Source organism: Elgaria multicarinata, chromosome 1 (genome assembly GCF_023053635.1).
Source record: "Elgaria multicarinata webbii isolate HBS135686 ecotype San Diego chromosome 1, rElgMul1.1.pri, whole genome shotgun sequence".
Classification (NCBI taxonomy): domain Eukaryota; kingdom Metazoa; phylum Chordata; class Lepidosauria; order Squamata; family Anguidae; genus Elgaria; species Elgaria multicarinata.
Window position 1 is genome coordinate 38,085,289 of NC_086171.1, and position 576,716 is coordinate 38,662,004.

Here is a 576,716-nt window from a genome sequence, read left to right on the forward strand (position 1 = left end):
TCGTGTCATGCAAACTTAGGTGACAAGGAGTGTTAGAGTGTTAGACAACCCTCAAATAACCCTAAAACAAACCATGGTCTTTTGCCTCTCCTCCACCAATTATTCACAGTATGGACTGTATAAAATCCATCCTGTCTGTGTCTCGCGGATTTGCAGTGTTGTTCATTCCAACGTCCCTTCACAACCAAATTTAAATCTTTTCCTGTTATGCTGGAAAATATGCAAATAATTCAGTAAAAAAGTTTGCAACAGTTTACATAATTTATGGTAGTACAAAACATTAAGCATATTGTCCCCCATTCCATTCCATTCCATTCCACTTTCCCCCGATTATATTTTCCAGCATGGTGTATTTCTCAGCAGAAACTTGCATATTTTCCTGAGAATTAATTTGCATAAATTTTGGGAAAGTAGATGATGATGATGATGATGATGATGATGATGATGATAATAATAATAATAATAATAATAATAATAATAATAATAATAATAATAATAATGGGACTCCATGTGACCTGGGGAGGCTGGTCCGTAGCTGATTCTGCTAGTCGGATTCTTAGAAATGTGAACTCATTTTAGTCTGTCTCCTATTTCTCCAGCACCCCTACTCACGAGAAAGAACATAAGACAACAAACCCTGCTGGATCAGACCAAAGTGCCATCTAGTGTAGCATCTTGTTTCTATAGTAGCCATCTAGATGCCTCTGAGAAACCCACAAGCAGGACATGAATGCAACAGCACCCTCCCGTCCATGTCCCAAGCAACTGTTGTACATAGGCATACTGCCTGTGATACTGGAGGTAGGTACCATAGAGGATCAGGAATAGGAAGGCCATTGATAGCCTTCTCCTCCATGAATTTGTGTAAACCCCATTAAAGCCATTCAAATTGGCGTCCACGACTATCACTTGTGGTAGCAAATTCCATAGTTTTATCTATGTGATGTGTACAGATGTCCTTCCTTTTACCTTTTCTGGAATCTCCCATCAATCAGTTTCATGGGATGAACCTAAGACTGGAGTCGAAAGTTCAGCTTCTGTGTATATGATGTGGCTTTAGAGCCATAGGCCTCTCTCTGAAGTCCAACAAATTTTGACCAACACTATGGAAATCTTTAGAAATGGACACCAGTGCAGCGCAAGAAGCTGCAGTTAGGAAACAAAACCCTGGCTGATGCACCAAAACACACTTATCCCCAAGCATCTTTGGACGAGGTCCCAGAGCACTAATCAAATCTGCCACTATGGAAAATAACTTTCTTCTATCAGTGTTCCCAGATTTTTCCACTGTTTTTCTACAACTAAACATACTTTTCTTACTGCACCTTCCAAGTGTATTTCCCAGTCAACAATGTACATGCAACCAGCTTTTCCCAGTTCCCCATTTTTAGGCTACCCAAATCTCATTATGTGATAGCTATACCTTGAAGGCAGAGATGCTGTCAATGAGGAGTAAACTAGACACTGCATTATGTATGTAGCGTGCAGCTGATCCTCATCATTTTTTACCTTGAAGTAAGCATGTGGCATCCCAATCCATACTGGGACTACCATGCCCAGTAGGGAAGATTCAGGGCTTTTCTACACAAGGCATTTATCATACACTCCTCATTGCCTACTGACGGTTGTTTATGGGTCCTTTAGACAATGTTGTGATCCTGCAGTTTCGCTTCTGTGTCTAAGCAGCACTTTTGGTGAGTTGTTTTATAGCAGGGAAAATGCGATATTAAATTGTGAAAGCAAAAGGAAGCATGACTTCCTCTTGTTTATTTGCACTATTCTGCTATACCGCATTGCCACCTAGAGGTTATGTAGTGGAAAAGCAGGAAATGAAATGTTATTCATCTAGTGCTCAGATCTCAATTTTGTAACGAAGTCGGAAGCTGATACAGGGGAAACTCCATTGGAAATTTAAATCATAGAATAGTAGACTTGGAATCATAGAATCGTAGAGCTGGAAGGGGCCTATAAGGCCATTGAGTCCAACCCCCTGCTCAATGCAAGAATCCACCCTAAAGCATACCTGACAGATGGTTGTCCAGCTGCCTCTTGAATGCTTCTAGTGTGGGAGAGACCACAATCTCCCTAGGTAACTGGTTCCATTGTTGTACTGCTCTAACAGTCAGGAAGTTTTTTCTGATGTCCAGCCAGAATCTGACTTCCTGTAACTTCAGCCCGTTATTCCATGTCCTGCACTCTTGGATGATTAAGAAGAAATCCTGGCCCTCCTCTGTGTGACAACCTTTTAAGTATTTGAAGAGTGGTATTATGTCTCCCCTCAACCTTCTCTTCTCCAGGCTAAACATGCCCAGTTCTTTCAGTCTCTCTTCATAGGGCTTTGTTTCCAGTCCAACCCCCTGCTCAATGCGGGAATCCACCTTAAAGCATCCCTGACAGATGGCTGTCCAGATGTATCCTGAACGCCTCTAGTGTGGCCAAGCCCATGACCTCCCTAGGGAGGTCATACTGCTCTAACAGCCAGGAAGTTTTTCCTGATGTTCAGCCGAAATCTGGCTTCCTGTAATTTGAGCCCATCATTCCGTGACCTGCATTTCTTTCCTTTTTTAGCCCCTGCAGGGGAAGAGATGAATTTAGGCTGGATTTAGGTTTAAACTACATCTACCTCTGCATGGTGGCCCCAATCCAGATCAAGTGCCAGTGTGTTTACTTAAAAGTAAAATCAGCTGCACATTATTTAACATTGCACCTCATTTAGCTGTGAGATGGAAATCTCTACAGTCTGGAGTCAATAATTACCACAACAGTAATTTCTCTGTACTATTCTTTTCCCAGGCATCTGGAGGCTCAAACTGGAAGCCCTGAGGATCAACACTGCTTCCCTCATACTGCACTTCCAGAGCTGCCAGCCACAGAAAGAACTGTAGACAAGCTGAGACATTATATTTGGAGTCCAGATGCCTCTGATCCTTGGAATCAGATGCTATAAATCTCTGGGTTTTGCTGTTCTCCCATACTATGGACAAGTTGTGGGTAAAGGAGACCACCACACATTAGTTCTGCCAAGTCTGTCTGTCTTGGCAGAATTACTTGCCAGTCTTAGGCCTGGGTACCTGGCATCTTTCTTTCTTTTTAAACAAACTCTCTTTAGGGTGAGTTGTATTTACTAGAACTTTAAAAACACACAACAGCAAGCAGTATCTACACCCCCACTGAAGTTCAGCATTAATGCAATGAGTAGAAGCCAAAAGTAGTTTTAAGGATGTTTCAGAAATAAACGTACCAGGTTGGATGCAGAATTAGTCATACTTTACAGGCAGTCTCCAGGGCCATCTCACAATGCCTCACTTTAAGGAAGGCCCCCTCACTGCAGGGCACTGGAGCCTGGTTGGTTCTTCCGAGAGGTTGCCAGCCTGATCTCTCATTCTGGGGACTCTTCCAGAGCGAGAGAGTGAGAGGGTGGACTCTCTGGAGTGACTGCCTGCTCTCCTGACCTCTCACTTTGGGGGAGTCCTCAAAGCCCTCTCCCAAAGTGAGAAATCAGGTGAGTAGCCTCTCCAGAGAACCTGCCCAGCTGCTGCCAGTCAGTGTTGTCAATTCTGGGCTGGATGGACCAATCATGACTTGGTAGAAAGCAGCTTCCTATCTTCCAATGATCTCTCACTTTGGGAGAGGGAGAGATGGGGTGGTTCCTCCCCAAAGGAGCCCTGCTTGCCACTCCCCCATGGTGGCATTTGCCACAGTGGCCAAGATGGGCTGGTGCAGTGGTGGCAGTGCTCACAGGAACCCTCCTAGTGGGCCAGGGAGTGATCTGCTGTCCCTCCTGATTGTCCACCTGAGCAGGGATTCATGCTGCCTCATGGAAGAGCTGGGCCTGGAATTTTTCCTATGGCTTACGGAAGTGGTGAAAGGTTTTTGGTGAGAACATGAATTTAATTTTTTTTTTTAAAAAAAAATGCTGTCTGATCTTGTTTTAATTACAGTTTTGCAACTGAGTTAAATGAAGCAGAACCAACCGCAGGAATATGAACATGTTTTGGGGGGGGAAAGCTGATATATGCTGACTGAATTTCAAGTAGAAATAAAACAAATTATGCAAAATATATTTTGCCCAACAATGAGTTTATAGTAGCATAAGAATCTTCATGCATGGGCAAAGTTGGGGTGCATAGAGATGCAACCGTCAGTAAGGAGGTACATTCCCCCCCCCCCGGCTACTCAGGGATTTTGTACCTTTGTTCTATCGTCTTTGTTCCACAAGAGACACACATATTTGTACCTGAATCCATTGTTGGTTCCCTCTTCAGGGCTGCCTCCTCATCTGCCCATCTTTTCCCCCCTCAAGCACCCTGCAAGCTAGCTAACTGCATGTTCACTCCGCTTCTTACATATTTATTCATTACAAAATCCAATCCGTGTTTTAAAACTTGAAAGACTGCTCCGAGGAGTGTGGGGCTTGGTGTGAACATCTGCCCGTCACTCAGGGCTGCAAGTGCCTTCTTCTTCATGACTGCCAATTAATCCATCTCTGTGGGCCGGTTCTCACATAACAGCAGCAAATCGTGGGTTCATTAAATTATGGGATTTGCTGGGATGCATGAGCCACTTCCATTTTCTATAAACAACTCTCTATCAGCCCTGTCGCAGAGTGTGAGCTATACAACCCAGCAGTTAACCCAACAACAAACCATGGGTTAACCATGGGGTTGTTTAGACCCTAAACAGCCCAGCGATCCAAGTTCGTGTGTCACACTCAAACTTCACAATCAAGCCAATCAGAGGTTGTTTACAGAAAACAGAAGGATCACGCAGGTGCCACGTGTCCCTGCAAACTGTGGGTTAAATAATTGTGGCTCTGTATCTCCTTCACCAGGGGGCCTTCTCCTGTCTTGCCTCTTTCGCATGGCCAGCTTTCCAATTCTCTCCACTAATTGGCTCGGGTTCAAACTGGGCTGCCCTGGCTTCCACATCCCTCAAAACCAAGGCCACTCTTTGGCTTGTGAGCCCCACCATTGCAGGGACCATGCCAATTCCTGCTGCTCTCGTTTGTTCCCTCCCCTTCACCTCTGTCTCCAGGCCCTCTTGCTTAGTTACTCGTCCTGTGGCCCACGCAGAGGCCTCGGTTCTTAAGCCTTAAAGTCCTCAACTCTGCCTTCGGCTCCACCTGTGTCTGGTGCTCATTTCTTCCCTCCTTGAACCATCTTCGGAGCTCAGGGCTGTTCAGGAACCCATTTCCTTCTGTGAAGCCTCCTCAGTACTAGGACACCTTCCGCTGATCACCCACATTACACAACAAACCTAAATCGGTTTTATACCACTTAAGAGTCATGGCAGCCCGCAAAGTATCTTGGGAACTGTTTGATGAGAGGGTTGAAAATTCTGTTAGACTCCCCTGGGAAGAGTATAAACTGCACTCCTGTATCCTGGTTGTATTGTGGGGTGGGGTGGGGTGGGGTGGGGTGGGGTGGGGGGTCTGTTGCAGGGTTGGTGGCAAAGGTAGGCATGGTTGGGTGCCTGCAAAGGGTCCAGACTGCAAGAGGCCCACTGCAAGAACCCCTGGAATTGCTCCTTTTCAACATTGCAATCTGTTTGTTCACCTGTCTCTTGCTCTGGCCCAGAGAAGAGTGATGATGAGAAGGATGTGCTGTAGATGCCATGGCCTACTTGCTCCCTGGCTCGCTGCCTGTCAAACAAGCAAGTGGCAGAAATGATGAGAAAAAAGGATGAGGAGCAATAGCAGCTGGTGAAAATGGTGAGCAGAAGATGGGGTGGCATTGAGTTGTCTTGCCAAGGCCCTCAAAAACTTGGAGCTGGTAATGGTTTCTTGCACACATCTTGGGAAAGAAAAGAAACAAAAGAAAGTAAAGTATAGTTTATTGATGCTTATTTATCATCTATATATCAGTTCATTGGCAAATGGCAGAATAAATCCAAGGCAGTGAGGAAAAAGAAGATATTCTTCATGATCAAATGTAATTATTGACATTTTTTCCTTTTCCAGTTGAGATCATTCGGCTCCTTTTATCAGCACCACCGTGTGACTCAAAGCAGTATCATCCTATCTGGCTTAAAGCCAGAGACATTTCAACTATCAGGAAACACAGAAGTGGGAAAAATGTAAGTCTCAGCAGAGGGCAGGTATATAACTGAATAAAAGCTCAGACTTTGATCCTTTAGTAGCACTGAAGGCTTTTCATGGTGGGCATCCATCATGCAAAAGAACGTGGCTTGCCATTTGAATAGCAACCTACTGAGTCAACATTGTATTGTGTATAATTGTGAAAAAGAGTGGCCCTTGCATTCTAATATGTTGCCTAACTGGACGCCCACAGTTAAAAAAAAGCATTGCCATATTTTCATGCATTATGAAATTAGCTCAGTACAGTTTCTACAGGAGCTAATTCTCTGCATTGGTTGCCTGTCTGCAAAATGGAAAATATGTTGGCAGATATCAGAAGTTTGCTTGGTGATGCAAACTGGACTGCTGGACAATTTGTATACTAAATATATATATCTTCGTAGCCAGGTGTTTTTATGCATTTCCAATTTAGTGTTTCTATCTTAAACAGAAAGCTCAGTTAAGGAGTCAGGTGTTATTTCTTGCTCCCCCTTTTCCAACTGATGAAACATTCCAGGCAAACTTTACAAGGTACATACTCTATTTATTTACAAATGTGTAATGGATGTTACACAAATGTGTTCAATAGATGTTATGGGTACAGAATCAAGCACACAGGTGGGTAGTGTCAAAACAACTTCAGTCCAGGCATCCAGAATCTAAATGTTCAAACTGCTACAGTTAAAATCTTTTTGCATGTATTTGTTTGAGCCTCTTTACCCTGACTTCTTTACCCTTAGAACCTTTCTACATTTTATTGTGCGCTCATGCTTGCTCACTCACAACATTTTCCAGGGCCTTTACATGATGGCTTCCTCCTCCATGCTTTGCAACCATTATCACAGGGTATTTTTTTCCTAATGAGGAAAAGCTGGTATTATTTAGAAATGGTGGAATGAGATTCTCAAGTAATTGAGCAATTCTGCTATACCAGGGCACCATCTAGTGGTTCTACAATGAAACATGTAGAAAGGCAGAGAAAGAAAACTCCCCGGGGGGGGGGGGGGGAGCACATGTAAAGGAGCTGGTCTTAATCCCGCAAAGAATCTGGAAGCAGAAGCTTTGGTAATGGTGCAGGATAAAAGGTTGATTTGGAAATACCCTAAATTACAATCCAGCCAACTGCCCGTTAGCACAGCCTTACCCAGTAGAGCAGCCTTTCTCAACCTGGGGCACTCCAGATGTGTTGGACTGCATCTCCCAGAATGCCCCAGCCAGCTGGCTGGGGCATTCTGGGAGTTGTAGTCCAACACATCTGAAGCGCCCCAGGTTGAGAAAGGCTGCAGTAGAGGGAAGAGAGTTATATCTCCAATTTGCTTAAGACAGCAACGTAACTCATCATATAGTGATGTGGTGTGGGATTTTCCACATGACATTGTTCCTTTCCTTGTGCAGACTGTGTCAACTGAGAACAAGCCAGGTACTTCAGCTAGGCAAGGGGAACATAAGAAGAGGGGCTCTTTGTCCAGCTAACACGGTGCTGTCTAATCTGGCTGGCAGCTGACTTCCAGAATCTCAGGCAGAGGACTTTCCCATGACCTATTTCCAATTCCTTTTTACTGGAGTTTCTGGGGACCGAACCTTGGACCTTTTGCATGCAAAGCGTGTTGCCCTACCACTGACCTATGATCTCTCTTGAGATGCCGGTGTCACCAGAAAGGAGGGTTCTTTTTGGCTACGCATGGCTGTTGGATGACTTGTACAATTTACAGGTTGTCACTATGAGCAATGGGGTGGCCATTTATGCAGTGCCAAAAAAGAAGAAATGCATCACCAAGAAACAGGACAAAAGAGGACACCAATTTGTGTAACATCTGCAACTGCCCTTCAAACTGTCCAGTTCAAATAGAGGACACCTTCAAACAGAGGACTGTTCTCTGCAAAATAGGCCACCTGGCCAACCAAATGAAAAACATCTGCTTCAATGGGTTTATTCAGTGCAAAGGGTCCTATAGATTAATGAGAAGGTCAGAAAAACAAGAGAATTAAAGAGGTGAATTTAGCGCAGAGGCTGAAATGCCACAGCGGTAGCATGTACTTTAGTAGAGAAAGACCACTACAACTCGAGGCAGGGATATTAAATATGGAACTGGAACTGCTCCCCTGAACACTTCAATCTTGCTGAGCTTCCGGATTGCCTATCAATGTTTGCTGTGGTTGGTGAACAGGAGATCGCTCATTACCTCTGCCTCTCCTTGGAACGCCTGGTTACTAACTAGACCCCATTAGATGGTTGCTGGCATCTGCAGTTGATGGTTATTGTGCATCTATGCAATAGCCGCAATCAGCCTAATTGAAACTGTAATTGACAAAAACAGTGGAACCAACCAGCTTGTTCTGCAACTCATGCCTTCCATTATTCAGTATTTGCAATGGCCCCGTACCAACGTTTGGGAGAGCAGTTCGGGAGAACAAATTCATACCAGACCACAACTCTTGTTCCTGAACAGGAAAAAACACAGCTTAGCTTATGAGAAAGTCCCAAGTGGATGTTGCCCAAATGTTCTATAAGATTTGAAAAGGATGCAACAGATGTTGACCCAGTGAAACAAGGGTGGGTAACCTCAGGCCCACGGGCCAAATCTAACTCTCCTGGAGTTCCGAGCTAGGCCTCTAGGGTTCCCTGGATGGCCACGCCCCTTTCCCCGCAACCACTGATAGGTAGTTTTCTGACTATTGAACAAGTTTTCCTCAATTCTAAAAGGTTGAAATGCCTCTCCCAAGGCAGTAAGAGCTTTAAGCTAAAATAGTCTGTATTTCTGGTATTTTGGGCAATGCCCTTTTGCCTTCTGCTGCACCCACTACTGGAATGTGGGTGCCTTTGCTCTTTTACTAGAATGCATTGAAAAGCAACATTAAGCAGTGGTGGCTGGTGAGTCCAATGTCAGTGGGCGGTGAGCAGGTTCCAGTCAAAACTGCTTCTGCACCTTGGGTAGCTTCTTTAGAGTTCCAACTGAAACCCGGAGCGGATTTACAGCCCCACTGACATTGGAGCCACCAGCCTCCACTGACCTATCCCATGCTCATTGGCCTGAACACTGGAAGGCCGGAAAAGATTTGCTTTTGAGCAATGTTACCTGCAACAAAATGTTGCAGTATGGTGTTGCTTCCCCTCCCAGACTGTTTTCTGCTCCCACCAATGGTCAGAAAATTGGGCAGCATTCCATGACCACATTCAGCCCTCATTAGGTTGTTCTGGGTCCACCCCAACCTCTTTCAGGGATTTCTCCCCACAAATATTTGTTGTGCTTCTGCAGACTTTGAGGTTCCCCCAAGCCTGCTGATACTTCCTTCTTGTGCATGAGTGCTGCCATTTTGGATACATAAGCATCGACTGTACAAGGTTCTCACTGATTCTGTCTGAAGCCTGGAGCAGTTTCACCACCCCACTGACGTCAGAGCTACCAGCTTCCACTGACATTAAGAGATAATTTTCTTAGGACTACCTAGAAGATCACAAAGGAATGAGCCAGCTTTTGAGTTTACAAGAACTCTTCTTCAGGCAGGATGTTAAGCACACACACAAAAAGTGGTCTTGGGGGAAAGAATGCCTGGTGGGCATGATAGAAAAGCCTCATTCTGTAGATTGTAACAGTCATGATGGAAGAACCCAAGGCGTCATCCCATGACACTGAATGGTGGGAAATTCATGACAGTCAAAAGAACCTTTCTTCATACAGTGTGTGGTTAAACTATGGAATTTGCTACCACAAGTTGAAGTGATGGTCACCAACCTGGAGCAGACAAACTCATGGAGGGTATCAATGGTGACATGGCTACTACTCATGGTGATGAGTATATATTACCTCCAGTAAATGAACCAGGATGCCTCTGAGTACCAATTGCCAAGGAGCATGCGCAGAAGGGTACTATTTCATGTATATCCTGCTCGTGGGCTTCCCGTAGGCATCTGGCTGGCCATTGAGGGACCAGAATGCTGGACTAGAAAGGCCTTTGGTCAAGTTGCAGCTAGTGCAAAATGCAGCAGCTAGACTGCTGAATGGAGGCCTTGCTAGACCTACCTTAAAATCCAGTGGTGAGGAGAGGCCAGGCCACGCTAGAAGTAGCACGGGCTGTCGCTCCTATCCACACGTCAGACGCGACGGGGTAAAGGAAAGCCCCGTCGCGTCCTCCATTTTGTTTCACTCTTAAAGGGCCAGGTGCACAGGAACGCACCAGTGGCAAAGGTAGGCGTTTTTGGTTTTAAAAACAGAGTTCCCCACTCCCCCCTGCCCCCAATTCCCCCCCACCGCAATTTCCCCCCCTGCGATCTCTGATTCCCCCCACCCTGCCCCAATCTCACCCCCCAGCTCCGAGCTTCCCCCTGCCCCTGCCCAATCTTCCTACCCCTGCCCCCCATCCCCCCTGGCTCTGTTTCCCCCCGATCTCCCCCCCCCCGCCCTGATGGCCGCAGCGCTCCTGTGGAGCGCTGCGCCCCGCCCTCCACTTTTCCCGGCTACTTGCAAGTAAATGTGGTAGCTGCAAAAAGTTACCGAGACCCAAGACCGCGGGAAATACCGGGCCAAAAGCAGTGCCGGTTATCCTGGGCCAAGGGAGGGTTACCCCTGCCTGAGCCCGAGATCCCCTGTGCATCATCTGGACGCACAGGGGCGAGCACCAGGCTAACCCATCATCTAGCAACGGCTTCGGACATCTCACAGAGACCATATAACACCGGTGTTAAAGGAATTGCACTGCCTGCCAATATGTTTCTGGTCGGAATTCAAGGTGTTGGTAATGATGTTTAAAGCCCTAAATGGTTTAGGACCTCGATACTTGAGGGAGGGCCTCTTCCTATATCTGCCTACCCGAGACCGTCTCTGTGCCCCACCAACGCGAGATATAAGCTATGGTGGGACATGGGGGAGGGCTTTCTCTGTTGTGGCACCCCAGCTGTGGAATGCCCTCCCCCTGGAGGCCCGACTGGCACTGGCTTCATTTCAGCGCCATGTTAAGACATGGCTTTTTAACAAAGCCTTTGAAGGCTAAATCCAGCAGCCTGTACACTGCCTTGTTTTAATTAGATTTTACTGTTTTAAAATTTCATATTGGTTTGACTATATTAATGGTTTAATTTGTTTTAGAATTGTATATTTATTGTTCTATTTTATATGTATGATTTCATCTGTACGCTGCCCTGAGATCCTTGTGATATAGGGTGGGATATAAATGTTTTAATAAATAAATCCGACATGGCTTTTCTTACATTCTTAATAGTGGAATTGGTTTACTGACATAGGCTGCACTCATAAACATATTTATGAATTGTGTTTAGCCACAACACCAGTGGACTGGGAGTCAGGAGATCTGGATCCTATTCCCCACTCAGTCATGGAAACCCAATGGGTGGCTTTGGCCAGTCTCAGACTCTCAGCCCAGCCTACCTCACAGGGTTGTTGTTGTGAGGATAAAATGGAGAGGAGGAAGATTATGTTTGGCGCTTTGGGTTCCTTGGAGGAAAAAAAGCAGGATATAAATGCAATAAATAAATAGGGAGCAAGCACCACTGACCCCAGTGGGGCATACTTCTGAAGAAACATGTGTAGGATTGCTCTGAGTTAATTATGTTAGACTATGTCTGACGCTACAAATAAATAAATATTAAAAATCAGGGTACAGTAATCCATGCTGGGATGAAGGAGAACCAGATGCTCTCTTATTTGAAAACATAAAATCCATCCGTCATTTGGATCTAGATATTTTCAGGTGGAGATCTTCCATTGCTCCTTCAGCCCAACACACCGGATGCCATAACTGAGACCTTTTTGCACCAGGCACTGTCTAACCTGTCTACATTCCAACATAACTATTTGAATCTGCAGGCTGGGGCTTTCCCATCAGGCCTAGCGCTATCTGAGATTATGCTGGTATTGACAAGGGAGAGAGCTTTTTTGCTTGTGCTGTCCCTTATTTGAAATGCCGTCCCTAGAGAAGCTTGCCTAGAGCCAATTTTGATGTCTTCTTTTCTCAGGCATTCCAGCATCTCGTATAACTGGTTTGAATTGCTGTTTTATGGTTCGGCTGGTTTTTATTGAGGGATGCTTCTGTTTCGCTGTGCTGTGATCACTAGTTTTATTGTTATTGTTTTGTTATTTTAACTAGGCGCCACCCAGGAACTTAGGCTGAAGCGCAGCTAACACATTTGCTAGACAAGCCAACAGATGCACCTTTGGTTGGTTGTTTTGCTTGACATGGAGAATAAAATGACTATGGAGGGTCCAGTGGAGGCTGGTGGTTCTAATTTCGGTGGGGCTGTGAATCCATTCTGGGTTTCAGCCAGAACTCTAAAGGACCTGTCCATGGTGCTGAACCTATAGGGCTTTTCTGAGGCTTTAACTCAGCGGTTCTCAACCTGTGGGTCGGGACCCCTTTGGGGGTCGAACGACTCTTTCACAGGGGTCGCCTAAGACCATCGGAAAACACATATTTCCGATGGTCTTAGGAAATTGTATTCATTGAACTATGTCATGTATCATCTTTTGTATTATTAAAGCTATTGTTATGTATTATTTTCATTAGCAAACCATCCCATGACAATGGATCGTGTAGAGAAGAACGAAAATAATTTTATGGTTGGGGGTCACCACAATATGAGGAACTGTATTAAAGGGTCGCGGCATTAGGAAGGTTGAGAACCACTGCTAACTCATATCCTGATCTCTCTGATCTCCTCTCCCCCCTCCCACGGGAGGGTTCATTCTATGCCGGTTGCGAAGGGCGGGGGCAGGGATCAGATCTCTGGCTCCTCCGTCTAAGGTCAGAGCACTGTCTCAAACCTCAGAAGGATTTTACAAGCAATCCTATGCTGCCTGGGACGTTCTCCCAGGCACCATAGAATTGCTCCTTCCGGCTGCAAACCTACATTCATTATACATTTGATTGATTGATTGACAATATTTATGTACCACTCCCTCTCCGAAGTTTTCAGAACAGGGAACAAATAGGATAAAAGAATAAAAACAGCATTAAAATTTACATTTTAAAAAGCAACATTCAGATAAAACCACAGTCAGTCATTAGGGGAAAGCTTCCTGGAACAGTAATGTTTTCAGGAGGCACTGAAAACAACACAATGTTTGCGCATGCCTGACCTCCAAAGGCAGGGGATTCTATAGGACGGGGGCCACCACAGTGAAGGCTCTTCTGCTGGTGGACTCCAATCAGACCATAGGTCCATGTGGAACCACCAGGAACATACCCATCAAACTCTTCTAAGTAGACATGCATAGGGTCTGAAATCTCTATGAAAACCCCTCCGAATGGCACATCTTTTTATATATACAGTTTAAAACATGATTGCCAAGCAAGCCATACATTTATCAGGATCCTTTATGTAAGCAGTTCTCAGAATTAAATCTGAAGGCTGAAAGTAAAGCAATTATGGAGTATCTTGTTCACGCAGCTTCCAGAAATGTTGGCAAGAAAAAACGACATTCAAATGTTTATCATGAGCCAAATGTGCGGAGGTGTTTTCAAGAGTGCTGCACTTCTTGCCAAAAAAAAAAAAAAATGACAGACAGTGATTGGTTGCAAATTATGCTTGTTATCTGGAAAAAAAGAAATTAGAGGATTTTGCTCTGCAGGGAAAGTGTTTCTCCAGAATACCATCCCGCTATGCGCTACACATCAGCACTTAAATGTAGAACTAGTTGGTTGGTATTATTTTTGCTTATGTCACAGAGAGTGTTAAACAGTCAATCTCCTCAAGCTTTCCCATTGGTCTTGCTGGCTCGGATTATGTAGTCCAAGATATCTGGAGGGTACCAGGTTGGAGAAGGCTATAAAACCATCAGTGTGACCAAAACTCAGAACAAACAATTTATGGCAATTCTAAGAAGCCTGGGAATGTTCTCTAGGTCTTTATGAGGGAACATTTGATTTACGCAACCCAAATTTAAAGGATAGCTAGGGGCAAATTATGAGATGGAATGTAAACACAAAACAGTCATGTGCCAAATTATCCTTGCTTTCCTTTCCTTTTTCTTTTGACAAATTCAGACATAATTTCTACATCTTAAAAGAGCCAGAAATTGCAAACGGCTTTCCAAATGACGTTGTACTTTTTATCTATGCTAGTGCTGAAAAGTTATATTATCTCCATAGTCAAAATTGGCCCTCTGGCATGGCCGAACATGAAATGATCCCCAAATTAAAATTGCACTGTCTATCTTCATAAACATGTGCAGTGCTAACAAACAAACAAATAAATAAAAAAATAAATAACTGCATTGCTAATTGCTGATACTTAAAATGGAAGGGATTAGGCAATCACCGTGTAATTTATTTTAAAATGGTACTTAATTTATACCCTTTGTATTTTCATGTTCGCTGTTTTGCTTTAAATTGTTCAGTGCTATTGGTGCAGAGCATTTGTTTACACAATACTAAGTGATTGGAGATGTTGTTTTGTTTTCACTCGGCTAATCAGTGAGGCTGGTGGCTCTGATTTCGACGGGGCTGTGAATCCATTCAGCTGTGACTGTGAGCGGCTTTGGGTTCCCTGCAAGAGGAAAAAAGGCAGGATATAAATGTAATAATAAAATAAAATATATATTTCTGTATTTATAAATTAGCACATGTAAATTTCATGCAAATATATGTCTTGCATTGTACTTTTGCGGGGGTGATTTCTTCTTTTTTGATGATTCGTAAATTACCAACCTTGACATAATTTACAAATACACAGGCTGAGCATAGTTAGAGGTATAGCTTAAACACTCCAATAGATAAGGAAACTCCATCGTGCTCCCATCAGGGCTCTAGGAGACAGATGCAACCCAAAAATGCTGTTAGCTCCTAGACCCCCTGTAGAATTCTGTGAATGAGGCAGGGCCATGGCTCATTAAAGCATTGTCTGGAAGCGCCCTATTTTATTTTATTTTAGTTGAAACCCTAGCAGAAATTGAAGTCCGGTCTTCCCTGTTTTGCTAGAAGCCTGTTTGATGAGTCAGGCACACTTGTGGACACCTTTCTCAGCTGACTGGTTCTATAAGCAAACATGCTGAATGCCGAAACAGTCAACTCAATAAAACTCAGTTGGCAAGACAAGCGTAGAAAATGCTGCCACACTGCACCAGCTATAGAACCTCAGTAGCCTCACAAAAGGCAAACGTCCTTGGCCAAGGTCCAGTCTCCACAGCTTGGACGGGTGGTGGTGGCGCTTGTTTGCCATCCTAAGTGGCACCCTGTCCGTTTCCCCACCCTTATTGAAATGGATTTGCTTTGCTAGTGTGTTCTGGCATACAGAGGCCTGGGTTTTGAGCTGGGAAGGCAGGCTTCAGAATTAAATCCATCCTCAGCCATGGATCCCTGAGGGTTAAAGTGGACATGTTGCCAACTTCTCAGCCATGGTTTACATTTTATGCAAAAAATAACAATCACCTACCTTACAGTGATGCTGGGAAATCGTAAATGAGGCATGGAACGTAAAGAACGCAGAACATGCACACCAAAGGCCTGCAATGTCATCTGCAATGCAAGCAGCCCAAGAGAGTTTGCTGCTTGAAGTGGAGCTCAAATGGCAACCCGCTACCCCACCCTCTCCTTCCCCTGGGCCCTGCTAGGACCGGTTCCTGCCTTCATCTAGGCTTCATCAGGGTGCTGCCTGAAGCAGGTTGCTTCACCCTGCTGCATAGCCCTGGGCTGGCTCAAGAGATGGAAATGTTAGTATTTATGATCCTGCATTGGGACAATGGTCAGGGTTCCATCTCTAGTGACTCCTTGTTGGTACGCTAAATCTTGGGACCAAAAACTGTAACTTTACAGTTATGTACATATAATCCCCATTGGTTTCCAAGAGACTTTCATGATGGAATAGCAGAGCCAACATGCCACTTTTTAAAATATATATAGTGCATATAAAACTATAATCAGATCTTTTGCTAAATGGCACGTTGTTAGCAGGCAATGTCCCAATCTAGTGACGTTTAGAAACATTGTTCAAAAGAGAATGCATACTGATGTGTATCCAATGGAGCAAATTTTGTACTTTTAGATTTGGCAGTGGGGGAGGGATCGTACCGAATGCTCTGCAACTGGGGTTACAATGGTCATGCTGGCTGAGGAATTGTGTAAACAGAGCACTGATCCAGTGGGCCAATTTAATACAAAGATCTACAGTGTAGTCCAGGTGGAGGAGGTGGCTGGAACCAGTTACCTGCCCTGCTTGAACAGGCATGGCGAACCTTCAGCCTGCAGGGGTCCTCACCTGGCCCGGTAGTGTCTCCCCCAACTCTTGCCCCTCTTCTGGCAGGGAAAAGCTCTTATCTCCGACCAGCAGCTGATTGATGAGCTTTTCCCTGCTGAGCACTGAAAAAGGCTTGCTTTCTCAGCACTCAGCAGGGGAAAGCTCTTATCTCCATCACCCTATGGAGGAAACTGCTGAAAGATTCAGTCCTGTCTACTTCTATGTCCTGCAGAAGCTTGCCTGGTTTAGGGTAGACATGCAGGGACATGTCCTGCTTACTTCTGTGGAGGCTTAACATAGGTAAGAATTATAGTGCCTTTTGGCCTCACCAACTCTGCCTTTGGCCTCATTCACAGATAGAATTCAGATCCAGGGACCTTTTCCAGATTGGAATTCAGCCTTTGGAATAAAATTCGGACCTCTGCTTTAGGAACACAGGGATTACGGCCATATTTGGCACATCAGCTTGGGTGCCAGGTGAGCTGAACTGAAGTTGTGATGCGTTCATTGTGATAGCAGTGTTTCTAGCAGCATTTCCCATACTTATGATTAGCTGTGGCACCCTTGGCTGCATTGAAGATTGGCCAAAACAAACACCCAGTACTATCAACAAGAAGAAAGCAAACAGATTTTGACAGCTTCAAATCCTAGAATTTGCGCCCCACCCTTCCAAAATAGTTTCCCACCCCAGGTAAAAACTTGCATAGCTCCAGAGAGAGACTTCATTTCTTTTCGACTTCTAAAAGCTTGCTGAAATGGTGGTCTCTCCTTCCCTTAGCGGCCACCAGAAGGGTGTTTTGAGGAAACAGCTTATCCTTAGGGCAGGCTTCCCCAACCTGGCGCCCTCTGAATATGTTGGGATACAACTCTTAGCCAGCCATGGGGGTTCTAGTCCAACACATCCAGTGGGCGCTAGGCCGGGGAAGTCTGCATTAGGGGGATGGGAGAAGAAACAGAACTCAAAAGAAGAGAAATTGCAGAAGAGAAGCAAGAAGAGGAACAGCCCAGCCCAGAAGGACGATACAGTGCAAACCTGAGGTGAACAGATGTATTCCCATCTGACCGGGCAACTGAATCAAGCATCACCATCATGCTTCCTCCCCCCTCCCACTTCTCAATCCCTTTCCTCGTGTCTCCTTAGACTAGCCTTCCTCAACCTGGGGTGCTCCAGATGTGTTGGACTGCATCTCCCAGAATGCCCCAGCCAGCTGGGGAATTCTGGGAGTTGTAGTCCAACACATCTGGAGCACCCCAGGTTGAGGAAGGCTGCCTTAGATTGTGAGTATGAGGACAGAGAGTTTTAAGCTGTTCTGGCAGTCTTCTGACTGGCCGTGAAACTCACCAAGTAACTCTGGGCCAGTCACTGACTCTCAGCCTGAGTTCAGACAATCAGTGAGGGAAACAACGGACACTGCGTTGTTTCCCCCTCTGGCCATTTGAACGCCCCCTCAGCTTAGCCTACCTTAAAGGGGTGTTGTGAGGGTAAAATGGAGAGGAGGACCACGAAAACTGCCTTGGGTTCTTTGCAAGAGGAAAAAAATGGGGGGTATAAATGTAATAATATATTTTTTTAAAAAAATGCAGACGTCATGGGAACAATATCTGGTCTAATTTTGGTACTTTTTTGTCCCCACCTCACCCCATCCCATTTTTGTGCCATCTATGCCTAATCCACACCAAGCAGGATATAGCACTATGAAAGCGGTATATAAAAGGCAGGAGCCACACTACTGCTTTATAGCGGTATTGAAGTGCACTGACAACTGTTGGGGCCCATTGACACATACCATATAGTGCTATACCCTGCTTAGTGTGGCTCCTGCCTTTTACAGTATATACCGCTTTCATAGTGCAATATCCTGCTTGGTGTAGATTACGGCCTAGTCTGATGAAAAATTCTGAGACGTAAGGTCATGTTTAGAACTCTGATGCAAGGTTGTCTGTGTCTCTGAGTTTCTTCTTTGTGCTTTTTCAGAGAGGTAATCTTTTCCAGCAAAAACAACAGAGTCTTATGGCACCTTATAGGCTAACAAGTTTATGATGGTATCCAAGTTCATAGACTGTAGTCCACTTCAACAGATGTACTGAGTGTTATGCTGAGTTACGAGAATTTGTACACATGAATGCTGGTGTGGTAGCCATTGTAAACAGTGAAGTCAGAGGGAAATGAAATGAAGAAAGTACATCCAGGGCCAATTACCTTATTAACAGTGGCCGTTCACAAAACAGTCATTGGATAATAACACAGACATCCCTGCATTAGTGAGCTAATTAGCACATGTAGTGTGATAAAAACAGCACACCTTTGTCCCTGTTGGAGCTGCAGGAGACAGATGAACGTTAATTAACCTATTTTGCATTGAAATCTGCCTTTGAAGTTCCTCTTTTCAGAAACAGCCAACTTAAGGCCAGTGACAGAACGTGTGAGAAGTTAAAATCCCCAATTTTAACTTTTTTGCCAGTTAAGATGTCAGATTTGTGCATAGACTAATATGTTTGTGCTAGGTAGTATGTGGTAATTGCTGGCAAATAATGTCATATATCACACTGGAAGGTGAGGAGGTATATAAAGCCCTGATGTTGTGCCTGACGTTATAAAATCCTGTAATAGTGTTGCTAGAGCAGACATGGAGACTAAGGCCTTAGCAAGATGGGTTTTTATCCCGGGGCGAACCCTGGGATCATCCCTGTGCGTCTACATGACGCACAGGGGATCCCAGGATCAGGGAGGGATCATCCTTCCCTTGCACCGGGATAGTGCCCTACACTTTGGGCCCAGTTTTTCCACAGATGCGGAACGTGTGGCCCGTTGCCACAGCTTGCCCCGGCTCTGCACAATTCCTCATGCAGAGCTGGGAGCTGCGCACGGGGCACAGCGCTCCTCAGGAGCACAGTGCCCGTTGGGGGTGGGGGCGGAAGCGGGGAATTTTTTTTAAAAAAAACGTACCTTACGGCGCTCAAGCGCTCCTGTTGCTTTAAAAAAAAAATTTAAATGGCGGGCACGACACCTCTCCTCCTGAAGTTGTCGGGCCTCACGTGTAAACAAAGCAGGGATCTTGCGATAATCACAACGCAGGATCTTCCCTTCTCCGTCGTGGAATAAAAGGTAGTTCTAGCTAAGGCCAGAGTTGGTATCTGGATCTGCCACAGACTCTGTTCCCTGTGTCTGTATCTCCATTACATGGTTTGTTGTTGTTGCTGAGTAGCTGTTTTGGAGTGTATAATCAAGTACAGGCCTAGGATCCCAGGCCTGTGAGAAGGAGGTATCATTGTCTAGGATAGACTGTAAATCACTGATGATGCCTATGACTGATTTTAGCTGTGAACTGTCCTGTAATAGATTATTGCTGGGTACCAGTCTGTCTGTGTTGATCTGTTTTCTTATTGTTGGGTGTGCAAGGTAGTCTGAGAAATGCCTGATTTTAATCCTTAAATTGTGAGTCTCTTGGTGCTTCTGGAAAAGGCTTTTATCACCCTGCCTCGTTCATAGTCTTCCTCTTGCAAACCTCCTGCGTTTTCCCATCATTTCTTCTCTTTTTTCTTACCATGGAAAATCTGTGAAGGAAGAAAAGACAGAATAGTTACATAACGTCTTTGGGTAATAGGCTCTAAGACCCCTCCTTCTGCAAGCACCCTGTCTTAAGAGTTTGCTTTTTTTCCCTGCATTGATAGGTAACAAGCTAGAAAGTATATTCAATTTAGTGAACAGTGTCCACAAAAGCTAATGCCTTAAGATCCCTTGGTCAATTGTAATGGCTTGCTTTTGCTTTATTTTTTATTTATTACATTTATATCCCCCTTTTTTCCTTTCCATTTTATCCTCACAACAACAACCCTGTGAGGTAGGTTGAGCTGAGAGTTTGTGATTGGCCCAAAGTCACCCAGTGAGCTTCCATTGCTGAGTGGAGACTAGAACCCGAATCTCCCGACTCCCAGTCCAACATTCTAGCCACTACACCACACTGGGGCTAGATCTACACTACTGAAGTGCACTGATAACTGTTGGAGCCCAATGCACATTCCATATACCATTTTCAAACTGCTTTCATAGTGTTATAACCTGCTTTTTATTCACATTCATAATGATTTGACCCAAGCTGTAGGAGCGTCATCAGATGAGTGTTTTATTGCACGCTCATTACTGGACACTTACAGTTTTTCACAGGTCCTTTTGATGATGCTGTCCGTCTCCCACTCCTTCTGGTCTTTCATCCGCAACAAAAAAAGAGCAGGTAAATCCAGTCTTTAATTTTGTAACGAAACTTGTGCAGGAAAAGCAGTGCGATAAAAAACGCCCACTGAATGGGCAATGTGGTCATTGTTGCTTCCTCTTTCTTCCCCCTGTGAAGAAAGAGGAAGCTACTAGTCCCTATTGTGGAAGGGCAGCAGGAGGCCAAAGTGATGGTAGGGAAACACAATTCTATGTCTGATGACGCTCTAGATCTGGCCGGACTCTTCAACCAATTAAAACCCACATGTACACAGAGTACAACAGAGGCCCACAAAGCAAGGCACCACTTGTGTTATGATCTGTGCAACAGCACCCATAAACGAGCATACGGTATGTTTTGTGGGTCACTTTCTCAGTACGTTTGAAAATGGCCAATAAGAAAAAGGGCCTTCTTTTTAAGTTGGGGGTGGGGATATGGAGTTTTATGGCATTTTTATAACTGCACAATCATATGCCTGTCTACTCAGTGTTAAGTCCCGTTGTCTTCAGTGGTGCTTACTCCTAGGTAATTGGATACAGGACTGCAGCCTAAATATTTGAGTTTTATGGTTTGCAAAACTAGCGGCCGGCCAGGAGCTTGTAGCAAAGCGCGATTCTTCCGTTTTCATTGCAGCGGCAGCGTCTGGCACTTTTGGCCCTCGTCAGCAGCCGTCAGCACCACCCGCCGACCTTCTGCATCGCTTGTAGCGCACATTTCGCAACTGTCTGCTCACTCGGGGACCGGTGGATGAGTAAGGGGCGGGATCCTCCCACCCCCGAATCCATCCACGCTTGGGGAAAGCGCGGGTTTACGCGTACGCATGACGCCCCCCCCCCACCGGTGAGATCAGTGACAGACCAACGAGTACAGAGGAGAACACGCACACCCCTTGAAATTGTCAACATCAAGCCTGGAGAGGAAACCCCCCCCCCCGCCCCAAACCCGGGTTCTTTTAATTCGGCTGGGGAAGGGCTGCTCTTGGGTCGCAGAACGAGTCCGGAAGATCCTTTCCAAATGCGGGCCCCCACCTTCGTGCCCTGGGGATGACTAAGGGAGGAGGTAGCGGCGGCGGCCTGGGGGATGCCCTTGAAGGGGCTTCTTCGAGCGACCTTGGCTTCTTTGGAGACGCGGGGAGGCACCCAGGGCCGTGTGTGCCGCCGCCACCGCGACGCTTCGCGTTAGCAGAGCGAGAAAGTTGTCTTTCGTGATTTTGCACTTCCTGTTCAGCCGCCGCCGCCTCGATTACGAGGAATAAATATACACATTACGCGTTGCGCCTCCTCCTCCTCCTCCTCCCTCCCTGCCTGGGCTGGGTGTTCTTCCTCGCTCGCTCCGCTTCCCTTCCCCTGTTTTTGTATATATCAGCTGCTGTCTTTGCAAAGCCCGAAAGTGCTGGGTGATCTCCCTTCTCTCTCTCTCTCTCTCTCTCTCTCTCTCCACTCTCGTTTTCCCCAGCTTGCAAACTGCAGCCGCCTGCTTGGCCGACTGTTTTGCAGCAAGAGAGGAAACCAGCCTTGGGGGGTTTTTCTCAAGAAGACTCGCATCTCTTTTTCTTTTCCTGCCCCTGCCCGGGGAGAGGAGCAGCGTAGCAGTGCAGAGACGGACTTCGGCACAGCATCCAGAGACTGGTACTGCGTGGGGGATTGCATTTATTTTGCAAAGCGTCATTGCCCTTTTAATTGTCTTCCTTGGTCTTCGGTGCACCGTCTTGCTTTGCCCCTTGAGGACATGCCCACGTGGAAACTTTTGCAGCCACCGACCACCTCTGGCTATTTCTGACTTTGCAAAAGAGTCCCTGCAAACCTGAGCTACCCACCCAGGTCTCTCCTGCACGCCGTCCGACGATGGTACTTCTAGATGATAACCGGAGGCTGCGTCTGGCTCTTTCCTGACCCATCCCCTCGTCCTTGGGAATCTCGAGTTGGGCTCATAAAACTTCCACCTTCTCTTGACATCCTTCTGCCGCCGCCGCCGCCGCCCCCTCGCTGTTGCCAAAAAGCCAGGAGCTCCAAGGATCGTCCCTTCGGGGTTGGGAAGAATTGGCAGAGAGAGCCCCGATTTTAGAGGCCTTTGCTGGACAGGTTCCTGTGGGCCTCGCCTCGGTCGTCGAAGTCGGGGGCTTGGGAGGGGGGGGGGATCAAAGAGATGGGCAGCACCGCCATGGACACCAAGAAGAAAGATGCATCTTCCAGCAGCAAGAAAAGTTCCAGCCAGAAGAAGCGTGTGTTGCGAGTTCACATCCCAGTAAGTGCGCCTGCCTCTCTCTTCCCTCATTCCCAGCTTGGTAAACCTTCAAAGAGATCTTTTACCCTTCTGCACGTGGCCAGATAACAGGCAGAGAAAGATTTCTTTTTTCCTTCTCTATCCCCTTTGCAGTTTGCTTTCTTTCTTTCTTTCTTTCTTCTTTCTAGCAGCACATTGGGGGTGGGGGGTGGGTCAGGAAAGGAATGTGCCCACACCTGTCCCTTAGCAGCCACAATTTGGCAAGGGTTTATATATTATTATTATTATTTGGGGGCTGGGTGGGAAGCACATGAGAGCAAAAGGAGCAACAGTGGCTGACATTTTGGAGGGGGCATCTTCTTGCGAGAGGGGCAATATGTAGCATGGTTCTGAAGTTGCGGTGCATTTACTCAGATGTAAGCCCCACTGAGTTCAATGGGACTCCTTCCCAAGTCAGTGCATGCAGGATTGCAGCCCTGCTCTGGTTCCTCAGCTGGCTGGAAAATGCATTGCCTAGCAATGTCTCCATGCTAGGAGAAGCGAGCCCAATTTGTAAATTGGGTTCTTTAACACATGTGTGATGCGTAAGGAAAACAACACACACTTAAACCAGTTTCTAATCTGAATGTAAGGCTCACATTGCTGAAATCATACAGTTGAATTAAAAATTAAATCATCTCTTTCTTTGTACTTCTATTCATCATTAAGAATGGTCTCATGTTCATATAAACCAGCATTCCTTTACCTAGCGTCCTCCAGATGTGTTGGACTACAACCCCCATCATCCCCAGCTAACTCCCCCCAACCTGGCATCCTCCAGATTTTTTGTAGTCCCAACATATATGGAGGCTGCCATGTTGGGATAGGCTGATATATAAACAGTACCACAGTCACTCAAAGGTGATTTAAAGCAGGGATTTCCAAATGTCTTAGACTTCAACTAATCATTGGCCATGGTAGCAGAGACCTCTGGGAGTTGAAGTCCAAAACATCTGGAACTCTACTTTCTTCCCACCCTTGATGTAATGTCTCTTGGTCCCATGCCGGATGAAGTAAAATCTTCAAAGCAGCTCTTTGGTTTTGGGTTTGAAGTCATGCAGGGATCCAGCAGCTTTTCACTTTGAACGGTGAGCTGTGAGAAAGTGTAAGATGGAAAATATTGAAGGGCTCTTAAAAGGCTTGAGGAGGTGATGTCCTCTTGATGAATAGGTGTGAGGATGGCTGCTTCTCCCATCTCAAACAAGGACTGGTCCTCCAGCAACTACTGGCTAAGCCATACAAGAAAGCAAAATGTTTCTTTGTGTGTTGTGAACCAGGACACAGCATCCTGTAGTTCAGAGTTTCTTCTACAGCGCATACATAGGATCACGCCCACATTAACTCTTGGTGCCCTGTTCTCAATAAGCTAATATGGATTAGGGTCCATGCAATATCCAGGAGAAGGCACTGAAAGCTTAGTGGGGCGGAACCCTTTATTGTGAGCTAATCAGGGCAATTAAAGGGCAGCTGAACAGTGCTAAGTCAGAGGTGGGCAAATTTTACATCTCCAGATGTTTTGGATTTTAACTCCCAGCAGGCCTGGCCATTGGCCATGCTGGCAGGGACTTCTAGGGATTCAAGTACAAAACATCTAGAGATTTGCTTTTTGCTTACCCCTGTGCTAAGTGGTCTTTAGAGTATGTGACCCATATGGGAATCCTGGTAGACGGCGGAGATGATCCGGCCAACACTTGTCTTTCTTGCAATCTCTGGTGCCTAGTTGAAAGTACATGGCAATTGAATTGCCAAGAGGTGGCAGTTGAATTGGGCCTGGTTTGTACATGCAACAGAATGAGGTGGTAGCATCCTGAGGTGGTTGAGAGATGCCCTTCATTGCTTTGTATGAAAGTAGTGGAGTCTCATTTTTCAGTGCTCCACTGTGCAACCCCCCCCCCCCAAAAAAAAAACTTGCTGCAGGTAGGAATGAACACAAGCAGGGAGACAGGGGCTTCTCTCTAAGACCTTCCTCCCTTGCAGACATTGCAGTCTGAAATGGCACTTCCTACTCTGTGATGATATCACTTCCTTCTGCTATCGGTGTAGTTCAGAGCTGGGAAAGTAGGAATTTTAAGGTGTGAAGGAGGCATTGCAGGGTGTAACCATTTCCACTTCCTGCATAGAAGAGGGGACATAGAACCATAGAGTTGGAAGCACTAAAGGCTGGTGGCTCCAATGTCAGTGGGGCAATGAATGCTTTCCAGGTTTCAGTCAAAACCAGTCAGCTCCATCACACCAGCAGTTTCACACACTCTTGCCATGTCTGGTATCTGGCATAGTGGCGCAGGACTCACGTGACGTCATCCCTGTCTTGGACCCATCTCACCTCTTTTCCTCCATTTTGCGTATTATTTTGGTGCAGGGAAAGTCCGGATTATTTTCCCCAAGTGGATTTAATGCGACCTTAAGCTTCCGGGTATTGCTGTCCTCTTGTTTTTTCCTTTGTTGGGGGCGTGTGCTCTGAATGGAGTCTTGCTGACAAAAGGTGGAGGGCGGGGCTGTTCTCCAGCATGCTGTGTCAAACAAATGGACTTGTTAAAAGGGGGACTTATGAAGATCTCCTGCTGCATCTTCACATGCTTGCCTCCCATGTCCTGGCTCCCTTTTTTTCTCTGACCCACCTAGTATATGATTGTTTCCCCCCAACTTGGGGTAAGTGTTTCTGGCTCAGCCCCCTGCGGGTGCATGGACACTCTGGGGCAGCCTTCCCCAAACTGGTGCTTTGCAGATGTGTTGGACTACAACAACCATCATCCTTACTCCATAGCCACTGACCATGCCTATCTATCTATCTTTCTATCTATTACAGATATAGGTACAGATATAGATATATTATGGAGCTTGCTCTATTTTTGTGCAATAAGACAATGGTTGGAAACACCCTAAAAGTTCCAACTTTTATCTCAGTCTGGTGGTTTGTTTCTGGGAATCTCTTTCTCAAGGAAAGCTTTCTGTCTTTAAACCAAGACACTTCTAGGTATAAAAGGAAGTTTGCTTTCTGTCCGTCTGTCTCTTTCGAGATCCCAAGAAATGCATAAATCAATTGAGATAAGGAGCTGAAGCCAAATTGCAGTTTTGTGTGTATTCTCCCTTACTGGTATCCAAACACTGCATCTCTAAGTGGTGAGAAGAGTATTGCCGGGCTATACACAATGTGATAGCGAGGATCAAGTTAGTTTGTAATAATGCTCTTCTTGCCTGTTACCATGTGAACACTGGGAAGAGAAACAGTTCCATATACAGAAGTGAGTGGTTACAAGTCATGTAGCTTAACCTGTCATCGCATAAACAAGCCCACAGCCTGTTTCTGTATCAGTTAATTAATTGCTATGGCCCTGTGAATTTATATGCTGTCACCAACACAGATTAGAATCCCAGCTCCACAGAAATATGTGTTCACAGGAGAGGGGTGGAAAGATTATACTTCCTTAGCTGTCCTTGACTTGCGCTGATTGTGAGCTGATCTTTAGAGAAGTTGTAAGGAACACCGGAAGGTGTCTTTATTTATTTATTTATTTAATTATTACATTTTTATACTGCTCAATAGACAAAGCTCTCACAACAATTAAAACCATAAAATATAAGACAATAATATAAGGAGGATAAAATGCAGTATAAAAGTTTAAAACTGCAATGTAAAAGCAAAAATAATAACCAAACAGACACTAGCAGCAGTGAAAATATTTATTTAAAATACAATACCACATATAAAAAAAATTAAAAAACTGAAATGTGTGGGTGAATCAAAAAGTCTTCACCTGGAGTTGAAAAGACCACAATGTAAGGCGCCAGGCAGGTCTCTTTGGGAAGCCATTCCATAGCTGGGGTGCTACAGTAGAAAAGGCCCTCTTCTTATTAGCCACCCATCTCACTTCTTTTGGCAGGGGCTCCCTCAAACTGAGCTGTAACACTGATCTATCTAGCCTTCTCCAACATGGTGCTCTCCAGATGTGGTGAGCTACAACTCTGGAGGGCACTAGGTTGGGGGAAGACTGATCTAACTCATTGAGAGGCAGTGCTTCAGACGTCTCCCAGTGCTACCTGGAGATGGCAGGGATTGAACCTGGGGCGTTCTGACAGATCTACTATGGTCCTGGTGAAATCCCCTCTTCATCCCAACAGTTAAAGCAGCAGGAGCCCTGCCCTCTTTTGTATCTTGTCATGCTAGGCAGCGCTCCTGCAGCTTTAACTGTTGGGATGAAGAGGGACTTTCACCAGGTGCTGCCTGCATACAAAAGACACCTGCTGAAATTCCCTTTTCTATAAAACTGTTAAAGATACAGGAGCCCAGTCCTCCTTTCCATAGAGTCACTCCAAGCACTTGCCTTTTCAGTAAGCATGCATAGGATTGCACTGTGACTCTTGTTAAGCTCACCAGCCATTGTTTCTAAGTTAAGCATGCTTAGGGTTGGCTGTCATGATTCTGAGGAAAGTACCTTCCATTTTGTGGCATGTAGCCAGATGTGCTTACAAATGGGTATGGATGCTACTATGTGTGTCGAGTGCAGCCTCCCCCAACCTGGTGCCCTCCAGATGTTTTATACTTCAATTCTCATCAGTCCCAGCCTGCATGGCCAATGGTCTAGGGCAGTGGTTCCCAAAGTGGGCGGTACTGCCCCCTTGGGGGCAGTGGGATTGCATAGGGGGGCGTTAAGAGGCAAAGGGACGGCAGGGAGCGCTAACAGGCAAAGGGGCGGCAGGGGGGCGCTCAAGGTGGTCTCTCCAGAAGGTCCTAAAACCCAGGGACCGAGCAGGAAAGAGCGGCAAATTCAGCTGCTCTCCCCACACTGCTCCTGCTCAGGAAGGACTTTCTCACTCACGCAGCCGCTCTCTCCTCCTATCTCAAGCCCACAGCGGCCCCAGCAGAAGTAGGGGGTGGGGGAAGCACCCACAGGAGGCAGCAGAGCAGGAAACAGCGGTGAATTCAGCTGCCCACTCTTCTCCTGCCTAGGAGGGCCCAGGGCTTCTTTCCTGCTGGAGCCACCGCCGCCTGCTCGCTCGCTCACTCCCTCGGCCAGAGCTGCTCCCTCTTACAAGCTGCCCCGGCAGACCTCTCGCGATAGTTGCTGCACAAGGCGGGAACAGCAGCCATGTGGTGGAGAGGAAGGAGCATGTGGAGGACGGCGGGCGGCAGAGCAGCTGCCAAGAACAGTGGCTGGCCGGCTGGGTGGGGAGCAGGACTGCTTGTGCTGCTGCAAGGTATCATCAGGCTCCCTTCCCCTGTCAGGAGTTGCAGATTGGAGCCATCTCCCCTCTGAGCTGCTGCCCTCCTGTCCTAATCAGCCCGGCAGCTATTGTGAGGCTTGTGGGGATGGGGGGTTGGAGAGAGAGAGAGATGCTGTGTGTCTGTGTGTGTGCTCCCACCCCCCAACAAATCTGGACTACAACAGGATTGGGAGAGAAAATAAAAGGGGGAGGGAGAGAGAATTGCAGTTCCCCAGGTCTTTCCTGGCTAAAGAAGATTCAGCAGCACCTTTTTCCAGAATGCTTGCTGAAACCATTCCTATCTGCCCTTGCTTATTTCAGGGTGTCCAACCCCCTTTTTTCAAAAGTTCTTTTGGTAAACATGGTATGTGTGTATCTTGTGTCACCATAAAAACAGAGCTGCAACACAATCCTAAGTATGTCTACTCAGAAGTAAGCCCCACTGAGATCAATAGAACTTACTCTGAGGTAAATGTGCATAGGATTCAGCCTGAAAACGAAGAGAGGGTGAAGAAAAGACAGGAGAAAATGAATTGTAGAAATAGAATAGCAAAGTAACTGGGATATTTAACCATATTTAAAGACAATAAGTACAGTAAAATTAGTGCCCCTCTACTTCAGTCCCAGCCAGGTTTTCCATAGGAAAACTCTGTACCAGGTGGCAGATAATTATTTTAAATTTTTAATTAAAATACGTTATCCTTTTCTATAACAAAATGGTGCTTACTCCTAAGTAAGTGTGTTCCACTGAAGAAAGAAATCCTATTTGATTCCTGTATTCATGCTAATGTGACATGATAAGTTAAAGGCACAATTTTATGCATGTTTAGACAGAAAATAGTCCTTCAACTCCTAGAATCCCCTCTACATGGGAAGCACCACCCCAGGCTTGCCGAGGGAGGGAGGGAAAAGGGAAAAGGGAGCGAATGCCTCTGTTTGCAGCCAGCGTGGCAGGGCACACCAATTGGATTTTGAATAAAGTATTTAATTAATTGTTACTGTTTTGAATTTTATTGTTATTATCTTCCTTAGTGGGTTGTTGAAAACTGCTATTCTGAATAATGATTTTTATAGTGTACAGTAGGGGGGCGCTGGGCATGAGTTTGTGGAACCAAGGGGGCGGTTACCTGAAAAAGTTTGGGAACCACTGGTCTAGGGTGACCATATGAAAAGGAGGACAGGTCTCCTGTATCTTTAACAGTTGTACAGAAAAGGGAATTTCAGCAGGTGTCCTTTGTACGCATGGCAGTGCTTTTCTCAGTGCTCAAAGGACTTAAGGGCACAATCCTATGCGTGTTTAGACACACAAAAAAGTCCTACAACTCCCAGGGAATTGTAGGGAATTTCACCAGGTGCTGCATGCTTACAAATGACACCTGCTGAAATTCCCTTTTCTATAAAACTGTTAAAGATACAGGAGCCCTGTCCTCTTTTTCATATGGTCACCCTACAATAGACAGGAATCTGGGAGTTGAAGTCCAAAACATCTGGAGGCTTCCAGGTTGAGGAAAGATGTTTTTAGAGTGTCTTTCTTGCAAGTCAGGCTGCTGGCAGTATTTGTGGTGGAGTTAGAGTGATGAGTAACCATTGGACCGTCCACGTGCTTCCTGTCATTTAAGAACAACAAAAAAGATTTCATGGAAGAGGGGAAGTTCCTTCTGTGCTTTGCATGCTGCTTCTGTGTCGGTATATCAACTTGTGTGCGGGGACAGACCACAAAAGCCGATATTATTAATTTACTTTAGCCCCTCTATTAGGAATCCAGTGACATGTGCAGAAAGAAGAAATGGGGTTATCCTCTGTGCACAGTTAGGAAGTTGAAGATGGGACAACATTAGGGTTCTCATACATTTCTATATATTTTTATTGGCTCTGCTTTTATGCCCTTAACGACACCCTTGCTGTTGTTCCTCTTCCTCTTTCGCTCCCTTCGTGCTCGGAAAAGCCTCGCCTGATTGGTTTCCCTGTGTCAGGCTGCTTTTCGAAATCCAGGGACAGCAGCAATAAAAATAATAAAATGCTGCGCGGAGGTCGTTTGCCCAGCGGAGAGCTCTCCTCGGCGGCGGCGGCGGCGGCGGCATGGACAGCTCTTCCTCGTTTCTTTTACAGGGGAGTCAGACTATCGTTTTCGGGGTGCACTGGGATCGCATAGAAGCGCCCTGGGAGCGACGTGCGGATCCCCCCCCAAGTCACTCAAAGCACTGGGCCTGAGCAAAAGTCTTAAGAGCTGCACATGGAAGATAACAGGTCCACGTTTAACTGCCTGGGGTGCTATGGAGGCAGTGAAGATAGTGCCTGTGATACAGCCTTGTTCCCCAGCTTGCTTATTCTGCTTTGCCAGGTGTACCCAGCAGTTGAGTTTTGCAGTTTGTTTATTCATTTATTGCAGGGGTGCAGAACCTGAGGCCTGGGAATTGGATCTGACCCTCTGGGTATCCCAGTCGAGTCCTCTGGAGTTCCCTAGGAGGCATGCCATGGGCAAAATGCACCTGTTTGCTTTTCATTTTTCAGTGCAAGATAATAATTTAACACTGTTCTCCGCTCCAGTCCTTACAACGATCTCTTGACTGTATAATAGCTGAGATCCTGTAACAAGAAGTGTCTTGTATGTGTGTTGGACACATGCACACCCACACACGTGCACAAAGAAGTGTTCTAGGTGGCTGCCCTACAGTGTTAGGAATTATTTTCCCATGGAAACTTGGCAACATAGACTACCCATTTACCACAGTGGTTGTAAGAGCTTTGTGTTCTAGGGTGGGTTTTTTTTTTTTTAGTATCCAGGATTAAGCTTGTACTATAAGGGTTTAACTGGGATTTTAATTTCGTCAGTATTAGGGTGTGTGTGGCGTTTTGTTTGTTTGTTTTTGTTTTTGCCTCTTTTGGATGGGATTAGCAAAATGCCCAGCAAACCTGACTGGTGGAGAAGAGGGTGGAGGGCTTAGATCTCCTGCTGCTGCTTCCCATGCCTGGCTCCCTTTTTTCTCTGGCCCACCTAGTGCATGATTGTTTCCCCCCCAACTTGGGGTAAGTGTTTCAGGCTCAGTCCCCTGTGGGTGCATGGACACTCTGGGACAGCCTTCCCCAAAATGGTGCCCTACAGATGTGTTGGACTACAACAACCATCCTTCTCCTTACCCCATATAACCACTGGCCCTGCCTGCCTGCCTGCCTGCCTGCCTGCCTGTCTGCCTATCTATCTATCTATCTATCTATCTATCTATCTATCTATCTATCTATCTGCTATAAAATATAATTATGGAGCCTGCTTTATTTTTGTGCAATAAGACAATGGTTGGAAACAACCTAAAAGTTCCAACATTTCTCTCAGTCTAGTGGTTTATTTCTGGGAATCTCTTTCTCAAGAAAAGCTTTCCATCTTTAAACCAAGACACTTCTAGGTATAAAAAGGAAGCTGTCTGTCTGTCTGTCTCTTTCTTTCTTTCGAGATCCCAAGAAATGCATAAATAAATTGAGATAAGGAGCTGAAACCGAACTGCAGGTTCTTACCAGACCCTGTCTTATTGCACAATAAATACAGTCCAAACTCATTTCTTGCAGTAGTTTCCAACGTCTTTTCTCCCAGTTAGCATTGCTAGTGGGGGCTAGGATAAAATTGCAACATCCTGGCGTGCAGACTTGCTATTTTGTCACTGGTCAAATTCTTTCCCTCCTGCTTAGCAGGAGTGTGTGTTGTGATAGTGAGGGGAGGTTGCAGAACATGGTTGAGCAAGGTTTAGGAATAACCAATTTTCAAGAACACTTTTTACTGAGGTGACTTTTGCTGTTTCCTTTTTTTTTTTTTATGGGGTGAGCCGTTCTTGTGACACCTTTTCCTCCTTGCGATAAAATGGCAAGTTTCCACATCCTAATGAAAAATATCAGACTTTATGGCTAAATTGGCTGCAGGGTAGGACCTCTCTTTCTGATTGTAACTGTTATTTGGCTGTGCATGAGAACAGAAGCAACAAGGTAAATGAAGCAGCATACTGGCAACTCTTTTGTACGTCACACTTTTGAAGACCTTAAAAAACCAATAGCACTTCCCTGCCACCTCCATGTTTTGCTTTGCTCCACCGTCATTCCTTCTGTTTCCAGCGGGACAATTTCAGATGTTGACATTGGACTCTGCTAGGTGATTTGACGATACTGCAGTGGTAGGTGGGGTTGAAGGCAAAGGGGGTGGAACCCAAATGTACAACAAATACCTTCCATATTGTAGCTTAAAGCTCTTATTGTCAGAAACTGAGCTTTAGGAGAGGCAGTTCAACCTTTTAGAATGGAGAGAAAACTGCATAAAAGGCAGGAAAGCCCCAAATGATCAGTGGCTGGGGGCGAGAAGGAGGCATGCCAGTCTGGGGGACCCCGGAGGGGCAGTTTGGGACCCTAGGAGTGCCATATTTCCCCCTGGGCCTCAGGTTCCCCCCCCCCCGGTGTCATTAGGGCACTGAAACCTTCACATCACATGGTATTTCAATGTCTCTAAACCCTCCTCTTCCAGATCATGTTAAGATTCTGCCTATGCAGATGATGATGATGATGATTTATTGCATTTGTATACCGCCCCATAACTGAAGCTCTCTGGGTGGTTCACATAAGATAAAAACACTTTAAAACAATATACAAAGATTAAAAACAAGCAAAATACACTTACATTTAAAACCACTAAAACAATGAGCCAAAAAAAACCCCAGACCCAGGGTCATTACATATTGCTAAATGCATGAGAGAAAAGAAAAGTCTTGACCTGGCGCTGAAAAAATGACAATGTCAGTGCCAGGCGGGCCTCGTCAGGGAGATTGTTCCACAATTGGGGGGGGGGCACCAAAGAGAAGGCCTCCTGACTATAACACCCAGTGTGTTTCACCTCTCACCTCCGTCCCCACCAAATTGCATTTTCTAATAGTTTGTCTGATGAAGAGATCTGGCAAACTCAAAAGCTAGCACATTTTGGGGGCGTGATCTTTGAGTTGGTCTTATAAAGGTGTTATACTACGACCCTGTTCAGATGACAGCCAAGCCATGGTGGTTAAACATTTTGAGCTAAACATTATGGCTTAGCATGTCATGTGAACCATGAATTAGTGAATTGTGCGAAACATTCCTAACCATGATGGCTACAGAACCACATTTAAACACGCTCACTAACTATTTGCTGCAAAAGGGTTAGCGGCCCAACCATGGCTTACTGTGTCATCTGAACAGGCCCAATATGGCATTCATGCCTATAAAAGGAAACCCTTTTCTCTCTCTCTCTCTCTCTCTCACACACACACACGCACACACACAAACTTTGTTTGATATCAGATCCTCATGAAATACAAACTTTATTTCCCCTCTCTCTGCCCTGTTGCTCCTCCTCCTTTTTGGCTCTTTTAAAATATTGTTTCTATTATTTCAGTAGTTCCTGTAATTGCTGAAGTAGTGGTCAATAAAACTTTTCACCCATCACTATCTTTTTCCCTTCCTACCTTTTTACCATGAGATCATAGCTTTTATTCAGATGTGGAATAGTTATTCACAGGTTTCTTAAAAGGAGGGGTAAATAGAGGACCGAGATGCATGTAGAGGGTACATCCTCTGTTCTGTTGCTGTAATCCCACATTTTCGGAAGTTAGAGATGCAGGTTGCGCATCAGAACACAGGAAGCTGCCTTACACTAGGTCAGACTGTTTGTCTAGCCCAGTATTACCTACTCCGAATGGGGGCAGCTCTCCGTGGACTGAACCTGGGATGTTCTCCATACAAAGTAGATGCTGTGCCATTGAGTAGATGCTCTCCCATCCCCACTGGTCTGGTTTGGGTGGTTCTGACCTGTGTGAACATCCCATGGTCATCCTTGCCCTACAGATGCAGACAGCAGAGACTGATAAGGGCAAGATAGGCGTCTTGCAAAACCTCTCTCTGCAGAACATTGCTTTAGGGGGAAGACACTTATTGTGTCTTGCCTTAACAGAGCTGCTATGGGATTAAACATTTGAAGCAGCACATGGGCATTTGGAATTTGCTTCTGTGAACTCAAACACCGCTTAATAAAGTGGAGCACAGCATAACAACCGGTTGTGTTGTGCCAGAGTTGCAGGCAATGGCTTGTAGCATTGGCTGACCTCACCATATATTCAGCCAATCCTATGCCCTCCAGTTGTAACGGACTGCAACTCCCATATATTCCAGCCATTGGCCATGCTGACTGGGGGTGGTGGGCATTGCAGTTCAACACATCTGACAGGCCTCAGGTTGGGGAATTTTTAAAACAATCGGGATGATCAAAACTTAAACGTTTTATGACAATTCTAAAAAGCCAGGGAATGTTCTCTACGGAACATTTAATTTGCAGAACCGAAATGTTAAAGGATAGCTGGGGGGGGGGGGGGAAATTATGTGATGGAGTTGCAGTCCAGCACATCTGGAGGGCACCAAACTGGGGGAAGCTGATATGCAGCATTGCAGCATTGTGTGAGGATGCGGCATGGCACAGAAGTGGACTGAGAGAGGATGACTAACCTGCGCAGGGATGACTCACATACATTAAAGCATTCTTGTCACCACAGAGGCAACTTTGTAATTGGTGCAAATTTCATTCACTGGATAGAAAGCACTAATAGTCTAATCCTACATATTTATTCAGTACCATTGATGTGCAAGGGTGACAGATTTAGGACAATTCTATCATTCACCCTCACTATAAGATGGATAGGTTGGTCATCAACATGATCTTTAACATTAGAATCCCTCTTTTATAGATGGGGAATTGAGGCTGGTTGAGTGGTACCAGCACACTTAGGGCTGGACTGGTTTTTGAAGCCAGGTCTTCCAAGTCCAAAGTTCCGTCCTTTGGATCATGCTTGGCTCGAACTAACACTGCTGCTACAAATTAGCATTTAAAGTTCCTTTAGGCCCCAATCCTATGCATGTTTAGACAGAAAAAAGACCTACAACTTTCAGCTTCCCCCAGCCAACCATGCTGGCTGAGGAATGCTGGGAGCTGTAGGACTTTCCCCCCCATCTAAACATGCATAGGATTGTGCCTTTAGAGCGTCCTTAGTACTTTAGATATATCACCGAAGTAATCCTTACTGTAAGATAGGTCACGATTGTCGCAGACCTTAAATAGCTCCTTTAGAGTTCTGACTGAAACCCAAAACCAATTCACCGCCCCAGCTTTCATTGCCCTCTGCCACTTAAGTCCTAAAGCTCGCTATAGGGCTGAATTAATCTAATTGCTGTGTAGGTGCATGTGGTGTGTGTGTGTGTGTGTGTGTGTGTGTGTGTGTGTGTGTGTGTGTGTGTGTGTGTGAGAGAGAGAGAGAGAGAGAGAGAGAGAGAGAGAGAGAGAGAGAGAGAGAGAGAGACCTGTCAGAGCCCAAGGCAAGCCTGAGGCTTCTAGATTATCTCTCATGCCGGTGCCCCCAGTCAATTGCTTAATAGTCCTACTACTTCTGTGAAGTACTCTTGGAAGAATTAATATTAAGGTTTGTAATGATGGATCAGCTGCCTTCAGAATGGTATGTGCTAGAATTGTTTTTTGCACTGGCATTTGGCACAAGTCTATAAAAACAACAACACCGTTCTAAACATAGTATGTAAGGGCTTGTCCAGACATCTACTTCCTGCATTTTTGGTTTTGGCCTTGTATCAAAAAACCCTAGGAGTGTTAAGCTGCCTTATACTGAGACAAGCCATTGGTTTGTTTAGCTGTCACTACTGTCTGTTCTTGACTGGTGGGGTGCGGTCTCCAAAGCCTCAGACAGAGAGGTCATGCCCCTGCTGCTTGAGATTCTTTTAATTGAGGATGTCAGGAATTGAACATGGGACCGTCTTCAAACAAAGCAAGTGCTCTACCCACTGAGCTACATACCCTTCCTTGTATAACTGAGTGCAGTGGCTGCTGTATTAAAAAAGACTGTGTATCAGCCTTTCCCAACCTGGTGTTCTCCAGATTTTTTTGACTACAATTCCCACCTTGATCATTGGCTGTGCTAGCAAGGGCTGATAACACACCCCAATGTAATATATTCAGGAGTTATTCTTTAAGGTTATTTATTATTTGTGGTATTTATATACAGCTAAATATATTAAAATCTCTCAGCAGTTCACAATAGTAAAATGCATTTTACTATTAAAAATATTAATATTTTAGTATTAATATTAAAAAATATTAAAAACAGCATTAAAAGCATGACTTTAATGATAAATTTAATTATTTTTTTTATTTATTTATTTAATTAATTAAATATAAGCTAGGAATGATCAATAAATGCTGCTGTGCATGGGACATGAGCTGCAAATGTTAGTCATGACTAAGGCTGCATCCGTCTATTATTATTATTATTATTATTATTTTGTATCCTGCCTTCTGAGTAGAGATATAAAGAATTGCAACGTAAGGCTGAAATCCTATATACACTTACTCTCACATTAGGACTTCCTTCACATAGGATTGACCTGGACATTTAATTAGAATCAACGGGACACAGTCAAAATAAAGTCCCAATCAATAATGGGAGCACACCTCGATTAAACGCTTCTTAATAATTAGAAAGAAATACTTAAAATAGAGTGCAAACAAGGTTTTGCCTGAATTCTGTAACTTTATATATGAATAAGTGTTAAAATAAAATATAGACACACGTAATGTGCCTTTAAGTGACTAAATCTATTCTCTCCCTCTCTCTCTCGCTGGCACAAAACAAATAACATTGTTATATCCTAGTAGAAAAACAGTGAAATGCATTTGAATGGAAAAACTGCTTGTTATTTGAAATAAAATGTGGGCGGGCGGAGGGAAGGTAATCCCTTGAGCCAAGTTGTTGGAAGAAAGTTTGTTCCACCTTGGTTCAGCCTAACAGGATGGGGAAAAAATAGTTTATAATAATTTTATGACTCAGGCACACAGTAAGAGAAATATCTTGGCTTACTCCTGCATGAGTCTTTCTGCATGGCCAAAGAAGTCTTTAGGCTTATGCTTTTGGATCAGCAATTCCATAGGAAATTTACATTTGACAAAAGCAGTTTGTGAAATGGCAAAGGGGTTTGCTGTTCTGTGGGGAAACGTCAGAAGTCTTACCATCATCAACAATTAGATTACTGCAATGCACTCTACGTGGGGCTGCCTTTGAAGACGGTTCGGAAGCTGCAGCTTGTGCAGAATGCAGCGGCCAGATTGATAACCGGGACCAGAAGGTTCAAGCATATAAGACCCACTTGGGCCTGCTTGCATTGGCTGCCTGTATGTTTCCGAGCCCGATTCAAGGTGCTGGTTTTAACCTATAGAGCCTTATATGGCTTGGGACCACAATACCTGATGGAACGCCTTTCCCGACATGAACCTACCCGAACACTACGTTCAACATCTAAGGTCCTCCTCTGGGTGCCTACTCTGAGGGAAGCTTGGAGGGTGGCAACAAGAAAGAGGGCCTTCTCTGTGGTGGCCCCCCAACTGTGGAACAATCTCCCTGATGAGGCCCGCCTGGTACCGACATTGTCATCTTTTCGGTGCCAGGTCAAGACTTTTTTCTTCTCCCAGGCATTTAGCGATATGTAATGAGCCTGGGTCTGTTTTTTGGCTCATTGTTTGTAAAGTTGTTATAGTGGTTTTAAGTGTATGTGCATTTTGCATGTTTTTGTGGTTTTTAATTTTTGTATATTGTTCTTAACTGTTTTTATCTTATGTGAACTGCCCAGAGAGTTTCGGCTATAGGGCGGTATACAAATGCAATAAATAAATCAAAGTTGGGGTGGAGTGGAGAAGGAGTTAGATAGCTCTGAAAATGAAATGGACACCAGAGGCACAAATGCAAAACTGTGGACTTTACTACCAAAGTGACTGCCCCCAACTTGGACGACTTTAAAGGGGGATTAGACATATTCATGGAGGATAAAGGCTGGAGGATAAATGACTACTAGTCATGATGGTTATGTGCTAGCTCTCCAGTATTATAGTCAGTGTTTGAGGCAGAGCAATTGCAGAATAAAAGCATTATCTTGCAACACCCAGAATGTATATCTGTTTTGGGCCTAACTCTTCTTTGGTGCTTCTTCCCTTAATTAAATTGTTCATGCAGTCATCTGTAGCAAGCCAAGCAAAGTGTCTTTTCAAAGAGTTTGGGGATAAAGGCTTTATTAATATACATGGCTCATAGTCTGATCTTAACTAGGGGAGATTATTTAATAAGCAGGATTTCCAGAAGAAAGAAAAGTTACGAAACAAACATGTTGTGTGGAAACATGTTTTGGCTTTGTAGAATCTTGGGGAGTTAATTTACACACTCAGCTCAGGCATGATTTATGTCATAAATAATTCTTTTGAAAACTATTAACTTTTTTGAGCCCTGCGGGAAAAGTGTTTTTGGTCTGGTCAGCCATTCCTTTTCTTTGAGCTATCTGATATTAGGGTTTTCAATCCCCTGCCCCCATGAGTATTTAAAAACAACAACACACCTGGCCTAAGCAAGGTGATTCAACAAGGGTATTGGCAACCTATGGTGTAGTGTAGTGGTCTGAGTGTTGGACTGGGAATTGGGAGACCCGGGGTCTAGTCCCTACTCGGCCATGAAAGCTCACTCGGTGACTTTGGGCCAGTCACAGACTCTCAGCCCAACCTACCTCACAGGGTTGTTGTTGTGAGAATAACATGGAGAGGTGGAAGATTATGTATGCCAAAAAAGGCAGGATATAAATGCAATAAAAATAAATAAAATCAAAAAGGGAAGCAACTTCAGTGTTGTAGCATGTGAAAATTGAAAGTGGTAATGGAAGCTTTTCTACTGATACAGTGTATGTGTGTCCCCTGCACTGTGGATTGGGACCTCAGTGGGGTGGGTTATAGCCTGCCTCCCCTGCATCCAGACTTTCCCCACACCTAGTATTTACTTTTTAAAAGCCATCAATGCAATTGTGAATTGCTCTGCATTGCGTCTCGTCTAATTTGGCCCTTTGTTTGAGGTTTTACTTGAGGCTTATTGTTTTGTTTTTCTTGTGAAATCATTTCTCACAGGGAGAAAATAAATGAGATAGTTCTAGGATTAAGAAAAATAAAACAAAACGAAGAGGGGGAAAGATGCCTGGATTTTAATCCAGCATGGACAAAGGAATGTAGCTTAGAAGCTATTTCTCTGGAGTGACAGGAGTCTGTGGAGCTATGGCAGCAGGCAATTGTACCTGTACTTGCCCCTCAGCCTATTATCAGCGTCTCCCTCTCTGGACTTGGTGAATTGGGTCTTATTGTACTGCTTAATTGTTCTCTAAGGAGTTATTTTGGCTTGGTTCTGCTGGGTTGGGCCTGTCTGGTACTCCTTAGGGCCTGCTCAACTCCCTGGGGTTGCTAAGCAACAGGTTCTGAAGAAGATGGCCTAGGCTAGTTTGTAAGCAAGGCTGGTTCCAGCGTGAGTCCAGTGTGGCAAACGCATGGCAAACCGATCGAGTGAGTTTCCTATGTTGCACTGTGAGAAGCGTGGTAAGGACTCTGCTTTTGCTGCACCTTTCACATTTGTAAAAATTTTGTTCGAAGCACCACCGTTAAGAGACCTAGTACAAAGCTGGACCAGTCGTTGGCCTGACTACATAAACATGTTCAAATATAAATGAACAATGCACTTACATGATCTGCTGGAATGGGAAGAATGCCTGTGGGGTTTCTCACCACGGAAGGGGGATATTGGTGTTCTAGCTTGTGTTACTCTAGTATAGCAAAGAGCCTCACTGGATCAAATTGCATCTCAGCCATGGATTCACTGGAAGCGTTCGGATGACACTTTAGTCCACGGAGTGGGAGTAGTCCACGGATGGCTATTTGCAGGGCACCCTTGGGCAACACGGAAGTGCTGCTCCGTGGAGTGGACTATTCCCACTCTGTTGAGTTGTCGTCTCTCCCCACACTCTCTCAGCCCTCCCCACTGAATGGCGGCGCTGGTTACTGCTTCCCTTACCGGGGTGCCGCCATTTCGTGGGGAAGAACAGAGGGGGAAGGAGAGACACATGGTGTGGAGACGTGGCATGTCCGCTCCCGGAGCAATGGCTGCGGATGAATCTCAGCTCCTGTCAAGAAGAGAGATGGCTCCATCGCCGTTTCTTTCTCCGGTGACGACCACTGCAAAAGACATGCCGTGGCCCTCACCAGAGAAAGAAGCGCCAAAGGAGCCATCTCTCCTCTTGACAGGAGTTGGGATTCATCCGCTGCTGTGGCCATTGCTCGAGCAATGGCTGCACCACCTCCTCTGTCGTTGAAGGCAATGCACCCTCCAGATCTCACTGTGCCTGGTTCGAAGGGACTGGCGATGGGCATCGCAAATGCTGATGTGTCTTTCGCTGGTGGAAGCCTCTCATCATGTAACACAGCGGTTCTCAACCTGTGGGTCGGGACCCCTTTGAGGGTCGAACGACCCTTTCACAGGGCTCGCCTAAGACCATTGGAAAACACATATTTCCGATGGTCTTAGGAAACTGTATTATTATTATTTATTTATTTATTTATTTATATAGCACCATCAATGTACATGGTGCTGTACAGAGTAAAACAGTAAATAGCAAGACCCTGCCGCATAGGCTTACAATCTAATAAAATCATAGTAGAACAATAAGGAGGGGAAGAGAATGCAAACAGGCACAGGGTAGGGTAAACAGGCACTGGGTAGGGTAAAACTAACAGTATAAAGTCCGAACAACATCAAGTTTTAAAAGCTTTAGGAAAAAGAAAAGTTTTTAGCTGAGCTTTAAAAGCTGCGATTGAACTTGTAGTTCTCAAATGTTCTAGAAGAGTGTTCCAGGTGTAAGGGGCAGCCGAAGAAAATGGACGAAGCCGAGCAAGGGAAGTAGAGACCCTTGGGCAGGCGAGAAACATGGCATTAGAGGAGCGAAGATCACGAGTGGGGCAATAGTGTGAGATGAGAGAGGAGAGATAGGAAGGAGCTAGACCGTGAAAAGCTTTGAAGGTCAACATGAGAAGTTTATATTGGATTCTGAAGTGAATTGGAAGCCAATGAAGAGATTTCAGAAGTGGAGTAACATGGTCAGAGCGGCGAGCCAAGAAGATGATCTTCGCGGCAGAGTGGTGAACAGAAACCAATGGACTGATGTGAGAAGAAGGAAGGCCAGAGAGAAGAAGGTTGCAGTAGTCCAACCGAGAAATAACCAGTGCATGAACAAGCGTCTTGGCAGAAGAGACAGACAAAAATGATCGAATCCTGGCAATATTATACAGGAAAAAACGACAGGATTTAGCTACTGCCTCAATATGAGGAATAAAGGAGAGCGAGGAATCAAATATAAAGCCAAGACTACGAGCTTCCTTGACTGGAGTAAGCGTGACATCATTGACAGTAAGAGAGAATGAGAGATGAGGAGAAGGTTTAGGAGGAAAAACAAGCAATTCAGTCTTTGCCATATTAAGTTTCAAACGACGATGAAGCAGCCAAGCTGAGATATTTGAAAGATATCTGAAAGTATTGACTGAACTATGTCATGTATCATCTTTTGTATTATTAAAGCTATTGTTATGTATTATTTTCATTAACAAACCATCCCATGACAATGGATCGTGTAGAGAAGAACGAAAATAATTTTATGGTTGGGGGTCACCACAACATGAGGAACTGTATTAAAGGGTCACGGCATTAGGAAGGTTGAGAACCACTGATGTAACACATGAGGAGACCGCTCTGGAGCTTCCTCCTTCTGCGACGGGTGTGTGGAGTCTTTGGAGTCCGACAGTATTTCATAAGTCAACGGAAGCTGGTATGATGGTGCTGCTATTTCCCAAGGTGGACACATCCACACATTTAATTTCTTTTTGTCTCAGTGTTGTCTCCGGACCAAACAGGTTCTGCAGGCTTTGAAGCCCGGCGAGTAAACTGTAAAACAGAGGTCACATCAATGCTACAACTCTTTAAAAGGTCATCACCTGTTTCCATTCTAAGGAGATGTTCATGTTTTCATCCTTGCCTCCTTGGGCTCCTCTCGTTGTCTGGGACCCGTACCTGAACTTTGGTTTCCTCTTTTTTCCCACATGAAGCAGTTGCTGCTGCTGTAGAAAAACTTGTCAAGTCCAGTATTGCATGGTCTTCAGAGCTCACTGGGGGGAGAGAGAAGTCTGGGAACAATGCAAACAGGCACAGCCAGTCATTTCCACTAATTGTTGATGTGGGCGGCAGAACGCATAAAGCGTGAGAGAAGTGGAGGGAGTGTGAATGTGTCTGGTTTGGAAGCAGGTTACATTAAAAAAGAAAGATGATGCACATGATGTCTCATGCGCTTCATGTATCTGATCTGACTGTGGTTCAGGGAGGGAACATTTAAGCATGGTACGAGTACGATGAGCCTGTCTCCGGCCTATAAGAAGAGTGAGAAGAAGCAGAGGTTACATCATCTCCTCCCTGGAGCTACAAGTCCCAGTTTGCATTGCTGTGGGGTTGGAGCGTCCTTGGACAGCTCTGCAAGCAGCTTTTATCTGACCATAGCACTGCCTACAAGTGTTCTGGGCATGGTGTTGTCTCCTGGGCCATTTCTTCCCACTTCTCTTCTCACCACTAGCTCTAGTGAGGCTGAGGCTGGATCCCTGCTGAACAGCCAGTTGCTGGCTACTGTAAACGTAATGAGTGAGAGACACGGGCATAAGAGCATAAGAAGAATCCAGCATTCTCTTCCTGCAGATACCTACACATCCACACCCTCACCTGGTGAGGATGAAAAGGTGAAGAGCTGTGTGTCATCAGCATGCTGATGGCAACCCACTCCAAAGCTCTGGATAATCCCACTCAACAGTTTCATGTATATGTTAAATAACATGGGGGACAAAAATGCTCTGCAGAACCTATGTCAGAGAGCCCATGGGGCTGAGCAATGTCCCCCAAATGCCACCTTCTGGAGCCAGACATCCAAGTAGGAGCAGAACCACTGCAAGGCAGTTCCTCCCACTCCCAACCCAGACAGTCGCCTCAGAAGGATACCATGGATGATATTGAAAAGCCACTGAGAGATCAAGGAGAATTGACAGGGTTACACTCTCTCGCCTGACATGGGTCATCATACAGGATGACCAAGGCTGTTTCTGGCCCAAAACCCAGCTTGAACCCCGACTGAAATGGATCCAGATAATTGGGCTCAAACAAGAGTATCTGGAGTTGATTGGCAACCATGCACTCAAGGAATTAAACGCAAGCAAGTGGGTGGGCTGCGGAAGGAGAGTCAAAATGAAACCAGCAACTGGTTTTGAGGGGCAAACTGCCTCTGATACTGGTGGTAGTAGTCGCTGAGAGAGCCAGGGGCTACATCTGTCAATTTCCTGTGTGAATGTGAAAAGGCTCCCTGAGTGAAATAGCTATTACTGCTACTAGATTATTCTCTCCTGATTTGTGAATGCTATAATGGACAGCTTTGTTGGTAACTTGATTATGGCAGCATCATTTTCTTTCCCATTTGAAGAGCAACTTGCATTTTAATCTAGCTAATTGAACGTTAGGAACAGCTTTTGCGATGGCAGAGGACTGTAAATGGAGACTGATGGAGCTGAGAAATCCAGAGAAGTCCATGCATGCTGATAAGAAAGGATTCCAGGAACAGAGGGGATAGCCAGGCTGAAAATAGGAAAAAGGGGTGGGTGGGAATAAATTGTCTGAGGGCCCTTCCAGGCATTGCACAATGGCAAATCTGGGTTCCCCAGTGAACGTGTGCTAAATAGGGAGCTACGTCCTGTTTCCCTGACAGCTATATGTGTGTGATACATGCATTCACAAATACAAGTTTCTTCCCCAAAATGGAAAATGGCCTCGAGGAGCTTGATTCTGTAGCCACGGGTAGGCAAAGAAAAATTCTTTTTGAAATGGCCATGAAAATTGAGCGATCAGCAGAGACAGGAAAGGCAAGGGAAATTTGTTTGCAAGTACATCATGGGCATTTCTATAAAATTTAGAATGATATGATACAATCATTTATCATGTGAAGAAGAAGAAATGAGCGAGATGCACTGGTGGGCTTCCCACAGGCAGCTGGTTGTCCACTGGGTGAACTGGACTAGATGTGCCTTCGGTCTGATTCAGCGTGGCTCTTATGTTCTTATGAATTGCCATTACTTCCATCCCCACTTTCCTTTTTTTTATTGTGAATATTAACAAAAGAACAACAAAAAAAATCATGAAAAAGAAAAACCAAGAAACATTACATATATAGGAATATCATCATTTTTTCCATCAGATATACTGTTCTTTTTTTTAAAAAAAAAAAAAAGGGGGAGAGTTATGCAGAGGTTTCAAGAAAAGCAGGCCATATATCCATGTATTATCCAGCCACAAGTCACGCCTATATAACACCCATTCAAATGTTGATAGCGTTGTTAAGTCCTCAATCCATTGCATTATGGGAGGTGAGCATTCGTCCTTCCAATGTGACAGTATAAATCTTTTGGCTGTCATAAGGGCTCTGAAAATCCATTTGCTCTGACCATGTGTTAAGAAGCCACTAGGTAATTTAGCAGGAGATGCACATCATTCCATATTAAAGATTGTTTCAGTGCAAAGTTTATCCTTATTATGACCTCCTCCCCAAAGAGGGCAACTACTGGGCATTGCCAAAACATATGAATTAAAGAAGCATTAGGTACATTAAATCTCCCACAGTTATGCAAGTTAGACAGACCCTTATTGAAAAGGTGTTGTGGAATCCAATAAACCCGAAAGAGGATTTTCTGCAGAATAAGACGTAGCCGAAGATCCATAGAAGCTTCAGATACAGAGGCTAGGGCAACAATCTATTGATTAGGCCCTTGGTGCTGCTTCTCCAAGATCTGACTGGGCTGCTCCTCCACTCAAAGAGGCCATTAGGACCAACTGTGCAGTTGGGCAGAAGAAAAAAAAAGAGAGAGCGAATGGTCATCATTGCCGCCTCTTTAAACTAGGGATGGATGAGCAATCAACGTTTGAGATTTCTGGGATTCTCCAAACCTGTGACTCAGCTTGTGCCTGATTCCTGTTTGCATTTGCAATCGCTGCTCGCTTTGGGTGAACGGGAAACTTGTGCAAATCTAGCAGTGATTGAGCATGAAATTGTGCAAATTTGTGCAGTTTCCCTCCACAGACTAAAGTGGGGCTGATTCAGTCTATGGGGGAAATTTGCACAAATTAGGAAAATTGCACAAAATTGAACTGGGAGAGTTATACAAATCAAACATGAGCACATGTCTGGCAATGTGTGACTGTATTTGGCAGACTCGTGCTTGCGCTTACGGTCACGATCAGGGGCTTTGAACACAGCATGCTTGCATGTTTTGTGGGCAAAAAAGAAATTCCTATATCATAGAATCATAGAATAGCAGAGTTGGAAGGGGTCTACAAGGCCATCGAGTCCAACCCCCTGCTCAATGCAGGAATCCACCCTAAAGCATCCCCGACAGATGATTGTCCAGCTGCCTTTTGAAGGCCTCTAGTGTGGGAGAGCCCACAACCTCCCTAGGTAATTGATTCCATTGTCACACTGCTCTAACAGTCAGGAAGTTTTTTCCTGATGTCCAGCTGGAATCTGGGTTCCTTTAACTTGAGTCCATTATTCCGTGTCCTGCACTCTGGGAGGATCGAGAAGAGATCCTGGCCCTCCTCTGTGTGACAACCTTTTAAGTCTTTGAAGAGTGCTATCATGTCTCCCCTCAATCTTCTCTTCTCCAGGCTAAACATGCCCAGTTCTTTCAGTCTCTCTTCCTAGGGCTTTGTTTCCAGACCCCTGATCATCCTGGTTGCCCTCCTCTGAACACGCTCCAGCTTGTCTGCGTCCTTCTTGAATTGTGGAGCCCAGAACTGGACGCAATACTCTAGATGAGGCCTAACCAGGGCCGAATAGAGAGGAACCAGTACCTCACGTGATTTGGAAGCTATACTTCTATTAATGCAGCCCAAAATAGCATTTGCCTTTCTTGCAGCCATATCGCACTTTTGGCTCATATTCAGCTTGCGATCTACAACAATTCCAAGATCCTTCTCGTTTGTAGTATTGCTGAGCCAAGTATCCCCCATCTTGTAACTGTGCCTTTGGTTTCTATTTCCTAAATGTAGAACTTGGCATTTATCCCTATTAAATTTCATCCTGTTGTTTTTAGCCCAGCACTCCAGCCTATCAAGACCACTTTGAAGTTTGTTTCTGTCTTCCAGGGTATTAGCTATCCCACCCAATTTGGTGTCATTTGCAAATTTGATCAGCGTTCCCTGCACCTCCTCGTCCAAATCATTAATAAAAATGTTGAAGAGCACTGGGCCCAGGACTGAGCCCTGCAGTACCTCACTCGTTGCCTCTCCCCAGTTTGAGAAGGTTCCATTGATAAGTACTCTTTGAGTCCGATTCTGTAGCCAACTGTATCCCTACCTTAACTGTCTACTGTTACGTATTATTATTCTTAGTGACCTTACATCATTTGCTCAGCTGGAAAGGCTTCAGCCTGCAGCGGGGTGGGTGACTGCATGTGAATGTTGTCTGTTATGGATTATTCCCATCAAAGTGGGATAAAAATGCTTAAAGTAAAACACAGCTAAAGCAAACTGGAGAGATAGGCAGAGGTATTGTTGGGTGCCAACCTGATGTTTTGTACTGAAAAATGAGTCTGAAGACGCCACGGGGGAATTCTGACTCATTTTGATTCCTGAATGGATGGGTTTGACATAGCTCTAAATTTATTCAATGTGTTGATGTCAGGATATTGTGCGAAAGGTATAACTGGCTGCCATTCTGAGAAACCAGCTGACTATGTAGCCGAGCTAGAAAAATCTCTTGAAGAAGCCGAGATATGAATGAGACAGAGCACCTTTGTTCTTCCTTTTGCAGTGTGCCTCAGTGCAGGGCAAAAGTCTCTAATGAACTGTAGTTTTCCATTCAGACCAAACTGGGAATCTATTATCATTAACTTGAGAACAAGCCAGGATCCTAAACCATGGTTTGAAGTCAGTTTGGGATTCTAGCTTGTTTTGAAGCTGGTAATGGTATTTTCCTAGATAGTACATAATGGAAAACTGTGGTTAATTAGAGACTTCCTGTGGTTAATTAGAGTAGTCACAGTTGACACAAAGGGAGTGTTGCAAGGGCAAAAGGTTTGATTGTATCTCTGCTTGTTAAGCCGAGATATGATCATCCGTTATCTTTAGCTTCCCATAAAGCAGGGCTGGGCAGCTTGTGGCCCTCCAGATGTTTTGGCCTACAACTCCCATGATCCCTCACCACTGGCTATCTTGGCTAGTGCTGGTGAATGTTGTAGGCCAAAACATTTGGAGGTTCCCCACTCCTGCAGTAAAGGGTAAGCAATAGTAGCCAGACTACAGGGTTGTTGTATGAATTAATGCAGTGGTATTTCCTGAGGTCTTTGAGCTCTACGGAAAAGCACCATTTAAACACATTTTCTTATTACATGCAAACAATGCATTGATTGTTACCGAAACTGCTTTAGGGCTGAAAAATGTTGAGCAACTCTCAACACTGAAACGTAGCTGCTTCTGATATGTCGTTTATATCCAAAACTTCTGTCTTTAATTTAGCAGAAGAACATCTGTCTCCCAAGAAGTACTAAAACTGTAGTTATTTTTGGAGCAGCTGGACCTAAGCCAGACTTCCAGGAGGAGCACAAGCGTGTAATGACAAATGTTCTTTATCTTGGATCCTGCTGCCTTGCTCTTTTTCATAAAACAGGTTGCATAGCCGGGAGAGAGAAAAGGATTTCCTCATATTGTGAAACACAACAGTCTTTTAAAAACCCCGGTGACCCTGGAAGGTTCTTTTCCTTTATGAGCTTTCAAAAAAGGCGTTTGAGCCCAGATGATTAAACTCACTCTGGCTGTGATCTGTTTCGGTGTGTGTGTGTTTGTGTGTATCTGACCATCGGAGTGTGCTTACAGGCATCTGTGCGATATGAAAGGGGCAAGTTGCTTCCACTCTCCCAGACAAGATGGAAAACAGAGCACTGATTCCTACTCTTCATTATAATCTGGAGGGAACTACAGAAGTATTCATCTGCAATAAAATACCCTAACATAAGCCTCTGGGAACACTTCCATAAACACCCACTAAATAAGTGCAAAGTTACGACCATCTAGGCAGCTTTAGGCTCCTGTATTTAAAAGACTTCCAGTGCACAAAACTTCTTCTACTTGAATGCTCTGGTACATGGCCAAAGTACTTGAATCTTCCTGTTGTCTTATTTGGTGCACGGGTTTCTTCCATGCAACATCAGCAGATGAGTTAGGTTTGCCAGAACCCGCCCTTGAAAGGGCTCGCATCTTTCCAAATGCAGGCTTGTCTCATTTCTACATTATGTTTTCAAGTGTTTAAAAGGAATCTTAGGTGTAAATGTAATGTGTGAAGTGAAATATAATGTAACCACTGGGATCTGCAAGAAAATGTTGTAGTGTGGCATGTTCCTCTTCAGGGCACCAGAAAGCCTGCTAGGCCCTTTTCCAGGATGCTGTGTTCCATTCCTCATTCTCTCCTGGTTTTCTGTCCACCCCTACCCCCCAAAAGTCAGCATTCTGTGGCTCCTGAGCATGCTCAGTCCTCATAGGGCTGCATTAATTAATTAATTAATTGAAGCATTTTTTCCTCAGCTCCTTCAAGTGAAAAGATGCCCAGAGTGGCTTACAAACATCAGGCATAAAACAATTCCAGCCCGGAGGCTTATAGTCGAAAAGATATGACATAAAAGGAAAAGGGATGGAGAGGGAGGAGGAAAAAAAGAAGAAGCTGGCTGGGGCATGCTGGGAGTTGTAGGACTTTTTTCTGTCTAAATATGCAAAAGATTGTGCCCTTAAGTTCTTTGAGCACTGAGAAAAGCACCGTCAAAAAAAAACAAAAAAACCACCTACGTGTTTTCCCTGTTATGTACAAACAAACCCTTGGTTCTTACAGGCACAGCTATAGGGCTGAAAACATTGTGCCCCAAAGGGTGACAGCCTTCAAGAAGAAGATACACAGTACCATCGTCTTTGCACATGCATCTGTCTGCTGGCAGCTCTCTCTTCCTTCTTCTCATGGCCGTGGCTGGATTGTGGCGAGAAAAATGAGACGGGGTGGGGTGACTGGAGATGGCTGGCTCCCCACCCATACCATGCATGTTTACTCGAACTCTTATAGAGCTCAATAGGAATTACTTGTGAGTAAATATGCATTGGGTTGCAGACAAGCAGCCCATATTTAGGCATAATTGTGCATATGTCCCACTGAGTTCAGTTGGGTGTACACCCTTGCAACTGTGCATAGGACTGGAACCATAGTTTGACTATAAATTGTATATAAATTGTACATAGACTTCAACTCCCATCAGCCCCAGCTATGGGAGTTGAAGTCTAGTTGAAGTCTAAAACATCTGGAGGGCACAAGGTTGGGTAAGGCTGATGGATAGAAACATAGGAAGCTGTGTTATACCATCAAGTCCAGTATTGTGCATCAGGTCCAGTATTGTCTACTCAACAGGTGGGCAATCCGGTGTCCTCCAGATATTTTGAACTACAATACCCATAAAAGGTTCTCACACAGAGGAGGGCCAGGCTCTCTTCTCGATCCTCCCAGAGTGCAGGACACAGAATAATGGGCTCAAGTTACAGGAAGCCAGATTCCGTCTGGACATCAGGAAAAACTTCCTGACTGTTAGAGCTGTATGACAATGGAACCCATGACCTAGGGAGGTTGTGGGCTCTCCCACACTGGAGGCATTCAAGAGGCAGCTGGACAACCATCTGTCAGGTAGCATTTAAGGTGGATTCCTGCATTGAGCAGGGGATTGAACTCGATGGCCTTATAGGCCCCTTCCAACTCTACTATTTTATGATTCTATGATAATCCCTGACCATTGGCCATGCTGGCTGTGGATGATAGGCGTTGTAGTCCACTACATTTGGAGGGCACCAAGTTGCTTCCAACTCATGTTTTCTGACTGGTAATGACTCTCTGTGGTTGCAGGCAGATTTTTTTTTGCCTTCTACTTGAGCCTTTTAACTGGATTCACCAGGGATTGAGAGCTCTTCTTCATGAGGCCTTTATAGTCCACTCATTATTCCCTAATCATGGTTGTTTACAGGTTCTATAGATGACATAGAACCTGTAAACCTGGATTCATTCATTACCCTCTGATTTCGCTTCTGTTTTTAAATAGCACTACTGGTGAGGATTTTTTAGAGTGGGGGAATGTGGTATTATTTAAAATAAGTGAAAGAAAATGCTTTTTCCACTTGTGTATTTGTTCTATATCACAGTGTCACCTAGAGGTTATGTAGCAGAAAAGCAGGAAAGGAAATGCTCCTTCAATTTGCGATGAAACCAATTAACAGCCTTGTATAGAAGAGCTCTGAACCTGCATCTTCTACATGGCCTTTGAAGAACACTGAGCTATGGCATCTTCCTAAATATATAATTTAGGCTGCAATTTATACCCACTTACCTGCTTGAAATAAGGGCATTTAACTCAATGGGACTTACTTCTGAGTAGATATGCAACGTATTGCCATGTTAACCTATCCTAAGTCCTGGCTGGTTTTAAGTGCACCAACTCACAAGCTGGGGTCGTCTTGCAAATGCCACAGGACAGATACTAAATGTTAACGCATGATGGATGTATATTAAAGTACTGGTACATCATCTACACAATCATGATGGTTCTGGAGCTACTGATTATATTAGCTGATTGCATTTGCTGGCATTAGTCTGTCTGCAATAGCTGTTAATAATGTTCTTTGCCTGGGAGAGACCTGGTTTATATGAATCTGGGGCTAGAATGGACTTTTGGAGAGCATCCAGATTCAAATTGATGAGCTATTTCATCTGTTTTATCCCCTCCAGAGCTCCCATAGCATCCTCATCCTCCCTGAGAGAGGGAGACGACACCCTAGCAATAATACTTGCTATCTTCAGATATGCCTGAGAAAGATTCATGCAACCTACCTGACATACAGAGCTATAGTGTTCATTTTAAAGATGTGGGAAATGGGCATACAAAGAGATGTGCCAATTTACCTGAAAGATGGTAACAGAACTAAGTTGATTGAACAACAACAACAGTTATACCCAAAGCCAGGAATACATAAATCCAGGTAGTTAAAAATTGGTCCTGTAACTGGAACCTCCTTTTCTGAAGAATGTTTGCTGTTCTGAGAGGAAGAACCCTTCTAGATTACAGCAAATATCCATCTAGTCCTGCTTCCCACTGTGGCCAAGCTGATGCCCGTAGGAAGCATGAAGGCAATTGCTTCCCCCCCTCCCCCCCCGTTTGCTCCCCAGGATCTGGTATTCAGCACCAGTCTTGTATTTATCTACTTGCCTGATCTCCATTGGCGACCAGGAATTCTACACAGGCGAATGCCTAGAATCCCCTCCAGGTGAGTGATCAGGTTGGTGAAGCCTCATTTGCTAGCTCACTTGGCTTGGATGCTGGCTGGTAACAAAGTGAAACTCCTTCATCTGTAGCCAACATGGAAACTCAGTGGACTGGCAAAGGAGAACCAGAACTCTTTCCCTCCTTCACGAGTGCACTGTGTTTATAGTAGATGATTCATTTATTTTTTACTAGTTTTATTTATTTTTTACTCTTAAGAGCAGCTCAGAATTCTCTCTCTTTGTGCAGCAGAGAATATTGTCAGCTCTATCTGTAGGCCTGCTGGGGCAGGGACCTTCTCTCCCCCCCCCTTCATATTTGTAATGCGCCTAGTATTGTAGGGCTAACACTTTAGGCATGCCTGGAGTAACAATACATAGCCTTTTTCCAATTAAAGCTTAAAACAGTTTTTGGCGGTTGAAACTATGTGACTAAGAATTCTGTTGCATTTATGATCAGCCCTGGTTGTTGTTTTTGCTGTGTTTGGCTGGCCCTTTTAAGCCTGTGATGACTTAGCCTCTCTACCAAATCTTGTGCTTAAAAACAGAAGGGAGGGAAAAAAACCTCACTAAGTTGCTTGTTTGCCCTTCAGCCTATTTATAAGCACAGCACCAGGCCAGGGAATTCTGCCAGCAGAATTGCCAGCAAACAATTAATGTAAAGAGAGTTTCTTTGCAAATCTGTGTGTTCCTGCCTCTGATGATTCAAGCAGCCTCTCCAGCCACTCACCCGCACAAAGGGCACCATTTTCACAGTGCAATATTGCTCCACACTTATTTATATAGAGACTACCCATTTCAGAGATAAACAGAAACCAGCGCCCAGAGCAAAACTGGCATGCATAAAGACGATGAGCAATACAATGAGAAGACTCAGAGATTATGTCCTAGTGACAGCAAAACTCTATTACGAAGCGATCTTGTCAGAAGATGACCTGTCCTGCTGCCATTTGGAATAACAACTTTTAGCTCCAAGAATTTTTTTCTTTTAAATGTCTATAAACTCCTTTTGTAATGCGCAATAAGGTAAAAAGCACAATACAAGGCCTAGCCTCAGGACAGTGATCCAGATGCTTGCCAAAAAAGACATGTTTTGTTTTCTCGAAACCCATTAGAGATGAGGATTTTCCTGCCTTCTCAGACAGAAGATTCCAGGACTTGGGAGTCACTGGCATGAAGGTTCCGCTTCTAAACTAGCCGCTACAGCAAATGTAGGAACACCATCTTGAGTGTTGACGTGTAATGCAGCAGAGAAAGGAGGCAGGGAAGTCCACTTCCACCAGCTGAGTTGCAGGCACTCGAACCTGGAACCAGCTCCTAACCCTTTTTTAAAAGCCCTATAAACAGGTGGCTCTTTTCGCTATTTGTGGCAATGGTCACATAAGAAAATATTCTATATGCCATATTCTTGTTCCCAAGCTTACTTCTAGTTTTTATAAATTAGCTTTTCTTATCCTAGGGTCTCCAAATATAACCCCCATCATCCCTAGCCCTGCTGGCTGGGGATGATGGGAATTGCAGGCCAACATCATGTATCGATGCTGCATTGGGAAAAGCTGCTTTTGGTCAATGACTGTTTCTAAACGAGAATTTCTTTCTGCGTGCTCAGAACTGTGGTTGTTTGAGGAAGGGCTGTAAGAGCTTCTCTACACAGGAAAAAATCCCACAGCCTTACTGGGGCTTTTGTTCTCTGCAGTCTTTCCACTATGACGGCACACTCCTTTACACGCGACCATGTGATTTTGAATTGAAAACTTCCCCTCTCGGAAAGCCTCCATTGAGTTTAATGAGACAGCACCATCTAGTGGCGGAATTATAATGCAGTTGTTGAGTTTACACACTGGGAGATCCTGCAATTTCCCAAATAATAACACGTTTCTTTAAAAAGTGAGATTTCCAGGGTTTGGCACAGGAGATGTCCTTGAAGTTGAGCATGTTGTTTAATGGGCTCACAAACTTCTGTGAGTGGCCAATCATGAGTTTGCAATAAATCACTCATTTAGAGAAGCTTTCAGTCTTAGAACACCTGCTTTGCTTGAAGAAGGTCCCAGGTTCAATTCCCAGCATCTCCAGGTAAGGCTGGGAAAGAATCCTGCCTGAAACCCTGGAGAGAGTCGCTCCCAGTCTGTGTCAACAATACTGGGCTAGATGGACTAATGGCCTGACTCTGTATAAAGCAACTTCTGATGTTCCTCTGGTCAGATTATCCTGTCTACCCAGCTGTTATGCTTTAGAAATGGTTAAGTTTTGATAAGTGATGAAAATATCCTCTTGTTTTCCATCACTGCAGTACTGTCCCATGGAAAATTCCATAAGTAGTAGGATTTTAAAAGAAAACAACAACAATAATAATAATCCTTGCTGCTTTGGAGCACATTTAATTCCAAATACAAAACAGTGGCCAGAGTGAGCACATTAGTTTAGATTAGTCCATAACGCAGCCTAGAGCCAAAGTTCACAGTTCTCTGCTATTCTCCCAGCATTTTTTTTTAAGCTGCTAGCTAAGCTGCTGCTATTGGCAAATGTTTCGCAGGCTCAAGAGTTACAATTTCACATGCTGGGGAAAGCTAAAGAAACTACCAGATTCTGCGTAATCTCTGGAATAAGGTATTGTAGTGTGATGATGATATTGATGATAATGATGATGATGAAGATGAAGCCCTGATTAAGGCTGTTCTCTCTAGTGGACATACAGCCATTCTCATGCACTACAGAAATAAAGCCCGGGGTGCCAATCATATGCGCATCTGTTAACACCCCAGCAAGCTCAGCAGGAATTACTTCTGAGTAAGCATGCAAAGGCTTGTGCTGAAAGTACAAGTAACTGCATTTGTTTGCATCCAACCCCATGTTCCCCTTGCCACTCCCATTCCTCCCCTGTTTGGTCGCCATCTTTGTATCATTCTTCTCACGTTGGTTGCCTGCCTTCCACACTGTTGAAATGTAGCTATGAATCAGGAAGTCCCTGCTTAGCCTCTTATCTCTACCGTGGAATCATAGTGGTGGAAGGGGTCTTGGAGGTCATCTATTCCAACCCCCTGATCGATTCAGGCTCTGAAGTGCGAGATGCAGCTAGAGCATCCCTGACAGGTGGCCATCCAGACTCTGCTTAAACACCTCCAGCGAAGGAGAGCCTACTGCCTACCAAGACAGTCTGTACCACTGTCGACCAGCTCTTACCATTTGGATGTTTTTCCTAATGTTTAGCCAGAATCTGCTCCTCTGCAGTTTTTACCCACTACTTCTTCACTTTCTTTCCAGCAGAGCTACTAGCCTGCACTTGCTACAGGTTTAGTTCATATGCCTCCAGGCAGGAAGACAAACACAGCACAGCCTGGACAGACATACCTGGGAATAAATCCCATAGTACTCAATGAGACTTACTTCTGAGTAGGCATGTATAGGATTACACTGTAACAGTGCACTTTATATATTCTACTCAGAAGTAAGCCCCACTGAGTACTATGTGACTTATGGCCAGGTATGTATGTATAGAATTACAGCCTAAAAGTCTTTAAGGAAAGCTAACAGCTAAATCCTCTTCATGTTTATTCAGAAGCAGGTCTCACTGCTTTCAATGACGCTTGCTCCCAAGTAAGTCTGTCTAGGATTGTAATTTAAGTTCATAAGATTTTAACCTCCTCAAGATAGCATCTCCTCTTCTTTGGTGTATTAAGATCATAAGAAGAAGAGCCCTGCTGGATCAGATCAAGAGTCCATCTAGTCCAGCACTCTGTTCACACAGTGGCCAACCAGCTGTCGACCAGGGACCCATAAGTAGGACATGGGTGCAACAGCACCCACTTGTCCATGTTCCCCAGCAGCTGGTATATATAGGCTTGCTTCCTCGGATACTGGAGGTAGCCCATAACCATCAGGACTAGTAACTATTGATAACCTCCTCTCCAGGGATTTATCCAACACATTTAAAGCCATCCAAATTGGTGGCCATCACTACATCTTGTGGTAGCAAATTCCATAATTTAACTATGCGCTGTGTGAAGAAGTAACTTCCTTTGATCGCTCATGAAGCTCCCACCAATCAGCTTCATGGGATGACCCTGGGTTCTAGTATTATGAGAGAGGGAGAAAAACATACACCTCTGTCATGTCTCCCCTTAGCCTCCTTTTTTACCAACCTAAACAATCCCAGCTGTTGTAAGCTTCCCTCATAGGGGAGATGCTGCAGTCCCTTGATACTTCTAGTTGCCTTTTCCTACACTTTACCCATCTCTATTCTGTAATGTGCCATGAGCACTGACACTGTTGAATTATGAGGATGGTGATGTTTTTGTTATGCAAGTTCAATTTAACCAGTGGGAATTATTTCCAAGTACTATGGTTAGGACTGGGCTACCTGGTTGTGTTTGAACATAACTTTTTAAACTTACCACTCCCATTCCCCTGTCTCCAATTATACTCTCACGTTAATTTTAGTGTTAACTTTTTCACTTCCATACCCTTACCTTTTCATGGTGACATAACATCTGCTTTTAGTTCCATGTGGCCTTTATGATGCTTTCCAATGTGCGTCTGTTCTGCTATATTTATGACTTAGGATGGGTTCACATGCTGCTTAGAAGTAAAGTGCTAAGATTCATTTATTTATTATTTATATTTATTTATTTATTGCACTTATATACCGTTCCCATAGCCAGGGCTCTCTGCGTGGTTTACAGAAAAACGCGCTAAGATTCATATGAAGGATGTCTTCCTTTGAGATCTTCGTCCAAGTATTTCTTTATATACTGCATAGTTCTTTTTATTACATTTCTATACTGCTCAATAGCCCACGCTCTCTGGGCAGTTTACAAAGATTAAAAACTATCAAAAATGCATTATATCAAGTGTAAAACCATTTACAGACAAATATATTATAAACAGAGAGCACACACACAGTGACAACATATATCTGAAACAATTTCAAACAATCGACAGTACGACCAATTCAGGACCTGATTAACTCATAATATGCTGCCAAAAGCCTGAGAGAAGAGAAAGTTCTTAACCTGACAGCAAAAAGATAACTGTTGGCGCCAGGCAGGCCTCGTCGGGAAGTCCATTACATAATTGAGTGGGGGCACCACCAAGAAGGCCCTCTCTCTTGTTGCCAGTCTCTGAGCTTCCGTCGGAGGAGGTGCTTGGAGGAGAGCCTTAGTCCATTTCTACACCAGCCCCAAAATGCGGGCTGGTCATGGCCGAGTCCCTGTGCCCACTGTTTGGGACTCCCAGGAGAAAGGAGGGATGAGAACGGGTTTTCCCGGAGATATGTACTCCCTGGGAAAATCTGATCATCCCGAGACCGCGGGAGGTGTAGCCGTCCGTCCCAGCTTCCTCCCTTTTCACAGCAAGTAGCGAGGAGCAGTAGAGGGAAGGAACTGGGCCGGGGCTTTTAAAAAACAACAACCACACTCAAGTTTCGTTGGAACGCATGTGTGCTCAGATCCTTTTTTTAAAAAAAAGGCAGGCGCAACACCCTCCTTCTTCCCAAGATGTCGCACCCGGATGTGGACTAAGGGGAGGATCTCAGGATCAGGATATCAGGAGAACCTCTCCCCTCCCTCCCTCCCTTTACACCAGGCTGGTGTAGAAATGACCTTAGATGCTGAGCATAGTATATGGGTAGGTTTCATGTTGGGAGATGTGCTTCGTCAGCCATTGCAGTCCTGAGCTGCGTAAGGCTTTATAGGTTAAAACCAGCAACTTATATCATGCTCTTAAATTTTATTATGTAATTTTCTGGCCCTGCATTCCTTGATTTTATGTGAAGTTTTAATGTTCTTCCTGTTCATCGTTCATCCGTTCCTGCACCTGGCAGGCAGAGGGTGTGATTGATAAATTCAGCACATAAATAAATAACCATCCTCTCTTGACCCATTTAGGCATACTTCTGGGAAACTGCGCTTTCTGGGTATTCCCCTTCTAAGGGCTGTGTTATAGCTGGGGAGAGCCTGTGTGGATCTAGTTATTACATTTCTGTACCAACCAATCGCTGAAACTCTCTGTGAGCACACGAGAAGCTCACGGAGAGAATTGTCTAAGCCTAGCTATATAACATTTGCAAGCATTGGCGGGTAGGGATCATTGCTTGTCCATTAAAGCTTATTAATGTTCCTCTTCTGGTAGTCAATATCCAGCGCTTTACTGGAAGAAACTTCTCTTCCTCCCAGGGGCCTTGAAGAGCTGCACTTTAGACGGGCGTGAGAGATAAGCTGCCGGTGCCCTCGTCCACGTGGCTTCATTAGCCCTGCTAGCTTTTGTGCATATTTCAATTTGCCATTGGATGTCTTGAGTCTGTAAGGCTTTGGCAAAGGAGATCTGGGAAAACCGACATCTGCTTAGCAAGGTCTGAGCTCCCTCTGCTGCCCTGGGCTGCATAAGCCATTGCTGCTACTACAGCTCTTGTCTTCATCTTGGCTGTTTCTTAGCCTTCTAGAGCCACTTAGGGTTACCCAAAGGAAGGAATACAATCCAGCATTGATGACTTTTTTTGTTTTGTTTGGATACAGCCTGGATTTTTACAATACACAGCTCTGTCCTTCATTTAGGGCTGAATATCACTGCTGCTATTATCATTTTTTGGGAGGCACCGTACAGATTTATTTTGTGCTATGCATTTGAAGCAGAAATTGAGTGCTGGCAAATTAGTCAACAGCCTGCATTTGGAGATCCCTACCTGCGCCTTTGCCCCTTAGAAGTGTGTCTTTCCCTGTTGTACCTGGAGAAGGGATGGACACGTCTGTTTTGCTTGCTTCTTCATTTGAATTTTTTAAAATCTCAAGTTTTTTTGTATTGCGAAAAGGAAGGAATTTGCAAATTTGGGTAAATTGTTATGAAAAACAAATCGAAAAGAAATTCTCAACCCTCTGCACCAGCCAAATTCAATAGGCAATGCCCAGCGTGGAGAGGCCATGTTGTGCCTGCCTGCCATGTTAAAGATGAGGAGCATGTCAGGGGGAAAAAGAGGAGGCCACCCTAAGTCAGCACTAACGTGGTTGAATGCATGGGTATTCAAATCTAAACTTTTAAGAGGTAAGTACTCCAAGCTCTAGACCTGGGTTAGATCTCATTCCATGGCATTACCATGATGGGATCCTGATGATTTGACATTATGGCCACAGCTAGACCTAAAGTTTATCCTGGGATCATCCAGGGTTCGCCCCTGCCTGAGCACTGGATCCCCTGTGTGTCACCTAGATGAACAGGTTTGACCCCTGGACGATCCAGGGATAAACCTTAGGTCTAGCTATGGCCAAAATGTAGATCTGGCCCTGGATGGACAAATCGACAAATCTCTCACATTTTGCTTTTTAAAATTTCAAGTCCTTTCTGTTTCGGAATATGAAGACCTTTGTGAATTTCGGTAAATTCATATCAAAACCAAACTGAACACACAATTCTCCCCATCCATAAACTAGAGATGGGGCTGATTGAAACTGGGACCTTTTGCATGGAAAGCATGTGCAATGTCACTGAGCTACAGTCTTCCTTGATTCTTTTGCTGTTCTTTTGGTTTTCCCTCTCTCTGGTTAGCCCTCTTTTCTGAACCTGCCAACCTCTCTCTCTCTCTCCTGGCTTGCTTCTGATCCTGCCCAGATTTACCATCCGGTCCCCTGACCCATGCCCCTTACATCCCAAGCAAACCTCCAAGAATAATTAGGATGCCGTCCAGTTGTCCTAGCATGGGTAAGTTCCTTAGCAAAATGAAGGTTGCAACTGTCAATGTTATGCCATTTCTTGTTCTCATAGTTAATGGATTTCTTTCAGTGTGAGGTTCTCTTCTAAAGTCTTGAAGTGCATTTTGTTGGAGCTATTCAACGAAGAGGAAAACGGGGCATTTTTAGTAATATGACTCTGAGTCATCATATCTAGCTAGAACCCCACTTAACCTTCAGCCATGCTAACACATTTTCGGCTGTATGAACATTAATGACTTCTTGGGCTGCAAACTGGAATGTCGTTCCGATGCAGATTTTGCATTTCATATTATTGTATGTTTAGGCTGCAATCCAATATACGCACTGTCTGGTAGTAAATCCCATTGAACTCAAAGGGACTTCTGAGTAGATATTTATAGGACTGGGCTGTTAGTCAACAAAACACTACAATAGGAGTAGATGAGTCTGGGCTTAGAGTAACTTGGTGATACCTTGTGACTGTAGAGTGAATGAGGAATAAAGAGATAATGAAATCGTCTGAAGTAGGAAAGCAAGAATTAGTGAATCGTTGCAGTTCCCAGAGTTCCACCTGAAAGCTTGTTCTGCCTCGTTCCCATTCCTGAATACAAACTTTTATTGTTGTTGTTCAAACAGGAAAATTGCACACCCAAATGTGTACTTTCTCCCCAGTGATTAAAGTGTAAAAATGCATAGCTTTTTTAAATGCAAATTTTAAAATTGCTCATTTTGCTAACAAACCCATTTTGCAAACATGACTTCAAGCTGAGAGCCGGTGTGGTGTAGTGGTTAGAGTATCGGACAGGAACTCAGGAGAGCTGGATTCAAATCCCCACTTGGCCATAGAACTCATTGGGTGACTGTGGGCCAGTCACTGATAGTAACTACTGCTGGGAGGCGCCAGGTTGGGGAAGCCGGTGTACAGCTATGAATGGGGGATCATGTCTCTTCCTTTATTCTAAAATGCAGCTAAGCTGCTACTGAGATCATGGCCCTACTCCCATTCACACACTCACTGTTGCTTAAATGCCTTTCCATAAAACAAAAAAAGGCAAAAAAAAAACCACCCTAGCGCAAGCCAGATAAAGATAATTCTTTGGATGACAGAGTCTGTGTAGGCAGTGAAGAAATTCCTGAAGTGTAACAGTGGTAGCAATAAAGGTGAGACAGAGTTGGATTTAAGACCCTCATCATCTCCCTCTGCGCAGAGGACCAATATCTCTTAACTTTAACTGGATTTGCATGCCAAAATTGCAAAGAAAACAGGCCTCCAAATCCATCACGCTGCCTCACCTTTTTATTAGGAAACGCTCCCTCATCGCCTCTTAGAACAGAGGCTGACATTCATCTCTAAGGGAGGAGGAGCCCAGCAGATACAGGGCTTCGTATTTTAAAAAACCTGGTTGCTGGTGTAGGGAATGTTGCCAAGAGAGACAGAAGCTGTCTATAGCTGATCATTGGAAATCAGACAGATGCCTCATCTTCCAGCCCTGTGGCAAATAAATTTCGTGGGGAAAATTGGCCATGTAAAACCTGCAGCCCAGTCCTCCTGTCGGGTTTTCTGATCCCTCAGGCAAGCACACATTCTTGCAAACTGACACGGGACACCCAAATCAGCGAGACTTCTTTATTGCAGGAAATCTCACGGCAACAGCATAATGGTTACACGCTTTAGAAAACATAGGGCTGATGAACTCCACACAGAATATCCATGCCGTGCAGAGGAGAGTTCCTGCACAACAGTTGTGTGGCGTGTTGTGTAGAGGGCTCTGTGGAGTTTTCTGGTGAGTTGAGTTGACTTTTCCCACTGGCTACAGAGTTCTCTGGCAGGAGCAGCAAAAGGAGGGAGTGTCGCTCTAGGAGAGCTGCCGGGATTGCTTTTTCTCAGCAATGGCTGGTGGGATACCATCAGGAGGACTGGGGGAGGAGAGAGGGTGGAGGAACTGTCAATAAAACATTGTGTTGGCTTTTACTCAACTTCTCAGGAGCCCACAGTCATACAATGGTGCAGTTAGAATAAGTTATGTGGGGAGCACCTCCTAAAAACTCAACCGTTGAATGGAGTTTTCACACTGTGTTGACTAACGTGTTGTCTGTACTGATCCTCTCTTCCTTATGAAAATTCCAAGATCAAAATGGCAAACCAAACCATGCTGTATCTTTCAAATGCTGCCTCATCAGCACACCAATGGAGTGTATATTCTTCAACCTACTTTCCAGGGTTCAGTAAGGTGACGGTAATGGTGATTGAGGGTCCAGAACCTAATTGAGGCATCCTGGGATTTTGGGAGCTAAAGCAATGTATACTCTGGTGAGGCACAAGCATGTTACTCAGGCTTGTGTGGAACAAAAACACGCTTGCATATTTTGTAAAGACACCCCCCCCCATCCCTAACTCATGCTGCAGTGCACATTCCCTTCATTTGGTGAGCATCCTGATGGTCTTCCATAACGCCTTATAACAGCCTTTCTCAACCTGGGGCGCTCCAGATGTGTTGGACTACAACTCCCAGACTGCCCCAGCCAGCTCTTCTGGAGATGCAGTCCAACACATCTGGAGCGCCCCAGGTTGAGGAAGGCTGCCTTATAGTAATGTCTGTCTGACCACCTTCTCCTCTGGAATTGCTGAACCATAATGGGGAGGTAAGAGATCGTTAGAAAGCTGAGAAGGAAAGCAGTAGACAGTTTGGAGAATCAGCAGACTTTAATTCAGTAGAGAGTTGTCCCAATGTCCCATACCCTGGCCCTCTGGGGAATAGCACCGCTTTCCTTTGCTTTACGGAGCTATCAGCCTTTGTGACATCATACCAATCATCAACCTAATCTCAGATCTATTTGCATTCCAGTAGACCTCACATGGAGGAATGGGGCAAAACCTGCCATGCTTAACAGACCTGAAAGGAAAAGTATTTTGCTAGCATAATTTAGTCTCTTAGGTCATTGCGGTTATTGGGTACTTGACATATAACCTGTGATCCAAAGAAACAAAGGTTACTTTGGAAAATACTTTTTTTCTCTCTATCTCAACTCATGATCATTAAAATGAAAGTAGCAGAACACTCGCTACTGGGGTGTATTACAAAGATTGTAACAGGAGTTATATCAGTCTTAGCTGGATAACAGGACTGGGAAAACTTTCATGACCTTGATCTCAAGCCTTGCCCTTAAAAAAAAAAACAGAGTAAGATCCATTCTCCTCCCCTCTTATTTTTGCAGCTCAAAGTATACTTGAGCTGCCCACATATTTTTATTTTTCAAGATCACTCATGCGATGTGGATGAAGACTGCTACAATGAAAGGATGCCTCAGATAAATGAAATGCTATTATTGGTGATAGTACGGTACCTGTCCACCCACACTTTGCTTACCGTTTTTGCTGTTCTATCAATCACAGATGTTGAATCTCTGCATGGCATTTCATGCTGATGAGTAATCGTTCGTTACTATACAATAGAGATTCATTCCTATCCTCATGTCCACATAAATTCACCTGGTGTATGAAATTACTATAGTACAGGGCCTGAGGACCTTTGTCTTAGGCCACAGCTAGACCTAAGGTTTATCCTGGGATCATCCAGGGTTCGCCCCTGCCTGAGCACTAGATCCCCTGTGTGTCACCTAGATGAACAGGTTTGACCCCTGGACGATCCAGGGATAAACCTTAGGTCTAGCTATGGCCTTAGTCTTGTTTAGATTTCAGATCCATCAGGTTTTCTTCATCCAGTCCCTAATGACTAGATAAGAACTGAGCCTACAAAGCTGGTGATAGACGAGAAGTGGTATGGATGAAGTTGAACAAGAGAGAGGAAAAAAAAGATCCAAAAGAGAACACTATGTGTATGACCAGGGATGAACATGGGGTACAGGAACACACAAATAAATCCATTTCAGAAAATGTTGCCACTCAGCTCCAAAGAGACAAGCTAAATCAATATTTTAGTCACTTCTAGAGCTTCATCTCAGGCCTTAGCTAGACCAGGCGAAATCCTGGGGCGAACCCTGGGATCGTCCCTGTGCGTCCACATGACACACAGGGGATCCCGGGATCAGGGAGGGATGATCCCCCTTTTGCCCTGGGATTTCGCCCTCCGCTTTGGGCCCGCTTTTTCCGCGGTCCCGGGCTGAGCTCGAGACTATGGAACGTGTGTCCCGTTGCTGCGGCTTGACCTAGCTCCACGCGATTACTCATGCGGAGCTGGGAGTGCTGCGCCCGTCGGGGGTAGGGTGGGGGGAGTGGGGAAATTAAGTTACAATTAAAAAAAACCCTCACCTTTGCGCACGACCGTTCGTGCGCTCCGTCTTCTTTAAAAAATTAAAAAATGGTGGGCGCGACACCTCTCCTCCTGAGGTTGTCGCGCCTTATGTGTAAATGGAGGAGGGATCTCGCATTAATCACAACGCGAGATCTTCCCTCCTCCGTCGTGGAATAGTAGGTAGGTCTAACTAAGGCCTCAGACTGGGTATCAGTTAAAAATGCTTCTGTGTTTGTATATCAAATCTGCCATAAAGAACCTATATTTTTCCTGGTCACAAATAGTACACTTGTTTGACCAAAAAGCACCTTTGTAATTATGGTGCGTAACCCAAAGGTTGCAATGTTCATGACTTATATCCCTAAATCTCTACAGTCAGCTCTAAGAGACACAGTTGCTTCTCCGTAAAAGAGTCTACAAAATGCTGGATTGTTTTGTTCTGAATTCACCAGTTAATCACCCACTGCTTTTTATTTCAGCAAGAGTGATAAATGTCGCTTTCCTAGCTTCTGCCGACACAAGCTGGGACTCTATTAGCTTGTTTTGAGACCCATTCCAAAAATGGTTCCCCATAATCAAGGTGGAACTGCTCAATGGAGCATGGAGGTAAATTAAATGGCACTCTGTGGACCGCTCTCTCATATATATACTGATGCCACAGTATCGCTTGTTGTTTTAAATGGGAACAGCAAATGGTTTAGTTCAGAGTTTAGCCTCTTCGGGATTTCTTCACGTTTCCATGGTTCAGGTGTGTTCAAAAACCTGGAACATTCTTTTCATTCTGGATGTTTCTGTGAGTTGCAGTGACAGCGGCCTGATAAGAGGGGGGCACACGAGGGTGTGATGGTTGTGGCACTTCAAAGTCCTGTCTGACTCATTTTCTTTGAAGTCTTGCCTTAGGTGTCCTGGTCAGCATCTGACTCAAGCCGATAATCAAAAAGGCTGAACGCCTCAGACATAATGGATGGCGGGGTTGTGTTGCAGGAGAAGGATACCTTGCTGTGGAAAGAGGATAATGCCATTGTACTGTTTGCAGCATTTTATAAATGGGACTGGTGCGGGGGAGTGTGTAACTAGTGAAGGTTTTTTTAAAAAAATGTCAGTAAAGGTTTCTGAAATGCTGGGTACCTCTGGAGGGAGATAGTAGCTTTGCTGCTGTCAGAGTTTTGAGGGAGGGTTGTTGCTGTTGTTTTAAACCCAACCAATGAACCAGTGTTAGAAGATCTTTCCTGTACTGTTTTTTTTTTAATTCAAAAAATTAAAGTGCACAGGCTTTGTAGTGGCAGAATGGAGCCACCCATAACCAGTTATGTTTCAGCTCCCACCCAGTAGGAGACCCATGCCACGTGTGTACCCCCACTCCAGGGCTGGTGGTTTGGAGGCATGCAGTAATTTGGGCAGCCTCAGGGCCAAGCTAGACGTGAAGGTAAATGCATCTTTGCATTTAATGTGCATGGTTGTTGTTTTTTAAATGCCAATAGAAGATGCTGGGTAGGTGCATGATCATTATCAGGATCACAGCAGTGTGGGGGGAGGGCTTTAGCCCTTTTCTCCCCTGCTGCAGTCCTATTGAAACCTGGCCTTCCATAGTTGCTATTTTCACTAGGAGGAAGGCTCGCATTGGCAACAATGAGGGATTTCTTTTCAGTGCAAACAGCAGCTTCAAAGGAACACTTTTCGTTGGTATCACAGCAAGGAAGGGAGAGGGCTAAATGCCTGTTCTGATCCTGATAACGTTCCAGTATTCACATTTTTAAAAACTGGGCTCATTAAATACAAATTGCATCTAGTTTGGTTTCAGGGAGCAGCTCAAACTTGCGCTGGGGAAGCAAATCACTAAGATCCAAGCCACCAGCTAGGCGGAAGCTTATTGGCCTCCTGTATCACCTGACCTCCAGCCATAATATGTCATCTGGCCATCACAAGATGGCACTGAAGTGCAGTACAGCACAAGCCAGCCTAGTAAAATGCCTGGGTTCTGTTGCCGGAGTATGTGGGACACTTTAGCCACAATAGTAAGTTGGTGTAGTGTCTGGGGTGGTTTTCTCACCAATAGAATTTTCTCACCAATAGAATATTGCCGTTTGAATGGTGAGAAAATGTAAATCCCCTGCAACAGATGTTCCGTCTCCAAAAAGAATAGCTTGAGCTACAGATGAACAAATAGCTATGCAGTTATTCTGCTATAAAACAGCCAATTTGAAAGTCCCAGAATCTGAATTCGTTCCCCAATCCACATGGCCAAAATAGTCTATTGTATTGTCTAGAAGATAAAGTCTGAGAACAGATTGTCCAATGCTTTATATGAAACCCCCCTATGACCTCAATGATTTTACGGGAGATCTGTGAAAATTGATGAGCAGCTATGATTGTGCTGGTGGTGCTCAGGGAATGGAAAATCTTTCCTCAACAGTAGTGATTTTATATGTAACGGATAGCATGGTTTTATTTGTTCTGTCAGCACAATAAAAAAAAATCAGATGTCATTTTTTTAATGCATAAAGTTGATAAGCTTCAGTAAAAAACACATTTTCAATGGGATTCAGTAGGGCTGTTAACCAGTCTTAACAATAATAGTCAGGCACAATGCTGAATCAAGGTAATGGAAGAATGGAGGGAAAGGCAGAGAGGAAAGTCAGGGTGGAATTGAAAAGAGCCCATGATCCCACCGGCTGCTCCCAATCCTAAACTATAGGTAGCATTTTACATGCATACAAACCCCATGTGAACATTATGTGAGAATCTATGAACATTAGGTCAAGTGGGATAAAAGTTATAATAAATATAAAAATTATAAATAAATAAAAGTTATATTAAATAAAAGTTATAATAAATAAATAAATTGATAGATAAAATAAGGCATAGCCTCCTGAATAATCCTTACAGCACTACCTGATACTACTTCCATAGTTTACGTGTAGAACCTCAGGCCAAATATGCCCTGCCTTTGGTCCCAATCCAGCCTCATGGGGTTCCGCAGATGGCCATGCTCCCTTTCCCCATCAATCATTTGGTAGTTTCCTGGCTTTTGTGCAGTTCTCAATCATTCTTAAAGGTTGAAATGCCCCTATTAAGGCTTAGTTACTGGCTGTAAGAACTTTAAGCTAAATAAAATGTGTTGGTACTTTTGATGCCGCCCCGCCCACCACTGGCATATGGCCCCTGAGTAGGGTGACCATATGAAAAGGAGGACTGCGCTCCTGTATCTTTAACAGTTGTATTGAAAAGGAAATTTCAGCAGGTGTCATTTGTATGCATGTAGCACCTGGTGAAATTCCCTCTTCATCACAACAGTTAAAACTGCAGGTGCCCTGCCCTCTTTTAAATCTGGTCACTCTAGTATAGCTCCTGCACCTTTAACTGTTGTGATGAAGAGGACATTTCACCAAGTCCTCTATATATACAAATGACACCTGCTGAAATTCCCTTTTCAATGCAACTGTTAAAGATACAGGAGCCCTGTCTTCCTTTTCATAGGGTCACCCTACCCCTGAGAGAGTCTTTGAAATGGAATTTGGCCCTCAACATGAAAGAATTTCAATACCCCTGGTCTATGAAAACACAACAAGTCAGCTGTGGACAGCTTGTTTTGTCTATTTAGTTAATTTAATAAGTTAATGTAATAAGTTAGAAGTGGCCTCCCTGCCCTCCCTGTGGGCTTTCCTGAAACATCTGGCTAGCCACTGTTGACAAGATATTGGAGTAGTGGAACCCTTGGTCTGATCCAGCAGGGCTCTTTTTATGACCTTAAATGGTTAGAGGTAATCAATTGGAACAACGAACGGGAAGACTGTAATTTAGGCCGTCATCCCATTTCAATTTCATATTGACTTTGTCCAAATTATGCCAAATTTAACTTAATTAAGTAATAAAGAAATCTGATGGTGTTTGGTGCAGCTGGGAACAAATTACTAACTGCTAGTTTATGAAACCGACCAAAAGATTTGTGCTGGGATTTCAGGAGCTTGCGTTGTCTGCCAAAATCATCCTAAACTGGTGGGCGGGGTGGGGGCAGTGGAGACATGGAATACATGCCTGGAACTGAACTCGATAAGGATAGGTTGAAGTAGCTTCCCAGCTATTGCTTCATACATTGTTATCTAAGTTGTTGGCTATAGCAGACATTCCTGCAAACACTGTCGTAGATTAAAGGTCGCTGATGTGCATAGTCACCATTGGAAACATTTGGAAATCCTAGCCACTCAGCAGCTTGCTTGAAAACGGTGAATTTGAACAAAAGGCAGTTAAACAGATCTAAGGACTCATTAACTCATGAGAGGGTTCCTACGTGTTGTATGAGTTTGTTCCTTATTCATGGTATTTCTCTCCAAGTCCTTTTTTTAAAAACTATAGTACAAAGAAGCAAGTGAATTTGTGTTGGGTGTATTTCCAAGTGAAAAAAAGGAGAAGCAAATTTTGTAGATGCTGAACTTTGTAGTTGTAGGTTGAATTGCCTGTCGTGTTTCGGCCTGTATCTTTTCAAGGCCTTCTTCAGGCTGTTGTAGGAAGATGTCTGCAAAAATCTTCTTATCAACAGAATGTCTTTCTCAGATTGTTAATAGCAATGGGCTCTTCAACCTACAAATAAAAAGTCCAGCATCTTGAGAATTTGATTCTCCTTTTTTTCACCTGACTTGGGTGCTTTTCTCCCCCTGTTTTTGATTCGGGCATATTTCCAAGCATTTACAGTAGAGATGGAACAGGACAAGTAGGTGTTATATGCAGGGTGTATTAACTCGCATTGAGAACCTCATGCTGATTACGGTCTGTGGTTGCAAAATAAGTGAAGTAAAAGTGAAGTAAACCTGATGCAGATTTTCATAATTTGACTAGATTTTCATAATTTGACTAGATAATTTGACAGAGAGCTTTGGCTATTGGGCGGTATAGAAATGTAATAAATAAATAAATAAATAAATAAATAAATAAATAAATAAATAAATAAATAAAAATAGATATTGTTGGAACATCTTACCCTTGGAAAAATATCCAGTCTTTAAAGGAGTTTAACATGTCTGCTCAGTTGTGTTACAGGCTAAGACATCTCAGTCTTTTGGAAAAAGACAGCAGATAAAGGTCTGAGGTGTTCTTCTCTTCCACAATAGCTCTTGGAGTGTCATCAGACGGGTGGATTTTAATGCTTGCCTACCGTTGGGAAACACACGACAGTCATTTCCCTCAAAATGGATTACCAGGGCCAACAAAAATGTGTCAGGTTTCTTTATATATGGAATGTGGATCTGTCTTTTTTTTGGCAAGCTTCTGTATTAAAGCTACTGTCTCGCCTTATTGGGAGACAATAAAGAGGTCACCCAGTGGGCTTCCATGGCCAAGTGGGGACTAGAACCCAGACCTCCTGACTCCCAATCCAACACTTTAGCCACTACACCACACTGGCTCTCAACTTGTTGGTAAAGAGCGACTCTGGGTGTCCTCTCCATCTGTTTTGCCCTTGGAACGGGCACGGTATAGGTAATGGGGGTTCTTTGTTCCAACCTGAGGCCATGTCCTTTGATGACATCCCTAATGTTCCCTTATTTGTCTTAGTCCTAATTTTTCGAATTGATATCATATCATTTCCCCCCTGTTGCTAAGTCTGGGGCAGGGAGAACTGCATGCTTGAGGAAGTACATCATTAGACTAATGGCTGCTGCCGAGGAAATTAAAGCACTAATGTGCTACTTATTAAAATCGTGGAAGTTGCCAGGTTATTTTTTCCGTCTCCCACATACATACCGAATCCATGAACAAAAGGTAACCAAAGTTCCAAGAAACATTTTAAAATGTGTGAAAACCTACAGATGGAGAAGTGTGATTGAGAAGGAAGGAATATCACGTAGGAAAAGTCGATTAAGACTTTTCTACCAGAATGGGAATGCAATACGTTTCTTAGGACCAGCCAAAGAGCATACTAATATGCAGGCTTTTGAGTTCTACAGAGGTCTTTTTCAGGATGGATGTTCACCCCACCCCCAAAACCTCACCTTAGGGAAGGGGAAGGAGAAACATTCACAGTTTATATCATGCTAAAGTTGCATCAGAGAAAGTATTTTGCAGATTGTAGTGCAATCCTAAATGTGTTTACTCTGAGATCCAGTGGGCCTCATGGGGCTTATTCCCTAGTAAGTATGTTTAGGATTGCAGTGCTTACTTGGTGAGATTGTGGTAGTTACAGAAAGTTCTCAGGAGGCAAGAAGGTGTGCTGGATTAGAGAAGCAATGGACACTCTGCCTTTCCAAATAAATGAGCAAGTTGTTACTTGAATCTGTCTCTAACACTAGTCAGAACTCAGACAGGTTCCTTCTAAGGAAGGCAGAGAGAAGAAATATGGTAGGTTAATTTTCAGTGATGCACTAATGATTGAATCAATAGAACACCACTACCCATTTGTCTTTAGTGGTTGGAGAGAAGGGTATGTTTTCCCACCATAGACAAAGTCTTGTAATGATAGCTGCTGGAAGATCTGATGGGCAGATGCTTGAATGCGTTCTTCCTTCAGTACTTGGGTTCTCCTCTTGGAAGGTTAAATAAACAAGGGATTACTCTAAAACAGGCAAAAAGCATAGGTAGCCATATTGTTCCAAGACTGTGGGCCTTGCTAGACCTACCGGGTGTTCCGTGCTTGAGGAGGGGTGAAACTGGATTTTCCTGTTTAGGTGTGATGCCTCACAGTCCACACGTTGTGTGGATTATCCTGGTGCTGGAGTGGGGTGGTTGCGTGAGTTTGCTCCGGTTGTGGTGCGGTTGGGTCAAGCACGGGTCGCGCAGCCACACCGGCCTGATTTTCGGGTTGTTGTTTTTCGCCCGCGGCACGATTTGCGCAAGTGCAAAAGAGCGCAATCCGCGTAGATCGTGGCCGTGGCTGAAGTGGTGCTGCTGCTTTTGTTCCTTGCCCCCCCTCAGGCTGGGCACAGGGGTGCCAGTTGGGATTGGGGGATAACCCACAGGGGGCGTGGCCAGCGGTGGCAGGAGGATGGGAACAAGTGGCATTGTTGAGTGGCAACACTGACAAGGCAGGGATGCTGTCATTTGCTTTCGGGGGTGATGACAGGCGTACTGTGATCCGAGGGCAGTCGTCTGCATGGGCACTCTGCGCCTACATATCCCATCACGCCTCTGAGTTTTGCCGGCAATGACCGGCCCTGTGCCCTTCCCCCGCCCCCATCCCAATGTCCTTCGCACCACATGTATTCAATAAAATGCATTCAAACTGCACGACGTCTAGTCTTCCAGAGTCTACCCCGAAGGGCAAACCCTGCTCATTGGCATCGTTAGCAGAAAGAAAGGGAGGGGCTCATCAGTTTCCGCACCAGTGGAGGTGCGAAACCGGCGTCAGCAGCCTGGCGCCGTCACTCCCGCCCCCCAGCAAATGCAGTCGGAAGGATAGGGGAGTGTATTGACACAGTGCAAAGGGGCCCCAGGGCAGGGGCCCACCCCTGGGCTGATGCCTGCCGCCGCGTGGGCGCTGGAAAATGGCCGCCCACCCTCGCTTGTTGCCCCCTTACAGCCAGCTGCCACGTACCCACACCAATAGGCACACAGCCCTGCGTGCCTCTACCGTGCCCGTCCTTCCCCGCTCGCCTTTACATCATCCGCACAGCCTAAACCACCGGCTTTAGGATGGTACCTGTGGCTGCCCACTGCGCCAGGTCACCAACTCCCATTACAGTTGGATGCCCGCCTTCCCAAAAAGTGACCCACACAGAGGTACCGAGCTGCACATATCCCACACATCCACCACACCCCCCCCAACAGCTCGCCACACAGTTTTCCGGTCCTCCGTTCGTGCGCAAAGCGGACCTGTTTGGTAAAAATAAAAAACTGCAGCCGCTGCCACAGCTGCAGACGGGGCACAAATTGAGGAGGAGGTTTGGCCGAAACCACTGGCCACTCCCCTTAGCACGCCTTTTCCTGACCAGTGCTGACCTCGCCGGAAACTGCGCTGACCTCATTTCGTCCCACACCTTCGCCTCCCGTATCCAAATTAGCACGCGCCGATAGAAAAAGCCGGGCTTAAAGCCGTTTCATAAAACACGCCACAACAGAGGTTTCACCACAGGATGAACACGGATCCCGGCGAACGTCATGTGGATCTGTAAAGACGCCGGCGGTATGTAACGCGCGCTACAACCCTGTCTAGCAACGGCCTGTGACTCTCAGCTCACATACCTGGTAACATGTTCAGTTGAAGTCAGTGGTATTTACTTCAACGTAAATTGTTATATGTGAGGATATTGGGAACTCTAGGTCATTGGATGATGAGAAAGAGGTACCAGTACTTTACTTCGCTGCCACCGTAGCAGATATTTCTGTCCAGCCAGAAGCTGTATCTACAGAGCTGAAAGATAGATTTGTTGAGCTATAACGTCAGGTGATCCATAACTCTTCTTCAGTCTGGAAACCATGACTTGCAACCCTACCATTAATTTCAAGAACTTCCCTGTATCTCAAATATCTGCTCTGCCTTTCTACCCTTCAATAGAGCATAGCCTTTCACCCCATGCCTTTCCTGACATGGACTTGTTTATCCAGCTCTTGGTTCGTCTTTTAGCCTACCCATCCCATGTCCATTTTGATCCGATCAGGTTACCCTTGATTTGGCTTCCAGATTGCTCTAAAAAGACACATTGCTTGACTTCAGGTTCCAATCCCCTTAGCAACAGGAGGGTCTTACAGGGGACTATTCTGAGAAGTTAATGGCACCTGCAAACACTTTGGACTACCAGTCTCTCCATTCAGCTTTATGCCTCAATGATCAGTCTTCACAGGAATGTTCTGGTTGGTCCCAATCACAAAATCTTGCATTCGCCTCTTGTGTATTGACGATAGTGTGATAATCCAGATTAAAAAAAAACCTCCAAGAATGTGTGGTGTAATCAAAAGTGTGTGCAATCAAAAGAAGCTACAAACAGAATAGGGAGAGCAATTAAAATTCTATTTGTTGAATTGAGTATGAAGCAGTGCTTAGATTGACAGCAAGCATTTGCTAAGTTCCTTCTACTTTAGGCCTAATATGATTCTGAGTTGAATTGAAATGCAAAAGTAGGCTGTATCCTTATCTTCCCATCCGGAAAGCTTGTTTCTCCTTACTTGAAAATGTTCCTAGAATGGTCCTTTGCCTTCTAAGCTACTACTAATATTTTTGTTCTAGAAAATGAATAAATGAAAGAAAAAGAAATGGATAGCTAGATGGATAAATCTTGCATCACTTGTGTTATGTCAGTTGTGGGGGGAAGGCTGGGCATTTAACTAAATCATCCAGATGGGACGAAGTTGAAAAAAGAATAGAGGAACTGCTGATGTGTGACCAGAACTGGCAAATGTCATTGCTTCTTTGAGAAGAACCTGGGAATTGTAGATGCTGCTAGGCTTGTTCTCAAATGTAGTTCAAAACAGGGGCAATATTCTTCCATGAGACCTTCATGATTTAAGAGCATACCAGCCAATATGTTGTGATTGCCATGGAATCTTAGTGAGGTGTCTCTAATTTATTTATTTGCTTTTCTATATCGCCTTTCCGGAATCAACCTAAGGTGAATTGCTCTTACTGCGTGGAGTGTTTCCATGCCACCGCTAAGAATCTGGCAATAGCAGTGAGACTTTCCAAGCTGTACCTCTAACTCCCCCCAATTTTACCCAAATTTTTATTTATTTATTTATTTATTTATTACATTTATATACCGCCCCATAGCCGAAGCTCTCTGGGCGGTTTACAAAAGTTAAAAACAGTAAACATTAAAAATATACAAAATTTAAAACCATCAAAAACAACAGTATAAAAACAACAGTATCCATTTAAACAACATAGGGGTTGTTTAAATGGGGTCCGTTAAAAAACAAACTTAGCGTTGTTAAATGCTATTAAATGCCTGGGAGAAGAGAAAAGTCTTGACTTGGTGCCTGAAAGATAACAGTGTTGGTGCCAGGCGAGCCTCATTGGGGAGATCATTCCACAGTCAGGGGGCCACCACCAAAAAGGCCCTCTCTCTTTTTGCCATCCTCCGAGCATCCCTTGGAGTAGTCTCTTCCCCATCTCTGTAGAATCTTCAAACCAGGAGCTAAGGAAGGTGGGTGCAAAAGGTAAGGCGTCTGGACTACTTCTGACTCTCCCATAACTTGAGCACTGAGATAAGCCCTGGCTAGGAAACACAGATCACGATTAAGACTTGCGGCTACATTACTCTGCCTGTCCCCCATATCTGCAGAACCATGAGTGTGCTCCAATGGATTGGCTAAAATGAGAGCCATCCTAAGGCATGAATGTGTTAGACAGTTACCAGGTTCACGTTATGGTCACCCTGATTGGTTATCAGTGCTTTGTTTCAGGACTTGAGTGTACCTTTCCCCAGTCTGTTCTCTTAGCAGCTAAGGATCCAACTCAAACGTATACTGATCCTATGCGTTCCTACCATGCTATGGCTCCACATAGGGTCACTTCAGTCCTGGACTAAATGGCTGGGAGCCCTGGGATGTGACCTGTGGGACTGGAGGACAGGAAGCGTTGGTGTATCATGAGCTAGGCTCCTGGAGGACTACAAAGACCCCACAAAGGATCTCTTTTCAGTCTGCTTTTGAGGCTGTGGAGAAAGGATGTTGCTCCATGCAGGCTGCTATTCATTGTGTTCTAGAGGGTGCTGTGTTGGGGTAGACCGTCCTAAGCAGCTTTGATGAGAAAGGCACTGAGAGTTCTTCCTTGAGTCTGCTTGTGATGGGATGAGTTCAGTGACATCACCACGATGTCACTGCAGTTGCCATCCATTGATTGGTGCCTTTCCCCCATGGATACTCTGGAGATGTCACCAGGGCACAAGATGATAATGGGGGGCGGGGCGTTATGCCAGGGATGTTGTGGGAGTGGCTGTCCGTGTTGCCGTATTATCTCCTCTTTCTACTAGTATTGTTTTACCTCTTGCTTTGCAAGAGGTAAACATGGGCGTAATGCCGGCATTGACAGACAGTGGCTGGGGCTATTGGATTGTCCTGTAAGAATAGCAGCAGTTAATTTAACAGAAGGCCAATTGATGATCAGCGCTTTATCATCGGCGTTTTGGTCTTGCTTTGATCTCATCACTCAAAACTTGATGCTCGCTCAGAACTTGATGCCACAGTTATCGCAGAGCCTGGGGAGGTGTACAGTGCCCCGTCTGGTCATGTTTCTTGGGATCAGTTCCAGTTGTTGCAGCCTGATGATGTGGACAAGATGCTTGAATCAGTCCGTCCCACCACATGCAAGCTTGACCCTTGCCCATCCTAGCTAATTCGATCTAGCAGAGGTGGATTGGTTGGGTGGGTCCAGGGCGTGGTAAATGCCTCCCTCTGTCAGGGAGTGGTGCCTGCTGCCTTGAAAGAGGCTGTGGTGCGCCCTCTCCTGAAGAGGACCTCCCTGGACCCAAAGGTATGTGAGAACTACCACCCCATCGCTAATATCCTCTTTTTGGGCAAGGTGCTTGAGTGGGTGGTGGCCTGGCAACTTCAGACGTTCTTGGAAGAAACGGATTATCTGGACCCATTTCAGTCTGGTTTCAGGCCAGGGCACAGCACTGAAACAGCCTTGGTGGCTCTGGCTGGCGACCTACTCTGGGTGAAAGACAGGGGGAGGGCTACCCTGTTAATCTTCCTGGATCTCTCGGTGGCTTTTGATACCATTGATCATGGTATCTTACTGGACTGGCTCTGTGAGAAGGGAGTAGGAGGCACTGTGTTACAGTGGTTCCGCTCCTACTTGCAGGACTAACTCCAGAGAGTGGTATTGGGGGATTCCTGTTCCACCCCATGGCAATTAAGCTGTGGGGTGCCACAGGGCTCTATTCTATCCCCCACGCTGTTCAACATCTATATGAAGCCGTTGGGTGAGGTCATTAGGGGTTTTGGGGTTGGGTGCCATCAGTATGCTGATTTTATTTATTTATTTATTTCACTTATATACCGCTCCCATAGCCAGGGCTCTCTGGGCGGTTTACGGTTGATACTCAACTCTACTTCTCCTTGTCATCAGAGTCAGCTGGGGCTGTGAAGGTGCTGGACCAGTGCCTGGAGGCTGTAATGGGCTGGATGAGGGCCAATAAACTGAAGCTGAATCCTGATAAGATGGAAGCTCTGTGGATTGGTGGTTCCCGAGTCTGGGAATTGGGTAAGCGATCTGTTCTGGATGAGGTGGCGCTTCCTCTGAAGGAGCAGGTGCGTAGCTTGGGAGTACTCCTAGATCCATTGTTTTCACTGGAGGCCCAGGTGGACTCCGTGGCACGGAGTACTTGGGGTCAGCTTCGGCTGATCCGCCAGCTACGCCCTTTCCTGGACAGGGACAACCTAGCCACAGTAGTGCATACACTGGTAACTTCCCGATTAGACTACTGCAATGCACTCTATGTGGGGCTGCCCTTGAAGACGGCTCGGAAGTTGCAGCTAGGGCAAAATGCAGCAGCTAGACTGCTGGCGGTTACATCTTACAGAGACCACATAACACCGATCTTAAAGGAATTGCACTGGCTACCTATACGCTTCCGGTCGGAATTCAAGGTGTTGGTAATGACGTTTAAAGCCCTAAACGGCTTGGGACCTCGATACTTGAGGGAGTGCCTCTCCTTATATATGCCTGCCCAAGACTTGAGATCTGTTGGAGGAGCCCTTCTCCGCATCCCACCAGCACAACACATTCATTATGTTTGGACAAGGGAGAGGGCTTTCTCTGTTGTGGCACCCCGACTGTGGAATGCCCTCCCCATGGAGGCCCGACTGGCGCCAATGCTCATTTTATTCTGGCGCCAAAGCTTTTAATGGTTGAATTCACTAGGCACATTGATTTAACTGTTTTAATAGTTTTACTGCTTTTAAATTATATATCGTTTTGACTTGGTTTATGGTTTAATTTGTTTTTAGCTGTGTATATTTACTATTTTTATACTGTATGCTTTTATCTGTACGCCGCCCTGAGATCTTATTGATATAGGGCGGGATATAAACGTTTTAAATAAATAATAAATAAATCACGGAATAAAGTATGCTTTAAAAGTGTGCTTCAAACTGATAGTGGCCTTAACACGGTACCTATATCTCGGAAGCAAAGTGCAGGTCTCTTCCCAGATTACCCCTACCCTTGACCTCGCTGTCCTCGCTGCACTGATGTCTTTGGTCCCAACACAATAACATAGATATATTTTTCTAACTCTCTCACTTACCGTATATACCATCTACTTCTCACATCTGCACAGTTTTGTGCTTCCTCTCAATACAATTCCCATTAACCTCTCTTCCTAAACCTAATAGAGTAGGCTAGAGGATTCTTGTAATCAAATCTAAATTGTCTGAAGCGTGCTTGGCATGGAGCCCTTGAGCATCAGATGAAACTGTTGTCTGTGTTCTCCTGGGTTACCTTGTGTTCCCTGCCATCTCTCTTGTTGCGTTGTTCTGGGAATTGAAAACACACCCAGACACCGGTCCCCATCTGTTGTGGTAGCAGCAGAAGCACTTGCTGGCTCAGAAATGTTTTAATTTTGCTTGCTTTTTTTCCCTGGGAATATATACATACATATATTTCCCCCACCCCCTGCTTAAGTGCACTTCTATGGATATTTCAACCCAAGGTGCAGGATTTTTCAGAGCTGTAAGTAATGGATTTGTATGAGTCATCTTGTGTTTTTTTCCTAAGGCTGTAGGAAAAGCAGATAAATTGTGCCCATTAAAAGAGAACTATGTATGTTTAGTGTGAGACCAAGGCTGAAGGAAAGAGACATTTATTAGAATATAAGGGAAAGGCTTAATCCTTGTATATTTTACTGAGTGGGTGTTTTAGACAATGTTTTGTCTGTTCCGCATGCATAACGGACACAGAGACGTTTTTTCTTGATTCCAACAAATTGAAAAGCTGTACATCATGTTCTTTTCCTAGTTGTTTTCCATCCATAACTTTTCCCCTTCACAATCCGAAGAGAGAGATTAGATATTTGAGGAGGGGGGGGGGGATAGAGTACAAGAGGTGTGGGTGAGAATAGGCTGAATGTTTGTTTAACCATCTGTTCTCTGTACCCTGCAATGTCTGTCTCCTCATTCTGCTTGTTTGGTAGAAGCAATCTCAGCTTCCAAGCACTTGCTGTTGCCAGTTTTTTTTTGGCTCAGTGGGAAGTGCATTGATTGCAAATGTTGTTGTTGTTATTGTTGTTGTTGTTTTAAAAAAACTTCCAGTTTGAGATTTAACAAAAACATTGGCTTTATAGAAAGACTTGCAGATCAGGAAACTTTGGGTATCTCTCAGATATGCTGCTGCTACTGCTGTTGTTCTAAATCTCAGACACGCAAACCCGGTAAATGGAGGCTTGCGTCCTAACAGCATAACCAGTCTCGTGTCCCTGGCTTTGAAGGAAACAACGGCTTGTATGAAGACGGGTTCCTTTGAGCTGCCTTGTACCTATTCCTAATCGGAAGGTATTGGATGAAAGCAGAGGTAGAACTTCCACCTGCATAATCAGCTTGCAAAACTGATTGCTAGAAGTAATATATTTCTTTGCTGAAAACACGTTAACCCTATGTTCCTCACAGGGGCTGCTGTTGATCGCCATATACTTCTTCATACGTAATATAGTTTTGCAGCCACCATCGTTGGATGCTGTTTGAATCCTTTCAGAAAGGCACCTGTAGGCAGTTATTCTATGACTCTTGGCAGTTAAGATGAGAGTTCAACCCTTGCTGGAAAAGGAAAGGGTGCAGAGTCATGGCAATGGCTAAAGTCTTGACAGGTGGGTATGGTGACCGTATGAAAAGGAGGACAGGGCTCCTGTATCTTTAACAGTTGCATAGAAAAGGGAATTTCAGCAGGTGTCATTTGTATATATGGAGAACCTGGTGAAATTTCCTCTTCATCACAACAGTTAAAGCTGCAGGAGCTATACTGCAGCTATACTGTGACCAGATTTAAAAGAGGGCAGGGCACGTGCAGCTTTAACTGTTGTGATGAAGAGGAAATTTCACCAGGTTCTCCATATATACAAATGACACGTGCTGAAATTCCCTTTTCTCAACAACTGTTAAAGATACAGGAGCCCCGTCCTCCTTTTCATAAGTTGGGCAATGCCAGGTTGACCCTCCTTCCTTCTGCCCCTGGGCCGTGGCACTTGATGGAAGCTTGCTGCTTGTGATGGTGGGCAGAATCAGGGCAGCTGCTGAAGGTGAGGCAGGTGAACAGAGCCAGGTTAGTCTCCCTGCCTCCAGCCAGTGGACCCTGGCAAGTTAGACAGAAGTTCAGCTGAACTGGAAAAGCTGGTTGGCAGAACCAAAGCAACTGCTGTCGCTCTGAGAAACTGAGCAAAGCCAGCTCCAGCTCCTCCTCGTCTCCAGACACTAGGGTTGGTTCCACACCAGGGACCTTTAGTGCAGCTGACACATTGTTTTTCTTTAGTTAGCAGAAAGTGAAATTAAAATGCAGGTTCCACACAACCCTTTAATAAACCACTTATACTGTCCATCAGTGCCTTTTCTCATGACCAAAAGCCTTCTATAATTTCCACTCACAAGTAAAGTTCCATTCAGTAGAGGTCTTTTCTTTCATGCTACTTGAAAGCCTGCTATTTTCAAGTTTAGCCCATGTTTATTTACTTCCTTTTGATCCAGGCTTAGGGATTAGTGATGAATAGCCCCTCTAAATTGGCCAAATGTTGGTTTCTCTTCCCACCAGGGCGGGGGGGGGGGGGAGGTTTTAATTCTTCCCTCGCAGTATTTTTTCCCTTTTATTTTTTAAATGGTCACATAGAGCGGGGGTGGGAGGAGAAATGAGAGGAACTCAGTAATTGAAGCCTCCCCCTGTGTGGGAAGAGGAAATGACACTGGGACAGTTCGGAGAGGCTGTTTATCACGAATTCCTCAGGCTGGATCAATGGGACAGGCAGAACTTGCAAAGAGGAAGTCTTCAATTTAAAGGCCCAGGAACCCTCAAAACCCTTAATAGTGATGTAGCAGTTATGTTTTATCACCAAAAATATTCACCAAAAATCAGGTCTGAAAAAAAGACATGGGAGGATTGATGTAACAAGATAGCAACAACAACATGTGAACAAAGATGGTAATTCAAAAAAATAAAGGATGCAGCCTTAGTGGAAGTGTGAAGACTACTAACATGAATGTGTTTTTTTAAAAAATAAGGAAGGTAAGCGGAACTGTGGCTATTAACTATAGCAACTAGGGTTGTCGTGCCAACAACTGTTTTTGAAGGACATATCTGGGGGGAAAACTGCTAATTATTGTTCCACATGAAGGAAGCTTCCAGATGCAAGAATTCTAGCACTAACAATCACAAGGTATTGGGTAGCTATTCTGTCTTTTTCTCTTAATAGATTTTCTGCAGTGAGAAAAAAGACAGAAAAAGTGGTGGGAAAACACGAGAGTAGGGAGGGGTCAAAAATCCTCTGGGGCCTGAGAACTTGCCAGACACCCTGTGCCCGACTGCCTCAAGTCCCAGTAAATGCATGGGGCAGATTTTTGCCAAATGGTTCTTTTAAGGACAGTGGGGGCACTGGTTTTGTCGGGCTGGGGGGGAAATGCACAATTTCCCCAGCCTTGGGTGCGGAGTGAGCGGTGCAGGAAAGCACACTTTCTGGGCCTCCGGAAAGTGCGCAGATTCCCCCGGCCACGCCATTACTTTCCGGAGGCCTGGAAAGTGTGCTTTCCCATGCCTCTCCCCACTCCATTGCCCATTGGGGCAAGCGTAAAGAGGCCCTTTCATTCCCAGATGAACTGAAGGGAGGGAAAGCGCACTTCTGAGGCCTATGGAAAGTGCGCAGTTCCCATGGCACACTAATGCTGTGCCATGAGAATTATGCACTTTCTGGTGGTCTCGGACATGCACAACACTGGGCTATCGCCAGGCTGGCTCGGGCAGAAAAGGGCTGGCTGGGCAGTTCTTGGGGAGCGTGCAAGGTGAGCTTCCAGGGAGCTCGCTGTTCACTACACAAGAGTGTTACAAATGGATGATGACATACAACAATCAGGGCTGGTAGCCATTGATAGCCTTCGCCTCCAGAAATTTATCCAACCCCCTTTTAAAGCCATCCAAATTGGTGGCCATCACTACATCCTGTGATAGTGAGTTCCATAATTTAACTATGCGCTTTGTGAAGAAATCCTTCCTTTTATTTGTCCTGGATCTCCCACCAATCAGCTTCATGGGATGACCCCTCTGGGTTCTAGTATTTTGAGAGAGGGAGAAAAATGTCTCCCTACCCACATTCTCCATACCATGCATCGTTTTATTTATTTATTTATTTGTTTATTTATTATTGCATTTATACCCCACCTTTTTTCCTCCAAGGAACCCAAGGCGGCGTACATAATCCTCCTCCTCTCCATTTTATCCTCACAACAACAACCCTGTGAGGTAGGTTGAGCTGAGAGTCTGTGACTGGCCCAAAGTCACCCAGTGGGGTTCCATGGCCGAGTGGGGACTAGAACCCAGATCTCCCGACTCCCAGTCCAATACTTTAGCCACTACACCACACTGGTTCTCTCATTTTGTACACCTCTATCATGTCTCCCCTTAGCCTCCTTTTTCCAAGCTAAACAATCCCAGTTGATGTAACCTTCCCTCATAGGGGAGATGCTCCAGCCCCTTAATCAATTTAGTTGCCCTTTTCTGTACTTTTTCCAGTACTGTAATATCCTTTTTTAGGTGTGATGACCAGAACTATATACACACTATTCTAAGTGTGGTCACACCATAGGTTTGTATAAGGGCAGTATGATACTGGCCATTTTATTCTCAATTCCTTTTCTTATAATGCCTAACACGGAGTTTGCCTTCTTTACAGTGGCTGCATACTGGGTGGACATTTTCATCGAGCTGTCCACCACAACCCCGAGATCTCTCTCTTGTTTGGTCACCGCTAGCTCAGATCCCATTAGGTTATACTTGAAGTTGGGTTTTTTGACCCAACATGCATCACCTTACACTTGCTTACATTGAACCGCATCTGCCATTTGGACGCTCACTCTCCCAGCTTGGAGAGATTTGGAGCTCTTCACAATCCCTTTGTGTTTTAACAACCTTATTTCGTGTCGTTGGCAAACTTGGCTACTTCACTGCTCACTCCTAATTCCAGATCATTTATAAACAAGTTGAAAAGAATTGGTCTCAATACCGATCCCTGTGGGACCCCACTATTTACTTCCCTCCATCGGGAGAATTGACCATTTATTCCTACTCTCTGTTTTCCGTTCTCTAACCAGTTACAGATCCATAAGAGGACCTTTCCTCTTCTTCTTGATAAAATTACTGGAAGGTTCATTGTACACAGGTTAAATTAGATTTGGAAATATAACCCACCACCCCACCCACAGACGCCAGAAGCAGGCAACAGAGATGGGTTTCTCTCTATTTTGTTCTGCTCACGAGTTTCCTAGAAGCATCTGGTTGCAGACATCCTTCTAGCACTAAGGGAACTGTAAGTCTGTTCCAGTACAGACAGTTCTTCTAAAAGGATGTTAATTATGAGGAGAAAGGGCAGTGAAGGCCTTATACTTTCCAGATAAGAACAGTTTCAGTGTGTGAGGCAAGAGCATTGGCAGTCTCTGTGGGTTTTGTTTGTAGTTTATAGCAGAGGTCCGCTTTTGGCCTGGGTTTGTGCTCAGATATGTAGGCCAGTCGGTCATGATGGAAAACAACCTTTGGCCCTCGGAGTCACTTTTACATGTAGATGCCTGTTTTGCCAAGTGGGCAAGGAGCTAAACAAACATTAAAAGAACAACAATCAAGAATGAATTTAAAAGCAGAGACTGGGCAGTCTGTGGAGCTCCCTGAGGAGAAAATAAGAAGTCTGTATGTCAGAGAACTGGGTCCATGTGGCAGCTAGGGATGAAGAACTGGCTGGGATGACAGAAGGAAGGTCTTATAGGTACCAAGAGAAGCAGTTAAAGCAGGGGTGGGCAACTTGCAGCCCTCTAAATGAGTTGGATTACAACTCCCATTATCCCTCTCTATTGGCTATGTGAGCTAGAGCTGATGCACTCTGTAGCCCAAAACATCTGGAAGGCCACAAACTGCCCACACAACTGAGTTAAAAGTCTTGTGGGACCTTCAAACAGCCTTGTATTTAATAGCTTGCCTGGTATTTAACAGCTGTCCATTCTTAAAAATGATTCTGGCATTTTCCCAGTGTTTCTGTAGGACACTAGTTGGAAGGAACATCCTCATCACTCATTCTCTAATTTAACTTGTTTTTCTCTCTGTCATGTTGGGACTGATAAGATGAATTGATAGGTGGATTTCCAGTCTGATGACTGATATCTCCCACTCCCAGGAAGACTGATGAATAAGCAGATGTAGTTATCTGCCTCCATTCGCCTGAACATTCTTGTAGCTATATAAATTCCTTCCTAGTGGGTGAATCTTTACTTTTAGCCATGGTCAGGATCATGGCTAAAACAATATGTTTTAAAAAGTGTTCGGAGAAGGGAACAGAACAAATGAACTTCTGTTGGAGTTTCACATTAAATAAATAGCGTAGAGGCTTGCTAGGGCAGTATTGCTCGATTTCCCACACCAAACCAATACATCCATGTCTCCTATTGATTTCTACGGATAGGTCATCTTTCTAATGAATCAAAACCGTCATCTCCAATATGCTGCCACAGCCTTCTTCCTTGATGTCATCTGTAGCATACATAAGTTCTGTGCTCTGTAATTTGAATCATATTTGCTGATCTGGGAGCTGGGACCACAGCCCTGTGATCAAGCACATCCTCTACATACAGGAGGTCCCCGGTACAAGCCCTGGTATCCCCAGTTAAAAGAATAAGGCAATGGAAAAGACCTCTGCCAGAGACTTGAGACTCACTTCTAGTTAAGAGACAACACTGGACAGGAAGACAGACAAATAGTCTGACCTGTTGCAGCATAAGAATATAAGAACTGCCTTTCCTGGACCAAGTTGATCCAGGAAAGCATCCTGATTCCAGAAGCAACCCCACAAGTTAGACCCGATAGAGGTTCTATTTAGCTGTCATTAAAAAAAAAAGTTTCTGTTTATTTATTTGTCTTTGTTGCAGCTGTAATTGCTTATCAGTTGCTTATTTTTATTGTGGGTTTAATGCCTTGACAGGTTAACCACTTAGAGATTTTGTTATATCAAGTATTATTAATATTTGAAAATAACGATGTCCAATATATAGTGGCTAATAAACTCAATGTCTCTGAGTTTGTCCAATCCTTTTTTAAAAGTTATCTAACCCAGTAGCTGTCACCCCATCATACGGGATAGACCATTCTACATGTTAATTAGGCCTGAGTGAAGAAGTGCTCCCTTTGATCTCTTCTGAAGCTTCTGCCAATCACCTTAATTGAATGACCTCGGCTCCTAGTATTATGAGAAGAAGTTTCTGTGACCTTTTAATCACTGCCATGACATTACACCTCATCCAGAGTGTAACCTTTTTCTCTCTCTAACTCTTAGATGCCAGAAGGATCTATGTGTGCGTACTGTTTCAGGTTGTGGTTTCTGATAATGTTCTGTGATGTAGTTTGGGTTGCAGGGTTCTGCTATGGATCGGCTCTTGAACATAGGTCAGGTTTCACAAGAAGGAAGATGGAAAGAGTTCAACACCACAGAAAACTCTGAGTGGTGCTGGAGCTGCAAGCTAGGCAGGGTTGTTGTTGCTCCAACAAGGATCAGAGCAAGACTGATGTTTAAATAGAAGTGTTTCTGGATTTAGGCTGACTTAGGCTTTGTCTCTTAAAGGGGCCTGGCTTGCTTTAGCAATCTCAGCTGTTCTGTCAACTGAGTAGCTGTGACATGCTAGTTTCCTCATGGACTAAGTCCTTAGACTCTGAGGGATGGTTCTCCAGAAGGGTTCTCCAGAAAGGTCAGGGTAACTGGGTCCTGGGGAGGTGGAAGCCTCATGATTCCTTTTCATAATTGAGTCTTCTCCCTGACCCATTAACTCTGGGACCTCTTTTTCTTAGGACAAGGGATTGGAATCCTTTGAGGATGATGGTTCAAGGTTAGGACGTTGAGAGCATGCATCACATGAGAGTGTTGCATCACAAGTTTTAAGTCCCATATTTCTGTGTTGTTATTGTTTTAATATATATCCGTCTTTAGATAGTAAAGATGCATGGTCACCACCTTGGTGAATTATCTACACCAGGAATGGACACATTCCTGCCAGCTTCTCCTGGCAGCTGTCGATACCATTGACCATGGTATTGTTCTGGGTTGTCTGTCTTGGGTGGACTTGGAGGCATTGTTCTACGGTAGATCTGGTTCTTCCTGAAGGAGCAGTCTCAGATGGTGATGCTCCTGAATGCCTCCTTTAAGTTCCAACTGCAGTTGTAGGAAAGTGGGGACTCTCATCTAGCCTACTAAAGGCAGAAACTGAAGAAGCCTTAACTTATTTGTAAATTCCTATGTTCCTTTAAAAGGTGATGGGAGCTGTAGTCCAACACATCTGGAGGGTGCTGGATTGAAGAAGGCTTCTCTAAAGACTGGCATATGCTGGTAATGTTTGCCTCAGTACTGTTGTTTTGTGCATCACTATCATTTCTGTACTTACCTGTAAGTAAACTTACAGCAGAAGACTGACTCTGCCCAGGACAGGTAGTGGGATCTATCACCTACATTGGTGAGACCCCATGAATTTGCATCCTACACAGCAAATCAAAGAACGATAGATTAGTAGAGTTGGAAGGGGCCTACAAGGCCATCGAATCCAACCCCCTGCTCATTGCAAGAATCTACCTTAAAGCATCCCTGACAGATGGTTGTCCAGCTGCCTCTTGAAGGCCTCTAGTGTGGGAGAGGCCACAACCTCACCAGGCAACTGATTCCATTGTCATACTGCTCTAACAGTCAGGAAGTTTTCCCTAATGTCCAGCTGGAATCTGGCTTTCTTTAACTTGAGCCCGTTATTCCGTGTCCTGCACTCTGGGAGGATCGAGAAGAGATCCTGGCCCTCCTCTGTGTGACAACCTTTTAAGTATTTGAAGAGTGCTATCATGTCTCCCCTCAACCTTCTCTTCTCCAGGTTAAACATGCCCAGTTCTTTCAGGCTCTCCTTTGTTTCCAGACCCCTGATCATCCTGGTTGCCCTCCTCTGAACATGCTCCAGCTTGTCCGTGTCCTTCTTGAAGTGTGGAGCCCAGAACTGGACGCAGGGCTACTTGCTTGTGTTCTACCTCTTTGTGGGATGGATGGGTTCTTGGCCCAGAACTTGTGACACACACAATTCCCAACAATTTAACAATGGTTTGTGCAGGTGAAACATGTGGTCATTTACCTTTGTTGGAAGTTTTAGTCTGAAGTATCTTAGGGTATGTCCATATTGCAATAAAGGTCATCTTCACTGTTGGAGGAGGAAAGAGAGAATTCCTGCTGATCTTTTGCACAACACAGAGTGTGACAAGCCACATGCAGCCTGCTATGCTCCAATGACTTCCTCCTGACTCATATTTGATTTCTAAAAAATAATACATGAAACAGGCTGCTAAATTTATTGCATTCAACTCCTGAACATCTCATTTAAGCTGCATAATGCAAAAGATATTTTGATAAGAACAGGTTGCATAACCAGAATGCTTTAACAGAAGAAATGAAATTCATAATCTTCTCTTTTAAAATTAAATTCCAGCTGCATCCATCTTAATGCAGCTTGACACAAATCATGAACAGACTCTAGAAAAGAAGCAATGTGGCATTTCGATTTTTTAACATGAAAACATTAAATATATGAAGCTGTAGCTGTTCAAATAAATGCTTACAGCATGCAGTCCAAGCAGTCACTCATGGAAGTATTAATGTATTGTAAAATTAATATTTGTTAGTTAATCAGAACTTCTTATCAGATGTATCAGAAAATAGATTTCCACCTAATGCCTAAAACAACTGATTTGAGATGTTTTGATTTACTTTCGGTTACAAAGGTCCTAAACGATGCATGGTACATTGCACAACGATCTGTAAGTTATGTATTGCATCACTGACCGTTGTGATCTTTGGCAGTTTCCTGAATCTGACACAATTACCAGTTGAACGTTTTTAATGTTCCCATGGAAGAAAAGAGTCTGTTAACATGATTCTCACCCAGTTTAGATACAAAAGGGGGCAGGGCTCCTGCAGCTTTAACTATTGTGATGAAAAGGGGATTTCGCCAGGTGCTGCATGCATACAAATGACAGCTGCTAAAATCCCCTTTTCTATGCAACTGTTAAAGCTACAAGAGCCCTGTCCTCCTTTCCATATGGTCAGCCTACCTAAAGTGGGTTACAACAGCAGCACTCAAATAAGAAGTGGAAAAATTAAGAATTAGTCCCCAAATGCATATTTACGCTGAAGGCGAGTCCTGATTCTGAAAAGGTTGAAGATTACTGGTTTAGGAAATTGGGAGTGAGATATCGTGAGCTCTCCCTCCCCGCTCCTCCTTCTTTGTGCATGAGAGGAAAACAAGGAAAGTTTTCACTTTCATTTAAGTCCAAATGACAGTTTGGTGTTGTGCAAAATCTTGTGAAATTGTGGTTTGTTTTAACTAAAGTTTGTTCACCCACTGGGATCTGTAACCTTTGTATGTTTTAATTATGTTTGGTTACAATAAACTATGGTTCCCTGGGTTCAGAAGTATTGCGGAACCTGTTCGAACTCAGGACCCACCTTTTGGCCAAACGTAGATTAGGTGAACTGGACCTCTGTGTTCCAGACACATTTCTTTTTCATAAGAACGGTTCTTGCCTATGCCTCACTTCTAGGGAATAGAAACCAAATGCACAGTTACAAGATGGGGGGTACTTGGCTCAGCAATACTACAAACGAGAAAGATCTTGGAATTGTTGTAGATCGCAAGCTGAATATGAGCCAACAGTGCAATATGGCTGCAAGAAAGGCAAATGCTATTTTGGGCTGCATTAATAGAAGTATAGCTTTCAAATCACGTAAGGTACTGGCTCCTCTCTATTCAGCCCTGGTTAGGCCTCATCTAGAGTATTGCGTCCAGTTCTAGGCTCCACAATTCAAGAAGGACGCAGACAAGCTGGAGCGTGTGCAGAGGAGGGCAACCAGGATGATCAGAGGTCTAGAAACGAAGCCCTATGAAGAGAGACTGAAAGAACTGGGCATGTTTAGCCTGGAGAAGAGAAGATTGAGGGGAGACATGATAGCATTCTTCAAAGACTTGAAATGTTCTCACACAGAGGAGGGCCAGGATCTCTTCTCGATCCTCCCAGAGTGCAGGACACGGAATAACGGGCTCAAGTTAAAGGAAGCCAGATTCCGGCTGGACATCAGGAAAAACTTCCTGACTGTTAGAGCAGTGCGACGGTGGAATCAGTTACCTAGGGAGGCTGTGGGCTCTCCCACACTAGAGGCCTTCAAGAGGCAGCTGGACAAGCATCTGTCAGGGATGCTTTAGGGTGGATTCCTGCATTGAGCAGGGGGTTGGACTCGATGGCCTTGTAGGCCCCTTCCAACTCTGCTACTCTATGCTTCTATGATTCTATATTCTTTAATCTGAAATACTGTGCGTAGGGTCCAACAGTGACCTGCTGCTGGTGGCCAGCACTGCTGGTTCCCACTGCATGCATAGCCAGTAGCAGCTTCCAGGGACAAGCCCCAAACAACCAGAAATGCAAGTTTCTGGAAGGCACAAGCTCGTATTTTCAGTCATTTGGGTACTTGCCCCCTTAAGCGATTCATTAAGGCTGGTGGCAGTAGGGCCCATACGCACGCTGCTGGCAGAGTTGGCCATGCGCGCACCGGGAAATGGCAGGGCTGGCCGCCAGCGGTAGATCACTGTTGGATCCTACCTTGTGCTTCCCCACTTCCCCCTTTGATTTTTCTAAAAGAACTTGTTGGAGACTCCCAGGTTTGAACTGGGAAGAAGCGATCTGGCCTAGTGAGTTTTGGGACTGTGTGTGTTCAGCTCTCACAGAACTCCCTTCGGGCACAGAAGGGTAACATTGGCTTCTGTTATTGGTAGGCAGTGGGAAGCCTGTGGATTGGCTAAGCGTGGTGAAGGCATGACCCGTCTGGATGGTTGATGGAGTGGCCCCTTCTCTCTTACTACACTCCAAGTCACCAGCTCAGTCTTTTAGCACCAGTAGCTGATCCCAGGCCCTATCAGGTGGAGAACACACCCTCCACATTTTAAGATATGGTTACAGCTGCCCCACTGCCAAAGTGGTGACATTTCCGGAAGAGAAAAGCAATTAATAATTTAGCAGTTCATTAGTTAGTGCAGGGGTGTTGAATCTCAGGTCCGTGGGCCAAATGTGGCCCTCAGAGACTTCCCCAGATGGCCACGCCCCTTTCCCCTGGCACCACCCCCTTCCCTCAATTGCCAACCATTTGGTGGTTTCCAGGCTTTTGCATGTTTTTCACCCATTCTAAAGGGTTGAAATGCCTCTCCTAAAGCTTATTTATCGGCAGGAAAAGATTTAAGTCAAAATATGCTAGGTTTTGTTTGTGTTTGTATTTTTGCACTACCCCTTTCTGCCTTTGGCTCTGCTTACCGCCCAGATGCTTCTCCAGAACTGAATTCATCCCTCAGGCTGAGTTATTATGATCATGGTTGGAATTCACTACTGCGGCTGAACGTCTCTTGTGCTTCCTTTGTTTTTCTCAGCCACCCACTTCTCAATTCTTCTCCCATTTACCAAAACTTGGGTAGTAAAGTCTTTGGAGTCATTCATTCTCTCTTGTGTTCTATAAAGTCCTATGAACATTGACGGTTCTGAATGTGTGATAAATTATTCTACCAAATAACCTCCTGCAAATTTCCCTGCCTCAGTTGCCCATCTGTAAAAATGACAGTGGCTTCTCCATGCAGAGTCGGTGTGAATATAAAAAACAAACTCAAAAGATTTGAAAAGCTGTTTGTGGATTGAATGTGATGTATAAACGATTAATAATAATAACCGTCAAGCTTTAATATCTTTGCACGCCGGCTGATCTCTTTGCGCCTGAGAATTATTCATAGCTATTAACCAAAAAGAATGCATAAAGCAAGCAGCGAGAGCAGCTGTTTTCTTAACCACTAGACGAGCAGCTGCACTTCTATTTGCCTTTTGGAGATTTTGTATGTTTCCACCTTCTTGACTCTTTGTGTGTGCTTTCATACCTACATGCAATCCTTCTTGCAGACATGTAGTAAAATGCTCCACCCCTTACAGTTGACCATCTTTGCCATGATCAAAATATTCAAGGAACACAGCAAAGATCTTACACAAGCAGCGGTTGCCTCATTCGCTGGGGACTACTCTGTGTGCGCATGTAAAGCTGTCCCCACATTGTAGTGAATGCAAACCTCCATCTGTGTTGGTGTGCATGTGCGATTAGGGTAGCCACTTATACGCAGTCAAAAAGGAAGAAATAAGAACATAAGAAGAGCCATACTGGATCAGACCGAGGGTCCATCTAGTCCAGCACTCTGTTCACACAGTGGCCAACCAGCTGTCGGCCAGGGACCGACAAAGCAGGACATGGTGCAACAGCACCCGCCCACCCATGCTGCACCAAAAGCCACCACCACCAATTTGAATAACATTTGAATATGCTAACGATAATGTATAGGTGCCAATTAAGAAATAATAACTATAATTTAATAGAAATAGAATACATCTCACCATAGTGAGGCAGACCAGGAAAGCTGTGTGCCTACATGGCTTGATGTCTAGGTGCTGTTGATGGGGAACTTTCAAGTCCCTTCGTCTTCCTCCTTAATGGTTCTTGATCTTTAAACTAGACATGGACTGGACAGCCCTTCAAACAGAGGACACTGCAGAGTAGAGGGCTGTTTTCCGTAAACACGATCAAAGCCATTTACCATAAGAATAGGACAATGCTATAAAAGAAAAAAAACAAGAAAACAATGCTAACAATCAAATGGCAGCAATTAGGCTATTAATAAGCGATGCAGAATTTAAAAAGTCAGCAGATAGCAGCAGGCCATACATTTTAAAAGCTAACTGGAATAAAGCACCTTTATTAACCATCTAAAGACTGACAAAGGCAGAGCTCACTGAATCTCCCCTGGGAGGCAATTCCACGGTCTTGGTGCAACCACTGAGAAGGCCCTATTTTACAAGTGGATAGGACCAAGAACAGGACCTCTGAAGATGATGTAGAGGCTGGGCAAGATTAAGAAAACTTGTGGGGTTAAGGCAGTATTTAGTTACACAATTTGAACGATGGGGGGGAAAAGAAAATCAAAGTGCAGAATTGATCATGAGTATGATGCCATCATATATGCATAGCTTTCTGTTAGGGCCTCTTGTGACCTGGAGCATGCAATGAGAAGCTCTGTGCGACATGACTTGCTTGCTAGAGTTAAACCTTACAGTGTACTTTCCCTGAGAGGCGGCAGGGGGTTAAGTCAAATTGTTCTCAGGGCGCTCGGATGCAAATGCAGACTCTGCCTGCTTTTGTAATGGGGAATTCATATGACTGATTTAATGTGCACAGGGATTTTTAAACAATAATGATGTAATGTTGACATAGATAGCATGGTGTGAAGGCACAGGATGCAGCCATTTTGCAGAAGCTACACTGGTATGGGTCTGATCAGTGGCTGGATGAGTGACCTCTATGTTCCCAGCCTTAAATTCTATGAGAGTAAGGTGAGATTAGATGAATTGTAGCATTACACTGATTTTTTACTTTTAGCTCATATTCAATGGTTTCTCATCAGATCTGCACCTACTTTGCTTCAGAACTCTTACAGCTCCCAGACCATTCATTGGTCTGAATGCAGGAACGTGCAGTGCAATATTAGCAGGTCTCCTTGGATGTAAGTCCCATTGCATTACTGCCAGATAAGTGTGCATAAGATTCCAACAGTGGGGCTTACTTCTGAGTAGACGTGCTTAGGATTGTCCTTTTGAGCAGGAACTATGTACTGTAGGTATGTGAATCTCAGACGGTGCGGTCGGAGCAAAACAAAGTCTTTGTCACACTTGCTCTCATTCAACAGTATTGCAAAAACAATTATGTTTGTCCTGTCGCCGTCCCTCTGCCACTGTGACAAATGCCCCAACAGTAACAGGACTTCACAATTTGAGTGTGAAAGAATGAATAAACAGGCAGTTGTATGCCTGGGGCTATTTCTTTACTCAAGTTCCATCAGTCACAAATGAAATTGCATTATACAGCATAAATGTTTAGAAGTATGGAGGCGTTAAGAATCCCTTTAATGCTTGCCCTGTGGCCATTTTCTTTCCAGAACTGAAAGTAAATGGCCTAAATAAAAGGTAAACAGTATTTGAAATCCGTGGAACTTTGCTTACAACCTCCTTCCAGAAGCAATAAATATTTCCACAGGCCTAGCACAACTGATCCTTGGCTTTCTTCTGCTTGGCTTGATTTGGTGGTAGCTCTTCCTTTGTTTGCTTTCTGATTGATTAGAGCTTGACTAAAATGTACTTTAGGGGTTCTCAAACTGTGTTCTGAGGCCCATTGCTGGTCTGCAGGTTCAACTCAGGCAGTCCATGGAAAAGTTACAGAACAGTTAAGAATATTTGTGCTTGGCCCTGCATTTCATTCCCCCTACCCCGAGACAATGGAGATTGAGTCCATTTTGACCATGGCCAGATTATCAAGCATGCTAACAACACCCTAGCCTAGGGCCTGTGATCCTCATAAGGTGCTGGTAGACTCTACTTATTTTTCCTAAAACTGTATGAATTAAAGATTAGACTACACTTATGAAAATATATGAGTTTGTAGAACAAACAAACAAATGTTTATTAAGTGGTCTATTGGGACCCCCCAGGAATGTTCAAACAGTGGTCTACTGCCCCCCCCCCCCCAAATAATTGGAAACTGCCACCTTAATCCATATTTGTATCTGGCCAGTGCTCCAAAGTTGTGCAAGAACATAAGGAGCCCTGCTGGATCAGACCAAGGGTCCATCCAGTCCAGCTCTCTGTTCACACAGTGGCCAACCAGCTGTCGACCAGGGACCCACAAGTAGGACACAGTGCAACAGCATCCTCCCAACTATGTTCCCCAGCAACCAGTGAATATAGGCTTAGTGCCTCCGATACTGGAGATAGCACAAGAGTGATTTACAAATAGAATCATTTGTGCTTTCCTCACTGAAGAACAGTTCAGCTTTGGTGGGAAGGAGTTTCTGTCTTCTCAAAGTCAAAACAGCGCATGTAAGAGCAGCCCTAATAGATCAGACCAATGGTTCATCCACCACAATGGCCAGCCAGATTCTATTTATTTATAACATTTATATCCCACTTCTTTTTTCTCTTGCAAGGAATCCAAGGCAGTTTACATGGTCCTCCTCATCTCAATTTTACCCTTGCAACAACCCTGTGAGGTAGGTTAGGCTGAGAGCGAGTGACTGGCCCAAAGTCACCCAGTGAGCTTCATGGCCAAGTGGGGACTAGAACCCGGATCTTCTGAGTTGCAGTCCAACACCCTAATGACTACACCATACTGGCAGGGCATGAAGGCAGTTGAGGTAATTATCAACTGCATTATATACTAGGAACCATTCAGCCACTAACTGCTTGTGGTTTTCAGTTGCTGAACTGGAACCAAATTTTAACAGACTTGGGCCCACTTCACCCATTAAATTTATAGCCATCCAGTTGTTTTGGCCTACAAATTCCATCAGCCCTCACCATTGGCTATATTGGCTAGCATTGACGGGGGTTGGAGGACAAAACGAATGTTTTCCCACCCTTGTTTTAAATTATCTCTGCTGGTCCAAATGGACTATCAAGGTCAGACCTGGGGATACAATCAAGTGAGTACATTTCAACTGTTGTGGACTACAATTTCCATCATACCCTGCTGGCTGGGAATGATAGATGTGATAGTCAAACCTACCTGTGCTGTATTGTCGACTGTTTTTAGGTAATTCCTCATCCCACCCCCTGATCTTGCAGTATAATGCAGAACCACCTGTGGGGAAAAGCTGTCATCTGGAAAAGGCTCTAGTGATGGAACTTTCTGGCTTTCATTTTGACCCCCTTGAACAGCCCAAGTTTTCGTTTACTGCTGCTTTCCTTCAACGAAAACTAACAGAAGTGTGAAAATGACATTTTAAATAAGCAAGTAAAACTGGGCTTCTGTGAATGCAGTGATCTGCATCTGTTGCCACCACCCACTCCCTAGGAGTCATGTTGAAAGTTAGTCACCCCAATCCTGGCATCTGACATGTTGTCACTCTTGCAACACACACACGCACGCACACACACACACACACATATACACACACACACACACACACACACACACACACACTATTTGTAACATCCATTAGAACATGAAAGCAAAGGGAATAAAGGAATGGTCTAAGCCTTGAAGCAAATCTTTGGTATAAATCAGAAGAGCCAAATGTGTCTCACGAACCCTAGTTTTGCTGATTTTAAGATCAGGGTGTAAGGATTTCCATTCTGCATGATGGATCACTTTTTGTTGCCTGCACTGCATTATTCATAACTCTTGGCCCAAGCCGATGCCATCACCTTGTGTTATAGAAAGTGGGTAGAGAGTTTTAGCAGAAAAAAATGGATGAGCTTAGAGTAATGAACAAGCCAACAACCTATAATCCTTTTCCATCATCACAGAATAGTCCTTGATTATGTTTTGCTGGATTGGTGCAGAGAATGAACCACATTTTTAGCTTGGGAGCGAGAGCAGAGCTATGGAACAGCAGAAAAGCAACGACGTGAAATGTGTTAGCCACTCTGAGAACCTTATTAAAGGGTGAGATATATATACTTGAAATAAATAAAAAGAAAAGAAAATGTGGATCACCAGCAGACAGCAATCAAATGACAGGATGAATTTATTTATTTATTTATTTTTATTTATTTATTTATTTATTAAATTTTTATACCGTCCAATAGCCGAAGCTCTTTGGGTGGTTCACAAAAATTAAAACCATTAAGAATGTAATAAAACATCCAATAATCTAAAAACCCAAATACAAAATACAATATAAAAAGCACAACCAGGATAAAACCACACAGCAGAAATTGATATAGGATTAAAATACAGAATTAAAACAGCAAAGTTTAAATTTAGGTGTTAAAATACTGAGAAAATAAAAAGTTCTTCAGCTGGTGACAAAAAGAATACAGTGTAGGCGCCAGGCGGACCTCTCTGGGGAGCTCGTTCCACAGCCGGGGTGCCACAGCGGAGAAAGCTCTCCTCCTAGTAGCCACCTGCCTCACTTCCTTTGGCAGGGGCTCACAGAGAACGGCCCCTGTGGATGATCTTAAGGTCCAGGCAGGCACATATGGGAGGAGGCGTTCCTTCAAATTACCTGACCCCAAGCCATTTAGGGCTTTGTATGTTATTACCAGCACTTTGAATCGGGCCCGGACCTGGACTGGCAGCCAATGAAATTGTGAAAGGACTGGCGTGATGTGATCTCGCCGGCCAGTCCCTGTTAGTAACCGGGCTGCCCTGTTTTGTACCAGTTGAAGTTTCCGGACCGTTTTCAAAGGCAGCCCCACGTATAACGCATTGCAGTAATCCAAACGAGAGGTTATCAGAGCATAGATAACTGTAGCTAGGCTATCTCTGTCCAGATAAGGGCACAGTTATAACAGCCTAAGCTGATAAAAGGTGCTCTTTGCCAGGGAGAAGAAACATATGGAATGGGGTGCTGAGTCCTTTCCTTACCCACTTTAATCCTTCCCCCTGCTGCTCATCTCTCCTGGGTTCTGAGAGCAGAAATGAGACAAAAAGGGCTAAAATAGCATGGGGTGCAAACAAATTGAACCGTAATCCAGACAGCACAGAGATGCTCTTGGTCAGTTGGAAGGCAGATCATGGGATATGAATTCAACCTCTGTTGGATGGGGTTACACTCTCATTGAAGACTCATGTTTGCAGCCTAGCTTTATTCAGCGGTGAATCTGGATCCCCAAGTGTGGGTGATGGACAGGAGTGCACTTGCACATTTAGGAGACACCTGTCTTAGTTACATCCTGTCTTCACTACTGCGATGCATTCTATGTGGGGTTGCCTTTGAAAAGTGTTCAGAAACTTCAGCTGGTCCAAAATGCTGCAACAAGGCTATTGCTATAGCAAGCATGTGACTCCCTTTGTTACTACACTTTCACTGCTTACCGATCTGTTTCTGGGCACAATTCAAAATGCTTAGAAACTGGATATTTGAAAGACCTCATTCTTCCATAAGAGCAGGCCTGGGTTTTAAGTTCCTCGACAGAGGCCCTTCTCTTTGTCAGAGGCACAGTTAGCCGGTACACAAGAGAGGGCCTTCTCAGTGACTGCTCCCAGGCTCTGGAACTTTCTGCTAACAGATGTTAAGCTAGCTCTGTTGTCCTTCCACCAGCAGACAAAGACATCTTTATTCAGACAGACTATTGGCATCTAAGCTGATTTGTTGCTTAAACAAATTTGTTGCTGATTTGTTGTTGATTAAAGTAGGCTTTAATCTGGTGGGTGCTGTTATTTATTGCATATTGATGTTTTTATTGGATTTCCAACTTCTCTGTGGGAAATTGGACCATTCTAGTATAGCTTGGTGGTTCAGAAACATGGGTCATCCATTGTAGCTCCACCTTCGGTGAGGGCAGCTTAAATTTTCCCAGTCTCCTGAGCCACCTTCCCTCATACTGGTGATCTGACCAAGATTTGTCTGTCCAAGACAAGGAGCTGTTACCCATACTGAACTTTGAGGGTTGTTCATAGTTTGGTTTTCATCCCCACCACCCACTTTTTAGTATTTATAAGATGTATACAAGGGAGCATATTCCCCAATGGTTTTCATAGGGCAATTGTGGATAGAATTATTACTCTCCTTTTTTGGTGGAAAAGTTGTAAAAGATGCTCTTTTCTGGGTATGTCAGATGCATTTTGGTCTTTGGGCTTGAGAATGCAAAAGGCCATCAATCAGGTCACCTAATTTAGGTTTATCTGAGATGCCAAGAAGTCAAGATTTGTCATCATAGATTTATTCCCAAAACCCAACTGGATTCACATCCTTAATCAACATTAATTGCTTTAAAAAAACCTGACCTGAATCCATAAAGCCATCAACTGCCTGAACCACAAAGTGGGAAGCCTAGACACACATATGTACACTCATAATTGCAATCTGTGTCTCATGTTGCTCCAACACTTTCCCATCGGTGACAGTGATTTGCCCTGAATTTATGTAACATTTGGCAAGCCTTCCTAGGAAGGAGCCATAGGTGAGTGGCAGAGCACATGTTCTGTATGCAGAAATTCCCAGGGGCAGTCCCTGGCATCTCCTGCTGTAGACCCACTGCCAGTCGTAGTAGATAATAGCAAGTTAAATGGAGAACTCAGGCCCCATCCGATGAGCGTTTTATTGCACCCTCGTTACTGGGCACTCACAGATTTTTCGCAGGTCCCTCACATGACGTCTGCCTCCTGCTCCCCTTCCACCCCTTCTGGCCTTCCTTGCGCCACAAGAAAAAACACAGAAAGTCCGAAATATTTTTTAAAACCAGAAGTTGCTGCTCTCTTCTGCTGTGTGCAGGAGAAGCAGCGTGATTAGAACGCTCAACTGAATGGGCCTCATGCTTGTTGTTTACTTCCTGTTTTGAAACAGGAAGTAACTGAGCAACAAAACCAGGAATGGAGATGTGATGGTAGGGAGCGTGTTTTCCCATGTGTGATGGAGCCCCTAGTCTGACCTAAATAAGGCTGGTTCCAATGTTCCCTTTGGAATCCAGCCTGGCTAATCCCACCTCTTTTCAGCAAATATCTTAGTCCAGCTTCTCCCTACTACTGACTGCTCTTGTGCAAAGTTAGGGATAGGTTTCCTTCTCCCAGTGTATACTGACACACCAACTTCACTACACTTTTACAGACAAGCACTGTCCCTGTCTTCCCAATTACTGCTCCAGTGTTGTTCATGCTTTTGTTCGGCTAGGAATAAACTGAAAGTGGGACAGCGGGGTTTAGTTGATAGATTATTGGATTAGGAAGACCTAGGTTCATATTTTTGCTCAACCAGAAAGCTCAGCGGGCGCCCCATGGTGGCACTTCATACCCTTCCTTGTGAGGCAGGAATGGGATATGTGTGCTACCTCATGTTCTTATGAGGAAAAGCAGGATACAAATAGAGAGAGGGAGAGAGAGATAAAGGCCTAATCTACACCAAGTAGGATATTGCACTATGAAAGCGGTATATAAAAGGCAGGAGCCACATTACTGCTTTATAGCGGTATTGAAGTGCACTGACAACTGTTTGGGCCCATTGACACATACCATGTACCGCTTTCATAGTGCTATATCCTGCTTGGTGTGGCTCCTGCCTTTTATATACTGCTTTCATACCACTTTCTTTGCAAAATCATGGAAGACGGGTGAGGTGCTGGACGACTGGAGGAGGGCTAACGTTGTCCCTATCTTCAAAAAGGGCAAAAAGGAGGAACCTGGGAACTACAGACCAGTCAGTCTGACATCCATCCCTGGGAAAATTCTGGAGCAGATTATAAAGAAGTCAATCTGTAAACACCTTGAAATCAATGCGGTGATTACTAGAAGCCAACATGGATTTGTCAAGAACAAGTCCTGTCAGACAAATTTGATCTCATTTTTTTATAAGGTAACCTCCCTTGTGGACCGTGGGAACGCTGTGGACGTCATATATCTTGACTTCAGCAAAGCTTTTGACAAAGTACCACATGACATTCTGATTAACAAACTAGCTAAAAGTGGGCTAGATGGAACAATTATTAGATGGATTCACAGTTGGCTACAGAATCGGACTCAAAGAGTACTTATCAATGGAACCTTCTCAAACTGGGGAGAGGCAACAAGTGGGGTACCGCAGGGCTCAGTCCTGGGCCCAGTGCTCTTCAACATTTTTATTAATGATTTGGACGAGGAGATGCAGGGAACGCTGATCAAATTTGCAGATGACACCAAATTGGGTGGGATAGCTAATACCCTGGAAGACAGAAACAAACTTCAAAGTGATCTTGATAGGCTGGAGTGCTGGGCTGAAAACAACAGGATGAAATTTAATAGGGATAAATGCCAAGTTCTACATTTAGGGAATAGAAACCAAAGTCACAGTTACAAGATGGGGGACACTTGGCTCACCAATACTACAAACAAGAAGGATCTTGGAATTGTTGTAGATCGCAAGCTGAATATGAGCCAACAGTGCGATATGGCTGCAAGAAAGGCAAATGCTATTTTGGGCTGCATTAATAGAAGTATAGCTTCCAAATCACGGGAGGTACTGGTTCTTCTCTATTCGGCCCTGGTTAGGCCTCATCTAGAATATTGCGTCCAGTTCTAGGCTCCACAATTCAAGAAGGACGCAGACAAGCTGGAGCGTGTTCAGAGGAGGGCAACCAGGATGATCAGGGGTCTGGAAACAAAGCCCTATGAAGAGAGACTGAAAGAACTGGGCATGTTTAGCCTGAAGAAGAGAAGATTGAGGGGAAACATGATAGCACTCTTCAAATACTTAAAAGGTTGTCACACAGAGGAGGGCCAGGATCTCTTCTCGATCCTCCCAGAGTGCAGGACACGGAATAACAGGCTCAAGTTAAAGGAAGCCAGATCCCAGCTGGACATCAGGAAAAACTTCCTGACTGTTAGAGCAGTACTGCAATGGAATCAGTTACCTAGGGAGGTTGTGGGCTCTCCCACACTAGAGGCATTCAAGAGGCAGCTGGACAATCATCTGTCAGGGATGCTTTAGGGTGGATTCCTGCATTCAGCAGGGGGTTGGACTCGATGGCCTTGTAGGCCCCTTCCAACTCTGCTATTCTATGATTCTATGATTCTTGTGCAATATCCTGCTTGGTGTAGACATGCCCAAAGTCTACAACTATAAAAGGTGGGATGGGTGCAAAGAATAACTAGGGTCAAAGATCAGCACATGAGGGAATAAAGTTAATGAAAGTGTCATTAATCTGTTTCATATTTGGAGTACAATGTTCAAGATAGCTGAGGATCCTTTTAGGAGTAGTTAAAGGTTCATCCAGTGTGAATGGGGAAGGATGGAGAGTCAGCTGCTTCTGTTCTTTTACTTCTCCACTCATTACCCTGCTATCCACCGTTGAGGTCTGTGCCATGAACATAGGCATTCATATGATCCACTGCCAGGCCTGAGGCCTAGGTTTGTGACCAGCTACAGCTGGTATCTGTTTCTGGCAAAGGCCTTAGCTAGACCTAAGGTTTATCCTGGGATTGTCCTGGGGTCATCCCTGTTCATCTAAATGACACCCTGGGACGATCCCGGGATAAACCTTAGGTCTAGCTAAGGCCAAAGAGTGCCAGTCACATGGGCCAGCAGCAGAAGAGGTGGTCACAGACATGTTGAAGGTCAGGTACAAAAGTGCATCAGTGTATGTGGAATGAGGTAGAAGAGTTGGGGTAGCAGACAGGAAGAATAACTCAGTAACATAGAGGAAAGACTTGAGGGAAGAGCTCAGCATAACAGTACAGGGCAGGAAGGACAAAGAGAACGAGAAGTTAGAAGCATGCTTGGGTAAATAAGGAGCTTTATTTTCCATAATTTCTTCTTGATTTTTAAGCGGTTGCAAACACCACTTGAAGCACCAAGGGCCAGAGGCAGAGACAATAGCTCATTGAGAAGACACCTTAAACCACGGCTTTAACCACGGTGAATAAGGCAAAAAGCCTTATTCACCGTGGTTTCAGGTGTCTTCTGAACGGGGCCATAGTCAAAAGAGAGGCTGATGTTTGGGTACGAGCACAGATGAGAACCAAAAGGTCACACGCAGGAACAGTCAAAGAGCAGTTGCCAAGAAATACAGTTTAGAACTAATCAGTCCCTTATTGGTTTCTCAAGTCATGCAGTTTTGGCAGGATTGAATAGCTGCATTTCTAGTTTTGGACACCATAAGTATGGTACTGCAACATAGCAGAGATACGGTAAGTGTCTTATTGTGAGACGTTTCCCAGTAGCTCAGGGAATAAGGCCCCTGGGCTCTGATGCTGAATCACTGATCTGAATTCCCCATGTCTCACAGCCACTGTCAGAAGGCTATTTTTCCAGCTTGCATTGCTTCTATAGTGTCCCCCCCCCACCGGTCTCAGAAATCCAATATTTATAATCCCCATTTCATTTATTAGATACATAACTCAAAGGTTTTCCAAACGCTCTTTATGGTTTTGACTTGGGTTATTTGTTATGTCTTTCTCTCCTTAGAAATATGTTTTTGGAGCTTGAAATGTCTGTAGAACCTGATTAGATTAGCTGTATAGGCCTTCTGTCTTCTGTAGATTGGTGTACTGGGGACCTTCAGTGCACAAAACATTTTATGCGTGCAAAGTTTTTTTTTACAGCTTCTTCCTGTTCTTATGCTATACCCCCTTACCTGCAAGCAGGCTTCATTGAACTCAGTGGGACCAGTGGAGGCGGTGGCTCTGATTTCAGTGGGGCTGTGAATCAATTCTGGGTTTCAGAAATAGGTTAAGCACTTTGGACAGCTCCTTTAGAGTTCTGTCTGGTTCCGACTGAAACCCAAAATGGCTTCATAGCCTCACCGAAATCAGAGCCACCAGCCTCCACTGTACTGTACGTTAGTGACAAAGCTTTCATTGGCTTAAGTAGTAAAGGATACATTCTGTATTTGACAATAGGTGTCCTATTTGATCCTCCAAGTACCCAGTAGTGGCTGGTCAAAATTTTGTAAGTAGGAACTGCTAAGTGCTGCTGCTGTGGGCTGACCAAAAACTGAGGGGAGTTCCTGTTGTTACTGGTAACCATCAGGAGGTGGCAGGGGAGGCATAAGGGCTGCCTCAATCAGCACCATGCATACATGTGGTTGCTGACTGGCTAGCTGCTCTCACTGCACAAGGGAAAGTTAGTCAGCAACCACACAATTGCATGGTGCTAACTGAGGTGTTTCCTTGACTCTTGATGATTACCAGAAGAGCAAGAATTCTGCTCTTTGGAAAAGGCGGGTGGTTCCTACTAGTATATAATCTCATGAGACCCCAGACAATAAGTAATCTTTGTGTAGGGAACAGCAAGTGGCGGGCTGGCAGCACTTCAACTTCTATCCCTAAACTATGCCAGCAAGTTCCTGGATTCAGCCCTCAACCGGTATGCCCAGGTTTTGGTGGTGGCCCGGAGTGCGTTTGCACAACTGAGGCTAATGTGCCAACTGTCCCTAGAGATGTTTGATCTGCCCATGGGCACATATGCCTTAGTTTCGTCCCATTTGGACTGTATCCCATTTGTAACATGATCTACGTGGGGCTGCCTTTGAAAAGTGTATGCGAAAGTTCAGCTGGTCCAGAATGCTGCAGCCAGACTGTTGACCAGGGCCAGTTACACAACGCACATTATTCCTTTACAAGAACTTCACTGGCTGTTTCCGGTCACTATTCTGACACTGCTAATTATGTCCTTTAAGAGCTGTGGGTAGAGACCCACAGGAAACCCCCACAGACTTACTGGGGCTTTCGTCGTCCGCAAGCTTTCCACCATCACAACATGCTCCTTTACATGTGACTACCTTATGTTGAATTGAAAACCTCCCTTCTCTGAAAGGCTCCATTGTGTTTAATGAGACAGCACCATCTAGTGGCAGAATTGTAATGCAACACTGACTTTACATGCTGGGAGATCTCAGATAATCCCAGGATATCCCAGATAATACTACATTTTCTCCGTGTGTTTTTTTAAAGTGAGATTCCCAGTGAATAGCATGGGAGACATCCTGGACATTGACGATCCCAAGCCCCACAAACTTCCATGAGTCATGAGCATGCAATAAATCACTTGTTTAGAGAAGCTCTAAAGTCCTATACAACTTGGGACCAGACCTTCTGGAAAAACCACCTTCTCCCATATGAACCTGCCCAGGTTTTAAGATCTTCTAGGGAGGCTCTCCTTGGTCCCATTGCTATCTGAGGCACCTTTAGTGGGGATGCAAGAGAGGGCCTTAGTCACTGTTCTCAGGGTTTGGAAATGTCTGCCAAAATAGTTCTATTGATGTCCTTCTACCAGAAGGCCAAAATGTTTTTATTCAGCTAGTTTGTTGCATTCTATTATTGTCAGCCACCTTGAGAGGAAAGGCAAGTTATGAATGAAATAAATTGATACTTTGGTTGTTGCAGATGCCCTTTGTTTTTTTATTCCTAAATTGGCAGCTGGAGGGGCAGTTAGCATCCTTTAGGGGGCTAGTTTTGGTCCAGGGGCTTAAAGTTGCTGAACCCTATCATCAGTTTGGTTGGGAAGGTGGCCTAATATGGAATAGAGGAGAGAATATTGGAATTACACTGCGTCCAAATTTCCCTCCTAGGCCTGGGAGGGGATTTGAACCCAGTGTGAATCCAACACTTTGGCCTTTACCCATACTGGCTCTCATCAGGTGCTTACTAAATAGGGACATAATACGAAGCAATGCATTGTTCATTAAAAATAAATTCCATTAGACAACAAGCAAGCAGCAGGTGCAGGAATGTAATTACAGTTTATTATCCTTAATTAAGGATGACTTGGGCATATTTGTCTCATAAGTGAAATTTTCCTTGCATCACTCAAAGCTGGCTGATTGTCACTGTAAATACCTCCCCTCCCCTCTGGCTTTTTGTTAATTATTGTTAATTAATTTAACAAAAACATGGTTCCTCCTAATGGAAATATATTGAACTGTGGCACAGAAGTATCTCTTTTGAATTTAATTTGAAACATTGCACTAATGGCAATCTTCTGCTGTGTTTTATGTCTCCTGCTAGGTATGAAGATTGCTATTAGTGATACGATACATAATAAATCCTTGAGCAACGCTGCACTTGTGCAGCTTAAGAATAGACAATATGTAGATAAGTAGATAAGGGGTATGTAGATAAGGCCGCTAGAAAAACCAGAATGGTGTCCTCATCATGCATCTGAGAGCATTCCAGTCTAGAACTTTCTAGAAAGAGAATGCGCTGTAGCGAACAGCTGCTTCTAACTGACTACAAAGACAGTCAGGAACACAGAGAATACCCAGGTATCACATATGAGGGAGCAGGAATAGATTTAGATCAGTTGTTTTTCCTATTCTGGGAAGGAGATCACTGCAGAGTGGGGTGGTCCATAGAGACCTGTTTTGGTCTGTCTGACCGGCTGAGAGGAACCAGAGTTCAATTGTGAGGAACTCTGGAAAGATTCAGTATCACAACCATGAAGAAATAAGTCAGCCCAGAACTGTCAGTATCCATTAAAACACTTTTGCCTAAGTGTGGGCTCATCTTCTCCTTCATGAAATAATGCTTCAATGCCTCTACAGATGAGAAGTGTTGGAGCTACTGGAAGATTCATCAGGATAGTCAAATGTTACTGGTTGCTGTTGTTTTTATAACATTACCAAGCATTTTCTGAAGATTGCCTATTTTCACAACTATTGGTTTGCAAAGGACTATCCTCCCTCCACCCCTGCCATCCAATTAGTTCTTTTAAATCGGTAATCTCATTAGGGCCAATTCACACATGACGTAGGACAAGGGTGTTGAACCTAAGGCCTGCGGGCCAAACCCCTCCTCCTAGTCTTACCTCTTTTCTCTTGACTGTTAATTGTTGGATGGTTTCCCAGGTTTTGCATGTTTTTCCCCCCATTCTAAAAAGTTGAAACACCTCTCCGAAAGCATAGTTAATGGTATTAAGAATTTCAAGTTAAAATATGCTAGTATACAGGAGTTGCTTTGTATTTTGGTGTTCAGTCTCCTCTTCTGCCTTAAATTCAGGATCTTGGTCAAGCTACTTGCTTTTAGCCTCATCAGTTTCCTTGCTGTGAAATGGGTTTCTGTTGGATAGAAGAGTATGGCTTGCAAGGAGTAGTTTTCTGTTTTGAAGCTCAGACCCCATCTAATTAAAAGGCTGTTTTGATTTTGTTAGCTGCCTTGTGTATTTTATATGGAAAAACTAGATAAAAAAATCTATATGAGAATATGTTAGTGTACCACTTATTACTGGAAATCTACTAAACCGACTTTTCTCAGTGTCAGTTTTCTGCATCAGACCAATTAAGTTCATTTTTGTTTTGTTTTCCAGCCCCGTGGTGACATGGGGTTACTTTACACTACTACTTTAGAACAGACAAATAGGTGAACAAATAACACGGTACACACAATCACATGTAAGGAAACACCAACATCCATTTCAAAAAGAAAAGTACTAAACACTATGGTGCAGCTGTGAACGTTGGAGAAGAAAAAGGGGTCTGTTAACACATAGAATCATAGAATAGCAGAGTTGGAAGGGGATTCTAAGGCCATCAAGTCCAACCCCCTGCTTAAGGCAGGAATCCACCTTAATGCATCCCTGACAGATGGCTGTCCAGCTGCCTCTTGAAGGCCTCTAGTGTGGGAGAGCCCACAACCTCCCTAGGTCATGGGTTCCATTGTTGTACTGCTCTAACAGTCAGGAAGTTTTTCCTGATGTCCAGCTGGAATCTGGACATTAGTCCGTGTCCTGCACTCTGGGATGATGGAGAAGAGATCCTGGCCCTCCTCTGTGTGACAACCTTTCAAGTACTTGAAGAGTGCTATCATGTCTCCCCTCAATCTTCTCTTCTCCAGGCTAAACATGCCCAGTTCTTTCAGTCTCTCCTCATAGGGCTTTGTTTCCAGTCCCCTGATCATCCTCTTCAGCCAACGTGCTGCTAAAAATTGACCACTGTCTGCTTCTCTTTCCCCTTCGTTTCCAAATGCATATTTTGGAAAGCAAATATTCTCTGCAACCCCATGGTAGTAGGGGGAGCTGCTAGTGGGTGGGTGATTTTGAGTGAGAAAACAGCGGACGTTAAGCACCCACTATGACTGCCATGTCACTCTAGGTAGCCTTATGCTGAAGCTACTTTTCTTTTTAAATGGCCTTTGAGACTTCCTAATTCACATTGGTGTAAAACAAGTAGTATGCGCCTTGAAAGGCTTTAACGAAAGGCTTCAGTTTTCCTTCTCTTGTCTCTCCCAGGATCTCAGCTCATTTGCTATGCCATTCCTGGATGGAGACGTGGACAATACAGAGAAACATGCTTCGCGAAAGGTAGGCTTCTCAAGGCTTCTCTGTGTTTGTTTTATCTCTCTGCTACTGAAAACTGCTTGTGCATCTCCTTGGCATTCAGAGACATTATTTGTTCTACTGCCCTATCTATTCTCAAATTCATTCTAAATATTTAGGTTGGGTGTTTTTTAGAATAAATCCAGCTGGTCCAATTCAGAAATAATATAGTTTTTGCTTACACGCAATAACAAGACTGACCTATTAGCATTGGCCGTCTTCGCTCTTACGGCCCAAATGTATAGAGCAAAATTTCTGAACTTGCAGAATGTATGATTTTACTATGCTTGTTGTAACCATTGGTTAAAACAATAAAGCTTTACTACTACTACTACTTAGGGTGACCATATGAAAAGGAGGACAGGGCTCCTGTATCTTTAACAGTTGTATTGAAAAGGAAATTTCAGCAGGTGTCATTTGTATATATGGGGAACCTGGTGAAATTTTCTCTTCATCACAACAGTTAAAGTTGCAGGTGCCCTGCCCTCTTTTAAATCTGGTCACTCTAGTATAGCTCCTGCAGCTTTAACTACTGTGATGAAGAGGGAATTTCACCAGGTTCTCCATATATACAAATGACACCTGCTGAAATTCCCTTTTCTGTGCAACTTTTAAAGATACAGGAGCCCTGTCCTCCTTGTCATATGGTCACCCTGCTACTACTACTACTACTGAGACATGTTTCACTAGGTTCTGATAGGCCATACTTTCATCCAGTTATGGCTGATTCGCCAGCATATTTTAAAGGCGAAGTCACTTTAAAAGCTCACTTGTCCCCCTCAGTGCTGATGATATGATTAAGTGGTCTGGTGAATAGACCCCTCCAGGTCTTGGGCGAGACTCCCTCAATGAGGCCCCCTCTCTAAGTAAGTCTACTTTCTCACCACCATTGTCATTAGCTGCTATTGCTCCTCAACCTCTTTTCTCATCATTGTGTCCTCCTACTTTGTTGACGCGCAGAGAGCCAGAGAGCAACTAGGCATCTACTGACCCTCCTTCTTACCACCATTGTTACCTGGTACAGTGTGAGAGGCAGGTGAACAAGCTATGGTGAAAAAGAGGAGCAACTCCAAGAGCTCTTGTCACTGGGCCATTGGCAGCTGCCCTACCCTTGACGCTGGCCCTGACCACACTTTCACTTGTGGACCATCCTCCATGGAGACACTTCCATAGAGACATTTACTATACAAAAGGCAAACTTGACCTTCTTGTGATGTTTCACTTTAATATCTGAATTGACCCTTTAGCAAGCTAAAACCCGTCCTAAACCATGTATGGCCCCCTAATGTATAGGTTAGCAATTGATGGATATTATCAAAACAAATGGACAGGAAGCCCAAAGTTCTGCATGAAAGCACCCCCCCTTATTCTTGTGAACTTTACACAGATGAGGGAAGTTTGCATGGATTCACTTAACTTGCAGTATTCTGTCTGAAAATAAATATTGGGATTTTTGTCAGAATGGGACATTTAGGCAAAGGTTTAGGTGGTGGGGGGAGGGAAAGAGAGGAGATTCATTGAGCATTGATCCATAGTAAAGAACACAAGGGGTGCCAGAGATCCTGTCCACTGAACATCCCACCTAGAATCACTCAGGCTTCTGCCACTTTCATATCTTTAAGCAGCTGGTGAAACCAGTTCTCTTCAGAAGAGCTTTTGTTTATTGCTTGGGGGCTTATTGATGTGTTGGTATTATCACATTTTTTTTGGCTTTTATCTGTCTGTAACAGCTTCCTGTTTAGCATTTAGTTTATTTTGCTTTAAGATGTACTCCCACTTTTCCCTGAACCTCAGCGGTTTTATCCTCTTGCCTTGGGAATAGAGCTAATGGCTCATGACTCACTCTGGCCAGGGAAAGAATTTATACCTCTTGAAAAAGAAAATAAGATGAAAAGTATTTATGACTGTTTGGTAGAATGGTAACCTTAGGCCATGGCTAGACCTGCCGATATCCCGGGGATCATCCCTGTGCGTTCACATGACCCACAGGGGATCTCGGGAGCAGGGAGGGATGATCCCTCCCTTTCCCAGGGATATCGGCAAAGCCTTTTAGCCTGCTTTTTCTGCAATCTCAGGATGATCCTGAGTCTGCGGAATGTGTGGGCAGGCGTTGCGGGTTGTCCCAGCTCCTCATGAGTAACCGCAGGAGCTCAGGAGCTCTCTGCCCATCGGGGTGGGTGGGGGGAGTGGGGAATTTTATTTTATTTTTAAAATACAGTTTGCAATCGAGCTGTCCTGCGCTCCTTCTCCTTTAAGAAAAAACCCAAAATGGTGGGCGCGACGTCTTCTTCCTCCTAGGATGTCGCACGCTGCGTGTAGACAGAGGGGGAGATCTCATGATAACCATATTGCGAGATCCTCCCTCCCTCTAGACCCGTAGGTGACCATATGAAAAAGAGGAGAGTGCTTTTGTATCTTTAACAGTTGGAGAGGAAAGGGAATTTCGGCAGGTGTCATTTGTATGCATGCAGCACCTGGTGAAACTCCCCCTTCATCCCAACAGTTAAAACGTCTTATTAAGTATCACTGGAAAGGCAGAAAACAAGCAAAGGCTTTTAGTGCATCCTAATTGCATTTATCCTTCTCACTAAGGTGAGGTGGAGAACATGTCTCCTCTGTTAACCTTCTATTTACTATATGAACATGGGACATCTATCTAGCCTGGTATTGCCTACTCTGACTGGAGATGCTTCCAGTCGGGGACTCCTAGCGCTACCAATCAAAAGGCCTTTTGCAGCTATTCCAGCTTTTCCTCCTTAATGGATCTTTAGTGGGAGGGAAAATGATGGAAGAGGCAGTGGGAAAGCACGGGTGTGTGTGTTACAAGATGAAGATGACAACACCTGCACTAGGGATCGGCAGATCCGTTAATCTCACTTGGATTGTCAGTTTTTAGGTCAAGCTCCTTCCATCTGGGTGTTCTCCTGCTAGAACAGACTCGTGTCTATAGCTGTGGCCAGGTCAAGGACTTTGCATATTGCATACTGTTTTGTCCTTTGTATGTGAAACCAGGGAGGAAATTGCTCTCATATATCATTACCTGGTACCTTAGCACTGTCCCAGGATATTATAGGGGAACTTCTATGTGACCATCAACCCTTTGTCAGTTATAGAACAGCCCTGTTTGCTGTGGCTGCAAGGAAATTATGCAGCTCTTCTGTGAAGAATAAGTGTTTTGCTTAACCTGTTTCCCTTATTTTATTCCCCACTTTTATTGTGATTTTGTTGTGATTGCCTACGGCTAAATACAAATAAACCGCTAGGCTATGGATTGTGCAATGAAAGTCTCATTTGGAAATACTCTGGGTCCTAAGCAAAGGTCTTTCCAGCACTTATCTCCCATATTGTTAAAGAGGGACCTTCTGTGTGCAAAGCATGTGTTCTACTTAGCTACCACCGTTCCCTTAGTAAATAAGCACGATTAAGGGCTGATGATATTACAGGGATGTCCCCTAAGAACACCAAGTGCTACGAATGGGAACATAGGAAAATCAACCAGTGTGGTCTGTCTATATATAGGCTGTGTTCACACGTCTCTTTAACCCATGGTGGGTGGCTAGTGTTGTACCTGAGCTTCTGAGACCTAGGTTCAAATCCCCACAGCCATGAACTTCACCAAGATGCCTTGGGCATCTGTCTCAGTGAGCCTACATCATTGATGGTTGTAATGAAAAAATAATTGATACCCCCCACCCCCATGCCACACAGAGTTTCTAAGAGGAATGGTAGGATACAGATGTGATCAATAATAACATAGTATTGGGGAGATCATGGGGTTTAGTTGACTGTGAGTGGATTCAGGTGTAATGCCGAACCATAGTTTAGGGTTAAATGTGCATGAGCAGCCAAAGGACTTGGGCTTCTTTTTTTAATCATGTAATTTTATTTTATTTTAAGAACATAAAAAAAGCAATGCTGAATCAGACCAAGGGCCCATCTAGTCCAGCACTCTGTTCACACAGTGGCCAACCAGCTGTCGACCAGGAACCTACAAGCAGGACACAGGTGCAACAACACTCTGCTGCCCATGTTCCCCAGCAACTGGTGTATATAGGCTTATTGGAGGTAGCACATAACTCTCAGGACTAGTAGCCAATGATAGCATTATCCTCCAGGCTTTTGAAATAACCATTTTGAAATAAGGTTAACAGAATTCTGGCAACAAAAAGAAGAACATATGTACATAATAATAAATCAAAACCACTAAAGAAACAAAGGAATTATTAATTATAAATCTTAGTCTATAACTGTTATACTTTTAGAACAGCCACAATAAGATGGCCTAAATAGGAGCTCAGTGTCTAACGAAAGTAAAATACAAGTTCTACAACATATAAAAATGTCTGTCATTTTGTGGGTTTGTGCACATTTTTCAGAAATAATGTAGGCAACTGTACTTTGTTGGAACTTTATCAAAAGTTTGAAGTGCCTCAACATAGGAATGGAGACCATGGTGCCATAATATCATTCTTCAAGCTATTAGGCAGAATAGAAATGCAATAAATAAATATGGGACAGACTTCTTGTGCACTCCTTCCTCCTCTGCAGACCAGGATCACAGACCAAGATCAGATTGGAAGTGGGAATTTCTACTCTTTTTGCCTTATATATAAAGAACAGGGAAAGATGTTGTTACATCTGAACCAGGCCTGCGTTTTCAGATTTGGTTGCTCTGCTAGTCTTCTAAATCTTTCACCCCTTGGGACAGCATCAAGGAAATGTGAGGAACATGTCTTTATAGCTTTAATGTTTTTTTTTTTAAAAAAAAATCCTTTGATTTAGTAAGTAGAGATCATTTTAAATTCTGCCAAGCTGACTCACACCTTTCACAGTGCAAGCACGATACACTTTAAGATTTTAGAATCTGATTATCTGAGAGGAATTTTTTTTAAAAAATGGTTATTAAGCACAACATTCAGCACTTCAAATGGTTTGAATATTTCCTTCCTCTTGGTAAGATTAGATTCTGCTGTCTCATTTACAGATGCAAATATCATTATCCGTACAAGATTGGAGAGCAAATGATTTAATCTTGTTTTATCAAATTCTATGAGGAAAATTAAGTGCCGCCTGATAAGAGAATTGCTGTATGCAGATGAAATGGTGCTTGTACCACCTAGGGCTAGTCTACATGAGCATTTTATCCTTGTACTCTTAACATCTAGCTCACACACAGCACATATTCCACACACCTTATTGTGTTGTGTTTCTCCCTCCATATCCTGTTGATTCCAAAACCACTTTTATGATGTTTTTTCTGGTGCTTGTGGTTTCCATGTGCTACAAAGACATGTGTGTTCCAACCTAGCGGTATTATAACTGTTACTAGTAGGAGTAGCTTTATAGCTTTCCCCCACCTTCTCCTCCAGCCCTATGTATTTCTCTTTCTCCTCCTTTTATCTTCTGCTCTTTCCTTGCACTTTATGGGATTTGCGGGGCAGAGGAAACAAAGAAATCCAGTTGCCTCTCTGAAGCCGCTTTGGATCAGCAATAATCCACAGCGCTCCAGATCAGAGCAGTCCTCAACATCTGCTCCTATGGCAGTGAATTGAGGAGCCCTCGGAGATGGGAGAACCCTCAGGAAAGAGCAGGCTAAGGGGCCAGTTTTGCTGGATGGCACCACGTGAGGGTGAGTGGGAAAGGAAGATGGCATTGGGGGTGGGCAGGGAATTCCTCGCCAGATGGCACACCAAGGGGATGAGCAGAAGAGGAGGAGAGTGAGTAAATTGAAGACAGTCCAAGAGAAGAGGTGGAAGACAGCGAAGGAGTGGGATTCGTCCACCCTGCCATTGTCAAGGAAGGCTCCCAACTGATTCCTGATGTCCAGCCCCATGCGCCCTGCCTCCTCTGGGAGCTGGCATAGAGGGCTTCACCTCATGGCTCCAAGTGGGAGGCAGGAGCCCCTGAGGGTCTGAAGGGGCAGCAAAAATGCCATCTCTAACCCATACAATGACATAAGAAAACAAGTGCCATGCTGGATCAGACCAAGGGTCCATCTAGTCCAGCACTCTGTGTTCACACTGGGGACAACCAGCTGTCGACCAGGGACCAGCAAAGCAGGACATGGTGCAACAGCACCCTCCCACCCATGTTCCCCAGCAACTGGTGCACGTAGGCTTACTGCCTCAAATACTGGAGATAGCATACAACCATCAGGGCTAGTAGCCATTGACAGCCTTCTCCTCCAGGAATTTATCCAACCCCCTTTTAAAGCCATCCAAATTGGTGGCCATCACTACATCTTGTGGTAGTGAATTCCATGACTTAACTATGCGCTGTGTGAAGAAGTATTTCCTTTTATTTGTCCTGAATCTCCCACCAATCAGCTTCATGGGATGACCCCAGGTTCTAATATTTTGAGAGAGGGAGGGAGAGAGAGAAAATGTCTCCTATCTACATTCTCCACACCATGCATCATTTTGTACACTTCTATCATGTCTCCCCTTAGCCCCCTTTTTTCCAAGCTAAACAATCCCAGTTGTTGTAACCTTCCCTCATAGGGGAGATGCTCCAGCCCCTTGATCATTTTAGTTGCCCTGTACGCCCTTCCTCTGTTTCCCTTTTGGTGACACATTCACTCTACTTGTGCTCTAGCCAGAACCAGAATATACAATAACAGCCCATTTAATCTTACAGCCATCTCACATTGTGTCCTATATCATAGAATATTACCTGGAGAGACAATAATTTCATTTGTGCTGCTATATACTGTAGGTAGAACACTCACCCCAGGTGGCAGTAATCTAACTGCACTTTGACATGAAGATTGATAGTATACCATTTCAGTAAGCTGGTAATGCAGTTGTGGTTCCTGTTGCTCGTAGAAATTATTAATCCCTCCCTCCCTTCCTCGGCCCCATCCTGCTAAACCTTTTGCCTCAAATGATACCTTGGGAAAGAAATTCTGTCTTGTCCTGTTCTGCCTTTTGGCCTCTTGATGCAATCACATACACATCTTGCTGCTATTATTCTGCACTCATGTGGAACCATTGTTTTAAAAGCTGCCCTGATATAGGAAGAGGCAGGAATGGACGGATACAGATCAGTGGCAAAACATTCTGAAATCTAGGGGAGACATTTATCCTACGCTCATCGCTGAGCTTGTAGCAGAGAAAGATCTTCAGCACTATCACAGCATATCTTTCTTTGGGGGAATATCTACTCTTCAGGCTTCAGCATTAACATTCATCCCCTCTTCCCTAGGAACTGTGATTCTGTAGCGGAATCTAGTAAATATTCCCCAAACCTCATCAAATGAAAGTTCCCTGAATTATTGGCAGGGATAGGGGGAGGTAGAGGAACCCCAACAGTTTTATAGAGCAAATATAATTTGTAGTGTACATATCCAAATGGCATCTCCAAACAGCTCTCATTTTGGGGATTGGTTTTGGTCTCTGATTGAACTTAGGCCTTAGCTAGACCAGGGCCGGATCTACACTATCGCTTTAAAGCACTTTATAACAGTTTTGACAATTGTATCTGGAGTGTGTCCTGGGCCCCAACAGTTGTCAAAACTGTTATAAAGCACTTTAAAGCAGTAGTGTAGATCCTGCCCTGGCTATATCCCGGGGCGAACCCCGTGATCATCCCTGTGTGTCCACATGATGCACAGGGGATCCCGGGATCAGGGAGGGATCATCCCTCCCTTGCCCCGGGATACAGCCCTACACTTTGGGCCTGCTTTTTCAGTGGTCTCGGGCTGAGCCAAGACTGCGGAGCGTGTGGCCCGTTTCCACGGGTTTACCCAGCTCCGCGTGATTACTTGCGTGGAGCCAGGAGCGCTGCGCCCATTGGGGTTAGGGTGGAGGGAGCGGGGAAATGAAATGAAATGTAAAAAAACCACTTACCTTTGCACATGACCATTTGTGCGCTCCTCTCCCTTTAAGAAAATTAAAAATGGCAGGTGCGACACCTCTCTTCCTGAGGTGTCACGCCTTACATGTAAACGGGGGCGAGATCTTGCGTTAATCGCAACACGAGGTCTCCCCTCCTCTCCCCCGGACTTTCGAGTAGGTCTAACTAAGGCCTTAGAGGCAAAACAACTTTGGGTTGGAATAAAAATGAGGTTATAGAGCAATGCTGTGCATGTTTATTTAGGAGTTAGAGCCACTGTATATTATTTATTATTATTATTATTATTATTATTATTATTATTATTATTATTATTATTATTTATTTATTTATTTATATAGCACCATCGATGTACATGGTGCTGTACAGATTACACAGTAAATAGCAAGACCCTGCCGCATAGGCTTACAATCTAATAAAGTTGTAGTAAACAATAAGGAGGGAAAGAGAATGCAAACAGGCACAGGGAAGTGTAAACAGGCACTGGGTAGGGTGAAGCTAAACAGTATAGAGTCAGAACAAACTCAATATTTAAAAGCTATAGGGAACAGAAAAGTTTTTAGCTGAGTTTTAAAAGCTGTGATTGAGTTTGTAGTTCTCAAGTGTTCTGGAAGAGCGTTCCAGGCGTAAGGGGCAGCAGAAGAAAAAGGACAAAGCCGAGTAAGGGAAGTAGAGGTCCTTGGGCGGGCAAGAAGCATGGCATCAGAGGAGCGGAGAGCACGAGCGGGGCAATAATGTGAGATGAGAGAGGAGAGATAGGCAGGAGCTAGGCCGTGAAAAGCTTTGAAGGTCAACCGGAGAAGTTTGTATTGGATTCTGGAGTGAATTGGAAGCCAATGAAGAGATTTCAAAAGTGGAGTGACATGGTCAGAGTGGCGGGCCAAGAAGATTATCTTAGCGGCAGAGTGGTGGACAGAGACCAGCGGACTGATGTGAGACGAAGGAAGGCCAGAGAGAAGAAGGTTGCAGTAGTCCAACCGAGAGATAACCAGTGCGTGAACGAGAGTCTTGGCAGAAGAGACAGACAAAAATGGTCGAATCCTGGCAATATTATACAGGAAGAAACGACAGGATTTAGCTACTGCCTCGATATGAGGAATAAAGGAGAGCGAGGAATCAAATATAAAGCCAAGACTACGAGCTTCCTTGACCGGAGTAAGCGTGACATCGTTGACAGTAAGAGAGAATGAGAGGAGAGGGGAAGGTTTAGGAGGAAAAACAAGCAGTTCGGTTTTTGCCATATTAAGTTTCAAACGACGATGAAGCAGCCAGGCTGAGATATCTGAAAGGCATGCCGAGATACGATCGTGAACATCAGGAGAAAGTTCCGGAGATGAGAGATATAATTGTGTATCATCGGCATGCAGGTGATATTGGAGGCCATGAGATTGAATAAGCTTACCCAAGGGCAGCATGTATAAAGAAAACAGCAACGGGCCAAGCACCGAGCCTTGCGGAACCCCTACTGAGAGGGGAAAAGAGGAGGACGAGGTGCCGTTAGCCGACACGCTGAAAGAGCGACCCTCTAGATAGGAGGCGAACCAGTTATAGACAGAGCCACAGAGTCCAAGGTCATGGAGGGAATCTAAGAGAAGATCGTGATCAACCGTGTCAAAGGCTGCAGTTAGATCAAGGAGAATAAGAACGGAATAATGGCCTTTAGACTTGGCAGTAAGAAGATCATTGATGATCTTGGTAAGGGCTGTTTCAGTGGAATGCACAGGACGGAATCCAGATTGAAAGGGATCCAGAGCAGAGTTACTAGAGAGAAAGTCAAGACAACGAGAGTAGACCACACGTTCCAGGACCTTTGAGACAAGAGGCAACAGAGAGACAGGTCGGTAGTTAGACAGAGATAGTCGATCAAGAGTGGGTTTTTTGAGAATGGGAGAGACTGTAGCATGTTTAAAAGCAGAAGGAAATGAACCAGAGGACAGAGAAGAATTAATGATGTGGAGCAAGGATGGGAGGATAGCGGGGATAAGATTAATAAAGACGCGAGAGGGAATCGGATCACGGGAACAAGTGGAAGGCTTCGACGAGCGCAGTATTTTAGACAGTTCATCAGCTGAGACCGAAGGGAACGCCGAGAGAGTTGCAGGAAGAACTGACAGGTGAGGAACAGGAGCTGGAAGCGGAGCAAAGCTGGCCAGATCGGAGCGAATAGTTTGGATTTTAGCATTGAAGAAAGAGGCAAAGTCATTGGCAGACAGAGAGGCGGGGAGAGATGGTGGATTAGGCTTCAGAAGAGAATTGAAGGACGCGAAGAGCCGCTGAGGGTGCCTAGCATTTGACTGGATCAACGTTGAGTAGTGCTGCTGTTTGGCCAGTGAAATGGCAGAAGAGAAAGAGGAGAGAACAAATTTGTAATGGACAAAGTCCGCCCAGTCCCTGGTCTTACGCCACAGGCGTTCGGCTGCCCGGGAACAAGAGCGAAGGTAGCGGAGGAAAGAGGTGAGCCACGGTTGGGGTTGAGAGGGGTGAACTATCCGAGTTGTAGATGGAGCAAGATTATCAAGAGTTGAAGATAAGGAGGAGTTAAAGGAGGAGACGGCTGAGTCCAAGGAGACGGCTGTGAAGATAGAAGGAAGAGAGGAGGCTAGAGACTGAGAAAAAGCCTCATAGTTGATAGAATGCAGGTCACGACAAGGGCGTGAAGCGGGACGTGAAGGAGGGGGATTGTGAGTAATATTGAAAGAGACTAGGGGCGTTACTAGACGAGGCTCTAGCGCGCGTTACCTTCCGCAGTCACGTCGAGGCTTCCAGATGACGTTCACGAGGATCCGCCGTTATCCTGCGGCGAAGCCTCTTTCTCCCGACTTTAAAAAAGTGAGTTCTAGTGCGCCTTTTCCTGCCGTCCCGCGGTAATTTGGAGTACGTGTGGGAGGATGTGAGGTCACTGCGGTCCGCACTGGGCAGGAAAAGGCGTGCTAAGGGAGAGTGGTCAGCGGCTTCGGTCAAGCCGCCTCCGCCATTTGCGCGCAGTCTGCCAGCTGGGGCAGCGCGGCGGAGCGGCTTTTTTTTTTTACTCACCCACTGATAGTTTGCGCAGGAACGGAGGAACGGAAAAGTGGCTAGTGTGCTGCTGGGGTGTGTGGGGGATGGGTGGGGGATGTGCGCCTGTTCTAGTGTTTTTTTTTTATTTCCCCAGTGACAGTTTGCGCAGGACCGGAGGACCGGAAAAGTGGCTGGTGACTCCTTGCGGTGGGCAGCTACCGTGGCCGCATAATGGCGGTGCTGTACGCTGCCTGTTAGTGTGGGTACCAGGCTGGCAGAGGGCAGAGCTGTTTGTGGGCTGCTGCCATGGCTACGGCCAGATGTGGGTTGGCTCCTTGGGATGGGGCACAGGGCACAGAGGCGGTCATCGCCGCCGACACCTCAGAGGCATGATGGGAGATGTAGGCACAGAGTGCCCATGCAGACGATTGACCTCGGGTCATATTACACCCGCCACGACCCCCATCAGGAAGTGAGCGCATCAATGTTGACCCTCAACAGCACCAGCAGCACTTCAGCTGGCACTGGCACTGCCGCCGCCGCCGCCGCTGCCGCCGGGGCCGGCGGCGGCATCGCTGACGGCTGCGCAAGTTTGCGGTCTTTCGGACGTGCGCAAACCGTGCAGCGAGCGAAAAAAAAGCCGCGGCAATCAGGCCGGTGTGGCTGCGCAACCGTGCTCGCGGCGGCAGCAGCACAACCGGCGCAAACTTCCGCCACAAATCGAAGGCAGGTGTGGAGCATGAGGCGTCACGGCTGAACGGGAAAAGCCGCTTTCACCGCTCCTCAACGACGGAACACCCGGTAGGTCTAGCAACGCCCCAGATGATGATCTGACAGAGGAAAGTCAGCAATAGAAAAGTCCAGGACAGAGCAGTTCCGAGTGAGGACAAGATCCAGACAGTGTCCAAGGGAATGTGTGGGTGCTTCAGACCAGAGCTTAAGATCGTAAGAGGAAGCTAAGGAGCGAAATCGTAGAGCTGCAGCATCGTGAGGGTCATCCACGTGGATATTGAAGTCACCCAAGATCAGAGTAGGAGAGTTGTCAGAGAGGAGAAAGGACAGCCACGAGTCGAGATCAGAGAGAAATTTAGAGGATGAGCCAGGGGGGCGGTACAGAACTGCAACCCACAGTCGCAGCGGAGCAAAGAGTCTCACCACATGTGCCTCAAAGGAGGAGAATCAGTGTGAAGGTGGAATGGAAAGAGGCTGGAACTGGCACAAACTCGATAATAAAAGACCCACACCACCACCTCGACCCTCTGGGCGACTCGAGTGAGAGAAAGAGAGTCCTCCAAGAGAGAGGGCAGCCGAGATGGCGGTATCATGGGCAGGAAGCCAGGTTTCAGTAAGAGCAAGGAGGTGAAGAGATCTAGAGAAAAACAAGTCCTGGATGACAGGGGCCTTGGAAGCAATAGAGCGACAGTTCCATAAGGAACACGAGAAAGGCAGCTGGGAAGGGGGGAGACACCGAATAGGAACTAAGTTGGGAGAGATGAAGTTGGAGCGAGCCATAGGGAACAGATATGGGGAGAAAGGAATTAAGAGAAGAAATGATGAGAGAGATAGCAAGTAGGCAGGGAAGTAAAACAGGCGCGGGACGGGATTAATCAGAACTAGCCTGGCCAAGACCAGTAGCAGAAAGCAAGAAGGTAGGCACAGAGAAGTGCAGACAGATAGGGTATGTTAAGGCAGTTGCATTGCCAAAATAATAACCCGACAGTGCAGGAGATCATGTTCTGAAGGAGAGGTAGTGAAGACCGGTCCGGGGCAGGGGTTCATCCTCCAAGGTAGTCTTGGCACGCTTTAATCGTGGCTAACTTAAGCGCCATCCCTTTCAGTTGAATTAAAGCATGATTCTGGATTCAACCCCTTGGGGGTAAATGCTGATTTGAATAAGCTGTACCCGACTGAATCTCTGTGCACTTGAAACTGAACAGTTCTTCAAATTAAATTAGTAATTAAGCCATGCAGATGGGGACTATAGTTTTAATTTAGCTCATGTAGGAGCTAGTGTCCTGAAACTTCATTTAATCCAAGATAGTAGTTCCTGCAAGAATAATAAACTAAAATAAACTGTTGCTTTTTAATTTCTTAACTGTACATTTCCTAGGAAGAATGCTTCAGTTTGAAACATGGAAGATTTGACTTGGTACTGCTAATTGCAATAAGCTCATGCCTCTTTTTTCCTTTTTTTTTTTTTTTAAAAGCATGAATATTAGACAGGTTATCTTTTTTCAAAAATAAAAGATTTATGGCTAAGAAGAAAATGTACAGTTAAAAACAGAAAATTCAAAAACAAAAATAATGATTGCATAATAAGCAAAAGTATTTTTTTGCATGCAAATGTTACCATAGAATCATAGAACAGTAGACTTGGAAGGGGTTAAATCTGCAGGTTGAGAAATAAGGAAAATAGACTGATGGCAATATTTAGATTGTAAGCTCCTTGGGGCAGGGACCTGCCCCTTACATTACTCTATAAATCACACTGATGGTGCTGCAGAAATGACAAAATCAGTTTCTCATTCCAGACAGCAACAGCCTGGAACTGAGCCAGAGGTCCCAGACTCAGATGTCCATCCGTATGCATCTCTTGCGTGGAAAAGCTCGTAGTGGGAGGTTGATTTTTCGGCCGCTTTGCAGACTAATGTGGGCGGGTAGAGATGACTCTCTCTCTCTCTCCAGGCTTATTGCTAGAATTTCATTGATCAGCTTGTGCTTTTGCATGTCCTCTTTTCGCCCTCTGGTGCTCAACTTGCTGAACAGCGCAGAATGCAAGAGGCTATGATGACTGACCACACGGCCGCGGTTTCTGTACTGCATTTGAGAACACTTTGCTTTCCTGGCTGACTGATTTCTAATCAGGATGTGCTAAGAACAATGAACCGAGACAGCCTTTGAATTCTGCACCTGCTGGACAGGGCCTGCCTGTCTTAAAGCCGTGGGCTCTTGGCGTGTTTTTCTTATGGCTTATTTCTGATAAGCACAGGGAAGGGGAAATTGATTAAATGAAATCCAAACGGGTAGCAAATACGCTATCTTCTTGCTTGCTTTAACATTTCCTTCACTCCTTGTCATTAAGGTAAATAATTAATCAAATTACCTAGTTTGAGGTGCTCCGACTAGAATAATCACTGCAGCATCAGTGCTGGAAATGGACCAAATTCAACCCTCTGCCCTCTGCTTAATAGCTTTAGCCATAAAGCAATTGAGATAGCTGTGTGCAGTAGTAACTCATAGCTGAGATAGTTGTGTACATATCATCCTGTTCGCCCCTCTCCCCACTCCCCGCCACTCCCCAGGATATATTAGGGTTGTGATCAAAACCCATCAGCACGTTTCAATGCAATCAATGGCGATAGTGTTATATTTCAGTTAAAATTAGCTTGAGGTTTGCCATTTTAAAATGGCTGCTACATATTATTGCTGTTATTGTTATTGCTGCTACTCCTGCTGGTTTTATTGTCGGTTTTATTGTTTTAATTGCTGTTTTATTGTGATCATGGTTTTATTGCTTTTAATATTTTTAATTTATGTATTTTATTTTTGTAAGCTGCCTTGTGAGGGCCTCTGCCCTGAAAGGTGGCCAGGATATGTTTTAAATAAATAATAAATAAATTTTAAATAAATGTTATTATCATATTATTAGTAGTGTGCCATTACCACCTCTCAGTATGGTATGCATGAGTTAGAATAGTGCAATGACCTTCTTCAGAAGAAGAAACCAGCATCACTGTATTAATATCCATCTTTCATGTATATTAGGGCCCTTTATTTGGCTGAAATTGAGGCCTGTACTGAGGCCTGAGGCCTGTACTCTGAGCCAATTATGTGTGGTTTAAAAGTAATAACCAAGGTCAAGTTAGCAATTGAATGGTGGGCATTTTGGGCCAACTTTCCTTATTTCAGAGTTGAGCCAGTTAGGGACTGCCTTTTTACACGAGGAGGTTTGCACAGGACACTTGCCACACTCTTCCCGTTTTCGGCTTCAACACTCAGAACACGTGGGGTGCCACGATTGGCAGCACCCCACCCAGGGATGGCATGTGCCTGTCCCAGGAAGCACGTGGGACACTGCGGATCCCCAAGCACTTCCAAGACGGGATTATTTCCCCTGCCCAGTGGGCAAGAGTGGCAGAGGTTTCTGCCACTCTTGCCTCAAGACTCTGTAGGCAGGGAAAATAATCCATGAAGCCCGTGTAGATAATGCAGATAATCAACTCTGCACAGCGTTGGTTATTAGAGTCGGTTATTTCTAGAAAATAACCAACCATGGGGTGGTTTTTGCCCCACAGATGACACAATAGTCAACTGTGGACTATTTAGTCTACCATGGACTATTGTGTCGTCTGAACCCAGTCTCTATGTTTGAGAACCTCTCAAACATTGGTGGGGGAACTCCTGGCCCATGGGCTGCTTTTTCATGTGGCGCCCACTATCAGCTCAGTTTGCAGCTCTGCTTTTTCAATTTGCCAGCATGTTTTTGTTTTAAAGCCTGTTTCTGAGATTCCGAAAGGGAGTCACAGAGGGGAGCAGGGCCCATGGAGGGAGCAGGTTATCCCGCCAGCATCATGTATGCTAGAGGTGGGGACTGAAAAGGCCTGTGGAGCAGGGAGTCTGGAGGCCAGCTAGGTGGCCAGCAAGAATAATTTGAATATGAGTGGGGAACGAAAAGCCCCATGGAGTTGGTTTGCTCGTGGGAGCGCCTGGAGATGGCAGAGATCGAGAGAGAAAGTAAGGGGTGGCAGAGGGAGAGAGAGATATTTTTGGATTTGGTTCTGGCCTCTTTTGGCTCTGGGCCCTGACTGATTTTTCCCTCCATGAGCCAATGGCTTTTATAGCAAAAAAGGCTCCTCAGCCCTGATCTGAGATATCCAAATCTGATTTATCTTATTGATCCCAGTGTCTGTGTAAGCTCTGTTGCCTGAGCATGCATCATGGGGAGCCCTGGGCCCTCATAAGCTTCCAGGATATGCCCATTCTTGCATTGTTCACAGAATGCAGCAGTTGGGACTGGGCCATATCTCATGTTTTGCATGCAGAAGGTCACACGTTCCAAAAGGATCAGATAGCCAGGGATGGCGAAGCCCCTGCCATGCCCATGTCCCCAAAGAATCACTGCCAGTGAAGAGCAGACAATACTAGGTTAGATGGACAAATTAGTTTAGCTTGGTATAAGGTAGTTTCCTATATTCTTATGATGATGGAGAATCCAGCCTGCCCTGCAGGGACTTTGCATTGGAGCAAGTGGGATTTGACTTTCATTCTTTTAATTCTGTTTTCTAGTCACCTACAGTCTTGACTAGTCAATATTTCAGCACGACACATTCGCTGCAGGCGGATGCTTGTTAGATGAATTGCTTTACAGAGCTATCCTTTGAGTGAAAAGGGGATCAACTTCATTGCTCCTCTCTCCTTTCTTTGCAGGCAGAAGAAAGCTACTGCACGGGCAGCCCTTCCAAAGGACTTTTCTCAAAGGGGCTCCAGAACCGGCCTTCCAGCCCGGCCTCCGCCCCCGTCAAATCAAAACACAGTCCGGGCTCACCCAAAACAGTGTTCCCTTTCCCATATCAGGAGTCGCCACCTCGCTCCCCTCGCCGTATGAGCTTCAGTGGAATCTTCCGGTCCTCCTCCAAAGACTCTTCCTCCTCTGGCTCTAACCCATCTACCTCGCCCGGGGGGATCAAGTTCTTCTCGAGATCGAGAAAAAGTAAGGAAATGATCATGTTGATTTTAGAAAGATACCCTGGGCTTGACCCCATTTCCTTTACCCGCAGTAGGAAAGTAAGTCAGCTAGAGGAGGGAAAGAGGGTATGCTGATGACTTGTGATTTGAGTTTTGATTTATAATTCACTGTTTCTCAATCTAGCTCAACTGGTGGAAATGTGACTGGTCTGTCTATGTTCTCAAATGGTGGGGCAGGACCAGCATGAAGGATGGGGAGGGACAGAGCACATGTTTTCTATGCAAAAGGATAAAGCCTATCAATGGCTACTTGCCATGATGGCTAGATGCACTACTTTCGTCATCTTCCAGGTGCCTCCATCGAGGGAGGCTTAGAAGGCAGCAAGAAGGGAGAGGGTTTTCTCAGTGGTGGCCCCCCAATCTTCCTGATGAGGCCCACCTGGCGCCAACGTTCTTACCTATTGAGCGCCAGGTTAAGACCTTCCCCTTCTCTCAGGAATTTGACAACATACAATGAAGTTTTAATCAGGTCCTGGATTTATTTTATTGATTGTTGAAAACTTGTTTAGATATATGTGTGTGTGTGTGTTGTCTGTTCATATGTTTGTATATAAATGGGTAATTTTTAATAATGTATTATTAATGGCTTCATCTATTGGGGGTCCAGGATCAGAGCCAGCATGAGTATCAGTTTCTAGGGAGCAACCGCAAGAGAAGGTTATTGGTCTTGTGTCCTGCTTATGGGCTTCCTGTAAGTATCTGGTTGGCCACTTGCAGGGAAACAGGATGCTGGACTAGGCAGGCCTTTGATCTGAGAAGGTCTCAGGCTCAATGTTTGGTGTCTTCAGGTTAAAAGATTAGGCAACAAGAAAAGACCTATCTCTGCCTGAGACGCTGGAGAGTATCATCAGTCAAAATAAAGCAGCTTTTCTCATCCCAGTACCCTCCAGATATGATGGACTTGAATTCTCAACACCCCTAGACAGCAGAGGAAAGATGGAGTAGTCAATGCTAGGTGGTCTAGATGAACCATGCACCTGACTCAATGATGAGGCAACTTAGGCCCTTTCTACACCTAAGGGTGTAGAGAGACGCAGGGCAGACAATCCCGGACTTACCTGCTTCCTGGATCGTCGCCCTGCATCCAAACGGCCATGCGACGTCCTGGCCGGCTCCTTTCTTCAACTGACCCCTGCTACTCAAGGGGAGGAGAGGAGAAGCCGAGATAGGCTCCCACACCTCCCACGGTCTTGGGACAATCCCTGGGAAAACCTGTGCCCATCCCCCCCCTGCCTCCAGGAGTCAGACGCACAGGGACTCAGCCGTGACCAGTACGAAGTATTGGGCTGGTGTAGACACGGCCTTAGTGTGTTCAGCTGTCAAGATTCCAAACCCTCCTACCGAAATGTGAGACAACAGACAGTCGCTGTGCAATCCACAAAGTCTTTATTCAATATAAAACACCTCTTCACACCTATAGCATCTGTGAAGGCTAGGAGCTATCCTCTAAGCCTAATTAGCCAAACAAAGCAAGGCAGTTTTCCTATCAATTAAATGGGTGATTTCCCACCATGCCCGACAAGCTTTTACTGGAATCCTGCTTCAGGGAGAGTCCTCTTGACCCAACTTCTCATGTGCAGCCAATCTGGCAGATCGCCCTCCCACCTCCTCCTAAATCCTCCTGCTCGACCCTGCAACGGACTCTGAGATCTGTCAGTTTCTGTGTTCCCTATCCCTCCGACAAAGACTGAGTTCCGGGGGGTGGGAGTGGAGTGAGTACACTATCTCTGATCCTGGGCGTCCTATTCGATAACCTCCTGGGAAGACTCCACCTTGACTCCTGGAGTGCCTTGGGGAATTTATTCCCCTGTTCCCTGACTTGGCTGGACTTCTTCTAATTCTTCCTCCAAGTCTGACTCGGCATCTCAAACCAAACCAGGGATCCCAGGCCCTGTCTTGACACCAGATAAATTTGGAGAGTGAATGTGAAGTACCAAAAAGTGAGAGTATTTTGAGGTAGGCAAAGCCACCCTTCTCCCCCCACTACCAATGAAAACGGATGGCTTGGATTTCTTCTTGTAGATCATTCCCATTGATGAACCTTTATGTATCATATATTTATAGAGCTGGTTATTAGTCATTATGGCCACAGCTAGACCTAAGGTTTATCCTGGGATCATCCAGGGTTTGCCTGAGCACTGGATCCCCTGTGTGTCACCTAGATGAACAGGTTTGACCCCTGGATGATCCAGGGATAAACCTTAGGTCTAGCTGTGGCCTAGGTCAATCGAGATGCAATCAGGAAGACAAGACATAAAAGCTGGGATAAAGCAGAGTAAAATCTGCAGTAAAAACCCATTTGGATTTTAATTTGTTTTGGGATTGACTGTTGATTTTGTGGGACTGATTGTGGCCCTGTTGTTTCGATATATCCCTCAGGTCTGGAAAGAGCCTCCTCCCGCCCACTACCCACCCCCATTGATGCTTTTATAGCCTCTTCTTTTGGAAGTGAGCTGTGTTAATGTGATTGATAATAAATGGGATAATTATGAATGGAGGGACCTTTGGTCATTAAAGATTTCTATGTACTCTATTTCTGCTGTAATTCAAAGAAAGTCAACATGGTAGGGGGTGGGGGTGTCGCTCATAGCACTGGTAGAGCACATGCTTTACATGCAGAAGGTCATCCCATGAAGCTGATTGGTGGGAGATCCAGGACAAATAAAAGGAAGCACTTCTTCACACAGCGCAGAGTTAAATTATGGAACTCACTACCACAAGATGTAGTGATGGCCACCAATTTGGATGGCTTTAAAAGGGGGTTGGATAAATTCCTGGAGGCAAAGGCTATCAATGGCTATTAGTCCTGATGGTTGTGTGCTATCTCCAGTATTTGAGGCAGTAAGCCTGTGTGCACCAGTTGCTGGGGAACATGGGTGGGAGGGTGCTGTTGCACCATGCTGGCTGATGCCTGGTTGGCTACTGTGTGAACAGAGTGCTGGACTAGATGGACCCTTGGTCTGATCCAGCATGGGACTTCTTATGTTCTTATGTTCTTATGTCCAGGTAAGGCTTGGAAATATCTGAAATATCTGAGTTGTTGCCAATCAGTGTTGATAATACTGGTCTAGATGGACCAAGAGTTTAATTCAGTTTCCTTTATTCCTTCTTAACAACAGACAGTCCTCTGGATGGAAAGAAGGACTTTTAATACCGTTTTATGCCTTAAGGTGGTGCTATTAGTTCTGAGTGTTTCCCGTTGAAAAGGTTTCAGGATTTTAAATCGCTGTGTTTGTGGCTGTGCTCTAGAAGAGGCCCATAACTAAACCGCCGTCTCCTTGGCATTTGATAGAACAGTCAAGTTAATTCTCCAGAGTATACTTGATAATAAAAGCTTCTTAATGGTTTATTTTTTACAAGCCCTAATGTTTTACCCACATTCCACTAAGCTGGTTTAGTATCCATAATTGAGGAGATGATTGATTATTTGTTCATCTGTTTATACAAGACGATCCAGAGTCTCATCAGCAAATAAGATAGAAACTTGGCATCCAAAGCACTAACAATCTAAATTTGAAAACAGGGAAAACAAAAGGGCTTTCACAGTTACAGAAGAGTTCAAAATACTTAAAATGCTTTCAAAAATGGGTTTTGCCAATTTAAAACTTTTTTTTCTTTTATCGATACTGTCATGAATAGGGAAGGCTTTAGAGAACTTTGTGTGTGAATATTTACAAAGGTGAAAGGACTGCAAAATTCTGCAGATATTAAAAGCAAAAAGTCCCTGGGTTTGATCCAACAAAATCCTGTTCTCTCCTGTATAATGAAATTAATTCTTTCCACCCTATTTGGCTAAGATAAAATGACATAGTAGCTTTTCCCCCCAGGGACAGAGAACAAAAAATACTGTTTTAAATTTGTTTAGATTGATTTTAGAGTCTTCTAAGCCAGCTCAGACATTTCCTATAACAACACTTGACTGTAGAATGTTAAAGGTCCTGCTATTGAAAAAGCTAAATACCAGCAGGGAAAAAGACCTGAGCCTGTTCTTGCTGACGTTTGCAGGCAAAACTCAGTGGCAGAATACATAATTTGCATCCAAAAAATTCACTTCCATGGCCTGGGCTATCTAGGCCTCTGACTCAATACATAGTTGTTTGTGGACTATTTTTTAAGGAGAGGGTTTGTAGCTCAATGACAGAATACATGTTTTTGCATTCAGAAGGTCCTATGTTAAACCCCAAGTATAAGGGGTCTCATGGCCATTGGCCATGCTGGCTTGGAAGTCTGAGAGTCGTCGTCCAGCACAGAGAGGACGCCAGGTTGGGCAGTTTGCTCTCAAGAATAGAATGGCCCATGAGATTACCGGTAAAACCAAGCCGAATTGTCCCCTCTTTGGAGGGACCATTATTTCTCTTGCAAAGATGGTGGTGCAAATATCAGCGACTTTCAGAGGTGGGCGGGCATATGACTAACAATGATATGGCCAAGAGTTTCTCCTTTCTTCCGCCATCTTTAACAGGTGGGGGAAAGTGTTGCCACTGTTCAACAACAATGAGACTGCCCTCAGCAGCTTAGTAAGATATCCTTCTAATTTGGGACAGAATGGCCCATGGGAACAAAGCGAGATCATGACATAGCATTGTTCCCACGGGAATTCTGCGGCAAAAAAAGATGGCTTCCCCCATTGGCTGCGGAATTGAATTTTGACTCCCAGGTTGCCTGATTGCCCCCTTTCTTACTTTCCGAAAGCAGAATTAATTGGTAACTAGGATAGCTGCCCTTCTGACATCTCCTGCAGTTGAGGGCTTATGGTAATCTTTTGCACAAATGTCAGAGATTAGCTTGAGCTGGTTTGTATAGCTGCCTGAATTTCCGAGGATCAGAAGTCCACATACTACAAAAAAATACTTAAGTTCTTAGCAAATCCTTAGATGGCAGGGTAAAAGAAAAGGATGAGAAGAAATAGCTCACTCTAACCATCCAGCCTCACAAATAACTCTGTAATTAATCAAAGCCAGGTAACACGGCATCAGACACTGGTTTTCTTCATTAATCATGGCAAGGAAACATTCTATCTTGGGTTTCCCAGGGTATTTATTTGGTCCCCCTCCAACTGAGTTATGGTTGTCACCTCCAGTTTACAGACTAGGTCAAGACTTCAGAATTTGAAAATAGTTAAGTGTGCAAATGGCATGTACAGCTTCATTCATGAAGATTTCCTGATGCATAACAGCAAATTGAGCATGTGTGCGACATGAAGGTTATGCTTTTTGTATGCCTGTTTGTATATATTAGTTTAAATAATAATAATAATAATAATAATAATAATAATAAGAAGAAGAAGAAGAAGAAGAAGAAGAAGAAGAAGAAGAAGAAGAAGAAGAAGAAGAAGAAGAAGAAGATCATGCTGTTCTAGAGGTAAACTAGAGGTGTCAACCCCAAGTAGATTAGAGGGCCAAGCTACTGGCCCAAGAGATGTCCAGGGGCTATACCCATAATTTTGCTCCCAGAACCATTTTCCCCTCTTGGAGGGTTTGGCTCTAGGACCTGGGACTAGCTTCTGAATGTAGCTTCATCATTCAAACTTAGTGTACCAACCTACCTTGTCATTGGCTGCAAGTGCTGGCAAACTGCAAATTCTGCATCCTGAATAGAACGTAGAAGAGGCTGATGTAATAGCAATAGCAGCCGTTGATTGGTCAGACTCTTTGCCCTACTCATTTTCTAGCTCCAGATATGGTTCTGTAAAGTGTGTAGGGTGACCATATGAAAAGGAGGACAGGGCTCCTGTATCTTTAACAGTTGCATAGAAAAGGGAATTTCAGCAAATGTCATTTGTATGCATGTCGCACCTGGTGAAATTTGCTCTTTTTCACAACAGTTAAAGCTGCAGGAGCTATACTGTGACCAGATTTAAAAGAGGGCAGGGCACGTGCAGCTTTAACTGTTGTGATGAAGAGGAAATTTCACCAGGTGCTGCATGCATACAAATGACACCTGCTGAAATCCCCTTTTCAATACAACTGTTAAAGATACAGGAGCCCTGTCCTCCTTTTCATATGGTCACCCTAAATGTGTGTGTTTGGATGATTTCGTAGGCCCCATTGGGCACCCCAAAGGAAATGATAAACTCCTCAGCTGTCTTCACTGGCTCTCAACCAGTGAGAGGCATGTAGAATGTCAATGAAACTACAATAAAGGAGGACTATACTAACTCAGCCCAGTGTAAAAACTCAAATTATCCAAGCTACTGGAGCAAAAGCTTGGCTGTGTACATATGTTTCAAAAGCAAGTCAAGGGAGCAAATGAATGTCATAGGCAAGATGTTCCATAGAACAGGTGCCACCACTGCAAGGCTGTAGCCACCAGAGGCATGTACAGGCCTGTTGTTTTTGTTGTTTATTCGTTCAGTCGTTTCCGACTCTTCGTGACTTCATGGACCAGCCCACGCCAGAGCTTTCTGTCGGCCGTTGCCACCCCCAGCTCCCCCAAGGTCAAGTCTGTCACCTCCAGAATATCATCCATCCATCTTGCCCTTGGTCGGCCCCTCTTCCTTTTGCCTGTCACTTTCCCTAGCATCAGCCTCTTCTCCAGGGTATCCTGTCTTCTCATTATGTGGCCAAAGTACTTCCGTTTTGCCTTTAATACCATTCCCTCAAGTGAGCAGTCTGTCTTTATTTCCTGGAGTATGGACTGGTTTGATCTTCTTGCAGTCCATGGCACTCTCAGAATTTTCCTCCAACACCACAGTTCAAAAGCATCTATCTTCCTTCGCTCAGCCTTCCTTATGGTCCAGCTCTCGCAGCCATAGGTTACTACGGGGAATACCATTGCTTTAACTATGCGGACCTTTGTTGTCAGTGTGGTGTCTCTGCTCTTAACTATTTTATCAAGATTTGTCATTGCTCTCCTCCCAAGAAGTAAACGTCTTCTGATTTCCTGTCTGCAGTCAGCGTCTGCAGTAATCTTTGCGCCCAGAAATACAAAGTCTGTCACTGCCTCCACGTTTTCTCCCTCTATTTGCCAGTTATCAATCAAGCTGGTTGCCATAATCTTGGTTTTTTTGAGGTTTAACTGCAACCCGGCTTTTGCACTTTCTTCTTTCACCTTTGTCATAAGGCTCCTCAGCTCCTCCTCGCTTTCAGCCATCAAAGTGGTGTCATCTGCATATCTGAGGTTGTTAATGTTTCTTCCTGCAATTTTAACTCCAGCCTTGGATTCGTCAAGCCCAGCACGTCGCATGATGTGTTCTGCATACAAGTTGAATAGGTAAGGTGAGAGTATACAACCCTGCCGTACTCCTTTCCCAATCTTAAACCAGTCCGTTGTTCCGTGGTCTGTTCTTACCGTTGCTACTTGTTCGTTATACAGATTCTTCAGGAGGCAGACAAGATGACTTGGTATCCCCATACCACCAAGAACTTGCCACAGCTTGTTATGATCCACACAGTCAAAGGCTTTAGAATAGTCAATAAAACAGAAATAGATGTTTTTCTGGAACTCCCTGGCTTTCTCCATTATCCAGCGGATATTGGCAATTTAGTCTCTAGTTCCTCTGCCTTTTCTAAACCCAGCTTGTACATCTGGCAATTCTCACTTCATGAATTGCTGGAGTCTACCTTACAGGATCTTGAGCATTACCTTGCTGGCATGTGAAATAAGTGCCACTGTCCGATAGTTTGAACATTCTTTAGTGTTTCCCTTTTTTGGTATAGGGATATAAATTGATTTTTTCCAGTCTGATGGCCATTCTTGTGTTTCCCAAATTTGCTGGCATATGGCATGCCTTGAGAGCATCATCTTGCAATATTTTAAACAGTTTAGCTGGGATACCGTCGTCTCCTGCTGCCTTGTTATTAGCAATGCTTCTTAAGGCCCATTCAACCTCACTCTTCAGGATGTCTGGCTCTAACTCACTGATATTATTATCCTTCCTATGCAGATCTTCTGTATATTCTTGCCACCTTTTCTTGATCTCTTCTGTTTCTGTTAGGTCCTTGTCATCTTTGTTTTTGATCATACCCATTTTTGCCTGGAATTTACCTCCGATGTTTCTAATTTTCTGGAAGAGGTCTCTTGTCCTTCCTATTCTATTGTCTTCTTCCACTTCCGCACATTGCTTGTTTAAAAATAATTTCTTATCTCTTCTGGCTAACCTCTGGAATTTTGCATTTAGTTGGGCATATCTCCCCCTATCACTGTTGCCTTTTGCTTTCCTTCTTTCTTGGGCTACTTCCAGTGTCTCAGCAGACAGCCATCTTGCCTTCTTGGTTTTCTTTTTCTTTGGGACGCTTTTTGTTGCCACCTCTTGGACAATGTTGCGAACTTCTGTCCATAGTTCTTCCGGGACCCTATCTACTAGATCTAGTCCCTTAAATCTATTCTTCACTTCCACTGCATATTCATTAGGAATATTAGTGAGCTCATATCTAACTGATCTGTGGGTCTTCCCTATTCTCTTTAGTTTGATTCTAAATTGTGCAATAAGAAGTTCGTGATCTGAACTACAGTCAGCTCCAGGTCTTGTTTTTACTGTCTGTATAGATGTCCGCCACCTTTGGCTGCAAAGGATGTAGTCAATCTGATTTCGGTGTCGGCCATCTGGTGAAGTCCATGTATACCTTCTGAGATATTCTAGGTTCTTCCCCATACTTTTAACTTTCATGAAAAAGAAAGCTAAAACTCTAGGTGTTTTACTTGTGGAGATATAAGGAGAAATGTGCAAGCAGCATTTTGTCTTAATTACTCACAAAGTAAACCTGCTCCCGTCTTCCAGTATTCTGACTAATGAGTAGAAAGGCGCTTGGAAAACTGACAATCATAAATTGATATTATTTGTTTGTAATACTTGTATACCACTTAATATAATAAAATCTCTATAAACAGTTTACATACGACCCAAGTTGATGATGCCATTTATGCACAGTATATGATCCTTCCCCCACCTTGTGCCATCCAGATATGTTGGGGATGATGGGAATTGTAGTTCAACATGTGTAGAAAGGCACCAGGGAAGGGAAGGATGATATACATAGTGCCTTATGAAGAAAGTAAAATATTAAATTTTGTTCAATGTAAACATTTTTAATGAAATCAAATAACTTCAAGAATATTAGATTACCTGTATCTGTATTTAGGTCCTGGCAATTCTGCATTGATTCTACACACAGCCATATAAGGCCTCCTCAATACGGAAGGTCTGGCTTTGGTCTGACCTTACTGCTGCCCCATGGAAGAATTATCCATGTAGGAATATTCTCCTGTTGGAAGTAGAACTTAGTGGGATAAACCTTCAGTAATGAACCAAAAGTCTAAAGAAGTTTGGAGAATGGTCGCATGTCAAAATCTGCCTCCCCCTAAAAGACCCCAAGCTGGAGGGAAGAATCAACAAACTGGGCACTCAGAATAATAACCTAAGAATTTAAAAACCAGGGAGTTGGCCTGTGAAATGCAAATGCCAGTAATGAATAGCATTTGCTCTTTTGGCAAAGCCTCTAGGGTTTTCCGTTAAACTATCCTTAATGCTGCTGACAGCTTTTGTAATGCTTCTTACAGAGGAGGCAGAAGAAATTGCCTTGTATCATTGATATCCTGAGAAAGGAATTAATCCCTCTTCACACAAGAGGCAGAAATTGGCCATAAACAGTCCTAGTTAATCTGCCCATTTCCCCCATCTTTATATTTGCATAGGTCCTCCCTTAGATACCCACATGTTCCTTCCTGCCTTCGTATTGGGTGGTATATTTTAGTCTTTACTGTAAAATTCATGTGTATGCCCTAAGACAGTGGTCTTCAACCAGTGCTTCGCGACCCAAAAGTGGGCTGCAAGGTCAGCCCAGACGGGTTTTGGCAAAGCTATTGCCACCATGTTGGACAATTGTGAAAATGAGTCCCATGTTTCAGGTTGGGGGTTTGAGGTAGGCCTCTAGTCTGGACCAGTTGAAGTCCACTGCCCTAAGACACATTTTTCCAGGTAAGACTTTAAAACATGGATTTTCAAAGCAAGGCACAAGTGATTTTAAAACAGAGGTGGGAAACTTGTGGACTGCAACTCTCATCATCCCATACCATTTGTTTTTGCTGGCTGGGCCTGATGGGAGTTGTAGTCCAACAACATTTGAAGTGCAATAGCTTGCCCACTCCTGTTTTAAAATATGCAAGGACATTTTAGGCTCCATCCCGTTTTCCTCCCTTAAATGTGGCCTAAAAATAGTTTTCAGTACAAATAAATTCTCATTAGTTTCGTTTGCTGTTAGACATAGGATAACATTGTGGCTTGTGAGTCAAGTACGGCAATGGAACCCATGACCTAGAGAGGTTGTGGGCTCTCCCACCCTAGAGGCCTTCAAAACGCAGCTGGACAGCCATCTGTCAGGTATGCTTTAAGGTGGATTCCTGCATTGAGCAGGGCGTTGGACTCAATGGCCCTATAGGCCCCTTCCAACTCTACTGTTCTATGATTCTAAGTCATTTGACTGAATTATAATTGTCAAAGTGTAACATCTTTAAAAACAAATAAACTCAGGGAGACATTAGCCCTAATCATACATATGTAAAACTGTCGTGGACACACATGTAGTAGGGGACTAGGATCCATATGGCCTATGACCCATACATATGATCTGTATGAGCTTTAACCAGTGAGTCAGTGTGGTGTAGTGGCTAAAGTGTTGGACTGGGAGTTTGGAGATCCAGGTTCTAGTCCCCACTCTGGCATGGAAGCCCACTGGGTGACTTCAGGCCAGTCACAGACTCTCAGCCCAACCTACTTCACAGGGTTGTTGTTATGAGGATAAAATGGAGAGGAGGAGGATTATGTTCGCCACCTTGAGTTGCTTGGAGGAAAAAAGGCAGGATATAAATGTAATAAATAAATAAATATAACCCCTGATTTTGCAGAACAAGGATTGCATGCAGCCATTCTGTTTCATTTCCTCATCCCCCACTATTCTTTCAATTCTTTGGCCACTGAGCACGTAGTCTTCACTAGCCTCTTACTAGGGTTCCCTCCTTTTAGGGTTGCTTTTTAAAGATTCTTTTCTACTTCTTCAAACTTTGCGTCTCTCCTAAACCTGCTGGCACCTCCCTCTTGTGCGCGTGCAGTGCTGTTTTGGCTACATAAACAACTACACTCACAGCCTGAATATTAGAAAGAAAGGGAATGTTGATTCATATGTTATATCCAATGTCATGAGCCTAGAAGTTTCATCTCTGTGTGGCTGGAGCATTGCTATGGTAGTATTTGGGGACCCCTGTTTTAAAGACCTCATGAATAATGGTTTGACTTGGCATAAGATTGCTTCGTATGTTCAGTGGGAGAGTTAAGCATGCACCTTTCGGTTTGGAGGGTTGCGGGAAATTGCTTTGCATCAACCAATCCGCTACTCTCAAAACGTCTGCCATAATGCACCAAATCAAAATCGAAAGCAAGGTTTCTGCCTTCTGGCTTTTGAACGCACTTGCTGTGCATGTGTGTCCAAAATAAAATTAAAAATGGGGTGTATTCACGGTGCTACAGGGTGTATTCATGGTGCTGCTTTGCCGCTCTTTCCTTGTAAAACCCCTAAGTATCGCGGCTGTGGGGTAGAGGCAGGAAATCCCCATGACAGTTAAGGAGGGGGCTTTCCGGCAGCCATTTGGCTCATTGGCCCACCCCCTGATCAGGGCTGGCGCCAGACTATATTGCCCCCTAGGCAGGCGCATTCTGAAGCCTCCACCCCGCCCGCCCACTCGCCGCCCCCGCCCGCTCGCCGCTCCGGCACCCCCCTCGCTCACATGCTCCGGCACCCCCCATCGCTCACCCACCGGCCCCACCCGCTCGCTCACTCACCGCTGCAGCTCCCCCCTTGCTTGCCCACTCACCACCCGCTCCCTCCCGCTCCCGGCTTTGAAGCCAGGATGCTGGGGTTGGGGGGCGGGGCAGAGGCTTTGCAGCGGCGCGCCCGGAAGTGGCTTCCTGGGGCGCCGTACTGAAGCCTGCGCCTCCAACCACAGCATACTGGCTTCGAAGGAGCCAGGACGCTGGGGTTGGGCGGAGGCTGGGGCTGCGGCTTTGGAACAGCACACCCGGAAGCCGCTCTAGGAGAGCAGCTTCCAGGTACGCTGTTCGGCGCCCTCGTTTGCTTGGCGCTCTAGGCGGCCGCCTGAGTTGCCTCTATGGCAGCACCAGGCCTGCCCCTGACTTCTGCCTAGCCCTCCCGCTCTTCTGGCGACCTATTAGTGGTCGTCATCTGCCCTGGAACGTCCCCAGCTCGATGCCAAAGTGAGGTCACATGGTGGAAGGACCATGGTGACCTTGCTTTAGAGCAAAAAGTCAGGGTGAGTCCCTGACATTTTAAATCCAAATCTTCGGGGAAAAGCCCCACCGTGGCTGTGAGTTGGTGGTTGCGTCATATAACCGAGGCAGTGCCACCATGCAGCCACCGTGGGGCAAATAAGGCATATAGACAGGGTCCTACATAATATTCCCCTAAGATTCTGATCCCAACACAGAGGGATGCTGCGGGCAGAGTTGGAAAAAGATCTCTAATATTCTTAGGGTCATCCCTATTGCCATGCGATTCCTGGGGCCATCACTGGAGCTAAAGTGAAAATAATCACGAAAACCCCAGATGTGAGTTTAATCACATCTTCCCCCCTTGTGTACTTGGTTGTAGTTTACTAAATAGTAAACATTTTTGTAGGGAGGAGAGGATTGATACTGTGGCGTGGGGAGGGCTGGGATTAACCCTTTGCCTTGCTATAGTCCTAATCCAGGTCAGATTTCCCCTCCACCCCCAACCTTGGCTGCTATTTGCATCAGCAGAAAAGCTTCCACTGGTGCTAAAATGCATTACTTCCCCCAGTTACATTAAAAGCCTCCAGGTTCAGGACTTGCTAATGGCGCAGCACAATAAAAGTCTGCAAAACTTCTGGCGAAACGCTGGGAAATCTGTCACCGCTAGTTAAGTAGCTGCTTATCAGTGCCAGGCCTCATTAGGGAAAGTGCAGATCAAGCAATTAAGCTGTAGTGTGAATTTCTCCTTCCTCCCACCCACAAGGCAAGTATTTGTGTATAACAGGCGTCATGTAGGAGGGTTGCTGGTTCTCTAGAACTTCCAGAAGGGTTTAAATCAATTCTGGGAAGATGCAGCATGGTTATGTTAAATTAGCCATTCAGTTGAATGTGTGCACTAGAGTGACCCTATGGAAAGGAGGACAGGGCTCCTGTCTCTTTAACAGTTGTATAGAAAAGGGGATTTCAGCAGGTGTTATTTGCATGCATGCAGCACCTGGTGAAATTCCCTCTTCATCGCAACAGTTAAAGCTGCAGGAGCCCTGCCCTCTTGGTTAGATAAAAATATGGCCAATGGCCATGCTGGCTGGGGCTGATGGGAAATGCAGTCCAACACAGCTGCAGGGTGCCAGGTTGGGGCAAGCCACTTTATTCATCAACCTTATAGCGAAGGCCACTCGTATTTCCTAACCTTGGGGAAGGGGTTGGGTTGAGGCTGAGAAAATGGCTCGCCTGAGGACAACCATTGGAAGGATGTCGAATCTGAGACATGATTTAAAATCCACAGGTCGTGCTCTTTGCTACTTGCTGCCTTTTGCAGTAAGTTGGAGCTCAGCAAAACTGACTGAACACAAGGTCTTACGTCCTTCATTTTTTGAGTCTCAGTTTCTCTTCAGCTATCCATGAATAGCAGATTTTATTTATTTATTATTGCATTTATATCCTGCCTTTTTTCCTCCAAGGAACCCAAGGCGGCATACATAATCCTCCTCCTCTCCATTTTATCCTCACAACAACAACCCTGTGAGGTAGGTTGGGGTGAGAGTCTGTGACTGGCCCAAAGTCACACAGTGGGCTTCCATGGCTGAGTGGGGACTAGAACCCGGATCTCCCGACTCCCAGTCCAACGCTTTAGCCAGTACACCACACTGGCTCTCACTGTCCCGACTATCTTCTTTTGCCATGGCAGCAGCTAATGTCTTCCTGCTCCCCGTTAACTTGACTTTGTCTAGACTTCAGGAAGAATGTTTAAGCGTCATTAGCAATAGATGCAAACATGGTCATTCTTCAGCTCTCTGTCCTGTCCACTGCTTACTGGCAGCGAGGGTTGGATGCTACCTCATTTTACTCTTGTGCCTTTGCAGGTCAACTCGCACACAGAAACACACAAGGCCAGAACTGTAACCCCGACATTGTGACAACAGCTGCCAATCCAGAAAGCAAATGTTGCAGAATGCGTTTGCGTAAACGATCAGCAGACAGACAAGAGCCTTCTCAGCATTAGTGGAGGAGAGCAGGGGCACAGACTGTGATCCATAGTGTAAAAGAACAGGGTTCTTACATCAACACAAGTCTTTGTCCCTATTTTCATCCAGGAGATTTCGGCCTTAGCTAGACCTACCTTTTGTTCCGGGGCAGAGGAGGGGAGACCTCGCGTTGCGATTAACGGGAGATCTCGCCCTTGTTTACACATAAGGTGCGACAACTACAGACAGAGAGGCATCACGTCCGCCATTTAAATTCTTTTTTAAGAGGGGGACAGAGCGCGTGAACGCTCATGCGCAAAGGTAAGGTGTTTTTTTTTAAAAAAATACCTACTTTCCCTGCTCCCCCCACCCTAGCCCTGATGCGCAGCTCCTGGCTCCGTGCGAGTAATCGCGCGGAGCCAGCTCGAGCCGTGGCAATGGGCCACACCTTCCACAGTCCCAGGCTCAGCCCAGGACCGCGGAAAAAGTGGGCCCAAAGTGTAGGGCTGTATGCCGGGGTCAAGGAGGGATGATCCCTCGCTGATCACGGGACCCCCTGTGCGTCATCTGGACACACAGGGACGATCCTGGGGTTCGCCCCGGGATAAAGCCTGGTCTAGCTAAGGCCTTCATCTCAGGTTGTTAAGCAAGTGAGCAGAAGGGACAGTGCCTTCTTGGTGGTAGAGCCCCATAGGGATTTTTGAGGGATTGTGGTGGTGGTCTGCACTCCAGAGCAAACTCGCATTAGGATTTAGACTGTGTCAACTGTGGTGGTGGAAGTGGATTTCCCACGGCAGCTTCTCTAGCCCTTTGAAAATGCTACACAATGGCCCTGTTCAGAAGACACCTTAAACCACGGTGGTTAAGCCAGAAAGCCGGGCTGTGTTCAGAAGAGACCTTAAACCATGGCTTTAAAGCTGTGGTTTAAGGTTGTCTTCTGAACAGGGCCAAAGAGTCAGAAGGCCCTGCTGAATGGGGTGAGCTGTGTTGTGCGGTATCATCCCCAAAACTGGGTGGAGGGACGTTAACATCAGCAGAGGCTCCCTTCCCGGTGGGTGGTGAAACATCCTGACTGCTGTGACCCAAAATAAAGCCAAGTGGGATGTTTCTTATCTGTACTGCATTCCCTGCCGTTGCAGTGGCTCTTGTTACATCTGTGCATACATGGAAAGGGAAAGAAAAACACCCTCAAAAATGTTTGGTACAGAGGCACAGTAGGTGGCTAAGAGCGCCTGTCCCTTGCAAACTGCAGCCCTAGCTGGATCTCTTCTCTTTGGTTGGCAGTGCTGTGCGATAGCCATTATTTTGGCAGCAATCGCTTCCGCACAGTATAAGGTTTGACGAAAATAAAATACAGCCTTCCAATACTTTTTACCCTTGTGCCTCCTCGGCAGAAAGGAAGATAATGGGTGTTGACGCAGGAAGGCCATAAAAGGATGGAAATCCTCCACATGACCTCTGAAGAGAAAGGTGTAGCTATCTTCTTCTCTTTAGATCCTAAATTTCTCTTCCTGACTAATACAAAGGATCAAGAAAAAAATAATGGAATAGGATTTGAACAGTGGCGGCTGATGGTTTCGATATCAGTGGGATGGTGAATCCGCTCTGAGTTTCAGTCAGAACTCTAAAGGAGCTATAATGGTGCCTCTATTTATTTATTACATTTATATCCCGCCTTTTTTCCTCCAAGGAACCCAAGGCGGCGAACATAATCCTCCTCCTCTCCATGTTATCCTCACAACAACAACCCTGTGAGGTAGGTTGGGCTGAGAGTATGAGACTAGCCCAAAGTCACTCAGTGGGTTTCCATAGCCGAGTGGGGACTAGAACCCAGATCGCCCGACTCCCAGTCCAACACTCTAACCACTACACCACACTGGCTCTCTAGAATATTAGATTGCAGGATTTGGTGTCGATGATTTGGTGCCGAAGTCTAGATTTGTCCGTGACGGTAGGATGTCGATGAAAATGATTGTGGCAAATTTTTACTGTGAGAAACCTTGTAATCAGTGATATAGCAGTCAAGGCTTCCCTGAGTGACCCTTGGGAACTGTAATTTGCTGAGAATGCCATGGATTTTCCATTAGAGATATTTCCTTCCCCACTACCTTTACTGAACAGTTTCCTGGGGAGATGGAATTACTACTAAACCATTTTCTGGGTGCTTCCAGACATGGTTTTTGTAGCAACATCTCTCTGCCTCATTCATGGAATTTTATGGGGACTCCTGATGTCATCATCTACTTCTGACTCTCCTGTATTTTCTTACTATTTCTTCCTTCTTTTTCCTCAACACAGACATTCCATTAAATAGAAAAAGACGGAACAGCTCCCCAATGCCTTCGGTTTGCTAGTGCTGGGAAACCCTACCTCTGTAGTATAGATATGGCCTATTGCTTTTGAAAGAGTTTAGGTAACTTTTCCATGAATATATTTGACAACTAATAGTGGTAAAGAAAATGGAATGCCTCTTCATTCTTTAGTTCTATAATATTATATAAACCACCCTTCCCCAATCTGGTGCACTCCAGATGTGTTGGATTTCAACTCCCATGATTCCCAGCCAACACATTCATTGGGGTGGGTTGATGGGAATTGTAGTCCAACACATCTGGAGGACACCGGTTTGGGAAGGCTGTGAAGGCTGTTATAATTTATTTATTTATTAATTATATTTATATACCGCCCCATAGCCGAAGCTCTCTGGGCGATGCACAAAAATTAAAACCAGTGAACATTAAAAACAAATATACAAAAATTTAAAACCATCAAAAATATAAAAACAACAATATCCATTTAAAATAATATCCATTTATAAACCAATGCTGCCTCTTCCCACCTCACTCTGTTAAATGTAGAAACAACCATGATGAATCGAAGAATGTGGCTTGGAGCAATAGCTCCTGTTTATGTTTTTTAAGATGCAGGTTTTAATATTTATGGGCCAGTCACATGCTTGTGATAAATCTGACTGCCTTCACTGCTGGCTGCCAAGGTGATGACATTGGGCTCCCCCCCCCCCGGTGCAAAAGCGTATTGCTCTAGTATAAAAGCGTAGAACATTTTCCGTTCCCCAAACAGCTGAAGACTTGACAACTTACCCAATAAATCCCTGCCTATAAATCTCCTTTGCTCATATCACAGCATTCATTTGCAACCATCACGGACAGTTTTTCAGCTGAGGACAGTGATGCATTTAATTCCATTTTTCAAAGTAGGTAATCCCCAGTTCATAACCAGTTGAAGAGCCAAAGAGAAAATAAGATGTTTTGCCCGAATGAGAGCTGGACATGGTGTACTGTGACCTAATCTACACCCACAGCCCTTTCGCAAGGGGGGAGGGGTGGTTGTGAGTTTTCCCGCTTCCAGGATTAGCACTCACGGGGCACACGTGAGCAAAGCTTTCTGCATTTTCAGGAGTGCCATTGTGGGAGGCCGTGTGCCCCGTGATGGCGCTTCTGCATGTGAATTGGGAGAAGTGGGTGGGAATAGGCAGATGATATGGCTACGGGGGTCCTTTTTTATGACTTGTCAGAGATGTGCATGAACGACACAGCTACACATGGGGCGGACAGGGAGTCCATCAGTTGTGTGATGCTACACAGATACATGTTTGCATTTAACAACAACAACAACAACAATTTTATTGCAGTCAGTAGACCATTCCAGCAAAAGTCACATACAAAAGATTGTAAGCCTATGCGGCAGGGTCTTGCTATTTACTGTGTATAATCTGTACAGCACCATGTACATTGATGGTGCTATATAAATAAATAATAATAATAACAAAAGGACTGAGCGTACATTTGGCTATTAAAAAGACAAGTGATCATAGGGGATCTAATAGAAATGGCCAGGTTCAAAAACTTGGCCACTTGCTTGGTGATGGACTTGTCTGAGTACTTTAGTAATAGGGACATTAGGAATTCAGTTGGATGACCAGGAAAATACTGTAAAATGGGGTTCAGAAGATAATTCCTAGCCCCTTGATAAAATCTACAGAACAGTAACACATGTGAAATGGTTTCCACCTCAGTATTTTTACAAGGACAGCATCTGTTGAGCAGTGGAATTTTATTGTATCTGCCATCTAAAAGTTTAGAGGGATGGACATTAAGTCTGGCTAGTGAGAATGCTCTCTTGTATTTGGGAATTGTTAACCAGCGCAGGTAGGGCATCCCGTCTTTGTGTTTTAAAAAACAACAACGATACTTGGTGATGAAACACGCCAATAGAATCATAGAACCATAGAATACCATATTTCTTCGATTGTAAGACACCATCGATTGTAAGACGCACACTAATTTCAGTACCACCAACAGAAAAAAAAACCCTAAGACACAGCCGCGATTCTAAGATGCACCCCATTTTTAGAGATGTTTATATGGGAAAAAAGTGCGTCTTAGAATCGAAGAAATAGGGTAGTAGACTTGTAAGGGGCCTAAAAGGCCATCGAGTCCAACCCCCTGCTCAATGCAGGAATCCACTCTACAGCATACTTGACAGATGGTTGTCCAGCTGCCTCTTGAATGCTTCTAGTGTGGGAGAGCCCACAACCTCCCTAGGTAACTGGTTCCATTGTCGTACTACTCTAACAGTCAGGAAGTTTTTCCTGATGTCCAGCCGGAATCTGGCTTCCTGTCACTTGAGCCCATTATTCCTTGTCCTGGACTCTGAGATGATCAAGAAGAGATCCTGGCCCTCCTCTGTGTGACAACCTTTTAAGTATTTGAAGAGTGCTATCATGTCTCCCCTCAGTCTTCTCTTCTCCAGGCTAAACATGCCCAGTTCTTTCAGTCTCTCTTCACAGGGCTTTGTTTCTAGACCCCTGATCATCCTGGTTGCCCTCCTCTGAACATGCTCTAGCTTGTCTGCATCCTTCTTGAATTGTGGAGCCCAGAACTGGACACAATACTCTAGATGAGGCCTAACCAGGGCCGAAAAGAGAGGAACCAGTAACTCATGTGATTTGGAAGCTATACTTCTGTTAATGCAGCCCAAAAAAGCATTTGCTTTTCTTGCAGCCATATTGCACTTTTGGCTCATATTCAGCTTGTGATCTACAACAATACCCATGCACATCCCCCTCACAGGTCACTGGCTGTTCGTTGATCCCAGAACTCATGGCGAACAGCAACGATCTTGCAAAGGGGGGCTCACCAGCTGTGGACTTCAGGATTGTAGCAAAAGAAGGGGGGAACGTAACAAAACCAGTCAGCAAAATCCCAGAATAACTGAGTGGTGGACCTGAGATCACAACAGGATCGGCTGTGTGCATCATGTCGCCCGGTAGGGACTACTTCGATATTATTCTGTAATAAACGGCTGGTGTAGACACGGCCTAAGTGAGCTGGAAGAGAGGCTTAGCAATAATGATGGCTTCTGACTATCCTGCTAGCCTTGGAATGTATACATTTTAATGGAACTGGGCAGCTGATGTAGAACTCCTGTCCTTACAGGATATCAAGATCAGATGGAAGAGTCATTTCTCCCGTCCCTGAAACTATTTCCCATCCATGTTTTATCTCCAAATTTTGATGCCAACATGATTGATTTTCAGGCCTGTCTGGTTCTGTTATTCCGTGGTTCAGTTTCTAAATCCTCTCTCTGAGGGGAACCACCCATCCGCATCAGGCCGAAGATGGTTATTGTCATCTCTGCTATTGTTGACTTTGCGATTTAGGGAGTGGAAACTAAAGTATGCAAAAAGCTCCAGCTGACTCTGTTTCTCTTAGAATACTGGTGTTATTTGAACTGTTAGAATAACTTACGCAGTCATGGAAGCCAATTGCCTGGTTTATTGTGATAGTAACCCTTCTTCTTTCCTCTCCCTTTTCTGCTTCCCCCTGTCTCTTGCCATCGTGTTTTGTGTTGAGAATTTTGGACTGGAAGACTTCACGGAGGGACATTGTTTCAGCTATAAAGTCACACATACAGAGAGAGAGAGAGAGAGAGAGAATCTCCTGGCAAGGTTGACATAATCTCTTGTGCAAAGTGGCTACTTCATCAGTTTATGTATGTGGCATAGGTTATTTATTTATAATTACATTCATATCCCACGTTTTCTCCTAAGAGCTCAAGTTGGTGTACATTGGTTTCTCCCCCACCCGCCTCTGTCACCCATTTTATCCTTAAAACGATCTTGTAAGGAAAATTATAGAGCCCATGTAGAGCTCTATGGGTCAGAACCAGGACTTGGAATTGAGTCCGGAAATGGACCAGAAGCCGATTCCAGTCAAAACTCTTGTTGCCATATTTTGTACTAACAGAAAATTATACTGGCTGTGTTCAGAAGACACCTTAAGGCCTTCTCTGCTGTGGCACCCCGGCTGTAGAATGAGCTCCCTAAGGAGGTTCGCTTGGCACCTACATTATATGCTTTTAGACGCCATTTAAAGACCTTTTTATTCTCCCAGCATTTTAACAGTCTATAAATAAATTTTGACTTGGTGTTTTAAATTTGTAATTTTGCATTGCTGCTGTTTTTACCTGGTTGAGCTTTTATATTGTATTTTACTGTTTTATACTTTGAATGTTTTTAATTTTTGTGAACTGCCCAGAGAGCTCCGGCTATTGAGTGGTATAGAAATGTAATTTATAAATAATAAATAAATAATAAATAATAAACCGTGGCTTTAACCATGATGAATATGGCTTTTTGCTTTATTCACTATTGTTAAAGCCATGGTTTAAGGTGTCTTCTGAACACAGCCACTGAGAAATGGTGACTGGCCCAAGGTCAACCTGTGAATTTCACAACTGAGTAGACATTTGAGTAGACATAGTCCACAACTCTAAGCACTACACCACATGGTCTGTCTCAGACTGTTCACTGTGGACAAAACTATACTTTTTGGTATTTATGCCAAGCCTTTCCTGTGCTCAGTTTTGAAAGTTGGCAAGACCTCTATTTGGATGTTTCCTAGTATCCTGGTAAAGTTAGGAGTATGGCAGACAAAGCTCGGGTAACCTTAACAGTGCGGAAGATGGAATTTCAACCAGCTTCCTCCAGCTCCCCCAATATGAAGCTTCCTCTGTTGAAATTCCCTCTTCTATACAACTGCTGAAGGAACAAGGATCGCCCTTCATCTCTGGCCAAGTTTTGGTATGTAAAAATCCCCCAAGCTTAGTTATCAATTTGGTTCTCTCTACATGCTACAGCCTCTGCAGGTTACACTTCAAGGGGGGAACCTGCTACCACCACAACAGATGCAAACAAAGGGGAGCAGATTTCAGCAGGAGCACTTGTGGTGGGAAGGAGAGGTGGACCGTCCACTCTGTACGGAAACTGCATTGGACATGGACAATTGCAGGTGGTAGATCCCAGGCCTGGTTGGGCTATGGTCAACTAAATATATACTATACTACTGGACGAGTAATCCCTCTGACAGTGATATTTATGGGATTACTCATTTGCGTCATATTATGATTAAATAATTTGGCAGTCTCAAAATCAGGTTCACCTGTCAAAATGAAAGCTGTAGCTCTATGAGAACAGAAGCCTCAATTCCACCTCCAGGGGCTTTGAGACGATCAACTCTTTAGGGAACGCGAGGTTGGATGTTTCTGGACTTTAGCACTTCAGACTCAGGTGGCTGTGTGGACTGTATTTGGAAAGTCATCATAAAAACACACAAATGCACACACAGAGAGGCATTTTTTTAAGCTACAGAGAATGGTGCCAGTCTAGTCCTGGCATGTTTATTCCGAAGTAAGTGTTATTGAATTCAGTAGGACTTAAAGGCTGCAATCCGGTGGGCACTTTCCTTGGAGTAGGCCTCATTCAACACAATGGAATTTGCTTATGAATCAATGTGCATAGGATTGCGTTGTTGTCATTTTTGCATGCAGAAAAGAGCGATCATAATGACCAAGCAGTTGGGGTATCTTCTGTGAAGAGATGTTAATGTGTTTTAGGCTATTTGGCTTCAGCCTTGTTGGGGTTTGGATTGCATGAGTGCTTCCTTCTAGTCATCACAGTTCTGTGATCCCTCTGTTTTTAGATCAGCTCCCGAAAAAGAAAGAAAAAATGCTCCAAAGGGCTGAGATTATTTCCCCCCAGATTCTACACCGTAAGCCATAATATGGAAACGTCTTATTAAGTTACTCTCCTGGGAGGCCCTGATCTTTTTCTTCTCTCTTGCTAAAACCTGTTCAGGGTTGTTTGGGCCTTCACTGCCCTTGCAAACTAGATTGAGAGAAAGTGTACAACTTTCCGGCTGCCAGAGTATTTTCTGCACATCTTGCCAAAACTGCTCAGAATGACCCCTGTGCAACCTTCCCCAGAACTGTGAACTGTAGTGACAGTGGAGTGGAAAATCGGGAGTGACCCGGCATCATTTTGAGCACCTCTAGAATCCTGTTAGAAAAAAAAAAAATCATCACCCCCCCTCTTTTGCTGATCCTTTCCCCCACGGTCCTAGAAGTATGATTGTTCCTACCCTTTTGACCACTTTGCGTTATTAAGCACACAGCATTATTTCTTTAGCTTCCTCTGTTCCTGAGCCCAGGCTGCCCTGTGCTTCCCTTTAATTATCTGCTCTTGGGGACATGGGAGCTAAAACACAATACTGCTAGGCCTTTACACCTCCCATGGTGTTAGGAATGTATTGACCTTGATCCAAACCCAATAAAGATTTCCTGGGAAATAAGCCCTCATGACTGCCTGCTGCTAGTAAGGGTACTTAACATGGAGGTGTACATCATATTCTGGCCTGGAGGGGTCATTGCTGGCATCAGCTGAATATCCCAGGTTTTTATCCCAGAAGTAAGGAAGGGCTCATATGACATTCATGTCAACATTTGCAATGGCCATTTGGCATACTGGGGCAGCGTCAGCTGTTCCCTGGAAAACAACTACTGAGTATATTATGTTTTGGTGCTCTTAGCATTAGTTGCTGTCTTTTTCATTTGAATATTACTTTACTTCTATAGCCAAATATTAGAGTTCTATGTATACAAATGTTTGATTAACAGAAAAATGTCATCCTATAGATTTCTTTCAAAAATATAAAATATCAACTGCCATGTTCTTCTAAGACTAGGTATTCCAAAAAGTAAGGAATAAATTGCAAGTTAACACAGAATGCCTTAATCAGCCTTTTTGTGAATTCTCTAAAATGGACGAAGGTTGCAATCCTATACACACTTACCCGGGAGTATACCCTATTGAACTCAATTAGACTTACTTCGGAGTAGACCTGAGTAAGAATGTGCTGTAAATGAATTAGTTTCACCATATATAACAAATTCTGAACTCTGTTCAGCCAACGGTTCACGTCACTTTTTCTGTTTAGTAGTCACTTCTATTCTTGCTGCTATAATCAAATCCACTATTTCCGGTTTATTGTTTGACGCTGTATATATCGAGAAGTAAGCTGACTGCTTTCTCAATATTAATGTTTCTGCCTGTAATTGAGTGCAGCCCTCTCCTGTTCAGATAGGTACGCTTCAGTGATGCTTCTTCATTCAGGTTTTACTGCGAGAACTTCCTTGCTTTTACCTGTGTGAGCAGACCTGCCTTAAAAAGCTTTATTCTTCAGCTGCTTTATTCTTGCCTTCCTCCAAATGAAATGGAGGGTTGAGAATTGAAGTTCTATTTAAGAGGACTAAGAGTTGAGATCTTGAGAATAGCAGTTGCGTTGAGTCAGCTACGCCCAGGAATGACGGCAGGCTTTTTCCTTTGCTCTCCCTCATCTTTTTACTTCCTTGCTTGCAACTCTGTGCAAATAATACCCCCTCTTCCTATCTTTTAGCAATGCTGGAGATTAGAGTCTTCCACACACAAATAGCTGCTAAAGTTTATAATGCATGAACGTGCAAGATAAAAGCGATAACAAATAGATAGTTTCACACATTATTTTCTTTAGTTTTTGTGTCCTTGGAAACATACAGGCTTATCTAGTTGCTTTTAAGGTGCTAGTCCCAAGTTACATCAGCATTCTAAAACAAACTGATTTTATAACTGCTTAGATTGCCATTTTTGGTAAAAAAGTGGGGTATAAGTCAAATAACCGAATAAAATAAATATCCAAATGCAACAAGTATCTAATGCTTTCCATCTAGATTCTAGTGCCTATATTTTGCTGACACCTAACTTTGTAAAATAAATAAATGACATACCAGTTAACATTTCCCCAAAAGTAGTAAATGAAAATAACCCCACTATGTGCTTATGAGTGGCTGGATATGACCAGTTAATCAATTTTCAACCATAATAAATCAGGTCCTTTTCCACACTCATTCTTTCAGGTGTCCTTTAAAATATGTAACACAGGTCAGTATATCTCTGCCTCTTCCAAATTTTCTTTTCTTTAGACCACTCATAATCAGTTAATGCTACTTGTCCTCATTAGGTTTGCTTTCTGTATGCTTAATGGTACATTTATTAAGGACCACTTTAGCTCTGGTCAACAAGCAGAATGAATCTAGAAGAAAATGTGGCCATCTTCAACCCTAGGAACACAAAGGCACATACGAATGCAAGAATGGTAGCAGCAGAACATAATCCATAACAAAGGATCAGCTACTTAAAGGGTTGTTTTGTCTTCATGCTGCCCTTCTTCCAATATTCCTAGTACATTATTTTCCATGCAAGGCTTAAAGGACACACCACTCTGGAAACTAGGCAAGAGACTTGTCTTCCTCCAGCTAAAATACAATACCATCAGGAAACAACTGACTCAACCCTGATACAACTAAGTGTAGTGCCACCTAGTGACTAAAATATATAATAACAGGATGGGCAAATCTGCTAAACTCAATTTCACTCGGGTTCTCATTTTTCCCACGGTTAAGTTTGTTGTATCTCAATTGCTCATTGGATTGCAATTTTTTTAGTGTGCATAAAAATGTGTACACATTTTGGGTATATTTTAAAAAATTCATATTTTGTACACTTTCCCCTGAAATGTGTATAGTTTTTGCACACACATTTAAAATTGTGTGCGTTTCCCTGCATCGAATTAAGCTGTTTTGTGTGCATTTTAAAAATATACACATTTTTTGTGTATTTTTAGAAATGTGTGTTTCTTTTGTTTCACCTTGCTTTTGTGAACTTTATCGCACATTTCAAAATGATTTTGACAACAAACTGCATTCTGGTTTTTCTTTAGGTTTGGAAGTGCAAATTTGGTGCATTCACATTGAAATGTGAACTAAAAGAATTTCTCTCCCATCCCTAATAATTGATTCTATCCACCAGACTTCCCAACCTGATGCCCTCTACGATTCCCATCCTCCCCAAGCAGCAAAGACACACTCTGTGCTGGCTGAGGGTGATGGACATTGTAGTACAACATGTCTGGAGGACACCTGGTTGGGGAAGGCTATTATTTGGCCGGCTGATTCCTTTGCCTGTTACGCTGTATAGATTACCAACACTTTTAATAAGAAAGCAAACCCTGTATTTAAATGTCTGAAGACAGGTGCCCTCAGTCTGCGCTCTCTCTCTCTCTCTCTCTCTCTCTCTCAAATACCACATATGTTTTGGCCAGGTAAGCATTTTAAAGTCCCATTAATTTCAGTGGGAGATACTGAAATTACATGTTACAGCAGTCACTGCACAACTGCCACTGAACCACTCCACAACGTTTAGTAAAGCAAAATACAGGATGTGAGGTCATAACGTTGCAAGTAGCCAGCAATGAAGTATAACATGGGGGAAGAAACTTTGCACTGCTACAGTGTCCATGATGTGTGGGTTTATCCTTAAATTCACATGTTAAGGGTCTTATGTATGCAGACCAGACCCAGGATAGGCAAGCAGGCAGTCAGGTTCCCAGAGGGCCAGGCGTGGAAGCCTACTGCACCTTTTTCATCTGGCCTGTGTGTTCTCCAGATCACTTGGTCTGCCTGCTCAGATGAGTTGCAGTACCCCTTATGGCCATTACCCTTGGTGGCATTGCAGAGCAACAAGAATCAAGCCAAGACTCAGAGCAACAAGAATTAGGTGCCGGGATCCTGGTACCAGATTCCCTAGTAAGAACCCTCAGGGGTGCCTTAGAGGGGGGTCCTTAATCCTTAACTGAAGATAAAACTCCCTAATTTGCTTTTTCTGTTGTGCGGTTGCAAATGCTTATTTACTCTTAGGGGTCCTTACTTTTAACATTACTAAAATTTGCTAGACACCTGCTTCTTCTGCATTCACTCTCGCTTGAGCGTCTTTTTGTGCTTTAAAATGGCTTGTGGGCTAACATGTCATGTACTTAACGTGCAACATGTATGTTTCAGCCTTAGGTAAGCCTCTGTCTCTCCATCTTAGCCCCATTCTCCCCAGTTTTGTAGTGTGAGGACAGTGATATCAGCCTGCCTGACCAGAGTAGTTGAAAGGATTTCTGTGACACACTTTGCACAAAACTGTGCATGTGAGTGCGTTGTTCTTACGAATAATAGAAGCTTGTATAGCAATGCATTTGGGGGTGACTGTGTAAATGACACAGCTCCTTAAAGAGCTAATGCCAGTTCAGCCCATGTACCGTATTAGTTTTGATATTTTTAATTGCAGCCCCTGAAAGCTCGCTTAATCTAGAATATATGTATCTGGTCTCTGCATTTCAAGTTTACTTTTTAAAACTTGAACACTGGGAATTATTGCATCATACTGTAGGAATATAGATATTCAAGCCATTTTCCCCTAAACCTCCATTTGGAAATATCCAGCTGTGCACTATGCAATCTATCAGATGTGGTTTTGGATACACGGATAGAGGGAAAGTAAAAATCTAGGGTGTCTGTCTCCCCTCACCAGGTTTCCAAGATCTGATGTACCTGCCTGTCAGGGTGGATAAAAATCAATGATTTTTTTAAAAATAATAATAATAATGGATTTTTTTATTTAAATCGGATTTTTAAAATTTGAATCGGATCTTTTTTAATAAATTGCATCTATCTAAAGATAGTTTTCTATTTAAGATATATTATTGACCAAAGGTTATTCATCATGAAATAAGGATGAGTTTTTAATTATGTAGCATGAGGCTGTATATTCATGCAATGTTTAAATTTTTTGGTAAATGAATTCCATTAATCCATTCACAATGTTGTGCTCTTCCAGAGGTTTCTGTAAGATTATTGGGCAATTTTTCTATCTAGAAGATATTATCACAGTATGTGATAATATTATGCTTGGTTTCACAGTTCTCAGAACTGTGAATTTGTGTCTGCAGAGATCACAGTCCCATTGTTCCTTTGCAAATCTATGTACACAGAATCAACCCCTTAAGTGCTAAGTTTCAAAAAATTCAATGAATAGAGCACACTTTTTTTGGGGGGGGGGAAGTCACATGATTAAATCGAGTCTTTCTGAGTAGTGATTTAAATCAAATCCACCCTGCTGCCTGTCATGATACGATCGGCCCCTCATTCCCCATTAACTGTCTTGTTGCTTAGTCCTAGAGGGGCTTGGCAGGTTATCAGCAAAACAGTCCTACCAAAGACCTAGGAGACATGAATCAAAATAGTTGTGTGATGTCATAATAAGAATGTGCTCCGGCCAATTGGTGCCAGGAATTGTCTGCGCTGGGGTGGTTTCCTTTTACAGACTTTTTTTTTAAAGAGACGTCACGCTGAACTGCACATGGCAATTACTTTCAAGGGATCTCGTGCCCACTTGGCTTATCCAGTGTTTTATTTAAAAAGAGGCAAACGGCTTATCATCCAGCCACAACCCTCTTCTGTCGAAGCTGATCTGCTGGGTGAAATTCTACTTTAGCCTCTGAAGTTGCTGCTGCTTTTTGGGGGTGGCTGCTTTTTACTCCTTAAAGCTACATGCGTTACTGTCGCGAGTTGGACAGGAGCGTTCAGCTGCTTCTGATATCAACAGATGTTGGCAAAGTAACGTGTTGCTGTGCATTAGGAATGTATAACTCTCAAGCTGCTGTCACTACCACGTTCCGTTTTTAAGGCGCAGACATCTACGGACTCAAAACGCCTTGAACTGGAGGTTTAACTTTGTTAGTAGCGCACCTGCCAGCTCTCTTACTTTTCCTTTCCTTTCGGATTTCTTTATTTTTGTTCCTTGGACTCCCTGGCCCCCCTGTGTTGACAACTGCAGTTGGCGTGTGTGCCCCTGCCCTCTAGTACACCTGTGGAACGCATTTGCTCCCGGACACAGGGGCATGATTGACGGCTGCTGGTGCTTGCGCCTGCTGTTAGCCCATGAAGCGATTTGGCAGTCTGAGAGGCAGCAAGAAGCGAAAGGATCAAGGCAGGAGCTCCGAGAGGCGCAAATCTGAACCCCATGGCCTTTTAGGTAGGCAAATTCAGCCTTGCACCTTAAAATCTGGGATTGGTGGCACATTTTGGTGGTGGATGGGTTGTACGGAGCGTCTTGATTTACTGTGGATTCAGCTGTTGAAGTGCTGTGGGCGCCTGTTAAATGTTGATGCTTAGGCAATATTTTTTGCTTGGCAAAAGGAGATTTAACTTTAGGGTGACCACATGGAAAGGAGGACAGGGCTCCTGTATCTTTAACAGTTGTATAGAACAGGGAATTTCAGAAGGTATCATTTGTATGCATGCAGCACCTGGTGAAATTCCCTTTTCATCACAACAGGAGCCCTGCCTTCTTTTGTATCTGGTCACTCGGGTAGGGTTCCTGCAGCTTTCGCTGTTGTGATGAAGAGGGAATTCTACCAGGTGCTGCATGCATTCAAATGGCATTTGCTGAAAATCCCTTTTCTATGCAACTGTTAAAGATACAGGAGCCCTGCCCTCCTTTTCATATGGCCACCCCATTTAAGCTGCTTTCTACATTGCTTTAAAGTGAGTAAGAACAACCCCCCAATACACACATACACCCGCCAAAAGCATAAACTCTTAGATAAGCATGTTCAATAATGTTCTCCCAGCCTGTTGATTATCAGTTTCAGTTTAGAATTAAGATGTATGGGCAGGCAAAAGACCAGGACATTTCACAAGTGCCTTTTTAAAAAATTCTTGGAAAGCCATGGGCATGTTATGGAGCCGTCATCCTTCTCCTTAAACCAGGGCTCCTGAAGAAGTTCAAGAGCTCTTTGATGACTTGGACATTCGATGTTGACTGATCCCTTCAAAAGACTTCTCCCACTTTGCAACAATGGGGTTCCTATTTTATAAGATGGTTTCATTGCCAGTACCGAGATCATGCACAGCTACCACAGGGAACACATCAACATGCAGAAACATAGCTGCAGTGGTAAGATAGGTTTCTACTTCTGTGCTTGCTGTCATTCTCATTGTCTGCCACAATCCTGTTGAAATGCCCCAGGATGATAATGATGTTATAAAATGCCTAACATTTTCTAACTGTGGTACAGTGATTAAAAGATAAGAGAGTCCCTGTCCGCAGGTTCACACTCTTAACAGACACAACACAAAAGGAAAAAGGAATGGGGAGGGAAGAGGAAAGCTAGCAAAGGAGCAGCTGCACCTTCACTGCCCAGCTTGGTCTCTTCTTATTATTTTATTTATTTATTTATTTATTTATTTATTTATTTATTTATTTATTTATTTATTTATTTATATAGCACCATCAGTGTACATGGTGCTTACTTGCCATGATGTTCTTCCTGGGAGGCATGAGGTACAGCCCCATGATCTCCTGGGCTGATAGCAGAAGCAAGAGTGTGTGCCCACCCTGCAGCTCTTACTCCCAGGGTAACTAGCAGTTATCACGCATGTAAGGCGGGCACATTTTTGGCCACCTCTATCATTGCCAAAATATCTCAAGCATGCTTTCTAACTGTGTGACACACCTTCTCCATCCATTTCTGTGTTGTTCAAGAGCTTTGCACAAATGCGCTAAGCCATACTCGCTGATGACTATCGCTGATTTAGCAGTGCTGCTTCTTGCCACTGTGTCTGTGAAAAGTCCTGGGCTCCACAGAAGGTGATCTTCTAGTTGTGGCCTGCTCCTGAACCCGAATCTTTAGGTGCCATCACAGCAACTTAAAACAATTCGGTTATAAATTAGTACCATTCTCCAAGGATTTTTAGACTATTGTTTTGTTAATCGCTTGATCAATTGATTAGCGTTTCAGTGTCTTAACACAATTGACATGGTGGGGATAGTTAATGAAGAGAGACGGTGAATACTTTCTAAAAAGAGATGTTTGTCTAGAAACAACGTAATCCAACCCAAGGAATCTCCTAGCTAGCCCAGATATGGGAAGACAATACTTGTGGTTATGCAGAGGTGAGGAGATGGCACTCTACACATGCTCAGGGGCAATTTGCTTTGTACATTCTGTATCCGGGCCTGTTAGCGCTTAAAACAAGTTAAAGGATTATATGGTGGCTAAAATGTACCCTGAAGATAGCTTTTCCCCCTATACTAAATAAGACCCACTAAAAGAATTGCTTATTTTCACAGAAGACCTTCTTAAGCATAATACCTGAATTTAAGCAGTGTACGTTGATGATTTAATGACACCATCAGGGCTGAACACCCTTTCCAGGGAATGACTCCTACTCAAAGTCAAAGACGTGGGACTTTTTTTTTTGGCAATGCAACTGTGTGTGTGTGGTGTGGTTGGGTGCTGATCTGGATTGGGATGGCAGTAGGAGCCAAAGGGTTGAACCCCTCCTACCTTCCACACTTGGGACCCAATCTGGAGGGAGAGGGGTTATCTGTGCTGACAATTTGTGATGGGTAAAGGGCACAACTAGTTTAGTCCTAAAACCTCACATCGAAAGACTCTAAAGTGAGCAATTTGATAGTTGAATCACCTTGATTAACTGCTTAATGCCTCCAAGCCCTTCCTTGTTTGAAATAAGTGATCAAGAGTTTTCAGTACCATTCTTTGCCTTTCTCAACTCCCTTTCCCATATTCTTGATCATTCTGGGGTTGTATATATACAGCTTTGGTTAAACAACCAGTTTTGCTTTGTGTGACATTTGTTGCTAGGCTAACGCGTTGAATCAAGGAACGCAGTTTACCTGTGAAACGTGTGCATTTTCACTGTTGCACTTGGGAGCAAATTTTGCATAAAGATGCTCAGTGTCCTAGAAGCATATCCTGACCTGGGAAAAGCATTCAGTGTATCCTCTGGGCATGACAGAATGGTGTCTCATAATTTCCACCTGACGGGCAGCCTAATTCTGCGTGGAGTGGGTGGGTGGGGGGGAATCCTGCCAGGGAATTTTCTGGCCATGCATTTGTGCTGCTTCTGTAGCGCAATGTTCTTATCAGAGAGATGCTGATTAGTGTATTTCCAATTTTCTAGCTTCATATTCATTCATATTCATATTCAGTGTGGCGTAGTGGCTAAAGTGTTGGACTAGGAGTCGGGAGATCGGGGTTCTAGTCCCCACTCGGCCATGGAAAGCCACTGGGTGACTGGGCCAGTCACAGACTCTCAGCCCAACCCACCTCACAGGGTTGTTGTTGTGAGGAGAAAATGGAGAGGAGGAGGATTATGTATGCCGCCTTGGGTTCCTTAAAAGGAAAAAGGGCAGGAAATAAAAATAAATAAATAAATAAATAAATAAAAAATATCTGCTATTATGTCTTTGTGCCTTGCAGAGGATACTAGGACATACGCTCAGTTCCAATAATGTGCAAGCCAGTCATGTTGGGCTTTACCATCAGCCCATACGGCTAAGAATACTTCCAGATGGTGAGGTCCTAGCGCTAGCAGTCAGAAGGCATTGTGCAGGTATTCCCTACTTAATAGAGTTCCCCTATTAAGAAGGAAGATGGGAAGAAGCAGTGGGAAAACATGGGAGGGCTTTGAGTGGAAGACATCATCATCGGTCATCTGGACCCCCTTTAAAATTCTATAAATGGGGCAGGGTGCTGGCATGATAAAAGCCTTGTCTGCAAGCACCTTAAGACTGCACACACCCAACACTCCTCTGTATTCCTGAAACAACATTTGAAAACCAGTGCTCTGTGCCTTAGCAGAGTGAAGTGTTGCAAATCAGGAGGACGGTAAGGTAGGATATGCAATATGCATGTGGGATCTGTGGCAATCCTGTGAGTTGCTAAAAACCTATGGGCGTGATCGTCACATATGGCAGCCTGCAAAGGAACTGCACTTCATTTCATTGGCAAAAGTGCTTTCCATGTACAAAATAACTTCAGGTACAATCCTATGCCTGTTTAGACAGGAAAAAAGTCCCACAATTCCCAGCTTTTTCTATCTAAACATTCTGTCCTACAACTCCCAGCCCAGAACGTACCAAATGGCCCCTGCCGTTTGAAACCTCCTCCCACCTTGCCTTGACTTTGTAGAGCAAATTCTAAAGCAATCCGTGCAACATTGTTAGCTCACAAGAATCTTTCTGCTTCCATTATTCTTGCTGCGTAGCATATCTCGGTGGCATCCATTAGCAGCAGAATTAGCAACACATTTACTACAGAGAAATTCCATTAGCGCTCTCTCTCTCTCTCTCTCTCTCTCTCACACACACACACACACACACACACACCAATCATCACAGAACATAGACCGCTGTCTTAACTGAGGTCTATGTAGTCCCCATCATCCATCCTCTCTCTCTCTCTCTCTCTCTCTCTCTCGTGTGTGTGTGTGTGTTCCAAATCTCCTTTCTGTGTCACACCGGCCTCCTAAATGAAGGGGTGCAGGTGCCTTTCCGAATCAGCCTCTGCTCCAGATCACAGGGTTAGAAAATTATTATTTTTATAATCAGTCATGTATATTTAGCCTCTTCCTAGAAAGTAGCTTCTAAGCAGCCAAAAGTATCCCGATTCATATATATATATATATATATATATATATATACATACATACACATACACACACACACACACACACACACACACACACACCCCAAGGTTAAATTTAGTGTATATCTCTACAGCCATCTATCTGTCTGTATTTATCATCTCCATATGAGTTGTGAGTGTAAAGATTTCACAGGACTCAGCAGTCAGATGGGCTGGAGCAGTCAGCAGAGAGTGTCATCAGAGGAGTGTTTCATCGCACGCTCACAACTGGCCACTCACGGTTCTTTGCGGAACATTTTGATGACGCAGCGATCTTGCCGTGCGCCTCCCACTCCGCTTGCCAGATTTCCCGTTTTAAAATAAGCCTCAGAAAACCCAACTTTAAAAAAAGTCGGGATTTGTCAGGGTTCCCTGCCATGTGCATGAAAGTTACCCTATAAAGGGCGCTGTTCCCATTGTCCTATTGGGGCCACGTGGTCTCTGCACACTTCCCCATGTAATTTGAGCTCGTCCCCAATGCGGAAGTGAAGCGGGGAGCAGAGCAACGGTACGTGATGGTAGGGGGAACATGGTTTCCCCCATCTGAAGGAGCTCAGGGATGGAATTTGTTTTAATTTTTAGACTTTTGATTTCTTTTTATTATGATGTTGTGTGATTGCATTGCATTATATTGTGGCGTGTGTGTGTGTGTTTATGCCTCTTGTATACCTTCCTGATATCCCAGGATGAAGGGCTTAAAAATATTTTTAATGAATAAATAAATTAAATAATAAATACATAGTTTTTATCAAAGAAAACAACAACAATGTAACCTTGTCTGAAAATCGTACCATTGAACCTAGAACCTAGGAAGCTGCTTTATATACTAGTTCAGATCATTTGTCTATCCAGAGTATTTTTGTGTGCTCTGGCTGATATTGGCTTTCCAGGGAGAGCTCTTTCCATTCACCTGTTACCTGATCCTTTTCAGTGGAGACCCCAAGGATTGAATCTAGGACCGTCTGTGTGCAAAGCTCATGCTTCACAACTGAGCTACGGTCTCTCCCTGAAGTCCTTCCTGCTCATCACAGCAGGGAGGTGGACTTAGGTTGGTTATGATTACTCAGAGGCGAGTAAAGGAGACTTTGCATATGATCAGAGGCAGCACTTTATGTGCTCCAGAGTGGCGCCTTGGTCATTCAGAACAGACCCAGACTCCATTGACCCTTTACCCTTTGACTCTTTAGAAAGGGAGGAGCCACAAAACTTGCCTACGGATTGAATATAGGGAGCAGAAGAGAGAGAAAAGTCAAAGGTTGAAGTACTCTAGCTGAGAGAGAGAACCACTTTTTCTTCCTGTCTCATAGCACTAGAACCCATCCAACGTTGCTGAATGGTGGGATCTTCAAACATCTTGTACAGTTTGATCTTCAGGGCATGCCCTAGCATGCTCCCAGTGGTTAATAGCACTCCCAGACTGCAAGGGAAGATCGGTATTAATGGGCATGTTCAGAGGAGTGGGTTTGCCATTACTGATGTTCTCGTTGAAAAATATCTGATGAGCTTCCAAAGAACCTGAGGGTTCCCCCAGGAAAGCCCAGTTAGAAAAACCACTGAACAGTCTGCTAGTTGCCCTTTTAAGAAAAGTGTGTGGGCCCCTTTGAGTCTTGCTATGGCCGGTTGTTTTTGAAAGCAGGTCGGCTCCCAGTTGCTTTCCCCAAGGGGGCATTATTGGTTGGTTTGTTTGTTTTTTATTGTTCCAAGCAAGATGAGAGTAATATCTCTGCCCTTTAAAGGGCACCATCTGTTCAGGGATAGGTTGAATGACACTTGGGTGAAAGGCGCTCTCCTCTGATGAACTCATCATGGGGTGGGTGGGTGATAGTCTCTTCCCAGAATGCTGCAGCTGTGAAAACATCTGGGGGACATCCAGTTCAGCATAACATCGAGTGTAAAAAGACACACCTGTTTATGCTGACACCCAGCTGCTGACACCGGCGGTGATCCAGGGATTCAAACACACCACCTTTGGCGCCTGTGACAGTGGCCCATAAGATAAGGCAGAGTTGTGCTTACTGGGTATGTGCCAAGCTGAGGCCAGATTGGCTCATTGCACCCAGCTGTAGCTGCCATGCGCTTGAAAGGTCATGTGCCTAAGTCTTACAGTCCATGCATCGATGATAGCAGCAACATGCACTGGAAGGATGTGATATTTAGCCAATTCCTAGCTTTTATTCCTGCAGAGATAATCTTCAAAGCATGCCTGGTGAAATCTCAGAAGCCAGTTGGGGGCGGGATGAGCTAGACTTCCAGCAGTGGGAAGTAGAGCTTTGATGCTCCGCACAGCTAGTTTCCCCTCCCCATGGATTAGCAGGACCGAACGAAACTGCACAATAAACAAAGATATGGTGTCGTTCAGGTTGCAAGCGTCTGACGTTCTTTGGTATAGCATTTAGATGTGGTTTTGCACAGGGTATATACGCTGCGCCTTTACTTTATCTTCAGAGTTAGTAAAGCTGCAGATTCTGATATTGGGCGCAGAATTCAGCATTCTGTGCTTTCATTTTGTGAGGGGAAGGGGCACGTTTTTAGTTCATTTGGCTGCAAAGTTAGTAGTGTGGTGCTTAGAGTGCCAGACTAGAGAGACCTAGGTCCAAATCACCACTCAACCATGAAGCTTCCTGGGTGACCTTAGACCAATTGCTTTCTAAGCCTAACCTACTTCACAGGGTTGTTGTGAGGATTAAATAGGTAGAATGAGAACCATGTAGATGGCCTGGAGTTCTATGGAGAAAGGGCTGGATAATAATGTAACAATAACAATGAAGTTTGCAGCCAATGTCTAGAGAAAGCTAGTGAATAATGAGTGTGTCTTCTGTACTTTTCGTAGCTCATTGTCACTTGAATTAGAACTTGATGATTGAATTAGGGAAACATTTGCTTCATTTATACGGCTTGCAGAAGACAGCTTTTCTCAGCATAGATTTTGATTTACATTGGTTATTTGCACATAATCTGCTGCATTCTGTTTTTCCAGTCTTTGTGCTTCTTCTCTCAAAAGTTTGGCCTGGTTCACATATAATGCTAAGCCATGGTGTGGTTTGTTGAAATCTGGCTTGTTGTTGTGCCTGAACCCATCCACACAAACAAACCATGGTTTGTTAACCACCTACAAACCACAATAGAAGCCATAGTTTGTTGCTGGCTTACAAAGCCCCTATTTAGATGACACGCTAAGCCACGGTGGTTAAGTATTTTGAGCTAAACATTATGGCTTAGCATGTCGTGTGAACCATTCCTAACCATGCATAATTATGGTTTAAACATGCTCACTAACCATTTGCTACAAAACAGTAAGTGGCCTAACCGTGGCTTAGTGTGTCGTCTGAACAGGCCCAGCGTCCAGCTTGTTTAAACTGTGGCTTGTTGTGATGTCTGAATCCAGAACCATGGCTTATCCCTGTCTTGTTTGCACTGCTGTCTGCTTTGAAGCAGAGGCTGCTATCAAGAGCAGCCTGAAACAGAAAGTTGGTAAAATGGACGTGAGAGACAAATAAAAAATAGGGACAACAAGCTGTAGTTTGTTGGCTTATCTGCAAGATAAAGCAATAAAACATGATTAGCATAAATCATGGCTTAGCATTATATACGAATGCAGCCTTTGTATGTGTGTTTTTGGGACATTCACAGCCAAAACTCCCTTTTGTAGAAAAAAACAAGTATCTCTAGAGATGGGGATGTGTCCAAGGAGCCTGCTTCTCCATCAGTACCCAGCACTGTGGGGTGAACCGTGCAGCTGACATACACCTGTGCTTGCATTTGAAAATGTTTTGTCAATGGAAGAGGGGCTCAGTAATGCAGTTTGCAGCATCAGTGCCTGCTAGCTCTTTTGTTCATTAGCCACCCGCCTGCTGAGTTGACAGCAATTTCAGAAAATGTGCACCAGTGGCTGGTCAATGCCAATTAATCTTGCCTCTCAGACAACTCTGGGCCTGGGAAGAGGCTGGGGGGCTTTAGAGCAGCTGGTTGCAGTTTTAAAAGGAAAAGGTGTGATGGATTGCAGGGCTGTGTATGAAACCTCCTTTTCCCTAGGATGTGCTTCCAGAGACCCCAGATTTCCCTCTTCCCTGCTATTAGTCTGAAGTTCAATGGGTGCTTTTACTTTTCTTCTCTCAAAGTGCTTTGAATGTCATGAATATTTCGAGAACAGCAAAATATTTGCCTAACCTTTAGTCCCTGAATTAGGGCTTTATCACTGAGCAATGGGCATAAACTTGAATCTCCACTTAAATTGCGTGCAAAGGGCAAGCTTGGAGGGTGGGCACTTTGCTGGACCACCTCCATTTTTTAAATGGATATTGTTGTTTTTATGTTTCTGATGGTTTTTAAATTTTGTATACTTTTTAATGTTTACTGTTCTAACTTTTGTGAACCTCCCAGAGAGCTTCGGCTGTGGGGCGGTATATAAATGTCATAAATAAATAAACAAATAAATATAAATATAAATAAATAAACTGCACCCACAAACCTGCACGTACATTCTCTGACAACCTATTGCTAAAATGGCAAGCAATTGACATTCAGCTCTGCCGAGCTTGGAGCAGCTTCAGATGACCTGGTCATGGAAGTACCCTGTCTAACAGGACATAGCCCAGGGCGGCCAGAATTACTGTTAAAGGGCCACCAAGTTTTCAAGGAGCATAAGACTGCAGCGCCTGCTTTTTAAAGTCATCCAGACCAGATGCAAAGATGCTTCTGTGCTTTGCGTGGAAGAGGGTATTTCAGCAGAGGCAGCTTGACAAAGTGGCCAAATTCCAGCTGCTGTGCAACTATTAAAGATAGGGGAGCCCTGTCTTCTTTTGCAGTTGGCTGTTCTATGAGCGTCATCATGTGGGGGGAAATCGCATTTCCTTACTGTCGCTTCTACGCCCCCGCTTCTGTCCCTTAATAGTTCCTCATTCTTTTCGGCCGGGAAAGAGGAAGTAAACAAAGACCATGTAGACCATTCAGGGGCTGTTTTTATCATGCTACTTTAATGCACACAGCAGGAGATTGTGGCACGTTCCGGTTTTTTTTTAAAAAAAACTTGGATTTTAGGGGGGTAATTTTGCCACGGAAAAATGAGCAGGAGGCGCACGGGAAGCGGGTGTCATCTAAAGGACGTGCACACTTGCAGTAGCGAGTGTGTGATAAAATGCTCATCTGACGATGCTCGAAGTGTTCTCTACATTTAAAAAACCCAAAATCAACATTGCACATCAAAGTAACTCATGTGTTGTACCAACTTGTACCACTCTGGACGTTTATCTAGTGGAAAGGCAGGCCATCGATCTTTTAAATAAAGAAACGGAAAGCGCTGAGATCTGTGACCTGAATAACTTATTAACTAATTAACTGAATTAACTGAATAACTAATTCAACAAGTTTGCATATATTTTGCATCACTTTTCAACTTCTGTTTGGCTTGGAAAGGGCAAAGAGCTTGTTCAGACTTGAGAAAAAGGTCATGGGCTCGTGAGCATAATGATTCCTAGGCAGGTTCTTGGACACTTTATCCTCTCACGGAGTTGCTCTGGATCATGGGAGGTCTGAGGTCCGCATATAGCCCCGAGACAGAAGATCTCACTCCCTGGCCTATTTGGGTTTTTTGGCGGTTTCAAATTCAACACTATCAAAGGTCAAAGGTTTTTTTTTACTTTGCTTTCAAAGTATAGTACATTAGCAGTATATTTAAATGATGCCTAGTACATTGCGTATGAATCCACGTATATTTTGTATTATTGTGTTGTATTTGCCCTAAGCACCATAGCTCAGTGGTCGAACATACTGAAGGTCTAATGCTCGATCCCGGACATCTTCTGATAGGAAAAGGGTTCTCTGATAGGAGGTGATATGGAAGACTCTCTAGCGGAGACGTTGCCAGTCAAAGTAGACAACATTGGTCTAGATGGAGCAATAGTCTGGCTTTCTTTGGAAGTATTGGGGTGGTTGGAAGTATTGGGATGGTTACTGATTACATTTCTATCCTGCCTTACTTCCACAGCAGTTCAGGTGGCATATGTGGGGTTGTCTGCCAGTATCCAATCTATTATTATTATTATTATTATTTATATAGCACCATCAATGTACATGGTGCTGTACAGAGTAAAACAGTAAAACAGTAAATAGCAAGACCCTGCCGCTTAGGCTTACATTCTAATTAAATCATGGTAAAACAATAAGGAGGGGAAGCAAATGCAAACAGGCACAGGGTAGGGTAAAACTAACAGTATAACAGACCATGCCCTTCTATCTGGGATGGTGGTGGGAAAAGTTGCATTCTGGAACTTGTAAAATGTATAATCTCCATTTCTGGCCTGTTTGTGTCTGTGTAATGCTCATTGGATGTGGCCTAGTCAACACTTTTGTATGGAGGATCATATCTATATATATAAAACGCTTAGGTATGTTTCCGTACAGGCTTCAGCTGATACAGATTGCTAAGCAACAGTAACAACGTGTAACATCAGCTGATACAGGTTGCTAAGCCCCTCGCCCGACTCCTCCAGGCTTTTCAAGGTAATCCTACCCCCTTTCTGCCTCTTTGCTCCCCCCCCCCACGAAGGGGGCAGCGCCACGGTCCGGAGCATGAGCGAGGCACGGCCGGGGCCCTTGGTGGCCGGATGGGAGGCCACTCGCCTGCTGCAAGCCGAGGCCCCGGCCTAATCTCATGCGAGAGGGGTGGGCAGCCAAAGGCTGACAGGAACCCCAGGGAGAGGGTCCAGATCATGAGCGAGGCACTGCCAGGGCCCTTGGTGGCCGGATGGGAGGCCGCTCGCCTGCTGCGAGCCCAGACCCTGGCCTAATCTCATGCGAGCTGGGCGGGCGGCCCAAGGCTGTCACCTGCTCCCCCTCCCCCGACCTCCCTGCCCCCCAGGTCTGCCAGACGGCGCTGTATCGGCGGTCTTCAAGCAGCCCGCGCCACTGCGATGATATTTAATTAATAAACTTTAAGATATGCTACAACGGCGTATGTTACACCGGGTACAGCTAGTATACAGAAAATGCCCTGCACATAGAAAACTAGCATGTCAGGGGGAGGACTATAGGCTAGTTCAGTGGTTGACCACATGGGGCAGCCATACACAGCTCCAGTTGCTCCTGGCACAAGGGGAAGGGTATAGCCCGGGGTGGGTAGCCTGATTTGGAGTAGAACTTCCATGAGTATAACTCCGGTACGGCCAATGATCAAGCATTATGGGGGCTATAGTCCAAAATGTCTGGAGGGTACTGAGTTGCCTACTCTGTCTAGACCCTTCTCTGTGTGCCAGTAGCTGCATGTGGCTGCTTCATGTGATGAACCACAGAACTGTGGGTTGCAGCTTTTCAGTGAAGAGCCTTCAGGCCCTGGGCTGGCTCCCCGCTCACTTCAGCTGGTCGTTGGATCGTCCTGGGCAGGAAGCCATACAGAGGGGCTGACCTGTTTCAGCTGCATCTTCCTTGAGCAGTAAAGTCTTCCTGCATTGTGGTGTGTTCCTATATCTGCTTGTTGTTCTTTGGCCTTGAGTTATGGCTTGCTCTTGATTTGGCCTTTGGCCCCCAGTTGCTCGTTGGTCCCGACCTCTTACTCATCCCATGATTTTTGGTTCCTGGTGCCCAGCTCACCTCGGACATCTGCCCATGGCCCATCCTTAACACCCTGACACTTCGTTTACAACGTGCAGGGAATTTCATTTATTTTGGCATGAAGGAGCACCTGGTCACGTGAGGGCCCTCCCCGCCTGTAGCTTGAAAAAGTATAGCCCAGGCACAAGTACACCTCCTGATCCATGAGAACTAGCCCTGCTAGTTCCCCACTAGCCTCTGCGCCTTGGCAGAGTCTACATCCGACTTCCTACTGAGCAAAACCTGGATGTCCTCGAATCCCTTTCTTCCTTTGACTCCCCCCCCCCGCAACGGGCTTGGATTAATTTGCTAGATCGAGGAATTGCAGTGGGGCCTGGGTTTTGTGTCTGCTAGCTGTCACTATAGCAACGCTTCTCTCGCCCAAGTCTCACTGCTAAAAATAGATCACCTTGAACTCAGGGAAAGAAATCAAGGGAAATCAAAGGGGCCAATGGTACGTGAAAGGTGGCAGAGGCAAGGGATTCACTTCACAGTGGCGCTACAGAGTCGCTCAGCCTTTGAAATCGAACAAGTGAAGCATCCCGGAAAAAAGAGTAAGAGAGGGGAGCCTTTTAAAGTAAGGAATGAAACATTTTCATTGTGCTTTAAGTTCTGGCCAACAGCATAAATGACAGGCAATAGCTTCTTCTTCTTCTTCTTCTTCTTCTTCTTATTATTATTATTATTATTTACATTTATATACCGCCCCAAAGCCGAAGTTCTCTGGGCGGTTTACAAAAGTTAAAAACAGTGAACATTAAAAGAAATAATAATAATAATAATAAATTTCTTACCCGCCTCTCTCTCTGGATCGAGGCAGGGAACAACATTGAATACAAAAATATAAAATACATAAAACTGATTAAAAATGTAAAACCAATCAGGCCCAGTGCTGCCATAGAGGCAACTCAGGCGGCCGCCTAGAGCGCCAAGCAAACGAGGGCACCGAACAGCATACCCGGAAGCTGCTCTCCTAGAGCGGCTTCCGGGTGTGCTGTTCCAAAGCCGCCGCCCCAGCCTGGGCGTTGGAGGCGGGGTTGGAGGCGGAGGTTGGGGTTGGAGGCTGGGGTTGGAGGCGGAGGCTTCAGTATGGCGCCCCAGGAAGCCACTTCCAGGTGCGCCGCTTCAAACCCTCTGCCCCGCCCCCCAACCCCAGCGTCCTGGCTTCAAAGCCGGGAGCGGGAGGGAGCGGGAGGGAGCGGGCGAGCAAGGGGGGAGCCATAGCGGTGAGCGAGCGAGTGGGGGCAGCGGGCGTGCGATGGGGGGAGCCGGAGCGTGTGAGCGAGGGGGGAGCCGGAGCGGCGGGCGGGGGGCGGCGGGTGGGCGGGTGAGCGGGCGGGGGGAGCAGTGAGTGAGCAAGCGAGCGGGTGGACAGGTGAGTGAGGGGGCGGTGAGTGAGCGAGTGGGGGGCAGCGGCTTCAGAACGTGCCTGCCTAGGGCACAATATAGTCTGGCGCCGGCCCTGAAACCAATACATTATTAAAAACATAAAACCTTTTAAGACATTTTAAAATTCAACTGGGTAGGCCTGCTGGAAGAGATCCGTTTTTATAGCTTTTTTTAAATTCAGAAAGACTATTAAGGGGAGCAATTCATTAAGTTTTGATTTTGACGCGAAGTTGCCAAATTTGCACTACGAACCGGGACGCAGTTACATGTCGATATTCGCACTTCCCGAAAGAATGTGATCAGGGTTCACACATCCCCCCTCCCCCCAACAACATTAAAGAATGCATATAGTACAGAAAAGTGAACACACAAATGCATATATTATAGAACAGTGTGCATAAGAATGCTTTATCATGGGGGAAATCGCCTGCAAAAAATGGGTATAATTTGAAAAATGTGTACAAAATGTGTACAATTTGAGAAATGCACATTAAAATACATACACATTTTCAGGCAGACTTTAATAAACAAATTTGCAAACTGATGTAGAAACAAAACAGAATGAACCACATAGGAAAAATGAGGAATTAAGCAGAATGAAACGTGACAGATGTGCCTGTCCTTACTTATAGGTTGGGGTTGTGCTGCTATTCCTGGCTGTGCTGCTAAGTGTCACCGGGAAAGAGACAGATCCACTGACTGCTACTGTCAAGAAGCAAGGAAGATTGGGGGTGGGGGCAGGTTCAGTCTGCATGGCAGTTGCACCATTTTGCACATGTGCAGAGGACACTCTGCTGGAATGATCTGGCATCAGTGATTTGAAGCCTGCTTGCAGCCCTGTAATAGCTCTGACATTGCTTTCCTTTGTTTCCTTTGTTAAGACATGTATTTATTTATTTATTTATTTATTTATTTCATTTAATACATTTCTTGGCCACCTTTCAAGGCAGAAGCCCTCCCAAAGTGTAAAATACATAAAAACAGTTTAAAACATTAAAAATAATAAAAACATACACAGCAAAAGAGCAGTTAAAACAATAAAAGCTAACAATAAAATCATCAAGAGCAACAAGGCCAGTAGCAGCAAAACAGTACTCATTATGAGAATCATAGAATAGTAGAGTCCAACCCCCTGCACAACGCAGGAATCCACCTTAAAGCATGCCTGATAGAGGGTTGTCCAGCTGCCTCCTGAAGGCCTCTCGTGTGGGAGAGCCCATCACCTCATGGGTTCCATTGCCGTACTGCTCTAACAGCCAGGGAGTTTTTCCTGATGTCCAGTCGGAATCTGGCTTCCTGTCACTTGAGCCCATTATTCCTTGTCCTGGACTCTGAGATGATCAAGAAGAGATCCTGGCCCTCCTCTGTGTGACAAGGCCATGGTAAAATAAAATTTTTTAAGGCCTTCTTAAAAGTCTGCAAGGATGGTGCATGGTGGACCTCTGATGGGAGTTTGTTCAGGTGTGGGGCCACAGCTGAGAAGGCCCTCTCCTGTGTGGACACTCACCTAATTTCTCACACTGGTGGGCATGTGAGAAGGGCCTCTCCTTTGGATCTTAAAGCGTGGGCAGGCTGATATGGGTGAAGACTGTCCTTCAAGTAACTTGGTCCCAAACCATTTAGGGCTTTAAAGGTCAAAATCAGCACTTTGAATTGGGCTCGGAAACATACAGATAATCAGTGCAGCTAGCACATTATAGTATGCAGAGAGAAATGGTGAAAGAGTGGCTGAAGAGAATGATATTTGCAGTGCTGGAGTACAGAATTAGGGATGTATGGATTCTGTTAAATCCATTCCATCTGTGCTTTCCGGGTTGTTGGGCATCTTTTGTTCCATTGTCCACTCATTGACAGAATTGGATTATTTTAGGAATGTACAAGAACTTGGTACCCCCTTTATGCAACTACACATTAGCATCAGTTCGCAATACCGCAACTCCCCACCCACCCAAAAGTAAAAAAAAATTAAAATAAATGTGCAAGTCCATGTGACTAGGAAAAAGTTGGTCCGTAGTGGAATCTAAAAAATGGATACATAGAAATCTGGACTCTTTTAAATCTGTTGCGGATCTCTTCAACATCCTTACACAGAATGTTGCATGCATTCGTCCAGTCCACACAATCTCCCTTCTCCCCGCCCCCCCCCAAAAAGGAGAGAAAGTGGGAGAGAAGAAAGATTCTAAGATTTGGGCATACAAGGATAGGGATATACATGCATATTGTCCTGTGTGACAATATACATGGTGGACACATGAATGGTTGCTGCTCCACTACTGGGAAAAGATCACCTCTTGGTGAGTGTATGGGTCAGACTTAAGACAAGATGACCCGTGCCTTGGCTGTTAGAAAGTCACCTTATCATTTTCCCTGGGCAAACAGATAATGGAGGGATATGGACCTGTTGCATCCTCTGAATTTGAGGTGCTTTCACCTAGGTAACAAACTGGTGGCATCTAGTAGACTTTATTTGAATGACTGCCCATTTTTACCTGGCTTTGAAAATCAAGGATGCAGGAAGGAGACAAAGAGAAGGATTGTCAGAAGGGAGAGCAAAGCCCAGTGGAGGCAGAAACCTGGTGGAGCAGAGGTGAAAGCTGCAAAGGCATGTGTTTGTGGTGTGTGTGTGTGTGTGTGTGTGTGTCTGTCTTTAGTGAAGACTTCTTTAGGACTCTGCCCAGCTATCTAATCAGTTTCTGTACATGTCGGCAGCACATCCAGAATAAGAAACAGCTGTGTGGCAGTGTGTGAACTGGAATTAGAAGATGAGATAATCGTGCTGAACTGTTGGAGATAATGTAAAGGCTGCATGGCATTGCCTCACATTCCTTCCAGCAAGAAGAGGCCGTATATGTGCACTGGCAGAATTAATTTCGGCCCGGAACGGCCCTATCACGACTTCATTACCATTCTTGAGTATGATTCCATAGGCGCCTGATAGCCAGCTCTTTGTAAGAGCGAATCAATGGCGGTTACCAAGATTTGAGCATGGTACCTCCTTGAATCACATCTGCAGAATATGTGGATGAAACATGGAGATGTGAACCTAAGGCAGAATTCCTGATTGCAACGTCTTAATGCGATCCTGGTCCATGTCTTCAGTGACTAGGCTGCCCTGATGGAGTATTCCTCTATTTACATTCAGATGCAGCGTGGGCATAAATTGTAGCTTCCTGTTAGACAGTTCTGATCTAAAGTGAAATTGGGTTTTGCAATCTAGAACGAAGTTCCATTGATTTATTGCCCAAGGATACATTAACAAGTATAATGAGCCCATTGTCTTGAAGACCTTTGGATAGTAATCCAAAAGAAAAAATTATGAAGAGTGCTAATTAATGTAATAGTCTGCTTTTCATAGTCTAGTCTGTGTTTTTCACTACACAAAGAACTGTTTTAAATGCAGCCAAAATGGCTTTGCCTTGGATAAGCAGGAGTATTTATTTATACAATTATACCTTGCCTCATGCTATGTTTGAGGTGGCTTTAAAAAACAAACATATTACACAATGCAAATGCCTGAGACCATAAGGAGCCCCTATCAGTCAGAAAGTCTGATCAGTACTTTGCTACATGTTGGAACCAAATCAGACATAACTGTGTGTAGGAGCTATATTTTCCCCAATTTTGCTCTAGAGTAGGTCCAGGGCTACAGTTTAGATTGGGACCCTTGTGTGGAGATAGGGGGGCTTTTAAGATCTGGATCATGTCCACTGTGCCTACTCTACAGTAAAAATGGTGGGGGGAGGGAATTGCTAGACGCACATTTAAAGTAATGCCTGTTTGTCTGAACGAAGGTATTGTCCTACTGTGGGTTTTAATTTTTTTTGTGCTAATGAACCATGACAGCTGCCTATGTATTTTGTGTATGTCTCAGAGAATTCTGAATTGAGCTGTCCAGAAGTGTGTATATACAATGCCATGTTGGAAGGCGATTTGCTCAAAACCCTGCAGCAAGGTAAAAACGAAACAGCTAGGCGGCAGGAAGGAGTGTGGGCTATTTGGGTAGGAAAAACCTCAGAACCGCCATTCTCTTGTCAAACCCGCCCCCCTGCCCTGCATTCCCTCTCTCACCCAGAGCTACGGCCACTTGTGGATAACCCAAATTGAAGCTGGAAAATAACGTGGTGAACTTGGGGCAAATCAAAAAGTCGCAGTAAATCAAGACTTTGAAAACACACAGTTTCGGGGCGGGGAAGCCTGATGTGGCTGAGAGTTGGCAGCTGTGTCTTATAAGCAATGCAGCGCCACCGTGCAGCTACTATGGGGTTAATAAAGCATATTGATATCTCCCAGGAAAGGGATCCTGAAAATGGAGGAAGGTTGTATTTTTTCCAGATTAGGTCTTAAGATGGAACCAAATAACTACTAGATTTTATATTCTAAAAAATGGGGGAATGTGGTGGCTGGGGGTGATAGAGGTTGTAGTCCAACATATGTAGACGTTGGGGAAGGGTGATCAAGTTTAAAGCTGTGTTTCATAGCACAGATGGCTTAGAAGCCTAGAAGCAGGGCATAAATACAGTCAAACAGTCCTGATAAGATTAAGACAGTTTTAAATTAGGACCTTAAAACAGCAAGTAAGCTAAAGCTTAGTAAATTTATAATGGGCCTATTGCCACCCTCAAGAGTTAATCAGAGAAGATATAACAATCGGATAAAATATACCCATGGGTGGTATAATACTAGCAATATCTGGTTGTGCATTTGGCATTATTTTCTTAACCATCAGTGGTATAACACTCCCTTTCATTACTGTTAACTACTTCTGATAACTGCTGTCATGTTTGATCATGAATGTACTCTTGCAAATCATATCACCAACGTTATAATTATGGTCAGAAACGGGCGTCGCTAGGCGTGGGACAGCCCTGAATCAGCTTCCCAGGGCTCTAAATCTATTCCAGAAAGCTCTGTCCTTTATTGCCCAAGAAAGTTTGCCACAAAGGGGGACATTTTCAAGGGGAACGAAATGCGGGAAGGAAGGGTTATCTCTCCCCTTTCCACATGCGTCCACCCCTCATCTTCCCCTGCATGGCAATTCAGCTTAGAAAAGGCTTGGGATGATCTGGGTCAAGGTGCAAATTAATTGTATAATTTATTTTAATCCCATTATTTTAGCCTGGGCCCTAAAACTTTTAAGAGCCTAGCAACAATTCTGGTCAGAAAATGGTTGGATAAAAGTCCACTTAGTAGTAAAATATTACCACCACTGGGTATGTTGATGGGGTAATCTGAGTGAATCCTTGAATTTGTGTAGCAACAACAGTGGTTTGGTTGTGAATATGAGACTGTTTCCTTCCCACTAGCGAGTGGTTGAGCAGGCATTGTTGTAGTTACAGTACCTGCTGAAAGGTGTTGACAGAGTTGGTTTCAGAGTCTTAAGGTGCAATCCTGTGCATGTTTAGACAGAAAAAAGTCCTACAACTCCCAGCATTCCCCAGCCAGCATCTCATTTCCTGCTTAACATGAGAGCTTCTATGATTGGCTTCACCCTCTATCCATCAAGCTCCATTCCAGAGCCACCAATTACAGCCAGGCTCTGTCCCCTGACCTGCCAGGTGATGCACTCTCCTATTTTCAGGCGTTGCTAGGCTCCACCCTACTCTACCTGGCTCCACCCCTTTCTCCCAGGCTCTTAGTCTTAGCAGACATGGCAGCCCTAGCTGCTAAGAAGTATCATGGTGTACAGCAGCCTTTTCCAACTTGGTGCTCTCCAGATGTTTTAGACTTCAAGGCCCTTCAGCTCCAGTCGGCATAGCTAATGGTCAGGAATTTTGGGAGTTCAAAACATCTGGAGGTCACCAGCTTGGGGAAGGCTGGTGTATAGACTCCTGTAAGAATATACATGCTTTCCCCACCCCACCCATAAGTAAATAGCTTTGAGAACAAGAGTCAACTCAGATAGGGTACAAGGGGTAGGTGTTATCCTCTTACTGCATCTGTTCACACTTGACACCGAGGTTTGTTTTGTTTTTACACAAAATGCTTGTGTGAATGCCCAGGGGTGTTTCAAGACACTTTGCTGTCTAAGATGAAAGACAAGATTTCCCCCTTCCTCCCACATTCCACCTATTGAAGCCCACCAGACGGACCGTCAAATTTCATTTCCAACTGATTGATGGGGCAGTATCCTCCACCTCACCTGAGGGCAGCAGGTGAGGTGGGCGCAGGGCATGCTGCTACCTTGGGGAATAGTCAAGGGGCTGCCACCAGTGCCCGTTCCATACCACCTGAGGCAACTGATGGCTAAGGCAGTGTGGTGTAGTGGCTAGAGTGTCAGACTGGGAGTTGGGAGATCCAGGTTCTAGTCTCCACTCGGCCATGGAAACCCACTGGGTGACTTTGGGCCAGTCACAGACTCTCAGCCCAACCCACCTCACAGGGTTGTTGTTGTGAGGATAAAGTGGAGAAGAGGAGGATTATGTACGCCGCCTTGGGTTCCTTGCAGGAAAAAAGGCAGGATATAAATGCAATAATAAAATAAAAATAAATAAAAAATAAGGCAACTGACTCACTTTGTGTAATGTTGGGGCCGGCTCTATGAACTCCTCAGTGGGAGAAGTGTCTTAATTGAAATAGAACAGGTTGGGTCAACATGGTGCTGCTTGAACTCAGGTTTAAAAAGCAGTGTGATTCCTTGGTGTCAGTGCTGGGAGTGGAAAGCATTTGCCCTTGTTCCCTCTCTGTGAGTTGGTTGCAGACTCTTGTTCTCAAAGCTTCTTGCTTACTGGGGTTTGGGTTGAGGGCGGGGGTAGTAAATACAGCTGGCCAAATGAAACGCATGTGCTAAAGCAGCCTTTCTCAACCTGGGGTGCTCCAGATGTGTTGGACTGCATCTCCCAGAATGCCCCAGCTGGCTGGGGCATTCTGGGAGTTGTAGTCCAACACATCTGGAGCGCCTCAGGTTGAGAAAGGCTGTGCTAAAGAGAAGTGCTGCTAAGAGGGCTGAGAAAGACCCCTCCCTGCTCGGGTCTCTGGGGAACGGCTGCCAGTCAGAGCGGTCATTACTAAGCTAGATGGGCTCATGATCTGACTCAGTTTCATATGTTATTTCTTATCCCAGTTTAAGCTGAGACAGAGGACCAAACAGAGCTGACACAGGCGTTCGGTGAAAACCGTGCGTGTGCACATTAGCAAAATCTGGCTCGGTCTTATCTATCCTGTTGCCCGCAAGGAGAATGAATCTCTCCCGTCTCATTCTGCGGAGTCCTTTCAGGCATGAAGGGAGGGCAAATGAGCCATATGATATGAGCACACACAACACAAGGCGAAGCTGGAGAAGCGTGGCTTTGGGCGACAGCGTGAGCATCGGCAGAGCGGAGCTGCCTGACCCGAACAGCTCAGCCACCCTGGGACATAAATGGAATCTGAAAGGGCGAGCGTTTTACACCAGCAAAGGGGATTCAAAACACATTGCAAGCGTCACAGGCACGGTGCAAGAGATAATACTATTTGGCATCGCAGCACCTGAGGCGATATATTAAAACAGCATCTTCCTTGCTGCCCTGGTTGGTGCTCTTAGGTGGCTGCTTTGGCTGTCTCTTGATTCTGGTGCACAGAATGAATTGCTGCCTGATATATCACAGGTGCAGGACTCCATGCAGGCTTCGGGCTGGATCGCAATGCCCCAGAGCAATATGTGTTGGCTAGGAATGGCTCTCCTATGTCCCTGCTATCCTCCTGACTGAGGCTTCTGCCAGTGGATTATTTGAGTCTGGGGTCTGGCCCGAGCTTCCAGGAAGGGTGTCATGAAGGCAGACCTGGCATTGAAAAGATAAAGAAAACTGAGATTGTGTTACGAAGAAGGGATATAACTCACTGCGTGTGCAAGACAAATTGCTGGGCATATCAGGGTTTTGGATGTCAAAGCATTCCCAATACCCCGCAGCCAGACTCAAGTTGCATTTCATGGGGTTGTTTGCCGTGAAAGAAACCTTTAGCGGCTTGTCTGGTCCAACTCCTTGTGTTGCACAACAGGGTTGGGTTCATTTTTTCTTTCAGCCATCCTTGGAAGAGGGGTGTTGAGGCTGCCTTAGAAATAGCCGGTTTAACTTTGAGACCTTCGTTTGATCAGGAGGATGACAAGTCAGGATGTTATCCCAGTACTAAATAGAATAATAATAATAATAATAATAATAATAATAATAATAATAATAATAATAAATTTATTTCTTACCCGCCTCTCCCTCTGGATCGAGGCGGGGAACAACATCAAATACAAAAATACTATAAAATACATAAAACTGATTAAAAACATATAAAACGAAAACATTATTAAAATAACAGCCAGGCATCCTAAAATTTGGCTGGGTAGGCCTGCCGGAAGAGATCGGTCTTTATAGCTTTTTTTAAATTCAGAAAGACTGTTAAGTTGGCAAATCTTTCCCAGCAGGCCGTTCCAGTCTGGAGCGGCAGAAGAGAAGGTCCTCTGGGTAATGATTGTCAGCCTAGATTAATTGTTGTGGCACATGGCTATAGTGAGAAAAGTATGGCAGTGTTCTTTTTCACTGTAATCAGCATTCGGAAAGCATGAGTTGCATTGTGGAATTTGTCTTCCTTTTGGATTGTTCTGGGTTCAAAGTTTTATACCAAACTTCGCTCGCTAACAAATAGTATTTAGAATGTGCTACTGTCTTCTCTTGTTATTTGAAAAACTCATAGAACTGAGAGGGCAAATAGATTGACGCTGTAGGGTATTGGTTAGGGTGACAATATGAAAAGGAGGACAGGGCTCTTGTATCTTTAACAGTTGAACAGAAAAGGGAATTTCAGCATGTGCCATTTGTATGCATACAGCACCTGGTGAAATACCCTCTTCATCACAACAGTTCAAGCTGCAGGAGCCCTGCCATCTTTTGTATCTGGTCACTCTAGCTATACTCGTATACACACTAGTGTCGGTTTAAGATAAAATACTGTTAATATGACCAGGGGCTGTAGTAATGGTTCCCATTGAATCCAGTGGGACTTATTTCTGAGTAGACCTGCATAGGACTGCACTGTAAAGGCGCTTTCTGGATTGTGCCAGTTTGGCAGTTCATTTATTATTATTGATTTAAAGTATTTTTGCCCTATTCTTCAGCTAAAAAGGCTTACAGATCAATAAGAAACAGAACAGTCTCTGCATGTGGGCTTACTATCAAATAGTAGGGTGGCTACTTACGAATTGCCAGAAAAAGAGGAATTGCATCATGAAAAATGAGGATGGAAGAGGACAACAATTTGCATAAGGCCAGAGGCTGGGAGGGAGGGAGAGATGGAAAGAGTTGCTTCCTGGCTCACCTAGTCTTCTTCCATCCTCGCAGACCTTTCCTGTTGCGCTCTCTCTCTCTCTCTCTCTCTCTCTCTGATCGTGAGATCCTCCCCTTAGTCCACATGTGGGCGTGACATCCCAGGAGGAAGGAGGGTGTTGTGCCCGCCTTTTTTTTTTTAAAGGAGCTGCATGCACGTGCGCTCCAACTCAAACGTAAGTTAAAAAAAAAAGGGCCGACCCCACTCCCCCCCACCCCCAATTCCTCCCAGCCTGGTTCCTTCCCTCTATTGCTCACCACTACTTGTGGGGAGGAGGGAAGAAGCCAGGATGGGTGGCCACACTTCCCGCGGTCTCAGGACCATCCCAAGGCCGCGGGAAGAATTGGGTTTTCCCAGGAAGTACTTATCCGTGGGAAAACCCATTCTCGTCCCTCTTTCCTCCTGGGAGTCCCTGTGCATCATTTGGATGCATAGGGACTCGGCTGTGACCAGACTGCATTTTCGGGCTGATGTAGAAATGGCCTTTTTGTCAGGGGCAGTGCTTGAACATTGGACCCCAAAGGCCTGATCTCAGATTTCTGCTCAGCCATTACTAGGTGTCTTTGGGGAAGACAGCACGCGCTCTCAGCCTGATGTACTACATGGCTTTTGTAAAGATAAAAATGGGGCAACCCTATTGTTGGAACAGCTTCGTGTGTGTGTGTGTGTGTGTATGTGTATGTGTGTGAGAGAGAGAGACAGAGAGAGAGAGAGAGAGAGAGACAGAGAGAGAGAGAGACAGAGAGACAGGGTGGGGGACAGGATAACCTCGGGGTACACTGATTTCCCTACTGCAGGGCTGAACAGACATTAGCTGCTCGGCCACTATGTGAACAGAATCCTGGACCAGATAGATCCTTGGTCTGATCCAGCATGGCTCTTATGACAAATCTATTTGGTTTTCCCCCTCCAAGAACTCCAAAGTCCATCAACCAGATCCATACGACAGACATCTACTTAGAATTAAGGAACAGGCTGCCTCACAGCACACGAGCAGCCCAGCGGCTCACAGCGCTTCTACACAAAAATCCACTCCTGGTTACCCGCCCCCCTTCAAGCTTTCTTCCTTTCTGCAGCCTACTTTTTTTTAGGAGGCAAGAAGAGATGGAAGCTTTTTCCCATTGTTGCTCTTGTTAAATGATTGGGAGTCAGACATGCATGCTGATCTACTGCAAACCATCCAGTTTGCAAACCATCTACTAACAAACCATTTACAGCGTTGTTAAATGCTATTAAATGCTTGGGAGAAGAGAAAAGTCTTAACCTGGCGCCGAAAAGATAACAATGTTGGTGCCAGGCGAGCCTCATCGGGGAGATCATTCCACAGTCGGGGGGCCACCACCGAAAAGGCCCTCTCCCTTGTTGCCATTCTCTGAGCTTCCCTCGGAGTAGGCACTCGGAGGAGGACCTTAGATGTTGAGCTCAGTGTACGGGTAGGTTCATGTCGGGAGAGGCGTTCCATCAGGTATTGCGGTCCCAAGCACTTACTGCCAGTAACTAATTCGCAGGAGAGGCATTTCAACCATTTTGAAGCGGGGTGGGTGGGATAAACCTGGAAAATAAACGGATCAGTAGTCAGGAGATACAGGGTGGAGGGTGTGTGGCTGTCTGGGGAACTCGAGAGGGCCGTATTTGCCCCCGAGCATGAGATTCTGCACCCTTGGCCTCTTACATAGTTGGTCTCTTCCACACTCTCAGAACCTCCTAGGTCTGTTTTGCAGAATAGAAGGGGATTGTTGACCCTTGGAGGTGTGCTAGTCTTCGCTTTCTGCATCGTAGCGCAAGACAGAACCTTTGCGAACCAAAGCTTCAGGGGCTTTGATGCAGGTTTGGTCTGAATCCAGGCCTCTTCTTGCTGTACAGTGGCATAATATTTATTCAAGCCCAGCGTGCCAAGTCACATGGTTTGGCAGCCTGCAATGCACTCGGGGCCCATTGACGTGGGTGCACGGACACACCTCCCAGTCATGCTGCCGTGCTCTGATGACATCCAGATAAAGCCACGCTGTTAGAAGCAACAGACTCACACTGCCTAGTTCTCTGCGGAGGACCAGAAAAATTCAGATCAGATGACGCCAAGCCAGATATTGGTTGGCGGGGAGGTGGGCGGAAGGAATCCCATAAGGATTTTAAGAAAGTCGATCCCTCCAGAATGGAGACACTATTAGTATATACATTGTTGTGTACCTTTAAAAAAAAAAAGCTCTGTTGTGTAGCATCTGAAGCTAAGGAGCAACACAAGGACATTAAATGCTGGGAGTTGTAGGACTTCTTTCTTTCTAAACATGCATAGGATTGCACCCTTAATGTGGGAATGAAAGGGAAGTTAAAGTGTGTTAAGTGGCATCTAACAACATTCCTAAATGGATTTTAAAAAATAAAAGTGCCTCTTGCCAATTTTTTTGTCTAACCTGATCCTTATTTGTAAGCAGTAGGCAATTAAATCTGCACACCATTGGAGCTAATTAACACATGTAAATGAAATATGGCTGCATTCTTATGGGAGCAGTGGCAACCCATCTGTCTTAGAGAAGCTTGTAAATCAAAGGCTCCAAACTCTGCCTTACTTCAAGCCCACACTCCCCCCCCCCAGTTTAGCGGTTAGATAAATGGTTTCTTTTAATAGTAATCTAATCAAATAAGCTTTGAGCTTGGAAGTGCAAATCGGAAAACTCTGTAGCAGGAATCCCAAAGGACCGGAGTATTGATGACAATAGATTTTCCTTGGTTGGTCACTGTTGTCAAGCACATGGCTCCAGATCACATGGTCGGCGGACATGTGTCCGTCTTCCACTCCCTAGCCTTGCGCTGATGACATCCGCATGTCAGTCACACTCAAATACTGATACTGGATCCTCAGCAACTGTTGCTCCATCCAGCCGTGATTCTATAGTTACCGTTACTATGTGTGGAGTGTGTGTGTGTGTGTGTGTCAAAAATAAAACCGCAACAAAAGTGTCATGAGAAATCTTTAACACATCAGGGGTGTGTGTGTGTGAGAGAGAGAGAGAGAGAGAGAGAGAGAGAGAGAGAGAGGGGAGGAGAGTTAAATCCTGCTTGAATACATTTTTTCCTTTTCTTTTGCGAGCATATGTGCATATGAATTATAATGCTGCTGTCTGCCGGGCTTCCTGCGATTTAAAGCACAGCGTGGAATGTGACTTTGAATTTGCATTTGTACTTGCAGCCTGAAACCTCCTGCAATAAATGCATCTAAGTTTCAATCACTGCCCCTTCCTTCCTTCCTTCCTTCCTTCCTTCCTTCCTTCCTAAGTAGCCATGCTCTTGTGACTCTAACAACAGACAGACAGACAGACAGACAGAAAGCTTGTGCAGCTGGCATGGAGATAAAAGTGGTGGGGAAGGTTTCACTTTCTCCATTTGGGTGGGCTGGGTGCCAACATGAGCATCAAGTAACATGAGGTGCATATGTGAGCTGACAGTGCAACCTATGCGTGATTACTCACGTGTTCCCTGGGACTTACTCCCTAGTAAATGTGTTTAGGATTGCAGGTGAGGGCTAAATGACATGGTACCTTAAATATGTCGCGTGTATCTCACCCTCTCTGTGTTTTTTACTTACATGTAAGTGTGCAGGACTGCGGTCTGGATTGAGACCACCAAACATGGATACGATAAATGTAAACCTCCCTCTCCAAGCCATTCATTTTCCTAACACCCACCCACACACACACACACACCCCACACACACCACAGGGGCTTAAAAAAAAGGAGGAGGAAAGAATCTTCCATTGTCACCATTTTAACATTCTGCAGGGAAATGATGACAGGCGACGGGCTCTGGAGAATCAGCAGTGAAAGAGTTACACAGAGTTGCACTGTTGGGGCTTCCTTTCTTCTGTCTCTCCAAGGGGGGCTCATTCCTGCGTATGCCTTGTTTCACTTGGCTGTTTTTAATAAATAACCCTGCTCTGTCCTCTTTCCTTTTCGCTCCCCTACCTCTCGCCTCCTCCTGCGACCAGCTGCCACCCTTCTCTCCTCTCTTCCTCCTCTCACTGTTTTCATACACATTCGCAGGTTTTCATTACCAGTCGGGACCTTTTCTGCTCAGCTGTTGGTTTTATGCTGGCAAAAACAAAAAGGGGCGAATTCAGAGCCTACGGGGCAAATAAACCAAATAATAATAGTCCTTGGGAAACAAACCCCCATGCTGTTTTGATCTCTCAGCCTTCTGTAATGTAAGCAGCCACTCTGGCCGTTCAGAAGACGGCCCCTGTTGGTGGTGGAACGAAAGATGATGATGATGATGATGATGATGATGATGATGATGGTATACTTATTTATTACCTAACTCTCCCTCTGGACCAAGGCAGGGAACAACACTAAATAAAATATAATACATAAATTGAGTTAAAAGAGCATATAAAACCAATACAATATTAAAATAACAATCATAGCATCTTAAAATTCTTAGGTTTAAAAATGCATAAAATTCCTTTGGGAATTCCTTAACTATGAAGTCTGCATGTTACAGGCAAATTAATCTCTCGCAGGGTGACTGCACAGTCGATGCAGAAAACACGATTGTTGCACGTACAGCCACATGTTACAAAACATGGATGTTTCCTGCAACCAATGTGTGGGCAGCAGATCACTGGTCCACCTAGGTTAGCGTAGCTTACACGGACTGACAGCGGCTGTCCAGGGTTTCAGATAGGTGGTGGGGGGGTCTTTTCCAGCCCTGCCTGGAGGTGTGTTGGGATTGAACCAAGGACCTTTTGCAAAGCATGTACTCTTCCAGCCTTTGGGAACCCTAGCCCCATCAGGCTTCCCAGAACTGTGAAGCCAAATGTTTGAAAATGCAAGTAACATCGTCTACATGTTTATGTTTGCCACGGAAGACGATGGTGCACCAGTCGTATACACCCAGTAGTTGTGCATGATGACCCATGCATGGAGCTTCTCTTTGCTTGGGTATACCTTAAGATGATTCCTTACCATGAAACAAAAATCATTTAAAAACTCATTAGTTGCCAGTGGCCTCAATGACACTTTCCATGAACCATCATTTATTTATGTCATTTTTATCCCTCTCTCAAGGAACTCAAGGCAATGTGCACGACTGCCCCCCTGTTATCCTCACAACAACCCTGTGAGGTAGGTTAGACTGAAAGAGAGTGACTGATCCTGTGGTCTCCAGGATAATGCCTAGGGACACCAATGTTCCCAGAGACACCTTTCTTCAAAGGAATGGTTTTGTGTTTTGGAGCTTAGACCCCCATCTCTGCCGTCTACATAGGTTCTTGGGCAAGTTACTTTTCTTTTCATCTTACCAGTTTGCTTTCTGGGAAATGCATGTTTTGTGACTGGCTATGCCCACCATGGCAGCCATTTTGTGAGAGCACCCATGAGACTGCTGAGAATTCCAAGTGTGCCCACTGCCCCCAAAAAGGTTAACCACTAAGTTTTTGCGGCTGAGTAGGGACTTGGATCCAGGAGCTTCTTCTAAAGAGTGATTTATAGCACGCTCATGACTGGCCACTCATGGATGTTCGTGGGTCATTTTGATGACGCAGTGATCCTCCTGCACATCTCCTGCTCCTTCTGTTCTTTTTTTCTGTCCACAAATAAGACCACGAAAACCTGACTTTTCTGAGCTATAGCGATATTTGTCACTATTTCCTGCTGTGTGCAGGAGAACTTGCACTATAAAACACCTACTAGAGGGTGCTGTCCCACTAAACTGAATGGGACACGTGGTCACTGCTTTCTTCCCCATGTGATTCTGCTTGTCCCTATTACGGAAGAGAACCAGGAAGCGGAGCAACGGTAAGGAAATACGATTTCCTGCCCGTCTGAAAATCCTCCAGGTCTCTCTGATCCTATTCTGACAAGTTCACCACTGCACCACGCCATGCCGGCTCTCTTCCCTTTTCCATTTGGTGATCTGATTTTACTTTCCACCAGCATTTCTTTCCGTTTGTACTCCATCACTGGGACTGCCTTTCCCAGTTCTCCTTGAATCGTTTTAAGAGCAGGAGTTTACTTCTTACATCTGTTTAGCATCTTTAACATACTGCAGTGTCTGCTGCAGAACAAATGCAGTGCAGTGGAAATACCCACTGCAGTCAAGAGAGTTTAGCAACTTCTTCTTCTGTTATCCAATCAGCTTAGCTCGATGCACTAATATTATGCTCATAACCAGTGTGTTACCCTATTTCTTCGATTCTAAGACACACTTTTTTCCCCATATAAACATCTCTAAAAATGGGGTGCGTCTTAGAATCACGGGTGTGTCTTAGGGTTTTTTTTTCTGTTGGTGGTACTGAAAATAGGGTGCGTCTTACAATCGATGGTGTCTTACAATCGAAGAAATACGGTATTATCTTAATAGTGTTACGATGACCTCCTTCCAGCCCTGGATTAACCTTTAAGCAATATAAACACGTGCTTAGGGCACCAAGGGAATGGGGGGCACCACAGCATACCAGTCCATAGCCATCTAATTTTAAGGAATTCCAGATTCATAGAAAGGGCCTAGCAGCATATTCTAAGAGCGGTAATTTTTTATTATTTGTGCATTATTTTATTACACCCAATCAACCAGCTTTAGGCTCTATGTGTCCCACAATGTCATCTGACATCTGAAATAACTTTCTGACGACCTTTGTCTCAACAGATGCTTGCTGCTATTTAGTGTTCAATAAATACCAAAAAAAACCCCAACAAAAAACAGTTTATATTTAATGTAGTTGCGTGTTCTGGCATGGGGGAGGGGTGGCCTTGAAGAAAACTGATTTTTAATGTCTTATTTCACCTTCAGCACTTATTGAGTCTTACTGTCTTGCCGGCTAAGCAATGGAAGGGTCAAGGGTCCACCGGTGGAAGGGTCCACCATTATTGGACTGTGCTTAGAGCATCACCTGGTCTTAATCTGGCCCTGCCTCCTTCTATCCCAGTCTTGAACACATTGTAGGTTTTCTGGTTCTTTTTCTTTCTTTCTTTTTTCTTTTTTGTAACAGCTTCTCCAAAAGCTACCATTTGTACCATAATTAATGTGCCTTCAGCTGCCATCTTCTCCCCTCCTGTTATTAATTGCGCTTTCTCTATAGTCATTCAGTCCCCTGTAATAGGCCGTTCCACGGGAGGTGAGCAGGAATCATCCATTATTTTCAAATACTTAAAAGGTTGTCACACAGAGGAGGGCCAGGATCTCTTCTCGATCCTCCCAGAGTGCAGGACACGGAATAACGGGCTCAAGTTAAAGGAAGCCAGATTCCGGCTGGACATCAGGAAAAACTTCCTGACTGTTAGAGCAGTGCGACGGTGGAATCAGTTACCTAGGGAGGTTGTGGGCTCTCCCACACTAGAGGCATTCAAGAGGCAGCTGGACAACCCTCTGTCAGGGATGCTTTAGGGTGGATTCCTGCATTGAGCCGGGGGTTGGACTAGATGGCCTTGTAGGCCCCTTCCAACTCTGCTATTCTATGATTCTATGGTTAAGGGGAGGGAGGAATGAATCTGGGAGGGAGCATCTCTTGGGAAATAAAATTGTAAATGTTAAAAAAATGCCGAAGGTTTCTTGCGTTGGCAATGCAGGAAGTTGCTTGAGCCGCCTGGGGGTTTATTTCCTTTGTGGTTCTGGGCTGCTGGAAAAGGTGCTTCCCATTACTCCTTCAACAGCTGCACCAGCAGTATGGGAGGAAAAGCAGAAAGTGTGAGAGCCCTAGAAGAAGGACTTTCAGCTGAGGTGGTAAACCTCTGTTTGGGTGGTACCATTTAAAACTTCAGGTGCAGCCTTCCACAATGGAATACTCCTCCATGGGGCGGGTGGTGGTTGGGAAGATTCCTACAGGTAGAAATCTAGCACTTTAGGGAAATGGCTAGGTTGGAAGCCTTCACCCTTACATCTAGTTTTCTATGTACAGGGGATTTTTGTGGGTGGAGGAGCTTTCATTCACAATTCCCACCTGTTGTCTAAACGCTACTGCTCAGACACAAGTACACTGTCTTTGCGAGAACTAGGCCTTCAGAATTAGTTGCAGTCAGGAGAGAGGGTAGCTCAGTGGTAAAACACATGCTTTGTGTGCCAAAGATCCCAGGTTCAGTCCCTGGAATATCCAGGTAAGGATGGAAAATGTTCTCATTTGAAGCCCTGGAAAGTCCCTGCCAGCCAGTTTAGACCAGTGATAGGCACCCTAGTGCCCCCCTCCCAATCTTTTGGACTACAACTCCCATAATTCCTGACTATTGGCCATGCTCGCGGGGGCTGATAAGATGTGTGATCGAAAAAACATCTGAAGGACACTAGAGTGCCTACCTCTTGTGTAGAAAGTGCTAACCTAAGTTGGCAAGACCAAATCCAGGGGTGGGTAGGTCTAAATCCAAAATTAGGTGGATCTCGCTCTTCCACCCACCCAGCACTCTCACATTTTGTATATATGTGCTGTAAGTGAGCAAGATTTTCAGCCCCAAGAGCCTACTGGGTTCCTTTGGGTTGAAGTTTCAACATTGCTGCAGAAACTAAATTAGAGCTGTGTATATTCTGCACAGCTTGGTATTTGCTACAGAAATGTAGACTCAACAGAATGGTGTGGAACCTGATATCTAAATCATCGAAGATTTCCTTGCCTTTGCTTTTCCTTAAAAAACTTCCAGGTCTCAGTTCCCTTACAAAATCTTGCATGCTCTTTTGCTTCAGCATTCGCTGGTCAGGGGCAGGTTCTTCCTCACCCCTGCCCCCCAAATGATAAACCTGATGTCCAATAGCAGAATAAATTATGGAAATCTAAATAATTATGTATAATTTATTAAAACATTTGTATCCCGCCCTATATCACAAGGATCTCAAGGCAGCGTACAGATAAAATCATGCAAACAATACAAAACAACAAATATACACAGCTAAAAACAAATTAAACCATTAATAAGCTAAATTGATGGAATTTAAAGACAGTAAGACCAATTAAAACTATGTACGGGCTTGGTGAATTTAGCCATCAAAGGCTTTGTTAAAAAGCCATGTCATAACTTGGCACCGAAATGAAGCCAGTGCCGGTGCCAGTCTGGCCTCCAAGGGCAGGGCATTCCACAGCCAGAGAAAGCCCTCTCTCATGTGAGATGCAGAGGAGGGCTCCTCCAATAGATCTCAAGTCTCAGGCAGGCATATATAGGGAGAGGCGCTCCCTCAAGTATGACAGTGGAACCAATTGCCTAGGGAGGTTGTGGCCTCTCCCACACTAGAGGCCTTCAAGAGGCAGCTGGATAGCCATCTGTCAGGTATGCTTTTAAGGTGGATTCCTGCATTGAGCAGGGGGTTGGACTCGATGACTTATAGGGCCCTTCCAACTCTACTATTCTATGATTCTGTGAAGTATTGAGATCCCAAGTCGTTTAGGGCTTTAAACATCATTACCAACACCTTGAGTTCCAACTGGAAGTATATAACTGTGCTTAATTTGCCTAGTTTGTTCCAATGGATTTCCCGGGCAGAGAAATGCACAGTCTTGCCCTATATTTTCACTCTAGCACTGTTCCACCTTTGAGTCTAGTAGCTTGTGGCTGTACTATAGTAGGCCTTTTAAAGACACAGGCTGATGTTTCTAAGGGTGCCCTCCATATCCACTTGAAGCTGGTGCCAAGAAACCTACGGATTGTAGTAGCTATGGATTGCAGTTGCACCCAGATGCCCAAAGGGCGAGTAATGGGCCTTAAGGGACAGGACAGACACCTTAGCACAGGCCTCATGGGACAATGCATTCATTCAGTCTCTCAGCCAAAGAGATTCAGACTTCGAGGAACTATTTGTGCCACTGCTCAAGCCTTGTGCTACCATCAATACGTGACCCAAGCTTTCTAGGTGGCAACTGCTTCTTAAATCAACCTTTCAAGCTGCTGCTCAGAGATGAAATTAAAATGCATATGCGTCTGCCACACACGTACATCCACATATATAGACACACACTACAGCTGGGAGCGGAGGGACAGGCTGACTCCAGGGTAATGAGATATGGAGATTTGCACCTCCAGCTCAAATGCATCCCAGGTCAGCAGTGGTGACCACACAGTGCTGTCTTTGAACAACTCTGCGGTGCCAGTTTTTCTTACGAGTGGGAAGCTGGGAGGTGAACCTCTTTAAGGAAGCCTTGTAAATAAGGCCCCACAAGTTACTAGTCTGCCATTTTTATGGGTCTTCTTTTGTTACTAGCCTGCGTTTCTATGCTTACCATGGAGAATGGGAAGCCCCCTCCCTGCAAGCCAACATGGAAACATAGGATATGAGCTCTTAGCAAGCTAGTTTTAAAAAGTTGCCTTCTACCAACTGGGTTAGAGGGACAGAGCTGATGGATGTATTTCCCTTCCTCCCATGGCCAGCATGGAGATTAAGTTAGTTAGTGGAGGAGGGACAATCCCTCCTTCACCAGGGGCTCCCTCATCTGCCTGGATTTCTTTGCCACCTCTGGGTAACAGGCGACTTGTGACTACTCACTTAGATAAAATTGGAGAAATCTGTGAAACAAAGGTCTATCAGTGGCTATTAGTCAAGATAGCTAAGCAGAACCTTCACGTTCAGAGGCAATATATCACTAAATACCGGTTGCTTGGGAGGAACAATGGGAGAAGGCTATTGCCATCATGCCCTGCTTGTGGACTTCCCAGAAGCCTTTGGTTGACTACTCTTATGTCCTGTCCTGGTGAAGTGGAGGCCATGGGTGAGTCAGTGGGGTGTGAATTTGGCAATCAATCTGGGGCAGAAGGAGAGGGCAGTCAGGGTTCAGACAAGGAAGGTGAGTGTTAAAGTCCTGGCGGTTTTCAGGACTCTGGACAGAGGCTGGGGCAGGCTACTCTTGTTCCAGTGAGAGCTCTGTCTCTCAGCTGGGCACTTTTATGACTATAGGCTCCAACCCTTTGGAGTCAAGTGCAGAGCTGTAAAGGAGCAGCCATCTAGCTAACTTGGAGCCCATCAACTCAGTGAAGCATGAGGCCCTTGGAGATGAGTCTGCTGGCCCCTTGGTGGCTGCAGTCTCTGGAGGAGGTCTCCAGGCTCAGGGGCTTCTTCTCGACCTTAGTGTCTGTAATCCAGATACTGATGGACCTTCAGCATTGCATCTTTTCAGATTGCAGGTCCTGTTGATGTGCTGTTATGCCTTTGCCATGGTGAGGGATTAGTATAATTAAAGCCTGGGTTGCAGGGTTCCACTAAGAGTTGGGTTTTGGGCATGTTTCCCAAGGAGGCAGGAATAGGAATAGTACAGCACCACAGAGAGCTCCAAGTGGTGCTAGGGACAAGCTTGTTTGTATGTTACTCCCAACAGTTGGCAGGCTCAGACTGAACCTTAAATAGGACTTGGGCTTCCTAGAGGCGGATAGCTCCTCCCACACCCTGCATGAGGCCTTCTCCCTTAAAGGGGCCATGCTTGCATTTGAAGCCTTTGGCTGCAATAGCATGGTGGCAACTTAGATGTCATTTTGGCTTCAGAACTGGAATCCATGGAATCTGAGGATGGCAATATGACCAACTCCAGAACCGGGGCCACGACTGAGGGCCCTGAAGTGAGAGGAGTGTTGATGATTGCTTCCATATCCTCTGAGAGGTCTGCATCGGAGGCTTCTTCTGCTGACGGCTGTTTTTATGTTAGCCACAAAAAGAGAGTGCTTCTGGGCAGTGAGGCAAAGGAAGGATTTGCAGGGAGGAAGGCTGAGGACGCAAATACCTGAATTGGGAAAGGAAGAGTCTCCCGGAGCAGACAGCGGCTTCATCAAGTCTCTGGGAAATGTAGGCATACTTGAATTAAATGCCGCTGACAGGCAGCTCCGCTTTGTCTCCGGCCAGCCACTTCCAGCCGTGCACAGCAGAGTGCTGAGAGGAGTCAACAGCTGAGGACCGTCCCAGAGCCAGGCTCTGAAAGCCCTCTTGTGGCGATTTTTGTCCAGGTGTGCTCTACTTCAAGGCCAAACCTGTATGTCGGCAAGGGAGCTCGAAGCAGAGGCTGTCACCTCTTTGGCCTCCTCAGAAGTTGCCAATCAAGGAGAAGTAGTAGGGTTTACTTTTACTTTTTATAAAAAAAGTAAAGAAAAGAAGATTCCTGTGAGGAAGTAGCCTGGTTTCAGCCAGAAGGGCTCAGTAGATATGTTCACGTTATCCACTGCAAAGAAGTCCCAAGAGAAATAAACACAAGTTTGGATTTGTTCTGTAGCTAGCTGAGAGATCATAGAATCATAGAATAGCTGAGTTGGAAGGGGCCTACAAGGCCATCGAGTCCAACCCCCTGCTCAATGCAGAAATCCACCTTAAAGCATCCCTGACAGATGCTTGTCCAGCTGCCTCTTGAAGGCCTCTAGTGTGGGAGAGCCCACAACTTCCCTAGGTAACTGATTCCATTGTCGCACTGCTCTAACAGTCAGAAAGTTTTTCCTGATGTCCAGCTGGAATCTGGCTTCCTTTAACTTGAGCCCGTTATTCCGTATCCTGCACTCTGGGAGTGACAACCTTTTAAGTCTTTGAAGAGTGCTATCATGTGCCTCAATCTTCTCTTCTCCAGGCTAAACATGCCCAGTTCTTTCAGTCTCTCTTCATAGGGCTTTGTTTCCAGACCCCTGATCATCCTGGTTGTCCTCCTCTGAACACGCTCCACCCTTCTTGAATTGTGGAGCCCAGAACTGGACACAATACTCTAGATGAGGCCTAACCAGGGCCGAATAGAGAAGAACCAGTACCTCACGTGATTTGGAAGCTATACTTCTATTAATGCAGCCCAAAATAGCATTTGCCTTTCTTGCAGCCATATCGCACTGTTGGCTCATATTCAGCTTGCGATCTACAACAATTCCAAGATCCTTCTCGTTTGTAGTATTGCTGAGCCAAGTATCCCCCATCTTGTAACTGTGCCTTTGGTTTCTATTTCCTAAATGTAGAACTTGGCATTTATCCCTATCAAATTTCATCCTGTTGTTTTCAGCCCAGCACTCCAGCCTATCAAGATCACTTTGAAGTTTGCTTCTGTCTTCCAGGGTATTAGCTATCCCACCCAATTTGGTGTCATCTGCAAATTTGATAAGCGTTCCCTGCACCTCCTCGTCCAAATCATTAATAAAAATGTTGAAGAGCACTGGGCCCAGGACTGAGCCCTGAGGTACCCCACTCGTTGCCTCTCCCCAGTTTGAGAAGGTTCCATTGATAAGTACTCTTTGAGTCCGATTCTGTAGCCAACTGTGAATCCTCCTAATAGTGGAGTCTAGGGGTGTCCCCAAAAAGACGAAGGCAAAGAAATATGAACGGCAGAGAATCCAAAATCCATACAAAACATTTATTTCACGCCTAGCAATATGCCCTTCATTATGATGGGAGAGGGTGTGCATGGGGAGAATACCAAGGGAGGGTAGGAAGCCCTGTAGGCAGAGAGGGCATCCATATATATATGGGAAATATGTAAGCAGTGCCTCTCGGAGACAACAGTGAGGTAGGGCAAAAGTTCTGAGAACAGCCTCCCCCCCACAAACAGGTGTATTGGACTACAATGCTTATCATCCCCAGCCAGTGCAACACATCTGGAGGGCACAAGGTTGGGTAAGGCGGATCTAAAACATACAGCTGTATATGTGACCCATCATTCCAACTGTTACAAATTTTGATCACCAGGTACAGCAGGGATCAGGAAAGGCCCACAAGCAGTTTATTTTCTGTCAAACAGGAACCCACGCAGTCATCTGTCATCCCTTCAGGAGGGCTTTGGCGGGAGTCCAAGGAACCACACCGTCATATATTCATTAAGAGATTAATCTCCCACATTAGCACGATAAAAGTGATGTGGAGCAGAACTGAAAGTCTGAATCAGCCAAAGTTTTCCTCTCCCTCTGCCCGTTATCTCCCCATGGGCTGAGGCGGCACAGAGGCCTTTCGAATTTTAAAATGTAGGCAGTGCTCACTTATGGGAGCATCTTAATTGTAGCACCTCTATAATGAAAAATCCAACGTCACAAGGGAGAGAAAATGGCTAGCTAAGATTTTATTTTCATTCACTGCTTCCCTCCCCTAAGAGGCTTTAACATTTCTGTATTCAACTCTTGCCTTGCAACCTCAAAAATAAAAGGAAGCTGTATGGTGAGGTTGGGAGTTGAGAAGCTAGACATACCGCATTCCCTTGACAAGAGCTCGTGCATAATCCTGCTAAAGAAAAACACCTTTAGCAGCCCTTAGTAAGCCCTGCTGAGTTAAACAGGGATCACTCCCAAGCACAAAACGAATCCATTGTTTATTTTGTATATTTAGGGCACAGACCTATCAGGCCCGGCCCAAGGCAGGTCACCGCCTGAAGCAGGGATCTGCTGCTGCTACTGACTCCTCCTCTCCCCCATCTGTGCACTTGCCTGTTGCCAGGTAGTTTACTTTTCCTGGTGTGAATATGCACACCTGCATCACCAGTGTGCTGCCTTTAAGGTCTTTCTGCTTTAGAGGAGCCACGCAGAGCCTGTATGTCCGGCAAAATATCGCAACAGATCCCAGAACATTCAAGACTTCTCACGATTGCCTGACCTTGCCCAGGTGTGCCGAGCAGCACCTGAAGGCAGAAAAACCTTACAGTCAGCACGCTGGCAATACAGGTGTGCATGTCCACGCCAGGAAAAGTAAGCCAGCTGGCTGGCAGGGTGGGAGGCGATGCGAGGCAGGAGGAGCACAGGCAAGTGAATGGTTGCTTCTTGGTCCTGCTGGCTGCCTGCATGGCCAGCCGTGCAAGTGACTAGCAGGACCCAAAAGTGGCTGACCCTTTGGAGGGGGAGAGTGCCGCTCTTCCCATAATCCGCCGCCTGCTGCGCCGGCTTCCTCCCGCTTCATGGCAGGGCTGGAGCTGAATCTTATGTATGTTTAGATAGAAAAAAGTCTTACAACTTCCACCATTGAGCGCTGGGAGTTGCAGGACTTCTTTCTGTCTATACTTCCATAGGGTTGCACTCTTACTTATTTAAAGATTTATAGTCCACACTCCTAGCAGAACTTATCAGGGTGGCTTACACAATTCGGTTAAAGTAGCACCATTGGATACAAAAGCAATAGTAAAAAATAGTAAAAACAGTAGACAATGCAGCTTAAATCCAGCTCTGGTTCCAAAACAAAACTGTCTTTGTTCTTAAAAGGCCTGGAATTAGAGAGAGAAAAAGTATGTGCCCAAAAGCCTTCCTGGGGATAAGGGTGCTGCTATTGAGAAGGCTGTTTTCCTGGTTGTCACCTCCCGCAGGGGCATTATTAGATGGTACAGAACAGACAGTACCCTTTCAGAGCGTCTCTTATTTATGGAAGCTCAATCTGGCAAGCCAATACGGAAACTATAAATTGGCTTTGTTTTATTGCTGCAGGGGGATCCCATGATGACCAAAGGTTGAGCAATCAAGTCCAAGAAATATCCAGCAATATCTATCTATGTATCAATGTCGCACTCTTGCGTGACCAAGAAGCAAAACCCAAGATGGGGCTACTGGATGTACACAGGAAACTGCTTTATATGGATTCAGACCAATGGGCCACTTAGTCCAGTAATATCTACACCAGAAGTGGGCAGAAAGTAGCTCTCCAGAAGTTTTGGACTTCAACTCGCAGCATTGATCATGCTGGCAGGGGCTCATGGGAGTTGGTCCCAAACATCTGGAGATCTATCTTCTGCCCATCACTGGTCTGCTCTCCGTGGTTTCAGGCAGAGGTTCTTCCCAGTCCTACCTGGGGCTTTTGTCATGCAAGGCATGTGCCCTAACATGAGTTGTGGCCTTTCAATAGGGGCAGGGCTATTTAGATAGGAGTGGGCTTGATTCCCTGGGATCAATAAGAACAGGATGATTAGCCCCAATCCAGTAGAGTCCTGAAGTGCACACCTTCTCTTGGACAAATGAATGGCTGCTTTGTCATTCACTAATATAAAGGAAAGTAAGAGGCTGAATTTGGGGACACTGTTTGGGGCAAAATCTTCATTCCCTTCTTGGTTGTAGGTCACCCAGCCTTCCCTGGTAAGAATCCCTTAGAGAGTTCCAATGTGTGTCTGTGTTCTCTCTGAGTAGAGTCCACAGAGATGCATCACAACACCCGGAGATCCTTACAATATAGAAGTTCTCTCCTTTCTCTTGCTCCTCACACAAACACATCATCCACCATCATGATGGGCTTTTGGAAAGTATATTTATAAAAAGCAAGTTGGAGACAAGCGGTTGGATCCAGGGTCTGCCTTCCGTGCAAGGCAGGACCATAGTTCAGTGCACAGAGCACATGCTTTGCATGCAGAAGGTTCCAGGTTTGATCCTCGGCATCCCCAGATATGGCTGGAAAAATTCCTGCCTGAAACCCTGGAGAGCTGCTGCCAGTCAGTGTCAACAATACTGGGCTAGATGGACCAAGTGTCTGACTCAGTATAAGGCAGCTTCCTGTATTCCTGAGAGGAAGGGCTCCGCTTCCAGAACCTCCCTCTACTTGATTTTTGGGGATCACCCCTCACTCCCCCCCGCCCACAGCTCACCCTCATTCGCTATACAACGCAGCAGCCACCTCGCAGCCACCATAGGGCTTTCCTGGGAACCTGTGCACCAGAAAACTTGGGGACTTAGCCCAACTTTTCTTGCCGAAGCGAGGTCACTATGGCTCTTCTGCCATCTGAACTTGCTCCAGCATCATGCTGGGCATTCCTGGGTGGAAGGCAACCTTCCATTAGTCACTGGAAGTTAAGTGAGGGGCAGGGGGCAGGCAGCTGGCCCAGCGAGCCGAGTGGCCTCCGGAAAGCCCGCACAGCCTACTCCATTAGGATTACTCGCCGCCACCCCACAGCAGCGATACTGCGGAGTTTGGCGGCAGAGCAGTGCCAATGCAGTGCCGTGAAGGTAGGGTCTCTGTGTAGCATTTTCAGGGGGCTGGAGGGGTGGGATGGTCCACTTCCACCAGCGCAGTTGTTCCAGCTTGAATCTGGATCCAACCTGAAATTAAAGGACTTGTGTGTTTTGACTTCATCCAGGTAGCAGATTTGAATCTTGGTTCCTGGCCTGTTCTTGCCCATTCACACAGTCCAGGTTGCATCAAACGTGGGTCCAGCCAGTGCCAGGCAATCTGCATGTCAGCAGTTGTGTTATAATAGCACAAAATGGGGTCCCTGTGCTCATTTCTTTGAGTTAAAGACAGTATATGCAGGTCAGGACGCACCCTTACCTGGTCCTTTAAACGATCACTCAATCTGTCCACTTAATGCTGTGTGTTTTGTTGTTTATATCTGATGTCTTATTACTGTGCTTTCATTTTATATTGTTTTACTTTCTAAGCCATTTTGGACTTCTTGGGTTGAAAAACAGCCTAGAAATGGACATGCATACATACATAATTGCTCTGAAGTTGTCCCACTGTGCACATAGACTAAGAAATACCCTTGTTCAGCTGTCAGCATTGGCCAGTTTTCCACCTTTAGAAATATCCAGCATGCATGCCAAGCAGATAGCATAATGGTTTTACATGCATTAACATTCCACGTTCTGAATGGCATGCATAATATGCAGGCCATTTTGTAAAGCCTCAATGATTTCAGAGGGGTTTAGTGTGCCAAGAACAGGGCCAGATCTACGCCAAGCAGGATATAGCACTATGAAAGTGGTATATGGTCTGTGTCAATGGGCCCCAACAGTTGTCAGTGCACTTCAATACCGTTATAAAGCAATAGTGTGGCTCCTGCCTCTTATATACCACTTTATAGTGCTATATCCTGCTTAGATATAGCACTATAAAGTTCTATGAAAAGCCCCCAATAATTAGGGGGATAATTAGGGGAGTACTTTCCTCTGCTGTCTTGTTACTTTAGAGTAACCAGAGCTGTGTATATACTGTGATATATAGAATATACTGTGATTCTATAGAAGCTTGGAAAACAAGAACAAGGCTACTTGAGAATCAAAGCTTTAATTTAAAATAACACAACATTTCTAGCCCTGATAGATGGAAAGATATGCTTGAAAGTCTGTGAACAACATCTGGCAAAACCTGAGAGGCCAGAAGGGGTGCTGTGTAAAATTACTGGTGGTTGGGATGGAGCCTCCTTGCTCTTCTCCATAAGTCGTGGAAATGGAGTAAGAATATATATTTTCTTTGAGTCTTGGATAGCTCCTTTAAAGTTCTGCTGGAAACCTGGAGCAAATTCACCACTTCACTAACCTTGGAGCCACCAGCCTCCACTTCTCTCATTGAGAATTCCCCCTCTTTCTCACCCGCAAGCAAGAACCACATTCTCTCCCACACACTGGGTTTTGCTGCCACCAGGACCTTGAAAGCTCAGGCCCAATCCTTTACTCAGTCTTCTATCTGCAGGGACACACAGACTTTACTTTATAACATTGTACGTTTCTGGGCGCAAAGATTACTGCAGACGCTGACTGCAGCCAGGAAATCAGAAGACATTTACTTCTTGGGAGGAAACCAATGACAAATCTTGATAAAATAGTTAAGAGCAGAGACAGCACAGTGACAACAAAGGTCCACATAGTTAAAGCAATGGTATTCCCCGTAGTAACCTATAGCTGCGAGAGCTGGACCATAAGGAAAGCTGAGCGAAGGAAGAGAGATGCTTTTGAACTGTGGTGTTGGAGGAAAATTCTGAGAGTGCCGTGGACTGCAAGAAGATCAAACCAGTCCATACTCCAGGAAATAAAGCCAGACTGCTCACTTGAGGGAATGGTATTAAAGGCAAAACTGAAGTACTTTGGCCACATAATGAGAAGACAGGATACCCTGGAGAAGAGGCTGATGCTAGGGAAAGTGGAAGGCAAAAGGAAGAGGGGCCGACCAAGGGCAAGATGGATGGATGACATTCTGGAGGTGACAAACTTGACCTTGGGGAAGCTGGGGGTGGCAACAGCTGACAGAAAGCTCTGGCGTGGGCTGGTCCATGAAGTCACGAAGAGTCGGAAGCGACTGAACGAATAAACAACAAAACTGTTTCCTTTAGGACCTTCCTCTTACATAGCCAAGAGCAGAAGGCATAGGATTTTATAAACAAAGAAAGCTTTATTAATTACAATAAGCTGTTGAGTAATAAACAAGTAATTCTTAAATGGCTCAATCAATATAGGTTTTCTTGTACATAATACTCCAAAATCACCCTTTCAAACAATCTTTGCACAATCACCAGAGATCTCTCTCTCTCTCTCTCTCTCTCTCCCCTAAAATCCTATCTCTGATCTAATCCATCTGTCATCTTCCCTCTGTCTTTATCTCTGTTCTAAACCATCTCACATCATGTCCCTGTCTGCCTCACACAGGCCCAGCACTTTTTACATAGCACACACACTTCACCCCTCCTCCCAGCCAATCAGCTCCCAAATGCAAATTGACCATTCTCACCCTAGAGATACTTATGAAACCACAGATCTATAACAAGAATACACAAATATAAACATAAGCCCAATCCTATTTCCAACATCATCCAGTCAGAAGGTAGTTCCTCCTCCCCTGTTGATTGTTTCCAGCATCTCATGTTCAGATGCTGGAATGGGCTGAAGTTACAGGAAGCCAGATTCCGGCTGGACATCAGGAAAAACTTCCTGACTGTTAGAGCAGTACGACAATGGAACCAGTTACCTAGGGAGGTTGTGGGCTCTCCCACACCAGAGGCCTTCAAGAGGCAGCTGGACAATCATCTGTCAGGGATGCTTTAGGGTGGATTCCTGCATTGAGCAGGGGGTTAGACTCGATGGCCTTGTAGGCCCCTTCCAACTCTACTATTCTATGATTCTATGAATCTACTTCTGAACATTATAGTTCCTATAGTTATCATGACAAATAATAGATTTGTCTTCCATGAATTTGTCTAACTCCACCCTCACCCCATTAAAGCCATTTAATCTGGTGGCATCACACATCTTGTGGCACCAAATCCTACAAGTTAATTATGCATTCCTTAAAGAATTGCTTTCTTTTGACTATAAATTATACGACTTTTTTTAAAAAAAAAAAAAAGCAGCAAAATAAATTATGCAGTACAGATGAAAAATCCAGCAGCTTTCCTTAATTTGCATGGTATATGAGAATCTAGCTTTCCCTGTCGCAGAACTTGGGTTGCCCACATTGTGCAAAGCATGCATGGCATTGAGTGTGACAAATGCTGCTGGTAGCAATGACAGCACTAGCATGCCTACCGGCTGGGCTCAGCTAGAGCATAATGAACCTTGTTCCTTTAAGCCCTCACCATTGAAGAATGTGAAGAATTCTGTACTAAAAAACCAGGTGATGTGCTAAATAAATAAAGCCCGGGGTCTCTAGGCATTGTTTCCTACAATGTAACCGTCACCCAGCGCAAGCAGGGCAAGTGGCACCACGTTAGAAAGCGACAGGCTCGTGCGTAAGGGACAGGTTTGGAGGTCAGCGTGTCAGGGTTGTGTTGTCTCAGCCGTTGTCATGACGTTAACAGAGGCCAAGGATGTGTTAGCTCAAGGGCTACTTGCACGTGTTCGCTGATGTTCATCGGCTAATAATAAGACAAAGAAGAATGGCCTTTCCGATGCGCCGGTAAATACCCTGTGCAGGACTAGAAGAGTTGTAAACATTTCTAGTACTACAGCCTGAAACATCTGTTGAATGCAAAGATTCGTTGAATGCAGTTTTAGTCACAACAGTACCAATCCTTGGCATTTATACTTAGCCCTTCAGAGCATTCAAGGCCTTCGTATTCATTATCTCAATATTTCTTACGACAGTCTTCTAAGATTAGTCAATCATATTATCCCATGATCACCATCATCATCCCCACGCTACACATACACAAAGGACGGCCTGCCCCCACAATACCCCCTTTTCAGGGGAGGCCCTGCTGTGTCTCTCCCCCCCCCCCCCCGGTGTGAAGTGCAAATGGTGGGAAATGCGCTCGTGTCCAACGTGTGGGCTTCTTACACTATGTGAACAGAATGCTGGACTAGACAGGCCTTTGGTCTGATCCAGCGTAGTTCTTCTTATGTAATACAGAGCAGGGCCTTCTGGGTTGTAGCATCCAAACTTTAGAAGTCCCTGCCCTGGAGAGACTCTTCTGGTCTTTTCCTTATGGGACTTCAGACCCATAGTAAGAATTGTCTTACCCCAACGGGCCTTCATTACTGCTTAAGTTGTCATAGAATCGTAGAATAGCAGAGTTGGAAGGGACCTACAAGGCCATCGAGTCCAACCCCCTGCTCAATGCAGGAATCCACCCTAAAGCATCCCTGACAGATGGTTGTCCAGCTGCCTCTTGAAGGCCTCTAGTGTGGGAGAGCCCACAACCTCCCTAGGTAACTGATTCCATTGTCGTACCGCTCTAACAGCCAGGAAGTTTTTCCTGATGTCCAGCTGGAATCTGGCTTCCTTTAACTTGAGCCCGTTATTCCGGGTCCTGCACTCTGGGAGGATCGAGAAGAGATCCTGGCCCTCCTCTGTGTGACAACCTTTTAAGTCTTTGAAGAGTGCTATCATGTCTCCCCTCCATCTTCTCTTCTCCAGGCTAAACATGCCCAGTTCTTTCAGTCTCTCTTCATAGGGCTTTGTTTCCAGACCCCTGATCATCCTGGTTGCCCTCTTCTGAACACGCTCCAGCTTGTCTGCGTCCTTCTTGAATTGTGGAGCCCAGAACTGGACACAATACTCTAGATGAGGCCTAACCAGGGCCGAATAGAGAGGAACCAGTACTCACGTGATTTGTCCTCCTTGATTAAAGGGTTTATTGAGGCTGCTGGCAATGCTCTCACTTTTGCTGCTTGGATCGTTATGGGTATTGTTTAACATTTGTTCATTACAGTCCAACAGCACTGGGAAAACCACATGTTCCCTGCCCCTCATAGGGCCAAGCTAGATGTGGTATAAGGTCAGCAGGGATCTTGCATCTCTCCCATATATCTTGGGAAGCAGTAGAGGAAAGTGGACAAGGGAACCCATGGTAGAAGCAGCTGCAGTTCCATCCTTTGCTGCCTTGTAACTTTTAAAGGGAAAAAGCTTGCAGTCTGGCCACACTGTAGGAATTGTGTTTTCTTGCTTCGATATGTGGTTTCCTCTGCCCAGACTCCTTTCGATACAAATCCTCGACATACTTTTCACCTGCTGCTTTTGTATGTGCCCTAGAAGCCATTAAGCAACGGCAGTCAGCTGTTACAGCATGAAATTTGCAGTCATTGGCTTAAACGTCTGGCATTCTTTGCAGTGAATCAGCCTAATGAAGAAATAGCAGGCCCGGCTCAGCTTCACTACAAGCGACTGGCTCTACTTAACATTCACCAGCCATTGCCTCCCTACTCCTCTGTTTTCACCGCTAGCAGAAGAATGCAAACCGGGGAGTGTTGTCCCAATTTATATAAGGATTCCAAGGAAAGGGAATACTTCACACTGTGCCCTTACATTGCCAAATGGAATATCTGTTTATTTGAAACATTGGCACAAAAATTGTAAGCAAACACTTAAAAGGTACGGAAACTATTTAGACCCGGGAGCAACAGCCTTGTATACTCAGATCCTGAGCAGAGCCAGGAAAGAAGAGACTAAACTGTTGCAAAAGATGGGAACCGCACGACTGATTAACTGCAGATATAACCTTAATGTCAACATGTCTTCACAAATCCGAAGCAAGGAAAGAAGCTGAATTCTAAGCCTTTTCAGGTATATTCTTTTCTCTTCAAGGGCCCATCAGGGTGTGTGCAAAGTTGGACAGAATTGGTGCCATCAAGAATCACCCATTTGAGTACCAACACAGTTCTGTGATGGAGTTTGGGTATGGGTGGATGGGAGGTGGGGAGTTACTAACTCTTACCCTCCATGCTTCAATCCCAATCCAAGTTGGGAGATGTCCATCTTCACCCTTTGTATATCCTCAAATTGCCCTATCTATCCTATTTCGGCAGTGACAACAGGAGCAGAAGAAAAAACTAGATTATGCACAACCTTCAAATGTTCCAAAAGAGTCTGCACCTGATGGCTGCCTCCAGAAGAGGCTTTCATGGAGCATCATCAGACGGAGGGGAAATCACATTTCCATACCATTGCTTCTCCACCCCTGTTCCACCATACTTCCTCTTTCTACCCAGAAAAACCACATGGCCCATTCAGGGGCTGTTTTTATTGCGCCGCTTTTCCTGCACACAGCAGGAAATAGCGGCACATTCCGTTTTTAAAAATTGGATTAAAAGGGGTTTACTTTGTGACGGAAAAAAGGCAAGAAGGAGCGGGAGGCACGCAGGAGGCGGACGTCGTCTAAAGGATGTGCGAACATCCGTAAGTGGCCAGTAGCAAGCGTGTGATAAAACGCTCGTCCGATGATGCCCATGGTGTCATTGACCTGCCTCATTCACAGAATTTTAGGGTGGGAGATCCAGACACTGTTGTCTTCCACTTGTAACCCTGCTGTGTTTTCTCACTACTTCTTCCATCTTTTTTCATACTGCAGAAAATCTCTTAAGGAAAAAAAAGATGGAATTACTGCATAATGCCTTCCGATAGGTAGCACTAGGAGACCTATGTCTGGAAGCACCTAATAACCATTTAATGTATCTGTCTTCCTTATTTACTGGTGTGCTGATTACATTGCTAGCTGTATGGTTCAACTCCCGTGTGTCTGGTTATTTCCATTTTGGCACAGGTTGTTCCTATCAGAAATCTATGCCCTGTGTCTGGTTATTTCCATTTTGGCACAGGCTGTTCCTATCAGAAGTCCATTCAGTTAACTTGTTAGTCCATTAGCTCCTGTTATAAACACATTGCAGCAGCTACCACTATCAGATCTAATGCAGTGGTTTCTCTCTCCGTTTGACGGTTTGTCATTTTCTTCATTTGCAGCTTCTGCCAAAACTTCAAGCACTTTGAACACTTACATGCCCATAACAACTTTATAGATAAAAAGATGTTCTAGAAAGGAATGTAATACATTTAAGCCTGCTGAGAATCAAACACTGGGGGGGGGGGGGGGGGGAATGAAGCTGCAATCCTGTACAGATTTCCCAAGGAGTAAGCTTCACAGGATACAATGGGGCTTACTTCTGAGTAAACATTTGCTACAGCGGAGAGCAACACGTATCCCATGGGTTGCTTGTCCCCACCCCACCCCCGGCCAAATTTGCTTCTGCAGCAAAACATTTGATGGTATGCTGCCAGGTTTGGGTAACAAACCACAATGGTGGCCTAAAAAAGCCAACTTTATTTTTAAAACAAGGTGTGCTTGTTTTGAAGCTAAATTTGGCCTTTTTAGGGCACTGTTGCTGTTTGCTGCTGAAACTCGTCAGCCAACCCCTGATGATTTTGCTGCTGCTGCCGCCACTGAATTTCAACAGTACATGGCAGCAGTACAGACCCTGGAGGGCTGATGGGGGTTGAAATTGGCCCCCGGAGTCCCTAAAGTTGCCCAGCCCAATTTATAGGATTGTGTTGTGAGCTAGAAGATTTGGCTCCTATATACTCAGTAGAAGTCGATAGGAGTTAGTGACATTTAGAACCTCAAGTAACCTCAGTTTGTGTCCTGTTGAACTGATTTCTAGCCAACTACAACATCTGCTTTAAGACATAGGGGTATTGGTGTCTGATATCTTGGCAAGAAGATGGAGGCCATGCCTTTTCAAAAATATAGAAAAGGGTATTCCTGTATGGAGCAGGGGGTTGGACTAAACTGCCAGTATCATACTGCCTTTATACAAATCTATGATGCGACCACACTTAGAATATGGTGTACAGTTCTGGTCACCACACCTAAAAAAAGGATATTATAGAGCTGGGAAAAGTGCAGAAAAGGGAAACTAAAATGATTAAGGGGCTGGAGCTTCTCCCCTATGATGGAAGGTTTCATCAACTGGGATTGTTTAGCTTGGAAAAAAGGAGGCTAAGAGGAGACATGATAGAGGTGTACAAAATTATGCATGGTATGGAGAATGTGGATAGGGAGACATTTTTCTCCCTCTCTCAAAATACTAGAACCCGGGGTCATCCAGGACAAATAAAAGGAAGTACTTCTTTGCACAGCGCATAGTTAAATTATGCGCTGTGCATAATTTATACCTACCACAGGATGTAGTGATGGCCACCAATTTGGATGGCTTTAAAGGGGGGTTGGATAAATTCCTAGAGGCGAAGTCTATCAATGGCTACTAGCCATGATGGTTGTGTGCTATCTCCAGTATGTGAGGCAGTAAGCCTGTGTGCACCAGTTGCTGGGGAACATGGGCGGGAGGGTGCTGTTGCCCTGTGTCCTGCTTTGTTGGTTCCTGGCCGATGGCTGGTTGGAGACTGTGTGAACAGAGTGCTGGACTAGATGGACCCTTGGTCTGATCCAGCATGGCACTTCTGATGTTCTTAGATTCCTTCCAGCTCTAAAATCCTTTGATTCTTTGATTTATTATTGCCACTAGCTAAAACACACAGCTTCTTTCTATAGGAGTGCATTGCAAAAAGATGTGTTAAACCGAACTAAACTCCTAAAGGCCTAAATAATATCGGACATAGAGAAAACTACACAAAGGAAGGTTAAGGAGCTGCAGTTTAATCACGTAGGTGTAGCTGAGCTTGAAATATTTCTTTACTCCAGTGTAACTGTGCACCATCCAAATCCAGACAGAGACCAACATGCTGAAGGAGGGAAGAATTAACACTCCCCCACACTGCACCTGTTTTCCTCTCGAAATTCAAACACACACACACCCCATTCCTGCAGGGGGTTAAAAAAAATCCTCTTAATTGGAGTTGGAGACTCCCTCCCCCTTTTAATCCCCCTGTGGGGGTGGGGGGTAGCATTTCTGGAAAACACAGGGGGAGGGGAGATTTCATCCTTCCCTCCCCAAGTGTGCTGGTCCTGATCTGTTTTGGGACTGCATGCAGTCACATCAGGGAGAAGAAAAATATCCGGCTCAGCTACACCTACCAGATCGTGTAGTTTGGCTCTCTGCTTCCCAACTCAGTAGCTCATCTTGCTTCCTGCTCTGGATGAGTGACAACCCCACCAGAGGGACTGATCGCTTCTTACACACTGGTTTTAATCTAGAGTGACCCTATGGAAAGGAGGACAGGGCTCCTGTATCTTTAACAGTTGCATAGAAAAGGGAATTTCAGCAGGTGAAATTTCATAATTATTATTATGATGCTATTAGAATGTAAGCCTACGTGGCAGGGTTTTGCTATTTTATTGTTTTACTCTGTACAGCACCATGTACACTGATGGTGCTAAATAAATAAATAAATAAAAGGTGTCATTTATATATATGGAGAACCTGGTGAAATTACCTCTTCATCACAACAGTTAAAGCTGCAGGAGCCCTGCCCTCTTTTGTATCTGGTCACTCTAGTATAGCTCCTGCAGTTTTAACTGCTGTGATGAAGAGAGAATTTCACCAGGTTCTCTCTATATATACAAATGACACCTGCTGTAATCTCCTTTTCAATACAACTGTTAAAGATACAGGAGCTCTGTCCTCCTTTTCATAAGGTCACCCTATTTAATCTGAGGCAGTGCCGATGAGGTGATTGAAATGTGTCTTAAGATTTTTTGAACTATATAATATTTATAATACTTCCTTACAGTTTAAAGAACAAAGTGGCTAGTAAGCAATACATTAAAAAGTGCATTAGAAAGTGACTCTATCTGTGTCTACAGTCTATTTTAGCACATCAGTCGGGTGCATGTGTTCACCAGGCCTTTGACCTGCACCCTCATTTCTGAAACGTGGTTTTTTTTAACCTTTTTTACAATGCTGTTGTTAGGGAACAAGAGATGAGGATAGTACAGCACTTCCCCAACTTGGTGCCCTCCACATGTGTTGGATTGCAACTCCCATGATTCCCAGCCACCCTCAACCAGCTACAAAGGAGGGCAGGGCTCCTGCAGCTTTAACTGTTGTGATGAAAAGGGAATTCCACCAGGTGCTGCATGTATACAAATGACACCTGCTGAAATTCCCTGTTCTATGCAACTGTTAAAGATGCAGGAGCCCTGTCCTCCTTTCCATAGGGTCACCCTACCAGCCACATGGTCCATGAGCATGCTGCCTAGGATTGATGGGAATTGCAGTGCAACACATCCAGAAGGCAGCAGGTTGTGGAAGGCTGCTAAAAATTGTAGCCAGGTGATAGAATTAAGTGGAGGAAGCCGTAGCAGGCTTTGCATAGAAGGCATCATGTCCTGAACATCTGCAGTTAGAGGAGTTCAGGGTGCCCATTGGAGGAGGCCGTAATGGCTTAGATGGACCAATGGTATGACTCAATATCATTGTATAGATTAAAATGGCTGCTGTTTAAAAGTATTGTATACCAGCAGGGGGTGAAAGACCCACATTTCATAGGGTAAAATATAGGATATTTGATTGCATGTTTGGAGAGCAAAAGGTTCAGCAACTTTGTACAGATGAAGCCATTACCCAGAATCCTACATGTGGACACCAAAGTTTAGTAATTTTGTGGGTATTTTTCTTTATAGCCTCTGGTCTCTCCTCTTCTCCGTCGACCCCAACACAAGTGACCAAGCAGCCAACATTTCCAATTGAATCCTACAAACATGAACCCGAGAGGCTAGAGACGCGGATCCACACATCCTCTTCCCCCCTGGATACAGGACAGAGATTCAGCCTGCCACCAGGACAAAGCCTGGCTAAGCCCCCCACTCCAGCACACAGCCCGTCTGCTACCGCAAAAGCAGTAAGTATAGACAATTTCTTTTCTCTGTAAGAAGACCAAAAGGCTTGTATCTTAGTACTGAAATAGTTCTTTTGAGTGTTTAACATGCATTATCCTCTTGTAATCCTTACAAGAACCCTGCAAGGTAGGTAAGTATTATTATCATCTCTTTTCTCACTTGTGGTGGCTTTTCTAGATGACATGAGGCTTTGCCAGGTCATGCTGTCTTTTACTACTTCAGGAATTTCCTGACAATTGAGCATGTTTTAAGTATGACTGCTTTCTGGATGCTGGTGTGGATGTAGTTTGGTAGGCCCAGTTTCTGAAGGTTTTCTGCGTAGTTTTTTTATGTGATGCCAGTGACTGACGTGACTAACAGAATAATTTTGATCTTTTCCTGTTGCCATAGTTATTTAACTTCCATGGCAGTGGTGTATATTGTTCTCTCTTCTCTTCCTTTTCTGAAACATTTTTGCTATTAGGTATTGCTATGTCAATGAGGCATGTGTGATTTTCTTTTTTTGGCTATAACTCTTACGTCTTTTCAGTTGCAAGTTATTGTCTGTATGAATTGTTCTGTCCCAATTATTCTTCATCATCATCATCATCATCATCATCATCATAAGTTTATTGTGCTAGCCGAAGGCCATGACAAATACAATTATTATTCCTATATTGCAGAAAGGGGGAGACTGAAGTTGAGAATGAGTGTTTTGCCTAAGGTCTCCTACAGAAGCCATAATAGAAGTGAGATATGAACCACAGACTTCTCACGTCCCAGCTCACACTCTTTAGGCTGGAATCTATGCATATTTATTATATTTATATCCTACCTTTTTTCCTCTAAGGAACCAAAGCTAGCTTGCGTGGTTTTCCCCCTCTTCATTTTATCCTCGCAACAACAACCCTGTGAGGTAGGTTAGTCACAGAGACTGTGACTGACCCAAAGTCACCCAGGGAGCTTCATGGGCGAATGGGGACTATAACCCAGATCTCCCGAGTCTCAGTCCAACTCTATAGCTACTGCAACACACTGGCTCTTGGCAGTAAATTGTATTAAACTGAAGATGTAAACTTCCATAGGGTTACACTTTCAGGCACAGCTTTATGCTTCCAGAAGGTGTGTTCATTTTTATCTTGCACGCTGAGTAGTCCAGCCACCTGTCCCAACTGTTATTGTCATTAATGACTAGGACCTCTGTCATCAGTAGGATACAATGTTTAATTTGTTAGGACACAATGTTCATTATAAAGTGGTGGGTAAAGCTCTTCTGGAGACTTGGGTTCCTTCCTCAGACCAACCTGTTCTGCTTAATCCTGTGTAGAAACCTGGCTATGAAGTTCATCATCTGGCTTGTTTACAGCATCAATAATATCCCTAAGTGGTTCCAAAAATAAATTTCCTTCCTCAAAGATATGGAATACACTGTATTTCCCCTTCAACATTCTTAGTTTGAATAGAAACCCTCACCAGTAGCCTCATCATATATTTTTGCTGAACCTTAGATGTTTAAAAAGAGCCTCGTGTGGTGCAGAGCAGTAAAGCAGCAGTTTCTGCAGCTGAAACTCTCCCCATGGCCTGAGTTCGATCCCAGCAGAAGCTGGTTTCAGGCAGCCGGCTTGGGTCAACTCAGCCTTCCATCCTCCCAAGGTCGGTAAAATGAGTACCCAGCTAGCTGGGGAGAAGGTAATAACAGCCGGGGAAGGCAACGGCAAACCACCCCGCTATAAGGCCTGCCAAGAAAACTTCAGCAAAAGCTGGCGTCCCTCCAAGAGTCAGTAATGACTCAGTGCTTGCACGAGAGGTTCCTTTCCCTTCCCTAGATGTTTAAAAGGTTGCCTTTTGAGATCACATCTGATCAGATCAAATCCTCCAGTCCATTTCATTAAAATATAGCAAAGATGTCTTTTGGACACGTCAGCCCCCTTGTTCATCTAAAGTTTTGTAAAGAACACGAGAGCCATGCTGTATCAGAGTAGAGGCCTATCTAGTCTAGCATTCTGTTTCCAAAGTGGCCCACGAGAAGCTCACAAAGCGAAGCAAGCAGGAATCCTTTGCCTTCAACATCATCTGGCACAATCAGGATTATTACTTCCCCCCACCCCCTTGGCATATACTGTCTAACTTCTCAGTTTGTACACATCACTTGTTAATAGATTTCTTTTGAATATTTATTTGTGTCCATTTTTAGCTCACTTGATCCCAAGAGCTTCAGGCAGGCAACAATACATTTAGGGCACGATCCTATGCATGTTTAGACGGGGGAAAAACCTCCTTCAACTCTCAGCATTTCCATTCAACAACGCTGGTTGGGAGATGCTGGGTTGTAGGACTTTTTTCTGTCTAAACATGCATACGATTGTCCCTTTAATGGATGAAACTATAGCCATTACAAATAGAAGTATTTCTGGATTGTACCATTTCAAACAGCTGGTAAGGGGTTACATTTCTGGGATGGTCTGCCACATTAAAAAACAACGCCTCCCTATATAAATTCCCTGCATGTAGAAAAGCAGCACATCAATGAGAAAAAGTTCCAACCTACCACTAATATGGTAGTTTTTGTTGGACAGTGATTTTCCCCCCGTTGGAGAGCATTCAAAAATGTGATCCCCTTTATTTGGACTTTGGCCAGGCTAGACATAGCGCCAAAGTTGAGGTCCAATGTAGATCTGTCCATTGTCGGATGGAAACAGAAGATATGGGACCTCGCTCTAAGTGGTAAAGCAGCATCAGAAAGTTTTTATGAGACTTTTTTTCAGCAGATATGAATACAGCTTCTCTACGCCCGCCAGCTTCACATGGTCCACTTTGGAGGGACCTTTTAGGCTGAAATACCTTGAAATGCTTTACACAACATGAACTGGACAACGTGTCCCCTCCCCCAGTTGGATCATCCAATATAGGACCAATAATCAAATGAAATATGTTAAAATTATTAGTGTCTAATGTATTTACCTGTGTGTGTGTGTGTGTGTGTGTGTGTGTGTGTGTGTGTGTGTTTTTTTAAAAAAGTGATCCCTGGTCATGCAGTGTGAAGCAGTAACAATGTAAGAAGGACTCTAGCATATGGTTTTACTAAATATAAGAACATAAATATTTGTGATCAGCCCTAAGACATACATTCAGCAGCCAAATGCAAGTAATACAATAGTCAAGCATAAAAAATATTAACCCATACCATCAAAAGCCAGCTCAAACACAAAGATCTCGCAACACTTTCAGTCCTGGGCATTCACTTTGACAGGGGAATTCCTCTGTTGTGGTACATCCACTGAGAATTGCTCTGGAAAATTATGATCCCAACGTGAGGAGTTAAAAGTGTGCTCGCACATGATCTGAGAAATTACAGTGAGTCACAAAGAAGGAAGTAGCTTCTTAGATATGTTGTCTTAACCATTATAAGGGCCGTTGTAGGCCACAAGTGTGCATAGAATCTGGTAGGGTCCCAGTGCATGTGGTGGAACACTCTCCTTCCAGAATCTCATTGCTGTCAACAGTCTGTGCTAGCTAGAGAATCTAGAGACCTATATTAAAAAGCAGTTGTGGAAATCAGTAAATTTAGAGTTAAACTTCTTCAGACTGGGAGGTGAGGGAGGCCTCAATAGATCAGAATTGACAGTAACATGCAAGGCAAGGAGAAATTTACCGTTACAGCTGGGAGGTAGTCAGCCAAAGGAGTTAATCAAAGACTGGGCTGCAGTATATGCTAGGACATCAGAAACGGAGTGAAAGTGATATGCCAAACGGAGCAATTGCCCACGCTGTCTGAGATCAGATAGGAAGGTCAAGGCTAGTAGATTTGTGTGTGGGATGACAGTCAGGGAAAGAAAGGGCAAAGGCAGGGCTAAGTGCATTTGATCTTACTGTAGAAGCACAGATGTTGGTACTGGATACAGAATTCTGCATCCTGCAACTCTTGGCTTTCATTTATTTCATCCTTCCATGTAGCTTGGCTACCTTATGAGGTTATTTCTTTGTGTAAGTGGATGGCTACCTTTTTATTGCCCTTGTGTCTTTAACTGAAGCAGCTGAAGCTTTGACCAGTGTGAGTTAAGTGGTTGAGAAACATTTCAGTCGCTAAGACAACAATCCTATGGTCCCTGGGAGAGTGTCCCAGGGACCAAAGGATTGCTTGTAGAATCCTTCTAAGGTCAGACACAATGTTCCAACCTCAGAAGAGGAAATTGGAGATCCAACCTCCTCCGTTAGCAGCCAGCATGGAGAGAACTGCTCCAGCTTCCTCTCCGAGGTTTGAAACTCGACCTCGGAGAGGGGGAAAAGGTGGGCAAGAAGGGGAGGAGGCCAGGATGCAAGTTATCCTGAGCCTCTTTTAGCCTCCTTCCCTCCCCCTTCCAAACACCCTTGCTAGATGGGCTAAAAAGTCCATCTAACAAAATCTGCAGGACAGAGGACAGGAAGGTGAAGATTGCCTCTACCATTCCTTCTGCCCTGCACTGAATGATTGGATACCTCTGTGTTTGGGAGCTTCTGATCACCGAGTGTACAATCAATAGAATTGGGCCCTAAACAGTAGGGTCAGTAAAAAGCTGAATTCCACAGTTGTGTAATACTTTCTATTAGAACCAACCAAAATTCTACAAAACTGCCCTTGCTTTTGAGTTCTCCAGAACTCTTCATCAGGCTAAATGGAACTCAAAGGACAAGCAAGCACATGTGGAGAAAGGTGTTCTGTCCAGTTGCTCCAGCCATGCTGGATCAGACCAAGGGTCCATCTAGTCCAGCATTCTGTTCACACAGTTGTCGACCAGGAACCCACAAGCAGGACTAGAGTGCAAAAGCATCCTCCCCCCATGTTCCCCAGCAACTGGTGTATGTAGGCATACTGCCTCTGACACTGTAGGTTGCACATAGCCATCAGGACTTGTAGCCATTGATACCTTTCCCCTCCAGGGGTTTATCTAACCCCCTTGTAGTAGCGAATTCCATAGTTTGACTAGGCACTGTGTGAAGCAGTCATAGGAACGTGGGAAGCTGCCTCAAACCATTGGTCCATCTATCACAGTAGTGTCAACACTGTCTGGTTGCAGCTCTGCAGGGTTTCAGGCAGGAGTTTTTCCAGCCCTACCTGGAGATACCGGGGATTGAACCTGAGACCTTCAGGATGCAAAGCAGATGCTCTACTAATGAACCACAGCCCTTCCTTCCTTTTATCTGTCCTGAATCTCTCACCAGTCAGCTTCATGGGATGAGCCCAGGTTCCAGTATTATGAAAGGCGGAGAAAAACTTCTCCCTATCTACATTCTACAAACTGCACATATACCATATTTCCTGGGCCAGAGGAAAAGGGGCTGCTGTACCTCCCACTTCATAGGGGAATTTAATGGGATAGTATCGATCTCCTAGGTTGACACCTGGAAACCATATTGTGAACCGCCCAGAGAGCTCTGGCTATTGGGCGGTATAGAAATGTAATAAATAAATAAATAAATAAATAAATATTAAACATCAGCTGGTGCTGCACAGCTACCACCGTGTGATTGAGTTGCTGTAAAAAGATGACTAAGGGGAACTAGAGCAAAGGTAGTTTATGTCTGTGAGCCGTACAGTTAGATATGGCTGGCAAGAAGCCACTGATGACTAAACTTATACTTTGACCTCAGCTAATTTAGTATATCCACCACATCAGGTCACTGTATACTTTGCTTAGATGCCAATATGAAATACTGGTTGGCTTTGATAGGGACAGCCTCCTGAATGCAGCTCTTACATAGGAAGATGAAACAACTGCTCTTATTGGAGATTGGATATATGCAAATAGAGCCTAGTAACTTGGTTGATTGATTTTGGCACCTGCCCTTCTGGGTCAGAGTGAGTTCTTCAAACCAAGCACTTCTAGTATGGGTTGCCACCCTAAGTACAGTCAATGAAATGAACTTGACCAGCAATATGGCCATCGAGCTTGGAGGATTTATTGTACACCATAACCACATGATCAGACTTGCCTTGGATCAGTAAAGCAACACAATAGGAATACTTGGAGATCTCCTTTCAGTATTGTTCCTGCCTTAAGAGATGATGATGATGATGATTACTACTACTACTACATTTATATCCTGCCTTTTTTCCTCAAAGGAACCCAAGGCAGCGTACATAATTCTCCTCTCCATTTTGCCCTCACAACAACCCTGTGAGGTAGGTTGGGCTGAGAGCCTGTGACTAGCCCAAAGTCACCCAGTGGGTTTCCATAGCCGAGTGGGGACTAGAACCCGTAACTCCCAACTCCCAGTCCAACACTTCAGCCACTACACCACACTGGCTCTCTTACCTGATGCATCAGCATTTGTCTAAGGATGTGCCAACAGGGCATAACACAAAAGATAACGCCTTAAGCGCTGATACAATTCTATGTATGTCTACTCAGAAATAAATCCTATTGTGTTCAGTAGGGCTTACTCCCTAATAAGTGTGTTTAGAAATTCATGTTTAGTGAGACAGAGATATAAAATGGATAGGTGGGAAGGTGTATGCAAATGTAGCCTGGTAATGCTCTATCAAGGTGTGTTAAACGTACAAACATGTAGTTAAGACATAAGTAATCTGTGTTAAGTGATCCCGAGGACGCACTCTTGCTTAAGAATGTAAAAAGTACCTTGGGGCCATAGGAAGCTGACTTATACTGAGTCAGATCATTGGTCCATCAAGCCCAGTATTGTCTACACTGACTGGCACCGGCTCCCCAGGGTTTCATGCAGGAGTTTTTCCAGCCCTACCTGGAGATGCCGGGGATCAAACCTCAGATTAAGTTCCACCTAATTCAACATTATTTGCAAGAAAACTGAGTAATCAGCAAGCATTAAGTAGCCCAGCAGGAACTAGACAATTGTGGACCATGGACCATTTCTTGCCGTTCCCTGATCTAGGGCAGCTTGGTGCTCCCCACAGCAAGCTTTCCCAATTACCATTCTTAACATGTCTCTCTTCAGCCCAGAATATTCAACCTTACCCCTTCCCTATCTCTGGGGTCAGCTAGTATATGCAGCACAAAGACACATACTTTCCCATCACCTCTGCCTTTGTATCTCATAATATTTCCAGACCTTTCTCCCTCCCATGTAAATTCCTACTTTGCAATCCTGTTCTAACCTCACTTACTCTGTTTATTCCTCACCTCAATCCATAATGGTTGTTTTCCACTTCAATTTTGCAGACTGCGTCTGCTCACCCTTCTGTTCATGGCGTCTCCTGTGAATCCCGCTTTTCTAAAAGTGCCTTTAGCAGGGCATTCTTCAAACCTGACAGATGCAACGAAGCCAATATTGACACATTTGCTAATCCCTATATTTTGTGCAAGGGACCCTGCAGATTGAAACAGTGTGACCTCTTACCTCTAGGATTGCCACTTTTTTCCTTCTTTATTAGCCCTGCTTCTGTGCCTTTGACAGCAGCCTAATACAGAGAAATGAAGTAGATAAAGCTTTTCCCATCAAGGAGAATAAACAGTGGGGGAAAGTTTTCACCTATTCAATTTCTCTGCATCTGAATGTTGTTAAAAGTACTGGTGCAGGGCCAGTGTAAAAAAGAAGAAGAGGAAGCTGGCAACCTTAAGTATAAATGTTCCTGTGAACAATGTTCTTTTTAACCCCCAAACCTGCTGTTAAGAAAGATTGCGGGAAGCTTGTGTTGTGATGTGGGAACAGGATCCTTCATTGTGCTTGTTCATCTAACAGCCATCTTTACATCTGAGATGGTCCATCAGAAGAAAACAAAGTCTTTAAAAGGTGGTTTCACCACAGGAAACTCAACGCTGAGTGTGAAAAGGACAGCCTACTCCTGTCTGTATCCTGTACTTATTACTTCTTTCATTGGCTCAATAACTCTACCTGTTTTCTGGAGCGTGGCTGCATATGCTTGCTGGCAAGCCTGACAGTGGTGGAAAAACCGGGATTCATAGGCCTTGCATGTGCTTTACAGCATGTATCTTAACACTTTAGCTCCCCTGAATAACACACTTTTGCTTTCAGCCTAATCTGGTTGCCACCTGGATTTTGCTCTTTATCTTTAAATCCGCTAATGAAGCAGGAGGCGCAACAGCTGTACTTTGCGTGGCTCGCCTGGATCCTCTTAATTATAGTCCTGGGTGTAGAGAGACTGAGAGTGTCAGAAATGGGGGGAATATTGGCAGGAAAAGCCATGGCTGCTGCAGCTCCTGCTTTAGCAGTAGCTATCAAGGTAAAAAGTGAATAATTGATCTATACATTTGTATGAGCAAAGTTAATTGTTGGAGCCCAAGCCTTCTCGCTCTACCTTGAGCACTCTTTACCGGATGGCTGCCTTTTGTGAACTCTGATTTTCACACTCCCGTTCCCATAGCAGTCCACTGAAGGTGCAGTCCTAAATATGTTTGCAATTTGTAGCAACCTTCTAGTCCCTCTTTAGGGATTTCCAGGGCAGGGACATAACCTGTCAGTACAGCCTATCCTTCCCCAAAGCTCTAAGAGTCCACCTATGTGTCCTTGTCATTTCTACATGGGTTTTTGGGGGGCATCTGTGGATCTCATGTAAGTAGGCAATTCAAGTGAGTGCAGAAAGAGGACAAAAAATTGTCTGAACCGGTCATTGCAGGTATGGAAACCAGTAAAGGATTGCAGTGTTAATGGGGACCAAATGCAATTTGTAAAGTGAATGATCATAACAAAACATAGTTTTACTGCTATGTATGGAGTAGGAGTTTGTCATCAACCTGTACTAGATTTTCCTTAGGATATATGTGCTGAATGATTAATCTGTCTGCATTAAGTAAAGAGTGGGCTTCTGATTGTGAAGTCTTGGTTCAGATGTAGTGGGAAAACATGGTTTCTGGTCATGAGAACGAGCTGCAGTGAGTGAGCCTCAGGCTTGTGCACTCATGTCTTCCCCTTTGTGACTGTGAGAAGGAACTGGTTTTGATTTTATCCTAACCCCAATTCTCTGTGACATCCAAACTTAGTGAACTGTGGTTTGTTTAAACTATGGATATTGAGAACAAATTTGGATCTGATAACAGTTTTCTTTTCCACTGGCTATAATCAACAGAACCCAGTTCCCCGACTTTGGATGTCACTGAAAACGAGATTGAAAGATTCTACTTTATGTGTGCAAGAGAGGATGGAGAGTGTGCAAGTTCAAAGCTTGCTGTTATATCCCTGTAGCAGGAAATGATTGTTTCCCAGTATGTTGAACCAAGCCAAGTGTATCAACTTCTTGTTTTATGTAAGGCTGCTTTCTGGAAGGATTCTTTTTATCCTTAACACTTGCATGACAGACAGAAATACAAATATTTGGAGCTACAAAGGGGAATGTTAAAAGTACTTCCTGTTCTGAAGTTATTAAAGGTACAGGGTTCCTGCTATAAGAAGGGGGCAAATGTCATACAGATACAGTCAATTAGGAGAGCAATGTGTAAGAGAGAATAGTTGCTCTTTTAATTTTGAGCCTCGAAGAGTTGAAACAGAGAGGAAAACAGTAATTGTCAAAATACGTTTTCAGGCAGCCAGTTCTGTTACCAGCCTAAACAATTACCTCTTTATTGACTGAATGCACTGGTCAGTTAATTCATGGCCCCTATTAATTCTAGAGTTCAGTAGGTATGGCTTGTAGGGTTGCCAGCATCTTAAATGGCCCTGCTCCTGTGCTTTCAACAGCAGCCTGGCATGCAGATTGGAAGCAGGTGGCGCTTATGGAAGCTGAGTGCTGGGAACACCTTTACCGTCTGTATTTCTGGGTGTCAGGAACACAGCCGATTAAAAACCACCTGCAAAACAAAATTGTTAAATTTAAGATGTCCATGCAATTTTGGTCAGGGTTGCCAGTTTGCAAACTGGAGATCCATATCTCTTAAAACAACCTATTAAGAGGCAGACACATTCCTTCCTCAACCCCTCTCCCTTTCCTCATCTGCTGCATGGCACAACTAGAGTGCTGCTCGCTGTAGCAGGTGACGCTTGGACAGAAAGACATGGGAAGAAACTGGTGAGAGAAACTAGGATTGATCAGTAATTTTAATGTGGCATAGCAAATCTCTGGATTGCAAAGCAGCAACTTTTTAATTTCATTGAAATGGGCACAGTTAATCTTCCTGCCTACAGTAGGTGGAGTTTCTCAGATAAACATGTGAAGCTTACATGAACTCCTTCAACAAAAAGGTTAGCCAACTGTATTCATATTAATGGGGGCACTTACAATTTGATTCCCCCCCCCACCCAGCCATACACGCACATCTGTCCACGAGACACCAGTTTGTACTTTGACTTCTTGTTATTCGAACTGCCTGACCTTCACACGGTAGCTGGAGGATGGTAACTTGTCTTTAGTGTCACATTACCAACTGCGAGTGGAATGCAGAGAGGTTGTAAATTTAATGGTGGACACGGTTTCCCTTGCTTCCGCTTTGCCTGTGTGTGTGATACAGTTGTACTGGTCTCTTTATCTCTTTCTCTGTGGCTTTATGGACTGGATGGTGCGTAGCCAGCTGAGTTTCGGGTATTTGCACAGATCTGAATTTCTAAAGAGGACAACCAGTTTCAGGAGCTTCTCTTGTCCTTCATAAATGAAAAACACACACGAATATACAGGAGGAACATCCTTATTTTCTACTTGGTATCAGGAGTTCTGATCCCTTAAGGCCAGAGTGGGGAACTGTTCCAACCCCGAGGGCCAGCTTTGGTTTCTGGTCACCCCCTGTCTGCCTTTCTCTAGTGTGGAGTTGTGAAACTTCGCTCTCCTCTTCCATCAGGAGGATGTTCCAAAGCTGTAGTACCACCACCAAAAAGCACCTATCCCTGGTAATAACCTGTCTTGTTTACATTTGTGATGGGATGGAGAGCTGGACCTTCAAAGCCCTGACTTGCAAGTATGTCCCACTGAGTTCACTGGGGCTTACTTCCAAATAAGTGTGTCATGATTTCAGCCTTACAGTTAGAAAGCAGAGGTATGAGATGACCTTGTATTCCCCCCTCCTCGTTAACCAATCTAACAAAGGCCACTGTGCATGTATCGGAAATCAAAGTCTTCATTCTGCAGATCTCTACGCTTGGAATTTGATGGGGCTCTAGATTGGGTTTTTAATATTGAGGGTGGTGACAGTTTTTTCCATGACTTTTCTGTACCTTCAGACACAATTCCTTTTCCCTGTCCTTGTCTGCATCTGCCTCCTTCCTTTCCCCAACCTACCCTTGCCTTTATTCCCTGACTGGCAACTGCCCATTCCTTTTCTCTCATAACAATTTAGCGTTTGACGTACAATGTCCTTCAAGACTGGTGCCTTGAGGGAATGGGAAATAAATGCTGTCATTGTATTAAGGATCCAGAATTCCAGTGGCCAAACATAATTTTGTGAGATGGGCCAAGATGTCTCTGTTATTTGGGCCATGATAGGTTTATGTCTTGGTAAACACATCACAAAACGGGATTTACTAGCAACTGCAGCCTCTTCACCTTGGTCAGTGGCCAGTGTCTGTGTTGCCATTGATCCCTTAAAAATAGAATTTTGTCCAGTCTTGTTTTAAATGCCTCTAGTCATCCACTGCTTCCCTCTGGGAGATTACGCCACAATCTAATGGATCTTGGTGGACCACAGCCAGCAATACATCCTTAAATAGAGCTTTCTGTTGACATTATATAAGCTGGTATGAAAGCTACTGCAGTTAGTTAAGGACTGGCTGCTCAGTATATCTGTCTGAAAACATCTATGGCTTCATAAATTTTTCACCAAGCATAATAACTAAAGCAGTTTTTTTTCCTTTTTTAAAGAAAAATGTAAATAGGTGTTAATTACCTATTAGACCTTGAGCAAGAGGGACATAGTGGCAAGTATGTGCTGTAAACACGGAGTGGTACACTTCTTCTTTGGTACATGGCAATAACACTTTAGAACATTTTTTCAGGTTCCTTTACAACAACCCCATGAGGTAGGTCAGTATCAACTCCAATTATGGGCCTAGGCTGAGAGTGACTGGCTTGCCGAAGGCCCATATGATACATGGCATGAAGGATCTGTGATCAGATCTCGCAATACCTTTTTCTTTGGTTAAAAACAGCTGGAAGGCAACATCGGAACTTCACATTGTTAAACTGTGGAATTCACTTCCACATGATGTAGTGATGGCCATTAATATGGATGGCTTTAAATGGATATTGGACAATTTCCTGGAGAAGGGCATCAATAGCTACTAGTCATGATGGCTATATGCTACCTCCAGTATTAGAGGCAATATGTCTATGTACACCAGAACATGGTGGGAGGATGCTGTTGTACTCATGTCCTACTTGTGGGTTTATCACAGGCAGCTGGTTGGCTACTGTGTGAACAGAATGCTGGACTAGATGGACCCTCTGTCTGATTCAGCATGGCTCTTATGAGGGCTGCAGTGCTGAGAAGGGGTATTCAACCCTCCTTGTGGTGACATTTTCTTGATTTAAAGTCCCACCCCCAAAATTGGCATGTTCCACCAGGGTATGGGGTGGAAGGCAAGTACAATATGAGCTAGGCCACCCTAGTGAATTTGTGGTAGAGATGAGATTTTTGAGTCAAGGGCTTGCTGGTTTGAAGCTAGATGCTCTGGCTGCAAGGAAGACAATGGTGCATGACTGCTTGTGAGGTGCACCATGTCATTGGTGCTGCTAATCCATGTGTGTGTGCGTCAGCAAGCCGGGGGTGTGCAGCTTGTAGCCCTCCAGATGTTTTGGCCTACAACTTCCATCAGCATAGCTAATAATCACTAGAAAAATGCAGCATGAATATCCTTCACGGGAGAAATGCAGTACAGTGGAGGCTAGTGCCTGCAATGTCAGTGGGATGGTGAATCCACTCCAGGTTTCAATCCAAACCAGACAAAACTCTAAAGGAGTTTTTCAAGATGTTTCTGCACCTTGGATATCTCCTTTAGTTCTCTGACTGGTTCTCAATGAAACCTGGAGCAGATTTCCCGCCCCACTGACTCTGGAGCCACCAGCCTCCACTGATGCAGCATGAATGTCTGTTTTGCCCCAAAGACACAAGTCAGGAAGAAGTGTGTGTGTGTGTGTGTGTATCTATCTATCTATCTAGATAGATAGGTAGGTAGGTAGATAGATATGTATGTATGTATGTATGTATGTATGTATGTATGTATGTGTGTGTGTGTGTATGTGTATGCATGCATTGACTCCTTATTGGAGTATTCCCATAACTCAGCAATAGAGTACATGCTGTGTAGGTAAGAAGATACAAGGCTCAGTCCTTGGCATCTCAAGTTAGAGGTTCTCTGGGCCGGAGAAGACCTTTTGCCTTGGTAGACAATATTGAGCCAGATAGCCCTAATTGTCAAATTCTGGATTGGGCATGTTCATAAATATCCATGTCACATGTAGATGCGTAGAATGTGTGGGGTTTTCCCTCTACGTTACTCCATTCTATGTGTGATTGTGGACTGTATTACCAATGGGTGGTTTGCTGAAGCTTTCCAGTGAGTTTACTGAGCTGAGATTTGGACCGGGGATTGCCCCGTGGGAGTCATGCCTGTAACCACTATGCCCACACCACCTAAGACCCTTGGCATGGCAAACAGGAAGAGAGGTAGAGCCATAAAGTTGTTTTTAAGAACAGAACTTGCATTTCTTTAAAAGAGAGACTGAAACAAGCCAAGTTGGCAACTGGAAAATCAGCTGCTTTGCAGGGGCTGACTAATAAGAAGGCTGGGGAGTGTGTCAGCAGTGGGTTGGAAAATGTTTCCTCTCTTTTGATGACTGATGTGAACTCAAAATAGTTATTACTTCAGATTCATCACTGTCATGTTTTCTATTGGAACTGAGGGTGAGGATATAAGCAGTTTGATGATGGCATTGATTGTTTTGCACCAGACATGTGGCCTTGGTCCTGCAGTCCTTACAGCAGACTGGTTGGGCGGTGGGGTGGGGAGTGTTCTTCCATCATGCAGTGACTCTGCGGCTGCTTGAAGCTCATTTGGCTGATGGTGACCTTAAATGGGTTAAATACCTAGTCTGTGCTCACAGAACCAGGTTCTCCAGACTGAAAAGAAAATGACTGTAGCATAGTTAACGCCCTGACACAACATTCCTGTCTGACTCAGCATTGATTTGCTAGTAACGAGAGACACGTGCTTCCATACAAACTTGCTCATCTGTTGAGATCATCTAGATCAGCCTTCCCCAAACTGATGTTCCCTGGATGGGGTGGAATGCAATTCCCATCATCCTCAGCCAGCATGGCCATTGGCTACTTTTTAAAAATATATTAAATAATGAATATCACTTAAATGAAAGTGCTGTAGCATTACATCCCCTGTAATGCTTTAGATATATACACAGTTACACACACAAACAAATAAATGATATATATGAATGAAATGATGTGGGTGAATCTCCTGTCACTCAGACATCATTATTTTAGCAAGGTGGTTAATGGCAGTGACCGAAAAGATTAATGGTCACTAACACTTTCATTTAAGTGGGATTAAACTATTTTATTGTATTTTTATTTATATAACCAGAAAAGTGTTTTAGCACTAATTAAAGGCCAGATTTTCAATCTAACAGGGTGATAAAATGGCACCCACTGCTAAGATTATAGTAAATGTGTACTGAGCTGTGTGATAGATCATTTGCCTTCCTACATCAAATCCCCACTCTTTTTAAAAGGCAGAAGGACAGTGCAACTTCCAGTGGTCCGCAATAATGGAAGAACCACAGAGCAAATGCAGGGTGACAATCATGCCTGCTAAATAGGGAGCAAATGAAGAATGCAGTTTCACTATAAGCACCATAATAAAGTGTGCCCCAACTGTGGCAGTCAAGTTCCGCAGTCAGACATCCTTGCCTTTGGGCGGGTTCTTAAGCCCTTTACAATGAGGCCAAGAGGAGATCAAACTTTATAACAAGTGTTAGGTTGCGGGCGATTTCTCCGTCAACCTCAGCCTGGTCTCGACCATAGTTAAAAACAAGAGCCAAGCAAGCAGCCCTCTTCATCTGTTCCAGAACCAAAACTATCCCATCCTTTGTCTCAGTCTACCTTTGTTAAAACCATTGTGTGCACAGAGACATTCTACATACATTAAAAAAAAAAATACCTTTGGCTGTTGCATTCATAATCATGTACACTCTTAGCTCATTTTTCCCCAAACCCAGAATTGCACAGGCATTTTATTGGTCATAGGAGAGAGTTCCTAATAAGTGACATTTATGCTTGATACAAAATAAACTAAAGGAGGGGAAATCTGTTCAGGGATCCCTTTAGAACAAGTACTCCCCCGTTGTCCTGCAGTACATCTGCTGAATAACTAACCAGATGGCCTTCCACTTTCCTCCACCCGCCCAAGTTAAGAGTGAAGGGGAAAGCTTTGTACCAGCCCCCTATGCTGGATTGCACCAATTAATTGTAATTTATAGCGCTTGAGTCAGTTATAGTTCTACATGGTCTGTCTACAGTTAACTTGTTTGTGGGGGGCGGGACAGAGCTCAATTCTCTTCCTCGTTAGCTCCAGTGCTTTGTGCTACTAAGGGCGTTGCTAGACGTACCGGGTGTTCCGTCGTTGAGGAGCGGTGAAAGCGGCTTTTCCCGTTCAGCCGTGACGCCTCATGATCCACACCTGCCTTCGATTTATGGCGGAAGTTTGCGCCGGTTGTGCTGCTGCCGCCGCGAGAACGGTTGCGCAGCCACACCGGCCTGATTGCCGCGGTTTTTTTTTTTCGCTCGCTGCACGGTTTGCGCACGTCCGAAAGACCGCAAACTTGCGCAGCCGTCAGCGATGCCGCCGCCGGCCCTGGCGGCGGCAGCGGCGGCAGTGCCAGTGCCAGCTGAAGTGCTGCTGGTGCTGTTGAGGGTCAACATTGATGCGCTCACTTCCTGATGGGGGTCGTGGCGGGTGTCATATGACCCGAGGTCAATCGTCTGCATGGCCACTGTGCCTACATCTCCCATCATGCCTCTGAGGTGTCGGCGGCGATGACCGCCTCTGTGCCCTGTGCCCCATCCCAAGGAGCCAACCCACATCTGGCCGTAGCCATGGCAGCAGCCCACAAACAGCTCTGCCCTCTGCCAGCCTGGTACCCACACTAACAGGCAGCGTACAGCACCGCCATTATGCGGCCACGGTAGCTGCCCACCGCAAGGAGTCACCAGCCACTTTTCCGGTCCTCCGTTCCTGCGCAAACTGTCACTGGGGAAATAAAAAAAAAAAGCCGCTCCGCCGCGCTGCCCCAGCTGCCGGACTGCGCGCAAATGGCGGAGGCGGCTTGACCGAAGCCGCTGACCACTCCCCCTTAGCACGCCTTTTCCTGACCAGTGCCGACCGCAGTGACCTCACATCCTCCCACACGTACTCCAAATTACCGCGGGACAGCAGGAAAAGGCGCACTACAACTCACTTTTTTAAAGTCGGGAGAAAGAGGCTTCACCGCAGGATAACGGCGGATCCTCGTGAACGTCATCTGGAAGCCTCGACGTGGCTGCGGAAGGTAACGCGCGCTAGAGCCTCGTCTAGTAACGCCCTAAGAAGCCATTAACATCAGCTCTGCCTGTTTCACTGCTTTGGAAGACTTGCAATTAACTTGCTTCTGGCTGGAGCCTGCAGGGTTGCCTTGGGCTGGTCATTGGTCCAGCCAGCTGATTCATTTCTCCTGGGGAAATGCAACATCAGTGCTGATGATGAACTGAGTTATGCTGCTGCTTCTTTTTGCTGGCCCATAGTAAGTCAAGAGGTAAAAAGGAGATCTTAAAGGCATGTGTGCTTAATTCTTGTGCTTTGACTTGCTCAGTTGGGGCAAAACCACCTCAACTTCAAGTATAACCTAATGGGATCTTTGCTGACGGTGACCAAACAAGAAAGAGATCTTGGGGTTGTGGTGGACAGCTCGATGAAAATGTCAACCCAGTGTGTGGCCACGGTAAAGAAGCCAAACTCCATGTTACGCATAATTAGAAATGGAATTGAGAATAAAACTGTATGATCACACTTGGAAGACTGTGTACAGCATTCTTAAAAAATAAGATATCGTAGAGCTGGAAAAGGTGCAGAAAAGGGCAACTAAAATGATCCAGGGGCTGGAGCATGTCCTCTATGAGGGAATGTTACAACAGCTGGATCTGTTTAGCTTGGGGAAAAGGGAGCTAAGTGGAGACCTGATATTGGTGTACAAAATTATGCATAGTGTGGAGAATGTGGATCGGGAGACATTTTTCTCCCTCTCTTGAAATACTAGAACCCATTGGGTTCATCCCACGAAGCTGATTGGTGGGAGATTCAGGACAAATCAAAAGAAGTAATTCACACAGCACATAGTCAAACTATGGAATTCGCTACCACAAGATGTAATGATGGCCACCAATTTGGATGGCTTTAAAAGAAATTAGAAAAATTCCTGGAGGAAAAAAACTATCAATGGCTACTAGTCTTAATGGCTATGTGCTACCTCTAGTACCAGAAGTGGTAAGCTTATGTATACTAGTTGCTGGGGAACATGGGTGGGAGGGTGCTATTGCACTCTTGTCCTGCTTGTGGATTCCTGGTCAACAGTAGTTGGCCATTGTGTGAACAGAATGCTGGACTAGATGGACCCTTGGTCTGATCCAGCATGGTTTTTCTTATAGTAACATACCCAACAGCATAGCAATGGCTAAGCAATTAGGAAGAGCTGCGATTGTGTGCACCCTCATCTTCCAAACCGGACTGAACGTGAATCTCTCCCCTCCCCACCCCAAAAGTGAGTTTTACTGCTACTAGCATTTAATTCTGAAGCAGTTTTAACCAGGAGGCTGCCTTTAACCCAAGAGCTCAAACCAACCTTAAACTGTGACTTTAATTAAGTGGGAACCTTCATTAACACTAACTGTAGTATATATTGCTGAAGATCTAACTGTTAATTACTGTTAGCTCAAGGGAGAGGGGGTGAAACTTGCACTCTGTGAAGCGAGTCGGGGTGGTGGTGGAGGGGACATAGGATCCTGCATTCCACTCCTGACTGCTAGAGAGTTACATCTGCTCCAGCATGAAGACAGTTTCAATATTTAAAGACCGAGGTCCTGTGCAAAAATATAAATACAAGGCTTGTGGTTTGCCAGCCTCACAGGGTTGGGAAGTGGATAAGAATGTATGAAGTGTCATGCTGAATCAGACCAAAGGCCTACTTAGCCCGGCATTTTGTTCACCCAGTGGCCAACCAGCTCACGATGGGAAGCTCAGAAGTAGAACTTGAGTCCAATTATGTTCCCAGCAATTAGTATATAAAGGCATATGGGAGGTAGTACATAGCCAACATGACTAGTAGCCATTGATAGCCTTATCCTCCATGACTTGTCTAATCCTCCCTTTGGTGGCATCCTGTAGCAGTGAATTCCACAGTTTAAGTATGTGCTTTGTGAAGAAGTACTTCCTTCTGTCCATCCTGAAACTCCCACCATTTTGTTTCATGGGAAGATCTTGGGTTCTAGCATTACATGAGAGGGAGGGAAACATTTCTCTACACCATACATAATTTTATACACCTCTATCATGACTTTTCATGCTTGTCAGCTTGGATCCAATCAGCATATTCGTGAAGTTGGGAATCCCCCCCCCCCAAACATCCATCACTTCACACTTGCTTACATTGAACTGCATTTACCATTTTGATGCCCATTCTCCCAGTTTGGAGTTATTCTTTTGGAGCTCTCCGTAATCCTGTTTGCTTCAGGGTACAATCCTATGGAGATAGTCGGCAGTCTCCAAAGTCAGGGGCTGCCGAGTATTGAATGCCGGGCATCTGGAGCATGGAGGCAATCTCCTCTCTGTGCTCCAGTCATCCTGCATTTTCCCTAGATGGGCAATTTTGCCCATCTAGCTGCAACACTTCTGAGCAGGAGGGAAGGAGGCTGGGATGAGCGTAGGAAGCGGCATGACACAGCTTCCCCAATCCCCTCTGCTGCCTGCCCCTGGGACTGCCACCTTTTTCTCATCTCTGTGCTCCATTTCCGAGCACAGGAACATAGCTAGAACCACGCTGGCCACATGAGGGAGGAGGCAGGGATTGGGATCATGGTTTCTGACCTCAGATCCCAGAAACCGAACAATCCTATGTCACTCTAGACACTGTCTTGGGGGCATAGGATTGCTGTCTTAACCCTAAATAATTTGGTGTTAACTTCTAACTTCTACTAACTTCTAATTCTAAATAATTTATGAATAAGCTCAAAAGTATCAGTCCCAATACAGGTCCTTCTGGGACCCCACTCATTACATCCCTCCTCTGAAAGAATTGACCATTTATTCCTTCTCTCTGCTTTCTGTTCTTCAACCAGCTACTTTTCAATAAGAGGACCTCTCTTCTTCCATGATTGCTAACGTTTGCTCAGGAGTCCTTGGTGAGGGACTTTATCAAAAGTGTTTTGAAAGCCCAAATATTGTCTACTGGAGCATCCCTGCCTACATGTTTATTGACACTTTTAAAGAACTGTAAAAGTGAGTGAGACAAGATGTACCTTTTGTGGAACCAATGCTGATTCTTCTCCAACAGGATTCATCCTTCTATACGCTTGATAATTTTATCTTTAATAATTCTTTACACCAATTTACTAGGAACAAATTGTTACACTAACTAGCCTGTTACTTCCTTGATCCCCCCTCGATCCTCTTTTAAAAGCTGGTGTTACATTGGCCACTCTCCAATCCTCTGGGATAGAATAAGTTTGTGGTGTCTGGTGCCACTGAAGAGCAGGGACAGAAGAGGACCTGAAAAACTGGACGTTAGGTAGGAAATGAGTGCAAAGACACCTTCATCCATCCCAGCTCATACTGTGAGCTTAATGAATATGAGCTTTCTTTATTATTCAAGCAGAAGGGCTACTACCAATGGCTACTAGTCATCCTGGCTATACATTATGTCCAATATCAGAGGCAGTGTGCCTTTGTATAATAATTGCTGAGGGAGGACCATGAGTGGGAGGGTGCTATTGCAGTCATCCTCTACTTCTGATCTGTTTGGACACTGTGTGAACAAAATGCTGGACTCTTGGCTATCCAGCCATCTCTTCTTATGTTTTTGTGACCATCCTTGATTTGTCTTTGTTGACATTACTGGAGCAACGCTAATAATACAAAAAAATATCCAAGAGCAACTGAAATTCTCAATTTAAGTTGAAATGAGCAAATCGTTACACAATGGAAAGATTTGAAGCTTGTAAACTGCTTGAGTTGGAAATGCCATGACTTGACATGACTGTTTTGGAGAGAAGAGCTACAAACTACTTCAGCTGTGCAAAACTGTAATTGTGGCATGTTACATGGTGGGAAAAGTACTATTTGTAACTATTTCTGCATTCAAGATTGGTGTACCTTGATTTGCATTTAGATGGGAATTCCTTCTCATGAGTCTTTAGTCTGTTAAGCTTTACCAAAAAAAGGGGTGGGAAGGTATTTTTACTTCTTCCAAAGAACTTGGAAGGAAAATAAATATTAGTGTGACAACTGTTCGTTGCACAGACATATTCTGAGCATAATGTTGACACCAATAGCTTATTGCTTTCTCTGCTTTTGATGGAGACAGGAAAAATACTTTTTTAAGTGTTTTGTGTGTCAAGGAAGGTCAACAATTAATAAAGGGCAGCCATGGCTCTTCTTGAAGTGCTTGAGTAACTCTCTGTCATGCAGGCTTTGGCTTTAAAACATGTTTCTTGAGTCTCTACCCAGCCATAGCAGATTAATATGTAACCACTGGAATTACTCAAAACACCATTTGCTTGGGTGCATTCAGGTCTCTATTTGTTACGTGCGGAATTTAAATTAAAAGTGTTTGTCTATTGGGACACTGGCTTTTCTAATACTTGAAGAGCAAGAATATTAAATGAAATGCAGCTGATATCAATATTTGGAACCCATTATTTTGTTTCTTGCTACAGTGCCTTTTTGGCTTGCTTTCGTTAATGAAGGGAACAGCTGATGGATGCATCCCCTGGCTTGAGATGCGTACATTTTAGGTAGACTTATCATTGTTTGAAACCTGCCAGATTGGAAATGCAAATACTAAATGTAGGCAATATTGTTCACATAATACATGTATCGGTGGGCTTACTGATCAGTGTACAAATATGCAACCAGGTGGGCAACTTGTGGCCCTCCAGATGTTTTGGTCATCTGCCCTAGCTAAGATAGCCAGTGGTGAAGGATCATGGGATTGTAGGCCAAAACATCTGGAGGGCCACAAATTGTCCAGCCATGTGGTACATGATGCAGAAGCTTACATCATCGGAATAGTTTATGGTCCTTCATAATTGAGGAGAAGAGCTGGGAAATATGGGGGCAGCATCTGTTGACGGCTCAGATTAGAACAAGGTCCAGGTAATCTGCAGTTCTGACTTTTCTGCCAAGCACAGCTCGTTTTTCTCTCATAGTCATGCTGTGCCCCTGCTGGCTGTCAAATCCTAATTCTAAATAGATAGATATGATAGGTGATTATGAATTAGAGTCAGAAATAAAGTTGGAAGAAAGACTTGTGGGCTTACATTACAGCTTCTAATGTAAGAAATTAGGTTCAGTATTTGAGAGCCAGTTAAATTAACTAATTGGATGTAGGGAACACTGTTTAATACTATTAGATGGATCCATTCTGACAGTTTTGGGTGGTTTTGCAAGACCGTTCTTTCTCAGAGGGAATTTTCAATTACCTTGTGGTGAGAACTGTGTGGAAGGTCCTCAAAATGTGAGATTTGGGTCTAATCTACACCAAGCAGGATATATCACTATGAAAGTGGTATGAAAGTGGAATATAAGAATCAGGAGCCACACCAAACAGGATATAGCACTATGAAAGCAGTATGAAAGTGGTATATGGTATGTTTCAGTGGGCCCCAACAGTTGTCAGTGCATTTCAATACCGCTGTAAAGCAGTACTGTGGCTCCTGCCTTTTATATACCGCTTTCATACTGCTTTCATAGTGCTATATCCTGCTTGATATTATGCAAATTGTTACTTACAAAGAGTGCAAATGAAGATATGCTATGCTATAAAAGCTTGATTTTCTGCCAATGACTAACCATAAATGAATAACTGCAGACTTTGACTGACTAAACTACCATTGGCCCTGTTCAGAAGACACCTTAAACCATGGCTTTCCACAAAGAATAAGGCTTTTTGCCTTATTCAGCATGGTTAAAGCCATGGTTTAAGGTGTTTTCTGTACAGGGCCATTTTCTCTCTCCAGAGAATCCCAGGAACTGGAGAGTGATCTCTAACAGAGAATTTTGGACTGTGTCCTCAAGCTACAATGCCCAAGAGTATTTAGGGAGAGCCTTAACTGTTAAACTGATATATGTTTGCTTCTAACAGCAGATCTATACTACCGTGTGTATTGGTACACAATTAAAAGACCTCGTAGGATGGAGGACTTTGGATTCCAATTTCTACTCAAGAACTTAGTAGAATTTGGGATAAAAGGCTGAGTCTTCATGTTAGTTGAATTGTGACTCACATTCTTCCATTATAAAAGCACTTTAATTTTCTTCTGATCCATATTTTATTAGTTCAAACAGCCTCTGGGTTTGGTGGTTGGCCTTATTGTGTGGTGGTTTTGCCTAGATCAGCATTTTGATTGAAAACACTCTGTTCTAATAAGTCCACATAAAAATAATTTCTATTCTAAAAGCAAGTGCAGATAAGAAATAGAACTGGAGTATTTTTGTTCTGTGCATATAATAAATGCATTTTGTAAATTATTGTGGAAAACAATTAGATTTTTCATGACAGAAAAACAAATTTCATATTACATCTCAATATATCAATAGCAGTAAAAAGAATATTGCGGTCTAACAGAATTAAAAATAGAGTACAGGATAATGGAAGTTCTGGCTTGGAGTGTATATAATTACGTTAACACTTCTTATTTGGAGCCTCTGTGTGTTGGCACCGTACTTCGTGTTTAAAGCCCTCTCCTAAAACTTTTATTATCCACGTCTTTGTTAAAATCAGAGGGGTTCAGCTATAGATACCTAAATGTGTTCTGGAACAAGAGGTCATCTGTAGAGAAATCCAGGCAGTGATACCAAGAAACAGTCTACTCCTTGGAAAAACAAAATGCAGATCAATTGCACAATATCAATGAAGGCACTACTGCTGATTGGGGGGTGGGGGACCCTCCCCTCCCCCTGAGAGCATGAAACTAATCCAAATAGATTTAGCATGCGAATAGGTAACTGAACCTGAACCAAAGTGACTCCAGGGAAGATGAAGGCAGGCTCCCCCAACCTGGTGCCCTCCAGGTGTTTTGGACTTCAGCTCTCATCAGCCCCAGCCAGCCCGGCCAATGCTCAAGCATGCTGGAAGTAGACATCCAAAACATCTGAAGGGCACCAGGTTGGGGAAGGCTGGATTAAGGGAAATTTAACATATTACATGTAGTATGTACATCAGGCTTGCACCATGTCTGATGAAACATGCTCAGTGCAGCCCACCACCCCAGCTATATCGTGTGGTTTGCTTTTGCTGTCCTTGGCAGGCAGGCAGCTAAAACAGAAGGTGTATCTGGACTCTGGAGAGCTATGTTCAACCTGGTGGGTCACAGGTTGTGCATACGTAAAATGTAGCATGTATGCACAACAAATATTAACTTCCCACAGTCTGTAAAATACAAGATGCATATGGCAGGGAACCAGGATTGGCCATTGCTTCCTGTTGCATGTGTACATGTAGGAGCACATGCTTGTCACTTTCTACTATGTGACGCTCCCTAACGCTACCAAGTATATTGCTTGTGATGTTTTGTAAGTTGCCCGATAGGCATAACTCTGAGCATGGCATAGGATCATCCAGAGACTTGGGATCCGCTGCCCTTCCAGATCTCCACCACTTGAGGCAGGGGATTCATTCTACCTCATGGGAGGGCCAACTCTGTATATGAATAATGAGCTTGTGATAGAGTAGTGGCACTTTGCAGTATGCCCAGTGGATAATAGAAGTAGAAATTTGGATTTCTCTTAGATGGATTTATATTAGAATGTTATGGATATTTTCAAAGCCAACAAAAATGGGAGAACCCCACATAACGCCAGTCCTTCTACAACTTTATTAGCTGCCAGTCCAGGTCCGAGCCCCATTCAAAGCCCTAAATGGTTTGGGGCCAGGTTATTTGAAGGAATGCCTCCTCCCATATGTGCCTACCTGGACCTTAAGATCATCCACAGGGGTCCTTCTCTGTGAGCCCCTGCCAAAGGAAGCGAGGCAAAGGGAGGAGGGCTTTCTCTGCTGTGGCACCTCAGCTGTGGAATGAGCTCCCCAGAGAGGTTCGGCTGGCACCTACACTGTATTCCTTCAGTCACCAGCTGAAGACCTTTTTATTTTCTCAGTATTTTAACACCTGTTAACTTAAATTTAAACTTTGCTGTTTTGATTCCATATTTTAACCTATATCAATTTTTGCTGTGTGGTTTTATCCTGGTTGTGCTTTTTATATTGTATTTTATATTTGTGTTTTTAGATTGTTGGTTGTTTTTATGTTCTTAATGATTTTAATTTTTGTGAACCGCCCAGAGAGCTTCGGCTATTGGGCAGTATTAAAATGTAATAAATAAATAAATAGCCAAGGGTAAAAAAGGATGTTTAATATAAAAGAGCCAGGATAAAATAATTCTAAATCAATACTTGATTATAAAATGACAGTCTTTTGAATTTTTTCTTAAATGCAGTCTACGAATCTAAATGAATTTGTAATAGCAGGTGGACAAACATTGCTTCCTTGCAGGTTTGCTTCTGCTTTTATTAACTGGGTGGCTTTTGACTACTTTGTACTCTGATTTAAATCTTACGAAGTCTCATGTCTGTAACTGATATTGTTATTGTCACTTTTGGAAGAACACTTACAAGTCATTCCTGTGACACCAATGATTTCAGAACTAATTGGCATATCCCAGCCTTCCCCAACTTGGTGCCCTCTAGATGTTTTGAACCACAACTCAAATCGGTCCCAGCCAGCACAGCCAATAGTAAAGGTTTATGGGAGTTGTAGTTCAAAACATCTGTAGGGCACCAACTTGGGGAAGGCTGCTGTGTGGGATTCACTTGCATGGGGAGCGAACAGCATATTTGTTTCTGTAAGTAAAAATTGCTAAGTTAGCATCAGACTTTTTATAGGCTTCCTATTTCTCCATACCTTTGAAATTTGTCACTTTTGGGATATTAGAGTTGGCTGTTTGTGAAGACTTCCTAATGTTGCTTTTTTTAAACTAATGTTCAGTCGTGTTCCTTAATTGGGGACTTGCTGAGATTGAGCAGCTACTGCCTCGTGTGTTGGTCTACAGCAAAGTTTGTATTCTCTGCATGGACACTTGGCTCCTTTTGAAGTGCTGCATACTGCATCCAGGAGTATTCCTAAACTGCAGTGGCATCAGCTACCACAGCACAGCTGGAGAGAGAGAACTGTTTCCGAGGGAATATGAATACTTCTATTGAAGTTCAGTGGTTGATGGCAAAGAGAAGCCTTGGGGGAGCATCTGAGCCTAAGGAAACAGCCCTTAAAATAACAGGCTAAATATGTAACAACAGTAAAGGTCTTCAAGATCCATCCAGATAACTTATAGACATAATAGAAACAAGGATTCAAAAGATAGAGCTTCCAGTCATTCTAGTAAACCTAGTTCACAGCATCTGATGTTCAGTTGCTTTTGTTGCTGAAACATATGCTGCTGTAAAACCAGGTTTTGGAAATGTTAGGGTAAGAAGAGAAACTCTTAAGCTTCAAAAGCTGCAAAAAAATGTTGTGGGTTGGGATGGAACCTCTGCATAAAACCAGGATTACCAGACTGTCTACTAATCTCCAGTTTTTGTAAAGCAGTTGTTATACTGCCTGAAAAGCCAGTAAACCTGCTCTTCGTATTCTACTTCATAGAACATAGCACTAGAGTCTCAGGCTCTGTGCATTAGTAAGAAACCTTGTTCTCTATACAGGTGAGAGTTAACTGCAGCAAGATCCTAAATATGTTTACTGTAGTACGTCGCACTGAAGTCAGTGGAGTTTACTCCCTAATAAGGATTGCTATTTTGCATCCTTACCTTTTATTGAATTAATTTTCGCCATGGGCTCTTTACAGCTCCTGTCCTGAATTATTTCCATGGAACCTACTTCCAAGTGAGTTGCAGCTTTAATCATTTCACATAGCCAGTGATATAATCAAAAGATGTTTGGTACACTAAACACATTCATGACATTAACTAGAAACAGGTACTACCCAGAGCAGGAAAAGTAATCCAAGAAAAATAGGTAGAGGGTCAGTATCTAAGGACCTGTTCTGCCCATAAAATCAATGACAAAGGGGCAGATTATGACTATTCTGGATGTGGAAACTGCCATATGCATGCAGGAGCATGTGAGACTATAGCTCTCAAATATCTTTTTTTTTTTTTTTTTTTTGCGCCCTGAACCAATTTTATCTAAACAAAGGGAATTGTTGAAGGGGAAAAAATGCACAACTACTTGATTTTGGTTACATATACAGTATTGTCCTGTAGAGGAACGACAATGGAATCAGTTACCTAGGGAGGTTGTGGGCTCTCCCACACTAGAGGCCTTCAAGAGACAGCTGAACAACCATCTGTTAGGGATGCTTTAGGGTGGATTCCTGCATTGAGCAGGGGGTTGGACTCGATGGCCTTGTAGGCCCCTTCCAACTCTACTATTCTATGATTCTATGAATTTGGAATGGTGACATAGGCTGAACAAGCATTGACTATGGTTAGAAATATTTAGGAAGAATTTGGGAATGGGAGGGAATGATGGAGGGAGTAACTCCCAAGCATTTTTTAGCTGACACAAAGGGACCGTAGCTCAGTGGTAAATCGCAGGCTTTGCATGCTCAACATCCCGGGTTCAATCTCTGGCATCTGTTAGGGCAGGAAAAAGCTCTTAACAGAAACCCTGGAAAGCTGTTACTAGTCAGTATTGACCATTCTGGACTAGATGAACCAATGGTCTGACTCAGTGCAAGGTAGCTTCTTACTTTCCAATGACTCAGTGGCAGTGGAAGAGCAAGATGGTCAAACTTGGCTATCCAAGTGGAAGGCTTGATGTGTCTGTGAAGGTAGTCCTGCTGATGCCTGACACCAACTGTACATCAAGTTTGATCATCTAGGGAATACTAAGACGCATTGGCAAAGGCTCCATACTTATGGTACTCCCTTTCTTTGGGTGTCGTCCAGAGCTCTATCCTGAACACACTTCAGATGTAAGTGTGAATATAAGACTGGTATATTTGGGCAAGGATTTGGTTGCTAGGATTTTGTGTTTTGAGAGGGTGGTGAGTTAAACTTCAAATCAATTTATTTCTTAAACATCATTAATTGTGTTGAACATCTGAGATTTTGGCAGGGAGAAAATAACCTCAAAAAGTAATGCTACACGTATAAACATTTCCTGCAGAAGTTCAATAAATGTTTAACATTTTTCCAGTATTACTTTAAATTCTGCCCTGTAATAAAAAAATTTTAAACACAGAAAACCAACTTGAATAAAAGGCAGGTATGGAATTATATTATTTAATTTATTTTATTATGTATTTATTAAAACATTTGTATTGTGCCTTATATCACTGGGATCTCAGGGCGGCGTACAGATAAAACCAATTCAAACAGTATAAAACAATAAATAATGTACATAGCTAAAAACATACTAAACTATTAAGCTAAAACCAGTAGAAAATTTAAAAGCAATAAAAACAGTTAAAACTATGTGCAGCTTTTAGGCAAATTTTGTACTCAAAGTCTTTTGATAAAATACAATATTGGTATAAGGTATATTCATATTACATTATAAATCTAATTTGTGATTTTTTAGATAAACCATATTCAAATACTTCATATCTACTCTGAATCATATTTTCTTGTGATAAGCTCTGTTTTTGTGTATATTCGATTGGTCATATAACCAACTGTAAACCTTTTTAAATCACGTTAATCCACCTACCTTTCAAGATAGGTTAAAAGGACTACTCTCAGGAGTCCTTCATTGTTGTCAGAGGTACCTAATGTTTGGCAGAGATTCAGAGACGATTACAAGGAAATGGTGGGTGAGGTGGGGAAACCAAGGAAGTAAAACAGCAACCAATACCTCTTACAACCAATACCTCTTTAGGTTTTACTTTGTGGTTTTAATTTTTGTGAACTGCCCAGGGAGCTTCAGCTATTGGGCGGTATAGAAATGCAATAAATAAATAAATAAAAAATAGGTACATGAGAAATGTAAGTAGTAGCTAAAGGAAGAATGAAAAAAAATGTATTCTGTTGCTTATCCTTTAAGCCAGGGGAATTGAACCTCGGGCCCTCATGGTTTCCCAACTTCCCTGCCCCATTCTGAAAGGTTGAAATGCCTCTCCTAAGGCTTAGTTACTGGCAGTAACAGCTTTCAGCTAAAATATGCTGGCATATTTTGTAGTTTTGTCTTCTGAGCCGCTAGAATGAGGTTCCCAAGAGCTTCTCCAAAATTGAATTTGGCCCTTGAGCTGGAAAGAGGTTCAACACTGCTGCTTTAAGCACTATTGCTGTTCATAGCGAAGATGAGTAAAGGGTGGTAAATTACACTTAGGGGTGTGCACAGTTATGGATGTTCATGGAAGAATTGGTGATATTAGTCAATTGTAGAAATAAAGAGCACTAAATTAATGGGTAGTAGATAGTTCAAAATAACTCAGGGATGGATCCAGGTTTATACTGATCAGCTGTACTGACAGAAGTGCGCTTCTCTTCTCCTACCCACCCCCGCCTTCCCACGGCAACCTCTCCAGCTTCCTGAAAATACTACACAGAGGGTCAGGAGACACTGCTGAATGGGATGAGATGTGGTGTCCTAAAAAATTGGCTGGAGGGACTTTCCACAAATGATGCAAATTGCCTTCCTCTTGCGGAAGCCACCTTCTGGATTGCACCCTCGGTCTCATTCCTGGGCACAGGGATAGAGAGCTGAAGATGTTGGCCAAGATTGTGCACCAGAGAAGAGTGGCATGATGTATAGGTCAAAAACAAGAGAAACGGGTTCTCAGGATGCAAAATATTTATTTTCAAGAAGCCCGATGTGTTTCGGCCTGTTCATTATTCTAGGCCTTCCTCAGGGGGTTGTTAGAAGGTAATGTCTGCAGAATTTCCTCTAGCAAAATAGTTTCCTGTGGTAATCTGTGGCGACTGAGGAAAGCGCAGAATAAAGAACAGGCCAAAATGTGTCGGGTTTCTTGAAAATAAATATTTTGCACCCTGAGAACCCATTTATCTTCCTGTCAGCCAGTTTTGGGTCCTACCTCCTTTTATTTTTTGATATGAGGTATAGCCACATGCTGTATGGTGATGGCCATGCAAGGCGGCAGCTATGGCACCTATAGAAGAGGGTGGGGCATTCCCTTAACTTGTGGGGACACTGACACACCACTTGCACATCCTGACTTGTGACAGTTAATCATATACTGGCCAACCTAATGCCCCTTAAAGTGTGATAAATTCCTCTCACAGTACTGCAGTGGAAAAGGGGGAAACACAACCAACACCTCCCCTCCCCTCATGAAAGCAGTGGTACAGCCCTACTTTCACGGTGCGGCCCATGCAGGTGAATACAGACTAGACAATACCAACACCAACTGAGCGGGAGGGGAATGTCTCGCCTTTTACCCCCCACCTCCTAAAAGTTGTAGTTTAAGCCGGAATCATTCTTTCTGAGCTCTCGCGCTGTTAGAGAAGTGGGGGGTAGGGAGGGGGAGTAAAGTAAGGACTCTACTCGCTAGCGTCATGAAAATGAACAAGTTCCCCTCCCCCCTCTTTTGAAGTACTAGGTGGTAGTTGCCTTCCCTTCCTAGGGGCAGACCCAACAAGGGCTTGAGAGACCTCGAAAGTATGGAATGTTCCACCGCGCTTCCCCCTCCAAAAAGGGAGGGAGGGTCGAGGAAAAAATGGAGGGGGGGAGGGTGTGAAGGTGGAACTTTGGATGCGCCCAACGTTCTCTCGGCAGCCGTTGGGCTCTAACGGCCGCTCGGCCCGAAAGCGGAGATGCGGCTGGTCTGGCCGCTGAGGGGGAGCCGCGGCTGCCCCTGGAGGGGGGCGGGAAGGTCGCTCGGTTTTTCCGGGCCTGGCTCGGCTCGCCTCGCCTCGCCTCGCCTGCGAAGGGGTTAATGGGCTGGGACGGCGTGGGGGTGGAGGCGGCGGCGAGGCCAGCCGGCCAGCGAGCCCGCCGCCTCGGCTCCTCCCCATGGCCAGTCGCTTTCCTCGGAGCGTGCGGGGAGGCGTCGCAAATCGAGCCCGCTCGTGTCAGCAGGCCGAGCATCCGCAAGCGGCTCCGCAGCCCGGGCGCTCGCTTCGCCGCCGTGGTGCCGCCTCCCTTCCCCACCTCGCTCGAGCGCCGGGGATGCCGCCGCGGGTCCGGTGAGTTCCGCGCCTCTGGATGCTGCTGATCCCGCCGTCTCTCTCTTGTGTCTCCCTCCCCGCCCTCCTGCAGGCAGCGCCGCCGCCTCCTCCTCAGTCCCCGGCCGCTTCCGAAGGGATGCTGGAGAAACTGGAGCTCGAGGATGAAGGTAAGCAGGAGATGCTGCTGCTGCTGCTGCTGCAGCCGACGCCGCGGGGGGGAAGGCGGGCAGGCAGGCAGGCAGGCAATCCGAGGCGGGGAGTGGGCTGAAATCCCTTCGGAATCCCGCACCGCAAATCCCGCAGCCCGCCTGGAGACCCGGCAGGACTCTGAGGAAGGAACAGGCGGCCGTTTCCCTACATCTCCCCCCCCCCTTGCTGCTGAGGTGTGGTGAAATTCTCTGGCCACTTGGCAGGTTGACTTGGGTGGGCGTCTTGCCACGTTTTTCTGACCCCCCCCCCCAATACACCCCCACACACACCTGTCCTTGGTATATATAGGGCTGACACAGGATGCCAGAGCTTGACTCAAGGTAGTCTGCTTGGCTGGGTGGGCTCAGGCAACTACTTGGCAAACCGGTTGCATGTGTGCTGTATTTTATTGTTGGTGGTATTTACCCCCCAAGGGATTTACAGTTTACAGTTTTATGAAGGACAGACAGCAGAATGAAAGCTGGGGTGAAGAACATTGACATAGAGTGTAACCAACCTCTGTATTATCCTGCTAGGTGGTTATAAAAATTTGCAACAATTGGATCTAGGTGTGTGGTAAAATGGTATCTCTTCCCCCTTCCCACAATTGACAGTATATAGTCAAGATCTTTCAAAGTGGATTAGTATATTTGTTTCTATAGCACTCCAGCAAACATATTTCATAAGCAGATTTGGGGTCCCAGTCCCCAAGGAGTTTACAGTGTTAAAATATTTAACCCTTAAAGCTAGAGCTGATTGGATGTAACAGAAGGGAAATGGCTCTGGAGGCAGCACTGCTGTGATAAGACGAGCTACGTTTCTTAACACTTTCTGTCTGGAAATTTATGTGTTCTATTGTTTATTGCATTGATTTACCCTGCTAACACCTTTTTAATTCCTTGTCCTTCTTGCATTTGGGGGTGATGATAATGAAGCTGAATTCTCTTCCACTCTTTCAATATACAGGCATGTTAAATGGCTTTCCTACATATGTAGTGTGTAATTGAGACGGGGCAGGTAGAGTAAGTGTTTATATAGTGGAACAGGGTTAATTGGTTGTGTGGACTTCAGTACCTGCAGTTAGCCCAATAGAACACATGTACTCTCTACCCCTTGCAGCCTCACAGTACAATGATCCCCCAAGGCAGTTTTCCACCAAATCCCATGAAACAAGCCATTCCTCTGACATCACCTATCTCCATAGAATAGAATACGCCGGATCTATTCTAGTTCCATAGAATAGGTTTCTCCCCATAGTCCCATAAATCCCCTCAATGACTAGCCCTTTTGTCTTGAATGCACTCTAAAACAGTGTTCTTTCACATTGCTCTGTGAAAACCCACTAAACAGGCAAACTGCCACTTGCAGGTCTGAGAGCTCAGAATAATATTTCTGATATACAAATATATCCTCCTAGACAAGATAGTTCTTTTAGCCATAGCCTCATAAGAAGGGCAGCTCATAAACTAAGGTTGCCAAACCAAAATTATAAAAAAAGGCGATACATTTGGAGTGATGATGTCTCAGTTGCTATTATGCTCAAATGGGCTGTGATGTTCTGGATTAAGGGTCAATGAGTTAAAATAAGGAACATCTGGCACCCTTAGCTCTTTTCCCCTAGAGGTCTTTAGAGTACCTCTGAACAGACTAATAATACACATGATACTGCTGAACAGAGACTTCTGTGGAGCCCACTAAAATACACAAAGTGCACTGTTGCATTGAGCACAGTAAAGCAAGATGCACCATTCTCCTCTAGGAAGGATTATGACATTTCTATCCATTTTTGGTTGAATAGTGTCTGCTGGTTTTCACCATATTTCTAACAAAGCTGGGAAAATAAAGAGATACTCATAGTTGTTTTGAATTAAAGGGAACTATATAAGGGCCAGTACAAGAACTAGACAGTTTTCCTGATCTGCAAAGAGCCTCATGTAGAAACCTAAGAATATTTATTTCTTGCATGCACCTGGGAGGGGACTGAGAGGAAGGTAAACAGATTTCCAGAACAATTCACAAAGCAAGTTTGGTGGCATCAATTCTCTAGTGCAGTTATAGCTTCTCCATATATTTTCTATTTTATCTTTTAAAATTTATAAACTTCCCTTTATCAAAAAGGCATTAACAAAAGACATATTCAATGTAATGTAATATAATATAATGATTAAATTACAAATTGAGGCATAAAAACACCTACACAACAAACAAATCACTCTATTATTGTGAACCGCCCAGAGAGCTTCGGCTATTGGGCGGTATAAAAATGTAATAAATAAATAAATAAATAAATATTAAAAAAGGGCAAATGTCTGGGCAAAAATTGTTGCCAAAAATAAAGCAAAGCTGGTGTCATTGTATCTTTCTTGGGAAGGCATTTCAAAGTCAGGGCACCACCACAGAAAAGGCCTTCTCTTTTGTAAATGCATTATATATTTTTCCCACTGATGGTGCTTGAGAGAAGGGCCTCCTCTGAAGATCTTAATGCACAGACAGGATGATATGGGAGGAGGTGCACCTTGGGCTCCAACCTGTTTAGGGAAACTTTTAAGTTGATAACCAGCACTTTGAATTGGGGCTTGGTAGCAAAAAGCGAGCCAATGTAATGTTTTAAGAATTGCTGTGACATGGTTCCATCTGGATAAACCAGTGAGAATTCTAGTTGCTGAATTCTGCATGAGTTGAAGTTTCCAAACGTTTTCTAGGGCAGTCCTATGTATAACACATTACAGTAATGCAACCTGAAGATTATCAGAGCATGGGCTGTTGTGGCAAATGTATGATGTACCTTACAATCTTAAAACCTTGTAATGAAATCATGTCCTGACAAAGGATTTTTTCTTTTTTGTAACATTTTTAGGGTCTTAAGCATTATAGTCTATATAACAACTGAAAACAAAGTTTCAGACTATTCTTGACAAAGAAAAAAAGGCTATAAATCAACACATCTTACTGCTTCCTTTTATTAGTTGCCTTTTACAGAGAGCTTCGGCTACGAGGCGGTATATAAATGTAATAAATAAATAAATTATAATGCAAGATTGATTCTTCTGCTGCAATCCTAATCATGCTTATTAGGAAGTAAATCCTGTTGAATTCAGTGGTTTTGGACTGCACTGACAGTTTCCTCATCCCACTATGCATGGGAAGACACTTACAATTGCCCTATGATGAAATCAGTAGAAATACATTTGGCTCTTGGACTGCCTAATGAAAGATAAGTTTGATTTTTGATGGTTACTTAAATGGTAGTAAGATCCATGTAGAAGCTGGTCTTGTTGATTTTTCAAATCATATCTCAGTGGGTGGTAAACCTTGATGAACTTTCTGCTTTAATGGTGGTAATGTTAGCTTTCATGGATTATTATTTCACAGTAGCTATACATATTTAATTTCAATTTAGGTTAGTGCTTTAAAAGTGCTAAAGCTTTGGTTTGGAGTTCAGCTATTTGAATGTCAAATGTTTTTATCCTCAGGTTGAATGATTGCAATGAGGTAAGAGATAGAAAAGATATTTGTTGGTTCCTGACCTGAAGGATGAATAATAAAATATGGCAGCTGTAGGTAGAATTTGAATCCCTCCCCCACCCCATCCCAGTTTTGCATTATTACATAGGTGACTAGGTGCAACTGAATATCGTCCAAGCTAACTATACTCACGATAGACTTTTGCATGAGAACTTTAGCCACTATTCCTGAACCTCTTCACCACTCACAATCCCAACTATTGCTGTTCATGTGAATCCTTGCCTTATTTGTTGCATGTAAAGTGCCAGGTAGTGTACCTTGCAGGCAATTGATTCACAGTATGTATACTGTGACCTTAGGATGTCTCAATTTTGGGGGGATTTCATAATGGAGATGGACTATTGCATTGCCTTTTGCAAAAGTGCTTACCATACGCAGTTAACTTTTTGTAAAATCATCATCATCGTCATCATCATCGTCTTGTTTCTGAGGGAGAACAAAATTGCTGGAACTCAATCTCTCCCTCCCCCATACTGCTCTTCATGATCAAGTTGACTAGCGCATTAAGAGTGATTAACGTTTATACTTGACTACCTCCATTGTGTTAGGGGGAATGAAATATATAGTTTATGGTAAGATTTCTGTGCTGTGAGGTTCATGAGTTCCATCTCTACAGACATCTCGAGAACAGAATTCGCTCCCTGGCTTTCCCTCCCCAAGCAAGGGACCTTGAATGCCCACCTCTGTACAAGAGACACATATATTTCCCAGTTAAAGTGTGCCATTTGCTTCCATGATCCTTGATCCTCACCTCAATGACACTTGGAATATCAGCAAGGAGAGGACAGTTTAGAGATTGTTCTGGAATAGAAGTCATGAAAACGATATGTCCTCGCAGGGAGAGGAGCCTGCTACCTGGATATAACCATTGTGCCCCAGCAGAAAGTCACTTTCTCTTGCCATTCTCTTCCTGGTGAAAATGCAGCGTTCATGTTGCTTCTGTGAGTACTACAGTGCCCCCCCCCCCACAACTTGCTATATCATGCTCAGTACAGTGACAACCGTATATGCAGATGCTCCTCACTTTCTACATTGCATTAATATTTTGAACATGAATGATCTCTGGTTTTCATAACTTAATTAATATTTATCTCTGAATGCCTTCAAATAATATGGAGTTGGGTTGTAAGAAAGCAAGATACCTTGTCTCAGAGAAAAACTTGTCTGATTGTTTTAACGATACATGATGTACAGGAAACTGTTTAAAACCCATTAGGCAACCCATAGGAAATTTGATAAGGCATTATAGAGGCACGGTTCTGAAAATAGCTTAAATTTGTTTTATTGAAAAGAAGATTATTGCCCTATTTCATAGCAAAAAAATGATCAGTGGCAAAAGCTGTGGCATTCCTAGGTCTTCCTAGGTCATATTAGGTTATATGTTCTTTTAATTTTCACAAGTTTAATTGTATAACTTTTTTCTAAGAACAAAACTGTTAAGCATCAGTTCTGTTAATTGCCTGATGCAGATCTGTAAGTCTATCTTGGATAACTGGTTCTGCTGCAATGTTGGCTTATATCCATTTCTCATCAGCACAGTTTTAAGAACAAGAAGCGGTAGACAATATACAAAACAGCATTTGTTTCTTTGAAGTATCTTTTTACACATTGGTGGCCAAGGTTTGTTACGATGAATTCATGCTGTCGGAGTAATATGTTTAGGTCTTATATTGAAAAAAGGGAATAAATAGAAGATCTTGACTTTTTTCTCTGACTGTTGGAGCTTATTACTAGTAAGTAATTGTTGCCTTAAGCTAAAACTTATTCTTGTCAGAAAAACTTGCAATGAATTCTTTAGTGACAGGTGGAACGATTGTTTTTGGAATCTAGTTGGGGCAAGTTAAATGGACTTAGCTTCCTAGATATTTACAGCCAAAAGGCCCCACTTTGTTCAGGAGGCTTCCTCCCTTGTAAATTTGCATAGGATTGTAACCTTAGCTATTTGGCCTTGCTGAAAAGCATCTGGAATGTAAACATTAGACCTGCATTTTAGAAATTGAACTCCCTACATCAGTTACTTTATGTGACTTGAATAAATGCACATAGCAGTTTTATTGTCTGATTAATATGGCTTGGCTGCTGTGGGAATGTAGGATTCCAGCAAATGTCAGAAGTGTATTAGTTGTGGAAAAAGAGGCAACGTGGCAACGAGAACCATTCACACAGTGACCTGGTTCACAGGTTGTCAACCCTGGCCTTGTTAACCCATGTTAACTTGGGTTGATTCAAAATGCAGTGGGAGCCAGCATGCATGCTGGTTTTGATGTGTGCTCCTGCTGCAATAAACAATCCATGGATGCTTCATCCCTGGGTTGTTTACTGTGATGTCTGAACCTGGAACCTTTGTTGTTCAGGGACAAACAATCCAGAGTTTGAACCTGAATCCTGCTCAGCTATCTTGAGTCCTGCTCCAGAATGCTTTTCATTTTGCCCACCATTCCTTTCATTCCATCCATTCACCCATGCCTTCCTCATATTCAGTTGTTTGCCAATGTTTGGTTGTTACATTTCCATCAGACCTGGTTACCTTTTGTACATGCACGTCATGGCACCAGTTCTGTTTGTTTTATCATACCAGCAGTAATTGGAAGGGGGCCATGAGAACTTTGAGCTATTGAGAACTCTCATCCTAGCTTGTGCTATGGGCATGATATGTAAAACCCCATCTATCATGGGGTGTTGTGATGGAATACCTCTCACCCCAATCCCATATAGTGGGCATGGAAAGGAGATGCAGAATGTGCCCCATTATGAAGACATCTCAGGTGTGTATGTATCAGGAGGAAAGAGATAGCTGTATTGAATGATATTGGTTGTGACGTGTGTTCTGACATTGCAGAAAAATGGGGATTGCCACACTCTGACAGAGTTCCTCTGCCTTTAAAAATCATAGGCAAAGAAATAATTGGTACATGTTTCCATGTCACTGTGCCACAGTATTATTATCTCTCAAGCAGTAGTTGTCAAAGGCACCGGAACCTGGAAAAACCGTATATAGCAATCCTATATAGGAACAAGTTGGCTTATTCTTTTGGCTGGTGCTGCAGGCCTTTCCTGTGATCTGCATGTCACCAGATGGGGAAAATTCTTGCCTCTGGAGTGCTTGAATGGTTGCCTGAGAGGAGGTGGAAAGGAATAATGCGTATAGTAATGAGTAGTAGCTGCAACCTCAGACATTCCCTGTAATTATTCATACTATCCACTTCAGTGAATGTGCACTCATGTAGTAGTCCTCCTGGTGTCTACATCTAAGGAAATGATGATATTAACACAATATTCATTCACTGTAAGGAATTGCATTAGATCTGTCTCATTACTATTCATTCTCTGATACAACAGGCAAATCAGTTTTCATAGGATAACTGATTTTTACTGGTAACTATGCAGAATTGTTAAATGTCTTGAAGTCTGCAAAAAACAAGGATTGTTTCATAAAGGCAGCTCCTTCTCAATTGAGCAGTTGAATGATGATACTGGAGGAAATCAGTTTGATGTCTTTATAAATGGGCATCAGTTAGAAGGGGGAGTCTAATGCTCTTCTGTGCACTTTGGCTCAAGATCTTTGAGGTGTAGGCTTTGACCCGTAAAAACATAAATATTATGGGAATTGCTTTTCAGTGTACTTCTGTGCCTGAAATCAAAATAGGTGTTCATGTCCTCTCTCTCTAAAATTAGAGAGAGAAAATGATCTGAGTATATTGGGAGCAGAGAGAATATTATGGGTATCTTTATATTGGAAATAGATGGAATTGTAAATTTTAACCTTGAGATTGTAGGTGTTGATTCGTTAATATTTTTTAATGACTATGCAATGTTATATTTGCTGCATTGTTGTTGACACTTTGGATGCTAAACATCAGTAATCCCAAAAAGATCTGAATTTAAAGGGGGAAGAGCAAGCAAGAACTAACACTTCTGCTGTTGTTTGGAACACTAATGGCAAATAATATTTACTAGTGGCTCAAAATGCCAACCCTATTTCACAAGTTCTGAAGGTAGATCAGCATTGTTGGCTCTGTTCTCAGGGGGCGAGAGAAATCCTAAACTATCTTGCCTCAGGTGGTGGGGGTTGGGGGAGGGTGTTACAATGAGAATTAGTGGAGATTGCAGCAGTGGCTTTTCTGGGGTGTTCTTTATTTAATTGTTCTGCCACCTGCCTCCATACTCCTCCGCAATGCCTTGCTTGAATGACGGAACACCATGACCCAGCATTATTCCAGAGGCTGTTCCATCTCCTCTCCTAATGATCTCCTCGCCTGTCCCAATGATGCCTCTGGAAGAATACTTTGCCCTGAAGTATTCATCTATTATTTATTTATTTATTTATTTATTTATATAGCACCATCAATGTACATGGTGCTGTACAGAGTAAAACAATAAAATAGCAAAACCCTGCCGCATAGGCTTACATTCTAATGTAATGTAATGTAATGTAATGTAATGTAATGTAATGTAATGCTTTGAAGCAAGGCATTTCAAAATCTTTTCTTTCCCCGGCTTCCCCAATATTATTTCTTCTCCCTCCTTTACTCCCCCATTTTGGCTCCCATTTTTTTTCAGAGAAAAAGGCTGAGTCAAATTTTCTATTTTTTCTAAACATTATGATTTTGACCTAGACACATGGCACTTCTATTTTTTGTATCCTTTGTTCACTACTTTGTGGTAACGATGTCTTATGCTGATGTGACATACTTGACCTTAACTTATACCTGCTTCCTCAGTCTGCATGATACCTGTTGCATTAAACTTCCTTTTGATCTAGTAAGGGCACAATTTATGCCAGGAATTGTAGGATTTTTCTCTCTAGACATGCATAGGATTGCACCCTAAGTGAGTTTAATTTGCACAACTTTAAGCTGCTTCCAGGTCTAAGAATTGTCTTACTTTGGGAAGACCTGCAACTATAAAATAGGTCTGTTTAAAGGCAAAATAAGCAGACACTTGATTGTGATTTCCTTTTAGCTACTTTGGTTGCTGTACTCTAATGAGCTTTGCCTTTGTTTTGAGTAAAACTCCTAATGTGATGGGAGCATATTTATGCTGGCACTGCCCTTGACCTCTACCATTAGCCTTTGACTATGTTTTTATTCTGTCTCCAATGCTTATACAAACAAGTCTTGCAAACATTTTTTCTCCCCAAAGCAGTAGAGCACTACTTCCGTGTTGTTAGTACTTTACTGTTTCCATGGTGCAGGGTAGGGTGGGGAAGAATTGGTCTGAGGGCTCTTTGGATAGGGTCCTACACTGCCTTCGCTTGCATCAGCCTATTGTAGAGTCTCTGGGCACTGCAGGCACACAGCCAGAAATTAAAGGGGTGACTTGCACCTCAGTAACCCCAAGCATTTCAGAGGCCTATGTCTGAGGGATCCCGATCATCCCTACTTGCTTTCCGACCGAGAGGCATCATCATGTTCCAGTGTGCGGGAGTACACCTCAAGACTCACGGAGAGTCCAAACCTCCCCCACAAAATGGGATGCATAAATGAACAGAACACAACCCTCAACCATCCCCAAGTCTTTTTCCCTTGAATTGGGCTGTAGTGCTGGCTCTGGATCAGTTTATAAAAGTCCAGTTCTCCCTAAACCAATAAATTGTTTTTTCAGTTGTACCAGCTCTTTATAGATACATCATTTAGCATTTTGAGAACAGAGAAAATGCAGATAACCAGTCATAAAACTGCTGCTGGGTGAAAAACGGTCTTGGTTTTAAAACTGTGAAGCAGGTGAAACTGCACATCATCTGGAATATATGTTATATTACTCGCAGAAATGTGTGGAACTTCTCAGAGTTGAAAAATTATTGTCCTAATTAGAAAGTGTAATGGTATAAGATGGAAAAAGCCTTGGATCCCAAGTATTTACCAAAGATGGCTTTGTAGTGTCAAATTTCTTCTGACTGCTGCTGAAGGAAGCAAATGTAGGGTGCTTCTATACTTAATGGAAATAACTACAGGACTATTTTAAGGATTATATTCCTCTATCCCATTCAGGACTACTTACATGGATATCATTTTACTTAGATATGTTTCTCCCCACATTAAAAGATTCCTTGCATATAGAAAGGTAGCACATCAGAGGAATAGGTTCTAGTTCTGCCCTTTGTCTGCTGTGCTGTGTGTTTTTTAAATTTATTTATTTGTAGGAGTTGGGATACCTTCAAAAACGTGACACCACCCCCACCCCAAGTCTGAAGTGATTAAGTTCATTCTGCTGCCTTTGTACCTGAAGCCTTTAAAATATTTCATAGTTAAGTTGTATGCTTCCCTTGACAGTTTGAACAATGTAGTGCTTCTTAGGGGCAGTATTTACTCTTGGAGTATTTAAACACTGAGAGGGAATAAAACTGCTTTCCTCACTAGGAAGGACATACTGGTGACTCAGCAAAAGAAGAATTGTTTACACAAGAAAAACACACAAACGTAACTATACCCTAGTTTCCAATTCACAAAATCTGATGTTACAAGTAACAAAACAGGCCTAATTTTAAGGTATTGTAGAATTGAATTCTGTGCCTTTGCAAGATACAATTGTTTTAATGAAAACTCCAATGCTGTCAATGTGTAGCACAGGTGGCTGCCCTTGAAGGCTGTTCAGAAACTGTAGCTTATGCAAAATGCAGCAACCAGACTGGTAGCAGGAAAATAATGTCTAAGCATATAATACTAATTTTGGTTGCCTGTATGTTTTCGAGCCCAATTCAAGGTGCTGGTTTTGACTTATAAAGCCTTGCACAGTTTGGGACCACAATACCGGATGGAGCACCTCTCCTGGTATGAACCTACCTAGATACTTCAATCAACATCTGCAGCTTTCCTCCAAGTGCCTCCTCTGAGGGCGGCTCGGAGGCTGGGAGTAAGGGAGAGGGCTTTCTTGATGGTGGCTCCTCAATTGTAGAATGCTGTCCCCAGTGAGGTTCACTTGGCATCAACATGTTGTTTTTTCAGTGCCAGGGTTCTTCTACTCTCAGGCATTTGTCAACATATGATTGGGCTTCTTAATTTAGTTATTTTACTGGGTCTTAAATTATTTTTTAGCTGTTTTAAAGTGTTTGAACTTTTTGTATTGTTTAATCCTTGGGTCTTCTTTAGAGAAGCGTGTATAATAAATTTAATATTGTTATTGTTAACAACAACAATGAAAACTTACAGGGTATCTGGCACAAAACCCCATTGGATTTATTGTTTGCTTCAGCTATGTGTGTAACCAGTGAGCCAGTATGGTGTAATGATTAAAGTATTTGACTAGACCAGGGACACTTGGCTCTGAATCTCCACTTAAGATGCCCTGCTGGATCAGATGTCTTTGGCCCAAGCACACAGGTGGAGTTGAGGATAAAATTAAAGAACCTCTGTGTATGCCTCCGTGACTTCCTGGAAAGCGAATGAAAATGTCAGAAATGATTCAGTGTGCTTAGAATGTTGCATGTATGAGAGACTAATCCAAGCCAGTTTGAAATATTGTAGATGTCCCGTGTTTTCAACTGTTAGGTTTAAATATCTGTGCCAATTCAGTTGTAACATTTGGGCTGTTTCATGCATTAGTCCTTCCAACATGTCAATAATCATGCAATGTGAAATCAGAGGTTCAAATCTCAGCAAGTTTGAGGGCAGCTTCTGGCATGTGTTCATCATACAAAGACTCCACACAGACTCTTTGTTTGCCTAGCACTCCTGTCTGCATTCATACACATGTATATATGCAGCACATGGTTTGGGTGATCTTTAGCATAATGTGCCACTAAAAAGCAGCCATCTTTACCTACCTATGAAAAGTGCACTACTTATTCCCCAGCCATGCTGTTTCCTTACTGGGGGGGGGGAGCAGGGAGGGCACCTTTCTTCTGGACCTTTTGTAACCCTAAACCATATCCATGTAATTGATTTTTCTCATCATCAGATTTTTTTAAGGTACACACATTTATATGGCTATTGCAGCAGTTACTTTTTGCCTCCAGAGGTTAGAAATTTTATAGATGATATATACATGTTTATTGTGCTCAAGGTTTAATAATACATAACAATGTGTGTCTGTGAACTATTGCTGAGAGCATTGAAGAATTGGCACCAAAACTTTGTATTGAGTAATAACACAGCTGTTCAGCTGCTAAAGAGTGCAAGTATATGGCAGACATTTTACTCCCCCGTCACCCAAGTCTGGAATGCCTTGTTGGGTGTAAGTAGTGAAAAGGGCCCAAATTATATTGAACCACTAGCAAGATTTCCACGTACCTCTTGCTACCTACTATCTGCAAAAGTCACTTCCTGATGAACAGAGGCAGTCATGTAAATAACTTTTTGAGAGTGAGGTTAGATATTATAGTAGTAGAGCAGTGGGGCAGATTTGGGAGTGCCCTCACTAGTTCAGTCCACATGTAATTTATTGAAAAAGGTCATGCACTGGGAAATAAAAGGTTCTGCAAGTTTGTAGCAAAAGCCAAGATGGATGGTATTTTATTCACAACAAGCCCTCCAATTTTTGTGGCATTTTGTTTGTACCATAATAGTTTTAATTTCTGGCTACACAGTGTGGACAACATTGTGAATCATTTAGAACTGATTTTGAACACTTCTAATATAAAATGCGGTTATACTACCACACATGTTTATAAAGACTTTTTCTCATGAGCCTGTTTGTTCAAAACTGTCTGCTTATAGAAAGATAATGATGCTATGCAAGATACTTCTTAATATAACTACAGAATGATTTCATTGTGATGCAGCTCCAACCTATATTTAAAGCTTCCAATAAATAAATACAAAAACATTTTTCTTTTGGAATGTGGTTTCCTCTTCTTGGGAATTTACTTGAAATGCCAAACTAAATGCAAGTTGGGATTGAACACCAATGAAAAACAAGCAATTGTCCATATTTTTGCTCCAGCACATTTTGGAATGCAGCAGCAAGGTTATACCTATAGCAAGCCTACCACCACCACCCATTTATTACATGCTTCTTTTTCAGTGACAATAAGATTGCTTGGAATATTGTACATAGGCTAAAATGCAGTTAGGTGTACTTTGATCATGAGGGAAAGGGTGCATAAGCAACAGCACTCTCACTCTGTAAGCAATTAATGAAACTTGGATAGGCTTAGATAAATTGGACACATCGATAGGACACTCTTTAAATAAATCAATGTTAAACCGCTACATTGATTTTTAATACATTGCTTATTAGATGTTTTATGGAGGAGAGTTCTGTCAATAACTATTAGCAATGATAGCTAAATAGAACCTCCATGTTGATGGGCAGCATTCCTCTGAATACTAGATACTGGGAACAAGAAGTAGTAGACTGCTGCATTCAAGCTATGATTCAGTAATGTGGGTGCTGATCTAGAGGAATATTGGGTGACTTGTCAGTTAATCACCTGGACTATAGCAGCCTTGCGGGACTCAGCAGCTAGGTATTAAGTGGATAGGTATTAAGCATCTGGACAAGCTATATGCATTGAGAACTGGACAAGAAATACAGAAAGGGGAGTTTTTTGTATGAAAACTACCGCAGAGCAGGGAGGGAATCCAACCCTGACCTCTAGTCAGGCTAAGAAGGAGAGGCCAGTGCTATAACTGAATTCCAACTCCTGAGGCTCTTTACAACAGTTGCCTAGAAGGAAAATGAGGCATAGGAACCTGCCTTATACGAAGTCAGACCATAGGTCCATCTTGCACAGTGTGGTCGACACTGACTGTCAACAACTCTCCAGGGTTTCAGAAAAGAGCCTTGAACTGGAATCATTTGCATGCAAAGTATGCATTCTCCCACTGAGATACAGCCATGTCCCTGGGCCTGCAAACAAGATGTTATCTGGGGCAAGCTTTAAACATGCCCAGCAGTTGGATCTGGCTGACCATCACTAGAAGTAGAATGCTGGGCTAGATAGACCCTTACATTGATCCAGAAAGGTGTTTTCTTCTTGTGATGATACCCTAATAAGGCACTTTATAAAGTTTCACTTAGAGTGATGTAAATCAGCCTTGTAAATAATCCCACAACAGTTACTAACCTGTAAAAAATATTCTCCCTCCTGCAGCAGCCTGCTACATTTCTAAGCTAGGTGCGGAGGAGAAGGCTACCCTCCAGCAATAGCCCACTTGGTTGCTATGCTGGGTGCAGAGTAAGAATAGAGTGGTCCATCCCCCCTTCATTAGGCTGATCACTCACCTGCACTTCTCCTACATGTAATTCCTTCTTGCTTATGGTTACCAGACTAGTACTTAAATCGAGGTCGATGTAAACATTTGAATACTTTAGTCCAATTCGAATGGGATAAGTCTTAAGGAACAGGAAAATATTAACTCTTGTTTAACATAGTCTTACCCAAGATCTGTAGTAGTTCTGAATGGTGACTGTGTAGAAAATAAGACTTGCACCCCCTCCCACAATTTACAAGATGTATATAGGAGTACATTTTTCCCCTCTTCAAAGAAGTGGCAGCCCGTTCCCCCCAAAAAGTCAAACTCTGAGACAGTCCAAATACAACGTATTAGATATAGGGATAAATGGCTTCTCGTTAAGGATCCAGTTAAGTATAAATGTAATAACTTTGTCGTGTTGAATAGATTTTTTTTTTTACATTTGCCATGTGCGTGTGCTTTCTGATTCAATTTACAGTAGAGTAGTTTGGGTGACTGTTAGAAAAGGGATCAATAAAATCCTTAAATAGTTCAAGTGTAATGTAAATATTGTTGCCTAAAGTATATTTTGCGAAGAAGGAAGTTCAGGTGTTAGATTTCTTCTGATATAACCCTGTGTACATGTCTCCACAGTGTCAGATCAAAAACAAATATCTCCTTTTTGCAATTTCTTCGACCTTTTCACAGAAATCTCTACCTAAAAGTCGTGAGAGTAAGAAGTAATATCAGAACCTTAGTTGTCAGAAAAGAGAGGTGGGGATATATTATAAAGGAGAATTTAGAAGAAGCTTCAAATGTTCAGAATTCCACTTTGCACTTTTTAACATTAGAATAATATCCAAATAGTTTGAGTATTTTCTTACAAAAACATTTCACTGTTTTCTTACAGCTGTTGGTGAATCGGAAAGTGACATCTACATGAGATTCATGAAGTCACATAAATGTTATGACATTGTTCCAACAAGCTCAAAGCTTGTAGTTTTTGACACTACACTACAGGTGAGTTCTTATTTTTTGTGATGCCTTACGTTAGAGTTCGTTGCCCAATTGATTATATTTGTAGTAATGTAAAAGGGGTGTATGGGATTTGATTGTCCTGTGAAACAGATGACCTTATTTGCAGAACCCAATGTTGCATGTAACTTCAGACTTTTGAAATTTGCAGAGGCTTTAAAGTTGTACAAGGCGCATTCGTCCTCTTTCAATCAAGGGTTGAACATCAATTCTAATGGGCTGTAGAACCTTCCTTCTAATGGAAAATGGCTGATGACAAGACTTTCAAAGTATCTTTGTGTATTTACAGAAATATAGCTATCAAAAGTAAAATGTTCTGAAATGTTGAGCAGATAGCATAACTATCTGAAATGTTGAGCAGATAGTTATATTTTATTTGAAGAGCTATTTTTCCAAGAAACATATGTGCTTGTTACTGATAATAATCAATTTTAAATTGACCACATTGACCATAAATCAGTCTTGCTAGTTGGATACAAAATCCATCCCTTGCTTAGTGAATTGACCTCAAAAGTAATATTCATATTAAACAAGACAATGCATGTTGCTAGAGATATATCATTTTATCTTATAGTAACATGATTTTCTTGAACATAATAGTAAATAAAAACAAGCTCTTGTCTGTGTTGATAGACAAACCTTTGGATAGAATGCATTTCTATATAAATGTAAGAGATAAATTCTTAAACTGCAAAGCTATGTCTCTGAAAAGAACAAAAGCATATTGTTGTCCAATTAGCCAATGTAGTACAAACTGTTTGGGGAGTACTACAACATCCATCATTCCTGACCAGTGGGTACGGTGGCTGGGTATGATGGGACTTGTAGTCAAAACCATCTGGAAGGCGCCACATTGGGGGAGGGTGGCCTAAGGGGAAACTAGCCTTTGTGTTTTTATTTTTCCTCCCACAGAATTAAAGCCTGACACTAAAACTCTGGTTCTTACTTTTGGATAATTGATTAGTACCATGGCTAGGTTCAGCTTACATTTTTCTGATTATGCAGTAACATTCTTAAGATGCAGTCCTGTACTCCTTTACCTGAGAGTAAGTTTCCTTGAGCTCAGTGGGACTTATGTCTGAGTAGACATGCATAGGATTGCACTGTTAGTCACCAGATCAACCACATGGAACAGGTCATATGAAGAGCTATGCCATGGCACAAAATCTGCATCCACCATGTTTTCAGCAAGCAGTATTAGATTTTGTGACCAGTGCAGGCATGGAGTAAACAGAATCCATTGCATAGTTGAACCACTTCTGACAGTACAGTTCCACACTGATTCAGAGGGAGACCAAAAGTCACTGTTGAGAAATAGTGGTCGTATAACTCCACCTCAAGGAGACCAGCCACTGGAGACTAGCACGGCTTGGGGCACTGAATCGGTTCAGTGGAACAGAAGTGGTTGAAGCATAGGAAACTGCTTTACCCCAGATCAGGCTCTATTTGTCCAGCCCACTGTTGTTGACTGTGGCAGTGATTCTCCAGGTTATCTAGTAGAGGTCGTTTGTATCACCAGCAATCTTATACAGGGATTGTACCTGGAAATGTGTGAATGCAAAGCATGCCATATACCACTGAGCCATGGTGGAACAGAAGATATGATTCCAAAAGGGGAAGTCCAGGCACAATAGAACAATAAGAGCCTTCAGCGTGGTAGCCCTGCTCCTGTGGAATTCCCTGCCTCTGGAGGTCAGGCAGGCACCAACTTTGTATTCCTTTTGACACCTCCTGAAAACGTCATTATTCCAAGAAGCCTTTCCTTAATGACCCGCCATGGTTCACTGTACATTTTGCTTCTTTTAAAATCTATTTAAAGTGTTTTATTCTATTTTTATTTTATTTTATCTTGTACACTTCTCCAAATTTTTCAATAGGGAGTGGTATATAAATATTGTAAAGAAATAAAAATAAATAACCTGAAGATAAGCAAAATAATTTGCAGTTAAACCTTTTTACCTCTTACCATCTTGTTCAGAATGTGACCATGATTCATACATGAGCAGTTCTTACCATGTACACTGATGGTGCTATATAAATAAATAATAATAATAATAATACCAAAATGTGTTTGCGCTGTGGAACTCTAGGCAATAGTAATTGTGCCCCTAAAATATTAAACCAATAGCTATTCCAAAGGGAAAATGTCATTTGAGTGCTACTTGATAGTTATAAGCTTAAAAAGACACAGGACAAAAATTAAGCCTTGCGTCTGAAATGCTGCTTTTAAAAGTCAGTTACAGATAACAACAAGATTGATAAATGGGCTGCTTTTGGACAGGAGAAGGCAGCCGGAAGTGCCTTTGTGCTGTCTCCTGCTAGAATTATAACTCATCATGAAACCTGTGTGGGAACACAAGGGAGGGTGGGAATGCCTATCTCACAATGATGCAATGCCCTGAAGCAGTTAGACTGAATCTTTCTCCCTATTTTGGAAATGTTGGCGTTCTGCTGTTGAATCTCTTTGTGCTATGGATAGCAAAATAAAGTCCAGCTACTTGGCTATAGTATCTCTGCTACAGTGCTACAGGCTTCTAATAGATGCAGCCCAATCCTATTAATGTTCAGTGGGTCTTACTCATAGATAAGTGTGCATGAGAGGAAGCCAGATTCCAGCTGGACATCAGGAAAAACTTCCTGACTGTTAGAGCAGTACGACAGTGGAATCAGTTGCCTGGTGAGGTTGTGGGCTCTCCCGCACTAGAGGCCTTCAAGAGGCAGCTGGACAACCATCTGTCAGGGATGCTTTAGGGTGGATTCCTGCATTGAGCAGGGGGTTGGACTCCATGGCCTTGTAGGCCCCTTCCAACTCTGCTATTCTATTGTTCTATGATTCTATGATTGCAGCCTGAGCCAGTGGATATTAGTGTCAAGTTCTTCTATAAGAATGTGTAGTTTATAGCTTAGGAAAAGAACTAAACTAATTTTCCTAAACAGATACCTCTACAAGTGCTTTAAAAGATGGGAATTAAATCCATAATCTTAAATGAGTTACAGAAGACAATAGGTTGAAGAAACATACTAAGTTTGTGGGTCAGTCTGTTCTCCTTTGCTAGGAAATGTGTTGTGTGTGTGTGTGTTGTGCTGCAGATTATGTTGTGCTGCAGATTATGTGATCAGGCTATTGTCTGTTTGAAGTAACCAAAATATTTTGCATTTGTAACTAAGATATATAGATACTTTGTCCCCAGAATTTGTAGTGGGATGGTCTGAGGATTGATTCCACACTAGATTTAATCTGTTAACAAGGAACCCAAATGATAGGCAAGAGGCAAAAATATGGTGGCTGTTTTTGTTGTTGTGGTTCTTGTTTTTATAGAACAATTGAACCACTAATTAATTAACATTTTGCTCTGCGTATATTTATTTATTTATTTATGTATTTTTATGCCGCCATTCAGCCAAAAAAGGCTCTCATGGCGGCTTACAAAAGTATTTCTTCACAGTCCCTGCCCACAGGCTTACAATCTAAAAGACATGACACAAAAGGAAAGGGGATTGGGAGGGAGGAGGAGGAGGGGGGAAAGGAAAGCAAATTCAGGCACTACAATCTTAGTTGGAAAGTTCAGCAGTTACAGGGGACAGCAGGAGGGAGGGGGCTCTCAGTTGGAGCTGGACCCAGACACGGTGGAGAGATGCCTGGCTGCTGCTTCCTCCCTCACTGGTGGCCTCTGCAGTGACAGTTGGTAGCAGGAGGGAGGGGGCTCTCAGCTGGAGCTGGGCCCAGGCACGGTGGAGAGATGCCTGGCTGCTGCTTCCTCCCTCACTGGTGGCCTCTGCAGTGACAGTTGGTAGCAAGAGGGAGGGGGCTCTCAGCTGGAGCTGGACCCAGGCACGGTGGAGAGGTGCCCGGCTGCTGCTTCCTCCCTCACTGGTGGCCTCTGCAGAGACAGCTGACAGCAGGAGGGAGGGGGCTCTCAGCTGGAGCTGGACCCAGGCACGGTGGAGAGGTGCCTGGCTGCTGCTTCCTCCCTCACTGGTGGCCTCTGCAGAGACAGCTGACAGCAGGAGGGAGGGGGCTCTCAGCTGGAGCTGGGCCCAGGCACGGTGGAGAGATGCCTGGCTGCTGCTTCCTCCCTCACTGGTGGCCTCTGCAGTGACAGTTGGTAGCAAGAGGGAGGGGGCTCTCAGCTGGAGCTGGACCCAGGCACGGTGGAGAGGTGCCCGGCTGCTGCTTCCTCCCTCACTGGTGGCCTCTGCAGAGACAGCTGACAGCAGGAGGGAGGGGGCTCTCAGCTGGAGCTGGACCCAGGCACGGTGGAGAGGTGCCTGGCTGCTGCTTCCTCCCTCACTGGTGGCCTCTGCAGTGACAGTTGGTAGCAGGAGGGAGGGGGCTCTCAGCTGGAGCTGGACCCAGGCACGGTGGAGAGGTGCCTGGCTGCTGCTTCCTCCCTCACTGGTGGCCTCTGCAGAGACAGCTGACAGCAGGAGGGAGGGGGCTCTCAGCTGGAGCTGGACCCAGGCACGGTGGAGAGGGGCCTGGCTGCTGCTTCCTCCCTCACTGGTGGCCTCTGCAGTGACAGCAGAGTATACCGAGCATGTCATGACAACCCATGGGTTACTCAACCATGGGTTGACAGGGATGAGTGGGAGCAATCAAATGTGCAGCATGGAAAAACTGCAGCCTCCATGGGTTAACTCTGCGTTGTTTAACCCCTGAACAACCCAGAGTGTCTGGGTTCGGATGACATCCTTACAAACTACAAACGGGTTGTTAATAGAAAGCGGAAGTGGCAAGCATGACATAGAAAGCACACTCATTCACTCCCACTAGATTTCAGCAATTCATGAGTGAAATAACCCACAGGTCACTGTTACATGTGAACCAGGTCATAGTGTAACTTACAAATTCAGCCTGTGTAAAGTACTTAATGAATACCAGTGCTATATTGGAATAGCTCAAATATGTCCACAAGTCATTAGTTACTTGTGCAAGGGAAGGTTTTGCATTGCTTAATGACCCAAGACTGAGAACAGAATAGTAATCCTTTTTGTGGTGCAGTTTTTCTTACTCTTGCTCTCTATTTGCAATAGTGAGTTAACCACTTACTCCCTAGTAACTTTAAGATTGCAACCTCAGTTATCCAAGATAAGTAAGGCTATTACAAAAGAGCTGAGGGTTTTGGTTGCAATTTTGGTACCCAAGAAAGTATAAAAACAACTATATGTGGACAAATAAATCAGATTATTGAAAAAGGGGTAGAAACTCAATCCATGGATAAAGTAAAAATGAAAAGTGTGGGGCAAAGATGTTTGGTTTGGAATTCTGAGTGTATTAACCTATGATAAAAGTATCTTAGGAATTCTGTATTTTGGGAAGGGAGAATATGTGGGTAGACACTTTAAAAACTCAGTTCTTCTGAGCCTGAAGGATAAATGACATAGGTCTAAATGGATAGGGTATAAATTAAGGCTATCAGTGTAAATGACAATGGTAAGGTGTGTATTTAAATAATGAGCCTGTTCAGACAACACAGTGTATCATAGTTAGGCTGCTAACCCTTTTGCAGTAAATGACCATGTTTAAACCGTGGATATGTAGCCACCATGGTTAGGAATGGCTCACATAACATGCTAATTCATGGTTCATATGATACACTATGCCATAATGTTTAGCTCAAAGTGCTTAACCACTGTGGCTTAGCGTGTCTTCTGAACAGAGAGCCTTACAACATTGAGAAGCAAATGACTTTTATATCAAAAATATTTTTCAGGATGTGGATAGAAATGCATTATGTTGAACAATCCTTTAATACAGTAACGACATATATTTCTGAATTAAAATAAAAAGTAAGAGAAACTGTATTGACACATACTACTAAAATATTCCATCCCTAGTATATGGCTTTGATCATTTATTATAGTGTAGGAAACCTATAGTAAAATTATTAAAAATTATTGTAAAGCGCCACAATACCAGAAATGGTGAGGTGGCGTTATAAAAATGCTTTAAATAAATAAATAAATAAAAAATATTATTAATAATATTAATATTAATATTTTGTTACCTGCCTCTCCCTCTTGATGGAGGCATGGTACAACACAAATGCAAACACCATAAAATACATATAATTGATTAAAACATTTAGAACTAATACATTATTAAAAGCAGCACATTATTAGAAGGCATCTTAAAACAACTGTGGTGCAAACGGGAAGAAATTCCTAGAGTGTAATTCTTCAAAGATATCTGGTGTCTGCTTTTTAATTGTCATTGTGTCCTGTCAGCAGTCTCACTGACCATAAGAGTAATTGGTGCATGTTGTTTTGTACAGTCACATCTTTGAGTTATTGATCCCGGTTCTGACTCTGTTCTGCAAAGACTTGTCTAGCAGGTTATATTTACATGCTGCATTCTGACTGCAGTTAATAGAGCTGCTGGCTATGTAAAGTTGAACATTACTGTAAGGCCTTTTATTTAATTTAAGCCTTCATGTAGCATCTGATGAACAGAGCAGGAATTTGAGGGGGATAATTTTCATTGCACTTCTAAACATAAGAATAGCCATGCTGAATCAGACCAAGAGTCCATCTAGTCCAGCATTGGGTTCACACAATGACTGGGTCCAGACAACATGACAACCAATGGTGGGTTAAATAGTCAATGGTGGGTTTTAATAATCAGTGGTGGGTTATTGTATGATCTGTCGGGACTTCTTCACAGCACGGTTGGTTATTCAGCCAAAATAATGAATGCAAATAACCAACACTGATTATTTAGTTGATTATTTGAACAACTGTTGGTTATCGTGTCGTGTGTAGGACACCATTGACTATTTCGTTGCACACAGGTGGTTATTTTCAGTGACTACAGAGTGACCAAAGCGGCGGCGGCCACTGTAGTCCAGCCAGCAGAACTCTCAGTGGCTGATGGGATACCAGTGAGAGGACTGAGTGGTAGAGAGAGGGTGGGGGGAATGTGTTAATCAAACCTACCGTTAACAGTCCACTCGACTCTGGCCTTAATCCACACCATGGTTGATTATAATCATGTCATGTGGGGCGTACCTCCTCGATAATCAACCATGAAGTTAACTATTAACCCACCATTGACTATTGTGTTGTCTGAACGTAGCCAGTGGCTAACCAGCTGCCTGTGGGAAGCCCATAAGTAAGATATTAGTGCAGTAGCACCATCCTGCTTGAGTTCCTCAGTGTACATAGGCATGCTGACTCTTGATACTGGAAGTAGTATATAGCCATCCTGACTAGTAACCTTATCCTTCATGAAGTTGTATAATCCCTTTTAAAGCCAGTGCCCATCACTGTATTTTATGGTGAAAGCTACAAGCGGAATCGCAATGGACTATTTACACTTCAGTGGTCTAGCTCTTGTGCGTGTGTGCGCACGCATCTTGCTATATTACACCAGACAGTGGATGTGTTCTCCCCTTTCCCCACCCCCTTTGATCACACCACATACTCCTTTCTCTTGACATTTTGAAATGGGTACTTCTCAGCGCCATCTTTATACCCTGTTAGAGCACGTGTGTGTGTGCAGTTAGTTTTTCTGAAGCAATGCAATTACAAAAAAATTAAATGTTTTTAAAAGAGTATCTGCAGCACAGGGCTTCTGAGCAAACATGGTTACAAATCAGCCTGTAAGTCTCACCTGTTTAACTTGAGAAAATGTGATCTCTTATCTCGTCAGTTCCACAATCTGATCGAATCAGACATCATAATAGACTCAGTTTTACAATGCAATCTAGTCAATTTGACAACCTGGCATTATTTTCTGTACCTGTTAGAAGGCTCAGAAACCTGAAACACAGTAAGCAGTTGAGAAAACAAGACACTTCTCAGCTTGCCTTCCACTTTTCCAGGGACAGTTCCTCTCACTGTGCTTCAATCGTGCATTTTTCTATCCACGTCTGCAAAGAGATTGCAATGGTAGTCTGCTCTTTCCTTTCTTAACGGATTTTCTACATTAAGAGAAAAGATGGAAGAAGCAGTGGAAAAATGTGGGAGCATTACAACTGGATGATGTTAGGAACCTCCGTGAAATTGCATGGATGAGGCATGGTAATTTCACATTAAAAGCCTTAGCTGAAAGCACCCAAAATATAGGGTCAACAACCATATAATTCTGTAAAAAATTAAAGATGTAGCACACAAATTCCCGCATTCAAAAGTATCATTTCATGTTTTAAATGTATATTTCTCTTGAACATTAATTGTACTCCTTAAAATATCTTACTGGCTTTGAGTGAATGATGATAAATGAATGATGATAAACAAAGCTTATATTAAAAGTAGCTGAGCTTGTCTGAAAAAAATTAGTTGGAGTATGATGCAGGTCTATTATAAAATAAAGAACTGATTTCTATATCCTTGAATCTTGGAAAGCTGACAAGAGGAGCCAAAAAAATACAATTTTCCATTCTTTTCAGACATATAATTGTAATGTCAATTTGATGGAATAAGTGAAATATGAGATAGGAGGTCTTGATGCTTCAGTGTGCTTGTTTGTTTCCCCCCCTTTAATTCATCCATGCCCTTGTGTACTAATCAAGCGCAGAATTTTAGCCAGGCCATAGCATGACTTTTAAAAATAAGCAACATGGTTCTTGGCATCACCCTTTTAATTGCTGCATTATTGTTTCTCTCTTTCAGGTAAAGAAGGCTTTCTTTGCCTTGGTGGCAAATGGTGTTCGTGCAGCTCCACTGTGGGAGAGTAAAAAACAAAGCTTTGTAGGTAGGACAATATTTATTAGTATAGAATTTTGGGGTAAAGATATAACTCCATGGTACAGTAGAATGGGATATAGTATTTTTTGCTTTCTGCAACCCTTCAGTTATTTATTTTCTATTCAAGAAATATGGCTTAGATCTGGTTCAGATGTAATGGGAAACTGAGGTTTCTGGCTATGTGAACAAGCCCCAATGACCCCTGGCTTGTACACGTACCCCTGTCCTCCTCTTTTATGCCAGTTGGGAGGAGATTGGGAGCAGTTCTGTATGATGTCTGAATTCAGGGGATCTATGCTTTGTTGAAACTCTAGTTGTGGAGAACAAACCTATATGACACTGTGGTTTCAGATCCTGGTTTATTCACTAAGTAGAGTTTAAACAAACCACAGCTCCCCAAGTTCAGATATCCTTGGAAGTTATGATTTCTTTAGAAATAGAAGCTTCCTAATCTCCTTCCAGGAAAGGGTGAGTTTGCAATTGAAGGCTCACCACGGATCATTTATATAACAGGAAATGTACATTGATGGTGCTATATAAATAATAATAAAATAATAATAATAATAAATCATGGTCATCCATCTGCAGTAGATCCTAAAAGGCAGAGCTGGAAAAATATTTCAAATACCAGGGAGCCCCAGCATCATTGTTTTAGGACCCAATCCTGCAAAGAGTTGAAAAGAGATTCTTGGGTACAGCAGTAGTTTGGGTGCTTGGGAATTATGTTTGCCATAATATAAGCAATTTCCATTACATGCGAAGTCCCTTTAGCTTTATTTTAAAACCCAACTTGATTTCCTTGCTTCCATGATAAATATGCAAAATCATTTGTTAACAAGATATAATATGCTGCTGCTATATCTGACTGGCTTTTATGGGACTCTGTGGCTTGGCTGTTTCCATTCTCTCTTTAACCTGGGGGCCCTCCAGGTCTCTGTTTCTTGAAAAATATTTCGGATTAAAGCACTCTCTTGTGTATATACCAGTGGACTAGTAATAAAATATATTCCCTGGGCTTATGTTTTGCTTCTCTCATGTGTAAATTCATGGAATTGCATACCTAAGAAAAGGGTACAGATGCGATTTTTAAAATAATAAATGCTCTATCACTGAGCTATGGCCTCTCCTTTGCAGTCTTAGAGGCTATTCCTGTGGAATGCGAAATCATAATCTGGCCCTATGAGAACAAACCCTAGATTTCCAAAATATCTGGAGGGCACCAGGATGGGGAAGGCTATTCTATCAACTCTTACAAATTGGGCTGTACTATTTAAGAAGTTAAAAACCTATTGGTTAACTGAGGCCTAATCTATACCAAGCTGGATATTGTACTATGAAAGTGGTATATAATAGGCAGGAGCCACACCAAGCAGGATATAACACTATGAAAGCGGTATGTGTCAATGGGTCCCAACAGTTGTCAGTGCACTTCAATAGCACTATAAAGCAGTAGTATAGCTCCTGCCTTTTATATACCACTTTTATACCACTTTCATAGTGCAATATCCTGCTTGGTGTAGATTAGGCTTGAGTGTAAATAAGACATGTTCTAAAACTCAAATGAGAAATGCTTTCCCTTTGTCTTTTTGCAGGAATGTTAACTATTACCGATTTCATTAATATACTGCATAGATACTATAAGTCTCCAATGGTAGGTATCACCTCATAATTGAAACTATTTTTGTCAAAACAGCATGCCTAAAATAAAAGCATTGCTGTAACACATTTAATGGTTGAAATTGGGTGGGTGGTGAAAGAACACTGCCTTTTGAAAAAGACAGTTCAATTCTTAGATTCTGGATTGATACATAAAAGATTGAGGCTCTCTGCTTTTCTGTACACCACCTGTGCAAAAAGTGAAATTTTATTTTATATTACAATTAGTTATTCTGTGACCTAATTGCCCATCTTTGGGGTGAGGAATAAAGAGAGATACTCTATTCCTGACTGTGTGGGGGTGGAAGGTGGGATGGCTAGGTTCACTATGGCATTCCCAAGTCAATATAAAAAGCAGAAATTACATGAATGTAACCAAGCATGTATGGAAAACATGCACAATGGAAAACAGCCACTTGGGTATACATAGAATGAGTGTTGAACCTGGACTGAAGGTTCAAAGTTTGTCTTAACTATAAAAATAACTGGATGACCTTGGGCCACTATCTCTCACCATAGTCTAGCTGTTGTAAGGATAAAATGTGCCAACCCATCTTAATATGCTTAGAGCAAGGATGGGCAATTGAAGGAGGTTTGGGGGTCATTTTTGCCTTCCCCCCCCCGTATGCTGCAGTCCCCCTCCCCCATGACATCAAAAACAAGTTGTTTTAAATTTAAAAGATTGTGTGCCTAGCAGCTAGACCAAGCTAATTGTTTACAAACTAATTTTGATCCTTCGGGTGCACCACGGTTACTACTGGCTCCTTTTTAACTTAGTTAGGGGGTGGCCGGGGGCACATACAGACCACGTTTTGCCCACACATGGTGGGATCAAATATATGTGTTTAGGATAACATTTATGCTGCAAATCCAGCCTGAAATGGATGTTTATTTGAACACAAAAGTGGTATTTCAAAATGCCAGTTGTTCGAGTTTGAACCTCTTCCTCCTTACATACAATGTTCAAATATGTGTGCATTAATGTTTGTTGGTAAGTTCCACCTCTCTCTTCAGTCAAGCTCCTAGCATCTTGTTGGAACCAAATAAATTAATAGTGTTTCAAATTACCCTTTGCTCCTTGTTTTTTAAGGGAATAATTTTCTCTGTTAATTTCTCAGTAAATAACTTGAGTTGTGTGGGGATAAATAACTAAACATGTGATAGTTTAATCTGATCTGCTATTTGTATTTCTTCGTGGTCTCGGTCATTCACACATCTGGGGCTCTGCGCCTGTGCGAAGCCTCATTCGGGAAACTTCCATAGCTGAGGCGTTTGGGGCGGGAACCGCTCCCCCACTGTGTACTGCGCATGCCTGAAAGGGTTCTCGCCCATTCCCCTTAGTTCTCTTTCGACCGCCATCGTGGCAGCATCGTTCGGGAGCTTCTACGTTATTTTTGAGAAATTCTTATTAGAGGCATTTTTCTACTTTCTCATTGTTTCCGAGGTGTTTTGTTTCTTTTTCACCTGTTAGTTTTTTCGCTGTTTCTAAAGGTGGACACAGAGACAAGTGGAACAGATGTGTTATGCTACTCTGCCTGCCAGTAGTAACCCAATTTCATATATAAGAATAGGCTGAAATCTAGTTAGGCCTGCCAATCTTTAACACAGACATTTCCTGCTATTGGCTGTGTTGTTATGGTGTCATGAAATGTTCACAAACATCTCAAGTGCTTACTGGGGCAACCTTAAGCTCTGAATATTGACAAACTAATACAGCTTCTGTGAGAAAACTAAGAGGTCAGCTTGGCTTTGAAAATCCTTGTACAGGGATTTATTGATAGGAAGAGCTGTCTAATCAAGCAGGGAGGCTGAAGCCTGGGATACTGAGTGAGGAGGGCCCAGGAAGTAGACAAGCCTAGGGATGGGGATCCAGAAACATGGTAACTGAGGAAGGGGGATAAATTAGTAGCCTGAGAAGCAAAAGATGTGTGGAAACCATGTGTGGAGGTGTTAGGAAGTTGGAAAAGGAGGGGCCAGTTTAGGGTTTCCAAAACTTAAAATAAAAACATTTTGCCACTTGGCAATAAGGCTAAGTGGCAATACCTGGCTAGTTAAGAAACAGAAACCATTAAAAAATGTTCTAATAAGAATGGTTGTTGCAAGTGCCTACATCCCCTGCTATTTAGCAATAGCATCTCTACTTACTAGCTCCCACAAATCAATACACTCCAGTATAATTGTGCAATGATCAAAAGTAGGAAATAGTCTTCAACTGTGAGTCAAGCTCTAGTTTGCTACCTGTGGTATATGCATTTATACGGTTCAAGAATTCAGATGGTAGGAAATTCCGCAAGCACTTTCTCTGTCACTCATTGTCACTTGCACCTATGCAGTTTGTCATTGAATCAGGCCCGGCTGCCTTCTGTTGTATTGTGCTTGCCAGGCTGAGTGGTGTGCTCCTCTGCTCCTCTTCTTGATCCTCGGTGAGTGCCAACTTGAGTGGGCCAACAAACAAGGCAGACAGGCAGCCTCCCTAGCTATGGTGGGCTAATGTTAGTGGGCTTGCTATGCCTTGAAAATGGGAGTGATGTTTGGTAAGCTCAGCCAGCTGGTGCAGCTCCTTGCTGCATGCCTGTTTTCCTCCCTCTGTCTGTGACCGCCAGGTAATAGGATATGAGGTTGCTGTTACTCTGAGCAACTTGGAGCGAGACAGACTTCTCTCACTGTATTACACAAGGCTAATTTTGCCAGAAGTGCACGTCGTTGCCTCTACCTGCCCAGTATACTTGAATGCACAATGCACACATATACAAAACAAACACAAAGTTTTAAATGGGGATGGGAAGATTTGATGGGGCATGCAAACTGGCTTTCTGTTGTCTTGTCTGGTAACTGGGTGTCCTCCTGTCTCAAAGCTGGCCAAGTTCAACAAAAGAGTGGTTTTGTGTTTTGGAGCTCAGGCCCCATCTCTGCCTTCTTTTGTCTCAACAATTTGTTGTCCGGGAAATGAATATTGTGATCAGCCATGTCTATCATGGTAGCCATTCTTTTAAATGGCATGCCCCGTGAAAGTGCCCACAGTACTATCAAAATTCCAAATGTCCCCCCACTGACTCAAAACAGCTGGAGACCCCTGTCTGTGTTTTGTCTGCACCAATCTGGAATGCAGGAGGGGACTTCCTTGAATTGAATGCTCTTCCATCCTCAAAATATCCTAACAGAGAAAGCTAGATGTTGGGCAGAAGGACTATGTAGAAGTAATTTTGTGGATGGAGGAGCATTCAGTTGTGTGAGCCAGCAATAGCTGAAGTTTACTATCATGGTCAGAATAAGATCAGTCATACATCTGTTAATAATGGCTGTCACCTTCAGAGTAGAACTAGCTTATCCATTTATGATGTGATGATGAAGCAGTTTTACCCTGTCTAAAAGCAACTACTGATAGTGAGTGATTCGTTGGATCTCACCCATAGAGGAACTTCTAGTGTTCAACAATACTAGTTTCTTACTTGTAAGATTGCTCACAAGTTGATTCTTTTTACCCCAGTTGTTGTTCAATACTCTGTATTTAGTTTCTTCATCTAGAGAATGCATGTCATTAGTAATCTTCCACTTGATTAGCAACATCAGCAAATCATTTGATACTAAATGTTGCCTTTGTTTTAAAAGGAATAGCAGCAATGAGATTAATTTTATTTGAATAGTGCTCTTCAGATGAAAAAGCTACTCCCTAAAGTACCTATTAACTCTGCTGGGCTCTAAGCAAGATCCTTTATTTTTGCACAAATTCACATCAACCATTTAATGTGAAGAAAATGAATAGCCTTGCTCAGAGTCAGCTACTAAAACCATGAATTCACTAAGTAGTTTTAATGAATTCCATGATGGAATTAATCATGGTGAAAATAGAATTAATTGACTCAGTTCAAACAATCCTCCATACTATGGCTGGAGGATCAGGAATATTCTGAAGACTTGTGAACCTTCTCCCCCTCCCCTTTCTCACTTGCTAATTTCCCTTTTCCTTTCCCATTTTCTAGTTTTTTCCCATATGAATTTAGTAAATTATGATTAAATGAAATGAGGTAATGATGGAGGGAATTGATACACAAGTAGTAACACATTAGCCTCTAGCATGTTGTAGATCAACAGAATGGGCCATTCTTTTGACATGATTTGAGATCAAATGTAATCTTGTAAATTTAAAGTTTACAATAGTACTGTATCTTCCAGCATCTTTGAAATAGAAATCATAGGTTTTGATGATCAGACTGGTGTATGTGGAACTCTAGCTCTCTGCTAAGTATGGCTTTCAAATGGACAGTCATCCCCAAGAATTCATGCAGATTCACTTGTTCACTCTCCTCACCTCTCCAGCATAATATCCGCCTTCCTTTCCCGGTATTAATGTTGGTTTCATGCTAAACGTGAATTCATAATCCAGGTTTGCAAATGGCCTTCTTCAAACTTTTGCTGAAACTTTCATTTTCAAGGGAACCCTAGCTTGCATGGTTGCAATAAAGCTGGTTGGTGCCAAGAAGTGGATAGGAGGACTTACCTGGAGAGGGAAGGAAAGGGAGTACCATTCATGAGTCTGGCTCCTAATTTGCAAACCATGGTTTGTAGGAAGCCTAGAGTGTTACATCTGCATTGGGCCATTATGAGCTTCAAAGCCTTCGAAGCTCATAATGGATTTATACAGCAATGAAATCCAGCGGTATTAATTCTATTAGAGTTGCATATGTTCCAAAAGCTTACAGATGTTTTCCATATTTGCTGCTGTGTATGGATTCCATTTCTTTTTTTAGTTCATTATAACGAAAGCTAGAGTTTATATTTTGCCTTAGAGCACCATACACCCATGCCAAGTGATTTGTGCATAAAGATCAAGATTTTTTTCCATTGCTACAAACATTCCAGTCGTTACTCAAAGAATTACAGTTGCAACAATGCCAGCAAGTCAAACTATATACCCAAATTGGTACATAGTTTAAAGGGTGCTGCAAAGATTCAGCCCCTTTTAAAGAAGGTTTCTAATTTCTTCAGCTAGACAGAGAAACTGAAATATGTCTCTTGCTCTTGTGGTTTGCATCGTGTCAGGACAGCAGTTAGTAGTTTTAGAGCCCAGTTTAAAAGATAAACATTCAAGAGCCAGATCTGTTAAACCTCAACCCTCCAATTCCACAAATCCTGTATGGGAATGGCATGGAAATATACTGAATCCCTAACAATTGCATACCAGACTCTCCAGTGTGTTCCCCCCCCAATTATCTCTTAAGTCTAGTGTCATGTAGTCCTGAATTTAGTGTAGTAACTTCATGCCGGAGTGAGGATGGCATATTAGATCTGTATAGGTGGGATTGTGCAGAATAAGTATGCAGATATATGGCCCTGAAGGGGATCAGGGGATTGACACATGATCATTGCAGAAGGGGGTGGGGGTTGTGTCACACACAAGTGTGCGAGTGCACATAATGTTAAGCCAGTACAACTGCAGTGAAGATGGAGCTTCTGTGACATCCCGACATACTGCCAATAGGCATTTACCACAAGCTCCTTTTCCTCGCTCGCTCTCACTTCCCTTTCCTTTGTTGGTTAGTGTTAATTGTGGGGCAGCATTATGTCTGCATTAGTATTGATCATAGTTAGCTCTGAAACCAAAACTCAAAGCTGGATTGCTAAACTTGGTTAGTTCTGTTGCAGACATAATACTGCACTATAGGTAACACTAAACTGGGAGGATAAGGGGAAATTTGTGTGATCAAGGATCGGGGGGAAGTATTCAAGTTTGTGGAATGTTCTGGATCTCGTAACTATGGTCAGATGATTAGCATTATGCCTGCATCAGGCTAGGATGACAGGCGTTTGTTTGCAAGTGGCATTTTCTAATACTCTTAAAGAAAGTGTTTTGTAAAGCATGCATCAGGCTTCCAATAACTACAAAGCTATGAGGGGGAACAGGTGGGTTGGCTGCTGATCAATTTCTGATGTACTCTACAGAAGAAAATGGACCTTGCAAAAGCACAAACGTTTGGGCATGATTTTCTTTTTGACAGCTGAATAATGGTGATATGTTTTGTTCCTGGTTACTACTTAAGAGCAAACTCACTGGGTTTTTAAATTATAGCTATGATCTGCATGAACAAGCTCTTTTGTGTCTACCACTTCTCAGAGGTGTAATCAATGTAGAAAAATAAAATTTGATTTTCAAAACATGGAGATCAGACATTTGATCTTCCTAGATATGGCATTAGGAATTGGTATTCTTTTTCCTTTCAGCCTCAGTTCCTACTTAATGTACCATATTTGCAACGTAGCCTATGGAGATGACGCAGATCGGAATGCAATTGCATTTGGAATCTAGAACCCATTGTGCAGGGGATCTGTATGTTCACCTGGGGTTTCGGTCTCATTTCTAATTTGACAGCTTCTCTAACTACATTTTAAAATCACCCACATTACAATAAATAAGGATTGCTCATGAACCCTGTCTAAACATTCTTATGTAAAGGCAGATCCTCTTTATTTCATTGGATATAGTAAATATATGTGCTAAAAGATTAGAGCTTTAGCCTTTTTCTCCTTTGCAGGTACAAATCTATGAATTAGAGGAACACAAGATTGAAACATGGAGGGGTAAGTACTATTTATAAACTACTTCGTAAGAAATGTGATCCACAAAACTTGTTGTGCAGCACTGTGTCATGCTGTTGCCCTTCTTGTTCCTTTAGCCTGAGAAGCCAGATATTCCTGGGACCTGCCCAGCCCATTAGGTGTGATTGTTGGAAGATGTTCCAACTGCTCATACTTGGGAACCACAAACCTTGGGACATCCTGTTCCAGGCTGGGAGCTGAGACTGCTTTGGCCAGTCATAGCAGCATTGGGGTGGTTGATGGGGTTTGTGGGGTTCAGCTGCCTGCGTTGGTGCTGGAAAGGGTCACATTGGTGTGGCAGTTCAGAGTTTTATGGATCACTCCCTATAGATATAAAGAAGCTTTCCTGGAGGAAACTTGTGTGAAAAGAAGTTTATTCTCCATCTAATTGCATGCTGAACCTCTAAAGAAGTTTTATAAGTGTGAGTGTTATTTCCACTTAATCCTCCATTCCCTCTTAAATTTATATTCTTACTCATATTTTTGATGCAGTGACTCCCTCCAGTAAAAAAAAAAGCTCAAGTCCCTTGCAAGTCCATGGGATATGAGCACCATCATAGAAACAGCTGTATTTGGATCGATCTTTGTTAATAAAAGTTTTGTAATGTTATTCACCTTTTTTCAGTTTTAAAAAACAAAACCTAAGAAACATTGGCCTACAATGATGAAACAGATCAAGATTTGTGCGGTGCAGTGTATGATATGAGCTATTAAGCTTTGGAAAAGTAGAAAATACCAATTGCATTTCTTGAAAGGAGTGCCATTTAAAGTTGTTTTGTTATATTTTGCAAAATTAAATCCCTAAAATTCTGAAGAGATTAGCACTGCTGAAATTAAGGCAGACCAAAATGCCCTTTGCCTCTGCTTGCCCACCCCCCCTTACCAGGTCATTTCTCAGGAAACAATGATTAGATGAAAGTGCTAAAAATCTGTCAGAATATTTTCATTATGAAGAGGTGTCCTCACAGCATGCAATGAATCACAGAAAAAGTTGGAAGTCCCTTCATGCTTGCAGGCCCATTTTAAGACAACGTTGCCCTTTTGAATTGTGTTTACTTCAGTAATTTGAACACTTCTCTAAAATATCCTGTGTATAACCTTGATGGACTGCCCTTTTTTATTGTTAAAGTTATAATGTGCATGATTATACTGACCTCTAGTGGCTACTCTCCTGAACCATGTCGTTTTTTTAATTTGGAAACCTCTAAGCAACACTTTCATTGTGCGGTGCTCACTGCAAGGGTAACATGGTTGAAACCAGTTTTTTCTCCCCTTCTCCAATTGCGACTATTTAATCATATTGGTATTAAAATGTCAAGGGATGCCCATTTCCTTACAGCAAAGATGTTATTCTTATAAAATATTTGGTGGTGGTGGTAGTTACTGATTTATGAAAGCGTTGACTATGGTTTTTAATTATACAGAGCTTTATTTACAAGAAACCTTTAAGCCTTTAGTGAATATTTCACCAGATGCAAGGCAAGTTGTGCTTTTCTCTTTTTGACTTGTTTTAATGTAAATAGTTTTAAAGCATTCATCACAAAATTCTAAAGGATTACTTAAAACTGATGTCACATGTGTTAGAACTTGTTCTTCTTCTCACCTCATGAGAATCTTTAAAGCTTGTCTTAGAAGAAATTTTCCAAAAAAGAATTTCTCATTTCTTAATCACACAGGAAATATTGAGTGTATGACTGCCATGAATTTTCTTTTCTGCCATCCCTGCTTCAGTTCACATGTGTTTATATATTGATGACTTGTTAGTGTAGCTTATATAATGAAGTTCATTTGGCCATTTATGTATTTGTTTAGTTTTTACATTTATATATCTCCTTTCTTCCATCATGGAGCTCAAGGTGATGGAAGGTGGTCTCTCGTCCAAGCACTGACCACACTCAAACCTGCTTAGTTTCAAGTCAGCACTGAGTCATGTAGCAAGAAAGCTGCTGCTATTATTATTATTATTATTATTATTATTATTATTATTGCCTTGCTAATCTTCAGGTCATTGTAACTATAATATTCTCATCTTCTCCCCCCGCTCCAAATACCAAAATGTATTTTTTCTCTCTTAGAACTTTTCTACTTTTGTTTTGGCTAATACATTTTGATATAATATTGATATTAAACCATGGTGTGGCTTGTCTAACTGTGAAATGGCTGGCTCAGGCATGCTGGGAGTTGTAGGACTTTTTTTGTTTGTTTAAACATAGGATTACACCATTAAACAGTTCGGCCCTATGTAGCTTTTGGGGAGTGGAAGGGAAGAAGTGTTTATATATATATATATATATCACAGTAAAATATACTAATAGTTCCAATAACTTCCTCTGCAGCCTTTTTGATGCTGTATATTCACTGATCAAAAACAAAATCCACAGATTGCCAGTTATTGACCCTGTGAGTGGAAATGCACTTTATATACTTACTCATAAAAGAATACTCAAGTTTCTCCAGCTTTTTGTAAGTAAATTAATCATTTACTTCTGCTACTGCTTTATCCTACATTAAACAAATCTTTACTGTTAATATAATGTCTGTTTATAAACAACTGTTTCCTAAGTTTTCTTCATTCAAAATCACTTTTCTTGGTACAGAAAAGAACCAAAAAGACTTTCCCATTGCCTCTTTTCATATAGTTGGTAGCTGATACTTACTGTACACTTAATTATTGTGCTATTCCCATCTATGGTAACCATGCAGAAAGTGTTTTAATTAGTAGATTTGTGCAACCAGGTATTCCCTAAAAAGAGATTGAAAATCATCCAGTTGCTTTTGCAAGTGAACACTTAAGCACCTTGTCATGTGTGTGCAGCATGGGGGAGAGACTGATTTCTGGGCCAGCTTAAGCTCTTTTTCTGCCACATGAGGGAGAAGCACCCTCCCTGCTTTCTCCCCACAGTTGGGTAGCCTAGCAGGCCTCTCTAACGTGTCCCATGGCTCTCCACAGCCCTCCACATTGCAGCCCTCCTCCCTTGTGTCAGGTTGTCCCCCAACTCCAGCCTTCCCCACCCAGTCCCAGCTTCTTTGTCCAGGTCTCCTCTGCTCTTCCTTGGTCACACCCAGCCCTCCTCATGTTGCCCACTGCCATCCCAAGTCCACCCCACCCCACTCCTTACCAGGCAGTGGCGAAGGGATCCATCCCCTCCTCCTTTCCTTTTTTGAGCCACCTGCCATCTTTGCTTCCGAAGGTCATCTCTGGGTCCTTTTGGGCTTGAATGGCGTTTTTTCTTTCTTTTTTAAAACAGTAATAACTATAGGCAAGGCAATTTATAAGTGAAGAGGGATGTGTGTCTGCATGTGCAGTGGCACCCGGGGGTGCCATGTTGCCTACTCCCACTCTAAAACATTTCTCCCAGCTTTTTATAAAGGGTTAGGAGTAAAGAGAGAAGATTATAACTAAGAACTGTCAAAACATCACATGGAATGTTGTGTGTGTGTCTCAGTTCTCCTGTGGCAATCCATCTTGAAACAGGTTGTATCATAGGAGTAGTATTCATAGAATTCATATGGTAGACATTGTACCTGTAAGAAATCTGTGGATTGGATCCAGACTAGTTAATTAAGTATAGGACCCATTGAAATCAGTGGGACAAGTTATTTATAACCTAAGGGTTAAACTAGACATTACCTCCAACCTGTAGCATTGAGCAGAACCTACTATTTTTTAATTTCACTGTATACAGGGGTCCAATCCAGATTGGGACTACTTTGTGGGTGGGGTGGGGGTTAAACCTTCCCTTCCAGACACTGCCCCCCTCAATCCACTTGTGTGTCATGTCCTCCCCCTCGCGCCATGTGGGGGCTAAAGAAAGGGGGGAATCTATTAGTGCTCTGCACACTTACAGTAAAAAACAAACAAACCTTTATACAGTAGGCTCTGCTAGACACTACTTATTTAACCTTTTGTCTAGTTTAATCCTAAATCTCATTAAGTTCAGTTAACTTGGTCTGAATCCAATCCTATCCAGACATCATTTTCTCAATGTGGGGAGTAAAAGGTTATATTATTTGTATGTTGCCCAAGCACACTTTATTGATTTCAACATTTTTCTGCTAATTCAGTGTGCTAAAGGTCAAAGCTGTAAACACATGTTCAAATGATGCCGGGATTGTGGGGCACTTGAATGCTTAAGCGCACAACTTTGTATAAAACATTGAGATTGCATTGTGAAGCTTGGACAAGGGAGCAGACAATCCCTGGAGGTTGTTAAACAAATCTCTCAACATGATGTAAAATGTTTGAACAAGAATATATGTCAGGAGCGGGAAGCAATTGTGTTGTTTCTGTCACAAGCTATGTTCCCAAAAAGTCACAATCCACACTGAAATTATAAAAGCTGTGAATGCGTTATCTGGAAAAAGTAGTGCATTTTCCCATATCAAAATACAGAATTTTGCTCAAAGTGCAGCCTCTCCATGACACAAATGCTATGTGGGCAAAACATGTGGCGCTGATGCTAGAATTCAAAGTTTTAACTTTGAAACCAACATTCAATGTGATCATTCAAACCTGTGTTTGTACACAAATCTTAGGCTTATAAATTCCTTGTGTGTGATATGTTTGAAAATTGTGTGGGTTGTGTAGCTTTAGAGATGTAAAATATGCCTATAGAACAAGTGTTTTTTTAAATTATGATGATGATGTTAATTCTTCTAGGTATCAGAAATGCCAAAGCCTGCCTTTATGAAGAAAAATCTGGATGAACTTGGGATAGGAACGTACCATAATATCGCTTTTATACACCCAGACACTCCTATCATTAAAGCCTTGAATATATTTGTAGATAGAAGGATATCGGCACTACCTGTTGTGGATGAGTCAGGTGCGTATTAAGAAATAGGTTATTGCATGGAAGGAGAGCATTTATTTTGCTAATGATAGAGTTGTGAGTACTAAATGCTGGAATCTCCCGTATTTAATAGAGAAAAGATAAAGGAGAAGAATAAAGCTTCTTTAAGATATGCCGTCATTTATTTAGAACATCTATCTCTAATTATCATCTTGTCTGAATTAATGACTTTCCCAGCAGACTGTAGTATTGCAAAATGGCTTCCTTCTGTTTTTGTTCCCTTCTGCTTCCCATTAGCATTTAAAACTGAAAGCGTATCTGCATGTTTGCTTTTTTCTACATCATAACCTTCATCAGACGCTATGGGATCTAGAGTGATAAAGAATTTTGCTTGTCTTTCCAGTCACGTATCAGTTCAACAGAATTAACTCCTAGGATCATAGGAAGCTGCATTGTGTGAGCTCTCCCCGTGTTAACACGCCAATCCTGTGGCTGTTTATTCAAAAGTAGGCATGCATAGAATGGCAGCCAAAGTCTGTGAGCCTTATACACACTTACTTGGGAGTAAGTCACTTGGGAGGTTTACAGGCAGTGTTAATACTACTTCTGTCTAAAATGCAGTACTTTTAAAAATCAATATCTTCTCCAGTTTCCCTCTCTGCCCCTTCCCCAGCGCTGCTCATCTCCCTCAGGCTTCATTTATGGGCCCTATGTTTTTAGAGCCCTTCAGGGACTTCCCTGCAACACCTAAATTGCTGTTGACTCCACCTGAGCCATTGGGATAGGGCAAATATAAGTGTTTTTTTAAGGATTTAATGATACTTATTTTATTTATTTATAAAATTATGAGAAAGGTGACTTAATTTAAAATATTTTAAACTAATGCAAATCTTTAACACATCATAACATAGTAAAACTAAAAACAGGGGATCCTTTAAAAACAGAGCACAGAACTTCCTTTAAATTATCCCTAAAGCTATGCGGAAAAAAAGTTTTCACAGCTTACTTAAAACTAAACAAAGAAGGGGCCAATCAAATTCCTTGAGGGGAGAGCTGTACAATTGTGCATAGATCATGTTGCAGTAGTCTAAACAGGAGGGGATTAAGGCACGCATGCTTCACTGTGACCAGATCTGCCTTCTCCAGGGAGGAGTGCATCTGGCATACCAGTCAGTGCTAGGGAAAGGGGCGCATGGCCAAGTAGCCACCTGACCTTTTATGAGCAATGCCAGAAGCAGTGGGTGTGCAACCCCATCAAGAACAGACTGTATCCCTAATTCCAGATTAGTTTGTCTACTGACCAGCAGTACCTCTGTTTTATCTGGATTGAGTTTCAACTGGATAATCCACATCCAATCCATCACTATGTTGAGACTAAAGAGAGATAAAACTGGGTATTATCAGCCTAGTGATGAGATCCATACCCAGAACTCCAGATCACCTTTCCCAGCAGCTTCTTGTAGATGTTAAAAAACATAGGGAACAAAAAGAGCCCTGAGGAATCTCATAAACTATGGGCTGAGCAATAGTCCCCCAGCACTACTGTTTGGGAGCACGCAGCCAGATAAGGTCAGATCTGCTGCAAAACGGTGTCCCAACTCCCATACTGGCCAAACACTGCAGAAAATGCCATGATCAGTGGTAGCAAATGCCATTGAGAGAACCAGCAGGGACCCATTCTCCTGTCTAGTTCCTAGTGGGGATCATTCACTAAGGCAGTTTCTGTCCCCAAACCAGGCTTCAACCCACATTGGAAAAGATATGTGCTTAATTGTTCAAAAGACCTATTCTCCAGGTGGACCTTGTATGTTCACTTACCATACAATATTTTCTTGGCACTTTAGTCCTCCACCCCAGTCCATAGAGACATCCAAGCAACAGGTTCCTCTTCTCCACCACCAAAAAAATTAACACCATGGTTCGACCTAACATACACTTCCATTAACATACACAGTTGTACCATACCACCAAAAAGTAGCCAATGGGGCTATTTGCATTGTGGGGGGAAACAGCCCTAGTAAAATGTAACAAACCCCACAGTTGTTAGTGTTATAGGTATATGCCTCAGTCAAGCCTTTTGCAGCCTTAGAGCAGGGTAATAAGGAAGACACAGGTGGGAGATGGGAGAGTAAAACAGTGAGGATATCTTCTGGTACCTTGAAATTCAGTCTGCACACATGGAAATATTTTTTCGTGCCAGCAAATCTTTTGTTTTAGTATTAGAATGAACTGTAGCTGAGAATGTATAGAAACTGTATTTGGTCCATCAGTTATTCACTGACACATTATAAAGGTTTCTTGTCTTTCATTTTTAGGAAAAGTTGTAGATATTTATTCCAAATTTGATGTAATAGTAAGTATCAACCTTTTATATAATATTTTTTGCTAACTAAGTCTCACACTGTTGCTATTGGATAATATATCATAGCTCATGTGCCATGAATACTTAGTCTGAAGTGGTTTTGAAATTGTAGTTTATGAAACCCTGGGAAGATAGCTTCCCTGAAAGGTTGCTCACCACCTCTGAGCTGGTTCAGGTGGACAAAAGAAACCACCATACCTTATTTAAATTGCAGCGCATATGGGACGCGATTTCTATAATCACCACCCAGGTGTGATTTGTATCGTCCAAACCCGGGTGGCATGGTTTGTTGGAGGGGGAAACAACCCTCCAATAACTGATGGACAGTAACAGGTGTTTTTTTAATCATCTAAACCAGGTCATTGTCTCTCCCCCGCTGTAGGTTATTTAAGCCATGATAAGGCTGCAGTGCTTGCAGGGTCATACGGCCATTATTTTGAATATGCAGCCCCCACTTAGGGGTTGTCATGTCGTGCAAACCTGGTTTGTGTGGGTTATGTGAGTATTAAACAACCCTTGCATAACCCATAGTCTATTTTAAGGATATGCAAAGTTGTTCAACCCTGGCATAACCCATGCTTGCCAGGTTTGAGCGACATGACAAATCCAGAGCGGAGACAGCATATGCAACATGGTGCCTGCAGACGATGACATGGCTTGTCCAAACACAGTCTTAAAGTAGAAGGGATCTGCTTACAATCAGCTCAGGGTAGTCATCTGTAGTAATCAATGACTTAGGTTAAACATAATGCTGCCCTATTCTTCTAATCAAGTTCAGAAGATCAGAAAAACTTTATGGGTGTGCATGTTCCTCCCTTCTACCTTCTTACAAAAGCAGTTCTCTTCCCACCAATATGTACGTTGAGTTTGGAGCTAACAGTGTTTATGGTTAGCATTATATCTGCATCGTAGCTGGCTCTAAACCACAGTTTGTCAGCATGACTATAGTGGGCTTGCTAACTGGGTTTATTGAAAATACAGCTGTGAATGGTGGTGCAAACTGAAAGGAAAGGGAAATGCCCATGTGAGAGGGGAAGGAGATGAGTGGGCAAACCCACAGGGTTTTCAGTTTAGGAGATCAGGCAGCATCAATCTGCACTGAGCCAAGCATGCGTAATGCAGAGGCATTAATTTAGCTCACATGCAAGTTTGGTCATAATGTTACATATGCTTGTAACATCACTTCTACATGTACGTATTTATCTGGATTGCCCCCATAACAGAGTTGAAGGACTCTGTTTTCACTGCATTGGTCAAAAGCCATAACAAAGATCACACTTCTGGTCTAAGGGGATAAATATTAAATTGGGAGTTTTTTAAAAAATGGAATTGACCCGAATCTCATCACTTTTTTTTTCAGAATCTTGCTGCTGAAAAAACTTATAATAACTTAGATATCACAGTGACGCAAGCTCTACAACACCGCTCTCAGTATTTTGAAGGTGTAGTGAAATGTAATAAGCTGGAAACGCTGGAGACCATTGTGGATCGGATAGTTAAAGCTGAGGTGAGATTTCGTGGATCAGAATATGCTAACCATAATTCTAGCCAACGTTATTACATATGATGTATTAGAATATTAGAAGGTGTATTTAAACTTATATCCAACCCTAATTTTACAAATGGTACAAGGGATCTACTGTACATTATGGATCCTTACTTTTAAAGACTGACAGATTTCTTAATTATACACAAGACTTCATAAAAACATTAGTGCTTTTGTTTAAAGAATGCTCCTCTTATTACACCTTCAAAATGAACATCAAACATTGCATATTTTCAGCAAATTTAATATTTGGGATGTTCATGCAGTATAGCTGCTGAGCATTCAAATGATTGTTCCCAATGCTGGAAAGTTTTCTTGTGCCTGCAGATAGTCAAGGTTTCATATATAATGGGGAAATTGTGGTTTCCTACTATACGAATGAGCCCAAGGAGGAGATCAGAAGTTCCTGCTTTTGATTTTGAACTAAATAAACTACAGTTCCTCAAGTTTGGCATCATGGGGAACTGTGGTTAAACTAGGATTACTGAGAAGAAGTCAGGATCTGAAACCATGACTGGAGCAATAGCTAGAGGACTTTTTGATTAACCCTACAATGGAAACAATAAACCAAAGTGCTTTCAAGAAATATCTCCAATCCTTATTTTCCCCTTTCTTGGTGGGACAGGTGAGATGGGATTGATGTGGTTCTACAGGTAGATTGGAGCCTGAACAAAGCAAGTTGGTCAAGCCTTGAATTGAGACTATGATGGCCATCCATGAAAGCATGTTTTATGTTGTTAGTGATTGTGTGAGAACTGTGCCTTTTTTAGTTTAACGAATAGTTTACAAGGGCACATCACAGAAATGTGGCTTTGGCTAGCATACCTGCTAAAGAACATTTATCTGATAGCTAATGGGATGGTTGAAAGTGATGAAAAATAGAAACCTGTTGAATGTCCTCTCACATTTAATAGGAAACAATTCCTTTGGGATATGAGCATGAACTGGATAATTCAGCTGTGTTCTCAAAATATTGCATACGTTTTATATTCTATAGTATTGACAGGATCAAAAAGTTCTTCTGGGATGGTACATCCTCTTGGTTACAGGATACACAGTCATCTTACAGGCAATGATTGGAAATTTTCTCCCCATCAGGTTATCAGAAAACATGATTCCATTGGAATTTGTAAGCCAAGATCTCAGACATCACCCTTAAAAAAATCTGTTTTTTTCTCCGCCAAGCTGGATGAATTGGGCAAGGTGTATGTGGGATGCAGGTGAGGGGAGAGACACTTCCCCCAACAACCATCAGCATTGTAACAAGCAAACACTCTCTTAGCAGCAAGGCAAGCCATAGTTTACAGTCACTTCTTTCCCAGCATGCCCAAAACAGCTAGCACCATAACTTCAAAACATAATTTGAAATAGTAAAATCCAAAGTGTTTTGAGTTCATAAAAAGTGAAATCAGTGGCAGCGTTGAAGTAGGCTCCTAATCACGAGAAGGCAAGAACAGGAGCCAGTTCATGTTGGTAGCAATGGAGAATTTTCCATATTAACTCCAATAGGTTTATTTTTCTAAATGAGTTTGGTATCCATTTTATTTTACATATATCTAGACACAGTGCTTATAATTGATTTTGTGGTATGTTTTACGTAGATGCCATGTAATCTATTTCAGAGCACATGTAGGTATTAAAGATCCCAACTAGATCACATGAGTTCTATTTAAAGTGACTTTATATTTGTACCATTAAAGTACAAATACAGCATTGAATTTATTTCTCTTGGCAAACAAGTCTCTGTATTTCACTATTTTATTCAGTACCCTTTTGAATAATGAAGCTGATGAATTTGAGAAAGATGGCCAAGTAATTAGATCAGGAGTGGGGAACTTTGGACCCTCCAGATGCTGGAACCAAATTTCTATCATCCTTGACCATTGGCTATGCTGGTTGGGGTTGATAGGGGTTGGAGTCCAAAGACATCTGGAGGGTCAAAGGTTCCCCACCCCTGGATTAAATCTATGTGATACTGTACTTAATAGTTATATTAAGCCCATCCATCATAATACCCCTATCTAAAATATCGCCAATGTAAGAGAAATATATATAAAAATAGAATTCCCCCCTTTTCTATTTCTTTCCTGTGTTCCCCCTTTGTATCAGGTGGGTATGACTGTTCAAATACAAGAGAAGAGGAGCTCTAAGTTACCTGGCCGGTACGTAGTTCACCTCTGACCTAAATTTTCGACATACCCTGCCTTGAACCTTGCTGTATCTATTTCTTTGACAAAGGTCTCTCTCTCTCTTTTGTTTTTCATAGAATTCTCTTTCACACCAGAATGTTTCCTGAAAGGGTTACAAAATTGAAAAATGGTTCAGAGAGAGAGGAAGAGAGAAGAGAGAGAGGTCATAATACATAAGAAGTTTTGCAGGGCTGGGGCCATCTTTGAGAGGATAGTAATTATTTAAATGCTTTGTGGAAACCGACAATATAACTGTTTGGTACCTTGCACATTTGGACATCTTTCCCTTAAACTACCGATGTCTTGCTCAAATGTCTGTGTAAAGGCTAAGAAAAAGTTGTGCATTTTCCAAATAGTTGAGTTTGGATGATCAAATCTCAGCTTAACAAGCCTCTTGCACCTGCACACAGCCACTTTGCCGCTTCCTTCACGGAAACAAGGAGTTAACCTTGTTTTATGTATTTATTTCTTGGGAGTAAAGCAGACAGGAAAGGATTAATTCCCATTTCCATGGAAGGCAGTGCCAGTCAGATCAGACTCGTATCCACCTGGGAGGAACCTATTTCAATCATGGCTCTGCCTTCCATCCTGGGTGTCATCCTCAGTTCACATATCCAGGTTACTTCTCTCAGTGGTTTTATATAGATGTTAAATAGCATGGAAGGCTAAATAAGAGTCATGTGGAACTCCATAGCATAACAGCCAAAGGCAGAGCAATAACCCCCCATTATCACCTTCTGGAATTGACCATCTAAGTAGTAACAGAACCACTGCAGTGCGGTACCTTCAACTGCCAACCAGGACAATCAATCCAGAACAAGTCAATAGTATCAAAGCTGCTGAGTGGTCCAAGAAAACCAATATTCCCCTGTCCTCCTCTTGGCAAAGATAATCCTGCAGGACGACCAAGGCAATTTCTATTCTAAACCCAGGATGAAAATCAGTTTCACTGAAGAGTGACTAGAGTTGGCTAGCATCTACCTAAATACTTTGCCCAGGAAGTGATGTTAGCAACTGGCCTATAGCTATTTACTTCTTCAGAGTTAAATTTAGGTTTCTTTAGAAGTAGCCCAATTACTGCCTTTTTAAAGAGGTTCCTACTGTCTTCTCAACCATAGCTTGCCTTTATGTCCAAACTGGGAAACAATGGTTAATGCCTTCTAAACAAGCCAGGATATGAAGTTGTTGTTTAAAGCTGGCTTTCATATCCTGGCTTGTTTGGAAGTCATTAACCATAGTTCCTGGTTCAGACAAAATGGGAAGCTATGGTTAACTGCTGCTTCCTGGCTTGTTTCCCCACATATGCAAAAGAAGGAACAAACCAGCTGCATGTGGGCACAGGAGGCTCATTCATATCTTGGCTTCTTAAACTGAGATTTGATTGTCCAAATGTGGTCAATCTTTTTTCATCAGGTTATATAGTGGAAAAGTTTGTGTACCTAATCTAGAAAATCATGTCAGGCAAGGTTGTGGACTTGTGTGTCTCCCAAATAGATGCTCCCTTTCCCCAATACAAAACACGTGGCCAACCTATGAAAATAGGGAGTGCCTATTGGCTTAGTTGTGGCATAGTCGGGCCTGCATTCCTATATGCCTCTTAAGCACTGACTTGTTCATTGCACCCCAGTTCAGTCAACTTGAAGCAAATATGTGTGTGTGTGTGTGTATACACATATGGAGAGAGAGAGTGCTGTATGACACTATCTCATGCTTGCTTTGTTGCACAGCTGCCCGAGAAGCTGCAATTGGTGTCATACAGCAAACAACTTTCAAAACTTGGAGCTTCAAAAGCAATATGTGAAGAGAGTTTGCAGTTCAAAAGTCCTGCTGAGTCAACACAAACCATCAAATGTACCTAAAATAGCAATCTGGAGTGTAGTGCATTTATTGTAAAGATACACCATTAGGATGAAATTTTAATTTGGTTATTCTAATTTTAAATATATTTTAACTATGTATGAAATCAGTAACAGTACACTTCACTTTTAGATTAAAAATAGACTTGTTAGTTTTAGTCTGTTACTTGTTAGATAATGTTGCAGTGTTTAGGTTACAGACAGTATCTATTTTTAACAAGAACGTTCCACTTGAATATATTTATACTGAACAAGAAATTTCTGTTGAACTTTACTTTCAGCTCTGACAAAACAATGAAGAAAATGTCATCTGTGTTCTCAAATCTCTCAGATCACTTGACACTCATCTGTGAACAGATCTTTGATGTTAAATAATACGTTAGCATTTCAACAATTACTCTTTTGTACCTGTGAGATACGAAATGTGCCTAATACTGTACAGCATGTACCTGTTTTAATTGTAGAACAACTAGACCTTCAGTTACATGTACAAGCCCACAGAAAACAGCATATGTGAATGCAGAGGACTAACCTTGAGGGAGAATATGACTTATTACTTGTTGCAATGACATGTTGGTAAAAAACTAAATAATTTGATTCAAGCTTGAGTTGACAGAATTGGGAAACAGAAGCAGTTGTTAGTGTTTTCTGTTTGTACTTAACAGTAAATTCAATTTAAGTCGGAATTGCTCCCTGGAGCAGAACAAAATTGGTTTTTAGACTCTTTTATGCAGTACTTAATTTTGAGAACTGAAAATCCTTCTAAATAACTTGATTCTGCTCCCACTTACCTGAATATGGATTCTTCTTCTTCTTCTTCTTCTTCTTCTTGAGAAATTCAATAATCTCTTAACTGTGTGTTTGTCCCATTTGCAGGTTCATCGGTTGGTGGTGGTAAATGAAGCAGATAGTATTGTTGGTATCATCTCCCTCTCTGACATCTTACAAGCATTAGTGCTCACACCAGCAGGTATGGTTCTTGCACTTATTTATCATGCTCTTTTCTATAGCAGCATACAAAGTAGTTTTCAGTCATTTTATCCTCACACAACTCTTTAAAGGTAGCTGAGGCTGACATTGATTTGTCCAAGATCTACCCAATAAGCTTCATGACCGAGCAGCGATGTCTCCGATGTTGGCACCCCAAATTATGTGAGCTACACCACAGTGATCCCGTATATTTAAACCCATTATACTGGAGGTAGCATATAGCCATCAGGATTAGTAGCTTTCAAAGTCCTGCCCTCCAGCAATTTATTTCTTTTAAAGCCGTCCAAATTGGTGGCCATCACTACACCTTGTGGCAATGAATTCCATAGTTTAAATATGCACTGTGTGAAGAAACCTTTTTATCTGTCCTGAATCTCCCACCAATCAGCTTCATGGAATAACCCCAGGTTCTAGGATTATGAGAGAGGGAGAAAAATGTCTCCCTATCCACATTCTTCACATCATGCATAATTTTTTCCACCTCTTGACATTTCTACGTTTATTCACCGTTTTCCCAAGCTAACAATCCCAGCTTTTATAACCTTCCTTCATAGGGGAGTTGATTCAGCCCCTTGGTAGTTTTAATTGGCCCTTTTCTGCACTTTTTCCAGCTGTACAATATCTTTTTTTTAGATGTGGCGACCAGAACTGTTACAGAGTACTCTAAGTGTGGTTGCACCATATTTGTATAAGAGTAGTATGGTATTGGTAGTTTTGATATTGGCACTTTTATTCTGACTTCCTTTCCTAATTATGCCTAACATATAGTGTGCCTTTTTTACAGCAGCCATATACTGGGTTGACGTTTTCATCAAGCAGTCCACCACAACCCCAAGTTCAAAAGCTGCTAGCTCAGATCCTATCAGGTTATACTTGAAGTTGGGATTTTTTGCCCCAGCTTGCATCACTTTACACTTGCTTACATTTAGAGACCAATGGCAAATGCAGATCAGTGTAAAGAGATCCTTTTGGAGCTCTTCACAGTCCTTTTTTGTTTTAACCACCCTAAACAATATGGTGTCATCAGCAAACTTGGCCACTTCATTGCTCACCCTTAATTCCAAATCATTTATGAGCAAGTTGAAAAGCATTGGCTCGAATACAGGTAGACGTAGCATACTCTGGCAATGTTCCCAGGCTCGGCTCGGCTCCCTCTTACGTTTCTGCAGTATAACAATACAAATCACTGAAAATTATAACTTCAAAAAGTAGCGTATGCATTGTGGAAAGAGTCGTGTCAGATAATTGGATCACAGATATCACTATCAGATCACAAATATCCAGTAAGAGCCTGTGATATGTCTGCAATCACAGTAGCAATACATGCCTTATCCAAGGGTGGAAATAACTAATTTTGTCAGGCACAAAACCTCAAATTCTGCTTACATTGAACTGCATTTGCCATTTAGAGACCAATGGCAAATGCAGTGGCAAAGCACAACAGAAGCAAATTTGATGGAAGACTTAAGAAATGTGGGGCACAACTGAGAGAATTTGCTGTGCGGAAATGCCCCCATATCTAGCTTTTTGTTCTTTTCCAGCAGGTGCCAAACAAAAGGAAAGTGAAACTGAATGATTGCTGTGAATGTAGACACACCTTTGTAGAAGAACTTGAGGAAAGTTACTGGGTCATCTTTGCCTCAAGAACACTGACGGCAGTAGAGAAGAACAAAATGGTGATGAGAATGTTTGTGTATTGGACTGAGTGATGGGTAGCTAGTCTGTTATTTCCCAGTGACGGTCGCCAAAAAAAAAAAAAAAAAAAGCAGCATGACAAAACGCTTATGTATTCAATATAGGCTTGCATTTCAAAATGTTTGCCGAAAAATTCCACCCAATGTCCATCTAAAATGCACTGTATCCTGAAACAATACCATTTTTTGTATTTGATAGAAGTCACTGGTCAGCAAGAGATCTCTGACATAAGGCAAGTGTTTGGCATATTCATATCATAGTGCCTTATGTCAAAAAGCCAACAATATGTCATCACTGTTGCCCATCACAATAAGAGGAAGTATTGTGAGAAAGAAGACACTGTATCTGAATATTCAAGTCGCTAAACCTAAAACCAAATCAGTTTCAGTTATTATTAGATTTGTCATAAAAAACTGTAATTTGAATATCAGTAGATTACTTTAAAACTTTAATGACATTTTTGTGTGGTTTATAAATGTTGCATTCTGAACAGAGATGGTAAAACAAGACTGATTTAAAACCAGCTTTATTTATTTTTATTTTCTGCAATTTTTTTACACATCTTTGGTGGATAGCTAAAATTTCACCATATTCATTAATAAAACATTGATTGTTATATAAGAAGGAGTGGATCTCTCATTACTAAAAACACAAGTGCAAGTCATTTTTCTTTTAGATGTATTATACTCACAAGGCCCACAAATCAGGAATTTAACAGATGTATTTCCATCAGACACAGCTGGTATGCAAAAGAGAATACCCACAAAATATGAAGAATACATATTGCATATAAACTTACCGAAAGGTAACAACATCATGTTGGTATTCCAATATTTACTGAAATCCACAATGTGAAAATTCACTTTAAAGGTATTACTGAATAATAACTCCATATGTTCCTGCATATCCAGAAGCAAGCATAATTCACTTGATTATGTTGATTAATTCTCCAAATGTACCCCTAAGAGCATGATCTGACATATACCTTTTTTATGGAGACTCTAATCCCTTTCAAAAGATGAATTAATTGTTCGTGTAAACTAAACATGTATGTAATTGTCCAAATTTTAGCTGTTTATAGGAAGGGGCTCTTACCTTTTAAACGATTTTTAGCAAAACATTCAGAAAAGGGAGCTCTTTATCCCCTTTGAGAAATTGAACAAAGATATCTATAGAAACATTTGAAATCGAAATGCTTCTCTTCAGTATATGTCCAACTCCTCAAGCTTCTATTTGTCTGCAATAGGTGAATAACATGTTGCATATGATTTTGGGTATGTAAATGTAATGGACTGAATACTGCCTTTACTTGAGGAAGCAACATTCCTCGAGCGCCAGCAAGACCCAGCATTTGCTCAACAAAGATTTAGCACTTTGGATAGGAGAAAGATTTAGCACTTTGGATAGGAACTGGAAACCAACAGAAACGATCATTTCCAGAACAGGTCAGATCAGTGGAGCTTGCATAAGGGAGTTCTGCTGACTTGACTTGACTTGATCCAGAAATGAACATTTCTGCTCATTTTGGGGGTTGCTTCATGAAGTGCTAAATGCCCACTGTGCAAGTAATTGGTCTGGCTTGGGCAGTGGAATCAGTGGGAGCGCAGCTGCGCCATTCTACTGTGCCATGAATTAGACGTTTCCTCCCTGCAAATTCTTCTGCCCTTTTATTATTTCTTGTTCAGTGTTGGGGGGTATTACTGATTGATGGTTCAGCCTGACAACAGCCCTCATTGTGGCTGACACACAAACTAATAAGAGAAAGCATAAGTTTTTTTTAAAAAAAAAAAATATCTGTGCCCCACCCCATAGCCAAAGATCCCTGGGGGACTATTATGGAAAAGGTTCAGTCCCCTACATTAAGATTGAGGTGGGCAATTTGTGGCCCTCCGGGTGTTTTGGCCTACAATTCCCATCAGCTTTAGCTGGCATAGCCAGTCATAAAGAATGTTGGGAGTTGTAAGCCAAAATATCTGGAGGGCCTTATATTTGTAATGGCCTTATAGGCCCCTTCCAACTCTACTATTCTATAATTCGAAGTTGCTCACCCCAGCATTAGCTGCTGCTGGTGTAGTTGTTCGAACTGCTGCTCTTTGAAGCATCCACAATGACCATTACTTTTCAGGCAGGGGGATTGTTCATTGTGTGTTTTTTCCTCATTGCAAAATAGCTTTATTTAATACTTAAATAATGAAAAAAACTAATAATTAAAGGGAGGAGGAGATGTTAACTAAGGGGCAATTCTTCATTAATTATTTATTATTATTATTATTTATTTATATAGCACCATCAATGTACATGGTGCTGTACAGATAACACAGTAAATAGCAAGACTCTGCCGCATAGGCTTACAATCTAATAAGTTGTAGTAAACAATAAAGAGGAAAGGAGAATGCAAACAGGCACAGGGAAGTGTAAACAGGCACCGGGTAGGGTGAAGCTAACAGTATAGAGTCAGAACAAACTCAATATTTGAAGGCTATAGGGGAAAGAAAAGTTTTTAGCTGAGTTTTAAAAGCAGTGATTGAGTTTGTAGTTCTCAAGTGATCTGGAAGAGCGTTCCAGGCGTAAGGGGCAGCAGAAGAAAAAGGACGGAGCCGAGTAAGGGAAGTGGAGGTCCTTGGGCAGGCGAGAAGCATGGCATCAGAGGAGCGGAGAGCACGAGCGGGGCGATAGTGTGAGATGAGAGAGGAGAGATAGGCAGGAGCTAGACCGTGAAGAGCTTTGAAGGTCAGCAGGAGAAGTTTATATTGGATTCTGGAGTGAATTGGAAGCCAATGAAGAGATTTCAGAAGTGGAGTGACCTGGTCAGAGCGGTTCTGATTCTTCCCCTCCGCAGTTATGCTGAACAGAAAGCAATAAACAGACAACCTGAAATAGGGAAGCTACTAATTAACATTGCAGGAGACATTTGCTAACTTGGATGCCATTGTTCTGACAGTTTGAGATGGACTGGTCTAATGCACCACCTAGTCTTGTTATGGATACCTAGTCATGAACGAATACAGCCAAGTTTTTTTGCAAAAAGTCTAGCAAATTTCTTTGATCCCCAATTGTATACTAGAGTATTTTTAAAAGTAAAGACTTCAAAGCCATGCAAGGCCCTGTTCTTTTCATCCACTCTTCAAACCTTTCTTTTCTGACAGAGCCAGTAGGAGTGGGGGTACGGAGGACACTCATAGTTTAGGGGTCCAAGGCTTCCTGCATAGCATAAGGTTCCCTCATGAAAAACACTTCAGATATAGATAACACTTGGTGAGAGAAGGTTACATTGATGCAAGCAACAATAAGCTTTTTCCACAGCGGTTATCGTGGTTTGAAATGAGAGTTTTAGGTTAAATATTAAAACTATATACACAAACTTAATACGTGTGCTTGATTGTAGGAAACAACTCTTAAGAACAATTAACAAATGGTCTTGAACAACAAACATACACATTCTGAGTTGACCAAACTGTCTGCAGTTCAAAAGTTGAGAAAAGAATGCTATATACTAACAGCAAACTTTGCCAAGAGTGGATCCTTATGTGGTCAAACTAGTACTATCCACACACAAGATGGAGGTATTACCATGCTTGAAGAAACCCCAAGTTTAGGGAAAACAACGAAGCAAGGACCCTGAAACTACCAAATGTGGACTGAGTTTTCTTAATGGGCACGGAGTGCTGACTGACTGGAGGCAGGATGGAAAACCGGAGAACGGGGTGGAGAGGATTGGAGCATTTTGTAAGAGGGCAACACATCACAACGTTTTGTTACACATCCCATTTGTCTTCTCTAAGTTTTAATTCTAAATTCAGTAGATTCCCACAAAATGGCTTTTTATCAAACTATACATACACTACCTATAGCCAGCATAAGTGTGTGCGTGGAAGCCTTAGACTAACCTTGTAACTATCTAAATAATTGTTGATTATAAACTTATGTTTATAAGGACCTTTTCTTCTGCTGGTCCCAGTTTGTGGAATGGCTTCCAGGAGAGATTCATCAACTTAACAGTCTTCCGGAATTTAAGAAAGCCATAAAGACTGATCTCTTCCGGCCGGCCTACCCAGTTCAATTTTAAATTTGCCTTTTAATAATGTGCTGCTTTTAATAATGTATTAGTTTTAAATGTTTTAATTAGTTATATGTTTGCATTCGTGTTGTACCCCGCCTCGATCCAGAGGGAGAGGCAGGTAACAAATTATTATTATTATGTGCTTGACAGAAACTTCAAGCATTGTATAAGTCTATCAGCAAGCAACACTCATGAGGTCACAGGCCTCTAATATCAAATACGGTCCATGAGCCAATTGGCTACATTAGGTGTACTCAAGGACCAGAGCATGTTCAGTAGGTTTGTTAACTTTCCTTTAAGCATCAGACTTTCATGCTATATTACAAATTGCTTTAAAAAATTATATCTGTCCTAAAATGGTTTGTGAGGCCCTGCCCCTGTTGTTTGAGAGGCCCTCCTCTCAATTTTACCCTCACAACAACCCTGCGAGGTAGTTAGGCTGAGAGTCAGTGACTAGGCCAAAGTCACCCAGGGACTAGAACTCAGGTCTCCCAAGTCTAATGGCCACACCACAGTTGTTCACTGCTCAGATGTATGCAATACTAGTATTTGTTATTGGAAATTTGTTATTAGAGCCTGGATTGCTCTAATTTAAAGGAGCCAGTGAAGTGCAGCAGATCGTGTCGGATCTGGACCCCTGAGCTGAAACCAGAGCATTCTTCTATGAACCTCATTGGTTTTGCTTGGCCAAATCACAACCTCTTAGCCTAATTTCCCCCACAGGCTTGTGAGGAGAAAACGAGACAACTCAAATGCATGCTCACTCTTTGGATGAAGATAGATCACACACACACACACACACACACACACACACACACACACACACACACACACACGAGCCAGTGCCTGAACTTCATCCAGTGTAAAATTTGTTATTAATTAGGACTAACGTAAGCAATATAGTATGCAAGTGATTGGAGCACATAGAAATCCTCCTTAGAGAAGGTGTAGGTGAAGCAGGAGTGCTGAACTTTTTAACACAATGTATGTGTGTGTATTTACACACACACACACATGAATGACCAAAGTTTTGGCTTCAGTCTTCCAATTTCTGGCTGGTCATTTACTGCTTTGACAGCATCTTTCTATCATCCAGAATTTTCTAGTAGTGCTGTTCAGGGCCGGTGCTACCATAGAGGCCACTCAGGCGGCCGCCTTGAACGCCAAGCTAAGAGGGGTGCCGGGCACAGCGCAGCACTCACACATGTTGGCTGTGAGCCGGCCTGGCCTGAGGATTCAGCTGGGCCTGGGCAGGCGAGATGGCGCCCACCCAGCCGAAGCAAAGCCAGGGACGCTGGGGTGGGGCGGCTCCACGTTCGGAATTCCGGAACACGCGGGGTGGAGAGAGAAAGAGAATGTATGGGTGAATGGGGTGCGTGGGGTCTTTGAGTGAATGCATGTGTTCATGCGTGTTTGTTTGGAGTGAGTGATGCTGAGTGTGTGTGTGCGCGTGCGCATGAGTTGGAGGGGATGATTTGGAGGTGATATTCCTATTAAACAACGCATTTTAGACCCATAGATGTTCCTTTCCAATTTGTTTGCTATAATTGGCATGGTATTAAAGGCAAAACTGAAGTACTTTGGCCACATAATGAGAAGACAGGATGCCCTGGAGAAGATGCTGATGCTAGGGAAAGTGGAAGACAAAAGGAAGAAGGGCCGACCAAGGGCAAGATGGATGGATTGACCTTGGGGGAGCTAGGGGTGGCGACCGCTGACAGAAAGCTCTGGCGTGGGCTGGTCCATGAAGTCACGAAGAGTCGGAAGCAACTGAACGGAAAAACAACAATTTCTTGCACTTTAAAATAAATTTAGCAGTTTCAAGTTTTGTGCTTATTTTTTCCGGGAAACAAATGTTCTTAAAAATCAAAGTTGGCATTTTGGGGGGTGGGTGTGTGGGTGTGTGTGGGTGTGTGAGAGTGTGAAAGTAGCTAGGGCGTAAAATAGTCTGGCACCGGCCCTGGTGCTGTTCGGTTGTTTTTAATGCAATAGAATACAATATCATATTGTCTGCGTCCAGGGAGAACTGGGTGCTTCAGATGCGGTAATTCGGGGGATGCCGGCTTCGTCGTGTGGGCAGCCGTGGTCTTATGCCCACAGAGAGGCGCCGGGCTGGGCACGTCCCGACCACGAGCCCTCCGCGCGCAAGACCGCCCTGCCAATCACAAGGCAACGGCCTCCAAGACGCCTCCCCCTTCTCAGCCTCCCGTTTGGGTTTAGCCAATCGCAGTGACTTGCCCGAACCAACTCGGGAACACTCCATAAGCAAAAGACAAAAAAAAGAAAGAAGGAAAGTTGAGCCACGAAACATCCAATGAGCGCTTGCCCGAAGGAGGGACCCACCCAAGGGGCGGGGCCATCTTCCGGGGAGAATGACGCAGCGAAATTTCCACGCCGAGCGAGCGTGCCGGCCTGTCCAATGGGCCAAATGCCTCCTTCGTCGTGGCGTAATCACGCCGAGCGTACGTGGGCGAGTGAATGAGGGAGTGAAAACACATGCGTGCGCAGAGGCCCGGAAGGAGGGGGGAGGAGGGTTGTCATCGTCACGTGAATGAAGCGGCTGGCGTCGCGTCGCCGAGTCCCTCAATCAGCCAGCGAGTCCCGCGCGGTTGGTCGTCGCTGCATGTCGCGCGCTGTCGCCCCCTGTCGCCTCTTCTACCTGTCCCAACCCGGCCCCGCCTCAGTCTAGGCCGCCGCCGCCGCGGTCCCTCAGCGGCCCCTGGAGCAGCGCGCCCCGTCCTTCCCCTCGCTGCCCCCCACCCCCGAGGCCGGAGCCCTTGATGTGGTTCGGGGCCCGGCGGGGACAAGATGCCGCCGTCCAAGTCCCGTAAGATCGCCATCCTGGGCTACAGGAGCGTGGGTGAGTCTTCCCCTGAGGGAAAAAGTAGTGGCTCCGCGCCGTCTCTCCTCAGGGAGTGCGGGGAAGGGTGCCTGCGCCGCCGCCTCCCCCTCCCCCCCCAACACCTCGTTTTTGGGCGTGCCCGGCCCTCCGCGGCCCAAGCCAAGCACCGCAGGCGGACGTGCGCGCGCGCCTCTCCTCCCGCGTGGGCTGACGCCTGGCCCGACGGGGCTAGGCACCAGGAGCTGCCGGCGTTTGAAGCCCGACGCAGGTGCGCGGGGGAGAGGCCGGGCCTGCCAGCCGGAAGGAGGCGGTGGTGGCGACGGCTGCCCCCGCCGTTTGCCCGCCCTCAGTGCGGGCAGGGCTGCGTGGTCTCCGTGATTCCCCCGAGGCTGAGGGGGTCCTGCTCGATAATATCCCCCCCCCTCTGTCTACAGCAGTTGAGTGCCGAAGTCCAGCGAACAGGCCAATTCCCTGCCAACACCTGGAGCCGCTTTCACAAGCGACGCTTGAAACGGCTTTTGCATTTCCCGCGTCTGCAGAACCTGCCTTGGCTCGGATGTAAATCCGATTTAAAACTGGCTCACTCCCGCGATGTGGCCCTCGGGAACATTGTTCCCGCTCCAGACTTAACACGAGAGCTTTCCCTCCCTCCCTGCAAGAGGAGCGTTTTCACGGGTACTGATGGATTCCGTGGTGGTAGATGTGCGCCTTGGCCTTCTCCTTCCCGCTCCCTTCACCATGCATTGCCTGTCCCACCTTTGTATTAATACATTTGGTGTAGCTGCCACTCTACAGATGGCAATTGTCAGTTCTCGCCCATTTATTTGCATTGAAGGTGGAGAGGATCCACCTTCACTGCCTAGCCACATCCAGAAAGTCGTTTTTTTGTTGCTCTATTTTAGTAACTGTAACTGCAAACTTGTATTGGGTGGGTTGAAATAATGGTGTGGCTGAAGGATTAACGCATGTAATGTTGTGTTTTGCTTCCTCAAACTACACCACCATTCCTCTTTTTCTCTCCCCCCCTCTCCCTCTTTCTCCTTCTCAGTCTAATTTGGAGCAGGCATGATGGGCTAGTGTTTTGATCAGGTCAACATTAAACTGAAACAGTATTGCAATATCCATGTTCAGCTTCTCAAGGATTGGGGCACCAATAGTATTTTGGTCACACTACAGAAACAGTAATGCTGCATTACTAAAGCTGTTGCACAATTTTTCTGGACCAACCCCATGAGGAAGACAGCTAGTACATTCAGTTGCCTGTGTTAAATAAGGACCTGTGTAGAGATCTCACTTCAGATCTTTATTCAGGTGCAAATTTCATGAAAATTGTTACCTGCATTTTATGAAATGGGGAAGTAGTCGTTTACTTTCGGCATGACTAGTTTTGATAGTCTTCAGTTGTGTCTGCAGGTTTATTCTGTCTCCTGTTCAGTATAGTCAATGGACCCGCTTTGCTTCAGCGCAGAAAGACTGTTCTTGGACATAAAGTTAATCCAAGCAAAATTTCCCAAAATGTCAAAAGTAGTTCAACATTTTTCACAGAAGCATTGTTAATACTCCTAAAAGAGACTGACTTCAAGTAGCACTTAGTAAACCATTTTACAATTGCTTAAAGTAGATTAAATTGGAAGATCTCAAATTAAAGAGTGCTGAAGCTTTGCAAAATGTAAGGAGGGAATGAGCAACCAGAGCCCAGTCTAAAAAAAAGTAGACTAGAAAATAATTATCCTGGACCATTTGACATGAGAGCTTCATTGGAGCATGGACTGGGGAGTCTCTAGGAGAAGCTCCCCCTGCCCCATTCTCTAGCAGCTGGCCTAAGGATGCTACAATCAACTTTAAGAACAATGAGATCCGACAAACTTCTCTTATTCTGTTTGCATGAACGTTTAGCGGTTCATCTAGTTTGTCATCATTTCCCCTGAATGTAATGGCAAGACAAGTAAACATATAGGAAAGGGTGTGACGTGTGTGTATGTGTGTTCATTTATTGGCTGCTGTACATAAAGGTGTCTGTCTATGCAATCGGTGGAATGCATTGAATAATATTAGTGTATTTGCTTGTGTAGACAGAGTTCCATAAATGTGATGTCTAGATTGCATTGGTGACACTGAAGCTCTTCCTTGTAACTGCAATTGTGAGTGAGCATGAAGCAAGAGCCCTCAAAGTCCATTTAGTGTGCACCCACAAGCAGTGGCCACAAGCTCTTTCTCAGATAAATGGGATCGCTTTCAAAATATGATTTAAGAGCATAGAACATTCTTTTAGGGCTGGCAAACCACATTGTTGGAGATTCTTCATGCATTCTCTTTTGTAGCTGTACACCTACAAAACAAAGTGGGAATGATAGGTATTTGCACATGTGTTTCATACACATGCATTTGTCAGAGAGTTCCAATTGGCTGTAGCTTCCTGTTGAATATATGCTTGATGGTAAACCTTGGTTTGCCTCTATGTAATAATATGTGAAATAACTCTAAGATTGCTTAGTATCAGTCTAGTATAGGATTAAATCAACCATGTGGTTTGACACCCACCTGCTGCTGGAGACTTGTAGCAAATGCTTTTGCATGCCCCTCCATCCAGCTGCTATTCATGCCTGTCAAAGCAGCAGTGTCATAGGTGCCTGACCCAGCCATTTAAAGCTAGAACTGAACACCGCCTTAATGCTGTGCTCTCTGCTTTCTCCCTTTTGCCCTTAAGGGCCCAAAGACCTTTAAACACTGAAACTATGGCATTCTTTACATATTTTGTTCTATTGTAAACAAGAACGATGTTAAAGAGCAAGGTGAATTGGAAAATAGATTCAAAGTCCAGCTAAGCGTATAAACAAACTGAGGGGCATCATTCACAGTATAAATCACTTGAGAGTTATATCACCGTGTGTATTTGAAGATCAACTTATTTCCATCCAAAATAGGAATAAAATCCAAAGTGAAGATGCTGTCGGTGTTCACTTCTATAGTATATTTTTGTGTGTTTAATCTGTATTTGAATTTATCATATAATGTGGAGAGAAAAGAGATTCTTAAATAAGCAGATTACTTTGAGGCTTCTTTTGAGCCATAATAGTGTTTTTTAAAAGGCATCTTGTTTGGAATTTCTTTTACATTCATATGAATTATATCTTACAATACAACTTAATTTGTTTTGATGACTGTCAAAAGGTTTGGAAACCCCGATCTTGAGATAAATAGGAAGTGGTTGGTTTACATGTTTGTGCTGTTTTGGGAACTTAATGAGAAAAATATATGAGGATATACATGAGGTCAAGCAACACTTTTATATCTGCCCACTCAAGCAGGCATTTTATTGAAATTAAATGAATAAATCACATTTGAACTCTGTCTGAAAAAATACAGTAGTTGTAGCTTTAATCAAAGATTTTCTTTGAAATGGGTGTGGGATTTTATTCTTAAACACCTCATAGAAAACTCTCTCTGCTATCTTTAAAATGGTGTATTCAGTTCAGAACATTAACTCCATGTTCAAATCATTACCATGCCAATTTATAAAGTTGTGATCTGTTGTACCATTTAGCATATCCTTTGGGGAGAAAGTGGTCTTGGGTTAGTTACCATAGCAATCCCTTCTCCCTTCCCACTGCTGGAATGAAGAGAGAATCCAATGATGCAATGGGGTGAAGCAGATGTAAGATTGACAGACTCCTGCTGTGCGATGGCATTAATAGTTTTAGTTTCAAAAACCCTTCAAATGCTCTCTCAGTGTTTGAAAGAACCTTAAGGCTTTCTGCACGCCTGGATCAACTTCTAGTTGTTGCCATTCTCTCCGCCCTCAGTCCAGCCTCAGGTCACAGAGATTATGTAGGCTACATTCTGAATGGATGAATCAGAATGTAGTCTCTTTGTACTCCTTGACCAAGGTGATATTCAGTATTACTCTGTAATTGAACACAAGAATTTGTCCTACCTGTTTGGGCTTTACAGGTTAATATTGCAAAGAGATTTCAGGAGATGTAGGATAACTTCCACATGGGAGGCTCAAACTAGAGAGACTGCAAGGCAAACAAGATCTAACAGTGAAGGATAGAATACTTGGTGAACAACTAATAGACCTAGAAAGTAGATCCAAAAGGTTTAGGTTTTTTTAAATTCATTGAAGTGCCTGGACAGCCTGAAAATAGTAATCCTGCAACATTTGTTTACTTACTGATGTGATCATCTTCGACCATAATCTGAAATTGGTCCGCAGAACTCTCCACAGGAGGCCTAATCTTGAAAAACATTGAACAAATATGCTGAAGCTTCTATAAAAGGATTAAGATGAGTTGGGACTTTTATGCTGGCATTCTGAATTTGATTTAAGGTGGTAGGAAGTGTAGAAGTAGAATTGCTCCGTGGAGGGGTTATCCATATCTCCAAATTTCCCTGAAGTCCTGAATGTATCTCAATCTGAAAAGCAAAAGTAGTCATGTTGACCATAAGAGAAATTCTAAATTCATATTGCTGCAATACCTTTATTAGGCCAACTCAAAGGTCACCGAAAATGTACAATCGGGATATACTGACCTTGATGCATTAGTGGTTGTGGGTCTTCCTGACTGTTAGAGCAGTACGACAATGGAATCAGTTACCTAGGGAGGTTGTGGGCTCTCCCACACTAGAGGCATTCAAGAGGCAGCTGGACAAGCATCTGTCAGGGATGTTTTAGGGTGGATTCCTGCATTGAGCAGGGGGTTGGACTCAATGGCCTTGTAGGCCCCTTCCAACTCTGCTATTCTATGATTCTATGAAGTTTATGCTAGTGTAACATTCTGTGGCTTAGTGGTATGTCTTTTCTTAATTATGAGGATGTGCCCAGAAGCATTAGACATATTTTTAGGTGAAAACCTGATGCATGAGTAGATTCTGCAACTAAACAGCTGCTGAAACCTGGCTAAAACAATACTTTGGTCATCTGTGGGGAGTTTACATTGTTTGCTTACATTGCTAGAGCCTAGATCTTGCTGTTAAGCAGGATGGCTGCTCCTGAATGGTAGTCTGAAATGCCAGCTTTAATTAAAAGCTTCGTTTTATGCCTGCCTGTCGAGTGGCAAATCTTACTGCAGTGAACTTGTTAGTGGTAACAGTAAACACTAGAGGCAGTATGCTTGACTATAGTATCAAGCCGCTGGAAGGGTTGTTTAAGGACACTGTGCTAGAATTAACTCCTGAGTTGCCTGCTTTGCATTTTTTAGCTTTTCTATTCTCACTCAGTCAAACAGCTAACATTTACCTAGAATATCTTGTTGAAACAGCAAGTCACTTCTACTCTTGCTGCATTTATCAGTTTCTTTAAGCACACTCTAGAGTCAATGAATTTAGGCTCTGAAGTAATTAAATCTTAAATCTGTGTGCTGTGGAAGCCTGAAATATTTTGGGCTTCCACAATGAAGCTATTTGACACTGTCAAATTCAACTTAGTCCTGACCTTCCAGTTTGATGTATTTTAATAATGTGCACTAGTTCTCTTTTAAGTTTGACTTGCAGTCACTGACTTTGCATATCTTTTCAGTAAAGAGCCATATAAATATTGGATTGCTTATTCAGGACTGTCTTAAATATTGAGAGCCAAACATCTTCAGCTAATTTGCATGTATTAATTTCCTTTTTTCATAATACAGATTTGCATGTATATTGTGAATGTGTGGCCTTGGCTAGTGAATATATTGCATCTTGCCTGAAATGCAATTTGTGTTCCATCCCATTTGAGACAAAACATTGGTGGTTCTTGGGGATGATAAATCAAGTTCTGCAGCTCTGAGCTTTCACTCTGCTAGCATTCATCAGAGCTGAAAGAGAGAAGAGGGCCCAGCTTAGAACCTGTTTTCAAAGTTTGCTCTTGAGAGCATGTTAACTGGATCATTAATATATATTTATTGTTATTTATTGTAATCCCTATCATTCCCAACCAGTATGGCAATGATGGGAATTGCAGTCAAAGATATCTGGAGGGGCACCTGGTTGGGGGAAGGGCGCTCTTTATGTGTTTGCTTTTTGAACATAGTACATGGGTGGTAGTGTCAAGAGGGTGCTCTCATCAGTTGTAAAAACTGAGATATAATGCTGCAGAGCCAGCAGTCTTTGAGGTGTGTGGGGCCTCCTTTGAAATGCTACCACAAATCAACCCAGTTTACACTTCACAGTGGCAAATCATGGGTTATTCGCATGGATGTGAGCTGCTTTTAGTTTCTGTAGACATCTCCAATTAATGCAATCTGAGGTTGTCTGTGTGACATACAAACCCAGAACAATGGGTTGTTTGGGGCTAAAAAAACCCTGCAGCAGTTAACCCATAGTATTTTCTTGGGTTTACTGCTGAGTTGTTTAGCTCCTAAGCAACCCATTGGTTTGGGTTGGTTCGCACGTCACTCTAAGCGTGCCCGTTGGATATTGTTTACAGAAAAATGGGCACAGCACACATCTGCACAAGTTGTGAGTTAATTAACCCATGCTATGCACCTGTAACATCCAAACAGCCTCATCAAGATCAAGCACTTTGAATTAGGTTCCTTAAACGTTTAAGTCACAATGGGCTGCAGCATATGTAGGTGGCCATTTTGAATATTCAAGCTGCAACCGCAGCTTGTTGTGTCATCTGAACGTGGCAGGGGTGGGTTGTGCAAGGGTTAAACAATGCTCGCATAACCCATGGCCCGTTTTAGGATTATCCTTGCACAGCCCACTCTCACAGACTCCGTTGACATGAAAGTCACAGCTTGAACATTCAGAAGCTGCTTGGTAAGGGCCGCAATCCACGTGGTAATCATGCAAACCAGGTCAGTGCCATCTCTCACTTGCAGGAGTTTCGGAGTTGAATTTCTCAAATAGTTGCTCTTCTTCCTCATGCCATACTATTTCAAAAGTGAGGGGTTTGCGAAGCATTTTGTAGCATGACATGATGGTCTATTAAGAAAAGCACTAAAAATCCTTCTGGATGTATATAAATAATCCTGGCATGTGTTTCAGTGCTATTTTGACTTCCAATATTAAAAGAGAAAATTCATTTTAAATAATTGGAAGTTTAAGGTTTGCATTTCAGTATTTATTTATTTATTACATTTTCATACTGCCCAATAGCCGAAGCTCTCTGGGCGGTTCACAAAAATTAAAACCATGAAGAGCATAAAAACAACCAACAAAATACAATATAAAAAGCAATATCTTGTTATAATGATCTGTATTTTGTTCCATCACATCATTTTAATTCCACTGTCTTGATTGGTTAAAAATGCTGCTTTTCCCAGATTCTAAGAGATGTGTTTGGGCTACCAGAGACAGCCTGCAGATTATGAAGAATAACGAGAAAAGTAGCTAGAGGACATGGGAAAAGCCAGAAACACTGCAGGTCACAGAAGCAATTCCCCAAGAGGGAAAAGCCATGTCAAACTTTCCCTCTGATTTAAAAACTGTGCCTCCAACTATGAGGACTAGAAATTTTAGGGGAGGAAAGCAGCATTCCAAATTTTAATTTCTACCCTGTGTCCAAGCAATCATGTGTGTCTTGCAGTCTCTCTTTTGCTGTGTTACCACTACCTTTTTGCAAGCACTGTTGTAAGAATTGCATGCAGTGAGTGTGTCTTCCCCCCAAAAAAGAAGACCAAAACACATAAGAGTTCGTCTTGGCAGATTTATGGCAGAAGATGAATGTACACACTTTCTTAATTTGGTAGTGGATTATAACTGACAGAAAGAGGTTTGCTGGAAGCAAAACTGTCTTAGGATATAAAACTCTGAAGTTCCAATGCAGTGACCGCTAAAGCTGAAGAGCAGTTATAGTAGAAACATGAAAAGGGAAGTTGTTGAGAATCATGCATTTGAATTATGAAGAGTAGTGATGAGGATAAAAGAGTTAATCGCTTATTTATTTTTATTTATTTATTTATTACATTTCTATACCGCCCAATAGCCGGAGCTCTCTGGGCGGTTCACAAAAATTAAATAGTATTAGGCGTGGCTAATGAAGACTAAGCTTCAGGTATTCAGCACATATTTTCTGTATTTCCTTTGTATGTGGTGTGTCATGATAATGACATAACGCAGAGGAATATTTCACCACTTGCTTGAGGGCAAGCATGAGAGTGTTAATAGCCCTGTCCTTTCTGCCGCTAAGGCAGCCTTCCTCAACCTGGGGCGCTCCAGATGTGTTGGACTGCATCTCCCAGAATGCCCCAGGCTGGGGCATTCTGGGAGTTGCGGTCCAACACATCTGGAGCGCCCCAGGTTGAGGAAGGCTGTGCTAAGGCCTCTTGCCAAGCTATTGCAGGTGCATTTCTCATGCTGTTAAATCTGGGATAGCCCTTGTTCTGTTTCTGGCTATTACCAAAGTTTTTGTTTTGTTTTGTTTTTTGTAAAGCTTTATTAACAGTTAATGAGAGTCTAAAGAATGCAAGCATGTTAGAGGTCTTAAAAGTGCCTTTCTGAAATTCACCTCTGCATACTTCAGTAATCCAAGAGCTATTTATAATTTTTCAAGAATTTATGGGGAAGAGAGAACATGGAAACAGGCTGCTTCAGCCCACTGAGGATCTAAACTATTAAAAGACCAGTAAGTATAACATCAGAGTAGTTACTGCTTTGAAACATTCCCAAGCAACCCTGTCAAGTTTAGAAATAATCCATCTGCAGTTTCTATTAGTATGTGAGAAAGAGCAAGAGGGGATAGTGCCCAAATGGCTCCTAGTCATTTCTCCTTTCTTGTTCAACTCTATGCTTCCTGCTGCAGGGCAAAAAGATGGGCTTGGAGAAAAAGGGATGACATAAGAAAATTAGACTTCCGAGGAAGGTTTAAGAAGGAAAATACAGGCAGGGTACCTTCTCTCCCACATTATCTTTGCTCCTGCAGCATATAGAAATGCACTTCAAACCAAAGCTGTTCTTTTTAAAACTATGAAGTTCCTGTGCTCAATAGAACTTCTGAAACTGATCTAAGTGATACTTTCTGTTGAATGCTTCGGGTTTAATAACTTTAAATCTTTACATCCTTCAGCAGCTGAATCTGAATAGAGATTAACATGCTTATTTGATAGGAAGGGAAGGAATGGGATAGAGGTGCTTCAACTCCACAAGGTTAAGAGCGAAAATCTGGCTACAGTTGCTTCCCCCTTTCCACCACTGCTATTGCTTTTTGAAACAGCCGTGTTCAAAGTAAGTTGATCAGTGTATCCTCCTGGACTTCCCTACATGTACTAAAGGGTGAGTTACTTACTCTGCATCGAGTTAAAGCAACTTTGAAGGCTGTTCCAATGTTGATTCACAGATGGGCAGCCTAACATGAAGACAAACAATGCCAACAGTCTTGGTACAGGCAGACATTTCAAACTTAAAGATGCAGTGTTCTCTCTTCCCACTCAAAATTGAAAGTAGTCAGAAACTATTGTGCCGTTATCCTGTTTGACTGCAGTTTTATAATACATTCCATTTAATGCCATTTGGTCAGCCCTAAACTATAGGCGAGCATGCTGCTTGCCAGCCCACACTTTGGCAAAGAGCCTAGAAGTGTGAATGTTACATAACTGGTATCTTCTTTAACGATATTCTTTTTCATGCTAATCTGGTTTGCTGCTTGTTGAATAGGTAATTCAAATTGTACTGTCATAGATTGTAAATTACGGTTCCCATTTTTGCTCTAGTTTTTCTAAAGGACTATTTACTAGAGCGACGACAGAATGTTTTGATCTCAGGTTTTTGCTGTCTGCACTACCCACAAAGCAATTCTAAACATTGAATGTTGCTCCTGAACTTAATATATATGCTATTTGGATTTCCGCTTGTTGTTGATTGCTTTAAAATATGTGCTAAATGCTACCAAGCCCTGTGAATGAAAAATTGGATTACATTCAAAGGGGAAAAGCAGCACCTGAAAGTGTTTTTATAATTGGACCAGCGATAAATATTTTGGTGCCTATAAAACTGAACATGAGTGCCATGCTGGATCAGACCGAGGGGTCCATCTAGTCCAGCACTGTCGACCAGGGACCAACAAAGCAGGACATGGTGCAACAGCATCCTCCCTGCTCTGCCTCTGAAATCATTGTATCTTTGGTGTATGGGCATTGAAGAAATAATTGTGATAGAAAAGTAGTGGGGAGCATGTTTCTTCTCAGTCTCCCCTCCTTCCTTTGCCTAGCCCTTTCAGAGAAGAACCAAAGCTCCCTCTGTCATCAAAGCAATCACACACAAAGGAAGGAGGGTTTAGCTCAGACAGAATGGAATTAACCTTTCTTCCACCACTGAAAAGTGAAAATAATCTTCTGTTAGCTGGTCCTTAATCAGACCAGCCTAGTGCCAATGATGACCTGAAGCAAGAGCATACTCCACATCACTTAACAAGAATAGCTGCTCTTTAACAGTTAATAAATCCTAAGTGTATAATTTTTGCTTTGTATACTTAACCATATCTGCATACCAGGGGCCAGGGTTGTTCTATTTTTTTTTAAAGTGATTATGCAAGTCTGAAGTTAGTCCACCCTGTTGCTGTATAGCAGCATATTGAAATGTTTATACATTATCCAGAGTTTAGCTTAATTTCTGTTTTTGATGAATTGTTAAAACAAGTTTAATTAAAACACAGCTACAACATGGAGTACAAAGGGGCTTGAAAAGCATAAATCTAGGCCCATATGACCAAGCATACCTTGTGATTTTTCCTGTAGAGTCATATTGCCTGCTTTTGGCAAACATATCAGGCAGGTGCTAACAGCTATTTCATGTAGAGAGGGGTTACTACAGTGCAGCTATATCTTAAAAGTTTTTCCAAGTGCCTAAAATGACAACGGGTGTCTTATGGCCTACCTACTGCTGATGTTACTGTGCTTCATTTTGCAGTATCTTGAAATCTGTAATTAACTGACTGGGCAGAGACCCAAGTTTGAAAGTAGGCGTAACACCTGCTTATAATGGGGCAAAAACATAAGGACCAGTGTATGGCCTGGATCCCGTTATATTTATTACCAGCTTCTCATTACAAGTGTTTCCTGGACTGTTAGTCAAGGCATAGTTGAAGTAGCTGAACAATTGCTGTAGTAGTCTCCAGAAACAAAATTGGCTGTTAAATGAAATAACTCATGTTAATCTGACATGTGCATTATTTTATTTCACTTGGAACAAAGATTGGGGTGTCCATATCTCAGAAATGTGAGCTGTCATACCTAGGTCTGTTAAACTACTTGCTGCTTTTTCATTCAGATTTTAGATGGTGAAATAGGTCATTATGGAAGGGACATGGCTCAGGGAAGAACTCACACTTTAAATGCAGAAGCTAACTAATACTGAACTAGCTGGAATAATGGTCTGGCTTGGAATAAGGCATTTTTTTCTATTCCGGTTGACCTCTTGAACTTCGCTTTTGATGAAATCAGTTTAAAGTTAGTAGTGTTGAAACCCAGTGTTACTTGAATGTAATACATGGCTTTGTTATTCCTTTGAATTTCATGAAAGCTAAATAGAATTATGGGAGATGTTTGTAGTTTAGTGTCTGCTACAGTCTGTGTTTTGCCCAGTATGAGCACTGTCACTCAGTAATCCTCTTCAGGTGTTCATCAGCAAGACTGCTGCCAGGAGGGTCCCAATCCACCATTTGGAACTTACTTGGCCTAAAGACCTTTTTATTCTCTCAGTATTTTAACACTTAATTTTAACTTAAATTTAAATTTTACTGTTTTAACTCTGTATTTTAATTTTATATCAATTTTGCTGCGTAGTTTTTATTCTGGTTGTGCTTTTTTATTGTATTTTGTATTTGTGCTTTTAACCTGTTGGTTGTCTTACTATGGTTTTAATTTTTGTGAACCGCCCAGAGAGCTTCGGCTATTGGGCGGTATAGAAATGTAATAATTAAATAAATAAATAAATAACAGAGAAAAGTGTATTGTATACATCTGTATAATTGAAAAGGCAAGGGAGTTCTTCTTAGTATAGTCAGGATTTTACAGCTTTGCACACTGTTATAAAGATTATACTGAAAGAGTGCATTCATTTTAAACAATTCTAACGACAATGCTAATGCCACACTGAAATATAATGACATACTTCGTACAAAGATTGCTTGTCAGACTTGTTTTCAGAAATCAAGATGGAAAATAGGACGACCACTGAAACAACTACAACTTTTCTAATCCCCAGGCAATATTTAATAAGTGCCTGAGATCTTATTTCTCATAGCATTTGCAAAAAAACACATGATGTATGTATGTTGGGAACTGCATTTTGTAAATTCTAGTGCGTATTGGTCTTTCTGCTGCTTTTGAAGAAAAATGACACCATAACTAACTAGTGTGGCATCTGCACACTCTAGGGTATGCAGATGCATTGTCAAGTTGTTGCCTTCCCTAGGTTTTAGGATGGATATTTTTTTAGTAACAGTGGTGTAAATTCATGCAAAGAGTTTATCACCACTTAGAAAGTTTTGGGTCATGGCCAGGATCCAAAAATCCCTGCAACTAGTTTAATGTGCTCAAGTCAGCTTTCCGCTTCTGTTTGTTGAAAAGCACCCTTTTATTCCCTCCCCCAAGTGTCTCAAACTGCTTTTGAAACAAGGGTGATGGTTTCCTAAATGCACTCAAATCCTACTTGCCAGCAGCAAATACTACCCCCTGCAACCTGATGTTCACCCCTGTGCTTCCACAAAAATGTCCTGGCCCTGGGAGAAGAAGCGATCTCTCCTTCCCTCCCCTGTTCGCCATGAAGGCCCTGAGTGACAATTTATCTCCTGCTAGTTGAGCTCTTGTAGAAAGCACATGGTTGCCCCCCTGCAAAAATCTGACTGAAAAGGAAGAGAAAGACACCTCTCTGTTGTTACCCATTCTCTGTGGAGAAAAAGGATAGCTTCTTTTCTTCCTATCAGATTTTTGTAGGAGACATCCCTGAGTTTTTCACAGTAGAACTGCTTTCTGCAGTTCTACTGCGAAGGACACAACCAACACTATAAAAATTAAAGGAATAGGGACCAGAGAGAAATCAAGCAAGGTCACAATTATAAAACGAGAAACAACCCAAAGGCTATACAACCCAGCCTTACCCAACCTGGTGTCCTCCAGATGTTTTGGGCTCCCCCATCCCTATCCATTGGACATGCTGACTGGAAATTGTAGCCCAAGACATCTGGAAGGCGCCAGGTTGGGGACTGTTGTCATAACCTATGCTCAGTCATTTTAAAGCTAGGGTCCAAACCTACATGCAAGTAAATCATGTCCGCATTGATGTTCATAGGGAAACCAAAGATATAGGTGTGGGATTTGGGATTTGATTGGTGGAGGGAATTCTTTTCAGATCCCAGTCCATGTTTTATAAAATGCAGAAACTTTGGCTCCAAGTCTGATGGCAAAATGTCAATACAGTGTGTGCAGCACCGTTTTAACATTTACTTTACTTTCTTCACAGGGAAATCATCTTTAACTATTCAGTTTGTGGAAGGCCAATTTGTTGATTCATATGATCCTACCATAGAAAACAGTAAGTAACTCTGAACTATTTCTCTTGAGCATGCAAGAAGAGTTCTTTCCTAGCTAACACCCAATTTAGAATTGTTATTGTTTTCCTGGGTGGTTTACAAAGACCAAACTTTTAAAAATATATTATAAAAACTGATTACATACAAACATATAAATAGACAGCACACAGAGAGAATGCCTCTTTTAACATAGGTTTTCATCTTGTGCATCTGTTTTTTTAAATACCTTTTTAATCAAAGTTTTAAATTTATTAACTGATTATTGAACAATGCAGCTCTATTTAGAATTATTTAGTTGGTAGGAATCAAAAGGACATCTAGTCCAGGCCCTTACTGTAAGGCAGACAATCCATTCACCAGTCCCCACAAGACAACTTGTGGAAACTTAACCATAGTGTGTCATGATGAAGTGTCGATGCAATACTATGTGGATATTTGGCAGCGTCTGACTATCTGGTGCAAGGTGCTAGGACAGCAAAGGCGGTCTTCACCTTCACTATCCAGCAGCCCTGGATTTTACCCTTCTAACAGCAGCACCTCAGAGGGGAGGGAGGGAGGGAGGCTGGGGTGGCCATAGGAAACTTCATACCACAGCTACCCCAGTCACTTCCCCCTTCAGGCCCAGGAACACTCCCCGTTTTCCTGTCTCCGGTCTCTGTTTTCCAAGCACAGAGAGGCAGCTGGCACAGTTCTCTCTGTGCCAACTACGTGGGGGAACGGGTGCGGAATGTGGTTTTCTTGCTCCACGGTCAGAGTCCTGTCTACAAAATCAGAGACAGGAAACAAAGCTATATTATTCCCCCCACCCCAAAGACACTGTCTGGAGGGCGGGCGTAGGATTGCACCCTCCATTGCAAACACCTTAATGGTACATTTTTCTTCCTCTACAATAAAGTAAAACTATAGGGCTCTTGTAGTCCTGACTTCATTTTACTGTCTGTTGACATTAACCCAAACACAACTAAATTTTTGGTAAGTTCTGTACTTAATAGTACTGTGTGTCCTTCCTTTGATAGAAGTAAACTACATACTGTGATAGCCAGTCTGGTTTCAACGGTCTTTTGTGTCTAGTGTGCTCTGACATAGTGTTAATGCTCATTGTAATCCTTTTTTTAGGGATTTCTAGGCCTTAATTTTGTATCAACTCTGTGTATAGACACCCATGATTGGATTGAAATATCTGATTAGGACATGATTTGAATATTATATAAATTGTTTGAGGTTTTATTATCTGCAATTTTTTTTTAGTATTTTGGCTATTTAATAACTCAAAACAGTCATAGTGAATCCTGGGTTATTTTTCTCTGATATTAAAGATATGACCCATCAAATTACTTAAATGTATACAATTGACAGACCGTGCATGTGAAATACTAAAGTGCCTTTTTTTTTTAATTTGTCCAGCATTCACAAAGCTGATTACAGTAAATGGGCAAGAATATCACCTTCAGGTAGTTGACACAGCTGGCCAGGTAAGCAATCTTTATTGCCCTGGTAGTCTTTCCAGTGTTAATATCTTGTAACTGATATGATGGCTTAAAACACTTGGGAGAGAAAGTTATGGTACTTAAGCACTTTTAAGAAAATAGTTAATCTTCATCCTATACAGTCTGTCTTAAAGCTGCATGAAATCTGCTAAGAAACAGAACATTAGGATGCCTTCTTCCATAATTATAGAAACATTTACAAAGGCACAAAATATTCAATGAATAACACTAGATTACATTTTTATTTTCTCAGCATTTTAACCGTCTAGTAACTTAATTTTAATGTTGCTGTTTTAAATTTACATTTTATATCTGTATTAATTTCTGCATTGCTGCTTGATTTTATCCTGATTGTGTTTTTATGTTGTATTTTATATTATGCTTTTATACTGGTTGTTTTATATTTTGAATGGTTTTAATTTTTGTAAATCGTCCAAGAGAGCTTCAGCTGGTGGGAAAAATAAGAATGCAATAAATAAATAAATGTATTATTGACATAAAAATTATAAGCTAAGGTCCTAAGATAAATTAATTTAAGGAAGTTCACAGAACAAAGGTTTCCCATTCGCCCCCCACATGGATCCCACATTGTTCAGGAAAGCAATCGCCTCTACCAAGCCTTTCAGAGAGGCTTTTTACTGAAGAAAGGAACAGAAAATTTTCCTTCTTTGAACTTCCTTGAATTAGCTTATCATAAAATACAAGCCATAGAAATGTTAGAGGAAGTTAATTTTGCTTTTATGATCTTATAATTCGATTTGCATAAGTAAAATCGAAATCATTAAAGAATATTTTTTAAAGGTTGGTGTGTGTTGGTCCATTCATATTGCCCATTAAGGAAATCTTCATGACACCAGTGACAAAAAGGCTCAGCTCAGACAACACATTTCTCAGCGGTGGTTTTAGTATTCCAAGGTGGAGTTTTTGTACCACCGTTGAGAAATGTGTTGTCTGGTGGGAAAACTCCATGCAGCAGTGGAGGTTTTTTTTGGAAAACATTCCATAAAGAATATCCACTCTGTGCAGAGGAGAATTCCTGCACAACCATTGTGTGGAGGGCTCAGTGGAGTTTTCCACTGCATTGAGTAGACTTTTCCCACTAGCAGCGGCGAAAGGAGCTGGTGCTGCTCTATTAGAGCTGCCGGGATTGGTGTTTTTCCCCAGCAATGGCTAATGGGATATCATTGGGAGGACTGGGGGAGGAGAGAGGGTGGAGGATCTGTTAATCAAGCGTTGCGATGGATTTTAGCCCATAGTCACATAACGGTGGAGTTAGAACATGTTGTGTGGGGAGTACCCCCTAGAAAATCAACCATTGAGTGGAGTCTCACACTGAGTGGACTAATGTGTTGTCTGAACTGAGCCAAAGAGTCTGTGATCCTGTTCAGACGACATGCTAAGCCATGGTGGTTAAGCATTTTGACCTAAACATTCTGGCTTAGCATGTCTTTTTTTTAAAAAAAACAAAAACTATACCACCCCATAGCCCAAGCTCTCTGGGCGGTTTACAAAAAATGTGACCATGACTTTGTGTGTTGTGTGAACCATTCCTAACCATGGTGGCTACATAACCCCAGTTTAAACACGTTCACTAACCATTTGCTACAAAACGGTTAGCGGACTAACCATGGCTTAGCGTGTTGTCTGAACAAGCCCTGTGGCACCTTAAAGACTAACTGTATTTTATTATTAAGGCATGAGCTTTGATGGGCTAAACTCACTTCATCAGATGCAGGAATGCATAGAAAAAAGATGGAAAAGTCAATTACACACAGGTAGAAAGCAAACATTCCATTTCAATTTAAAGAGACACCTTCAATATTAAATAAAGTAAACTGCAAGATGGGACTTGGACTCCACAGACTCGACTTAAGTTTTTTAAGTAGTTTATCTGATTTCCTGTCCTTAAAAACAGAAATATAGTTATCAATTTTTATTTATTTATTTAAGGATTTTTATGCCACCATTCAGCCAAAAAAAAATACAGAAATAGTCTGATTTTGCACATTGTGTAAAGTTGGCAAACGACTTTCAATAGTGCTGCATAAGAATGATAAATTAGCAGTTCTCACATTTCGCTGGGGTCCTACATTAAAATTACTACTTATAAACTTAATGAGTGCGTGAGCACATCATGCCAGTAAAATGTCGACTTTCTTGTTTGCTACCCTTGTTTTCAGCTGGGTCATTGCTGCTTTTCTAGACCTTTGTATAGGAATTGTAATCCTTCAACTATGCGAAGAATTCACTAGAATGCAAGACGGAGACGTGAAAGGATGTCGGTACACGTACATACATGCAGGGCATTTTAATACTGCAAGGATTAAATGTATTTAACCTTAACCCAGTTCTTCCAACTTATCAATAAGCTTATGAGGCTACAGAACATTAACATGCAGCCTTATCTTCCAACAGGATGAATACTCAATATTTCCTCAAACGTATTCCATAGACATTAATGGATACATTCTTGTTTACTCTGTCACATCAATAAAAAGGTAAGTCATGCCTCATATTTTGCTCTCAAGACAGTACTGTCGTTTAAAAAATATTTTAGCTCTTTTAATAGAAAATAAAAGCACACTTTGACGTGATTCATATGAGCAAAACAGCCCAATGTGAATTATTTTAGCCACACTGGGCTATGGCCTGTGCCCAGTGGGATTTGCATATTCACCACCTGGCCACACTTATCATGTCATGCAAACCCGGGGACTGTGAGTTTTACAAGGGTTGTTCAACACTCGTATAACCCATGGTTGCCATTATTCATCAGTGTGACTCCTGAAGTTTGTATTGCTTCTGTGAAGTTTTGGGAGTCACAGAGCATGAGCTAAATCAAGAAGTGTTATAAAAGTACAGCACCCAGTTGCTCCTTGTGAATCATTTATCAGGTTATAAAATTGGAACGCCTAAAAGGAAAAGGAACTAAATAGTATTTCAGGCAGTTTTAGTCCTTTCCTCTAGCTTTGCCTTCAGCCGAGCTAGTAAGTAGCTAGTTCTACCGCTGCTCTTTCATAAGCAGTGCAAAGTTAAAAGAGTAGCTTTTGTGATCAGAAAAGTATATACACTTCTTAATGTACACATCTTAACTCTATATAATAATAGTTGCTGAAAAATCTTAACATGCCATAAAATTAGAATATAATATAGTGTGGTGTGAGTAGAGACTTGACGTCACAATCACATTAGTGATTTAACTTTTTCCATTTTCAATCAGTGGCACCAGCCAGTATTGCTTAGCCATCTTGCACCAGTCAGATTTATATGCCTGAAGCATGAAAATCTGATATTGCCATAACCGAAATGCAACTGAGTGTGAACTGATAATGTGCAAGTGTCAGGCATTTTGGTGGCTGTCCGTTACCTTAATTTCTAAAATTCAGAGCATATATCTGATGAAACAAAGTAATAACCGAACATGGTGCAGGACTTTCAACTAGAACTTGCAGGCATGATAGCTTCTTACATAAGAAGAGCCCTGCTGGATCAGACCAAGGGTCCATCTAGTCCAGCACTCTGTTCACACAGTGGCCAACCAGGTATTGGCCCAGGACCAACAAAGCAGAACACGGTGCAATAACCTCCTCCTACCCATGTTCCCCAGCAACTGGTGTATATAGTCTTACTGCCTCTGATACTGGAGGTGGCACATCTTACACTTCGCACCACTGAATACATATTAAAGGGGAGGACTGAGAATTTGTTTCAAAGTGGAATTTCCCACTAATTTGATGTTGGCCCCTCTTGCCTCCTGCAAGAGAAACCTTGGCACCATCACAAGGCAATTAGTGCTTGATAACCTAAAGCCTATTACTGTGGATAGCATATTGCTAATGAGATATAAAAGCTCTCACCTTTAGTTTACTCACTTATATGAGATTGTCTTGTGGCTTTACTAAACTACAGCTGTCCATTGGCCTCTGTAAAGTGAGAGGACAACGTGACCCATTTGCAATACACTATTACAGCTCAGACACATGTCCTTACTAGAGGGAAGTGTATAACCTGCACAGGGCAGCAGAGGTTGAGAGTTTAATGGACTGAGTAACCTTGGATTATTACTGAGACATTTTTTTTGTATCGGAAATTTCCTTTGCTTGAACTTCACTTTCTGTGATGGAGCTCAATTATCACTTTCTCATATGTGTCTGTTCTTGGCTGCAGGGTGGATAGAACATCATTTGCTTTTGTAAAAAGGATTTTAAAAATAGGTTTCTTGTATAGCAGGCTTAATAAAGGCATTGACGTTATTTTAAAAGTTTCCAAATTAGTATGCTGAAAACTTTGAGATACTCTCTTCTTGCATAGATGACTTGTATGTAGATGAATTTTCCTACCATAGACTTAACTTTATTTTTAGACCACATACTGTAAACCTCATGCTTTGGTAAACCTCAGGTTCTATCTTCATGGGTTCTGGAATTTAGCATAGTTAGGATCTCCTCCCAAATATTAAAGATAAATATTTCATCTTTATTAGCCTGCTGTTCTGTAACTTCACCTTTAAGTTGCCAGATACAAATTAGACTTCTTCATCGATGCCTTACTCAATCTTACTCTGAGTTGCCAATCCCTGACTTTGCTGTATTGAATCTAAAGTAGATTGAGAAGAGACTAGAGCCCTATTCAGCCATGATTAAAAATATTTACCTCAACACATGAATGGGACGTCATTGTAGCCCCTCCTCCAGGTGCCTGCATGTACAGCATACACATCTGGAAGGTGGAGGCCTTTATGCATACAGTTCTGTTCCCATTTGCATGTTGAGATTGCTAGTTTTAACCACACCCAAATGGGGCTTTATGTAGAATCTATATGTGTACAGGGTCTTGGTCACTTGCTCTGAAATGTAGATGTGCTACTTCATTTTATTTATTTCCATCTCAACATTTTTGTGTGTAACTGTAGGTACCTTAACTTTCCCTGCTGTGTCTAAAAGATTGGTGAATAAAGTACTAATGCAAGTTTTTATGTAACAAGCGGTCCTCTTCTTCCTTGTTTATACTTGTTCGAATTTATAGTTACTGAAGTGCCCTTAAAATCCCAAATTGATATTGCAAAAGTTGGACCATTTCCCCAACTTTGTACATTGTCCCTGCAAATTGCTTCTGCACATCAGTAGAGGCTTTGCTAACCTTCACTTCCAACTGCAGCCCGCTGTGCAGTATTGGATGCTGCCTCCGTGGTTTTTACCCCCAGACATTCTAGAGTGGCAAGGAGGTGAAGTCTATAGTGAGAGGAGAGGCCTGAAAAAAAACTCCTGGTGTGCCTACGTATAGCCCTCTGCATCCCTGCTTGTTTTTCCTCAGTAAGCCATGTTTCCACACCAAGGAAAACACTGGCATAAGCTCAAGTTTTACTTCTATAAATTCTCTTAACTTGTACATGAATTTTGCTACTGTTTTTGAAGACTCCAGACTTACTTTTGTTCTTTTACTTGGAAAAGAAAATGAAATACATTTCCCCCCCATTCAGCCCTGTCTGAAATCGGTCTTGCTTCAGACGTGTCGATTGTTCAGGATGTCTCCTGGAATCCTTTTGCAAATGATCTCATCTCAGTTTCCTTGCTATGCATAAGGATATTTATTGGCTGTGAACAAATCGAGCCTTGCGGGGTGGGGAAGTGCTGCAAACCACAACACCTTGCAGCATAACAGGTAGAAGAGAGAGGAAAGAGGAGGAGAGACACAGTGAGTGTGTATTCAAGTCTGTATTGACATGGGAGGCAAAGGAAAGTACAGCAAGCTGGGTGTCTCTGAAGTTTCACACTGATGATGGTGGTGGTCATGAAAGGTGTAGGGCAGTTGGTTAGGTTGCAGCAGCCTTGCTGCTGTTAGCTGCTAATGCAGATTGTGAATCAGGACTAATAGGGCTCAAGGATAAATGCTGGGATTGCAACGCCTGCATAGGAGGTAGCAATGACGTGAGCTTCGCCGACTGATGGCGAGTGAACGAGAAGGGTGGGTACAGGACCCTGGTGCCAAGTGCACTTGGGCACCTCCCCTTCCGTTACTGTTTTTAGATTGCACTGTACTGTTTTGGAACTCTGCCATTTGTGTTTTATGGATTGTCTTCCATTTCCATGAACAATCAATCCGTCACAATGACAGTTCTGGCTTTCTCCATTTCTGTTTACTTGTCTGTGCTAAAAAGAAGTCTTGGCCTCACTGACCCAGTGCACTGGTTGTAATCTGGCTTTTATCCTTCATGTTCAAGGTCACACTGATGGAAACTTCTACATGAACTCTGTTGGAGTTGTGCAACTTGCTTCTATTTCAGTGAGGCTTGCACAAGGGAATTTCCCAGAGAATTCTGCAACTACTAGTCTGCATTAAACATTACTGCTTTGGAAGTGACCTGGCATATAATAAAATTGGACTCATGTTATGTTTGGAACAGACCTCTTGCCTTGATTTTGCAGTTTAAAATATTTTATTGTCATAGGGTTTAATGCTCAACTGTATCACTTTTTATTTACCTAGAAGAAATCAAATTCCTATGTCTCTCTTGTCATGGATAAGCTGGGGCACAGACGTTAATTTCTCATTTTCAATTTGTATAAGCATGATAAGATACCATTGGCATTGAGTTTTCACTTATGTTTTCCAGGCAAATAGACTTCCTTAGTGTTAAATAAAATGATATTTGCTTGTGGCTTTGATCGTTGAAGAATTATCTGTGGGCTGGGTAGAAATGTTAGGGGGTTCAACGTTGGAGGGCGTGTATGATGTCATCCTTTTATTTTGCAGTTTTGAAGTGATTAAAGTTATCCATGGCAAGTTATTGGATATGGTGGGAAAAGTCCAGTAAGTAATAACACTCTCATTTCATTCCATGTTTCATTTTGCTATCGTATTACTTCCCCATACTTTTGCTTCTGTTCTGAAAATGTTTTGCTGTTGTTTTTTCCTTCCATAGGATCCCCATTATGTTGGTTGGAAATAAAAAAGACCTGCATATGGAACGGTATGAAATATTTCTCTTAAGATTATTTAAATTCTGTTAAGATTAAAATAACTGGCACACTTACAGCATAATAGCCTACAGATAGCCAATGTTTCTGTAAATGACCATCTTTCCTTCTGATGCATCACCTCAGATACCAGAGTTTGCTTCCATCTAATTCTTATTCCTTATCCTTGTTTGCCTATTCATGTAAATTCAGGTCAGGTTGGAATGTTGGGCAATTGATGACCTACTTAGCTGCAGACAAGTATTGCAGAGTGCCAAGAATGTTACTATATTTATCGCATTTGTGTCCTACCCGTATTCTGAGGATTGCAGGATAACGTACATGGGTTATCCTAGTTCATTCTTGCTACAGGCTTGTGAGGACAGTTAGATGAAGAGAGTTAGTGACTGTTCAGGTTGTAAAGTTCTTGAAAAAAATCCTTGCCCTCTAATCTTGTAGGAGTCAGCAGGCCACATGTGTGCAAACCACACCCCCACCCCTTCATTTAGTTCAGGTCAGAGAGTGCCTGCTCCTGTAATCTCATACCTACAACCATATTTTAAAATGGAATCGTTATGGAGCGTGTTTTAAAACATTTGCAAGTGTTTGGGCTATCCTCTGAGCTCCAGGGTAAGAGCCAAGAACAGTTACATGCGTTTTCTATTTGCATAACACTTACTATAAATAATGCTCGCATAACTGCCAATGAAGTTATTTTTAAAAACTTGTGCAAGTCTCCTTGTTGCAATTGTAATGAATTACTGCCTTAAGTGCTTAACTGTTTAATAATAATATTTGATCCAACAAGCAGCCCTGCATTCAAGTTCTTATTTTCTCTCCTCCTTGCTATCTTAAGAGTGCCTCTTTCTCTCTTTGCATCTTCTACCCTGGTTCTTTCCTGTTTTTGTAACTTAGGGCTCTCTGTCTGAGGCCCCTTTCAGACAACACCATATTAACCATGCCGTTAACCATTTTATGTCATCTGACACGTGTTTTCCCTAACTGTGCACACCTGTTAACAATATTGGTCAGCCTCACTAACCATGTTCTGCAGCATGGTTAGTGGCAGTAAAATTGGCTTAGGATGTCGTCTGACACGCAACCTGTATTAATATAGAGCACCCTAGCGTGCTCGGGCTGCTCTAGGCTGCAGGCTCTATCACTGCTCCAGACTCCTCCACTGCTAGCACAGCTGCTTTGGCTGCCATTTTGCATATTCGCCCAAGTTTTTCCAGTGGAATATGAAGTTTTATGGGGCATGCAGTGTTCAGCTTTTTTACTTCCCTTGGGCACTTCTCCCGTATTAACCAGCCCACTTTCATACCTTGCCAAAGTGCTCACCCACGTGTTTCGGATGACTCTCGTCCTCCCCTATGATGGCTCCCCTCTCAAAATGGCTGATGGCATCAGCCGGAGCTGGCTGACCTACTCAAAATGGCCTACATACTGCAGGGCGATCAGATGGCAAGGCAGAGGAAACACTCACCAAACGGGCGATTTATATAAGAACTTGCTGCTGACACTGTACATTGCACTAAAAGGGCAGGCGCAACTGCAAGGACTCCTAGCGCAAGGACTGCTGGGATACAGGGCGATGGAGCTGGAGGACTCAGGAGCTCATCTAACTGACTGTTAGAGCAGTATGACAGTGGAATCAGTTACCTAGGGAGGTTGTGGGCTCTCTCACACTAGAGTCCTTCAAGACAACCATCTGTCAGGGATGCTTTAGGGTGGATTCCTGCATTGAGCAGGGGGTTGGACTCGATGGCCTTGTAGGCCCCTTCCAACTCTGCTATTCTATGATTCTATGGTTTGTGGTTAGTGTGTGGTTAAGGAAAACTTAACCACAAAAGGGGTAACGGTGTAATTTGCTAGGGTTCCGTGTATGGTTAGTGTTAACCACAGCTGAACATGGTTAAGCTAACCACAAAGCACTGGATGTCATCTGAACAGGGACTGCATTTCCTTAGACCCTTGAGGACCAGCCCCCAAGCATGTCTTTATGTGTGCACTAAGCAGCCACAGCCCTCTGGTCCTTTTGACCAGGCATGTGGGCCTCCTGAACTCTGAGCCCATCCCCACCTTCAAAGGAAAGGCTTAAAGAAGACTGCTGGCAGACAGATATGTCACCTGCAGTCCTGTTTGGGCACATGATTTTATACATTTCAGTGGCAGTTCAGAGTATTTCTTGCCATTATTACAGTTGCAATATTTTTCATTATCAAAACTCTCAGAATTCTGCTACATTTGTGGCTCTTCAAGTAGTCACCTAGGATGACCTGTTGCCTGACTATTTCTGTGCCTACTTTACCGCTAGCAGGACATGAAATGCTTCTTAATTTGACTAATGTGTGCACTACAACAGTAACATTCATTAAAACTTCTACAGGTCCCATTTGCTTATTGGTAAAAAGTCACTAGCTATCAAAGCATTTATATTATATATTTAAGCTTGAACCAGAACTCTAAATTATGGTAATAGACAAAATACTTCTATTGCTACCTCTTCTAAACTGTACTCTTGGAAGTAAGACCATTCAAATAATAGCCCCTTTCCTGGGTGGTCAACCATAGGATCTTTCTAGTCTGTGAATGGGCATGGCCTTTATGTAGTTATTATTCCAAGAGACTGTACCCAAAATAATACTCAGAGTGCTTGTTAAGCTGCTGTAATGTGTAATTGGAGACAGTGCCTTAATGTTAGTGCCAAGCAGATGTGGTCATCAGCTTTAATGTCACGTGCTATCTGAATAAGCCCTAGGTTTCATTATGTATCTTCTAACAATATATTCAGCTCCCAGTCCTTCATGGCTAGGTGTCAGCTGCTTATTTCTCTCATGAAAATGAATGTACACCGTTCTCCATGAAGAGTTGATAATCTGAAACTGTAAAAATGGCATATCAAGATCTCCGTGTCTGCTGCACATCTTCTCATAACACTACGTGTTCTGCAGCCTGATGAGTTTTGAGCAGTAAAATTGCTGGATCTTTCAACTATTCAGGGTTCCTTGTTTTAAGCTTTACTATAAATTTCTCTGTTGATTTCCCCCTCCACAGGGTGATCAGCTATGAAGAAGGGAAAGCTTTAGCTGAATCCTGGAATGCAGCTTTCTTGGAATCTTCTGCTAAAGAAAACCAGGTTAACACTTTAAGTTCTGTCCTTGATAAAAGAATTGCTGCTTAACTATAGTCATGTTCAGGAACAATAGTTCCTGTTCAGAAACGTGTGAGCAGGCTCAGGCTGAGTAGCACCATCCCAGCGTTCTGCTCATTAAGTAGCCCCTCCCCCTGTGTACATAGGGCCTTTGCATGTACTGCTGTTGCATGCACACAAGCCTCTGTGCATCCTGGAATTCTAATAGCATGGCGTTCCAGGTCATGTGGAGGCCTCTGCACATACAATTTACACACAAAGGCCCCCTCTCTGCAGATGCCAGGAGCTACCGTATTTCTTCAATTCTAAGACGCCATCGATTGTAAGACGCACACTAATTTCAGTACCACCAACAGAAAAAAAGCTTTGATTCTAAGAAATAATAAATGCACCCGTGATTTTAAGACGCACCCTGTTTTTAGAGATGTTTATATGGGGGGAAAAGTGCATCTTAGAATCGAAGAAATATGGTACTTAACATGCACAACATTGAGGACAAGGGGTATTTGGCACAGCTCTGTTTACATGTTCGGATAACCTGTAAGTTTAACACTTGAATAGGGCTTATATGTTTATATGGAAATGGGAAGGAAGCTCCCCAAGCAAGTCCTCCTTCAACCTGCCAACGACCTGTTTCAGTAGTGGTAAACTCATCACTTGGGTGCTTGCATCCTCTTGACTGCTGCTGTTCTTAAGATGACTATGGTATCTATGATATGTGATGAAAGCTTCAGACAGCAGGACTTGCCGTGTAACCATTGCAGTCATCCATTAACGTGGTCACTTGATTGTAGCTGCTTAAAACTACAAATAAAATCAGGCCTAATCTACACCAAGCAGGATATTGCACTATGAAAGCGGTTTATAAAAGGCAGGAGCCACACTACTACTTTGTAGCGGTATTGAAGTACACAGACAACTGTTGGGGCCCATTGACACATGCCATATACCGCTTTCATAACACTATATCCTGCTTGGTGTAGATTAGGCCTCAGTGTGAAGGGGGAGGCAGGGGGAGGGATCTAAGGGTGAACTCCAGCTTGCCAGCACAGATTTATTTATTTATTTATTGCATTTCTATACCGCCCAATAGCCGGAGCGATTGGGAGATTGGGAGATTTCTAACTTTCTACAATGAAAAGCATCACTTAAAAAGAATATTGGCTGTTCTAGACATTGACTTGTTGTCATTAAGATGGGAGCAGAGTTTTAGAATACCAGAGAGGTTGCCAGAATATTTCTCACTAAAACTAAATTCATACATTCCTTCCTTGAGAAAAGAAACAGTAGCGTGTAGGCTGCAACATGGATGTAACAGTGGCATCTGGTGGGAATTCATGAGTTAATTAACTCAGAAATTGCAAGGATGCAAGCCATGCACAAGCTGCTTCCCTTTTGCATTAACAATCCTCGAATGCTGAAATCGGGTTGTTTCCATGACGTCTAAACAGAGGCACTTGGGGTTGTTTAACCCACAGAAACAACCCTGCTGCATTCAAGGGTTGTTAATGAAAATAGGAAGCGCCTTGCCTGCATCCCTGCAATTCGTGGATTAATTAACCTGTGAATTGCCATTGGACACTCTGTTCTGTCCAAACGGAGGTGAAACTTCTGTAGAGGAAGCTGTTGATTGGCTCTCAGTGCTGTTTGGGCCTGTGCTAAAATTTAAATTGCAAAGGGGATATATAATAAGTTAAGTAGCTACTTGTGGAATATTCGTACGTGGAAAATGCATTTAACTGATAAATACCCTTTTGATTTGATACTAGATTTTAAATGTCACATGAGATACCATACACATCTGGTAAATGTGTATGGTATCATTAAACGAGACACTGTTCAATTAACTGTCATTGCAGTTTTTAAGATGCTGAGGGGACCATTTTGAGTCCAGTGGAACAGTTTTGATAATGATCCCTATTTAGAGTTGTAAATAGTTGGCAAATAGCTCTTGCTAAACAAAACAAATAGAGAGACAACCGTTGGCTTCTCCAGCACACACCAACCCGAAAATGTTGGAAAATTGTTCCATGCAAACGATTGGGGTCAGTCACATTACCAAGAGCCAGTATTTCCTCATCACACATTTTTAACAAGTTTCACTGGATGGGTTTTAAAAAGAGAAAATAAAGGAGGAAAACATGAAACTAGAAAGCAATGACAGGTACTAAGAGGCAGCTTACTGAAATCTGCGAAAGGGCAACATTTTGGGGAATGTAACACCCTTAGCCATGGGCTGTTCTCCCTTTTCAATCCTTATATAAAGTGATGCCTTTCTGTGCTACCTTTTGGCCCAGAAAACCGGTTCAGTGCTCTTGAATAAGCATTTTACCCCCAACGACTTTGTGTTTATTTTACCTAGATTTTTACATCACACTTTACAAGGCCAGCCTAGGTCTTCACAGAGCAGCTGATAAATAGATCAAAGACGTTAAGAACGATATACATCCAATAAAACAAAGACAATAAATACATGATCAAAATAAAGCAGCAAAAAGGATCCAGAGAACCAGAACAAAACATAATAACTCAAAACAGCAATAAAATCGAAGGCTTGCTGAAAAAAAAGAAGTCCAAGCACCAGTGGAACATAAAGAAAGAACTGATCTAAGCACTTGAGGCAGTCAGTTCTGTGGATGGGGTAAAAAAGATGGGGTGCTGCCACAGAGGAAAAAAAGCCCTGGTGTGCATTGCCACGACCCATATCTCAGCAGGCAATAGCATGCATAAGTATGCTACATCAGCCAAAATTAACAGATTCGTATAGAAGGCACGAGCCCCTTACGTAGGTTAGCACCAAGCTGTAAAGAGCTTTAAAGGTAACCAACATCTTGAATTATACTTGAAAATGAACTGGCAGCCAGTGCAACTAGTATAGTAATAGGGTCATATAATTGCAGTACTTGGCCCCTGGAGCATGTTCCAGTTATACAATTGCAATGTAACGAGTGTGAGTGAGATCATGGCCAGATGTCAGTCACTGTGCCTGGGACAGGTGCAGCTGGCACACCAGTTCAAGTTTGGCAAAAGCAATCCCAACTACAATATCTAGGAGCAGAACTAGGTTCAGGAAACCTCAGAGCGACAAATCTTCTTTCAAGGTGTGAGTGAGAGGAGGATGACCACCTATCCCTGGGAAGGTAGAGCCTCCTGTCCCACAGCACCTCCTCCAGATTTAATTTTAGCTTGGGCTTCAGAAGCTTATTTCAATAAACTCTCTTAGCACCCATTGACATTGCCCTCTCTAGCTTCTCAGAAAGCAACATTTATCTTTTAACAGCTTCCAGCTCTGGAATGTGCTTCGGATAACTAGACAGTAGTGAGTTAGAAATTATGACTCGCATCCCTGGAATGCTCACAAAGCTTTTCTTTTTAAGTATGTGAGCTTACCTGCACAACATAGTGGGAATAGGACATTCATGAGATTTCTAATCCAACCAATCACACTGCTCAGGGCAAATAATAACGCTGCCATCCAGTGAAATGCCAATTAATTTTATTAATGATGAGGTCTTAACTACACTTTGAAAAGCTATCAGACTTTCATCTTGAATCTACAAGACCATGAATGCATTGTAAGGGTCTAAGGCAGTATTCTTTAAAGTGTGTAAGGCCCAGGTTGTGTGCATGTCAGAATGTGACTAGAATTCTAGTCGTAGCACGCTACTAGGAAGCTAGTGGTGACCTCAAGCATTATAGCTGCATGCTAGAAGTAAAGTGAAGACTTACAGGACTGCTCTCGAGCGAGGTAGAGAACTTGTTCAAGCAGTGAGGGCCAGATCAGAAATGCACCATGAACTAGAATGTGATCTTAATTCTGTTTATCTTTTCTTTGTTTTTTAATTGCATGTAATGAGCATAGTATGCATATTGTAGTTTCAAGCACTGCTGATGTAGAGACAAACCTCTTGCTGATACCCTTTATTATTGTTTTGAAATAATGGCAGCAGCAGCTGTGTATCCTGTGTTTAAGACTCGCTCAACAACCCCTCTCCCTTTTTTCCAGACTGCTGTCGATGTTTTCAGGAGGATAATTTTGGAAGCAGAGAAAATTGATGGAGCATCTTCACAAGGGAAGTCTTCATGCTCAGTGATGTGATTGCACAGCGGAGGCTGAAGACTGGGAATATGTTGTTCTACCTAAAGAAGCAAACTGCCTGTTCCCCTCACAGCGAAACTACGCTTTTTCTTCTTCTGTTAACCTGAACAATATACAGTCAGTTGGAGACTTTCCCCTTCAGATTATGTTAAACTCTGACTCCTGTGCAAAAAAAAAGGCTTCACTTCCATTTTCAAATTTTAAGCAATCATATTTTCAATTTATATATTGTATTTCTTAATATTATGACCAAGAATTTTATTGGCATTAATTTTTCAGTGTAGTTGGGTTAGAATAATCATTCAGACGATGCATATTGTTACACTACTATTAACTAGGCTTGAATATCAGTGTTTCTTTGTGTTAAATGTATACTTGTAAATAAAATAGCTGCAAACCTTCGTGTCCCATCTGCTTAACTGGGGTTCTTGAAGATTGCTGTTCATATCACATTAACAACGTTTTCCTGCCGTTTCCCTGAAATCTATAATACCATTTCTGAGCTGTTTGGTAATGTAGTTACATTGAACAATCCTCAAAGGATAATTATAGGAGGAGGCTGCAGTCTTTGAATTTAGCACATTTGGTTGTACTTTCCAGGGTTCGAAAAAGAATTAGGACAGATTCTTGTACCATGAGCAGTGTTATTATCTCTTTGGCTTTAATCACAGTATTTTTAGTACTTTATCAATTGGGGAGAACTGAATACCCATTAAATTTTTTAAAATATAATTTTGGGAACCAGATCTTCCCTCCAGCATATCTCAACTCTAATTCCTATCAATGCCCTTCAGTTTAGACTTTTTCACTCACCTGAAACAGGTCTCTGGCCAACAAAGTTATTTGACATAATGAACCATTAATGCCTTAAGGTTACAGAATACTGCTTGTCATCCCAAAATACTTGACAAAAGTTGGAAAGCAAAGGCTGTTGCAGCTGGGCAGCTGACTGCAGTAACTAGCTGGTATCACCATCCTAAAACGTTGGGGTTGTTTGAGTCAGATTGTGCTTTCCATCCCAAAAGAGTTAGTGAGAACACAGGCTGCAAACAAACTTTGAAAAACTGAACTGTCCTACAATGGTAAAAAGCATGTTGACCTGCGTAGGGTGACCATAGGGAAAGGAGGATGGGGCTTCTGTATCTTTAACAGTTGTATTGAAAAGGGAATTTCAGCAGGTGTCATTTGCATGCATGTCACAACAGCTAAAGCTGCAGGAATATAGCTAGAGTGATCACATACAAAAGAGGGCAGGGCTCCTGCTGTTTTAACTGTTAAAGATACAGAAGCCCTGTCCTCCTTTTCATAACGGCCACCCTAGACTTGTGTTAATTTGGGGGTATGCCCATTTAATATAGAAGTAAAGGTTACATCTTCATATATAGTGTTAGAATGTATACTGCTTTGGTGAGAGTTGGGTTCTGCCAGCAACATCAAACTACTTTGTTGCTGATCCCGTCAGCATTTGCTTTTCTTGCATTGCATTGCCCCCACAAGGCTGACAAGATGTCTTCTCTCTTAATATTGGGCTTACATTAAAACATAATGGGAGGCCCTTATTTCAAAACACTGCAATTGAATTCTGCTCTCAGAACAGCCTGGAAGTTACTTAATACTGATGCAGAGCGCCCGTGTTGTATATTTAATTGACTCGCTGAAATTTGTTCAAATCACAACCTAGCCGTTAACCTTGGGCCAATCACCCTCTTGAAGTGAAAATAAAATGGGATAATATTGGTATGGTACCCAGAGCTCCTAGAGGAAGTAGTCCCATTTTACTCTTTGTCAATTTGGGAATATTATATGTGCTCATATTGTTGTGTTGTTTTGCTGGTCTTGTGACCGTAAATAAAATTCATTCACTCCTAGAGGAAGGGTGGGATAATAATGTTTGATCATGCCTATTTGATACTTAATATTGAGAGGATATGCCGCTGGGTTTTTTTATACCAACTTGTTCTGAACTGATGGGTTTCTGTAACTGCAGTAATATTTGAGGTTGAATTAGAGCAGGTTTTTGACAAGTGTGGCCACACACCCAGTATATAGTGGGTTAGTATGATCACCTAGTTGAATTTGATGCCTCTGCTATAATGTAAAGTAACATTGCTTTTGCTGTCTGCCCACATGATGACTGTTGACACTTCTCTCATCGATCTCTCTATCTGTGGCTTTCTTTCTTTAAATTTTTATTTCTCATCTTGCATAATTGGGTTTACATGAGCTTTCAATACTCATAGAATCATAGAATAGTAGAGTTGGAAGGGGCCTATAAGGCCATCGAGTCCAACCCCCTGCTCAATGCAGGAATCCACCCTAAACCTGACAGATGGTTGCCCAGCTGCCTCTTGAAGGCCTCTAGTGTGGGAGAGCCCACAACCTCCCTAGGTAACTGGTTCCATTGTCATACTGCTCTAACAGTCAGGAAGTTTTTCCTGGTGTCCAGCTGGAATCTGACTTCCTGCAACTTGAGCCCATTATTCCATGTCCTGCACTCTGGGATGATCAAGAAGAGATCCTGGCCCTCCTCTGTGTGACAGCCTTTCAAGTATTTGAAGAGTGCTATCATGTCTCTTCTCAATCTTCTTTTCTCCAGGCTAAACATGCCCAGTTCTTTCAGTCTCTCCTCATAGGGCTTTGTTTCCCGACTCCGATACTCAAGTTCCCAACCAGCTGGACTCGACACAAAAACATACTAGCAAGTTTGGGATTGTCAAGGAATTGTGGTTAGAGTTCAGATACAACCCCAGACAACTTTGCCAGTGCCATGACATGCCTTAGCACTCTATGTACAAGCTTTCTCAAGATCTAACCACACAAGATCTAATTCTAGCACTGGAGGGCTAGAACTCAAGTCTGTCTTTGCCATGGACTCCCTCTGAGGTCTGGAACCTCTTATTGGCCCAATTTCCCCGTTTGTGAAAAAGGGATAATTCGTTAGCTCCTTCCCCAGGGGGTAATATCAACATTTAATTAGCTATGTCTCTAGAGTGCTTTGAACATCTAAAATGTTTCTAATAAATCGTGTGCTGGTACAAAAATAGTACTGGCTGGGCTGGTTTAATCTCATTCTATATCTGCTGGTTATATTGAAATTAACCCTATAGTTTGGCAGAGCATTTTATGAATGCTATAGAATTGGAAGGGTGTGTGCAAAAGCAATGTGGAAGCTATTTTGAAGTTGGACGATAGAAGTGTGTTTGCATGGATTGTCTTTAGAGCAGCAATTGTATCTTTCCAGTGCTCACATAATGAGATTGTCTACGATCAGGGTAGCACAAGATGGTGGCAAAGAGATGCTTCCCTGAACAGATCCATTCTGGGGGCTTGTTTCCAATGGGGAAAAAACTTTGATGTAGCTGACCATAGACCCTGCAGAGCTACAGAGGAATCTGCTGTTCGGAACCCTTTTGAGAGGTCTTTAAGTGCTGGGACACATGTTGATTGCTTTTTGATTGTAGCTATGGACCTGTTCAGATGTAATGTTAAACCATAGTTTAGCATTACAAGAATCAGCCTTGCATGTTCTGCCCTCCCACCACCCACTTTACCATGAGGAGATCGGAAGCATCCGCTTCCATTTTTGTTAAACTAACCACAGTTTGTTGTTCCATCCAGCAAGCACAAACCAGGGGTATTGAACAACTTTCAGCCTAGGTGCCATATTCCATTTTGGAGAAACTTTTAGGGGCTGCATTCCAGCCGCTGGTAGTTCCAAAGGCAAAAGAAGGGAGAACCGAAAATACCAAAGCTACCAGCATATTTTAGCTTAAGGGTCCTCCTGCCAATAACTAAATATTTCAACCATTTAGAATGGGGAAAATGTCAAAATTGAGAAAACCGCCCAATGATTGACAGTCAGGAATGAGGGCCATTTGGGAAAACCTGTAGGACAGATTGGGAACTTAGGCATGCTGGATTTGGCAATTAAATACCTTTGATTTAAATTATATTGGTTATTGAAATAAACTAGGATTAAGTCAGTCCCTCATCCTGGCTTGTTTCAACAAATTAACTGGAGATCCCAATTCAGACATAAAACAACAAATCTGTTACTTTAAACCAAGGAGTAGATGCTTTTCCTGGCAGCTGTGCTAGAGGAGGCAGGCTCATTCCTGAAGTGCTAATCTGTGGTTTAGCATTGTATCTAAACCAAATCATTCACTACTTAGCATCATCCCTCCCACGGTTAACCTGAATGTGTTGCCAGTTAGTGGAAACATTTAGTTACTTTCACACAATAACCAGAGATCAAGCAACATATGTGCTTGTATAAACCGCCCTATTTGAGTAAACCAGAAAATGTCAGCAAATCTTTGGACTGTAAGTGCCCTTTTCTCATTTTAGTGCTAGCTGAACAACCACACATATTCATGTGAACATAGAGCCACATTGGGGCTGTTCAGAAAACATGCTAACCTACGTTCTGTGGTTGAGTGAGGGTTAATCACTGAACTGTGGGGTGTTTGTTGAACTGGGTTAGCATGTTGTCTGAATGTCCACATGCAGTGGACATTCAGACAACATGCAGTGTGGCTTATTTTCTTGGAACATGCCACCTTGAGAACCCATGGTTTGTTTTTGATTTGTTCAGGGTGGTTAACAAGCCACACTACAAGGTTAACAAACTACCCTGCAGAGTTTTAGGCCTTAGCTAGACCTAAGGTTTATCCCAGGATCGTCCCAGGTTCATCCCTGTTCATGTAAATGACACACAGGGGATTCCGGGAGCAGGCAGGGACGACCCCGGGACAATCCCGGGATAAACCTTAGGTCTAGCTAAGGCCTTAGACAACACACTAACCCATGGTTCAACAAACAATCCATGGTTAAACAATAACCCACACTCAACCACTGAGTGTGGGTTAGTGTGTTGTCTGAACAGCCCCAATGTTGTGTATACCACAGTACCACCTACGGAGTGTCTGATTACTGAGCTAAGTGCCATTTCCTTCAGCCAGCATCAAATACTTAGACCAGAGCTAGTTTGGCAACTTTTTGTGCCGTAGCAATTTTTGGAACATGTACATATGTGGACCAAGTTGAGCGCATGCAGCAGCATCTGTCTAATTGTTGCATTGTACAATTTAGGTTACAGGATCCAGCTTTTCCATGGTGCAGAGTACCGTGGGTTATTTTTTTTAGCAGACAGGTAGGCATGATCTTGCCATAATGCCAAAATGCAAATACATCAACAAAGTATGTCAAGGTGGTTTCATCTCCTATAATTTTTAAGCAGCCCTGTGTCTGGCAAAGCACTCAGCCATTCCCCCATAGAAAAAGGGGTCTAGGAAGGTCAAGTACCTTTTATTGAACATTTTGAACCTTACAGGTTCCTTGTCCAGCATAAAGATAGGGTTTACCATGTGTCATGGCAAGGATGATAGGATCATCTATAAAACTTGTATGGCCATAGTATGGTTCCCAAGTGCATTCGTAGGCCAGACATCTCCCAACCTGGTGTCTTCCAGAAGTTTGGACTACAATTGCTAGAATTCCTGACCATTTGCCATGCTGACTTGGGTTGATGGCATTCAAAGTCCAAAACATCTGGGGAGCACCAGATTGGGGAACGGCTGGTGTCGGCTATCAATATTCTGGTGCTTAGGACTTTCTTGTAATTCCAGTTGCTAGCTAAGGATGCAACAGAATTGAATATTGGAGCATGATTCCTGTCAATCTGCACATTTTCTTTAGTACAAACTATGCATAATCCTCTGGATCAATGATCGCAGATTTCACATGGTCACTGTGATCCCAGCATTTTATGTCAATAATGCCAGGTTAGCCATGCCAAGGGGGAATTGGGTGACACTAGTCTTTTGGGGAGAGGCTACAGATCCATGATAGTAACATGCCGTGCATGCATGAAGTCATCGGTCCGGTTACCAGCATCTCAAATAGCAGATATAGTTTCAAATTCTTTCTGAATATTTGGAGAGCCTCACTCAAAGTTGGCAGTATTGGGCTAGACAGACTAATGTTTTGACTTGATTTAAAGCAGCTTTATATGTTCTAAGTCAGCCTTTCTCAACCTGGTGATGATCAGATGCATTGGACAGCAACCAGCAAACAGCAATAATTGGCTATGCTGTTTGAGAATGATGGGACTTGCAATCTAGCACATCTGGAGGGCATCAGGTTAGGGAAGGTTGCCTTAGAACACATCTAAGGTCCTCCAGCTGCCTACTCCGAGGGAAGCTCAGAGGACGGCAACAGGGAAGAGGGCTTTCTCAGTAGTGGCCCCCCAATTATGGAATGATCTCCCCAGTGAGGCCTGCCTGGCGCCAATATTGTTATCTTTTTGGTGCCAGGGCAAGAGTTTTCTCTTCTCCCAGGCATTTAATAGCATATGTTGAGTTTTGATCAACCCTAGATATATCTTCAGGTCTGGCTGAGAGCACAAAGTTGTTTTTAAATGGATGTTGTCTTTGTATGCTGTCTCTTTTTATGTTTGTAGGTTTTTTAAATCGATTTTTAATGTTTAATGTTTAAATCTCTTGTAAACTGCCCAGAAAGCTTCAGCTATGGGGCAGTATATGATGATGATGATGATGATGCTATCTTACACTGAAGACATCTTCTGAGGCTCTTAACTATGGTTTCCAGAAAGAGAGGCTTAGATGGAAACAGCCTGTACAGTCAGAAATGGACACAAACAGAAGAGGAGCAGTGCAGGACATTCTAAGAATCTCCTTGCTACCTCATCTAAATAAAGCTTATCTAAAGGGAGATGTCTATGAACAGAGCTGGTTGCTCAAATCCCCCATCCAGTGATTCTTTTGTTAAAGTGCCTGGATTAAATTAAAACTCTCGTATCAGCAGAGACTGGGCGACATGCCGTTCTTGCCAGCTAAGCATGAATCGTTCCTGGTGTACATTGGTTGGCTGGCCGGACACCCCCAACCTGGTCTCCCCTCTGGTGATATATAGTAGAGCTTCCATAGGTTCTGCAAATCCTATTTGGGAATTCCACTTCTGCTTTAGCACCAGATTGCATTGCCAACTAAACATGTCTCAGTATTCAGGAAAAGTAAGTAACTTCTTTATTATTATTTTTGTGACTTTACTTATATTTTAGACCAGTTTTTCCCCCCTTAAAGGAGAGATGTCATGCTGGAAAATGAAACCTTTGTATCCCAGCAGGAGACAGGATGGGTTTATTGTGGGCTTGTGTTGTCTCGCAGGGTGCGGCCACACCGCTGGGGTGGTCTGAAATGAGGGGATGTTGCTTTAAAATGTAAGAATCTGGCAAGGCAAAAGAAAGGATTGGGAAATACAATGGAGTGCACCCTAATTAATCTAAATATACAATTTTAAACTGTGATGTTTACAAAAGCTCAAGAGGGAGGTTGCGTTATGAGCCACACACAGTGTTGTAGGGTGGAGCTACGCTGTAATTTCTCGTTAAAGATACTCTTCCAGCTTTCCTTTCTTTCTCACATTGGGTACAAAATTAAATCCCTCTGGCAGCAGATGCCATCTGCTTGGAAATAGCCCTTGGACTGGGCAGGGGCTCAGCCACGATGATGGGATACGTTGTTCAACGCATAAGACGATGTCTTCTTTCCAGATTGTCTTCTATGAGGGCAAGTGCTTCACGGGCAGGAGGCTGGAGGTTTGCGGGCCCTGTGATAACTTCCAGGACTGGGGCTTCCTGAACCGAGTCAATTCTATCTGTGTACAAAGCGGAGCTTGGGTCTGCTTCAGTCAAGCGGACTTCCGTGGCCAACAGTACATCCTGGAGCATGGCGAGTACCCTGGTTTCTATCGCTGGAATGGACACAATGATCGGATGGGATCCTGCAGGCCAGTTGGGATGGTTAGTGCTCCCTTTTCACTGATCGCTGCTCAGACAGTCCCAATGGATGGAGGACGGGTCTTAATTTTCTCCCACTTTCGCCATTGGAAGAAATGCTTAGAATGCCTCTAGCAGTATTTGAAAATGCACTCAGTGTCTTCCAGTTTCAGGTCTTTACTCCCCCATGCTGGTTGGGAATGCTGGGGGTTGCAGTCCAACACATCTGGAGCACATCAAGTTGGGGAAGGCTGCTCTGGAAAGAAAATCTTGGGGGAGGCCTCTTGACTTGAGTGTGCCTGCACATAAATGCAAGTGCAAAGATGCAAAATGGCGGTGTATGCCTTCCCTCCTTTCCAACTGCCATATGAGACTGCCTAACTTGATAGTAAATATGGTTGAATGTGTTCCATTATGACAGCCTTCCTCAACCTGTGGCGCTCCAGATGTGTTGGACTGCATCTCCCAGAATGCCCCAGCCATTCTGGGAGTTGTAGTCCAACACATCTGGAGCGCCCCAGGTTGAGGAAGGCTGCATTATGAGATCATTATACATTAGTATTTTTTGGGAAAGGAAAATGTGTTACAGTGCACTCAGTAGACATCCCACGTAAGTCCCACTGAGTTCAGTAAGACTTACTCCCATTGTGTATAGAATTGAAGCCTCAGCTTACTAACCCACCCTACTCCAGAAATCCATTTTGGACAGGCTTTTGTAAATGTCATGAATACAGCAGGTGGAGAAGAGCAGTGAATAATATTTGGTGGGGGACACTCAGGCATGGTCCATTATCTGGGAAAAGGAGTTTTACAAGTGCCCAAGAGTGTCCCCATTTTTGTCTGTGAAATGGGCACTACTTCCCAACAGGTTGCACAAACGTAATGCGCAAACTGCTGCACAACTGGTTGCACAAGCATGATGTGCAATCAGTTTCCCAACAGACTGTGCAAGCATAATGCGCAGCACGTTGAATAACAGGTTGCATGAGCGTAATGGGCGACTGCTTGTAGAAGAGGTTGTGCAACCGAACTTACGGAACTGTCACTTTAAGTTGGCTTTTCCACCTGCGCAAAGTTCAGAACCTAGTTTCTGCTAGCGCAGTGTCATTTCCACGAGCGGAATGGCACAGTTGATACTATCCTTGGACTACAGCTCCAGCATTGTTGATCATTGGCCATGCTGCCTACGGCTGATGGGAGTTGAAATCCAAAACATCTGGACAGCACCAGGTTGGGGAAGGCTGATTATACGCGCACACACACACACACACACACACACACACACTTTTGTTTTGACCGCCAGCAGCCATTTCAGGCATATCTGAGATTCCACAGCCGAAAGAATGCCACAAGCTTTCTGGTACCTCAGCTGAGCTTTCTCATGTATAATTCCATTTATAAATATATCAGATATCTTGTAACTTATGGGGTTTTAAAAAGAGAGAAAATAATACCTGTCTGTGAACTCCATACAGAACAAAAGTTGGGGAGGGGGCATTCCTAAAGGAATTTACCTCAATTCACCCTCCCAGATTGCATCGCCAGGCTGCCAGAAACCAAAGAGGGGGAACGGGGTGCTCTCTTCTCTCCCCCCGCGGCCCAGCTTATTAAATAAAATCACAATATTTATCCTGTGTAAATAACCACAGACTTCACTGGAAACTAAAGGAAAATGTGATTTTTGGTTTTAAGGCAAACAGTCTTAAGATCTGTGTATTTTGGAATTTCTTCCTAATATTTCTGTCCCTCGTGGGGTTCTTAATTCATTCCCCATGTCTGGATGTCTGGATCATTTGCAGATGTCAAAGGTGGCAATAAGGTCTTGTTTTTGGGTTAGCGAGTGGTCATGTTGTGAGTTGTGTTCCTGCTTAAGGGTCACATGAGAAAAGTCAGTGTGTGGCGCATGTTTGGTGCATACACACTGGCCATTCACCACAACGACAGTGCTTTCCCCCAGTGGAGGCTGGTGACTCTGATGTGAGTGGGGCAGTGAATCTGCTCTGGGTTCTAGTCAGAAGCTGTCAGAACTTGGATAGCTCCTTTAGAGTTCTGACTGGCTCTGACTGAAACGCAGAGCGGGTTCACCGCCCCACTGATATCGGAACCATGAGGCTCCACTGCGTAAATATCTGACTAGCTTATATGCCAAAGACCTGCCAGAATAAGGGCTCCTCTAAACTAGTGGTTTATTACATGCTCATGATTGGCCACTCATGGAAGTTTTCGGGTTGATTTCATGACATTGTTAGCAACCAGGATGTCTCCTGCTGAAACTTCTGGAAATCCTGGGATAAAAAGGACCACTTTAAAGTGGTAGTAGCCAGGAAAGAGCAGGAGCTGCTGCTGCAGCTTTTAAGTGTGATGAAGAGGAAATTTCCCCAGGTGCGGCCTGCATACAAATGACACCTGGTGAAATCCCCTTTTCAATACAACTGTTAAAGATACAGACACCCTGTCCTCCTTTCCATATGGTCACCCTAACAAAAACAAGGGGCTCTCCTAAATATCTTAAAACCGAAGGGGCTCTTATGGGAGAAGCAAGTATTTCAGGTAGTTTGGTCCCAAGCCATACTCACCCATGAAAAAGGCTTACTCGCCCATGAACAAGGCTTACTCGCCCATGAATGAGGGTCACCTTGCATATAAAATTAGATCACCTCTATATGTTGCTTGGACCTCCTTGGAGGAAGTGAAGGTTACAAATGCAATTTATAAATACATTTTACCCATTTTTGTAACAGAGTACTGTTTCTCTTGCATTTGCAAAAGTGAAGTGTATTGCTTTTGGTTTGCTTAAAACTAATTTTGGTTTCTCCTTGTCAACAGCATGGAGAACATTATCGGATAGAAGTCTTCGAGGGGAGGCATTTCAGCGGTCGGAGTCAGGAATTCACTGAAGACTGCTCTTTCTTGAATCGGCAAGGCTGGGCCAAGAACTGGATTAACTCCATCAAAGTCTACGGGGATGGAGCGTAAGTAACTCAGGCATATTAAAGGACTACAGCTGCTCCTTCACCTCTGGTCTCCATGTGCCAATGTAGAGCTTGTTTGCTTTCTGTAGCTTTTATCGGCTCCTGACCTTCTTGAAAATGTGTAGAACTGAAGCTGTTCAGGCTCATCTTTAAGAAGCCTGTTTGGGTTGTTGGTTAAAGCTCTCCTTTTTCAGGTGTGCAACAAAACCTCTCCTTTTTCAGGTGCGCATGACTACAAAAGCATTCAAGCAAATAAAAATAAAGGGGGCACCCAGAGAGTTTTATGTTATGAGGCGGCATACAAATGTTGTAAATGAATAAACAAAGGAAATCAAAAGACACAGCCTTAAGTAATCGAAAAAAGAGAGGACATGGATACATATTTATTGATTGATCAGATATTTATATTCTTTGCAAAAATCATTTCAAAACAGCTTGAAACATCCTATTAGTTAAACAGGAAAGGATAGTAAGGCAGGGTGAGAGAAGCATAGAATTATTGTTAATAACAATAATAACAACAATAATATTATTACAAAGTGCCTACAAGTTTCTAAGCTCTGTACAGAGGCTAAGAAACAAGACCGTCCCTGCTTTACCCCTTCAATGGAAAAGGAAAAAGAAAGGGGAAGGAAAGAGGGTAAAGCAAACAAATTCAACTATTGATGTTTAAAGTTCCATAACTGATTTGTAACAAGTGGGACCTGAAACAAAATGTTGGAGTGCGGAGTGCTCCTATTCAAGCTTCCAGCCAGCCATGCTGTCTTCCAAGAATTCCATCCCATTCTCTGCACCCCCCTCTCTAGTTTTCAATTACATCTCCTCAATAGTCACTCAACGTGCTCAGTCCTCAATTGAATGAGTTTTATCTCATCCCGCCCCCCACCCAAAGATTTTGTGTGCTACTGCACACTTTGGGGTTCCCCCAAGCCTCTGACACTTCCCTCCTTGTGTGTGTTGCTCTTTTGACTACATCAGAATCCACACTCAATGAGTTTGCTATTGGTGTATATTCGTATATGACGACCTGGAGTGGTCTTTGAGGAGACAGTTCTGGAAGAGGAGGAGCCAAAATGGCACTTGACCCAATATGGGAGTGGGCTTTGCAGGCTCCATCAGATGCAGCCCAGTGGAATGAAAATGGCGGCTGTTGGAGACAGTGACCGAGTTTAGACCATCATGGGGGTGAAAGAACCCATTGTGGGTTCTCCCCTTGCCCTTGTGTGATTTGCATAATTACCCATGCTGCAGCATGGGTTGCTGTGTCGTCTGAACCTGGCATGCGGCACGGAGGGGGTGACTTCTTCCCACCCTACCACAGCTGCATCATGGGTAATTGTGTAAATCGTGGTTGCGTGACCAGCCTTGAGGGAGCAGGGGAAGAACCCACGATAGGTTCTTTCACCCTTGCGATTGTACAAACGCAGCCAATCAGACAAGAGTCACAAATCCCTTCTCCGAAATGGTTCCCTCTAGTTGTGCTGGACTATCTCCCATCCACCCAGTCTGGTGCCCTCCAAATGTAGCCAGTGGCCATGTGGGTTGGGGGATGTCACTCATCATTAATGTTGCTCATCTGAGGCAAGAGTCAGCATGTGGTGTGATAGGAACTGTTTAATGAGGGTCCGTGCCAATGTGATTGATGAATGCCGATTATATCCTTCCCACAATACTGTCTCCTTTGCATTCTTGCCTCGCGTTCCTTCTTTGCTAATAGAAGTGCCTAGTTGGAGCAGTCTTTCTCCACCCCTTCTATCTCTAAAACATTTCCCTTGAAAACAGAGGGTCACGCAGGGCTGCCCTTCCATCATCTCTTTGGCCAGAAATAAATGTCCCCTTTGGGGAGGGGTAGAGGGTGGAAAAATCACCATTTGTGCCTTTCTTTTTATGTATGTGTCTCTCTTTTTACAATGGATGGAGTTGTGATATTTATGATGTCATCGGCTGGTTTTCTGTTTCCATTGTACCATGCGCTGCCTTTGGACAAACACACACACACACACACCAGAAGGCATGTGTAGGGAGTGCACGCCTGAGAGAGATCGGGGCTGTGTGTGTGCGTGCATGCGCGTGCGCACAGAGCCCTCCGCTGGAACCAGGGAGTGCTTGACTTGGGCAAGACACAGCTGGAGTTCTCTTTACACATCCTGCTCTTCTGTCAAGACAGCATCTCTCTAAGGAGGGCAAAAGGCGACACTTCTAGGCGCTCTGGCCGAAAGGTCAAAAATGCCTGCCAAACACCCGTCTGTGGTCGGGGAGGAACGCTTTCTTCTGATGAATTCGCGAAAATCCTGTGATGCAGTTTTAATTCAAAGCAGAAGGCTTTTTAAGGGCTGGGACAAGGCTTTGGTGGTAGAGCATGGACTTTGCATGCTGAAGGCTCCAAAGTCGTGCATCCAGATGTTATTGTTTTACGAAAATCATGTGCAACAGGTGATGCGATGTCTGAGACCTTGGAGATACTGGGCGAATCATCTGACCTGATATAAGGCAGCTCCCTCCGAACCACATAGGCGAAAGCAACAAAGAGCCTTGTGGCATCTTGGCAACTGATTGATTTATTAAGGTGCAAGCATTCATGGTCCTTGCCTATATGCCCTAAATACCCCACTGTGGCTGTGCGGTGCTGCTGCATTGTTTATATGACAGAGCTGCCAACTCGCAGCCACATCGGGCTTTTCGCCCCGAAACTGCGTTTTTTCAAAGAGTCGTTATACCGCAACTTTTTCAGTTCCTCCGAAGTATCCCAGGCACCGAGCAAGCGGCGCCACATTCTCAAAGCCACAGTGTGCTTCTGCTCTCCATTCAAAATGGGGCAAAAGTTTTAGGAACACCCATGCCACCGCCCTCTGCTAAATCTGATTCTCTCCCCCACAACCGGGAGGAAAAGATGAAGCTCCAGCTGAAAACGGCTTCCTGCCATGTAACTCAAACGCTGCTGCAGGGTTTGGGAGGAATCGGGAGGCAAAGCGGCGTCATGTAGACATGGCCGTGGACTTGAGCTGGCTAACTCCATAGTCAGTAGATATATATAGCACAAGGTGGGGAGGAGATTCGAAAGAATGGGTAAAATCCAGCATAAATCCCACTTAGAGTAGACCCATGGAAATTAATTGGACTTCAGTTAGTCATGACTAATGTAAGTACCATTCATTTCAATGGTTCTACTTTGAGGAGGACTTATGTTGGATTTCACTCAGTGGCCATGAAAATACGGGGCTGGATCAAGTTTTATGCTGGATCAACTGCACTGATGGAAATGGACTTTCCTGCCCCCACCTTCCCATGGCAGCCCTCCAGCCCCTTGTAAATGCTACCGAGAGGCCTGGTTCACACAACTGCAGGATGTGCAGCTGGACAACCATCTGTCAGGGATGCTTTAGGGTGGATTCTTGCATTGAACAGGGGGTTGGACTCGATGGCCTTGTAGGCCCCTTCCAACTCTGCTAGTCTATGATTCTATGATTAATAAGTCATGGCAGCTTGTTAACCACCCTTGGAGTGCTGGTTGCATGCTGGGTGGGTTTTTTGGGTGGGTTTTTTTTTTTTTTGCATAATTACCCCCGGCAGCTTGGCTTATTCTGTTGCATGAACCCAGTCAAGGTGGCTTATTGCAGTGGGTAACAAGCCATCCAGAACCCTGCAACAGCCAATGGGTTCTGGGTTGTTTGTTACCCACAGCAACAAGCCACCCTGGCTGGATTCACATGACGTGTCGAGGAAATTATGCTAATTCCCCTGGCACAGGACCTGCACGCGCAGCCAGGGAAATAAGCCACGATGGCTTTATTTCCCCAGCCGTGAGTCAGGAGAACCTGCTAGATGGGGTGATCTGTGGTGTGGGAGAATCCCCCCAAATTGGGGTGGAGGGTCCTTCTGTGAGTCAAGCCCTTCCTCTTGCAAAAGGTAGATCCTGGATCCAACCCATTGTCTCAGATGTCTTTATGTAAAGTTTAAGATAAGCAAAGTGATGACAAAAGTGATGACAAAAACCATCCTTGAGTTGCTTTGTCCATTATTACCTGGCAAACCACCCCACACCTAGGTGAATAGAGCCAAACGTCCTGGTAATTTCTAACACAGCAATTTGCACATAGGTAAGTATCTACTAGTAGCAAAATGCCTGCCATTGTGATGGGCAGGGTGACAGTGCAGCCATGGCCTGAATGTAGCAAGTCCTGTTTATCTAGAGCCGATTTCCCCAACCTGGTGCCTTCCAGATGCGTTACACTGTGGATCCCCTAATTCCCAGCCACCGTGACCGTTGTGAACAAGGCTGGCTGATTGCACAATAATACTTCGTCTCAGAGCACCCTGGGTGTAACAGGAAACAGTGGTTTAACAAGCCCTAGATGTTTTGCATGAGGCCTCATGGCCCATGTGGCCGGAATTCGATTCCCATGATCTCTCCTAGCTCTCCCCACCTTTTTTTTTTAAGGGAAGGATGGTTGAGATGGTCTATGCCCCACCACCATACGCTATGTCTTTACATGTGGATACATAGGCAGTGCTAATATCCTACCACCTGTTCAGGAATTCTGGGCAGCAATTATGTCAACTGGTCCCTAGTTCAGTGTTTACAAAAAGACAGTCAGGTTTCTGGATAGTTCTGTTCTGCGCTGACTTGGGAAATTGTGTGTTTCACTCAAGGCAACAGACAGATCTGAGTTGCAGCTTGCAGATGTTCCCAGAAATGGAGATCGACCGTTGCTCCTCTGTCCCAGAACACATTCCTAGGTGCTACACCTACCAGCGATTCAATTTTGGGACTTTTCTGCCTCCCACCCCTGCCTGCTCTGATTTCTGTACCACCAAACTTGATGATGAGTTCTGGAAAACCTGAAAACTTTCATGCTTTGTGTCATTTTGGTTGGCTCTAATAAAGCTATTGGCCAACTGTAGATTTTATTATGAATAAAAGGTATCTTAAAACATATCTTGTTTTAAAAACATAACTTTTTCCTGTTGACAGTCTCAATATTTAAACACTTTTGTGATTGGCTGAACAGCAACATTTAATTGATGTCAAGTTTCATCTACTTCAACATACAATAAAAAACCCTATATATTCAATATATTCAAAACATCTATAAATGTATAAATAAGAATATATCATTAACCAACCAGCATAAATCCAAAATAAATAGGTTTTTTTTTTAAAAAATAACAAAATACAATATAACATGCAAGATAAATATTAAATCAATGGGGAAAGTGCATACAAATTCACATCACAGAGAAGATCTTGTATTCTTAATATATAAATTGTATCTACTTTTCATAAAGTGTATAAATAGTCGCTTTTTCTCTGCCATCTTTCAAATGTGTATATTTTTTGTTACTGGGTAGGCTAAAAATATAACAAATACATAAATTAAATATTAACTTAGTTATCTTTGTTACTTTTCAAATCTAACAGTGCAATCCTAAGAGCATCTTCAGACAAGTGTTTTATTGCACGCTCACTACTGCCCTCTTATGGATGTGTGCAAGTCCTTTAGACAACGTTGTCCACTTCCCGCGCACCTCCAGCTCCTTCCACTCATTTTTCCATCGCAGAATAGAGCCCCAAAAATCCAACTCTTTTTTTTAAAATAGAATGTTGTAAATCGCCCAGAGAGCTTCGGCTGTGGGGCAGTATATAAATGTAATTAAATAAATAAATAAATAAATAAATGTGTCACTATCTCCTGCTGTGTGCAGGAAAAGCAGCGTGATAAAAACAGCCCCTGAATGGGCCATGTGGTCTTTGTTTACTTCCTCTTTCCTGGCTGGGGAGAATGAGGAAGTAATGAGGGACAGAAGTGGGGGTGGAGAAGTGACGGTAAGAAAACACGATCCCCCCCCCCCGTGTGATAATGCTCTAAGTATGTGTACTCAGACATTGTATTGTTTTCAATGGAGCTTACTCCCAAATGAATGTGTATAGGAATGTAGTCTCCTGCATTTGCTGCTGTTAATTCTTAATACCAAAGGTTGCCCTGAAAATTCCAACCATTTGGAAGTAGAAGGCTAAAATGGCATCCTACCCAACTGTGAATATTGGAATGCTTTGAATAGAAGCCACTATTTCATTTCTATTTCAGATGGGTGTTGTACGAGGAACCCAACTATCGTGGCCAGATGTACGTGGTAGAGAGAGGTGACTACAGTAGCTATAATGAATGGCAATCTCCCAGTGCAAACATCCAGTCGATCAGAAGAGTCATCAATTACTTTTAACCAACTTGCCTGGTGAAAACCAGGCTCTCGTGCCTTCCTGTCTGGTCTCTAGAAATGCAAAATAAAGACTGAACGCTGTGTGTGCTGCTGTTGCTTTTCCTCCCTTTGGGCAGGCTGGTCATTGGTCAGGCTAGGTCAGAGCATGATAGGAAACTGCATGCAGCAACATTTTGGTGCATGCAGAAGACGTGGGGCTGATTTTGTTGGTGCTGGGAAAAGTTGATGGGCTGATGTGTTCTGAAGACGCAATAAAGAGCAAAAGGCATGTCTCGGGTTGCATTTTATGAATTCAAATGATGTAAAGGTAATTCATGTGTGTGTGGAGACCCTTAAAGGTAATTTGGGTGTGTGAAGACCCATAAAGGTAATTCGTGTGTGTGTGAAGAGCCTTATAGTACCATATGCATGGTGTGGAGAAAGTGGACAGGGAGACAGACATCTTTCTCCCTCTCTCATACTACTAGACCCTAATGGAGTCTTCTCATGAAGCTGAGTGACGGGAGATTCAGGGTGGATAAAAGGAAGGACTTCTTCACGTAAGGCATAGTTAAAACTATGGAATTCCCTACTACAAAATGTAGTGATGGCCACCAATTGGGATGGCTTTAAAAAGGGGGTTAGACAAATCCCTGGAGAAGAAGGCTATCAATGGCTACTAGTCCTAATGGCTATGGGCTGTATCAGAGGCATTATTATTATTATTATTATTATTATTATTATTATTATTATTATTATTATTATATTTATAGCACTATCAATGTACATGGTGCTCTGTACATAGTAAGAGAAATGCCAAGGTACACCAGTTGCTAGGGAATATGGGTGGGCTGTTGCTGTTGAATCATGTCCTGCCCTGGCACTGGCAAGAAGCCCCAGAGGAGCATGGGAGGCATTCTGTATTCAAGGCATTGCATTCATTTCCCATTGCAGACCATCCAAGTGGCTTTGCTGTAAGACACTGTGCTAATCTGCTCAAAAGTCTGCAGAACGAGCTACTTTAATCTGTCACTTTACGGAGATCTCTTTATCCGGTGTGGCACTTTTGCTGTTCACGTGTGATTAACTTCTCCGTACATGTCGCTGCCTGGGATTTCACCCTTTCTGTCAGCACATGGGGAGGCGAGGGGAATATCTGTTCACAGCAGTCTGTCTTAAATCAGGAGACTGGGTGGGAATCCTTTTAACATCCTATACTGATGTTACTTAATTAAGCATGCAATCCTTTGCATGTTTAGACAGGAAAAAAGTCCTACAATTTCTGTCTAAACTTGCATAGGATTGCATCCTAAGACTGCTTTGTTTTCAGATTGGAGCTAACAAGGTGCACGTTAGAAGGGTAGGAACAAGTTCCAGAAATGAAAAGCAGGGGGTTTGTGGTTTTCAGGCCGCAGTCATGAGGTTGAAACCAGGGATGTTCATGGAAAGATAAAGAGCTTAATAATAAATGTACGTTTATAAAATTGACAGACATAAGACCATCCCATTTTTATCTACACAACTGCCCTGTGAGGTAGGTTAGTCAGAGAGACGGCGACTGGCTCAGAGTTATCCTCTGTGTTTCATAGCTGGTCAAAGAACTCTACACGCTACCCACCATGCTACACAGGCTAGGTAATTAGAATGGACAAATGCCCCAGAAAGGACAAATGCCCCAGAACATAGCTGAGCAGGGATTTGAACCTAGGTCCCTCCAATCCAAGTTCCCCAGTGCACCCAGCACCCTGCTCTGGCTCTTAATTTTGGCTTCATTGTGTCCAGTGTTGGTGCTAAGACATCCTGGACCAGAAAAACATCTTCTGCTGTGTGTGTATCTAAAGTCTTCACCTTTCCACAGAATTCTAAGTGTGCTCCTCTACTGCAGCCTTCCACAACCTGGTTACCTCCAAATGTTTTGGATTTCAGCATCCATCAGCCACTGTCAACATGGCCAATGCTGGGAGTTGTAGTCCCAAACATCTGGCTATCACCAGCTTGGGGGAAGGTTGTCTACTGAATGTAGTGGGTTAATTATTATTATTGCCTGATATTAATGCTGCAGAATCAACTCCACAGAACCTGGAGGGCCTGGGATGTTCCAATTGCAAATTACGAACTCTGTCCAATGTTAGGCCTACATAGAGTAAACCCATTGAAATTAATTGGATGTAAGTGAGTCATGTCTAACGCAAGTCCCTTTTGTTTCAACGGATCTACTCTAAATAGGACTAGTATTGGATGCAACCCTATAACTCGCCTCTCCTGACTACCCCCTTGGCAAAGCTGGGCCGTCTGGCCTTGGCTCGTGAAAAGGCCTCTGAAGCAATGTCAAAATAGTCCTGTTTCCTCCTAGAGTAAAGGAACATCTCCTCCATAAATGAGAAGGCAAAAATGTTGCAGGAAGCGGGTGGGAGAAGAGGAAAGTGACTCATAATCCTGAGTGGGTAGCTGCATACACGATTCAGGCACGGATGCTCTCCCTGAACTTTTTAATTCTCTCTTCTATAAAAATGATTTATGCTGCAGAAGTACTTCCAGGGGCAGCGTTGCTCTTGCTTTGAGGCACTAGCCTTGCACAAAATGCCACTAAACATTACCATCTAGAACTGAACATTCTGGCTCCACCATGCCCTCTCGTTTTGCTAATCTGTCTGCACATCACAGTTTTGGTTTCAGCAGACAGCATTTCAATAGGACGGTGACCTTTTCTTTAGGGGGGGAAAAAGATTGTCTTTTAGGACTACAAGTAACGAAAGGGGAGGGACAGCCAATGTTTTTAAACAGGAACAAGTCACTCTGTTCTGTTAAAAACCCCACAAATAAACAATAATAATGTGCATGCTCTGGGTGTTTTAAATAATGGGAGGCGTCCATGTTCAATGCATTCTGTAATGGAACCACTTCCTCCATTGTGCTTCATCTTAGATTATGAGCTCCATCACACCAGCGGTTTAACGCACTCTCACCACGTCTGGTATCTGGTATTGCAGCACGAGACTCACATGATGTCATCCCTGCCCTGCACCTATCTCTCCTCTTTTCCTCCGTTTTGTGTATTATTTTGGTGTGGTGAAAGTCTGGAATATTTTCCCCAAGTGGATTTAATGCACCCTTGAGCCTCCATGTATTGCTATCCTCTTGCTTTTTCCTTTGTTGGGTGTGTGTGCTTTGAATGGAGTCTTGCTGATGAAAGGGGAGGGTGGAGTGGCTCTCCTCCTCCAGCACACCATTGAATGGACTTTTTACTGCTCCAACTCCACTCTTATCACCTGCAGAAATGGAGCCTGGCCGATGAAATGTTAAATCAGTAAATCGTTACACAACAAAGCCAGAGCGAGGGGGGGGGAAGGAGCCTACAGCCATCTGAGTACCACAACCAATGAACTGGAGGCAGAAGGAGAAGGGGCGGGGTGGAGTGGAAGAGCAAACAAGCCACAGTGAGGTTTCACGATGCAGTGCAATACCACAAACCCATGTGAAAGGGAACATTACCTTGACGCGCTTATGAAACAGAGGTAAAAAACATGGAGGCAAACCAGGAAAAAAATTAGGTGTGATGGAGCCCTGAGTGTGTCCTGCAAGTGAACTCACTACTGCTGGTGTTAGCTGTGATGCAGCTAGATAATTTCAGACCCTGGACTTAATTGTCTTATGGGATAGGGGTAGGTAAAGGGCTTTAAATGGCCACTTGTATTCATTCAGGTGTGTGAAGCACACTGTGATGTTTTACTGTTTGTTGCTAATTTATATAATGTAAGTCTTTGTGATGTTTTAATGATACTGCCATTTAAGATGTATGCGCTGTGTGGACTTCAAATACAACGTTGGTAAGTAGTTAAATCTGGTGGGAGAGAGTGGAGAGAATGTGAAGTGCATGCTGATTGGCTGGTGGTTCAAAGGTCTGGATTGGTTGTTAGTCGTGAGGGGGAGGAGTGAAGAAAAGCAGTAGAATTGTATGTTGGGAGGCTGCTGAAGTGCGTCAGGGTCTGCTGAAATTGAAGTTAAGATCTAGGGGTTTTCTGTGGAAGGTCTAGAGAGTGTAGGAAGAACAGATTTTATTATTTTGGGAACAGAGTGATTGGGAGGAGAGAGTGTAGTTTAGAGGGGTAGAGTAGGCAGGATTGTAAAGGAAACTGTATGAAACAAACTAGCATCGAAACTGATGAAACCATAAGCTTTGTAACTGCATAACCTTACTTAATGTCAATTAAAAGTTCTTTCTGGCTGGCTGCTGTGAGGCCAAAAAGAGTCTGGTGCAGCATTCTGATGACCCATAGCTGGGATCCTTTGATTTAATAAGAGAAATAAAAGAAGATCAAGTGGGGGTGGCATCACACACACACCTGAATTAATACACATGGCCATTTAAACACCCTCCTTGATTCCATGCTTGACAACTGTTTCTACATTCTTGATAAGTTAGAGCAACCAAACTGCATCTCCCCGCAAAAAACCCTTCTAACCCTGATAAAAAAAGAAATACTCTGAGCATGTACAGGTTCACATTTTAAACTCACCTAAATGAAAGTACCATTGTGAATACAGAAATAAAAGGGAGTTTGCTTCTAGTGCCCTGATGCGAAACACATTTACGTGGGGGAGAGAGAGAAAGCACTCCTTCAGACGGGGAAATCACGTTCCTTACCATGGCTCTGCTTCCTGCTTCTCTTCTGCGTTTGCAACGAGCTGTAATGGCATGAGGAAGAGAGCAGCGACCACATGGCTTGTAAAATCCAATGCAGTACAATGAGACAGTGCCCTCTAGTGGGCATTTTATAGCACAACTTTGCCTGTATACAGCAGTTAAACCCGACAAATATCGATATATCTCAGAAGAGTTGGGTTTTCTGAGCTTTATATTTTTACCACAAGAACCGGGGAATGGAGCAGGAGATGCGCAGGAGGCTGACGTCATCATCAAAATGACCCGTGAACATCTGTGAGTGGCCAGTCATGAGCGTACTATAAAATGCTCATTTAAAGAAAGAGAGAGAGAGAGAGAGAGAGAGAGAGGGAGGGAGGGAGAATATGCCCATGCTGGCCTGGCTGGTGCTGCTGGGGCTTTTTGCCCCTGCCCCACTCACCTGCCACTCTATGGGTGGCTATTTGGGGTGCCTCTGGTCTGCAGAGCCCTGGAAATTGGCACCCTAAGGCCAAGCCATAGATGCTCCCCTGGTGTTAGCTTATCTAGTGCTAGCAGCAGTGCTGGCAGAAGGCTTTGGGGAGGGCTTGGCCAAGATGCCATCAGTGGGCCCCTATCTCTAAGTGCACCTCACTTAGCATGTTTTAGTTTAGCTTTAAACCGTAAGCAGGAGGAAGAAAAGGAGGAGCCGTAACAACGTTAGAAATTCCATTTGTTATCTCGCTCGCTACAATTGTAGTGCCAGCTTTGACAATTGCAATTCTTTTGGTTAATCTCATACTTATGTTACCTTCTCTTTCACTGCTGATAATGTAGCCACACGGGAAAGTTTCTAAGGGTCATATAATCATCATGCTATTGTGCTTGAGTTCGTAAGTTTCTTAAATAAAGCATTTAATAGATTGAAATTTACTCTTAGCCTGTAGTGATGTTTGCCTGTTTGGTTAACCACCAAATGAATTTGGTTAACAGCAAATGAATTAACAAACGCTGCTTCACCACACTTGCAATTTCAGGAGTGGAGTTTCAGGAGATCTTGTAGATTCTGACAGAATATATACGATCAATGTGGAGGCTGGTGGCTGTGATATTAGTGGAGCAGTGAATCCATTCCAGGTTTCAGTCAGAATCAGTCACAAAGATAAAGGAGCTATCTAAGGTGTGAAACACCTTGGAGAGTTCCTTCAGAGTTCTGACTGAAACCCGGAGCAGATTCACTGCTCCACTGACATCACAGCCACCAGCCTCCACTAAGAATCTATACCATCACCTCTTGGCTAGGGTCCAGGTCAGCATATCTCCTATTCCTGAGGTTGAGCTGCATTCCAAAGCCTAGTATTGTAGGCTATATTTAGAGATCGCAAAGATCTTGGTGCCAAAATTCATCAGACCTATGGCCAGTTTTTAGTAGTTCCCCACCAGAAATCCTTCTCAAGGAAAGCTCAGACAAGCTCCTGCTGAAATCCGTTGGTTAATTCCATTTGAGGTGAAATTCAGCAACAATAGGACTGCACACAACACCAAGAAGACTGTCCAAGGGGTGAACATCAGCCAGTGGATGCAAAGGTTTCTCTTAAATCATAGAATCATGGAATCGTAGAATAGTAGAATTGGAAGGGGCTTACAAGGCCACCAAGTCCAACCCCCTGCTCAATGCAGGAATCCACCTTATAGCATCCCCAACAGATGGTTGTCCAGCTGCCTTTTGAAGGCCTCTAGTGTGGGAGAGCCCACAACCTCCCTAGGTCATTGGTTCCATTGTCGTACAGCTCTAACAATCAGGAAGTTTTTCCTGATGTCCAGCCGAAATCTGGTTTCCTATAACTTGAGCCCATTATTCCACATCCTGCACTCTGGGGTGATTGAGAAGAGATCGTGGTCCTCCTCTGTGTGACAACCTTTCAAGTATTTGAAATCAATTGCTTTGAGATTTGAATGGTACAGTAGCCATGTTTTTTGTGGTTTTGTCTCCTTTAAGCAGTGTCGGCAATAACAATTAACAGCCATGGGAACCAAATAGAGACTTCCACCTGCTTCCACTGAAAATTAATTTAGTCTAATTGAGACAAAACAGGGGGGAGTAGGGAGCAGGGGAAATGTACTCTTCTTCTGGGAACAACTTAGTAGCAAACAGCCAGTGTCATTCATTTGCCTTTTAATGAGACACCACAGAGAGAGAGAGAAGCCTCCTAATGAGTGTAATGGATGCTGGTTCCCAAAGCCATGCAGCTTCCTGATAGGTGGAAAATTCGGGACAGATAATACAGAGGTTTTCTTCACACGGTGCATAGTTAAATGATGGGATTCCCTACCACAATATGTAGCTACGGCCACCAATTTGGATGGCTTTCTGGGAGGACAAGTCCTGATGGCTATGTGCTACCTCCAATATTGGAGGCAGTAAGCATATATTCACCAGTTGTTGGGGAACATGGGTGGGAGAGTGCTGTTGCACCAATGCTCTGGTTGTGAGCTGGTTAGCCACTGGGTGAACAGAGTGCTGATTTTGTCCAGTATGGCTCTTCTTAAGTTCTTATGCTTAAAAGGGGTGGGTGGGTAGACAAATTTCTGCAGGAGAAAGTCTTCTCAATGGCTATCAATCCTGATGGCTTCGGTATCAGAGGCAGTATGCCTTTGCGCACCAGTTGAACATGAGCTGGAGGAAGCTGCTGCACTCATGTTCTACTTCTGGGTTTCCCACATGCAGCTGGTTGGTTATTGTGCGAACAGGAGGCTGGACTGGATCAAACAATACATCTGTGTTCTTGCATTCATCGTCAGCGACTATGCCTAGAGTTCCCTCTTCCAGCACTCATCTTGCCTTATATAAATGACAGGAGTATTTTGAGTTTCCTGCCAGAATAATTTTACTTGCTACTTAACGTACACACTTTTTTTAAAAAAAGGCAAATACTGATTCATTTCATTTTTGTGTTCACTCCCCCACATTCTAATTTCAGAAAGGTGAAAGTAAAAACAGCTTTGAAAACCCCATTTAATCTAGAGGGGTCCTGTTTATACTGTAACATTCAACCCTTTGACCATGTGACTAGAGTTTCCAGCGTGGTGATTTCTCCGAAATGTAAGTAAGCAGGGAGCAAAAAGTGCTGAGACGCGCACAGTGGGGCACGCTTATCTTGGCTGGTAAGAGGGAATAATAACAATGGGGTCATCTGAACCTGTAATAATAACAATCGGAGCAGAACTCAAGGAGGAGTGTTTGTGTTTTATGGATCCTGTTTTTGTCAACTGAAGCTTAAAATGCTGTTTCTTTCCTTTTGTTTGCTTCTGCAAATGACGTTGTCTCTTTGCTGTTGGAAGGTGACTCATTAATCAGCTGCCTTGCTTTCTCAAATATGCGTGTGTGCATGTTTCTGTACATACTTACAAGCAGTGAGAAGACCCAGGGGTAATGCTACACAGGTTTTGGTTTCCTTTGGAGGAGGGAACACTGGAGACTTAGGCCCTTTCTACACCATTGTTTTTCCCGGGGTCACCCCAGAGTCGGCCCTGTGCGTCCAAATGATGCACAGGGGATCCCAGAGTCAACCGGGGATGACCCTGGGAACAATCGAAAATGGGTATTTCCTGGGTTTTCTGCAGTCCCGGGATGGTCCGCGGGAGATGTGTGGCCGCCTGCCCCTGCTTTGTCCCACCTCCTCATGAGTAAACACGAGGAGGGGGAAATGGGCATGGGGCACGGAGCTCTTTGGGCGCTCCATGCCCTTCGGGGGGGAGCAGGGTCAATGTTTACTTTTTTGTTGGAGCGCAATTGTGCTCATCTCCCCTTTTTAAAAAAATGGCGGGCGCAACATCCCTCCTTCCTTCTGGGATGTCGCATGTGAGTATGGATCCAGGGGGAGAATCTCGTGAGCAGAATATTGCGAGATCCTTCCCCCTCCCTCCTGGAGGTGTAGAAAGGGCCTTAGAGGGCATTTTTATTTCATTTGAAAGCGGCCTGTGACCCTGGGCTCACTTTCTGGGAGGTGTTTTGAGAACAAGAGCAGGCTGGTCCCCCAGCTGACATTATATGTGACTTGTTAGCGGATGATAGCAACTTCATTACAAACAAGGTTGCTACCTTTGCAGTAGCAACAAAGAAAATTCATCACCATTTTTAAAAAATGTCTGCAGTGGACCATAAGGGAGATGATCTCTTACAGACCTTTTGTAAAGGTGTGTTACTTTCTGGTTGCTTTTATTGCTACATTTTATATTTTTGGTATTGTTATATTTCATATAGTATTGTATTTTGTAATGGCCTTTTTGCTATAAACAGATACATGTTATGTATCTGGGTTGGATGAGGAAAAACAAACTGAAGCTGAATCCAGACGAGACGGAGGTGCTTGCTCTCAAAGGCCACAACCAGGGTTTGGAGGTGTGTCAACCAGTTCTGGATGGGGTTACACTCCCCCTGAAAGACTGTGTTCACAGCTTGGGGGTTCTCCTAGATCAGTTGCTCCAAATGACAGCCCAGATAGATGCGACGGCCAGGAGTGCCTACTATCAGCTTCAGCTGATACCCAGCTGCGCCCCTTCCTAGAGTTAGAAGACCTAAAAATGGTAGTGCATGCACTGGTAACTTCAAGGCTTGACTTCTGCAATGTGCTCTACATAGGGCTACCTTTGTGCCTAGTCCGGAAACTTCAACTAGTTCAAAATATGGCAGCCAGGCTGGTCACTGGTACACCTAGGGGGGACTAAATTACACCAGTTTTAAAATCTCTTCACTGGCTTCCAATTAGTTTCTGGGCGAAGAATAAAGTGTTGTTTATTACCTTTTAAGCCCTACATGGGCCCAGGCTACCTGCAGGATCACCTTCTCCCGTACAATCCGCCCTGCACACTCAGGTCCTCTGGGAAAAATCTACTTCAGCTAGCAAAAACTAGATAAACAGCTGTTACCCAGAGGACCTTCTCTTCTGCTGCTCCCAGACTGTGGAATGGCCTGCCGGAGGAGACTCGTCAACTTAACAGTCTACTAGCATTCAAGAAAGCTATAAAGACTGATCTCTTCCGGCAGGCCTATCCAGTGGAATTTTAAGAAGTTTTTAGAATGTTTTTAAGGATGTTTTAACAATGTATATTATGTTTTAATTCAGTTTTATGTATTTTACTGTTTACTGTTGTTCCCTGCCTTGATCAAAATGGAGAGGCGGGTAAGAAATAAATTTATTATTATTATTATTATTATTATTATTATTATTATTATTATTATTATTTATTGATTACTATCTATCTACAATTTTCACCCCAGCAATTGATCCTAGGGAGGAAAAGGTACTTTGTTTTTTCAAGATGGGGTGGGCCCTTTCAGTCTGTTACTCTACAAGCTCTTTATCTGTAGGTTGAAAGAGAATGGACAGCAAGATACCAGCTGCCTACAACTTCTACAGCAATCACTACCTCAACTCAGGAGAAGTCTCGGAGCTCAGAAAGCTGGGAGTTGGAAAGTGTTGCATCAAAGTTTGTGAAAGTAAGAGACAACTTCGCGAGACAGATAAACAGAAACTTTAAATGTTGAATAAATGTTCATTTGCACCAGGCAACTTCTCCTTCCATGTTTTAGAGCAGATCTGGAAGAGAGGGGGCGTTGTGGTAGAACTCTGCCCTGTCTGGAACAGCCTTGACAAATGTTGTTTTCATGAATAATGTTGTTAAAATGTTGTGGCTGAAATTTAGTACCAGTCAAATATATATTAAAACTGGTTTACTGGCAAAAACTCTGAGCTTGTGCATCTAATTCATATACATGGCACACACACAAACACACACACCTGTGATCACCCACAGCATCATGTAGCGCTGCCCATGAGCCTGGAACTTGGCATGGATGATATGGAAGACGGTGACTCTTTTGAAAGGATTCTGTCCTTACGACCGCCATCATATATACATGCAATCACAGCAGTTGTTTTTTGAGTATCTGCAACTGTGCAAATGGTAGGGTTATGTGAACTATATGGATCAGTTATGTGTCACACTACTTAATACAGGAGAGAAGGTTCAGGAGTAAAGGTAGTGATAAATTTCAAAGTACAGGCACTTAGCGTGACCGTTGCCAAAGCCATGCTCCCAAGGAGAGGCCAAAAATGCAGGCAACTGCGCTGACCCATATCAACAAACCAGTGCTAGCTGTTTCAGCTCCACCAAGGGACTGTCTAAACGTCAACTTTGCCCCCACGATGGCTGTGAATCGGGGCTGTGTCGGTTATACGACTTAAATGCCAATTCACAGCCGCTGCAGGGCAAATAGACAAATCTGTGCATTAGAAAAGTCGGGGTCTTACCCCGACTCTTCCCACTGAAGAGAGGTCAGCATGGTTCTTCTGCTGTCTGTTCTCACTCCGGCATTGAGCCAGGGGCATTCCTAGATGGAAGGCGACCTCTGATTGGTTGCCAGAACCCGGGCAGGGGCGGGTCTGCTGAGCTGAAAGCCCGCACTGCCTCCTTTCCGGGGATTACCTGCCACCATAGGTGTGTGCAGCACATTTATTATTATTATTATTATTATTATTATTATTATTATTATTATTATTATTATTATTTATTTATTTATTTATATAGCACCATCAATGTACATGGTGCTGTACAGATAACACAGTAAATAGCAAGACCCTGCAGCATAGGCTTACATTAGGGTGTGCACCCAGGGATTTTCTTTTAAAGGCAAACAAGTATTGATACTCAATCATAAAGGATATTTATTTTTATTCATTTATTTTTTAAACACTGTAGACACTGATGCCCTACTCCGTGTTCGGCTTGCCTGACCGTGGGCCCCCCCGTTGCAGTTGGGGGGGTGGGGAGATGAGGAGACACTCCTCAAGCTCCAGCATTAGTGGGGCATTGTGGTGACACTGGCCGGAGGAGGGGCTTACGAGGTGATATTCGGGGGCCCTCCTCCTTGCCTCTTTGAAGCTCGGCTCCCGACAGAGAGGCTCCCAGCAAAGCGATTCCTTTTTGCTCCTGCTGCCAGGGGCAATGGTACTCTCTGGGAAACAGCGGTTCTTTGGAGTGGTAGTGGAGCAGCCAGAGGGCAGTTAGAGGACTATTCCCACTGTGTCTGGATCCCTACTCAAAGGCCCCCTCAAAGCCACACTTATTGCTTCAGACATTAGGGTGTGCCTGGGAACACCTGGCTCACCCCTTGCGTACACCTATGCCTGCCACCACCCCACAGCAGAGAAACTGTGGGGTTTAACGGCAGAGGGGATGCCAAAGCGACGTCATGAAGGCAGGCTCAGGAGCCAATCTTTTGTGGGGCCTTCATTGCCCAGTCAAGATCAAGTCACCTTAAAGGACTTTGCATCATAACAGAGAACAATGCATTGTTGTTGGGGAAATTCATTTCCCCTCAGCTACGCTGAGGATTGCAGCTAAGCTCAGAGGGAACAGGGAAATCTGAGGCGGGAGGGGGGGGGAGAGAGAGATGAGAGATGATGTCAGCAACTCTGCTAATAAAAAAACTGCCTGAGCAATGTTCCTGTGACTCCTGGCTGGCTCCACTAAACCACTGTTGAACGCCCCTTCAGACCTCACAGTAAACCAGCCTTCCCGACCTGGTGCCTTCCAGCTGTTTACAGCTCCCATCATCCCTGATCATTCATGATGGTGACTGGGGCTGATGGGTGTTGTAGTCCAAAAGATCTGGAAGATATCAGGTTGGGGGAGGCGGCAATAAGTGATGAGTCGCTAAATTGTCACTGATTCTTTTGCCTGTAACATTCAAAGAGCATTTGAGTTTCTTGAAATCACAGTGCCCCTGTGAGCCATTAATTTATTTAATTTAAAATATTTCTTGGCCACCCTTCAGGGCACAAACCATCACAAAGCAGCTTACAGCAATAAAAAACATTTTAAAAAAACCAGTTAGAATGTTAAAAGCAATGAAAACCTAATCACAATAAAATATCATTTAAAAACGATAAAACTGGCAAGAACAACAATGACAATAGCAGCAATAATGGTACTCATATCACAGGAAGGCTGCAGTAAAATAAAATGTTTTCAAGGCCTTCTTTAAAGCCTGCAGGGATGGTGCATGGCGGACTTCTGATGGGAGTTTGTTCCAAAGGTGAGGGGTCACTGCAGAGAAGGCCCTTTCAGGTGTACTCATCCACCTAATTGCTCTCATAAGTGGGCAAATGAGAAGGGCCTCTCTTTCTGATCTTAAAGTGTGAGCAGGCTGATATGGGTAGGGTGACCCTATGAAAAAGAGGACAGGGCTCCTGTATCCTTAACAGTCGTATTGAAAAGGAAATTTCAGCAGGTGTCATTTGTCTATATGGGGAACCTGGTGAAATTCCCTCTTCATCACAACAGTTAAAGCTACAGGAGCCCTGCCACCTTGACCAAATACAAAAGAGGGCAGGGCTCCTGCAGCTTTAACTGCTGGGATTAAGAGGAAATTTCACCGGGTGCTGCATGTATACAAATGATACCTGCTGAAATTCCCTTTTCTATGCAACTGTTAAAGATACAGGAGCCCTGTCTTCCTTTTCATATGGTCACCCTACTTGTCATTGCTGTCATAAACTGTTTTAAAGCAGTAGTATAGATCCTGCCTTGCCCTGTGTTCATGTTTACACTTCAGACAAGACAGGAAAACACACACAGAAAGACCACCCTTTCTCTCTAAACTAGGACAGGGCCTGGAGACTCCCCACAGGAAATGTTAATAGGCTGCAGAGCTGCATCTCCCAACATCCCGCTGTGAAAAGCGGTACTTTAGCTTGCTGAGCTGTGGGAACAACATCGCTGTTCCAATGGGTCAGACTATAAAGTGGCTCATTCAAGTTCATGTATATATCATTTTTGATTGCTGTGAAAATTGGACCCAGGTCTCCAGGGGCGATTCTGCGCGACTGCTGTGAGCCTATTTATTTTTTTATCTAATTTATTTTATTTACTCTCCTTTTAAACCACCCAATAACCAAAGTTCTCTGGGCAGTGAAAAACATACAGTACAAACATTAAAATGAAAAATGTAAACAGCACAGAATAAACCCAAGATAAAACCCAACCACAAAGAATAAAACCTTGACAATATAATAAAACGAAATTAAAGCCAGCTGCGGAATAGAGTACTAAAGCACTCAAAATGGTTCTTAAAATTCCCGGGAGAATGAAAAAGAAATAAATCTTCACCTGGCATTGGAAATGTCACAATGTAGGTGCCACAATGTAGGTAGGGGAGAGCAATCCACAAACAGGGTGCTACCACTAAATAGGCCTTCTCTCATGTAGTCACCCCTGTTGCCTCATTGGGCAGGGCCCCCTGGATGAGAGCTTCAGATGATCTAGGTAAATATGGGAAGAGATGCTCCTTCAGGTATCCTGGCCCCAAGCCTTCTAGGATTTTAAAGGTTAAAACCAGGACTTTCAACTGGGCACAGAAATGGACTAGCAGCTAAAGCAGCTGGTGAAGTACTGGCATGATATGATCACATTGGCTAGTATTAGTTAGTCGTACTGCCCTACTTTGGACCAACTGAAGGTTCCAGAGGGTTTTCAGAGATAGTCCCACATGCAATGCATTGCAATCGTCTAAATAGGAGGTTACCAGAGTGTGAATCAATGGGAGCTGGTGACTCCAATGTTAGTGGGGCAGTAAATTCTTTCCGGGTTTCAGCCAAAACTCTATTGGGGAAATCCAAGGGGCCTAAAAGGCCATCGAGTCCAACCCCCTGCTCAATGCAGGAATCCACTTTAAAGCATACCTGACAGATGGCTGTCCAGCTGCCTCTCGAAGGCCTCTAGGGTGGGAGAGCCCACGACTTCCCTAGGTCATTAGTTCCATTGTCATACTGCTCTAATAATTAGGAAGTTTTTCCTGATGTCCAGCTGGATTCTGGCTTCCTGTAACTTGAGCCCGTTATTCCATGTCCTGCACTCTGGGATGATCGAGAAGAGATCCCGGCCCTCCTCTGTGTGACAACCTTTCAAGTACTTGAAGAATGCTATCATGTCTCCCCTCAGCCTTCTCTTAAGGCTAAACATCCCCAGTTCTTTCAGTCTCTCCTCACAGGGCTTGGTTTCCAGACTCCTGATCATCCCTGCTGCCCTCCTCCGAACCCCCTCCAGCTTGTCTGCATCCTTCTTGAAGTATGGTGCCCAGAACTGGATGCAGTACTCAAGATGAGGCCTAAGCTGATAAATGTACAGCACCATGTACATTGATGGTGCTATATAAATAATAATAATAATAATAATAATAATAATAATAATAATAATAATCACGCTCAAAGCATCTTATCATTCCATTCTCTTGTTTTCTCAGAGTAAATTTTCATGCACTCTCCCTCCACCTAAATCAATAATTATACCATGGAATGGAAAACCTCAGACTGTACTTTGGCTTAGTACTTTACAGCTCCCAGAGATGGATCCAATTTGGATCTTCTTTCTGGGCTTGCAGCCTGAGGTTTTCACAGATCATTATGGGGTACCAATGGAATCTCTCAATCAGAAAGGCACCTATGCTGCTTCCCCCCCCTTCCCAGCCCCTAGTAACATTGGCCTCCGACAATCCCTTCAGGTGACTTGTATGACACATGGCATTTCATGGACACAGTTACGGATGGCTGTGGCAACAAGGTCTGCTTTTAGGATCTCTCTTGGAATCTAGGGTGGCTAACGTTGAATAGAAATATGCATGGGACAGTTTGCAATATACAATATAATGCACATGCAAAGGAGTGCCTGTGCACACCTCTCGGTGTATACCACAGAATGTGTACATTCATATGTTCATTCATCCAATTGCATCTATCCATTCACCTAACAAAACAATACACACACACACACACATGGAAAGAGCAACAAATCCCCACACATCACTTGCAAGATGTGCATGAGCACATATAGGCAATAATTTAACCACAACTTATGGCATAACCTTCCCTACTTGACAGAATAATACAGATGACCACAGCTGCCATGGCTTGAGAAGAGGGCTTTCCCTTGGATACTCCTAGACTCTATGAGCTGACGTAAGTGACGAGGGGCGTGCAAGGCCACTGTCTCGCTAGGCCAAGGGTGCAGAAGCTCAGGCTGGGGGCTAAAAGTTGCCCCTTCTTCGATCCCAAGCTGACCGCTCACCCCCTATGGATTTGTATTTTGTTGTTGTTGAAATGCATTTTAAAAAAAGGAAGACACATTTTTATGCATTAGTCAGTGAGGGAAACGTGCACACTTTGGAAAAATATGCACACGAAAGCTCACTATTCCCATTTGAAATGTGTACTTTCCCCATTTGAACAAGCCAAGAAACAGGTCAAACATGAAAAGGTGTGGTGTGGTGGCTAAAGTGTTGGACTGGGAGTTGGGAGATCCGGGTTCTAGTCCCTACTCGGCCATGGAAACCCACTGGGTGACTTTGGGTCAGTCACAGACTCTCAGCCCAACCTCCCTCACAGGGTTGTGTTGTGAAGATAAACATGGAGAGGAGGAGGATTATGTATGCTGAGGGAAAAGGTGGGATATAAATGCAATAATAAATAAATTAAACGGAGGTGGGCTGTGAAGTGAAGTGGAGAGGATTTTGGTGAGCTCAAAAACCTCTGGTTCTCCGATCCCTAGATCTAGCGCCTGTGGCTTCTATAACACCGGCTTCTGGGAAGTTAGAGGTATACCCTTGTTCAGCCTTCCCCAGCCTTATTGCCTCCAGATGTGTTGGGTTACAATGCCCATTATCCACAGCCAGCAGGCCTACACATCTGGAGGGCATGAGGTTGGGGGAGTCTGCTCTTGACCATCTGCATGGAGGAGGAAACCACTTCCAAGCTTTTAAGAATGACTGGAAGGGCCTTTGTCTGTGTGGTCAGACAATAGCAGTGAGTCTGTTTCATTTGGAGCAGGAACATGTAGGGATGCGCATTCTCTTTGCCAAAGCAAAACCACTGATTGCACTGTGTAAGTTGAGTCGGACGACTTGTCTGTAAAACCAGATCAGTAAAGGAAGTTCGTAAAGAGCTCCTTCCCTCATCCATCCATATTATTCCAACCATGTCATCCTGGGTGTGCATGACACACACATACACATGCACGCACACCATGTTTAGCAAAGAAACCACTCCCTGGCCCCCTAGTCTGTGCTGGATAGGAATCTAGCAGTGTGAAGGCATAAAGTCTGGAATGAATGAAAACAGATGGTTGTGAATCAGCTAACTGCAATTGTTCAAGGGAATGATCATTTTTCACATCTACAAAACATTTAACTTTTCCTTCCTCATTTTTGCACACAGCCTTCTGCGGTGGCTTATTGTGATTAATATTTATGGGAACCCCACGAACTCTCAATGAGAAGCATTTAATTTGATGTAAGAACATTGTTTTCGATTGTCCCTATTTATTCTCGTTCAAAACTATAACCAAGTTTTAAGTATGTGTGATGGCATTTACTCACATTCTCTCTCTCCCCTTGTTCCTTTCTCTCCCTCTCTCTACAGTTTTAGATTGTAAGCTTCTTCTTGGGAACGAGGGGTTTACTTCTTCCTATGTAGCCAGTAAAATGCCATGCACACTGACTGTAGAATCTTAGCACGTCATTAGACAAGCATTTTATCACACGCTTGGTATTGGCCACTCAGAGTTTTTCGCGGGTCCTTTTGACACCGCCCTCCGCCTTCCATGCGTCTCCAACTCCTTCTGCTCTTTTTTCACACACACACACACACACACACACACCACCCGGTAAATCAGATTTTGTTTTTTACCGAAACTTGCTGCCATTTCCTGCTGTGTGCGGGAAAAGCAGCGCGATAAAAAATGCCCACTGAACAGGCCACACGGTTGTTGCTGCTTCCTCTTTTCTTCCCTGCGTGAAGGAAGAGGAAGCTGTTCGTCCCTATTGTGGGACAAGAGCAGGAGGCTAAAGCAATGGGAGGGAAACACGATTTCCCCTCCTTCTAATGACGATCTTAGAATTGGCAGGGACTTTAAATGTAGTGGAGGCGGGCGGCAATGATGTCAGTGGGGCAGTGAATCTGCTCCGGGTTTCAGTCAGAATCCATCAGAACTCTAAACGAACTATCCCCTGCCATTGCATCCCTGATGGGTGACCTCCCAACCTCTGTTTAAAAATATGTAATGAAGGAGAATCTGTCCCCTTCTGAGGCCACCTGTTGCACTACCGGACAACTCATGCCATCAGGAAGGGCTTCCTAATGTTTAGTCAAAATTCCCTCTGCTGTCATTTGAACCCATTAGTTCAGATTGGCGCTCCAGAGCAACAAAGAACAAATTTGTTCCACCTCCTATTTGAGAGTCCCTCAAATATTTGAAGGTGGCTATCATATCACCTCAACTGCCTCTTCTCCAGGCGAAACATACCCAACTCAAACTTTCATAGAATTATAGAATAGTAGAGTTGGAAGGGGCCTACAAGGACATTGTGTCCAACCCCCTGCTCAATGCAGGAATCCACCCTAAAGCATCCCTGACAGATGGTTGTCCAGCTGCCTCTTGAATGCCTCTAGTGTGGGAGAGCCCACAAACTCACTAGCTCTTTGGTTCCATTGTTGTACTGCTCTAACAGTCAGGAAGTTTTTCCTGATATCCAGCCGGAATCTGGCTTCCCGTAACTTGAGCTCATTATTCCGTGTCCTGCACTCTGGGAGGATTGAGAAGGGATCCTGGCCCTCCTCTATGTGACAGCCTTTTAAGTATTTGAAGAGTGCTATCATGTCTCTCCTCAATCTTATCTTCTCCAGGCTAAACATGCCCAGTTGTTTCAGTCTCTCTTCATAGGGCTTTGTTTCCAGACCCCTGATCATCCTGGTTGCCCTCCTCTGAACACACTCCTCATGGGACTTTGTCCCCAGGCCCCCTGCAAAACTTTTTCATCAGGGCTGGAGGCTTGTTTGAGTGTCTCGTGCATTGGTTCTACGTGCGTCACACATCCACATACCACACATGGATTGGGACAGGTATGTTAATAAGAGCCATCTACATATGCTCAACTTGGGGATTGATTTAGTTTCCCTCCTCTTCATGAATAGAAGGAACTCAGCTGACATTGCTCCCACAGGGGATGAAGACAATGTTTAGAGTCCATCTTGAAATTGTGAATTTACTTATTGGAATTCAGAGGGCAGGGAAGATTGCTTTAGAGACAGGAATGGCCGTGTCAGGCTTTATTTATTTGTTCCTTTATTTTGTTTCAAATTTCACAGTTGTGGGTCCTATTTGCCCATTTCTCCCTGTTGCAAATAAGAGTGATGTGAGCCAATATCTGTTTATATTGTTACAGGTGTGTACTCCATTTCTGAGTGGAGAGATCCTGTGCTTGTCCAGGACTCTTATTTCCGTAGAAGGAAGTCAATGGTGACCTAAGATGTTTTTGTAATATAAAGTTTAGATTTACACACATGTATAAGTTGAGCATAAAAAGTGGGTTCACAGTATTAACTCTCCAATCAATTCCTTTTCTCCACCAGAAATCTAGGACAAATTTCGAGTCCATTGGATTCCTGGAGAGAGCAGGGTCAGTTCTCTACCTCCTTTTCAGGTCCTGTTCCAGCACAAACCGACTTCCTGCTGCACACACAGATCTTATGCATCGTCCCCCCCCCCCTTGTCTAGTGGAGGGAAGAAAGATGAGTCAGCTCTGCCTTCTTGGATAATTCTAGCTCCCATTGAAACCAGCGATCAACTATCCTTTAAGAAGTCCTGAATATTTTCAGAGAGATCCTGGATCATAGACACTGAGCTATAAGGAACCCATGGAAAGTCATTCAGACTAGTCCCCAATCCAAAACAATACTCTGGCTTTACACATATCCTTGTTTTACACATATCCCAGCCCATAACAATACCCTGGTTTTAAAATCTCCTTTTGCAATACATTCCCTACGGATATGTATTGCAAAGATATACAAAAGACCAATTCACTGTTTGGAAGTGAAGCAAGTAGGGAATGGGTTAGAACAAGTGTGTGTGCGTGTGTGTGTGTGTTTGTGTGTGTGTGCATTTAATCCCAACTATACAATAATGTTCAAGTGAAATTTGCTGTCTTGACAGGAATTGCCAGCTCCCAGTAACTCTTTCCTAAAAGTACTGTAACATATTCTCACAATCCAGCGAAGAAGATGCATGAATTGAAACAGTTTCCATTCATGGAAAAGGTACAAAGAAAAATATATGCTCCAGAGAAGAGGAATCCCAGTGCCCATGGGTCCAGGAGGGGGTTTCTAACACAGTATCTACCCTGTTAAAGAGATTAAGAACAGAAGAACAGAAGAGCAATGCTGGATCAGACCAAAGGTCCATCTAGTCCAGCACTCTGTTCACACAGTGGCCCATAGGAAGCCCATAAGCAGGACATGAGTGCAACAGCACCCTCCCACTCATGTTCCCCAGCAACTGATGCACACAGGCTTACTGCTTCTGATACTGGGGGTAGCCCATAGCCATCAGGACTAGGAGCCATTGATAGCCTTCTCCTCCAGGGATTTATCCAACCCCCTTTTAAAGCCATCCAAACTGGTGGCCATCACTACATCTTGTGGTAATGAATTCCATAATTTCACTATGCGCTGTGTGAAGAAGTCCTTCCTTTTATTTGTCCTGAATCTCCCACCAATCAGCTCCATGGGATGTTTCCATTGGGTTCTAGTAGTATGAGAGAGGGAGAAAGATGTCTTCCTATCCACTTTCTCCAGATTGTTAAAGAAGCTTTATAAAGGCACCACTCCCTGCATGAACCTAACTGTATACACATTCATCCTCTAAGGCCCTCCTCCGGGTGTCTCCCTCGAAGGAGGCTTGGAAGACAGCAACAAGAGAGAGGGCTCTGCAAAGATCTCCCCAATGAGGCCCACCTGGCACCAACATTGTTATCATTTTGGTGCTAGGTTAAGACATTCCTCTTCTCTCAGGCACTAGGGAGCATATGACGAGGTTTTAATCAGTTCCTGTATTTTTCTTATTGATTGTTTAAAACTTGTTTAGATACATGTGTGTCTGTGTGTATGCTGCCTGTTTATATGTTTGCATATAAATGGGTTTTTATACTATGGGTCTCTTCAGATGTGTTTCCTTACCATTACTTTCTTCCTGGTTCTCGTCCATGTTTGAAACGAGCACAATTACATGGAGAAGAGAGCAGTGACCACATGGCCTGTACATTTCAATGGGACAGCACCCCCTAGTGGGCATTTTATATCACCCCTTCAGAAGAGTCGGGTTTTCTGAGGTTTATTTTGTGACGCTAAAACTGAGAAAAGGAGCGGAGATGCACAGGAGGCTGAATGCATCATCAAAAGGACCCGCAAACATCCATGAGAAGCCAGTAACAAGTGAGCTATAAATCGCTCATTTAAAGAAGTTCTATGTATAATGCAATTTTATAACAGTTTTTACTCTTTGTAAACTGCTCAGAGATTCAGCTTTTGGTCGGTATAGAATTATAATAAACGAAATGAAATGTAGATCAGTCTTCCCCAACCTGGTGCCTTCCATATATGTTAGACTGCAATTCCCATAATTCCCATCCAGCATAGGATAGAGCTGGAGTGCACAGAGGGTTAATCCTCTAGGAAAGTTAATTTGTATGGCTGGACACTCATTGTTTTTCATTTGGTTAAGAAGGGGCTTGAACTTGACTATTTAGCCTTTAAATCTAGGGCATTGTTGGCTTCACTATCCAGAAAGAACAGAAGAGCCTTTCTTGTCCTTTGCAGACCATAGCAGTTCTAATCATTTTGGATTTGGCCTCATAAAACAGGAGTCAGTGGTAGTTTTATCCTCTCTCTATTTAAAACTAATGCAGTTGTTTATTTTGTTATTAAATATAAATATTGTCCGAAATCTTTTGCATCTTGAAAACAAAACAACACACAATCAAATGTCCCCCCTTATTTGCTTTGCTTTTATTTCATTCCAACCACAATTGAAGCTTGCATAACATTCTCTCTAGTCTTTTGTATGTCAATAGCTAAACATATTTCTTCAGTGAACATTGTTGGCTAGGGCCTGCTTGTATACATGAGAATTGATGGCTTTTGATGACTGGTGGCTGCTAGCTACAGAAAACACTGTACTTTTTTGGGTGGAAACCTGAGCAAAACTGTTTAACAGCTGGAATGTAGCCATTGAAGGAGGCTGATTATTTATTTATTTTGGTTTTTATCCATGTGTCTTGCAGTTAAATGAGAAAGAGCCTTGTGGCTGTGGAATGAGTTCAAAGGGCATTCATTATTTTTACTTTCAACTTCTTGCCTCCTTCCCCGTTGTAACAAATGAGAGCCTGCACTTCCAGCCCTGCAAGGTTGGACAGGCTGAAAGCCATTCTTCATTGAATATTTTGGAAGTAGAGTCTACCCATTGTGATTAATAATGGAATAATTAATAATGGAAATACAGGCAAATAAAATGAAACAGAATTAGCCAGCCAAGGCTAACCAGGAACCTAAACTCTAAGAATAACTCATCATAGGAGCTTACTTTTCACCAGGTAGAAGAACTACTAGACTATGCCTTAAGAGCTCCATCAGATGAGCATTTTATTGCACGCTTGGTACTGGGCACTCACAGATTTTCGCGGGGGGCCCTCGCAACATCGTCTGGATCCCATGTGCCTCCTCCATGTGACTTCTTCGTTCCACAAAACAAAACAAAACACCCCAATAAGTCCAACTTATTTTTAAAGACAGAAGTTGCCTCTGTCTCGTACTGTGTCAGGAGAAGCAGCGCGATCAAAACGGCCCACTGAATGGGCCACGTGCACTAGGGAGTAATGGGGGACAAACGTTAAAGCGGAGAAGCGATGGTAAGCAAACACAATTTCCCCCCATGTGATGATGCTGTATGCCTGAGAGAAATCTGCTTGCTTGCTTATTTAGCCTTCCCTTCCCCTTCTGGCCTGGAATCTTTGGGCTAACTCACACCTGCACGTTCATGATGATTTACATATGTGAATTGGGCCATCATAGATAGAAGTTAGTTTTGTATACCCCCAGACACAATTCTTTTCAATTGTGAATTTACACATTCCCCTCCCAGCTGAGTTTACAGTAACTGACATGTAGAGAAATCAATTGATATATGTGCATGGGATTGTCTATACGGCTTCTTTACCCTGACATAAATGCACAGATTTACGTTTCAGGACACATGATGCAGCCACCCACTTGCCGCAGCACCGGGTTTTTAACGCGATAATGCGCATATTTGTAGTTATGATTTACTGCGACTTTTGGATCAATGTCTGAGTTTGCACTTCATTATAGTTATGTGTCCCTGGGGGAGTTAAATTGCATTTTGACGTGTGGGCGTAACTTTGTGGGCAGGACAAAGTGATTGGCCGATTTCCCGCCTTCCCACCTATCGTGTTCTCTGGCTGCCTCGTTCGTTCCCGCCGTTTTCATGTTGAATTATATGAATCTGCGGAGGTCCGCAGAAGGAGATTTTAAAATGAAAACAAAGAGGGGGGAATGGGCAGCAAGAGGGAAGAGCCGTGTTCAGTCCCCCACTCGGATCCTCGTCTGCTGCCTCATTCCTTTCCTCACTCAGTTTTCGTCTTATATGGGGAACGGGCAGATACAGCTTTTGAAATTAAAACAAAGAGGGGGAACGGTCGGCGAGAGAGAGGAGACGTGTTCGGTCCCCCTCTAGCATTCTCCTCTGTTGCCTCGTTCCTTTCCGCCCTTGGTTTTCCTCTTCTATGAATCGGCGGAGCTCCGCAGATAAAATTTATAGCTTTGCTCGTCTATACTCCATAGCATCGTATCTGCGTACGTACGCATTTATAACAGCACTACAAAAAAATTCAGGAGATAAATCGCTGTTGCTGCTGCAGTGTGACATTCTTTGCGTAGATTTGAATCTATGAAAATTCAGGTTTATATTCAATGAGGAGCAATCCCGTTGTCTTATAGATGGGGGCCATATGTCAACCAAGCATTTTTTTTCTGCTCAACTTGTAAACACCAAAAACCTTCCCATTGGAGTTGCTGCCTTCCTTGAATTCCTTTCGCAGACTTGCCCATTTATTGGTGTTTGGGGAAGGATCTTAGCTCAGTGGTAGAGAACACACTGCCACCAGCATGCAAAAGTCCCAGGTTCAATCCCAGGTAGAACTGGGAAAGACTCCTGGGAAATCCTGGGGAAACTGCCAATCAGTTTTGACAATATTGAGTTAGATGGCCAAATAACCTTCAACCTAGATACAATCCTGGCTAGTCTCTACTCCGGCCCTGATCATACCTAGTCCTGATCCTGCTAAGACTGCAGGGCTACAGTCCGACAGCAGTCCCTTAGCTCTTGGGATATGAAATCCTTTTTATATCATGTAGAAACCACGAGACTTCAAGCATTCCGAGGAATCTATTGCTGTTATTTCTGCTGTTTAATTCAGCTTTCTTTAGGACCTTGTAGAAATCTGAGGGGTGGTATTTGATCCCCCGCAGAGCATGAGTAGATGGACAAGTTATGCTCTGCACAACTGTATTAATGTAAGAAACAGTGAAAAAAAGTTTTGAGGAAGAACTGGGCAAGGAGAGGATTGGATTCCTGCAGGGATCTCAACATGCTGTTCAGATGAATCTCCTTCATACAAAGCCGAAGGGGGTAAGAACAGGAGACAAAAGGCAGCTAGGCTCTCTAAACAGGGAGACTTTTAAAATTCAGCTTTTTTCTGCAGTGCTGCATCAGCCACCACAATGAATTATACAAAACTCAGACTGAAGATCAGTATCAGCATCTTCTTTTTTGGGATGCAAAAAACCACTGGAGAAAGTTAAGGTTTAGGAACTGCAGGGTGTGGGGGCAACAGACATTTGGCTCGCCAACTCTGCAAAGTGTTGTGTCCCCTTACTCTTGTTTCTTTTTCTTACTGGTTATCATGGAAGGAAATGAGATCTGCCTGGAAGTGAGTTTTGTGGTTACTAGATTGGTTTTCTCTCTGGAGCTTGTGTCCTCGAGGATTTTTCTGTTTCCCCCCACCCTGCAACAATGTGAAGAAGAACCGTGAGCTTACAATGTGAATCCCTGCACTTTCTGAGTTTTATTTTTTGGTGTGCCTGGACAAAGTTCGTGTTTAAAGGAATAAAATTTCCAGATGCTTTTTCTTTGAAGGTGAAAAGGGTGTGCGTGTTTGCTGATTTGGCTGTTCTCCAACGACAGCTCTGCCCCCCATCAGAGGCTGTGAGCAACAGAGGATCACCCCTTGGGATGTGGGGGCTGAAATGAAGTAAGCAACTGTGTGTGTCTTGTAATGATTTTAAATTTTGAGAGATTGCTGAAGAGGCAACATGGAAAGTGTGTGTTGTGTGGCAGAGGTGTGTGTGTGTGTGTGTGCAGTCTTCATTTGCACATTATTTTAAAATGCATCAAATAAAACTATATATATTTGGAAGTGAAACAAAAATGTGAAGAGAGGGATTCAGTGACTAACCGTGGGTGAGAAACTAGCACCTTTGGGGTGGCTGTTTCTCTCTGGGTATAAATGCTATCCTGGATGGGGAGCAGGGTTGCTACAGGGCAGTTTCTGCAGGAAGATAGGCAGGCAGCTCAGCTCATGGGCATTGTGTGTGTGTCTGGTTCACACTCTCATCTACAATGACCACCCCATCTTCATTAAGATGGGTTAGAAGCCCTTCTTTGCTCCTATTAAAAAGGTACTAGAAGAGGACGCCAATGGGTACTTTAGGGGTACCAAGACCCCACTGAAGGGGTCTTGGGAAAGCCCTCTGCGTGTAGTAGCACCACCAAGGAGGGGAAGGAGAGATTTGCTAAGTTGTCAAGCAGTCTGTCAGTTCTCTCTTTCTCTCTCTGTGTGTGTGTAGAGGAGTGAGATGTAATGGTTTTTCTGAGGGGGCTCTCTCCCAAGTGGCAGGACAGAAGCAGTAAGAAAAGTACATTTGGGTATGTGTGTATAGGCTGATGTGTGTGTGTGTGTGGGGGGGGCAGTTCGTTATGGGGGAAGGAAGCATGAAGAGTGTTTAAGAAAATAGGAACGCTGAGGGTGTGTGTGTTAAAGCCAAGGGGGGTGCGAGGCGTGGGGCCGGGAGGGGGAAAGAGGAAACAAAGCAAGGGACTCGGCTTTACGCATACAGATCCATTGTGCGCGTTTAAAGGAAGCAGGAGAGACGTGGGGGGTGGGGAGGGGAGGAGGCGGGGTAGACGGGGGGTGGGCTGGGGAGGGGGCGCGTGGCCTTCCTCCTAGGGCAGGGGGGCGAGTGCTCCTGTTGGGGGGTGGGGTGGGGAGGAAACGGGCAGGGTCTGCCCTGCCTCCCGTGGAGGCGAGGGTTGCGCACATGCCCCTGGGGAGGGGAGCTTTTTTCGTTCCCTTTTTTGGAGGGGGCCGAGGCGAGGCGAGGCGAGCGCCGCCGGCCTCCACAGGGCAGGCGAGGAAAGCCGCGGCCCAGCCAGACGTGGGGTGTGGGCAGGCGGTGGCGTGAGGGAAGCAGCGCAGACATGGGGGTAGGGAGGGGTCCGCGCTCCCTTCCTGCAGGAGGCCGCCGAAGGCCCTTCTTGGCTGCGCCTGAGCTTTCCCGCCCTCGGAGGGGGCGATTCCCCCATCAGACTCCGGGGAGGTGAATCGCCTAAGTTAAAGGGGAAGCGCTGCCACGGGAAACTCTTCCCTCCACACCAGCCCCCGGCGTTAGGCCTTTTGTTTCTGGAATACCGGTGCGAAACCATCAAGGTGTTTTTCACACCTGGGGTTTAGGAAGCCCTATGGAGCAACGCCCATGGATAAGGTTTTGGGGCCCGGGGGAGGGGTTTTCCTATCTTCTCAACATGAATGGAAAACCTCTACACTGGTATTCGATTTTAAAAGAATTTTGTATTTTTTAAAAAATAAATAAAAATAAAACTCAGTGTGGCGTGTAGATGACAGAGAGATGGATTTGGGTTCATTCCGATTCATTGGGTGGATTTGGGAAAGTTTCTTTTGCCTCCCTGCCTGAGCTACCTCACAGGGTTGTTCTGAAGATAAAACTAGATAACCAAATATGGTAAATGAAGATCGATCTCACACACATTCTCTCTCTCTCCACACACACACACACACATATAGGCAAGAAAAAGACAATTTTGGCATTGCACATGCTGTTCAAATATGCACACTTCCCCAGTTTCTGTTACAATGCTGAAGGCAAGAACCAATGATTGCTACAATGGGGGATAGTTTATCAATTTAGATATTTGGGACGTGTACGTTTTAAATGGCTTTAAAATGTCTTACTATAAAGCACTGTGTGCGTTTCTTTAACTGAAAAGCATTATATAAATACTGTAAGTAAATGCGAGGAATATAACTATTTCATTTCTATCCCTGCGACCCATTCCACTCCTCTCAGGATCCATTCCTCGCTTTATTTGTAGCACATGAGTAGCTTGCATTGATTGCAATAGAGCCCAGTTGTCCACTGTTTCCATTTCGTGTGGACTTTTGGATCTCATTATCTCCTATGAACCTTCAGATAGCTCCTATTGTTTCCAATGGACATTCTTGTCCTTTATTTTAGTACATCCCTGGCTTGAGAGACTGCGGAGTTGAACATGTAGCGAAGCTTCATGCTGTGCCCAGCTTCCATATTGACCCATGCTGCATTTATGTGTCTCCTCATGGTAACAGGAGTAGTTCACTCATGTAGTAAGGAAGCAACAATAGCGTTTGCATTAAGGAAATAAATTACTATTGAATGATAGAGGGAGTAGATAGGGGTGGGCAGCTTGTGGCCCTCCAGATGTTTTGGCCTAGAAGGCCATCAATAGCTACTAGTCCAGATAGCTATGTGCTACCTCCAGTAGAAGAGGCAGTCAGCCTATGTACAGCAGTTGTTGGGGAACATGGGTGGGAGGGTGCTGTTGCACTTATGTCCTGCTTGTGGGTTGACACCTGGTTGGCCATTTGTGAACAGAATGCTGGACTAGATGGACCCTTGGTTTGATCCAGCATGGTTCTTATTTTCTTACCTCCCATCAACCTTGCTAGCATAGCCAGTGGTGAAGGATGATGGAAGTTGTAGTCCAAAACATCTGGAGGGCCACAAGTTGCCCACCTATATTTTATGCTCTCCTTCAGTTGCTTCTGGGAATCCCCAACGGTTACAACTTGGTGAGCACATCTGGAACTTTGAAAGTGTCATGGATGCTCTCACAAAATGGCTCTTATAAAACATTTCCCAGAAGGCAAACTGGTGAGGCTAAAAAAAATAGTAATTTGCTCAAGAGCCTAAGTTTTTTAATACTATTGTTTGTTCTATATTGTTGTTTATTTGTGAACCACCCAGAGAGCTTCAGCTATTGGGTGGTATAGAATTACAATAAACAATAAGTACAAGGCAGGGGTGGGTCTGAGTTCTAAAACATAATTAAAAAATCGTAGTAAATAAAATTAAATTCAGGAGGGACAGGAAGCCTGGTAAGTGCCAAGAGAGAGGTGTTGATATTGGAGAAGCCCAGTTCTATGCCCTCACATAGTGCAAAGATCAGATTACTTTCTCCCAGCACCCACAACAAGTTGCAGAATTGATGCTTTGGGAAAAACCTGTCCACATTGTAAAAACCAGGCTTGCACAGCTTGTGACCCACCAAATCAAATGCTGCTGTACAGCTATGTATTGCTGTCACCCAGGTGCTTCACAAATCCCTGTTGTTGCTGCTGCTGATGTTATTATATAATATACAGCTATCCCAGGTAGGGAGCAAAACTAGAAAGCTCTTGAAAGACTGACAGATATGTTAATTTGGGAAAGGGGCTGTTTTTGGCTTGCTGGGTCTGAAGTTGTGTAGGATGTGCTGCAACCTTTCTCCCTCTGCTTGGAAGTAGTAGGCCAGGTAGGCTTGCAAAGACCAATACCAGTTGGTATACCTGGATTGCTTTATTTTAGAATCAAAGGGTTCTAGGTCGGACAGGGATAGGTGCCTGCCATCACTGCTGTCCCGCCCCCCGCCCCCAGATTTACCACAGAAGTCATTTTGCATGTGTGCTTCCACGTTGGCATTTCTGAACGTGAAGCAGCTCTATAATCTCACAGGCCACATAGTCTCAGTACCTTTCCTCCTCTGCTCCTTTCGTCTTTGCCAAAGAATTCCAAATGTTTTGAAATCTCGGATTTTTGAAGCAGGATAAATTTATGCAGACTAAGGATAGGCATAATATTTGCAATTTCTATTCTGGTCACAGAATTTGATTTTCTTTGGCACAGAGTTCACAGAGCCTCAGTTTTCATTGGAATTACATTGGCTAGAGTCAAAATCATTTGCCTTCCCTTTAGTGGAAAGGTGCTTTGGGGCACGTGAGTAGAAGCCACTGTTTTCGGTGAGGAGATCAAGAATCACTGCTTGGATATTTTATTGGATGTAGTGTGGTATATCAATCTTGTGAATAAAATAAGAACAAAATATGGGAGAAACTATAGATGAAGCTACCACAGTTATACCCCTCCTTCTCTCCAAATGCACGCATGAAATGGTGTATCATAAAATATGGGTGAAGTTCTTTGCTTAAAAGCAGGAAGGCAATGTTTCACAGTTTTCAGGGAACTTTCAGGCCCCTTCACTACCTTCACACGATTCTTTATCTTTAAACTCAACATGGACTGAAAATAGAATGCCTTCAGATAGAGGCCTGTCCTCTGTAAAGTAGGACACATGGCCACCCTAGCAAACTTAAACTATCAACCTCAAAGAAAGCATAAAAGCACAAAGAATTAATAGCTGAAGTAAAAGTTAAGTAAAAAGCTTGGGAAAACAAGTTATTAGGCTTGGCCCGGTTATCTAAAGACGTTAATGAAGATGCCAGGTAAACTATCCGGGTTAGGAAATTCTAAAGCTGAGGTGCCATGGCAAAGATCTACCTAACTCTTATTTTCTAATTTTTTAAAGATTTTTTTTAAATCTATAAAAAAAATTATAAATTGAATGCACTTAGTGATCAATTGTTTTGTACTATGTACTATGCGCATTGCATTGCCTGCATATCGATTAACTTTGAATGGTGGGCAAACCCAGAAAAGGGCCTCAGATGCAGATTTAAGGGATGTATTATTGCATTTATATCCCGCTTTTTTCCCTCCAGGGAAACCATGGTGGCATACATAATCCTCCTCTCCATTTTATCCTCACAACAACAACCCTGTGAGGTGGGTTGGGCTGAGAGTCTGTGACTAGCCCAAAGTCACCCAGTGGGTTTCCATGGCCAAGTGGGGACTAGACCCCAGATCTCCCAACTCCCGGTCCGACACTTTAGCCACTACACCACACTGGTGATGGGTGAGTTCTTTCGGGAGAAGGCTGTCCTTTCAGTTCCTTGGTGCCAGACTGTTTTGAGCTTTAAAGATAAGGACCAGCCCCTTGAATTATGCGTTAAAATCCCTGTGAGCCAGTGAAGAATTGGAGAAAGCCATTCCAATTGGCCTCAGCCAACAGTCTAGCTGCCATGTTTTGAACCAGCAGGAGTTCCCAGACGTTTTGCAAAGCCAGCCTCATGATACAATAAGCAATAATACATGTTTCACTAAAGAGAGGGCCTTTTCATTTGTGGCAACCCAGTTGTGAAATTCTCTCTCCCGAGAGGCTCACCAGGCACCTATATTGTGTTCCTTTGGGCGCCAATGAAACCCTTTTTATTTTCCCAGTGGTTTTAGATCTTCACACTGCTGCTGGCTTATTACCTTGTTATTTATTTTGTTTTTATTCTGTTCTAAACTTTCACGTTTTTATATTAGATTTTACTATGTTATTGTATTTTATGGTTTTTAAGTTTTGTTTTGTGAATTGCCCAGAGAATTCTGGCTTAATTGGTGGTATAGAAATGCAATAAATAAATTTCATATGTATTTTTCATTGGAAGGCACAGGTGTTGGCAAGCTCAAGGGTGGATCTTCTGGTGTAATATGGCTGCGTGCCTGAGTGATCTAGGAATCCCACAGGATTTGAGCATCATCCCCTTGTTTTCTTTTTGTTTGCAGAAGTCAACTGTCCCTGCTGTTTGTTTGCTCCGAAGATGAGGGCTGAAGTTGACAAGATGCAGTCTGCTGTTACAAAGCCTACTTGCATTCCTAGAATGGCTGGGCGTTTATGAGCCTCCCTATCTCAGCCCCTGCCTTGTGGTGGATCCTGCAGAATGGGGAGCAGTAGTTCAGCACTGAAAGTTTGCACTGATCACCAGGGAGGCATCAATTGGCTCAGCCTCAGTCCAGACGGGCAGTGGCTATTGACAGGCAGTGAAGACGGCACTGCCCGGCTCTGGAGCACGGCTGACAGTCAGTGTCGGGCCCATTTTCAAGGTATGGTAAATGTGCCCTTTGCTAGTATCAAGGGTAGGCATCGCTGATCATCTGCCAAGGGCCCACTGGCAAGAGCCCCCCGGGAATTCTCTGGCCCAGGCAATGGTGGTAGTGAGAAGGAACAGCAGCAAATACCATGGCCTACTGGCAATCTGGCTGTCAAGTAAGCAAGTGGTAGCAGTGATGAGAAAGAGGATGAGGAGCATTATTATTATTATTATTATTATTATTATTATTATTATCATTTGTATACTGCCCCATAGCCGAGGCTCTCTGGGCAGTTTGGAAGGAAAGGAACCTCTCGTGAAAGCACTGGGTCATTACTGACTCTTGGAGGGACGCCAGCTTTCGCTGACGTTTTCTTGGCAGGCCTTATAGCGGAGTGGTTTGCCGTTGCCTTCCCCGGCCATGATTACCTTTCCCCGGTACTCATTTTACCGACCTCGGGAGGATGGAAGGCTGAGTCAACCCGAACCGGCTGCCTGAAACCAGCTTCCGCTGGGATCGAACTCAGGTCGTGGGGAGAGTTTCAGCTGCAGAAACTGCTGCTTTACCGGATAAAAACACTTAAAAACAATATACAAAAATTTAAAATCACAAAAATATACAATTTAAATTCACAAAAACATATAAAAACAAACCCAGATTAATTACATATTGCTAAATGCCTGGGAGAAGAGAAAAGTCTTGACCAGCTGCTGAAAATATAACAATGTCGGCACCAGGCAGGCCTCGTCAGGGAGATTGTTCCACAATTGGGGGGCCACCACAGAAAAGGCCCTCTCTCTTGTTGCCGTCCTCCGAGGGGTATACAAATGTAATAATAATAATAATAATAATAATAATAATAATAATAATAATAATAATAGTTGGTGACAATGGCAGTGAGAAGGTAGGCTCACTGTGGCAAGGGGCCCATTGAGAGTGTATAATTGGAAGTTTCTGCCCTTTTAGAATCCCTGCAAGATGCCTTCAGGTACCTGAGGCTTAGAAAGCGAGGCCTCGTAGGTTCTGAAGGGAGAATGACGAAGATAATCTATAAAGCATAGAATCATAGAATAGCAGAGTTGGAAGGGGGCTACAAGGCCATCGAGTCCAACCCCCTGCTCAATGCAGGAATCCACCCTAAAGCATAGAATCATAGAAAGCATATAAAGTATGATTTCTTTTTCTCAAACAAGCCACCCTGAGAACCCATGGTTTGTTGTTGCGTTGTTCAGGGTAGTTAACAAGCCACCCTGTGGGAACTGTCCTGGGTTCAGACAACATGCTAACCCATGGTTCAAGAAACAACCCAGACTCAGTGGTTGAGTGTGGGTTAGCGTGTTGTGTGAACAGCCCCATTGAAATTGATGTCCAGCTACCTTTTGAGTGAGGGCTTTTCTAGACTCTTATCATTCGTGTGATAAATGTGTAGTTCTTTTTTACAAGTTGCAGTGGATCCAGATGTCTTAAGAACATAAGAAGAGCCATGTTGGATCAGGCCAAAGGCCTGCTTAGCCCAACATTCTGTTCCCACAGTGGCCAACTGGGTTCCTATGGGAAATCCATAAGCAAATAATGAGCACAATAGCAATGGGTGACAATGGGAATTTCCCCCCTTTGAAAATAACAGACGCACTGGAGTGGGGATATTCTAATCAGGACCACAGTGGGAATGAAGGGTTAAAGGCCTCTCCCCTCACACCATAGTCCTGATCCAGCTATTTACTCAACGAAAATCAACCAGGCACGAGTAAATGACAAATGTCTTGTCTAGTTTAGCCCTCAGAAGGAGCTAATGGACCTCCTTTCATCTTGGAAGGCCAAGAAACTATGGCCTTAGCTGGACCTAAGGTTTATCCCGGGATTGTCCTGGAGTCATCCCTGTTCATGTAAATAACAAACAGGATATCCCAGGAGCAGGCAGGGACGATCCCGGGATAAACCTTAGGTCTAGCTAAGGCCACAGTTCTAACTGGGAAAGAGCAAATGGGAAAATGTGCAGCCAGATAGATATTGTTACCTAAGGCTTGCCCCGGAACATTTTGACTTGCCCCAGGTGACTAGGTGCGGGCGAAATTGTGCCTTTGCTTGGTGTGAGAGGTGGCAGCTCTTTTGTATGCGTTGTTGTATCTTTTTATTTTTGTCCTCCTGGAGTTTCTTGATACCTCAGTCCATCAAATAAACTGTTCCATTGAACAACAGGAGTTTCTGCAGCTGAATAAATACCACCCCACTGGGCTGGTCCAAAGTGCTTAATTGCTGACTCTCAAAATTGTCTTTATCTTTAGAATGAGAGATACCTCTTTAAATACAATTCCCCTATAGATTAACCTAAAAATGGTTAAAGAATGAGGAGGCCTACTACATAGAAAGAAATACCCATTCAACAAGGAACTTGTGGACTTAAAGAAAGAAATCATATTGAAACAAAGAAAGCATTCCTTTCCTTGAGTCAGAAAAAAACCCCGAATTTCCAAAGCATTAGTCATCTTTCACATAGATTGCATTCTTTTCACACACCCCTTAAAATACAGAGACCATGTATAGGAGAACTTAATCTTTACCTCTTCTAGGGTGCAATTGTATGGCTGCTTAGAAGTAGCTCCCATTGATCTCTGTAGGACTTATCTTTAAGAAATGCATAGGATTGGGTTGCTATTGCATGCATTTTGAAATATAGGATTGTGGTGGGTTTATGTTAGACAGTAGGAAAATGAAGAAACTGCATAAATACATATCTATACCCCAGACTTAAAATATGATTAGTAATCATTCCCTCTTCTTGGTGTAGTGCAGCTCTTTAAGTAAATTGGATGGCTAGGAAGCTAAAGTGAATTCCAAATATGCACACTTAACTACAATTCTCAGGAATCCATTGATGGAAGCCATGATACACCATTTTAGTGTATATTTGCCCTAAGAGCCCTTGAAGTTCTACGTCAGTCCTCAGCTTAAAACCTTTTATTTTATAAATTAAAGTCCCAATGTGTAATTTTCAGTACAGACCGTTTTTAGTTCTATATATTCTTTCTAGGGCATGAAAGCTACATCACCTTTTGTCACTTAGAAAATGAAGTTGCTTTCACATGCAGTGCAGACCACACCATCAGAAAGTGGGATGTGATGACAGGTCAATGCCTGGCTGTTTACAGAGGTCACACGTCCATTGTGAACAGGTAGGTCTTTGTTTAAAATTGTCTGAGCTTTTCTCTCTCTATCTTCCCATCTGCAGTCAGTGTGTTAGTCCCAATTCAGCCACAGAAGCTAACTGGGTGACTTTGGGCCAGTCACAGCCTCTGAGTCCAACCTACCTCACAGGGTTGTTGTTGTGAGGATAAAATGGAGAGGAGGAGGATTATGTATGCTGCCTTGGGTTCCTTGGAGGAAAAAAGGTGGGATATAAATGCAATAAATAATAATAGTGGCTAGAGTGTTGGACTGGAAGTCGGGAGATCTGGGTTCTAGTCCCCACTCAGCCATGGGTGGCCATATGAAAAGGAGGACAGGGCTCCTGTTTCTTTAACAGTTACATAGAAAAGGGAATTTCAGCAGGTGTCCTTTGTATATATGGAGAACTGGTGAAATTCCCTCTTCATCGCAACAGTTAAAGGTGCAGGAGCTGTACTAGAGTGACCAGATTTAAAAGAGGGCAGGGCACCTGCAGCTTTAACTGTTGTGATGAAGAGGAAATTTCCCCAGGTTCCCCATATATACAAATGACACCTGCTGAAATTTCCTTTTCAATACAACTGTTAAAGATACAGGAGCCCTGTCCTCCTTTTCATGTGGTCACCCTACAGCTGCCTTGGGTTCCTTGGAGGAAAAAAGGTGGAATATAAGTGCAATAAATAATAATAGTGGCTAGAGTGTTGGACTGGAAGTCGGGAGATCTGGGTTCTAGTCCCCACTCGGCCATGGAAACGCACTAGGTGACTTCGGGCCAGTCACAGACTTTCAGCCCAACCTACCTCACAGGGTTGTTGTGGTGAGGATAATTGGAGAGGAGGATGAGGAGGATTGTGTACACCGCCTTGGGTTCCTTGAAAGGCAAAAAGGTGGGATATAACTATAATAATAATAAATAAACCTGAAAGCAGTTAATATCTCCCCGACGCTGCTCCTGGTCCCCCATTCATTGTTCTTTTTAAAACTGTGGTTTCCCTTGTGTTGCATTGCACAAACGATTCGTCTGAATTTCTTCTACACGTGCTCTTGGCTGCATGATTAGTTTATTCTAGCAACAACGCTGACACAGCTACAGTTCGGGGACAGGAGACCAGCAGAAAAGCAAAGAGGAACTAAACCAAATCCACTGCTGGGAATGAAATTCCAGCTCAATTGGTAACAGATGCACCTGATAAAGAGATTAAAAAGCATTGTGTTAAGCATGAGTCTTAGTAGTAAAAAAAAGGATACAGCCAAGGGTTTGTTTAAAGAGTTGGAGTTCTGCCTTACTGCTGATTACCCCCAGAGAAGCTTAAAGCTAGAGCTTGTTTTCGTTATACTGAACGTGCACTTTATGTGTAAGCCATAAGTGATCCTTTTCGGGTGTCTGCTGCCAAATGTGTTTTTTTTTTTTAAAAAAGACAAATTTTCTAGATAAATTGGCAACATTCATTGGATACAGATCATCACTGCTGTGTGGTGACCACTTGTAAATTCACCCCCCCCCCCGGCTTATTGTAACCTCTTTGGGAGTAAGTTATCTGCAGTGAGTTGAATGTTATCACCATTGGGATTGTAGGGCCATGATAAAACTTGCTTGGCCACCATGAGTTTACAAAGAGCCACTGTGTGAGAAATCTCAGGCTAGCTGGGTGCAGCCATTGGCATTAGCTCATAGACTGAGACTTTAGGGCAAGCATATCTGCCCTAGAATTTGTTCTCTTCCCAGTCTGGCAATATAGGTGAACCCCCTAGTTTTAAAAAGTGACAAATTCAAGGAACTAGCAGAATAGTTCCTTGTGAAGTTAATAGTTCAGTTAAAAAAACCTGAGAGGAAAGCTACAAAGAAGATTAAGGGTGGCTACGGACATCACCTTATTTATTTATTTATTACATTTTTACACTGCCCATCAGCCGAAGCTTTCTGGGCAGTGCACAATCAAAAACTATAAAATACAAGTATAAATTTAAAACATTAAAAGTTTAAAGGGCAATATAAAACCAGCTACATTAAAGTCCAAGGAAAGCCTGTGTAAAAAGGTATGTCTTCAGGAGATGTTTAAAAGATATTATGTTTTCTGCCTCCCGAACTGCATGAGGGAGGGTACTCCAGAGGGTGGGTGCCACCACAAAGAAGGCCCACCACCGAGGTTTAATCCATGATAGCTTAATAAACTATGCACATTAGCTTATTTCTTTAATTAGTCCATGGTGCCTAGGGTGACCATATGAAAAGGAGGACAGGGCTCCTGTATCTTTAACAGTTGTATTGAAAAGGAAATTTCAGCAGGTGTCATTTGTATATATGGGGAACCTGATGGAATTTCCTCTTCATCACAACAGTTAAAGCTGCAGGTGCCCTGCCCTCTTTTAAATCTGGTCACTCTAGTATAGCTCCTTCACCGTTAACTGTTGCGATGAAGAGGGAATTTCACCAGTTCTCCATATATACAAAGGACACCTGCTGAAATTCCCTTTTCTATGTAACTGTTAAAGAAACATGAGCCCTGTCCTCCTTTTCATATGGTCACCCTAATGGTGCCCTCTACATGAATTGGGCTAATAAGTTACTGTGCGTAGTTTATTAAGGTACTGTGTGTGATTTGACTTATTCCCCAGCCCCTGTCCCGCTGCAGCCCTCCTGCCATTTTCTGTTGCGGTATTTAAGCCCATTTATGCTTCTTGTCCAGGGGTGCAGCAGCAGTTCCCAGTACCGCAGTAGCGCTCTTTTGCTCATTCGCTAAAGCACATTTGTCCATCTCTTAGGAACATAGGAAGCTGCTTTATACGGAGTCAAACCATTGGTCCGTCTAGTCCAGTATTGTCAACACTGACGGAGTATGGCTCTCAAGTTCAGGCAGGATTCTTTCTTCCTCCTAACTGGAGAAGCCAGGGGTCAAACCTGGGACTTTCTACATGCAAAGCAAGTGCTGTATCGCATTGAGCTATGGCCCCACCCATTAACGTTACCACAGTAGCCGATTTCAGCTTTTCCTAACGCCGTAGTTGTGCTTTTTTGCTCATTCACTAAAGTGCACTTGCACATTTAACCTATTGATGCTACTGCAGTAGCAGGTTTCAGCTGTTCTCAATGCCGCAGTAGCATTCTTTCCATTACACAGAGAACAGCAGCGAAGAATAGAGCGTGGCAATGTTCTGAACTGGTCTTGCCATGTGACTCTGTTGGTAAGCAAATTAACCCACGGTGCCTGACAGATGACATGGTAACCCACAATGACTTAGATAACCCACACTGCAAATGGTTGGTTATTAGACTGGGTTGTTTGGGGAAAAGAAGCCATCTTGGATCAAAACATTCCCGACAGACGACCCGATAACCCATGAAGTTAAGTAAACCATTGTGGTTTATTTAATCCATCATGGGTTATTGTGTCGTCCAAACCCAGTCTAAGACTGCAATCATACACACCTTTCCTTGAGAGTAAGCCTCATTTAATTCAATCGGACTTACTTCTGCATAGTCATGCACAGTTTTGCTTTGTATGGATCTAAAAAGCAAATCCTATCAGAACAGGCTGAAGGAGCTGAAAAAAGTTTGAACAGAGAAAAGAAGATCACACTGTGTGTTCATGTGTGCGTGTGTATGCACCAACTGACAATATTTAAACATTTTAAACAATTTCAAAGAATGGGAACATCTGATTGTCATCACCATCACCATAGGTAGGGCAAGAAGCAATGGTTTTGGGTCAAGTACGGTTGAGTCAGGTGAAATATAACAAAGAGAGGCTAACGGTAAAAGCAGTTTGGCAGTGGAAAAGTTGCCTCAGAGGGCTGAATGTGGACTCCACTTCCCCCTTGGAGGCTTCAGCAATCTATGGTTGGGGATGTTTTATGTATAGGCCATCCCATTGCTATTAATGGCGCATTCCTATGCATGTTTAGACAGAAAAGAGGCCTACAACTCCCAGTATGGCAGGCTGGGGCATGCTGGGAGTTGTAGGCCTTTAGACATGCATAGGATTGCACCCTGAGTCCCTCTCAATACTTAAGCAAGGGTGATGAGGGGACATTTTGACGTGTGGCTATTTTCCCAACAGGATCCTGGTTTCCAAGGATTATCTCTTCAGCGGCTCCTATGATAGGACAGCACGTTGCTGGAGTATGGATAAGGAGAAGCCCATCCAGGAGTTCCGGGGCCACCGGAACTGTGTCCTGACTTTGGCTCTCTACTCCTCCAGGGATGTCCTCGAGGATTCAGAAGAAGAAGAGTTGGAGGAGGAGAAGCTGAGCAGGGACTTCCTGGTGACAGGGAGCACAGACTGCACGGTCAAGGTCTGGTGGGTGTCCAGCGGGCGTTGCCACCAAACCCTGCTGGGCCACACTGGGGCCGTCTTATGCCTTATACTTGATGCTCCGAATAGGGAGCTCTTTTCAGGCAGCACTGATTACACCATTCGGACATGGAACATTGTGACTGGCGAGCAATTGAGAGTGTTCAAAGAACACCAAGGATCGGTTATTTGCCTAGAGGTAAGACACTGGTCATGTTTATACCAAAGGTGGGGTAGCTGCTTAGAACTGCCTAGGGTGGCCTTTGCTGGGAAGAGAAAACAGTAGAAGAAACCAATGTAGGTAAGAAACCACAGTGCGCCTGTTCAGGCAACACACTAAGCCATGGCTAGGCCACTAACCCTTTTGCAGCAAATGGTTAGTGAGCATGTTTAAACCATGGTTTGGTAGCCACCATGGCTAGGATTGTTTCTCACGAAACGTTAAGCCATGATTCACACAAGACGCTAAGCTGTAATGTTTAGCTCAAAGTGCTTAACCACTGTGGCTTAGCGTGTTGTCTGATCAGGGTCAGTATGAAGGATAATAAGAGACGGTCTGGTGGGCATGGTCACAGGTGAGAAGAATAAGGATTTAAAGAAGAAGAAGAAGAAGAAGACGACGACCACAGCTTGATACAAATGGCACTCTCTTATATCCATCACAAGAAAGAGTATTTGAAAGCTGCAGCATGGGTGGTGTATATTTAAGGTCCAGCAGATCCCAGAGCAGGTAATAAGATTTGATCAAACTCAGGAGGAAGGAGGGCCGACAGCAGAACTTCTCAAGTGTCTGGTGGGCAGAATGAAGGAGGACTACAAATGTTAATGTTTTGGTGTCACTGAATTTCATTGCATTCATTATTATTATTATTATTATTATTATTATTATTATTATCTGGGCTTAGAAACAGTATGTAGAACATAGCATTGTCATGCAGAAGCATAATTTTAGAGGAAACCGCTCAGAAAATAACCACCCCTTTAATGTAATTAAGGAGTAGTAATTACATTCAGTTAGAGGGACCCAAGATTCAGGTCTGTCACAAGAAAAGGTGGGGAATATCTCTCTTCCCCCATCTTCTCCCCAATCTAACTTACCTGTCCACAGTATTTCCACAATGTCCCTCAAAATGTGTCAGTCAGTCCAAGATACCCCCATGATAGAGCAACCTGAAGTAACTCTACCTCAGTACGTTAACAGTGCCAGATCTTTCCTGCCTGAATTTTCCAGCTAGGGAATTTTCTCCTAGCTGAGGCTTTTCCTGCCTTATCTAGGGATCAGAGGAAGAAACTTCTTCTTGCCCTTTGATTCTTATTGAAACATCTTCAAAGATGTGCCAAAAGGAGTACAAGGAATCTGATCATATCTGCTGCCATGGGCAGGCATTAAAATGCATGGCTTTTAGGCCGGTTATCTACCATCATGGGTTAAAGCCTTGGCCAGTGGAGGCTGGTGGCTTTGATGTCAGTGGGACAATGAATCTGCTCTGGTCGGAACTCTAAAGGAGATATCCAAGATGCACCTTGGGTCTCTGATCTCTCAAGAGACTGAAGAGAAAGGAAGGATTTCCTTACCTAGTGCTAGCAAGGAAAACAGTTCCCTTATCTCTGGTCTCTTGGGAGAGATTGAAGATAAGGGAAGCGTTTCCCTCCTTAGTGTTACTGCTAACAAGGAATCCCTTTCCTTATTTCTGACCTCTCAGGCCCTACGGGTCTAGCGCGACGGAGGGGTGAGGTTCTTGCGATATTGTTATCGCGATATCTCCCCCTCTATTTACGTGCGCTGGCCTTGGAGGAAGAGGACGTTGCGCCCGCCATTTTGGGTTTTTTTGTTCTTAAAGGAGACGAGCGCAGGAGCGAAAAATGTGAGGTATTTTATTTAAAACAATTTTTCCTGCTCCCCCCACCCCACCCCCGATGGGCACAGAGCTCCTGAGGAACTCTGCGCCCTGTGTGCAGTTCTTGGCTCCTCGTGAGTAACTTCGAGGAGCCGGGGCAAACCGCGACGCCCGCCCACATGTTCCGCAGTCTTAGGATTAGCCCAAGACCGGGGAAAAAGCGGTCTACAACTGTAGGGCCATAACCCGGTGAAAGGAGGGATCATTCCTCCCTGCTCCCAGGATGCCCTGTGCGTCATGTGGACGCACAGGGACAATCCCGGGGCGATCCCAGGGACATAGCCCCATCTAGCTATGGTCTCAGGCTTTCCCTAGCTAGCAAGTGTACTCCACATATGTTTGGACTCTGGCTTTTAGTCGTTCTAGCCAACATGGCTAATAGGCAGGGGTGATGAGAATCATAGTCCATGCACATGTCCTTTGCCTCAGGCAGCAAAATGACTTGGGCCAGCCTTGGGGGCAGGGGGGGGGCTTTCCGGTTTGACCCCTCTTAGCTGTGTGCAACTTTTTAAGGGCCTGGGGGAGAAATTCAGAGTCTGGGATTTTATCCTTGGGGTGGGCTGTGCAGTATACAACAGCTGGTTTTCAGAGGCCTTTGCAAAAGGGCAGAAGCAGCTGCCTAAAATATCAAATTCCCCCACCCACCCAAATTCTGAATGGCACCCAAGATTTGTAAATCGCCCCCTGGTAGAGCATGTGGCCCCAGTTAAGAATCGCTGCTCTGGAGAATTTAGCGGCTCGAGTCTGGTTGTCACAAAACAAACCTCGTGCTGAAGAGAGAGATGTTGACATGATGAAGATTAACGAGCTTGCAACGCAATGCCCAAATTACAGCTCCATCAGATAGCACATGATTCAGAGGTTAAGGCTGCAATCTTATACACATTTACCTGGGAGCCAGTTCCATTGAGTTCAGTAGAACGTAACATCGGAGTAGACATGTAAAGGATTAAGCTGTGAGGAAATGGTCCAAGTGGCGGTGGTTAACTTGTCAGTGCCATAGGTATAAATGAAGGTTTTGCTGAAAGATTGCTGGATTGCTGCCCACAGAAGTGTGGAGAGATTTGGGGAAAGTAGAGCTACTGTGAATGTGTGTACAGATGAGATTATTTAAACAACTGACCAAGGCAAAGAGGAGAAATAGAACCAGGTTCTGCATTTGGCTGTGAGTGGAGCGTGGAGCGTGCTCCTGTGAACTACGGCCAGAAAGTTCCAGATGCATGTACAGAAAGGTACAGAAATAACCTTGAACAGCTACATTTATGCAGGACATGTCAGTCAACAGTGGTGCAGAGGTACATTTTGAAGTCCAGGTGCTCATCATGACAGTCTCCATAGCCACACCACCAAGAAGAGCCCAAAATTGCAGGCAGTTGTGCTGATCCATACCTACAAAACAGTTCTAGGAGTTTTCATCTGCTAGGAGCTGGTCTGTTGTAAAGCTAATGGGTCTTAATTGCCCATCCAACCCAAGCCACCTCAAAATACTTTGCATCATAATAGGGAACAATATATAGATCTGGTTCACATCACACAGTAAGCCACCATGGGTTAAATTCACGCACAGGGACTCCCGTGTTTTGCAGCAACTGCCGTCTGGCGTATGCAAGCCATGCCAAGGGTGTACTGCGGCTTGTCGTGTCGTGCAAACCCAGGAAGGGTGGGTTGTTGGCATGGTTAATAAACCATCCACAACCCATGTCCTGTTTTAGGATTGTGGGTGGTTTGTTAACCACGCCAACAACAACCCTCACTGGGTTTTTATGACACGACAAGCCGCAGTACACCCGGGTCAGACTGTACACCTGGGTCAGACTGCTCTGGTAGCTTTCATATGCAAAATGCCGGCTGTTGCACATCCTGGAGTCCCATGAGTGAATTAACCTTTGGTGGCTTGTTGTGATGTGTGAACAGGCCCATTGTGGCTGGGAATACTCATTTCCACCTAGCTAGTGTAAGGACTGCAGCTAAGATCAGAGAGAAGAGGAAAGCCTGAGCAGGATGGCAGATGATAATGTCAGTGTCCCTGCTAATACAAATGTTCTGGCCCTGCGGCCCTGCAAGCCTTGGCTACATGACGCCACTGCCTGTCAATTGCTGTGGATTTCCTGGAGAGCCCCATTTTTCATTTTAACTTGGTGAGGGGCCACTGTCTAGTGGTGGTGCATTGACTTTCCATACAGGGTCCTAGGTTTGAGCCTTGGCATTCCTAGGTAAAAGAAGGATCTCAGCAGCAGTCCTAGGAAGGACCCCTCTGAGGATGTGTGTGTGTATGTGTGTGTTCCCATACCTAAAAGTAATGGCTGATTCTTCTTATTACCTGTGTGGTATGGTAGCCATTGAAAAATGGAGCAGCATAGGCATGGTTTTATTTATTTATTTCATTTACCTTATTAAAAAAAATACCCCCTAAGCACTTTACAAAATCAGAAATTAATATACATCATGATAAATACAAAAGCTCATCAGTTAAAATGTTTAACATATTTAAAACCAAAGCTAAAAATAAATACTAAACAAACTATTGTTCAGGGAAGAGCTTGAGTGAAGAGATGGGTCTTGAACAAATGCTTAAAACCTGCCAGAGTTGGTGCCTCCCGAATACCAGGAGGGAGAGGATTCCACATGGGGTCCCATGGGGAAAGCTCTTTGTGAGAAGCCACCCAACCGCTTGAAGAAGAGATTTGTATTACTGGAAAAGAAGAGGCCCCACAAAGTTGCAGAGGGAGATTGTTTCTATAGAATCACAGAATCATAGAACAGTACAGATGGAAGGGGCCTATAAGGCCATCGAGTCCAACCCCCTGAACAATGCCAGAATCCACCTTAAAGCATCTCTGACAGATGTCTGTCCAGCTGCCTCTTGAAGGCCTTTAGTGTGAGAGAGCCCACAACCTCACTAGGCCATTGGTTCCATTGTCATACTGCTTTAACAGTCAAGAAGTTTTTCCTGATGTCCAGCTGGAATCTGGCTTCCTGTAACTTGAGCCCATTATTCCGTGTCCTGCACTCTGGGAAGATCGAGAAGAGATCCTGGCCCTCCTGTGTGTGACAACCTTTCAAGTCCTTGAAGGATGCTATCATGTCTTCCCTCAATCTTCTCTTCTCCAGGCTAAACATGCCCAGTTCTTTGAGTCTCTCCTCACAGGGCTTTGTTTCCAGACCCCTGATCATCCTCGTTGTCCTCCTCACCTTAAGCATCATGTGGCATCCACCAAAAGAAGGCTCTCTTCATCATTATAGTTTGCAGATGAGTAGAGAGTCGTGGTGTAAGGTGCTGGTCTTGGACGTAAAACTCCCCCCAGCTTGAAATCTTACTCGGAAACAAAGCGCACTGAGAGCCTCATCCCACGTACCTGTTTCCTTGGAATTATCCCCTACAGCGCTAAGCTGTCAGCGTTGTTGTTGTTGCTACCGGGTGGCTAGATCCTTTGCATATCAGGAAATGGGTTTTAGGGGGGAAATGTAAAAAAATAACCAAAAAAAATCAATGGATGATCCAATCCGATTCAAATTTGGTATGCTTAAAGCTCTCCTTAATATCTAGTACTGTGCCAATTTTGATGTCTTTATCTTTAAAGCTTATGCAGATGTAAGCATTTGTTTAATTTTTCTTCAAATCCTGCTCCTGCACCCCAGTGGCTGCTCGGAAAACAACAAATGGCACACTTGAAAACTAGTAGCAAAATATTGCACTTCTTTCGGTTAAGAATGGCAATTAAAGCAGGATACATGGGAGTACTTCACAATAAAAGCAGATTTTTAGCTGGAAAACTTCGGAGTCCTTTGCACGCAATTCGCAGTGATTGCACAGTATAACGCTGGTGTAATAAAGCTCTGAATGGCCTTGAAAAAGCTACAGTGCAGGTTCACACATGATGCTCACCATTCAGTGACTGCAGCATGAATCGGTGATTTCTATGTATGGAAGGGTTGTCACAGATCAAGTAGCATGGGCTCAGATCAAGTATCACCTCCTGTCGCCTAAAGCACAACACTTTGCCTTTCAACGGAGTGATTTCAAACGTGCAGCCGTGGCTCATTGGGTCACAATACTGAGTAACTGCATAAGGTACATGAACTGACCTTGTTTCTTTGGCCTACCTCACAAGAACATTGTAGGGATAAACGGACTCTCTGAAATTTTGGAGAAAGGTTGGGATAACTAAGGCTAAGTATAAGGATTTTATCTGTTTGCATTTACCACAGGGCAGTTTGACTGGTTGTTCTTGCATGCTATTGGTCCAGAAGGAATTGATATTTGTTCTGTGCAGCAAGAGGAGATCATAGGTGGAATCTTCTCTTACAAGTTACTGTTATTGCAGCTGCTTCTCCAAACGGTGGGAATGCATAGGTGTCAATTTAAGCTTTCCAGGGCTGAATCAATCATGTGAACAGGGGTTACCACCCTTTTTGTCTGTATATATGAATATGGCAGAGCCAAGTGGGAGGAAAAGCTGCCCTAATCATCCATAAATGTAGCAGAGAAGGTTCTTACTCCATGTATTACAGGGCTGGATAAAAGCAAGTACCGGCCATCACCTCATGTAGTATTGTCTAACAAATTTGTCGCATGAACTTCCATGATTCCCCCCTCTCTTTGGCATACGAAGATGTTCTCAGCACCATTGAACTAATTATTATTATTATTTATTTATATAGCACCATCAATGTACATGGTGCTGTACAGAGTAAAACAATAAAATAGCAAGATCCTGACGCATAGGCTTACATTCTAATAAAATTATAATAAAACAATAAGGAGGGGAAGTGAATGCACCAAACAGGCAGTATAAAAGTCAGAGCAAAATCAAGTTTTAAAAGCTTTAGGAAAAAGAAAAGTTTTTAGCTGAGCTTTAAAAGCTGCGATTGAACTTGTAGTTCTCAAATGTTCTGGAAGAGCGTTCCAGGCGTAAGAGGCAGCCGAAGAAAATGGACGAAGCCGAGCAAGGGAAGTAGAGACCCTTGGGCAGGGGAGAAACATGGCATCAGAGGAGCGAAGAGCACAAGCGGGGCAATAGTGTGAGTTGAGAGAGGAGAGATAGGAAGGAGCTAGAACAGTGAAAAGCTTTGTAGGTCAACAGGAAACGTTTATATTGGATTCTGAAGTGAATTGGAAGCCAATGAAGAGATTTCAGAAGTGGAGTAACATGGTCAGAGCAGCGAGCCAAGAAGATGATCTTAGCGGCAGAGTGGTGGACCGAGACCAACGGACTGATGTGAGAAGAAGGAAGGCCAGAGAGAAGAAGGTTGCAGTAGTCCAACCGAGAAATAACCAATGCATGAACAAGAGTCTTGGCAGAAGAGACAGACAAAAATGATCGAATCCTGGCAATATTATACAGGAAAAAACGACAGGATTTAGCTACTGCCTCAATATGAGGAATAAAGGAGAGCGAGGAATCAAGTATAAAGCCAAGACTACGAGCTTCCTTGACCGGAGTAAGCGTAACATCATTGACAGTAAGAGAGAATGAGAGATGAGGAGAAGGTTTAGGAGGAAAAACAAGCAATTCAGTCTTTGCCATATTAAGCAAAGGCTAAATGCCCCCATGCTGGTCACCCCATCCATATGAACAGAAGCAATGATTATGGGACCAGTTGGGGCTTCATGGACCTCAGCTGGCATCGTGATGGCACTAAGGCAGCCTTCCTCAACCTGGGGCGCTCCAGATGTGTTGGACTGCATCTCCCAGAATGCCCCAACCAGGCTGGGGCATTCTGGGAGTTGTAGTCCAACACATCTGGAGCGCCCCAGGTTGAGGAAGGCTGCACTAAGGGAATCTCCCAGAAGAATAGGCATGTGTCTCTTTCAGGGACGTTTCTGCTTTAGCTCTGAACTGAGAGCACAGGCAGCTGCCATCGTACAAGCATGCTCTAAGAGGTCCGTGTTCAATTGTACGCTCTTGCTTTCCGTGATCTGCTGTGCTTTTCTCGAACAGCCGCTCTGATGGGAAATTAGCCAGAATGAACAAAGCCTTTTTCCAAAGCCAGCCAAGAAAAACACAGCAACAAAGCCCTTGCTGCTTCTTCAAGCCACAGGCAAATTATAATTGGGAATTGTGTCTCCCCAGTCATTTTTTAAACCAGCCATTGTTGGGGTTTGGATATGTTTGGGAAAAACTGTTGTCCAAAGGGCTTTTCCTCCCTCCCCCCTCCCTTTCTAATCATGGAAAATTAATCTCTGCTCATGTTGATGAAAGTCCTGCCTGTCTTTCTAATGAAAGTAATTAAAAGCATGTTTTGCAGTGAGTGACTACTTTATTTTATCTTGAACATAAATGGAAGAAAGATCTCGTATAGCCTTTCCCTGTAGCATACTTGGTATGTGCCTCATGATATAGGATACCTTAAGCCTGAGGCTCCAGTTGTTTTTCCATTCCATTAGCCAAATGAATGTAGTGGAAACATTTTTTTTTTATTTAAAATAATGGATCACTTCTGGAGGCAAGCATTCCTTTAGGAGGATTGCGGGGGGCAGCGGGGTGGGGGTAAAACAAATTAAGGCTTTGTGAATGACAAAGTTAACTGGTCTCTTTTTTAAAAAGAAAATTGTTCATGTAAGTTTTCTGTAGAGGAAAGTAACTTAAAAATACTTATTGGTAGGAGAAATGCAAGACTCTGGCAATGGGATGTACAGCTTCTTAGAGCATCATCAGATGAGCGTTTTATAGCACGCTCATTACTGGGCCACTTACGGATGTTTGCGGGTCCTTCTGACGATGCTGCCCGCCTCCCGAGTGTCTCCCGCTCCTCCTGCTCTTTTTTCCCGTGACAAAATAAGACCCGGAAAATCAGATTTTTTGGGTTGAAGCGAAACTTGCTGCCAATTCCTGCTGTGTGTAGGAAAAGCAGGGCGATAAAAATGCACATTGAATGGGCAGCTTTTTCTTTCTTCCCCGTGTAAAGAAAGAGAAAGTGCTTGTCCCTATTGTGGGACAGAAAAATTACAGTAGGGAAATGTGATCCCCCCCACTCCCGATGACACCCTTACAGTTTTGTAATTGCCCTAAATGTTAAAAAAAATGACTCATGTTAATATACTTTTATGCTGAGTTTCCTGCTTTCTCCAGTCCAGCTGGTCAGCTATGAGTTAGTATCCCTAATCTAGTACCTTTTACGTCAGGAGTACATCCAGAGAAGATTCTTTATATCTCCAGATGCACTGATGTCCAGTTTTGGGGCTTCCAATGTCTTGCTCTGAGGTTTCTCACTTCCAGCTTTGGGGCTTCCCATAAGCATCTGGTTGCCCCCCTAGGCAACAGGATCCTGGACTCGGCAACCCTTTGGTGTGACCCAGCAGGGCTCTTCTTCTTAATGTTCTTACATTCAGTTGATCCTCACAAGCATCTGACACTGAACCTGGTGTCTTATCCATTTAGAGAAAGGTGGATGTGTATAACCTCCTGAATTGCATGTACTACTTCAACAACAAGTTAACAGAGCACTTAGGAAGGTTGAAAGTGATCCACATACATTGTTACAAATAGTACTGAGATAATCCATTCCAAAAGTTCCTTTCTTAGGTGGTGTCTTCATGGCACTGCTTTGATGCTCCTTCATGGCGAAAACCCGTGGTATCATAGCAGCGGGGTAAGGCTGGATGGAATGGGAACCCCAGGAGGCCTGGGGCTCTCCAGGAGGCCCGAGGCTCCCCACCTTGCTTTAAAGGATCTACTCCTAATTACACTAGCAAAGTGAGTGTTATTTTGTCTGTTCCTCTTTGACCTCTCAGAGCCATTTGATGGCCCACTGGGAGTCTTGGCTGCATGTAGGACGTAAGTTCAGAGGTTTGCGTTACAGCTCTGATGGCAGTGTAGCTTTCAGCCTGGCAATTATTGTTTGCGTCTTCCTTTTTTTCCAGGAGAAAGGTGGGACAGAAGATGACAGTGGCTTCCAATGATAGTCCCTCACGAAAGTTCTCTTTCCCCCCCTCTTTTTAGCTTGTGAATCGATGGTTATATTCAGGGAGCGCAGACCGGACGGTGAAATGCTGGTTGGCTGATACTGGGGAACGAATCCGGACATACAAGCCTCACAAACACAGCGTCAGTACTTTGAAATACCATGCTGGGATATGTAAGTTCCAATAGATTCCCCAATATTTCCCCCATCCTACTTCCTCTCTGCCCCTGGTTCAAATCCCCACTCAGCCATGAGCCCACTCAGATATGTTTTAGCTACAAAGATAGAAAACAGTTGATGATGATGATGGTGATGATGACGATTGCATTTATATCCCACCTTTTTTCCTCCAAGGAACCCAAGGCGACGTACATAATCCTCCTCCTCTCCAATTTATCCTCACAACAACAACCCTGTGAAGTAGGTTGGGCTGAGAGTCTGCGACTGGCCCGAAGTCATCCAGTGGGTTTCCATGGCCGAGTGGGGACTAGAACCTGTATCTCCCGATTCCCAGTCCAACACTTTAGCCTCTACACCACAGTTAAGGATGCATTAGGTTAGATATCACATGTAAATATGTATTCTTCATCGTGGTCTCTATGCATCACACATATGCGCAGAGCCCATATGTGTGAATGCATAGATGACCACTCAAAGAACTTAACTTATAGGTAAGCAACCTGACTTAACTCACCCCTAATGTTCTTTCCTCCCTGCACCTGGTAGGGGTTCCATCCCTGGAAGTGCAGAGGCCCCTGTCTGCACTCTGGAGCTTTTTAGGTGGGTATTTTGGTACAGTTTGATAAGAAGCAGCTGTGTGTGTGTGTGTAACCCTTTCCCACTCATATTTCTCCCCTCTAAATAATTTCCCTCCAAACATGTGTACACTGATAGTGCTGTTTAAATAACATACATAAAAATGTATTTAAGTATAATTGTGAAGTTTTAAGTATTGGTTAAAACGTAACCAATAATTTAGCCATCTGCTTGGTAAACCAGTTGCATACCAACCCACCCACCCACCCCAGAAAAAAAAAAACACAGTCCAAAACTCTGAATGTTTATACTTTAGCTCTGGATAAATGGCCTTGGAGAGATTATTAAGGGTGACTCAGTCCCCACACCCAGATTAGAAGATGGAAATAAATTAATGGTTTATTGATATCAGTACTTGGAACAACTTGGCAGTTGTAAATCTGATGTGCATAGCACCATTTCAAATTGTTTGGAAGCTTGTGTGTGTGTGTGTGTGTGTGTGTGTGTGTAGGGACTACAGCTGTTTGGATTTTAAGGGCAACAGCGGCTCAGTTATTTTTGTCAGATGCACCTGTAATAATTTTAGGTCAGTGTAATAGAATACGTTTTCAAAGTAGACGGTGCCCTGTTTCAATTGCACAAAAATGAATAACTAATGCATTCCAAATGCCTCTTTTTGGAAGACGTTAAGATTGAAAATGACTTGCTCTGTTAGCCAAACAATTAACTTGTGGTCAGAAGAGGAAATATCATCCTGATTGCTAAGTAGTGATTCATTGATTGTGTTACATCCGGTGCTATATTTGCTCTATGTGCCCAAAAGATAGGAAAGTGAATTACATAGATATATATGGTCTTTATTTTTTACTTAGCTTGCAATCCTATCTTCACTTAACTGGGTGTAAGTACTATTGAACTCATTTGGGCTTATTTCTGAGTAGGCATGTATAGGATTGCATAGTCAATTTATAAGCTATGTCATCATTCTAAGATTTATTTTGTATGTGTTTGCATTTTTGCTATTTAGTGAATATTGTAAATTTAAAACATGAAAAGTTGGGTGGTGTTGGAGATAGAGCAGAAGTAGGCGACTTGTGTAGGGTGACCATAAGGAAAGGAGGACGGGGCTCCTGTATCTTTAACAGTTGTATAGAACACTGTTTCTATAAGTTCTAACTGTTTCTATAACTGCTTCAATTCTTCAAGATTGAAGAAATAGTGGGAATGAAGATAGAACGAACACCAAAAGTTGCATTACTGTCACTATTTGAAGATTTTAAATGTAAAAAAGAAATTAAGGAATTGATATCGAATTTGCTGACTGCGGCACGATTGATTGTAGCTAGGAACTGGAAGATTCAAGGGGATTATTGTATTGAAGAATGGTATAAAGACGTTTGGGATATAGCTATTAATGATAAACTGACTTGTAATATTAAATTGAGAAGAGGTATAGCTAAAATAAATGATTTTGAAGGAATTTGGAAACAGTTCCTAATATTTGTGCTTTCTAAGGGAAGTGGGAAACCACCAGCAGAAGAAAGTATGAGATTTTGGAATCAGGAATAAGTGTGGGGGGTGCACTTATATGTTATGTTTGATTATGTTATGTAGATATGATATTATGATATTCAACATTTATTCAACATTTATGTAGTATGTTGTTTTCTTTAATTGTAATGGTGTATGTTTAAGCATTGTAGAAAATAAATAAAAATGTTTTTTAAAAAAACAGTTGTATAGAAAAGGGAATTTCAGCAGGTGTCCTTTGTATGCATGCAGCACCTGGTGAAATCCCCTCTTCATCACAACAGTTAAAGCTGCAGGAGCCCTGCCCTCTTGACCAGATACAGCAGCTTTAACTGTTGTGATAAAGAAGGAATTTCACCAGGTGCTCCATTCATACAAAGGACATCTGCTGAAGTTCCCTTTTCTAGATACAGGAGCCCTGTCCTCCTTTCTATATGGTCACCTTAAATATGTGGCCTCTACTATTCTATGATTCTATAGGAATGCTTTAAGGTGGATTCCTGCACTGAGCAGGAGGTTGGACTCGATGGCCTTATAGGCCCCTTCTATGATTTTATGATTGGGCCTACAACTCCCATCAACCCTACCCAGCATAGCCAATGGTAATGGATCATGGGAATTGTAGGCCGAAACATCTGGAGGGCCACAAGTTGCCCACCCATGGTAGTTTCCCCTCCTCATGAAAGTGCCTATCCATTCCTACCTCACAGGATAGCTGTGAGGATAAAAAAAAGAAAAGAAATATATTATAACTTGCCTGAGACGTATTGTTCTTTATTGAGTGTTATTTTGCTCTCCTGTCAAGATGGATTACCGGTTTAAACAACTGACAATACTTCCCATAGGAGTGTCATTCCAAATTACCTAACACCTCATGTTCACCTGCATTATTCTTCCCTTTCCCCTTTTATACGATCAAATTGGATCCTTGGGGATCTTCTCAATTATATTTTTTTATAGTCGCCAATCTTGATGTTCCAATACATTGAAAAAGGAACTAAAGTACATATAAGTGTTGTTTTTTTGTTTTCTTGTGTCTTGTCTTTGCTAGCTGGCAGGTAGATCCTTTTTGGTTCAAAATGGCAGGATGCAAATTTTTTAATCCATGAATAAAACAAGATATTTTGAAAAAGTCCCACCACCACCACCTTGTTTTCGTTACAGTGTTTACAGGAAGTGGCGATGCCTGTGCCCGAGCTTTTAATACGAAATCCGGCATGCTTCAAAGAGTGTTTCGAGGACACAAACTGGTTATTAACTGCATCCAGGTGAGCTGCTTGCTTTTTGAACTTCATCATCTGCAGATGGGAAGCATTTGGCTAAAGCTATGTGGGGCACAAATGGTTGGATGCTACTTCTATCGCAAGCACTTTACTAAGAGGCTCCCTCTGTTAGCTGCTGAGGGCGGATTCCTGTAAAATGGTGGAAGTGGGAGATGAAAAGAAAATCCCAAATGAAGCTGATTTGCTTAGATGGCTTTAAAATAAGTATCAGGCCCATTCAGTGGAGGCTGGTGGCTCTCAGTGGGGCAGTGAATCTGTTATGGCTTTCGGTGAGAACCAGTTAGAACTCAAAAGGAGTTATCAAAGGTGGTTCTGACTGAAACCAGAGTGAATTACAACCCAACTGACAATGGAGTCACCAGCCTCCACTGGGCCCATTCATGGAAATTGATTCACAATATCCAGCCAAAAGTTTTGCTGTTGGTTAGGAATAGGCAACTGGCAGTCTAGGAGGTACAGTCCAGCCCTCCAGGACTTCCTGCCTGGCTGCTTATCATAACCCCCAATTCATAGGTCCTCAGCAAAGCTTGGATTCAACCCAGTATAAATAAAATTAGGATTGTATCTGCTGTCCCTATTGGCTTTAAAGCCGGGCTCACAGATTCAGGATGCAATCCTATACACCTCTTGCCTAGGAGTAAGTCTCACTGAACACAACGTCTACTTCTGAGTAGATATTGCACTCTCAGCATGAATTCATCACTTCTCAGGGCTTCATAGCTTGAAGATTAAAAGGAGCACTTAGGGTGTAGTGTGTTGCGTGTGTCCGTTGTCATACTCTGGGATGGGAAGCAGCCTGTAGTTTTATAAGGAAGTTGTGGAAGTGTGCAGGGGTCTTGTTGTGAGGAGAGGAGGATAAAGGGAAGAAAGGAAATACATAAAGCCACCCACCCCCATCATATTGAAGCCTTTAGTTTGTGGAAGGGTAGACTTCAGCTCAGTGCAGACAACACGTTAGTCAACGCAGTGTGAATACTTATAACAATAGATAAGACACAACATATATGAAAATTACACTTGAATACAAAGTATACTTATTGTACTAATATTAGGAGATTGAATCTACACAGTATAGGTCCTTCATCTTTACCCAGGCATTTGACAGCTTATGACGGTTTTTAACAGGTCCTGGGATTTCTTATTGTTGATTGTTTAAAGGTTATCTGTGTAAAGGAAACCACACTCAGCCAAACCGGCTGTCCACTGGATTTTGCACAGATCTTGGAATAAAGCACACAGCTCTCAAATTGAAAGGGTTAGGCCCAATCCTTTTTTGAAATTGGAAGGGTAAGAGGCAAGCATCACATCAGATTAGCTACTAAAATTGACACAGAAATAACACCCTGAACCCCAATACCAGCAATACTAATACATTGTTACAGAATATACTTCCCCAGCCAGGTGTCCTTCAGGTCAGGCGCCAGGCCCCACGTTTGGTAGACTTTTTATGGCCACTCAGCTATTCTACTCCCCCCTCCCTCCAGATGGGCCATTTTTTTCCCTTCACAGATGCAAATTGCCCCAAGGCCACTTCTCTCGCCTTGACGGAGCCAGGAGATGGCCTCACGCCCACGGCCAGGTGGAGAGATAAGCGGTACTTCTGCAATTCTATAACAGACAATAGACAATGAATAAAAATTCTTAAAAACAGCAATTCTTTGTACACTTAACCCCTTCCTTACAATCTGTACATAGCATAAAATAGTTACTATGTTATATTGTGTTATATTAAATGATACTATGTTACTGTGTTGTGTTTTTAATATAATAAATGAAAGAGGGGAAAGGGGGGGCAGGTTTCTACAAGATTCCTCTTGTGGAAGAGAATGAGGCTTCTTTGGGTCAAAGGAGTCCTAGCTATTGGACTGAGAGGATGCTGCTGATATGTCCGAAATCTTATTATTAATATTCAAGCAACGGAGAAAATCTGGTCTCTGGTGGCTCGTTGGAAACAAAGGTGTGCTGTTGAATGGCTTAAAAGGTGTGAGTGTGGTGTAAACTGGACTGGCAATTCTTCCTTCTGGCTTAAGCCGGAAGGTAAACATTAACAGTCTGCTGAATGCATTTACCTGTTGACTCTTCTAGGGCTGGTGGCTGGAGCATAATCGCTATTTTGGAAGTGCTATCCAGGAACAGGAAGAGGTCAAAGATTGTCTGGAGACCCATGGGCATGCCAGAGGGTGGTGGGTGGCCTCGTGCCATGTACACAGTTCTGCTTTGAATGCCAAGCTTGGCTTTTAAGATGGCAGCCGACTTCTCCTGTGCTTTCCCTAGCTGGAACAAGGCCTCCTTTTCCATGTCCAAAATAGCAGAACATTGGAGTGTTTGGTTACTGCAGAGAGTGCCTCTCCATCACTTCTACCAGCCCACACACACATCTGGGATTGGGTATGGGAGAGAGGGAGAAAACCCTGTTCTACAAAAGTGTTTAGAAGAGAGAGAGAGAGAGAGAGAGAGAGGCCTTTGCTTCTGTACTGCATTGTGATTGTTGTGATGGCAATCTGTCCGCTGCAGCCTTTAAGTGTGGCCCTGTTGTTCCAGATTCACAATGAACTATTGTACACAGCTTCCCACGACGGCTCGCTAAGGATCTGGGACATACGGCAGATCTGCAAGCGGAACAAGCGTCGCTTGAAGGACAGGACTATCCAGGCCAGGCGCTCTCAGAAGGGAAGCTTGTCTCGACTCTTCAACAACAAAGTGGGCTGCATGGTGCACCAGGAAAATGGAGGAGAGCCGGAGGCGGTGGAGCTTGTGTGACGGCCGTGGGGTGGGTGGGAGCGGAGCCCTGCGTCATCGGCCTCGGATGGGCCTGAACAATTTGTGACCTCTGCCAAGCCAAATGCAGCCCACAGCTGAGAATATAGGGGCAGGTTTATCAGTTCAGCTATACCTGGTGTGTTGGGGGCCTGCATGGCATCATCACGCACCTGGCAGGCCATCGTACGTGGCTGGTGGGCTGCGTTCAGCCCTCCAGCCACGCTGAGTCAAAAGTTGCGTAGGCCAGAAGTAGGGCCAACAGATGCTGATGTATTGGCTTTCTTCCTGCCATCCGGAAGCGAACTCTGGCAATAACACTTCACACTCTTGAATGAAGGCATCTCAGAACTTGTGAGCCAATTGAAACATTACTGTTTCGTTGGCCAGGCTCAATGCTTCCTGATATGCTGCTCACGACACCCTTTGCATCCTTTGACGGCACCCTGGCTACTGGAAAGCTAGCACCACTGGGAGCAGCAGAGAAAAGTGAGGGAGAATTGAGATGCCAAGGTTGAGGTGGGAGAAAGCAGAACGTCACTCAGTGAAGGCTGGGGAGCCTCAGGTGGTGTTCAAGTGGTGCATTGGGGAACAGTTATATGATAACACGTCCCCCACAAATGTTGCTTCGTGCCCAGACTGGAAAAGTATTTAAGGATGCATACACACACATACAGGAAAAAGCAATTCCAATGCACTGGAATTTATCTTGATGCCTTGCTTATGGACTTAATTCCTTTCCAGGACTGAGCATCAGGAAACTGTTTCTGTGGGTCTTGCAGTAGAGCCAGCTGTGCAAAGCCCTGATTGGCTGATGAGTGGCTATGCAGAGCACTGATTAGGTAACAGTTGGAATCCCTCCTCCCTCTTCTCGAGGCAATTTTATAGGCCCTGTTCAAACTATCACGTTGGGGAAAGAAACCATCATGGCTTCTCCCCTAGCCCCCATGCATGCATAGCCCCCCATGATGCAGTGCAGGTTGGCATGTTGTCTGAACTCAGCACGGTGGGGTTTTCTTCATACTCACCCTGCAACTTATACTGCAACCCTACATCACAGGGATTATGCAAGCGGTGGTCATGAATGCGGAATACGCGGGGTCCGAGGGAGAAACCACAATGACTTCTTCCCCCTGTGCAATTGTCCAAACCCAGTGATAGAGATTTGCAAGTGGGACCAGTTCGCACAATTGCAGGGTGGTTAATGTGCCTGTCAGATGGTTTTACATAATTACCCTTGAGCTTGTTGTGATGTTGAACCCAGCAAAGGTGGGTGATTGGAGTAGTTAATAAACCACCCAGAACCTCTGGGCTGTTTTAGGGTTGCTGGCTGTTTTGTTAATTATGCAAATCCAACCAGCACAGGACCAGCCCATTTAGGGTGGCTTGTTAATCACCCTGTGATGGTGCAAACCAGGTGATTAAATGAACAGATGTGCATAAACATTGATGTGGCACTTTTTAAAAAAGCCCATAAAAGCAGGATCCATATGCAAAACATATTATTACGCCCAGAAAGGGTCAACGTTTTCCCGCCATCAGCACTTTGCAAAGGGCTGTAGGGAGCCTGGTGAGATTCGGCAGGAGAAAACAAAACCGCTGGACTGCTGTTTCAAGGTGTGTCTGTATGGTCCCTACAATCACTAGCTGCCACCTTCAGATTTTTAGGTCTTGGCCCTACGACGGGATTAAAAAATATTTTGAATTCCTTGGCGCTGTCCATCAATTTTTAGGCTCACATTCAGTTGTGATCCTGGGATCCTTCCAGCACGTTGTGTAAGCAAACATTTCCTTCTTGGCATTGCATGGTTCATCAGCAGGACATGCCTAGTGGAAGTTGCATTTTGGGCTAGCTACTCCCAATTCAGTTTTTCTTAGTTTAGCAGCCTGGGATTAATCTCTTTCCCCCCTGGATGGCCTGAATACAGGAAGGTGTGTGTGTGTGTGTGTGTGTGAAGCACTCAGTAGGTTTACTTTAAGACAAATGGTCTGTTCAGATGACACACTAACCCACCGTGGATTGCTCAGAAATGTGATCTACACTGGGTTAGCGTGTTGTGTGGTGTGAGAATTTCCCTCCCATGATGGGCAGATGTTACCCACCTGCTGCAAGATGGTTAGTGAGCTTCCATAGTGGTTCTTGTGTTATCTGGCGGGTATTTCTGGTTCTTTCACTGGGGAAAAAAATTGTGGCAACCATAGAGTCTGCCAACTAGAGTGACTGCCACTTCTGGTGATGCTCTAGCTGCTGAAGACGTTCTCCCTTGTCTGGGGCCTTTTTTCTTTTTCGCAGTGAAGCGGCTGCTGTTCAGCACGCAGAGGGTGGCGGGAAGAGTGGTTAAATTGTGCGGAAGGAAGCAATCTACCTACGGAGGGGGGTAGCGGTACCACAGGGCGTGGCATGGTTCTGCAATTGTGTGGCAGGCCTGCATGTCGTGGTTCTATTACCCTTCCCTTCTGCATAGTTCTCCTACCCATCCACCTCTGAAGAGGCCCAGAGAGTCTCGTCTGGGACTTCAGACACTAGCGGAAAAGCAGGCAGTGCGGGCTGTAAAACAAATGCCACAAACCAATATGCATCCTTGTTCTCTCGGCAGGCCTGAATTCAAAGTTTAAGTAGAGGTTTGGTGCTGGATCTTGTTTTCAACAAGTCTGGAATGTGAAAAAAACAAGATCTTAAAAGAGGCCGCTGCGCGTTTGTAAAGTGTTCTTTCCTCTCCACTGATAAGCACAGCTGGGAGCAAAGGGCAAAATATCAGAGCTGGGAGCATGGCATCTAGGCAGATCTAAGGAACTGCTCTTCACATCTTGGAAATGAAGTGCAACCTGTAAGCCCAGAGAAGTTGCCCTGCTGCCAGCTAAATGCCTGGCTGGGACTCCGTTTGCCTTTGATGTTGATAGGGTGCAGATGTGCTTTCAATCCTGATATAGTGTCTGCACCATAGCGGCAGGGAGTATTTGAATGCCAGCCCCTCTCACAATACCTTGGCCGCTTCGCAGCTGCGGTAACCTTGCAGAATAGCAGAGGGGGCCCTAATGATCTCTCTGTTAGAGTCTGGAGGGGGCAGGCCCAGGGGAGGGGAAGAGTTTGAAGATAGAAAGGCAGGAAGAGATTAGCGGTAGGTCTAGCGTTGCTAGTTTCAGAACAGGCTCATCTAGCTGCTCTTTAAAGAGTAGTTTGAGCAGCAGTAATTAGTCAACGACAAAACCCACCCAGCCAGCTTCAAATGCTGATTTAACTCCTGTTAAAGGCAGAAGCTGGCTTTTTTTTTTAAACAAGGCCAATCTAGTTTATTTTATTATAAATCTAAGAGAATTCTTTCAGAAGACATTGAAGGGATTGTAGGCACCTTCCTTGGTGGAGAGGAATCAGGGGCATATACCCTGTGATGATCATGTTGGATAGGCTCATTGAAATCAACGGGACTTAGGTACGTCATGACCAGTGAGTCCACTCTAAGCATGACTTAGATCTGCACCTTGTATCAAATCATTACGAATGTGGAATAAAAAGCAGGATCTAACACTATGAAAGCGCTATATGGAATGTGGATTTGGCCCCAGTGCAGTTATCAGTGCACTTCAATACGGATATAAAACAGTAGTGTAGATCTAGTCTAAGTGGTCTGGATCCAACCTTTTCTCTAGGCATGAACTTTTGCAGCAGAGATATTTATTGCACTATCTGGAATGTTTAAAATAAGGGCTAAGCTGTATCCGGACCTAGCAGAGTGAGCAGGAATTGTTTGGGCTTTGAGGTGGGGGTTTCTGGAAATAGAAGCAGAGAAGCAGTTGTGAGGAGTGCTTTCGTGTGTGTGTGTGTGTGTGTTTGAGAGGGGGGGGCTGTGGAAGACTTCCTGTATCTTGGTCAGCTGAGCTTCTTGACCTGGGGATGAACCTCTGTCAAGTTCTCTCTCTTCCTGGCATTTGTTTAGATAACCACTGAGCCATAAATACATAACTGTCATGTTGTGGACTTTATTGTCGCGCAGTGTGTAATTGAAACAAATACTTTAATCATTTGTGTATTTTTTCCCATTTTTGTGGAGGCAGCTTGCTTTGTTGTGTACCGCAACCCCTGAAACTTTGAAAAAGGGAGTTGGGTACTAAAGAGGGTTATAGAGGTAACACTGAATTGTTCAGTTTGGGCTGGTTTTAATCACGGCACATGGAGAAAGGTTTCTGTGCAGCCGCAACGCACAGCATTGGCACCGAATAACAAATTAAGGGAAATAATATAAATGGAGACGGGGGAGGGAAGGAGGTGTTGGGTTATTGTGCCAGAACTTTTCTCTTTCTGGAACTCTGTTTGTGCTCAGAAACAAACACACATCACGCAGGTCTTACACAGCAGAGCTGGTTTATTTCCTTCAGGCTTCTGTGCAGTTCAATTCAGATCAGTTCAGATCAGCACACTGAGGCATACACAGAGAGCAGTGATCAGTAAGCAGTGATCAGTAAGCAGTGATCATAGAGTAGTGATCAGTTCCATTTTACACAAGTGAGAAACTATATACAGATCTACACAATTCTTATCTACATTACATACAGCTGTGATGAGGCTAACTTAGAATCTTGGCAAGGTTCCCAGAACAGCCTCTATCTCAAGGTAATTGCCCACAGATAGTCTTTCTCTGTTTAACCCTGAGATAGCCATACACACACAATTTTAATGACTAAGCAAGTATTTCTTTTCATATACTTAACAGTCCTCCTCTTGCGCATGTTGTTTAAATTGTGTTACAATCTGAGACCTAGCTTTAAAGCATCTCTTTTTGTTTTACCATTGAACGTTCCACCTGTCCTTTCTCATTTTGTTTTACTTTGAATACTCATTTACAGGTGATGGCTTTACGACCTTCAGGTAAAGGTACTAGCTCCCACGTTTCATTTTTTTCCATTGCTCTGATTTCCTCTGACATTGCTTCATGCCAGCCCTGAGCTTCTGTAGGTTCCATTTCCTGAATTTCCTCAAATGAAGTAGGTTCATAGGCTATCAGTAAAGCTCTATGAGAAACCTGTTTACTTTGGTATTCATCTGAATAACGAATTGGAGCTTTGCGTTCCCTTTCTGGTCGTTTTGGCATAGTTACAGGCATAGTTTCCTCCTCTACAGTTTCTTCCCCCTCCCTCTCTTGCTGAGATTGTTCAGGAATTTCTTCTGTTTCTACAGCTTTCTGTTCTACAGGCAAACTTACATACTGTTTTGTTTCCTGCATTTGTTCATGAAAAACTACATCTCTGCTCACAATTACACTTTTGTGATATGGAGACCACAAACGATAGCCTTTTGTTTGTGTATCATATCCCAACAGTTTACATTCCAAACCTCTCTGAGCTAGTTTTCCTGGTCTGTTTTCTTTCTGAATATGAGCAAAACATTTACTTCCAAAAACCCTTATATGTGACACTCTAGGTTTTCTTTTGTAAAACATTTCATATGGGGTTTTTTCATGTACAGAGTGGTAAAGCCTGTTTAACAAATAATTTGAGGTGGACAAAGCTTCTGCCCAGAACAGGTTAGACAATCCTGACTCTTTCAATAGAGCTCTTAACATGTTCTGCAAGGTTCTGTTTTTCCTTTCTGCAACTCCATTTTGAAATGGTGAATATGGAGCAGTAAGGTCATGTTGTATACCCTCATCACTGAGGAATTTTTTAAATTGGTTGCTAAGAAATTCACCTCCCCGGTCTGTTCTTAGATTAGCTATAGGTTCTTTAAATCTATTTTTACTCCACTTAACAAAGGATTTGAACTTTCCAAAAGTTTCACTCTTCTGTTTTAACACATATACAAATCCAAATCTACTGTAATCATCAACAATAGACAAGAAAAATCTGTTTCCTCCTTGACTTGTCTCAAAAGGACCTGCAAGATCTGCATGAATTAATTCAAAAATTCTTTTTGTTGTTCTCTCACTATGTTTTGGAATGTTTGACTTATGACACTTGGTTTCACTGCATACATTACATTCTACATAGTTAGAACATGGTTTGATTTTCACCCCTTCACACAATTCTGGAATCTTAGAAATTGTTTTATAGTTAGCGTGACCAAACCTTTTATGAGTTAAATGGATGCACTCTTGGTGTGGTTTGCAATTGGCTATTGTTTTTGTTGTGACTTTGCTGGCTACAACTTCATTTTCTGTACAAGTATTAATCACATACAAAGATTCTTTCATTATTCCCTGCACACACACCTTGTTTCCCTGTTTTATAGTACAATTTTCTTCAGTAAAACAAACCTCATACCCCATTTCTGTTAACTGAAACACACTTAGAAGGTTTGTTTCTAATTCTGGTACATATAAAACACTTTGTAGTTCAACTCCCAGACAATCAAAATATACATTACCCACACCACAAATCTGGATTTTTGTTCCATTTGCAAGGGTAACACACTTTTGCTCTGAAGTAGAAATTTCCAAGGTTACAAATGAAAGTTTGTCTTTTGCCATACTTATTGAAGCCCCAGAGTCCAAAAACCAAGGATTCATTGTCTCTTTGACTCTTGCTAGAAGACACTTCTTTGTTGATTCAGCTTCATTCATGTTGTTTTCTTCTCTCCACTTTGCTGTTGACTGCTTTTTCTTCTTGTTGTTGCAATCCCGCCTTAAGTGTCCTGTGGAACCACAGTTAAAGCATTTCCTTGCCTTTAATGCAGCCACCACGTCAGAAGATTTATGGTTTTGTTGAAATTCAGCCACAGGAAGTTTAAGGCTCTGTTGTTTTGAAGCTTGTCTTCTTTCATAGGTTTCCAGTAGTTTTCCAGCTACATACTCGAGGGTTAAATTTTTCTCCTCTTGACTTTCCATCATGGTGACAACCGCGTCGTACGATGAATCAAGACTTGACAAAATCACATAGACTTGGTGTATAGTTGTAAACTCCATCCCTCGTGCCCTGAGTTGATTGAAGATTTCTCTCATGCTTTTCAAATGGTTTGACATAGACTCCCCTGGTTTCAGCTTCATTCCATACAGTTTCCGGGTTAGAATTACTTTACTGCCCGCTGTTTCTCTTTGATATACAGCTTGTAGCGCATTCCAGCACTCTTTTGATGTATTCAAAAACTGAATGAAGGAAATTTGAGAGTCTTCCACAGCTAATGCAATAACTGCCATTGCTTTTGCATCGTCCTTAAACCATTTAGCATTCTGTGGATCTGCTCTATCTGGTGGATCCTCTGTGACTACATACCACAGTTCAGCCTGAATCAGATACATTTGCATTTTGTAAGACCATAATGCATAGTTAGAGTCATTCAGCTTTTCCAACAATTGATGCAAACCAGACATATTAGCTCCTGCCATTTCCTCTGCTTTAGGAATTGGTATCTCACCGTCCTTCTGCTCAGAGTCCTCCTCAGAGTCAGCCGACTGAGATTATTCCTCACTTTGCAGCACTGGCTTTAGCTTGATGTCTTCCTTCATCAACAGTTTTCTGTTTTAGCAGACTCCTGGTTCTGGTTCTGATACTGCACCGTTCCCACCAAGTTCTGGTTCTTCTGCCTGGGTTAGGCTGGCGTAGGCTTCCTGGACTGGACTGGGCTGGGCCCATAACCTGTGTTGGGTTATTGTGCCAGAACTTTTCTCTTTCTGGAACTCTGTTTGTGCTCAGAAACAAACACACATCACGCAGGTCTTACACAGCAGAGCTGGTTTATTTCCTTCAGGCTTCTGTGCAGTTCAATTCAGATCAGTTCAGATCAGCACACTGAGGCATACACAGAGAGCAGTGATCAGTAAGCAGTGATCAGTAAGCAGTGATCATAGAGTAGTGATCAGTTCCATTTTACACAAGTGAGAAACTATATACAGATCTACACAATTCTTATCTACATTACATACAGCTGTGATGAGGCTAACTTAGAATCTTGGCAAGGTTCCCAGAACAGCCTCTATCTCAAGGTAATTGCCCACAGATAGTCTTTCTCTGTTTAACCCTGAGATAGCCATACACACACAATTTTAATGACTAAGCAAGTATTTCTTTTCATATACTTAACAGGAGGGAGGCACTGATTTTGAAAGTATTTATTGTTCAAATAGTTGATAATCTCCTACACCGGGGGTCGGCAAAAGTAGATCTCCAGGTGATTTGGACTTCAGTTCTTATAAGCTTCTGCCAACATGGCCAAAGATTAGGAATGCTGGGAGTTGAAGCCCAACCCATCTGAAAAGCTACTTTCTCTGCCCACCCCTGCCCCTAGGCCTCTGGCCAGGAAGGGATTTTGCTAGAGCACCAGTTCTAGAATCCAGTACAGGGTGGGTGGGGGCAACCGTCACTTTCCCCCCAAAGCCCCCTAGCTGGTGTAGTGGCTAAGAGAAATGAACTGTGACCCCGTAGGTTGCTGGTTCTCATCTCCTCTCAGCCACGAATGTACAAGGTTGCCTTAGTGTATGCCCTGGAAAGCTTTGAACATTGAAAGTGCTATAAAAATATGAATTCCATCCTCCTCTCTTATCTCTAGTTTTGTTTTGTTTTGAATGATTTTCAGGTTGTCCTCCTTTAAGGCCTTAGGAATTAATGAAACGGCGGTGGGTGGTGGCCAATCAGGGGTCGCCATCTGCCTGGCCACGCCTTCGCCGTGACTCCAGAGCAAAGCGAGATGGCGGATAGGCTGCACTCGCCTTCCTCCAGAGAAAAAAGTGGGGGTAAGACCCGACTTTTTTTCCTTGGAGTTTCAAGGGGAAGCCCTGGGGTGACTGCAAATCTGCATCATATAACTGATTCGCTTTGGGTGCGTATAGACAGAGCTTTATCCCATGTACCTGTTTCCCTCGAATTATCCCCTACAGCGCTAAGCTGTCAGCGTTGTTGTTGTTGCTACCGGGCGGCAAGATCCTTTGCATACCAGGAAACTGGTTTAAGGGGGGAAATGTAAAAAAATCATTAAAAAAATCAACGGATGATCTAATCCGATTCAAATTTGGTATGCTTAAAGCTCTCCTTAATATCTATTACTGTGCCAATTTTGATGTCTTTATCTTTAAAGCTTGCGCAGATGTAAGCATTTGTTTAATTTTTCTTCAAATCCTGCTCCTGCGCCCCAGTGGCCGCCCGGATGATACGCTCAAAAACTAGTATCAAAATACGGCGAGTCTTTTGCCTTTATAGCACAATTAAAGCAGGATGCATGGGAGTACTTCACAATAAAAGCAGATTATAAGCTGGAAAACTTCGGAGTCCTTTGCATGCAATTCGCAGTGGTTGCACAGTGTAACGCTGGTGTGATAAAGCTCACAGCCTGGCTGACAAAAGGAAGTTATGTCAATCCCAGAGTTTGCCACAATATAGCTGAGCTCCTGGGCCACATAACCGAATTTTCTCTCTCTCCCCCTCTCCCTCATCCTTTTGTCTCCAAAGGATGGTTAAAGGGATTTTGATGCAACACACCTTAAGGGAAGTCACAAACCATTCGTTTCAGACTAATAGATCACAGCACTTGGACATCAGGACCAAACTAGATGTGATGTTGGTCATGTCTAGTCTGGCCTTTACTTAAACATCACTTTCTCTGATAGCAACGCAGGTGGTGACGGCCGACTGAAATGGAGCCAAAATGGGGCCACTGAGAAACAAGAAGGAACTATCAGCATGGCTGGAGGAACCCCAAGATTTGCAGAAGTACAATAAATCACTAAGAAAAAGAAACCTAAAGGGGCAAACACCTCCCCCCCAATAAAACAGCCTGCTGAGGATTGTGCATGCTCCTTAGCTATGCATTCGCTGTCATTTGACTGCCAATTAGAAATGAAAAACAACTTCTTGTGGGCGTGTTGGTGGAATGCACTGCACTGCTTGAGCTCCTTTCAGCTTATAGGACCTTGGAGGGGAGCGTGGCTGGTTGGCAGGAACCCTGAACAGGAGCATGCCTGCAAAGAGGTGAAGCCAGACATACTGCCATTTTTCTCACTTTCTCCCCTTTATTCCCGTATCTAACTCTGTCTGAAAGAACCTTAATTTCATCTGAAGATATATATGTATATGCATATACATATATTAATATCTTCCTGATGGCGTCTAGTCTCCACGGTTCTTAAGCAAGGATGATGAACAACATTGAAATGGATGTCAGCTAAAAAAAAACCCCACACACCAGTCACTGTGGAGTACTTGGTTAACTTCAATAGCCTCAGCCCTATAGTAACAGGAGTGTTAGGGGCAGAGGGAGTTGCATTTGAGGCTTCCAGCCAATTCTTCTGCCTGCTTGTTTGGGGTGGATGAATACATCTTTTATTTGCTTTCCTGTTCCTGAGCAGATTACAACATTCTCACGCTTCTGCCAATTCCTCTTGCTGTGCAGTTTTGAATTGCAAATACTTGCACAATTCCTTCCAGCTGGAGTGGCAGCTTTTGGGGGGTGCCGTCAATGTTCGAGTAAGAGATGCAGGGCTTAATGGCTTCCACACTAATTAGCTTTCATAGTACTCATAAACCTGACGACTCACCAGAATTATGGCATATTTAAGGAAGAAAGAGTCAAACAGTGCAATCACTACTCCTGCTATTAACAGAAGTCTTCATTAAGAAAAGCAACCAACTTATAAAGTGCAGATTGCAGGAAATTTCTCTGTTCAACATTTCAGAGTCTTCCTTACAATGTCTTTGTAGGATCGGGCAGTATTATCCCCATATTGCCTAAGCTCACCTAATTTAGGGTGACCATATGAAAAGGAGGACAGGGCTCCTGTATCTTTAACAGTTGTATTGAAAAGGAAATTTCAGCAGGTGTCATTTGTATACATGGAGAACCTGGTGAAATTTCCTCCTCATCACAACAGTTAAAGCTGCAGGTGCCCTGCCCTCTTTTAAATCTGGTCACTATAGTATAGCTCCTGCACTTTAACTGTTGTGATGAAGAGGGAATTTCACCAGGTTCCCCATATATACAAATGACACCTGCTGAAATTCCCTTTTCAATACAACTGTTAAAGATACAGGAGCCCTGTCCTCCTTTCCATAGGGTCACCCTAACCTAATTAGCTCACGACAGGCGGGATTTGGATCGGGGCATTTGCAGCTTGCACTTTGGGGGCCAAACTAGGCATGATGTTATTCACATTGATGGGGTTTGCATGGTATGTGGTGGGGCCCACAGGCACCATCCTGAATAGTCAACCCCTGACTGCGGGTTGTCGAGTCGTGTGAACCCAGCCAGCAGGGGTCATGTGAGAATTAAACAACCAATGGCAGGGCCGGTCCCAGGATAAACAGCCCCTTGGGCAAGGGGTGCCTATGGTGCCTTCTACCCTGTAGTCAGTTTTGTAGGGCCACCTAGAGGATTTATGGGGCCTGGTGCAGTTGTGATGTGTGTTGAGACCCACATTGCTCAAAACTAGGGTGATCCTATGAAAAGGAGGACAGGGCTCCTGTATCTTTAACAGTTGTATACAACTGTTAAAGATCCTGGAGCCCTGTCCTCCTTTTCATAGGGTCACCCTACTGTTCCCTCTGAGTTTAGCTGCAATCCTCACAGTAGTGGGGAGAAATGCATTTCCCCAGCAAGATATATTGTTCCCTGTTGTATGTAATGCAAAGTCTTTTGGGGTGATTTGGTCTTGAATGGACAATTGAGCCTCATTAGCTTTACAAAAAATTGTGCTCTTGCTGGAGATGAAAATGGCTAGAGTTGGTTTGTTGATATAGATCACCACAGCTGCCTGCATTTTTGGACTCTCCTTGGGGACCATGGCTACGGGGACTGTCATGATGAGACCCTGCACTTCAGAATTTACCACTACACCGCTGGGTGTAGCGGTTGCTTTACAACAGGGAACAATAAATTGTCGCTGAGAAAAATGAGCTTAGGCATTTATTCCTTATGAAGTTGGCCCAAGTCTCCAGAGAGGGTTTAGGGTAGCGCTTTGAGATTCAGAGTAGAATCATAGAATCATAGAATAGCAGAGTTGGAAGGGGCCTACAAGGCCATCGAGTCCAACCCCCTGCTCAATGCAGGAATCCACCCTAAAGCATCCCTGACAGATGATTGTCCAGCTGCCTCTTGAAGGCCTCTAGTGTGGGAGAGCCCACAACCTCCCTAGGTAACTGATTCCATTGTTGTACTGCTCTAACAGTCAGGAAGTTTTTCCTGATGTCTAGCTGGAATCTGGCTTCCTTTAACTTGAGCCCATTATTCCATGTCCTGCACTCTGGGAGGATCGAGAAGAGATCCTGGCCCTCCTCTGTGTGACAACCTTTTAAGTATATGAAGAGTGCTATCATGTCTCCCCTCAATCTTCTCTTCTCCAGGCTAAACATGCCCAGTTCTTTCAGTCTCTCTTCATAGGGCTTTGTTTCCAAACCCCTGATCATCCTGGTTGCCCTCCTCTGAACACGCTCCAGCTTGTCTGCATCCTTCTTGAATTGTGGAGCCCAGAACAGGACGCAATACTCTAGATGAGGCCTAACCAGGGCCGAATAGAGAGGAACCAGTACCTCACGTGATTTGGAAGCTATACTTCTATTAATGCAGCCCAAAATAGCATTTGCCTTTCTTGCAGCCATATCGTACTGTTGGCTCATATTCAGCTTGCGATCTACAACAATTCCAAGATCCTTCTCGTTTGTAGTATTGCTGAGCCAAGTATCCCCTATCTTGTAACTGTGCCTTTGGTTTCTATTTCCTAAGTGTAGAACTTGGCATTTATCCCTATTAAATTTCATCCTGTTGTTTTCAGCCCAGCACTCCAGCCTATCAAGATCACTTTGAAGTTTGTTTCTGTCTTCCAGGGTATTAGCTATCCCACCCAATTTGGTGTCATCTGCAAATTTGATAAGCGTTCCCTGCACCTCCTCATCCAAATCATTAATAAAAATGTTGAAGAGCACTGGGCCCAGGACTGAGCCCTGCGGTACCCCACTTGTTGCCTCTCCCCAGTTTGAGAAGGTTCCATTGATAAGTACTCTTTGAGTCCGATTCTGTAGCCAACTGTGAATCCGCCTAATAGTTGTTCCATCTAGCCCACTTTTAGCTAGTTTGTTAATAAGAATATCATGGGGCACTTTGTCGAAAGCTTTGCTGAAGTCAAGATATATGACGTCCACAGCATTCCCACAGTCCACAAGGGAGGTTACCCGATCAAAAAATGAGATCAAATTAGTCTGACAGGATTTGTTCCTGACAAATCCATGCTGGCTTCTAGTAATCACTGCATTGATTTCAAGGTATTTACAGATTGACCTTTATAATCTGCTCCAGAATTTTCCCAGGGATGGATGTCAGACTGACTGGTCTGTAGTTCCCAGGTTCCTCCTTTTTGCCCTTTTTGAAGATAGGGACAACGTTAGCCCTCCTCCAGTCGTCCGGCACCTCACCCGTCTTCCATGATTTTGCAAAGATAATAGACAAAAGTTCTGAGAGTTCTTCCGCTAGCTCCTTCATTACTCTAGGATGCAGTTCATTGGGCCCTGGAGATTTGAACTCATTCAAGGAAATTAGGTGTTCTTTGACCATTTGTTTATGAATCTCAAACTGCAATCCTGCCCCCTCAACTTCTGCTTCACTTTTTCCAGGGGAGTCATAGACCCGCTTTTGGGAGAAGACTAAGGCAAAGCAGGAATTGAGCACTTCAGCTTTGTCATCTGTTATCAATTTGCCATCCTCATTAAGCAGTTGAACCACCATTTCTTTCCTCTGTCTTTTACTATTCACGTATCTGAACAAAGCCTTTTTATTGCTTTTAGCATCCCTCGCTAATCTCAGCTCATTCACAGCTTTAGCCTTCCTGACGCCATTTTGGCACTTCTGCGCCACTTGTCTGTACTCTTCTTTTGTAGCCTGGCCTTCCTTCCACTTCCTATATGTATCCTTTTTTGTTTTCAGGTCATCTCTAAGCTTTTTGTGGAGCCACATTGGTTTCCTCTGTTGTCTTCAGTAGTGTGGAAGAGGATACTGAACGCGTTTAGCTACGACGCAGCAGCTAATTGTGTCCCTAGGAAAAGGTAATGCTTCCGCCCGCTTTACACACATCTGAAACGGGCAGCAGTCAGCAGCTCATGCGGTTTGCCCTGCTCACACTGGTCTCACAGTCTTCCCTCTCAGTCAACTGAATGGGCAGGGAGTTTAATGCATGTGGAAACCCTTCACAAGCGCCACCAAAAGAGGCTGTGGGCACTTCCATGCCTTGTCTGAGCAATACGGCTCATAGAAGGTATGTGCCCTCCACCCCGATGCCCCACTCTGAGAAATAAAATGGCTGCCACCACTTTGTTTCATGCTTCTCTTCAGAACACTGGGCCCCAAAAAAGAATAGAGAAAAGGATGACAGTATCAGCTTCAGTGGCCCCTTTGGTACATTTGCCCCATCATGCCAGGTGTTGACACCAGCCTTGCCAAGTATTATTTCTTTGGACTTGATACTATTTATTATTGCATTTATATCCTGCCTTTTTTCCTTCAAGGAACCCAAGGCAGCATACATAATCCTCCTCTCCATTTTATCCTCCCAACAACAACCCTGTGAAGTAGGTTGGGCTGAGAGTCTGTGACTGGCCCAAAGTCACCCAGTGCGTTTCCATGGCTGAGTGGGGACTAGAACCCAGATCTCCCAACTCCCAGTCCGACACTTTAGCCACTACACCACACTGGCTCCCAGGCCCTTTCCCTCTACAAAAGGTGTTGTGTATTTGGGGGGGACTGTAAAAATTGGAGGTTTGATTGGTTTCCTTTAGCTTCTTTAGGTCCTTTAAAAAAAAAGTTGCTTACATTTCTGGCCATCTAATTTGCACTTATAACATGTATGCATATTACGAAGACATGAGTGACTAAGGGCATAATCCTATGTATATTTAGACAGAAAAAGTCCTACAACTCCCAACATACTGGGAGTTGTAGGGCTTTTTCTGCCTAAACAAGGATAGGATTTTGTCCTGAAGCTTTTTATTTAGTCAAATTCCAGTCCCTTCTGCACTCTGGAGACCGTAGGCTGAATTTACTCCCATGTGTTTTAGGGCCTATCAATTCTTTTAGCAACACCAGCTCCCATAATCCCCTGAGCTCCCAGTGCTTCTGACTACCGCCTGCCCTGCCCTCCTGCTGCCAGACAGATAAACCACACCTTATTGGCTCCACCAGGCTGTTTATAGGAAGGGACGCCAAGAACTGAGGAACTCTGGAACTCCCTTCTTGAGAGCAAGTCACACCAGGTGGGCCATTTCTCTGTGTCTTTCAAACCACAGGCTTTAGAATTTCACATACAACAGGGCTGCAGGAGCTTAGGTCAGGGGACTGGGCTCCTGATATTGCCGTCCAGGTTTCCACCCTCAGCCAACAAAAGATCAGTGGTTTTCCAGGTTTTGGGCAGTTCCCCCGCCCCCATTCTAAAATATGGCTCTCCTAAGGCTTAGTTACTTGGCAGTAAGAGCTTTAAGCAAACAATATGCAGGTATTTTTGACCCTGCTCCTTTTGCCTCTGGACCTGCCCACCACTGGGAGCACTCAGTCTATCAGAGCTTTTTGGAATTGAAACTCGGCCCTCAAGCAGAAAGAGGTCAATATCCCATTAGAAAGCTGCTAGCTGGGTGATAGAGGTAGGAGTGAGATGCTCTATTCCCACATCTCTAGGGAGCAAATTCCATGTGTCTGGCCTTTTGTCACCACCCAAGTGACTGTGTTCAGTTATAAACAGGATGTGCCACTTAAACTGCATTGGGACTGACTGGAACCTTTGGGACAACCAAGTCCACAGCTTTCCACAGCTGTCCTTTGAAAAGCAAAAGAATGCACATTATGCATGATTACAGCCATGCCCATAATGCCAGGGACCTGGAAGAAACTGAATGAGTCCTGGATGCCCTCTAGTGGCCAGACACACTTATTTTTGAGCCTGGGCAGTCTTTACACAGCAAGTTTTTCATTTCATTTTCACAGGAGCTGTTTGGGTGCAAGAACCAGCACACCTTGTCACCTAGGTTATTTTGCTTATAGGTGGTATATAAATTGAATAAATAATAATGTGATAAAATGAAGTTACCGTTTCAGAAATCGTGCTTGTAATTTTCTTTTTAAAAAGCAAGGACTAATTAATATTAACTGTATAAAATTGAGTGTGTATAACCTAAATTGATCCACTACATTCGTTTATACAAGTACAGAGATTCACACCTGCAAACATGGACACATATTGCACACACCCTAGGGAAGTCCCCCTCCTCCTGAGCTTGGCCTGCTTCTGCTACATTTTCACCAATGACTGATGTTTACAGCTGCACGCGTGGATGCAATATAGCAGGCTGAAAATAAGTTATGTAGTTATTTCACCGTGTGCCTAGGTCACAAATAAATCCACGTTAAGTCACTACTCAAGCCAGTTTGCAACTATAGTAAATGGATGTTGACCTGTAAGCTGCTTCGTGCACAACAACACTGCATGCCAAACCTAGTTATTATTTATATTTGTTATTGTTTATATCCTTCCTTTTTTTCTCCAAGGAATCCAAGGTGACGTACATAATCCTCCTCCTCTCCATTTTATCCTCACAACAACCACCCTGTGAGGTAGGTTGGGCTGAGAGTCTGTGACTGGCTCAAAGTCACCCAGTGGGTTTCCATGGCTGAGTGGGGACTAGAACCCGGATCTCCTGACTCCCAGTCTAACACCTTAGCTGCTACACCACACTGGCTCTAGAGATCCTACCCACAGTCACTGTGCCAAATGAGTTGTGCAAATTGGCCTTGCTGCTCAGGAATGGCCACAGTCTCGGATGAATGCCTGAAGCCCAAAACTCAGCCTGTGGCCTCTGCAGTTAAGAGATTTTACAGAAACTGGTAAAGTCCTTCGTTGGGGATCCCAGATCACTCCACTGACAATTCATGTTGTCATTATTGGACCAGATAGCACGGCTCGTAACACCTTCACTTGAAGAAACTATACATTTCGGGAGTATTTAGTAGACATAATGTACACCAAAAAAAATGACAGAAGGCGGAAGTCTGCTCAGGAGAGCCTATTAAGTTCATTTCTATCTTTAAAGGGCTGCTTCCCATATTCCTTCCTTGCATTTGCATTCTCAAGATACATGTACAGAAGTCACAAAATGGGACATCTTTGCAAGAAAAGTCTGCATGTACCCTGAATACCTCTCCTTCTGACATACTGAAAATTAATTCAAGCACGTGTCCGGCAATTTGTATGCTAGAAGATGCACATCTGGAGCTGTTTTCCAGGTGATTCCCTTTAGACATCATCAGTACTGAAAAGCAACACAGAAAGTTGCCCCAAAGTCATTTCCATTAAAGATTGTGAACACCAAGGGAACTTTTTACCTCCTGGTCCAGAAGAGGCAGTTATGAGAGAGCCAAGAAGGAGTAATGTTGAAAAGATTAACTCATAGTTCTAATTTTTTGCTGCCTTTACAGCCCAGATTAAAACCGGCACCAATCCTATCATTTCTGGGAGGCCTCAGCTCTGCAGAAAACTGCAACAAATGTGATGAATATGTTTTTATTGGTTGTTATTGCATTATGCAAGACAAAGATTGAAAAAAAGGAGGTGTCTCAAGTCCACACACAATAGATTTACAGCTGGCTTTAGAATGCAGGATGGAAAGGAAAAACTTTGTGAAAATGGAAAGATGTACACACTTAGGTCAATATTTCTAAGATCAGAAAGTATCACTGCTAATCCTAGTAGGATTCTAAGTTAAATGCTCTAATAGTAAGATCGTTCACAGTTTTAAAAGAAACCTGGGTATGGTGAAGAGATGTAAAATGGATTTTATTCACTAATTAAATAGGTTGATTTCACACCATTATATATTGAACCTCTCTATAAAAATATTTGTTCTTGTAAATATTTTTGTACTACAATTGTTATTACTCTCCGGTGTTGCTCTAGATTACAATCAAATAATAATAATAATAATAATAATAATAATAATAATAATAATAATAATAATATAGATTTTACACATACCAATATTTAAAAACTCTGCAACTGATTGAACGTAAGGCATTTGGCAAAAAATAGGGATGGACGAATTTGCAATCCAAGTATTAAAATCCAAGGGCCTAATCTAGACTAAGTTAGTTACACTTAAGTTAGTCATGACTAACATGACCCATTGGCTTCAGTAAGACTTGCATGCAACTAGCCATATCTGAAGCCGAGCTCAAAAGATGCTGGTCCATGTAACTGAGACTGGAGCCTTTTAAGTCTGTCTACTGTATCGGCAAATGCTTTATGTAAGAGAGGTATTCATTAATTACATATTCTTCCTCTTCCAGAGTTAGGTCCAAATAATCTTCTTCATGTTCTGGGATATCTTCTAAGATTTCATTGACAGCATCCACTTCCATGTCTTCATCTGTTGATGCCCCAGAAGTGCCTAAAATTAGTGAGAAATGCAGTACACGCTGTAGGTGAGTCTCTTATTCTTAAGCCCCGTACTACAGAATTGGCTCTGTTCCAACAGCACTTTATTATAGTTAGATTTCTGACAGGACTTGCATCAGAATCTCTCCACTGGCCTGTACAATAGTGGATGAGAGGTTCACCAAGCTTAAGGAAATGTTTGTTCAGACTTAAGCCCATTTCAGATTTTATCAAGTAGGCAATCAGTAGGGGGCAGATCCATAACTACTTATATTGACACTGGTATCAGGAACATTAGAAGTGCAAAAAAAAAAAAAAACCTTAACTCCAAGGTGTCAGTCACTTACACTGGAAGCCACTCAAAATGTTATCGTGCAAGGTTTTAAAAACAAATGACCAAGAGCTAATATAATTTGAACACATTAGAAAACGCATACATGAAGCTGAAGCATATGTCAAAACAGGGTTTTCACACATTCAGGTTTAGAACACAAAGTGGTTAAAACCAGAGTATTGTACTAAGAACAAATAAGCTTGAAAGAGCCTTTAATACACTAGAAAACAGTTTCAATGAAGAAGAGATTGCAGGTGATTTACCTGTCATCAGAGGATGTAAACAGAAGCAGGAGGAACACCAGTGTTAAAGGGTTTAAGGAAGGAGAAGATGACTTGGTTCTTTATCTAACAGTGCAACCCTATACACATCTACTCAGAAGTAAGTTCCAATTGAGTGCAGTAGGACTCACGTCTAAGTAAATTATATGACTGTAGTTAAAAAGGAACTATTCATGGGATGTATAGATTCAAGTAGTAAGACTAAAGTAAATATAGAAACAGCTTTCACAATGCAATCCTATGCATGTTTACTCAGAAGACCTAAAGTAACTGGCAACTTCCGAGGCTCGACTTCTGCAATGCACTCTACATAGGGCTACCTTTCTGTCTAGTCCGGAAACTTCAACTAGTTCAAAATATGGCAGCCAGGCTAGTCACTGGTACACCTAGGGGTGACCACATTACACCTATTTTAAAATGTCTTCACTGGCTGCCAATTATTTTCTGGGCAAAGTATAAAGTGTTGGTTATCACCTTTAAAGCCCTACATGGTTTGGGTCCAGGCTACCTGTGGGCTCGCCTTCTCCCGTACAATCCGCCCTGCACACTCAGGTCCTCTGGGAAGAATTTACTCCAGACCAACAAAAACAAGGCTGACAACTATTACCCAGAGGACCTTTTCTTCTGCTGCTCCCAGTTTGTGGAATGGCTTGCCGGGAGAGATTCGTCAACTTAACAGTCTTCTGGAATTTAAGAAAGCCATAAAGACTGATCTCTTTCGGCAGGCCTACCCAATTGAATTCTAAATTTGCCTTTTAATAATATGCTGCTTTTAATAATGTATTAGTTTTAAATGTTTTAATTAGTTATATGATGTTTGCATTTGTGTTGTACCCCGCCTCGATCCAGAGGGAGAGGCGGGTAACAAATTATTATTATTACTCAATACACCCACTGTGTTCAATCGAGCTTATTTCTAAGAAAATGGTCATATAATTGCAGCCTTAGGATCTCAAATAAGCATACTGGGGTGGGGTGGGGGGAGAGAACAGTAAAACTACAGCATGCAAAGAACAAAGGTTAAGCAGTTAATGCAATATGGAAAGGCCCTAAATCAGCCTTCCCCAACTTAGTGCCCTCCAGATGTGGTGGACAAACTCCAAACATCCTCCAGGCGCCAGATTAGGGAAGGGAATCAATGGTAGAAGTTTCAGTTTATTCTGTCCATAGGCAACACGTTATCCTCCAGATATTTTGGGACTACAAAACCCACAATCTGGCCATGCTGGCAGGAACTGATGGGAGTCATAGTCCAAAATATCTGGAGGGTACAAGGTCATCCAAAGTTTATTCAGATGTATCCCATGTAGCCCCCAAAAGGAGGATAGAAATACATTTTTAACCATCATTAAACAAATGTGACTTGATACACAGATAAGGTTTTTCCTTTAAATTCACGTTACGTTTATCAAAGAGAACTAGTTATCAAAAGGAGGTTTTTTGAGTAATTTAAAATCAGAGCAGGTTGAAGCTGTAGTTCTAATTGACATGCCAAGAGGATATAAGAAATGAAGAAGATAGAGAAGGTAGTGCTGGCTGTGAAGGCACCGTGGTTAGCTTTAGCAGTAATTTGTGATAATAGGAAGCCCCATTATTACCTTCTGTTTCCCCCCCTCTCTTTTGATTTTCTTCTTTTTCCTCTCTCCTCTTATCTTTTATTGGACCAAAAACAAAAAAATTGAACAATTTCAAATTTGATGATCTTGAATATGACTTGGTTGAACAATCCATTAAAAAGGATACCCGAATTATTAATTTTAAAAGAGTAATGAAATATAATTTTTATACAAACAGCTGATCTAGAGGTGCTGGAGGAAAGATTGATCAAAGAGCTGTGTAGAGGGATGTTCTGTCACCCCCCTGCACAAACAAAAACAAAATAGAGAGCAATTGTTGTTGTTGTTTATTCATTCAGTTGTTTCCGACTCTTCGTGACTTCATGGACCAGCCCACGCCAGAGCTTTCTGTTGGCCGTCGCCACCCCCAGCTCCCCCAAGGTCAAGTCTGTCACCTCCAGAATATCATCCCTCCATCTTGCCCTTGGTCGGCCCCTCTTCCTTTTGCCTTCCACTTTCCCTAGCATCAGCCTCTTCTCCAGGGTATCCTGTCTTCTCATTATGTGGCCAAAGTACTTCCGTTTTGCCTTTAATACCATTCCCTTTAATATTGGCATAGCAATTGGCATAGCAAAAACACACTTCTACTTCTTCTCCATTAATAAACATATAAAAGATGCAGAAAGGTGTTATGTTATTTGTAGAGGTGGTTTGGAAGAAATTAAGTTATTTGGCTATGGGGCGGTATCTAAATGTAAATAATAAATAAATAAAGCCGGCATCACCTCAAAAAACTATACAGGAAACCTTCAGAAACTGGGCCTACCAAAATACATCCACACCACCATCCAGAAAGCAGTCATAATTAAAACATGCTCAATTGTCAGGAAATTCCTGAATCTGTAAAAGACAGCAAGACTTGGCAATGCTTGTCATGTCTGTCTAGAAAAACCGCCATGAGCAAGAGAAAATAGATATTATTATTATTATTAGTTCAGATAGATTTATTGTATTGTGCCCATCATCCATGCCACCTGGCTAGAATTCTGATGCATAGACAGTAGTCATAAGCTTTGTATCTTTAGAGAGGTGTATGATAAGGCTGCTCCTTGTCAGTTTTAAGATTCAACGTAGGCACTGAAGTTCTAGCCAATTTGATCCGACTAGGTTCTGATGCTCGTGGGATGGCTGTGGGCAACAAGACATAGAAGATGGCACCGCTGTATTCTGCCCATGAAAGTCAAGGACTTCACTGCCAAAATTAAATCAGTTCTCAAAACCGAGCACGATATGAAGTTAATCAGACAAAATCCAAGTAAAAGTAGTTCCAACAACTGAAATGAAAATCACCCCACTCGTGTGAAACTAAGGAAAACACAAAAGCGATGAGATATTGAGGTGCTTTTTTCAGAGAACATAAAAGTACCATTTTAAAATATTGGCCCTCTCATAATCAAGATGAAATAACAAACATTTGACTGGTCAAAATTTAAACTATTTGTGGCTCACCAGGATTACAGTGTTCAAAATTTATTATTATTTAAATTTCTATCCTGCCTTTCCACCAGAAATGAAACTTAATGTCTTGCTTAAGCTTTCTTTCTTTCTTTCTTTCTTTCTTTCTTTCTTTCTTTCTTTCTTTCTTTCTTAAAATGATGATAAAATCGTCTCACAAAAGAGGTGAACTTTGGAATTGCAAAATCTCCAGGTTAAAAGCAAGAATTTTGCAATGGGTGGAAGGTGGCATTACCAAGCATAAACTAATCACTATTCCTTCACAGCCAGACTAACTGCCCTTTGCCAATGGTGGGAGTCCAGCAAGGATAATATGCGCTGGGGTATTGAAGAGCTGGGACTAGCAATCCCCCTGAAAAGTTGGGGAATATGATATATTTTGCCTAAGGAGAACACAGATCCTATCATAAAACAAGGCTGCATCTCCCACAGTGTCAGAGATTTTCTAGGAAGATTTCAAGGTAAGCACAGAAGTCTCAGTCTTTATGAGCTAGGAAAGAATCAACAGGACCAGATTCTGAGATTTATTCATGGCAGGAACATTTATGACATTTACTGAAATTAAGGACAGTGTAAAAAAAAAAACCCCACATCCATCCATTGTGACTTCAAGACTTAAATTCAGGATTTTCTTCAAAATGTTCAGAGCACATATGTGATTACTTGCTCACTGACCCCTTCTGAATCACTGTTGGAAACTTTGGGCAAAAATGTATCATCTATTGAATTGTATACCAGCAGATAACAAATACTATTAGTTTTGGAAAGGAGAACTGAAGATCCTTATTGGAATATCCCAACAGAGGAAGAAGTAAATGGTTGGTGCTATAATCTCAGCCAACCATGCAATAACATACAAATTCTATAAAGTCTTGGGATAAAGCATTAGAAGTTTCTCAGGGAATTATAGGATATTGGGTAATATGCAATGTTCGTCCTCCATAGAGAAAACCTACTGAAATGAATGGGATTTAAATTAGTCATGACCAATTTAAGTCTTATTCATTTCAATGGTTCTATGGAGAACAGGACTAACATTGGATAGCACCCATTATATTTTCCATGATCCCATAGTTATTATAAAATATCTTTGGAAAGTTGGTGAGGAAAGGTAATAGGTTCTTGGCGGAGAATTGTTTGACGGAACATAACTGTTAATTTGCCAAATATTGGAAAAATCCAAAGTTGCCCTCAATTAAGAAATGGTGTCGGAAAATCGGGAACATAATGTCAGATGAAACTATTAGCAATTGTGAATATAAAGGCAGGTTGGGATGATGCAACGTTTTTGTTTAAAGCACAATGGGAGAAGTTTGTAGTGTTTTGGAACAACAAATACTCCCAGGAAAACACATATCTGGAAAGGTCAGTACTATGAATACAGTCAACATAAACAACTGTTCAATAGGGGGTTGACATAGGCGCTCTTTTTTAATATATTATTTCATGTTTGTCTTTGATGGCAAACAGTGACTATGGAGAACTAAGCATTTTGAGTAGTTCGGACTCGCTCACACATGCATGTGTATCATGGGATTAAAACTCATAGATGAATGTGTGAAGTGGCTCAATTGGATAGCATAGTGTTTTACTTAACACTGGATGACATGAAAGTTCTTTCCATAATGACTCAGTCATGCAGGGAAGGCATTTCTTACATGGTACCTTCAAAAAAAAGTATTGATCATTCATCTGTAACCCCGCCCACCTCTGTTGGCACTATGTGCTACAGAAATGCCCAGAACTCCCTCCCCCTCCTGATTTTATAATCCTAAATCCCCACTTTACCTGCAGAATCAGTAGGAGAATCTTTTGATGAACTGGATTCATCTGACGGAATGGTGCTGTCCAAAGGGGTCTGTAGTTCCCCAGGAAGGGATCCCCCATAATGAGCAAGCATCTGTACGGCCAGCTGAATGTTGCCTTTGAACAATTTCAGAGCTTGCTCTACTGCCTTAGGATTAAAGCCCATGTAGACCAACTAGACATTAAAAACACAAGGAAGAGGTACACATTATATTTAGTCACCCTTCCTCCAAGGAGCTGAGTGGTATTTTTACCTCAGAACAACCCTAAGAGCTAGGTTAGTCTGATGGGGGTGGGGTGAGGAGGGGAGGGAGAGACATTTGCCCAAGACCACTCCCGGAGCTTCAGGGCTGAACAGGAAATCGAAAGTGGGGTTTTCACTTCCTCTTGCACTACACTGCAAGAGGTACAATTTGGGGAAAGTGTACCTCTAATTGTAAATATATCCAAGAATTGAAGGCCACACTATTGGTTCAGAGTAATTGCTCAGCTTTTAGCCCTGCCTCTGTACCAACTCACTTATCTGTAAAATGCGGAAATTGTTACATATAGGTCAGTGAACATATCTCCGCTATTGCAAGTAAGAAGTAACAGATGAAGCTTTTAGAGGTGATCCACCCATTTTTTGAGGTAGAAAAAAATTCAGAAATTGAGGACACTGCACAACACTTTCCATTATAGAGGCCAGCCCACCGTGTACAGAGATCTTTCCATATTTAAGCTGTTCCTCAGTTTAGATCTGGGACTAGTATTGATGCATATTCTGCATCTGTGAAAAGGACTTTCAAACAATTCCTGTGGCTATCTGCACCTGGAAACTTTTAATCAGAATGGATCATCTTTGGAACAAATGAACCTGTGAGCTCAAAAACAAAAAAGAAAACACACTGCAAGACCCAGCTGACAGCTTATCAATGATGTTTTTAACACATCTGCATCCACCGGATTAATTGAAAAATCCATTTGATAAGATACAAAATCGAGTAAGTTGTATAGAATATGAAAATAATCATCTCCATGAGATGATGTGCAACGAATGCAAACCAATAAAGAGCAAAATGGATTCTCATTCAAGGTCAGAAGGTATTCCATACTGAAACCAGAAGTACTGAGCCCTCCAGTGGATGGTTTGATGGGGCTTGCACATTTCTTACAACAATGCTTTTTCGTTGTTTTATGTGGAGTTGTCTGAGCAAGTTGCAATTACATCATATGATCTATCAATAGGCTTTTGTGAATGGAAGAGTAGATTGTAGCAAATTGGAAGTGGAAATGAATGAGACCTTAGAGCAGAAGTGGGTAGCATACTGTTGGACAGAAATTCCCATCAGTCCTAGCTAATGGTGAGTTGCAGTCCAACAGTATCTAAAGAGCCTCTTCTTCCCCCATCCCTGTCTTAGGGGAAGAAAAGCAAACCCATAATGGCCTCTATGGGCAACAAAGTGGGAATGTAAAAATGCAACGGAAAAATTGTTAAGAGGACAACTTGAACTGTCAGCCTCAAAGGGACTAGAATCCTCCCTCTCCACAAAACATAAGCAGATGCTCTTGACTTACTTGATCAATACTTTCTTGGGGAACATTAAACTGGTCCCCTGGCACTGGATCATCATCATCTGGCAGGAGTAGCAGGGGGTTATCAAGTATAATCTAGAGCAGACAACAAACAGTGGAATATATATAAACTGAAGAAGTGTCTGCATCTCCAGTTCGGGCAGAAGTCATACTCGCAAACATTTGAAAAAACTCTTTGGATTACGCAGACTATTCCCCCCACCCCACAGACTGTTCCCTTTCAGCAAGTTCTCATCTAGCTAGAGGCGCCTCTTACAGTTCATAAGAGTTTCAGTGTTTGGGATCATCATTACAATTTTAGGGCAAGGTCTACAATTGTAAAACTACTTCAATGCAGTCATGCAGGTTCCTGTGCTGGAAACTGTAGTGCAGTTTTGCCAAGAGGGCTAATGTAAGAGATTATATAGCCACCCTTCTTCAGTAGATCTTACTGCTGTAGGTCAAATGGGTCACCTTCTCAATATCTCATCTCTAACAGCAGCTAGTCCCAGATGCTTTAAATATAACCACCTTTTCCCTTCACTTGTTTATACTGAAAATATCAACAACAAAAATAACACAAAACTTGCAGGTAACAACTCCATAGTACAACAGTTATACTGTCGCTGGGAGTTATACAGCACGTATTAATCTATAAATTAGTACGAAACCTGCAGGTAACTACTCCATAGTACAACATAATTCTACAGTCGCTATTTTATCTTTCAAAGTTAATCAGTCCAATCTGGCCTATAGGACAGCTTATGGATCATCTGACATTTGCCTAAATTGGAAATGCCTGGAGGTAAGTGTTAGGGAATTTAATTTTTACCTAGTACTTAAGAAAAACTATCACAAAATGATGAATGTTCCACCTTTGCAATTGTTGCACTAACACAAGTGGGTAGTGACAAATTCTCCTGCCATTTATTGGAAACCCTGATCCTACTTCTTCTTTGGAGGGGAGATATCTACTGGGCTTTTTCCTATTGTGCCTCCCCCCCATCCCCACTTGTGAAATACTCTCAAGTGTCTTTGTTAGTATTTTAGAAGAGATCATACCTCAGGGATAGAGCACATCAGATGCTCTCAAGTGCAATTTTGGCATTTGCAGTTTAAAAAGGACCAGGAACCATGTATCCTATCTACTCTTCCCCAACCTGGGGCACTACAGATGTTTTGGACTTTGAATCCCATCAGCCCCACCCTGCATGGCCACTGGTCAGGAACGCTGGGAGACATAGACCAAAAACATATGGAACAGCAGATACCTTTCTTTTAGATACCTAGTCAAAATTATCCACCTTTGTTGGTATTGTAATTTTGGATAGTCGCTTGATCATATCAGGCATAAAAGGCGGTTTGTGTTTTTTGCTTTTAACTTATTCCTGTAGTGTACAACTTTAAAAACAGAATAAACACATTATGCTTTACTCAGCCCAGGACCCAAAGGGCTATTTTAGGTACATTCAGAGTAGATTGATTTAAGCCTCAATTTTCTCATTTTGAAATCCATGTATTTTTTGAGCAAGTATGGATTCCAAGGACGTACTTATTTGAAAGATAAAGAAAGCATTCATGTAATGAAAAGATGTAATTCAGAACTCTGGCTATGCTTAGTGCACATGCAGATTTATGTCTGCTTATAGACAAGGCATGTACACATACAAGGATACCCCGCAATATCACTCACTTTAAAATTAAGGCTTCAATCCTATGCATCCTTATTCAGAAAGTAAGATCTGCTTGTTCCACTGAACAAGTAGACTTTATGTCTGAATAAACATGCTCAAAAATGGGGAGTTAGAAGCGTGCAGAACATTCCAGAAGGAAAGGGATAGCAGTTTCTAGAGAAGGTAGTGTTTATCTAACATGAGATGAAAAGTGCACGGCCACCTTTTTTTTAAATTGGTAGAATCATAAATATTAATAATTTAAAAACTGAACAAACTGTAGAGCTTAGGTATATGGGTATGAACTAGGAATACAATACATGATCATTCTGATGATCCTGATGAGATACCGGATATCATCACCTGGATTTTGGTCTCTCTGATGACTTGCTAGTCTATGGCCCCTAGTATCAAACTATAATATAAGGACACACACTTTGGTGTGGTGAAGATGTCTTCCCCACCTTCCTTTACAAAGAGAAGCAACTTAACCAACAAAAGCAACCTACTTATGAACTTTTCTTAAATTCATAAGAGGATCATAAGCTCAGTTTTAAGAGATTATATGAAGGAAGTTCAGATTTCATTTCAAACTGGATTATTTCTTTTAAAGATATTCTCTTGTAGCTGAAACCTTTTCTTTTAAATCCAATTTAAATTGTAAGAGAGCTATTAAAAACTATTCATTTTCATCCACCCTGGGTGAACCCAAGTAAGGCCTCTGGCTTGCTTGGGATGTCTGAACCCCACCCGGCCTTTGAACAGTAGATCCCTGTGCCATACTACACATTGCTTTTGCAATTTGCCATGAAGCACTGGGGGCTGGTGCCTGTGAAATGGACAACCATAGAGCTGGTGGGTAGCCCTTGGGCTTCTAGCCTCCAACTTCAGGAGCAAAACATTTTCCAGCATTGTGCCGAGTTAAGTTTCTCTACGTGAAACCTACCAGAGGAACCCAAATGTGCGAATGTCACAGTTGTACAGATATTAAAAAAAAGAAGGTTCATGTATCACAATTTATGTTTGCAAATTAAAAATAAGAATTCCTCCACACCACTCACAATTGCACTGCTCATTAAAAACTGGATTAAATCCTCACCCAAAATATTTTGACCCCATCTTCCCATTTTCGCTTTTATAATACAAGACCATTATAATTCCTGATTATTTGGAGGTACGTTTGACCTTAAATGTGCACATTAATTTGGAAATTAGGTACCTGAAACTCCTTCAACTAAAAGTACACATTCTCAGTGGAGATGTCAAAGCCAGAAACCTGTCTCTAACAGCCCAAGCATGTTTACTCCAAGCTACGTTCCATGGAATTAAATGGGATTTCCTGGTAAGTGTGCTTAGAACTGCAGCCTAAGAGAATCTGTGTAATTCCTTTTGGTAACTGACAATAACTTGAATTGGAAGGATTTGGGAGCTGCCTTTTCGTTTGGGCTAGCTGGAAGCATCTGAAGTCCACCTTTCTTGCTGGATTCCACTGGCCCTCCTCAAACTAGAACCGTTAGAGAGGAGTCACCAATACAGCCATGACTCCTTACTTTTAACAGCCACTCTTTTAATTGGCTAGGAAAAAAACAGCAAAGAGACATTGTCCAAACTGAACTTTTTGCTCCCTCTTCCTTATTTGCTCAGTGAACTTTATAGCTTAAATCCCTTTTGTTTTTCTTTGCTGATCCAGCTGCAGGAAGTCTTAGTAGGCAACATGTTCAAAGTTCTACATAGCAGCAACACACTTAAGTGTAGTGAAACCTGATTCATCAGTTCAGAGTTGATATGCTTAACGGTCAAGAGGCAGTAATATTACTGTCTGTAAAGCGAAGAAGGCCAGATAACGTATAAAGCCAACAAACTTTAACACACTTCCAACAAGCGCAGGCTTTTCTGCAGCAGGATAAAGGGTTTGGAAAAGCATTTACCTTAGCGGCGAGCTGAAGGTCTCCTTTTGCGTTGTGAAGAGCCTCTCTAGCTGCTCGCTCTGGGTAGCCCATGCTCTTCAAGGAGTTTATGTCCTCTAATCGCCTTCTTCTTTTAGCTTTCTCCTCTCTCCTTATTTCAGCTTTTTCCTGTACAAGTAGAGCAATAAGAAATCTATTTATCAGATAAGAAAGGTGCATTCCCTCAACCAAAGAATCATCTCTTGCTGCTTTGATACCTCTATTCTGTGTGACAACTACTTCAGGTGAAAACACATTTTCTTTTTCTTCATGGAGGACTTGACTAAAACTGCAGTCCTCAATCTACTGTGAAAGCTCTGAAGTAAGAGTATTTTCTCCCAGAAAGCCCCCACCCCCAAGAATGTCTTTATCATGCCTTAAGCTCACAAGTTTGGAAGCTGTTTGGAGATTTCATAGTTTTTAAATTGTGAAAAACAGCAGAGAGCTAAAACCACCTCTGTCCCTAGTAATGCGGGGGATCCAGCTCTTTGGCTATTGTGGGACAAATTTGGCTATTGTGGGACAAATTCCATTTTTGAAATTTAGATGTTTTGGTTTTTTTCTGCCATTCAGCAACACACATTCCAACAACTATGTCAAAGTGACTGGTGGTATTTAGCTTCTCCTTATATTCCAACACTTATTACATCACAGCAATATGTAACACACCCTTCTGGCATGGCAGGGCACCTTCTTGGCATTATACCTCTCTCCTGTTGGAAATATGACTCGCTGCATGATCCACGTTCCCATCACAAGCTCGGAGACCCAAACGGGCTTCCTGAGCGGAGAATCCCAGAAGTAACAAGCTGCTGATCTTTTCGGGATCTATGCACAACTCTTGAAATAAGCCATGTGCCTGTACAGAGAAAGAAACAGACGAGGAAATAAGCTTTTACTAAATAGTCTTAGGAAAACAAACACCAAGCAGTCTGATACTATACATGTGCTAGGGTGTTCAATGGGGCATTACTCTCTAGCAAAAGAAGCAAATGCTATTTTGGGCTGCATTAATAGAAGTATAGCTTCCAAATTGCACGAGGTCCTGGTTCCCCTCTATTCAGCCCTGGTTAGGCCTCATCTTGAGTATTGCGTCCAGTTCTGGGCACTGCACTTCAAGAAGGACGCAGACAAGCTGGAACGTGTTTAGAGGAGGGCAACGAGGACGATCAGGGGACTGGAAACAAAGCCCTATGAAGAGAGACTGAAAGAACTGGGCATGTTTAGCCTGGAGAAGAGAAGGCTGAGAGGAGACACGTTAGCACTCTTCAAAGACTTGAAAGGTTGTCACACAGAGGAGGGCCAAGATCTCTTCTCGGTCCTCCCAGAGTGCAGGACAACAGAACCATGGGCTCAAGTGACAGGAAGCCAGATTCTGGCTGGACATCAGGAGAAACTTCCTGACTGTTAGAGCAGTATGACAATGGAACCAGTTACCTAGGGAGGTTGTGGGTTCTCCCACGCTAAAGGCATTCAAGAGGCAGCTGGGCAGCCATATGTCAGGGATGCTTTAAAGTGGATTACTGCATTGAGCAGGGGGTTGGACTCAATGTGTACAAGCTTGCAACCTTAGGGAGAGATTATAAAGCCTGACACTAACCACAGAAACTTACCCTCTGAAGATGTTCAGCAGCCTCTTTTTCTCTGCCATTATGATAATGGCTTATTCCTTGAAGTAAATAAAGCCTTAGAAATAAAGCCTTCTCTCTTCCAGAACTTCCCTAAAAAAAACAAGCATTTACCAATGAGTGAATTTGTAAGTTAAACAAAAACACAGCGTGCGGACCTTCTATTTATTTACTGAAAGTCACTGGAGTCGTTTACAAAGTGTGCGTGTGTGCATGAGAGAGAGAGAGAGAGAGAGAGAGAGAGAGAGAGAGAGAGAGAGGAGTAGGGATCTACAACTATAAGGAGGAAAGGAAGAGAAGGAACATGTTGTACATAGAAAAACAAACAAGACCCTGCTCTGATTTTTTGAAAGTTTGTAGAACACAAAAACACCTGCATTGTCTACAGAGGTAAGAATCCACTGAAACAAACTCCCTTTACACAATGGGTCTGAGTATCAGTATCAATTATCACCCGTAATGGAAAGTAAGAGACTGGAAAACTAAAACTGGGTACGTGGACAGTAGTCCGGAAAAAAAGAAGCAGCTTAACATGAAATTCAATCAATAAAGAATGAAGGGAATTGCCCAAGGATAACAAACACCTGCAACATTTTCATCCCCTTGATGTGGGTTTCCTTACTTATAGAGGTCAACCTCTCAAAAGATCTTGAGAGGGGAAAAATACCTCTTAGAGCCTAGTTTATTTAGAACTGATAATAGTGCTCAACTGTCTATGACAGGTTGACCTCCCGCTCGGGTTCTCCCTCCTGCTGCCCTTCTTTCCCATACTGCTAATAGCCTGCAAGTCTTTCAAGGTCACAATGCATTGGAAGTTGCTCTTGGACAAGCCCCATGGAAATGGACGGCAGCTGTGAAAGGGTGCCATGGTTCCTGTGTTGCCCTGTTTCAAGTCAGCAGGGATTGCCATCTCATTTTCTGCTGCTATATGCTCTGTTTAAGTCACTATGTAGAAGCATCTTCCCAGCAGATTACACGGGGATTAGATTTAATTTCGTTAAATTAATTGAAACAGCAGGGCCTACTGTCAGTGCTGGATTGTGGGGTATTCTTTTGTCATGCAAATTCAACATACCAAACCTCATGGAAACTACGAACTCTGGATCTCCATTTACTAGGGCACCCTCTTTGTGGCCTATGGGGTGGGGGAGGGCCGGGCGGACCGTCTCCATACGATCAGCAGCGTGCTGTGTTGGTGCAATGGCCAGCCATGCTGTAGCCTAGGGCCCTGAAAGCTGGGTTTTTTGGTGGTAGGGCCTTGCAGTGGATCTTTTACCCTCTGATACGCTCCTAGGCTATAAATAGGGCTCCTGACCCAGAACTTAGGCTGTGCTGCTGCTGACCTCCTCACCACCCACTCGCTACCTTGCTAAAGACCACAATTAACTACCCTTTGATGGGTCTGGGAAGGAATTTTACCCATATTTATGATTGGGCTGTGATGCGGGGGATGTTGCTTTCCTCTTAGCAATATTTGTAGTTTAAACCACATCCTTATTGCTTTATTATGATTTTATTAGAATGTAAGCCTATGCGGCAGGGTCTTGCTATTTATTGTTTTACTCTGTACAGCACCATGTACATAGATGGTGCTATATAAATAATAATAATAATAATAATAATAATAATAATAATAATAATAATAATAATTATTATTATTTTAACTCTGTCACAACTTCCCACAGCAGATGCTTGAAGCATTGGGCTGAGTAAGGGAGAGTGGGATCTCTGCTCACCACTTAGGGTTCCCTTTAAGGGATCTTGGGAGTGTTGCTTCAAGGACCCACCCAGTCTGAGAGCTGGCATACCTGCCACACACAGGTCACAAGAACAGCCTGTGACGCTGTTTCACACCATGGAAGGCCTGAGATTCTGCCACCAGCATTCACGTTCTCCTAGCATGCAGGCTAGCTGATGGCATTGGTCAGCAGTTGGCCTGTCCAATCTCTGGATCCTTCAGAAGTTCTACCAAGTTTGGTAGAACACAGATACACTTACATATAACTGAAAGTGGCCAATGTACATGCACACAAATGGCCTGGTGCTATATTCTCAATGGTCACAACTCATTATATGCAGATATGTGGAACCATTGGAAAAGAAGCTATTTTACTCAGCATCAAAACTGGCACATTAGGTTATTGATAGGCAGCAGTAATTTCCATAAACACTTTTCAAACGGACTTATCATCTATGGACAAAGTCTGCCTTTCCACTAAGCATCAGCTACAACCCCCCTAGACACAGTAAATTATTATTATCATTTCTTAATAATAAATATTATTAATATTATTTCTTATTAGTAAAGAAGATCCTGGGTATTTGAAGAATGCACATTCGATTTATATAAGCATCAGCCAGGCCTGTTTGGCTTCACATGAGTGTTATATTTGCTCTATATAAATTGAGACTGCACCCTAGAACACACCCAACATTCAACAACACAGGGGAAGATTAGTAGCGGTGGGCAAAGTATCTTTCAGGGAACCCTGAGAAGCTTCCAAAGAACTCCATGGTTCTCCAGAGTCAAATATGGGATTCAAAATCAAGGATGGTGATGTAAAATGCCCTCATGAAAGGACTCCTACTACGATATCATTTCTTAGTAATATACTGAACAGTGCAACTGGTTTATCCCTTTGAAGTTTCCTCTAGTCTTTGCAGAGGTTTAATTGTGATTCCTAGAGTTGCACCCCTATAGTATGGGCGCAAAGATGTAATGTCAGAAGAAGAACACAATCATCTCTGTCAGAGAGACTATGCATCTTATCTCTCTGAAGTTACAGTCAAACATTTAATTTCTAAGAGCATGCTACTCCCTTGGGAAAGGCAAGAAGCATTCCTGAGTATCAAGGACAACCAGCAATATAGGACAGTTCAGATTTTCAAGCAAAGGAAGTTCTGAACGACAAGGAAAGGTTCATTAAAAATAAACACACACACACACACACACACTCCATTCTCTTTAGCCTACTTTTATAGTGACCAGTCTTTCGTGGTTCTCCCCGTAACACCTTCTGAAGCAATCGTGGGCTGCAGTAAGCTTCTTCTCAGCATCATCAAGGCAATCCAGCTGTCCCAGGTGGAAGTAACACCAGACTATGTCCAGTTGCAGCACGGCATAATTATCAACCGTGTTCAGGAGGTCTGAACCACAATCACTGAAAAGCAACAAGAAAATATTCCAGTCAATGCATTTCAGAGATGTTCACCCACTGGTAAAATCTGTATGTACATAAAATGTGTAGCGCAGTAAGATACACATAATTTCCCTTAAAAGTCTGGTAAGCTAGTATAGCACAGCGGCTAAAGGCGTGAACTTATACTGATGGCTATAGGGTTTGGTGGATGCCTCACTCTGCTGGCAAAGATATGACAGCGGAATGGCTGAAATGGAGTGAGTTGCACACAGGATGTGGACAACGTAAGGGAGGAGCATACTTGTGCCGGATCCCACATCACTTCAATCCACAGCCAAACTGCTGCCAATGGTGCAACTTTACACATCCTTAGATCTGGCAGGGGACGATTCCCTCCCATCAATTTCAATGGGAAGGGCAAAAAATTAAAAGACAATTCCTGTGTCAATAACCATCCCTGGCCACTGCCACATCAGAACATAGTGCATGGTGTAATTCAGCAGTCAATCATATCCCACCACCAACAGTATATAAAACTCACAGCTCAGACAACCCATAGGGAGCTCAGATAACAGGCATGGGGTTAAAACTCTTTGGCCTCCTGTTGTTCACGCTTAAAGATCACAGTGGGGAACTCTGCTGATAGGAAACAGGGAGAGAATTCTGCACAAAAATGGTAGCTCTTCACACTATGCTGGCATAGTAGCAACATTATCTCTGGCCCCACTGTAACTGCAGTACAGTATTGCTCTGTAAAGCACTTTAAATTAAATCAGAAGTTAGGAAAAAACAGCCAAGATCCTTACCAGAAGTGTTTATCTGCATCCAACAGAAATGGCAATGCCATAGCATATTCTTTTTTCTTCAACAACGCTCTGCCCTTTTCATGGTGGCCCATAGCTAACAAAAGAGCCTAAAGAGGAGGAAAAAAGAAGCATCTTGTCCAATTAAACCTTAATGCTAAGCTGCATTTAAAACAAAGCTTACTTGGTCTTCACCACCCTTCCCCCGCCCCCAACTTCCCTACACCCTTAAACTCACTTTTTTGGCTGCTGGGGGGATCTTGATGGTTCTTCCAGTTTGGTTTGCAATGTCGAGGTAAGGCGTATTCTCTGGATCAAATGAATCCTCTGCAGCAGAACATACAAATCAAAACAGGAAAAATGTCACTCTCGGACGTTAGCTCTGGGTCCTTTACACCCAAATAACTTATGTACCAAAACACTGTATCTGTAAAACTGGAAGGCCAATAACCTACTTCACTGGACCATTCTCTTTCATATAGAAGAGTTTCTGAAGTAGTAATAGGTTAAATCAGTTATCCCAACATATCATGCTGCATCGAAAGTCGTAGGGTGCAGCCAGACATGGCTTTTATCATGCAACTGCCCTGCCTCATTCACACAATTTTATGGGGTGTCCAGATGATACTTTCTTCCACTTGTAGCCTTCCTATTTTTCCCCACCACCTCATCCATCCATTTTCTTTCCACAAAAAATACATTAAGGAGGAAAAGATAAAAGAGCTGCACAATGTTTTTTGACTGGTAGCATTAAGAGCCCTGTGCCTGGAAGAACCTGTAGTTATTTTGTGCTTCCTCAATAAGTACTTCACAATATACAATTTTGTCCGAAAGACATCCAAGGCCTCCGTCCAGCTTTCCAAAATGTCATGATGGGTTTCCTCCAAACATTTGGGTGAGAATTTCAGGGAGGACACAAATCATCTGAATTATGCTCAAAATGTTTGTGGGAAGCTCATGATGGGACTGAGGAAGGAGGTTTGAATATAGGCCATCTGAACCTAAACCCAATGAACATCCTGAGGGTTAAAATAAGGCCTAATCATCCTCCCTTCAATCCTTAGGCCTCATCTTGGCTGCTGAACTGTACAAATCCATACATGTGTGAGCAAATTTTATTAAGAGACAACAAATTGTACTAACATCAGTAGGCTTCTCTTCACGTAAGCAGTTTTTAAAAAGTGCAATTTTGATTTTGATCACAATTTTGATCACAATTTTGATTTAAAAAAAATCTATTTAGTTATTTTTATTTTAAAAATACCTGTTTAGTTATTTTATATCTGCCTCCAACAGCCTCATAAGAGATCAAATGTTCAGGAATGTACAACTGTCAGGATGCAAATTTGATGACATGATACTCGCAACCCAGTGTACCAACAGGCTCCTAGCTGGGATAACCCACATAGGCTCATCCAGTTGCATGGTCCCCCATAGAATTGTTCTAGATTCTAGGACTATGATCAAAGAAACAGGGGACAGGCAAAATAGTGCTCTGCGCAAAATGTACAAGGCTCTGTTCACTTTAAAAATAAAGCTCTGGCCACATGATTTTGCTCCGTGTATGTATATTACTTCCTTATATCAGGTTTGTTCTACCTCAGGTCAATAAAACCCTTTTTTCCAGACGGATCAAGGTTTGACCATGTTTGGTGACTTAGGGTGAATGAAGCTAGTCTAAAAGTATCATCGCCACCTTCACTACCTTTCCCTCTGCTATGGTTCTGAAATCCCCATTTGGAAAGTTTGCAAGATGGTTCAGTTTGAAGTAGGGAAAAGCCAGCTATGGGGGAAACTGATTGGCCAGCACCACTGACATCACCAACACAACTCCCCCCTGCATCCCAATTACCAGGGTACTTTTGTAAGTGGTCTTGCTTGTCATTCCAAAACGAATAGAATGTCGCCACAAAGAACAATCGATGGCGGGCCTTCTCTGTAGTGGCACCCACTATCTGGAAAACCTTCCATTCTGCGGTTCAGGAGGCGGACAATGTAACACCCTTTAAAAGCCTTTGGAAAACTTACCTTTTCAGACTGGCTTTCCCTGGACTATAACTTATTTCGGTTTCATATGGTATTTTTTTAGCTTTTATAGTTTTAAATTTTGACTTGTTATATGTTAGGGTTTTAATTGTAAACTGCCCAGAGAGCCTCAGCTACTGGGAAGTATGAAAATGTAATAAACAAACAAACAAACAAACTGCTTTGTTAAAGTTTGTGGTTCTTTTAAAAATAAGGATGAACCTGTAAATGCGTAAACATTCAGAAATTGCTTCAAGCATAATGGAAAGAGCATGACTGATGGGTAAACCAATGTTTGACTTGCTGGTATGCCTATGTTGTGGAAATAGCAATGTGTAAAAAAAAAGGGTGTTGTTCTTAACAAAATGTACAACTATCCAGATTCAAAGGGTTAAGGAAAAAGACAATTTTAACAAAGTGTTATCACATAAATACAATTCAACAACAGTATTAAACAATTAAACAACTGAAGTGCACTGGCATCTACTGTATACATCTGATTTCATTAATGTTATGCAAGAATACCAAAAGAGAAATTAAAAAAGCAGGTCTGGGAGCCTTTTTGACTGAGGTGCGGGATAAAACACTATAAATAAATAAATAAATAAACATAATGGCAACCCACAATTCAATAGCCCACTGCATGCGAATCAGGCCTACATCTCACTTCACCCTATGTGATGATGCAAAACGGGACAACACCAGCCTGTCTACTTTGTTTCTTTTTTCAGCATTTCCATCCGTACTGCTAAAAGCAGTATTTACACAACTAGATCCTTACCTCTTTCTGCAAGTATTTCCAAGCCTTTCTTCGTTCTTTGCATCCGTTTATTCATTTCTTTATTCTTCGCTACTTCTTCCTCATGTTGCATTTCCTCTTCACGGACTTTTCTCCTAGTTTCCTCTTCACTAAGTTTCAGCTCAAGCACCATGACCTTGATATTGTGTGTAATGCCTTGCTCTTCTAGTGTCTTTCCTGAAAAATGGAGGCAGACGAATTCAGTTGGAGGAATTTTGGAATAAACATCTTAAAATGTCCCAATTAGAAGCCTCAATGTAGATGTACAACTGTTCAAGTAATATTTTTAAATACAAGATGCATACCTAGGTCAAGTTGCTTCTTATTTGCAATTATTTTGATGCAATTTTCTTCAAATCCATATGTCTGTGCTATTCTGTGAAGGAAAGCAAGAGACAGTAAAAGCTAGTAAAAGTAGCTAGTTAACGTTTTAAAAGGGTACTCTGTATATTTTTTGAAATAAGTTATTTAGTATGATCTTTTTTATAGGAAAACATTTTTTTACGCATCATTTTAAAACATCATGATGTGTACACACACCATTATGATAAGGACCAATATTCAGGAATCTCACCATTTTACAAGCTGGTTACAGAAGATACAAGAATAAGCAAAAGGCTTTTTTGATTTGTAGTTCTCAAAACAATATATGATTAAAATGCTACAAACGCAACTGGTTAAGATAGTTTGTACCTGTTTCTTCTGATAATCAGATCAAGGCTGCATCCTACATAAGTGTGGAGGAACCCGAAAGGGCAGGTTCCCTTGGTTCACTGAGTGGCAGACAAAGACTCTCAAGACACAATTTCTCTCATCTTGGAAAAGTTTTATTACGAGCAGCCTGCAGTGCTGCAAGGTGGCAAACCCTAGAGGATCTGAAGGACTGCCCACTAGTTGTAGGCAATGCTAAGATACTTATAGGGTAACATCCTCAGAAGCAACAACAGAACTTCCTCATATAATAAACCAATCATAATACAGTTTTGCAATACAGTAACCAATGATAGACAAGGCATTTATGCATGTGCAGAGTGCAAATAATTCTAAGACTAGAAAAACAGTAAGTAGATGGGTATTGCAATCCTGGAACATCTGTTCCTTTGTGGTTACTACTCTTCCTGTCCTCACTGGGAGGCTCACACTCTGACTAATGTGTAAATACTTCTTGTTGGTTGAGCAAGTGTTGCTCAAAATATTTTCCATTACAGTTTGGGTCAAATTGCTATAGAACTTAATTTCTAATAGAAAGGGCTTACATCAAAACAGGGTGGGCACAGACAAAACAGCCCATTCACACATTTCCTCGACATAAGCCACAATGAATTCACTGAGACTTGCTTTTTAATCAATCTAGCTGCATCTTTACATAGAACTGTTTGCAATATATATGTAAAACATGACATTACTATGTTCAGCTTAAGGGACATAACTAAGCTGAATTTAAGCTATAAATATGCCTGACCAAGAAGATATACAATAACAATAACAAAACAAAAAAAAAACTATATAGAAGAACTGCTAAACAAAGCAAATTCAGAAAATTTCAAAAAAGCAAAAAAGTGCCTTACTGAGATCTGAGCTCCTTGCCTGTGATGACCAATTTTGTCTCCAGAACAGTTTTTCTTGCCTATGAAGTACATAGATATAAATACAAAAAACGGTGTGATTCATCAAAGGACACTTATGAAATTCTACCCATCCAAATTTTGCCCTGGATTTTTTGATTTAGAATTACTTGGTCTCATTTTCAGAGCAGCAATAATATACCATTCTTCCATTTGTATTTTTGGATTTTGTAGAGACCACTACAGATGTGCAATCTGCAGTAGATTTAATATCTTACCATGCATTTTTCACTTGAATGCACTGACAAACACAAAAGAAAATGAAATCTTGATGTGTCCATACATTTTGTACTTCATCAATGCACATGATTCCTCACACATCTTAGTAAGGCGGGGTGGGGGAGATGAGAACGAAAGCTGACAAAAGCTACAGTGAATTGCATGTGAATCAGTTCTGGAATCAGTTCTAGACAATGTCCATGTTTAATGAGAATGAAGACAGAGTAAAATGTAAGGCCAAGCAAGCCTTACTTGTCTTCCACAACCTGGTGCCCTCCAGATGTTTTGGACTTCAACTTCTATCAGCCCCAGACAGCATTAACTCATGATCAGGAATTCTGGAAGTTGAAGTTCAAAACATCCGGAGGGCACCAACTTGGGGAAGGCTGCCATGGAATAAAAGTGGGGAAATCTGCTTATCCTTTGATATTGGTGCCACTAAGTGCAAGATGGAAGCTTGGGTTCTCCAAGAAGCAGCAGCATAAATTCATGTCAGTTTAGCTAGACTTTAAAACTATCTAGTAGCTTAATCATATGCTCCATTGTGTACTGGAAACAGCACACATGATCCAACAGATGGGGCCAGGTCCCTATCACACAAGGGATTTCAAAGGGGAGAAAAAACACACACCTGGGGGTTGGACACAGTTACCTGTGCTACCTTGCTATCCACCCCAAGGGCTGTTGGAGCAGTTCCATCCTTAAGGGATTTTAGGATGGCTTAAAACTGTATAAATGTATCCTTATTTCCCAGAACAAGATGGTGCTTTGGAGTACAATCCTATGAATGTTTAGAAAGAAAAAAGTCCTACAAAGCTCAGCATTTCCCAGCTAGCACAGTGGGGTGCAATGATCATGTGAACTGGTCCTTCTAGTGAAGCAGTTTTGAGAAGGATGTGACCATTCATTCACTACTGTCTTAAAATTAGTTTCATACCTCAAGGTAACACCATATTATGCAAATTCATGTATATGTCTTAACCCTGCCACAAAAGGAGTATTAAAATATGTAGAACCTTTCATCTTGAGCTGTGCCATTTCATGTTTCATGTGTTCTTCTAGAAGAAGGGGGTTGAGCATTCTGTGGTGTTTCTACTACCTCCCATTGTATTTTTAAAGGAGAATTTCACTTTAAAAAGTACAATGGTATTATCAGTTCCTAATTAAAGTGAATGGGGCGAAAATTAATCTCCACATGTCCAAGATAAATTATCTTAATATAGGAAACTGTGTATTTTAACAATACAATAGCTACTGTGTGTTGGTAATTAGGATAAAAAGTGTTAATCATTCATTACTGGGTTTTTATAACATGATTCAGAGCTCCAGGAAATTATGTTTAATGGAAAAGTGCATGGTGAATTAAGTTATCAGGGGTTTCTGAGACCCTATAAGAGTTAACACAATTACATTTTTAATATTAAATTGAAGACATTGCCAAATACATTTAAGTCATTGCCAAATATATGTTTAAGACAGAAAAAAGTCCTACAGCTACCTGTTTGACTGGGGAATGCTGGGAATTGTATGACTTTTTTCTGTCTGAACTGTACGATTGCACCCTTGTTTTTTTCCTAAACAGTGACTTAATGTGGGGTTATTTGACCTAATGTCAAAGTAGTAAATTGCTTTTTACAGGCCTAAGGAGGGTCAAGTAATGTATATAATTGTATGGCATTCAAGTTGTGAATTCATCTCCTATAAACTCTCAAGATAAAAGAAGAAAGTCAACCCCAATGGACCCTTGCCCCACCTCCCTTTACATAAGTAGACTGAAGACTTCATCCAGCCATCGTATTTGCCTGCTCTGTACACATGAAATATTGCCATTCGTTGCACATTTCACATATGCTTCTTTAGATAACATTAAACAATTGCTTACTTTACCCATCCTCGTAGGCAAAGCTACTTCAAGCGTCGCAATTCCTGTCGTCTTAAAAGCTTCGTTTCCTGTTCCCCGCTCAACCGCTTTACAGCGTATTTCTTCCAGAAGGGCTTCGATTTCATTGTCATTATAATTTAGCCTGGCTGAGTATTGCAACGCGAGATCCTAGGACAATAAAAATGAATTTGTTAAGGAAATGAAAGCAGTAAATATGCATGAAATAAAAGCAGCCACAATATGGCAGCCACACAGTACTTGCCTTCAGCTCCTCACCAGCCTCTTTGCTATTGTTTGTATAGGGAGGTTTCCACAGGTAAATTTTGTCTTCTCGCAAATATTTTTTCAGCTTTGCTGCAAGGTACTTGTTCTGTGCCATCCTTGCATAGGAAACAAAATTAAAATGTTTACTCCTGTGTATGTTACCTACTCTAAAGGGCATTGTAATCTTCTTCTGACCTCAAATCAAAATGCTTGCACTTTTTCATATCCCTATAGGAATTCATGCTGAAATCAATGCAAAGGGGAAGCATCCATCCTTCTCTTTTTTAAATAAGTAAATTGGAATTATTTTTCAAATGTCGAAAACCCTCTTTGGGGAGCAGGGAGAGAATATGACCTCAAGAATTCCTGGCTAATTTGCACTGAGTACAGTAGTTTCGTTGCAAAAGGAAAGGAAATGTTTCCCCTGAACTCGAGCTGAGGGTAAATTTGTACATCGGCAGAAAACCATACATCTTTCATAATAGCCTCACCACTAAGAGCACAATCCTGACCATCCTTTTAGACAGAAAAAGTCCTGCGACTCCCAGCATTCTCCAGCCAGTGCGGCCGGCTGGGGAATGCTGGGAGTTGCAGGACTTAGAATCATAGAATAGCAGAGTTGGAAGGGGCCTACAAGGCCATCAAGTCCAACCCCCTGCTCAATGCAGGAATCCACCCTAAAGCATCCCTGACAGATGCTTGTCCAGCTGCCTCTTGAAGGCCTCTAGTGTGGGAGAGCCCACAACCTCCCTAGGTAACTGATTCCATTGTCGCACTGCTCTAACAGTCAGGAAGTTTTTCCTGATGTCCAGCTGGAATCTGGCTTCCTTTAACTTGACTCCGTTATTCCGTGTCCTGCACTCTGGGAGGATCGAGAAGAGATCCTGGCCCTCCTCTGTGTGACAACCTTTTAAGTATTTGAAGAGTGCTATCATGTCTCCCCTCAATCTCCTCTTCTCCAGGCTAAACATGCCCAGTTCTTTCAGTCTCTCTTCATAGGGCTGTTTCCAGACCCCTGATCATCCTGGTTGCCCTCCTCTGAACACGCTCCAGCTTGTCTGCGTCCTTCTTGAATTGTGGAGCCCAGAACTGGACACAATACTCTAGATGAGGCCTAAACAGGGCCGAATAGAGAGGAACCAGTACCTGACGTGATTTGGAAGCTATACTTCTATTAATGCAGCCCAAAATAGCATTGGCCTTTCTTGCAGCCATATCACACTGTTGGCTCATGTTCAGCTTGCAATCTACAACAATTCCAAGATCTTTTTTCTGTCTAAACATGCACAGGATTGTGCCCTAAACTTACATCTGCCTGGAGTCTGGACATACCAAGTTCTGCAGTTTTTAAGGAGAGAGTTGGGAGGATTTGGAGCTGACTGGCAGTAGCAGCTCTGGGTAGATGTAAATTCCTTTGGGGGCACTGAAGTCAAGTTAGAACTCATCTTGCCTGCCTGGGGCCTGCCTGCTCAACTTATATATCTATAAGGAAATGAAAGGCAAACCATGTACAATGCCCTGAGCGCCTTGGAGGAAGGATGGGATCAGAATAAAAATACTGATTATAGTGTTTTTGATAAGTTATACAAATTCATCACACATTTCTAGCCCTTTCTACTGAGAACGGAACTGATCGTAGAATCTCTTACTACTCCAGGGAAATAAGGAGTGGGAAGCAGTGGAATTTTGTTCAACCATTGTTTGGCTTGTTCTTACAACAATATTAAATTAAGATGTGTATGTTTCTGGTACCAATAAAGTATCAGTTCCAGGCTGCCAGCAATGCATATTTTAAAATAATGTAAAATGGAAGTTATAAAGAACATTAGACAAGCAAAAAACCAAAAACATTCAGTGGAGGCTGAGTAATAAGCAGCCTAGAAATTTGGAACAGGTGTTTAAGATTTATCATGTTTTTATTTGCTCATAGAACTGTTCTCTTCTTGTAAACCAATTTTTATAAGAAGCCATTGATAAGTTAAAATCATATCCCAGCAACCACTGAAAGAGACTATATACTGGCTCAAACACAACACCATGTATTTACCTAAGATAACATGTTATATTTCTTCAAAAATCTTAATCAAACTAAAATCCTAACAAGAGAAGTTGTAGTTAAACTGTGATAGGTGTTAAGATTGTCAACTGACCAAAAAGAAAAAGGCTTGTCTGCTCTTATGCCTTTATTAGCATTTTGATTTGCAGAATAAGAGCAAAACAGAAGTTTCCAAGGCTACAACCTTTAAACCATTTTTTTCTACCAAAATGAAGTGGTTTGAGGACTGCAGCTGTCGCTACTTCTCTTTGCCATCCTGCCATTCCTTCCATATTTTTGTATCAGCTAATGATCCTAAGCGTAGCCAGAGAAGCTGCCAGATTTTACAGATGTAGCCAATAAAAGCCTGCCAACATTTTGGTATTTTTGGACCTGTGATGCAAGCAGGAAGCCAGAGAAAAGCAACTCCTGGTTGCTGCATAGACTTTCTCTTTCAGTCACCATATGGATAAACAGAAGGTCAGTGGCTTAAGCTTCAATTTCTTCCACCCATTCAGCCAAATCTGTGGTCTTCTTGCCTGGAACTGCCATTTGTTTGAGCCAGATCAGGAAAATAGAATGCAGAGCCCAATGTGAGAAGGAGACTCTCAAGCAGCTGGTGAGGAAAGACAGGAAATCTTAAAGTGGAGAATAAATGAAAGGAGAGAAACCGAGAATATTGGGTAAAAGAAATCTATATGCAGGGCCTCTTAATGATTCAAGACACTCACTTATGACTACAAAAAGATCTGGCAAAGATCTTAAAACACTGCCATCTGTTACTTGGGTCAAGGCTGCCAAGCAGATTCATTACTTTTGCTTTTGATACTATTTGGTTCATATGCATTGAGCAGAGTCCTACAGACATTGCGATCAAAAGAGAAACCAAAAGGAAAAGTTTCTACTGAAGTTTTGTTTTGTAAGCCCCCTGCTTCCCAGAAACTTATAAACAAATTTAAAAGGCAGTAGAAGAAAACCAGCGTACTGAAAGTTATCTTTAAAGAATTGCTAGGAAGACCTTGTGAAAAATCAATTAGTCAATGATCTAACCTCTCTGTTATCACTAGAGATGTCTTTCTCCTATAAGGGCTACCCATATTTAGCCTTCAAGTTCCCAGCTCTCTCCCGTGACACAGCTCTTGTGTTTTTAATACCTGCATGACAGGCAGAAACCCAAAAGGTGAAGACTGAATCTCCATGGGGAAGAACATTGCTCCTGTCGACTACTGATCTCTCACATGACTGTTTAAAGGAAATTGCCAGAAACAAGGAAGTCTACCTTTACATGTCCAGTTATCCAGCTATGGTTCAACCACTTAAGCCTATAAGTCAAAGCAGCCTTCCCTAATCTGGTGCCCTCCAGATGTGTTGGACTACAACTCCCAGCATCCCCCAAGTCAGCATAGGTGATATAGGGCTGCCATTTTTTAAAAAAATTCCTGCACCAATGTCCTTTACCAGCAATCTGACATAAAAGCTGAAGTTCTTGACACCAGTCTAAATGGCAGGAAGAGCATCAATTATAATTATGTTTAAAATGCATAGGAGCTGTGGGAAGGTGGAGGAGAAAAGCAGCAAGCTTGTAATATGCCTGGCATATACACCATCATTGGGAACTGGATTAAAACATTTTCCTTTCCCTTTCCTAACTTGTTAGCGGTCTTTGGTCTTGATCTGCTGGACTCACTGTGATAACTATTGATGTGATAGCTGGTTTGTTTTTGTTTTTAAAGTCAAGATCCCATTTTAACCATTAAGGATGCAATCCTATGCATATTTAGACAGTAAAAAGCCCTACATGCTGGCTGGGGAGATGTCAGGATTGTAGGACTTTTTTCTGTCTAAATATGCATAGGATTGGATCGCATGTTATTCTGTTATTTTTATAGCACTTTTAATTCTGTTCATAAACCAACCTGGAGGTGAACTTGTAGAATGTGCAAGGCCTATGATTTTTTAAAATTAAACTTTACTGATTTAGATTTAAATTGAGTAAGGTTTGGAACAGTATGGTTGATTTGGGTTGCAGCTATAACATGGTGCTTCCAGACAGAGGGCTCCTTGTGCTAACAGAAAGAAGGCGAGAGAGAACTACAAACCAAAGATGACATTGTGTGGACACCTCGTAACATTCTTTGAATAAGGCAGGGTGTTTGCAAAACAAGAGCCTTGTCTGGAAGCAATCAGAGAAACAATTCTTGTCTCCCTCCCTCTCTGCTAGCCTTCCAGCAGCAGGCAAAGACTTTATTCAAAAAGACCTTTGGCCTGTATGCGGGTTTGTGGATGGGGTGCTGTTTTTATTCTGTAATTATGTTTTCATTGAATTTCAATGCATTTTGCTGTTTTAATCTATTTTAAATTGTTTTGTAAGCCGCCTTGAGGGCCATTATTGGATAGACAGGTGGGCTAAACATCAAATAAATAATAAATTAAATGAAATCATTGACAGTCTTCAAGAAAGCTATCAAGACTGATCTCTTCTGGCAGGCCTATCCAGTAGAATTTTAGGATGCTTTTAGGATGTTTTTAACAGTGTATGCTATGTTCTTAATCAGTATTGTATGTATTTTATGCTTGCTGTTGTTCCCTGCCTCAATCCAATCCGAGAGGTGGGTAAGAAATTTATTCTTCTTATTCTTATTCTTGTCTTTCCCCTCCCAACTCATAAGCAACCTTGAATGGCTTGACAGAATAGTGCCCTATCAAATGCAGCCAGCAAAATGAGCTAATGAATGGATTCATCTGGAGTTGGTGATGCTTTTCTACAGAGATGGGAAAGACAGCAGAGGGGTCCAGTCATCCACCCGACACAACCCAGGGGGGTCTCTGGACCACCAGCCCTACCCCAGGGTGAGGGGGCTCTCTTCTGCCCCTATGAGGAAAACCTTGGAGAGGGTTATGCGAAGGGGGCTGTTAACGCAGCCTGCCCCCCACCCCCTGAGAAACGGATGAGGCGAAGGCCTCTGAAGGGGAGAGGGCCGCGGCCTCCCTTCATGAGCCTCCCCTCCCCCTGCCTCCAGGTACCGTCCACCACGGTCACTCACCTGCGGACTTCTTTCTTTCTCTCCCCCCCTCCCCTTCTGTGGGGAGAAGACCGCGGCAGAGCAGCCGTTTATTTATCCCCCCGCATTCTAAAGAAGGGAAAGCGCCGCTGCTGCCGCCGCCGCTCGCCGGGTCTTTTTTTTAAAGTCCGTCACGTCAGAAATGAAAGCAAAAACACGGGGATTTCCCCCACCTCCTGGATGGAGTGGGGAAGGGCAGTCACGTGGCCACAAATGACACACCACCGAGGCCCAAGCCGCCGCCGCCGCCGCCATTTTAGTTCCTCTTTCGTTTGTGGCGTCAGTGTGGCCGCTTTTCCTCCTCCCTCTGCGCGGCTACAGGGAGGAGCAAATCCCGCCTTAAGCTCCCTAGCGCTGTACTGCCTCACGCAGTAATAATAAATAATAAGGCCCAATAAGGGTGACATATCCTTACTCCGCCTCCTCAGAGTAAATGTAATTAGCATAAAATGTGGTTTGAACGTCAGGATGGAGCAGCCGTATTTGGCTCCCGTTGCTCAAACGAAGGAGCTTGTTGTCGTGTGGCATCTCGAAAGACTTAGGGCGCAACCCTATGCCTGTTTAGATCGGGGGGAAAAAAAAGTCCTACAACTTCTAGCATGCCACAGCCAGCATGTGGCATCTTAACTTAGAGCGTAGTCCTATGCATGTTTAGACAAAAAAGCCCTTCGCCTCTGGCTGAGGGATGCTGGTGTAGCAAAAATAGCTCGTTCCCTGGTGTACCAGGTCCAATTCAGCACACAAGGAGGAGAGGAGAAGAAGTATAGGTCAAACTAGAGTTTATTCTGCAGAATAATGAGGCACTGGAGCTAATTGCTGCAAAGCATGTGCCTATCTCGCAAGGGAGTTAGCAAAGTATTATACACCGATTTCTGGCTGAAAAGTGCGTACATGGCTCTGTTCTTTTGGAAAGCATCTCCTAAAAGAGATAGGTAGTTCTGAAGATGTAGGACTTTTTTCCGTCTAAACATGCATAGGATTGCACCCTAAATAAATAATACCGAGGCGTCCCCTTTCGTGGGCCAGAACCGATTTTGTCAAGAGGCCTGCAAAGGTATTCGAAGTAGGGAGCTATATAATATAAGCAATGGCTAAGGAGGAGGTAAACAGTATGGCTTCAACACCATAAAATAACATTTCCATTAATTGACAAACTTATGTTCTATGAACTGAAAAAACATATTAGATAAATTTATTATAATTGTGCAAAGAAAAGCAAGTGTGTGTTCTGACCCGCATCTGAGAAAACGATGTTTAAAAAGAAAGCAGGGAACATAGATATTTACTATATTTAATTCTGGAAAAGATAGTAAAAGTTTAGTATCTGTAGGTTTCATTCATTGATTCTGAAAAATACATAGGGAAAAGAAACCATAATTTACTTAAATAAAAGTATTACCAAAGCAGTATGTTAATCATCTTTCTCACTCTGGGTTTAAAATTGTCATCACATATTGCCTGTTCAGACAGCTAATTAACAGCACAAGTTCTGCTGTATTCTATGGGTTTTACTCCTAGGAAAATACATATAGAGGAGTTCAAAGTTTATGTGTAGAATAACATTTGGTTCAGTTCAATTCAGACTCCATCAATAACTTTTGGAAATATTGATCTTTGTGAAAGGCATTTTCATTACTTTGAGGCATACTGGCAATTGAATTCCATTTCCCAAAAAATAATTTGTTTGTAGGAAAGAAATCGCTATAACACCACTTTATAGAAAACTGCATTTAATAGTTACATCTCTACTTGAATGAAATGAAGAGGGCATTTAAAGAACCAATTTTTATTTCTTTATATGATCCAAATTAATACAAATATCAGAACTGCCCAACTGAATCCGACCAAAGATGCAGCCACCCAGATGATGATGATGATAATAATAATAATAATAATAATAATAATAACAACAACAACAACAACAAGTTGTTCCTTATTATATTGAAAAGGATTGGAAATTATGGGCTCTAATGGGTCTAAAACTTTTCCTGCATAATCAACCTTCAAAACAGATTTTTATATTAGCCCACACACATTAGTCCAAAATAGGTTTTAAGCAATCATTTCTTAGCAAGCAAAAAAAAAAAGGTGGTAAAATATTAGCAAAGAGTTCACACAGTTAGTTTCCCCTATTCCAGAATGTGTGGAACTTGACAGGCATACCAGAGGGAAAATCCTATAGGAGAATGCATGCACACATCTCTCAATAAGCAAGTGGTTATTGTGATCTATTGTTTGCCTTTGAAGAAAAGGGGTGTCACACTAGTCAGTTATGAGAGAAAGTCCCTCTTCTGCGGAATAGGGAAACTGGGCTGAGCTAAAAACCCTCAGCAAAATAAACATAGTTTTGCCACTCTCCCTCACCAAATGCTGCATGCAAGATATAGGAGATGGGGGCACAAAAAATATTTTTCTGCTGAAATCCGAATATAGCATGAGCTGTTCCTCTACACATGAGAAGTTCTAGTAGACTTTCCTCAGCCACACATGCACGCACTTGGGGGAAATGTTTGTGCAAACTGAGCTGCACATCTATGACCACAAGGGATGGAACACTTCTCCTGTGTCCCATGCAATTATGGTTACACATGTGTCTAGAAGGAACATGCAGTTGCTTACACATAGGGGAATCTGACTGTGTGAACCAACCTTTACTTTCCTTCTTTCTGAAATATTCTCAGTGTGAAACATAAAGTCCAAGTCTTCTTGCAGCTTCAGAAATCTTGGGAGTTTTTTTCTGAGGGAAAGGGTAATAGGGTAGCTTACTGGATGTTAGCACCAATTTTGAGGCTGAAATTTGTGAGTGTGTCCAAACTGGTGAAGTGACTGATGGCAAAGGTGAATTAGAACTGTCTGTCTTTTCATCAGGGCTTGACTTTTCCTGTTTGCTGTGTAACCCAATGGATTCTTTACATGACATCACACTTTCCTTCTGAGACAGTATTTTACTCTCAGTGCTAATCTCTTCATTCTTATTTTGGATAACAACACAAGGACCTTTCTGCTGCTCTCGTTGTGCAAGACGGTGGATCCCTAGATGTATCCGCCATGGTGAACTCTCTTGTATACTTTCACTGCAGGGCAACTCAAGGCTGACCTCTCTGATGGGAAGGCCTTCTTCAAATGCTTTTGCTTTCCTCATTTTCTTGTTAATTAAAACAGTGCTGATCATGGATTCCTTGGGAAATGTCTCATTCACCACTGTGAAGAAAATACATATTTCCATATTATTACAAATGTTAAATGAGGTTGCTCACATATTGGGTAACTGGAGCCAATCATATGGTAGAAAGAAGCAAGGAGTTTAATTTTTGAAAATCAACAGCAATCTGATGTGGCAAAAAGATGAACACGCTTACAGATCCCAGGTATATAAACTGTCTCACTATGTATATATCACAAACAAATCCATATTTGGAAAAGAAGCTCAGGATTCGACAAGCTAGGTAATATTTGAAAGATATATTTATATTTTCTCCCTGAATTCTCTCTGTGGCAAATTGAGACAGGAAGGCATAGTATGGAGGATGTCATAGAGAACTTTGTAGTGTTACGAGTACAGTCCACAAAATCCCCAGTCAAAATGTTGCCAGCCCCATAAACAGGACAGTGAAACAACATATTTTGAAAACACTGAACTACAAGAAGCTTTGTAATGATTCCTGTGTGTGGGCTGATTTTACCCACCATCCAATCTCAGCAAGGTGGGAAGGAGAAACAAGGAAAAATAAAAGATTAAGTCTAATTACCTTGAAATGCTTTATTATCCTTGAAATCTCAAGCAGAAGAATGGTTAGGTGTAAAAAAAAAATACATAAATTATTCTGTTCATGCATCTTTCTTTAACCTTTTATACAATCTTCTGCCAACATAAATGTTTATCATTTTGGTAAACCTCTTGTTTTCTGGGACTAATTCCAAAGGGACTAAACACATTTATCTCGTTGGCAGGTGGGGATCTGCCACAGAATGAACTAATCATATTGCACCCAAGTGGGCTATTGTTATACCCTCAAAAAAATAAAAATAATCACAACTTTTTAACAAATTGAAAAAGATATCTAGAAATAAAAAAAACAATCAGATTTAGTTCATGCATCATTTTTATAACTCTATTTAGATGAAATTTTAACTTATTTGTTCGACTATGGGGCAGTATATAAATGTAATAAACAAAATAAATAAAATGCACTGATTTTCTCTTCACATCATTCTAATATCCATACATTAAGAAAAATGAGAAGTATATTCCCTTTGCCCCTTTTCCTCTCTTGACATGACTATAACGCTCAACAGAAGATTTGAAGAGCCATTAAGAGTGGCAGAGTAGGAAACAGATCTGACCTATGGGGCACAATGCAGCAGGAAGTTCTCCTGCACAAACATCATTGAAATGAATGGAAGTTGCATAAGAGCATTACTGCTCTTGTATAACTTCCATTAATTTCAATGGGGCGTCTGTAGGACGATGTACATGTTAATTATTGGAAGTGCAGTACTGTTTGGGTCTTCCACTTTAGATACCAAAATACCTTGAACTGGTCCTGTTCACCCCTCCACACACTCCTCTGCCCTTCTTTCTTGGCTTCTATCTTAGATTGTCAAGGTTCTGCCTATCTGGGCTCCACAGGACAAGTCTGTGTAATACATCTGAGCTGTGTGCAACCAAAGGAAATGTTTGGAGGGTCCTTCTGTTACTACACATTCTCAATCACATGCACATGCAAACTCACATATATACATGTGATGACAAACATGGGAATGAAGGGCTCTTTTCCAGAATGCACATTGCTTCAACAAGTGGGAAAATAGCTACTTAAAAATAGAGAAAATTAGCTCAGTAACAACTATTAAGAATAATTACAGGTTTTACAGGTGTAAATATTACAAGTCCTGTCTCTTCCCTTTGCATCCTGCTGCATGTCGTGTGGTGCACCACATGGTGTGCGATGCATGAAGGAGGTACTGAACTGGCATTTGTGGGACCTTCGGCAGAGTATGCCATTCCCTATCCCAACTGGAATCTCCCTATTATCTTCAATCACAGATTAGAGATTAGAGACATTCCCTGCCTCTCCCAGCCTCCTCTGGAAACCCCTCAGTAGATCCAAGCCAGAGGGCAAGGCTTGGGAAGGAGTCCATAGAAGGAGTCCAAGCTTTCACGATCCACAGCCTCCCCTCCCCTGATTTAGAGGAATAGAAGTTATAGAAGGAAATAAAGTCAAGTCCAATTAACTTGGTTCAGAGAAAGAGGAACAAAGGACCTCATTTCCTGGTTGGTCACAGATGCTTGGAAAATCACAGTTGCTCCAGGCTACCCTCTGGTTTCCCAGCTTTTGGTTATGAATGCTGGAGTTGCTTGAACACCAAGTTAGGAACACAGAAAGATGCTTATATGGAGTCCCAAGCATTGGTCCACCTAGGCCAGTATTGTTGACCCTGACTGGCAGCAGCTCTCCAGGGAATTCTTCCTGCTGTAAGTGGAGATACCAAGAATTGAACCTGGGACTTTCTGCATACAAAGCATAGGCTCTCCCACTGAGTCAGTGGCGTTGCGTGGGCCCCCCCTCAGGGCGGTTGCCCTGGGAGCAAAATTCTTAGGGGCGCAAAAATTTCAAAAAAGAAAGTAGTAATAATAAATAAAAAAAATAAAATCTGTGTAGATCCAACTGTGTAGACGGGGCAAATAAACGTTGCCACGTAACATTTTACAGCATTTTTCTTGTTGCGCACAGGTCAGGAAGGCCTTGCAGGCTGCATTTTCTCCCAAATGGGCCTCTCTAGCACACGCGTTGCTGCTCTGGCTACCTTCTAAGTCAGCGGTTCTCAACCTGTGGGTCGGGACCCCTTTGGGGGTCGAATGACCCTTTCACAGGGGTCGCCTAAGACCATCGGAAAACACATATTTCCGATGGTCTTAGGAAACTGTATTGACTGAACTATGTCCTGTATCATCTTTTGTATTATTAAAGCTATTGTTATGTATTATTTTCATTAGCAAACCATCCCATGACAATGGATTGTGTAGAGAAGAACGAAAATAATTTTATGGTTGGGGGTCACCACAACATGAGGAACTGTATTAAAGGGTCGCGGCATTAGGAAGGTTGAGAACCACTGTTCTAAGTCATCCAGAAGGAGGACAGTGCAGCAACTCATGTGCTAGAGAGGCCTGTTTGGGAGGAAATGCAGCCTCCAAGGTGATCGGTTATCATATCAAGGTCATCATATCAGCCATGATCATGCTAAATAAAAAAGAATCAAGTGCACAATGCAGAAAGAGGAGGAATACTGTCAATTGAGAGAGATTTCAATGTAGATTTCAATACAGTTATTGAAAAATTTGCACATATTAAAACCAGGCGATTTTAAATAAATGTAAGTACCGGTATACTAGTATTAAATTAATTTTACTTTAAATAGATCAGTATTTTCTTAAAATATAATACATGTGCTTGGGGGGGCGGCGGTAAGGGGTTCAATGCTGGACTGGTGGAAGGGACTCAGGGAGCGCTAAAGGTCCATGGATTAGGGGCACAATACTTGCCTTGCCCTGGGGCGCTGGCAACCCACGCTACGCCACTGCACTGAGCTACAGCCCCTCCTTATCCAGGAACAGCCAAACAGATAACAATATCCAAAGACGGCTGGATTCTTAGTACTCATGACAACGATGGGGAGACCGAACAGAGGCTAAGCTGTTATTAGGAACCACAAGTCCAAAACAATTTGGTTGCAAAAATAACAGAGCACCTAGAAATGCAGCTTCTTCTTAGGGCATGGGCGTCATCATATCTCAAGATCATCCCCCTCCACCCCCCACCCCCTGGTCTAGCCATGCCCTTAGACTCTGACTAATCCAAGGAAAATAACTAAACCATTCTACTCAGACTATTCAGCAACTCATATGGAAGATGCAGCTTCTGGAAGACACCAAGCTTCGGTGGAACAGCGCAAGGAGATCACAGGGTAGGTTGTATCACGTATGGAACCTGTTTGGACAGACTCAATGGGTGTTCACCAGGGGGTGAAGCTCTTATTGGCAGAAGTTTGAATTTGTGTGTTCTTAAAAAACAATGCTAGAGACAATTCTTTTAATTGTAGAGAACAAAATGATGAATTAGTTTATTCTTAGAACAAATACGAAACATTAATAGATAGACTAGGAGTGGAGAGATAAACTAATCAAGACCTCTTGGAGACTTCTTTCTAACTGTTACAGAGAGAGCAGTTAGAACCAGGAAGCAAGCCTGAGAATTGCATTATGGGACACACATAGAATCTTCAGTTAAAGAGATACTAACCAGTCAAAATAAACAACAGAATGCAAACAAGTCTCTAACTGATTAAGTATCTGACGCTCTGCTGCACTCCTCCCTTATAACAGGCTGAATTTCTTGCACACTCAATGTTGGTAATCATTGAGTACTAACTAACTAACTAACTAACTAACTAACTAACTAAGTACTAACAGCTCGATCTAGGTATACCAGGCAATAAGAAGATTATTATTATTATTATTATTATTATTATTATTATTATTATTATTATTATATTTATTTATTACCCGCCTCTCCCTTTGAATCGAGGTAGGGAACAACATTAGAACAGGAATCAATACATCTTAAAAATTCTTGATTTAACATTGATCTTGATAGGCTGGTTTCAGGGAAGGGCCCTGGCCCTAGCCCTGGGTTAGACACCAAAAAAGAGCAGGGAGAATACAAAGAAAGGATCATGAGGAAGAGCCAAATGAATCTTGGGCAATTCTTAGAGCTGTGCAACAGCAAGCATGTCCGTGCTGAAAGAATGCGCTGGATGCCCAAACTCAAGGGCAATTGTAGACTTCAGAATAAGGTATACAAAGGGTTCAATGGCTTTGGGGCTGGAGTCAGGCCTAGAACAAAGGGATCAATTATTTGACTCTGAGGAATAAAAGGAGACCTCAAGGAGATTCCTAACTGCTTGATTGAATTACAGCTAGCTGACTGAACATTACAAAAGCTATGCATCTGGGAGATAGTTAGGTAAAGTTGTACAGAACAAAAAGCCTCAGGAGGAAACTCTGGCTACATATGACCAAATTGCTACACTTACAAAAGCCATGTGATGCAACTAAGCAGGATAAATAGAAGTGTTACTGTTGGATAATAGGAACAATTCCGCATGCTTCCAGACACTAGGGGGCGATAGAGGATACATTGTATCAACAACTGCTTGTCTTGTTCATCCCCCTTGGTGTCTTATAACATCTCCTTTCTCCTACTCCCTCCCCTTCCTCTTCCTCTTCTCATCTGCAACAAGCAACATGCACTCTTGCCCTGAGAGAAGTAAGTACCTATCTCTTATGCCTTCACTTCCTTACACTTATGCACCCAGCTTTAGGGGGTGCTTGTAGTTAAACAGTGTTATATGGTCTTCTTTGATGATGTGTATAAACACTAATAAACTAAGTTGATTTGAACTTCTTCTAACCTGGTTCAAGCCTGGGTTAATTCCCCGTAATATTAAATGCTGTGTTACTATGCTTTCTTTGCATAAGCCAGCTCTGCTGTAAGTCACATATGGTCTGGCCAATTTACAGGTACCCCTGTGGACTGTCTGACTGGGGTGGTGACTTTGGATGTATCTAGAGTTCCACATGAGCAATTCCTTTTAATTTAATAAGTGGAGGACACACATTATCAATTAAGTACTAAGCTCCTGCTACCATCTGGGACTCTCTTGTTACTGGCAGTGTTTAAGCTTCTTGCTACCTTTCTCAGGAACAAAGGACTCTTTAGCCAAGATGCTAGGGGGGTGTCAATAAATTATAAATAAAACATAAGCTATAAAGGTACAGAAAGCCGCCATGGCTAAGCTTTTCTGTAGAACCTCTGCCTTTGATTGGAACCCTCCAATCAATCAGAACATTTTCAGTCCAAATGAGGAGAACAAAAAGGAACACAAATGTGCACAAATGAAATGCAAACAAAGGATGGAAAAATAGATTTTGAGGAGCATATCACTATTAACATGAACACCAATAATAAAACATCCTTCAAATACACCAAAAGCAGGAAACTGGATATGGAGGTGCTTGATACTTTTGGATGACAAGAAAGTTAAAGGAGTACTAAAGGGTAAGGAGATTGCAGATAAGTTGAATGAATTCTTTATGTCTGTTTTATTGCAGTTGATGTAGGGCTGATACCCATGCCTGAACAGATATATTCAGGAATGGAAACTGAGTAACTGAAGCAAATTGTGGTAACAAGAGATGAAGTTCAACACCCTTGTGCAAGTTGAAAACAAATCACTGGGTAGTATCCATCTAAGAATTCTTAAAGAACTCAAATTTGAAATTGCTGATCTTGTTGGGACCTGACTTCTCAGAGACAAGACCCAATTCACAGTAAAACCTTTTATTGCAGTAATTCCAGTAAATAGGATTATTCCTTTGTGCCTTTACATCCCCAATAAGAATCCACAGATAACAATTCACAATGTAAGACTTAATGAGCAACAGAACAAAAACCCAAGTGGCCCTAGATCACGCTGACAAAATAAATCACAAAAAATTCAGAGAGTCTAAGCAAAAGGGGGAAACCTTGCAGGTTATCTAAGCGTTGTTTGTAGCAAGGTCTACTGCTAAAGGCTATGGAGGAATGACCACTAAAGGAATACAGAGGAATTGCCACTAAAGATTCAATCGTGGCAGGGAAACCGGTCTCTTAGGTGATTGCTGCATCTCCGCCCTCTTCAATTTATGACACAGAAAAGGAGACACTCCTGAAATACTCTCTCCTGCAAAGACCTCCTCTTGTTGCTCTATTCCCATGGAATGCTCCCCTGTGTCATGTCTAGCCCTGCTCCCCTTAGATTTGGGGGAAGGAGTTTCAGGCGATCAATCAGAATCAGATTCTGAAACAGAAGAGACAGTGCCAGAAACATACCCACCTATACCAGTGGGGGAGGTCGCTCTCACGGGCTCTTCACAGGCTGGGAATTAACCTTCTCCTGAGCTTATTTCCTCAAGTGTAAACCACACACAGTCACTGGGAAATCAGTATTCTTCCGAGCGGAAGGGCACTGAGAGGCTAGCCGATCCAAGAGTACACTGCAGACTAAAATGGGCTGAGCTAAAGGAAGGTGAGGGAAAGTCAGCCCGGCTAGCATCTCTTCAGAAACTGCACTAGAACCAGTCTCACTGAAGTTAAAGTGTTCTGGGAAAAGGCTTTCCATTCTTCTTGAAAGGTCAATTGTCTGGCTTAGTTTGCATAGTTTTGCCTAGAGGAAAGTTCCTAGAGATTAGACTCTCTTCAAGTGGGAAGAGATGTTTATTGCTTGAATAAAGCTTTGTGGATTACTTGGCAGACCTCTTTATTGTCTCCCAGTAAGGCAGGATTTCTTGGGAAACATGACACCCTGGGTGAGAGATGAGGTCTCCTGGCTATGGGGATATCACCATGCTTGCCATCTCACCCTCTCCTGGCTGGCCAGCCAGTGGGAGGCCTGGTAGAACCCTGGCTGAGCCTGATTCTACAGTGTCCCATTCTGACCTAGAATTGGTGTCAGAGGCTATAGCTACTCCCCGAAATGCGACAAGGCTTCACAGTTCTTCTAACTATAAATACATAAATAAAAATGAGGAAAGTGGAAGTTGTTTCCATCTAGTTATAGATGGGAGCAAAATGTACATATTTTAAGAATACCATTGTTCCCACATTATCTAAAGTAGGGGTAGGTAACTTGGGGGAGTGGCCTAGGGACCACTTTCTACCCCCTGGATCTCTCCCCCACCCCACCTCATGGCTGCACTCATGCTACTGCTGTGCCACTGAAATTTAGTGGTACAACGATCACAAAGGAAAAAAAAGGAAAAGGAAAACGAAAAAAAATGGCAGTTTGCCACTGAATTTTGGCGGAATCCTGCAATGAAGGCTTAAATGGGACAATTTTAGCTCGTCTTCATGTTAAATATGTCCATTTTAAGCATCTCTTGCATTTGCCACCAAAATTCAATGGCAGACCACTGATTTTCTTTGATACTGCTGCCAGGCCACCAGCATAGATCATACTAGAGACCAGTGGGGTTGTTCTAGATGCATTTCAGCCTGCAGAAGGGGCAGAAGCTGCCTTGGTCGCCCTGAAGGATGACCCATATCGGGAGAAGGAGTGCGAGCCTCTTACTCAGTTCCTCAGTGGCTTTTCATACTATTCACCATGGTATCCTTCTGGGCCAGCTCTGTATATTGGGAGTTGAGGGGCACTGCTTTTCAGTAAAGTCCAGAGTAGCATTGGGTGACTACTTCGGCCATCTGGCAGTTGTGTTGTGGGGCCCCACAAAGAACTATCTTGTGCCCAAAGCTATTTAACATCTATATGACATCCCTTGTGGTATCGTGAGGGGTTTGAGGGTGAAGTGCCACCAGTATGCTGATGACACCCAGCTAGTGCTCCATTACATCTGAGTCGAGATAGGCTGTGCATGACCTAGAACAATGCTTCAAACAATGGTGGGCTGGATAAGGGCCAAGAAGCTGAATCCTGATAAGACAGAGGCACTGTGAGTGGGTAGTTCCCAGGTCTGGGAATTAGGGAGTTTGTCTGGTTGGGGCTGGGGTTGCACTCTCTCTGAAGGAAAAGGTACTCAGTTTGGAAGAGCTCTTAGATTCATCCTTGTCATTGGAGGCACACGCTATCCTTGTGGCACAGAGTGCCTTTTAACAATTTTAGCAGGTACACCAGCTGTGCCCATTCCTGTACAAAGATAGCTTAGCTATGGTGATCTCGAGGTTGGACTACTGTAACCTCGAGGTTGGGCTACTGTAATACACTGTATGTAAGGCTGCCCTTGAGGCTGGTTCAGAAGCTGTAGCTAGTGTAGAATGTGCAGCAAGGCTGTTGAGTGGAGGTTTTTTCCATGCACAGAGTACTCCTGTGCTGAAAGAGCTGTATTAGCTGCCGGTTTGCTACCGAGCCAGGTTCAAGCTTTTATTGACATATAAATTGGAGCCACTCACCTTCCCTGTGTATGGCTATGCTCTCCCTCCCCTTAGGCCTACGTAGGAGCTGTCCATTATTATGCTTCAGGAGGCCAGAACAAGTTGGTTAGGAAGGCGCATGATGACATAATTTGATAACAAGAAAGTCAAAGTAACATATTCTCCCCTAGTTACATATTAAAATCTAGGATCTGTTGTGGTAACTTGTTCTGTTTTCACATGGCTGCTTTTCACAGTAACTTTCAGTAAAACTTCAAGGTGAACTCTAGCAAGAAGCCAAGTTATTAAAGCAATTCCTTTCTTGTCTCTAGCACATTTTCGCTCATTTTTACATATAGTCCCATCTTATAAATCGACAATCTATAGGTAGTAGAACGTCAATAAAAGCCTAATCCCTACATAGGTTTATTCAGAAATAAGTTCTAGGGAGCTCAATGGGGCTTATTCTCAAAGTTGCATGCATAGCATCGCAAACTAAAATGGTAAGAAATTGCAGTTATAACTATCAATAAGTCTTACTTCAAGGGTGGGCAACCAGAATGGAGAGAACTGGATGATCCCCCAACCCTCTGTGGGCTGAATTACATCAGGGTGTGACTTCAAAGGGCCAGAGTTACATGCCTCAGGGGTGGGCCAGGAAGATGATCCTCCTCTTCTTCAAGAAGGCCTGTGCACAGAAAGCCATTTCACTTGTCCCGCACCTTCCACATTAGGAAGAGGTTGCAGAGCAAGTGAAGTCACTGATCCCCCATGCCCTTCCATGGGGAGGGGGAATGGCATATACAGGAATCCCCTCATCAACTCTGAACACAAATTGGAGATGATAAAAGGGTTCTTCTCCCTGCCTCCTCACAAAGCCTCTCGGAGCCCCCAGTAGCTTCCAGGTCAGGGGGTGGGGCCCATGGAGGGAGCCCACACTTCCGAGGGCCAGAGGATGCCCTCCCTTGCTCTATATTAATGGTTAGCTTCTCTATACATAGGAAAAATCCCGCAGACTTAACAGGGCTTTCGTCCACACACTTCCCACAATCACAACATGCTCCTTTAAATATGATTTTGAATTGAAAACTTCCCTATTCAGAAAGGCTCCATTGTGTTTAATGAGACAGCACCATCTAGTGGCAGAGATCCCACGCTATCCCAGATAATATCACATTATTTCTGTTTTTTTTAAAAAAATGAGACTCCCCAGGGACAGCACAGGGGACGTCCTGGATGTTGATGATGTCGTCGATGTGTAAAGGACCCACAAACTTCCGTGAGCGGCCAATCATGAAAGCGCAACAAATAGCTCATTTAGAGAAACTCGGTATCCCGGATAATTAACATCTGCCTAAGACAGGTGTGGGCAGACTTCAGACTTGCAGAATATACTTCGTTTTTTACTTGAAGCCAGAGTTCCACCAAAATGCTGTGTGAAAAATAACAGTAGCAGCTGTGGTGGGGAAATATTCAAAGCCATAGGCAAAATCGTGCTCGGGAGGGAGTGTTACTCTGTGAGCCATACACAGAGGTAACTTGCAAATACAAGTTAAAATCTACAATTGAGTTACTACATATCAGAGATTCTAAAAGCCTAATTGTGTGTGTGTGTGTGTGTAGGAGATCTTTGTTGTTGCTAGGGTTAATTGGGAGTCAGAAAATCTTGTCAATCTAGTGCAGATCAGAAAGCAATCTACTAACAGATTCAGGCCAGATCTACACCTTGTGTTATGAATGTGAAACAAAAAGCAGGATATAACTCTATGAAAGAGGTATATGGAATGTGTCCTGTGCCCCAACAGTTACCAGTGCACTTCAATACCACTATAAAGCAGTAGTGTAGATCCAGCCTCAGATCTACCAGCTGCCCACTCCTGCTCTAGGAAACACCACGTTGTAAGCAGACTAACTTGTATTATTTGGATCAACAACTGTTAGTGAAAAACAGCACCATGGTCCTCTTATCTTTTTCACCTGGTACTAAGCCCTATTGAGTTCAAATGAGTTTACCCTTAAGTGTGCTGAGGATCTTGACCTTAAAGTTTCATGGAGCTTTCTTCCACAATAGCAGTCTTTTCGTCACTGAAAATGTAAGATTTTTTTCACCAGGATTATTTAATTTAATAAATCTTACTTTCGTTGTGTGTCTCATTTCCTGCAACTCACAACAATTCCCTCTCTCTATAATGGTCCTGATCCAGATAAAGTTAACCACAACTATTGTATCAATGGAATTAACCTGTGTATTCCAGTTAATACCAGAGACAAATCTGAGTAACTGCTGGTTTATATATATATGAACAGCCATACTTATATTTATTTGTCCCAGTAGACCTTAAAATCTGTTTTGTACAACCTCAAATCTGTTTTGCACTTAATACGGTCTAACAATTAAAAGCTAATTGCAGATTTTGGAACTGCAGACTTTGGAACTGAGTGTTACTGTGGCAAGACCCACATTTAATAAGAATGTTTGAGAGCACATGTATCTTAAATATATTCATCTCCCTCAAACATGAAAGAATGTTCAACATATGGATTTCTGGTCTATCAACTACTGAGACAGTTTTTTGCAATATGAAAACAATCCCACAGGGGTAGATGTGTTAACCTGAGATCCCATGCACTTACCAGGAAGTAAGTCCCATTTAACAACGTGAGGCTTGCTTCTGAGTAAACATGCATAGGGTCAGTCTGTCTGTCTTTTACAGCAACACAATAAAGATTCTTATGGTAAATTAAAGACTAACAGATGTACAGTGTTGCCACCAGACTCTTTATTAAGAAAATAATCTACTTTGTACATTATTTTCAGTTGTATGTATAAGCTTCATGTCATTTTAAAATCAATGGAAGTTTCCAAGAGTTTTGTAGACCCCTAATTTCCCAAAGTTCCAGTCTTTGAGTTTCAAACATACCTGTTTTAAATACAATAACGTGTGTCTGCAGCTTTTGCTTCTGTTTTAGACAGTCGTATTGCTCTTCAAGTATGCTCACGTCCATCTTGGTTAGCTGCCTGGAACAGTCTGAGGCTCCTTCCTTTGATGGATGAGTCACTAAGAAAATACCACTCATATATTTATATGCTTTCACCATCTGTTCCCATAAGAAAGACAAAATCAGGCAGAAGCAAAGCGTTTTCCTCATTATGCTTGCCAAAAAGCAAAGGAAGTTGGTAACATCTGAAATAGTCACAAGCAAGGCACATTGAATGGATCCCCTTCAGTACCTGGTGCAGAGCTGCTGCTGATTTCAATCAACCGAAATAACAACTTTGCTTCTGAACCTCTGAATGCAGAGTTAATGACAAGAACTGTTCAACTGGAACCGGTATTGACTTAAGGTCAAACATATATGAAGCCTTGCCAAAACTCACAGTGAAATACAAAACGTCATTTAACACAGCCAAGAACACAAAAGGTTGGAAGATGTTGGTTGGTGTAGCAAATGTAATTTTTAAAGCGACACTGTTATCTGTTGGCAGTGATTATACTTAGTTTTCCCACCTTTATTTTGTAATATTTGATTACTGTGGTAAGTGCTGTGATCACTATTTTGCTTTTGCTTTTTTCCAATTATTTTTTCAATTGGTCTTCTATCTTCCCTAAATATTAAGGTGATTGAAAGTAAAGTAATGGTGAGGTGAACAGAATAAGGTATGGTTGTACTTAGCTTTTTCATTGCCACAAGCATATTTCTATTGTGTAATGATTACTGATTTGTGCCAATTTTACCCTATCATATTCTGAGAATTTCCCCTCAGAGGACTGTTGGTCCTTCCTTTACTTCATGCAGAATGCAACAAAAAAGAGATTTTTAAAAAATCTATCTCACAAATGAGTAGATTTTCATGAACTGTCTGTATAGGTTCTGCATCTAAGTTATGTAGATCTATGTAAATATGGATGTTAGAAAACCATAGGCCTGGCATTTTATTCTTGAATCTTAATGATATGAGCATAACTTCAGTTTAACATGTGCCTTTTGTTTTTTAATTGCTTAATTTCTATTCATTGCTTAATTTCTATACAGATCACTCTGAAGGCTGTGATACACATTCATTCAAAGTATACTGCTTAAGAATGCAGATGGAGGAATCAAATGATATAATGCTAGGGTGGCCATATGGAAAGGAGGACAGGGCTCCAGTATATGTAACAGTTGTTTCGAAAAGGCAATTTCAGGTGTCATTTGTATGCATGCTGCACCTGGTGAAATTCCCTCTTCATCACAACAGTTAAAGCTGCAGGAGCTATACTAGAGTGACCAGATACAAAAGAGGGCAGGGCTCCTTCAGCTTTAACTGTTGTGATGAAGAGGGAATTTCACCAGGTTCTGCATGCATACAAATGACACCTGCTGAAATTGCCTTTTCTATACAAATGTTAAAGATACAGGAGCTCTGTTCTTCCTTTTCATATGGTCACTGTATGCTTTCCCATGTCAAATATTTCCTGTCCAGGAAATGCTTTTCACAGAAAAGGGTTCTAGCCCAGCTCTCTCCCTCACACAATAGTTTTCTACATGCACAGAGCTTTTGACATGGGGGAGAATGCAAACATATGGATCCTTCTTGCAGTCTAGGAAGGTTTCTACCGAATGGTTCTTCTGAATATATAGATTGGCTCTGATAGAAGAATTATAGTAGTACTGAGTAGTTCTCTTTACAGTGAATACAGCTCCCCCTCCCTTCTGAACTGTTTGTTTGTATGAACAATATAGTAGGTGGCAGCGCAAACACACTTTCCAAGGTGCCCTTGTCTACTAGGGAATAACTATTTGCATTGTAGAAGGCAGCGTGAATAGAACCATTGATATCTATGTGATTTTATTTAAACTGCTTTTTTTTAAAGTTACATTTATATCCTGCCTTTGTTCTTCTTGCAAAGAACTCAAGGTGGCTTACATGGGGGGAATCCGCACGTCGTTCTCAGGGCGCTTCCATCCACCCCCGGTGCACCCCGAAAACTACAGTGTAACTCCCCTGTAAAAGAGCCGAGGAAGAAGCGTCCTTGCCGCCACCGCCGCCAGCCGGCTCGGAGAGCTTGGCAGAAGAAGGTGGGGTGGAGAGCGGAGGAAGCTCTCCACCCCGCCTTCTTCCCCCGAGCTCTCTATCCCAGCCGGTGAGGAGGGAGTTGGGTGCCGGCAAGGACGCTTCTTCCTTGGCTCTTTTACAGGCGAGTTACACGATCGTTTTCGGGGTGCACTGGGGGCGGATGGAAGCGCCCTGAGAATGACGTGCGGATTCCCCCCATGGTCTTCCTCCACTCATTTCCCTCCCTCAAAACAACCATGTTAGGTAGGTTATGTTGAAAGTGGGTGATTGGCCTGAAGTCACCCACTGAGCTTCAAGGCTGAGCAGATCTCCAGTGTCTCAGTCCAACACGGAAACAACTATACCACACTGGCTCTGTATTAATGTGAATATAACTTTGGACTATGCATTACCTGCTCCACTTTAATCCCATAAATAGAGAAGAAAGGGACATTTTTCACCCAAGGATCAGCAAAAGTCAGTTCTGCCTTTTTTGCTCCACCTATCAAATAAAAAAAAAAATGTCTAAAGCATTAAGTCATGATGGCAGAAGTGTTAATTAAGGGAAAATATTTGAGTAGAAGATATATGAAAGTGCTGGCATAATAGCGCCCTCAGAGGCCTGTTTGCATTGGATAGCTTCTAATCAATAAGTCAACATTAATTTTTAAGTGGACTTCGAAAAACCTACTTGTATAATGAAAAGACCTATCCAGTATTATTATTCTATTGCTAGCTTTAGCTATATTGTTATCTAAATAACAGTATAATACTGCTGAGATATTTGCTTGAAGCCAGAGGACACCACGGTCAAACTCTGAGGACCTGTAGCATGAAGATGCAGTGATGAGGAGGTGACTTGGAGTTATGCCTACCTTACAACTGTTAAAGTCGCAAGATGTCTCCAACAATAGAATCGCTTCACACATCCATGGTGGGGCTTTTCTGTGACACCACTCTCATCCAGGCTACACACGGACAAACGTCTTCATCACTGGGGAAAGCTGTGCCTGTTAAATTTCTATATGCCACGTATGTAGCTATAAAAGTGCAGGAATTCTAGGTAAAGGGAAAGAGAAAAGAAGAGTTGGTGTTGACTAGTCCTTGAGAGATTGAGCTGGGAACCAGGAGCCATACAGAAATACCTGGTTAGGAGGCACTGGCCTGGTTCAGACAACACGCTAAACCATGTTGTCTGAACCAGGCTAAAGACAACAGTAGATAGAGTTTAGGATGTGGTTGCCTGTTGAGTTTAACTAGTTTTAAGGACTGGAGCCCAGTGGGTTTTGGTGGTTCTGAGGGTGTGAGAAAAAACTTTTAAAGCTCCCTGGCTCAAAGTATCTGGTTTAGTCCAACAAATCCATTAAAGAAACCTATTAAGCTGACTCAGGTTTTTGTTTGTTTAAATAACAGCTTCTTATAGGGACGAATTCTGTGCATTTTTAGACAGAAAAAAACCCCTCCTGCGATTCTCATGAGGAATGCTGGGAGTTGTAGGACTTCTTTCTGTCTAAACTTTGACTGGTTTTTATATGCTCTGCTTTATCTTATCTTGTATTTTATTTTGTTCTAAGCCGACTTGAGTGCTATTTGTAGGAAGGCAAATATATATTGATATAAATATTTATCTGGAAGCCTAAGTGCCTGTTTTACCACCTTCCCCTTTTCAGTTTAACCCAAAACCTATACTCTGGCAGGTGTTTTTTTTTATTTTTATTAAAAAGATATATGTTGTCTGTGTGTACTGTCTGTATATTTTTATGTACATGGTTCTAAAAATGTTGTATACTGTATTTGTAATGTGTGCTTTTCAAAAAAAAAAACATCTTTGTACGCTGCCCAGAGAGCTGTGGCTATGAGGAGGTATAGAAATATTATGATTATAATAATTATCATTATCTCTCTTTCTTCGCTGCTGCTGGTTTTTCTAGATGGACATGACGGGCTTTGCGAAGTCATGCTGTCTTTTACAGATCCCGGAATTTCCTGACTATTGAGCATGTTTTAAGCATGGCTGCTTTCTTGATGTTGGTGTGGATGTATTTCCGTAGGGCCAGTTTCTGAAGTTTTTCTGTATAGTTTTTTTTTTAAAAAAAAATGTGATGCTGGTGACTGCTGTGACTAAGGGAATAATAATTGTGACCTTTTCCTGTTGCCAGTTCTTTTAACTTCCATAGCCAGTGCTGTTTCTTCTGCTGCTGCTGTCAGAGGAGCCTGTAAAGATAAACTATCGTGTTTAGTTTTTTTTTTAAATTATCAGGCAAAACGCCTAAGGTGTAAGAGCAACCCTGATCTTTCCACGGCGTCCGTGATCGTCTGAGGCACTGAATATTGCTGTCTCGGGCCTGAGCGGCCAGGAGGCGGGTCTTTCAACGCCGCAGCCGCCCTGAGGGGCCCCCGGGAGCGCGGGTTAACGTTAACTCGGTGCTTCTGAATACACACGTGTGAGGGGGTTTAGCGTGGTTACTTCTGCGAGTGTCTTGAGGCTGGCGGCTACTTCCCCCTTGCCCTGTTCGCCGCACGAGAAGGAAGAGGAAAGAGGCCGACTCGGCTCAAGGCTGTCATGGCTGCTCCCGCGGAGCCCTATTACTTGGGATGGGACTTCAGCACTCAGCAGGTACCTAGGCAAAAGGCGGCGGCTGCTGCAGCCGTGGGGCCGAGCGGGACCTGCTCCCCGCCCTTCCCCGTAGCAGCAGCTACGAGCAAGCAGAAGAGGCAGAGCCACGGACTCGGCTGCTACCGCCCGCCTGCCTGCCTGCCTGCCTGCCTGCCTGCTGCCCAGGGTGGGAAGGGCGAATGGCAGGCGGGCGGCGCTGCTGTTGCGTCTGGGCCGCCCACGGCTTAATGAAAAAGGTGCTGGGGCTTAATGCTCCATGGATGGAGGACATCCCTCGCTGACGTGGGATGTCCTTTCTGCGCCCCCTCTTCACCCCCTTGATCTAGGCGGCGGTTTAGTCGGCGGGGAATAAAAGGGTGCTTTGCACATGCTCAGAGGGAAATCCTTTTCTGATGAAATCCTTACAGGCTGGAATGGGAGGGGGGGTTGATTTCTCCCCTCCCCTTCCTCGAACTAGTTTGTGCTGGTCGAAGGTTTTGTGTATTAATAAATGTTCAGATATACAGCTCAGTCCTTTGTAGGAATTCCCAAGGTGTAAAGTTCAAATCGGACAGGATGGCAAACAACATTAGAACGAGGTGGAAAATCCTCTGCACACTTCCTTACCTGGGGAGTAAAGCCCAGTGAACACAGTGGAACTTATTTCTGAGTAGTCGTGTATCGGATGGCATTGTTGGGGATACCTGTTTGCAAAAGCATGTTTGTCACATCCAGCCACTCTCTCATTGAATTGAATGGGAGCTACACAAGAATGTTTTTTTTTTGCCCTCTGGCTCTTGGCATTTGAGCTGTTCCAGAATTGTGTGTTTGAAATTAATATCAGTTTTTATGGTCTGGTAAAGCAAACACATCAACTCTGATAAAATCTTGGCATAGAATTGCAATCCCAAAGTGTCAGCTTCAGCAATTATACCTGAAAGCAAATTTTCTGGAACTTGCTGAGTTCCAGCAGATTTAAATGAGACATCAAATGTTAACTCATGGGCTGCAGATTTTTTTTAAAAAATATCCTAATTCTCCCTAGCTGCAACCAATTTGAAGGAGTGGAGAAACATGCATATTTTATTTTTATTTTTTTATTAAATTTCTATACCGCCCCATAGCCAAAGCTCTCTAGATAACATGTTAGGTTTGGATAGGAATTGCATCTTTGGAGTGTTTTGTTTTTGGCTATTACATATACCCCCCCCTCCCTTTTCACTTTAAAAATTGTAAACTTTGAACATTTCTTTGAGGGAGAAGAGAAGTGAAGCTTGCCATATTCAAGGGGGAGCGGGTGCAGATTACAAGAGGCCTCAAGTGTGGGAAATAAGGACAATTTTCTTGTGCAAAGTACAGCATTGCTAATTCAGTCAAGATGCTAACAGCTCTGCGTTATACATGTATACCCAGAAGTTAGTTCAAGGGGGCCTAGGATTGTCTGGAGTTTCTTGTTTCAAAATACAGATGGTTCCACTGACTGAGACTTCAGCTAATGTGGTGCCTACATTGCTTCTCTCCACCATCCTTCTTGACCTGCTGTGGGGCAAAATCAGAGTCTACAGCAGGTGAGCAAGAGCCCTGTGAGAAGAATGGAGTGTAACTTATTCAGTGCCTTGATATGTTTAATGGCATAAGGACCTCCATTAAATGCACTATGGCACCGAGTAAGTTCTTTTCCATTGTTCCAGGGCAAGGATCCGATAGCTGGGAGTCACCATCTGTATGCACTTGCCTGTGGCATTTGGCTGGACACCGTTAGAGACAGTATGTTAAGTGAATCATTGGTCTTTCCCAATGTGAAAGGACTTGTTTATTTAAGACCATAGCTATAATATATCAATTGAGGCTTGAGCACGCTATCATGAGCCTCACCTAAATAACCTTGAGAATTGTAGTTTGGTGAGTGCTGGGAATTCTCTCTGTGATCCTACCCTGCTATGCATAGTTTCATAGGAGTAAGCCCCAAAGAAATCAGTGGGATTTCTGTATGAGTAAACTTGCTGTAAGTGGTTACTTCATTTTTATCTCATCCTTTCCCACTGAGGAGCTCAGGGTGGTATATATGGTCCCCCCACCCCATTAGGTCCAACAACCTCGGACGGAAGTTAGGATGAGAGACAATGACAGGGCCAAGATCATGAGCTTAGTGGCTGAGCGTGGATCTGAGTATAGCAGCCCTCCCCCCCCCATTACAGCTCCCAGAATTTCTGAACATTAGCTATGCTATCTGGGGCTGATGGGACTTGAAGTCCAAAACATCTGCATGGCACTGGATTGGGGAATGCTGGAATATAAACTAAAAGTCCTCCCTGAATATAGTTCTAGTCTGACACTCTAACCCTACAGTACACTAGTTTCAACAGAAATACAGCCTTAGAGGCAGAGTTGTCAGTACACAAGAAGCAATTTATTTACCATAAAAATATAAAAAATAAAAATCCATTTTAGTGTAATGCCTTTATTAGGCCAACTCAAAGGTCACAAAAACTGCAAGCTTCTGTAAACTGCCCAGAGAGCCCTGGCTATGGGAGCGGTATATAAGTTTAATAAATAAATAAATAAAGCTTTTGAGATCTCCAGATCTCTTCATCAAGGAAGATGTTACAAAAAGTGGATGAAGAGGAGAAAAAAGATGGCTTAGTATCAGAAATAATCTCCTTCCCAAGAAATTAGAAAAAAATAGTGCTGAATGGATAGATTTGTAGAAAACACCAAAAAACAAACACACAACTTGTAAAAAACAACAATGAAAAGAAAGAATGCTCCCATAATGAAAGAGGAAGTCTGGGAAAACTCATGGCAAATTGTGAGATCTTTTTCTGAACTAATGGATTTTTAGTATCTCTTTAGTGAAGTTCTAATTTGTATCCAGAAAGTGGAGCACTAATCAGACAGATAATCACTCTCTGGACATAAAATGAAGGCAGAATGAACCAGCTACTTGCTATTTTCAGTGACTGAACAGCAGAAGTGATTTAGTTTTTCAAACAGAGGCAGGCATTTTAGAATTAATGATGTATTTTCTTCTTTTTCCAGCTGAAAGTAGTTGTTATAGATGAACAACTGAGAGTCATCCATGAGGATAATGTTAATTTTGACAAAGATCTTCCAGAATTTGGGTATGTTTCTCCCCTTGTGCCATATGCACGAGAGAGCACTAATGTGTTATTGGGTCACAAATGATCATAAGACAAGATATCTGGGGAAATGCAAAGCAAAGTAAGTTAATTCTATTCGCTTAAATATTGTGTTTCCTGCAGCACTCATGGTGGTGTCTATGTTCATAAGGACAGACTGGCGGTGACTTCTCCTGTATTGATGTGGGTCAAGGTAAGTACATTATGTTTGATCTAGGTGGGGTGTATTGGAGCCTGAGCTCACAGGGACACAGTGCCGGCACCTGTTGATAAGCAGGGAGCTGACGATCATCTACTGCCTTGCAGAGAATTCCCTGCCTTGGAGCTTCACTGCAATCTTCACACTAGCTGGGAAGAAATGTATTTTCTCAGCAATAGTTCTCTGTGGTGATGCAAAGTTTTTTGGAGTTTCTTGTTTCTGAATGGACAATTAAGACTCCTTAGCTTTCCAAAAAACCTGCTCCTGGTGGACATAAAAACTGCTAGAATTGACTTGTTAATATAGTTTGCTACAGTTGGCTGAATATGCAGCGGCCAGATTGATTTCGGGAACCAGAAGGTTTGACCATATAACACCTGCTCTGGTCCGCTTGCTCTGGCTGCCTGTATGTTTCTGAGCCCAATTCAAGGTGCTGGTTTTGACATATAAAGCCTTACACGGCTTGGGACCACAATACCTGACGGAATGCCTCTCCCGACGTGCATATACCCGGTCACTACGTTCAACATCTAAGGTCCTCCTCCGGGTGCCTACTCCGAAAGAGGCTCAGAGTGTGGCAACGAGGGATAGGGCCTTTTCAGTGGTGGCCCCCAGACTGTGGAACGATCTCCCTGACAAGGCTCGCCTGGCACCAACGCTGCTATCTTTCTGGCGCCAGGTTAAGACTTTCCTCTTTGCCCAGGCATATGGCGGCACATCCTAATTACCCACATGTTTCGTTTTTAATCGGTTTTTAATGCTTTATGTGTGTATGTTCTGTGTTTTAGAGTTTTAAATTTTGTATACTTGTTTTTACCTCAATTTTAGAATTTGTGTAAACTGCCCAGAGAGCCCTGGCTATGGGAGCGGTATATAAGTGCAATAAAATATTTGGACTCTCCTTGTGGGTGTGGTTATGGGACCTCTCATGATTAGGGCCTGCATTTCGGAATTCACTACTGCACCAATACATGTGGTCAGTGCGGGGAAATAAAGGCTGGTGTGTTTCCGCAGTTGTCTTTAACTTCCTCCTTCTCCCCATTTATACGCCAATCTGTTGTCCTGTATTCACCTTTGTAAATATGCCACGTTGACAGTTTGCCTGGGTTTCTGTAATAGAGGTCCATTTGTCGCTCTGTGCCTGTAGATAGGAAGAATGTGCTGGGATCTTTTGTTACCTTCATAGGTGAATCTGCTCCCTACTTTGGGGCAAATGTGTGATGCAGTGCATACAGAGTCTTCATTTTGCACGTGGGAGACCCAGGTTCAAATACCTGCTCCGCTCATTTGGTGGTCTTGAATAAATCCCAATCAAACTTCACAGGCGTGCTGTTACAGTCCAGTGAGTACACAGGTGCTTGGAGGCTTGTAAGGATTTGGAAATGCCTTTACTGCACTTCTGAATTTTACGGTACATATACGGACGTTATAGTCCCCTGGTGATCTACCACATCTCTGTTAGACCCTATGGGAAATGGGGACCAGATCAGTATTAGTGATGACTTTGGAGCAGAGGTGCAGAACCTCTTTCAGTGTGAGGGCTGAATTCTGTTTTGAAGAAGCTCTTGGTGGGAGGAGAAAGCATGTTCCAGTTGGTGGGGGCAGGGCCAAAATACCAAAAATATAAAACTCTTATTGTTAGCCATTAAGGCTTAGGAGAGGCATTTCAACCTTTTAGAATGCGGGGGAAATTGTCCCAAAGTCAGGAAAGCACCAAATGATTGTGGGGAGAGGGAAGGGGTGTGGCCATCTGGGAAACGCTGGAGGGCCAGATTGAGATCCCACGAGGGCTGCATTTAGCCCCTGGGCCCGATGTTCTGCATCCTGCCTTGTAGTAACGGAGTAGCTTTCTTCTGTGAAAGCATTGAAAAAACATCCTGCCTTTTTGCTTTTAGGAACACTCGCTATATACTTGAAAATATGTGCCACATGTTTCTGGGTTCGTGATAAATGCTAAACATAGGGTAGCATAGGAAACTACCGTGTAGTTATGCCAATAGGTAAAGACCGGCCTAGACATCTTGCCTTCTACCAAGCTGAATGCAGTCCAACCACATAGCCGTGTACGGCAGCCTGCCAGGATCTTGAAAAAACATTCTGGTTTTGCTGCCTCTCTGGGACTGCAAGAAACAGGGACTTTTCAAGCATCTGTCAGGCTGGTGGTCCATGTTCAGATTGGTGGGTCACAGGTTGTGCAGGCCTGGTTGAGGGGTAGGTTTGTACCCATGGGAAGGAAACCCAAATCAATAAACCTATCCTTGATGGGAAAGGATGGCCTTTTCTTACATCTGGGACTTTTCTCATACATCCATTTTACTTCATCGGGGAAGCAAGAAATTATCTGGTGCAAGGAATTATCTGGTGCAGAGACTGTAGTTGAGGGTGTTAGGGATGGCCATGTCCTTCTCTCCTTTAATTAGGAGCAGCCATTTCTTTTAATATTGGCTGCTTGGCTCTATCTGTGTCATTAGATGATTCAGCTTCTTAGCTCAGCATTATTAAAATTGGGTTATACAAGACAACATTTTACACTTGCCAGACAATTTCTAATTTGCTTGTTTTCTGTTTCTGTTTGAATGTTGTTAAGGTTTCTTTTGACACTGCAGTTTCCCGTGCTCCGTTTCCCCCCATTTCTTTTAAGTGCCCTCATTTTGCACCATTTTTCATGATAATAGATGCATTAATTAAAAAAATGATGTCAAAATTGTTAGGATTATACTGAGTTTGGGCATAATTACTCTCTCTCTCTCATTGCTTATTTCCTACCGAAGCTGCATTGGTCTTCTACATTTTTAAAAAATAATAAGCACTGTTTCTGACTCTGTTTGGCTCAGTTTCTTCCTTGTTTATGCAGCACTGGAGGTTTTTCAATGACAATTTTAACTCTCCCCCCCAAACCTAAACACATTTATTTGGAAATAAGACCAATTGAGAGAAGAAATCCCTGTGATTCTCTTTTGTAGTTCAGTCCTTTTCATGCCAATTCAGAAGTTAGTCTCATTGAGTAAGAGTATATGGGACTGCAGCCTTCCTTACAGAGAAAGAGAAGTATATCCATAGATCTAACTCTGCTAAAAAAAATAGCAGGTTGTATCTTTATTTCATTACATGGTATCACTCTAAGCAGATTTAACCATGCAAGGATGATAGGATTTCTCACCTTGTGGTTTCTCCATAAAAACCAAACACAAACCCTGCGTAAATACTGGCCACTGAGAAAGAGGATCATTCCATCAGGTGAAACATATTATTTGTCTGAAATGAATGAATGAATAGAGTTTAAATTCACTCTTAGGTTGTGTTTCGATGCTGGTGCAAATCCATTTTGTTGTTCTCACATTGGTTGCGCTCAGCTTAGTTCAGCAGATGGTTGAACGTCGGCCATGTGCTATGCAAAGCTGCACAGCAGAACCGCACGGATGTTAGTGTGGCTGATTTCCCAGTATGTGCTTGCTTTCAAGGGTTACGCTGGCACGGGGTAGTCCTGTGCTATGCTCAAGGTATCCTTGACATCTCATGACAGTGCTTGGCAGCCTTGCTGTTCGGCTTGATCCAAAGCTCTGCAAAAGCTCTGGTGAGCAAGAACTATCCCATCTGGTGGGGATGAGTATTTGGAGCTGGCCCCAATATGAAAAGGAATGAGGAAAACCCTGGTTACATGCGTGCATAGGAGTCCTCTGCACACAACAGGCCATTGAATGGGAGCTATTGTGAATGTATCATTGTCTTGAAAAACTGTAGTTCTTTGAACACTCTTGTCAAATGCAAGACACCTGGCCCGTTATTCAGGTTCGTCACGTTTTTTCCCCCCATCGACTTTGACAATGTATCTTCTATATCTTGCTGTACTCTCAAGATGTAAAGGGTAGCAGGGGAGGCGTGCTTAACCCTTTCCCTGTTCGCTCATTTCACCCTTGGGGTTCCGGACCTGTGTTTGTGTGGAAAACACAGGTCTGCAAACCTCTGGCAGGGGGGTTCCAGGGGAAAAAGGGGTGACTGGGAAAGTGTTATACAGTCCCTCATCTCCTATCCCTTCTGCCGCTGCAAAGCATCCTCTCCGAAGAGTACTTTGCAAGGGATAACAAACCGTTGGGCTAATGTTACATGCACCTGACTTGCTCTAAGTTTTCCCTCCCTACATTTTAAAAATGTGCTTTTACTTAGCAAGTGAATTTGTTGTGTTTCTCAAGACACCTTCTAGTCATTGAGCTTCATCCCACCTACCTGTTTCCCTCGAATTATCCCCTACAGCGCTAAGCTGTCGCTGTTGTTGTTATTGTTGCTACCAGGAGGCTAGATCCTTTGCATACCAGGAAATGGGTTTAAGGGGAGAAATGTTTAAAAATCGTAAAAAATCAACGGATGACCTAATCTGATTCAAATTTGGTATGCTTAAAGCTCTCGTTAATATCTATTACTGTGCCAGTTTTGATGTCTTTATCTTTAAAGCTTACACAGATGTAAGCATTTGTTTAATTCTTCTTCAAATCCTGCTCCTGCGCCCCAGTGGCAGCTCAGAAAACAACAAATGATACGCTCGAAAACTAGTAGCAAAATACGGCGAGGCTTTTGCCTTTGAAGCACAATTAAAGCAGGATGACTGGGAGTACTTCACAATAAAAGCAGATTTTTAGCTGGAAAACTTCGGAGTCCTTTGCACGCAATTCGCAGTGATTGCACAGTATAACGCTGGTGTGATAAACTCTATTATCTTATTCTTTCACCTTTCTTTCTCTGAGTTTTTGTCACTGATGATGGGCATGTATTTCCTGTGGGAACTCAGTCTGTGAGAAATTCCCAGAATACTACAGTAACTCTTGATCGTGTTTGTTCTCCTAGGCCCTGGATTTGATCTTGGAAAAGATGAAGTCCTCTGGATTTAACTTCTCCAGAGTCAAAGCTCTTTCTGGAGCTGGACAGGTTGGTTAAAAGAAATCACATATTCTAGACTATGTGGATTCCATACTTAATAAATCAATTAATCTCTGAACAGATAATCAAAAATTTGGAACCTATATAAATTATGCAAGTTGCTATTTACTTTGCATTTTTTATCAATTTTTATTTTAAGTTCTAACAAAATAAAACAATAAACAGAAAATGCAAGTGTAAGTACATGCTTCAAAGGCGTCAGTTTCAAATATTACATTCTAGATAAAAAAGAAAAGAAAAAAGGGAAAACAGGAGTAAATTGCACTTTGCATAACATCTTTAGGCTTTAGTTGCATAAATCTTTTTTTTTTTAATGTTATGGGAAATAGCAAGAAGCTCTGTAATGCACTGAATTCCTGTCCTGAAACACTGGGAATCTTTTTTAGTCCATTCTTGTTTCTGAGATTTCAACAGGCACTTTCATGCTCTTTCAAGAATATCTTTACATCTATAAGGACTAGAATGTTGTTTCTTTTAAAAAAGAAAGGAATGATAGCTTTGATTCTCAACAAGCTGAATTCTATGCTCAATTCCAGCTTTCCCCAACTGGAATTTCCTCCAGATGTGTTGGACTACAATGTCCACCATCAGCCAGCCAATATGTTGGCTGGGGATGATGGGAGTTGCAGTTCAATACATCTGGAGGGCACCATATTGAGGAAGGCTGCCCGGTACTAAGTTTTGTGCTAGTATCATAAAATCATAGAATAATAGAGTTGGAAGGGGCATATAAGGCCATCGAGTCCAAGCCCCTGCTCAATGCAGGAACCTGTCTGCTGCTGTTGAATTGCAGGATATACGCTGCTGTGATTCTCAAACAATGCAGTGGTGAGTGGTTCTAATTTTAAGAGTGAAACAGAACACCTCTCAGACTGTACAGATCAAATGGAGGATTTCCCCCCCTACATCAGCACTGCAGATGTTAATTGTTAACACTTTACTTGATTAATCAATGATGGCAGCTTTTAATTGGCGGGGCTAATAGTTAATGGCAAATGTGTGTATTTTCTTTAAGGTTATATTGGTCCTAATATGTAACTGTAATAGGAAATTTAAAAAAATGAAAGAAGTGCCCTTTTCTTTAAACAATGAGTAATGGTTTGTTAACTCATACTTACTTCAGCTATAGTGAACTGATAGTATGCAAGTTTATTTGAATTTAATGGAAATCTAGATATGAATCCGAGTCATCCTGCTTTGGTTTTCTATAGTTTTGCTCTTTTTACTTAACAGCAACATGGCAGTGTCTACTGGAAGGAAGGTGCGAGATCTGTTTTACAGAACCTATCGCCAGATCTTCCTTTACATCAGTCACTGAAGGTAATCCTTTCTTAGGAGTTTTGGAAGGTAGTTCAGACCTGGTTTTGGCTCACTGACACTTAATGGGTGTAGTTTCTCTTCTAGCTGCTTGTTGATATTAGAATAAATTGAAGGATGCTTTGTATTTTTCTTAACTAAGAGCAAACATGAATGATAATATGGACAAGATGTTTTCTCTGTCTCTTTGGAACAGAAATGTATAACTTTTTACATTCACGTTGTCCTTGAGAAAGAAAGGAATGGGTGATGGTTTCTTGTCTCCCCTCCCAGCCCAAGCTAGGCAAATGATGAAACAATTCTGTGCCCTTTTCATTCTGTATGGATCTGCACAACCTGCTTTTTCGATGTGCCAATTCATTTTTGCAACCTTGCATTTATGACATTCAAATTTTCCAGAAAGGAGGTTACGGTTGGACTGATTGACAGTGACTGGCTGAAGGTTGCTCATTGTTAGGATGAGCCATAGATGGCTGAATGAGAGCCAAAGCCAGGAGTCACACCAGTGGGCAGAGCCAATAGGTAAGCCAGTGAGTGAGCCAAGGGTCAGACTGAGACAGAGCTATGGAGGACTGTCATTGCCCAGGCAAAGTCCCAGCCTGAATCAGAAGCTGTTACGGTCTATCCTGTTAAGAAGGGCCAATGGCTAGCCTGCGCTGGTGAGGCTGCTCCACTACCAGGGCACTGCCCTGGAAGGAACTCCCAACTAGAAACATTTGGGATTCTGTTTCGTTTGCATTTGGAAATGAACTGGCCTGATTCAGACTCCCTGAACTAATGTGTGCATTGGAATGTAGTTACCTTTTTAATTCCAGAGTTTCCCAAATTTTCCAGTATAGTTTTCAGCTTAGAAATAAACCAAAAATATATAGAAATGTGTATTTTAAGATAAAAGGGATACAGAATGCATTGTTGTGATGAAGACTGGGTTCAGACAACATAATAACCAATCGTGGTTTAAATAGTCAATGGTTGGTTATTTAACCCACCGTGGGTTATTGTGTTGTGCTGAGGGATTTTTTTTAACCAACCATTGGTTATTTGGCTGAAATGACCAAATAACCAACTCTGAGCAGAGTTGGCTGTGGCTGCATTTGGACAACACAGTCGCCAATGGTGGCTTAATAGTCAATTCCAGGGTTGATTATAGAGGGGATACTCCCCACGCAACATGTTCCTACACAACTGTGGAATGGTTAGGGCTAGTGTTGAGTGGACTAATAATCAAATCGACATTTGACTAAAACAGCCCACATCCCTATCGCTGCCCTCCCTCCTTCCTTAGACCTCCTGGTGCAATCCCAGCAGCCTCTGCATGGCAAAATCCATGGTGGCTGTCATTAACAACTGGAAATGACACCATTCCAATCCTATGGGTTACCGTGAGTGCACCATCAAGTGCTTGTCATGGAGGAAGGGGGGAACGGAGGGCGTGTCAGGGCATAGATGGCTGCCAACAGCCGATCCTTTGGCGCGTGTACTGAGGGCAGGATGGAGAGATGGGCGCCATATGTTGCTAAGCAAATTTGTGCTGGCCGTAGCCACTCAACCCTGTAAAATAGTCCACTGAGCCTGACAGACAACATGCTAACCAACGGTTGTGCAGATAGTGAATTTTGCAGAGCGTTGTTTATCTCCGTTGGTTATTTTGGGAGAAAAGTCAACCCTGGGGTATTTATTCCCCAACAGACAATGCAATAACCAGCTGTTGACTATTTAACCAACTGTTTACTACTTAAACCACTGTTGGTTAGCATGTTGTCCAAACTGTGCCTATTTGAACCATCATTGGTTATCGTGTTGTGTAAAGGACACTGTTGGTTATTTCCTTGACCACTGTTGGTTATTTTGTCAGCCACAGAGTCACAAGGCAAGAGTGGTCAAAGGCTGGGGGGCTGCTACTCTAGTCCAGCTGGCAAGATAGATTTTCGGCAGCTATGGCTGATGGGATATTAGAGGGGAGAGAGGGTCAACTCAGTGTGGACTAATAGTCAACTCAACGCTGATCCTAATCCACGCCACGGTTGATCATTATTATGTTGTGTGGGGAGTACCTCATAGATAAACAACTGTTAAGTTGATTATTATCCCACTGTTGACTAGCGTGTTGTCTGAACGCAGCCAAATTGTATATAGCATGTATATTTTACCATAAAATGCATATTTTAGGATAATATGTGTATAAAATGTGAATGTATTTTCGTGCAAATTCGTTTTCAAAAGACCATGCAGATTAATGCAGAAATGAACTGGAACCAGGCTTATGAATGAACATATGCAAAACTGGCATGGTGGGTTATACGTTGTATTGATAAGAACTTAAGGAGAGCCCTGCTGGATCAGACCAAGGGTCCATTTAGTCCAGCGTTCTGTTCACACAGTAGCCAACCAGCTGCTCATGGGAATCTCTCAAGCAGGACATGAGTGCAATAGCACTTCCCTGCTCATGTTCAGCTTGTGTTCACAGAACATGCTAACCCACCCTGGCTTATTATGTTGTCTGAAGGCAGCATGTTTTCCTCAGGATGGGTTAACATGTTGTCTGAAGGCAGTGTGTTTTCCACAGGGTGGCTTATTAATTGTGATTTGTTTTTCTCAAACAAGCCACCTTGAGAAACCAAGGCTTGTTGTTGGGTTGTTCAGAGTGGTTGACGAGCAATACTGTGGAAAATGCACTGCGTTCAAACCACCCTGTGGAAAAAAGCGCTGTGTTCAGACAACTCGATAACCCACAGTTCAGCGACAAACCACACTGGGGTGGTGGTTAGCGTGTTGTGTGAACCCAGCCAATGCCTCTGATACTGGAGGTAGCATATAGCCATCAGGACTAACAGCCATTGATAGGCTTCTCCTCCATGACAGTCCATATACAACATTCTCATTTGGTCTTAACTATGTGACATAAGGGGGAAAATGTGTGTGTGTCCTTCTTCTACTCAAACCAAGTATTGACGGAATGGAAATTTTATTGCCCAGCTATTGTATTGTATCTTCTCGCCTCCTATAGCCACACTTTGGGATACAGAAGCAATATGTGCAATTGTGCCTAATCTAGCTGGCTATTTTGTCATTGGCTATCTTTCTAACATCTTTTTTCCCCTCATTCCTGATAGTCTTGCTTTTCTGTCAGCAACAGTCCTGTTTGGATGGATTCCAGCACAACTGTTCAGTGCTGCTCCCTAGAAAAAGCTGTCGGAGGGGCTCAGAAACTTGCTGAGGTCACTGGCTCACGAGCTTACGAGGTGAGAACTGTCTGAGAAGAAAGGCCAAACTCTGGCTTACGAAGCTCCTAGACCTGCGTAGAACATGAGCAGAAGTTATTCAAGAGGCCTCTAGTGTGAACGTATGTTAAGATCACAAGATTGGCCCCTTGCTGCTGCTTCTTTCTTGATCACGCTCCCATGGAGGATGACTTTAGTTTAACAGATCCTAAATATGTTTTCGTTGCGGGGATAAAATGGCGTGGGGTGAACGAGTGAATTGCAAAATAGTGGTATTCTGTAGTTAAACAAAAGAAAAAAGGTCAGAAAACATGAACAATGAAAGCCCATCCCCACAGGAAACAGGAACTAATTAAGGTGGACTGTAAGAAGCTATACAAACGCTCCTTGGAGAAAAGTTGGGATAAAAATGTAAATAAAATGTTGTTCTTGCTGAGAGAGGAGTTAAAGTGAGGGAAAGAATCATGGCTATGTGCTTTTTTCTATACCCCTACTTTTTTGTTCATGTTAACACCACCAGATTAGAACCTGCTCTATCCATGATAGAGAAAATGACTGTTTCCTATTTAGAAAGCAAAGCAAAGCAGAATGTGGGGGAATTTTCACATGACTTCTCTGAACGTTATCTTTTCTCTCTCTCTCTCTCTCTCTCTGTGTGTGTGTGTGTGTAAAGTAGGGAATATACTTTTGTATGTGAAGGAATGTGTGAACAGTGCAGAAGTAAGGCTTGCACTACTTAAACAAAGTTATAGACATTCTTAATATTTTGTTTTTGTGGATGTGACTATAGTTCCACAGGATGTAGTTAGAAATAAGTCCAGTTCAGCAAATATCCCCAGCAACTTTTATCAGAAACATACTCCTAGCAATGACTGCCCCTGTAACTGCTCCCTTTTTCAGTTTGGCTTTATTTATTTATTTGCTTAGCATACCCAAAACTACGTTGAAGTGGTTTTCAATACAAAAATGAGATCCCAAAACCTACATTGAAATACGAAGTATTTGTATAACTTCTTATGTTTCACCTTAATTTGTCATTTTTTGTTTCCTGTGGGGATGGACTTTCATTGTCTGTTTTCTTTTGTTTAATTACAGAATTCCACTATTTTGCAATTTAATTGCCATTTAATAAGTCCCTCCCCACCATTGTGAGGAATAGGAACTGACTAAGGGCGTTTAAGAGGATATTCAATTGTAATGTCACTAGTACACAACACAGGAATCAATTATAGGGGTAGACATTACTAAGAAGTATAGAGGTCCTGAAAATCCTCACTAATTCTTTCCAAGTCCTGCTTTGACAGGCTAGCATTGCAGTTGAATTTTAAGTGCAAAATTAGCCACGAATAGGACTGAAAAGAGGCAAGAAGGACAACAAAGAAAACACGGGAACCTGTTGGATTGCAATTTTGAGCTCCTTCAGATGGGAAAATTTTTTGTTCCCTTACCATGGCTATGCTTCCTGCTTCACTTCTGCATTTACAATGAGCTGTAATTACATGAGGAAGAGAGCAGTGACCGCAGGGCTCAATGCAGTTGAATGAGACAGCGCCTTCTAGTGGGCATTTTATAGTGCAACTTTGCCTGCACATGGCAGAAAACCCCAACAAATATCGCTATATCCCAGAAGGGTTGGGTTTTCTAAGGTTTATTTTGTAGAGCTAAAACCAGAAAATGGAGCGGGAGACGCACAGGAGGCTGACGGCGTCGTTAGAATGACCCGCGAATATCCATGAGTGGCCAGTCACAAGCGTGCTATAAAAAGCTTGTTTAAAGAAGCCCATTGTTTGAATTTTCCATAATAAGTGAGTTAACAAAGGATAGCAATTCCAGACTAAAGAGCTAGTGTGGAAGGAACCAATTTTCTTGCTGAATTGTATGGACTGGGTAACGTTAATATATTTGGAACCTGAGATGGTTCCTGCATTATGCTAGGTTCCTGCCTAATTAATCAGGACTACTCATTCCCTTGGTCTGTAATTTCTGAAATGTAAATTGAGGCCAGGAATACTCTTTTTCAATTTTCTCTTGTTTTCAAAAAGCGAGCAAAATTCTCATAATGAGTCAATACATTATAGTTTGTTTAGTGCCTATTGCAGCCGAATAGCAACTTCCATCATGCATCAGATAAATTAAATGCCCAAAGTGCAACGTCCTGAACTCATTATGCCGAGTTAATGATTATTGACTCCATTTACAGTTTGTGTTCCTAAGCACTGGCCTGTCTTTTCTCAGCGTTTTACAGGAAACCAGATAGCGAAGATTTACAGCCAGCACCCCGAAGTCTACGCACAGACCGAGGTTAGCTAGTCTTCTCTTCACTTATTGGAAATTACAAGGGGTTTTTGTTTCGTTTTGATATTTTGGACAAGAAACTTTCTCAAACAGTTGCGCAAATTGTACCAGCACAAATAGGGGAGCGATTAAAAGGCACCTCACTAAACATGGGTGGAAATGCACATTCCGGCAGCAGTTCTTACTACGTCATGATGGTCTTGGCTATAGCCCCAGCCTTTCTGTCAAGAGTGGGTACGGCTTTGTGCCAGAAGTGGTATAGCTAGAAGCATAGAATAGTCGGGTTGGAAGGGGCCTATAAGGCCATTGAGTCCAACCCCCTGCTCAAGGAAGGATCCACCTTAAAGCATCCTTGACAGGTGGCTGTCCAGCTGCCTCTTGAATGCCTCTAGTGTGGGAGAACCCACAACCTCCCTAGGTAACTGGTTCCATTGTCATATTGCTCTAACAGTCAGGAAGTAACTCTAGATGTAGTCTCTTCTCCAGCCCAAACCTAGGGATGTCAACTGTGTATACCATGGGTGGGCAACTTTGGAGGTTCTGAGGAACAATTTTAATCCCCCCAGGAGCTCTACCTCTGCCGTTGCATTTTGCCAAATTTTGGTGGCAACAGCAAACCACTATGAGGGCCTAAGAACACCAAGTTTAGCTTTAAAACAAAGCTTTAAAGCTAAATCTGGCTTTTTTTAGACCACCATCACAGCAAACTGCCATCTGTTTTGCCACCACTGCCACAGCAGCAAATTTGGAAGTGGCGGCATTTATGGCTAGGGGTCAGGGGAGGCTGTGCAGTCCATGGGCTGTGTGTTGTCCAACCCTGCTGTGTATCCCAACCAGTAATTGGAATGTGCTTTTGATGGGCTAGTGAATTGAAATGAATATTCTTGGCATTCATTTTCTCACTGCCTTTTTCTCTTTCAGAGGATCTCTTTGGTCAGCAGCTTTGCAGCCTCCCTTTTCCTGGGGGCTTATGCTCCCATCGATTACAGTGATGGTAAGTGTCTTCTATCCTTTTAAAATACGCTCAGCCCAACTTAGAACCTCGCCCTTGACTAGCGGGAGAGAATGAATGTGCTCTCTTCTTTCCTTGTGAAAGAAAAATGCCACAAACCCCCAAAACAAACAGGATTAGTACTTGAAAGATGAAATAAGTAGGTCAAGAGCCCATCTCATAGCATATGATGCATCAGCTTTGGATGTGGCAATCTGAATTCAAGTCCCAGCTGAGCCATGGATTAGTTGGCTGGTCTTGGGGTAACCTTTCTTTCTCACAGGCTGTCTAGACCAGACTTCCCCAACCCAGTGCCCTCCAGATGTTTCAGACAACAACATCCAGCATTCCTGACTACTGGAGGTGATGGAAGTTGAAGTCCAAAACATCTGGACGGTATCAGGTTCAAGAAGCTGCTCTAGACAAACTGCTCTCCATTCTGTTCTGGCACAGTTCTGTCTACTTTTCCTCTCTGTTAAGCAAAGTGTGACAGGATCACCAAGATTATCATCATTTAATACAAATCAGGTTTCATCTAAATAAAGAGTTTGCAAATCAGAATCAAATCATGGGTAGGAGGGAATCATGGCTTGCATTCGCCGTGGTTAACATTGCTTCCAGTGCAATATTTAATCGTAGTTAAAGGTACAAGGGAATTTGCATCAAATAAGCGAAGAGTGGGAGAAAACGGGGTGAGGGAGCATGCCATCCTATGGTCACTTTCTGAACTCTTAAGCCATGATTTTTAAAATGGTCAACATTGTGTTTGCCCAAGTGGCAGGCAACTGCAAACAACTGGGGCAACACATAGTGACAGCTGACCTGTGGGAGCCTTCATGTGGCAGACCTAATGAACGGATTCACACAATCGTGGAGGGAAAATAAGACTAATTAGCATGATTACCTGTGCTGGGCATGGGTTGTCATAATGTCTGAACCTGGTGAGGGCAGGTGGCTGGGGTAGTTTATAACCTGTGCCTGGTGAGGGTAATTGTTCTTATTAGGTAGCTCGCACCATCACGTGTGGGGAGGGCTTATTTTCCCCCTGTGATGGTGCAAACTCGCTCAACTTGTAACTGGCCTATAGCTGCTTGAAGTTTCATCTCTCCCTTTACTTTTTTTTTTTTTAAGAAATACTGTTCTATTAATCACCCTCTTTTTCATTTCTGCTAGGTTTATAACACTTGGACTGTATAGGCCGTAAAGACTTGGTCCGATTGTTTAGCCCTCTGGTAGAACAGATTTTTTTTAAAAATCCAATCAACTCAAGCAGGAACTACGTGTGTCAGAACCGAAAATCTGGAAGGGAGTTAGGGCTGGTTCCAGGAGGCACAAATCTCTTCCTGTAAAATGCATTGCACTTTTGTCGATAGTTTTTTTTAAAATGCCAAAAAGCTATATTAGAATGACAAATTATTTCCATTTATACTGTGTGGATTTTTTTAAAGGGAGAAACTTGAGACTAAACAACTTAAATGTGTCATTTGATATATTGTTCTTTTAGAAAGCAACGAAACAAAACGCTAAAACGTTTTAAAGAACATCTGTTTTACTATTGCTGTGGAGATGTCTTAATTCCACACACACACACACCCACACACCCATCCACCTCAACTTTCTGTGGTTTGACTGAAGCTATGGTGTAGCAAGCAAAGCCTTGGTTACCTCTAAGGAGCTCAGAGAGACTTAAAACAAATCCTCACAGCAGCCCTGCTGTGTAGATTAGGCTAAAAATAGTAACTTGCCCAGTGGCTCAGTTCAGACAACATGTTAGTCATCACAGTGTGAAAACTGCACGCAATGCTTGAGTTTTTAGGAGGTACTCTCCACACAACATGTTCTAACTCCACTGTTGTGTGACTGTGGGCTACCGTGGAGTTGAGTAAAATCCATCATGACTTTTGACTGAGAGTTCCTCCACCCTCTCTCCTCCCCGGGTCCTCCCGATGATATCCCATCAGCCATTGCTGCAAAAAATAAATAAATCCCAGCAGCTCTCTTGGAGCGGCACTCGCTCCTTTTGCCTCTCTTGCCAGGAAACTCTGTAACCAGTGGGAAACGTCAACTCAACGCAACGGAAAACTCCGCAGAGCCCTCCACACAACACAATGGGAAGTGGAGAATAAACTCCGGGATCCATTCCTGGATCCTTTTATTCTCTCAGTGATTGGGCAACTAGATTTGCCTCGGGCCTTGATAATTATCATCTTCTCTCCTTTTTTAAAATAGTGAAATCAAAAAGAAAAGGAAAAAATAGTGAGAGGAAATGGATAATTAAAAACCATGACCTACGAGAGACTGGAGCTATTCATTTCTAGCTTTGTATCTATGTAGAATGGCAGTCTAAGAAACTGTAAGTAATTGAGCACACTTGATGCGATTCTCTGGGGCTGTGCCATTCTTTAGATTGTTAGTTAACCCATGTTTAGCACAGTTTGGATCTCTTGCTTTTTCTATGCCTATCAAGCAATATCTATAGATAACAGAGAGTTGTGAACCAGAACCCTATGCATGCAAAATCCGTATGGATCCTTTCTACTTTATCAGCCCAAACCAATATATGATATCATGATATCATTGATTATAGCAGAAGAGTTAAACCCTTGAGGTTTCCCTCACCCCTATTGGACTTTACTTAATTATTATAATTACAAGCTGTGTTTTCCACCAACTGGAGCTCAAAGAGGCTTACAATAAGAACCGCTCTAATAGCTAGCCTTAAAATCCTATTGTAAATTTTCATTTGGAATATAACTACTGAAATCCAACCAACTGACTGAAGGCTATGAAAAGGCCTTCCGAGATTACATATGTTGTTGCTCTTTCTTCTTAAAAAGACTTTTAATATTGGGCTGAGATGAGACTCATTTTGGGGAGCACAACAGAAATCATAGGAACATAGGAAGCGGACTTATACTGAATCAGACCATCTAGCCCAGTATTGTTGGTACTGACTGGCAACAGCTCTCCAGGGTTTCGGGCAAGAGTCTCTCCCAGACCTACCTGGAGATGCCTGGGATTGAACCTGCGGCCTTCTGCATGCAAAACATGTACTCTATGCCACTGAGTGACAGTCTTTTAGGATGGCTAGTCATGCCCTAGATAGGCTTTTGAAGAATATGCTAGGGATACCAATTGCTGGTTAGCAGCAGTGGGAGAGGGCTGATGCCCTGCTCATGAGCTGTCTGGGTTGTCTCATGGGCTGAGCATATCAAGTATAAAGAAGGCATTTCTTTAGGAATATCCTGGCCCTGACTGTATAGGGCGTTACAGGTAATAGTCAGAGTCATGTCCTGGGGACCTAACTTTGTGCCTAACTTTGGCAGGATCACATCCCATGTTTTAAAGCAGTGGCTTAACTGTTGTTTCGTTAATGTTCCTTTAAAAGAAGATGAAGAAGCAAAGCTGCAAACTGCACAGTGTGCTTCATCTTAGGGTTAAACTACATGCTATGTTAAATGTGTAGTATGTAGCTGATCCTAACTTTTTAACTTTTGTGCAAGTGCACAGGGCCGTGATCCAGATCAAGACCACTGTGTGCAGGTTGGGGAGGTGAAATCTTCCCACCCAGCTGTTTCTCACCTTAAATCCCCCCTTTCTAGGAGCTAAAGAAAAAATCCTAAATTGTGATTTAGGGTGAGGAGTGGCTTGATGGGATGGCCTAACCCCCCACCCCATCTGCATGTGGTGGTCCCAATCCAGATTGGGCCCCTGCATGATTACACTAAAGTTAAAAAAAAATGTTGGCATCAGCTACATATGTAGTTGGCACCCTGATCTAAGCCATTGTCTGTAGTAGGCCAATAGAAGCAAATTCTTCAGCTTCTGAGGTTTGTAAGAACTTTGCAAAGGCTGAGAACCTCCCATTCAGATGTAACAGCAAACCATGGTGAGTTTTGGGCTTTCATGCTCAGTCCCAAGGCCGTGCTGCATATTCTTGAAACGAGCCATACTTCGTTGTTATCTGTGAATGCAGCCAAAGCTGGATTATTTTTCAGTGGCTCCTTGGTTGCTCCTTGGAGATTCCATCTGTACCTTTACATTTGCTGAGGATTGATTTGGGAGGTGAAGCAGCTGTGGTTTCACCTGCTGTCCCCCTACTCTCTTGTTCACCCTCTCCCTCTTCTGTTGGCTGTGCTGGGCACCTGGAATTCTGCTCCTTACAACAGGTGGGAGGAAGTTTACAGATTGAGAGGAGAGTGTATAGAAGTGGGAACAGCCGCAGTTGCTTCATCTCTTCAACCATCCGTGGATTTAAAGGTATAGAGGGGATTTCGAGGCCCCTGTCTATACAACAGCAGGATTGCTTCTCATTTAATTTTACCCCAAATTTTAGTTGATTTGAATCTAGCCAATGAGCATCACACTGCAGCAGCAACAGCAATTTATCTCCTGAGGTTTTTTTTGTAGTGCAGTTATTAATGCACATATGTGCACATTCATACATTCGCACATACGAGGCTATGGATGATAGACGAGGCAAGCTATAAATTTTATCTGCGGAGCTCTGCAGATTCATAGAAGAGGAAATGCGAGGGGGGAAAGGAACGAGGCAGCAGAGGAGGATGCGAACGTGGAACTGACAGGTCTCCCCTCTTTCACTGCCGGTTCCCTCCTCTTTGTTTTCATTTGAAAAGCTGCATCTGCCCATTCCCCATAAAAGAGGAAAAGCGAGTGGAGAAAGGAACGAGGCAGCAGAGGAGGATGCGAGCAGGGGACTTACAGGTCTCCTCTCTCTTGCTGCCCATTCCCCCCTCTTTGTTTTCATTTGAAAAGCTCCATCTTAATTCAACATTAAAAAGGCTGGAAGGAACAAGGCAGCCAGAGGACGTGATAGGGGGGAAATCAGCCAATCACTCTGTCCTGCCCTCAAAGTTACACCCACATGTCAAACCTGTTGCTACGGCGAATGGACGGCTGCGTCATGTGTCCTGAAACGCGAAGATGTGCATTTAGGTCGGGGTAAACTAGCTGTATGGACAAGCCCCAGTTGCAGCTTGGTAAGCCTTTCTTTTTATACCTTGCATCTTTTAACAGCGTGCATCAGCAAAGATCTGCCCAGTAAATGGTGACGCCTGTGTGGTCCTTGTCATTTTCCGAGACCAAAATAGCCATACCTTATATCAAAATGTGTTAATTGGTCATGATTCTCTGGATAGTCCATCATTATTGGAAGACATTTATTCCATATGAGGAACTGGAAAAAGTTGATTTGTAGATTATTTCACAATCTGGATGATGCAACCTAATTTTCTTTGGCTGGTGTTTTAGTTTACTGTCTAGCTAGTTCATGGTACTACGTGTCCTGTTGGGATGTATTAAATTACTTGACATACTGAATAAATAATCTTAGGTCTACAACACAAGCATTAGTGGACTGGTTTTACTGGTTTCGTTCGTTTGGAAGCTATGTTACTCTGAAGAGATTAGAGAATCATGCACAGATGGAGTTTAAAGATTGGAGCTCTCATGCCCTTTTGCGAAGTGGCACAAGAGAATTCTGATTAAATGTTTCTCAGGGTTCAGAAAAGTCAGGGATTTCATCTCAAAATTGCCATATGTTGCTTTAAAACTGTAGTTGCTCATGGAATATATTAATCTGTCAACTCATGGCCTTTCTTTATAGAAGTGGCAAATCTTTTTTTTCCATTAAAACAGACAACTAAACAAGAAATCACACACACACACACACACACCCACACACACACACACACCAAACAGTCTGAATGGAATGTGTATTAGGTTCATATCCAGGAATTGTGTTGTGGGGGTTGGGGAAGCTAAGCTGTGCTGAGTAACAAAACCTAAACATGAATGCTCAAATATGCTTAAAGTTTTTTTAAAAATTGTGAAATATATTTAACAAATAATGTCTGAGTTGCCCAGTTGTTTATCATTTATACAGTGCTTGTACAATCATTGACTAGAGCGCTGGAAGGCGGGAGCAAGTTTACGTCTTATGGAGAAGTTGCATAGAATTCTGCCTGCACATTTCTACCTTCCATTGCTGTATATAAAGAGCTAGAGACTTACCTTAAAAACAACAAAAGAAATGGATTCAGGAGAGAGGCCTGGAATGTATGAGTGGGGAGGACCCACAAGCCCCCTCCTCCATGGCCATGACATTGGTGGTCATCAAACAGCCTCCCATGGTAGCAGAAATCTAGGACCATTATGCATCTGATAATTGGATCTGTTGATTATCGATCGCCTGGGGCAATATAGGATAAAATATGAGAAAAACTAAGTAAAAACTTTGAGCTCATCTACACCAATCAGGATTTTCCACTATGAAAGCGGTATATAAAAGGCAGGAGCCACACTGCTGCTTTATAGTGATACTGAAGTGCACTGACAGCTGTTGGAGCCCATTGACACATCCATATACCACTTTCATGCCACTGTATCCTGCTTGGTGTGGCTCCTGCCTTTTATATACTGCTTTCATAACGGAATATCCTGCTTGGTGTAGATGAGCCCTTTGACGTCATCAAAAACTAAACACAGAAATAAAAACATTCAATACAATAAAACTAAAGAGTGACAGTAAAGAGTGATATAGAACATTAAACACCCCTAAATGCTTGATGGGACAGGGTAGTCTTCACTGTTCACTTAAAACAGGGGTGGGCAACTTTGGGGGGGGGGAGTCTGGGGGCAATTTCTATGACTTCCCCAAAATGCGAGTTTGTGAAGTTGGTTCAAGACCAGTATTATTTCATCTATAAATGGGCACTACTGACAAAAGTCTGGCTGCCAAATTTTGCATTAGCTATAGTTTCTGAACACTTTTCAAAGGAAACCCTACCTAGTAAAATAAGCGAAAGGTGATTAAAGTGGCCAGATCCTTCTTCCCTCATTAAAAGGGGTAGCTGGCACGCTAGATAAAACGTGACTACCACCACCCTGATCACCTGTCCTTCCAGGAGAAGGACTTCCACGTCCACACTAGCATCGTTTGAAAATGAGGACGATCATGGTACCTTACAGAGTTACATAGGCAAAAATAGCTATGACCTGCCCCCTAGGAGCTTACAAATTAAAATAGACAATGGGAGAACAACTGAAGGAGGAAGGCAGGGAGGGACAAGGGGGTTGGTGGAAAGGATGTGGACAAATGCCTTTTTATGTACTTAATTCATGGTATAATTGGGAATTAGGATTAAGGCGATAAACCAAAAGCTATGCAGAAAAGATAGGTGTCGGGAGGACTTTGAAGAAAAGGTGGCAACACAGTGATGTTCAGGGAGGCAGTTCAACACCTCCGTCTTTATCACTGTAGACTTTGGGGATGCAGTCTATGGGAAAGGTTTCTGTAAGAATTTTATTGAAATGAATAAGATGCAGGAGAGCGTGGCACTCTGGTGAACCTCAGCAGGGTGAAGTGGTGGTCCCCTGTTCCACACGCATGTCATCAAAATGTCCAGCAGCCTTTTCCATATCAGTGTTGTCCTTAGGCTGTAAGTTTGAACCCTCAGCGAGTGGTGCTAGTTCCTCCGCTTCTTTCACAGACAAATGTGGTGTGGTGTGGTGTGGTGCTGCTGCTGCGTTTCTGAACAGCATCTTTGGTTTCTCCTCAAGTTTCTTAATGTTCATTTTTAGTATCACCAAGAACTCTTCCTTCCTGAGTTCTGCCCGCTGCTTTCGAAGAGTCTTTTTCTATGTGTTCGGTTTAATCTACGGTGTCTTTATGACGCTGGAGAGATTTCTCTAACTCTGGAATGATGAAACCGTTGCTGCTTCCATTCCCCTTTTATGCAGCTCTTCTGCTCGGTGCTCTGGCTCTTCTATTTTGCAGAAGAGGCCTTGAATGTTCCATTGCATTTCTTCTATTTCAGCCTTCCTTAACCTTGCGCCCTCCGGATATTCCCATAATTCTGCAGTCCAACACACCTGTAGGGTGCCAGGTTTGGGAAGGCTGGGCTATCTGTTCATTCTATTCATGGTGAGGGGCATCTGGAGGCCTGTGTTCATTTCTCCAAGGCTTTTATGCATATAGCCAATGGTAAGGAATGATGGGAGTTGCAGTCCAACATTTGGAGGGCCACCCATTTCCCATCCCTGTTTTTAGTGGATGTGGAATACCTTCTAGTCTTTAGATTTCTTTCCCTAGCTGTTGAACTCTGGTTTTATTCTGCCTCTCTCAGGTTTAATTCTAGCCTCTTGTAGCTTCCTGGCAAGCCAGGCTAAATGTTCTTTTGCCTCTTCTAACCTACCTTGTTGAGACGCCACCAACTTCCACAGCTTTTTCCGGTGCTTTTGTGTACCTACCATTGATTTCAACAGGGCAAAATTCCTGGTGGATCAGGCCCCATATTAAACAGAGTAGAGGCATTTACGTTAATGATCACACAGATGAATTCAAAATAAAAACTCAGTTCTCAAGCTGAATAATTATCACTATCATCTATTTATATGTATCACCTTTTTAGTGTGCGAAGTATTTCACATATATCTTTTAATTGTTTTTTTAATAGAATTCGTAGGTTAGGGCAGTCTTTTTATTTCCACACTGCAGATATGGGCGAAGAATCTGGGAGATGGTAATGTTTTGACACAGAGAGTTCACAGCTTCCTCTCTTAGCTATTATGCTGCAGCAGTTCACAGTGGCTCAGTTCGGATGACACGTTAGTCAACGATGGAGTAACGTGTCGTCTGCCGGGCAAAAACCACACCACGGTTGGTTATTTCCAAACAATAACCAACAGAGATAACCAACAGTTTGCAGAGTTGTTTTTCTGCACAATCATTGGGTATTGTGTCATTTGGCAGGCTTTGTTGATTATTTCCCCTGCCAACAGGGTCGTGCAGCAAGAGTGGCAGAAACCTCGGTTGCTCTAGCTCAGCAGGATTCCGTCGGTAGGGGAAATAATCTTGTGCCACCAAGTGCTTGGGGAGGGCCGATTGTGCTGTCCCTTGGTGGGGTGGCGTGATCCTTGACTCCCCGCATGCTTCCTGGCATGGATACATGCCATCCCTGCGAGGGGCTTCCCTGATTGCGTTGCCCCATGTGTTCCCAGGGATGTGCATGTCCCTTCCTCCCCCCACTCCCCATGGCATGCCACTGCTAAGTGACAGCCACAGTGGCAGGTGAATCCCAGCTCCTCTCAAGAGGAGAGGTAGCTCCACCAGGGCTTCTTTCTCCAGCGACGGCCACTATGTGGTGCGTCTCTCCTCCCTCCTTTGCTCTTCCCCACGGAATGGTGGCGCCCTGGCAATGTAAGCAGCAACCAGAGCCACCATTCAATGGGGGGAGGGGAGAGACGACAATTCCATGGAGTGGAAATAGTCCTCTCCATGAAGCAGCACTTCCATGTCGCCTAAAGGTTCCTCTGGAAATAGCCATCCGTGGAGTGGACTATTTCCATTCCGTGGACTAAAGTGTCGTCCAGACACACCCAGTGTGTGTAATGCTCATCTAAGATGCTAACAGTACAGTCCTACTCAGAATTACGTCCCATTGAATTCAATGGGGGTTATTCCCGGCTAAGAGTGAATAGAATTGCAGCTACTATTTATAAAAAAGCCCTCGCCACCACCTTGCCAGAGTGAAATGATGTGTAGAACACGATTCAATTTATTATCCTTGATCCATTCTGTTTCATGCTAATCAAGTGCACTTAATTAATTAGTTCCTACCTAATTTGTCCCGTAATTCCGTAACAGAAATCCACAACATTATTGCCAGCTTCTCCCCAGTTACCTTTCTGTTAGAAAGCAACATAACCATTATCCTTTGAAATGGAGATGAATCAATTTGGAGATCAAGAGGCCCTTGTGTGGGAATAACTTTTTAACTCAAATATTATTCACATGGCATTGTTAGGTCAGGGTGAAACCCGAAGGTCACCACTGCTGCATTTGCAAGGTTTAACTTCATCCTGTACCTTTTGATTTGTGCAAAGTGGCTTTTTCTTTTCCATGGCCACTCCCAGCACATTTAAGATTGAGAGACAACAAATATGTCTGGACCAGAAGATAAAAACTTTTAAGCAAGGTTTTGCCATAATTTTTCACATTTTAGAAACTAACTTCTGAGCAGTTTCCATCTTTTATTTTATTTATTTATTTAGAATATTTATATACCGCTCCTCATTGAAAAAATTTCGGAGCGGTGTACAAGGTAAAATGAAAATAAAAATAGAATAAAACAGTTAAAACAAAATTTAAAAAGAAGCAAAAAAACCCAACAACACAGAAATCCAAGGCTGCATGTTAAAGAAAGGCTTCTTGGAATAAAGATGTTTTCAGGAGGCGCCGAAAGGAGTACAAGGTCGGAGCCTGCCTGACCTCCAGAGGCAGGGAATTCCACAGGAGGGGGGCCACCACGCTGAAGGCTCTTCCCCTGGTGGATTCCAATCGGAGGATGGATCTAGGTGGAACCACCAGGAGCAGGCCCTCGGATGACCTCAGTGACCGGGCAGGTTGGTAAGGGAGAAGGCGCTCTCTCAGGTATCCTGGTCCCAAGTTGTTTAGGGCTTTGTACACAAGTACAAGAACCTTAAACCTGGCCCGGTAGCGAATAGGCAGCCAGTGCAGTTCCCTCAGCAGAGGAGTTACATGCTGGAAATTTTACATCTTCTACGTAATAGTGTGTGTGTGTGTGTGTGTGTGTGTGTGTGTGTGTGTATATATATATATATATATATATATATATATATATATATATGCTATCTTATTAATTACACGGCTATGAATGAGCCCTTCAAACCTTTTGCCTGCAATGTGTACACATTATAATTGGAAGCAGTAAGTTGATCATTGCAGTGATCAATGTGTTTTTATTGTTGCTGTTTTTATTGTGATTTTACTGTTTTACTGTGGTTTTTTATTGCTTTTTAAGAGCGTATCGTTTTTTATTATGTGTTTTATTATTGTATACTGCCTTGGGACGGCTTCTGCCTGAAAGATGGCATTTTTTAAAATATAATAATAATAATATTCATCAATGTGTGAAAGTTAAGCCTATGGAAGAAAAATACATCATGGTTATGAGTAAGCGATGGATATCTAAGCTCCAAAATTCATGTGCTCTCATAACTTCATCTTCCAATGATTGGCCTATGCAGTCCAGGTCATCGGCACAGCAGAAGACTTGCCTTTAGCCTGCACCAACAAATAGTACCTGATTTCCCAAGCTTTGTACCTAATTTGTAGTGCTTTCTAAACTTCCGGCCAAACCAGGCATAAGAATGCAGGAAGCTGCCTGACAATCCACATCCTGTATGGTTTCGTCCATCCTGGTCCCTTCAGACCCCAAAGCTCCTCACCTGGCTTAGAAAACAACGTGATTCTGATGCCAGGTTGGCTGCTAATAACCAGTCTATTCTCCCCTTCCCATTTCTTTTTGCTCTGTGTCTTATATAGATAAGGAGACTATGAGTAGGAATGTTTTTAACTTAGACACAGTGCCTGGTATATTCTGGGTGGTGTTAGATAATGCTTTTTAGGTGATGGATATTGTACCCTGAACTGGAGTAGCCTAGGCTAAGAAGGAAGTATGGTTTCTGGAAAAGAACCTGCACTTATGGGGCAGCTGCCTGGTCTTTACAGAGTTCGTAATCCTTCCAGTCCTGTTTCTTGACTGAAAGAGTGCCCATGGAATGATGCCAGCCCGCTAATTGCTTCCTGGTCCATGGCAAGGGAGCCCGTTCAGCCTCATGCCAATTGGCAGCGGGCTTCAGCCTCTCCTTCCTCCAGTAGCAACTGGAGAACTGGCAGGATCCCAGAAGAAGAGCAGATTTCATGCCTCTCCGTTTAAGAAAAAGGGAAAGAGCGGCCAGGGGTGGGGTGGAGACGTGGTTGCAAAGAAGCCCCAGGGAATTATGGCCCCACTAGCCTCATTCTACACCTTGGAAGGCATTAGAGTAAATAACATGGTCAACACCCAAAGGACAAGGTTTGCCAATTGCTGCATGAGAAGGAGAATATAGCTTAATTGAAGCTGGGATCTGAAGAAAAGAAAGGGAAGAGAGGAAAGAGATTACATTTCCATCTTACATTTGATGGAAATGTAAGAGCAAAGAGATGGGTTTTCACAGTTTTTTAAAAGAAGACAGGAAGAGGTGGTAAGAAGAAAAACACAAAAGCATGAAAAGGCATTTGATTATTTTCTTTCTTGACTTAGAATCTTGTTTCTAAGGGTGCTGCTACTGTTCATTTCTTTATTCTCCAGTGTCCACCTCTACCTTCTCCTCCTGACTGTTTTTTCCATATGCTCCAGCTGTCCTGTTTGGCTGTTCCGCTTTTATCTTTGGGGATAAAATGCTATGGGTGCCTTCTTATTAGTGTGCTGTCAGGATCCTGCCCGACCAGGTCCTCAGGGAAACCTCTTCTGAAGAAGAGATGTGAGATTCTGTAGTAAACCCCAATACAGCTATAGCTGGGAACCTTCAAAAACTGCTGTAGTCCTAAGGGAGCCTGAAGTGCCTTGTGTCATGGACGGCTCACTTGTCCCCCCCCCGTCCCAATCTCTCCGACCACATCCTGGACCCTGCCTTGACCCTCGATTCTTTCCCTTCATCGCTGTGCCTCAAGAGCAAAAGATGGCAGCAGACTTGGTGGGATGCCCAGAGTCAGTTTAAGAGCATCAGGAATCTCCTCTGGAAAGGAGAGGAGACAGATTAGGTTCAGCCGTGAACAATGTCTCTGCAGATGACAAGGAAATGGAAGGGGTGGCAGTAAGGAGATACGCTTCTCCGTCTCTCCTAGGCTCTTGTGATCAGCTACCTACCCAACTCTGGCATTAAGTGCTGATTACAGTCACACATGTGCTTAGAGTTCTTCAAGTTTCAGGTCCATTCCCAAGTTCCCATGTGTTCCTAAGCATCTGAGTGGAGATGCATGTGAATGCACACAGATGAATGCAAAATGCCAGTAGACAGCTTCTGTTCCATCCTCTGTTCCACTGCTTAACTAGATAGTAAATTCTTTTTCCTCTTTCTCCTCCTCTGGCCACTCTTCTACTAGAAGCACCGAAAATGGCGTACATAATAAAACAAACTGAGATTTAATCAGTAAAAATGCAAGTACCAATAAAATGCAGGTACACATTTTTTCCTAAAAGCAATAACAGAGAACGTATAATACAGCCAACCCTTAAACACAAAAGACAGAGAGTGTCTTTAGTCAAGAGGTTTATTGCACACTTGTGGCTGGCCACTCACGGATCTTCGCAGATCATTTTGACGACGCAGCAATCCTCCCGCTTTTTCTGTTGTTTTTTCTGCTACAAAATGAGACCCAGAAAATCCGTTTCTTCTTGGCGCTGACAATAATTGACACCGTTTCTTGCTGTGTGCAGGAGAAGCTGCGCTACAAAAATGTCCACTGAATGGACTACGTGGTTGCTAATCACTTCCACTTCCCCATGTGAAGAAAGAGGAATCTGCTCGTCCCTATTGCGGGACAGAAGCAGAAGGCAAAGTGACGTTAGGGAAACGCAATCTCCCCCCACCATCTGAAAACACTCAGAATCTAAGGGCAGCAAGAGCAAAAGATGTTACACATTAAACTGGAAGCAATAAAACTAGGTGTTGCACATTAAAAGCCCACTGCAAATAAAGGTGGCTTTAGTTTCTGGGGAAAGAGATGCAAAGACCTAGACAGATTTCAACCGGGAGAGCGTTCCAGGGTTCCTGCACTGCTACAACAAAGGTTCTGTCTTCCAAGATGGTGCTGGGAGATTTTGCCGATGAGCATGAGAGACAGGGCCTTTTCTGTGGTGGTGTCACAACTGAATTGCAGGTGTGAGCCTTGTGTGGCGCAGAGCAATAAAGCAGCAGTTTCTGCAGCTGAAACTCTCCCCACGGCCTGAGTTCGATCCCAGCGGAAGCTGGTTTCAAGCAGCTGGCTCGGGTCGACTCAGCCTTCCATCTTCGCGAGGGCGGTAAAATGAGTACCCAGTTAGCTGGGGGAAAGGTAATAACGGCCGGGGAAGGCAACGGCAAACCACCCCGCTATAAGGCCTGCCAAGAAAACATCAGCGAAAGCTGGTGTCCTTCCAAGAGTCAGTAATGACTCAGTGCTTGCACGAGAGGAGGTAGCAACTAGAATCACAGAGATAAATGTTGTGCACAGCAATAACGATAAATGTTGAAGAGCGCTCATGGGTAATGGTAGCTGTAATGGAAGTTGTGTGAATTTTAGGATAACTTTTTCTTCCATTCCTGCCTGTGGAGTGTGTATTATATAATACAAGCTTTTTGGCTTTTGAAACCCCCCCACAAAAGTTGTTTCTCTCCTCAGGTTCTGGCATGAATTTACTGCAGATCCGTGAGAAAGCATGGAGTTCTGTCTGTCTCGATGCTTGTGCACCCGGATTGGAAAAAAAATTGGGTCATCCTGTACCATCCAGCAAAATACTGGTATATGCCGCTGTAGAACAAATGTGATGAATTTGATAATGGAAGCACTCAGGATTAAAACCTATATCTACTATTTTTATTTGAATTTTTGATGGGCACATCTTCTGCACTACAAACTCAAACGGGTTTAAATTGTCGGTGTTTCCTCCAAAGGACTCCAGGAAGTAGAGTTTTGGAGGAGAAGGGGCTTAAAATACTAGTTGGTAACTGCAAACACTGACTTTTGCTAGGAGACCAAAAAAAAGAGGAGATTGTATATGTATGTGATCTACAGGCAATATGAATGCTGTTTTATAGTGGCCGGATGAAAGAGAGTGTGAAACCAACATTGAGTCAATTGCTTGATCTTTTTGGAAACTGTGAGGAAACATTTAGGTAGTGGGGCTTATGGTGTCCTGTAAAAATACCATGTTAAGAAGATGGTCTGGTTCCCTAAAGTAAAAAAAAAAGTGTTAATTTGAGGTTCTGCAAATCTATACTACAATTCAAACCAGTTCAAATCTAGGGAACTGTAATTTGATGAAGGTACCGGGATTTCTCTGCTTAGGTTCTCTTTTTATAGGCTTTTGTGGATCTTGTGTAGAGCAAGCTAGATTTCTCTGTTAGTGCCTTACGTTCTGACTCAAAGGGTTTATAATACTCTTAAAAGCAGCAACAACAGCAACAACTTTATTTTCCATTCCCCCCCTCAATTTTAGGGTTCCATTTCGCCATATTACGTTCAGCGCTTTGGATTTAATCCTGGCTGTAACGTCCTAGCATTTACTGGAGACAATCCAGGTAAGAATGTTAAAACATTTGCTAGTGGATCTCTGAGTTCCTGTTTAATGGTACTCCTTGAATAATGTTCTCTATGTCTTCTATAATCCATGTGTTTGAAATCTACCTTATTTTGGAGAGGCCCTAATGGTTTTAGTGCCTGGTGGATTCCAGCCAACCTTGAGAAAGGGTGATGCATTTAAATCCTATTAGTACCAATGGGACTTAGTTGCACAATTAACAGCTTTAGTCCCACTGATAGAAATGAGCTTTCAGCGCACCAATTTTTTCAGTTGTGTCCAATGTGCAGGGTGTCTTGGTGTCTCATGCAAAGGCTAACCTCATATTTAACTGGACTCCCTTATTGGTATTTTCAGCATCTCTGGCAGGAATGAGGCTTGAAGAAGGGGACATTGCAGTAAGTGACAACATATTTATTCCATTCCCATGCTGCTAATCAGATTAACAGTATGAATCCCTGAGTTGTATGTGGTATTGCGCATTGATGGTAACTCCGTGTTACACATTTTAGTTGGAATATGCCCTTAGCTAAGCCCCATCAGGTCCTATTGATTTCTGTGGAAGAGATTTAAACATGCCCTTAAAGTAATTCAGCTGGGCAGGACTCATCCTAACAAGCATAGAAGTGTGTGGGTGCTTCCAGATGAGACTCTTATTGTGCAGTTGCACAGTCTCAGAATTTACAAGGGATCCAGATAATGGTGTCTTCAAATTATTATTATTTTTATTATTATTTATTTATATAGCACCATCAATGTACATGGTGCTGTACAGAGTAAAACAGTAAATCGCAAGACCCTGCTGCATAGGCTTACATTCTAATAAAATCATAGTAAAGTAATAAGGAGGGGAAGAGAATGCAAACAGGCACAGGGTAGGGTAAACAGGCACTGGGTAGGGTAGAACTAACAGTATAAAGTCCAAGCAACATCAAGTTTTAAAGGCTTTAGGAAAAAGAAAAGTTTTTAGCTGAGCTTTAAAAGCTGCGATTGAACTTGTGGATCTCAGATGTTCTGGAAGAGCGTTCCAGGCGTAAGGGGCAGCAGAGGAAAATGGACGAAGCCGAGCAAGGGAAGTAGAGACCCTTGGGCAGGTGAGAAACATGGCATCAGAGGAGCGAAGGGCACGAGCGGGGCAATAGTGTGAGATGAGAGAGGAGAGATAGGCAGGAGCTAGACCATGAAAAGCTTTGAAGGTCGACAGGAGAAGTTTATATTGGAGCCCTCCCTTGTTTTCTCGCTACTTCTGTCTTTTTTTCTTTTCAGAAAAACAATAAAAAAGCATAAGGAAGAAAAGCTAGAAAAGCTGCACAATGCAGTTGATTGATAATGCTAGGAGTCCTCTGTCTGGAAGCACCCTGTGTTAGGGTGACCATATTTTGGAAACCAAAAAGGAGGACAAAATGGCCGCCCTCAGGAGGCGTGGCCACCCCAACATGCCCACCCCCAAGGCGGAGCCAACTCAACATGTCCGGCCCCCAAGGGGGTGTGGCCTCGGTCACATTTATTTATTTATTACATTTTTATATGCATTATTATTATCATGTGCATTAATTAGTTCAATGCTCTCCCACAGACACCCACCCACCTGCCATTCCTCTCCTTTTAAAAATTAATTAGATTAGTGCAATGCTCTCCCAGACACCCACCCACCTGCCCTTCCCCTCCTTTTAAAAATTAATTAGATTAGTGCAATGCTCTCCCACAGACCCGCACCCACCTGCCCTTCCCCTCCTTTTAAAAATTAATTAGATTAGTGCAATGCTCTCCCACAGACCCACACCCACCTGCCCTTCCCCTCCTTAAAAAAATTAATTAGATTAGTGCAATGCTCTCCCCCAGACCCACACCCACCTGCCCTTCCCCTCCTTTTATAAAATTAATTAGATTAGTGCAATGCTCTCCCACAGACCCACACCCACCTGCCCTTCCCCTCCTTTAAAAAATTAATTAGATTAGTGCAATGTTCTCCCACAGACCCACACCCACCTGCCCTTCCTCTCCTTTAAAAAAATAATTAGATTAGTGCAGTGCTCTCCCACAGACCCACACCCACCTGCCCTTCCACTCCTTTTAAAAATTAATTAGATTAGTGCAATGCTCTCCCACAGACCCACACCCACCTGCCCTTCCCCTCCTTTAAAAAATTAATTAGATTAGTGCAATGTTCTCCCACAGACCCACACCCACCTGCCCTTCCTCTCCTTTAAAAAAATAATTAGATTAGTGCAATGCTCTCCCACAGACCCAGACCCACACCCACCTGCCCTTCCTCTCCTTTAAAAAATTAATTAGATTAGTGCAATGCTCTCCCACCGACCCACACCCACCTGCCCTTCCTCTCCTTTAAAAAAATAATTAGATTAGTGCAATGTTCTCCCACAGACCCACACCCACCTGCCCTTCCTCTCCTTTTAAAAATTAATTAGATTAGTGCAATGCTCTCCCACAGACCCACACCCACCTGCCCTTCCTCTCCTTTAAAAAAATAATTAGATTAGTGCAATGTTCTCCCACAGACCCACACCCACCTGCCCTTCCCCTCCTTTTAAAAATTAATTAGATTAGTGCAATGCTCTCCCACAGACCCACACCCACCTGCCCTTCCCCTCCTTAAAAAAATTAATTAGATTAGTGCAATGCTCTCCCCCAGACCCACACCCACCTGCCCTTCCCCTCCTTTTATAAAATTAATTAGATTAGTGCAATGCTCTCCCACAGACCCACACCCACCTGCCCTTCCCCTCCTTTAAAAAATTAATTAGATTAGTGCAATGTTCTCCCACAGACCCACACCCACCTGCCCTTCCTCTCCTTTAAAAAAATAATTAGATTAGTGCAGTGCTCTCCCACAGACCCACACCCACCTGCCCTTCCCCTCCTTTTAAAAATTAATTAGATTAGTGCAATGCTCTCCCACAGACCCACACCCACCTGCCCTTCCCCTCCTTAAAAAAATTAATTAGATTAGTGCAATGCTCTCCCCCAGACCCACACCCACCTGCCCTTCCCCTCCTTTTATAAAATTAATTAGATTAGTGCAATGCTCTCCCACAGACCCACACCCACCTTCCCTTCCCCTCCTTTAAAAAATTAATTAGATTAGTGCAATGTTCTCCCACAGACCCACACCCACCTGCCCTTCCTCTCCTTTAAAAAAATAATTAGATTAGTGCAGTGCTCTCCCACAGACCCACACCCACCTGCCCTTCCACTCCTTTTAAAAATTAATTAGATTAGTGCAATGCTCTCCCACAGACCCACACCCACCTGCCCTTCCCCTCCTTTAAAAAATTAATTAGATTAGTGCAATGTTCTCCCACAGACCCACACCCACCTGCCCTTCCTCTCCTTTAAAAAAATAATTAGATTAGTGCAATGCTCTCCCACAGACCCACACCCACACCCACCTGCCCTTCCTCTCCTTTAAAAAAATAATTAGATTAGTGCAATGTTCTCCCACAGACCCACACCCATCTGCCCTTTCCCTCCTTTAAAAAATTAATTAGTTTAGTGCAATGTTCTCCCACAGACCCACACCCACCTGCCCTTCCTCTCCTTTAAAAATTAATTAGTTTAGTGCAATGCTCTCCCCCAGACCCACACCCACCTGCCCTTCCTCTCCTTTAAAAAATTAATTAGATTAGTGCAATGCTCTCCCACAGACCCACACCCACCTGCCCTTCCTCTCCTTTAAAAAATTAATTAGATTAGTGCAATGCTCTCCCCCAGACCCACACCCACCTGCCCTTCCTCTCCTTTAAAAAATTAATTAGATTAGTGCAATGCTCTCCCACAGACCCACACCCACCTGCCCTTCCTCTCCTTTAAAAAATTAATTAGATTAGTGCAATGCTCTCCCACAGACCCACACCCACCTGCCCTTCCTCTCCTTTAAAAAATTAATTAGTTTAGTGCAATGTTCTCCCACAGACCCACACCCACCTGCCCTTCCTCTCCTTTAAAAATTAATTAGTTTAGTGCAATGCTCTCCCACAGACCCACACCCACCTGCCCTTCCTCTCCTTTAAAAAATTAATTAGATTAGTGCAATGCTCTCCCACAGACCCACACCCACCTGCCCTTCCTCTCCTTTAAAAAATTAATTAGATTAGTGCAATGCTCTCCCACAGACCCACACCCACCTGCCCTTCCTCTCCTTTAAAAAAATAATTAGATTAGTGCAATGTTCTCCCACAGACCCACACCCAGCTGCCCTTCCTCTCCTTTTAAAATCCTCTCCCAAACACCCACTCACCTGCCCTTCCCCGGCGTCTCCATGGAGGAGACGCTTCAATCGACTGAAGGCCCCAGCGCTGCGTGTTTCCCAAACGCGGATACACCCGGCTTTAAGACCCGCCCACCTCGGGTCTCTCCGATGACGTCATCGGAGAGACCCGAGGTGGGCGGGTCTTAAAGCCGCGTGTTTCCGCGTTTGGGAAAAACGTGGCGCTGGGGGCCTTCTATCGATTGGAGTGTCCCCTCCATGGAGACGCCGGCGTCTCTATGGAGGGGACGCTCCAATCAATAGAAGGCCCCAGCGCCGCGTGTTTCCCAAACGCGGAAACACGCGGTTTTAAGACCCGCCCCCCTGTTCCATCCGGGTCTCTCCGATGACATCGGAGAGACCCGGATGGAACAGGGGGGCGGGTCTTAAAGCCGCGTGTTTCCGCGTTTGGGAAACACGCGGCGCTGGGGCCTTCTATCGATTGGAGCGTCCCCTCCATGGAGGAGACGCTCCAATCGATAGAATGCCCCAGCGCCGCGTGTTTCCCAAACGCGGAAACACCCGGCTTTAAGACCCGCCCACCTCGGGTCTCTCCGATGACGTCATCGGAGAGACCCGAGGTGGGCGGGTCTTAAAGCCGGGTGTTTCCGCGTTTGGGAACACGCGGCGCTGGGGCCTTCTACCGATTGGAGCGTCCCCTCCATAGAGACGCCGGCGTCTCCATGGAGGAGACGCTCCAATCGATAGAAGGCCCCAGCGCCGCGTGTTTCCCAAACGCGGAAACACGCAGCTTTAAGACCCGCCCACCTCGGGTCTCTCCAGGTGGGCGGGTCTTAAAGCCGGGTGTTTCCGCGTTTGGGAAACACGCGGCACTGGGGCCTTCTATCGATTGGAGTGTCTCCTCCATGGAGACGCCGGCGTCTCTATGGAGGGGACGCTCCAATCGATAGAAGGCCCCAGCGCCGCGTGTTAAGGCTCCCCCGGCTTCTGTTGGGGCCTCTCCTTGGTCGCCATGGTGACGACGACCAAGGAGAGGCCCCGATAGAAACTGGGGGAGCCTTTTTTCCCGGGCAAAAGGGGGGGGGAGGTCATTTCCGGCCGGACGGTGTTCCCCCCCCCAATTTCCTGTCATGTCCGGCCAAATCCGGACGATTGGTCACCGTACCCTGTGTTGATTTCGCTGGTTCCGGCCTCGGGGTGGATGTCATTTCTGTTGAGTGCTATCTCCAGTATTCGAGGCAGTAAGCCTGTGTGCACTAGTTGCTGGGGAACATGGGTGGGAGGGTGCCGTTGCACCATGTTCTGCTTGTTGGTCCCTGGCCAATGGCTGGTTGGCCACTGTGTGAACAGAGTGCTGCGCTAGATGGACCCTTGGTCTGATCCAGCATGGCACGTCTTATGTTCCTATGAGTACATTGTGTTGAGAAGGTTCTCAAAATGCATTTAGATGATGGAGAAACAAGGTTAATAAACACATGTGGGTACATCATTCAAGGTCTCCTGACTCTTTGCTTGAATGCCTGAACAGCCTCCATTGAACAGTATTGCTTAGAGCTGCCTCCCACAACCTGGTGCCTTCCAGATGTTTTAGGCTACTGTAGTCTAACACATCTGGAGGGCACCAAATTGAAGGAGGCTGGCTTAGTTACTCTGGCCTTCCCCTGATTATGTTTTACTGGGTTGTTCTGGTTTGTAGCTACAATTGTGTTGTAGGCTTTTAGTACTGTCTAGGCCAGATGTTTTATGGCTGGTGCTGGTATTTTTTATTGTTGGTATTTTTTTGTTATTATTGTTGTAAGCTGCCTTGGGAGGGCTTCTGCCCTGAAAGCCAGCCTATATCATCATCATCATCATCGATGATGATGATGATGATGATGATGGGCAATATGAAGCCTCTGATTGTGAGTCATCACTTGATACCACAATCATCCAGTGATGATTATGTATGTGTGAATTTACTCCACCCTTCCCCAACCTGGTGGCTGCCAAATGTTTTGGACTACAACTCTCAGCATTCCTGACCATTCACCTTGCTAGCTGGGGCTGATGAAGAGCTGAAGTCCCAAATATCTGGAGGGTACTAGGTTGGGGAAGGTTGATTTACCCTAATAAATTCTCAGATTTCATCTTCTTAACTTCTGCCCTATGTCTTACGAAGAGGCGACAAGCCAAGCTGATCCCACAGGAATCCAATTGCCTTAATGTGTAATTTAAAGATAATTAGTAGCACAAATGAATGGGTTTAATTTGATTTCGGTATTGCTTTCCATGCATATTGTGCTAGCACCTCAAATTTTCTCCCACAGATTAGCCTTGGCACCAGTGATACGTTGTTTCTCTGGATTAAAGAGCCAAAGCCTGCTTTAGAAGGTCACATCCTCTGCAGTCCTGTTGATTCCCAAGCCTACATGGCCTTGCTGTGGTAATGCACCTTTCATTGTTTTACATATGAATGCTGCCTTTATGTGTTTGCTTACGCTGATTAGCCATGGCTCCTCAAGGCCTTAGGCATAATGTTTTTCCAGTACTGCTTCCTGAGAGATAAAGATGAAGGAGACTTAACCTGAGACTTTACCTCATGAATGCAAAGCTCAGGCACTGAACTGTGGGTGCTCCCATTCATATTTGACAACACAGGTCTTTTTCTCTAATTGCTGTTGGTGTGTGTGTGTGTGTGTGTGTGTGAGAGAGAGAGAGAGAGAGAGAAGATAGAGCCTGGATCCACAGAAAACAAAGGCAGCCTAGTTGGCCATAAGAATAATGCCAGAAATCCACATAGTGTAATAGTCACCGGCATCACATCAAAAACCTATATGAAAAACCTACAGAAACTGGGCCTACCAAAATACATCCACACCAACATCCAGAAAGTTGTCATGCTTAAAACATGGTCAATAAGCAGGAAATTTCTGAATTAGTAAAAGACAGCATGACTTGGCAAAGCCCATCATGTCTGTAAGCCTTTTATGACACGCTTACACTGCTTTTTGTACTGACATCAAAATTAAGATTTAATTATACGTGGAGTAGACCTACAGAAATCAATGGGTCTTAAGTTAGTCATCTAATTTAAGTCCCGTTTTAATGGGCCTGTACTAAGTGTGACTAAATCTGGATCCGGCCTTATATGCCAGTGGGATATAAATCCAGATCCTCACTCCTGCATTCCTAGTGTGATCATATGCAGGTTTTTTCAACAGGAAGTCCTGCTAAATTCAGTAGGACTTGCTCCTAAGTGAAGGTACATAGGATTGCAGCTTTGTACTATGCTTTGCAATCCTCAAAACAACGGCGTCATTTAAAATTCTGTCTGAATTCTCCTGGGAAATGCAATTGGCCTGTTATTATAATTCTTATTTTATAATTTATTTTAGTTACAAGAATGGCTCTTTGATGAGAGAGAGGATTCGAGATGAGCTTTCCTCTGGCTCGTGGGAAGAATTCTCCAAAGCTCTAGCATCTACAGCTGTTGGAAATGATGGAAACGTGGGTGTGTATCTTGGAAGAGAGGGGAGGGGCCAGGTTTGCTTCGGTACTTAGTTCCTTTCCCGTCCCATTACCTTTGGTTCTTGTGCCAGCAAAGAATTGATTCAGGCAAGAATCTGTGCCTTTACTTGTATCAGAACAACATTGCAGCCTTCTGCCAATGCTGTCAGATGTGCTGGCTGTAACAGGCTGGCAGCAACCAGTGAAGTGACTCTCAGTAAAAGGCAGACCACTTCCCCTTGCAAACCGGTATTCCAAACCATAGTCAAACCCTGGTTTACAGTACTGGTTTGCAAGGCCAACGCAAGCCTTTGTTTGTTTTATTTGAAGTATAATGACTCCTGGGATGGCTTACATATAACCAGTTTAGAGGACACACTAAGGCACGGTGGTTAAGCACTTTGAGCTAAACATGGCTTAGCGTGTCATGTGAACCATGATTTAGCATTCCTAACCATGGTGGCTACATAACCATGGTTTAAACACGCTCGCTAAACGTTTGCTGCAAAAGGGTTAGTAGCCTAACCATGGCTTAACGTGTTGTCTGAACAGGCCTAATCTCAGCCTGCAGGTTTACATACTAAATAGATATGGTACACGAGGGAAAAGGGATGGTAGGGAAGAGGGGAAAATATAGTTTGCCAGTTCGGATGTAATGGCAGACTGTGGTTTGCCACAAACCAGGAATTAAGCAGAGCACACGAGGGGAGGAGAGAGAGGGAGGAAAAAGTAGCTAGTGTGGTGTAGTGGCTAGAGTGTTGGACTGGGAGCCAGGAAATCCAGGTTCTAGTCCCCACTCGGCCATGGAAGGAAACCCATTGGGTGACTTTGGCCCAGTCACAGACTCTCAGCCGAACCCGCCTCACAGGGTTGTTGTTGTGAGGATAGAAATGGAGAGGAGGAGGAGGAGGAACCAGCCTATGTGAACCAACCCAGTGCTTATTATCTCTCTACTCATTTGTTAGATTAAAGGTATATTAAAGGTTATCAAAGACAAACATGCCAATCTTTGTCACTTTTCATTTAGGTTTTTATTTTGATGTGATGGAGATTATCCCCGAAGCTGTGGGAATTCACAGATTCAGCACGCACAATGACAGAGTAAGAACGGCCTTCCCTGTTTGATTAAGGATTACTTCAAATATAATGAATTTCCTATGTGGCTCATACTTCCATGTAGATAAGAAGAAAATGGTCAGGTGCTACAATCTTGCACGTTCCAAAATTACACAGAAGGTACCTTTATTAGGACCAATCAAAGTGTCACAAAATAGTGCGCAAGCTTTTATGTTCTGCCGAATGTATAGAATATGGGAGTGGGACACAGGAGATTTTGATTAAATACCCATCTTAGCCTCTGACTCAACAGCAATGGCTTTGGGTTAGACACCCTCCTCTCGGCCACAAATTTCCATTTTTAAAATGGGAAGAAGTAACCACAGCCTAACCTTTGCAGGCTTGTCATGAGGATGAATGAGATAAGGATTATGAAGCACTTTGCACAACTGCAGTCTAATTCCAGCATGTAGACTTGGAAGGAAGGCCCCACCAAGTTTAACAAAACTTGTTTCCTAGTGAGTGAATGGAAGTGCATTAAAAATAATGGTTTGTATCCAATTTTAGTCTAACTTAAGTCCCATACATTTTAATAGGTCTACTCTAAGTATTGGATGCAACACCATTAAGCAAGTAGGCAGCTGCGTTGTGCTGAAATTTTGGGGACTTGGTCAATATTTGTGGAACAAGGCTTGCTTCTGATTATCCCTTGATTTTAGGATTTAAGATTATGCCAGCTGGGTCACAATTATGGGATGTACTGAGGTTATCATGAGGCTCTTGGAGGGTTATGTACCTGTCACTGAATAACTGTTGCAAGTACAGACTTTCATGGTGAAGACAAACATATGATGGACCATAAATCTGGCATTTTCTGTGTGCACATTTGAAGTCAACACTTGCACTCCCCACAAAACATGATCCCACCCATTGTATTGGATACATTCATGTTTATTTGATTTTTTTCCTCTTTCTATCCAGAGCCCAACATTTCCCAAGGAAGTGGAGATACGGGCCTTGATTGAAGGCCAATTCATGGCTAAAAGAATTCACGCTGAAAAGCTGGGATATCAAATCTGTGAGTATGCTTACAGCGTAACAATAATAAAAGAATATTAGGTTAATGCTGTCTAGGGCACAATCCTAAAACAGAAAGCCCTACATCCTCCAGCATTCCCCAGCCTGCATGATATACTGGGATCCCTTTTTTTAATGTGAACATGGTACCAAAGCAAACATGTGAAAAGAGCAACTTTTCTTTAGGCAGCATCTGTCTTTGTTCTCAGTGGCAACATTTGCTGAAATGGATTTAGAGTGCAATTCCAAATGAAGCACAGTATTCCTCTGAATACCATGTGCCCAGGACATACAACTGGAGAGCGCTATTGCCTTCATTCCCATCTTGTGAGTTTCTTGGAAACAGCTGGCTGCTGTACAGGGGATACTGGACTAGGTGGTCCAATCCGGCAGGTTTTCCTTGCATTCATATGGAGGGTTTATGGAAGCCCCACTGAAATTAGTATATCTTTCTTTGAAGCAGATATGTGTAGAATAAAGCTATGCAAATGCTAAATATCATTAAGCATTGTTATGGGGGAAATAATCCTAACACAGGCATGCTATCACACATTCAGTTTTTAGGTGATTCTTTCTCCCCAGGAGAGGGCAGTAGATCCTATCTCATGGCAGTTTTATCAGTTAAACTAGATGAATTGTGCAGTTTATTTTAATCTTTACCATACAAAGTCTCCTGATGAACCGTGTGACAAAAGTTTACCACTGGTTTCTAGCCTCAATGTAAGAATTATAGGTTGTTGTTGTTTTAGTTTCTGTATTCCTATTGTTCTAATGTGCCTTAATCAGATTTCAAGGAAAATCCTTTAGCAACGCCCTGTATCCTGTTTAGGGTTGTTGACTTAAGGATGACAAGTATGTGGGTAACTAGAACAAAAAATAAATAAAAGTGCAAACAACTCCATGGTCCGTTCTTCTGTTTTACCCTTTGATTTGTGGAGATAAAGTGAACAATTTGCATGTAACACTTCCCATCCCGTTCCTATTTTTTCACATAGACTGCTTTCTACTTTTCTTCTATGCCCCTTTTAAACAAGAATCTCAGTTTACCAGTTGCATTCCAGGTCATAGAGGGATCTAATACCTGTTTGAACTGTGTCACTCTCTGTTTGCTGCATTAGGGTGTTGCAAAGGTTCTCATGGGTTAAACTGTTGTGTGAGCTCACTAAGAAAATAATAATTCCTCACCAAGGTAACCCAAACTCAATGCTGAGAACGTATCATGCAAATATTTTGAATATATTATGTAAATATGTACATTTTGCTTATTTTGCATAATTTGTTCTCCTCCTGCTTGTCCTGAGGAAGTTGTAGACCAGTGCAGGTCATAGAAGAACTGCCTCTTGACAGGGAATTCAACTCAGTTCAACTCTCACTTTCCTTGAGGGTACTGCCTACATATTTTCAGGCTGATCTTAGCAACTGTAAGGCCAAGAGATTTACTTTTCTTCTTTTAAAAAAACGAAACCTGAGAGTTTTAAGACTCCTAGTTGTCTGCCAGACACCCAAATCGATGCTTGCATAATGCACCAATGTCCATGCAGTGGTTGTGGCACAAGAGCTTTGGCTCCTTGTTATCATGCGGCAATGGAGTGGTAGTGATGGACCCCAGAATACACACCTTTGGCCTGTATACGTGAGACTCAAGAATATGCTTCAACCTAGAACATGCACACTTTTTAATCCAGTCCGTAACCTTACTGTAAAGAAGAGAGTTAAGCAGTCACTGTGTGTAGTAGTAGTAGTAGTAATAATAATAATAATAATAATAATAATAATAATAATAATATAATACCATATATTTATTTGTTACCCGCCTCTCCCTCTAGATCGAGGCGGGGTACAACACAAATGCAAATGCCATAAAATACATATAATTAAACATTCAAAACTAATACATTTCTAAAAGCAGCACATTATTAAAAAGGTATCTTAAAATTCAACTGGGTAGGCCTGCCGGAAGAGATCAGTCTTTATAGCTTTCTTAAAATTCAGAAGACTGTTAAATTGACAAATCTCTCCCGGCAGGTCATTCCATAATCTGGGAGTGGCAAAGGTCCTGTGGGCACTAGTTGTCAGCCTTGTTTTTGTTGACTGGAGTACATTCTTCCTGGAGGACCTGAGTGTGCAGGGCGGGTTGTACGGGAGAAGGCGATCCCACAGATAAAGCTCTGGGGGCCTTGAACTGAGGACTCTGGTAGCCATACTGGAGTGTCTTCCATTCCGCATAGTGGTGGCGGTTCGCCAGAAGAGGGCGCTGCTGGCTTGGTCAACATGGTGCTTTTGCGCCACCAATGCAGCTGGCCAGAATTAGGTACTGCACTTTGCTAAGTCAGCAGTTTCCCATGCGAGGGTTTGTCCTGACTCTCTAAGTCAGGGCTGTTGAACCTGTTTCAGTCCAAGGGCTGAATGCCATTTCAGAGAAGCACTTGGGGGCCCACATTCTCATGGTAAGCAGCTCTGAAGGCAAAAGGGGACGGGGTCAAAATCCCCCAAACACTAGCATATTTTAGCCGTCCTGTCAGTTTGAACCTTCACTAGCGTTCCGCTGCAGATGAGAAAAACCTCTCTGTAATTCAAAAGCTTCCAAACTTGTTCTGTGTCAATAGAAGCTGGTTCAACAAAGGATACCATCTTGTTTATTTTGTCGTCTTATTCTCTGGAACCAACACAGCAGTGAGTTCTTATCTCATTTCATGGAACCAACATTGGAACAACACCCTGAAGTGTAACGGCATCCGGGATGCAAGATTAGTTGTCAGTGGGCTCTTGACATTTGGGAGGCATCAAACCATAGATAATTTTGTTTTATCGCTCTTTGGGGCTGTTGATTTGGCAGCATTTCAAAACTTACAACTGATGACAATACAAATCATAGTGGTTTACAGTGGAAGATTTGATAGCGATTTCTTTGTAAAACCAGTGCCTGGCAGTTCTCAAAATGAATTTGCTTATATTAGGAATGGTCACTGTTATATTAGGAATGGTTACTCCAGTATTCGAGGCAATAAGCCTGTGTGCACCAGTTGCTGGGGAACATGGGTGGGAGGGTGCTGTTGTACCATGTCCTGCTTGTTCATCCCTGGCCGATGGCTGGTTGGCCACTGTGTGAACAGAGTGCTGGACTAGATGGACCCTTGGTCTGATCCAGCATCAGGGCTCTTCTTATGTTCTTATTTAAGTTTCCACAAGTGTATTGATCCTTTACCCAGATTTTGTGTAGCCACTTGAATTTTCTTCCCTCTTCTTTCAGGAGAGAAAGAATCACTGTCTATATTCTCATACCTTTCTTGGTGCATTACAGATGTGATTTTTGGTACATCTGTACTCCTTTTAACATGCAGCTGTGGCGATTCTTTCCATGCCAACAATGTAGACATCCATTCATTGTAGATTGGCTCTCTTTATACCACTGTGAGGACTAAGGGGAAAAAAGTTACTGTTGTGGAACCACGTTTGATTAGGCACTTGGCATCAGGAGGCATGTAATTGTCGTGATGTGCAGTAGCATAGTTGAAAGTTGGGGCTAGACTGAAAATAGGAACATAGGAAGTTGCCTTATACCAAGTCAGACCATTGGCCATCTAGTCCAGTATTGTCAACACTGACTGGCAGCAGCTCTTGAGGGTGGCAAGCAGGATTTTTTTCCTACCCTACCTGGAGATGCCGGGGATTGAACCTGGGACCTTCTGAATGCAAAGCAGGCACCCTACCACTGAGCCACGGCCCCTCCCCTCCCCTCCCCTCCCCAGGCGGAAGACTGCAGCTGCCAAGTAGAAGGTCTTGGGAAGAGGCCCCAGAATGGGTTGAGACAACTCCCTTCTCCCATATTTGTTGACTTTTTTTAATTATTGCATGCTGGGAGCCAAGTGCCATTAGCTTGTCTGAAGGAGTAAGGGCATAAAGCCGCCCTGGATCAGACCAAAGGCCTATCTAGTCCAACTTTCTGTTCTGACAGTAACCAACTACAAGCCTGTGGCAAAGCCCACAAGCAGGACATGGGTGTAATAGCACCCTCCCACTTGTGTTCTCCAGTAACTGGTTCTGACATCCATGCTGCCTCTGATACTGGATGGAATATATACCCATCATGACCAGTAGTCATTGATAGCCTTACCCTCCATGATGGCCTTGTCAGGCATGTCCAGGAGCATCACACCAAGAAGGGTTCACATTGTTTTGTTGCCATCTGTGGGGAAGACTAGGAAGTTTATGGCATTCATGTGCTACTCATAGTCCCTTCTCCTGACCAATGCAGAGGATTTCTGCATAGATTCATAACTTGGGCCACAATTCACCACTCTCTTTCTCAGTTCATTTTAATGGGACTTGGGACCTCCCTGGTGAATTGTGCCCTTGGCGTCCTTTTGGGAGGCTTCCTTCAAATAACTAAGCCTCTAGACTAGGGGTGGGCAGAAGGTAGATCTTCAGATACTCGGACTTCAGCTCCCAGAAGTCCCCTGCAAGCATGGCCAGTAAACAGGAATCCTGGGAATTGAAGTCCAGAACTTCTGGATGACTACTTTCTGCCCACCTCTTCTCTAGACCAGTGGATCCCAATAGCTACAGAATCTACCTTCAACTTCATTGTGCAAGATGGGATCCATTTTAACTTTATCATATTGTTTTCAACCTTACACAATCTCTCTCTTCTTTCTCTCAGTCAGTCTTCCCTCTCATATTCTCTCCAAAAGATGGTTGTGGCACTAAAGGAACAATACACCCTAGGTAAGGATGCAGCATAGTAGTTGAGACCAATTATCTAAAGACCACAATCTCCACCCCATCCTTGAAAATATATTGATGCCTGTGAAATGCAAGTCACAATGGAACAGTTCTTTCTGGTCTATAATGACTGCTCTCTATGGTGCAGGTATGGCTTGGTAAAAGATAGGTGGAGTTACAGCCAGCAAAGTGTGGCTTCCAGTGAGGGATCTTTTTAAGCTTGTAATTTGGGAGCAGAGTGAGTGCATTTTAATGGGATTTGGAAAACATCTCTCAGGGTTATCCACCTCATTCCCATCTGGATAACTATTAAAATACATTGGGAAAAGGTATTGCTGGAATGGTTGGAGTGCTGTTGGTGTTGTAATCTTCCCAGACTCAAGTTGTGGAGATTGTGAGATTGGTATGTAACTGTTTTGCCATTTGACATCCTGCTTTCATTACCTGTTAGTCTGGCTCTGAATCTCAAATAACAATCCCTTGGACGGAATCCATGAGCCTTCAGAGACTAACAGACTTTTAATAAAAGGCCATGTCTGAGTTCATTACATAATTCACAGTCTTTTAAATTTGTATTTAATCATAAAATAAGTGTATAGGGAACTTTGAAATCCTGATTTTGCTCATAGTGCACCAGCAGTTTTACAACAGAAGTTGACTGGTATCCCATGAATTAAGTCTATCATATAAGCAAAACAATATCATTTAATGGAGTTTGAGGATTTAGTGACACCAGTTTGCTGCTGATGCCCAGACCTTTCTTTCCTTTCCATTTGAAACTGAGAATGCTGTTCAAGTTCTAAAACAGTATCAGATGTCAGTAATGGACTGGATGAGGGCAAGCAAATTGAAGCTTAATCCGGACAAGTCAGAGGTGCTCTTGGTGAATCGGAAGGAAGACTGCAGAGGAGGGATTCAACGTCTGTTATACTCCCTTTGAAGACTCAAGTTCATAGCTTGGGTGTGCTCCTGGATTCAGCTCTGTATATGGATGTCCATGTTGGCCGAACCTTGGACTTGTATGCCAACTGTTCCTGGAGATGTTAGATCTGGCCAAGGTGACACATGTCTTAGTTACATCCCATTTGGACTATTGTAACACATTCTTTGTGGGGCTGATAGGGTAGCTCCATCTCTGTTGTCCCAGCTGGCCAAGACATTTTTATTCAGACAGGCTTCTGCTGTTTAAGATATGATGTGCTGCTGAAACAGGTTTTCATCTGGTGGGTGCTCTTGTATCTTTTTATTCACATGTTTTTACTTGAGTAGGATTGCACCCTAAAAGGAGTAATGCCTCATAGTGAAAAAGTGGGCAAATGGTTGAGTTCCATATAGCTCTTCACTGGGCGGAATGGAAGGGTCTTTACAGAAACAAATCTTCATTTTGGATCCGTAATGTCTATTTGCCAAATACTGTTTTCTCTTCCAACAGTTGAGCCTAGTTCTGCACTGAGGTGGGCCTGTGCAGCTGGTGGCTTCACCATGCCAGAGAGAAAGCTAGTCTAGGCCTCTTATTCCTGGCATCAAGATTTTCTATGCAGAGGGAATGTTCTAAATGGAGGTTCATATTTATTATTTATTAAAACATTTGCATCCTGCCCTATATCACTGGGATCTTAAGGCGGCGTATAGATAAAATCGGAACAAAGTGAACATAAATATACACAGCTAAAAAAGTATTAAATAGTTATCAAATTAAAACCAGTAGAAAAAATTTAAAAGCACTAAAAATTTAAAACAATTAAAACTATGTGTGACCATATTTGTCCTGCTATAGCTGAGTCAGACTCAGCATTAAGGGTAAATTATGGGGCAATCCAAAAGGCAAGGCAAGCAGCAGGCAAATAGTCAGGCACAATGGTTTCAGCCTTGTGTGGGATCAGAAGGCAGAACTGGTCAAGAGAAAGGCAGTGGTCAAAGCACAGTATTGCCATGCAAGTAGGCGGTTTCCAGAAAAATTATCTGAGGCCCAGCCAAGGTCAAACAAAAATGAGTAGTCAGATACAATATTCAGTCCAAGAAGCATAGTCAGGCAGCAGTTCAAGAGACAGTAGCATGGAGGCTCAGTCGCAAGGCGTGGTCAGGAATACAAGGCACTGGAGCTGGTAGAACAATGTTGTTCCAAAAATGGCTAGCTTGAAACTGAAGGTTTATATAGCCAGAGCTTCCTGAGCTGCACCCAGGGCTCAGCTGCAGTATGTTACAGGCTCTCTGGCGAAAGTCGTACTCTGGAGGAGGGTGTTGCTACTGAGAAACCCTTTCCTCCTTAGGAGTCCTCCTTTGGAATCAAGCCCTTCTCACTGGCGTCCTATTGGCCCACCTCTTGAGCCAACGATGATCTTGTGGGCGATGTGGTTGGCCAGCTTCCAGCTCAGAGTCATGGCCATCTCCCCTGAGAACCCAGGCTCCCTCAGGTCTTCTAACATGGGTGGCTCCTTGGCATTGTCTGTCTCTGGGAGCTCTAGCTCCTCCTCAGAGGAGAATTCCTCCAGCAAGGGCATGATGAGTCACTCAAGTCCCTGCCTACAGTCTGAGATGGTATAGCACAGGCAAAGTTTTCCCATCTTCATGAGGACTAATCCAGGCTCATTCACTCAGCATTAGTGTGTTTTTCAGAAGTGTTATGATGCTTTTAAACTGTGGGATTGCTTTGAGGTACCAAGGTTAAGCTACTATAGGGCTGAGGCTTGTTATTGTGTACAAACCAGGAATCCTAGTTTAAAACAAACTCTAGTTGGGTTAACAGGCCAGCTAAACAACCCATGGTTTAAAGTTGGCTTGTTTAGCAGTTGACTAGAGTTTGTTTTCAGTTATGACTACTGGTTTGTACTTAATGACATGCCAGAATCATAGAATCCTGGTTGTTGTTGTTGTTGTGGTGGTGGTTGTGGTTGTGTTTCTGTACCACCGCAACTCTGAAGCTTTCCGGGTAGTTAAGTCCTCCTTCTGGCTGCGTGAGAGGAGTGCATAAGCCTGAGGTTTCGCTTGTGCTCACAGAGAATCATACCCATAGCGCTACTTCCTGGTTTAGCGCAGGGGTGGGGAAACTCAGGCCCATGGGCCAAATCTGGCCCTTCAGGGTTTGGCAGACGACCATGCTCACTTCCCATGGCCTCGCCCACTTTTGCTTGGCTGCCAATCGTTTGGAAGCTTCCCAGCTTTTGCACAGTTTTTCTCCATTCTAAAAGGCTGGAGTGCCTCTCTTCGTTACTGGCAGTAAAGCGCTGTAAGCTAAAATATGCCGGTATTTGGGGTGTTTTGGCTCCACCCCCTTTGCGTTTGGCCTCACCAAACCCTGAGAGCTTCTCCAAAATTGAATTTGGCCCTTAAGCTGAACGAGGCCCCGTACCCCTGTTTTAGCATTACATGCAAACTGGAGGAATGTTTGAATGCTTCCCCCATATTAAAAGTGCTGATGGGGGTATGTGGAAAACTAACATGTCGGGTGTGTGTGGAGAGAAGGGGAGACTAGGCCAGGACCCATTGCTCTGATACTCTACTTTTCCGTTTACAGGGTTGGTTGTTTTTACGTGGGGGCACATTCAAATCTGAAATCCCCAGCTTGAGTATGAAGTGGTACAGTCCTAGGAAAGCTGCTTTATCTCCAGGCGCAGATCAGCCCTCAGAAACATTTGGGGAAACCTTACATAATGTATTGTGAGTGGCTGTTCACTCGCTCATCTTCACCTTTGCATACCTTTTACTCAAAGGAGGAGGCCGAAGGGGGCTTTTAAAAAAAGAATGGAGGTAGGGGCAGAAAGTTGTCTTTGAGCTTCTCTACACACAGGAAAAATCCTGCGCCTTACCATGGTTTTCAGCCTCACAGCAATCCCACCATCGCAACGCACTCCTTCATATGTGACCAAGTGATTTGTTCCCTTCTCTGAAAGGCCCCATTGTGTTTTAATGAGTCAACGCCATCTAGTGGTGGAGAGATTCTGCTTTTTCTTGATATTACCACGTTATCTGCTGGTTTTTTTTGAATGCACGATTTCCAGGCGATAGCGCAGGAAACGTCTTGGCTGTTAACGACGTCGTGTAACGGACCCACAAACTTCCGTGAGTGGGCGATCATGAGCATGTTATAAATCGCTCTTTGCGCTACAGAGGTTAAACTCCTGAGATGCTGAAGATGCAGCTTGGAAATCTTACAGAGCAATTGATTTCTTTGTGGCTGGTGAGCCGTTTGCTTTTGAGAGCTGTACAGTTGTACAGCTGTTTCTGGCCACCGTTCCGCATTTGAAGGAGTTGTGTTTCAGTGTGAGCAGCAACATGTCAAATTCTTTTCCTATCACGTTCTTTGTATTCACTGCTGAAGAGTTATGGCTACCTGCGTCGTAACTAATGTTGTTCCTCCTTAGATGAGGTGAAGAACTCTGCAATGAGGCCATTCTGTAATTGCATACAGATTAAATCAATGACTTTTCCTTTTTTTTTTTGTCCGGAGGGACTTGCAGTTCTCAAAGACAATCAATGCTAACATGTTGCCCTGGTTGCCAGTTTCTCTCTTGCCATTCTCTGAGCTCTCATTGTGTTTCGGCAGCTTGTCGCTGGCTATTGTGTCTGACTCATTCTGTGTGTTTTTTAAATGGTGCTCAGGAACATGGTGTCAGTGAAAATGTACAATTTGGTAAACATATTTAAATCGTTAATGGCCGTGCCTTTTTGTTCCTGAAAAAAGAACGCAGGTATAAATCTCCAAAATACATAGATACATACATGCATGCACATGCACAAGTGTAGGAACCATCTCTTGGCAGGATGGACCTGTTTGAAAGAGGAACGATGTAGCAAAAGGTAGCGTGGTACTAGCAGCATCCTTGACAGAGTCCAGATATTACCGTCACGCCTGTCTGGAGCAGCTGTACATGTGCCGTGCGGCTGCTCAATGCGCAGTGCAGATCATGCATGTCAGAAAGCGCATTGAATGTGCCGTTGACCCGTGCATGGATTTGCAGCCGTTCTCATATGGCTTAAGCCACAAAGACCTCTCAGTGGGGTTGTTTGTATAACTTGGAGGCAAACCGATGGCAGTTTTCTTGGTAGATGCAGCTCCTGCCAAGACAGGGTGGCAAGATCTTAGGAGAGGTAAGAAAAAGGTTACAGTCTTTGCTTTTATTGTCTTTTTAATAGTTTTTGTATTGTATTTTTAATGCGGTATTTACCCATTATTTGTTAGTTTTTGCCCCCTGCCGCAGCACCCCCCAACTCTTCTCCCTCTCTTGCCATTCCAAGTGAGCCTCTCTTACTTTTGTGGGCCCAGAGCCAACGGCTGACTGGCCCACTCCCTGGAGGTGGCCAAACTGAAGCCAGTAGAGTGCTCTGTGTTCTAATACGGGAGTGTACACAGGCTCTGAGCAATAAGCTTTCCTCTGAAAGTCAAACACTGTGGTGAGAAAAAAGATCCCGAGAATTTTGAAGGATGCAATTAAGTTGGATTTTAAGAAGCGTGGCAATGCTCTAGGGGCAGCTTCCTAATAATTTTGCAGTTGGTAGTTTGACAGGGCTAAATCAATTTTTACATGGTATATGCATGGTACAAATAAACTGATAAATGTATTTGTCAATCTTTAGCTGAGAGTGTCACTAATTCACATGCTCACTCGCCTTCCCATCCCCCCTCCATTTGTACCTATCCAATCGGCTGGCTCCACTAAAAAGCAGCCTGTATACATGCAGCTGACAGCTGATTTATTACGATGTGTCAGCTTCTAAGTAGATCCTATTTGTACGAATCAAATGTCTTTCCCGCAAGGAACCACTCTGTATAGTTTACTTATCCATTTTAATTACAGGTGGGATAAACTAATGACCAACTTTTGCATTGGAAGAGGGGCATTTATTTATTTTTGCACAGGAATTGAAGTTGTTGTGCTGTCGGCTACCTGTCTGACGGGTAGTTTGTTCACAACGTGAAATCTCCCTTGAATATTGAGATACTGAACTTTGTGGTACTCTTTCAGGATATCCCTGTTACATTTCATAGAATCATAGAATAGTAGAGTTGGGCTCAAGGCCATCGAGTCCAACCCCTGCTCAATGCAGGAATCTACCTTAAAGCATCCCTGACAGATGGCTGTCCAGCTGCCTCTAGTGTGGGAGAGTCCACTTCCTCCCTAGGTCATTGGTTCCATTGTCGTACTGCTCTAACAGTGAGGAAGTTTTTCCTGATGTCCAGCCGGAATCTGGTTTCCTGTAACTTCAGCCCATTATTCCGTGTCCTGCACTCTGGGAGGATCGAGAAGAGATCCTGGCCCTCATCTCTGTGTTTGAGCATCCGTACAACTTTCTCACCCTTTTTCTAGCAGGGCCAGGAAAATATGAAACACTTGGTAATGTGAAAGCTTGAGCATTGAGAGACCCCGATTAAACTTGGTATGCATTTACGAATGAACAAGTGTGAAGTAAAAGTGTAAGATTATTTCTTCATTCGAAATTTCACCAATTATGTGTAAGGTTGGGGTTATAAAAGTTCATTGGCATAGCATAGAGAAAGAAACTTTTGGGGGCATAGAATGGGTTTAAATGCATGTACAAGTGATAGGGTAATGCTTTAATATTAAAGGGGCAAATAGGCATACACACATAGAACACTGTATCAGGGTTTGGATGCTTTAGTTCAGATAAAGCCTGATAGAAAATATGATTTGATATTGTTCAAAGACATTTCTCATGGGGACTTGCAACTTGGTACTGCTCAAAAGACATTAGTCAGATGAACTTGTGACATGTACTAACTGTAACTAGGGGAAGGGTCCAGGGTGAAGGGCAGGTGAGGTGATGGTTAGAAAAACAAGAGCCAGACAACCACAAGAACAGGGAACTTGACCTTTCGTTGATTGCAATCTGGTCCTGGCTTCCACTCTTTGATCCTGCCTTCGGTCCTGTGTTGTGGCTTGTTCATTCCTCCTAGTTTGCCTTTGGCTCCTAACAACTAGCTTGTCCCATGACTCCTGGTTCATCTCATGCTGCTGCTCATGGCCCAACCCTGATGCTAGGACTGTATATGATCCTGCCTCAGAATCTATTTAAGGCATAGACAGAAGTAGGGGTGGATAATACCAGTCCCTGCAATTAGTTAGCAGTATGAAGCCACTGGATTGGCTGTTAGATGTGGTATAAATAACAGGAACGTGGTTTTCCGTCTTTGCTTGCTCAGTGGAGCAGTATCTTCTGTTACCTGCACTCCAGCCTCCAGCTCAGGGGTTGGGAAGATGTCTCCCTCCAGGCATTGTTGGATTACAACTCCCAACATCCCTCGCCTTTGGCTATACTGGCTAGGGATGATGGGAGCCGTAGTCAAACAACATCTGGAGGGCCACATATTCCCCCTCCACCCCGCTCTTGCTCAGGCTCTTTCCTCTAGTTCAGTGGTTCCCAAACAAACTTTTTCAGGTAACCGCCCCTTGGTTCCACAAACTCATGCCCAGTGCCCCCTACCCTACCCTATAAAAATCATTATTCAGAATAGCCGTTTTCAACAACCCACTAAGGAAGATAATAACAATAAAATTCAAAACAGTAACTATTAATTGAATATTTATTCAAAATCCGAAGCACCCGCCGCAGGCTTGCTGAGGGAGGGAGGGAAAAGAGAGCAAATGCCTCTGTTTTGCAGCCGGCATGGCGGGGCACACCAAGCAGGGTATGTCTCTTCATTTGAAACATTTCAATTCACCGTTAAAAGGACTCTTCTTAAACAGTATTAATACATGTGTGGATTCTTCCCCTATATGGCTTGGGACCAAACTACCTTCTCCCATAAAAATGTCCCTGGGTTTTAAGACCTTCTGGAGAGGCGCTTCTCAGAAAAGACCACCTCGAGAGCCCCCCTGCCGCCCCTTGCCTCTTAATGACCCCCTATGCAATCCCACCGCCCCCAAGGGGTCAGTACCGCCCACTTTGGGAACCACTGCTCTAGTTCCAGGAAAGCACAGCAAAAACCTTGGGCTGGAAAAACCTTGAGTCTAGACTTGGATATGGCTACATACTCTTCTGACCTTATCCTACCCATTGTCAGTTTGAATGTAGAAGATGGGTGGTAGCACATTGCTGAGGACCACGTAGCGCAACAACAGCTCTGTGAAGAACTTCTGACCGACACGCATTGCTAATGATACAGAACTAGATCAATCGAGATGTGTGTTTATTGTGGTTCCACCTCACACACACCCCGAGCAAACTTTGTATAGTTTTCACATTAAGGCTAAACTTGGTTTCTAGGTCTGTGTATTCATTATACTGTAATGAAAGGCTGGAACTGCTTGAGTGATCTTCTCGTATTAAAAGAGTACTTCAGATTTAAATAGTTCCATTAAATTTATCAAGGGCTCGGAATACTTGTGCTCCAGATGGACTCCATCAAGCTAGTTACTAAATGTGTGTGATTATTCCTGTTGATGCTAATGCGAAGCTCTGGTGAAAGTTCACCCCGGCATCTGAAGTTGGAATTGATTGATAGGAATAAATATGCGCAGAACTGAAAAACACACACATAGTTGTGACATTTGCTCCATGAAAAATGGTGAGACACTTCATCCATAGGGTGTGTGTATATCTGTAAGTTTGTGTGTGTGTATGTTTGTAATATTAATTTATTTCTGGATCAGTTCCCAAAACAATAGGCAGGGATCTTCCCTGCAACTGCAGGATAGTCCTGATATTTATTTATTTATTTATTTATTACATTTATTTACCGCCCCATAGCCGAAGCTCTCTGGGCGGTTTATATTCCCTTCCAATGATTGTGCATTCTAGGCAATGGTGATGTGAATCCCAGTGCATCCTTACTCTCTTCTTTAGGGTGGTGGTGGTATTGTTGGCCATTTCTTTGCAAGGAGAGGAAGGATTAATGCTGTCCAGAGCCTCCAGTCTTCACCCTGATGGACATAAATTGATGGATGGAAAGACATCAGGAAAAACCTCCTGACTGTTAGAGCAGTGCGACGGTGGAATCAGTTACCTAGGGAGGTTGTGGGCTCTCCCACACTAGAGGCATTCAAGAGGCAGCTGGACAACTATCTGTCAGGGATGCTTTAGGGTGGATTCCTGCATTGAGCAGGGGGTTGGACTCAATAGCTTTGTAGGCCCCTTCCAACTCTGCTATTCTATGATTCTATGATTCTACATCCAGATCAATTTTTAAATACACACTTCAGGCCCACTTGGCAGCACACCAGTAGACCCTTGCATAGGGTTTGGGAACTGAAACGAAGTGGCTTTTAAAGAAATAAATCTCAGGGCTGCTTTGAATGTTGCATTTTAACATGGGAATTGGTTTCTGGGTATATGCTTAGTCGTTTCTCAAAGGCATAGATATATAACATCAATTTGCTTGCTTGCAAAATAATACACATGAGTGGCATATTTTGCTCCCTCTTGAATACTTTTTGCAGCCATGGGAGGACCAAATCCCTCTTAGTGGCATGTACGTCTATGAAGAGATCACCACTTCAGTGTTAGGCTTGCATTGCTGATGGTCTCAGGTTCAGTCCCTAGCATCTGTAGCTGAAAGAAACTTGGGTAGCAGGATTGCAGAAAAGAACACTGCTTGGGACTTTCGAAAGCAGCTACTAGTCAGTGTAGACCAAAGGTTCTCAAATTCCTGCATTAAATTACGAAGTTTGAAGATTTATTTCTTCAAAACTACTTCTTTTCCACCATCTTACATAACAGGGTGGAGGTGGCAACAGGGCTGGGTGTCATCCCCTGGAAGGGACTAGTTGCGTAGACCCTGAGGGCTACTCAGGAGAGGCTCAGATGGGGGCAACAAGAGAAGGGGTCTTCTCAGTGGTGGCCCTCTAATTATGGCATGATTTTCCTGACAAGGTCCACCTGCTGCCAACACGTTTATTTCTTCAGTGCCAGGTTAAAACTGCCCTCTTCTCTCAGAATTTAATGAATTTTAATTAGGTCCGGGATCATCTTTGGTTGATTGTTTAACCAGTTCTTTTTAGATACGTATAGGCCATAGCTAGATGGGGCAATATCCCGGAGATCACCCCGGGATCATCCCTGTGCATTCACATGATGCACAGGGGATCCCGGGTGCAGGGTGGGATGATCCCTCCCTTTCCCCGGGATCTCACCCTACACTTCTAAACTGCTTTTTCCATGGTCTCGGGCTGATCCCGAGACTGCGGAACGTGTGGCCAGGCATCACGGTTTGTCCTGGCTCCTCGTGAGTAAACACTAGGAGCTGGGAACTGCGCATGGGGCGCAGAGCTCCTTAGGAGCTCTGTGTCCATTGGGGGTGGGGTGGGGGGAGCGGGAATATATATATACTTAGCATTTTTCGCACAAGTGCTCATGCACTCCGTCCGCTTTAACAACAACAACAGCAACAACAAAATGGTGGGTGCGATGTTGCGTGCTGCGCTTAGACCGGGGCCACAATCTCGCGATCATAAAATCACGAGATCAGCGCTGTAAAACCCCCTGGTCTAGCTGAGGCCATAGTCTCTTTCTCTCTGTGTTACCTGTTTATATGTTGTTTTTGTACTGTGTATAATGTGTTTTAATGCGTTTTTATTTTTGTGAAGAGCGCAGAGACCTTCAGCTATGGGGCAGTATAACAATAGAATGAATGAATGAATGAACTATGCAGCACAAGAAAGTAGAGCACACCACCCCATGTTGCTGAGGCAACTGTGTGACGCTCCTTATCTTGTAGTGCTGTGAAGCAATAAAATCCACCATAATGGGGTATAGGACGGCAGGGAGTGTTGCCCAATTGCCTTAGTGCTGTGGCGTCATTTGCCCTCAGTCCCTAGATGATCCCTGAATGGGCGGGATCATGCAGTGAAGGAGAAGAAAATAGCGTTCAAGAAGCAGCAGGAAAGCAAGAACACAGTGGCAGTGAGTAGCCACAAACACCCCCTAAGTATGTGGTGTTCGGTTTTTGGTTTTTTGCAGGGGGCACCTCTCGAAAATCCCCTTCCATCTCATAAACGTTCATTGGTGCAGGTGCAGCTTAAAGTTCCTTCAGTGGGTTTGCATTTCAGTGCGAATAAAATATTAATGGAAAGCATCATTATTTTAGAAATGCATTGATTCAGTAGTGTCATTCCTATAAGACAAGGGTTTTGTTGATTTTTAGGTCTCTTGTTGCAGGAGATGAAAAGAGATAGCTCACCTTCCTTTCCAGATAACTAAACCTGACAGCACTGTTTATTAAAACTATTGAAAATAAAATGATATTTCTGCACTAAAGATATATGCTGGTTTTATATCCGTTGTTGTTGTTGCTCCTGAAGAATCTTGGGGACTAGTTTGATGAAGATACTGACAGGGGATCATAAATCGATTCCTAGGATTCCCTAGGAAGACGGGACAATGGTTAGACGTGTTTCATTCACTCATTGCATTTCTATACCGCCCAATAGCTAAAGCTCTGTGGATGGTTTTCAGAAAACATGATATAAAACCTTTAAGAAATAGAAATGTAAAACAATTTGAAACAACACAAAACAATAGCAAAAAATATATACTAGGACCTGTTAAAAAATAACTCACATTAAAAAGCCCCATCATATGCTGTCAATTGCCTGGGAATAGAGGAAAGTCTCAATCTGATGTCAAAAAGCTGACAATGTTGGCGCCAGGCAGACCTCTCTGAGGAGGGCATTCCACCATGGGAATGAGTTTCTTACATAGGTGCTAGTGTGATTCATTGTACAGGAGGATCAGGCTCCTGTGCTTTTAATAGTTTTGTAGAAGTGGGAGGATGAATGGACCATAGTTTAGAGGTAGAGCACGAGCTTTGCATTTGGAAGGTGCCGGGGCAATTCCTAGCATCTCCATTTAAAAGCATGAGATAAGCAGATAAAAGAGACCTCTTTCTACCTGATATCCCTATGAGAAGAGATTGAAAGAACTGGGCATGTTTAGCCTGGAGAAGAGAAGATTGAGGGGAGACATGATAGCACTCCTCAAATACTTGAAAGGTTGTCACACAGAGGAGTGCCAGTATCTCTTCTCGATCATCCCAGAATGCAGGACGTGGACTAATGGGTTCAAGTTACAGGAAGCCAGATTCCGGCTGGACATCAGGAAAAACGTCCTCACTGTTAGAGCAGTACGACAATGGAACCAGTTACCTAGGGAGGTTGTGGGCTCTCCCACACTAAAGGCCTTCAAGAGGCAGTTGGACAGCCCTCTGTCAGGGATGCTTTAAGGTGGATTCCTGCATTGAGCAGGGGGTTGGACTTGATGACCTTATAGTCCCCTTCCAACTTTACTGTTCTATGATTCTATGATCCTTGAGAGTTGTTCTCAACCAAATCTGACAGTACTGTACCAGATGGGCAAATACTTTCACCAATTATACAGTAGGTTCCGGAGGGGGAATCTCAGCAGGTGCAGCTCTAATTGTCAAATCGTGGCAAACCATATCTGCCAAAATTGTCTCTTTCACACAGCTGTTAAAGATATAGGAGCCCAGTCCTCCTTTGTATTTGGTGATGGGGAAAATCTTCATTTGCTATGTTTCTACGTGTCCCACAGCTAATAAAGCCACAGCAGCCTTGCTAGGAAAAACAAACACAGGATAGTACTGGTGGGTACCCAGCGTTAAATGTCTTGCTATGTCACAGCAGCATCTCAGAAGGGCAGTGAAGAGTCCACTACTTAAGTGGAGTGCCTCAAGCATTTAGTGAAAGGGAGTTAATGGGTAAAACATCCCTAGATGGCTCCCATCAGGAAAGTATTTGAATAAAAGAGCAATTATCTCAGTGGAATGCAATGTTGTTGTGTGTGACTTTTTTTTTTTAAAAAGGCCTCATTTATTTTACTGCCACTTTTTGCACTTTCCCCCCCCTTACATCGCTCTAATATATATTAATTAATTGCATGAAATAATGCCAATAAATCTAACAAGGCTTGTCGAAAGCTTGGCTGCACAGGGGAAACTTCATATTTGTTGCAAAGGGAGGCAAATATTTACTGAGATACGAAGAAAACTAGTATTACTGTAGATGGTACTTAATGAAATCTTCTAACAGCACTTTAAAATGGTTTTAATTTTGTCCTGGACTTTAATTGGAATGAAATCATTACTATTGTTAAATTAGTTCAACTCTAAATTAGGGAATGCAAATGAAGTGGACCTGAAATACAATGTGGATATTGTTTTTATTGACATTTAGTAGTGCAACAGCATGGAACAAATTCCAATTAGGGTTGATCTGTTCTTCGCAGTGCAAGCTCCTGACTCTTCACCAAGCGCAATACCTTCAATTAAATCCTCTGCCCAGGGAAAATGTTCCACTGATGCAACACCAACCCTTTTGCTTTTTCCTCCATTTTAATTCTCGTCAGATTATTGGTGCTGTGTGAGTGTTGTCATGCTGAAACTTCTGGGAAATCCAAATAATTGCACCTAGATTTCCTGCTCTGCTGGAAATTTTAGGCAGCCACAATGGCCAGGATGAAGTGCTGGAGTGTCCCAACCCCATAACCAGATATTTTGCAGTAGTTTAGGAGTCCGAACAAGGTAGGGTGGAGAGGACTATGGGCCCATGTACAATTCCACTATGAAAGTGGTATATAAAAGGCAGGAGCCACACTACTGCTTTATAGCACTATTGAAGTGCACTGACAACTGTTGGGGCCCATGGACACATACCATATAGCACTTTCATACCGCTTTCACAGTGTTATATCCGCTTGGTGTAGATGTGTCATGGGCCCCCACAGTTGTCAGTGCACTTCAGCACCGCTATAAAGAAGTAGTGTAAAGTCTGCAGCGCACTTCAATACTGCTATAAAGCAGTAGTGTGGCTCCTGCCTTTTATATACCACTTTCATACCACTTTCGTAGTGGAATATCCTGCTTGGTGTAGATGAGCCCCAGGTCAGCCACTCTAAAACAACAAAAGCTTAAATCTGGGTAAGCCTTCCCTAACCTGGTGTTCTCTAGGTGTGTTGGACTACAACTCCCATAATCTTCCAGGCAGCACAGCCACAACTATCGCCTGGACAGCATAGGGATTATGGGTGTTATAGTCCAAAACATCACGGGGGCACTAGGTTGGGGAAGGCTGGTCTAGACAATCTAACAGCATAGTCTTGTGCATGTTTACTCAGAGGCAGGCCGAACAGCGCTCAGTGGGGTCAACTCCCGAGCAAGTGTGTGCAGCCTAACATATTTAATTTGAAAATTAATTCTTCAAGAATTTTAATGAAATACAATCGAACTAAAAGCACCCTTCGTGTCAAGTGCCCATCAATTTGTTCTCAAATCACAATAAGCAGTACCTCGTCCAGAAAATAACATAAGAACATAAGATGAGCTATGCTGGATCAGACCAAGAGTTCATCTAGTCCAGCACTCTGTTCACACAGTGGCCAACCAACTTATAGTCAGGATAAGAGTGCGTATACCTCGTCCACCCACATGTGTCAGGGTAAACGCTCTTCAGTCAGAAAATATGGCCTCCATTCCTCCGTTTTACATTTCCATTTGTCTTCTCTTTCCTGACCTTCTCATGCTTTCAAACGCCTAAGAAGAACAAAGCATTTCTAGGTGACTGAGCTGACTTAACAGGCTATGACATTATGATCTCAGAGTTATACCTGCTTAATGTGACCATTTTCTTTGCTGCTTCAAGTGTATTCTGAGAACAAAGGTGATTCTGAAAATATATGTTTACGGTATGCCAGAAGAGTACATGTGAGCTCCTTCCTCATACTCAGGTGATAGGTTCCTCTAGTCCTATATTGTCTATTCTGATAGGTAGGTCTTGAGCAAAAATCTTTCTCAGCTTTGCTACTTAAGATCCTTAACCAGAGGTAGCAGGTATGTTTTAAGGTGGATTCCTGCATTGAACAGGGTGTTGGACTTGATGGCCTTGTAGGCCCTTTCCAACTACTATTCTATGATTCTATGAACATAAGATTATTGTTTGCATATGAAACGTGTTATATACTACAGAGTGATAACAGGCTTCATTATTTTGTTGTAGGACAAACAGCATATAGCTCTGGTGCTGTGGCATTTGTTGACTGACCCTGCCAGTTGGCCTCTCTCTCCTAATGATTCAGATGGACCTGCCAATGACTAGCTACTGATTAGGGTTCTGAGAGAAAGTAAATGTGGGCTGCATGCTATAGCCAGAGAACAAGGCTATTTCAAGACCTTAAAAATAACATCCATATCAATAAAAGTCCCAAGAGATCCCAACCTTCCTTTAAGACTATGTTTCTCAGGATTCCTTGGGTGAATCATGGTCATTAACCGGCCTTGATTTGTTTCCTACCATTTCCCTTGGATGGGCTGAAAGAATTTTACTGTGTTGCTATCAGAATGTATCACAGTTTTCCTTGTCCCAATAAATGTTAAGTGAAAGGAAATTAAGCACTAGAGGTTATACGCTCAGATGTGTGCTGCTGGTTGACTAAGCACATTTATTATTATTATTCCCCTTTCCTGGGTTGGTTCTGAAGCATACTCCTATATATATAAAAAATACTTCATGTACTAATAACCTGGGCTTTGATTTAAATGGCAGATTAATCAAAGCTTTGGTTGATTCATCACAGGCGTGATTTCAGTGGTTGGGGTTGAGAATTAAGGCATACATTATTGTTTCTTGTTGGTTTGTTACTGTATTAGGGAATAATAATGAATTGTTAAAGATAGTTGTGGTTCTAAGAAATAGTAGCTTTTTCTTCAAAATCTGCAAAGGTCACCTAATAGTGAGGTTTTCAGTTAGCCATTTGGTTAAAAGGTTGGTGATTGATGGATTAAAAAATTATCCAATGGGCAAAGAGCCCTACTAAAAAAGAAAACCCATTTTTAAAACTATTTTAAAATGGAGGAGAGAAGGAAAGTTGACAAGAGGAAGCAAGAGGAAAATGCACATATCAAGAATTGGTGTGAGGCTTGGGATTTCAGTACATTAATTTCATTTCTATACCGCCCAATAACCAAAGCTCTCTGTGTGGTTCACGAAAATGACAATCCAAAAATGTAATATAAAATCTTTGACATGCAAAATTTTTAAACAATTTAAAGAGCTAGAAACCAGTTACAATAAGATACTGGAACCTAATAAAATAACTGATAATAAAAGTTCTATCAAATGCCATTAAATGCCTGGCTGTAGAGTAAAGATGATAATTTGACAAAGATGACAGTGACCTCAGAGGGAACAGCATTTAACACTCGGTGTTAACACTGAGAAGACCCTCTCCTTTATTGCCATTCTCTGACCCTCCCTCAGAGGAGACACTTGGAGGAGGGTCTTGGATATTCCAGGCAGGTTCATATTGGGAGAGGTGCTGCTTAAAGAGCCGGTACAAACTCATAGAGTTCACCATTAGCAGTGTGAATGTAATTTGAGAAAACATGTCTGTTCCTTTTGCTACATTGCTTTGTTAGTTGATCAGTAACCAATATTTTATTCTTTTAAAGGGCTGCAGCATTTAGGTGATTAGTTGGGTAGTTTAATCGACTAAAAACCTTTTGGTTGACTGAAAAAGTGTCCCTGATTAATTATTTTTAATACAAGTACTTATAAAAACACAGATAGTGTATGAGAAAACTGAGAATGCCTCTTATGTACACATGTGACAAAAATCCATTGATTAATCACTTAAATCTGCATGAATTAGCATTTGAGTAAAAAACAACAACCATTCTTAAAAAGTGAAAAGAGCTTATTTTATTTTTAGATTATGTACACATGTGACACGTGTACATAATCTAAAAAACAAAATATGCTCTTTTCACTTTTTAAGAACGCTTTTTTTACTCAAATGCTAATTCATGCAGTTTCAAGTGATTAATCAATGTATTTATTGTTATGATTAATTGACTAATATTTCTTTCATTGGATGATAGACTTCCTCAGTAGTTTGATAGTGAAAAGAAATGGAGTGATGTAATTTCTTTAAAAGAATGCCTCAAGCCAATGGGCCAGAAGAAATTGACTGAGTTATCCATGGTGACTCCTTGGTTGTTGCTGTTGTGTGGTTCACCATTTTGTTTCCTTTATTTATTTATTTATTTATTTATTACATTTTTATACCGCCCAATAGCTGAAGCTCTCTGGGCGGTTCACAAAAATTAAAACCATCATAAAACAACCAACAGGTTAAAAACACAAATACAAAATGCAGTATAAAAAGCACAACCAGGATAAAACCATGCAGCAAAATTGGTATAAGGTTAAAATACAGAGTTAAAACAGTATAATTTAAATTTAAGTTAAAATTAAGTGTTAAAATACTGAGTGAATAAAAAGGTCTTCAGCTGGCGATGAAAGGGGTACAGTGTAGGCGCCAGGCGGACCTCTCTGGGGAGCTCATTCCACAACCGGGGTGCCACAGCGGAGAAAGCCCTCCTCCTAGTAGCCACCTGCCTCACTTCCTTTGGCAGGGGCTCACGGAGAAGGGCCCCTGTAGATGATCTTAAGGTCCGGGTAGGTACATATGGGAGGAGGCGTTCCTTCAGATAACCTGGCCCCAAACCGTTTAGGGCTTTAAATGTCAATACCAGCACTTTGAATCGGGCCCGGACCTGGACTGGCAGCCAATGAAGTTGTAAAAGGACTGGCGTAATGTGATCTCGCCAGCCAGTCCCTGTTAGTAAACGGGCTGCCCTGTTTTGTACCAGCTGAAGCTTCCGGACCGTTTTCAAAGGCAGCCCCACGTATAACGCATTGCAGTAATCCAAACAAGAGGTTATCAGAGCATGGATAACTGTAGCTAGGCTATCTCTGTCCAGATAAGGGCGTAGTTAGTATATCAGCCTAAGCTGATAAAAGGTGCTCTTTGCCACTGAGTTCACCTGTGCCTCAAGTGACAGTTCTGGGTCCAAGAGCACCCCCAAACTACGGACCCGATCCTTTAGGGAGAGTGCAACCCCGTCCAGGACAGGGCAAACATCACCTACAATAAGAAAATAATTTCCTTATTGATGTAGGGCTTGTTCAGAGGGCAGCTTCCCATATTTCTGGTTCAGTGCTATAGTACGCAGCAAGATCTTACCTTGCCTTAACTTTTATTTTATTAATTTGTATTTCCATCCAACTTCCTGTCCATACCTGACACGCCCACACCCAAATTGGCTGAATTATTGCATGTTAAACAAGGATAGGGAATAGGATTCATTCTTGAAGTCCATAGTCTTTTAGGCTGCCCAGCTCAGCCACAGAATTCTGCCCTTATGAAAGGCAGATATGCATAGGTCTACACTCAGAAACTTCAGATCAGTCCAGAACTGTCTACCTCAATGGCAGCAATTGTAGGTGCCAGAGGTTTGATGCCTGGAAGCAGAATTTGTGCATTCCACTAAGTTTCCAGACACAATTTCCTACTCTTAAACCTCCTCTATCTTGCCAGGTATCCCAATCTCTCTTGTGAGGATTGGAGCAGCCCTGCTGTGAGGAAAGGACTCAGGTGACAGGTCTTTTGGATATTAAGGGTAGCAGAATGGGAGATAAGTCTGACTTCTTGGGCACAAGCTGCTTTGGAATGAATGTAAGCTGCTGGCTCCAATTCATTTCAAGAGGATTTGCACTGGATAACTTCTGGGTGGATCATATCACGCTTTTAGTAGCGGAAAGGTGGGAGTCTTTTGTGCTTTTCAGCTCAAATGCCAAAATATCCCTGATGAGACTGAGTAACTTGATGTATAAAGGTGGGAGCATCTCCCCTATGAGGGAAGGTTGCATCAGCTGGGATTGTTTAGCTTAGAAAAAAGGAGGCTAAAGGGAGACATGTTAGCAGTGTACAAAATTATGCATGGTGTGGAGAATGTGGATAGGAAGACATTTTTCTCCCTCTCTCAAAATATTAGAACCTGGGGTCATCCCATGAAGCTGATTAGTGGGAGATCCAGGACAAATAAAAGGTAGGACTTCTTCACACAGCGCGTAGTCAAATTGTGGAACTCACTACCACAAGATGTAGTGATGGCCACGAATTTGGATGGCTTTAAAAGGGGGTTGGATAAATTCCTGGAGGAGAAGGCTATCAATGGCTACTAGCCCTGATCGTTATGTGCTACTTCCAGTATCTGAGGCAGTAAGCCTGTTTGCACCAGTTGCTGGGGAACATGGGTGGGAGGGTGCTGCTGCACCATGTCCTGCTTTGTTGACAGCTGGTTGGCTACTGTGTGAACGGAGTGCTGGACTAGATGGACCCTTGGTCTGATCCATCACGGCACTTCTTAGGTTCTTAATTTTGTGCATAATTATGTGTGTGTGTGTGTGTGTGTGTGTGTGTGTGTGTGTGTGTGTAAGTCACACTCATATTAGTTGTGCAGAGGGGAGGAGGAATCAACAGCCTACAGCAGAAATAAGTGCCGTTGAGTCTCAGACTCTTAATGACTGGATGTGGCATTTCCCTGACCTCTGAGTTTGAAGGTCGTGAAGCTCCTTGCAGCCTCCGCCTTCGGAATAAGGGTTGTGCATTAACCTCTTTCTGTCATTCATTGGCCACAGACCAGTCAGCACCTCAGATTTGCCACCCGATGTAACTTTGCTATGTTTGAACAGGCTGAGCTAATTACATTAGGTAGTCTGTCCAAATTTTTACAGATTAATTTACGGCATAATGAAACAGGCTCAGTGATGGAGAAGCAGCTGAGGAAAAAGAGGGATGAGCTGACCTTGTCAGTCAAATGGATCTGGAGACATACTGCTCTTTTCCCAGCTGGCTCTTGAGTTATGCAGAATGTCGGTGACATGTTTAATTATTTTTGACAAATGAAGAATGCCTTCATCTTTATGCCATATTGCGTTATGCCAAGGGTTGTCTGACTTTGGCATTGTGAGAATCTCTAAGTCAAGGGGAAAAACACTATTAGAGGCTCTGTGGCCCTCATAACTGATGATCCTGGTCACACAACCATATTGTAAGATTTTGGAGAAGGGGTGAATTTACACCGAAACTATGTATCTCACACTTTTCTTAATATATTTCACATAGTCTCCGTAAGCTTTATCACAACCCTTGAAAGTAGGCCTGTATTGTTATCCCTATAACATAGATTGGATTGAGGCTTAGAGATCATACCTTGCATAGTACGTTTCTTTTCTTGGCATAGTGAGATTTGAAGTAGGGACATAGGAAACTGCCTTGTATAGAGTCAGACCATTGGGCCATCTAGCCTGCTGTTGTCAACACTGACTGGCAGTGGCTCTCCAGGGTTTCAGGCAGGAGTCTTTCCCAGCCCTGCCTGGCAGTGCTGGAGATTGAACTTGAGATGTTCTCCATGCAATGTATCTACTCTACCACTGAATTACAGCCCGGATCTCCCAGTTCTCAACACAAGCTTTCAACCACTCTTTCACATAGACACATATACATTTTATCTTTCAGTTGGTGGTCTAATATGGTGTAATATTTGAGAGCTAATATAAAGCCTGTATGGAATTGGTGACTTTCTCTGCCCTCCACATGGATCTTGGATCATTTGTACTAAAGACTACATGGAGAACTACATTTCTTGTCACTGTTTGAGGTACTCCTTCTGATCTGGAGGTCTTGTCGTGGGACTGAGCTTCTCTGGCTTCTTCCTTGTAGTTGTTAACATGAGTAAAATATATCTATTCCTCTTCCACAGAACTGGAATGGTTTGTCTCACATAATCATGGATTGTGTCAGAAAGAGCAGCTGCACATGTCTGCATGTATTCTTCTACTAAATACCTCACTATAGCGGCACCTAGTGACACAATGAAAACATTACACCATATTAGAGCACCAACCCCCCTTCCCCCAAAGGTGTATGTATCTATGTGAAACATAGAGAAGGAGAGCGTTAAAAACAGATATGAAATATTCTCTGAAACCCAGGTAACCCACAGCAAAACAAATTGACTGCATGTACTTGTCATAGTATGGCCTGCTTCTTGTGAATTCCTAAGGCAGGCCCTGCTCTCAGTTACAAGGGGTAACTCTCATTGCTTTTTAAAATGAAGGTAGAATTAAGCTCCTGGTTCATGAAAGCAGTAAATTATGTGCTTAAAAGTGGAGCATATGCTGGATTTGTTGAGAGCGGCATTATGGATGCCTCAGTGAATACTGTTGTAAGATCAGGGCTGGCAGAATTCCTGTTTGCCTGAGCACCTAAAAATGTCATGTTAGTGTCTAGGAATTTGAAATATTTTTTCTGCCCTTTCTAGGGTGAGTGGAAATAGCTAAATCAGAACAACAGTTAGATGCTTCTGTGAACTCTTTGCCCTCTGCTTTGGATAGTTCGTGTCATTTTGCAAATTCCATTGCTTTACTGAACTCCCCTTTTATAGGAAGTGAGCTAATGCGATAATTTCCAGGCAGAGTGTGAAAGTGTCCTAGTGTGCCACGAGAGAGCTGCTAATGTGCCATGGTAAATAAATAAACCATGCAAGACTCCCGTGAGTCCAGAGTACCCACCCACAGATGAGGCTTCCACTACATCTCTGCATGATTCACTGCTCTGACCTGGTCTCCTTTCATTCAACTTTCACCAAAAGCAGAATATTCTGCCCTGTTATTGCATTATGTCTGATTGGAGGATTCATTCACTCCAGATACAGAGATGTAGCAGAATGATTCACCCTTAGTAGAAATTGCATGTTAAGACTCTTGATGAGTCCCTTACTCTGGACTTGCCAGAGCAAGACTGAGGCTTGAAAAGGGAGTTACCAGCCGTTAGGCTGGTTACCTCTGCTTTTACCTTTACTGGGGGCTTGACCCTTAAAGGGGCCTGATCTGTTTTAGCTGCCACAGGCTGTGACAACGTGGAAGTGGTTGTAGCATGCCAGTCTCTTTGTGGCCTGAGAATGGTAGTGACGCCTCCTTTGGACACGGGGAAGCTGTCCTCTGGGGTTCCCCTGGAGAACTGGATCCTGGGGAGATAGAAGTGTTGTGATGCCTTTGCATGACTGAGTCTTCTCCCACTGACTCAGGAGCCTCTTCTGAGGACTAAATGTCAGAATACTCTAAAGCAGCCTTCCTCAACCTGGGGCGCACCAGATGTGTTGGACTACAACTCCCAGAATGCCCCAGCCAGCTCTGCTGGCTGGGGCATTCTGGGAGATGCAGTCCAACACATCTGGCGCGCCCCAGGTTGAGGAAGGCTGCTCTAAAGATAATAGTTTGAGGTGCTCATGACATCCAATAACGACAACATTTTCTTTTCGTGTTCTTGATGATTTCTCACATGGAAATTTTAATATTTCCATGTGAGATTCCTGACCAGCTCACATTGAACCTCACCCAAAGATGTGGAGAACTGGCTAGAGACCAGGCTACAAAAGCTCAATAGGACCCAGTCATCTTGAGCTGTTATTGATGCAGCCTCCATATGCATATGCAGCGTAACTGAGCACTGAATGATGAGGCCAAGTAGTGGGCAATAGTTCAGAGATGGAGTCCAAGCACTGCTTACAGATCACCCCAGTCTCAGTGTCTGGAATATCCAGATGAAAGGATCTTGGACACTGTGGAGGGGAAAGACCTCTGCCCAAGACTTTGGAAACCAGCTGTAGGTCAGAATGAACCAATGGCCTGACTCAGAACAGTGCAGCCTCAAAGGTTTCTGTCCATCATGTTCTGCTTATGAGCTCTTTATGGGTAATTGGTTAAGAACATCAGAAATGTCCTTACACCAACTCAGACTGTTGATCCATCTAGCCCAGTATTGTCCAGTCTGTCTGGCAGCAGGTTTCTAGGATCTCAGGGAAAGAGAGAGAAAACTTCCTTATCCTCTTAGCTCTTTTTTAACTGGAGCTGTCAGGGATTGAACCTGGGCCTGTTTACGTGCACAGCATCTGCTCTGTCACTGAGCTTCAGTCCCCTCCCTTGTTTGGCCACAGTCGGGGACAGCGCTAGACGTTAGGGACCTGCTTCATCGTCATTTGAAACTTAATATGGCAAAGACTGAACTGCTTGTTTTTCCTCCTAAACCTTCTCCTCATCTCTCATTCTCTCTTACTGTCAATGATGTTACGCTTACTCTGGTCAAGGAAGCTCGTAGTCTTGGCTTTATATTTGATTCCTCGCTCTCCTTTATTCCTCATATTGAGGCAGTAGCTAAATCCTGTCGTTTTTTCCTGTATAATATTGCCAGGATTCGATCATTTTTGTCTGTCTCTTCTGCCAAGATGCTTGTTCATGCACTGGTTATTTCTCGGTTGGACTACTGCAAACTTCTTCTCTCTGGCCTTCCTTCTTCTCACATCAGTCCGTTGGTTTCTGTCCACCACTCTGCCGCTAAGATCATCTTCTTGGCTCGCCGCTCTGACCATGTTACTCCACTTCTGAAATCTCTTCACTGGCTTCCAATTCACTTCAGAATCCAATATAAACTTCTCCTGTTGACCTTCAAAGCTTTTCACGGTCTAGCTCCTTCCTATCTCTCCTCTCTCCTCTCACACTATTGCCCCGCTCATGCTCTTCGCTCCTCTGACGCCATGTTTCTCACCTGCCCAAGGGTCTCTACTTCCCTTGCTCGGCTTCGTCCATTTTCTTCTGCTGCCCCTTACGCCTGGAACGCTCTTCCAGAACATCTGAGATCCACAAGTTCAATCGCAGCTTTTAAAGCTCAGCTAAAAACTTTTCTTTTTCCTAAAGCTTTTAAAACTTGATGCTGTTTGGACTTTATACTGTTAGTTTTACTCTGCCCTGTGCCTGTTTGCATTCTCTTCCCCTCCTTATCGCTTTACTATGATTTTAATAGAATGTAAGCCTATGCGGCAGGGTCTTGCTATTTACTGTTTTACTCTGTACAGCACCATGTACATAGATGGTGCTATATAAATAAATAATAATAATAATAAATGGTCCAGCCTTGGCATTTTATATGGGCCTTCAGATCAAGAGCAGCACAATGTTCCCAAGTAGATTAGTAGGACTGGGAGAGAGGGGTGGACCTGAGCTTGCCACTGGATTCTAATGGGGGGAAGCATTCCCCATGAGCCTGGACTAAGCTTGTGTGTGGGATGGGTTCATTTCTCCATGGGCAACCTGTTAGCTACCGAGCCATATACAAAGTTATGTTATTATCCTAGAAAGCCCTAAACAACTTGATACCAGGATACCTAGCAGACCGCTTTCCTTTATACATGCCCAGATGACATTTATGATCATCAGAGGAGGTCGTGCTCGTCATTCCAAGGCGAACACAATGCCGTCACGAAGAACCTTGATGGCGGGTCTTCTCTGTAGTGGCACCCACCCTCTGGAAAACCCCTCCCTTGTGCGGTTCAGGAGGTGGAAAATAGAACATCTTTCAAACAACCTCCTGAAAACACATCTTTTTAGATAAGCCTTCCCTGGATTATAACTTCCCCTAGTTTTTAGTGACATTTCCCCCCCTTAAAGTTTTAAATTCTGATTTTGTATATTGTGTTTTTGACTGTTTTAATTATGAACTGCCCAGAGAGCCTTGGCTGTTGGGCAGCATAAATCTATAATCAATAATAAAAAATAAAAAATAAGGCTGATAAGTTATTTCACTGCTTCTCCTGCCACCGCAGCCTCCAGTTGGGGATGATTGTGGGTCCAATGTGAGCATTGCTGTCCACCCCACCCCAAAAACATTCTCCGTCTGGCTTCGACTGCATCGCAATGTCTCTGCTTTGGGGAGGAAACTTCTCCCATGCTTGTAGCCTTATGCTGAAGTGCTGAATGAGTTGCATAGAGCACCTTATGCAGTTCCATTGTCTTTCTCACCCTCCGATGGTCAGAGGTGAAGATTGCCCAATCTTCCAATTGCAGTCAAGTGCAACTCTCAGAATGGAAATTCATAGGCAGGAGAAACCAGATTTTTTTAAAATAATAATAATCAAGACTTATTGGGACTTGGTTGTTAAAATATAAATGTCATGTGCATGTCTGGGGTCTAGCTGGTTGCACAATGAACAAAAGCCTACCAGTGGAAGCAGGGAGGAGACAGTAAGCTTAAAAAGCTTAATAACTTTATAGCAAGGGTAGAGAAGCTTGTAACTGTAGCAAGCTGTTTGCTTAGATCTAGACTAAAGAGCTTAAGGGGCTTATAGCGCTGCAAGCCTATCAGCTCCAAAAAGCGGGCAACTTACAAGCTGTGCAATAGCTACGTTTCAAAGCACTTCAGCGCGTCAACTGGGTTTGCGGCCTCTTCATCTGCTCAGATTTCCCCTGGCTGAGCAGCTCCATTGAGGGAGTCTTGTGTGTATGCTGCTCTTCCTCCAAAGAGCTCAGCGCAGCATTTGTATCCCCGCAACAACCCTGCGCGGTAGGCTGAAAGACAGCAGTTTGCCTAACATTGCCCACTGAGCTTTGAACACGGACACTTAACCGAGGAGTTCCCACATTCAAGCCCAGTGCGGCAGTCATTACCCCACGTTGTCTTATTATTTGGGGAGGGGGCGGATAGGGTTTCAACAGCACCCCTTCGTCCTGGGCAGATGGCTAGCATCATAGAACAGTAATGGGGGGAGCAGATGAGTGAAAGCCCCTCTGTGTGAAATGGCAAATGGCAAAACAAAAAGCCCTCTTCTTTTCCTGAACTGCTTTATCATTACGTCTAATTAGTCTTTGGATGGAAAATGCACCTTGTCAGCATTCTTTACTAGCTCCCCTTGATTTGTTTTGTAGCTTCCTCACTCCCACTTTCCATTTGTCACAATCAAGGAAAGGTGTAACGTTATCCCATTATTGGTGGCATTGCTTTTTAATTTTTTTTAAAAAAACATGCTTCCTTTAAATTGCAGTGCAATGCACACTTACTTGGGATTTATACCCTGTTGCCCTCACTGGGATTTAATTTGAAGTAAACAAGGAGAGGGTTGAGCTATTAGATAAATGATTTTTGCAGTAGTTTTTGGTGATAGAGCTGGACCTATTGTTTACAAAATCAAGAAGTCTTGATGTCCTTGAAAAGTCATCTTGTATGTGTGTGCTTTCTCCAAAAGGTGGTAAGTTTAATAGGATGATTAGCAAAGGTGTCACTCATTCCTACACACAATATATCAGATCGGACTTGCTGTGAAGCAGTGAACCCGGCTAAAATCTGTGAAAACAGCCTTGTTCATCGGGGTATGGGGGTGCGTCAGCTGCTCCAGTTTTACTACTTACCATGATTGGAATAGAGTCAGACAGTTTATTTGCAGATTTGCTGTGACTGACAGGTTGCCAGAGGGAGAAAATGTTAGTTCTCCCTGAAGGTAGTCTTTTAGTAACTAAGACTAAATATTTGACATGAGTGAGGCTTTGTTGGATTTTCTAAGCCTAAATCGGGCATTGTGTGAGGGGGGATGGATTTGCATTTCAGGAGCAGAGAACGTATCCAAGAAAAGTACCGATTGTAATGAACCTGCACGACCTGCGTGTCCCACCAAGTTGGATGCAGTTTACTAGTTTGGTGTGGTGTAGTGGCTAAAGTGTCGGACTGGGAGTCGGGAGATCTGGGTTCTAGTCCCCTCTCAGCCATGGAAGCTCACTGGGTGACTTTGGGCCAGTCACAGACTCTCAGCCCAACCTACCTCACAGGGTTGTTGTGAGGATAAAATGGACAGGAGGATTATGTACATTGTCTTGGGTTCCTTGGAGGAAAAAAGGTGGGATATAAATGCAATAAATAAAAATAAATAAATAGGTACATATTGTAGTCTGCCACGTGCTTGATAGTTCTCCAGTTTTAGCAGTTTAAGGCAGGCAACCCAAACAGGAGGCTACTTGAGGTCCTCATTGGCCCCTCTAGGTGGCTGGTGGGCTGTGCTTGGCTTGGAGAGTTGCAGGTTGGTTCATTTCTGGTTTAAATGGAAAGACAGGGAGGATGAGGAATTCCCGTGGTGCTAAGAAGCCTTCCTAAATCCATTGGCCCTGTCTCATTTAACTAGCTATTTATTGATACAAATTGCCTTAAACCATAGTTTTGGAGTGTTGAAGGTGGTATCAGAGGTATCATTTCCTGCGGTGTTCAGGCTCACCTCACTTCACACTTCTTTGTAGTGCTTCAAAAATCTGCAAAATTTGTGTGGCTGGAGGCGATGGTAGGACGAAATTAAAAAATAAATGTGTGTGTTTGTGTGCGTGTGTTACACAGTGTGTAATACGCACAGTGGTTCCTCCATGATACCAATGTTGTGCTCTCTTAAAAATCATTCATCTGTTTCCATCCTGCTCTTATAAGCTGTCAGGAAACAAATTGGAGCATAGGTGCACACCTGGATCAGGTGAAAGGAAATACTTTGGCTGGGAAAACTCAGGCTGGGCTGGGCAGGGCAGGGCTGGAAGAGAACAGCCACATTGGACAAAGTGGGATTCAGGGCAACAAACAGGCTTGTTTGGGAAAGGAGCAAACTGAAGAAAGGGCCAGTGTAAGATCTCTATTTGGGGTGCAGGCACAAAAGGGAGACACTGGCCCCATTCAGACAACACGCTAAACCACTCTGCTTAACCACAAGTGGTTAACGGAATGCATGTGGTTAAACAGCATGGTTTAGCGTGTTGTCTGAACGGGGCCATTGCCAGATTGTTTCAGATGTGGGCTGTTGGACAAACCTGCCAGAAGTCTCTTGCTACTCCCCTTTTAAAGGTGCTGCTGTAAGGGCTCAGGTGAGCTCACTCTCCATGGCACGGTGGAGCTGAGGAGCAATTCCTGATAACAGTTTTTAAAAGCATTGGACTTTGCCTTTCAGGGATCAAGGTGACTGACACTAGCCCTTGACCATCTTCGTTAAACTAGTACAAACCTGGAATAAGATTTCTCTCAGGATTGGCAGCAGGCAGTTGGCAAATGGTAATTCTGCTAGTTCCACTCTATTTTTTCAGTGCTTGCATCATGTTTATGACAGTAGCTGGGTGTGCACAGCTCTGCACACCTTTATGAAATTTTTTAATTGAATTTAGAAGTTTTTAAGACAGTTTGATCGTGATTTCAGTTGGCACTTAATTTAAGATTGGTCAGCGGATAATATTTTGCTCGGTGGTCAGCAGGCAATATGCGCAGTGTCGGAAGGAGAAATTGGTATCATGGCACAATTCCCTGTATGGTCTCCTCCCCAGTCACTTAAGCTGAACGACAGCCCTGATATTAGTAAGCCATGCAATGGAATGAAGCTAGAAACGAGGAACTGTGAAAGCGTAACAAAACTAAGATGTGTGGTTGGGTAAGGAGGATCCTGTTCCTGGAGTCAAATCTGTCATGAGAGAGAGAGAGAGAGGCAGTCACCTCAAGTGGGAGATATTGAGTGTATTGTTACATTCAGAAACTGAATTTATTGTTGTTGTTGTTATTATTATTATTGATAATAATTAATCAACATCATGTGTTGCTCCCCGCTGCGATCCAGAGGGAGAGGTGGGTAAGAAATAGATAAATATATTATTATTATTACAACTACTACTACTACTTCTATATTAATTGCTATTGCATTTTTTACTCTGTGTGTGTTGCCAGTGCCATTTGGATTTCTTGCTTTGAGCACCAAAATGCCTTTGGCCAGCTTTATACCTCCTTCATGGTAGTGGATTGATGATATTCTGTGAATATGGAGAAGTCATAGGATCATAGAATGGCAGAGTTGGAAGGGGCTTACAAGGCCATCGAGTCCAACCAGCTGTTCAATGCAGGAATCCACCCTAAAGCATACCTGAAAGTCCTACAGTTTTCTGATTCTGTGGACTGGTGGACTAGGGACCCATGAAATAACACTTTCTCTGAGAGCTGCTTTCCTCAAATTGATGGGAACCTAAGAGAGCTATCCTATGACCTCCAGGTAGTGTCTGGGAGGCCATAGGATTGTTTGGTTGACTGGATCTGAGGTCAGAAACAGAGCTCCAACCTCGGAGCCAGTAAACCATGCTCCCCTCCCCCAGTAAACCACACCAGGTACCTCTCCGTGTTCAAAAACCTGAGTGTGGAAAAGGGGGCTGTCCTGGGGGCAGGGAAGGGAGGAGAGCTCCCTTTTATGAAGCCTCCTATGCTCACCCCAACTTCTTTCCCTCCTGCTCTGAAGCACCATGGCCAGATGGGCGAAATCGCCCATCTAGCAAAAATGTAGGCAACTGGAGCATGGAGGTGAGGGGCGCTTCCTTTCTCTGGCTGACCTGCATTAGGATACTTGGTAACTTCTGACTTCAGAGGCTCCCGACTATCAACCTAGGATTGTGCCCTAATAGTTTTACGCCATTTTAAACAGCCAACTCATTGGAAACTTTAAACTTCAAGTTGTCACTTGGCCATCAGGTAAAATAAAATGTAGGACCTTGCCCTGATGTAGTATCATTTTCATTTTTTAAATTTTTTTTACAGTGAAGGACAAAACTCATAGAAGTTTTTTTAAAAGGTTGTTGGAGGAATATTGCAGTGTTTTATATAACACTACCCTCCTCCCCTGCAAACTTCCATTAAAAAAGAGCATCTAATTTTAACTGGGACCACAGGAAATGTCTTTTCAATCAAGACATGTACTAAATTGAATGCCTCTTGTAAGCAGGTGTTATTGTGTTATATTTTCATCGGAGCTGCTGGGAATAAGTTAGAGGGAAATGACAAAGTGAATTGGACAAGAAAGTGTCTGAGGTTGATGAATAATTCAAGGCTGCAAAGCAACAAATGCTGATATTTTCTGAAAGGCGAACAACTGTCCTTGGGTTAGGAAAATATGATGATCTTATCTTTAAGCACTGAAGCAAACTCCCTATGTTCGTAATTCCAGTTCACTGCGGATCTCAACACGAGCCACACCTTGTACAAAAAGGCAGAAACAGCTTGATCTGTATTTAGCTCCATGTTGCCGAAGCAGTTTTGATAATATGGTCAATATACTCGATGGTCTAGCTCCCTTATCACCATTATATTCAATCCCTTACTTAATTGCACTCTGGCAATTAAACTCAATTATAAATTTTAGGGCCTACATTGGAATTCTGTCTCTAACCGCCCAGAGAGCTTTGGCTATTGGGCGGTATAAAAATGTAATAAATAAACAAACAAACATATGTATATATATTTACATTTGTAGTTGACCTACCCTGAAGGCTTGGGGCAGTTAACCAAAGCAACATCTCTTCCCGCTTCCCCAGCAATACAGTTCCACGTTTCAGGAAACATCACAGAAATTTCTCCACACTTTGCTGACCTAGGGTTGGAAGGCAGGTCCTGGATCCAACCCATTATGCTTATCCCCAAAGACCAGCTCAATTGAAACTGGCAGAACTTGCAGTATTTCCGGAAGATGCCCAGCGCGCCATCACATCAGCGTTTTATCACAGTGTCGTCCTGCCTTGTTTATTCTTTTGCCCCGTGACCCTCATACCCAACGTCCCTATCCTGCAGTCATCTTGCCTCTTCCCCTCCATTTTCTGTGTTTTTCTAGGGCGGGGAAAGTGCAGTATTTTTTCTCCACATGGGATAAAACCGCCCTTCTGTCCCCATGTATTGCCGTCCTTGCTGTATGTCGTAGAACATCCCTTCTTGGGGGCGTGTGCGTTGAAGGGCAGTCTTGCTGATGAAAGAGGAGGGCGGTGCGGTTCTCTTCCAGTGCAACGAGTCAGTCAAACGGACTTTCGCTGCTCCAACCTCACTGTCATTGCACTATCATCCACCCATTTCAACTTACCTCTTTTTTTTGTCCACTGTATGAGGTGCCCAGCTGATGAAACAATAAATTGCTAAACTTTAGAGAACAAAACCAGAGCGAGGGGAGGGAAGGTGCCCATGTCCATCAGAATGTCCATTAACCACAAGAACCAATGGAGGGGGAAGGAGAAGGGGTGGGGTGGGGTGGCGATACCAGGAAGTGTGAACCGGCGCAGGTGAAAAGGTAAACAATGTGAAATAGCACAACAGCACACATATGTGAAAGTGACCAGCACTTGATGCCCTAATGAAATGGAGGTGGAAATCGCAGATGCATTTGTTGTTGTTTATTCGTTCAGTCGCTTCCGACTCTTCGTGACTTCATGGACCAGCCCACGCCAGAGCTTTCTGTTGGCCGTTGCCACCCCCAGCTCCCCCAAGGTCAAGTCTGTCACCTCCAGAATATCATCCATCCATCTTGCCCTTGGTCGGCCCCTCTTCCTTTTGCCTTCCACTTTCCCTAGCATCAGCCTCTTCTCCAGGGTATCCTGTCTTCTCATTATGTGGCCAAAGTACTTCAGTTTTGCCTTTAATACCATTCCCTCAAGTGAGCCAGGGGAAAAAAAAGTAGGTGTGATGGAGCTCTCAGGCTTTGACTTGGGTGAGTCTTTGGTGACAAGGAGTTCCTCCTTTTATGACCTTACATAATCTATTGCTGTCAACAGCCAGTGACGCTAACATGGCTGCTTCTGAGCCTCCCCATTTCGCTGGTTAATACTTCATTTGGCTACTTGGCAGCAGTTATCAATACCTAACATGCTTTCTCTTCTGCACTAGACAAATCTGCCAACCTTCAACCTCCCATTGCCTATAAAACATACAATTTATTCAAGTACTTTATTTTATTCATTGTATAATTAACCTTTTCAGCGTACAAAACCTTCTGTGCCTCTGGAAGTAGTAACGAAGAGAGAATGGTGGGGTTTTTTTGAGGGAGGGGGAGCCCACATTTAATACTATTTCTGGGAATAGAGAGAATATTAATAGTATCTGTGGCTATAGAGAGAGACTTTGCCTATGAGCAGCCTTTTCCACCCAGGGCCTATTCACACTTTTCACAACAGGTTTGGTGTTTGCTAAAGGGAATACCGTCAAGTGTAAATGAGAGTTGCGTGTCTAGAAGGAAGAAGTGGGCATGTGCAAAGGAGCTGGGGCCAGTTGCAATTCCCTGGTGTCGTCTCCCACCCCCACTCCACTCCCAGCTCCTGCTCCAGCATGTACAGACCCTTTCTGGCCTTGAGCAATGGAGAGAGCTTTTAATTTTACGCCATGAGGATGACATGCTATGCAATTAGCATTTTTGGCTTCAGTGCTAGCTTAACCATTATGCTAAATACACAATAATGTGGGGCTTCATCCAGATAGTAATTCTTTAATTGTAAGCACTTTTTTCCCCACTGTGATGTTTCCCCCACCCCATTCCATTTGGAAACAAGATGAATTCTGCTACATCTATGCCGACTATCTAAATTTGCATTTTATGCATATTTTGCGAAATTTATGTTTTGGGAATTGGGTAGTCTATTAGTGTCATCAGACGAGGGGGAAATCGCGTTTCCCTACCGTCACTTTGCCTCCTCCTGCTGTCCCACGATAGGGACGAGCAGCTTCCTCTTTCTTCACATGGGGAAGAAAGAGGAAGCAAGTAATGACCACGTGGCCCATTCAGTGGGCGTTTTTATCGCACGGCTTCTCCTGCACACAGCAGGAAATAGCGGCAAGTTTTGCTATAGCCCCCAAAATTGGATTTTCTCTGTCTTATTTTATGACGGGTAAAAGACCAGAAGGAGCGGGAGATAGGTGGGAGGCGGACGGCGTTGTGACAAGGACCTGCGAAAAGCCGTGAGTGGCTTGCGATAAAGCGCTCATCTGATGACGCACTATAAGATACTTCAGTTTACTACCTTTGCTTCTTTTCTTTCCTGACCAAAACTCTTTTTGTCTTGCCTTGGAATTCCTCAGGGGAGAGAACCCCCAAAATCACTTTAGGTGACTTTTTGATGGCAACTCTAAGGAAGTCCAGTATATTTTTCATGACTGCATTTCCCTGTGCGTTGCTGTGATCTTTGTGGACAACTGCCTGCCTCCTCCTGTATCGAGTGATTGGGAAGCCATGGAGACAGACCACAAGTATAAGTAACTTGGGTAGAAAAATTGCAATCCAGAGAGCCTGCCTTTAGCATGGCAAGTCTTAAGGCAGTGGGAGAAGATGCTGCTGTTGTCTCTCCTATCATTTTCCTCCACTTTTCACTTTGCCTAATGTTCATCCAAGCCCATTCTAGCTAGCCAGTGGCTTCCCAATCTTACTTGGCAGCTTGCAGGGCACAGAGGTGTGCAGAGGGAACAGTGGGACAATATGGTGAGAGGCAGTCCGACTGCATCTTCTGTTTTTGAGGGACATTAGGGTGCAGCATGTCAACAGGGTGGCATGAACAGAAAGAAGCTCTGTTTTCAGCATTGTGGCAAATTTGAGATGTTGGATTGGCAAGACAAAGGAGTGCTTTTATCCCCTTGCAAGGAGGATGTGGCGGCCTTATCAGGGGCCCATCCTGGACTCCTTATTGATGATGGGACCCTGTATAATTTGTAAAGCAAAGAAAAAGGCAAGATGGGCACTCATAGAAAAAAAACACCTCTAGGGTAATGAAAGTATGACACAAATAGGAGAAGAGACCCTGTTCAGACAACACACTAAGCCCCAGTGGTTAAGCATTTTGAGCTAAACATGGCTTAGTGTGTCATGTGAACTATGACTTAACATGTTGTGTGAACCATTCCTAACCATGGTGGCTACATAACCACGCTTTATACACACTCACTAACCATATAATAATAATAATAATAATAATAATAATAATAATAATAATAATAATAATAAAAATAATAATAATTTATTTATTTGTTACCCGCCTTTCCCTCTGGATCAAGGCGGGGTACAACACAAATGCAAACACCATAAAATACATATAATTGATTAAAACATTAAAAACTAATACATTATTAAAAGGCATCTTAAAATTCAATTGGGTAGGCCTGCTGGAAGAGATCAGTCTTTATGGCTTTCTTAAATTCCGGAAGACTGTTAAGTTGAAAAATCTCTCTCGGCAGGCCATTCTACAATCTGGGAGCGGCAGAAGAAAAGGTCCTCTGGGTAACAGTCTTGTTTTTGTTGGCTGGAGTAAATTCTTCCCAGAGGACCTGAGTGTGCGGGGCGGATTGTACCGGAGAAGGCGATCCCGCTGGTAGCCTGGACCCAAACCATGTAGCGCTTTAAAGGTGATAACCGACACGTTATACTTTTACCCTTGCTGTAAAAGGGTTAGCGGCCTAACTATGGCTTAGCGTGTTGTCTGAACAGGCCCATTGTCCTGGTTTCCATGGCTGTAGCGTGGTTAACAAGCCACAGTGTGCTGTTGTTGGCTTTTTGAGTGTTGTTGCCCCCAGCCCCCCACAAGCTGTGTTCGCTGGGTTTTGACAGTATGGCAAATACTTATGGAAAACAGCCAGTATATGTGGTGCGGTCGTGTGAGCTGGCCCGTTGCCTCTGCATCTCAATGGGGCAAACCAATATCCTTAACATTACTTACCCCCCTAATGGCTACATCCAGTTGGAAATGGGAAGGGCCACTCTACTGCCATTGGAACTGCGGCTCCCTGATACCCTGCATTTGTTACAAAGCTGCGTTTGCTGCTTGCCCTAGAGTTAAACACAGACGCGTTCTACCCAGAATGCTTAGATTCATTTCCAAGAATTCCACTTAATGCAGGAATTCCGCTTAGTTACTCAGCTTCAGTTGGCTACTGCAGCAGGAGCACTGAGTTTTTTTCTTCTTCTTGAAACAGTCTGGCATTTTTTAATATTTTTGTGTGTGCCAGGGAACTTGAAGCTAAGCGCAGTCAGTTCTGGGCACCTTGTAGTGAGAAATGAATGTTGCCAAATTGGAAGAAAGGGGGGGAAAGATGGATAGGAGATCAATAAAATGGAGGGGCCGCGGACGTTTGTTTCTGAGTGTGTGTGTGTGTGTGAACGAGAGAAATAACAAAGAAGAGACGGTAGCTTCCCACGTATTTTAAAATCTGAATTGAATGTTTCATTTGATAGGCAATTTTGACGCAGACACAAAGCTTTTAACAGTTCACAAAATCTCAAAACGGTTCTGCCTTCTTGCCAAGTATTGCCATATGTCTGACCACAAGGGGCAACATGTCCATAAGAACTCCGTAGTTGGTGAAAGGAGGGTGGGAGGTACCGCCGCCTTGACTGCCAAGTTCCCTCTGTAACCCATGGAGCTGTTGATGTGCTTATCTTCCAGGCCTCTTTCCACATAATTATGCATTTTCCATGGCAGCAGCACCAATGAGAAGAAAAAGGGGGGTGGGGGGGTGGAAGGACCATAATACACCATCGGTTTTCTTTGCTTAAGTAGAGATGGGAAGGATGGTGGTTAAAACAGAAAGGTTGTTTTTCCCCACGCAGAGACCACGTTCCATTTAGAAGCGCCAGAGACCTGTCTAGGCAGATAGGTCTGTCCACTTTGACTTTCATATATTTTAAGTATGCTTCACATTCCCATAGGTCTTAATTTCTTTTGATCTTGCACTTAATTTTTTTTTGTATGAAGATATATATTTTTTAAAAAAGATAATATTACTGTGTAATAAAAGACTGATATGGGAAAGGTAGATATGAAAGCGTGGGGTTGGAGAGCAAAAAAGAGACCTGCTGGATCAGCCCAAAGGCCAGCATCCTGTTCACAACAGTGGGCAACTTCCATGAGAACCCTGCATCCAGGGCATGATAGAAGAGCTCTCATTCACTGGCATTCACAGTGGGCACATTTAGAATTTTGGGAGGGTGTTGTGGGCACTCTCACAAAATGGCTTTCATGGGGGGGACTTGGTCATTCACAAAATGGCTGCCATGGTGGGGATGGCCAGTTACAAAAACACTCCTTTTCCAGAAGGCAAGCTGGTGAGATTAAAAGAAAAGTAATTTGCCCAGGAACTTCAGTACACAGCAGAGGTGGGGCCTGAGCTTCAAAACACAAAACCACTCCTTTGAACCCAAACAAAAATGGTGCTGGGGGCAGCCCTTTGCTTTGCGGCATGCTAGTCTCCCAATTACATTTTTAATGCATCTTAAAAAACAAAATAAAAATCAGGAGCGGCAGAGAGGTTTCTGAGGTCAGATTGGTGCCCATGGCCACCATGTTGGAGACCCTAAGCATACTGCTTCTGAATATGGAAGTTCCGTGTAACTGTAATGGTTAGTAGCCGTTAATAGAACTATCCTTGAAGGTTTTGTTTAATCCCCCCTTTAAAAGACATCTAATGGCCATTCACCACATCTTGTGGCAGTGAATTCTTTAGGTTACTTGTGTTACATATTTATTTATTTATTACATTTTTATACCACCCAATAGCCGAAACTCTCTGGGCGGTTCACAAAAGTTAAAATCACAAAGAGCATAAAAACAACCAACAATCTAAAAACACAAATACAAAATGCAATATAAAAAGCACAACCAGGATAAAACCACACAGCAAAAATTGATATAGGTTAAAATATGGAATTAAAACACATTAAAGGCATACTTTTTGTTTACCTTTGTCCCGAACTTCCTGGTAATCAATTTCATGCGGACATCTTGAGTTTCAATGTCTGTTTGCTTATGTATTAAATTCCCATCCCGCCTTTCCACCCAAAATGGTGCTCAAAGTGGCTAACGATAATGAAAAAGACATTTAAAACAAAATCTTAATTAAAATGCAATGTAAAAACAAAACATATTAAAAACACAACATTAAAAGAAATAGACAGCACCCAACCAGTTAAAAACCACTGCAGAAGCATTTCCAGCTGGACATCAGGAAAAACTTCCTGACTGTTAGAGCAGTACGACAATGGAATCAGTTGCCTGGTGAGGTTGTGGCCTCTCCCACACTAGAGGCCTTCAAGAGGCAGCTGGACAGCCATCTGTCAGGGATGCTTTAGGGTGGATTCCTGCATTGAGCAGGGGGTTGGACTCGATGGCCTTATAGGCCCCTTCCAACTCTGTTATTCTATGATTCTATGACCAACTTACTGACAGCCTGCCTGAATAGAAACATCTTTGCCTGCAGGTAGAAGGATAGCAGAGTTGGAGGCAACCTAGCTTCCCTTGGCAGGGAGGTCCAGATGCAGAGAATGGCCGCTGAGAAGGATCTGTTATGAGAGAGGGAGAAAAATCTCTATCTTCGCTCCCATACTTTTATAGACCTCTAAGACATCGCCCCTTTTAGTTGCCTTTCCCCCCCCAGAAGTAAAAGCCCCCCCAATGCACTGGCCTTTCCTGATCAGGAAGGTGCTGCAACTTCTTACTAATTTTGTTTGGCTTTTTCTGTACCGTTTCCAGCTCCTTGGTATTGTTTGTGAGATGGGCCATGGGTGTTGCAAGCGTCCAGAACTTGTCCACTGCAGGATGTTCCTTTGGACTGTTATTAAATATGAGAGAAGAGTTTGAAATCAGCATGTTGGACTTTCTGTAGCTGAATGAATGAATGAATGAATGAATGAATGAATGAATGGGGTGTGTCTCTGATTAACGCCAGTGTTGTCATGGCTCTCTTCATTGTCATTTCATGATGGATTTGTCCTCACTAGGGTCATGTGAACGTTCTGGAAGGAGTATAATTTAGACCCAAGTCATTCAAAGGCAGTTTCAGTGCCGTTCACATCGCCACAGTCCTTTTGTTGTTTAGTATGGTGCAGTAGAGTTTGGTGACATTTAGTGGTCATTAAAACCAGGAATTTATAGCACATCCTTAAAGCCAAGGGTATTTCAGGTGGCTCCCCGGTGTACATTCCCCCCCCCCCCCTTAATTGGATCAAACGCCTCTGAATCCAAACATGGAATAAAACCTTTTTGTGGTTTTGAAAGTGGTGATGGGTTTCTGTGTAAAAGGCATCACAGCAGCCCGGAATGTCTTTTGTGAAGCAAATTTGGATGGCTTCTTGGGGTGCATTTCTGCTGTTTTGGACATTTCTAATGTCTGCACATGTGAGCAAAATTTAATCTTGCGTTGAATTCGCAATGTGAACATAAGAGTCCCCAACAGATCTGGAGCAGATGAGTGAATCCCTGAAATTGGGGCTGGCACCTGCAGAGTAATCAGTGCTGGCTCCAGATTTTTGAGGACACACGCGGGCAAGACATCCCCGGTGGGCCCCAGCCCTTCAGTCGTCTCACCGCCATTGTCACTGGCCTCTATCGCTCCTCCCTCTCGTTCTCATCATTCTTATCGCTTGCTTGCTTGACAGGCAGAGAGCCAGTGACTAAGCAGGCAGGAATCTCCGCTGCACCTTCCTCTCATCGCCACGATTTTCTAGGCCAGAGTAAGAGGCAGGAGAACGAGCAGGCTGCAGTGGTGAAGGGGAGGAGCAACTCCAGGCGGCTCTTCAGTGGGTCCCTGCTGGGGTGTGGGCCGTTGGCAAGAGCCCAGCCGTGCCTACCCTGGATGCTGGCCCCAATTGTAATAACACGTCACATTTACATTTATAGGCTTAGTAGTTAAGAACATAAGAAGTGCCCTGATGCTGGATCAGACCAAGGCTCCATCTAGTCCAGCACTCTGTTCACACAGTGGCCAACCAGCCATCGGCCAAGGATGAACAAGCCAGGCATGGTGCAACAGCACCCTCCCACCCATGTTCCCCAGCAATTGGTGCACACAGGCTTATTGCCTCGAATACTGGAGCTAGCACACAACCATCAGGGCTAGTAGCCATTGATAGCCTTTGCCTCCAGGAACTTATCCAACCCCCTTTTAAAGCCATCCAAATTGGTGGCCATCACTACATCCTGTGGTAGTGAGTTCCATAACTTAACTATGTGCTGTGTGTAAAAGAAGGACTTCCTTTTATTTGTCCTGGATCTCCCACCAATCAGTTTCATGGGATGATCCCATTCGGTTCTAGTATTTTGAGAGAGGGAGAAAACTGTCTCCCTATCCACATTCTCCATACCGTGCATAATTTTGTACACCTCTATCATGTCTCCCCTTAGTCTCCTTTTTCCAAGCTAAACAATCCCAGTTGATGTAACCTTCCCTCGTAGGGTAGATGCTCCAGCCCCTTAATCATTTTAGTTAATCTTTTCTGCACTTTTTCCAGCTCTATAATATCCTTTTTTAGGTGTGGTGACCAGAACTGTACACAGTATTCTAAGTGTGGTCGCACCATCGATTTGTATAAGGGCAGTACGATCCTGGCTGTTTTATTCTCAATTCCTTTTCTTATGATGCCTAACATGGAGTTTGCCTTCTTTACAGTGGCCACACCTCAAGGGTGGGCAACGTGTGGGCCTCCAGCTGCTGATAGACTGCAACTCCCATCATGCCCCACCATTGGCTGTGCTGACTAGCAACAATTGGGAGTTGCACACAAGTTGGACACCAGTTGCCCACTCCTGATTTAGTGTGTTCCAAGTGTCCGCATAGCTTGGTGATCCCAATAACCTTTACAACAACCTTGTGAGGTAGGCCACACATAGGAAAAACTCTGTTAGATCAGACCAAAGGCCTGTCTAGTCTAGGGGGGATTCCACACGTCGTACTGAGGGCGCCCCCAGTGCGACCCCAAAGCGATCGTGTAGCTTGCCTGGCGAAGAGACGAGGAAGAGGCGTCTTTGCTGCCGCCGCCACCCGCCACCCACCTACCTCCTCGTCGGCCGGGTCGGAGAGCTTGGCAGAAGAAGGTGGGGTGGAGAGCGGAAGAAGCACCGAGCTCTCCGACCCAGCCGGCGAGGTAGGTGGGTGGCGGCGGTGGCAAGGACGCCTCTTCTTCGTCTCTTCGCCAGGCAAGCTACACAATCGCTTTGGGGTCGCACTGGGGGCGCATGGAAGCGCCCTCAGTACGACGTGTGGAATCCCCCTTGCATCCTATTTCCCACCGTGTCCAACCAAATGCCCACAGGAAATATAGCCCTCTAGCACTGTTGTTCCTCAGCAACTGGTTTTCTCCTGTTTACTGGAATACTGCCTCTGTACCTGCAGGTGGCATACATCCAGTGTGACTTGTACCCATTGATTGAATCAGGGTGCAGTGGCTGGCTGGGGATACTGGGAACTGTAGGACTTATCTCCGTAGACATGCATAGGATTGTGTCCTCACTATCCTTAAATTGTAGATCTGGAGCTGAGGCAGAGAGAGAGAGAGAGAGAGGGAGGGTGGGGTGCTTTCATAAAGCCAACTTCTTTGTTAATGGCAGAGGCACAGTTTGAACTTAGGACATCCTGATGCATGGCTCTCATTACTTATTTTATATTTATTTATTTTATTTTATTTTAAATGTTTCTTGGCCGTTTCTCGGCGATGAGCCTCGTGTGGCGCAGAGCGGTAAAGCAGCAGTTTCTGCAGCTAAAACTCTCCCCACGGCCTGAGTTCGATCCCAGCAGAAGCTGGTTTCAGGCAGCCGGCTCGGGTCGACTCAGCCTTCCATCCTCCCGAGGTCGGTAAAATGAGTACCCAGTTAGCTGGGGGAAAGGTAATAACGGCTGGGGAAGGCAACGGCAAACCACCCCGCTATAAGGCCTGCCAAGAAAATGTCAGCGAAAGCTGGCGTCCTTCCAAGAGTCAGTAATGACTCAGTGCTTGCACGAGAGGTTCCTTTCCTTTTCCTTCTGGCCGTTTCTCAGGACTGCAGCCCTCTCAAGGCAGAGTACAGCACATAATAAAAACCGATAACGGTAGTAAATTTATTTCATTTTTATTGCATTTATACCCCGCCTTTTTTCTTTCAAGGAACCCAAGGCGGCATACATAATCCTTCTCCTCTCCGTTTTTATCCTCACAACAACAACTCTGTGAGGTAGGTTGGGCTGAATGTGAGCTTCCATGGCCGAGTGAGAACTAGAACCCGGATCTCCCAAGTCCCAGCCCAACCAAAGCAGTTACAGCAGGAAACTCCCTAAAAAACAACAAATGCCAGCATAAAAACAAGGCCTACCCCATACAACTGCAGCTACACCCCAGCCTGATAAACTAATTTGTTACATTACCCCCCCCCATCCCTTTTTTTCACCCACATGAACTATTGGCTCTCATGGGGTTGCCCTTGGGTTAATTTCTTCATCATCTTTTGATCATCAACTTTTAGCTTAATCAAGTGCACCTTACAGTTTGCTTGTGGGCAGTTTTGTATTGTTTTGCCAATTAATGATTCCTTCTGAAAATACACTAATTGTATTGCCTGCGTCCTCTTCTGCCTCTTCCCCCTCCCACCCCAGTTGAGATGATAAATCTTAGATTAGGCCGTGGCTTTGTTTCTCTTCGGGCTGTTAGATTTCTATAAGCTAAATTTCGAGCCTTAAGTATCTTCTTGTTGCTAGGCAACACCACTATCCTGTTTGTAAGTACCCTGTCCAGTGAATAGATTGGTACCACCTGGTGCTTGCCTGTTAAGGTACGCATCAGCTACCAATCTACATAAGCAGGCTGATGTTGGAATAGAGTGATTTTTTAAAGGATTCCTTTGGCTTATTTGCCTGTCTGTTTGCTGAAGCTTGCAATCTTAATACGGCCACAGTGGTTTCTTGTCTCAAAATCTCAGGTCCAAGCGAAAGGAAGGTTTCAGTGTTAACACTAATTGTATTGGACCAACCATATGTTTTTTGGTGTTTATTAATTTTATTTATTAAATATCTGCATTCCGCCTTATATCACTGGGATTTCAGGGCGGCAGACAGATAATTGTTGTATGTGAAGTGCTAAGAAGAGTGGTTTTTGGGACAGGGGTATGGAGCTTCAGGCATAGGGGTCAAATCTGCCCCCCAGGGCTCCCCAGATGTTCATGGTCATTTCTTCTGGCCCCGCCCCCTTTCCCCCATGCAAAGATATTTGGGGGAATGGTTTCCTGGATTCCCTGACTTGCTTCCCTGCCCTTTTGCACAGGGGTGTCTCTACGCCTTATTTACCCCCTTGTGGCTGCACAGTGGCGCTCTGTTGTTTATATAAACCACGACGGGTCCCCCCCCCCGAAACTGCGCTTTTTGAAAGGGCTGACTTACTGCGACTTTTCCCTTTGGTCTGAGGTCACCATGTTGTTTCTTCATGTGTCAGTGGTGGCCTTGGCTTGGGTTATGCAAGTGGGCGGATCAGGTAAGCGCGGGAACGTGAGGCAGGGGGCGGGCTTGACAAGCTGAATGGCCGCTGGCGCTGCGGCTTTCCTGGCCGGATAGCCCCCGCGCTCCCTCCTGCCATTTAACTTTATTGTTTCCGCCTCACAGCAGCGATGCTGCGGGGTTTTGAGGGAATGAGACACCAATGCGGCATCGTATAGATACCCCATCTCGCCCTCAATCTTGGAGAACTGTGTCTGGAGGCCTCCTCGAGTTTTGATCTTGGCTTGCTTTGCCTGACAATCCTAGGACTTTATTTCTACAGGCAGTGTCAGATGTTCTTAGGGGCTTGAGCTTATGTGGATTCGGTACTCAAATTATAGGGGGATGAGAGGCAGCAATCCTATGCATGTTTAGACAGAAAAAACTCCTACATCACCTGGCATGCCCCAGTCAGCACTGCTAGCTGAAGGGATGCTGAGAGTTTTAAGACCCCTTTTCTGTCCAGCCATGAATGGGATTGTGCCCTTAGCTATGATTGTAAAAGGCAAATTACAGGAGGGTAGACTTTGTCTAAATTGGGATTGGTCAGGGCTTGTGGATTTCGCAAAGGGCTCCCCCTGTCTTTCTTCCTGCAATTCAAGCACTGTGTGGCTTTGGTTTGGACTATGGGCGTAGCTAGACAGGGCAAAATCCTGGGAATCATCCCTGGATCGTCCCTGTGCGTCCACATGACACACAGGGCATCCCGGGAGCAGGGAGGGATGATCCCTCCATTTCCCCAGGATATCGCCCTACCCTTTAATCCTGCTTTTTCCTCGGTCTCGGGATGATCCCAAGATCACAGAACGTGTGGGTGTGCATCGCGGGTTGTCCTGGCTCCTCGTGAGTAACCGCGAGGAGCCGGGAGCCGGGCACGGGGCACAGAGCTTCTCAGGAGCTCTGTGCCCATTGGGGGTGGAGTGGAGGGGAGCGTGGTAATTCATTTAATTAAAAAAATGAATTTAAATTAATTTTTAAAAACCTGACCTTTTGCACATGAGCGCTTGTGCGCTCCGTCTCCTTTAAAAATAAAAATAAAAATGGGGTGTGTGACGTCGTCTTCCTTCTAGGACGTCGTGCACCGCGTGCAGACAGAGGGGGAGATTTCGTGATAAACATATCGCGAGATCAAACCCCCTCCATAGCGCTAGACTGGGTAGGTCTAGCCATGGCCTATGTTTCTGGGAACTAGCACTGACCGTAGCTCCAACGCTGAATCCTACAGGAATACCCTAGATTTACTGAGTTATTATGTTCTTACTGAGATCAAACAGTGCACCTAAGTTGTGTGTGGCTATCTATCAATAGCAAAAACAAACACCATGGTTATAGATGAAAATAATAAGATGAACCCTGATGGGTCACAGAGAGGGTATGTCTAGTCCAGTATCTTACGTCGCAGAGCGGCCAACCCAATTCCCCCATGAAGCCCATGGCAAGGTGTTAAGGAAACAGCCTTCTCCTGTTGGTATTCACTGGGTCTGAAGATGGATGATCCTATGTTCATCATGAGTAATACGCATTGCTAGACAAGTACTCCTTGATGTTTTGCCTAATCCCTTTTTAAGGCTAGTGGCCATTGCCACATCTTGTGGCAGTAAATTCCATAAGTTAATGCACTGTGAAGAGGTACTTGTCTGTCCTGAATCTATTGCCAATCAGCTTCTTTTTCATTAGACGACCCCTGAGATCTAGTGTTATGAGGAAGGAACAAAACGTTTTTGCTGTCTTTGCTTTCTCCACACCATATATAATTTTACAAAGCACCATTAAGTATCGCCTTAGTTCATTTTTTAAAAATAATCTAAGCGAAAAGGCCTCCTGTGTATTAGTTTTTCTTTGCAGGGGAAATACTCCGATTCCCTGATTGTTCTGGTTGCCTTTTTCTGAATCGTTTCCAGCTCTGTGATATCCTTTTTGGAGATGGGCAAACAATCGTTTGAAGGGTATGATGAAATAGGATGCAATCTGAGAATTATGGCCTAGCATTCCTTGCAACATTGCAAGGAACTATAGGATGCACCTCTTGTTTTATGCAGTTCAGCAACTCGGGGTGCAAAATGTTGGGCTGGTCTTGTCTCATCTAAGGAGACCCAGAACTATGACTGCACATCTGTTTTACTGTAATGTCACTTGTTGGTCTCTTGCCTCTGGTATATAGAACAGAATCTTCTGATTCAAACCATAAGGATTTTAGCATTGTTATTGGGACGCTTTTGCTTTGCCTCGCCTTGTTTCCTAAGCCTAGTGGTTTTAGCGGTTATTTTTCACTGGCTTCTGTGTCATGTTCCTGAAAATATTGGCAGGGCTCTGTCACTGTGCGCAGGTATAATTGAAACTTGTTTTCTCCAAGGAATCACTCGGCTGTGTGGTTTATTTGTTTACTGACATTGACAGAGATCTTAATGGCTTTTTAAACCCAATTTGTGCATCACTGAATATCCTCCAAAGAGGAAGATCTGATTAAATTTATCGGTGGAATGAAGTCTCTTTGCTGAGCCCTTGGCTGCATTGTGAATGTCTGCGCCCAAATAAAGCACGCCGGGCTTAGAAACTTCATGTGAGCAGTATGCAGTCCATTACCTGTCCCACTATGTGAAATCAGGATGATACCAAGATTGAAACCAATTCTGTTGTTTTGCAATGGGCTCATTTCCCCTTCTTTACTATCAGTTCAGGTCTGGACCAGATTTCATTACTGTACCCCCTAGGGCTTGGTAAAGGGATCTGTTTTCTGGGACTTTGCTGACTTGCCTTCCAATTAACGTTTGTGTAATGGAAACCTAAGCCACCCCCACCCCAAAGCTACAATATAAAATTATGCACAGGGCTCCACAATTCTGCGTGCCACTCCTGCATGGCGAATATTTCATCACCCTCTTACAGGAGTGACGGAAGGAGTCCCAGTCTTCCTTCATCTCTAACTTAGACGGAGGAGTAGGCAAAGATCATCTGCTTAGGCGCGCTGAGTCTCAGCACAGTGGAACTCCAGGAGAGATCCAAGCCTCCGTCTCCAGTTCCAAGCTGGAGACTGTTGTCCCTCCTTGCCACCTCCCCAAGATCCTGGTAGCTTCCAGGCCCTGGGGGTGGTACTCACAAAGGGAGTCCAAGCTTCCACAAGATGGATGGGAAACCTCCTTGGGCAAAATTGGGTCTGTGGTCTGGAGGCTACCCATCCCTGCTGTAAACAGTAGGTTCACGATCAATTCACATAATCCTCTGTTTGCGTTGAAATGTTCATTGAGTTCAGTTTGCAGTGAAGCAGTGGTTCAGCTTGCTTCACCAAATGTCCAGCTCACGTGTGTGTGGCGCATGATGGGCCCAGTCGAAACTCAGCACTTGGTTGTGTGCAGAAGAGGAAAGATGGTCCCTTGTGAAGCAACCAGACGCTGGCTTCAGAACTTGCTAATGTCGATTTACAACTTCGTGTGTGAGCAAAGAACTGGGCGAATCAATCTTCAGTCGCTCTTCTCAGTGCCCAACTGTTAAACATTTTTTGGCCAATGTAAGCAGCAGTCCATCATAAGTAACCATACATATTACAAATAAGGTCACACTCTACTCACATTAATTTCATTTCTCCTTTTTGCTTTGCAGTGCCAACAACAAGAATCCTGGCTACTGGCGGAGCATCTTACAACAAAGCAATTTTACAAGTAAATGTGGCTTATTGCATTTGTGATCACCCATTGCTGTTTTAGCCAGCCTGTGGGCTGTCAGGTAGAGAGTTAAGACCCAGAGAAGACTGATCTTGAGTAGGAGACATATGTTGCATAGGTAGCCCAGGCAGGGTCAGCCTGTACACCACCTAGCCAAGTTGTCAGTGAAAGCTCTTGGGGGAAATGGACAAGGTTTAAATAGTGGTCTGAGCAGGGCCGGGGGTGGAGTGGAGCACTCTGATAATTTTCTGCATTTAAGGCTTTATGCTCTTATACTCCCTCCACGATAAATATAAATAAATAAAAAATAAAATAAAAGAGGATCAGAGATAAGACCGCACATTTGATTTGAACATCATTTATGCTACAATACAGATAAGGAGAAAGAATTCTTATTGAAACATCCTTTTATGTTGCAATGCAGATCAGATCATCAGAAGACATAAGTATTAGTACAAAAAAAAGGTAGATAAACTTACTATTTACTCTAAAGAGCTGGGGGCAATACATAAGCATTTGTAAAGTGATGCACGCTGGAGCAAAGCATCCCAATGTCACATATAGACGAATGGGATCTGAGCCTGTGGTGACTTCTCTATGAGGAAAGGTTATCAAATCTGGGACTAGTCACCGCTGCATATCATATTCTCCATACTGTCCTCATGGTTTATCTGCTTTGGGAGAATGAGAATTTCACTTGCAATTTCTGTGTCCTTAAGGAGGATGTGGCGTTAAGGCTTGTGAACCTTAACTCCCAATTTCCCTGCTTTTTAGTGCTTGGTTGGAAACTGTAGAGCCTTAACGTTGTTTTTGTAAACCATAGGGTTTTTTGTCTAATGAATAATATAGATCATAATTTCTATAAATTACGATGTATAAAACTATGTAGGCTTACACAAAATGTGAATGCTAGTCTTCACACAAGATATGCAAACATTTTCTGAGATCCCAGGAAATATTCGGCCCCCCTTTTTAACCCTGGGTCCAGGTACGATGTACCCCCTGCACCCTCCTCTCATGGGCCCGGAGTCTGAGCACAACTTGGAGGCTGACCTAGCACTGTTTTTATTATTAGAAAATCAACTTGTGGGGAGGGGAGTTTGATTCAAAGTATGGGGAAGGTAGGCTTAACCCTTTCCCCACCCACTGTTTCTTTGCCCTGAGCTGTATCAGACTCCTGCTAACCTACATCTGTAGAGATCCCTGCTGTCTTGAAGTCATTATCAAAGGATTCTGTGGACTGGAATGTGCTGCCAGGAAGAAAAGAGGTCACATCAAACTGTGATGGAAAAGTTCACCGCTTTGGTTGTCCAAATGCTCATGCCTTTTAAATTTAGCAGCTAGCAATAGTTAATAAGTGCCTGGTTTGCATTGTGTTCCTTCTGCTGGGAGCATGTCTGGCCACAACTTCCCACTGCATGTGTATTGTGTGTACATGTGACATAATCAAGGTGTGACACCATGACATGAAGCCATGTATGAGGTTCCTCCAGTGGTTTCGGAATGGGGCGGTCCTTACTTGGTTAAAAGGCGGGGCCTCTGGCAAGGACAACACCAAAAGGAAAGGGGTTCTTTTCAGTAAGTAAACCAGCCCTGCTTGGCTAGCAAGCAGCAGGTTTTTGGAATCTCCCCCACATCTGATATTTAGAAAATCTTCCCTTAGTCCTTTCTGGTGTGTGTCTTAGGTGACGTCAGGGAGTCTAAGGCCTCGGGGAGGGGCTGTAGTTCAGTGGTAGACACATGCCTTGTATGCAGAAGATCCAGGGTTAAGTTCCCGGCTTCTCCAGGTAGAGGCAGGAACGAATTCTGCTTGAAACCCTGGAATCATAGAATCATAGAATAGTAGAGTTGGAAGGGGCTTATAAGGCCTTCAAGTCCAACCCCATGCTCCATGCAGGAATCCACCTTAAAGCATTCCTGAAAGCTGTCTCTTGAATGCCTCTAGTGTGGGAGAGCCCACAACCTCCCTAGGGAACTGGTTCCATTGTCGTACTGCTCTAACAGCCAGGAAGTTTTTCCTGATGTCCATCCGGAATCAGGCTTCCTGTAATTTGAGCCCATTATTCCGTGTCCTGCACTCTGGGAGGATCAAGAAGAGATCCTGGCCCTCCTCTGTGTGACAGCCTTTCAAGTATTTGAAGAGTGCTATCATGTCTCCCCTCAATCTTCTCTTCTCCAGGCTAAGCATGCCTAGTTGTTTCAGTCTCTCCTCATAGGGCTTTGTTTTCATACCCCTGATCATCCTTGTTGCCCTCCTCAGAACATGTTCCAGCTTGCCTGCATCCTTCTTGAAGTGTGGTGCCCAGAACTGGACACAATACTCAAGATGAGGCCTAACCAGTGCTAGATGGACCAATGCTTTGACTCACTATAAGGCATTTTCCAATGTTCCTGAGAGCCAGGAGACAGGATGGAACCGTCCCCTTCACTCACCTCTTCCTTCCTGCCAGTCATTGCAATAAATACTTGGTATGAAGTTCATGGGATGCTCTCTGTTTTTATTTATATTTTGCAATTTTATAGTTCCTTAGAGTCTCTTTCCTAAGTACATTTAAAGCATCTGCTGCATTTCCTTTTCGTTTGTTCTACTTGAGAGCTGGTGCACCGTAATGACTAAGAGTGCAAGTCGTGAGCCAGAAAGCTCTGAGTTCAAATCAGGCCTCAGCCATCAACTCGTTAGGTAGCATGAGGCAAGCTACCATTCTGCCCACCCCAGACCTTGAGATAATAATACTAGGGTTGTGTGTAAAGATTACCGAGATACTATATGTGAAGCATTTAGGGAAAGTGCTATGTAAATGCTTATGTGATGGCAGTGGTGGTCTCTTTCCTGCCTTTCATCCATCTTTTCTAGCCACAGACAGCTCAAAACATAAGACAAAAGTCAAGATGGCAGCTTGTCCAAGTACACGTTCAGTGTACAAAAGCTGAACAAACTAGCAGTGTTATTTCAACACTGGCTACAAGACAGTGTCCTCCACTGCACCTGAGGGTAGCTTAGGGGGCGTAGAGCTGCCACATGGCCCATACAGCTTTATCCATCTTGTGCCCCTGAACACCTACCGTCTGAGCCAGCCACCACACTCTTCTTAACGGTAGGGCCGGCCCTGTTTTTAGCCATTCATACCAGTAACGTCTCAAAAGACTTGAAAACTCGTGGGTTTGATTCGTCACAGAGTACACGTTTCCAGATATCATTAGTATGTAAAGTTAATGGAAATTCATAAGGAAACATTCTTTCAGGCAAAAGCTTAAGACTAAAAGTAGGTCACAGCCAGAGCTGCTTCTCAAAATCGAGCTGCTTCACAAAACATGATAGATGTGTCTTAAAAATAGCATTATCAGCGTGGATTAGATCACTTAGTTCTGGGATTGGCCAAATCTACCTTTTAATAAAAACTCAGAAACGAATAAAACACAACAGAATTTCCACCTATAACCTTGTATCATTCTGGAGCAACTCCCTAAAAAGCTACAGAAATCTACTTTATCACTTGATATTTCTGGTTCTGTACGCAGGGACTTAAGGGGTGAGTTTTCCAAACTTGATTACCACTGTAAGGCCTCCTCTTACCTTAAACATCTGTCTGTCTGGCTTGACAAGGGAAGGAAAACAGTCTACTGCCTCTGTGTCCCACAGTCTGGTTGTAAGATACATTTTTTATGTTTCCCAGGTCTTGTCTGATGTGTTCAGTGCTCCAGTTTACACTATTGACACTGCTAATTCAGCCTGTTTAGGATCTGCTTACAGAGCAATCCATGGTAAGTCAGCCCAAGAGCCCTCGAAACAACATGAACTATGCAGCAGAATATATCATCTTCGGGGTTCAAAAACCTTGTGTGCTGTAGCTGCCTTCCATTCTTGTCACAGGCCAATCAGTGACTTGTGCTCTTGCTTGGTTTTTTGCATGACGCTGGTTCAGTTCTGACAACACGTTAGTCAATAAAGGTTGAGCTTCTGGGAGGTACTCCCCGCACAACATGTTCTAACTCCACCGTTGTGTGACTGTGGGCTACCATGGAGTTGAGTGAAATCCATTGTGATGTTTAATTGACAGCTCCTCTGCCCTCTCTCTTCCCCTGGTCCTCCCGATGGTATCCCATCAGCCACTGCTGCAAAAAAACAATCCCGGCGGCTCTCCTAGAGCGGCACTTGCTCCTTTTGCCGCTCTTGCCAGGGAACTCCATCGCCAGTGGGAAAAGTCCACTCAACGCAACAGGAAACTCTACGGAGCCCTCCACACAACATGCAACACAACGGTTGTGCAGGATCTCTCCTCTGCACAGGGTGGATATTCAATGTGGAGTGTTTTCCAAAAACAACAACACTCCACCGTGGGCTGGAGTTTTCCCACCAGACAACATACTTCTCTCTCTTTTAAAAAATTATTGTTGTTTTTTTTTTTTGTTGTTGTTATTTTATTTCATTACAAGATAAAAATACATTTACAGTTATTTCTATATAACATAAACTATAATTATTTAAAATACTAAAAGGTTTTAACAAAAGAACAATATTTTATCTATATTATATATCTGTCTTACCCAATCTGGCTTGAACCTCATTGAATAGTAGCAATGGTAGAGGAAAAATTAGTTATGTAGAGGTTTCTCGGTGTAAAAACTCCACTGAGGAGTTCTAAAACCACCGTTGAGAAACGTGTTGTCTGAACTGAGCCGCTCTCGTGAATCACGTCATCTTTGCAGGCTTTACATGAGAACAGCCCTGCTAAATCAGACTAACGGCCCATCTAGTCTGGCATCCTGTAGGCACAGCGGCCAATCAGATGCTTCTGAGGCGCCCCCAAGCAGGGCAGGAAGACAATATCCGTTCTTTGTTCCTTATTCCCCAATAACCGGCATTCACTGGCAATTCTGTCTCTGAACCTGGATGCTCAGTGTCATAGCCACTGAGAGACCTCTCCTCTATGAACCTGACTGCTCCCTTTTTATAGGGCTGTCCTGACTTCTCTCTTCACAACTGGAAGCAGCCCTGTGGTGGCAGTTGGGTGTCAGAGGGCCCACCTCCACTGGAGCCGTCAGAAGCTGGGTGGCAGTCAGCTCACTAGGCTGTTCTGCTTCCTTTCTCCTCCCCAACCACCCCGAGACAAGGGCTGTCCATCCTCTCCTCCTCCATAGGCCCCTCAGTGCTTGACAAAAACTCCCAACTTTTTAGGAACCCCAAATTTTGAAAGCAGGGTCAGCAATGCAAAGCTGGACATTACCTGCGATTTGTGCAATGTGTGCGATTTGCTGGAACTGTGTTATATGCAGCGGAGGAGGGCCCGTTGCAGGAGGATGGCATCAAGCCCATACATGGCTGGGACTTGGAGAGGATGAATATTTGGAGAGGATCTATAATTTTGAGACCCAAGTCGTAGAACTCATGAACTTTTCTAGGACACATTGGGCCCGTTCAGAAGACCCCTTAAACCCTGCCGGTTAAAGCTTTTGGTTAAACAGCAGGGTTTACGGGGTCTTGTGGGATGCATTTTGCTAAACCCTGCTCACGCACTAACCACAGTTGGACCATCTGCAGCAGGGTGAGCAGCTCTAACTATGGCTTAAAGTGTTGTGTGTGACAGCACAGCTTGTGGTTAGTGCTAACCCCAGAGAACTACAATTTCGCTAACCACATCGCCTGAACAGGCCCATGATCTGTTTGTTAATTCTAGACTGGCCATTTGTAGATATATCAAGCTTATAAAGAGGCACTGGTTCTCTTATTGGAGAGAGCGCTTTTTCTCTCTCAGGTCACAAATGACCAGCATAGGTATGTATAAGCACACACACAAAGAGAGCCTTGTGGCGCCTTTAAAGATGATAGAATTGTTGTGATGCAGACCTTTTCTCCCTCTCTCAAAATACTAGAACCCCATGGGGTCATCCCATGAAGCTGATTGGCGGGAGATTCAGGACAAATAGAAGGAAGGACTTCTTCACACAGCACATAGTTAAACTATGGAACTCACTACCACAAGATGTAGTGATGGCCACCACTTTGGATAAATTCCAGGAGGAGAAGGCTATGAATGGCTACTAGCCCTGATGGCTAAGTGCAACCTCCAGTATCTGAAGCAGTAAGCCTGTGTATACTAGTTTTTTGGGAACATGGGTGGGAGGGTGCTGTTGCACCATGTCCTGCTTTGTGGGTCCCTGGTCAACAGCTGGTTGGCCACTGTGTGAACAGAGTGTTAAACTAGATGGACCCTTGGTCTGATCCAGCATGGCTCTTTTTATGTTCTTACGTTCATGAACTAGAGCCCACTTCATCAGAGTGGCCACTAGTCCACAAAAGCTTCTTCCAGAATGGTTCTATTAGTTTTCAAGGTGCCACAAGACTCTTCCATTTTGCGTGTCTTTGCTGTAAAAGACTAGCATGGCTAATCCTGTGGAATTCCTGTGGAAGCCTGGTGAGCAAAACTATCTGTGGACTTACTTGTAGGGCTGAGATAATTTTCTTTCCGTCTCTTGCTCCTCCCTCCCACCTTGCTCCCAATTTCTTCTCTTTCTAGCTCACTTTTTTTTAAAAAAACCATGCTTTGCCCTTGAATGTATTACTTCTCCATATTTTCCCATCTATTTGCTGCTTTATTGGCATTCCTCAATGATTACTGATACTGTTGAACTTGCAACTCTGTGGCTAGCTTTGCCCTCCATGGGACAAATTGAATGATTGACGTAAACTCGATCTCTGAGACCCTGCCTGCCCAGGCCCAAGTGCATTGGAATGTAAGATCTTTACCCTTTATCCTTCACTTCTGAATGCTGACCCGACCAAGGAAGATCAATGCAATGTATTAATTTGCCAAGGAGCCCAGGCACATCCCTCATCTTGTTTCTCTCATTGATCAGGTCTGTGATTCTCATTGCAGGACTCAGGGCAGAGACAAGCGTGTCCTTGGCGGATGTTGTGAAATTAGCACCAGGGCCCAGATTAGTTGCCACTCCAACCGTTGGCGTGGCTCAGGTGAGATGGCGCTTGGGGCAGTTTATTGGTTGGCTTCTTTTCATTTCTTCCTGCTTTAAAAATGGAATGGCTGATCATTAAAATGTTTACAAAGGAAGAGATTTTGTTTCGGGACATTCACTGCTTTCAGATGTACTGCAACTCTGTATTACAGGAATGAAATCGATAAACTGGCCTTTTTTGGGGTCTTCTTTGGTCAAGGAATGTTTTGTGGATTAATCATCTGCCTTGGAATTCCCGGGGTTTCTTGGGTAGTGAGAATGCTGCTAAGCCAGTTTAAGGCTATAATAATAATAATTTTATTTATTTATTTATTTCTTACCCACCTCTCCCTTTGGATCGAGGCGGGGAACAACATTAGTACAGGAATCAACACATCTTAAAAATTCTTGATTTTACGTTGATCTGGGTATGCCTGCCGGAAAAGGCTAGTCTTCAAAGCTGCCTTAAAATCACACAGAGAGAGTTAATTTTATGAATCTCCTCTGGCAGGCCATTCCACAATCCAGGGGAGACAGAAGAAAAGGTCCTCTGGGAAACTGATGTCAGCCTAGTTTTGGCTGTCAAGTAAGTTCTCCCCAGAGGACCTGAGTGTGTGGGGCAGATTGTATGGGAGAGGGTGATCCCGCAGGTAACCTGGACCCAAACCATTTAGGGCTTTAAAGGTAATGACCAACACTTTGTACTTTGCCCAGAAACTAATTGGCAGCCAGTGGAGTGATTTTAACGTTGGAGTAATATGCTCACCCCTAGACGTACTGGCGACCAACCTGCCTGCCATATTTTGAACTAGTTGAAGTTTTCGAACTAGGTATAATAGTAGCCCTATGTAGAGTGCATTGCAGAAGTCAAGCCTTGAGGTTACCAGCGTGTGCACTACTGTCTTTAGGTCTTCCAAATCTAGAAAAGGTTGCAGCTGGTGCAACAGCCGAAGCTGATAGTAGGCACTCCTGGCTGTCGCATCTATCTGGGCTGTCATTTGGAGTGACGGATCCAGGAGCACCCCAAATTGCAAACACAGTCTTTCAGGGGGAGTGTAGCCCCATCCAGAACTGGATGACACATCTCCAAGCCTAGATATGCCTTTAGGACAATAATTGGCTAATGTCTACCTTCAGGTAACCTGTTCTAGAGTGCTGATGAACCTTTGCATGATGCAAAGGATTTTAGGGACTTGTTCTATTGTGTATTTTCAGTTCACCCAGTGCACTGGACAAGGCTTATTACATTAAATGTGAATGAGCTGTAGAACGCAAACCCAATACTCACCTGTGGCGGAGCATTGCAGCGGAAGATAGGTAGTGGTGGAAAAATTGCGATTCAGAGACTCATGTTTAGGGATAGGTGTGAAATTCGTTGGATTCGCAGTTTAATGTGAACTTACCGAATTCACCTAAACACGAACCAGGATACAGTTAGACTTCGAGATCTGTACTTTTCTGATTCAGTTTGCAAAAGAAAAAAAAGAAGAACAAAAGCATACAAAAATGTGTACGTTTGAAACAGTGCATACGTGAACACACAGATTTGGGGAGATGCACAAGAAACCATTTTATTCCATGGAAGAATTGCTTACCAAAATGCGTACGTTTGAAAAATGCATACAAATATATAAATCTAAATGGACGATCTGCAAAATATTGTACGAATTGCCATGTGGACTAAACCCTTTCCCCCCAGCCATCCTATCAGAAACAGGACAGAACAAACTTTGTGATGCTTGGCTTCTCAAGAACCTAGTTTGAAACCCTCTGAATTAGGGTAAATCCTTAGGGCAGCATACTCTAACTCAGTACCTTCCAAGGCCACAGCTAGACCTAAGGTTTATCCTGGGATCATCCAGGGTTCACCCCTGCCTGAGCACTGGTTCCCCTGTGTGTCACCTAGGTGAACAGGTTTGACCCCTGGATGATCCAGGGATAAACCTTAGGTCTAGCTATGGCCCAAGTGTGTTGGACTAATTCCCATCAGCCCCAGGCAGCATGGCTAATGGGCAAGAATACTGGGTGTTGTAGTCCAAAACATCTGGAGGGCACTAGTTTGGGAAAGGCTGCCTTAGGGCTTTATATGCCTTGGTTGTTCCCAGCTGTATATTTCCCTAACTTGATGCCCAACTTGTTTTATTGGGTTAGTAAATTAGTGCCACATTGCCACCAGCAGAAGCTGTCTTAGGTGGGATTAGCTGCAAGTGCAGAAATGCACAGGGTTTAGAACTGTTTATTAAGCTCTTGGGAGCGATCTGTCTCCTCCTGAGAATTTTAACATGGACTGTAGAGTTTTAACATGGACTGTAGCAGCATTAGCAATGACAACCAAAGTACTTATGCCAAGCCATTTGCCACCGTCGGAGAGTGGCTTGTTGCTCACGGGAATGAAAAATGCTCACTATCCAACTCTAATGTGGTCCCTCAGATTCACCGGGTTGGCTCTCCGAGGGCTTCCGCCCCCCTTACCCTTGGAGCACCCTTCTGGACTGGCCCTTCGGTGAAGTTTGGCATAGGAAGGAAATAGGAGAACCGCAGGAATTGCTTTGAGCTCACTTTCTTCTGTACGCAGTGATTTGGTCAAGGGGGTTCGATCCTAGTGCAGTCTAATTGCAGCATCTGGTATCAAACTGAATGTGGTCCTTTGGAGAAGCCACCAGTGCCAGGCACTGAATGCTTTCATCATTATTATTATTATTATTATTATTATTATTATTATTTACAATTATATACCGCCCCATAGCCGAAACTCTCTGGGCGGTTTACAAAAGTTAAAAACAGTGAACATTAAAAGCAAATATACAAAAATTTAAAAGCAAAAAAATAATATCAGTTTAAAACTATTCTGCGGTCAGTTAAAAAATTCAGCATATATTGTTAACTGCCTGGGAGAAAAGTCTTGACCTGGCGCCGAAAAGATAACTATGTTGGCGCCAGGCGAGCCTCATCAGGGAGATCATTCCATAATTGGGGGCCACCACTGAAAAAGGCCCTCTCCCTTGTTGCCATCCTCCAAGCTTCCTCAGAGTAGGCACCCGGAGGAGGACCTTAGATGTTGAGCGCAGTGTATGGGTAGGTTCTTGTCAAGAGAGGCATTCTGTCAGGTTTTATGGTCCCAAGCCATGTAAGGCTTTATAGGTTAAAACCAGCACCTTGAACTGGGCTCCGAAACATTTAGGCAGCCAATGCAAGAGGGCGAGAATCAGTCTTAGAGATTCAGGCAAAGGGCCACATGCCCTATCGACCTCGTGGTCTTACCATCCATGTGGCAGTTTTCAATTAGTATTGAAAAGTTCAGACTGTGTGCCCCAGTGGGTTGTGTGTTGGGTTTATTTTTAGCTCTGTGGGTTTGTTGGCAAACAGGGCTGGTGTAGGGACAGAAGAGTCTTCTTGATCACAGAGGGGCAGAAGCGATATCATAGGTATTTCTTTCTCTTCCAATAAAATTAACAGGAGAGGAAAGTAGAGAGATGGCCGGAGATTGGAAGAGCTGCCTGACAGGTCCTGGGGTGGGGGAACTAGTAGAAAGTCATGAACATTTGCTTCTTCCCCACCCCAACTCCCCCCACAAGTGGTGCCTAGGACCTTTCAGAAAGTCACTAATTTAAAAGAAAACAATAACATTCAGAGCCATCAAACTCATACGATGGCCAAAGGTTGATATTTTCCCTCCCATTCAGTTGGCTGTCTTGAGCTGGAAATAAAGGGGAAGAGAAGAATTTGGCAAGTGTGTCTGAATGCTCTATATTGGGGGACTCTATGTTTTTCTATAGAGGAACATCTCCTCTTGTATGAGTTCCCTTTATTTTTCATTGAAGAAATGAGGATAGTGTGTACCACGTGCCTAAACATCCAGGTTGCATAATCAGAAACATAATTCTTCCTTAAGAATAGTAGAGTTGGAAGGGGCCTATAAGACCATTGAGTCCAACCCCCTGCTCAATGCAAGAATCTACATTAAAGCTTCCCTGACAGATGGTTGTCCAGCTGCCTCTTGAATGTCTCTTGTGTGGGAGAGCCCACAACCTCATCAGACAATTGGCTCCATTGTTGCACTGCTCTAACAGTCAGGAAGTTTTCCTGATGTCCTGATGTCCATCTGGCTTTCTGTAAATTGAGCCTATTATTCTGTGTTCTGCAATCTGGGATGATCGAGAAGAGATCCTGGCCCTCTGTGTGACATGATAAGAAACACAGAGCTGCTGCTGAAAATGGCAGCTTTCCTCCTCTTTACACGTAGAACAATTTATCCTGAGATCATTATGCTGAGCTCTTCCTTGCTAGCAGCAGCCATTAATGTGGACGTATGGGTGGGGAAATCCACAGTGGAGTGATGTCACAATACAGGTTAACTTGTACTATATATAACAGAGCGGTGCAGGTGGACTTAACACAGAGCTGCCATTTTTGGTGGCAGCCCCATCTTTTCTTACAGCATGTATGTCCCACCTCTTTTCTTCTTTATGTCCTACCTATTGTAGACCCAATCCTATTCTGATGTGTCTCTCTGACCTCCCAACACTTTCCTTCCCATTTTTGAAATCCGTAAAAATTTGCCTGTTGACAGTATAGGTTCCTTCACAAGCTTCATGGCTGCAAAACCGCAAAAGCCAGAGGGCCTGTCAGTAATACAGTGTGTTAGCATGAAAAGTGCAGGAGAAGTTCATAATCTGATGAGTCAGTTTGGTTCTGTTTTTAACAGGGCTGCATCTCCCTGTCCATTTGATTTCGTTCTGTCAAGTTTAGCAGTTTTCACTTAAGTGACGGTTCTTTTTATAAACTTCAAAGTCAACCTGAGGTTAAGCGCTGTCTTCCTGGGGAATTCTCTCTAAAACAACCTGGCTAACCCCATGTGAAGTTGTCTTGATCAAATCCCTACATTTTGTTTTTGGGAGTATATGAAATCTGTATCTTTGCCATGTAAAGAAATGCAAGCACAGCTCTAATGCACTGGTTATCTTGCCAGGGTTTTGTCTTTTTTTTTACTTCCAAAGGTCCCTTACCAAACCTGCCCACAAAGAGCTTTTTAAAAATCACCAGAGTAAGCAAAAACAAAGAAACAAACAAAGTTACATTCCATAAAAGTCAGAAAATAAAACAATTGTGCCCATGGGTAGGTATGGAGAATATTTATTTTTATTTACACACATACGTACCATGTTTCCCCCCTCTTGCTACCCAAGAGAGTTTCAGCTATTGGCTGGTATAAAAATGAAATAAATTGAACTCTTGTGGAAGGTGGCTACATGCCTTGTGGTGCTCCAGGAAAACTTTGATTCTTGTATCTTTGCAAATTGTGTTCTAGTGACGCACTGAACAGAGCGAGTCACATGGGTGGGTTATGTTTTGGAGGTTTGTGAAAACGAAATAGATTAATAATTCTAGTACATTGCCTGTCTTGCTCTCATGAGTGGAGTTTTCCAGTTGGATCTGGTTTCAAATTCACTTAGTGAGTCCATGTTTTAGATCGTAAGCAGGGCATGTGCGTTGCTGTTGTTATTATTATTTTAAAGCATCTAGGCTCTTTATAACATTATTACTTATTAATAGTGGTGGTAGAAGAAAGCCATGGTAGCAAAAGAGAGAATGAAAAAGTGAGATTTCTTCATCCAATTTATTTTATTCCCAGCTTGTGATGGGCTTCTTGCTTTACAAGTGGGGCTTGAGGCCATTCCTAAGGGCTTGTATTATTGTGGTCATTTTTTAAAAACAAACAAACATCTATCGTACCTTTCCACTGAGATTGATCTTGGAAGAAGGTGGCGTACAATTCATTTGAAACAATGCATCACTACAAATTAAAACCAGCTTAAGACAATGCGACCTACAACCTAAAATCCAAACTATACTAGGGTGACCATATGAAAAGGAGGACAGGGCTCCTGTATCTTTAACAGTTGCATAGAAAAGGGAATTTCAGCAGGTGTCATTTGTATATATGGAGAACCTGGTGAAATTCCCTCTTCATCACAACCGTTAAAGCTGCAGGAGCTATGCTAGAGTGACCAGATTTAAAAGAGGGCAGGGCACCTGCAGCTTTAACTGTTGTGATGAAGAGGAAATTACACCAGGTTCCCCATATATACAAATAACCCCTGCTGAAATTCCCTTTTCAGTACAACTGTTAAAGATACAGGAGCCCTGTCCTCTTTTTCATATGGTCACCCTAAACTATACAGAACAGCAGTAGGAAACACCAGTTGCCACTAGCAGCTGTTCCAGCAGGCTGTGCAGAAGGGGATGAGGTTGTGGGGGGAAGCAGGGCTACTCCATCCACCCTGTTGAAGACCACCCTCTTGAAGGCTCCTCCTTCCTCATCTATCACCATCTGATCCGTGAGATGAGAAGGGAAGCAGGGCCATTTCACCAGCCCTCCTGGAAGCCTATTTAGGGTGAATTCCTATGCATATTTAGACAGTCCTTATTATCAGGGGTTCCCAACGTAGTGCCTGCAGGCACCAGTGCACCCAACTCCAAGTTGCCCGTGCAGTTTTCCACTCTCTGCCTCCTTAATTGTTTTTCTAATTAAAAAATGAGAAAAATGTAAAGCTGCCAGGTTCTCCTTCCTGTTCCTGAACCTGCAACCAATCAGCAGTTGGATGGGCAGGAAGAGAAGGGAAGAGTTGCTTTTGGGGCCAGCCCAGTCTTCTTCTGCCCACGAAGACCTTTCCCCTTTGCTCTCTCTTTCTGCTCTCCCAGCCTCTCCACTCACTATTTTTCTCCTCTCCCATCTGTTTCCCCCACTCTTAGCCTTGCCCTGGCATGGCAGCGAAAAAGCAGCCCTTCTTTGCTGCCGTGCCAGCGTGTTGCCAAATTTCAGTGGCAAATTTGTACTTGGTTTGTTTTTTGAAAGGGAAAGCGGCCTTTTTTTGCTGCCACCTCACCAAATTTTGGTGGCGAACCGCCACTTCTTTGACGCTGGTGAGGTGCCAGTCCCAAAAAACGCCAGGCGGGGGTGTGTGTGCTTCCTGTGGCTTGCAGGCTGTGTGTCGCCCACCCATGGTATAGAGTTTTATAGGTTAAAACCAGAACTTTGAACTTTTTCCTGGAAAGGCAGTGAAAGCGAGGTTGTGGACCACTCTCCCCATGTTGACATAGATAGAACAAGGGCAGCCATGTAGCATTTCCCAAGATAAGAGAGTGTGATTCAACTAATAACAGGGAGGAGGCTGCCTTTGTGGCCTGGATTCTTGGCAAAAGCCCTCATTTATCATGCCGATGTTGCGGTGTTGGAGAACTGGCCTGCAGCAACTGATCCTGTCTTCAAATCAGCGGACAAATGAATAGGCTGTTAAAAGAGCCATCTAATGGTAATTAATTTTTGCTCATTATCCATCCAGGGTGGATTTGAATGACCAGCTGAGCCCATTGAATTCTTTGTGTCTTGTTTCAGTAAACCTATCCAGGCTCCCCCACCCCATTAAATACAAAGAGAAGAGAAGATTTGAAAACATTTCTTTTAGAAAAGGAAGATTAATCCGAAGCAGTGGGCATGACTGAAATAACTGGGAAGATTTTATAACACTAAGTATATGCTAACAGACAGTAAGAATCCATTATTACAGCATTAAAATGCAGCACTAGTTTAGCAATCTATTAAAACCGGAGATGCTTGGCTTGTTGGTTAATTAAGCCAAAAGGCATGAGAAAAGAGTACGATTATCTCGAAGATAATCGCAGCACTGGTGTTTTTACAAGTCACATGCCCTGCAAAATGGCCTAGCAGCATTAACACGCCTGACACTTCAAGCCTTGATATTTGTGTGTATATGTGAATGATGTTCATAATATTAAATGTTTGTGATTATCCTTGAAGCCTTTAGACTTCCTGTACACCTTTCTGACTATCTTCTCCCATATACGTTGCCAGGAAAACTCATGGCCTAACGCTAAGACTATGCCTGGTGAGCTAACCGAATTCTCGCGCGCTTGGGACTCGGTTCGCTTCTCAGGCACTTCTCAGGAGTGAGGCCACAAATGCCACCTTTGCCCCCAACTTCTTCAGCTCTGCCCCTCTGTTCTCAACCTCCCCTTGTTGAGTGGGAAGGACTTTAGCAGGCTTCTATGCACATTTGCTGGAATGCAAGTAGTAAGTTTTGCATGATTAGGAACCCTGATAAAACTTGGAATCTTGATAAACAGTGTTTTCAGCCATGTGGAATCTTCAATTCGCATTCAAGTGGACATGAATAGGAGGTCCCTCTTCAACGGGGAGGACAGTGACTGAGGGGTCGGAGCTGGCATACAGGGGCCCGTCACTTGTAATCAGATTAGACTGCCCTGTTCAGGCATGGCCCCTGAATAGGGCTTTATTGATATGCCTATGGGAACTTCCTTCCCCAAAACAAAATCATTAAATACATTGGTTTAATTCTCAATGTGTTTGTGTTCCGACGTGTTTCGATGCATTTCCCTTCGTCAAGGGCCATTAAATTCTCCAAAGCTTCAAAATGATCCTTAGCTCTCTCTGTTTCTAACTCACGATTGGTCTCTCAATTGGTCTTTGAAGAATTTAATTGTCCTTGATGAAGAGAAATCTCTCAAAAAACTGTCGGCACACAAATACTTTGGGAATTAAACCTTGTGGCTGTCGGTTTTGTTTTTGCTTGGCTTTTGCAGCTGTGTTTTTTTATTATTATTATTATTATCTTTGTTGGTTTTTGAACTTGCTTCCACACTCAGATCTGCTTACTTGGGTCAGTGTGCCTGGCTTGAAGGAACAGCTCTGGGGACAGCTGCTGCACCTCTACTGCTCAGGCTAGGAAATCACCCCCACAAGCAGAAGAGCTGCACCAGGTCTCATATAGGGTGGGGGAATTGGACTTGGAGGACACAGCCCTGAGAGTGCCTGTTCTTCAATATCAACCACTCCTCCCTGCAGTCATAGAATCATAGAATAGCAGAGTTGGAAGGGGCCTACAAGGCCATCGAGTCCAACCTCCTGCTCAATGCAGGAATCCACCCTAAAGCATCCCTGACAGATGGTTGTCCAGCTGCCTCTTGAAGGCCTCTAGTGTGGGAGAGCCCACAACCTCCCTAGGTAACTGATTCCATTGTCGTACAGCTCTAACAGTCAGGAAGTTTTTCCTGATGTCTAGCTGGAATCTGTCTTCCTTTAACTTGAGCCCGTTATTCCGTGTCCTGCACTCTGGGAGGATCGAGAAGAGATCCTGGCCCACCTCTGTGTGACAAGCTTTTAAGTATTTGAAGAGTGCTATCATGTCTCCCCTCAATCTTCTCTTCTCCAGGCTAAACATGCCCAGTTCTTTCAGTCTCTCTTCATAGGGCTTTGTTTCCAGACCCCTGATCATCCTGGTTGCTCTCCTCTGAACACGCTCCAGCTTGTCTGCATCCTTCTTGAATTGTGGAGCCCAGAACCGGACACAATACTCTAGATGAGGCCTAACCAGGGCTGAATAGAGAGGAACCAGTACCTCACGTGATTTGGAAGCTATACTTCTATTAATGCAGCCCAAAATAGCATTTGCCTTTCTTGCAGCCATATCGCACTGTTGGCTCATAATTCAGTTTGCAATCTACAACAATTCCAAGATCCTTCTCGTTTGTAGTATTGCTGAGCCAAGTGTCCCCCATCTTGTAACTGTGCCTTTGGTTTCTATTTCCTAAATGTAGAACTTGGCATTTATCCCTATTAAATTTCATCCTGTTGTTTTCAGCCCAGCACTCCAGCCTATCAAGATCACTTTGAAGTTTGTTTCTGTCTTCCAGGGTATTAGCTATCCCACCCAATTTGGTGTCATCTGCAAATTTGATAAGCGTTCCCTGCACCTCCTTTAAACTCTGAGGGGCACTCTATTCACCCTTGCAATTGAAATGTTCTTGGGTTGCAAAGGTTAGTGCTTCCACACTCCTGAATGCCTCAGAGCCCACTCTTCCCCTCTCCTTGGGCCTGTTTTGGCACTCAGTGTGTCTGCACTTTACTAATAAGTGGAGTGTAGCTTAGGGGTAGAGCACATGCTTTGGACACAGAAGTTCCCAGGTTCAATCCCTGGCCTCTCCAACTAGGGCAGGTCAAACTCCTGCCTGAAACCCTGGAGAGCAACTGCCAGCCAGTGCTACCAGTACTAGGCTGGATGAACCCATGGTCTGACTCAGTATAAGGCAGCTTCCTATGTGTGTTGTGTGTGTGCTTGCCCAAATCTGGGGAAAGAGGTGTGCTGGGGAAAATAGCTTGTGAGTTGTTATACCTATTTTTCTTGCCTTCAGGACTACAGGGTGTTATTCTCTTGATCATAGGAACACAGGAACCTGCCTTCTACTGAGTCTGACCATTTCTTCTCTCTGGCCTTCCTTCTTCTCACATCAGTCCGTTGGTTTCTGTTCACCACTCTGCCGCAAAGATCATCTTCTTGGCTCGCCGCTCTGACCATGTTACTCTGCTTCTGAAATCTCTTCATTGGCTTCCAATTCACTTCAGAATCCAATATAAACTTCTCCTGTTAACCTTCAAAGCTTTTCACGGTCTAGCTCCTTCCTATCTCTCCTCTCTTATCTCACACTATTGCCCCGCTCGTGCTCTTCGCTCCTCTGATGCCATGTTTCTCGCCTGCCCAAGGGCCTCTACTTCCCTTGCCCGGCTTCGTCCATTTTCTTCTGCTGCCCCTTACACCTGGAACGCTCTTCCAGAACATTTGAGAACTACAAGTTCAATCGCAGCTTTTAAAGCTCAACTAAAAACTTTTCTTTTTCCTAAAGCTTTTAAAACTTGATGTTGTGCGGACTTTATACTGTTAGTTTTACCCTACCCTGTGCCTGCTTACCCTACCCTGTGCCTGTTGGCATTCTCTTCCCCTCCTTATTGTTTTACTATGATTTTATTAGATTGTAAGCCTATGCGGTAGGGCCTTGCTATTTACTGTTTTACTCTGTACAGCACCATGTACATTGATGGTGCTATATAAATAAATTAATAATAATAATAATAATAATAATAATAATAATAATAATAATGGTCTATCTAGCCTGGTATTGCCAACACTGAATGGCAGTAATGGCTCTCCAGGGTGTCAAGCAAAAATCTTTCCTTGCTCTACCTGGAGATGCCAGAGATCAAACCAGGGACCTGGCTACAAGATGGTGCACAGTGGTTGCAACAATTTACTAGAGGGAAACTAGACTCTGGAGGGGAGGGGAATTGCTGGTAATGTTACTGCCACTTACTTCAGATGCACTTAGGGATGGTTTACAAGTGAAACTAATTTACTCTCAGGTAGATGCCACATATACATGCCCACTGAGCGCACTACTACAAGAAGCAAGATCAAGCTTCTTACGGCAGTCTGTATAATTACTTTTTGCAAAATATCACTCCTTGTGATGTATTGGGTTTAGCTGCTGGAAAAAGAGGAAATTTATGCTCCTAAGGGTCCTTTTTAACGCATCGTTGAGTGTTCTTTATTTCCTTTGGACATCAATTACAAAAAATAAATCCATTTAATTGCCTTAGGCTATATACTCTTGAAATCTCTTAGAAGGAGATTTCCAAAATAAGGTCAATAGAACGTAGCTACTAGAAATGTGAAGCAAATAGACCTTACATTTTGAGCCTGCATGGGTGAGGGTTTGGATGATCAACTTTTGATTTGTAAAACAATAAAACAACAATAATAAATGTGACTAACACATTTATTATGGCATAAGCTTTCATGGAATCAATACATTTGTCTTTATTTTTTTGCTTTTGCTGCTACTGACTAACATGGCTAAACTCTGGATTTTGACTTCTAAAATACTGGGGATGTGGAGGGAGGGGCAGATAGAATCGCAAGTGTCAGCCAGAGCCTGGCAGAATCTTGCATGATGGGGTGAAATAAGGCAGGATGAGCTGGAGCTAGACATTTAAGGGGCAGAGGGTGGGAGGTCAGTGATAGCCCATCACAACTCTTTGTTAAGCTGGCTCTAACATTTATTGGCTCTTCTAATGGATGATTGACAGCCCTGAGAAAAAGAAGTGCTTAGTTAAGAACAGACACATGTACACACACACACAACCTTGAATAAAACTGGACTGGCAACCTCTCCCATTACATTGATCCCGTTCAATGATGGGTTCTCTGGGTTGAAACTTAGCAACAAGGGTTTCTATATTTAGTATGATTGGTTATATTAATAAGATAAAAATCTTTAAATTGATAAATTGATCCCCATAAGAACTAAGAAGAGCCCTGCTGGATCAGACCAAGGGTCCATCTAGTCCAATATTCTGTTCACTGAATGGCCAACCAGCTGTTGACCAGGGATCCACAAAAAGAACATGAGTACAGTGGCACGTTCCACCAATGTTCACTAGCCAGTGATGCACCTAGGCATTCTGCCTCTGATACTAGAGGTAGCACATAGCCATCAGGAGTAGTAGCCCTTGATAGCCTTCTCCTCCTGGAATTTGTCCAACCCCCTTTTAAAGCCATCTAAATCGGTGGCCATCACTACGTCTTGTGATAGCGAATTCCATAGTCTGACTATGCACTGTGCGAAGTCCTTCGATGGTGCTATATAAATAAATAATAATAATAATAATAATGGGATGATCCCAGGCTCTAGTATTATGATGAGAATTCATCTGGCAACAGATTTTGGGTTGTTGTTAGAAAAAAAAGAAAAGTTAAAAAATGAAGTGTACGGTACTATATATGGTAAATTTACAATATTTAAGTCTAAGGCCTAGTTCAGACAACACACCAAACCATGTTGTGTAACCACAAGATGGTTCATTGAATGCATTAAGGTCAATGCATTCCGTTAACCATTTTGTGGTTAAGCAGCATGGTTTAGTGCAGCCTTCCTCAACCTGGGGCGCTCCAGATGTGTTGGACTACAACTCCTAGAATGCCCCAGCCAGCTGGCTGGGGCATTCTGGGAGATGCAGTCCAACACATCTGGAGCGCCCCAGGTTGAGGAAGGCTGGTTTAGCGTGTTGTCTGAACCAGGCCTAATTAGTATTGTAAATATATTCAAGCGCTTACAAAAACGGCAGACGGCAGGAAGCCATCTGAGAAGAAGCATTCCATCTTCTCTTTCCTCCTCTTCCTCACACGTAGGTGGGAACGCCTCTTCTCAGATGGTGCCTGCTTTGACACGGACCGGCATCCTAAAGACAACTGCCTGTGCTTTTCTTCAGAATGACTGTTTTATTCATATGTAATTGTATGCAGATTTAATTGATAAGCAATCAATTGATTAAAAACTCATGCAATCTATCCACAAAGATTTCTTCAAGTCAGAGGACAGCGCTGTCGGTAGCCCTATCCAGCCTTGATTCTTTAATGGGAGCAACTCTGGGACAAAGAAAGCCAGCTTTTGAAGTACCGTGTTAATCCTGCCATATTTTAAGTGACCGAGAAGGGTGCCAAAAGTCTCATATTTACAGGAACGAAAAGAACCCCCTTCCCCCCCGGGGTGAATTTTAGAGAAAATTAATAGGGACAAAGAAAGAAGAATAGGTTTAATTTTCACTCCACGTTCACATGGGTATAAAACAACAGCCGAACATCAGTTATTCATGCTAATGGCTGGGAGAGCCATTGCAGCAGATGCTTGAATTTTGCAAATTAGCAAGTTAAGCATTCAAGTCCAATAAAACAGTCAAAAGCACTGTAGCCTTAAATGTAGCCGTTCGTTTCTTCTGACACTTTTAATTTAGAGCAATGCGTTCACCACAACGCTTCAGAGCACGCCCATATATAAAGGTGCTGTAGTACGGTTTCTTTTCTCCCCCCCCCTCCGTTTATACAAACAACAACAACAACAACAATAATATCCGCACTGGGAAAGGAATACTGAGTGCTTGCTATCTCGGTAGCACAGCCACTTTCGGCAAGATGGGGCCGTGCTATTAAATCTCAGCTGGCACAAAGCAAGCAGGCTTTATCAGGGTTGCAGATAATCAAAGTGAGAATTAGTGAGGCTTGACTATAGATATTTCAGTAAATAAAAGAGCTATTTTTGCCTGACATATTGATGCCCCTAATACAGCCATAAGTGCTTGTTCGGTAGTTCGTTTGCTCCAACATATATATTCAAGGGAAACAAGATGCCACCGTAAGCTGGGAGGATGCAATGGTAATTCCTTGTGCAGGACAGAGGTTTGCAACCTTTTTCTTCTTTTGTGAGTAGAACAGAACCGTCCCTGCCAAGCACCCCCATCCTCAGAAGCTAAATCCCATGTGGAGCCATGTCCCTTACCTTTGTCACCTTGCTTTGTAAATAATGCACATTGTCTAGACACCAGGATACACCTGTGCTGTGCAAAAAGTCAAATAGAGGAGCGATTGCCATAATGGCTTACAATCAGATAACCACGATACAAAAGGAAAAAGGGATGAGGAGGGAAAAGGTGAATAAGAAAACATTGGTACCAACTTGCACAATTTACTTAATGGCTTCATAACCAGGTGGAGTGGGCATGGATAGAGAGCAGGTCTGGGATGGGATGAGGCACGTGGAAATTGATCCTAGCCAGGTTGACGGAAGGGTCCTCCCTGTCTTAGAATCATTGAACAGTAGAGTTGGAAGGGGCCTATAAGGCCATCGAGTCCAACCCCCTGCTCAGTGCAGGAATCCACCTTAAAGCATCCCTGACAGATGGTTGCCTCTGGTGTGGGAGAGAGAGGGTCTTATCCCACCCTCTGATGCATACAAGCAGAATTGCTAGCCATCTCTTCCTTCCCTTTGATTAGCAGAAGTTTGACCAATCGTGGAAAATTATGCCAGTGTGCTTAATTTGCAGAACATATACAGGTTGCAGAATTCAGCTTTTCTGGGTGTGAAATTTAAACTACCCTGGCACAGATTTTTTAAGTGCCTAGACCTGGCTATAATGGGGTTTTATAAACTACAGGTGAGAAAGGGATTCCAGGCCTAAGACCCTTAGGAGAGTAGAATGGCATGGTCATACTATTTTGTCAAAGATTACCCAAGTGCTAGCAATCAGCTCTGGGTTGTGTGATTAGCTAGAAATCCCGTGTGATTTTAAGGGTTCTTACTGAACAAATGGCTGATACGTCCTTCAAGAATAATAAACTGAAGCACCCTTATCTGGTCAACGCCACAATCTCCATAGAAACTGTCTGAATCTGTCATTAAAATGTGGCTGTAAAAGAGCTGCTAATATAAAGCTGCAGAAAACATTTTACAGACCTTTTTAATATACAAATACTTTTTACCACCCAGTTCATCTGCCCCCCCCTTACAAAAGCCTAGTCAGTCTGCCTTTACAGCTAGGGGAGACATATCACCTTGGTAGGGGCCACCCAAGCCAAAGACATGGTTGAAGTCGAATCTTTAAAGTCAAGCCCAGCACTTGATCAACTGACTTACAGACTAAGAGCTGAGCTGCACAATCAGGGCAGTCACATAGTGCAGCCCTTCTTGGTCAGTAGCACTGCAGATGACCTGGGGTCTTTGCTTGTGTGTGAATGCTTCCTTGTGTGTGTGTGTGTGGGGGGGATGAACCCCCCTACCCTGCATAGTCAAGTGATGTTTCTTCTCTGTGACAGGCTAGTTTTCTATGTTTAGAAAGTTGTGTGCGCACATGCATGTTTAATGTTGTGGAGCCTCCTAGTAATCATAGAATCATAGAATAGTAGAGTTGGAAGGGGCCTATAAGGCCAACCCCCTGCTCAATGCAGGAATCCACCTTAAAACATACCTGACAGATGGCTGCCCAGCTGCCTCTTGAATGCCTCTAGAGTGGGAGAGCCACAACCCCCCTAGGTAACTGGTTCCATTGTTGTACTGCTCTAACAGTCAGGAAGTTTCTCGTGATGTCCAACCGGAATCTGGCTTCCTGTCACTTGAGCCCATTATTCCTCGTCCTGCACTCTGGGAGGATCAAGAAGAGATCCTGGCCCTCCTCTGTGTGACAACCTTTCAGGTATTTGAAGAGTGCTATCATGTCTCCCCTCAATCTTCTCTTCTCCAGGCTAAACATGCCCAGTTCCTTCAGTCTCTCCTCATAGGGCTTTGTTTCCAGACCCCTAATCATCGTCGTTGCCCTCCTCTGAACACACTGCAGCTTGTCTGAACTAGTTCTTCTTCGTGATCTCTGTGACATCACACTAATGGGCTCTGCGCCTAGTTCATTTCATAGCACATGCTACTAACCCCACTCTTAAGTCACCCCAACTTCTCCAAGATTGTAAACATGTGGAAGGTACAAGTTTATTGCAAGTGTTTGTTTCCAGCAGCTGGCCCCAAACTTTCTGGTTGTGGAGGTCTTCCAAGGAACAGGCAGGAGGAGTGCTGGAAATAGATGTGTGGGATTATATTTCGTGATAGCTCCTTCTCCAGCTACTAAATCTGCATGTCCAGCTGCAAATGCTTCTTTATGGAAAGAAGTTGTTTTCCTCCCCCCCCCAAAAAAACACAAAAAGGCATTTGGCCTAGTTTTTCAGATTGAAGCCTTTCATTTAATGAAACAATGGTTAATACTTCATGTCATATAGCAGACTGTGGATCTATAGAAGGCTCGGCTGTGTTCTGTTGTCATGCTTGGCTTTGGCCAACTGCCTTATCTCCAGGAACCAGAGCTCATGTAGAAGATCTTTCATTTAGCAAGTGAAAACCTTTCCTAGCACCTGCACCAATAACGTTTAGTGCAAGTTTAGACCAACTCTACTGCTCAGCCTTTGAGAATAACTTCCCAGCCATTGCATTACTTTTCTATGGTTTCTCCACTGGACTGTATCTCCTAACCACATTAATGTCTGAGTTGGCAGGACAATAGTTGGCAAGACGAAACAAAAAAATAGTGATCCCTTTAAAATCCAGTCTCTCTTTTCTGTTTTAGGTCTACCAACCTTTGCTTAAAAGATACATGGAACTTGAGCAGCAAATACTGAGCAGGCTAAAGTAACATCTCACAAGAGAGCCAAACAATGAAGACTTTGTCCTGCTTGAACAAAAAGCAAACTGAAGATCAGAAGAAACTACGCCTGAAATTATGTAACACATTCCTTTGGTTTTTATACCTAAAATGGAGAGGATTTGATTTGATTTGTTAACTTGTATGATACCTTGATCTCTTGATCTGCAAGATGTGGTTTTCCAAAGTCCATAAGCCTATCCATGTTGTCTTTTTATTACTACCAGCATAGTATTGGGGAGTAGAAAAGAATTCATGATCACTGCAGCCCAATCTGCTAACCTGAAGTTGTGTAGCAGTCCCAATTGTGACCCAATAAGCCAAATAAGTTCATATCTATCTATCTCCCAGGCAGAAAAACAACAAAGGTTTATTGAGGTTCTGGCAGTTCATGGTGAGTGGCATTTGCCTTAGCAGGTCATAAGTTGCACCTTCTCCCACCATGCAAGTGTGAAATCCAGGATTCTGAGTATCTTGGGGCAGATGTACACTAATGGTTTATAATGCTAAGGAAAGGTTCTGATAACTTATTGGGTCACATGATGCTCAGTTTCTTACGTTTTATCATCATTGTATTCTCCCTCATTCTTTCATTTTATTCATTCCGTTGTTACGTTTAAATACCGTTGAAAGTGTTTGTACGTGCCCCCGTACATTGTAATAGCTTTTTGCTGACTGACTTTTGAATTGTCGCTTGTCAGCCAATCGCTTTCAAGGGGGCGTGGAAACTTCCTTTCGGCGCCTAAATCAGAGCGCAGAGATAGCACTAAATGGGGAGGAGAAGAGGAAGTGGGTGGAGCACAGAACAAACCAACGCTGGGAACCTCAAACGTACAGCGTTAGAAGACACAGTGAGGGAATCTACACGTCGTACTGAAGGCGCCTGCGTGCGCCTCCAGTTTGCCGTCAAAACGATAGTGTAGACGGAGAAAGAAGAGGTGGCTGGGGAACCGGCCGCGTCCTTGCCGCCGCCGCCTCCCCGCCAGCCTCCTGCTGCCGGGGTAAGAGCCACCCAGGTCGGAGAGCTCGGCGGAAGTGGAAGCCGAGCTCTCCGACCCGGGTGGCTCTTACCCCGGCAGCAGGAGGCCGGCGGGGAGATGGCGGCGGCAAGGACGCGGCCGGTTCCCCAGCCGCCGCCTCCTCCGCCTCTTCCTCCGCCTCTTCTTTCTCCATCTGCACCATCGTTTTGAGGGCGGGCTGGAGGCGCACGCAGGTGCCTTCAGTACGACGTGTAGATTCCCTCAGTGTGACCCGGCTTAATGAATTAATAACGGGAAGGAGAAAGGCAAGTAGTGTTACAATGACACAGTGTGCCCTGTGATGTTTTAAACCGGTACAACATATTACGTTATCGGAAGAACTATACTACCTTATAAACACTGGTGTAGATCTGCCCTTGGTGTTTTTTTTTCAAAGTGTGCGGCTTTGGACAAAACCTTGCAGACGCAGTGCCTAGTGATACTATAACATTATTTTGGCTTTATACCAAGTAACTATGTTATTTTTTTGTGTCTTCCCTACAGAAAATCCTGGGAATTGTAGTGTTGTAAAATTTCTGTAAAAGATCTCTTGAGAGCCTAGCGTACATGCTTCTTCCACAGAAACACTGTTCTGTGGGGGGAAAGGAATGACTGTTTAAGCTGTGTAGATCAGCCTTCTCCAACCTGGTGCCTTCCTGGGGGATGCCGGGAGTTGTAGTCCAACACATCTGGAGGGTACCAGGTTGAGGCAGGCTGTTGTAAGCACACTGTCATTAACTGGCTGAGGACAGAGCACATCTTTCAGGGGTTACAATGGTGAGTTGTAGTGCCCTACACACCCTGATGCAGTGTTTCCTTTTTACATTCCCTTCTGCGACAGAAATTGAAAGAAAGAAACAACTAAAATGCGTTGAAAACTTGAATTGCAGATGCAAAATGCATAGAAATGAATAAACTTGATTTGCATCATTTATTCTGTGTGCAGCAGGTGGTTTCTGATAGATAGCTGGAACCAACTCATAGGTGGAACCAGAATATGAGTGAGCTAGGCCTTGGAGCTGGGCCAAGGTTAGGGTGCTAACTCAGGAAGGGGTGAGGAGCGTTACCCACAATAGTCAAGGCCTAATTCTTTAACTCAGCCAAATCAGTGGTCCATTTCATCTAGCACTGGGGATGGAACCAAGATCCTCCTGTTTGACTCGTAAATCAACTTAGTTTTGCCGTCATTCCTGGTAAGTACGTGTAAACAAACAAGCAAAATTCCACCCCAAAGTCTTAATTTTTTAAATATTTGGAAATTATCACAAAACCCAAGTAGGCTGCCCCTTTTTTCATGAACAAACAAAAACCTCTTACCTGTATGAAGACGTTGTGAAGCATGCAGACCGGGAGCCTTCTGGTGGCCAGTTCTTTCGGCCACCTTGTGCCACAACTTGAAATGACCATTCTGAACACCTATCGGTTCCTTTCAAAACGGTCATTCCTTGCAGGAATGGCAGCATTTATAGTTGATCTTTGCAGGGAATGATGGTCCTTTTGAGTTGTAGAGTTCTCCGGTAGTGAGCTGGTCGCCTTCTCCCCCTCCCAGCAATGGTTAGGACTTTTGCAAGTGTGCATATGTGTGTGCTTGTGAAAGGGGGATGGAGGAACCGGCAGGGAGGTCTGCATTTGCACTCCGCTTTGAGGATCAGCCCTGAGGATACTCAGGGTCTGGATCTCCAGCACTTTCTTTGCTCTTTCAGCTCCCTTCTCCTTTTTAAAATATTGCCCCAGTCTTATCCAGCACCGCCTGCTCCAGCTGGCAAGTGGCAGCCTCAGGCCAAGGTCAAAAGCCCTTTTCATTGGAGATGCCAGGAACTGACCCCTCTGCTAAGACTTAGAGAGATCCCTTATATTGAGAGTCGAACCGGAGATCCTTCTAGGCTGGCATTGTCATCGCTGTTTAATAGCAGTTGTCTTGTATTTCAGGCTAAGCAGAGGAGTCCTTTTTCAATTTCGCTGTGGAAATATGAAACTTCCACTCATCTGAGAATCGTTTGGACAAAGACATGGAAGGATATTTATTTATTTATTTGTTTATTTAAAACATTTATATCCCGCCCTATATCATTAAGATCTCAGAACGGCGTACAGATCATAGAATCATAGAATAGCAGAGTTGGAAGGGTCCTACAAGGCCATCGAGTCCAACCCCCTGCTCAATGAAGGAATCCACCCTAAAGCACCCCTGACAGATGGTTGTCCAGCTGCCTCTTGAAGGCCTCTAGTGTGGGAGAGCCCACAACCTCCCTAGGTAACTGATTCCACCATTGCACTGCTCTAACAGTCAGGAAGATTTTCCTGATGTCCAGCCGGAATCTGGCTTCCTTTAACTTGAGCCCGTTATTCCTTGTCCTGCACTCTGGGAGGATCGAGAAGAGATCCTGGCCCTCCTCTGCATGACAACCTTTTAAGTATTTGAAGAGTGCTATCATGTCTCCATCAATCTTCTCTTCTCCAGGCTAAACAAGCTCAGTTCTTTCAGTCTCTCTTCATAGGGCTTTGTTTCCAGACCCCTGATCATCCTGGTTGCCCTCCTCTGAACACGCTCCAGCTTGTCTGCTTCCTCCTTGAATTGTGGAGCCCAGAACTGGACACAATACTCTAGATGAGGCCTAACCAGGGCCGAATAGAGAGGAACCAGTACCTCACGTGATTTGGAAGTACCTCACGTGATTTGGAAACATTTTAAAACATACAGTATAAAACAATAACTATGCACAGTTAAAAACAAATTAAACCATGATCCAAGTAAAACAATATATAATTTAGAAGCAGTAAAAGCAGTTTATCTGAACACGTGGCATGGTGGGTGGGGTACAAGGACTGCCCTCTTCCTTGGAGTTCCGGAAAAGCTTTTGATCGATAGAACACCTTGGCCTATTTCACTTTTTCACTCGCATGCTCTCCTCTTCTTTCTCCCGGTTCTAGTTTTCTGGATCTTGAATACAAAGCGTTGACTTAGACAGCCCACAGCTGCGGCCGTTCCCTTTTAGCGTGATGGTCCCTGAGACCTACCTCTAATCCATCTGCAAAACGTTTATTGATTCTCCAATAAGCTTGACACAATGAAAAATTATTTTCTTTGCTGCCTAAAGCCCTTTATCATGGAAATGGAAACAAACCAGTTGGCACTTTCTGAAGGGATTTGCTTTCAAAGTGCTGACAAACTGAAGCTACAGACCCGCTGTTCATGCTTTAAAAGACACCATTGATCCAGCAACACCTAATTTGATCTCTGCTGAATCCTCTTTGGTTTAACTATTTTTGGTGTGTGTGTGTGTGTGTGTGTGTGTGTGTGTGTGTGTGTGTGTGTATGTGTGACATACAGGAGATGTTTAAAAACCAATCTTGTTACGAGCAATTACTTCTGAGAATTAGGTACAAAGCCAGCCATGGACTGGAGGCATAAGCATGGGGTTTATTTATTTATTTGACAATATTTATGAACCACTCATATTAAAGAAATTTCTAAGCAATGTACGAAAACAGGTTTTCATGCAGAGGACAAGATTTCCTTCCTGGAATGCCTATTGGAAAAGGTGTGTTTCCAGTAGGCGCTGAAAACCCAGAAGGATAAGTGTTGACCTAATTTTGGTGGTAGGGAGTTTCAGAGCGGGCGCTGTAATACTGTGAACACCCTTTGCCGAGCCATGATTGATTGATTGAATCTTTGAAAACTTAGGTACCACCAGGAGAGGATCTCATGATCAGCACAACAACTGAATAGACTTGTAGGGTTGTATCTGGTCACAATCGGAGTACAATAAATTGCATTCAGGTCAAGTGACTCTCTGCTCACCCTTCAATACAGGGTCTCTGCCTTGGTTACTGTTCTGGTGTATCTTGAGTATCTTTCTGTGAGAGTGGGTGTATTTCTCCCCCCTCCCGGCCACCTCTCCAATATTTCAGCTCTCATATGATGATCCTATAGGCACATCTATATCTCTGACCGACTTCCTTCATCTGCACACTCAGTAACAATTTTTCTTTTCTCTGTTTTTTTTAAAAAATCTTCAACTTCACTGGTTAGTCTAGAGACTTACAAATCCATTCATGTGCCCCAAAACATGGGCGTTGTACGTTAAGGCAGCCATGCTTGGCGTATGCACCATGTAAGCAGCAAATGCATTGCACGGTCTCACATATTGTGCTTGCTTACAATTTAGCCTCCACGTTGTGCCTGACTTTCACCTCCATGAGTTCTGCACATTGCGGGGGATGTGTGGACGGTGGGGGAGATTGTAATTTCAGGCTTTCCCTTTCTAAGCCCTCCCAACCTCTTATAAAGAATGTGTTTCTACCTGCCCGTACCTGTACCTAACAAATCAAAAGCTCCTTTTCTCAAAATTGTCTTTGTGCATTTCTATAGAAACACCCTGCAGATACAGGCCAGCTTCGTTTTGCTTTTGACCTCTTGTCTCTGCACAGTTTGCCCTCGCGCGTGCTTTGCTCCTTGATGTAGTTGGAACTTCTCAAGTCACTCAGGTTGTGCCTGTAAGTTTCCATCATGGGAACATAGGGCATGGCTAGATGGGGCGCTATCCCGGAGATTGCCCTGGGATCATCCCTGTGCATCCACATGACGCACAGGGGATCCTGTGCATCCCTACCCTTCTATCCCGACTTTTCCCGCGGTCCCGGGATGATCCTGAGACTGCAGAACATGTGGCCTGGCATCCCGTTTTTGTCCCGGCTCCTCGCAAGTAACTGCAAGGTGCCAGGACCTGGGCACGGTTACTCGTGAGGAGCTAGGCACGGAGCTCTCGGCTTCAGGAGCTCTGTGCCCATTGGGGGGTGGGGTGGGAGTGGGAATATTATTTTTTTTAAAAAAAACTTTTTCGGTGGAGCGCTCTTGCGCTCTTTTCCGATTAAAAAACAAACAAAAACAAAATGGCGGGCGCGATGTCCTCTTCCTCCCGGGCCGTCACGTGCCGTGTGTTGACACCCTGCGACGATCCCGGAAGCATGAAAGTCCGGGATCGTCCCACCTCCATTCCTCTACACCGTATGGTATAGACATGCCCATAGAATGCTGCCTTGTCCTGAGGCAGAACATTGGTCTATCTACCCTAGTACTTTCAACACACTCCCTGGAGATGCCGGGGATTGGACCTGGGACCTTCTGCATGCAAAGCGTATGCTCTACCACCAAGCTATGGCTTTCCCTGTGGTTCAGGCCAAAAGGAAAACTCCCTCGAAAAGCCAACGGGGCTGTCATAAACCCAAGGCTGCGTCTTCATTGCATTTCAGAGGCAGAGGTGTGGTGTGTATTCTTGTAAACGTCCTTTGTCATATGGTGAAATTTACTAATCCAAAATTTGGGCTGTTGCCTTCCTTTCCAAATAATAGATATGATATTGATTTTATAACAATTTTCAGTTGCCTTTCCACCTCAGTGAGTCCCAGCCTACAGTGGCATTCAATTCGAAAGCTAAGACAATATACCAAAGAAACAAACACAAGGGGACGAGCAGTAAACCATTTCAACATTTCAGTTGAAAAAGGTTTTGGAAAATCAAGTTTTCACTTTGTGCTTCAACTGTCACAGTGAGGAGGCCCAATGGGCCTATCTGGGCAACTGATTTCAAAACAATGGAGCCACCACAGGAAAGGCCATGCCCCACGTCCCACAAGATTTTACAAGAGACAGCAAAGGGATGTGGAGCAGGCCCTCCCCGATGAGTCTAAGATGGCCTTCCCCAACCCGGTGCTCTCCAGATGTTTTGAACTACAACTCCCAGCATCCCTGATCATTGGCCATGCTGGCTGGGTCTGATGGGAGTCAAAGTCCAGAACCTCTGAAGGGCACCAGGTTGGGGAAGGCTACTCTAAGTGGGCTCATGAGGGTGCAGAGGTGTCCTCATTGGCTCTGGGCTGATTTTAAAACCCATCTCGGGTGTTCTAGTTGCTACATTTCTGGATGTTGTCGCACCAGTGGAGGCTGGTGACTCCAGGGTCAGTGGAGAGATGAATCCACTCCAGGTTTCAGTGAGAACCAGTCAGAACTCTAAAGGAGCTATAGTTCCTTTAGAGTTCTGACTAGTTCTGACTGAAACCCAGAGCAGATTCATTGCCCTGCTGACCCTGGAGCCACCAGCCTCCATTGTGTAGCCCCATTTGGAATGAGCTGTGGGGTTAGAGTGTTGGACTGAAAATCAGGAGATCCGGGTTCTAGTCCCCACTCGGCCATGGAAACCCTCTGGGTGACTTTGAGCCAGTCACAGACTCTCAGCCCAACCTACCTCACAGGATTGTTGTTGTGAGGGTGAAATGGAGAGGAGGAGGGTTATGTCCTTGGGTTCCTTGGAGGAAAAAAAAGCAGGATATAAATGCAATAATAAATACATAAATAAATAAATGGCTGGAGCAGGGGGAGGAAGGAATGTACCATCACATGCTTGGGGGGAAATGTGATGCTAAACGTGTCATTTCAAGTATTATTGTCCCTCTCTTTTAAGCTCTAAACAGCCACGGCCAATGGGAGTTTCCTTCTTTTGGGAAAATGGATTTTGGGAAAATCGCAGCTTTGGGGTTATTTGGACTCTGTGGGAGAGGAAACGATTTGAAAATCTGCCCTGTGTGCTGTGGTCTCAAAGATCTCTATCCTTCAGCAGCAATTTTGGAGTTTTAAAGAGAGAGAGAGAGAGAGACTGCTTGAAATGCATTCAGTGTCACGTGTGGGTTGTTTCCATTGCTGACCTGCTGTTGCTGCAATGGATTAATTTTATTATCTTGATTGATTTAAATGTCCATTGTATTAATTTGTGTTCACTCTAAATGGCCTTGGGAGCCGTTATAGCTGAAAGGTGGCCTGTAAATATAATAAATAAAGTAAGCAAAGAAGGCCCTGATCCTTCCATTTAAAGTTAACTAGAAAACTATCACCATCCAAGGGCATGGTCTGAAAGCACATGAAGCAGCCACCTTGCTGAAGCTAAGCAGGTCTGGGTCTGGTCATTGTTTGGAAGGGCGACCACCTGGGAACCCCATGTGGCCACCTTGAGCTCTGTGATGGCAGAAAGGTGGGATATAAAATATAAATGCAATTAAAATCCTCCTCCTCCTCCTCCTCCTCCTCCTCCTGTAATTATGATATCTTTAGGCTGCAATCCTATACATATGTACCTGGGAGGAAGTTCCAATTGAATTCAGTGGGGCTTATATCTGAGTAGACATAAGGATTGCACTATTAGCAGTGGTGTAGCCGAGTGATGATCTTATGGGGGAGGGGGGGTCCCTTTAAATAGCCATGTGATTTTACTTCATTTGTGCAGCACACTGCAACCATTTCTCTTTGTCCTACAAACACCATTCCATGCTCTGCAACTGTTTCCACAGTCCTGATAGGTTAGAACAATACTAACAAAACTATTTGCCATCCCTAATTAAACACACGCAAACACACACACACCACTGGACATGGGCAGTTTTGCATTTTAAACCCATTGAAATTATAGCACCGTCATGAATGACTACAGGAGTTTGCTTCTGCTGCCATGATTGTCTGCCGCTCTCTGGGTGGTTATTCTCCCCCTCCCCGCTCCCCCAGGCTCTGGAGTATTGGACTTTGATCCAAAGTCCAGCTCCAGCTGCACCACCGGCTGTTAATCATTCAAAATGAACTTCTCCATCTGTAGTCCCCCAAAATGGTGGCCGCCTAGGTGCTTCTGGGTGTCATACTGTTAGTATGCATGCTCCAGGCAGAGACTTACTGTCTAGAGATTTTGGGGATATAGCTGAAATCGTGTGTGTGTGTGTCTATATGCTCCATAGTGGCTACATAATGGTGCTGCGTTGTTTATATGATGCAGCTGCCAACTTGCAGCCACATCAGGCTTCTCTCTCTCCCCCCCCTCCCAATGACTTTTTGATTTGTCCCGAGGTCACCATGTTGGGTTATCTACAAGTGAGCGTAGCTCTGGGTAAACACGGGAACCCAGGGCAGAGGGCAGAAGGCAGGCTTGACAAGGGAATGGCCGCCGGCACTGCGGTTTCCCCCGGCCAGACACCCTACACTCCTTTCTGCTGTCTAGCTTTTCCCTTTTCACCTCGCAGAAGCAATGCGGCAGTGTTTTGAGCAAATCGCCTTCCAATGCAGCGTTGTATCGACACCCCCCCTGGAAAATGCCGCTTTGGAGAGTGAACCGAGGGCCCCGGTTTCAATTCCCTAGCAGCTTCTACACTCACTTTTTTTAAAAAGGCTTCCCCCTCTTAACATTTTAAAAAGAGAAGGACCATAGCTTGGTGGCAGAGAACCTGCTTTGCAGGCAGAAGGTGACAGGTTCAATCCTCATCTTCTCCAGCTGGGAAAGACCTGGAGAGCCCACTGCCAATCAGCATAGGCAGTACTGAGTAGACCAGCTTTCCTCAACCTGGGGCGCTCCAGATGTGTTGGACTGTATCTCCCAGAATGCCCCAGCCAGCTGGCTGGGGCATTCTGGGAGTTGTAGTCCAACACATCTGGAGCGCCCCAGGTTGAGGAAGGCTGGAGTAGACGGATCGGTGGTGGAACTCTGTATACGACAGCTTCCTATGTTCCTGTCCCCCCAAATCTCTCCCAAAACACCAAATAGGGATAATAATAATAATAATAATAATAATAATAATAATAATAATAATAATAATAATAATAAATTTCTTACCCGCCTCTCCACTTGGATCAAAGCGGGGAACAACAGTGAATATAAAACACACAAATACTGATTTAAAACATAGTATAAATGATTAAAACAATCCTAAGAACATTCTAAAATGTTTTGGTACTGCGGTCTGGTACCAGAAAATAGAGGCTATCCCTGGTAAACAGGAGCCATTGAAGCCTACGTTTATACCAGAACGCTGCTTCCTAGCTGAGGCTGTCTTCTTTGGATGCAGCTCAACATTTATTTATTTAGAAGATTTATATGTTGTCTTTCTGCCAAAGGCACTCAAGGCAGAATGTCACAGCAACTTGAGAGACGAAAGAGGCAAAAACTATTCCTGATACAACTTTGCAGTCTTTGTGTGGGTTTTCCGCAAGCCTCTTTTGCTAATGCTGCTCCTCTCAACTTGTTAGGTCCAGCATAGGGGCTTTCTTCTTCGTGGTGTCTGTGAGTCACAGATACAGGTTATGAACCA

The 576,716-nt window shown here is 43.5% G+C and overlaps 7 protein-coding genes across 14 annotated transcripts; 5 read left to right on the forward strand and 2 right to left on the reverse strand.

The window, feature by feature from the left end:
- Positions 1-21,850: 21,850 nt before the first annotated feature.
- Positions 21,851-278,642, forward strand: PRKAG2 (protein kinase AMP-activated non-catalytic subunit gamma 2). Of its 4 annotated transcripts, none has more exons than XM_063126402.1 (16): positions 21,851-22,717; positions 105,060-105,131; positions 121,422-121,704; positions 200,266-200,483; positions 230,886-230,961; positions 245,534-245,643; positions 254,272-254,353; positions 255,939-255,997; positions 262,533-262,578; positions 264,021-264,075; positions 264,933-264,996; positions 267,257-267,422; positions 269,705-269,742; positions 271,112-271,258; positions 276,219-276,312; positions 277,874-278,642. In XM_063126402.1, the coding sequence occupies exons 1-16, from the start codon at positions 22,619-22,621 to the stop codon at positions 277,906-277,908; spliced, it is 1,644 nt and encodes a 547-aa protein (XP_062982472.1). In that variant the 5' UTR covers positions 21,851-22,618; the 3' UTR covers positions 277,909-278,642. The 4 variants fall into 4 exon arrangements, with proteins under 4 accessions (XP_062982472.1, XP_062982456.1, XP_062982465.1 ...); XM_063126386.1 differs by having other exon boundaries at positions 21,854-22,717; positions 264,933-265,059; XM_063126395.1 differs by having other exon boundaries at positions 21,860-22,717; positions 264,933-265,059; positions 277,877-278,640.
- A 6,149-nt stretch (positions 278,643-284,791) lies between these two features.
- On the forward strand, positions 284,792-314,479 carry RHEB (Ras homolog, mTORC1 binding). Its single transcript, XM_063126475.1, has 8 exons — positions 284,792-284,947; positions 298,313-298,384; positions 299,787-299,854; positions 302,285-302,367; positions 306,623-306,679; positions 306,792-306,839; positions 309,883-309,964; positions 313,986-314,479. Exons 1-8 carry the CDS (start codon positions 284,896-284,898, stop codon positions 314,076-314,078), a joined length of 555 nt encoding a protein of 184 aa, XP_062982545.1. The 5' UTR covers positions 284,792-284,895; the 3' UTR covers positions 314,079-314,479.
- A 6,611-nt stretch (positions 314,480-321,090) lies between these two features.
- CRYGN (crystallin gamma N) lies at positions 321,091-331,070 on the forward strand. The gene is made up of 4 exons (XM_063147200.1): positions 321,091-321,111; positions 321,652-321,900; positions 324,703-324,848; positions 330,935-331,070. The coding sequence occupies exons 1-4, from the start codon at positions 321,091-321,093 to the stop codon at positions 331,068-331,070; spliced, it is 552 nt and encodes a 183-aa protein (XP_063003270.1).
- Positions 331,071-361,771: 30,701 nt separating this feature from the next.
- On the forward strand, positions 361,772-385,511 carry WDR86 (WD repeat domain 86). The gene is made up of 6 exons (XM_063147320.1): positions 361,772-361,934; positions 364,954-365,095; positions 369,146-369,578; positions 379,221-379,356; positions 382,633-382,736; positions 385,293-385,511. The coding sequence occupies exons 1-6, from the start codon at positions 361,772-361,774 to the stop codon at positions 385,509-385,511; spliced, it is 1,197 nt and encodes a 398-aa protein (XP_063003390.1).
- A 17,431-nt stretch (positions 385,512-402,942) lies between these two features.
- Positions 402,943-432,230, reverse strand: NUB1 (negative regulator of ubiquitin like proteins 1). 5 transcript variants are annotated; one of them, XM_063126345.1, is made up of 17 exons: positions 431,958-432,230; positions 429,453-429,529; positions 426,877-426,994; positions 426,615-426,782; positions 424,457-424,515; positions 423,194-423,264; positions 422,871-423,065; positions 420,303-420,391; positions 420,068-420,174; positions 419,096-419,282; positions 416,107-416,214; positions 415,200-415,352; positions 414,476-414,622; positions 410,878-410,970; positions 409,303-409,495; positions 406,042-406,095; positions 402,943-403,841 (listed from the first exon to the last, which is right to left on the reverse strand). In XM_063126345.1, the coding sequence occupies exons 3-17, from the start codon at positions 426,991-426,993 to the stop codon at positions 403,675-403,677; spliced, it is 1,908 nt and encodes a 635-aa protein (XP_062982415.1). In that variant the 5' UTR covers position 426,994; positions 429,453-429,529; positions 431,958-432,230; the 3' UTR covers positions 402,943-403,674. The 5 variants fall into 5 exon arrangements, with proteins under 5 accessions (XP_062982415.1, XP_062982406.1, XP_062982424.1 ...); XM_063126336.1 differs by lacking the exon at positions 429,453-429,529; XM_063126354.1 differs by lacking the exon at positions 431,958-432,230 and having other exon boundaries at positions 429,376-429,457.
- A 2,032-nt stretch (positions 432,231-434,262) lies between these two features.
- On the reverse strand, positions 434,263-447,205 carry C1H9orf152 (chromosome 1 C9orf152 homolog). The gene is made up of 2 exons (XM_063147406.1): positions 446,863-447,205; positions 434,263-435,176 (listed from the first exon to the last, which is right to left on the reverse strand). Exons 1-2 carry the CDS (start codon positions 447,089-447,091, stop codon positions 434,653-434,655), a joined length of 753 nt encoding a protein of 250 aa, XP_063003476.1. The 5' UTR covers positions 447,092-447,205; the 3' UTR covers positions 434,263-434,652.
- A 4,209-nt stretch (positions 447,206-451,414) lies between these two features.
- XYLB (xylulokinase) lies at positions 451,415-567,447 on the forward strand. The gene is made up of 19 exons (XM_063147419.1): positions 451,415-451,596; positions 454,615-454,697; positions 454,839-454,908; positions 459,754-459,834; positions 461,080-461,166; positions 464,277-464,405; positions 466,620-466,685; positions 467,601-467,673; positions 481,919-482,037; positions 482,736-482,817; positions 483,174-483,214; positions 489,351-489,466; positions 490,419-490,534; positions 491,558-491,631; positions 492,568-492,664; positions 542,680-542,738; positions 546,416-546,503; positions 549,617-549,711; positions 566,503-567,447. Exons 1-19 carry the CDS (start codon positions 451,543-451,545, stop codon positions 566,566-566,568), a joined length of 1,596 nt encoding a protein of 531 aa, XP_063003489.1. The 5' UTR covers positions 451,415-451,542; the 3' UTR covers positions 566,569-567,447.
- The last annotated feature ends 9,269 nt before the right edge of the window (positions 567,448-576,716 follow it).

Bases quoted from the DNA above. Each gene is read 5' to 3' on its own strand.
- PRKAG2 (XM_063126386.1), top strand. From the start codon at position 22,619: ATGGGCAGCACCGCCATGGACACCAAGAAGAAAGATGCATCTTCCAGC. The intron at 22,718-105,059 runs GTAAGTGCGCCT...TGTCTCTCCCAG, and splicing joins TGTTGCGAGTTCACATCCCA to GATCTCAGCTCATTTGCTAT. The intron at 230,962-245,533 runs GTAAGCAGGAGA...GTTTTCTTACAG, and splicing joins ACTGGAGCTCGAGGATGAAG to CTGTTGGTGAATCGGAAAGT.
- RHEB (XM_063126475.1), top strand. From the start codon at position 284,896: ATGCCGCCGTCCAAGTCCCGTAAGATCGCCATCCTGGGCTACAGGAGC. The intron at 299,855-302,284 runs GTAAGCAATCTT...ATCTTCCAACAG, and splicing joins TAGTTGACACAGCTGGCCAG to GATGAATACTCAATATTTCC. The intron at 306,680-306,791 runs GTAAGTAATAAC...TTCCTTCCATAG, and splicing joins GATATGGTGGGAAAAGTCCA to GATCCCCATTATGTTGGTTG.
- CRYGN (XM_063147200.1), top strand. From the start codon at position 321,091: ATGTCTCAGTATTCAGGAAAA. The intron at 321,112-321,651 runs GTAAGTAACTTC...TCTTCTTTCCAG, and splicing joins TGTCTCAGTATTCAGGAAAA to ATTGTCTTCTATGAGGGCAA. The intron at 324,849-330,934 runs GTAAGTAACTCA...TTTCTATTTCAG, and splicing joins AAAGTCTACGGGGATGGAGC to ATGGGTGTTGTACGAGGAAC.
- WDR86 (XM_063147320.1), top strand. From the start codon at position 361,772: ATGGGGAGCAGTAGTTCAGCACTGAAAGTTTGCACTGATCACCAGGGA. The intron at 379,357-382,632 runs GTAAGTTCCAAT...TTTTCGTTACAG, and splicing joins GAAATACCATGCTGGGATAT to TGTTTACAGGAAGTGGCGAT. The intron at 382,737-385,292 runs GTGAGCTGCTTG...CTGTTGTTCCAG, and splicing joins TGGTTATTAACTGCATCCAG to ATTCACAATGAACTATTGTA.
- NUB1 (XM_063126336.1), bottom strand. From the start codon at position 426,993: ATGGCACAGAACAAGTACCTTGCAGCAAAGCTGAAAAAATATTTGCGA. The intron at 420,392-422,870 runs GTAAGGATCTAG...GTTCTGCTGCAG, and splicing joins GGAAATACTTGCAGAAAGAG to AGGATTCATTTGATCCAGAG. The intron at 419,283-420,067 runs GTAAGGATCTTG...GTTGCTTTTCAG, and splicing joins GATGCAGATAAACACTTCTG to TGATTGTGGTTCAGACCTCC.
- C1H9orf152 (XM_063147406.1), bottom strand. From the start codon at position 447,091: ATGAGGAAAACGCTTTGCTTCTGCCTGATTTTGTCTTTCTTATGGGAA. The intron at 435,177-446,862 runs GTATGTTTGAAA...TTTTCTTCACAG, and splicing joins CGTTATTGTATTTAAAACAG to TGGTGAATGAGACATTTCCC.
- XYLB (XM_063147419.1), top strand. From the start codon at position 451,543: ATGGCTGCTCCCGCGGAGCCCTATTACTTGGGATGGGACTTCAGCACT. The intron at 454,909-459,753 runs GTAAGTACATTA...TTGTTCTCCTAG, and splicing joins CTGTATTGATGTGGGTCAAG to GCCCTGGATTTGATCTTGGA. The intron at 461,167-464,276 runs GTAATCCTTTCT...CATTCCTGATAG, and splicing joins CTTTACATCAGTCACTGAAG to TCTTGCTTTTCTGTCAGCAA.